This window comes from Triturus cristatus, chromosome 7 (assembly GCF_964204655.1).
Source record: "Triturus cristatus chromosome 7, aTriCri1.1, whole genome shotgun sequence".
Lineage (NCBI taxonomy): Eukaryota > Metazoa > Chordata > Amphibia > Caudata > Salamandridae > Triturus > Triturus cristatus.
The window spans coordinates 1,088,193,794-1,088,770,509 of record NC_140590.1 but is presented as its reverse complement, the minus strand read 5'-3'; the positions used below and the strand labels follow the sequence as shown (position 1 = coordinate 1,088,770,509).

Genomic DNA, 576,716 nt, shown 5'->3' with positions numbered 1-576,716 from the left:
AAGAAGAAAAAACGCACAGAAAGAAAAATAATAAATGCAGAAAGAAGTAACAGAAGTCCTCAAAGACTAAGAAAAGTGCAGGAAGAAGGATAACGTGCAGAAAGAACAAACAGAAGAGCAGAAAGAAGCCTTGTTGCAAAATCATCCTGTACCCTCAACTTTTTCAGACGGATACTGGTGGTAACTGAGTCTGACTAACCAGTCCTAGAGCCAGTGCTATGTTATAAGACACTCAGAATACAGTGAAAACACCTACATACACTAGGGAACACTATGCGTTGGGGTCCCCCTGTGATTAGCATGACCTCCTCTGTAAGCCCCTAGTATATAATAGGGCAGGGGATTAAAATTACCTCTTGAAATGCGCAACAGGGCGTGTTTGCACACGTCACCTCAGGCCCCATCCCCTCCCTTCCCCACTGTGTAAACACGCCCTGTGGCCGTTTTAAGTTGGGAGATTAAGCCCCCTTGACTCCTGAGGGTCCCTAGGATCCAACTAGACCACTAGGTACCTCCAGTAAGCGCCACAGAGCTCCGTTGCAGAGAGATGTAAAAAGGGGCACGGCCTAGACCACCTCTCTGCAACGCAGCGCTTACTGGAAGCACCTGGTGGGCTAGTTGGCCCCCAGGGTCCCTCAGGATTGAAGGGGAATTATTTCCCCAATTTAAAACGCGCCACAGGGCATGTTTGCACATGTTAACTCAGACCCTGTCCCCTCCCTTCACCACTGTGTAAACACGCCCTGTGGCCGTTTTTATTTGGGAGATTAGGTTCATTTGAATCCTGAGGGTCCCTAGGGTCCAACTAGCCCACTAGGTACCGTCAGAAAGCGCCACAGAGCTGCGTTGCAGAGAGGTGTAAAAAGTGGCACGGCCTGGACCACCTCTCTGCAACGCAGCTCAGTGGCACTTACTGGAAGCACCTGGTGGGCTAGTTAGCCCCCAGGGGCCCTCAGGATTGAAGGGGAATTATTTCCCCAACATAAAACGCGCCATAGGGGGTGTTTTCACACGTCACCTCAGGCCCTGTCCCCTCCCTTCCCCACTGTGTAAACACGCCCTGTGGCCGTTTTAAGTTGGGAGATTAAGTCCCCTTGAATCCTGAGGGTCCCTAGGGGCAAAATAGCCCACTAGGTACGACCAGTAAGCACCATTGCAGAGAGGTGTAAAAAGGGGCACGGCCTGCACCACCTCTCTGCAAAGCAGAGCAGTGACGCTTACTGGAAGCACCTGGTGGGCTAGTTGGCCCCCAGAGTCCCTCAGGATTGAAAGGAAATTATTTTTTCAACTTACAACGGGCCACAGGGCAAGTTTGCACACGTCACCTCAGGCCCCGTCCCCTCCCTTCACCACTGTGTAAACGCGCCCTGTGGCTGTTCTAAGTTGAGAGATTAAGTCCCCTTGAATCCTAAGGGTTCCTTGGGTCAAACTAGCCCACTAGGTACCTCCAGTAAGCGCCACAGAGCTACGTTGCATAGAAGTGTAAAAAGGGGCATGGACTCAGAACACCTGTCTGCAACGCAGCTCCCTAGCGCATACTGGAGATACCTGTTGGGCTAGTTGGCCCTCAGGGACCCTCAGTATTGAAGGGGAATTAATTCCCCAACTTACAACTGGCCAGGGGGCACGTTTGCAGAGTGCTGCAAGAAGGGGGTGTGGCCTCCGGGGCGATGCCGGTCTTTTATTTATTTTATTTTATTGGCCCTGGGGACCCCATCCCCCAGGGTCTGCACCCTAAATATTTTTGTTTAAAAAAATAAATTTGGAAGGGGGCCACGTGGCCCCCCTTCCAAGGCCTTAATCGGCCCCGGGGACCCCAACCCCTGGGTAATGGCCTTTTATTAAAAATTTCTTTAGGAGGGGACTACGTTTCCCCCCTCCTCAGGCCACTTATGGCCACGGGGACCCCATCCCCCAGCGCCGGTCTTTGTTTTTTATTATTTAAAAAAATATATATATTTACAGAAACACCTAGGACATGCTGGACAAACCGTATTTACCTATCACCATGACGATTTGCGTGATATTCATTAAAAGGCGACTATGCATACAATGAATCCACGAGGAATGCATTTACACCGCTAGTGAAGCTCTGACGTGTCTGACGCCCTACCGTGCCTAATCCCGGCGCCCCCGCCGGTGGGTACTCTCCAAGTAGACTCCCTTGTCGTTTATTTATACAAACATGGGTAGCTATTGACGGGCACATTTAATACACACGCACATCAAGCCATTCAAAGGGAATTTGACGAAAATTCGACCAAACTATGCAAGAAACCCCCCTCACGGTTAATAAAACACACATTCACCGCCGGATATGTACTACTTTTTATTTTACTCTCTGGAAAGGAGACGAACCTCACTTGAGAGTCACAGCATGCTCCTGGCTGAGCCCAATGCTGTGTTACACCCACCAGTGCCCGCCGAGTGCCACAAACCTCTGTGTTGTATTCCACCAGCTAGTGTGTATGCTATGACACTCTCTAGCCCATGTGCACTGTAACACCACCGCGTGAATTCTGTGGTGATCAAATATTAATATATGATTAGCACAGTATATCTAAAATCCAACCTGCTTAGTTTTAGCCTAACCAATGGTGCGAAACTCCTGTTAGGCCTAAAACGATAGAAAGGGCCGGGAGCAGAACGACGGCCATTTTGATTTGAGGCTCCCTTGTTGTCTGGTCACATGGTCTTTTCTGCCTACCATTTGCCCTTAGTTTATCATGCACTAGTTAGTAGACAGGCTGAATTATATTTACGGCTGAGAAGCAAGGTCACATCTGCTAAAAGGGAGTATCGAGCGAATTCCTTTCAACCTGGGATGAGAAGGGAGTCACCCCGTCGACCTTCTGTGTAAAGATAGTAACTCCTTTGTATGTGTAACCAAAACTGAATATAGAAATGAGCTCATTAGGAGTGACCGGACTAGCTGGTACTTTTCCACTTATAAGGGTTTGTATGTTGAACTGATAATGTATAAAAGTGTGACACTGTCAAGGAGCCAGCAGTCTTCCTCGGTACACCCCATGGGTGAGGATCGACGAGGCTCCTCTATATAGAGTTTGTTACTGCCAATAAACGATTGAACCTTCTACGTTGCCAACTGCCTATTATTTAACTTGATATTACGGGCCACTGGTAAGTGTGGCCCCCGGGGGTAAATTTTAGATTACATCAGTTGGCGACTCTGGTGGGACCCCGTGATAGGGTCTTTCCCCCCCCCCCGTATTCGGGTGGCGGGATTGGGGGCGTCCTGGCCGGTTGAGTGGAGAGGAGTCCGAAGATTTTTATTTTTTTCCTTCACTCTGCGCACCCGATTGGGACGTCCTCTGCTGCTAGTCACCCTTCACTGGGGTCCTACGGGCTTAACCCAGCGGAACGGACCATGCTGGTCGAGAGGAGTTGGCAACGGAGAACGAACACTCGTATCGGGGTGCACCCGGTAAGTAGGAATTGAATTCTTTGACTTGAAGCACTTGTTGTGAACATTGCATTTTGTTTGATTTGAAACACTTGTGGTGCCCGGTATATTGATTTTGAAGCACGCGCTGGAGAGCGGTGCGTTTTGCGGTACGCGCCGGAGGGCGGTGCCATTTGGGATTTGAAAACCGGCTTGTACGACAGTGCCTTGATTTGAAGTACATGTACATTTCAATTGATTTGGAGCACGTTTTGTAAACGGTGTATGAAACACTTGTGTAGACGGTCAATTTGAAGCTCGCGCTGGAAAGCGGTGCATTGATTTGGAGGCACGCACCGGAGAGTGGTGCCTTTCCTGATTTGAAGGCCGTTTGGTGTAACGGGGTCTTGATGTGACGTACGTACATTCTGGCTGATTTGATAGATAGCGCGCTGAATAAGTATGATCAGATCACACTTGGGAGAAACCTCTGACCTATACTGGGTAGCCACGAGACATATCTCTGAGGAGGCTAGACCTCGCCGAGACGGGACTGAGTGGTGAGCTAGGAAGGTGGCAGGAATCTTGGGTGCGGTCTGACCTGCAACTAAGAACCAGAGTCGACGGGCTTGGTTCCTAGACATAAACTGTACCTTATTTATGTATTTTGTTGTTTGTGTATAAGTGTCTAAAACTAACAAAATGTCTTGTTTTAGTAAACTGAATTGTTTTGGTTGTTGTTGCCGGTCGAGTGACTCCAGGTTGGCCGAAAGCCAGCCTGCGCCACCGGAAGGTAGCCCCAGCCATTTTATGTATATAAAGCATGGGATTTCTCCTTTACTGTTCTGCACTTTGTGGCATAAGTATACGAAAGGTAATGAAGAGTTACGATGGCCTAAGACCGGTTCATTTGATGAAAAGAAGATTGCTTTCCTACAAGAACAACTGTTTTCTAGACGCAGTAGGCAGGCTATGTTTGACGCCTTGAATGCCTGGCAGAAGGAGTCCAAGCAACGACGGATGAGGGAAGAAAAGCTGGCTAGGGCTAAAGCAGGACAGACTATGACTCAGAAAGCTGTAGCTTACGACAGGGCCCGCGTAGAAAAGGGATTGGACTGTATGAACCATGAATTTAGGCTGAAGGTTGATAAAAGTTATGTCGCTCGCCCAAATGCAGAAGATGAAATAGAGGACTTGTTGGATACCAGGCCACCACCTCCTTATGTACCGCAGCGATTGTACACCGAGGTGACGGGGGCTTCGGCCCCGGCCTCGAACATATCCCCAGGGGCCCTAGCCTCAGCCCCTCCAGTTACTTCTCTTGCCCCTCCCTTATCAGACCTCTCTCGGTTGTCTACATCTGTGTCTGAAGTTATGGCCATGTTGCCTAATTTATAGACAGCAGCTGCGGCTGGGACGCCTCGGCTGCCCTCCGGGTCAATGTCTTCCCCTTCTGTCCTGCCCTCCTCCTCTGCCAGCACGACGCCGGTAGCAGCCGTTACTACTCCGACATATCCGGCGGGTCTCGCGGAGGGTAGGAGACTGTTTACTCGTTCTGCTTTAGGTACAGAGGAAAGGGAAGCCATTGCCAATCAGGCATGCCAATGGATGTGGCATTCCATTTATGCATTGTCCGATATTTGGAATACTATGAGAGATTTTGAGCCAGTAATGCAGCAGCATGCATTGGAACATATGGCCAAGCGCCTTATCTCATTATGGGAGCAGGTACATAAGGAAGGGAGAGCTCCGGCCATATTATACGATATCCTCGACCAAACCCACAAGTCTCAACTGACACCAGAAGCAGTATATGGGAATGTACAGACCTTGGTAGCTTACAGAGCTCGCTTGCAACCTGCCATTCCCGCAGAACTATCTCAGTTCCCTATGCGGGAGGTACATCCTATATACCATCCTGAGGTTGCAGAAGTAGTTGATGCCCTCGGGGTGGTTACCCATCCTAGAGAGGACGCCCGTTTCCAGGAACAATGGGTCTATACTCCCTGGAAACGTAGTGAGGTATTTTCACTAAAAAGCCAACTGCCCGATCCCAGAAAGAACCCTACGGCGTATTATAAGGAGCTGACCGAGGCCGCTGCATCGGCAGTAATGACGCTGGCAGATATTGAATTATTCTTTGCCTTATTAGTACCAGTGGATATCTGGCGTCAGGTTCATGACCAGGACCACGTTACCGAATTTGGGGGAACATGGGACCAACTGAGAGACTGGGACAGGGACCGTAAACCGGGGAATAAACCCCGATCGGAAATATTGACCTTGCCTGAGAAAATAATAACATATATGCATTCATTGATCCCTCCCCGGAAAGTAGATTGGGATAAGTTGTCGGCATGTAAGCAAAAGAAAGATGAAAGTGTGTCTGATTTCTTTACGAGGTTTGAGGGTGTATTCATCAACTTCAGCGGGCAGGACCTGGCCACTGAAGGGGGTGTACGTTTATTTGTTAATAGATTCATAACTAATCTATTACCGGAGGTATCGGCCCGGTTGCAGGCCGCAGAAAGCACTCGGACGACCACTACACCTTCAACTATACTAAGTATGGCCCAATATTATGAACATCGGGAAAATGAAAGCAAAGACAAGACCGAAAAGAAATCGAAGGATTTGAAAATGCGAGTACTATTGCAACAAGTGGAGAGAGGTCGGGGGAGAGGAAGAGGGTTGCAGAATTTCGTTCCGAGAGGGGCGGGACCTATGCAGACGGTAGGACGAACGGACCTGGGCATAAATCAATGTGCCTTCTGTAAAGAGGAGGGGCATTGGCGAGCCCAATGTCCATTATTGTTTGAACAGACGAATATTCCGAGAGGTCGTGGACGGGGACGGCTGAGTGGTCGGCCGGGTGGACATCGAGGTGGATACACAAGACAGGAGCATTCGGCTCAGGGTGAGTATAGTCAGAATTATTTTGACCAGACTCAGGGCAAACAGTATTACAATGAGGGATGTTTGGCGGACGAAGGCTCCGGTTATTCTCAAGCATAGGACAGCCAGAGGCAGAGTGAGGGACATGTGTCTATCCCGATAGACCAGGCAGGACCTTATGTCCATGCACGATTGTTGGATGCATCAGGTAAATTCTTGGTTGACACAGGGGCTATGAACAGTTCTGTTTCACGTGCCCTGGTCCCGGGGGGCGCTCTGTCTGGCCAGAACAACATGTCCGTGGGGTTCTCTGGAACTCCGGTGGTAAGCCCCATTTCCAAACCACTTTCCCTTACTTTGGGACCGGTGTCCGTAGATTCACCTTTCCTCCTAACCTCCCAGTGTGGGGAAAACCTCCTGGGTATGGACATATTGAAGAAATTACATGCCCGCATCTACTGTTCCCCTGATGGTGTTTATCTGACTATTAGACATCCCTCAACCCCCTCCACTCAATGTTTGTCTAAAACGGACCCTCTCCCACCTGAACTTTCTCAGATCCCAAAAAGTCTCTGGGCTACAGGAGACACTGATGTTGGTTTCCTACAAATTCCCCCGGTTTCTATCACCCTGAAACAGAATGCTCAATTACCAAGGGTCCCGCAGTACAAAATTGCCCCAGAGGGGGAACGTGCTTTGTTGACTATTATTCATGATTTGATCAAGACTGGGGTGGTGGAAGAAACAGCCTCCAATGTTTGTAATAGCCCTATTCTTCCGATTCTTAAACGAGCCCCCACCCATCAGACCCCTGATCATGCTGACACCTATCGATTTGTGATTGATTTGCGCAAGATTAATAAAATCGTGGTACCACAATACCCTGTGGTACCCGATATTAATTCTATTCTAACCATGATTCCTCCCACGGCGAAATTTTTCTCCGTGATTGATTTGAAGAATGCCTTCTTTAGTATCCCTATTCATCCGGACAGCAGGTATCTTTTCGGCTTCTCATTAGGAGGCCGCAGCTTCAGGTTCTGTCGCGCTCCTCAGGGGTATACAGAAAGCCCCAGTATTTACAGTCCAGGCATTAAAAAGAGTGTTGGATACTTTGCAATTGTCTCCAGGTAATGTATTGTTGCAATACGTCGATGACCTCCTTGTGGCCTCTGATACTGAACATGGTTGCCGAGATGCAACGGTTGCTTTGCTGCGGCATCTGGCGACACATGGTAACAAAGTGTCACTTTCCAAATTTCAATATTGTCGACCGGAGGTGACCTACCTCGGTCATCTCCTGTCGAAGGAGGGAAGACGGTTGACTTCTGAATGTATTGCAACCATAACTAACATACCTGTTCCCCGCACGCAACGTGATGTCCGCGCTTTGCTTGGCATAACCTCTTACTGTCGCCAATGGATTGCTAATTACTCTCTCTTGACTAAGCCTTTCCTGTATTTAACAACGAAGGATGTGCATGAACCTTTACCGTGGACTGCTGAATGTCAGAAGGCTTTTATCGCTCTAAAAACTGCTCTTTGCTCTGCTCCTGTGCTCGGCACCCCTGACTACCGGAAGCCTTTTGTGCTCTACGTGCATGAGGTGGACGGCTGTTCACTTTCTGTGTTAACACAGGACTTTGGTGGTAAGCAAAGGCCTTGTGCATATTTTTCGGCGCTTTTGGATAATGTCGCCAGAGCGCTTCCCAGTTGTCTGAGAGCTACGGCGGCAGTAGCAATAGCAATCAGACAATCAGAAGGGCTTGTCCTGAATACGAGTCTAACAGTGATGGTGCCTCATGCTGTGGACGTATTACTGAACAGGACGCAGACGCAGCATTTAACTAGTGCGCGTCTTAGTGCGCGAATTGACCCTGTTTTCACCCCATATAACGATCAAGAGATGTGTCAATTTGAACCCGGCCACGTTGTTACCCCTCCCTCTGGGAGACGGTGAAATAGACATACATGATTGCATATTCCGAACTGAAGAAGAAACGAAGGGCCGGATAGATTTAACAGACATTCCATTATCTGATGCCCAAGGAGAATTGTACGTTGATGGGTCATGTTTGAGACTGCCCAATGGTACGACAGCTGCAGCCTATGCGATCACTACCTTGCAAACGGTAGTTGAGGCAGTGAAGGTGCCATATCGCTCGGCCCAAGCGGCCGAACTGATTGCATTGCTAAGGGCCTGTGAGTTGGGAAAGGGTTTGAGGTTGAATGTCTACACCGACAGCCAGTATGCTTTCGGTGTAGCACATAGTTTTGGGAGATTATGGGCAGAAAGAGGGTTCCTTACATCCCATGGGGAGAAAATAAAGAACGGGCCATTAGTGGAACGACTACTGGCCGCACTGACCTTGCCTAAAACCCTGGCTGTAATAAAATGTAGTACACACAAAGCTATAACTGATGATGTGGGAAAAGGAAATTCTTTCGCAGACCGAATTGCTAAAGAGACCGCCCAGTCCGACACCACCTCCATGTTTGTAGTAAACCAAAGTAGAAGGATGGTAGAAGCAGGTATTTTTAGTAGCACTATAGATAGTGTGAAAGAATTGCAGAAGGAAGTGGCCCCAGAGGAGCTGAAATATTGGCAGGAGCAGGTGGGGAGGCTTGATGAAAATGGGTGTTGGACTGACCTCTCGTAAAAATGTAGATGGCTGCTGCCAAATGCATTTGTAAATGCGGTAGTATCCATGGCACATGGACCCTCACATGTAGGAGTCCAGGGTATCTGTGCAATACTGGATCCCGTCTGGTATAATACCAATATCCATAAGATAAGAATTTGGTCCAGCATTGCATGATTTGCCTCCAGCATAATACAGGGGGTGGTATCCCGGTTCTGACAGGCAGTTTTGCGCCACCCACTTTACCTTTTGAAGTGCTCCAGATGGACTATATACAGCTCGAGCGAGTTAATAATCTTAAGTATGTTCTAGTAGTGATCTGCACTTTCAGTAAGTGGGTGGAGGCATATCCAACGAAAGAGAATAATGCCTTGGTAACTGCAAAGGCTTTGGTGAAGGAGTTTTTCCCTCGATATGGATTGCCACGAGTAATTTGGAGTGACAATGGGACACACTTTAATGCTAATCTGGTCAAATATGTATGTAAAGGCCCGTCCATTCGGCAGAAATTTCACGCAGCACGCCACCCTCAGTCAGCAGGTCTAGTTGAAAAATACAATGGAATCTTGAAGTTAAAACTGGCAAAACTTCAAGACACAACGGGACTGAAATTGTCCGATCTCTTACCCCTGGCCCTGTTGTCGGTGAGAACCACGCCTCATTCGCGGAGTGGTATCTCGCCCTACGAAGTGATTTTTGGTAGACCGGCCAATGTGTGGGTAGTACCCCGGCCCAAGTCCTTCAGGGACATTGAATATCCTATGTTGACTGACTATTTGTATGCTTTAACTAAAGATCTCCGTTCTATTCACCAACAGATATCTGCAGTACTGCAGCCCCTGCCGGAGGGTCCTGGACACAGTGTGGAGCCAGGTCAATGGGTCCTGGTTCGGAACTATCAACGGAAGTCGAGTCTGGATCCCCGCTGGTCTCAGCCACACCAGGTGCTCCTGGCCACAAGGACGGCGGTGAAAGTTGAAGGGAAGCAGCATTGGATCCACATCTCTCATTTGAAACGAGTTCCCCTCCCGCTGCCGAGGGAACAGCTAGACCAGGAGGAAAGCTCACAGCATCGAGACGAGCACAGTGCTGAAGGTTCTCTCTCCCTGGACACCCGCAAAGAAGCTGGCGGGAGAGGGGAAAGTGCCACGAGTACAGAATCATCTGTTTTGGGCGACTTGACTCCAAGCAGTAGAGTACCTGAACGAGAGAGTCACATGCCCTGTTCCTCGTCAGATCCCACTGTGCCTATTTTGTTCACCGACCCTGAGACCCCTGGTAAAGCCCGATATCACCTGCGGCCCCGGAGCTAAGGAATCCCAGGTCTGGCCTCGGGAAAGTTGAGGGCACAAATAGAAAGACCTGAGGATTGCAAAACACTGGACTGAACCCGTTGAGGGCCTGGAACTTTGAGTAAGAGCCCTGTTCAGAACGAAGATAGAGACACTGATCGATAGTGGGGCCCAGGTTAATTTCCCTTCCAGCACGGGTTGTGTTGAGTGCAACCCCAACGCAAGAAGTTTTTGTGTTTTTTCTTTTGTTTTTTTCCTAATAATTGTTTTTTTTTTGGACAATAGGAGTCTGCCTGTGAGGCTCTATACGGACACAGGAAAGAAGCACCCTCCGGCAGGTTGGACTGCTTATAGCCCTTTGTTTCCAAGCTTATATTGGACTTTTAGCAAGGATGTACCCCATTGCCCGTTTTGTCCCTGAGGAAGAGCGTCCCATGATACCCCGTCCTTTCTACCCTCATTTACCAATGTTTTCCACATGGAGTTTGCGTGTAAAGATTGTTTTCATTTCTATATTGGCTGATCATTTGTATTATGTTTAGGCTTGTTTATATATCTAGAGTTCCGACATCCCGTGCACACCTTGATACTGTCTACCCCTGCCCCTAAGGAACACCATTTTCAGACTTTTGCTCCTCATAAGGAAAGGCATCGGCAGACGTATGTACATAATGCTTTTATTGAGATGCTCCACCAAACTCATAGCTCCACAAATGTTACCGATCGTTGGGTATGTGGTCTCCTTCCTTCAGTAATGCATAAGCAGGATTTGTTCATATCAATGCCCTTGTCATATTTAGGTAGTTGTGAGGCCTGGTTTAAAATGTTGTCCATGATGAATGAGCATTACGCCATAGATGAACGACGGTTCTCAGAGAAGGACTATGCCCTGATTCTCGCCTATATAGAGAGACATCAGGGTTTCACTCTGAATGCTGAAGGTACCGATGGTACTTTAGATCCGACAGCCTGTATGAATGTGTACACGGAACATGAAAATGACACCTGGTTGAGGGACGAAATATTGGATTTCGTGACTTTCAACTTTACTGAATACTTTAAATATTTTCAGGAACGAAATGTTTCCGATGATAAAATCATCCCAGTCTCGGTGCTGAATACCTCATCCTCCTTCTGTGTACAAGGTACCGGACATCTATTTGTAGGCTACAGTAGATGCAATTACACTTACAGACTGCAGACGTTTAGTAGCGCCCCTATACTCACCCCTCCCAATATCTATTTTGTGTGCGGTGAAAATGCGTACACCTGGCTTCCCAGGGGATGGTCAGGTAGATGCTACTTATCTTTCCTTTACCCACCTGTTTATATAGCTCCCTCCGATTATCATAGGTCTCATTCCCTGAGTCGAAGAAGTCTGGGATCTGAAACCACGAATCATGATGCCACTGATCAGACTGATACTCCTGCACAACACTTCGTGGATATCATGAAAGGAGTCTTGCCCATATGGGGTCCCATCCTGACTAGTAAAGAGATTAGGAGACTGTCCAGAGTGGTAGAAGGGGTCGTTAATACTACTGCAGGAATATTAACTAATATTACGGCTGAACTCCAGGCGACCCGTCTTGTGACCCTTCAAAATCGTCTTGTTTTAGATGTTATCTTGGCTGATCGTGGAGGGGCCTGTAGGGTCATCGGCAGCTCCTGTTGTGTATATATACCTGACTTCGCCCCTTCAGTCCATTTGGCTATTCAGAAGCTGCATCGATTAGCATCTGAGATTCATACAGACACGGGTACTTGGTCCCTATCTGGGTGGTTTGGGGGGTCTTCTGACTACCTGGGGTTGGAAACTCTTCATGATCCTTTTAGGAGTAGCAGGTTTCCTCTTTACTTGCTGCCTGTGTATCCAATGCGGTCCAGCCTGTTGCGCTTTCTGTGCAGCACAGGTTCGCCGATCTATTCCTAAGCCCAAGCCTAGTCAGACCCGGATAGATACTCAGCGGGCCCAAAAGGAGACACATGATCTGATGCAGATAGATGAGGGAATTTTTGAAGATTGAATCAATTTTTAGCTATACTATGCTAAAAGGGCATTCTGTGGTGATCAAATATTAATATATGATTAGCACAGTATATCTAAAATCCAACCTGCTTAGTTTTAGCCTAACCAATGGTGCGAAACTCCTGTTAGGCCTAAAACGATAGAAAGGGCCGGGAGCAGAACGACGGCCATTTTGATTTGAGGCTCCCTTGTTGTCTGGTCACATGGTCTTTTCTGCCTACCATTTGCCCTTAGTTCATCATGCACTAGTTAGGAGACAGGCTGAATTATATTTACGGCTGAGAAGCAAGGTCACATCTGCTAAAAGGGAGTATCGAGCGAATTCCTTTCAACCTGGGATGAGAAGGGAGTCACCCCGTCGACCTTCTGTGTAAAGATAGTAACTCCTTTGTATGTGTAACCGAAACTGAATATAGAAATGAGCTCATTAGGAGTGACCGGACTAGCTGGTACTTTTCCACTTATAAGGGTTTGTATGTTGAACTGATAATGTATAAAAGTGTGTCACTGTCAAGGAGCCAGCAGTCTTCCTCGGTACACCCCATGGGTGAGGATCAACGAGGCTCCTCTATATACAGTTTGTTACGGCCAATAAACGATTGAACCTTCTACGTTGCCAACTGCATATTATTTAACTTGATATTACGGGCCACTGCTAAGTGTGGCTCCCGGGGGTAAATTTTAGATTACATCAATATGTCATGCCACACTTGCCTTCGCACGGGTTATATTGCCCCAGCTAACGTGCCTTCCTCGATGCCTATTTTAAAACGCACAGCGCTATGCCATACATATTACAATCTGGGATCCATTTCTTTGTCACAGTGCATATGCAACGTTACACTCCCCAGCACATATTTTATATTACAACTTTAGAGACTAGTTAGGTTACACAACACTGCCCTGTGCATGTTACACTCCAAGGCGCATATCGCATAGCACGCGCTAGTGCCTGTGCTCTCTCCAATGAATCTGTCATTGCGCATAATGTATTGCATATTATATTTCACGCGCCGGTTCATCTTATATCACACTTTTTGGTGCATAGTTTATACCATATACTATATCTAGTTTTCATTTTCAATCGTGCTCTCAGGACTATGTTCTATTTAACACTGCGTCCACCTACCCTTTTCACGGGCATTATATTTTGCGATGGGGGTGGAGGATCAGGGGGTGTTTCTGCCAAGTGAGCCCGGAGTCACAGTCACAAACGTCCTCTTCTTCCTGAATAAAAGTGAGATTATACTGCATTCTTGTTCATATTTTAAGTAGTTCGCACAGACACACATTTTAAAAACAATAAAGTTCCTAATACCCACCTTCTCTGAATAGTTAGCTTGCTGCCCCATCCACCTCCTCCCTATCCTCTGTTGTCTGAATCCATGGACTAGCCTCCTCCCTCCAGCCGTGCATGGTCTGATGTGCTGCCACTGCCCTCCATTTAGCATGATGTACCAGTCCACTCCTCCTGTCCTCCATTGCCCAATTCTATGGCCCATCATTGACCTCCTGCTTAGCCTCTGTGCTTAGCTTGCTGCTCCTTCCCCCTGCCCTCTGATGTCTTTGTGCATGCCCCTGCTCCATCCTTTTTGCCCACCATGTTCCATAGACCTGCAACTCCTATCTACTCTGAGTGTTCTGCTGAGCTGCCTTTCCCCTCCCACCTGCCTATCGTTGTCAGATGACTGAAACATGTCCCTGCCACCTCCACCCTGCCTGTCCACATGCCATGCCCCTATCCCCTTCCTCCTGTCCTCCAAGGTCCATTTTACTGCCACACCCTTCTGCCCTCCCTGGTCTGTTGTGCTGCAACTGCTCCTCTTGCCTGCCCCACGCGGTCTGTTGTGGAGCCCCTTCCCCTGAACTCTCTTGTCTGTGCCCAGGTCCTGACCCTCCCTTCTATCCTCCATGGTCCTTTTTACATGCCCCTGCACCCTCCTTCTTGCCCATCATAGCCATTGTGCTGCCACTAACCCTCCCGCTGGTCATGCATGGTATTCTGTGCTGCCATGGTCCCTCCCACCTTTCCTGTGTGGTCAGCTAGCTGCCCCTGACCCCCTCCCACCTTCCCTCCATGGTCTGTGTGTATACCATCATAGTCTCACTGTTGCTCTCCATGGTGTGTCTTGTTTCTAGTGCCCGTCCTGCCTGACCTCCATGGTCATCTTGTTGCTCCTGCCCTGCCCCCTTGCCCCCAGCCCTCTGTTTCCATGTGCAGACCCCTATTCCCTCCCTCCTGGCTTGTCTGTTCCATTGTAATGCCCCTGATCCGTCCCTCCTGCCCTTTATGGTCTGTTATGCTGCAGCTTTCTCTCCTGTCTGTCCATTATGGTCAGCTAGCTACCCTTGCCTCTTTCCCCTCTTTTCTCTGTTGTCCATGTGCATGGTCCTGTCCCCTCCCTATTGCTTTCTATGGATTGTTGTACTGCACTCCCGTCCCGCATGCCCTGTGTGGTGTATTGTGCTGCTTCAAACTCTGATGCCTGCCCTGTAGGGTCAGTTTGGTGCACCTCTCCATGTCCCTCCTGTCCTCTGTTATCCGAGTCCATGTCCCTACCCCAATTCCTCCTGCCTACCATGATCCAATGTAGCATACTTGCAAATATTTTGAACTTGGAAGAGGGAGATTTTGAAAAAAAACTGGGGTATTGATTTTCCCCTTTGAGTTACATTGAAAAAGAGGAGATTGTAGACAGATCAAATAAAGCCCATTTGAGCTTAAAACATTGGACGTTTCCTGGCTGAAATGGGTCTGTTGGCATGTATGGTTATACTACCACTGCCTCTTCCTTCTGCCCACAATGGTCTATTATATTGCCACAGCCTCTCTTGCCAGTCCTGTATTGTTGGTTTGTTGCCCCTGCCCCCCTTTGCACTGCCCTCCATAGTCTGTTGTGCTGCCACTGCCCTTCCTGCCTACCCAGTGTGGTCAAATTGTTGCCTCTGCACTCTCCTACCTGCCTTCAATTTTCAGAGTCCGTGCCCCTGGCCTCTGCCTCTCAACAGTATCCCAATGAACAACTAGATTGCTAACATTCGTTATTTATTACAAAAGTGTGGAACGCCTGACGTCATCTTGATGTAATCAAAACTGTAATACCTAGAGCATTTCCTTTAGAAAGTACATATATGTGAGGGTCTTATTTGCATCAAAATTATGGTTAGTGCTCTAAAAAACTAAAATGAGGACATATTTTCTGAGTTTTCAAATAGCGACAAAGAACTTTTAAATTATTTGTAATCTTTATGTTTTTTTATCCAGTTGACCACTTGATTAAATGTTGCACTTAGGGGAGAGGATGTGGTGTAACTTCCAGAGCTGCAGACTTTGCAACTGGGGAACCAGGTTGAGTTTCTGCTTCAGCTCAACATTCTGTGATTCTGGTCAAATCACTTAATCTCCCCATGTCTACAACCAAAATGAATTTGATCTTGTGTGATGTAACCAATGCTCATGTAAAGCACACCAATACCTGACAAGTCTGCACTATATAAAACTGCAAAAACACAAAAATACGTGCTTTGCACACTTCTGTCATTGGGCTACATATGGGCTAAATCTGGGTGATATTTGTGCTGCATTTGGGCTCTTTTGTTTCTGGTGGCCATCTTGGGAGATTTATTTGTTATGAAGTTTCCTAATTTCCTCATTTACTGCAGTCTCCTCAGTAGGAAATACTTTCTGCTTTTTACTTTGGTTCCATCAAGAAGGCATTCAGCTGTGTCACACATTTGCCATAAATTCTAAATGTTAGCAGTCTAGTTGCTCATTAGATCACTACTGCTCACCAGGGAAGTCTGCTGCTGGTATTCAACGTGCATGTTTCAGTCTGCATGTCAGAATTGTTTTATGAAATAGAAGAGGATTTTAGAAGTCAAAATGTGCCCTAATTTTTCTTTCTGCAGCACTAATCATAATTTCTATGGCAAAATGAACCCCTAATTTTGTTCCTTTGTAAATTAAATGTTTTAAGTGTTACCACTTTATTCCAATTAAGATGGCTTCAGGTCTGCCATACTTTTGTCATAAGTAAGACTGTTAGTGCTCTAGTTGTTCGTTAGAACACTCTGGGACATTCTGTAATTGGGCTATACTTGGGCTATATCTGGGTGATATTTGGGCTACATTTGGGCTCTTTTGTCTCTGGTGGCCATCTTGGGAGATTTATTTGTTATGAAGTTTCCTAATTTCCTCATTTACTGCAGTCTCCTCAGTAGGAAATACTTTCAGTTTTTTACTTTGATTCCATCAAGAAGGCATTCAGATGTGTCACACATTTGCCATAAATTCAGAATGTTAGCACTCTAGTTGCTTATTAGATCACTGTAGTAAAGCTACTGCTCACCAGGGAAGTCTGCTGCTGGTATCGAAACTGCATGTTTCAGTCTGCATGTCAGAATTTTTTAATGAAATAGAAGAGGATTTGAGAAGTCACTCAAAATGTGCCCTAATTTTTCTTTCTGCAGCACTAATCATACTTTCAATGGCAAAATGAACCCCCTCATTTTGTTCCTTTTTAAATTAAACGTTTTAAGAGTTACCACTTTATTCCAATCAAGATGGCTTCAGGTGTGCAATATGTTTGTCATAAGTAGGAATGTTAGCGCTTTAGTTGTTCTTTAGAACACGCTGAGAAGCTGCAGTAGAACACAAAGGAATTAACTGACAGTCTCTGCCCTTGTTGGATCTACATGTTTTACTGAGAATGTCAGACTTCATTCTCACATGACTGAGAAAGATAACTTGCATTTACAGAAAATATGCTCTCAGTTTAGCTTATAGATCACCTTCCAAACCTCTGTGGGAAAATCATGAGAAAATAGTTTTCTCTCAAACATGATTCATGATATCACAGAAGAAGGCTTTTTCACATGGTTAAATTACCTTAGAACACACCACAATTCCTAAAATGAGTATGGTACCATCAACAAATGGTTTATAATGTAACTAAAGTCTTAAAACCTTCTATTAACAGCAATGCTTTTTAATGAGGTGCTATCGTGTATATTGGTCCCAAGATGGCTGCCAACACTTCTTGGATAAAGTGTTGACAGCCAATCAGATATCACGATGAGATGTGTGGTTAGGCTTCGCCCAGATATATCTATCTTTTTAACTCTAATTTTCTCAGGAACTACTGAACGGATTTACACCATTTAAGCAAAAGGCACGAGTCTGAACTGAGGACTACCTCTTTGCCAAATTTGGTGTAATTCCGTTCAGCAGTTCGGGCTGTAGCTGCGTCAACAGGTCCTATGGGAAAATGCATGGGGAAAACGCCCCCCGCTTGACGAATCACCATGACATTTTCAGGATAGGAGCAGACCGGAGCTGGCCAAAAGTTTTGAAAAGTTTGCGAAGAGTTGTCAATCGCCGCCAACGTTATTCCAAATAGAGTGTTGCGGATTTCCAATGGAAAATAGGTCCTAACTATAACTACCTACTGGCGACTGCCAGTAGGTAATATATTTAGTATACTATGTACACATGTGAAAATGTGTTGGTCCACCTGGTCACCTCTGTGGCACGGAAAAAATGGGTGGAACTGACATCAGCACGCCGACGAGGTCCTCTTATGGCTTCTGTGATGTCATACAGTGTCGCGAGTGGAGCTGTGCTATTATGACATCGACTTCGATGTGGGAGAGCTAGGAAAGAATTTCTGCGGAATGCTGGTGCAGGGGATATTCACCTAAGTGTTCAGGCTAGTCATTTGGGAGCAACTGTTTATTTTGCCACTCCAGAAACCGAAACCAGTGATTCGAGGGCAGAGGCCCTGCAGATTTCACACGAGGTGGGGAGCCCAGTCTTGTGCACCGGCGGGGCAACGAAGTGACAAGCACCACTACCTACAGAAAAGGTAACGAGGTCACTGCATAACACAGGATCTTCTCTTTGTACCTGGCAGGAACAACAAGGTTAAAATTAATCCTGAGCGTTGTTCGCGAAGTAGTGCTACGCGTAGCCACGCAAAGTGCACTTCGCGGTACGTGGGCTACGTGTAGCACTTCGCGAACTGCATAGTACCATGTTCGCACTGTGCAAGATGCCGTTTTCAATGATTGCACAGTGCGGACAAGCATCCGGCACTGTGCAATCATTGAAAACGGTATGTGAGAGCTGTAGTTTTCTGCTGCTCGAGTAGATTTTTACTCGAGCGGCAGCTTTCTCAATGTGGACTGCTAGTTTCTCATCCCGACCACTCGCAATGAGAAACCTGACCTCCCCGTGTTGAGAATATCGCCGGGAGGTTTATTTTCCACGCTTGCGATCGCCAACTTGATGTTGCTGATCGCAAACGAGGAAAAAGTCTCGCCGGGATGTCAATTTGCTTGCTCGTGGTCGCCAACTTGACGTTGAGGACCGTGAGCAAGGAAAAAATGACCGCTGCACTACGCGTGCTTGCACGGTGCTATGTGCAATTCCGTAGTGCGAAGTAGCGCAAACTTCGCAAACTACGCGAGCGTAGCCTAGTGCTTTGCCCAGGCTTAGTTAAAATTACCAAGTTCCAAAATTAAGAATTAGTGCTATAACGGTCTTGAAGAGGACCTGCGATGGATGCTTCTTCTGGCTTCCGTACACGGGAGGCGGCACATGGGTCACGCGGTGCGGTCATACTGTGGTGGAACGCACACTCATTGACCTCTCATGGCACTGCTTCACACTTCGGGAACAACGCTTTCCATTAGCTGTGTTTTCTGATGACATGTTGCGCCGGCCCCGTCCAACAGCAGAACCCCTTTAGATCCAAACAGACTCTTCCACTCGCTCACCGGAAGTGAAACCAGACCACACGGACACTTTCACATTACAACAGCCGGGTCTGCACTTTTCGGTAAAAAAAACACATTCCTTCCTCCTAATTCATCAAATAAACAACTCACTGAAGAACAGGGGCCAGCTTTGATCGGTAAACAGCTGCTACAATTACTTTTTTACTTTGGGATACCATTATAACACACGCATTACCACGCATGCGTTGTACATCGCGAAGTCATTACCACGCATGCCTTTACAACAAATTTAGTTGTAAAGATATGTATGGTAAATGATCATGAGGTCTAAAAAAATGTAGAAGATCCATGTCGTTGTAAGGAAACAGAGACTGTTCCGTTTCCTCACAACGATGTGCACCGCCCCTCAGCGACGACATTGAGGAAATATGAATTTTGTGATCAGTTATGTCCCCTATCGTAGACCCCAACGGCTCCATGTGCATGCTATAAGTACATGTATGTTCCCTCCTGCTCCAGTTTTGAAGACGCAAATATATGTGCGTCCACCGTCAACATGTCCTCTTTCAGATCCACCATGAATGGGTCAGATATTCCATTCCTAACTATGAAAGGCCACCGACTTTATGTGGTTCACTTTCCACATTTTACAGATTCAGGCGAGTAGGCCCGAATTCTGTCATCAAGCCTTTTTCTGCCTTCTGCCTCTGAAAGCTCCAGTCTGAGCCTGCATCTGTATCCATGAACTTTGTCCTACTCCCTGCGCGGCTAACGGTGCCTGATCCAGCCTATCGCCTGCCAAAAACTGTATTTCACCTTCAAGATTATCTACTCCGCTCCTCATCCGATGCATTCCTGTCTAGTAGTTTAGGTAAACATTCCTCCAGCTACCGTGCAAAGGGCCAGGCCTCGCTGTCCTCATGCAAGTAATTCATAGTCCCGTTACCATGGAATATTCCTACCCCCTCGCATCTCATGTAGACACTTAGACGCTTGTATACGCACTAACAGTCAGTATAGAATAGATTCTATCCTAGAGACCTTTCCTTTTGGATAACACAGTTCTTTAAACATAGGATATTAGATATGATTTGGGATTAGGTTGACACAACCCCCAGACTTCTGTCTCCACATGTAGAGCTAAATGTCAAGTCCCCTTCACCCTCTAGTTGCACGTCAATCACACGTCATGCGGCTGCGCGCGCATCTCTGCCAAATATTTCTGCTGACATTGCAGGATTCTTTTATGGATCCACCCACTTGTGACATCATGTATGATGACGTTTATTAAATTACGCCCATAAATCCGCCTCTATTAGTTACGTATGCACCTTTTATCTGTACTATCAGCTGTTACGCCTCTTGCATCTGTTTCACTGTAATGTATTTTCTATAAAACTGCCTATCTGTCAATAATGTATGCCCTTCCTTCCTGAACTTTCGTGGTGATGGAATAGAATGCCTACAATTCGAATTGTATTCCTTTGTATAGGAATAAAGCCTTTTAAAACCTCTAATACCACGGATTCTGCCTCTTATATTTACTGAGTTATTCTTAATAGACTTTACCGCATAAAAAATAGTACCGGTAATGAAATATTTACCACATAAATTGGCGCCCGAACAGGGACACTTTCTCATCTCACGCGCCGGCGGTGCGTTGCAGGCCCGGTCTCCTGCCACAGCTGAACGGACAAAAACGCGTACCTGCAGGATTTCCTGTATCTCCCTCCGGCCAAGCGGGGACGACTGAGGCTGCGATCAACACCCAGACGAGGCGGTGAGAAGTGCGAAGTATCCCGACCAGAGCCTAGCTGAGAGAGCAAGATCCAAGGTATACAGAGGCCCACCAGGTTCCGAAGTTCCGAGTCCAGTCGAGTCGAGTCCAGTCCGGTCCAGTTTCAGTTCCGTTCCGAGGCCTTCCGTTCCGAGCTACCCGGTGAGTACCATTACCGGGGAGGCATTTAACGTGCACATAGTGTGCCGGTCAAGACGGGTTTGGGTACACAAATCCGGTCTGCACTGTTTTAGCAGTGTATCTGTACTGTTTAGCAGTATATATAGTATGTCTTGCCTATAAATAAGTATTATCTAGTATCAGTATTATGTCAGTAACTAGTTTTCTATTAGTTATTATTGTTCGTAAAACTATTAAGTGTTAAATGTTTTAAAAATGTTCTATATATTGTGGTGTGAATGACTGTTCATTATTGTATTTTCTTGTATAAAGTGTGTTCTAGTAATAAGGTCCAAAAATGCCGCTCTTTTCGAAACTAAGACAGATCAAAACTAGAAAAGGTGTACTCGAAGAAGCTGTTCCCATCCCACCTAGGGACACTCCAGGGTACTTTATGTATCATAAGCATGGCCTAGATGCCGTATTATTTCTTGATTTATGGGTGGACTACACCAAAGAATTACCAGAGAGTCAGAGATGGCCCGCAGCGGGGACCTGGGATGCAGAGTGCATCATGAGAGTAGAAGAAGAATTATGGAAAAAGAAAGCCAGACAGTCACAGAAAGATGCCATTGAATTATGGCGTAAAGAATCATATAGACGTACAGAAAAAGCACTCAGACAGGAAGAGAAAGGTAGAGAGAATTCAAATAAAACCAGAGAAAATCTATTACTTGAGCAAGGTACCCGAGTAAAATCAGAACAAGTAGATAGACAAAGAAACACTCTTATGAATGGTATGTATCCTCTTCTGGCCGAAGGGTTACCTAAGGCTACCCCGGAAATACCAAAAGACTTAACTCCTCCATTGCTCCCGATAAAAGCACATCCCAAAACACATCCCAAAACAGCAAAGGACGTTTTCATTTCCTCCTATTTAGATGACGCAGCTCCCGAGTATGCTAATGCCATACCACCCACACCGCTTGCCGATGGTGTTCAACACCAAGAGCATTCGTCTGTATCCCCGCAACTACAAACTCCTACACAAGTTCCAACAGGTCCGTCCGTTTCTACAGTATTTCCCGCATCTACAATCTCTATCCTACGCCCAATGAATCCTTTCGTGCCTAGCACCTCAGATGGTGCTACAGGAGGTACGACAGACATGTTTGCCACACCGCCGCGAAATAAACAGACTCTTAGAGATTTAGCACTCCAACGTACACCCCAACTAGCGACATCCGACATGTTTAAAGAACAGCTTGTGGATTGTAGATACGACCCAGTACCAGGTAGACAGGATAAATTGCTCATATCATCACTACGTATAAGACGAGCTACATTATATTTAATGACGATACCAGGAATGGGTGAACACCTAGACGAAATATATCGCTTTGTCCAAACAGGGCGAGGTCCAGAAAGTATTAACGAAGCTATGGAATACCAGAAAGTGGATGTCCAAAGACAACTACTACGTTTTTTCATAAATTGTGTAATTAGGAATCAAGACAGGCCTGGGGCAGATCACGATACCATGCAAAGACTTGTCAAATGGGGTCAGAACATATCAGAAGAGAAACATGATAGACAGGCGTGTATAATCGCCATGTGTCGAAAGATCCGCAAGGAAGTAGAACGAATACATAAAGAAAGACGAGAAACAGACAGAGTAGAATCAGAAGAAGAGGAGGAGCAAGAATCAGAGCAATTAGAAACGATAGCTTATGTAGGTAGAGGAAGACCCCATAATAATACCAGAGGCTTTAATGATCCGATACGTGCAATACGTCCAGAATATAATAGACATTTTCCAAACCCTATGTTAAATACAAAATCCCCTGAACACCTATTCCAAGCCGCTGATAAATTACTCCGAGATCGAAGGGGGTACCATATGCTTGATTCCATGGACGAACAAGAATTAGCCAGGTCAGCAGTACAATGGGCTGACAGTCCCGGCGAATACAATGATGATGTACTTGCACACACGTTTCTGAATCTGGACCCATACAAACAGCGTTTAGCTAGTATATACATGATTCAACACCTCCTTATATTATATAAAAGCCAACACTCCGATCCAGGACCCTTACCTGACATATTGACAGAACTACTCACGAACATATGGAGAGGGTCAGGTACTGATTTGATTAAGGAAATTCTAGAATCCCGAAACCAATATTTAAATTTCGTATGCCCAGAACACGTTCCAGTTCCCATCATGGGAAGAAAAATGTATCACATAGATAGACAGAACCCGTTACGCGAAGTACACCCAATCAGAGGTGACGGTAATAATTTTACACGCGTGTTTGTGTACACGCCTATAACTAAACTGGAATTATTAGAAATGAAGAAAGTAGTACCCAGCCATGACAAGGACCCAGCAGGTTTCCACCGTGAAATAAAGGACATGTTACTCATGGGAGAGTATACCTACCCCGACATTATGAAAATATTAAAAGTCCTATTACCCGCCGGTGTTTACGAAAAACTCAAAGAAAAGGAATGGGAGGTGGGAGACCAAAAGATAGATTGGACAGCATTAGAAAACGAAGAAAAGGCCCGAGCTGCAGGAGCAGGGCTTGGGGAAAAGACTACAGCACTAGCAGGGTTGCTAATACAGGTATTGCCACGTTTATTAACTACGAAAAAGGAAGACTGGGGTGCAATCTCAGCCTGTAAACAAAAGCCAGATGAAGACACTAGTGATTTCTATTCCCGATTTGAAAAATGTTTTGGTATAAATAGTGGCATAAAAGCCAGTAGTGAGTCATATCCACATCTGTTTGTGACAAAATTAGTTGAAAACTCTCTGCTGCAAGTCAAGAATAGAGTATTGAAATTCGAAAGTACCTGGCAAGGTAATACCCCATCACAGATGTTACAGATGTTACAATATCACCACAATAGAATTAGAGAAGAACAAGAACACGAACAAAGACGTATGAGAGATACAAAAATGAAAATGCTTGTTGCACAGTCAGTTCCAGCCGATGGTCATCAAAAGGGTGATTCCGCAGGTCCTACGAAAGGGACATGCAACTATTGTAAACAACAAGGTCATTATATTCGCGATTGTCCAGTCCTGAAACATAATATTGCTACAGGTAGAACCCAGGAGAGACCACGTCCACCTAGACAGGATCAGAATCAACAACATATCCCTCAGCATGCACAACCTAGGTTAGCTCCGCAACAACTAACTCCGCAACAGGCAGCTCCACAACAGATCATAGCACCACCACAAGCGCAGCCTATTGCTGCAACACAAGCGACAACACAACAGATGTATCAGTATGCACAAACAGATTATCCCGATTATCAGCGATACTCATGAGATAGCCTAGAGAGGGAAGTTGACTTACCCCTTATTGAGGTTCCTGTAGACCAAGAGGGACCTTATGTACATAGTGAACTATTAGGGGAAGACAGAAAGTTTTTACTTGATACAGGGGCAAGCAGAACAACTATAAGACGCAGTGAAGTTCCAGGGGCACCCCTCTCAGGCTCACAGAATATTTCCCTTGGATTCTCAGGAAAACCTATAATCAATGACGTAACACAACCTCTTCCACTTACGGTCGGTCCATTGACATGTACTACATATTTATTGCTTACTAAATCATGTCCAGAAAACTTGTTAGGTATAAAAACATTGAAAGCTCTAGGAGCCATAATATGTTGTTCTCCGGAAGGAGTACGACTATTTTTACGTGACTTTAAAGGTCACTACGTGTCCAGAGACATGGATCACCGACTGCAGAATTTACCTACACATCTATGGGCACAAGGCCCCACTGATGTTGGTTGCATGAACATTACACCATATCGAGTCACACTGAAAACAGGAGTAGTACTACCACGAATGCGACAATACAAGTTACCACCAGATGCTGTAGTGGCTTTACTGCAAATCATTGACGAGCTCATTGCACAAGGAGTGGTTGTCGAAACCGACTCCAATGTATGTAATTCCCCGATAATTCCGATTCTTAAAAGAACGGATCCAAAAGCACCACCAGTATATCGATTAGTTATTGATCTACGCGAAATAAATAAATGTATTGTACCACAATACCCGGTGGTCCCAGATATCTCTTCATTACTAACAGCTATTGACTCAGAAGCAACGTTCTTCACTGTAATTGATCTCAAGAATGCTTTCTTTAGTGTCCCAATAGATCCGGTAAGTCAATATCTGTTCGGATTCAGTTTAAATGGACGAAGTTTTAAATTCACACGCGCACCTCAAGGATTTACAGAAAGCCCCAGCATCTATAGCCAAGCACTGAAACGAGAACTTGACAGTATCCACATGCCAGTTAACACTGCCTTGCTTCAATATGTCGATGATCTGCTGATCACCGCCCGAAGCGAACCTGAATGTGAGACAGCGTCACTGACGGTTTTGAAATTTCTGGCCGACAAGGGGCACAAGGTGTCCCCTTCTAAGCTGCAATTCTGTGTCCAGCGAGTTGTTTACCTTGGGCACTCGCTGTCCAAGGAGGGAAGGCAGCTTACACCCGACCGTATCCAGTTAATTGCTAACATGCCACCACCCAAGACACAAAAGGAGGTGCGGGCTTTTATAGGCCTCACTTCATACTGTAGGCAGTGGATCCCTCAATATGCATTTCTAGCAAAACCACTCATTCAGTTGACAACACAGGAGGCAGCCACATCGACTGTCCTCCCTTGGACTCCAGAACATACACATGCCTTTGAAAGCTTAAAGAAATTTTTATGCCAAGCACCTGTCCTAGCAACACCATGTTACAGTAAACAGTTTACACTCTTTGTTACAGAACGCGAAGGTACTGCCTTGTCAGTGCTCACTCAGGAACAAGCAGGATCACACAAACCATGTGCTTATTTCTCTAGTACATTAGATCCAGTAGCTCAGGCACTTCCAGCATGCCTGAAATCGGTGGCAGCAACAGCTTTAGCAATCAGACAAAGCGATGCCATAGTGTTAGGACACCAATTGACAGTACAAGTACCACACGCAGTAGAGGTTCTTTTGAACCGCACACAAACACAACACTTGACTATAGCAAGACTCACCGGTTACGAATTAACATTGTTTCAGCCACACATAGAAATCAGACGTTGTAATACGTTAAATCCTGCCACACTGTTACCAGTGGGCGGAACAGATCCATTGGCACATGATTGTGTTGAAGTCATTACTATCACGACGAAACCCAGACAAGACTTGACAGATATCCCTTTGTCAGATCCAGACTTGACATTGTATGTAGATGGGTCATGTATGAGAACAAGTACAGGAGAGTTAGTGGCCGCTTACGCAGTCACAACAGACACTGAAGTCATTGAAACAAATTGCATTAACACTTTGTCAGCTCAAGCAGCAGAGCTCATCGCTCTGACACAAGCCTGTATTCAAGCCAAAAATAAGAAAGTCAATATATACACAGATTCACGTTATGCATTCGGAGTCGTCCATGACTTCGGCGTACTGTGGCGAGAGAGAGGTTATTTAACTTCTCACGGTGCCCACATCCAACACGGACCCCTCATTCAAGCCCTATTAGACGCGATTCATCTACCTACTGCAATATCAATTATGAAATGCAAGGCCCACACAAAAATTACCGATATCATTTCTCAGGGTAATGACCTAGCTGACAGAACAGCTAAACAGACTGCTCAGAATCAGACTCACACAACTGACATGACAAAGACAATAGTTCCGACACCAACACATTGCATGACAGTTAAGGATCCCGCCCTTGATGTAATTGACATACAGACACATGCTACACCAGAAGAAATAAAGAAATGGACTGAATTAGGAGGGATCCAAACGGATCAAGGATGGATGACGAAGGAAAAATCTATATGGTTTCTTCCCGACTCAATGGTTCAAGTTATCATTAACACAATACATAGTCCAGCGCACCTAGGAGAAAAAGCTATGCTAGACAGCATTCAACACATTTGGTTCAACAAACACTTGCGAGCAGCAGCTAAACAAATAGTTTGTACCTGTATGATATGTTGTCAGTTTAATCCAGGTAAAAGCATCCCCGTAGAGCAGGGTGGATTTCAACCTCCCGATCATGCTTTTGAAGTCCTCCAGATGGATTATATCCAGATGGAACGATGTCGAGGATTCAAATATGTTCTCGTAGTTGTCTGTGCTCTTTCCCGTTGGACAGAAGCATACCCGGTTTCAGATTACACTGCCCCGACTACTGCCAAACAGTTAGTTCGAGAATTCTTCCCACGGTATGGTTTACCACGTGTTGTCTACTCAGATAACGGCCAGCCGTTCTCATCCGAACTAATGAAACACGTTTCCCTTCTATTAGGCTACCAATGGAAATTCCACTGTGTCCGGCATCCCGAGGCGGCAGGTCTCGTGGAACGCCATAATCAAACTCTGAAAATTAGATTGTCCAAAATATGTAGAGAAAAAGGAGTTGATTGGATAGTAGCCTTACCAGTTGCGCTCTTTTACATGAGAATGGTAGCACATTCTCGAACAGGGCTATCCCCGTACGAGGTGATCTTCGGTAGACCACCAAATATGTGGGGGACGCCAATACCTCGCAAAATTACTGATGTTGACTGTAATATGCTGACAGATTACCTGGCTTCCTTGATGTCTGCACTACAATCTTGTCGTTCACAGGTAACCGCAGCTTTTCCCGATAATACTGAGGTGAAGCCCCATGATGTGGTTCCTGGTGACCTGGTTTTGGTCAGGAATTTTGACCGGAAGACCCAACTGGACCCTAGGTGGAAGTCGCCCAAGTTGGTTCTACTCACTACAAGGACAGCCGTGAAGATCGAGGGACGGAAAGGGTGGTTGCACTCAAGTCATATCAAGAAATTTTATGGACTACCATCCAGTGTGAATACTCAACCCTGTATTCCCTCACAGACAGACTCAAAGCTCCCCTTGGCTGAATTAACAAATCCAGAACTTTACAAACTAAAATTAAGGTCTAGTAAGTCAGACAATTTGATTGTTTAAGTCCTCTCCAAGGTGAATCGGTTGAATTTGTCTCTGACATGTATCCTCTAGACCGGAATAGAGAAAGAAATCATCAAATGCAGCTTAAGAAGCATGCGTATTGTAAATCATTTCGTAGTCACTGCACAGTAACATTATTAATTTATTTTTTTCTAAGTCTTCTGATCATCATTGTCAGCATACTATTGCACATGTATTACCCTATTCTTAAGCGTGCTTACAATGTAACTGCAGAACATTCTTTTAGCGAATTACCTCCGCATGAGTTGTCCTATAGATTTGCGCTGCGCAACAACACATTCATTAGTATGTTACATCATTCTCATCAGACCAGCAATGCCACAAATTGTTGGATATGTGGCCGACTCCCTCCCTATCAGAACTATAAGGGAGTTTTGCCCCTCTTTCCCTATCCGTTCACACACAATGGCTCCTGTGGAGCATGGTTTAGTTTGATTAATTCCCTAGATTCAAATTCCGCAGTTTATCAAGACAACTGGGTATGGGGAAACCTGAACTTAGTTTTGCTTAAAGTCTGCTACCCTAACAAGGAGGGACTTCCCAAAAGAACAGGAACTGATCTAGAAAATGAAGTATATGGATTAGGTAATTTTACACTTAACCTTATGATCCTGAACGTTGAAGCTGAAGCTACACCAATTTTGCCCGCCATGTCAGTATTTCCAGTAAAAGGGGAATTATGTATAAAAAAGAATGGTTCCATCCACATGGGCCATAGTAAATGCACCACTGTAATAAAATTCAGTGATCAAGGCAAGTCTACATTTAGAGCTTCCCATCACTCCTACTTCATATGTGGCCAGACCGCATATATATGTCTACCACTAGATTGGGATGGTACCTGTTACATAGCATTCCTTCTGCCACCTGTTTTCCTAGCTCCTCCTGATTATCACCGAAATACCCATTTAGTACACAATAGACAGCAGAGAGATCTCCCAATTGTCGATTACACTGAAACAGCATGGGAAAAATACACAGATTTCAATAAAGGTTTCTTCCCCTATATAGGTACAGTCACTAATAGTAAGCTGATACGTAGATTAACCAGAACCCTTGAAGCAGTAGTGAACGAAACTATTTCCGCCTTAGGCAATTTAACAGAAGAGCAGTCTGCTATGCGGATTGTTGTGCTTCAAAATCGTCTTGTCCTTGACGTCATCCTGGCCGATAGGGGCGGAGCTTGTAGGGTCATCGGATCAAGTTGCTGCATTTTCATACCAGAAAATTCGCCGTCAGTATATAAAGCCATAACCCGCCTTCATAAGATTATAAGCCAGATACACCAGAGTCCAGGCACCTGGACTTGGTCCGGTTGGTTCTGGGGCGTGTTGTCAGCCTGGGGATGGAGAATCCTATCCTTCCTAGGTATTGGCTTTCTCATACTATTCAGTTGCTGCTTATGTCTACAATGTGGGCCAGCGATTTGTGGTCTGTGTGCCACCTCGTGTATCCCACATCCAAGTTTTCGTTCGAGATCCCGGAAGAAGAAAGAAGAACAAATGATGCTATATGAACAGATCGATGGATTGATGAAGATCGATATCTCCTGAGGGTCCGTAGGGGACAAGGAGGGAATGAGGAAATATGAATTTTGTGATCAGTTATGTCCCCTATCGTAGACCCCAACGGCTCCATGTGCATGCTATAAGTACATGTATGTTCCCTCCTGCTCCAGTTTTGAAGACGCAAATATATGTGCGTCCACCGTCAACATGTCCTCTTTCAGATCCACCATGAATGGGTCAGATATTCCATTCCTAACTATGAAAGGCCACCGACTTTATGTGGTTCACTTTCCACATTTTACAGATTCAGGCGAGTAGGCCCGAATTCTGTCATCAAGCCTTTTTCTGCCTTCTGCCTCTGAAAGCTCCAGTCTGAGCCTGCATCTGTATCCATGAACTTTGTCCTACTCCCTGCGCGGCTAACGGTGCCTGATCCAGCCTATCGCCTGCCAAAAACTGTATTTCACCTTCAAGATTATCTACTCCGCTCCTCATCCGATGCATTCCTGTCTAGTAGTTTAGGTAAACATTCCTCCAGCTACCGTGCAAAGGGCCAGGCCTCGCTGTCCTCATGCAAGTAATTCATAGTCCCGTTACCATGGAATATTCCTACCCCCTCGCATCTCATGTAGACACTTAGACGCTTGTATACGCACTAACAGTCAGTATAGAATAGATTCTATCCTAGAGACCTTTCCTTTTGGATAACACAGTTCTTTAAACATAGGATATTAGATATGATTTGGGATTAGGTTGACACGACCGCCAGACTTCTGTCTCCACATGTAGAGCTAAATGTCAAGTCCCCTTCACCCTCTAGTTGCACGTCAATCACACGTCATGCGGCTGCGCGCGCATCTCTGCCAAATATTTCTGCTGACATTGCAGGATTCTTTTATGGATCCACCCACTTGTGACATCATGTATGATGACATTTATTAAATTACGCCCATAAATCCGCCTCTATTAGTTACGTATGCACCTTTTATCTGTACTATCAGCTGTTACGCCTCTTGCATCTGTTTCACTGTAATGTATTTTCTATAAAACTGCCTATCTGTCAATAATGTATGCCCTTCCTTCCTGAACTTTCGTGGTGATGGAATAGAATGCCTACAATTCGAATTGTATTCCTTTGTATAGGAATAAAGCCTTTTAAAACCTCTAATACCACGGATTCTGCCTCTTATATTTACTGAGTTATTCTTAATAGACTTTACCGCATAAAAAATAGTACCGGTAATGAAATATTTACCACAACATGAAGGAGGAACCACAAGGAGAGGGTACCATGAGGAGTGAAAGGTAAGGGGGATTGTGCATGGGGTGGTGGTTACTTTTCTAGGGTTTAGGGTAGTGCAGTGGTGTTTGGGTAGTGTAGGGGGGTCGTCATGAAGGTAGTGTTTTAGGGTTTAGGGTAGTGCAGTGGTGTTTGTTTAGTGTAGGGGGTCATACTGGGGGAAGTGTTTTAGGGTTTAGGGTAGTGCAGTGATGTTTCTGTAGTGTGGGGGGTCGTGTTTGGGATAGATTTAGGGTTTATGGTAGTGCTGTGGTGTTTGTGTACATAGGGTTGGTGATGAGGGTAGTGTTTTAGGGTTTAGGGCAGTGCAGTTGTGTTTGTGTAGTGTAGGGTGTCATGCTGGGAGAAATGTTTCAGGGTTTAGGGTAGTGCAGTGGTGTTTGGGTAGTGTAGGGGTCGTGCTGGGGGTAGTGTTTTAGGGATTAAGGTAGTGCAGAGGTGTTTGGGTAGTGTAGGGGGTCGTGCTGGGTTAGTGTTTTAGGGCTAAGGGTAGTGCAGTAGTGTTGGTATATTGTTGAGGGTTGTGCTGGGGTAGAGTTTTAGAGTTTAGGGTAGTGCAGTGGTGTTTGGGTAGTGTGGGGGGTCGTGCTGAGTGTAGATTTAGGGGTTAGGGTAGTGCAGTGGTGTTTGGGTAGTGTAGGGGGTCGTTCTGGGATAGATTTAGGGTTTAGGGTAGTGCAGTGGTGTTTTGGTAGTGTAGGGGTTTGTGTTTTAGTGTTTATGGTAGTGTAGTGGTGTTTGGGCAGTGTAGGGGGTCGTGCTGCAGGTAGATTTAGGGTTTAGGGTACTGCAGTGGTGTTTTGGTAGTGTAGGGAGTCGTGCTGGGGGGAGTTTTATAGGGTTTACAGTAGTGCAGTGGTGTTTGTGTAATGTAGGGGGTAGTGTTTTAGTGTTTATGGTAGTGCAGTGGTGTTTGAGTAGTGTAGGGGGTCATGCTAGGGGTAGTGTTTTAGGGTTTAGGGTAGTGCAGTGGTGTTTGGGTAGTGTAGGGGATCGGGCTGGGGTTGTGGTTAAGGGTTTAGGGTAGTGCATTGGTGTATGTGTAGTGAAGGGGGTTGGGCTGGGGGTAGTGTTTTAGGGTTTAGGGTAATGCATTGTTGTTTGGGTAGTGTAGGGGTACTGCGGGGTAGTGTTTTAAGGTTTAGGGTAGTGCAGTGGTATTTGGGTAGTATAGGGGGTTGTGTTTTAGGGTTTAGGGTTTTGCAGTGGTGTTTGGGTAGTGTAGGGGGTACTGCAGGGGTAGAGTTTTAGGGTTTAGGGTAGTGCGGTAGTGGTTGTCAAGTGCAGGGGGTAGTGTTTTAGGGTTTAGGGTTGTGCAGTGGTGTTTGTGTAGTGTAGGGGGCTGTGCTGGGGTAGTGTTTTAGGGTTTAGGGTAGTGCAGCGGTGTTTGTGTAGTATAGAGGGTCGTGCTTTATGGTTTAGTGGAGTGCAGTGGTCTTTGGGTAGTGTAGGGGGTCATGCGGGGGGTAGTGTTTTAGGGTTTAGGGTAGTGCAGTAGTGTTTGCCGTAGTGTAGGGGTCGTGCTGGGGGTAGTGTTTTAGGGTTTAGGGTAGTGCAGTGGTGTTTGGGTAGTGTAGGGGATCGGGCTGGGGTAGTGGTTAAGGGTTTAGGGTAGTGCATTGGTGTATGTGTAGTGAAGGGGGTTGGGCTGGGGGTAGTGTCTTAGGGTTTAGGGCAGTGCAGTTGTGTTTGGGTAGTGTAGGGGGTCGTGCTGGGGTAGTGTTTTAGGGTTTCGGTTAGTGTATTGGTGTTCGTGTAGTGAAGGGGGTCATGCTGGGGGTAGAGTTTTAGGGTTTAGGGCAGAGCAGTGATGTTCGTGTAGTGTAGGGGGTTGTGTTGAGGGGGATGTTTTAGGGTTTAGGGCAGTGCAGTGGTGTTCGGGCAGTGTAGGGGGTCCTGTGGGGGTGGTGGGGTTTAGGGTAGTGCAGTAGTGTTTGCCGTAGTGTAGGGGTCGTGCTGGGGGTAGTGTTTTAGGGTTTAGGGTAGTGCAGTGGTGTTTGGGTAGTGTAGGGGATCGGGCTGGGGTAGTGGTTAAGGGTTTAGGGTAGTGCATTGGTGTATGTGTAGTGAAGGGGGTTGGGCTGGGGGTAGTGTCTTAGGGTTTAGGGTAGTGCATTGTTGTTTGGGTAGTGTAGGGGGTACTGCGGGGTAGTGTTTTAAGGTTTAGGGTAGTGCAGTGGTATTTGGGTAGTATAGGGGGTTGTGTTTTAGGGTTTAGGGTTGTGCAGTGGTGTTTGGGTAGTGTAGGGGGTACTGCAGGGGTAGAGTTTTAGGGTTTAGGGTAGTGCAGTAGTGGTTGTGTAGTGCAGGAGGTAGTGTTTTAGGGTTTAGGGTTGTGCAGTGGTGTTTGTGTAGTGTAGGGGGCTGTGCTGGGGTAGTGTTTTAGGGTTTAGGGTAGTGCAGCGGTGTTTGTGTAGTATAGAGGGTCGTGCTTTATGGTTTAGTGGAGTGCAGTGGTCTTTGGATAGTGTAGGGGGTGTGGTAAATATTTCATTACCGGTACTATTTTTTATGCGGTAAAGTCTAGTAAGAATAACTCAGTAAATATAAGAGGCAGAATCCGTGGTATTAGAGGTTTTAAAAGGCTTTATTCCTATACAAAGGAATACAATTTGAATTGCAGGCTTTCTATTCCATCACCACGAAAGTTCAGGAAGGAAGGGCATACATTATTGACAGATAAGCAGTTTTATAGAAAATGCATTACAGTGAAACAGATGCAAGAGGCGTAACAGCTGATAGTACAGATAAAATGTGCATACGTAACTAATAGGGGCGGATATATGGGCGTAATTTAAGAAACGTCATCATACATGATGTCACAAGTGGGTGGATCCATAAAAGAATCCTGCAATGTCAGCAGAAATATTTGGCAGAGATGCGCGCGCAGCCGCATGACGTGTGATTGACGTGCAACTAGAGGGTGAAGGGGACTTGACATTTAGCTCTACATGTGGAGACAGAGGTCTGGGGGTCATGTCAACCTAATCCCAAATCATATCTAATATCCTATGTTTAAAGAACTGTGTTATCCAAAAGGAAAGGTCTCTAGGATAGAATCTATTCTATACTGACTGTTAGTGCGTGTACAACATCACTGCACAACCATAAACCCTAAAACACTGGAGGAATGTTTACCTAAACTACTAGACAGGAATGCATCGGATGAGGAGCGGAGTAGATAATCTTGAAGGTGAAATACAGTTTTTGGCAGGCAACAGGCTGGATCAGGCACCGTTAGCCGCGCAGGGAGTAGGACAAAGTTCATGGATACAGATGCAGGCTCAGACTGGAGCTTTCAGAGGCAGAAGGCAGGAAAAGGCTTGATGACAGAATTCTGGGCCTACTCGCCTGAATCTGTAAAATGTGGAAAGTGAACCACATAAAGTCGGTGGCCTTTCATACTTAGGAATGGAATATCTGACCCATTCATGGCGGATCTGAAAGAGGACATGTTGACGGTGGACGCACATATATTTGCGTCTTCAAAACTGGAACTGGAGGGAACATACATGTACTTATAGCATGCACATGGAGCCGTTGGGGTCTACGATAGGGGACATAATTGATCACAAAATTCATATTTCCTCATTCCCTCCTTGTCCCCTACGGACCCTCAGGAAATATTGATCTTCATCAATCCATCGATCTGTTCATATAGCATCATTTGTTCTTCTTTCTTCTTCCGGGATCTCGAACGAAAACTTGGATGTGGGATACACGATGTGGCACACAGACCACAAATCGCTGGCCCACATTGTAGACATAAGCAGCAACTGAATAGTATGAGAAAGCCAATACCTAGGAAGGATAGGATTCTCCATCCCCAGGCTGACAACACGCCCCAGAACCAACCGGACCAAGTCCAGGTGCCTGGACTCTGGTGTATCTGGCTTATAATCTTATGAAGGCGGGTTATGGCTTTATATACTGACGGCGAATTTTCTGGTATGAAAATGCAGCAACTTGATCCGATGACCCTACAAGCTCCGCCCCTATCGGCCAGGATGACGTCAAGGACAAGACGATTTTGAAGCACAACAATCCGCATAGCAGACTGCTCTTCTGTTAAATTGCCTAAGGCGGAAGTAGTCTCGTTCACTACTGCTTCAAGGGTTCTGGTTAATCTACGTATCAGCTTACTATTAGTGACTGTACCTATATAGGAAAAGAAACCTTTATTGAAATCTGTGTATTGTTCCCATGCCGTTTCAGTGTAATCGACAATCGGGAGATCTCTCTGCTGTCTATTGTGTACTAAATGGGTATTTCTATGATAATCAGGAGGAGCTAGGAAAACAGGTGGTAGAAGGAATGCTATGTAACAGGTACCATCCCAGTCTAGAGGTAGACGTATGTATGCGGTCTGGCCACATATGAAGTAGGAATGACGGGAAGCTCTAAATGTAGACTTGCCTTGATCACTGAATTTTATTACAGTGGTGCATTTACTATGGCCCATGTGTATGGAACCATTCTTTCTTACACATAATTCCCCTTTTACTGGGAATACTGACATGGCGGGCAAGATTGGTGTAGCTTCAGATTCAACGTTCAGGATCATGAGGTTAAGTGTAAAATTACCTAATCCATATACTTCATTTTCTAGATCAGTTCCTGTTCTTTTGGGAAGTCCCTCCTTGTTAGGGTAGCAGACTTTAAGCAAAACTAGGTTCAGGTTTCCCCATACCCAGTTGTCTTGATAAACTGCGGAATTTGAATCTAGGGAATTAATCAAACTAAACCATGCTCCACAGGAGCCATTGTGTGTGAATGGATAGGGAAAGAGGGGCAAAACTCCCTTATAGTTCTGATAGGGAGGGAGTCGGCCACATATCCAACAATTTGTGGCATTGCTGGTCTGATTGGAATGATGTAACATACTAATGAATGTGTTGTTGCGCAGCGCAAATCTATAGGACAACTCATGCGGAGGTAATTCGCTAAAAGAATGTTCTGCAGTTACATTGTAAACACGCTTAAGAATAGGGTAATACATGTGCAATAGTATGCTGACAATGATGATCAGAAGACTTAGAAAAAACAAAATTAATAATGTTACTGTGCAGTGACTACGAAGTGATTTACAATACGCATGCTTCGGATCTTGCTCTCTCAGCTAGGCTCTGTTCGGGATACTTCGCACTTCTCACCGCCTCGTCTGGGTGTTGATCGCAGCCTCAGTCGTCCCCGCTTGGCCAGAGGGAGATACAGGAAATCCTGCAGGTACGCGTTTTTGTCCGTTCAGCTGTGGCAGGAGACCGGGCCTGCAACGCACCGCCGGCGCGTGAGATGAGAAAGTGTCCCTGTTCGGGCGCCAATTGATGTGGTAAATATTTCATTACCGGTACTATTTTTTATGCGGTAAAGTCTAGTAAGAATAACTCAGTAAATATAAGAGGCAGAATCCGTGGTATTAGAGGTTTTAAAAGGCTTTATTCCTATACAATGGAATACAATTCGAATTGCAGGCTTTCTATTCCATCACCACGAAAGTTCAGGAAGGAAGGGCATACATTATTGACAGATAAGCAGTTTTAAAGAAAATGCATTACAGTGAAACAGATGCAAGAGGCGTAACAGCTGATAGTACAGATAAAATGTGCATACGTAACTAATAGAGGCGGATATATGGGCGTAATTTAAGAAACGTCATCATACATGATGTCACAAGTGGGTGGATCCATAAAAGAATCCTGCAAATTCATATTTCCTCAGGGTCATGCGGGGGGTAGTGTTTTAGGGTTTAGGGTAGTGCAGTAGTGTTTTTGTAGTGTAGGGGGTAGTGTTTTAGGGTTTATGGTTGTGCAGTGATGTTTGGGTAGTTTAGGGGGTTGTGCTGGGGGTAGTGTTTTAGGGGTTAGGGTAGTGCACTAGTGTTTGGGTAGTGTAGGGGTCGTTCTAGGGTAGTATTTTAGGGTTTATGGTATTACATTGGTGATTGTGTAGTGTAGGGGGTCGTGCTGGGTATAGTGTTTTAGGGTTTAGGGCAGTGCAGTGGTGTTCGGGTAGTGTACGGGGTGATGCTGGCCGTAGTATTTTTGAGTTTAGGGCAGTGCAGTGGTGTTCAGGCAGTGTAGTGGGTCGTGCTGGGCTTGATGTTTTAGAGTTTAAGACAGTGCAGTGTTGTTCGGCAGTGTAGGGGGTCATGCTGGGGGTGGTTAAGGGTAGTGCAGTAGTGTTGGTGTATTGTTGTGGGTTGTGCTGGGGGTAGAGTTTTAGAGTTTAGGGCAGTACAGTGGTGTTTGGGCAGTGTAGAGGTCGTGCTGGGGTGGTGTGTTAGGTTTTAGGGCAATGCAGTGGTGTTCGGGGAGTGTAGGGGGTAGTGCTGGGGGTGGTGTTTTAGTTTTTAGGGCAATGCAGTGGTGTTCATGCAGTGTAGGGGGTCGTGCTGGGGTAGTGTTTTAGGGTTTAGGGCAGTGCAGTTGTGTTTGGGTAGTGTAGGGGGTCGTGCTGGGGTAGTGTTTTAGGGTTTCGGTTAGTGTATTGGTGTTCGTGTAGTGAAGGGGGTCATGCTGGGGGTAGAGTTTTAGGGTTTAGGGCAGAGCAGTGATGTTCGTGTAGTGTAGGGGGTTGTGTTGAGGGGGATGTTTTAGGGTTTAGGGCAGTGCAGTGGTGTTCGGGCAGTGTAGGGGGTCCTGTGGGGGTGGTGGGGTTTAGGGTAGTGCAGTGGTGTTTGCCGTAGTGTAGGGGTCGTGCTGGGGGTAGTGTTTTAGGGTTTAGGGTAGTGCAGTGGTGTTTGGGTAGTGTAGGGGATCGGGCTGGGGTAGTGGTTAAGGGTTTAGGGTAGTGCATTGGTGTATGTGTAGTGAAGGGGGTTGGGCTGGGGGTAGTGTCTTAGGGTTTAGGGTAGTGCATTGTTGTTTGGGTAGTGTAGGGGGTACTGCGGGGTAGTGTTTTAAGGTTTAGGGTAGTGCAATGTTGTTCTGGCAGTGTAAGGGATCGTGCAGGGGGATGGTGTTTCTTCAGGGTTTTGGACAGTGCAGTGGCGTGCGGGCAGTGTAGGGGGTCGTGCTGGTGTGGTGTTTCAGGGTTTAGGGCAGGGTAGTGGTGTTCGGGCAGTGTAGGGGGTCGTGCTGGGGTTGGTGTCTCGGGGTATAGGGCAGTGCAGTGGTGTTCGGGCAGTTTTGGGGGTCATGCTGGGGCTGGTGTTTCAGGGTTTAAGGCAGTGCAGTGTTGTTCGGGCAGGGTAGGGGGTCGTGCTGGGGTGGTGTTTTAGGTTTAGGGCAGTGCAGTGATGTTCGGGCAGTGTAGGGGTCGTGTTGGGTCTGGTGTTTCAGGGTTTAGGGCAGAGCAGTGGTGTTTGGGCAGTATAGGGGGTTGTGTTGGGGATGGTGTTTCAGGGTTTAGGGCAGTGCAGTGGTGTTCAGGCAGTGTTAGGGGGTCGTGCTGAGGGTAATGTTTTAGAGTTTAGGGCAGTGCAGTGGTGTTTGGGCAGTGTAGGGGGTCGTGCGGGGGTGGTGTTTCAGGGTTTAGGGCAGTGCAGTCGTCTTCGGGCAGTGTAGGGGGTTATGCAGGGGTGGTGTTTCAGGGTTTAGGGCAGTGCAGTGGTGTTCGGGCAGCGTAGTGGGTCGTGCTGATGTGGTGTTTCTGGGTTTAGGACAATGCAGAGGTGTTTGGGTAGTGGAGGGGGTCGTACTGGGGTCATGTTTTATGGTTAAGGGTAGTGCAGTAGTGTTGGTGTATTGTTGAGGGTGGTGCTGGGGATAGAGTTTTAGAGTTTAGGATAGTGCAGTGGTGTTTGGGTAGTGTAGGGGGTCATGCTGAGGGTAGATTTAGGGTTTAGGGTAGTGCAGTGGTGTTTGGGTAGTGTAGGGGGTTGTTCTGGGATAGATTTAGGGTTTAGGGTATAGCAGTGGTGTTTTGGTAGTATAGGGAGTCGTGCTGGGGGAGTGTTATAGGGTTTACGGTAGTGCAGTGGTGTTTTTGTAGTGTAGGGGGTAGTGTTTTAGGGTTTATGGTAGTGCAGTGGTGTTTGGGTAGTGTACGGGGTCGTGCTGGGGCTAGTGTTTTAGGGTTTAGGGTAGTGCAGTGGTGTTTGGGTAGTGTAGGGGATTTGGCTGGGGGTAGTGGTTTAGGGTAGTGCATTGGTGTATGTGTAGTGAAGGGGGTTGGGCTGGGGGTAGTGTTTTAGGGTTTAGGGTAGTGCATTGGTGTTTGGGTAGTGTAGGGGGTACTGCGTGGAGTGATTAAAGGTAGTGCAGTAGTGTTGGTGTATTGTTGTGGGTTGTGCTGGGGGTAGAGTTTTAGAGTTTAGGGCAGTGTAGAGGGTCATACTGGGGCTGGTGTTTCAGGGTTACGGCAGTACAGTGGTGTTAGGGCAGTGTAGTGGGTCCTGCTGGGGGTGGTGTTTCAGGGTTTAGGGCAGTGTAGTGGTGTTCAGGCTAGGGGTGGGCGGAATTTGCGTAATCGCGTTACGCAAATCTCCGCGAAACGGTAAAAATCTCCGCGAACACGCAGAAATTCCGCGAACACGCGGAATTGCTTGTTCGCGATACTTTTTTCCTGTTCGCGATCGCTGTTTGCGTGCTCGGGGTGAAATATCTCGCGAACACGCATATTGAGAACGCGAACAAGCAAAAAATTTCGCGAAGTCGCGGAACGCAGTTTTTTGGGCAATTTCACGTTCTCCGCGGAACGCGAAATTACCCAAATTCCGCAAATTCCGCGAACGGAACGGAATTTACCGCCCAGGCCTAGTTCAGGCAGTGTAGAGGGTCTTGCAGAGGTGGTGTTTCAGGGTTTAGGTCAGTGTAGTGGTGTTCGGGCAGTGTAGGAGGTCTTGCTGGGGTGGTGTTTCAGAGTTTAGGGCAGTGGTGTTCGGGCAGTGTAGAGGGTCTTGCTGGGGGTGGTGTTTCAAGGTTTATGGTAGTGGTGTTCGGGCAGTGTAGGGGGTCTTGCTGGTGGTGGTGTTTCAGGGTTTAGGGCAGTGCAGTGGTGTTCGGGAAGTGTAGGTGGTCATGCTGGGGCTGGTGTTTCAGTGTTTAGGGCAGTGCAGTGTTGTTTGGGCAGTATAGGGGTCGTGCTGGGGGTGGTGTTTCAGGGTTTAGGGCAGTGCAGTGGTGTTCGGGCTGTTTAAGGGGTCATGCCGGGGTGGTGATTCACTGTTTAGTGCAGTGCAGTGGTGACTGGGCAGTGTAGCGGGTCATGCAGGGTTGGTGTTTCAGGGTTTAGGGCAGTGCAGTGGTGTTAAGGCAGTGAAGGGGGTCGTGCTGGGGGTGATGTTTTCGGGTTTAGGGCAGAGGAGTGGTGTTCGGTGTTAGACCTGGCACCTTGGCGTGAATCTCCCTTCCACTTTTTGTTGCTGTGCCTCATGTGTTTTGCTGGTGCTAGTTGCTCAGAGCACTGTGCAACTGCCAACCAATGCCACAGTGCAAGTGCTCCCTATATAAAATGTATATGTTGGTTGGATTCCATGATTGGCTTATTTGGTTTATTGTCAGACCCCAGTAAAGTGCACCAGCAGTGCCCAGGGATTCTAAATACGAATGCTGCTGGTGGGCTTGCAGCACTGGTTGTGCCACCCACAGAAGCGGCCTGGTAAAATATTTCTAGGTCTACCATTGCAGAACCTGCGTGCAGTCTGGTACTGTCATGCTGACTGGGCAAGTGCACCCACTTGCCAGTCCCTAAACCTTCCTTTTACTTCATGTGAGTCACCCCTATTGTAGGCCCAAGGGCAGGGTGCATTGTAAGCATAAGGTAGGACAAGCCCTGATGTGTGTGGTATGTCCTAATAGTGAATTACATCCATTTTCATTTTTCACTATTGCAAGGCTACCTGTTTTCATAGGCCAGAATGGTCTGTCAGAATTGTTACATTCTATGATCCTAACAGACCCAAGGAAAATGGTAGAAATTCGAGTTTAGTATGCCTGAACTCAGAACAATAAAATACATATTTTAGTAAAGTTTATTTTAATATTCTGTGTTTGCAAATACCACTTTTAGAAAGCTGGTATTTGCTTGCCTAACCATTTCAGCCCGCCTCTGCTATGATGTGTATCTGCTGTCTGGTTTCTGTGAGGGAGGGCTGGAGAATCCCAGAGGGCGGGGCTAGGTAGCCTGGTGGTGAATAGAGAGATTGACATCCAGATGGGTGGGAGGAGTGCACCTGGACTCTGAATAGGGCTGTGCTCTGCCACCACAATGCTGGCTCCACCTCCTGTGGAGCGGCTGATGTCTCTGCCCTGCACCTTGAATAGAAAGTCAGAGTTATGTCAACAAAGTGCTCAGGAACTGGTTCCGGCTGGGCAAAGGCCCCTCTACCCTAGAGGAACAAAGGAATTAGGTGTATAAGTATTGGGACCCTGCTCCCAAGAAATTAGATCCTGCTTGACAAGAAGAACCTCTGCCTGAGGAGAAGGAACTGGGAAAGCTGTAAGGAGGAGTACTGTCCCTGACCTGGGGGATTGGCCTGCAGTGGTTGCCTTGCTGCTGAAAGAGAGGATAAAGACTACAAAGAAACTTTGCTTCAATTTGTGCTAAAAGATCTCCAAGGGCTTGTGAGAGAGCTTGCCCCCTGAATGAAGTCCCAGGACCAGTGGATTTCATCCGCCTCGCAATCCGCTGCTAGAAACCCTGTTTTTAGCATTTTCCGAGGCCAGGAGCTGGGTACAGCAAAGCACCGTACAACGTCCTGCCCCCTCAAGCAGCGCGACTCAGGACCCCAACGAGCCGTAAGTTTGCACCGCAAAAGGACGACATCGCAGCGTACAACGCATTGCCTTCACAGCAGCGTCCGTGACGAACTCTTCAAAGTTAAGGTACTGTGTAGGTTCGCACCGTAGGGAGTACGCATCGCACCGGAGCATCCGCAACGCTTATAGACTCATTCTGTAGGCCAATTCATTCCCGCACGGGCCGAACGAAGAAGAACGAAGCGCACAGAACTTTTAAATACACTGTAACAAAGAATTGCTTATTGCTAATAGTGTTGTGGGCCTTTTTAACGTTATTTGGTCTTGTGCTAAGCCTGATATAAAATACTTATTTTTGATAATCTCAGTGTGGAGTCCATTTGTGGTGCTGTCACTGAGTTACTGTATGTGGTCACAAATGCTTAACCTATAACGCTGTGAGACAGGCTTTGTCTGCTCGCGCCAAGCTACCAAGAGGGTGAGCAGGGGTTGTTTAGGAGTGTAACCCCTAACCCTGACTACAGGAGAGGGTCCCTGCTTTTCACAAGTATCTACCTGTGTCAACTAGAGATCCCCAATTCTAACATTGGTGGTCAGCTGTGAGGATTCTGAATTTGCATTTGTGGTTCATGTACAGTGATTGGTGAACACCACTTGGTGAGTTCAGACCATAGCGCAGCCACTTACTTTTTGATTTTTGGTTGCCAAGAAATCTCCATTTTTGAAAAATCATGCCTGGTTCAGTCATTGTTGAGAAAGCACCATCTGTAGTCTCTGAAAGTGAAGAAGTAGAATGGGAAGAGGAGAGACTAGAGAGCTACACCAAGGCCCAGCTGAAGGGCTTCTGCAAAAAGTTCAAAGTTCCCCATGCTGGATGCAAGGTCAAGGCAGATCTACTCAAGGCGCTGAGGGCCTGGATTGAGTCAAGGTCGCCTGAGGATGCGGTGATAATTGAACCAGCAGAAAGCATCCGTAGCTTTGGCAGAGGCCTGTCGCCAGAAGAGTTGGCAGACAGGAAAGAAACCAGGATGCATGAAATGAAGATGGCAAAGCTCAAATTGAATGGGCAACTGGAGCTGGAAAGCAAAAAGGTGGCTCTAGAAGAGAGAAAATTCCAAATGGAGCATGACATGAAGTTGAGGGAATTAGATCTAAAAGCTAAGAGTTTAGAGTCTACTCCCTCTGGTGGCAGCACACCGCCAGTGCAGGTAGAATCAAGGGTGTTCATACCAAAAGATGTGGTGAAAGAATGTTTTAAGAATGATGATATAGAGCAGTGGTTCAAAGCCTATGAGGCAGCCATGTCTTCCCACCGGGTCCCTGAGAAAGATTAGGGAGCGGGGTTGTGGGGACGGTTCCTTAGTGAGGGGCGGGACATACTGCTAGACTTGCCTTCAGATGTTTATAATTCTTATCCCCATATGAAGGAAGCTTTGATGACTAGGTATGGGTTAACCCCTGAGTTGTATAGACAAAGGTTCAGGGGGTGCACAAAGATTCCAAACACTACGTATGTTGACTGTGTAACTTTTTTTTGCAGAGCACTGGATGGTTGGGTGAAGGGTAGCAAAGTTGATGATTTTCAAGGGCTTCTTGATTTAATGGCATGGGAGCACTTGTCCAGTAATTGTTTTCCTGAGCTACGCCAGCACCTGATTGATAGTAGGCTGACTAACCCTAGGAAGCTTGCTGAGGAGGCGGACCGCTGGGTCAGTACCAGGGTCCACAAGGGTCCAGTGGGAGACTCCGCCAAAGGTGGGCAGGGTCCCCAGCAGAAGAGTGGGGGTGACAGGGGTAACTAGAGGGAGTTCCCAAGAAGGCCCCAAAGTAATCCCCAAGGGAACCAAGGGAAAGGTTCTCAGCCACCCCCACCCCAGAAACCGACCGGGGCCCCGACAGGCCCCCCCGTTCAGAAGGGGCCCCTAAAATGTTACAAGTGTGGTAACATGGGTCATTTTGCCTCTGATCCAAAGTGTCCCTTGTTTGGTAAACCAGCACCCACTGGTGCTCCACCCCGGCAGATGGCTAGTGTAGCCTTGGGGAGGAGAGGGCAGTCCAAGGTGGGTGGGGTCCCGCAGAGATGTTCCTTGTCTCATTAGGAGACTGTAAGATGGTCCCCCAAACCCAGCTGCCTGATAACACTAAGAAATACAGGCAGTGATTGACCATCAATGGCCGTAGGGTTGAAGCTCTGAGAGATACAGGAGCCAGTGTGACAGCTGTCAAGTGTCACCTGGTGTCTCAAGAGCAAGTTGTCCCAGGAGCATTCTACCCGGTTGTTGCCGCTGACAACACAGAGAGTCACTGCAAGGTGGCTCAGGTTCCCTTTGAGTAGGGGGGGTCTCTGGTACTCTTTAGGTAGCTGTGAGGCCCGCCATGCCTGTAGACTCTCTGTTAGGGAACGATTTGGAGAGCTCCCCTTGGGCTAAGGTGGAGCGGAGGGCTTACCTGGAGATGTTGGGTATGCCGGATTGGGTGTGTGTCACCACACGGTCCATGGCAGCAAGTAGAGTTGCTCAAGAGGTCCTGGAGCCTGAGAGGGAGGCCCAGGGACCGGCCTTAGAGAGAAAAGGAACGGGGCACGGGAAACCGGCCCCTGAAGTTCCCACGGACCAGGAGGAAGCAGACCTTGAAGGGGATGCCCTGGAGCCTACAGGGGAACAGATAGTTGAACTGGGGGACCTGCCTGAGCTGACCTATTGGCAGCAAGAAGGAGGGCCCTCCAGGGAGGACTTTTGTAAGGCACAGAAAGAATGCCCTTCTCTCGTGGGTATGCAACAGCAGGCTGAAGCCCAGGCCGCTGGTGATCAGTCTGGGTCAGATTTCATTTACTGGGAGAACAACCTCCTGTATACAGAGCCTAAGTTTGCTGAGCCTGGGTCAGCCCGTGTGCTGTTGGTACCCCAGAGCTTCAGAGCCTTCCTACTGGGGCTGACTTACGATGTGCCATTGGCAGGACATTTAGGGCAGGACAACACCTTTGAAAGGCTTGTCACCCACTTGTATTGGCCTCAAATGATCAGGAGTTCAGACACTCACTGCAGGACATGTCAGACTTGCCAGGCAAGTGGAAAGAGTGAGAGGAAGCAGAAGGCTCCTCTCCAGCCATTCCCTGTGGTCGGTACCCCATTCCAGCGAGTGGGGATTGACATTGTGGGGCCACTGGACCCCAGGACAGCCATGGGCAACAGGTTTATCCTGGTCCTGGTAGACCATGCCACCCGGTACCCGCAAGCCATCCCTCTGAGGACAGTGACGGCCCCCTTGGTGGGACATGCACTGATGGGAATTTTCTCCCGATTTGGATTCCCTCTAGAGGTGGTGTCTGACCGGGGTACCAGTTTCATGTCCAAATACATGCAATCCCTTTGGCAAGAGTGTGGTGTAAACTACAAGTTCACCACCCCTTACCACCCCCAAGGAAATGGGTTGGTTAAGAGATTCAACCGAACCCTTAAAGGCATGATAATGGGTCTGGAAGAACCCATGAGGCGTATGTGGGACGTCCTCTTGCCATGCCTTCTCTTTGTGTACCGTGAGGTGCCACAGAAGTCTCTAGGGTTCAGCCCCTTTGAGCTCCTGTATGGCCACCCAGTGAGAGGACCTCTAAGTCTGGTCAAGGAAGGCTGGGAGCAATCTCCCAGGAAACCTCCCCAGAATGAATATAGCTACATGCTGGCCTTCAGGAATCAGACTAGGCAATTCAGGCAACTTGCTGAGGCAAATCTGGAAGCCTGCCAGGAGGAGATGAAGCGGTGGTACGACCAGAATCCCACTCTGGTAGAGCTTCAGCCTGGACAGAAGGTATGGGTCTTGGCCCCCGTGGAGCCTTGTGCGCTCCAGGATAAGTGGACCCGTCCCTTTGAGGTTGTGGAGCGCAAGAGTCCTGTTACCTACGCGGTGGACTTGAAGTCTCCTAGGAACCCCTTAAGGGTCCTACATGTCAACCGCCTCAAACCCCACTTGGAGAGGTCCCAAGTGGGCATGCTCTTGGCAACAGATGCTGGGATGGAAGAGGAGACCAAGCCTCTTCCTGACCTCCTGTCAGCCCAGGAGCAAGATGGGTCAGTGGATGGTGTCATCCTCTCTTCCGCCCTGACCCCTGAGCAACAGAATGATTGTCGCCAATTGCTGGGGCAATTTTCTGATCTGTTTTCCCTGGTTCCCGGTGTCATTGATTGGTGCGTCCATGATGTGGACACTGGGGATAGTACACCCATGAGGCACACGGCCTACAGGGTGACTGACAGGGTGAGGGCGTGCATCAAGGAGGAGGTCTCCAAGATGTTTGCACTCGGGGTAATTGAGTCCTCCAGCAGTCCTTGGGCCAGCCCAGTGGTCTTGGTCCCAAAGGCTGCAGCGCCGGGAGCCACACCCGAACTCCGATTCTGTGTGGACTACAGAGGACTTAATTCAAACACCAGGACTGACTTACACCCCATCCCCAGAGCTGATGAGCTCATAGATCGGCTAGGGGCTGCCAAGTACCTCAGCACGTTTGATTTAACGTCTGGGTACTGGCAGATCGCCTTGACCGAGGGGGCCAAAGAGAGGTCAGCATTTTCCACCCCAGATGGGCACTACCAGTTACGGGTTATGCCCTTTGGGATGAAGAATGCCCCTGCCACCTTCCAGAGGTTGGTCAACCAGGTCTTGGCTAGATTTGATTAGTTCAGTGCAGCCTACCTGGATGACATCGCAGTGTTCAGCTCCACTTGGGAAGAACACCTGCGTCACCTCTGGGAAGTGTTGATGGCGCTGCGGAGGGCAGGCCTCACGTTTAAGGCGAGTAAGAGCCAGATCAGGCAGGGTTCCGTGGTGTTCTTGGGGCACCAGGTGGGGAGCGGCCAGGTGGCGCCCCTTCAACCCAAGATAGAAATCATCCTGAATTAGGAGTCGCCCAAAACCCAGACAGAGGTGAGAGCCTTCCTAGGTCTCACCGGGTACTACAGGAGGTTTGTCAAGGGGTATGGCAACATTGTTGCCCCCTTGACAGTGCTAACTTCCAGGAAGCAGCCCAGGAAAGTGATTTGGACTGACACCTGACAGAAATCTTTTGAGGCCCTGGAAGCTGCTATGTGCACGGCGCCCATGCTCTTGGCTCCCAACTTCTCCAAAGAGTTTATCGTTCAGACAGACGCTTCAGAGCATGGTGTGGGGGCTGTTCTTTCACAGATTAATGAAGAGGGCCTTGATCAACCTGCAGCCTTCCTTAGCAGAAGGTTACTTCCAGGGAGACAGAGATGGAGTGCTATTGAGCGGGAGGCATTTGCTGTGGTCAGGGCACTGAAGAAGCTAAGACCATACCTGTTTGGGTCTCACTTCCGGGTTCAAACAGACCACAGGCCTCTCAGATGGTTGATGCATATGAGGGGTGAGAATCCAAAGCTGTTGAGGTGGTCCATTTCCCTACAGGGTATGGATTTCACGGTGGAACATCGCCCTGGTACAGATCAAACCAATGCTGACGGTCTGTCCAGATTTTTCCACCTTAGTGATGAGGAACTCCCTGGGGTAGGGTAGTTCTCCCCACTCTTCAGCTGGAGGGGACACGTGTTAGACCTGGCACCTTGGCGTGAGTCTCCCTTCCACTTTTTGTCGCTGTGCCTCATGTGTTTTTATGGTGTTGGCCGCTCAGAGCACTGTGCCACTGCCAACCAGTGCCAGAGTGCAAGTGCTCCCTATGTAAAAGGTATATATGTTGGTTGGATTGCATGATTGGCTTATTTGGTTTATTGTCACACCCCAGTAAAGTGCACCAGGAGTGCCAGGGCTTGTAAATACAAATGCCGCTGGTGGGCTTGCAGCACTGGTTGTGCCACCCACAGACGCGGCCTGGTAAAATGTGTCTAGGTCTGCCATTGCAGAACCTGCGTGCAGTCTGGTAATGACATGCTGACTTGGCAAGTGCACCCACATGCCAGTCCCTAAACCTTCCCTTAACTTCATGTTAGTCACCCCTATGGTAGGCCCAAGGGCAGGGTGCATTGTAAGCCTAAGGTAGGACAAGCCCTGATGTGGGTGGCATGTCCTAATAGTGAATCACAGCCATTTTCGTTTTTCACTATTGTAAGGCTACCTGTTCTCATAGGCCAGAATGGGCTGTTAAGATTGTTACATCCTATGATCCTAACATGCCCAGGGAACATGGTAGGAAATCGAGTTTAGTATGCCTGAACTCAGAATAATAAGATACATCTGTTAGCAAGGTTTATTTTAATATTCTGCGTTTGCAAATGCCACTTTCAGAAAGTTGTCATTTACTTGCCTAACCATTTCAGCCCGCCTCTGCGCTGATGTGTATCTGCTGTCTGGCTTGTGTGAGTGACAGGGCTGGGGAAACCCAGAGGGGCAGGGCTAGGTAGCCTGGTGGTGAATAGGAAGATTGACATATAGATGGGTGGGAGGAGTACACCTGGACTCTGAATAGGGCTGTGCTTTGCCACCACAATGCAGGCTCCACCCCCTGTGGAGTGTCTGATGACTCTGCCCTGCACCCTGAAAGAAGAAGACTGCATTGCATCAACAAAGTGCTCCAGAACTGGATTGAACTAGTCAAGGGCCCCCCTGGACTGAGAGAACAAAAGATTTGTGGTATAAATGTAGGAGCCCTGCTCCTAAGAAACTAGATCCTGTCCTATCATGAAGAAACCTCTGTCCGACAAGGAGGAACCAGGAAAGCTGCATGGAGGAGTACTGTCCCTGACCTGGGGGATTGGCCTGCAGTGGTGGCCTTGCTGCTGAAGAAGAGGAAGAAAGGACCCAAGAAACTGTTATTTGACTTGTGCTGAAGATCTCCAAGGGCTTGTGAGCGAGATTGCCCCCTGAACCAAGTACCAGGACCAGTGGACTTCACCGCCGTGAAAGCGCATTGGAAAACGGCCCGTTTTTCCCATAATCCTGAAGCTAACTGCTGTGCACGCCACGACAAGCGAAGCGTACCTCCCTGGAAGCCTGCACCAGCTGTCCGGCCTGAACAAAGTGACTAAGGCCCCTCTACGAGCCGTAGCTCGCACCGCAAAGGAAGGTATCGTCCTGCCTGGACTGCGACCCCTACTTGCTTCCATCCCCCTACAAACCGTACTGCCTGCGTACGCTGCTTTCCCCTGCATTGGGAAGGCTGCGGTGTGTGTGGTGGTCGCGTACGTCTCCCCTGTGCGGAGCGTACTGTTCATTTGTATCCAGCGCTTCAACTCAAAATTGCCGAACTCACGGTACGGCGCGAACGCCGCGACGAGCTTTGAAAGCACCGTACCTACGCACCGTCCCCTGAAGCCCTGCACACCCAAGGTCCAACGTACTGTAGTACGCAACGCCAAGGAGGACAACGCACTGTACATCGCGCTTGATGCCCGCTCAGCCTTCATGACGATCTCACCAAACACAAAGGTACTGTGCCTGTTCGCACCGTAGGGTGTACTCTCCATCCCGGAGCGCCTACAGTGCGTGTAAGACCCGTTCCCCGAGCCTATCTTTGACGCGTACGAAGCGTACTGAAGGAACGAAGCACACCGAACCCGAACATTACGCTAAAGTAAAGATCACTTATCCCAGTGTGGAGTCCATTTGTGTGGTTGTCACTGAATTACTGTGTGTGTGTTCACAAATGCTCAACCATTACGCCTGCGATAACGCCTTGTTTGCTCGTGCCAAGCTACCTAGAGGGTGAGCAGGGGTTATTATTAGAGTGTACCCCCTTACCCTGACTAGAGGAAAGGTTCAATGCTTGACACAAGTACCTACCTGTGCCAACCAGAGAACCCGGATTCTAACATTCGGGTAGAGTAGGGGCTCATGCAGAGGGTGGTGTTTCTTCAGGGTTTAGGACAGTGCATTGGCGTTCGGGCACTGTAGGGGGTCGTGCTGGGGTGGTGTTTCAGGGTTTAGGACAGTGCAGTGCAGTGGTGTTCGGGCAGTGTACGGAGTCGTGCTGGGGTTGGTGTCTCAGGGTTTAGGGCAGTGCAGTGGTGATCGGGCAGTGTTGGGGGTCGTGCTGGGGTGGTGTTTCAGGGTTTAGGGCAGTTCAGTGGTATTTAAGCAGTGTAGGGGTCGTGCTGGGTCTGGTGTTTCAGGGTTTAGGGCAGTGCAGTGGTGTTTGGGCAGTGTAGGGGGTTGTGCTGGGGACGGTGTTTCAGGGTATAGGGCAGTGCAGTGGTGTTCGGGCAGTGTAAGGGGTCATGCTGGGGGTGGAGTTTCAGGGTTTAGGGCAGTGCAGTAGTGTTCGGGCAGTGTAGTGGGTCCTGCTGGGGGTGGTGTTTCAGGGTTTAGGGCAGTGCAGTGGTGTTAGGGCAGTGTAGAGGGTCTTGCAGGGGTGGTGTTTCAGAGTTTAGGGCAGTGCAGTGGTGCTCGGGCAGTTTAAGGGGTCGTGCAGGGGGTAGTGTTTCAGCGTTTAGGGCAGTGTGGTGGTGTTCGGGCAGTGAAGGGGGTCTTGCTAGGGGTGGTGTTTCAGGGTTTAGGGCAGTGGTGTTCGGGCAGTGTAGGGGGACTTGCTGGGGGTGGTGTTTCAGGGTTTAAGCAAGTGGTGTTCGGACAGTGTAGAGGGTCTTGCTGGGGGTGGTGTTTCAGGGTTTAGGGCAGTGCAGTGGTGTTCAGGAAGTGTAGGGGGTCGTGCTGGGGCTGGTGTTTCAGGGTTTAGGGCAGTGCAGTGGTGTTCGGGCAGTCTAGGGGGGTTATGCTGAGGCAGGAGTTTCAGAGTTTAGGGCAGTGCTGTGGTGTTTGGGTAGTGTAGGGGTTCATGCTGGGGTAGTGTCATAGGGCTTAGGGTAGTACAGTGGTGTTGTTGTAGTGTAGGGGGTCGTGCTGGGGTTAGTGTTTTAGGGTTTTGGTTAGTGCAGTGGTGTTTAGGTAGTGTAGGGGTCGTGCTGAGGGTAGATTTAGGGTTTTGGGTAGTGAGGTGGTGTTTGGAAAGTGTAGGGGGTCGTGCTGGGGTAGTGTTTTAGGGTTTAGGGCAGTGGTGTTCGGACAGTGTAGAGGTCGTGCTGCGGCTGGTGTTTCAGTGTTTAGGGCAGTGCAGTGGTGTTCGGGCAGGGTAGGGGGTTGTGCTGGGGCTGGTGTTTGATGGTTTAAGGCAGTGCAGTGGTGTTCGGGCAGTGAAGGGGTCATGCTGGGGCTCGTGTTTCAGGGTTTAGGGCAGGACAGTGGTGTCCGGGCAGTGAAGGGGGTCATGCTGGGGCTGGTGTTTCATGGTTTAGGGCAGGGCAGTGGTGTTCGGGCAGTGTAGGTGGTCATTCTGGGGCTGGTGTTTCAGGGTTTAGGGCAGTGCAGTGGTGTTCGTGCAGTGAAGGGGGTCATGCTGGGGCTCGTGTTTCAGGGTTTAGTGCAGTGCAGTGGTGTTCGGGCAATGTAGGGAGTCATGCAGGGGTAGTGTTTGAGGGTTTAGGGCAGTGCAGTGGTGTTCGGGCTGTGTAGGGGGTCTTGATGGGGGTGGAGTTTCAGGGTTTAGGGCAGTGGTGTTCGGGCAATGTAGGGGGTCTTGCTGGGGGTGATGTTTCAGTGTTTAGGGCAGTGGTGTTCAGGTATTGTAGGGGGACGTGCTGGGGTAGTGTTTCAGGATTTAGGGCAGACTAGTGGTGTTCAGGCAGTGTAGGGGTCATGCTGGGGGTAGTGTTTCAATTTTTAGGGCAGTGCAGTGGTGTTTGGGCAGTGTAGGGGGTCTTGCTGGGGATGGTTATTCAGGGTTTAGGGTAGTGGTGTTCTGGTATTTTAGGGGGTCTTGCTGGGGGTGGTGTTTCAGGGTTTAGGGCAGTGCAGTGGTGTTCGGGCAGTGTAGGGGTCGTGCTGGGGTGGTGTTTCAGGGTTTAGGGCAGTGCAGTGGTGTTCAGGCAGTGTAGGGGTCATGCTGGGGTGGTGTTTCAGGGTTTAGGGCAGTGCAGTGCTGTTCGGGCTGTGTAGGGGGTCATGCCGGAGTGGTTTATCAAGGTTTAGGACAGTGCAGTGGTGATTAGGCAGTATAGGGGGTCATGCGGGGTTTTTGTTTCAGGGTTTAGGGCAGTGGTGTTCGGGCAGTGTAGGGGTTCTTGCTGGGGGTGGTGTTTCAGGGTTTAAACAAGTGGTGTTCGGGCAGTGTAGGGGGTCTTTCTGGGGGTGGTGTTTCAGGGTTTAGGGCAGTGCAGTGGTGTTCGGGAAGTGTAGGAGGTCGTGCTGGGGCTGGTGTTTCAGGGTTTAGGGCAGTGCACTGGTGTTTGGGCAGTGTAGGGGGTTATGCTGAGGCTGGTGTTTCAGAGTTTAGGGCAGTACTGTGGTGTTTGGGTAGTGTAGGGGGTCGTGCTGGGGTAGTGTTATAGGGTTTAGGGTAGTACAGTGGTGTTGTTGTAGTGTAGGGGGTCGTGCTGGGGTTAGTGTTTTAGGGTTTTCTTTAGTGCAGTGGTGTTAGGGTAGTGTAGGGGTCGTGTTGAGGGTAGATTTAGGGTTTTGAGTAGGGCAGTGGTGTTTGGCTAGTGTAGGGGGTCGTGCTGGAGTAGTGTTTTAGGGTTTAGGGCAGTGGTGTTCGGACAGTGTAGGGGGTCGTACTGCGGCTGGTTTTTCAGGGTTTAGGGCAGTGCAGTGGTGTTTGGGCAGGGTAGGGGGTCATGCTGGGGCTGGTGTTTCAGGGTTTAGGGCAGTGCAGTGGTGTTCGTGCACTGTAGAGGGTCCTGCGGGGGATGGTGTTTCAGGGTTTAATGCAGTGCAGTGGTGTTCGGGCAAAGTAGGGAGTCATGCAGGGGGTAGTGTTTCAGGGTTTAGGGCAGTGCAGTGGTGTTTGGGCAGTGTAGGGGGTCTTGCTGGGGGTGGTTTTTCAGGGTCTAGGGCAGTGGTGTTCGGACAGTGTAGGTGGGCTTGCAGGGGGTGATATTTCAGGGTTTTAGGGCAGTGCAGTGGTGTTCGGGCAGTGTAGGGGGTCTTGCTGGGGATGGTTTTTCAGGGTTTCGGGTAGTGGTGTTCTGGTATTTTAAGGGGTCTTGCTGGGGGTGGTGTTTCAGGGTTTAGGGCAGTGCAGTGGTGTTCGGGCAGTGTAGGGGTCATGCTGGGGGTGGTGTTTCAGGGTTTAGGGCAGTGCAGTGGTGTTCGGGCTGTGCAGGGGCTCATGCCGGAGTGGTGTATCAGGGTTTAGGACAGTGCAGTGGTGATTAGGCAGTATAGGGGGTCATGTGGGGTTGGTGTTTCAGGGTTTAGGGCAGTGCAGTGGAGTTCGGGCAGTGTAGGGGGTCGTGCGGGGATGGTGTGTCAGAGTTTAAGGGAGAGCAGGTGTGTTCAGGCACTGTAGGGGGTCCTGCTGGGGTGGTGTTTCAGAGATTATTGCAATGCTGTGGTATTCGGGCAGTGTAGGGGGTCCTGCAGGGGGGGTGTTTCAGGGTTTAGGGGAGTGCAATGTTGTTCGGGCAGTGTAGGGGCTCGTGCAGGGGGTGGTATTTCTTCAGGGTTTAGGACAGTGCAGTGGCGTTCGGGCAGTGTAGGGGGTCGTGCTGGGGTGGTGTTTCAGGGTTTAAGGCAGTGGTGTTCGGACAGTGTAGAGGTCGTGCTGCGGCTGGTGTTTCAGTGTTTAGGGCAGTGCAGTGGTGTTCGGGCAGGGTAGGGGGTTGTGCTGGGGCTGGTGTTTCAGGGTTTAAGGCAGTGCAGTGGTGTTCGGGCAGTGAAGGGGTCATGCTGGGGCTCGTGTTTTAGGGTTTAGGGCAGGACAGTGGTGTTCGGGCAGTGAAGGGGGTCATGCTGGGGCTGGTGTTTCATGGTTTAGGGCAGGGCAGTGGTGTTCGGGCAGTGTAGGTGGTCATTCTGGGGCTGGTGTTTCAGGGTTTAGGGCAGTGCAGTGGTGTTCGTACAGTGAAGGGGGTCATGCTGGGGCTCGTGTTTCAGGGTTTAGTGCAGTGCAGTGGTGTTCGGGCAATGTAGGGAGTCATGCAGGGGGTAGTGTTTGAGGGTTTAGGGCAGTGCAGTGGTGTTCGGGCTGTGTAGGGGGTCTTGATGGGGGTGGAGTTTCAGGGTTTAGGGCAGTGGTGTTCGGGCAATGTAGGGGGTCTTGCTGGGGGTGATGTTTCAGTGTTTAGGGCAGTGGTGTTCAGGTATTGTAGGGGGACGTGCTGGGGTAGTGTTTCAGGATTTGATTTAGGGCAGACTAGTGGTGTTCAGGCAGTGTAGGGGTCATGCTGGGGGTAGTGTTTCAATTTTTAGGGCAGTGCAGTGGTGTTCGGGCAGTGTAGGGTGTCTTGCTGGGGATGGTTTTTCAGGGTTTAGGGTAGTGGTGTTCTGGTATTTTAGGGGGTCTTGCTGGGGGTGGTGTTTCAGGGTGTAGGGCAGTGCAGTGGTGTTCGGGCAGTGTAGGGGTCGTGCTGGGGTGGTGTTTCAGGGTTTAGGGCAGTGCAGTGGTGTTCGGGCAGTGTAGGGGTCGTGCTGGGGTGGTGTTTCAGGGTTTAGGGCAGTGCAGTGCTGTTCGGGCTGTGTAGGGGGTCATGCCGGAGTGGTTTATCAAGGTTTAGGACAGTGCAGTGGTGATTAGGCAGTATAGGGGGTCATGCGGGGTTTTTGTTTCAGGGTTTAGGGCAGTGGTGTTCGGGCAGTGTACGGGGTCTTGCTGGGGGTGGTGTTTCAGGGTTTAAACAAGTGGTGTTCGGGCAGTGTAGGGGGTCTTTCTGGGGGTGGTGTTTCAGGGTTTAGGGCAGTGCAGGGGTGTTCGGGAAGTGTAGGGGGTCGTGCTGGGGCTGGTGTTTCAGGGTTTAGGGCAGTGCACTGGTGTTTGGGCAGTGTAGGGGGGTTATGCTGAGGCTGGTGTTTCAGAGTTTAGGGCAGTACTGTGGTGTTTGGGTAGTGTAGGGGGTCGTGCTGGGGTAGTGTTATAGGGTTTAGGGTAGTACAGTGGTGTTGTTGTCGTGTAGGGGGTCGTGCTGGGGTTAGTGTTTTAGGGTTTTCTTTAGTGCAGTGGTGTTAGGGTAGTGTAGGGGTCATGTTGAGGGTAGATTTAGGGTTTTGGGTAGTGCAGTGGTGTTTGGCTAGTGTAGGGGGTCATGCTGGAGTAGTGTTTTAGGGTTTAGGGCAGTGGTGTTCGGACAGTGTAGGGGGTCGTACTGCGGCTGGTTTTTCAGGGTTTAGGGCAGTGCAGTGGTGTTTGGGCAGGGTAGGGGGTCATGCTGGGGCTGGTGTTTCAGGGTTTAGGGCAGTGCAGTGGTGTTCGTGCACTGTAGAGGGTCCTGCGGGGGATGGTGTTTCAGGGTTTAATGCAGTGCAGTGGTGTTTGGGCAAAGTAGGGAGTCATGCAGGGGGTAGTGTTTCAGGGTTTAGGGCAGTGCAGTGGTGTTTGGGCAGTGTAGGGGGTCTTGCTGGGGGTGGGTTTTCAGGGTCTAGGGCAGTGGTGTTCGGACAGTGTAGGTGGGCTTGCAGGGGGTGATATTTCAGGGTTTTAGGGCAGTGCAGTGGTGTTCGGGCAGTGTTGGGAGTTCTTGCTGGGTGATGTTTCAGTGTTTAGGGCAGTGGTGTTCGGGCATTGTAGAGGGACGTGCTTAGGAAGTGTTTCAGGATTTAGGGCTGACTAGTGGTGTTCAGGCAATGTAGGGGTCATGCTGGAGGTAGGGTTTCAATTTTTAGGGCAGTGCAGTGGTGTTCGAGCAGTGTAGGGGGTCTTGCTGGGGATGGTTTTTCAGGGTTTCGGGTAGTGGTGTTCTGGTATTTTAAGGGGTCTTGCTGGGGGTGGTGTTTCAGGGTTTAGGGCAGTGCAGTGGTGTTCGGGCAGTGTAGGGGTCATGCTGGGGGTGGTGTTTCAGGGTTTAGGGCAGTGCAGTGCTGTTCGGGCTGTGTAGGGGCTCATGCCGGAGTGGTGTATCAGGGTTTAGGACAGTGCAGTGGTGATTAGGCAGTATAGGGGGTCATGCGGGGTTGGTGTTTCAGGGTTTAGGGCAGTGCAGTGGAGTTCGGGCAGTGTAGGGGGTCGTGCGGGGGTGGTGTGTCAGAGTTTAAGGGAGAGCAGGTGTGTTCAGGCACTGTAGGGGGTCCTGCTGGGGTGGTGTTTCAGAGATTATTGCAATGCTGTGGTATTCGGGCAGTGTAGGGGGTCCTGCAGGGGGGGTGTTTCAGGGTTTAGGGGAGTGCAATGTTGTTCGGGCAGTGTAGGGGCTCGTGCAGGGGGTGGTATTTCTTCAGGGTTTAGGACAGTGCAGTGGCGTTCGGGCAGTGTAGGGGGTCGTGCTGGGGTGGTGTTTCAGGGTTTAAGGCAGTGGTGTTCGGACAGTGTAGAGGTCGTGCTGCGGCTGGTGTTTCAGTGTTTAGGGCAGTGCAGTGGTGTTCGGGCAGGGTAGGGGGTTGTGCTGGGGCTGGTGTTTCAGGGTTTAAGGCAGTGCAGTGGTGTTCGGGCAGTGAAGGGGTCATGCTGGGGCTCGTGTTTCAGGGTTTAGGGCAGGACAGTGGTGTTCGGGCAGTGAAGGGGGTCATGCTGGGGCTGGTGTTTCATGGTTTAGGGCAGGGCAGTGGTGTTCGGGCAGTGTAGGTGGTCATTCTGGGGCTGGTGTTTCAGGGTTTAGGGCAGTGCAGTGGTGTTGGTGCAGTGAAGGGGGTCATGCTGGGGCTCGTGTTTCAGGGTTTAGTGCAGTGCAGTGGTGTTCGGGCAATGTAGGGAGTCATGCAGGGGGTAGTGTTTGAGGGTTTAGAGCAGTGCAGTGGTGTTCGGGCTGTGTAGGGGGTCTTGATGGGGGTGGAGTTTCAGGGTTTAGGGCAGTGGTGTTCGGGCAATGTAGGGGGTCTTGCTGGGGGTGATGTTTCAGTGTTTAGGGCAGTGGTGTTCAGGTATTGTAGGGGGACGTGCTGGGGTAGTGTTTCAGGATTTAGGGCAGACTAGTGGTGTTCAGGCAGTGTAGGGGTCATGCTGGGGGTAGTGTTTCAATTTTTAGGGCAGTGCAGTGGTGTTCGGGCAGTGTAGGGTGTCTTGCTGGGGATGGTTTTTCAGGGTTTAGGGTAGTGGTGTTCTGGTATTTTAGGGGGTCTTGCTGGGGGTGGTGTTTCAGGGTTTAGGGCAGTGCAGTGGTGTTGGGGCAGTGTAGGGGTCGTGCTGGGGTGGTGTTTCAGGGTTTAGGGCAGTGCAGTGGTGTTCGGGCAGTGTAGGGGTCGTGCTGGGGTGGTGTTTCAGGGTTTAGGGCAGTGCAGTGCTGTTCGGGCTGTGTAGGGGGTCATGCCGGAGTGGTTTATCAAGGTTTAGGACAGTGCAGTGGTGATTAGGCAGTATAGGGGGTCATGCGGGGTTTTTGTTTCAGGGTTTAGGGCAGTGGTGTTCGGGCAGTGTAGGGGGTCTTGCTGGGGGTGGTGTTTCAGGGTTTAAACAAGTGGTGTTCGGGCAGTGTAGGGGGTCTTTCTGGGGGTGGTGTTTCAGGGTGTAGGGCAGTGCAGTGGTGTTCGGGAAGTGTAGGGGGTCGTGCTGGGGCTGGTGTTTCAGGGTTTAGGGCAGTGCACTGGTGTTTGGGCAGTGTAGGGGGTTATGCTGAGGCTGGTGTTTCAGAGTTTAGGGCAGAACTGTGGTGTTTGGGTAGTGTAGGGGGTCGTGCTGGGGTAGTGTTATAGGGTTTAGGGTAGTACAGTGGTGTTGTTGTAGTGTAGGGGGTCGTGCTGGGGTTAGTGTTTTAGGGTTTTCTTTAGTGCAGTGGTGTTAGGGTAGTGTAGGGGTCGTGTTGAGGGTAGATTTAGGGTTTTGGGTAGTGCAGTGGTGTTTGGCTAGTGTAGGGGGTCGTGCTGAAGTAGTGTTTTAGGGTTTAGGGCAGTGGTGTTCGGACAGTGTAGGGGGTCGTACTGCGGCTGGTTTTTCAGGGTTTAGGGCAGTGCAGTGGTGTTTGGGCAGGGTAGGGGGTCATGCTGGGGCTGGTATTTCAGGGTTTAGGGCAGTGCAGTGGTGTTCGTGCTCTGTAGAGGGTCCTGCGGGGGATGGTGTTTCAGGGTTTAATGCAGTGCAGTGGTGATTAGGCAGTATAGGGGGTCATGCGGGGTTGGTGTTTCAGGGTTTAGGGCAGTGCAGTGGAGTTCGGGCAGTGTAGGGGGTCGTGCGGGGGTGGTGTGTCAGAGTTTAAGGGAGAGCAGGTGTGTTCAGGCACTGTAGGGGGTCCTGCTGGGGTGGTGTTTCAGAGAATATTGCAATGCTGTGGTATTCGGGCAGTGTAGGGGGTCCTGCAGGGGGGGTGTTTCAGGGTTTAGGGGAGTGCAATGTTGTTCGGGCAGTGTAGGGGCTCGTGCAGGGGGTGGTATTTCTTCAGGGTTTAGGACAGTGCAGTGACGTTCGGGCAGTGTAGGGGGTCGTGCTGGGGTGGTGTTTCAGGGTTTAAGGCAGTGGTGTTCGGACAGTGTAGAGGTCGTGCTGCGGCTGGTGTTTCAGTGTTTAGGGCAGTGCAGTGGTGTTCGGGCAGGGTAGGGGGTTGTGCTGGGGCTGGTGTTTCAGGGTTTAAGGCAGTGCAGTGGTGTTCGGGCAGTGAAGGGGTCATGCTGGGGCTCGTGTTTCAGGGTTTAGGGCAGGACAGTGGTGTTCGGGCAGTGAAGGGGGTCATGCTGGGGCTGGTGTTTCATGGTTTAGGGCAGGGCAGTGGTGTTCGGGCAGTGTAGGTGGTCATTCTGGGGCTGGTGTTTCAGGGTTTAAGGCAGTGCAGTGGTGTTCGTGCAGTGAAGGGGGTCATGCTGGGGCTCGTGTTTCAGGGTTTAGTGCAGTGCAGTGGTGTTCGGGCAATGTAGGGAGTCATGCAGGGGGTAGTGTTTGAGGGTTTAGGGCAGTGCAGTGGTGTTCGGGCTGTGTAGGGGGTCTTGATGGGGGTGGAGTTTCAGGGTTTAGGGCAGTGGTGTTCGGGCAATGTAGGGGGTCTTGCTGGGGGTGATGTTTCAGTGTTGAGGGCAATGGTGTTCAGGTATTGTAGGGGGACGTGCTGGGGTAGTGTTTCAGGATTTAGGGCAGACTAGTGGTGTTCAGGCAGTGTAGGGGTCATGCTGGGGGTAGTGTTTCAATTTTTAGGGCAGTGCAGTGGTGTTCGGGCAGTGTAGGGTGTCTTGCTGGGGATGGTTTTTCAGGGTTTTGGGTAGTGGTGTTCTGGTATTTTAGGGGGTCTTGCTGGGGGTGGTGTTTCAGGGTTTAGGGCAGTGCAGTGGTGTTCGGGCAGTGTAGGGGTCGTGCTGGGGTGGTGTTTCAGGGTTTAGGGCAGTGCAGTGGTGTTTGGGCAGTGTAGGGGTCGTGCTGGGGTGGTGTTTCAGGGTTTAGGGCAGTGCAGTGCTGTTCGGGCTGTGTAGGGGGTCATGCCGGAGTGGTTTATCAAGGTTTAGGACAGTGCAGTGGTGATTAGGCAGTATAGGGGGTCATGCGGGGTTTTTGTTTCAGGGTTTAGGGCAGTGGTGTTCGGGCAGTGTAGGGGGTCTTGCTGGGGGTGGTGTTTCAGGGTTTAAACAAGTGGTGTTCGGGCAGTGTAGGGGGTCTTTCTGGGGGTGGTGTTTCAGGGTGTAGGGCAGTGCAGTGGTGTTCGGGAAGTGTAGGGGGTCGTGCTGGGGCTGGTGTTTCAGGGTTTAGGGCAGTGCACTGGTGTTTGGGCAGTGTAGGGGGGTTATGCTGAGGCTGGTGTTTCAGAGTTTAGGGCAGAACTGCGGTGTTTGGGTAGTGTAGGGGGTCGTGCTGGGGTAGTGTTATAGGGTTTAGGGTAGTACAGTGGTGTTGTTGTCGTGTAGGGGGTCGTGCTGGGGTTAGTGTTTTAGGGTTTTCTTTAGTGCAGTGGTGTTAGGGTAGTGTAGGGGTCGTGTTGAGGGTAGATTTAGGGTTTTGGGTAGTGCAGTGGTATTTGGCAAGTGTAGGGGGTCGTGCTGAAGTAGTGTTTTAGGGTTTAGGGCAGTGGTGTTCGGACAGTGTAGGGGGTCGTACTGCGGCTGGTTTTTCAGGGTTTAGGGCAGTGCAGTGGTGTTTGGGCAGGGTAGGGGGTCATGCTGGGGCTGGTATTTCAGGGTTTAGGGCAGTGCAGTGGTGTTCGTGCTCTGTAGAGGGTCCTGCGGGGGATGGTGTTTCAGGGTTTAATGCAGTGCAGTGGTGTTCGGGCAAAGTAGGGAGTCATGCAGGGGGTAGTGTTTCAGGGTTTAGGGAAGTGCAGTGGTGTTTGGGCAGTGTAGGGGGCTTGCTGGGGGTGGTTTTTTAGGGTCTAGGGCAGTGGTGTTCGGACAGTGTAGGTGGGCTTGCAGGGGGTGATATTTCAGGGTTTTAGGGCAGTGCAGTGGTGTTCGGGCAGTGTTGGGAGTTCTTGCTGGGGTGATGTTTCAGTGTTTAGGGCAGTGGTGTTCGGGCATTGTAGAGGGACGTGCTTAGGTAGTGTTTCAGGATTTAGGGCTGACTAGTGGTGTTCAGGCAATGTAGGGGTCATGCTGGAGGTAGTGTTTCAATTTTTAGGGCAGTGCAGTGGTGTTCGGGCAGTGTAGGGGGTCTTGCTGGGGATGGTTTTTCAGGGTTTCGGGTAGTGGTGTTCTGGTATTTTAGGGGGTCTTGCTGGGGGTGGTGTTTCAGGGTTTAGGGCAGTGCAGTGGTGTTCGGGCAGTGTAGGGGTCATGCTGGGGGTGGTGTTTCAGGGTTTAGGGCAGTGCAGTGCTGTTCGGGCTGTGTAGGGGCTCATGCCGGAGTGGTGTATCAGGGTTTAGGACAGTGCAGTGGTGAGTAGGCAGTATAGGGGGTCATGCGGGGTTGGTGTTTCAGGGTTTAGGGCAGTGCAGTGGAGTTCGGGCAGTGTAGGGGGTCGTGCGGGGTTGGTGTGTCAGAGTTTAAGGGAGAGCAGGTGTGTTCAGGCACTGTAGGGGGTCCTGCTGGGGTGGTGTTTCAGAGATTATTGCAATGCCGTGGTATTCGGGCAGTGTAGGGGGTCCTGCAGGGGGGGTGTTTCAGGGTTTAGGGGAGTGCAATGTTGTTCGGGCAGTGTAGGGGCTCGTGCAGGGGGTGGTATTTCTTCAGGGTTTAGGACAGTGCAGTGGCGTTCGGGCAGTGTAGGGGGTCGTGCTGGGGTGGTGTTTCAGGGTTTAAGGCAGTGCAGTGGTGTTCGGGCAGTGTAGGGGGTCGTGCTGGGGTGGTGTTTCAGGGTTTAAGGCAGTGCAGTGGTGTTCGGGCAGTGTAGGGGTCGTGCTGAGGTTGGTGTCTCAGGGTTAAGGGCAGTGCAGTGGTGTTCGGGCAGTGGTGAGGGTCATGCTGGGGTGGTGTTTCAGGGTGTAGGGCAGTGCAGTGGTGTTTGGGCAGCGTAGGGGTCATGCTGGGTCTGGTGTTTCAGGGTTTAGAGCAGTGCAGTGGTGTTTGGGCAGTGTAGAGGGTTGTGCTGGGGATGGTGTTTCAGGGTTTAGGGCAGTGCAGTGGTGTTCGGGCAGTGTAGGGGTCGTGCAGGGGGTGGTGTTTCAGGGTTTAGGGCAGGGCTGTTCGGGCTGTGTAGGGGGTCATGCTGGAGTCGTGTTTCAGGGTTTGGGACAGTGCAGTGGTGAATAGACAGTATAGGGGGTCATGCGGGGTTGGTGTTTCAGAGTTTAGGGCAGTGTAGTGGAGTTTGGGCAGTGTAGGGGGTCGTGCGGGGGTGGTGTTTCAGAGTTTATGGCAGAGTAGTGGTGTTCGGGCAGTTTAGGGGTTCCTGCTGGGGTGGTGTTTCAGGGATTATTGCAGTGCAGTGGTGTTCTGGCAGCGTAGGGGGTCCTGCAGGGGGGTGTTTCAGGGTTTAGGGCAGTGCAATGTTCAGGCAGTGTAGGGGCTCGTGCAGGGGGTGGTGATTCTTCAGGGTTTTGGACAGTGCAGTGGCGTTCGGGCAGTGTAGGGGGTCGTGCTGAGGTGGTGTTTCAGGGTTTAAGGCAGTGCAGTGGTGTTCGGGCAGTGTAGGGTGTCGTGCTGAGGTTGGAGTCTCAGGGTTTAGGGTAGTGCAGTGGTGTTCGGGCAGTGGTGAGGGTCGTGCTGGGGTGGTGTTTCAGGGTTTAGGGCAGTGCAGTGGTGTTCGGGCAGGGTAGGGGGTCGTGCTGGGGCTGGTGTTTCAGGGTTTAAGGCAGTGCAGTGGTGTTCGGGCAGTGATGGGGGTCATGCTGGGGTTAGTCTTTCAGGGTTTTAGGGCAGGGCAGTGGTGTTCGGGCAGAGTAGGTGGTCATGCTGGGGCTGGTGTTTCAGGGTTTAGGGCAGTGCAGTGGTGTTCGTGCACTGTAGGGGGTCCTGCGGGGGATTTTTTTCAGGGTTTAATGCAGTGCAGTGATTCCGGGCAATGTAGGGAGTCATGCAGGGGGTAGTGTTTCAGGGTTTAGGGCAGTGCAGTGGTGTTTGGGCAGTGTAGGGGGTCTTGCTGGGGGTGGTGTTTCAGGGTTTAGGGCAGTGGTGTTCGGACAGTGTAGGTGGGCTTGCAGGGGGTGATATTTCAGGGTTTAGGGCAGTGCAGTGGTGTTCGGGCAGTGTAGGGGGTCTTGTTGGGGGTGATGTTTCAGTGTTTAGGGCAGTGGTGTTCGGGCATTGTAGAGGGATATGCTTCGGTTGTGTTTCAGGATTTAGGGCTGACTAGTGGTGTTCAGGCAATGTAGGGGTCATGCTGGGGGTAGTATTTCAATTTTTAGGGCAGTGCAGTGGTGTTCGGGCAGTGTAGGGGGTCTTGCTGGGGGTGGTGTTTCAGGGTTTAGGGCAGTGCAGTGGTGTTCAGGCAGTGTAGGGGTCATGCTGGGGGTGGTGTTTCAGGGTTTAGGGCAGTGCAGTGCTGTTCGGGCTGTGTAGGGGGTCATGCCGGAGTGGTGTATCAGGGTTTAGGACAGTGCAGTGGTGATTAGGCAGTATAGGGGGTCATGCGGGGTTGGTGTTTCAGGGTTTAGGGCAGTGCAGTGGAGTTCGGGCAGTGTAGGGGGTCGTGCGGGGGTGGTGTTTCAGAGTTTAGGGCAGAGCAGTGGTGTTCGGGCAGTGTAGGGGGTCCTGCTGGGGTGGTGTTTCAGGGATTATTGCAATGCAGTGGTATTCGGGCAGTGTAGGGGGTCCTGCAGGGGGGGTGTTTCAGGGTTTAGGGGAGTGCAATGTTGTTCGGGCAGTGTAGGGGCTCGTGCAGGGGGTGGTGTTTCTTCAGGGTTTAGGACAGTGCAGTGGCGTTCGGGCAGTGTAGGGAGTCATGCTAGGGTGGTGTTTCAGGGTTTAAGGCAGTGCAGTGGTGTTCGGGCAGTGTAGGGGTCGTGCTGAGGTTGGTGTCTCAGGGTTTAGGGCAGTGCAGTGGTGTTCGGGCAGTGGTGAGGGTCATGCTGGGTCTGGTGTTTCAGGGTTTAGGGCAGTGCAGTGGTGTTCGGGCAGTGTAGGGGTCGTGCTGAGGTTGGTGTTTCAAGGTTTAGGGCAGTGCAGTGGTGTTTGGGCAGCGTAGGGGTCATGCTGGGTCTGGTGTTTCAGGGTTTAGGGCAGTGCAGTGGTGTTTGGGCAGTGTAGGGGTCGTGCAGGGGGTGGTGTTTCAGGGTTCAGGGCAGTGCTGTTCGGGCTGTGTAGGGGGCCATGCCGGAGTGGTTTTTCAGGGTTTGGGACAGTGCAGTGGTTATTAGGCAGTATAGGGGTTCATGCGGGGTTGGTGTTTCAGAGTTTAGGGCAGTGCAGTGGAGTTCGGGCAGTGTAGGGGGTCGTGCGGGGGTTGGTGTTTCAGAGTTTAGGGCAGAGCAGTGGTGTTCGGGCAGTGTAGGGGTTCCTGCTGGGGTGGTGTTTCAGGGATTATTGCAGTGCAGTGGTGTTCGGGCAGCGTAGGGGGTCCTGGGGGGTGTTTCAGGGTTTAGGGCAGTGCAATGTTGTTCAGGCAGTGTAGGGGCTCGTGCAGGACGTTGTGTTTCTTCAGGGTTTGCGACAGAGCAGTGGCACTCGGGCAGTGTAGGGGGTCGTGCTGGGGTGGTGTTTCAGGGTTTAAGGCAGTACAGTGGTGTTCGGGCAGTGTAGGGGGTCGTGCTGAAGTTGGAGTCTCAGGGTTTAGGGTAGTGCAGTGGTGTTCGGGCAGTGGTGAAGGTAGTGCTAGGGTGGTGTTTCAGGGTTTAGGGCAGTGCAGTGGTGTTTGGGCAGCGTAGGGGTCGTGCTGAGTCTGGTGTTTCAGGGTTTAGGGCAGTGCAGTGGTGTTTGGGCAGTGTAGAGGGTTGTGCTGGGGATGGTGTTTCACGGTTTAGGGCAGTGCAGTGGTGTTCGGGCAGTGTAAGGGGTCCTGCTGGGGGTGGAGCTTCAGGGTTTAGGGCAGTGCAGTGTTGCTCGGGCAGTGTAGGGGGTCGTGCAGGGGGTAGTGTTACAGGGTTTAGAGCAGTGTAGTGGTGTACGGGCAGTGTAGGAGGTCTTGCTGGGGTGGTGTTTCAGGGTTTAGGGCCGTGGGGTTTGGGCAGTGTAGGGGGTCTTGCTCGGGGTGGTGTTTCAGGGTTTAGTGCAGTGCAGTGGTGTTCGGGCAGTGTAGGGAGTCGTACAGGGGGTAGTGTTTCAGTGTTTAGGGCAGTGCATTGGTGTTCAGGCTGTGTAGGGGGTCTTGCTGGGGCTGGTGTTTCAGGGTTTAGGGCAGTGGTGTTCGGGCAGTGTAGGGGGTCTAGCTGGGGATGGTGTTTCAGGGTTCAGGGCAGTGGTGTTCGGGCAGTGTAGGGGGTCTTGCTGGGGGTGATGTTTCAGTGTTTAGGGCAGTGGTGTTCGGGCTTTGTAGGGGGACGTGCTGGGGTAGTGTTTCAGAATTTAGGGCAGACTAGTGGAGTTCAGGCAGTGTAGGGGTCATGCTGGGGGTAGTGTTTCAATTTTTAGGGCAGTGCAGTGGTGTTTGGGCAGTGTAGGGTGTCTTGCTGGGTCTGGTGTTTCAGGGTTTAGGGCAGTGCAGTGGTGTTTGGGCAGTGTAGGGGGTTGTGCTGGGGATGGTGTTTCAGGGTTTAGGGCAATGCAGTGGTGTTCGGGCAGTGTAAGGGGTCCTGCTGGGTGTGGAGTTTCAGGGTTTTAGGGCAGTGCAGTGGTGTTCGGGCAGTGTAGTGGGTCCTGCTGGGGGTGGTGTTTCATGGTTTAGGGCAGTGCAGTGGTGTTAGGGCAGAGTAGAGGGTCTTGCAGGGGTGGTGTTTCAGTGTTTAGGGCAGTGCAGTGGTGCTCTGGCACTTTAGGGGGTCGTGCAGGGGGTAGTCTTTCAGGGTTTAGGGCAGTGTGGTGGTGTTCAGGCAGTGAAGGGGGTCTTGCTGAGGGTGGTGTTTCAGGGTTTAGGGCTGTGGTGTTCGGGCATTGAAGGGGGTCTTGCTTGGGGTGGTGTTTCAGGATTAAAGCAAGTGGTGTTTGGGCAGTGTAGGGTGTCTTGCTGGGGGTGGTGTTTCAGGGTTTAGGGCAGTGCATTGGTGTTCGGGAAGTGTAGGGGGTCGTGCTGGGGCTGTGTTTCAGGGTTTAGGGCAGTGCAGTGGTGTTTGGGCAGTGTAGGGGGTTACGCTGGGGCTGGTGTTTCAGAGTTTAGGGCAGTGCTGTGGTGTTTGTGTAGTGTAGGGGGTCATGCTGGTGTAGTGTTTTAGAGTTTAGGATAGTGTTGTGATGTTTGGGTAGTGTAGAGGATCATGTTTGGGATAGATTTAGGGTTTAGTGTAGTGCAGTGGTGTTTGTGTAGTGTGGGGGTAATGCTGGGGCAGCGTTTTAAGGATTAGGGCAGTGCAGTTGTGTTTGGGTAGTGTAGGGGGTGTTGATGGGGCAGTATTTTAGGGTTTAGGGTAGTGCAGTGGTGTTTGGGTAGAGTAGGGCGTCGTGCTGGGGGTGGTGTTTTAGGGTTTAGGGTAGTGCAATGGTGTTTGTGTAGTCAAGGGGGTCGGGCTGGGGATAGTGTTTTAATGTTTAGGGAGGTGCAGTGGTGTTTGTGCAGTGTAGGGGGTCGTGCTGGAGTTAGTGTTTTAGGGTTTTGGTTAGTGCAGTGGTGTTTGAGTATTGTAGGGGTCGTGCTGAGGGTAGATTTAGGGTTTTGGGTAGTACAGTGGTGTTTGGATAGTGTAGGGTGTCTTGCTGGGGTAGTGTTTTAGGGTTTAGGGCAGTGGTGTTCGGGCAGGGTAGGGGGTCATGCTGGTGCTGGTGTTTCTGGGTTTAAGGCAGTGCAATGGTGTTCGGGCAGTGTAGGGGGTCATGCTGGGGCTGGTGTTTCAGGGTTTAGGGCAGTGTAGTGGTGTTCGGGCAGTGTAGGGAGTCGTGCAGGGGGTAGTGTTTCAGGGTTTAGGGCAGTGCAGTGGTGATCGGGCAGTGTAGGGGGCCTTGCTGGGGGTGGTGTTTCTGGGTTTAGGGCAGTGGTGTTCGGGCAGTGTAAGGGTCTTGCTGGTGGTGATGTTAGGGGGCCCGATTCACAGAACAAACTTAAGACTAAATCCTAAACTTAGTCCCATTCTGGTATTCACAGAATGCACCTATTACTTCTGGTATTCACAGAATGAACTTACTACTTTTGCTATTCACAGAATGAACTTAGTACTTTTGCTATTCACAGAATATATTTACGACTACTAAACTTACGTCCGCACCCGGGCCGGAATTTCCGCACACGGGCCGGAATTTCCGCACCCGGAGCGGAAAGTCCGCTTACGGGCCGGAAAGTCCGCTCGCGGCCCGGTAGTTCCGCCTACAGGCCGGAAGTTCCGATTGCGGGCCGGACTGTCCTATTTGGTGGCCATTGATCATTTGAGCCAAGGGTGAACACCTGTCCAAGTCCCTACCATCCCCCACCATGCCTCAGCTGACACACTCCAGCCAATCCTAGCTCGGCAGCATGTATAACTGCAGAGCAGACACACACAAACCCTTTCAACATGTCACTGAATGTGTTTGTTGCACTGCCCCTTGCCATGCGGCAAAACGACTTGACGAGGAGGAAGAGGAGAGCGAGAGCAGAGAGGATCTTCAGACAGAGGATCAACTTATTTGGAATGTCCAGTCAAGATGTAAGGGCCAGGTACCGTTTCCCTCCAGAACTCATCTTGGATGTGGTATGTGAGTGGGAGCAGGAACTTGACTCTGTGACCTGCTGCTCACATGCAATACCAGCATACCTAAAGATCCTATCTGCGCTCCATTTCTTTGCCACTGACTCATTCCAAAGGGTCTCCAGTGACCATGTGGGCATATCCCAGGTGAGCCAGTCGCGGTGCCTGCATCAGGTACTGCGATGCATCACTGCAAGATCCCACAACCACATACAAATGCCACCTACACTGGCCCTGAGACAAAGGACAGCACGAGATTTCTATATCATTGCACAATTCCCACGTGTGCTGGGTGAAATTGACTGTACCCATGTGGCCCTTCAGCCACCCCGCCACATTGCACACATCTTCTGCAACAGACACCGATGGCATTCCATCAACGTGCAAGCTGTCTGTGATGCCAGTGGGAGGTTCATTGATGTGCATGCGGTGTTCCCCGGCAGTACCCATGACAGCTTCATATTCCGCATGTCACCTCTTGCCCGGCGGATGGCTGCGGGAGAATTTGGCAACATGTGGCTACTGGGTAAGTACCAAGCGTTAGAAAGGCGGAACATGTGTTTTTGAAATGTCTGAATGCCCCCCAACATTAATCATTGTACGATAAGAATCATAAAGCTACATACACGGCCCAACAGATAATGCATGTAATACAGTATAGATCATGTCCTGTGCAATTCAAAGAGGGAAATGTAACCAACTGCCCTTTCCCTTCTCCTCAGGTGACGCTGGGTATGCACTCACCCCACATCTCCTCACCCCTTACAGGCGTGCAGACACTGTACCACAGCATAGGTACAATAGGGCACACATACGGACTCGAGCCATCATAGAGCGCACTTTTGGTCTGTTGAAATCGCGATTCAGATGTCTCGACCGTACAGGGGGGGTGCTGCAGTACTCCCCAGAAGTCGTGTGCAAGATCATTTTAGCCTGTTCTGTCTTGCACAACATTGCCTTAACGCATGGCTTACAGATACCGCTGGAACCTCGGCTAGCTATGAATCTGGGAAACCGGGCCATGGCACATAACCGAGGTCAGGGCATGCAAGTCCGTGAGCAGCTCGTTGCCACGTTTTTCACATGAGCAACCTGTAGTGGAATGGACTAAATGTGGATTGCTGTCTGTTGCCAATGATGAAACTTGGATATACACGACTGTGTCAATAAATTCCTTCCTGAGGCAACTTTGCAAGCCACACTAACTGCATGTTAATCACAGCTCTTGACAGTTGTCAAAAGGTTGAGCCTGCTTCAGCACATGTGCCCATGTCAGCGATCAGTGTAGTGGATGTCCCTAAAGAATCTATTGACGCAGATGGAAAATGATACATGTACTGAGAGACCTTGCCGGACCTCATGAGGATGGGTCACTTAATCAGAAAAGGCCATAACCAACATCGGCCCTGTGCCATCAACAGATGTGACTCCCCCACAAATGATGCGCCCACGACGTGAGTGATGTAATGGGTCAATCAGACACCATGGGGCATATTAATGTGGGACTTGCGCCCCTTGTACGCCGCCGTTGCGTCACTTTTGTGATGCAGCGGTGGTGCAAAGCCAGCGCCATGCTGCGGGGTATGTACAATATGACGCATCTGGGAGATGCGTCACATTGTAAAGCCCTGCGCCACATGTAGGCTTTCTGGCGCAGGGGGGGGGGGCCTTCCGGTGCAGGAACGCCTCCTAAAAGTGGCTGAGAGTAATCTACAATATTTCACTCAGTCACTTTTAAGGCCATGCTGCGTCAAAACCCTGCGCCTGCTTGAAGCAGGTGTAAGGATTGATGCAGCATCATAGGGATAGGGCACCCCCGAGCCTTGCTGGAGCTGCGTCGCACTTGTGACGCAACTCCAGCAATGCGCCGCCTTTCCGACGGGGGATGCGTCACGCATCTGCCCATCCGAGCACCACGGTGTGCCGCATTGTAAATGCTGAGCATCTGTGTTGGCGCACGGGTGGGCAGATGCATCGCAACTCTTCTGACGCATCTCTGCTGATTAGCAGAGATGCGCCAGAAGTCGTAAATCTGCCCCCATGTGTCTGTGATATATCCACACTTCTCCAACCCAATGTTCCGTAACACATCACACAACTCTGCTAATCAGCACCTAATATGGACTACATGTATCATAATGCAAAGCAGGAGAAACTGAAACTGAAACTGCAGAAATGTCTTGAAATGGTCTCTTCCCCCTTTTGTTACATATTAATAATTCTCACATGCACTGTCTTTTCTTTTTTATCCACAACAGAACAGCAGGATGGCAGTAGATTTGATTCCTGATTGTGGATAGATCTGGATGAATACAAAATGGCTGCCAACTATTTCCTGTGATGTATTTCCTGCATCCCACTCCCTGTCAAACATTTCCTGTCATAACCCGGAACGCATAATTTCATTCAGGAAATACATCACAGGAAATAGTTGGCAGCCATTTTGTGTTCATCCTGAGTCATCCTCTATCACAGATCAGATCCTCTGACATCCTGCTGCTCTCATCCTTCTTATTATCCCCATAATGGCTGAGGGTTACGAAGAGAAGGCACCCCCTTTCACTGAAAGTGAGTTAAACATCTTGGCTGAGGGGGTGCTGGCAAAATTTCCTCAGCTATATGGGGACCCTGAACACCAGCTGAGCAATGCAGCCTGGGCCAGGCTGTGGGCCAACATCACCGAGCGCTGCAGTGCAGTGGGAGTCCACACCAGGAGTGTGAGGGCATGCCGCAAGCGCTGGGAGGACCTAAAACGGTGGTCCCGGCACAAGGCTGAGGAGCTGGTGGGCCAGTCTTCCCAGCACCATGTGCATCGTCCTCGCCTATCCCCACTGTACAGGAAGGTCCTGCGAGCAGCTTGGCCGACCCTCCATGCTCAGCTGGAGGAGCATGAGCAGCAGGGACATGGTAAGTGCATCATATGCTAAATGTGTCTGGAAGTATGATGTGAGTGAAACAGTGCTGTACCATTGTGTGTCCGATGCCTCCATTCACAGATTCCGTGTCCATGCAGCAGTCACCAAGCTTAAAAAGGCACACTGTGGCATATGGACTGTACAGGGCACAGTGCATTTTGGGAGTTGGAGTTTCGTCATGACAACTGGCTAAATGAGCCATAATTGTGCATTTATACTGAAATCTGCTCTTCCAGCACCACTACAATTGGCACTAGGAAATCATGTGTGCATTGGATGAGCAATGGTACAGACACTGTCCAGTGTGCACATGGTAGGCCAAAGGGTATTGGATGCTATGACTTGCATTGTATTTGTAGAGTTTGGGTTCCAATTGTGACAACACATCATGTGCCATGGAGTCAAGACAGACTTTGACATCCTTGCATCACTCTTAAGCACTTCTAAATTTACAAGGGGTGTCCACTGACAGACGTCTCAGCCTCAGTGGCCTGTTTGACATTTGACATGTACAGGTAGCTGTCACTAAATTCCCCCAGTGTTCAGCGGTGTACTGCATTACCATATCAGTCACCAAAGCCAATATGTGCCACTGGATTGTCAGATCATGTGTGGGGACAGCCAAAGGCTAGACTCACAATTTAGCTACAGAAATAGCCCAGAGCCTCAGTGGATGTGTGACCCACATTTGCCACTTGTCGTGTCCCATACAATGCTACAAAGCAGATGACACTTGTCCAGACCTTAAATAGCTGCGACTCCCTATGAATGGCCGAAATCTGAGATTCTGGACTTCATGTTCTCCATTGGTGGACTGCTTTTGGAACATGCACATGTAGCTGTGGCAGGACACACAGATCACCAGAATGCCAGGTTGAGGGTTGGCCAATACAGTTGTGTAAGCCACACACATCCACGTGAGATGGCCATGTCAGACTCAATCCAGTAAATGACGGTGAACATACACGTAATGTCAGCTCATAGACACTGACAACTATTGAGTGTGATCAGAGGAAAATAAGTCTGACCTTGGCTCCTCTATGAATGTGTCTCGTCCTGCATGACACAAACATAACATTAGGATTTTGCTTACATTTCAGCAGGCACAGCTGGTGAAACCGAAGGGCAGCAGGACCAGGTCCGGAGCGCGAGGCCACCAGTGCGGCGGCGGCTACACCCTCTTTCCACCAGCGAGGAAGAGGAGGATGAGGAGGGACCCTGAACATCAAGAGGCAAGGGGATTGCGCCCACCCGGACTGACAAGGGACACCCTGATGCTGGTGCTACATTCCGGGTGGAGGCTGCAGACATTGAATCGGGGGGGGGGTGAACAAGACACCTCGGACCATGAGGTGTTGGAGAGCTACTCTCCTCAAGACTCTTCACCTGTGGTCCCTGAAGAGGTGTCCTCTGGGCAGGCCAACAAGCAATCTGGGCCTGCCATCAGCCCCTCCCTACCTCTAGAGTCCTCCATTCCATCGGGGGCCCCAGCTGCATCCCCTGCAACCAGTCCCCCTCATCGTAGACGCCAGCTCCACAACATCATTGGCTCCGGACCTCAGGCATCACATCCCTCCTGTCCCCCCAGGCCCCTCCCGGTGTTGTTCCTCCTGTGGCTGTGCCAGTGGACTTGATGTGGATGTGTGAGGGTCAGCCAGACATGTCCGCTCGCATCATGCTACAAGTGTGTATTAAGGTACGCATGATGCGAGAGTACATGCTCCGAACAATGGCCACCCTCACCACGAGCATCAATTCACTGACTGCAGCCATGTCGTCTGTTGTCTCCCCAATCCCTTCCCATACCACCGTCAATGTCTCCCCCTGTCCGTTGCCCCACACTGTTTCCCCCCGTACTCCTCGTGTGGCACGAACCCAAGTGGTGCCTGTTTCTGCACCCTCCAGACGTGTGCCTGCATCGGACTCTGAGGATCTGGACATTGTGGTCCTAGAGGATGACCAGAAGGACACTTGACTTTTGACGTGAACAATTATTTCATTTTCCCCTTGTAAATAGACTGTTTTCCCTGACGCTCCCTGACGTGTTATATTTTTGTTGCCCCACCCCAATCCAGGTTCCCATCTCCCTCTGCATTAAGATCATCATTTGTTTTCCTTTCTCCCTTCCAAACGGACGGTTGTTCTTTTGTACCTTCTTAAAATACAATTAGGAATACTAATAACTTCCACTTGTTTGACTTCATTTTGAATGTCTGGTTCTGAATATGGACACATATTTGGCGAGTCATCTGCTATGCACATAATGGCTTGTTGCAATGATGGGTTACACTTGTAACTGTGTCACACACACACATACCTTCTCACATCTCGAGGCCACCTACATCGTTACACAGGACATGATACACAACAGAATTGTATTTTTGGTAGGTGTTTATTTGGTGCACACACAATCACGTGGTTACATTGTCCTGGGTTCCTGTCACTGGTGAGTGCGACGCCGCAATTTGGGGGGGGATGACCGCTCGGAGTGCTCAGGTCTGGCTCGCCGCCTACGTGGAGGTGGGTACTGTCCAAGGGACTGTCCAGGGTCATCTACATGTGCTGGGTCAGATGGTGCTGGGGCAGATGGTGTATGCACACTTGATGGTTGTGCCTGGACAAGGGCAGGTTGTGCACATGGTGGGAGTGCCTGTACAGGTGGTGGTGGTGGTGGTTGTGCAGGTGGCGGGAGTGACTGTACAGGTGGTGGTGGTTGGGCAGGTGGCGGGAGTGACTGTACAGGTGGTGGTGTTTGGGCAGGTGGCGGGAGTGACTGTACAGGTGGTGGTTGTGCAGGTGGCGGGAGTGACTGTACAGGTGGTGGTGGTTGGGCAGGTGGCGGGAGTGACTGTACAGGTGGTGGTGGTTGGGCAGGTGGCGGGAGTGACTGTACAGGTGGTGGTGGTGGTTGTGCAGGTGGCGGGAGTGGACTGTACAGGTGGTGGTGGTTGGGCAGGTGGCGGGAGTGACTGTACAGGTGGTGGTGGTTGGGCAGGTGGCGGGAGTGACTGTACAGGTGGTGGTGGTGGTTGTGCAGGTGTCAGGAGTTACTGTACAGGGGTTGGTGGTGGCTGTGCAGGTGGCAGGAGTGCCTGTACAGGGGTTGCTGGTGGTGGTTGTGCAGGTGGCGGGAGTGACTGTACAGGTGGTGGTGGTTGGGCAGGTGGCGGGAGTGACTGTACAGGTGGTGGTGGTTGGCCAGGTGGCGGGAGTGACTGTACAGGTGGTGGTTGTGCAGGTGGCGGGAGTGACTGCACAGGTGGTGGTGGTTGGGCAGGTGGCGGGAGTGACTGTACAGGTGGTGGTGGTTGGGCAGGTGGCCTTTACTCTCTTGGGATAAAGAACAAATACAGTGGCTTTTACGGAACATAGACAAAACCTGATTATCATTAAGGTAGGCTAAGGTAGCCCTTGTTTGTTTATTCATTTAACATACGCCCTACACTTTAATTCTGAGAGCTTTTGAATGCTGTATTAAAAACCGACTTTTGCTTATATCATAGGCAATATAGCCTGAGGGCCGAAAACTATATTTTTTACTTGGAAAGGTCATCCGCCTATCAAAACTTTATCAATTGAAAAAGATAAGGTATGCATTTTCATCATGTTTTTTATGGAACTGCAGTGATTATACCTGTTGATTAGGAAATGTGGTCATACACTATGGAAGTTAGAATAATAAAATGGGTAATCAATTGTAACGGTGGTGTTGACTTGCAACACTGATATATAGCAATATAGTGAATACTGTCCATGCATAAGAGAACACTGTCTATTTTCAACTGTTTTGCACATAAAGGTTTATATCGTCAAATTTTCCTTTTTATTATAGATTGGAAAAAACGAATTTTAGTCCTGAAGAAGGTGGAAATATTACTATTAACACCGAAACGCTGCGTCGACTTTTAACTTTTGTGACTTTTAACTTTTGTGGTTTGAATGAATTGGACCATTCCCTTATATAGTAGATTATAGAGTGTAACCCATCAAGGGAGGTATATAGATATATGGTCTTAATGTAATGTGTTGTGCTATGAACTTTTATGATTTATAATAAATGATTATGTTTTAATCGATTACATTTCACAAAGAGCCTCTTTAAGTGCAGACAGCATACAGTGTTCTCAGCAGTTCTAGACAGTGAGGAAAACAGCAGTCCTCTGTGTATACTTTTGAGTTGTTGTTTTTGATAAATTCTTCAATAGGGACATTTTGTTTATTTCTTCTATATTTTTCAACCACAGATGGTAGCTCTGAGCCAACATGTCATTCTCAAAGACCATTTGTGGGTAATATAAAACAATATCTCCTGAACTTTACTTTTGGGCACCTGTTCACATGCAGCAGTTGCCAGCCGTTTCCTCCACACAGCACTGACATCAATAAGATGATACATCAACAGACACACCTCATACTAGAATTACCTGTAGGACATGTGCGCGAGTGTTTCGACGCTGCAGCCAGGCTGTCATGCAGTCCCCGGGATGGTGCACGGTGCTGTGGCGTCATCCTGTCAGCAGCTGTGATGAGACATACAGGTCTATATTTTTCTACCACAGATGGTAGCTCTGAGCCAACATGGCATTCTCAATGACCATTTGTGGGTAATCCACAACAAAGTGCAGCATGTTTATCACCTGAACTTTACTTTGGGGCACCTGCTCACATGCAGCAGTTGCCAGCCATTTCCTCCACACAGCACTGACATCAGTAAGATGATACATCAACAGACACACATGTATGAGAAGGTTACTGGTAGGAAGGGATAAATGACCCGGAATCCTCCCCATTACACTGCTTTCACCGTTGCCATTAAGACTTACATGTTTCCTGAGTCTAATGTTGTCTGTTGACAAGTCAGAAAGGGTTTCATGTGTGAAATATGCAATAGTCAGGGACATTATGTTGCTCATTTGTGCTTCACCACGCATGTAGTCACACATTTTTGCATGAGAGAACACAGATGTCTTATGTCCATCCTTTGAGTGTCCTCTCTTTGCATACTCAATTTCCAATATCATGGTACTACTTAGCTGATGATTATTGGTGTCTTGTACAGCAGATATCCAAACCTCATATGTCAAACTCTCACCTATACATGTGAATACGGTAGGAGAGGAGGCAAGCAGAATGCAGCATTTGGTTATGATCACACATTGCGGATAGGCTGAGAAGCTTTGATGCTTTCCGCCTGCACTGGATTAGCGTGTTGCTCTTCAGCCAAGTCGATTTGCATGTGTGACTGCATGATGATTCACCTTTGCAGCCCCTACTGTTGAAAAATAAAAAGGCGATATGATTAAGCATTCACTGAAGACATGCATTCTTTACGCTTGAATCGTGTTTCTTGTCTTATATTGACTAATGTTGAGACTCCATTTTGTATGGCCATGCCTCCACGTGCTTTGCACGAGAAGAGTCCTACCTCTTCGTTAGTCGCTCCTGGGATCTGCCTAGTAACAGTCTATAAATAACGTCTTTGTCCGTTTCACGCATGTCCAGAGCTGCCCACATCTGTTATCAATTAGTCTTTGCTTGACCATGTTTTCGCGGGCTCAGGAAATTGTTAACTCTGCCCATGTATTGATTTTGTATCGAACATGTCCATAAATGGTAATGAATTTTGCTTCATGTTGTAATCACCCACTTATGAGCCCCTCTATTGTGTATAAAAGGGGACCATGTGCGCTAGTTCTTTGTGCTACTCTATGCAATACTGAAGAGTGTTGAGTAGGTTGTAGGACCACCCTTAAGGGTTAATAAACTTTGTCTTTGTACTTTGCAGTTTCCGTGCCGACTTCCTTCTAGTAGCTCGTATATAGAAGGGCGAACCCTCTGTACTTGCGGGCCTGGCTGAGGCCTGTATTCATCAATTGGCGCCCGTCACGTGGGGCTCATCGGCGACTCGGAGGCTCGAAGGATTGGTCGTGACGAAGGTGAGGAACCTGGCCGGGGATGTGATCACTGCCAGCGGCGTCTTTTAGCCCTGGCATCCCGAGGTTTTTCTTCCTTCCCTTCCGAGCTGACCGTCTGGGTGGCGCCGGTCCTCGACTGAGACCTCTTCTGTCGGTTTGCCGTGCGATAGCCGTTTGGGCGAATTTTGGAACTTGGCAGTTGGAACCTGGATGCTCTTGATTGGTAAGAACCGTTGTACGGTACTTGCTCTGAGTTTTTGAAGCCTGGGTTGGCTATTTGATTTGATTTGTGATGACCGGTCATATTTTGTAATGAGTAATGTGGATATATATGCGTTGCAACACATATAGGCAGGTAATGTGGAGATATTTCTCCGGAGTTGTTTGAATTTGAACGGCGCAACGTTTTAAGTGCCCTTTTTGGATAATACTGCATATTTTGCATTATTTTTGAACATGCTTGCTTTGAGCGCACTCCGTAAGTGGTGCTGCTGCTTTGGAAACCGGTTAAGTCTTGAGGAATCTGCACCAGCCCCCCCAGATGGGACTCCTAATAGGGATATGTATGTGAAGCATGGTCTTTCCCCTATAATGTACAGCTCATTGTGGAGGAAATATACCAAGAAGGATCCTGAGTTGCGATGGCCTTTGTATGGATCGTTTGATATGCACAAGATTGAGTATGTGGAACAGTGTATATGTAAGCGGCGTGCAAGACAAGATATGTTTGAATGTATACGGTTATGGGTGAAAGAAGTGCGTGAGCGTGAGAAACGTGAAAAAGCGTTGATTGACAAGGAACAATGGAAGAATGATCATGTAAAAGCGCAGGAAGCGAAGCGTCGGGAGGAAAAAGAATTAGAGGACGGGCAAGAGAAAGAGCATAGGTTGCAAGTATCAGGTCAATATGCCGTTCGGCAGCCACTTTATCCTGTCCTTACTAATCTTGACGATGATTTTTATTTATTAGATCGCTCTCCGCCCCCTTATGTTTGCGCGTCTGCTCCGGGAGAGCAGGATCCTGGATCGGTTACGGAAAAGATAGACACGCGGTCCAGGTTATCACCCGAGCGCATGAGTGAGCTTCGGAAACTTTCTTTTCGTGTGATTAAAAACAAATTATCTTTTGCAGAACTATTGCCGTCCTTGGAAGAATGGCAGGATAGGGAGAAGTTATATTTTGCTGCAACTCTTTCTGATGAAGTGGTTACTGCCTTTCGGAGATATTCTGATGTTTTTGAACCTGAGGATGTAGTATTAGATTCTAAAGCATTGCGTAACGGTGTTTTTTCTCCCTCTAAGGTACCTGACGCGGTTCGACGGCTGTTTTTGTTGCGTGACGAGATGTTGCAGCTGAGAGAAAAAGCACGCCAACAAAAAGAGGAGGAGCAATTGAACTCGCAGGCGGGCGGACAGCAGTCGTCTCCCTCTCATTCAGATAAGAGTGAAACAGTGCATGCTAAAACGATGCGAGAGGCAGCACCTCTGTATGTCCCCCCTAAGGGAGCGGGAACTAGTTCTGATACGTCTTCCCCCGATGCTAGAGGATATTTTGTGTATAATTGGGTTTATACTCCCTGGCATAGGGCTGATGTTATGGCGTTGAAGAATGCATTGCCTGATCCCCGAAAGAATCCTGCCGCCTTTTATGAGGAAGTCGAGGGGGCTTTGAATTCTTGTACTATGACTTTAGCAGATATAGATTTGTTTTTCGGGCTTATTCTGCCACCAGATATGTGGCGATCTGTACGGAAAGTAGATGATTTCGTCGTTTTTAAAGCAAAGTGGTCTGAGATTGAAGAGAAAGCCCGCGAGAAAGCCACCTCAGCTTATTTTAGATCTCCCAGCTGCTATTCTGACTAAGTTAAAAACTATTATCCCCCCTAAAAAGATAGATTGGAATATGTTAGCCTCGTGTAAGCAGAAGGTTGATGAATCAGTTTCTGACTTTACCCGTTTCGAGGAGACATTTCATGATTTTAGCGGTCAGTCGCTTATGGATGATACGGGTCGACATCTTTTTGTTGACAAATATGTGGCGAATTTATTGCCGGGAGTAGCAGCTCGATTGAAAGTGAGTGAAAGCTCCTGGTCAACATCGTCGCCGGCATCCCACCTGACTATGGCTCAATATTATGAGCGTCAGGAACAAGAAGCAAAGGGTAACGAAGAGAAAAAGTCGAAAGATCTGAAAACTAAGGTGATGTTAGCGCAAGTGTATGGTCCGCCTCGTCGGGGTATTGAGAGAGGTAGAGGAGGATTTTATGGCCCCCCTATGGGTCGGTCAGATGTAACTAGAAATCAATGTGCGTATTGCAAACAGTTGGGTCATTGGGCCAGGGATTGTCTGGTATTACACGCACCGCGCCTGGGACGTGGCCAGGGGCCGATGAGAGGCAGAGGGGGTTTTTCAAACTCTAGAGGGAATTCAAATGATCGTGCCTGATTTGATACTAATGTACAGCAACGTGATTGGTCTAATGTGTTTGATCGCCAAAATCAGTATCAAATGTCTGGGTATGAACTTCCTGGGTATCATGATTCACAGCATGCATAGGATTGCCTTGGATGGGGGTTGGAATCAGTTGAAGTGCCAGTTGATCAGAGGGGTCCTTATGTTACAGCAAATGTTCTGGGTTCTACTGATCAGTTCCTAGTTGATACAGGAGCTACTCGCAGTGCGCTGTCCAAACAATTGGTTCCAAGGGCTCCCCCATCTGGCTTAATGGTTTCATCTGTATGGTTTGATGGCACACTTTCCCGAAGCCCTTTATCGCAACCCCTTGCATTTCATGTTAACAAGCTTTCTGCACCTTGTCCGTTTTTGCTTTCCCCGAACACGCCTGACAACATTATGGGTCTTGATATGCTCAAATATTTTCGAGCTACGATCCGTTGCTCCCCTAAAGGAGTGCGTGTGATTTTAAATGATAATTATCCCATGACAGGAAGGATGTGTGTGGTTGCGGAGGAGACTGCATTGGCCTCCTTTCCCCGTACTTTGTGGGCCACTTCGGATACTGATGTGGGACGGATGGTTATTCCCCCAGTACACATTAGTGTCAAGGAGGGAGCTGTTTTACCACGCCTCCCTCAATATCGTATTTCACAGGAGGAGGAGGAGGCACTCATGCAGATTGTGCAGGATTTGATCAAGGTGGGAGTAGTGGAGGAAGTTCCATACAATGTTTGTAATAGTCCTATTCTTCCCATTCTCAAGAAAGACACTGATACTAGGGTTTATCGTTTTATTATTGACTTAAGGGAAGTGAATAAGATAGTGATCCCTCAGTATCCAGTGGTTTCTGACATTACGACATTGCTTACCCTGGTCCCGCCAACGGCGACAACATTCTCTGTTACTGATTTGAAAAATGCTTTCTTTTCCATCCCTATTCATCCTGATAGCCGGTATCTTTTTGGCTTCACTTTGAATAATCGTTCGTACAGATTTTGTAGAGTCCCTCAAGGTTATACAGAGAATCCTAGTATTTACAGCCAAGCATTGAAAAGACAGTTGGATTCATTTGTTCTACCTGACGGTGTGGCCCTTATACAATATGTCGATGACATCTTGTTGGCGGCCGACACCCCTGAGCTTTGTGAAAAGTGCACGTTATCCTTGCTTTCCTTTTTGGCATCCCACAATCACAAAGTGTCGAAGAAGAAATTGCAATTCTGTAGACCAAAGGTGACCTATCTGGGTCACCTTTTGTCTAAGGAGGGGCGTGCACCTACATCAGATCGTATTCAAGCAATTTTGGACACGCCAGTACCTTCCACACAGAAGGACGTGCGTGCATTTTTGGGCCTTACTTATTTTTGTAGGCAATGGATATTGGGGTTCTCACACATAGTTAAACCATTGTTAGCACTTTTGACAAAAGATACTCCAATCCCTCTTCCCTGGTCAGATGAGTGTGAAACTGCTTTTCAGCAATTACGACAAGCTCTTTGTTCAGCACCAGTGTTAGGCACCCCTAATTATACTAAGCCCTTTACATTGTATGTACATGAAAGAGATAGATGTGCATTATCAGTTTTAGTGCAGATGCACTGCGATAAACAGCGCCCTTGTGCATATTTCTCGGCAGTACTTGACCCTGTTGCCTGAGCATTGCCTGGTTGTTTTCGCTTGGTTGCAGCGACAGCTGTGTCAATACGCCAAAGTGAGGGAATTGTGTTATCCCATAGGCTGTTGGTACTGGTTCCCCATGCTGTTGATGCTTTGCTGAATCAGACAAAGACGCAACACTTAACTAATGCTCGTCTAACGGGATATGAGTTGACGCTGTTGGCTCCTCATATTACACTGAAGAGATGTGCAACATTAAATCCAGCCACATTGTTGCCGTTCCCGGAAACTCAGTCTGAAGCGCAACAAACACATGATTGTATTATCGTCACCGAAGAACAGACAAAGGGTCGTATTGATCTTCAGGATACGCCCTTTACAGATGTAGATGGAGAACTGTGGGTGGATGGATCATGCCTGAAGCTACCAGATGGTACGACTTCAGCAGCATATGCAATTACCACATTACGAATGATAGTGGAGACAGCACGCATACCACAGAAATCAGCTCAAGCAGCGGAACTGATAGCATTAACACGAGCATGTGAGCTTAGTGCAGGATTGTGTGTGAATGTTTATACAGATAGCCGCTATGCCTTTGGAGTAGCGCATGACTTCGGCCTACTCTGGAAGGAGAGAGGGTTTTTAACGTCACATGGAGCACAGATAATGCATGGAGAGTTAGTTCACTATCTCTTGACTGCATTAACATATCCAAAGAAGATTGCTATAGTTAAATGTAATGCACATAAAAAGGTGGTTGATAAAGTGGGAGAAGGGAATGCTATGGCAGATCGAGTAGCACGAGAGACTGCGATGCAACCCAACTCTACTGCAATGTATGTTATGAAGTCACAGACAGAAAGATGGCACGATGCTAGGAGGGAAGTGTTAGAGATACAGAGAAACCGCTTCCGATAAAGAGCGGGAGAAATGGTCCAATGATGGAGAATTGGATGATGAAGGTTGTTGGAGAAATAAGCAGATGGATAGATGGAAGTTACCCACAGCCTTTGTACAACCTATGGTTCAGATGGCACATGGGCTAGCACATGTTGGAGCTTCCGCAATTGTCAAATTGCTTACACGAGTTTGGGAGCATCCAGAGATTGCTAGCACGGCAAAGAGGGTAGTACAGACTTGCATGATTTGCTTGAAGTACAACCCGGGAAAAGGGACACGGACTCCAGCAGGAGGGTTTGCAACACCCACTGCACCTTTTGAATTTTTGCAAATGGATTATATTCAGTTTGAACGCTGTAATAATCTGAAATATGTTTTAGTAGTGGTTTGTGCGTTCAGCAAGTGGGTTGAAGCATACCCTACGAAAGACAATACTGCAATTACTACGGCCAAGGTGCTATTGAAGGAGTTCTTCCCTCGATATGGTGTTTGTAGATTGTTGTGGAGCGATAATGGACCTCATTTTATAGCAGATGTTATCAAGTATGTTTTGAAAGGACTGGGAATTACTCAAAAATTCCACGCAGTGTTTCACCCTCAGTCTGCGGGATTAGTTGAGAAATATAACGGTACGTTGAAGCTTAACATCGCTAAGATCCAAGCTTCCACTTCTTTGACTTAGCCAGATGCTTTACCGCTGGCATTGTTGTCAATTTGATCGATACCGCATTCTCGAACCGGTCTCACGCCATATGAGATCGTGTTTGGACGCCCAATGAATATTTGGGGTCCACCAAAACCGAAATCAGTGTATGATGTACCTTGTATAATGATGAGAGATTATTTGGCACAGTTAACTGATAACTTGGTTTCTATTCATCAACAGGTTCGAGAAGAGCTCCCTGATCGGTCCACAGGTGAAGGCCATAATCTTCGACCTGGCGACTTCGTCCCTATTAAGGCATTTGAGAGGACGAACAGTTTGGAGCCAAGGTGGTGCGGTCCTGAGCAAGTACTACTCGCAACGAGAACAGCTGTACGAGTCTCCAACCGGAAAAATTGGATACACTCCCTGCACTGTCGTAAAGTGCCACCCGGATTAGTGGAGCCTGCTGTATTGACCGGCCATCGAGAAATCCTGACTGCAGAGAAAGGCCGTGCTGTGGAACCGAACGATACTGAGGAGCTCTTCCCGGACCAAGCGACCCCTGGAGCAAGAAGATATCATTTCAGACCAAGGAAGTGATTTTTTTTCCAGTATCTGGACACGTTGTCAGAACGGCCCTTAGGTTAGTGAAACGGAGAGCCAATGAGGCAAGGGGGGGGATCAGCCCTGCATTAGAGTAGTGACACCCGTCTTGGCCCGCTGGTGAAGAAATCAACGGCTGCTTAAGGGGAAGAGTTCTGACAACCTTTTTTTTTAGTTTCAGGAAGATATCGATATTCCTTTGTGACATGGAAAAGAAGAAGATTTTTTGTGCGATAGGTTTCATTGGCACCATAGCAGTTGTTGCCGTAACCACGTGGTTTGTTGAGGATGCGATCCCTGCCCATGAGTTGTTTGTTTTGTCTACTCCAGTGCCTGAGGAGCACTATTTTTATACCCTTCCATATCAAGAATTGAAGCATTGCCAGTCTTATCTGAATAACACTTTTATCCAGATGTTGCATCATACCCATGTTGCTACAAATGCTACAAACTGTTGGATATGTGGTATGATGCCAGCCCATCAGAAGAAAGGAGGAACGCCATTCATACCCCTTCCTTTCTCTCATAATGGCTCTTGTAGAGCATGGTACACTTTGCTTTTTGCCACACGGAAGCCTACAGTGGGACGACTACTCTTCAGACTTAACAAGTAGTGTCATCAAGATAAAGAAGGCTATCCACAAGCTAATGGGACAATATGGGAATGGGAAGAATATCGACCAGATGAGTCAACTCCCTACATTTTTACGAACACTAGAGACACTATTGGGAGTGAAAAGTTTGTAATTCTAGTGGCACAAGCCCAAGCAGACCTGTGTGTCCAAAGTGTTGGTCATATTCTTGTTGGTGTTAGCGATTGTATTGTTGTTTTGAATATAGATGGATTAAATAATAGTACTTTCTTAGCCTCCCACAACACTTATTTTGTGTGTGGAAATAAAGGCTACCATCGTTTACCTGCTGGCTGGTCCGGGGTATGTTATGTAGCATTCCTATTACCCCCTGTATTCTTAGCGCCTGCATCTTACCATAAAGACTTGAAGTTATTGAACAATGTGACTATAAATAGGTATAAACACACTCTATCAATTGATGATGTTCACCAAACGGATACCAGCTTACAACAATATGTCAATTTTAATTTTGGATTGTTCTTCTTTGTTGGAGCTGCCTTAAACAGTAGGAAGGTTCGACGATTAACAAGGGTCGTAGAGGCTGTAACAAATCAAACTGCTGCTGACCTTGGGAATCTTACAGAAGAATTGCAAATTACAAGAATTGTTGCTTTACAAAATCGCATGGTATTAGATGTTATGTTAGCAGATAGAGGTGGAGCATGTAGAATCATAGGAAGTAGTTGTTGTGTATTCATTCCTGACCACACACCATCAGTTTATAAAGCTATTAATATATTGCATAGAATTGCTGCTGATATTCACACAGAAAATGGCACTTGGACCTTTTCTGGATGGTTTTGGACACTAATTACTACATGGGGATGGAAAGTTCTAACTGGTCTCTGTATCAGTCTAGCAATTTTGTTTTCCTGTTGTATATGTGTCCAATGCGGTCCTTTGATATGTTCCCTATGTGTTTCATTCTGTATCCCCAATAAGAAAGCTATCACCAATGTCATCTATCAAAAGAACCTAGATAAAGAAGTAAATGAGATGATGACAATTGATGTACATGATGATTATCTTGATTACCCTAGTAAGCCGAATGTCTTCAGCAAATGCTGAAAGGGTCGTCTGTTGAAAAATAAAACAGCGATATTATTAAGCATTCACTGAAGACATGCATTCTTTACGCTTGAATCGTGTTTCTTGTCTTATATTGACTAATGTTCAGACTCCATTTTGTATGGCCATGCCTCCACGTGCTTTGCACGAGAAGAGTCCTACCTCTTCGTTAGTCGCTCCTGGGATCTGCCTAGTAACAGTCTATAAATAACTTCTTTGTCCGTTTCACGCATGTCCAGAGCTGCCCACATCTGTTATCAATTAGTCTTTGCTTGACCATGTTTTTGCGGGCTCAGGAAATTGTTAACTCCGCCCATGTATTGATTTTGTATCGAACATGTCCATAAATGGTAATGAATTTTGCTTCATGTTGTAACCACCCACTTATGAGCCCCTCTATTGTGTATAAAATGTGCGCTAGTTCTTTGTGCTACTCTATACAATACTGAAGAGTGTTGTGTTGGTTGTAGGACCGCCCTTAAGGGTTAATAAACTTTGTTTTTGTACTTTGCAGTTTCCGTGCCAACTTCCTTCTAGTACCTCGTATATAGAAGGGCGAACCCTCTGTACTTGCGGGCCTGGCTGAGGCCTGTATTCATCACTACATCCATCTCAAAGGTATACAACTGGCATCAGTGTTGGCCTCAGCCATGCTATTTTCATCATGGTGTTTCCGATCTTTGAATTGCAAGCGGGTTGTGTTTTGGTCACTTCATATGACTCATGGTACTATTGAATGTCCATTCTGCACTCACTTGGCATACATTTTGTGTCATCCTTTCATTAGCCACCAGGGTCTGATCTTGCATGTGTTCAAATGCTATATGTGAGCATATTGTGATGCAGGACAACAGTGTTGTAAAACACATACAATATACGGCGGACATGTAAGGCACATTTAATGAGCATTCAACCTGATATATTCTTGGGTTTACTTCCCTTGGCCCAGCACCAGAACAGTGTGTGGGCCCTGACCAGATGTCACAGCCAACCTTGTAGCAGAAGTCAGCGTGTGTCTTTGATTCTGGGATGACCTCGTTGTACCTACAATGATAAGTGTGTTTTGCTACTTTACATTCCTGCAGCCACATGTGATGCACTAGATTTCTGGCACAAAGGATGAGCACAAGCAGTTGTGGGCACCAGCTTTGCTGACGTGTGTTATACATAATATCATGATTGCTCCCACATAACTGCAAATGGGCCCACTACCTGGATGCAACCTATGTCACAATGACATGTCTACGGATCATGATGTGAGGTCCACTATCGTGTTTTGTTGATGGACAACACAAAAGCCAGCCAATGTAAGTGGTACATGACCAGCTGTGTGAACTGGGCATTTGATCTATATTGGAAACATTCCAAGTTTGACAGTGTATGCATTGTCAATACTAATGACCCGGGGATCTCACTTCTTGTTCATCATTGCCATATTTGTACAAATTAGATTCATTGATTACGTCTATAGACACCATTACAACATAGTGGGGACACCCTTTTGAGTAGTTGTGGCACTCGATCACAGGATCGGATTCCCAGGTCTGGGGCTCTTCCTGAACAACATGTCATGTTCCACAATTACGTAGTTTGATGAGCCAAGGCATTAAATATATTGTCTTTAGCTGTTCACAATTATACTTTGCTAAAGGTGGATGTCCATTGACAACTCCAATAGTAATGCAGCAATTTTTTCATCTCTGGTTGACTTTCATATGTGGGCACTATATGTCCCTCAGTCACTCCTGACAATTTATGCATTTTGACCATCTCCTGTTCACTTTGACTTACCAGTCGGTGAGGGTGGTATGCCTATCACTGTACGGTGGCGATTCCTCCCAGTAGTTGCACGGACCTCTGCTGCGGCAGTTGTCTGTGCTCTGCCTGAATGTGTCAATGGGTGAGAAGAGAGAAAACTAAACAAAAGGGAAATGTGCTTGTGGAACTTTTCTGTGATTTCCCCATTCCTTCTGCATGCTAACAGTGTTGTGCAGTACTGCCGCAGACTGGGCAGTTAGGAGCAGTGGTGCGTTGGGGATGTAATGACGTGGCAGGGTGGGAAATGTACAACAGAATAGGTGTATGACTTTTTTGGTGTGATGATTCTCTCACCTTCTGCTTTGTGCTTTAAGCTGGCACGGGGTGATTTACTTCTTTGATATTTTGTGGCAGGTTTACACGCCCCTTGTAATACATTGACACCGTAGTTGAGTCACTTCTGTGACACAGCGGTGGGGTAATACAGGTGACACATTTAGACGTATTCACAACGTTATGCATCTATGGGGATGCGTCAAGTTGTGCAGTCCTGCGCAACATTAAACATGCATCAGCTGTGATGTAGGCAGGGTGTGCGTTTCTTTGGTTATGCCCTGTACAAGTGATGCAGTGTAATCGACGGCATTTCATGTAGTTACTTCTCATAGGGTGGTGCTATGCAGACTTACGTTGCTTGACGCACATGTAATGAGTGGGCCAGAACGTTAGGCGTAGGTGGTCCATGGACATAGTTGGAGTTGCGTCACACTTGCGACACTACTTCAGCAGAGCACCCCCCCTAATGCCATCTGTTGCGACACGCATCTGTCTATCCCAGCGCCACAGTGCACCGCATTGTTAATGTGACGCATCCGCGGTTGCACAAGAGTTGTATTGCGTGTGGCATTGTTACTGGTGCATCTCTGCTGATATTTGTCAATTGCTACTTAGCGGGCTGGTGTATTACTGCAACAGTACAGTGCCCATGTTTTCTAAAGTGGGGGAGGGATTTGCCATTTCCATCGCTAAGGATTGTGGGACTTGTGGTGCTACATACAGAGGGTGACACACGAGTCTCTGACTGACTACGATTTTTATATACACTTTGGACTACTTCCTTATTCACAATGACAGTGCAACACAGACAATCTTTTCATGCACTTTTTCTTTTCATCCCACTTACCTGGTGCCACGTACCGGACATCACTAACAGGCAGCCCATGGACCAAGTGGGGGTGTATCGTGGTCAGGATATCCTCCTCCAGTGGGGTGAGGCGGAGGCGTGGTCCAGAGTATGCGGCAGGGAGGATCCGATGTAATTCAATCCGGGAGTATTTCTCCTTTACCATGAGCCGCTCATCCTGCCACTTCTTTTTAATGTCCTGGACTGGGCGCCTGTCCTCCCCCAATGCTGTGACAGCAGTGGCTAATTGCTGCCACAGGGCTGCCTTCTGTGTCCCACTGGTGCAGTAGGGTGGGAGTCCATAGAGGCGTTTGTGGTGCCTGACTCTGAACTCCACAAGCATGGTGGTCTCCTCTGCTGTGAAATTCCGCTTCCTTTTCAGTTGCTCCATTGTTCTCAGCGGGTGTCAGCTTGCAAAGACAAACTCTCTGTGGCCAAACCTGTTAATTCACTGTGTGCTGCTTTTAAATGTTTTCGGCTGCTGGTCAATTAGTGTTAATTGGCTTCAGCTGGATCATGGTGGGGGATGGTAGGCACTAGCAACATGATGGCAAACTGGAGTTCTTGGCTGGGATTGGCTGAAGTGTGTCAGCTGATGCATGGTGGGGTTGGTAGGGACTTGGACAGGTGTTTACCCTTGGCTCAAATGATCAATGGCCACAGTTAATGTAGTCTTTCCCCAAATCTGACCTTCCGGCCCGAAATCGGAACTTCCGGCCCGTAGGCGGAATTTCCAGCCCATGGGCGGAATTTCCGGGCCGCGTGCGGACATTCCGGCCCAGGTGCGGAAATTCCGGCCCGAGTGCGGACGTAAGTTTAGTAGTCGTAAATCCATTCTGTGAATAGCAAAAGTACTAAATTCATTCTGGGAATAGCAAAATTAGTAAGTTCATTCTGTGAATACCAGAAGTACTAGGTGCATTCTGTGAATACCAGAATGGTACTAAGTTTAGGATTTAGTCTTAAGTTTGTTCTGTGAATCGGGCCCATAGACTTTATCTTGCCTGAGGGTGCCCCTTGGTTTATTTTTTTTTTAACCTCAGGGGTCAGCCATCTGTTTTGGTAGAGAACGTGTCACTAAACACAGGGTCAGACTGGGACTGGAAATAGGCCCCGGGCACCGAAATAAAAAGTATCTACAGAAGGCTGTACAAGTGTTTTGCATGGTATGGTGGACTGCATGTATTTGTACTTGCTGTATGTAATGTGTGTGGTAATTTCAGCGAGATCTAAAGTAAAAACCCGCTCACAACACCATAACACAGCCCCGAAAAAGTCAGAAAATGGGCGCACACACTGACCTGTCAGAAAAGCCCTTCAGGCATTGCCAGATTGCTGGACAGGCCAGTCTATAAGAATGGGACACCTATCCAGAGCTGAATGTGAGATAGAGGGCTGTGCTGTGATCCAGCGCCAATACCAATAATCGAAGAGAAATCGATACTCAACAAATCATTACAATGGCCCACACACGTTCACCCTGTATCCCTGATGCGCTGGTGTCAATTTGTTTCGTTCATCACCTAATTTCTTTTATAAGTCCCCTATGACATCCATAAAATAACTAATCCTGATATCAACTCTTCTTCTATTTGATTGATGGACCAATTAGTTGAATAGTTGATAGTAATGATAAGATTCTAACTCACCAATCATTTGTCAAAATTAATCACAGACTCTCGGTAAGGGTAATAAATGAGTTTTATCTCAGAATTCAAGTTAAATGCTCATCTGCATTAGGTCACATTATAAACACCAATATCATGATGAGGACAGTTTACATCTAATGCAGACTCATTATGCAATGAGATTATGCAATGAAGGAGTGGATAAAGTAAGAGACAAAAGGATTTAGCAAAATAATTATGCCAAACAATATAATAGCTAACGGAAGGATAGATGAAGAGACAAGAGGTTCATCTGAAATAAAAAATATCAATATATTGTTGACGGAGTGGATAGGTGAAGAGACAAAAGATTCAGAGACAAGTACATTAATGCTGAGATTCTAAAAACGAGATGGAGTAAATACAAACCTTTCGATCAGAAGAGAAGAACCACCCCCTGGACCCAGGAGATGATAGAGGTTCCCCAAAAGATAGTCAGGAAATGTGAAATATTAGATCAGGAACAGAACAGGATAGGAACAGCTAGGCCTCTTTGCAAACCGACGAACAGCGACGCATCTCCCCTCTTCTCTCCTGTCAGCCTAAGCTTCTTCGACACGACCTCAAAGTCATTCTAATTAGAGTCTAAATTGCCATGTCCATCCTATGAGAAGTTGGCCAGATATACGCTGTCCACTACTTATAGTGGGCACCTTGTATCAGTCCAAACAACCCCTTATGGTGAATAGGTTAAAGACAACCTTTATTGAAAGCTATCCTAGTGGTAGCTATGGAAAGCAACCTTCAGGCTAAGTCTATAATCCCTTGAATGATCAAATGAAAGGACAACCACACCAGTTATATATTTAAAATATATGTATTTATGATAAAACACACCCCTCTAGTCTCTTTATGAGACTGGAGTTTGAAGTACTTTATATACAAGTTAGCAATCAACAGTAATTGCCCAAATACACGTTTGGGCCCTAGGGGCGTACCAGACCATATACCAATAAAGTGGTAAAAGAACCACGACTGAACTAGACACAAGGCCTAGAGCCTGTAGAATCGCTGGGACCCCAAGGAACCACCCAAGGTAGTGAAACAGGGGACCCACGGGGACTGTGTGCAGTGTGTAAACACAACCGCGGGTTCCTGTTAGCTTCTATGGGCAATGTCGCGTTTGGAAATTTAAAGATTAGGGACACTTAGAATCGAGTCAGGACTAAACCCTTTTGGACTTAGGAAGTTCTAGGGCCAGCACACATGGGAGCACCGGAGTACTCATGTTACCTCACCCAGGGAAGCCAGGTGCATCGGTGTATTTTGGTGTCGGTTCGCGTCGTCGATTACAATGGAAGCTGGCGAAGAACTGCTGCTGCCGTGAAGAGAAGATGTGTCCGAAGAGATCCAAGCCTGAATCTAGGATGGAAGGAAGCTGAAAGCAGAGGGGACAGAGTCTGGGTCACCTACCCGTGACTGAGGGCAGCATGTGGGATTCCAGCTTGCTATTGTTTTACCAGATAATCCCAATTGAATTGATCAACTGAAAACCACTAAAGGTACCTAAGGTACATATAATATCAAGTTTAGTATACAGTAAGTTCTACTGAACTTAGAGTTGTGTGTTAAGGGATAGAACACCCTTTCTATAACTCAAGAGAGTTTAGTAGGCCACACTAGTGTAAGTTGTGCAAAACACCACACCATATTAGCAATGTCTAATCAGCCAGGATCCAGCGGGTCCCTGCCAGAAGCTAGTGAGCGTCTCCCCTATAGATATGAGGATCTCTCCTTTGCACAGCTTAGGGCCTTATGTTCCATTAGGAAGCTGAAGACAGGCAAAAGCCCAACCACCCAGCATCTCATAAAGATACTCAAGCTGGATGATCTCCCAGGACCTAGTGGTTCTGGTGGGGTAGGCAGAGTGGGCGGGGCAGCTGCTGAGGGTGGGCCTAGGGGTGGAAACTCCCCTGACCCCACCTCTAATGCTGACCCGACTGATGACAATGATCAGGATCTGGTGAACCCAGTTTCCCTGGATGAGGATGAGGAGGATGACAACAATGCTCCCCTCTTTGTTCCTCCAGGAAGAGTTGAAAGTAGGGCTAGAAGGGATAGATCTCTCTCAAGGGGATCTGTCCAGTCTAACTCCTCTATAGGGACCTCTGTTTCTTCTCATAAAGGGAGGGAAACCTCCCAGGAGAGGAGAGAGAGACTATTGAAATATGAGCAAGACAAGTTCAACCTCAGAAAGCAGCAGATGCCCTTAGATAGGGAAGGCCTAGATCTCTACAGAGCTAGTAACAAGAAGGGACTAGAGTCCCTTGGTGGCAGCAATTTCCCTAGAGATAGGGAGAGGTCTTATGACCATAGAAACCTAAGTAAGATTGTCCCTCCCTACCAGAGTGGGGATGACATCCACAAATGGATAACTGCCTTGGAGATGGCCTGTAAAGTACAGAAGGTCCCTCAAGGTCAGTGGGCAGCAATCTTATGGCTCTCCTTTGCAGACAAAGGTAGAGACAAGCTCCTCACTGTAAGAGAAGAGGATGCTGATGATTACCAGGTCTTGAAAAGTGCACTGATAGATGGGTTTTGCCTAACCACTAAACAATACAGGTTGCAGTTCAGAGAACACCCAAAAAGCACAAAATCAAGACTGGGTTGACTTTGTTGAATGTGCTGCTAAGGCTCTGGAAGGTTGGTTATTGGGCAGTAAAGTGTGTGACTTCATAGGATTGTACAATCTGATAATGAGGGAGGAGATTCTAAATAACTGTCAAAATCAGCTGTTGCACCACTACCTGGTAAACTCTGATTGGACCTCTCCCCAAGAATTGGGAAATAAGGCAAACAAATGGGTCAGAACCAGGGTGAGGCAGAAGGTACAGAACCAAGGTGGTGACCAAAAGAAGCAGGATTCTAAGAACTCTGACAAGGGTAGGGACAAGGGTAAAGACCACAAGTCATCTCAAGGTCCCCAAAAATCTTCTTCTAATGGGGAATCACAGTCAAGTAAGGGTAAAGGCCAAAAGAAACCTTGGTGCAAAATCTGTAAACAGGGATGATGGACTCCTTTACTCAGGGAGTAGAGACCCCAAGCCTGGTGCATCCAAGAGGTTGGTTATGCATCTGAAGTTTAGGGCCTTCCTATTGACACTAGCCCATGATATTCCCCTAGCAGGACACCTGGGCCAGAACAAGACTTGGGATAGAATTGTTCCTCACTTTCACTGGCCCCACATGTCTGAAGACACAAAGGAGTTTTGTCGCTCCTGTGTAACCTGCCAAGCCAGTGGCAAGGCAGGTGGAACTACAAAGGCCCCCCTGCTACTACTACCTGTGGTGGGGGTGCCCTTTGAAAGGGTAGGGATTGACATTGTTGGTCCCATGGATCCCCAAACAGCATCTGGGCACAGACTTATACTGGTGGTGGTGGATCATGCCACCAGGTACCCAGAGGCAATACCCCTAAGGACCACTACAGCACCTGTAGTAGCAAGAGCTCTCTTGAGTGTATTCTCAAGAGTAGGCTTTCCAAAGGAGGTAGTATTTGACAGGTAGTATTTGACAGAGGTGCAAACTTCATGTCTAGTTACTTGACTGCTATGTGGAAGGAGTGTGGAGTGAACTACAAATTCACCATACCCTATCACCCACAATGCAATGGTTTAGTTGAAAGGTTCAACAAAACCTTAAAGGGCATAATTAAAGGACTCCTAGAGAAGCTTAGGCGAAAATTGGACCTACTCTTGCCCTGTCTTTTATTTGCATACAGGGAGGTGCCTCAAAAGGGGGTTGGTTACAGCCCATTTGAACTTTTGTTTGGTCACCCTGTCAGGGGTCCATTGAGTTTGGTGAAGGAAGGATGGGAGTTACCTATCAAGCCCCCAAAGCAAGAAATAGTGGACTATGCACTTGGTCTCTGCTCCAGGATGGCCGAATACATGAAAAAGGCAAACAAAAACCTTGAGGCTAGCCAGGAACTGCGAAAAGCCTGGCATGACCAAAAGGTTGTCCTGACTGTTTACCAGCCAGGACAGAAAGTGTGGGTGTTGGAGCCTGTGGCCCCAGCAGCCCTCCAGGACAAATGGAGTGGCCCCCATAAATTGTTGAGCAGAGAGTGGAGGTTACCTACTTAGAAGACATTAGAACCCCTAGGAGTCCCCATAGGGTACTTCATATCAACAGACTTAAATCATATGTTGACAGGGCAGACATGGGCTTGCTCATGGCTACTGATAAAGGACAGGAGGAAGAGAGTGACACACTTCATGACCTGCTTTCTCAGAACCCTGATGATGGGTCAGTGGATGGTGTAACCTTGGCAGGCAGCCTCACTGCCCAGCAGCAAACTGACTGCAGAAACCTTCTCAGCCAGTTCAGACATATGTTGTCTCTGATACCAAGTCAGACTACCTGGTACACTCATGAAGTGGACACTGGAGACAGTCTACCTGTGAAGAATACGATCTACAGGCAACCTGACCATGTCAGGGACTGTATAAGGACAGAAGTCCAAAAGATGCTGGATTTGATTATGATTGAACCCTCAGTTAGCCCTTGGGCTAGTCCAGTAGTCCTGGTATCTAAACCTCACACCACAAATGGCAAGAGAGAAATTAGGTTTTGTGTAGACTACAGGGCTCTCAATGCAGTCACTAGGACTGATGCCTATCCCATCCCCAGGGCAGATGAGCTAATAGATACTTTGGCCTCCGCCAAGTCTCTAAGCACATTTGACCTGACAGCTGACTACTGGCAGATCAGTCTAGCTGATGATGCAAAGCCAAAGACAGCATTTTCTACCCCTTGTGGGTACTATCAATTTGTGGTAATGCCCTTTGGTTTGAAGAATGAACCTGCCACTTTCCAAAGGTTGGTAAATCAAGTCCTTACAAGTCTAGAAGACTTTAGTGCAGCATATCTAGATGATATTGCGGTCTTTAGGTCCACCTGGGGGGGGGCACCTGGTCCACCTGAGGAATGTTTTGGAGGCCCTGCAAAAAGCAGGCCTAAATATCAAGGCTACTAAGTGCCAGATAGGGCAGAGTCAGGTTGTGTACCTGGGCCACCTTGCGGGTGGAGGCCAGGTTCAACCATTACAGAGCAAAATCCAGACCATAATGAACTGGGTTGCTTCAACTACCCAGACTCAGGTGAGTACCTTCTTAGGCCTGACTGGGTACTATAGGCGATTTGTCAAGGGGTATGGATCAATAGTGACACCCCTGAATGACTTAACTTCTAAAAAGATGCCCAAAAAGGTTCAGTGGACAGATAGCTGTCAAAAGGCATTTGATGACCTGAAGCAGGCCATGTGCACTGCTCCCATTCTGCAGAGTCCTGAATACTCCAAGAAGTTCATTGCCCAAACAGATGCATCTGAATTGGGGGTGGGGGCTGTACTGTCACAATTAAATGATGACGGTCAGGATCAGCCAGTAGCTTTCATAAGCAGAAGGCTGACCCTTAGAGAGAAACGTTGGTCAGCCATTGAGAGGGAGGCCTTTGCTGTGGTTTGGGCTCTGAAGAAGTTGAGGCCATACTTGTTTGGTACTCACTTCCTTGTTCAAACAGACCATAAGCCCCTCTTATGGCTAAAACAAATGAAGGGTGAAAACCCCAAATTGCTTAGGTGCTGCATTTCCTAACAGGGGATGGACTTTACAGTGGAAAATAGACCTGGGAGTAACCATGCCAATGCAGATGGACTCTCTAGGTATTCCCACTTAGACCATGAAGACTCAACTGGTCAAGGTTAGTTTAATGTCCCTGCGTTTAGGGGGGTTGTGTAGGAGAGTAGGATCTGCTTCACATGGGTACCCCCACTTTTTGCAGGTGTTTCACTGTTTTTCGACCATATTCTGGCTGTGGGCCTGCTAATCAGGACCCCAGCCTAGCTGTTTCCTCTCTAAAATGGTTTCCATGTACATTAGGTACACTTTTAATTGGATTCTGGAGTGCCTTATAAGCAAAGAGAATAAGGACGTCGGTGCAGACTAGCAAGGTCTGAGGGACTCACCCAGAAAGAGTAAGTCAGGGCACGTCTGGAGCAACAAGGGAAGCCCAGTAGAAGAGGAGTTGCCTTTGTGGGGACCCACTAGCCAACGGGCTAGCGATCGCGAATGAGCCTCAAGCGGTCGCACTGGAACCTGGCCCACGGGTCACTCGTGGAGTGGAGGCCAGGGATCGTCGGTGCAGTTAGTGCTCAAGGCTGGGGCTACTTGGAGCCCAAAGCAGAACTTCAAGGATAACCAGGAAGTTGATGTACCAGCAATAGAACGCGGTGTCCAGGGGTCACGGTTCCTCGTCACCCACGATAGCCACGGGCCTCAGTTTTGCTGTGGACTCAGGGTAGCCTCGGGGAAGTCAGGAAATCCACCTCCGGGGATGCAGAGACTTCAGCGTCCAATGGGAGCTTCGGAATTGCAAACGGGACAGTTGCTTCTTTGATGACTGCCAAGCAGGGGAATCACTCCTTGACTCCAAGGGAGATTTCTTCCATCTTCTAGTCGAAATAGAAAGTCGAAGGTCCAGGATATATGTTGCAGAGTTTCATCCAGGGTAATCTAAAGTCGCAAGAACTGGGTTCCCATACTTATACTAAGTTTGCGGGTTGGACATACTCTAGGGACACACCTATGGGAGGGTTTGGAAAGAGGGGTGGTTACACCAATTTCCTTTGTCCAGTTTCATGCCAGAGCAGGGGCAGGTAGCTCCTGCAATCGGTTTGAACTGGAGTATGCACAGGGACACCAAGTGTGCCCCCAGTGCAGGACTTCAAAGCACCAGAGAGTGCTCCCGCCCAGCCCCAATACACATCTGCCTGTCTGGGGAGGTGGTTACACCAACTTGGGACAGGAACTCTATTGTCCAGGCCTCCCCTGCCGGAGTTTCGGTCAGCAGCAGGAGGCCAGAGGCATCCATTTTGTGATGCCAGGGCTGTAGAAAGTCCTACCGGGTTAGACCAGTGTGAACATGTCTCCCCCTCTAGAAGGGGGGAATGCTACCCCTGCCGCCAGAACTGGTGGTGGGGGGTAGTATTGCAAAGCGTTTGACACCAAACACGACATGTTTCCGTGCAGCCATCCCAAAGTTAGCATTTACCGCAAGGTTTTAATGCACTTAAGAGTATATGGTCAGGCTGCACCACGAACAGCATCAGAGGAGGTATTCCGAACGCTGCAGAGGGGCTCTGCTCATGCAGGGGCACCGTCTCACATAAAACATGCACTCTGCCTTCAGAATTGTTAAGACCTGCCATAGGAGTTACTTTTAGGTTATATATGTGTGTGCAATGGTAGTTATATAGGTAGCCTATAACACTGTAAGGGGTGCAAGCACACCCTTAACCAGGCTGCAGTAGCAGACCAGTGGTGCCATTTTGGAGTGCTTCCCAGGGGTGGCATAATACATGCTTTAGCCCCTGGTGGGCCTCTGAGGTACCTATGCCCTAGGTACATAGTATACCATATACTAGGGGCTTATAAGGCACTCCAAAATCCAATAAGAAATGTACCTTATGTACATGGAAACCATTTTAGAGAGGAAGCAGCTAGGCTGGGGTCCTGATTAGCAGGGCCACAGCCAGACTACCGTCGAAAAACAGTGAAACACCAGCAAAAAGTGGGGGTACCCATGTGAAGCAGATCCTACTCTCCTACACATCCCTCAAATGTTGCTTTTTACCCTCTAACTCACAGAGGGATTGGTGGGCTGGGGATGTGGCGTTGTCACACCACCATGATTTCACTCTTAATTCAACAGCTTTATTGTGTACAACCGTTCCCATGGTAAGAATCTCAACTTATTCACGTTTTCCACAACAGTTACAAATTGTACATTTCTTTATTTGTGAATGAAAGTCATTTGCTGGTCCCATGCTGAAGAACAGAAGTTGCCAGGCAACGGACACATTGGCCTTCACTCCTTTATGTCATCTGCCGCGCACAGCACATCTTTTTCTCTTCATGGCAGAACGAGCTTGCTCCTCATAACTCCCCCCTCCCACCATAGTCAAGTTAACTAAAATGGCGTATTCATTCCGCATACTAAAGTGAATAGAAATGAGCATTTATTAATTATGTGATAATGAAACCATCACTGTTCACCTCCCACCATTCTCTACTTCCTGTAATGTTACCTAGCATAAGCCTTGTGTGGAAAGCGGCATTAATCATTACTTTTCAAGCAGAAAGCGACATGCAATTACCGAAGCCCTTCCGACCTATTCAATCAATTTCTTTGTTTTTTCAAAAGTATAAAAGTTATTACAATACTGTGTGATTAAATGTTAATTTAGAATGAGAAAAGGGGGGGGATTGATTCGATAAGGGTAGCAGAGGCCAGAATCAGTTATGTACTTGTATGAATGTATGTTTGCCTCTGAACCCATAAATCAACACTATATTTGATCTATCAGTCCTTTTTATTGACTGAGAGTAACAATCTTATTTTTCTTTTTTACATTTGCTTCAAACAGAGTAAACTCTTCATCAATGGACTACTTTGTATCTTACATTATTCACACATATATCCTGTACATGATATTTACACTTTTTTACAAAAACATATACATAAAAAAAATAATATGACGTTTGTGTAACTTAAATCTCCACTATTTGTTTTTTCGCAGTACTTTATGAAAATGTCCAATACTTTACACCTTTGGGACCTAAAACAACTTTGTCCTCAAATTTGTTAACCTTTCTTGGTCCTAAGCAGGGTCAGAAACAATCGTTGCAATACTTATACGAGGGAACCTTATATTTGTTAAATTCCTTTTCCTAGGGAAGCAAAAACACTTTTTTAGCTGTCCCTGTTTGTTCTGGTTCTCTGCTTGTCTGTTTTCGTAGCCTACGCGTTTCGACCTTTGTGTGTGGACCTACAAGTTCTTGGCAAGGTCTTCTTCAGGGCTTGTTTTACTGGTATGTGGACATCTTTCTCCATAAACTTTACTGGTCTCCTGCAAGAATAACAGTGGGCCTTATTTACAATGTGCATTCTTGGAAATGCGTTTTATCTAGTGGGTCAGGATCAAGTTTACGTACCAAAATCTTTACTTTGCCGGTATGGCTCGAACCGGTGATGTTCTTTGTCCTGTAAGTATATATGTCTATATTAATATGCGTTAAATTTTCAAAAATGAGTGTGGTATATATTTTCATAGTCGTTTCAAATCACTTGCCATTTAAAGGTGTTTATGAACACCTACCCGGCTAGGTTCCAAATTGTTGGGAGAAGCCAGTCCGTTTCTTTACAGGTTTGCACTCGGGTTGTTGCAGTGATTTCCGGTGCCTGTTGAAGTTATCTAGAAAAGGGTTTATAGTTTAGAGGTTGCTCTAAAGGTGACTCGTTCCTGCATTCTTTTGCTCATGCTGCACCACCCGTGATTTAAAAATGGGGTCTGATTGATTTTGTGTGTGCACGGGGCTTTTAGCGTCTCGTTAATCCCTCCTGAACCATGCGCTTAGCGTTAGTTTACAGCGGTGTTGGCTGTGGGTTCTATTTTTCTTTCCTGACTCTGACTTTAATTCCCCCACCGTGATGTTAGTATTAAATTTTGCTTCTGCTGCCAGATGGAACTTACGTCTTTCGAAGAAGGTGAAATCTTGAATTTCGTTTACTTGTTCTTCGTGACCTCCGCGTCTTCGCCACTGTGGAGCTATCGGAGCTTCCGGGCTGAGCTCGTTTGATTGGTTTGGCGAAGCGCGTGACGTGCCTGCGTCTTGCGTCGTGGCGTTGCTGTTACCCGGGTGATGATTAAGCCCTTCTCTCTGTACAGCGGGAATTAGCGTCACTGTTGCTATGACGATGTTTTTTAAAAAAAAAGAGAACGATAAAGTATTATGAGCGCTGTCTTTGGTATTGACCAAATAATTTGTTTTTCTCCGTGTTCGGCCTTGAGATATCTGGACTTCTATGTTAGAACATTTTGCGCTTCTTGGTTTAATCCCTTCTTTTTGTGGTTCGTGGACTAGCATCAGTGTTGTTGTAGCGATGTAAATTTGAAGAACAATAAAGTTTGACTGGCGCTGTCTTCAGTTGTGACGAAATAGATCATTCATCTCTCATTCTATACAGACATCTGAGCTTCCCTGTTGAAACATTGAGCTTTTCCTGGTACACAAGGTTACTTTTTGGTGTCGATTGCTCCATTGGAGTTGTTGGTTTGTCGTGTCGGCATCTTTTAATGCGCTCTGTGCTGAGGGGGATTGGATCAGAGTTTAGGGTGGTGAAAAATCTGGGCGTGCAGGCATTTGCTCTAAAGTATGTTTCCGAGTTCTGTCATCTCGTTCAGACCATTTTCGATAGTACCCAATAGCATTATTATTTTGGCTTCTGTCTTGGACAAACGGGATTCCGTGTTTCTTCCTTTTATATGGCGTAACACTGTCCATTTTATTTCATCCGGTCCATGATTTCTTTCGATACAGTGTGAAACCATGGGTGCGTTGGGGGTCCTGCATCTGATTCGTGACCTGTGCTGAGAGATCCTATTTTTGACAGCTTGCGAGGTCTTGCCGATGTATGCTAATGAGCACGGGCAAACCACACAGTATATTACATTGTGGGTGTTGCAGTTTGTGAAGTTGTCATGATTTACATACTTGGGGCCATATGTGAATTTTGTCCCTTCAATGGTGCTTTCGCAGGAGGTGCAGTTCCCGCATTTTCTGTGGCCTTTTATGGGTGGCAAGGACCACAAAGTTCGTAGAGTGGTTTCTGGTTTTGGCATGGTTGTGTTTGCGCGCACTAGTTTTTCTTTGATACTCGTGTTTTTTTTCAAAGCAAATATGGGTATTTGTTTAAATGGTGACAAATCTTTCACCGTATTCCAATTTTTTCGGATGATTTTCTGTATTTCACTGGTGCATCCTGAGAAAGTTGTTACACAAACCAATGGTGTGTCGTCCTTCTTATCTTTTGGAGTGAGGAGGGACTCACGTGGAGTGTACCAAGCTCTTTTCATCGCCTTTTTCAGGAGTTTTTTGGGATAGTTTCGTATTTTTAGTTTTTCTAGAAGTTCCGTCGCGTTTTTAAAGTAATCTTCCTGTTTTGAACAGTTGCGTCTTATCCTTAAAAATTGGCTGAATGGTAAGTTTTCACATAGATTACGCTGATGGAAACTAGAGAATTCCAAAAAAGTGTTCCTATCGGTTTTCTTTGTGAATAATGTGGTGTACAAATGGCCATCTTCATGTTTCACCAGTATGTCTAGAAAATTCATCTCTGTTTTGTTAAAATTCATGGTAAATTGGATGTTTTGATTTCTGTCATTTAGCCATGTCACAAACGAGTGGAGTTGTTCTTCATTTCCTCTCCAGAGCATGAACACATCGTCTATATATCGACGCCACATTTTAATGTGTCCATCATGGGGATTGTTGTTATAAATCCACTTCTCTTCGAATAATGCCATAAACATTATGGCCATTTCCGGCGCAAAGGGACAACCCATAGCGGTTCCCATGGTTTGTAGGTATTGGATGTCATTGAATCTGAAAAAGTTATGTTTTAGACATATCTCTGCTAATTGTAATATCGCCAAGGTGGGTACGATGTGTGGTCTGGGTCGTTTTTCTAGAAAGACTTCTAGGTCTTCCATACCGTCTTCTTGTGGGATATTGGAGTACAGACTCACAATATCCAACGTCACTAGTATCTCATTGTCTTCATCAAAAGATTGATTTTCCAACATATTGATTGCTTGCATGGTATCTTTTATGTAGCTTGGGGTATCCCATATAAGGGGTTTTAGAAACGTATCCACGTATTTTGCTGGACGCTCTAAAATGGAGTTGACACCCGAGATTATGGGTCTTCCTGGTGGTTTCTGTGGGTCCTTGTGTATTTTAGGGAGGACATACATGATCGGGATCCTCGGATTTTCATTGATAAGGAATTGTGATTCCTTTATGGATAGCCATCCGTCTTCAATTCCGGTTTCTACAATAGACATGATTTTGGTTTTTATTATTTGATTCCAGTCTTCATCTGTTCTCCGGTAGTACTTTTCATCGGATAGTTGACGTAATACTTCCTGTTCGTAACTGTCTCTGGTCCAGATCACTATTCCTCCTCCCTTGTCCGCAGGCTTGATTATCAAGTTTTTATTTTTGGAAAGACCGTCTAGAGCCTGTTGTTGCTCCTTCGTGAGGTTCCATTTAATGAAAACTTTTTTCTTGTCTAGATTGTCTATGTCTCTTAGGACGTTCTTTTCAAATGACAGCAATTCGACAGGCATACTGGTTGTGTTCGGAAAGAAGGTAGAGGGATTTTTTAGGCCAGAGGGATTGCGTGAGTTCATCTCCATTCTGTCCTGAAAGAAAATTTTTAGGCGCATTTTTCGGAACAGCTGTATTATTTCCAGTTTTGTTTGGTTCAAATCCGGCCTTACTGTGGGGATGAAAGAGAGACCCTTCTGTAAAACATTCAGTTCATTTGGTGATAACTCATAGTTCGATAAGTTGTAGATACAGTCATTTCCTTCATCTATGCCCTTATTTTTCGTAGTTACCAACGATAGACATTCCTTCTGGTAGTGATTTCCCCTTGATATTGATTGGAGCGAGGATTGTGCCATCTGCTTGCTCGTGGGCGCCCTCTGGGTCGGCTGGTACCTCTGCCTAAAAAAGGAGCCGGTTGGTAGTTGGTTCTTTGTTGATTGCTGATTTCGCTTGAGCTGGCTTCGTTTTCACTTGAGCTTCCGGATGAGGAAGGATCTGAGAATGTTAAGAAACGTCTCCTACTTCTTCCTCCGTATGTTTTTAATGCTCCTATGTTGTACGGAGTCTTGTAATATTCTTTATCCAAGTATGGATAAGTATTTTTTTCTGAAAAATTCGTTATATCCTTTTGAAGTTTTTGGCGTTCAGTATTTTTTTTGAAGGTTTCGTTTTCTTTCTCCAGTTTTGTTAGTAATGCCTGTGCATTCTCAAATGCTGTGTTGCTCAGTAAAGCTTCCTCCAATTCTTTAATTAGTTCAAGTTCTTGAAGACTAAGGCGTTCAGCAGTCTTGATGGAGTGAAACATCCAGTCCCTGGAGCATTTTGTTCCTATATGGCTAAATCCTTCCAAATATTCAGGTTGATCAGTAAATATCACTGGAATGTTTCTTACTTGTAGACCTGCTGGTATTGTACCAGCCCTCAGGTGTTCCAGTAGTACTTCTCCATGTAGAGCGGTCCTTATTTGTTTTTTCTTCAACCTTGTTATTTTTTCTAATTCTGATTGTTGGCCAAAATTTGTAGAGGTGGTACTACCTACATTTAGTACCGATGGCCGTTTTAGAAGTTCTTCGATGTCTTCCTCCCTTATACTGAGGGTTTTAGGTTCTGACATTTACGGGTGAGCCAGGTAGGTGTTGTATTAATTTGTGTTAGGTGTGGTCTTGTGAATGGTACGTAACTCCTTGCACATACAGACTAAGGCAAGGATAGTGTGATGAGTCTAGGTGAAGAGGATACCCTGGAAATTGTTTTTCAGAAAGTCGCTAGGGTACCTACCCTAGCGTGGAGACCTCTAGGTTCTCTAACAGAAAAACCTCTAGTTATTCCCTCGTAAGCATGGTGCCTACTCTAACATGGAATGAGAAAAGGGGGGGGATTGATTCGATAAGGGTAGCAGAGGCCAGAATCAGTTATGTACTTGTATGAATGTATGTTTGCCTCTGAACCCATAAATCAACACTATATTTGATCTATCAGTCCTTTTTATTGACTGAGAGTAACAATCTTATTTTTCTTTTTTACATTTGCTTCAAACAGAGTAAACTCTTCATCAATGGACTACTTTGTATCTTACATTATTCACACATATATCCTGTACATGATATTTACACTTTTTTACAAAAACATATACATAAAACAAATAATATGACGGTTGTGTAACTTAAATCTCCACTATTTGTTTTTTCGCAGTACTTTATGAAAATGTCCAATACTTTACACCTTTGGGACCTAAAACAACTTTGTCCTCAAATTTGTTAACCTTTCTTGGTCCTAAGCAGGGTCAGAAACAATTGTTGCAATACTTATACGAGGGAACCTTATATTTGTTAAATTCCTTTTCCTAGGGAAGCAAAAACACTTTTTTAGCTGTCCCTGTTTGTTCTGGTTCTCTGCTTGTCTGTTTTCGTAGCCTACGCGTTTCGACCTTTATGTGTGGACCTACAAGTTCTTGGCAAGGTCTTCTTCAGGGCTTGTTTTACTGGTATGTGGACATCTTTCTCCATAAACTTTACTGGTCTCCTGCAAGAATAACAGTGGGCCTTATTTACAATGTGCATTCTTGGAAATGCGTTTTATCTAGTGGGTCAGGATCAAGTTTACGTACCAAAATCTTTACTTTGCCGGTATGGCTCGAACCGGTGATGTTCTTTGTCCTGTAAGTATATATGTCTATATTAATATGCGTTAAATTTTCAAAAATGAGTGTGGTATATATTTTCATAGTAGTTTCAAATCACTTGCGATTTAAAGGTGTTTATGAACACCTACCCGGCTAGGTTCCAAATTGTTGGGAGAAGCCAGTCCGTTTCTTTACAGGTTTGCACTCGGGTTGTTGCAGTGATTTCCGGTGCCTGTTGAGGTTATCTAGAAAAGGGTTTATAGTTTAGAGGTTGCTCTAAAGGTGACTCGTTCCTGCATTCTTTTGCTCATGCTGCACCACCCGTGATTGAAAAATGGGGTCTGATTGATTTTGTGTGTGCACGGGGCTTTTAGCGTCTCGTTAATCCCTCCTGAACCATGCGCTTAGCGTTAGTTTACAGCGGTGTTGGCTGTGGGTTCTATTTTTCTTTCCTGACTCTGACTTTAATTCCCCCACCGTGATGTTAGTATTAAATTTTGCTTCTGCTGCCAGATGGAACTTACGTCTTTCGAAGAAGGTGAAATCTTGAATTTCGTTTACTTGTTCTTCGTGTCCTCCGCGTCTTCGCCACTGTGGAGCTATCGAAGCTTCCGGGCTGAGCTCGTTTGATTGGTTTGGCGAAGCGCGTGACGTGCCTGCGTCTTGCGTCGTGGCGTTGCTGTTACCCGGGTGATGATTAAGCCCTTCTCTCTGTACAGCGGGAATTAGCGTCACTGTTGCTATGACGATGTTTTTTTTAAAAAAAGAGAACGATAAAGTATTATGAGCGCTGTCTTTGGTATTGACCAAATAATTTGTTTTTCTCCGTGTTCGGTCTTGAGATATCTGGACTTCAACTGAAGACAGCGCCAGTCAAACTTTATTGTTCTTCAAATTTACATCGCTACAACAACACTGATGCTAGTCCACGAACCACAAAAAGAAGGGATTAAACCAAGAAGCGCGAAATGTTCTAACATAGAAGTCCAGATATCTCAAGGCCGAACACGGAGAAAAACAAATTATTTGGTCAATACCAAAGACAGCGCTCATAACACTTTATCGTTCTCTTTTTATAAAAAAAACATCGTCATAGCAACAGTGACGCTAATTCCCGCTGTACAGAGAGAAGGGCTTAATCATCACCCGGGTAACAGCAACGCCACGACGCAAGACGCAGGCACATCACGCGCTTCGCCAAACCAATCAAACGAGCTCAGCCCGGAAGCTCCGATAGCTCCACAGTGGCGAAGACGCGGAGGACACGAAGAACAAGTAAACGAAATTCAAGATTTCACCTTCTTCGAAAGACGTAAGTTCCATCTGGCAGCAGAAGCAAAATTTAATACTAACATCACGGTGGGGGAATTAAAGTCAGAGTCAGGAAAGAAAAATAGAACCCACAGCCAACACCACTGTAAACTAACGCTAAGCGCATGGTTCAGGAGGGATTAACGAGACGCTAAAAGCCACGTGCACACACAAAATCAATCAGACCCCATTTTTCAATCACGGGTGGTGCAGCATGAGCAAAAGAATGCAGGAACGAGTCATCTTTAGAGCAACCTCTAAACTATAAACCCTTTTCTAGATAACTTCAACAGGCACCGGAAATCACTCCAACAACCCGAGTGCAAACCTGTAAAGAAACGGACTGGCTTCTCCCAACAATTTGGAACCTAGCCGGGTAGGTGTTCATAAACACCTTTAAATCGCAAGTGATTTGAAACGACTATGAAAATATATACCACACTCATTTTTGAAAATTTAACGCATATTAATATAGACATATATACTTACAGGACAAAGAACAACACCGGTTCGAGCCATACCGGCAAAGTAAAGATTTTGGTACGTAAACTTGATCCTGACCCACTAGATAAAATGTATTTCCAAGAATGCACAGTGTAAATAAGGCCCACTGTTATTCTTGCAGGAGACCAGTAAAGTTTATGGAGAAAGATGTCCACATACCAGTAAAACAAGCCCTGAAGAAGACCTTGCCAAGAACTTGTAGGTCCACACACAAAGGTCGAAACGCGTGGGCTACGAAAACAGACAAGCAGAGAACCAGAACAAACAGGGACAGCTAAAAAAGTGTTTTGCTTCCCTAGGAAAAGGAATTTAACAAATATAAGGTTCCCTCGTATAAGTATTGCAACGATTGTTTCTGACCCTGCTTAGGACCAAGAAAGGTTAACAAATTTGAGGACAAAGTTGTTTTAGGTCCCAAAGGTGTAAAGTATTGGACATTTTCATAAAGTACTGCGAAAAAACAAATAGTGGAGATTTAAGTTACACAAACGTCATATTATTTGTTTTATGTATATGTTTTTGTAAAAAAGTGTAAATATCATGTACAGGATATATGTGTGAATAATGTAAGATACAAAGTAGTCCATTGATGAAGAGTTTACTCTGTTTGAAGCAAGTGTAAAAAAGAAAAATAAGATTGTTACTCTCAGTCAATAAAAAGGACTGATAGATCAAATATAGTGTTGATTTATGGGTTCAGAGGCAAACATACATTCATACAAGTACATAACTGATTCTGGCCTCTGCTACCCTTATCGAATCAATCCCCCCCCTTTTCTCATTCCATGTTAGAGTAGGCACCATGCTTACGAGGGAATAACTAGAGGTTTTTCCGTTAGAGAACCTAGAGGTCTCCACGCTAGGGTAGGTACCCTAGCGACTTTCTGAAAAACAATTTCCAGGGTATCCTCTTCACCTAGACTCATCACACTATCCTTGCCTTAGTCTGTATGTGCAAGGAGTTACGTACCATTCACAAGACCACACCTAACACAAATTAATACAACACCCACCTGGCTCACCCGTAAATGTCAGAACCTAAAACCCTCAGTATAAGGGAGGAAGACATCGAAGAACTTCTAAAACGGCCATCGGTACTAAATGTAGGTAGTACCACCTCTACAAATTTTGGCCAACAATCAGAATTAGAAAAAATAACAAGGTTGAAGAAAAAACAAATAAGGAACGCTCTACATGGAAAGTACTACTGGAACACCTGAGGGCTGGTACAATACCAGCAGGTCTACAAGTAAGAAACATTCCAGTGATATTTACTGATCAACCTGAATATTTGGAAGGATTTAGCCATATAGGAACAAAATGCTCCAGGGACTGGATGTTTCACTCCATCAAGACTGCTGAACGCCTTAGTCTTCAAGAACTTGAACTAATTAAAGAATTGGAGGAAGCTTTACTGATCAACACAGCACTTGAGAATGCACAGGCATTACTAACAAAACTGGAGAAAGAAAACGAAACCTTCAAAAAAAATACTGAAGACCAAAAACGCCAAAAACTTCAAAAGGATATAACGAATTTTTCAGAAAAAAATACTTATCCATACTTGGATAAAGAATATTACAAGACTCCGTACAACATAGGAGCATTAAAAACATACGGAGGAAGAAGTAGGAGACGTTTCTTAACATTCTCAGATCCTTCCTCATCCGGAAGCTCAAGTGAAAACGAAGCCAGCTCAAGCGAAATCAGCAATCAACAAAGAACCAACTACCAACCGGCTCCTTTTTTAGGCAGAGGTACCAGCCGACCCAGAGGGCGCCCACGAGCAAGCAGATGGCACAATCCTCGCTCCAATCAATATCAAGGGGAAATCACTACCAGAAGGAATGTCTATCGTTGGTAACTACGAAAAATAAGGGCATAGATGAAGGAAATGACTGTATCTACAACTTATCGAACTATGAGTTATCACCAAATGAACTGAATGTTTAACAGAAGGGTCTCTCTTTCATCCCCACAGTAAGGCCGGATTTGAACCAAACAAAACTGGAAATAATACAGCTGTTCCGAAAAATGCGCCTAAAAATTTTCTTCCAGGACAGAATGGAGATGAACTCACGCAATCCCTCTGGCCTAAAAAATCCCTCTACCTTCTTTCCGAACACAACCAGTATGCCTGTCGAATTGCTGTCATTTGAAAAGAACGTCCTAAGAGACATAGACAATCTAGACAAGAAAAAAGTTTTCATTAAATGGAACCTCACGAAGGAGCAACAACAGGCTCTAGACGGTCTTTCCAAAAATAAAAACTTGATAATCAAGCCTGCGGACAAGGGAGGAGGAATAGTGATCTGGACCAGAGACAGTTACGAACAGGAAGTATTACGTCAACTATCCGATGAAAAGTACTACCGGAGAACAGATGAAGACTGGAATCAAATAATAAAAACCAAAATCATGTCTATTGTAGAAACCGGAATTGAAGACGGATGGCTATCCATAAAGGAATCACAATTCCTTATCAATGAAAATCCGAGGATCCCGATCATGTATGTCCTCCCTAAAATACACAAGGACCCACAGAAACCACCAGGAAGACCCATAATCTCGGGTGTCAACTCCATTTTAGAGCGTCCAGCAAAATACGTGGATACGTTTCTAAAACCCCTTATATGGTATACCCCAAGCTACATAAAAGATACCATGCAAGCAATCAATATGTTGGAAAATCAATCTTTTGATGAAGACAATGAGATACTAGTGACGTTGGATATTGTGAGTCTGTACTCCAATATCCCACAAGAAGACGGTATGGAAGCCCTAGAAGTCTTTCTAGAAAAACGACCCAGACCACACATCGTACCCACCTTGGCGATATTACAATTAGCAGAGATATGTCTAAAACATAACTTTTTCAGATTCAATGACATCCAATACCTACAAACCATGGGAACCGCTATGGGTTGTCCCTTCGCCCCGGAAATGGCCATAATGTTTATGGCATTATTCGAAGAGAAGTGGATTTATAACAACAATCCCCATGATGGACACATTAAAATGTGGCGTCGATATATAGACGATGTGTTCATGCTCTGGAGAGGAAATGAAGAACAACTCCACTCGTTTGTGACATGGCTAAATGACAGAAATCAAAACATCCAATTTACCATGAATTTTAACAAAACAGAGATGAATTTTCTAGACATACTGGTGAAACATGAAGATGGCCATTTGTACACCACATTATTCACAAAGAAAACCGATAGGAACACTTTTTTGGAATTCTCTAGTTTCCATCAGCGTAATCTACGTGAAAACTTACCATTCAGCCAATTTTTAAGGATAAGACGCAACTGTTCAAAACAGGAAGATTACTTTAAAAAGGCGACGGAACTTCTAGAAAAACTAAAAATACGAAACTATCCCAAAAAACTCCTGAAAAAGGCGATGAAAAGAGCTTGGTACACTCCACGTGAGTCCCTCCTCACTCCAAAAGATAAGAAGGACGACACACCATTGGTTTGTGTAACAACTTTCTCAGGATGCACCAGTGAAATACAGAAAATCATCCGAAAAAATTGGAATACGGTGAAAGATTTGTCACCATTTAAACAAATACCCATATTTGCTTTGAAAAAAAACACGAGTATCAAAGAAAAACTAGTGCGCGCAAACACAACCATGCCAAAACCAGAAACCACGCTACGAACTTTGTGGTCCTTGCCACCCATAAAAGGCCACAGAAAATGCGGGAACTGCACCTCCTGCGAAAGCACCATTGAAGGGACAAAATTCACATATGGCCCCAAGTATGTAAATCATGACAACTTCACAAACTGCAACACCCACAATGTAATATACTGTGTGGTTTGCCCGTGCTCATTAGCATACATCGGCAAGACCTCGCAAGCTGTCAAAAATAGGATCTCTCAGCACAGGTCACGAATCAGATGCAGGACCCCCAACGCACCCATGGTTTCGCACTGTATCGAAAGAAATCATGGACCGGATGAAATAAAATGGACAGTGTTACGCCATATAAAAGGAAGAAACACGGAATCCTGTTTGTCCAAGACAGAAGCCAAAATAATAATGCTATTGGGTACTATCGAAAATGGTCTGAACGAGATGACAGAACTCGGAAACATACTTTAGAGCAAATGCCTGCACGCCCAGATTTTTCACCACCCTAAACTCTGATCCAATCCCCCTCAGCACAGAGCGCATTAAAAGATGCCGACATGACAAACCAACAACTCCAATGGAGCAATCGACACCAAAAGGTAACCTTGTGTACCAGGAAAAGCTCAATGTTTCAACATGGAAGCTCAGATGTCTGTATAGAATGAGAGATGAATGATCTATTTCGTCACAACTGAAGACAGCGCCAGTCAAACTTTATTGTTCTTCAAATTTACATCGCTACAACAACACTGATGCTAGTCCACGAACCACAAAAAGAAGGGATTAAACCAAGAAGCGCGAAATGTTCTAACATAGAAGTCCAGATATCTCAAGGCCGAACACGGAGAAAAACAAATTATTTGGTCAATACCAAAGACAGCGCTCATAATACTTTATCGTTCTCTTTTTTTAAAAAAAACATCGTCATAGCAACAGTGACGCTAATTCCCGCTGTACAGAGAGAAGGGCTTAATCATCACCCGGGTAACAGCAACGCCACGACGCAAGACGCAGGCACGTCACGCGCTTCGCCAAACCAATCAAACGAGCTCAGCCCGGAAGCTCCGATAGCTCCACAGTGGCGAAGACGCGGAGGACACGAAGAACAAGTAAACGAAATTCAAGATTTCACCTTCTTCGAAAGACGTAAGTTCCATCTGGCAGCAGAAGCAAAATTTAATACTAACATCACGGTGGGGGAATTAAAGTCAGAGTCAGGAAAGAAAAATAGAACCCACAGCCAACACCGCTGTAAACTAACGCTAAGCGCATGGTTCAGGAGGGATTAACGAGACGCTAAAAGCCCCGTGCACACACAAAATCAATCAGACCCCATTTTTCAATCACGGGTGGTGCAGCATGAGCAAAAGAATGCAGGAACGAGTTACCTTTAGAGCAACCTCTAAACTATAAACCCTTTTCTAGATAACTTCAACAGGCACCGGAAATCACTGCAACAACCCGAGTGCAAACCTGTAAAGAAACGGACTGGCTTCTCCCAACAATTTGGAACCTAGCCGGGTAGGTGTTCATAAACACCTTTAAATCTCAACTGATTTGAAACGACTATGAAAATATATACCACACTCATTTTTGAAAATTTAACGCATATTAATATAGACATATATACTTACAGGACAAAGAACATCACCGGTTCGAGCCATACCGGCAAAGTAAAGATTTTGGTACGTAAACTTGATCCTGACCCACTAGATAAAACGCATTTCCAAGAATGCACATTGTAAATAAGGCCCACTGTTATTCTTGCAGGAGACCAGTAAAGTTTATGGAGAAAGATGTCCACATACCAGTAAAACAAGCCCTGAAGAAGACCTTGCCAAGAACTTTTAGGTCCACACACAAAGGTCGAAACGCGTAGGCTACGAAAACAGACAAGCAGAGAACCAGAACAAACAGGGACAGCTAAAAAAGTGTTTTTGCTTCCCTAGGAAAAGGAATTTAACAAATATAAGGTTCCCTCGTATAAGTATTGCAACGATTGTTTCTGACCCTGCTTAGGACCAAGAAAGGTTAACAAATTTGAGGACAAAGTTGTTTTAGGTCCCAAAGGTGTAAAGTATTGGACATTTTCATAAAGTACTGCGAAAAAACAAATAGTGGAGATTTAAGTTACACAAACGTCATATTATTTGTTTTATGTATATGTTTTTGTAAAAAAGTGTAAATATCATGTACAGGATATATGTGTGAATAATGTAAGATACAAAGTAGTCCATTGATGAAGAGTTTACTCTGTTTGAAGCAAATGTAAAAAAGAAAAATAAGATTGTTACTCTCAGTCAATAAAAAGGACTGATAGATCAAATATAGTGTTGATTTATGGGTTCAGAGGCAAACATACATTCATACAAGTACATAACTGATTCTGGCCTCTGCTACCCTTATCGAATCAATCCCCCCCCTTTTCTCATTCCATGTTAGAGTAGGCACCATGCTTACGAGGGAATAACTAGAGGTTTTTCCGTTAGAGAACCTAGAGGTCTCCACGCTAGGGTAGGTACCCTAGCGACTTTCTGAAAAACAATTTCCAGGGTATCCTCTTCACCTAGACTCATCACACTATCCTTGGCTTAGTCTGTATGTGCAAGGAGTTACGTACCATTCACAAGACCACACCTAACACAAATTAATACAACACCCACCTGGCTCACCCGTAAATGTCAGAACCTAAAACCCTCAGTATAAGGGAGGAAGACATCGAAGAACTTCTAAAACGGCCATCGGTACTAAATGTAGGTAGTACCACCTCTACAAATTTTGGCCAACAATCAGAATTAGAAAAAATAACAAGGTTGAAGAAAAAACAAATAAGGACCGCTCTACATGGAGAAGTACTACTGGAACACCTGAGGCTGGTACAATACCAGCAGGTCTACAAGTAAGAAACATTCCAGTGATATTTACTGATCAACCTGAATATTTGGAAGGATTTAGCCATACAGGAACAAAATGCTCCAGGGACTGGATGTTTCACTCCATCAAGACTGCTGAACGCCTTAGTCTTCAAGAACTTGAACTAATTAAAGAATTGGAGGAAGCTTTACTGAGCAACACAGCACTTGAGAATGCACAGGCATTACTAACAAAACTGGAGAAAGAAAACGAAACCTTCAAAAAAAATACTGAAGACCAAAAACGCCAAAAACTTCAAAAGGATATAACGAATTTTTCAGAAAAAAATACTTATCCATACTTGGATAAAGAATATTACAAGACTCCGTACAACATAGGAGCATTAAAAACATACGGAGGAAGAAGTAGGAGACGTTTCTTAACATTCTCAGATCCTTCCTCATCCGGAAGCTCAAGTGAAAACGAAGCCAGCTCAAGCGAAATCAGCAATCAACAAAGAACCAACTACCAACCGGCTCCTTTTTTAGGCAGAGGTACCAGCCGACCCAGAGGGCGCCCACGAGCAAGCAGATGGCACAATCCTCGCTCCAATCAATATCAAGGGGAAATCACTACCAGAAGGAATGTCTATCGTTGGTAACTACAAAAAATAAGGGCATAGATGAAGGAAATGACTGTATCTACAACTTATCGAACTATGAGTTATCACCAAATGAACTGAATGTTTTACAGAAGGGTCTCTCTTTCATCCCCACAGTAAGGCCGGATTTGAACCAAACAAAACTGGAAATAATACAGCTGTTCCGAAAAATGCGCCTAAAAATTTTCTTTCAGGACAGAATGGAGATGAACTCACGCAATCCCTCTGGCCTAAAAAAATCCCTCTACCTTCTTTCCGAACACAACCAGTATGCCTGTCGAATTGCTGTCATTTGAAAAGAACGTCCTAAGAGACATAGACAATCTAGACAAGAAAAAAGTTTTCATTAAATGGAACCTCACGAAGGAGCAACAACAGGCTCTAGACGGTCTTTCCAAAAATAAAAACTTGATAATCAAGCCTGCGGACAAGGGAGGAGGAATAGTGATCTGGACCAGAGACAGTTACGAACAGGAAGTATTACGTCAACTATCCGATGAAAAGTACTACCGGAGAACAGATGAAGACTGGAATCAAATAATAAAAACCAAAATCATGTCTATTGTAGAAACCGGAATTGAAGACGGATGGCTATCCATAAAGGAATCACAATTCCTTATCAATGAAAATCCGAGGATCCCGATCATGTATGTCCTCCCTAAAATACACAAGGACCCACAGAAACCACCAGGAAGACCCATAATCTCGGATGTCAACTCCATTTTAGAGCGTCCAGCAGAATACGTGGATACGTTTCTAAAACCCCTTATATGGGATACCCCAAGCTACATAAAAGATACCATGCAAGCAATCAATATGTTGGAAAATCAATCTTTTGATGAAGACAATGAGATACTAGTGACGTTGGATATTGTGAGTCTGTACTCCAACATCCCACAAGAAGACGGTATGGAAGCCCTAGAAGTCTTTCTAGAAAAACGACCCAGACCACACATTGTACCCACCTTGGCGATATTACAATTAGCAGAGATATGTCTAAAACATAACTTTTTCAGATTCAATGACATCCAATACCTACAAACCATGGGAACCGCTATGGGTTGTCCCTTCGCGCCGGAAATGGCCATAATGTTTATGGCATTATTCGAAGAGAAGTGGATTTATAACAACAATCCCCATGATGGACACATTAAAATGTGGCGTCGATATATAGACGATGTGTTCATGCTCTGGAGAGGAAATGAAGAACAACTCCACTCGTTTGTGACATGGCTAAATGACAGAAATCAAAACATCCAATTTACCATGAATTTTAACAAAACAGAGATGAATTTTCTAGACATACTGGTGAAACATGAAGATGGCCATTTGTACACCACATTATTCACAAAGAAAACCGATAGGAACACTTTTTTGAAATTCTCTAGTTTCCATCAGCGTAATCTACGTGAAAACTTACCATTCAGCCAATTTTTAAGGATAAGACGCAACTGTTCAAAACAGGAAGATTACTTTAAAAACGCGACGGAACTTCTAGAAAAACTAAAAATACGAAACTATCCCAAAAAACTCCTGAAAAAGGCGATGAAAAGAGCTTGGTACACTCCACGTGAGTCCCTCCTCACTCCAAAAGATAAGAAGGACGACACACCATTGGTTTGTGTAACAACTTTCTCAGGATGCACCAGTGAAATACAGAAAATCATCCGAAAAAATTGGAATACGGTGAAAGATTTGTCACCATTTAAACAAATACCCATATTTGCTTTGAAAAAAAACACGAGTATCAAAGAAAAACTAGTGCGCGCAAACACAACCATGCCAAAACCAGAAACCACTCTACGAACTTTGTGGTCCTTGCCACCCATAAAAGGCCACAGAAAATGCGGGAACTGCACCTCCTGTGAAAGCACCATTGAAGGGACAAAATTCACATATGGCCCCAAGTATGTAAATCATGACAACTTCACAAACTGCAACACCCACAATGTAATATACTGTGTGGTTTGCCCGTGCTCATTAGCATACATCGGCAAGACCTCGCAAGCTGTCAAAAATAGGATCTCTCAGCACAGGTCACGAATCAGATGCAGGACCCCCAACGCACCCATGGTTTCGCACTGTATCGAAAGAAATCATGGACCGGATGAAATAAAATGGACAGTGTTACGCCATATAAAAGGAAGAAACACGGAATCCCGTTTGTCCAAGACAGAAGCCAAAATAATAATGCTATTGGGTACTATCGAAAATGGTCTGAACGAGATGACAGAACTCGGAAACATACTTTAGAGCAAATGCCTGCACGCCCAGATTTTTCACCACCCTAAACTCTGATCCAATCCCCCTCAGCACAGAGCGCATTAAAAGATGCCGACACGACAAACCAACAACTCCAATGGAGCAATCGACACCAAAAAGTAACCTTGTGTACCAGGAAAAGCTCAATGTTTCAACAGGGAAGCTCAGATGTCTGTATAGAATGAGAGATGAATGATCTATTTTGTCACAACTGAAGACAGCGCCAGTCAAACTTTATTGTTCTTCAAATTTACATCGCTACAACAACACTGATGCTAGTCCACGAACCACAAAAAGAAGGGATTAAACCAAGAAGCGCGAAATGTTCTAACATAGAAGTCCAGATATCTCAAGGCCGAACACGGAGAAAAACAAATTATTTGGTCAATACCAAAGACAGCGCTCATAATACTTTATCGTTCTCTTTTTTTAAAAAAAACATCGTCATAGCAACAGTGACGCTAATTCCCGCTGTACAGAGAGAAGGGCTTAATCATCACCCGGGTAACAGCAACGTCACGACGCAAGACGCAGGCACGTCACGCGCTTCGCCAAACCAATCAAACGAGCTCAGCCCGGAAGCTCCGATAGCTCCACAGTGGCGAAGACGCGGAGGACACGAAGAACAAGTAAACGAAATTCAAGATTTCACCTTCTTCGAAAGAGGTAAGTTCCATCTGGCAGCAGAAGCAAAATTTAATACTAACATCACGGTGGGGGAATTAAAGTCAGAGTCAGGAAAGAAAAATAGAACCCACAGCCAACACCGCTGTAAACTAACGCTAAGCGCATGGTTCAGGAGGGATTAACGAGACGCTAAAAGCCCCGTGCACACACAAAATCAATCAGACCCCATTTTTCAATCACGGGTGGTGCAGCATGAGCAAAAGAATGCAGGAACGAGTCACCTTTAGAGCAACCTCTAAACTATAAACCCTTTTCTAGATAACTTCAACAGGCACCGGAAATCACTGCAACAACCCGAGTGCAAACCTGTAAAGAAACGGACTGGCTTCTCCCAACAATTTGGAACCTAGCCGGGTAGGTGTTCATAAACACCTTTAAATCGCAAGTGATTTGAAACGACTATGAAAATATATACCACACTCATTTTTGAAAATTTAACGCATATTAATATAGACATATATACTTACAGGACAAAGAACATCACCGGTTCGAGCCATACCGGCAAAGTAAAGATTTTGGTACGTAAACTTGATCCTGACCCACTAGATAAAACGCATTTCCAAGAATGCACATTGTAAATAAGGCCCACTGTTATTCTTGCAGGAGACCAGTAAAGTTTATGGAGAAAGATGTCCACATACCAGTAAAACAAGCCCTGAAGAAGACCTTGCCAAGAACTTGTAGGTCCACACACAAAGGTCGAAACGCGTAGGCTACGAAAACAGACAAGCAGAGAACCAGAACAAACAGGGACAGCTAAAAAAGTGTTTTTGCTTCCCTAGGAAAAGGAATTTAACAAATATAAGGTTCCCTCGTATAAGTATTGCAACGATTGTTTCTGACCCTGCTTAGGACCAAGAAAGGTTAACAAATTTGAGGACAAAGTTGTTTTAGGTCCCAAAGGTGTAAAGTATTGGACATTTTCATAAAGTACTGCGAAAAAACAAATAGTGGAGATTTAAGTTACACAAACGTCATATTATTTGTTTTATGTATATGTTTTTGTAAAAAAGTGTAAATATCATGTACAGGATATATGTGTGAATAATGTAAGATACAAAGTAGTCCATTGATGAAGAGTTTACTCTGTTTGAAGCAAATGTAAAAAAGAAAAATAAGATTGTTACTCTCAGTCAATAAAAAGGACTGATAGATCAAATATAGTGTTGATTTATGGGTTCAGAGGCAAACATACATTCATACAAGTAAATGTTAATTTAGGCATGCGCAAAGCAGTTACACTGTGTTTATGTGGGCGCACAGTAGGTTTACTACGTCTATTTACTGTTAGTACGTATAATGGGGCTACTCGATTCGAGCAGGTTTCATTTTTGCAAAACCCTTCTCCATCAGCTGTATGTAGCCTAAGAAGCGCATTCCCCGCTCGCGCCCTTCACCAGCTTTTGATCGTAACATGTGGACACTTGTGGATTGTTGATGCAGTACAAAACCATAGTTGACTGAAGCTACCCTGCATGTAGAATACAATTGAAGCAGATTATGGAAAACATGTTAACAGTAGGGGAGAAGGATGGGTACTTTGCCACTTGTGTTGGTTTCTTAGGTTTTGTTATTATTCATATAATTTTTTTCAAGTATCTCATAAAGAAATGGGAAACTATGCTTTTGTGTGTGTTCATTTCTCTGTATCCTTGGCCAGCGGCCACCTTAATGCTGCAGCAGCGATCCTCACTATGCCAGCGCCATCTAGTGGATTCATGGCAAGGAGTTGTCTCTTGAATTCTTCCCGAGTGTAAGTTATAAATCAAAATTGACACTGCCACAAAATACCGCAACAAATTGACCAAAAGATCCCGAAATCCTGTAGAATCAATTTATAACATCCAGGGCTTTAAGTGGAATGAATCAGAGATACAGCAACTGGTGTCAAAGGAGGCCTGTCACTAATAGCCTGTTTCTTTTAGGGGAAAAGGACAAGTCACAAATGTAAAGAGAGTAATCTGGTCCCTGGGGTCCATCAATTAAAAGGCCTCGGTTCAGAGCGAGAGTCCCTGTGCTCGTGCAGTGTGATTCCTATGAAAGATGCGCATGCAGGATTTATACCTCCATGTCCAAAGCGCCCATCTCCTCCGAATAACCTGTGGCTTCAAGGTGCAATGTCCTATATTTGCTTCTTGAAAGATCCTATCATCGAATTTCACAAGGGTACCGGCATTCCCGGGATCCCAGTCTCTTCTTCAGTGTCATTCCTCCTCGGTAAGGCCGTGGTTGAGGAAACATGGAAACAAGGCCAACTCTCTGAGTGCCACCCCATTAGCCAATCTCTATGGAAGGCCACTGTGCGTCATCCGATATATGAGGGCAGCAGGTCAAATGGCTATAGCTGACACATGGAGTCACCTTGAAACCTCTTTAAATCCTGGCAAGGTCAGTTCAGCCAGAGAGAGGATGTAGCCTAACGGCTAGGGCGGGCGATCTCAAATTTGGGAAACAGGGTTCGAGACTCGAAAATGATGCTTAACATCCTGTGATTCTGGGCAAATCACTTCGGGGCACATCATCAAGGCGCAGCGATAAAATTATCGCCGCTTTAGCGTCCGTTTTTGGGCGAAAAGCAGCGTTAATTTTATCGCATTATCAGCAAGGTCACATTATCCCGTGAATCCTTGCCTTAGTGCCCTTTCCCTCAATGCCCAGATTTGCATCTCTAATGAAATGCAAAGTGGGCGTTCCACACAAAAATAGCGTGAGAAATGTCGCTAACCGACATTTCTCCTATCAACAAACCTCCCGCTAACTTGCATGGCTATAAGAAAAGTAGCACTAACCGCGCTTATCGCTACATTTCTTACGTCTGCTTTCAATCTGACTTAGCCATTATATCCAATGGAAGGTGGAAATAATGGCTAAGTCTGTCCTGCACTATCAAGAATTTATCGGCAATCGCTGTGCGATTATGGCTGGAATTCCAGCGATAATCGCACATTTGGCAGCTAACTCTGGAATTTTTATCGCTTTGGAGATAAGTGTCGCTGATAGCTCGCTATCTCCACGATAAAATCCAGCGATAGTCGGCGATAATTATCCTAGCGCTAAGCTCGCTTAGCGAAAGTAAGTAACACAATTCATTTTGCATAAAAAATATGTCAAGTAACGCGTTATTACGAAAAATGCCCGTCCATCATTTTGTACTACTTTTATGAACAAAGGGGCTTATTTACAAGGCCCTTGCGCCACTTTTGCGTCATTTTTAATATGGGAAAAGTGACGCAAAAGTGGTGCAAGGGGCTTGTAAATCTGTACCAAATGCGTCCTCGCATCCTTCTTGGACTGGAGAATGTCTTTCGCTCTAAAATAAAGAATTGTGTAAAATTGTGCACGAAGTGAACAACAGCTGCTCACACTGATTCATTTGCATTGCCTCCCGCTCCTGCAACAGTATTTTTCCAAAACGAAATTCCAATCATGTGACTTTACATAGTATGGCAGTTTGCATAATATTTATAAAGTGAAATGCTGGAAATTATGCGAAATTACACTAGCGTAAACAACATTTCAAACAAGCCTAATCATTCATTGAGTACATGTAACTGGATTATTTGAATCACTGTTGATTACTGTAGTAAGAAATGTCAAAGAGCTATTTATTCATTGCTATGAAAAACAAATATGAGTAGGGAACTGAAGTGCCTGCGATCCAGATTGCAGAACCACACTCCATGTGTGCATTACCGTCTGATGATTCTAGTGAGAGTCAACAACATACAGACTGTAGATTATGTCAAGAGAAGATGGGAACCTGATCTCATTCTTTGGCACATTTAATTTGCTAGTTGGGGACATTGGCGGAGTGAATTCATCGGTTTCTTACTTTTATCCAGGATTGAAAAGTCGCAGGTCCATCAGCTAATCAGGAGGACATTCATTTCACTCATTTGATGCCAAGAGGACCATGTCACTTTGGCTAATGATTGCTGAAGGCGCCTTTCCTCAGCCCCGGACTGATGATTGTTACACTCCCCTCATTATTTGGAGTGGGTTCATGAGGAAGGGTGGTGGCTCATGGGCTGAGGATAAAGGCTGATATATTTAAAGCAGGCACACGCACCTCTCCCAAACCTATAAATCTCCATATGAGCTACTGATATGAGAGGTGATCATACTGAAGCCATGGTCTCAGAAGTGGGTTTGGTTATTCAATGAGCAACTGTATGCAATGATTAATGAAGCTTCCACATGTGTTCCAGAATGAACCAGAGGCCGTCGGTGATTTCCAGCGGGTCAGTGTCATTTAATGCATGGACGTTGCCTTCTCGTAAATATCTTGACAAGAAACAGAGACAAGGGTAGGAGTGGAAATCTTATGTTCACCTGTTGGTAATTATTGTCATTATGGGTTCCAGAGATACAGGTTGGTTTTTAAAATGTGGTTTCTGATATTTTCATCCTCCAGTACAAAATCTGAGCCAATAACCACACACCACAAGCATTATGATAGTGCAGATGACGCAAAACACCTGGCACCCATGTTCCAGCTCTAAGAGTCCTGTTCTTCCTCATCTTCTTCCATGTCCCACACCTGCTCAATGATGGACTTTGACCACATGTTGGCCTAGTCCTTGTTAACGTACAAAGGAGGCAGCCAGGAAGCAGCCCCTAGAAGCCCTACTGGAGAGGTGAGGAGCTTAAAGCTTAAAGAACCTGAGTGTTGAAGATGAAGCGGCATTGGAATTGAAACATAATGGGAGCTAGGGCAAAAACAGGTCCACCGGTGATGTACCGTTGGTGAGTCGGTTGGTAAGTTGGTCCCACTCCCTCAATGGTTCTCCTGGCAAAAAGTTAGCAAAACGTTTCTTAGTACCAGCTTTTGGGGTTAGGCAGGAGGATTACACTCTGACACCTGCCAAGGGATCCAGGACTGCAAGAACAGTACATAGAAGTCAGAACTCCTTCCAAAAGAAGACACAAGAAGGGACCAGGGCAGGTCCAGCGGAAATGATTGAGGTGACTCTTCCAGTAAGTGGGCTTTTTTCAGCATATTTGTCCATGTAGCTTAACAGGAGGTCAGCCAACTGACCATTGAAATTTATTTCTTAGCCGTGGTTACGACTGGAAGCAGGTCCAGTCCTTAGGGTTCTCCTCAAATGTTTCAATAGCATGTATGTCTTTCTTCTGTTTTCAGGGGCCCATTAGTGTTCTGAAGAGGTTAGGGTTTCCACAAAAATGCCCGTCACTGGCTTGTGGGTGGCTTCTGGCCCCTTCCCAAAATATATGGAAACGTTTCCTAGGGACAAATCTACCCACGGTTTTGGCAGTTTGTGTTTCCCACCTAGCAAACAAACCTGCACTGCGCATCTCTACCCAACACCAATATAGCAGGACCTTTCTTCCCCTCTGGAGAGCTGCCTGTGCCCGCCCAGCAGTGGGGCTGTGGAAATGGACAAACCCTCCCTGGGGTCATTTTAATCCAGTTCTGAGGCATCTCCAGTCCATTGTGTTTGGAGCCTGCCTGACTAGGGAGACAAAAGGGAGCAGGCCCAGGTGGGTGCTACATATGCCAGTGACAGAGTAGGCTATGGTTATGGACAATCAAGACAACTATATATTTCTTCAACTAGAAGATTAGGATTGACATAACATTTTATTGTAGATTAGCCTTCTGTACAAAATGCTGCTGATGAAAATAATGTCACGTTTTTTTTACCTACTTTCACTTTTTTATTTTAACACTTGGTTTCATTGAGAAAACCATGAGCGAGCTATATAAATAGACCTTTGCTAAACTCTGAAATCAATTTTTCAGAAATACTTTATTATTGGATATTTTCTCGGTCCCCCCTAGGGTAATACACAAATCTCAGCAATTTCAGCATCCCCAACAAGATGATGAAGTATATTTTTAAACACAGTATGCACTTAAAAATATATATTTGCACTCATAAAACAAGAAATAGAGTATACCCTATCAACATACAAGAAGAATGAGGGGAAGAGTTTACAGCATTATCCAATTTAAAAACTTTAGAAAAATAAAAAAAAGATGTTAAATCTTTTTTGGAAGGTCAAATGTTCTGGAATAGTATGGAGATTTGTAGGGATCTGGGGGCATATGTATCAAACGATTTTTTAATCGCAAACGCTGCGATTCGCAAAATAATAGCGTTTGCGATTAAAAAATCGGTAATCGGGATGTATGACCCAAATCCCATCGCAAAATTAAGGAATTGCTAATTTAGCGATTTCTTAATTTTGCGTAAGCATTTAAGAAATCGCAAATTGCGATTTCTTAAATGATATGTAAAAAGCACCCAAGTTGTGCGAATTATCCTTAAGAAATCGCAAATTACCACCAACTTCCAGTTGGTGGTAATTTGCGATTTCCTTTCAAAATGCACTTTTTTGAATTTTACAAAGTGCCACGTGGCGCTCATACATGCCCTTAGGGCATGTATGTGTGCCATATGCACACACATGCTCATTTCAGGGGTGCATCAGGGTGTCATCATGACACCTTTGCACCTTTGAAATTATTCTCAAATTACGATTAGCAAATTGCGAATCGCTATTTGAGAATTACTTCCCATTCATTCCTATGGGTCTCCTGGCCCATAGAAATGAATGGGCAGGTATTCATTAATTGCGATTTCGCAATTTGCTAATCGCAATTAAGGAATTTTAAGAAATCGCAAAAAGTTTGCAATTTTTTAAATACATCCCGTTTTGCAATTCTCAAATAGCGATTCTTTAAAAATCGCTATTTGAGAATCGCAAATGGTGATGTTGATACATATGCCCCCTGGTTCCATAGTTGGGAAGCTAGAATTGGAAATTATTTTATTCCTAGGTGCATGTTTAGTAGAAAATAAGATCCTACAAGCACATACTTAGATATACAGGTCTTTATTGCAGGGCGTCTGTGAAATACAGGGATCTATGGGATAGAATTAAAGATTTAAAGCTATATCTTTCTCTACAAGTAGCCCATGTCCAGGGCCAGACTGACTGTAGCGGGCACCAATTGTTTCCCCGATGGGCCGCCAGGATGTGGGCCAGTTTTGACCCCTGGGTTGCCGTTTTTCTTACCGGGCCGGTTTTGCAGCATAGTTGCAATATCAGCCCCCTCTCACAAAAGCAGCTGGATGTTTTCCACTCGCACCCCCGTCCCCTGAAGCAGCCGGTCCGACTCAATTGCTAGGGCTGGTTTGCATTCCCCGTATGGCCCTGCCAATGTCGATTCTATCTGGCTTCAAAAACATGGTCAAACTTACATAGGCCCGAGGCCAATCAGTTGCATTTTTGCCAGTAAATTTGCAAGAAGGATTAGGCAGCAGGCCTTGAAATAGTTGATCCTTGAAAAAAAGCTCATGGCTACGACTAGAGTCTGATATTTAAAGGGGATTACATGAAGGCTTAGAAGCTTTAATTGAAAATCACTTGCTGATGCTACAGAACTGTTTGGAGGTTCCAGGGAGCGTTGACTGTCAAACTTAAAGCTTAAGGGGCCTAGTTACAAAATAAACTTTACATGTGAGTAAATCTAAACCTGTAAAGTTATTATTACACTTTAAAGTACCTGTACTACTTTAGGCTATTTACCATTTTCAAGCGCAAAGTTACTGCAAATTATAGGTTTACATCTCCCCACCCCCTGAAACAGGTAGTAGATTTAGTTAAAACAAATCCCATTCAACCACAAATTACTGATGGTAGTGACTTTACAATTTCATTTTATGCTCCCCGCACTTGAAACAGTGCGCCACAATAAGGGCAAAGATCGCCTTATGTAAAATGTAGGGAAGTTTGTAAAAGATTATTAAAGTTGAAAAATAGTTTTTATGTTGAATACTAATTTAAAGTAACTTTTATATATTTAAATGAAAAGTTGGGCACATTTTAAACAATGCTACATCACTAGTAAATTAATGTTGAATTAAAAATGTAAATAATTTAAGTATACTAGATTAAATAAAAACAATTGTTAATTATTTATTTGGAAAAAATACAGTTGAAGTCAAATGTTTTTGTTTACTTATTATGTATTAAAAGTTACTATACTTTCTGTATAGATGAAACTTAAAATACATTCATTATTCTTAATGAAATTAAAGTTACATTTACTTTTATCTTGAAAAAAGGTTATTTAAATAATCTTTGATAAATTAATATTTATTTATAATTATCTTTTTTTCTCATAAAACTAATTTATACATATTTTAAAACAATTACAGAATGTTATACACAAAATGATTTTTTAACATTATTTCCTGTAGGGTTTTACTTTAAATGCCTGCTTCCACTATTTTCTAGAGGAGGGTGTTTCAGTATTTTTGAATGGCCATGGATGGCACTAAGCATACTGCAGGCCTGAGCTGGAGTTCATTTACAATATGGTAATTTCTGATTGCATTATCTGTAGACGTACAGCACAAGAATAGGAAAGGGCTTACTCTTCTGTAGCTTGGTGGGTGGGTGTCCCTCCATTAACCCCTACCTAGCTCTTCCTTAACCCCTCCTTATTCCATATCCTCAACCCCTCCCATTTATTTGTAAATAGTCCCAATTTTACACCCTCTCTACCATCTCCCTCCCACATTTACTAATAAAATATATGCATACATGTGTCGAGATTTCCTCAGTTGGGGCGAAAATTTCTGCACAAAAAAGAGAGGAAAGTTAAAAGCATAGATCTATGCACGTAGGTTTGTGAATAGTATTTTGCAGTATGTGAGTAGTACTATTACAGTACTGCTAAACACTGCAAAAAGCTGTTTGGGAATAGGCTTATGTGTTTTAACAACTATAGCAGGTACACCAAGTGCCCCAACCTACTGGGCCACACAATAACATTCCATAGGTTAGCAGGACCACAAATCACTAGCTCTTTTTTGTCTGCTTTTCATTTAAGCATATTTCTGCTCATCCAGAACTGGATTACTGACAAGCAAGGTAGAAGGAAGGATAGAAGTTTCTCTACTGAATGATCAAGTCTAAAGAGAAGCTGTGTATCATCAGCATAAGACATATTCAAGTCCAAAAGTCAGGATGATGCTGATGAGGGACCTAATTTAAATATTAAACAGTTTCGGAGATAGAGAGGAAGCCTAGGTGACTCCATGCCTCACCTCAATAAATTTGCACCTGAAAGGGGTTATCAATAAAGACTAGAGATGAAAAAGGAGAACCAGACAAGTGATGATCCTCCCAGTCTAGTCTCCACCAGGGGTACAAACAACTGCTCTTATAGGAAAGTCATTTTCCCCATATCAAGCAAGGACCTGAAATAATGGTAAATCTTTTAGCATAACCCAGCGATCAATAATAATGCAATTCTTTTGGAATCTAATATGACTTCTAATAAAAGATCTTTTTTTTAAAACTGCTGCTCTTGGTAAAAACACCCACTTTGCATCCTAAAACACAAGATTTCCAAGTTAACCTCGATTTTAAATGTTCTCATTGTTATAAAGTTACTTTCATAAAACCTACTTAAGTACTGAATCATGACTCAAAATCCTGTCAAAATCTAATGGGTTCCTACTCACTCATGATTCCAATCTGTCACCATATCTTGCCCTAAAATAGCCACTTAAGGCAGAGGTTTGACATGACATTTCATTTGCATAGTTATAGGAGCATAGATTTGTCTAACCTTTTTTTGGGGGGGCTGCTGTGCCATAGCTATGGGTGTTGGGGTTATTTTCCTCTGATCTCCAAGGATCTGCCCTAGATAGCTCAGCTTACTGGGCTACTTACAACCTTTTTGATGACTGAAGATGATTAGAAATTAATGATCCACTGAGACTCAGATCAATGACATAATCGTTCACCTACTTGATAAAAAATACTCCTCAAAAGCATAATCTGAATCTAAAAAGCTTACTACTTCTCCCCTCTGAATATGAAAAACAGGCTTGTCAACAGAACTAGAATGACAAGATTCAATTGTTAGAGCCTAGAAGTCCATACCACATGCAAGAATAAAAGAAATTGGCACCTGCAACAGCTGCAGCACAAAGACACACCCACGAGCAATTGCACAAATGTTTGGAAAGAGGACTCAAGATTTAAACTGCTGTACCAGTCCATGGACTCCCTGGGAAATAAGCAAACTAGAAGAACCAAACTTTGAAAACTGGATATTCTGAGCTACATATGTCAAACAAAAAGGACATTCAGGGAAACTCAAAAGGACGTGCATTCAAGAGGAAAAAATTAGGTCATCTGTATATGCTCCTGGAAACGTCCTATGCAAAAAGACAGTTAAGAACAATGCTAAGATAAGTAATGTTGAGAAAATCAATGTAGGCACGGCCTTCTTCAACTTTTCATTTCTTCAGTGAAAAAGGTAGATTACACTCTAAGAAAGACAAAAGCCCTTCCAGAGGTCTGTTGTACAGTAGAGGGCAGAGCTACTTAGCTCAAAGATATTGTGAACAGTGACTTAATATGAAGGGAGATGTAAGACTGTTAAAAAGAGACATGCAGATTGAGAAACTAGATCTAGATGCGCAAACCTCTGCAAAGCTGGGATCCAGAGAGGTCTGATTGGGCTTGGCTTGGGACTAGAAGAGAGAGAGTAGTCATTTATTTTGTAGCACGAGATGAAATGGGAGATGATAAATCACCATTTCTGCATTACCTCATTGCCCGTGTGCACCGAGTACCACCGAAAGCACCAAAAAACTGATGACCTCCAAGAACATGAATTGTCTTTTCCAAGATTTTTTCATTACAGCTGCTAGCTAAAGCACATACAAAAGTCATACAATTGCCCTTGAGTGTTACATCTGATCTATAGTCACAGAGTTATTATTCTGCACTGCCAAGAAGTTAAAGAGATGACAAGGTTAATTTTGTTTAGAGTTCCAGCTTCGATAGTTGTAATATTAAGCTGAAAGTCCAGCGAAAAGGTTCCTTCCCTGTAAAGCCAAAACTAGAAGATAAGCTTAATCTTCTAAGGCAGATCCTAAAGCTGGGCCTATAGGAGGACATATGCAAAAGAAACAATTGATGGACCAAATGCTGGACAATGCAAACATTCACTCCCAGTCACAAGGATCTGGGTTAAATCCATCATTCTTTTGCTCACCACACCACCCCAGCCGTATGCAAATCAGTCTTGACCCTGTTCATTGTGGGAATAGTCCAGCCCGAACTGCCAAGCCAGGTCCTCCCTGGACCGGAAACAAGCATCCTGGGATCGGTTTCTGGGCATCAACCGTCATCAGCCAGGCTAGCTTGAATCCAGTGGTGTAGTGAGCACGGGACCCATGTCTGGGCATACCCTTACCTCTTAGGGTGACATATGCAAAAGAAACAATTGATGGACGGAATGCTGGACAATACAAACATTCACCCCCAGTTTCAAGGATCTGAGTTAAATCCATCATTATTTTGCTCACCACACCACCCCACTTTGGACCCAGCCATATGCAAATCAGTCTTGACCCTGTTCCTTGTGGAAACAGTCAAGCCTGAACTACCAAGCCAGGTCCTCCCTGGACCGGAAACAAGCATCCTGGGACTGGTTTCTGGGTATCACCCATCATCAGCCAGGCTAGCTTGAATCCAGTGGTGTAGTAGGCACAGGACCCACGTATGGGCATGCCATTCCCACTTAGGGCGATATATGCAAAATAAAAAATTGATGGACGGAATGCTGGACAATGCAAACATTCACCCCCAGTCACAAGGATCTGGGTTAAATCCATCTTTCTTTTGCTCACCACACCACCCCAGCCATATGCAAATCAGTCTTGACCCTGTTCCTTGTGGGAACAATCCAGCCCGAACTGCCAAGCCAGGTCCTCCCTGGACCGGAAACAAGCATCCTGGGATCGGTTTCTGGGCATCAACCGTCATCAGCCAGGCTAGCTTGAATCCAGTGGTGTAGTGAGCACGGGACCCAGGTCTGTGCATACCCTTCCCACTTAGGGCTACATATGCAAAAGAAACAATTGATGGACGGAATGCTGGACAATGCAAACAATAACCCCCAGTCACAAGGATCTGGGTTAAATCCATCATTCTTTTGCTGACAACACCACCCTAGTTTGGACCCAGCCATATGCTAATCAGTCTTGACCCTGGTCCTTGTGGGAATCAAGCTATCCTGGCTAAAGAGGGGTGAAACCCCGAAACCGATCCTAGGATGCTTGTTTCCGGTTCAGAGAGGACCGGGCTTGGCAGTTCAGGCTGGACTGTTCCCATGAGGCACAGGGTCAAGACTCATTTGCATATGGCCAGGTTAAAACTAGGGTGGCATGGTGAGCAAAAGAATGATGGATTTAACCCAGATCTCTTGAATGGGGGGAATGTTTTGATTTGTTCTGCATTCCGTCCATCAATTGTGTGTCTTTTGCTTTCTGGGCCTATAGGAGAGCAGCACATTGGAGGGGAACAAACTCCCTCCATAACTCATCTGCTTTTTTCCCCCCTTCACTCTCTTTCCCATCGCCAATATTGTTTTCTATAATTTGAAACTTTGGCATGGAGTGTAATTGAAGAGGAAAAGGAGTAGACATCGAATTGCCAGCCAGATTAATTTAGACTTTTGCAGCACATTGGATGAAAGGGAATGAACCAACCTCACCCCATAATTTCCCAAGGGATGACAAAAAATCAGTAGTAGGTTTTCATAATCAGAAAACATTATATAAAGAAACTAACTAACAATAAAACGTTTTTTGAAGTGGCTCCTGAAAGGCGATTGAAAATACTTTTAAATGAGGGTGACAGCAAGCTGACTTCAGTGGCGTAGCTAGGGGGGGGGCGGTGGGGGCGAGCCGCCCCAGGCGGCACTATTTTGGGGGCGTACAAAGGCATTCAAAGGCTCGGCTTCCTTTCGTGGACGTTCGGGGATGGGCAGAGAAGGAATAGGACTCGGGCAATGTCCTCTTCTTTTTTGTGCTGTCAGCTGTCCCCCCCCTCTTCCTATTATTCCCTGTTTCTGTCTTGCTCCTCACTTACTGAAAACCGTAACTTGAAAAAACGGTTCACAACCTCTTTCCTTCTTTCATTTAGTTGCTTCCCTGTGAAATGGATCCAAAAAAGAAAAACACTCTTGCGGGAAATGCCCTTTGTCTGACATTTTTCTATTCCAAAGTGCAGCGGGATGGAGAGAAATAGAAGGTTTTAAATATGAAAAATAAATACATAACTAAATAAAGCAAGACAGAGTGGTTGCAAAGTGGCCAGATTGGTTTTATTCACATCCAAACACACCAGCCTCACTTTAAAGAGTTTGCCAGTGAAGCGCTACTTTTGTTTTCTCGTCTTTCTTTGAACAGCATTGTTGTCCCCAGGTGGGGAAGTGCACCATTCCTGGAGAGACTGCGATACCTGGTTGATGGGTGGATTGGAAAACAAAATGTGTACCATTGCTCTGTTTATGGATGTGGTCTTTTTAAACCATACTGCTTACGTTTGTTAAGGATACAAGCAATGGACATTGAAACGGTTCCCTTCAGGGCCCTGTAGTCATGTCCTTAACTTTTCAGGTAAAACCACTCGCTGATTTCTGAATAGTGAGTGAGAGATCGTTAAGGTAACCATGTTGTTTCTGCTTACATTTCACATGCTTTACTTAATCTTGCATTCCCTATGAGTGTTTGCTTTTACTTTTTTTTTTTAAGCAGCATATTACTCTTATCAAGTGCATAATTTGAATTGAGCCACATCTAAGTGTTTATAGCTGGCACAATTAGGTTGTAGCTGAAGGCAGTGCAAGTTTCTCACAGTGGGGCAGTATGGTGTTCAGTGGGGGAAAGGATGTGGCACTATGGCCAGAGCTGGGAAACTGGGTTCAGCCTTCATGACCAGTCCACCAGACCACTCTACTGAGGGGGCATATTCCCATGCTAGACCTTACAAGGCCCCACTAGACCTTAGACGGCTTGATGTCTTAGCACAAGCAGGTGTACCCTAGTGGTGTCAATTGTGAGTTAACCTTGAAGGCCTGTCCACCACAATTGATACTGAAGTTCATCTCCAGTCTTGCGGGCAGGCCTACGAAGCAGCACACCCTAGAGCAACAGTGATCCAGTCACTGTGACTGTCACTGAGGTCACATGAACCTTGAGCAGGTTAGGGCGGTGCAAACGGTGGGACCGCACTGGGTACCTATTTCGGGTGGGTGCGTAGTGTTTGCAAGTATATTATGGTTTTTAAAAAAATTGCTGCCACCTTCCTGGCCTCCGGCATTTTTCAGAAACAATAAAAATGTCATGATAACTTCGGTGATTAATGTTCTTCCTAGAGAGAGATCCGAGTTTTGTCTAGTGGAAGGGTTGACTCCTGGAAAGGTAGCACAGAGGGTTAATATGCCTGCTGCAAAGAACATGTACCATGCAGATCACAAAGTGCACTGCTTTAATGGGGGGACCATGATCAATGGTCATTTAATGTCAGCTGTAGATGATGGATCTCCGAACAGTGTCATGTGTGTTCATATTTGCATTGTACTGAGGGGATTACCAGGTAATTGTTCACGCAGCTCTCTGATGGATGTCCCATGCGGTTTTTCTGAGTCCCCAGATAGATCATGCTGTCTGAGTGTTCTCTTTTGTACTGCCAGTCACATGTGTATTCAACTGTGTAGCCTTGGACCGTGTCATGTATGTGCATGTAACTTGCATGATCGAGGTCACTATTAGCGGCAATACTACGTGTCTCTCGGTCCTTTTTCAAGTGCTTGCTGTCCTTTTTCCCCAGCAACCCCTCCTCCAGGGGTGGCAATCTGAGGGATAGCCCCGGGCGCCACAAGCTCTAGCTACGCCCCTGGCTGACTTACAGCATTTTAGGAACCGAAGGCTCAATATTTTTTTTACTTGGTTTAGACATGCGTGGCCTTCACTCGCAGCACTGCCTCCTTTTTTGAAGTTCTGCATTAAGTTTGCAAATCCCAGGGGGTCCACACATTGTAATCACCGGATCTGTTTAGCCCTGTAAACCATGGTTATGCATCCTTCCAACTGAAATAATAATATAAAGAAAATGTGGAAAGAAGACAATTAAATAACATGCAAAGGACATAGTTTGTTGGTGTAAATATAAATGTCCACCTATGCTTACGTGTCCTGTTCTTTAAAACAAAAACAGAGAGCTGCCAATTAACGTTTTTAGCTCCTCCCTTTGGATGGAACATGAGAATGAAGGTTGAGAGAAATTGGCAGCTGTTGAGTCAACATTGATTGATCCCACGGCCAAGAATCAAACTGGTACAATTGTCACATGACCTGACATCAGATCTGCTGGCAGGATCTGACTGGTCGCTTCCAGTATAAAGATAGGAGCTCTGGGCTGACAGAGACACCTTGAGATTGAACCTTGTGTACTCCAGATCACATCCCGATACCCAGCCATCTCTCAGCCATGAAGATCGCTCTCGCTTTTCTGTTGGTGGCAGTCAGCTGCTCCCTTGGTAAGTGTCCATTCTATGCTCAGGGAGTGGGGTGAGAGAATGTGGTTTTGTAAGGACCTTAATTCTAATAAATAAGAATTCTTCAGCGCACCTCCAGGACTCAATATAATCTGTGAAAGCGGGAGTTCAAGAGAGCCCCAATTATAACAAGAGATACAATGTTTGCTTGTGGGCATTCTTTTTAAAAGTAAATAGGAAGCTCTTTAGTTTCTTCTCTTATATGTTTCTATACATGTTGGAGTTTTCTTTTTTAATACCCAATACTCTGTGGACTTTACAGTATCATAATTGAGTGGAGTGTGGCAAGAGAGTGTGAGGTTAGGATGGGGATTATGAAAGTGCATTGTTATTTAAACCCTCTTTTACTTTTGGGGCACGTTGTCAGGTGTTGTTTTTGTTTTTTAACAATGTGGGAAACAAAATTGATGAAAGTATTCCAAATCTAGTTTCAAAATACACTGTGAAGTCATTCCTTCTCTGTACTCCTTTAGCCGCTTGCCAAGCACACACTAAAATGATTGGTCATTTTATGATCCAGCTATACATCGATTGCTTCAAGACTTTCTACCAAAGTGATTGTATTCAAGAAGACATACAATGAGCTACCTTTAACAAATATATAAACAATATAAGTAAGATTGCTCCCACAAGCCCATACAAATAAAAATCACGATTGAAGTTGCCAGTCTATCCTTGAGGCACAAAAAATATGTCTGAGGCCAGCTAACAGGTTTAAAATATTAGACAGTGAATAGCTCAGAGGGTTTGCACTAGAGGAAGTATCTCGGTAACTCCACCCTAGGTTCTCATGGAGGCCATTGACAAGGTACTGGTTGAACAGATACGAAGACTTTTTTGAGACACCTTTAGAGATGGTTGAAGTGCTGGAGAGGACACATATAGGGTCATATGGCCGAATGGGCAACCAGTTAATTCATTAAGTCGGAATCGCCATTGACTGATCAACACACAAAACAAACAAATGTGATTGCTCCCATCAAAAACACGTAGATTGCAATATACATTTCTTTTTACAGCCTTAAAATAGTTGACTCTGGGTCGACCTAGTAACACATTTAAAGCAGGTTGGTGAAAATCTCTTTAGGTGTATTTAACGTATATTAGGCGGCCAGAGTTTAAGAGCAATGCCAATATATCAGTGTCAAAATCAGTGTAAAGTAAAGTGAAAACTCTGATTCCTGGGATTGGCACCAGCAAAAATAGCACTTAGCCTATTTAGGATGTGCTACATAGGGTGGGAGGAATTACACACCTCCTCTGTTTTGGGGTGCAAAGGCATGCGATTACTACTACAGGTATTTTATATGGGCCAAGTATTTTTGACCTTCCTTGAGTCATGTCCTTGATTGATAACTGTGTAGTGTCGCTCTCCTTTTGGAGAACATTGGGACACTTTTTTCCCAAGGCTCCTCCCCCTTCTTCTCACATCCATCATTAATCACTCAAGGAAAGCAGCCCCAAATGGTGGCACCTTCTAGCCCATCTCCCCAAGGACAAATCCAATCGAACAAAGAGCCATAAGTCAGACTAAATGGCAAGTTTGAAATGTTTCCTAATGTATTCTCTCATAGTACATTAGGTGCAACTTTTAAGCATTACATGCAAGGTGGACAGACACATCTTCAAGCCTCAGACGAATACAACAACCATACAATTATAAATATGGCTCTGATTAACTGCAGATCACTCCCCAAACATGCCCACGAAATACATCTACTCATTGAAGAGCATCATCTAGAGATTCTGTTTCTTACTAAAACATGGCTCGCCCCTCATTCAGATGCTGATATCGTGCAGGCACTGCCCCAAGGTTTCCTTATACAACATCTGAACCGTCCGAAGGGCAGGGGAGGGGGAATAGCCGTCATTTTCAAAGACTCATTCTCTTGCAGATTTCTCGATAGCCCAATGACGGACTGCGAAAACACGCATTTCATTATTCAAATTTCCCCCTGTAACTCCCTCTCAGGAGTTCTCATCTACCGTCCACCAGGAGCCATGGGACAGTTCCATAACTCACTCTTGGAATGTTCTGTGGCCCTGGCTAGCACTCGGCCCAATTTCCTAATTTTAGGAGACCTCAACGTTCAGTTTGATAACACCAATGATGCCACTGCCTCCGATTTGATTTTAGACCTTGCAGCTCACCAACTTCACCTATTAAACAATCTTCCCACGCATAATCTGGGACACTTGCTTGATCCTATTTTTTGCAATTTCCCTGATCTTAGGGTGGGAATACCTATTCCAGTGCCCTGGACTGATCACCGACTTATTCCTTTTAGCCTGCTGATCAAGACCTACTCTCCTCCCAACCAAGCACCGGGCAGACTCTCGCGCCCTTGGCCGAAACTTGACCGGGATAAATGGATGCGTGTACTAGAACACACCAGGCCACAGCCTGATAGTAACCCTCACTTTGCGGACGTGCAGTTTACGTCCTGGATTGAAAATTCCCTTGATACCGTTTTGCCAAAAAAACCGTATCTAAAACCCAGGAAAAAAGCCACCTCCCCGTGGTTTTCTCATGAGATTCGCCTCCTAAAAAAAACTGCAAGAGAGCGGAAAGAATATGGAGAAAAGACTTCGATCCCAACAGTAAAAGGGAATACAAAGGAGCTATTCTTACCTACAAAAAAGCTCTAAAAAATGCGCAAATAGTCTTTATCAATGATAAAATTAGCAAGGCATCCTGCTCGTCTAGAGAAACATTTCAAATCATGAAAAAACTTTTAAAAACCCCAGAACCACCTCTTACATTTAAATTCCCGGATAACCACTGCAATGAGCTAGCCACGTTTTTTGACCAAAAAATTAAAAATATCCTCCTACATCCCCCCCCCTTCCTCCTGACAATCCTTCACCTACTCATTCAGAGCCGACTCAGAATCCGAACATAGAACTTGACATGTTCCTTCCCATCTGTGAGGAAACCCTACGGCCCATCCTCCAATCCCTTAAAAGCGGGTCCCCACATGATCCAGCACCAGTCAGACACCTTAAACAAGTTGCTTCCACCATTCTTGCACCCATGGTGAATCTGATAAATTCATCTATAGAAAGTGGTCTGGTCCCGCCAAGCTGGAAGAAAGCGATAGTCAAGGCCTTACTCAAGAAGCCTAATCTTGACCCTAATAACTTCGCCAACTTCAGGCCTATTTCCCTGCTCCCATGCGTGAGCAAGATAGCTGAAAAGTTCATCAACAGCCAGCTATCAAATTACCTGGAAAGCAACAAATTGCTAAAATCTTCACAGACAGGATTCTGCCCGGGCCAGGGTACGGAAACAGCGATGGTGGCGGTCGTCGAAGAAGCTAGGAAAATCATTGATGCAGGAGGATCAGTGGCAGTGATCCTTCTGGACCTCAGCGCGGCTTTCGACACCGTCAACCACAGTATCCTGGTCCAGAGACTCCGTGACCTTGGTATCTCTGGCCCGGCCCTGTTGTGGCTAAAATCCTTTCTTTACAACAGCTCTTTCCAGGTGGCGGAAGGTGATTTCATCTCCAGGGAGACTCCTATACGCTGCGGAGTACCTCAGGGCTCATCTTTAACCCCTACGCTCTTCAACGTGTATATGTCGCCATTAGAAGGTATTGTCATCCCGTATGGTATCAAACTCCTGTCCTACGCGGATGACACCCAGCTGGTTGTCTCCCTCAGTCGGCAGGATAATTCCAATATAGATCTGCACTCCTGCCTGGGGGACATAGTCAGCTGGATGAACTTATCACATCTAAAACTCAATGGCGACAAAACGGAGATAATAGTGCTGGGCAACCAATCCCATTTCCGGCCGGAGTCTCTGTGGCCCCCATGCATGGGCGAGCCTCCAACCCCCAAAGCTGAAATCAAAAGTTTGGGGATTTGGCTTGATCAAAATCTCACCTTAAGTACCCAGGCAAGAAAAACGGCTGGAATATGCCTTGGTCTTTTACGCACCACCCGCAAGATTCTTCCCCTGCTCCCCTTCCAGTCAAGGAAACTCCTCTTACAGGGTCTTATCCTGTCCAGACTGGATTATGGTAATGCCCTATATCTCGGCGCACCTAAGAAAGTGACTGCCAGACTACAGGTCATGCAAAACGCTGCTGCTCGGATTCTTACAAACACTAAGACCCGCTGTTCTGCTAAACCAGCGATTAGAGCTTTACATTGGCTGCCCGTAGAGCAAAGGGTGCATTTTAAGGCCTTGTGCCTAACCCACAAAATCCTCCAGGGAAAAGCCCCGTCTATCCTAAAGGACCTTATTGTCCCGTACACCACTACCAGAACTCTCCGATCCTCCCACGCCCATTTGACTCAAATTTCCAAGATAAGGAAAGCTCGCTCAGGAGGCCGGCGCTTTGCCTTTCACGCGTCCAAGTTGTGGAATTCCCTTCCGCTTGACCTCCGGGCCCAACACAATCTGCTTCCTTTTTGAAAGTTACAAAAGACATGGCTGTTCCCATAATCATCTGCGCATCAATCGGTTGATCTCTCTGGTGCATCTACTAGCGCTGGGACGCTTAAGGGCAGCCATGCGCTCTAGAAATCTCTTTACAATTACAATTACAATTACCCATATACAGCAGCCCCACAGCGCCATATCAAGGACACTGCAGTACTAGTTAAATTTGATGCCCGAGAGAGCATTACACCATTTAAAGATGGCCGACATGGTTACCCCCGTGTTTGAGCCGATGGTGTACTGATCCACAGGCGAGATTACTTGCAGTTTCCTACTGGAGGCTGGCCCCGCCCACATTCGATAGCCGGTGGTTCTATAGGCACACACTGAAGCTGTCTGTAGCCACTTGGTTCCACCGGCGGAGGGGTAGGTCTCACATGTGGATTCCTCGCTGTCCAGGTGAGCGTTAGTTTATGCTCGAGCGGCCTTGGCCGCCGTTTGCCATGTCACTGAGGTTCCTACTTTGGGTGAGAGGCGGCTAATATGGAGGTAATCAAGTGCATTACACTAGGATTTAACTACCACGAGTACGAGCCGTTTAAACAGGAAGAAGATTCTCCTATAACCCCCCCCCACACTGTGGTGTTCCTGTACGAGTAGTTTTTTACAGGGTCTGTGATGGTTCTCCGGATTCCGACTAGCTTGGGGGCTGTGCTTGATTCTTCCCAGGTGCTGGTGTTTCACTTGCATTACGTTGCCCTCCCCTCCACCCTCCCACATTTGTTTTTCCACTACAGGTATTTTCCTAATCTTTTCGTGTCCGCTACCAATTGGTGAATTTTTCATCTGTTTTGTCCCTACAGGACACTACACAATAGGTGTCTTTTTATCCGCCGGCAGCTGCTGAGGTATGATTCTTACAATTGTAGGTGAGTCCACGTACCACTATCCTCATGACTAGTTTGAGTCCTGTTTTTAAACTTTTGTACTAATAATTCTCTGTAAGCCTTTCAAGAAACATTGGCACTTTAGTTTTGCAACAATGTGAAGCATGAATGTTCTTAAAAAGGGTCATCATTATTAAACACCAAATAATTGCAGTGCTGAGAGAGTTATTTCTGTTACTATGTCTACACCGACCAATACCAATTTGTTTTTGTGTATTTATTGTTGCTCTTCTATAGGTCGTCCTCCAGGGCTGTGGTCACAGCTCCCACATTTTGATCATTTAAGAGGTAGGTGTACCCACCTCGCCACGATGTGCAGATGTATGTTACTTGGTCCTGAAGAATTGCCAGTCGATCCTCCTGACGAGCAAGGCAAGAAACATGTTGACCTGCATAGCTACGAGTGGAGCGTATGTATCCTTATTTATCACAGTCACATATACGCCGCTCGACCTTCATTTTAATGAGGCAGGGAACCTATCTGAATAAAGGTCTCTTATTGGATTCCCTTACCTGTTTTAATCACTGCACACACCTATTCACCACATCTACTCACACTGGGCCCCTCACCCCCACTACACCATACGGCGTGGAACAAAAGATCTCCGCCAAAGAGCCCCATATTGGGTGCCCGTGATGAAGCATGACACCTAGCTGGCTGGGTGTGTGAGGGCCCTAGTTCCAAATAAGGGAATTTCCCTATCCCCTCGGAATATCAGTGGACGACGTCCATAGTAATAGTTATCCTGGCTCCCTTCCTGCTTAAGACTCTTATAAGGAACTACATACTCTCTTTTGTTTTTAGTCATGCAGAATACACAGCACATCAACACAGGGCCCCAAATGTAAAACACATTCTCACTCATGATACATTGAAGTCATTTTGCCACTTCGAATAAGACATGTGGTAATTACAGGTGAGAAAGAAGAAACCACAGAAGGAAACCTATTCGTCATTGTTGTTTTGGAAAACATATTTCTGTTTGTGATAGCGCTAATTATTTGTTTTCCATCTCTCTTATTCTAGATCTGGTGGCTTTTCAAGGGGGTATTAAGGGTCTACCTGTTAACACTGACTGTCCGAAGAGAATGGTATGAATTTTTCACTAAAATTTTATTTTAAGATCATTCTTCTATTTTTTAACTGATTACCTAAATGTATTGCAAAGACATATTTAATAATTTGTTGCCAACCTGCAGTATTCCTGTATGTATTAGAGGATGGGTGCAAGGGTAAGTACCTGAATGGCCTTCATGATATGTGACCTGGAGCAATATCCTCTGGGGGGTTACTAATTTACTGTGGGCAATTATGAGTATTGTAGTATGTTGGACTGGGAATTTCTGGTGCCACAAATACTGTATCCAGTAATCTTCGGTTTGCAAACTCAGGGTGAGGTAAGAGTGAGACTGGAGACACCTGGACAAGAGAGATGTAGCAGGGCTCTGAACTAGTCATGCTCCCTCCTGCCTCCACTCAAAACATGTCATTTAGGGGCTGTCTCTTGGCACTGTCTTTAAAAGAACTGGCCTCAGAAGTGGCAAATTCAGTGGCAAGAATTCCTACATTACTTTTGTTCTGCTCGTTAATAACATTCAGTAATTCACTTTTAGTGTAATTAAAAATGGAGCACACTTAGGTCCTTTGGATGGAGCTGTGGGAAGTAAAAATGGTTTTAAATGTATGTCGTGTGAGTGCTTGCGAGTGAGAGTACTCTTAAGGGAGAGAGTGTGTGTGAGAGTGCGTGTGTATGTGTGAGTAAGTGCATCTGTATGTACAGGCATGTGAGTGTGAGTGAAAACAAGTGAGTCATTGAAAGTTTAAGTTGGAGCTGGTGAGACTGAGGCCCAGATTTACTATTCTTTGACTCAAGCAACTCTGCACCAGAGTTGCTCGCTGCCTTGCATCAAAGGGAGAGAGAAAAAATGTGCCCTATCTACTAAGATATGGTGCATTTTTATTCTCCATTCCAAGTGTCACTGGTCAGACTATTTTATAATCAGGGCAGTTTTAAACAATGCTAAAATAACTGTTTCAGCTCCTTATTCGCATTAATTCTTCAATTTTACTATTCATCAGTCATCAATGCCTAAGATATTAATTCAGTGTCAACCGGATGTATGGTTTCATGGTTATATTTCACAAAACTGATGACACTAAGGGGCCTATCTCGATGTCGGACGGACGACACCGTCTTGAAAACCGGATGTCCCAACCACCTCATTATGATGCGACCACCTTGTCTGCATTTGTAACCTGCCATAACGACTGGACTTTTTACTTGTGTTTTTACACGGTCTGCTTTATAAGTCGGTGAGCACTATTTTCTTTCATGATCTTCCCCTATTCCATCCACGACATCGCAGCAGGCCGCCTGCTTTCATATTGTTTGTATTCAAATTATAGCACGGTCCCCTTTAACTATAGCGAACGCGCTTATTTAATTATTTAATTTACAGTGTGGTTTTGCTTTCACTTTAGCAGCCACGCTTATTTATTCATTTAATTACCAGCGTGGGCTGCTTTCACTTTAGTGACCACGCTACAGAACCTTTTAAATTAATTTAAAAAAATTGCTTTGGGTGAAGGCACTTTCACTTTTAATGTTGGCCGCGCTCCTTTCTTTAGATGCTGCTTGCTGTAACCTGAATACGGCGAGCAGCATCTAAAGAAAGGGGCGCGTCTACCATTAGAGTGGCCTTGCAATTGTGAGTTTGAGCTATTGGCAATAAAAATGACAATGCCTTTTATATGTGTTGCTTTAAAAAACACAGAAATAAGAGGCATTGTCATTTACAATGCCAATAGCTTAAACATTCATAAATGAGAGACCTATTGCATTGAAAATGCTTGTTACTTCTGGTACGAGGACAAGAACAGGAGTAAGGTCACATTCCTATATGGTTGCAGTAGTGGCAGATTTATGCTGTGTATACACTGTTGACACAGTGATTGTCGGTTCGTTCAGTGTCTTTAGGGAACGTTATCCCATTTAATATTTTAAACAAGTGAAACACCGACATTAAGCAGTGAATAAACATAGGTGCCAATTACGATCCGGTAAAAAAAAATCCCGTACGACTCGTATCCGGTACGAGTCGCATTGGGAATAATTCCCCACACGTCCTCAGGTCAGAAAAAGTGTCCGACACGTCCTTGGACGATTTACTGTACAAACGTGAAAAGCGAAGTCCGACCGGGGAATCACGAACCGTCCCGGGCGTCCGAATGTACAACCGTATGGTTAAAAGACCGTCCGCACCGAACTCCAATAGCAACCATGGAGACGTCCAAACAGATGCCCGGTACGCGCCGTACCCCCCCCAGCCCCCGCATGTACGTGCCGTACCCCCCCCCAGCCCCCGCATGTACGCGCCGTACCCCCCCAGCCCCCGCATGTACGCGCCATCCCCCCCCAGCCCCCGCATGTACGCGCCGTACCCCCCCAGCCCCCGCATGTACGCGCCGTCCCCCCCCAGCCCCCGCATGTACGCGCCGTACCCCCCCAGCCCCCGCATGTATGCGCCATCCCCCCCAGCCCCCGCATGTACGCGCCGTACCCCCCCAGCCCCCGCATGTACGCGCCGTACCCCCCGTGTATGTACACCCGTGTACGTGTCGAACGCCCCCGTGTATGTACACCCGTGTACGTGTCGAACCCCCCCGTGTATGTACACCCGAGTACGTGTCAAACCCCCCCATGTATGTACACCCGTGTACGTTCGAGTCGTACCCCCACCCGTGTATGTACGGTGCGTACCCCCAGCGCTACGCGCTGGGGGTACACACCGTACATACACGGGTGGGGGTACGACTCGAACATACACGGGTGTACATACACAAGGGGGTTCGACACGTACTCGGGTGTACATACACGGGGGGTTCGACTCGTACTCGGGTGTACATACACGGGGGGTTCGACACGTACTCGGGTGTACATACACGGGGGGTTCGACTCGTACTCGGGTGTACATACACGGGGGGTTCGACTCGTACTCGGGTGTACATACACGGGGGGGTTCGACTCGTACTCGGGTGTACATACACGGGGGGGTTCGACACGTACTCGGGTGTACATACACGGGGGGTTCGACTCATACTCGGGTGTACATACACGGGGGGTTCGACTCGTACTCGGGTGTACATACACGGGGGGTTCGACTCGTACTCGGGTGTACATACACGGGGGGTTCGACTCGTACTCGGGTGTACATACACGGGGGGGTTCGACACGTACTCGGGTGTACATACACGGGGGGTTCGACTCGTACTCGGGTGTACATACACGGGGAGGTTCGACACGTACTCGGGTGTACATACAGGGGGGGTTCGACTCGTACTCGGGTGTACATACACGGGGGGGTTCGACTCGTACTCGGGTGTACATACACGGGGGGTTCGACACGTACTCGGGTGTACATACATGGGGGTTCGACTCGTACTGGGGTGTACATACATGGGGGGGTTCGACACGTACTCGGGTGTACATACACGGGAGGTTCGACTCGTACTCGGGTGTACATACACGGGGGTTCGACTCGTACTCAGGTGTACATACACGGGGGGTTCGACTCGTACTTGGGTGTACATACACAGGGGGTTTGACTCGTACTCGGGTGTACATACACGGGGGGTTCGACATGTACTCGGGTGTACATACACGGGGGTTCGACTCGTACTCGGGTGTAAATACACGGGGGGTTCGACTCGTACTCGGGTGTACATACACGGGGGGGTTCGACTCGTACTCGGGTGTACATACACGGGGGGGTTCGACACGTACTCGGGTGCACATACACGGGGGGTTCGACTCGTACTCGGGTGTACATACACGGGGGGGTTCGACTCGTACTCGGGTGTACATACACGGGGGGTTCGACACGTACTCGGGTGTACATACACGGGGGGTTCGACTCGTACTCGGGTGTACATACACGGGGGTTCGACACGTACTCGGGTGTACATACACGGGGGGTTCGACTTGTACTCGGGTGTACATACACGGGGGGTTCGACTCGTACTCGGGTGTACATACACGGGGGGTTCGACTCGTACTCGGGTGTACATACACGGGGGGTTCGACTCGTACTCGGGTGTACATACACGGGGGGGTTCGACACGTACTCGGGTGTACATACACGGGGGTTCGACTCGTACTCGGGTGTACATACACGGGGGGGGTTCGACACGTACTCGGGTATACATACAGGGGGGGTTCGACTCGTACTCGGGTGTACATACACGGGGGGTTCGACTCGTACTCGGGTGTACATACACGGGGGGGTTCGACACGTACTCGGGTGTACATACACAGGGGTTCGACTCGTACTTGGGTGTACATACACGGGGGGGTTCGACACGTACTCGGGTGTACATACACGGGGGGTTCGACTCGTACTCGGGTGTACATACACGGGGGGGTTCGACTCGTACTCGGGTGTACATACACGGGGGGTTCGACACGTACTCGGGTGTACATACACGGGGGGTTCGACTCGTACTCGGGTGTACATACACGGGGGGTTCGACACGTACTCGGGTGTACATACACGGGGGGTTCGACACGTACTCGGGTGTACATACACGGGGGGTTCGAATCGTACTCGGGTGTACATACACGGGGGGTTCGACTCGTACTCGGGTGTACATACACGGGGGGGTTCGACTCGTACTCGGGTGTACATACACGGGGGGGTTCAACACGTACTCGGGTGTACATACACGGGGGGTTCGACTCATACTCGGGTGTACATACACGGGGGGTTCGACTCGTACTCGGGTGTACATACACGGGGGGTTCGACTTGTACTCGGGTGTACATACACGGGGGGTTCGACTCGTACTCGGGTGTACATACACGGGGGGTTCGACACGTACTCGGGTGTACATACACGGGGGGTTCGACTCGTACTCGGGTGTACATACACGGGGAGGTTCGACACGTACTCGGGTGTACATACAGGGGGGGTTCGACTCGTACTCGGGTGTACATACACGGGGGGGTTCGACTCGTACTCGGGTGTACATACACGGGGGATTCGACACGTACTCGGGTGTACATACATGGGGGTTCGACTCGTACTCGGGTGTACATACACGGGGGGGTTCGACACGTACTCGGGTGTACATACACGGGGGGTTCGACTCGTACTCGGGTGTACATACACGGGGGTTCGACTCGTACTCGGGTGTACATACACGGGGGGGTTCGACTCGTACTTGGGTGTACACACAGGGGGGTTCGACTCGTACTCGGGTGTACTTACACGGGGGTTCGACATGTACTCGGGTGTACATACACGGGGGTTCGACTCGTACTCGGGTGTACATACACGGGGGGTTCGACTCGTACTCGGGTGTACATACACGGGGGTTCGACTCGTACTCGGGTGTACATACACGGGGGGGTTCGACTCGTACTCGGGTGTACATACACGGGGGGGTTCGACACGTACTCGGGTGCACATACACGGGGGGTTCGACTCGTACTCGGGTGTACATACACGGGGGGGTTCGACTCGTACTCGGGTGTACATACACGGGGGGTTCGACACGTACTCGGGTGTACATACACGGGGGGTTCGACTCGTACTCGGGTGTACATACACGGGGGTTCGACACGTACTCGGGTGTACATACACGGGGGGTTCGACTTGTACTCGGGTGTACATACACGGGGGGTTCGACTCGTACTCGGGTGTACATACACGGGGGGTTCGACTCGTACTCGGGTGTACATACACGGGGGGTTCGACTCGTACTCGGGTGTACATACACGGGGGGGTTCGACACGTACTCGGGTGTACATACACGGGGGTTCGACTCGTACTCGGGTGTACATACACGGGGGGGTTCGACACGTACTCGGGTATACATACAGGGGGGGTTCGACTCGTACTCGGGCGTACATACACGGGGGGTTCGACTCGTACTCGGGTGTACATACACGGGGGGGTTCGACACGTACTCGGGTGTACATACACAGGGGTTCGACTCGTACTCGGGTGTACATACACGGGGGGGTTCGACACGTACTCGGGTGTACATACACGGGGGGTTCGACTCGTACTCGGGTGTACATACACGGGGGGTTCGACTCGTACTCGGGTGTACATACACGGGGGGTTCGACACGTACTCGGGTGTACATACACGGGGGGTTCGACTCGTACTCGGGTGTACATACACGGGGGGTTCGACACGTACTCGGGTGTACATACACGGGGGGTTCGACTCGTACTCGGGTGTACATACACGGGGGGTTCGACTCGTACTCGGGTGTACATACACGGGGGGGTTCGACACGTACTCGGGTGTACATACACGGGGGGGTTCGACACGTACTCGGGTGTACATACACGGGGGGGTTCGACACGTACTCGGGTGTACATACACGGGGGGTTCGACTCGTACTCGGGTGTACATACACGGGGGGTTCGACTCGTACTCGGGTGTACATACACGGGGGGTTCGACTCGTACTCGGGTGTACATTCACGGGGGGTTCGACTCGTACTCGGGTGTACATACACGGGGGGGTTCGACACGTACTCGGGTGTACATACACAGGGGGTTCGACTCGTACTCGGGTGTACATACACGGGGGGGTTCGACACGTACTCGGGTGTACATACAGGGGGGGTTCGACTCGTACTCGGGTGTACATACACGGGGGGGTTCGACTCGTACTCGGGTGTACATACACGGGGGGTTCGACACGTACTCGGGTGTACATACATGGGGGTTCGACTCGTACTCGGGTGTACATACACGGGGGGGTTCGACACGTACTCGGGTGTACATACACGGGGGGTTCGACTCGTACTCGGGTGTACATACACGGGGGTTCGACTCGTACTCGGGTGTACATACACGGGGGGGTTCGACTTGTACTTGGGTGTACATACACGGGGGGTTCGACTCGTACTCGGGTGTACATACACGGGGGGTTCGACATGTACTCGGGTGTACATACACGGGGGTTCGACTCGTACTCAGGTGTACATACACGGGGGGTTCGACTCGTACTCGGGTGTACATACACGGGGGTTTGACTCGTACTCGGGTGTACATACACGGGGGGGTTCGACTCGTACTCGGGTGTACATACACGGGGGGGTTCGACACGTACTCGGGTGTACATACACGGGGGGGTTCGACACGTACTCGGGTGCACATACACGGGGGGTTCGACTCGTACTCGGGTATACATACACGGGGGGGTTCGACTCGTACTCGGGTGTACATACACGGGGGGTTCGACACGTACTCGGGTGTACATACACGGGGGGTTCGACTCGTACTCGGGTGTACATACACGGGGGTTCGACACGTACTCGGGTGTACATACACGGGGGGTTCGACTTGAACTCGGGTGTACATACACGGGGGGTTCGACTCGTACTCGGGTGTACATACACGGGGGATTCGACTCGTACTCGGGTGTACATACACGGGGGGTTCGACTCATACTCGGGTGTACATACACGGGGGGGTTCGACACGTACTCGGGTGTACATACACGGGGGGTTCGACTCGTACTCGGGTGTACATACACGGGGGGGTTCGACACGTACTCGGGTGTACATACAGGGGGGGTTCGACTCGTACTCGGGTGTACATACACGGGGGGTTCGACAAATACTCGGGTGTACATACACGGGGGGGTTCGACACGTACTCGGGTGTACATACACAGGGGTTCGACTCGTACTCGGGTGTACATACACGGGGGGGTTCGACACGTACTCGGGTGTACATACACGGGGGGTTCGACTCGTACTCGGGTGTACATACACGGGGGGTTCGACTCGTACTCGGGTGTACATACACGGGGGGTTCGACACGTACTCGGGTGTACATACACAGGGGTTCGACTCGTACTCGGGTGTACATACATGGGGGGGTTCGACACGTACTCGGGTGTACATACACGGGGGGTTCGACTCGTACTCGGGTGTACATACACGGGGGGTTCGACTCGTACTCGGGTGTACATACACGGGGGGTTCGACACGTACTCGGGTGTACATACACGGGGGGTTCGACTCGTACTCGGGTGTACATACACGGGGGGTTCGACACGTACTCGGGTGTACATACACGGGGGGTTCGACACGTACTCGGGTGTACATACACGGGGGGTTCGAATCGTACTCGGGTGTACATACACGGGGGGTTCGACTCGTACTCGGGTGTACATACACGGGGGGGTTCGACTCGTACTCGGGTGTACATACACGGGGGGGTTCGACACGTACTCGGGTGTACATACACGGGGGGTTCGACTCATACTCGGGTGTACATACACGGGGGGTTCGACTCGTACTCGGGTGTACATACACGGGGGGTTCGACTTGTACTCGGGTGTACATACACGGGGGGTTCGACTCGTACTCGGGTGTACATACACGGGGGGTTCGACACGTACTCGGGTGTACATACACGGGGGGTTCGACTCGTACTCGGGTGTACATACACGGGGAGGTTCGACACGTACTCGGGTGTACATACAGGGGGGGTTCGACTCGTACTCGGGTGTACATACACGGGGGGTTCGACTCGTACTCGGGTGTACATACACGGGGGGTTCGACACGTACTCGGGTGTACATACATGGGGGTTCGACTCGTACTCGGGTGTACATACACGGGGGGGTTCGACACGTACTCGGGTGTACATACACGGGGGGTTCGACTCGTACTCGGGTGTACATACACGGGGGTTCGACTCGTACTCGGGTGTACATACACGGGGGGGTTCGACTCGTACTTGGGTGTACATACACGGGGGGTTCGACTCGTACTCGGGTGTACATACACGGGGGGTTCGACATGTACTCGGGTGTACATACACGGGGGTTCGACTCGTACTCGGGTGTACATACACGGGGGGTTCGACTCGTACTCGGGTGTACATACACGGGGGTTCGACTCGTACTCGGGTGTACATACACGGGGGGTTCGACTCGTACTCGGGTGTACATACACGGGGGGGTTCGACACGTACTCGGGTGCACATACACGGGGGGTTCGACTCGTACTCGGGTGTACATACACGGGGGGGTTCGACTCGTACTCGGGTGTACATACACGGGGGGTTCGACACGTACTCGGGTGTACATACACAGGGGGTTCGACTCGTACTCGGGTGTACATACACGGGGGTTCGACACGTACTCGGGTGTACATACACGGGGGGTTCGACTTGTACTCGGGTGTACATACACGGGGGGTTCGACTCGTACTCGGGTGTACATACACGGGGGGTTCGACTCGTACTCGGGTGTACATACACGGGGGGGTTCGACACGTACTCGGGTGTACATACACGGGGGTTCGACTCGTACTCGGGTGTACATACACGGGGGGGGTTCGACATGTACTCGGGTATACATACAGGGGGGGTTCGACTCGTACTCGGGTGTACATACACGGGGGGTTCGACTCGTACTCGGGTGTACATACACGGGGGGGTTCGACAGGTACTCGGGTGTACATACACAGGGGTTCGACTCGTACTCGGGTGTACATACACGGGGGGGTTCGACACGTACTCGGGTGTACATACACGGGGGGTTCGACTCGTACTCGGGTGTACATACACGGGGGGTTCGACTCGTACTCGGGTGTACATACACGGGGGGTTCGACACGTACTCGGGTGTACATACACGGGGGGTTCGACTCGTACTCGGGTGTACATACACGGGGGGTTCGACACGTACTCGGGTGTACATACACGGGGGGTTCGACTCGTACTCGGGTGTACATACACGGGGGGTTCGACTCGTACTCGGGTGTACATACACGGGGGGGTTCGACTCGTACTCGGGTGTACATACACGGGGGGGTTCGACACGTACTCGGGTGTACATACACGGGGGGGTTCGACACGTACTCGGGTGTACATACACGGGGGGGTTCGACACGTACTCGGGTGTACATACACGGGGGGTTCGACTCGTACTCGGGTGTACATACACGGGGGGTTCGACTCGTACTCGGGTGTACATACACGGGGGGTTCGACTCGTACTCGGGTGTACATACACGGGGGGTTCGACTCGTACTCGGGTGTACATACACGGGGGGGTTCGACACGTACTCGGGTGTACATACACGGGGGGTTCGACTCGTACTCGGGTGTACATACACGGGGGGGTTCGACACGTACTCGGGTGTACATACAGGGGGGGTTCGACTCGTACTCGGGTGTACATACACGGGGGGGTTCGACTCGTACTCGGGTGTACATACACGGGGGGGTTCGACTCGTACTCGGGTGTACATACATGGGGGTTCGACTCGTACTCGGGTGTACATACACGGGGGGGTTCGACACGTACTCGGGTGTACATACACGGGGGGTTCGACTCGTACTCGGGTGTACATACACGGGGGTTCGACTCGTACTCGGGTGTACATACACGGGGGGGTTCGACTCGTACTTGGGTGTACATTCACGGGGGGTTCGACTCGTACTCGGGTGTACATACACGGGGGGTTCGACATGTACTCGGGTGTACATACACGGGGGTTCGACTCGTACTCAGGTGTACATACACGGGGGGTTCGACTCGTACTCGGGTGTACATACACGGGGGTTCGACTCGTACTCGGGTGTACATACACGGGGGGGTTCGACTTGTACTCGGGTGTACATACACGGGGGGGTTCGACACGTACTCGGGTGCACATACACGGGGGGTTCGACTCGTACTCGGGTATACATACACGGGGGGGTTCGACTCGTACTCGGGTGTACATACACGGGGGGTTCGACACGTACTCGGGTGTACATACACGGGGGGTTCGACTCGTACTCGGGTGTACATACACGGGGGTTCGACACGTACTCGGGTGTACATACACGGGGGGTTCGACTTGTACTCGGGTGTACATACACGGGGGTTCGACTCGTACTCGGGTGTACATACACGGGGGATTCGACTCGTACTCGGGTGTACATACACGGGGGGTTCGACTCATACTCGGGTGTACATACACGGGGGGGTTCGACACGTACTCGGGTGTACATACACGGGGCGTTCGACTCGTACTCGGGTGTACATACACGGGGGGTTCGACACGTACTCGGGTGTACATACAGGGGGGGTTCGACTCGTACTCGGGTGTACATACACGGGGGGTTCGACAAATACTCGGGTGTACATACACGGGGGGGTTCGACACGTACTCGGGTGTACATACACAGGGGTTCGACTCGTACTCGGGTGTACATACACGGGGGGGTTCGACACGTACTCGGGTGTACATACACGGGGGGTTCGACTCGTACTCGGGTGTACATACACGGGGGGTTCGACTCGTACTCGGGTGTACATACACGGGGGGTTCGACATGTACTCGGGTGTACATACACGGGGGTTCGACTCGTACTCGGGTGTACATACACGGGGGGTTCGACTCGTACTCGGGTGTACATACACGGGGGGTTCGACATGTACTCGGGTGTACATACACGGGGGTTCGACTCGTACTCAGGTGTACATACACGGGGGGTTCGACTCGTACTCGGGTGTACATACACGGGGGTTCGACTCGTACTCGGGTGTACATACACGGGGGGGTTCGACTTGTACTCGGGTGTACATACACGGGGGGGTTCGACACGTACTCGGGTGCACATACACGGGGGGTTCGACTCGTACTCGGGTATACATACACGGGGGGGTTCGACTCGTACTCGGGTGTACATACACGGGGGGTTCGACACGTACTCGGGTGTACATACACGGGGGGTTCGACTCGTACTCGGGTGTACATACACGGGGGTTCGACACGTACTCGGGTGTACATACACGGGGGGTTCGACTTGTACTCGGGTGTACATACACGGGGGGTTCGACTCGTACTCGGGTGTACATACACGGGGGATTCGACTCGTACTCGGGTGTACATACACGGGGGGTTCGACTCATACTCGGGTGTACATACACGGGGGGGTTCGACACGTACTCGGGTGTACATACACGGGGCGTTCGACTCGTACTCGGGTGTACATACACGGGGGGTTCGACACGTACTCGGGTGTACATACAGGGGGGGTTCGACTCGTACTCGGGTGTACATACACGGGGGGTTCGACAAATACTCGGGTGTACATACACGGGGGGGTTCGACACGTACTCGGGTGTACATACACAGGGGTTCGACTCGTACTCGGGTGTACATACACGGGGGGGTTCGACACGTACTCGGGTGTACATACACGGGGGGTTCGACTCGTACTCGGGTGTACATACACGGGGGGTTCGACTCGTACTCGGGTGTACATACACGGGGGGTTCGACATGTACTCGGGTGTACATACACGGGGGTTCGACTCGTACTCGGGTGTACATACACGGGGGGTTCGACTCGTACTCGGGTGTACATACACGGGGGTTCGACTCGTACTCGGGTGTACATACACGGGGGGTTCGACTCGTACTCGGGTGTACATACACGGGGGGGTTCGACACGTACTCGGGTGCACATACACGGGGGGTTCGACTCGTACTCGGGTGTACATACACGGGGGGGTTCGACTCGTACTCGGGTGTACATACACGGGGGGTTCGACACGTACTCGGGTGTACATACACAGGGGGTTCGACTCGTACTCGGGTGTACATACACGGGGGTTCGACACGTACTCGGGTGTACATACACGGGGGGTTCGACTTGTACTCGGGTGTACATACACGGGGGGTTCGACTCGTACTCGGGTGTACATACACGGGGGGTTCGACTCGTACTCGGGTGTACATACACGGGGGGGTTCGACACGTACTCGGGTGTACATACACGGGGGTTCGACTCGTACTCGGGTGTACATACACGGGGGGGGTTCGACATGTACTCGGGTATACATACAGGGGGGGTTCGACTCGTACTCGGGTGTACATACACGGGGGGTTCGACTCGTACTCGGGTGTACATACACGGGGGGGTTCGACAGGTACTCGGGTGTACATACACAGGGGTTCGACTCGTACTCGGGTGTACATACACGGGGGGGTTCGACACGTACTCGGGTGTACATACACGGGGGGTTCGACTCGTACTCGGGTGTACATACACGGGGGGTTCGACTCGTACTCGGGTGTACATACACGGGGGGTTCGACACGTACTCGGGTGTACATACACGGGGGGTTCGACTCGTACTCGGGTGTACATACACGGGGGGTTCGACACGTACTCGGGTGTACATACACGGGGGGTTCGACTCGTACTCGGGTGTACATACACGGGGGGTTCGACTCGTACTCGGGTGTACATACACGGGGGGGTTCGACTCGTACTCGGGTGTACATACACGGGGGGGTTCGACACGTACTCGGGTGTACATACACGGGGGGGTTCGACACGTACTCGGGTGTACATACACGGGGGGGTTCGACACGTACTCGGGTGTACATACACGGGGGGTTCGACTCGTACTCGGGTGTACATACACGGGGGGTTCGACTCGTACTCGGGTGTACATACACGGGGGTTCGACTCGTACTCGGGTGTACATACACGGGGGGTTCGACTCGTACTCGGGTGTACATACACGGGGGGGTTCGACACGTACTCGGGTGTACATACACGGGGGGTTCGACTCGTACTCGGGTGTACATACACGGGGGGGTTCGACACGTACTCGGGTGTACATACAGGGGGGGTTCGACTCGTACTCGGGTGTACATACACGGGGGGGTTCGACTCGTACTCGGGTGTACATACACGGGGGGTTCGACACGTACTCGGGTGTACATACATGGGGGTTCGACTCGTACTCGGGTGTACATACACGGGGGGGTTCGACACGTACTCGGGTGTACATACACGGGGGGTTCGACTCGTACTCGGGTGTACATACACGGGGGTTCGACTCGTACTCGGGTGTACATACACGGGGGGGTTCGACTCGTACTTGGGTGTACATTCACGGGGGGTTCGACTCGTACTCGGGTGTACATACACGGGGGGTTCGACATGTACTCGGGTGTACATACACGGGGGTTCGACTCGTACTCAGGTGTACATACACGGGGGGTTCGACTCGTACTCGGGTGTACATACACGGGGGTTCGACTCGTACTCGGGTGTACATACACGGGGGGGTTCGACTTGTACTCGGGTGTACATACACGGGGGGGTTCGACACGTACTCGGGTGCACATACACGGGGGGTTCGACTCGTACTCGGGTATACATACACGGGGGGGTTCGACTCGTACTCGGGTGTACATACACGGGGGGTTCGACACGTACTCGGGTGTACATACACGGGGGGTTCGACTCGTACTCGGGTGTACATACACGGGGGTTCGACACGTACTCGGGTGTACATACACGGGGGGTTCGACTTGTACTCGGGTGTACATACACGGGGGGTTCGACTCGTACTCGGGTGTACATACACGGGGGATTCGACTCGTACTCGGGTGTACATACACGGGGGGTTCGACTCATACTCGGGTGTACATACACGGGGGGGTTCGACACGTACTCGGGTGTACATACACGGGGCGTTCGACTCGTACTCGGGTGTACATACACGGGGGGTTCGACACGTACTCGGGTGTACATACAGGGGGGGTTCGACTCGTACTCGGGTGTACATACACGGGGGGTTCGACAAATACTCGGGTGTACATACACGGGGGGGTTCGACACGTACTCGGGTGTACATACACAGGGGTTCGACTCGTACTCGGGTGTACATACACGGGGGGGTTCGACACGTACTCGGGTGTACATACACGGGGGGTTCGACTCGTACTCGGGTGTACATACACGGGGGGTTCGACTCGTACTCGGGTGTACATACACGGGGGGGTTCGACTCGTACTCGGGTGTACATACACGGGGGGTTCGACACGTACTCGGGTGTACATACACGGGGGGTTCGACTCGTACTCGGGTGTACATACACGGGGGGTTCGACACGTACTCGGGTGTACATACACAGGGGTTCGACTCGTACTCGGGTGTACATACATGGGGGGTTCGACTCGTACTCGGGTGTACATACATGGGGGTTAGACTCGTACTCGGGTGTACATACTCGGGGGGTTCGACTCGTACTCGGGTGTACATACACGGGGGTACGGCGCGTACATGCAGCGGCTCGGGGGGGGTACGGCGCGTACATGCGGGGGCTGGTGGGGGGTACGGCGCGTACATGCGGGGGCTGGGGGTGGACGGCGTGTACATGCGGGGGCTGGGGGGGGTACGGCGCGTACATGCGGGGGCTGGGGGGGGTACGGCGCGTACATGCGGGGGCTGGGGGGGGTACGGCACGTACATGCGGGGCTGGGGGGGGGGTACGGCGCGTACATGCGGGGGCTGGGGGGGTACAGCGTGTACCTGCGGGGGCTGGGTGGGGTACGGCGCTTACCGGGCCACCTACTCTGGTCGTTTCGCGCCGTACTTCGCTTTTCCGGCACTTTTTGGGTGCTGTAAAAATATTGCCGTCCGGACTGCTGTCGGTTCGAATCGTACTTCCTGGGTCGTGAAACGCGGCCTGAGAGCGTCCCGACGTCACGTCGGCTCTTTCCCTGGATCCCATTTGTATGTATCTTTTCGTCGGTCGGTGTTTTGTACGACTCGTACGGAAATGGTATTTCCGTGCGAATCGTACTTGCATGTTTGTAAAGTTTTACGACCGGGTACGAGTCGGACGGAAAAAAGCCTCCGTCCGACGGTTCGTAACCGGTTTTTGCCGGATCGTAATTGGCACCATAGTGTTGCAACTGAGATTGTTACAGCGCACACAAGGCTAATATGGATGATTATTGTGATTTGCGGGAGCACTAGTCCTTTTTTCATTTCAAACAAGGAAACACTGATTACATGCGGCGAATGCATAAAAGGCTGTTAACAAGAGGGAGAACCCACGCTCAGTTTTTTGAGACAAAGAGTTTGATATAGAGCACAGAACGATTGCGGTAAGCATATTTTTTTTTGCAGTTGAATATTGGAAGGTTTTATATCTCTACATTTAGAGTTGTGAAACAGTTTGTTTAATTTATCTCACTTTATATTATGTACTGTGTGAAGATCTCACTGCAAAATATCTTCAAGTTGCTTTATTTCATTTGTCAACAGGACAAGGAACAGCACGAGCTAACTATCAAACGAACAGCTATTAACTGACCCAGAACTCCTGCTCCACAATGTTCGTTCCGTGCAAAGGTTCCAGACGTCCAGAGAATGGAACGGAAACCCAACACATCTTTCCCCTTACAACAACAATGCAAACAAAACAAAAACAGTATGTACAAGTAGTAAGGAAAATTAACATTGAAGATGAATCACAAAAGTTATACAAAATATAATTATGAAGCCTGGAACATAATTAGACACTCACATTGTATATAATCTCATAAGCTTACTGCAAAATATAATCATGAAACTTGGAAGGTAACTTGACGGTCCTGGAAGACGGAGAACGGAAAGTGGAATTAGTGTCACTGTTAATGTTTTTGTTAGGTAGAACACCCAAACCTGTTTTGGACACAGTAATCTTCCCTTTGCTCCACCATCAACCATCATCCAATTTGACGGCACCTTTTTTAACTTTTACCACTTTCTTGAGAACAGAAAATTTGGATTCTCCCTTGGGTAAAATCCTAGAACATTTCACCCTCACCATGTCCCCCATGTAGGAGAGTAGGGTCTGCTTTCTATGTTCACCCCCACTTTTTGCTTCTCGCTTTACTGGTTTTCGACTTAGATGTGGCTGTGGGCCTGCTAATCAGACCCACAGCCCTGCTGTTCTCTCTCTAAATTAATACTATGTACTTTAGGTGCATAACCCAATTGGATAGGATCACCTTATTGGCCCCTGTACAGTGTACCTTAGGTACCCAGGGCATAGGTGTACCCTATGCCTACCAGGGGCTGCAGCATGTATTGTGCCACCCCTGGCCTGGCCTTCCATTATGACACAACTGGCTGATCACTCAGCTGGGGCAAGGTCGTGTAATCACCCCTTGCTTAGGTGTAGTATTCCTATACCTACTTTATATATAGACACATGTGTACCTATCAGCCACTCCTATGGCAGGCCATAACAATCCTGGAGGCAGAGTGCTTGGTAACATGTGAGATGGTGCTCTAGCATGAGCTGAGCCTGTCTGCAGCTTTCGGAACCATGTCCTTATAGCTGTTCTATGATATAGCCTACCATATACTCTTAAAGTGCCTTATAATCTTAGACGATTATGGTAACTATGGTTTGGCTTTATCGAAACATGTCGTGTAAGGTGTCTAACACTGTGGAATAATACCCCCATCCCATTTCTGGAGATGAGGATAGTATCCCTCCCTTCTAGAGAGAGAAGACATGTTGAAACCTACTTACCCGGTTAAAATTAACCAGAGCCCCAGCATCTCAAAATGGATGCTGCTGCCACGACACAGGTCTGACCTCCTGCTTCTGGGAGCGATCCCGGCATGGGAGGGCTGGACAATAGGTTTCCTGCCTAGGGAGGAGCGAGCACCACCCCAGACAGGCCTTAGTGTACTGGGGCAGGGAGGGTTGAATGGAACGAGACACTGCCTGGGGCACACAAGGTGTCCCATGCATAGTCCAGTTCAAACCGGTGCTGGGGCACACCAGCCCCAGTCCTGGCGCGAAACTGGACAAAGGGAAGGGGGTGTAACCACCCCCCTCCCAGGTCCCACCCATAAGGCGTGACCTAGCAGGTAAACCAGCCTCCCAGATTAGTATAAGAGTGGGAGCTGGGTCCTTAGGAAATTAGATTATCCTGAACCTGCATCTTGAAACAGAACTCTGGACCTTCGACATTCGACGAAAGAATAAGACTGAAGAATCTCCCTTGTGGCCAAGGAGTGGCTACCCTGTGCAAACAGGCACCATCAAGAGACTTACCCTTTGCTTTGCTGAAGTTCTACGAGGGACCGACTGCAGAGCTCAACCAGAGCCTTGACTTCCAGACTTCTCTGACCTTACTCCACATCCACAGCCGAGCTGAGATCCGTGGAGGCGACGAGAGACGTGGGACCGGCTACCTGGAAAAAGTGGCGAGTATCTTCCAGCGCAGCTTCTGAGGCATCCTCGAAGTTGTACTCCGGGGATTGAGAAGCCCCAACCCCAAGCACCATCTGCACCGAAGATCAGCCCCCCACACTCCACGAGTCCTGCGTGGGGCCATTCTGCATTTTCCTGCTTGCCGCGTCTGTCCGGTGACTGGCCCATTGGCTAGTAACCTTTGCGACGACATCCCTTTAACTTTCGACTGCTGGTTTGGCTCCTCCAGACTGGCTCCTGCTCCTCTGCAAAAGAGAGGCACCCCAGACCTTCCTGGTCTGCACCAGAAGCCCGTCCTTCATTCTGCGTGGGTTCAGCTTGCCAAGGCTTGGTGAGTCCTTCTTCGACTTCGATGCCGCCGACAGCAAGAGCCTTTGTGGGACAGCTCGCCTCCTGGTCCTGGTCGTCCTCGACGTCTCCTGGTACCCGTGGCTGCTGTGACAAGCTTCACCTATTCACCTGCAATCTTCACGACATCGCCTGGTTCCTTCCTGGTTCCATGTGGTCACTGGCTAGTGACCTTGACTCTGTCCCTTCTGCTTGCAGGTACCCTTCCTTCTTGATCCCGGGCTTGGGATCCAGCCGACACTCTTCACTGACTGCCTGTCAGCAACTTTCCTTCAGGCATCCATAGAAGTCCACGACGAAACCCGACGCAAGTTCACACCTATGCACCCACAGCCCGTGGGCTAGGTAACTTGGGTACTTCGGTGCTCACAAGGGTAGTGACTATCCCAGGGTCTAGTTTCCGAGTCTTGACTCTCTAGCTACTTCAGAAGTGTCCTTAAACTGCTTATTTCAAAACTGTACTATTTCTATCGATTATACACATTCCACTCTGCACACGAATCCCGTGGGCCTCCCACTTCCTAACTAAAGCTAGTGTAGTGTAGCCCCAGCGATTCCCTAGGCCTAGGCCTACTCTATTTCCGTGAAGGTGGTCCTCATACCACTTTCTTAGTATTATGGTTATGGTAGTTATGGTTTGCATGGCCCCTAGGGCCTAACTGTATTACTTACCTGTGTGATTTAATGTATGCTTAAATAATACTGTGTTGTACTTACCTCGAATCTCATAAAGAGTGCTGAGGGTTTTACTAGAATAAATACATTCTATTTTTATATATATCTGTTGTGGTGTCCTTTCATTTGGTATTCAAGGGGTTACATATGGTATAACAGCTGGCTTCACATGCCATTCAGAGTTTAGCCTAAGACTGCTCTTGTCCATGCTACCACTAGGATAGCTGGTCTATAAGGTTGACTTTACAACCAATCACCATAAGGGTTGTTTGGACTGATACAAGGTGTACACTAGAACTACTGACATCATATATCAGGCCAACTTCTCACACCCCACACAAACATTCTAATGCTTAGGAACAGGATTGTGTTGTGTCTGATCCTATTTGTTTTGTGCAACAACACATTTCCTGCCAACATCATCAATCTTGTCCTTGGAAACAACAAACTCATTATCACTAACCCTGGGCGTCGTGCTCCGCTTCGCCCACGGAGTGCACGTAGCGCTGCCTGCTTTGCCATTTACGAAGTGGGCGAAGCAGGCAGCGCTACGCACACACCGTAGCGAAGCAGAGCTGCCCGCCACCCGCCTCCCGCCTGCCCTAAAAATAATTAAAATAAGGTTAAAGTAAATATAAACCTCTTACCTTCAGCGCGGCGTCCCGGGAGGCGGGCAGCGCGTAGTGGGGCTACGCGGAGCGCGCAAGTGTGCGTAGATTTTGCCACACTACGCGCTGCTCCACGTAGCCCCACTACGCCCACCCTTGATTATCACCCATCAATCTTCTCAAAAGTTTAGAGGAAGGTATGCGACCTCTTAACAAAACAAATGGAGACACATTAGCGTCAGACTTAGGAGTAGTGCAAACAGCCCATAGAAGTTTTTCAATTTCTGTCTTGCAATTCAATCCGCTAGCTTTAGCTAATTGTACATTCTATTTAATGACCCTAATAAAACGTCCCACAAGGCCATTGCTTCTAGGATGATAAAGTGGAGTTTTAACATGTTTACTACCAACAGAATGTAGGAATTCTTCAATTTGAGTTGAAACAAATTACGGGCCATTATCAGAGAGAAGTTATTCCGGAACACCCTCCATACTGAAAAGTGACTTGAGAAATTTGATGATAGAGGATGAGTCAGCAGACTTTACCCATTTGATTTCTGGCCAACCACTATGAAAATCCATAAGAACAATACCATACTCAGGTAAATTGGCAGACAAATTCAAAGGGCCAATGATGTCAACAGCAACCGTAAACCAAGGTTTGTCAGGAACTTCTATGGCTTCAATAGGAGAAGGACAGGTAACTTGTGATTTGTCACTAATAGCACATTCCATGCGATCTCTAACAAAATGCTCCACATGTCTGTCTAAAGCCGACCACCAAAAATGCTCTCTTATCCTTCTTTTCATGGCACGCATACCTATGTGGCCTTTATGAGCCAAGCAATGTAAGATCTTTGTTTCTCATGGCTTCAGGAACAACTAATAAAGATGATCTATATAAGAGACCATTAACAGTAGATAATTCATCAAAAACATGTTGATACTTATGGGCACAATTATGTTCGTCAATGTTGTGAGGCCATCCTTGACATACAAAATCCAACATTTCTTAAACTCCAAATCCCATTCAGAAGCTTCTCTCCACTCCCTTTCTGAAATAACACTTTCAGACTGATCAATAGCACAACAGACCAATTCAAAATCCTCATGAGCATCTTTGGTCTCATCACATATGTTATTGTCAGATGGTAGCCTAGATAGTCAATCAGCAAGTAGATTATTTTTCCCTGGTACATATTCAATGCTAAAGATGTGTTCCATATGTCTGAATTGCCATAATGCAATTCTAGGGGTTGCTTTCCCTCCCCCTTTAGTAGTGAACACATCGATAAGTGGTTTATGGTCTGCCCGTACTACGAAATTTGATCCATACAAATAATGCTTAAAATGAGTGATGCCCCACCAACAAGCAAGAGTTTTACGCTCGATCACAAAATAAGAAAATTAAGCTCCATGCAAACTCCTCAAAGCAAATGTAATTACTTCAACTTTGCCATCTCTATTCTATAAAAGAATGACACCCAAACCTTTTTGGCTGGCATCAGTCATAATCATATTTTTGTTACAAGGATCAAACACTTTAAGAGGAATCGCATGGCTACTTCATGTTTGACTAAATTACATTCTTTAGTGCATGCATCACTCCAAGTGAAACAAACGTTTTTCTTGAGAAGAGAACTAATGTTGAAAGTTTTAGATGCACAATTAGGAATAAAACGGGAATAAAATTCAATGAGAATTTTATTGCCGATCTTAATTGCCCTTTATCATTAGGAGTTTTGAAATCTTTAATGGCCTTAACCAAACTGTACTTGGGTTGCACACCATCAGCAGATAACTTGTACCATAAACAGCCCACAGTGGTGCAATTGAGTTTACATTTGTCTATGCCAAGGTTCACACCCTTTGATTCTAACAAAGACAAAACCTTACACTATTTGTTATTATGCTGATTCTGATCTTCACCATACACCAATACATCATCTTGGAAGGCCATGACTCCAGGCATACCCTTAAACATACTTTCAACCACACTCTGAAAGACGGCAGACGCAGAGGCCAAACCAAAAGACATGAGCTTAAATTGAAAGAGGCCTTCAGGAGTGATGAAAGCAGTAAGGTGTCTTGATGCAGTATGTAATTTGATCTGATGATATGCAGATGACATATCTAATTGACTGAAGAACTTGGCACCTTTGAGAGTAAATGTCATCTGCATGATGTTTGGTAGTGGGTGCTGATCTATCCATATATTTGTATTTAAATCGCGTACATCCACACATGCGCAGATTGCCATTGGCCTTTTTAGCCAGAAACGCAGGGGACACCCAATCAGAAGATTCAATAGGTTTGATTACATCGCATGCACACAATCTATTTAATACTTTCATTAATTCAGATTGTAGGTTCTAGAGGCACCTTCCTTACTTTGTGTAACACCGGTTGAGCATTACTTGATAATTTAATCATGTGTTTGAAACCCTTGAAAAGACCCACATTTTTGGTAAATACTTATGGATATAACACCTCCCAAGAACTTGGTTGGACAGTTTGAACCTGAAAAAAATCTGTCTTCAATATCACCTCTTGTGCATTATTTGGATCAAGTATGATAAAAGATTACCTTGATCTCCTCACTCGAGGAGACATGCTTCATCTTTTGCTACATAAACACCACCTTTGGACTTACTATCCTGATGAGTACAGGCCTCAGCCAAGCCCGACAGTACAGAGGGTTCGCCCTTCTATATACGAAACACTAGAAGGAAGTTGGCACGGAAACTGCAAAGTACAAAGACAAAGTTTGTTAACCCTTAAGGGTGGTCCTACATCCCACACAACACTCTTCAGTATTGCATAGAGTAGCACACCGAACTAGCGCACATGGTCCCCTTTTATACACAATAGCGGGGCTCATAAGTGGGTGGATACAACATAGAGTGAAATACCTTGTCATTTATGGACATTTTCAATACAAAATCAATATGTGGGCGGGGCTATCACTTCCTGAGCCCGCGAAAACACATTCAAGCAAGAACAAACTAATAACAGATGTGGTCAAGTCTGGGCATGCGCCAGACGGACAAAGGAGCTATTTATAGACTGTTACTGGGCAGATTACAAGAGCAACTGGCAAGAAGGTAGGACTCATCTCGTGCAGAGCACATGGTGGCATGACTACACAAAATGGAGTTTGGACAATAGACAACATAAGGAAAAGAACTCGATTTAAACATAAAGAATACATGTCTTCAGCGAATGCTTAATCAGATCGCTGTTTTGGTTTCAACAGACGACCCTTTCAGCATTTGCTGAAGACATTCGGTTTGCTTGAATAATCATCATGTACATTAATTAACATAATCGATTTTACTTCCTTATCTAAACCCCTTTTATAGGTGGCATTTTTATCGGGAATACAGAATGAAATGCATAAAGAACACAGCAGAGGACCACATTGAACGCAAAGACAGCATGAGAATAAAACCCCAGCATTAATACAAAATCCCGTTAAAACTTTCCATCCCCATGTGGTAAGTAATGTCCAAAACCATCCAGAAAAGGTCCAAGTACCATTTTCAGTATGAATATCAGCAGCAATTTTATGCAATTTGTTTATGGCTTTATAAACTGATGGTGTGTGGTCAGGAATGAAAACACAACAACTACTTCCTATAATTCTACATGCTCCACCTCTGTCTGCTAACATAACATCTAATACCATTCGATTTTGCAGGGCTACAATTCTAGTTATTTGCAGTTCTTCGGTAAGATTTCCAAGAGCAGTGGCAGCCTGATTTGTCACAGCTTCCATGACCCTTGTTAATCGTCGAACCTTTCTTCTGTTTAGGGCAGCTCCGACGAAGAAAAACAATCCTAAGTTAAAATCAACATATTGCTGTAGGCTAGTATCGGTCTGGTCAACGTCATCAACTGAAAGAGTACGTTTATACCTATTTACAGTCACATTATTCAACAACTTCAAATCTTTATGATAGGATGCGGGTGCTAAGAATACAGGGGGTAACAGAAATGCTACGTAACATACTCCAGACCAGCCGGCAGGCAAACGATAGTAAGCTTTATTCCCACACACAAAGTAAGTGTTATGGGAGGCTAGGAACGTGCTATTGTTAAGCCCATCTATATTCAAAACTATAATGCAATCACTAACACCAACAGGAATATAGCCCACACTCTGGACGCACAGGTCCGCCTGGGAATGTGCCAATTGAATTACAAATTTCTCATTCCCAACAGTGTCTCTAGTGTTCGTGAAGATGTACGGAGTCGATGCATTATCTGGTCGATATTCTTCCCACTCCCATATTGTTCCATTAGTCTGTGGATAGCCTTCTTTATCTTGATGACACTCTTTATTAAGTCTGAAAAGCAATCGTCCCACGGTAGGCTTCCGAGTGGCAAAAAGCAAAGTGTACCAAGCTCTACAAGAACCATTGTGAGAAAAAGGAAGAGGTATAAATGGTGTTCCTCCTTTCTTCTGATGAGCTGGCATCATACCACATATCCAACAGTTTGTAGCATTCATAGCAACATGGGTATGATGCAACATCTGAATGAACGTATTGTTCAGATAAGACTGGCGATGCTTCAATTCTTGGTAGGGAACGGTATAGAAATAGTGCTACTCAGGCACTGGAGTAGACAAAACAAGCAACTCACGGGCAGGAACCACATCCTCGACAAACCACGTGGTTACAGCAACAACTGCTATAGCACCAATGAAACCTATAGCACAGAAAATCTTCTTCTTTTCCATGGCACAAAGAACTCTGATATCTTCCTGAAACTAAAAATGTTGTCAGAACTCTTTCCCCTTAGGCAGCGGTTGATTTCTTCACCAGCGGGCCAAGACGGGTGTCGCTACACTAATGCAGGGCTGATCCCCCCCCCCCCTTGCCTCATTGGCTCTCCGTTTCACTAACCTAAGGGCCGTTCTGACAACTTGTCCCGATATTGAAGAATTCACTTCCTTGGTCTGAGATGATATCTTCTTACTCCAGGAGTCGCTTGGTCCGGGAAGAGCTCCTCACGGTCATTCGGTTCCACTTCACGGCCTTTCTCCGTAGTCAGGATTTCTCGATGGTCGGTCAACACAGCAGGTTCCACCAAACCAGGCGGCACTTTTCGGCAGTGCGTTGAGTGTATCCAATTCTTCCGATTGGAGACTCGCACAGCTGTTCTCGTTGCCAATAGGATCTGCTCAGGACCGCACCACCTCGGTTCTAGACTGTTCGTCCTCTCAAACACCTTGATCAAAACATAGTCGCCAGGTCGAAGAGTATGGCCTTCACCAGTGGACCGATCAGGGAGCGCTTCTCAAACCTGTTGATGAATAGAAACCAAATAATCAGTTAACTGTGCCAAGTAATCGCTCATCATTATACAAGGTATGTCATACACTGTTTTAGGTTTCGGTGGACCCCACATATTCATTGGGCGTCCAAAGACGATCTCATACGGCGTGAGACCTGTTCGAGAATGCGTTATCGATCTAGCAGTAAAGCGTCTGGCCAAGTCAAAGAAGTGGAAGCTTGGATCTTAGCGAGTGTCGGCCGCTAACAAGATGTCATCGACATATTGGATAAGGGCCACACCGTCAGGTAAAACAAAGGAATCCAATTGTCTTTTCAATGCTTGGCTATAAATGCTAGGACTCTCCGTGTAGCCCTGAGGAACTCTACAGAATCTGTATGAACGATTATTCAAAGTGAAGCCGAAAAGATACCGGCTATCAGGATGAATAGGAATGGAGAAGAAAGTATTTTTCAAATCAATCACAGGAAATGTGGTCGCCGTTGGCGGGACCAGGGTAAGCAATGTCGTAATATCAGAGACCACTGGGTATTGAGGGATCACTAACTTATTCACTTCCCTTAAGTCAATAATGAAACGATAAACCCTAGTATCAGTGTCTTTCTTGAGAATGGGGAGAATAGGACCATTACAAACATTGTATGGAACTTCCTCCACTACCCCCACATCGATCAAATGCTGCACGATTCGTGTGAGCGCCTCCTCCCCCTCTTGTGAAATACGATATTGAGGGAGGCGCGGTAACACAGCTCCCTCCTTGACACTAATGTGGACGGGGGGATTAACCATCTGTCCCACATCAGTATCCGAAGTAGCCCACAATGTTCTTGGAAGGGAAGCTAAGGCAGCATCTTCCGTCATTACACACATCCGACCCTGCACGGGATTATTGTCATTTAAAATCACCCGTACTCCATCAGGAGAGCAACGGATCGTAGCTCGGAAATGTTTGAGCATATCAAGACCCATAATGTTGTCAAGCATGTTCGGGGAAAGCAAGAACGGACAAGAGGTAGAAAGTCTGTTAACATGAAACGCCAAAGGTTGAGACAAAGGGCTACGGGAAAGCGTGCCATCAAACCCTACCGATGAAACCACTAAGCCGGATGGGGAGCTCTCGGAACCAATTGTTTGGACAGCGCACTACGAGTAGCTCCGGTATCAACTAGAAACGGATCAGTAGAGCCCAAAACAGTAGCTGAAATATACGGACCTCTCTGATCTACAGGCACTTCAAGTGATTCCAACCCCCATCCAACGCAATCCTATGCATGCTGTGAATCGTGGTATCTGGGCCGCTCATACCCTGACATTTGATACTGATTTTGACGATCAAAGACATTCATCCTATCACGTTGCTGCACGTTAGGATCATACCGAGCACGATCATTTGAATTCCCTCTGTAGTTCGAAAAACCCCCTCTTCCTCTCATCGGTCCCTGGCCTCGCCCCAGACGCTGTGCATGCAAGACCGGACAATCTCTGGCCCAATGGCCCGACTGCTTACAATATGCACATTGATTTCGTGTAACGTCCGACCGACCCATTGAGGGGCCATAAAATCCTCCCCTACCTCTCTCCATGCCTCGATGAGGCGGACCATAAACTTTAGCTAACATCACCTTTGTTTTAAGATCTTTAGCCTTTTTCTCCTCATTACCCTTCGCTTCTTGCTCCTGAAGCTCGCAATATTGAGCCATCGTCAGGAGGGATGCCGGCGTCGATGTGGACCATGAGCTTTCACTCGCTTTCAATCGAGCTGCTACTCCCGGCAATAGATTCGCTACATATTTATCAACAAAGAGATGCCGACCCGTATCATCCGTAAGCGACTAGCCACTAAAATCATGAAACGTCTCCTCAAAGCGCGTAAAGAAATCAGAAACTGATTCATCAACTTTCTGCTTACATGATGCTAACATATTCCAATCTATTTTCTTAGGGGGAATAATCGTTTTTAACTTAGTCAGAATAGCTGCTGGGAGATCTAAAATTAACTGGAGCGGCTTTTGCGCGGGCTTCCTCTCTCTATCTATATCGTCTAGATCAATCCATCTGGCCTTAAAGGCAGCCACATCATCTACTTTCCGCACAGATCGCCACATATCAGGCGGCAGAATGAGGCCGAAAAACAAATCTATATCTGCCAAAGTCATAACACATGAGTTTAATGCTCCCTCAACTTCCTCATAAAAGGCGGCAGGATTCTTACGGGGATCAGGCAACGCATTCTTTAACGCCATGACATCAGCTCTATGCCAGGGAGTATAAACCCAATTATACACAAAATACTCTTTAGCATCAGGGGAAGACATATCCAAACTAGTACCCGCTCCCTTAGGAGGGACATACAAAGGAGCAGCCTCCCGCATCGGTTTAGCATGCACTAGTTCATCCTTATCTGACTGGGGGGCAGATGCCTGTTGCTCCTCCGCCCGCAATCTCAGCCGCTCCTCCTCTTTCCGTTGGCGCGCTTTGTCTCTCAGATGGAGCATTTCATCCCGCAACGAAAACAGCCGTCGAACCGCATCAGGTACCTGAGAAGGAGAAAGATTACCCGTACGTAATGCTTTAGAGTCAGATACCACTACTGCGGGCTCAAGGACATCAGAATATTTCCGAAAAGCCCCCACTACGTCATCAGAAAACGTTTCAGTGAAATATAACTTTTCCTTATCCTGCCATCCCTCCAAAGACAGCAATAATTCCGCCATAGATACCTTATCAGCAAGCGCACGCACAGAAATTCTCCGAAGCTCGCTCATACGCTCGGTCGATAGCATTGACCGCGCGGTTACCTTATCCGAACCCGACCCAGACTCCTGTGACCTCGGAGCAGACGCGCCAAGATAAGGGGGCGGAGAGCGATCTAACAAGAAAAAATCATCATCAAGATTAGTAAGGACAGGATAGAGAGGCTGCCGAACGGCGTATTGCCCCGAAACTTGCAACCTATGCTCTTTCTCTTGCCGTTCCGCCAAGGCTTTTTGTTCCTGACTTTTAGCTTCTTGCGCTTTAACGTGATCAATCTTCCTATATTCCTTATCACTCAACGCTTTCTCACGCTTCTCACGCTCACGCACTTCTTTCATCCATAACCGTACACACTCAAACATATCTTGTCTTGCACGCCGTTTACACATACACTGCTCCACATACTCAATCTTGCGAACATCAAACGATCCATACAAAGGCCATCGCAACTCAGGATCCTTCTTGGTATATTTCCTCCATAATGCGCTGTACATTATAGAGGAAAGACCATGCTTCATGTACATATCTCTATTAGGAGTCCCCTCTGGGAGGGCTGGTGCAGATTCCTCAAGACTTAACCGATTTCCAAAGCAGCAGCACCACTTACGGAGTGCGCTCAAAGCAGGCATGTTCAAAAATAATGCAAAATATGCAGTATTATAAAAAAAAGGGCACTTAAGAGGTTGTGCCGTTCAAATCCAAATAACCACGGAGAAATATCTCCACATTACCTGCCCATATGTGTTGCAACGCATATGTGTCCACAAAACTTATTCCAAAATATGACCGGTCATCACAAACAAAATCAAATAGCCAACCCAGGCTTCAAAGCTCGGAGCAAGTACCGTACAACGGTTCTTACCAATCAAGAGCGTCCAGGTTCCAACTGCCAAGTTCCAGAATTCGCCCAAACGGCTGTCACACGGCAGGCCGACAGAAGAGGTCTCAGTCGAGGACCGGCGCCACCCAGACGGTCAGTTCAGAAGGGAAGGAAGAAAACCTCGGGATGCCAGGACTAAAATACGCCGCTGGCAGTGCTCACATCCCCGGCCAAATTCCTCACCTTCGTCATGACCGATCCTTCGGGCATCCGAGTCGCCGATGAGCCCCACGTGACGGGCGCCAATTGATGAGTACAGGCCTCAGCCAAGCCCGACACTACAGAGGGTTCGCCCTTCTATATACGAAACACTAGAAGGAAGTTGGCACGGAAACTGCAAAGTACAAAGACAAAGTTTATTAACCCTTAAGGGTGGTCCTACATCCCACACAACACTCTTCAGTATTGCATAGAGTAGCACACCGAACTAGCGCACATGGTCCCCTTATATACACAGTAGCGGGGCTCATAAGTGGGTGGATACAACATAGAGTTAAATACCTTACCATTTATGGACATTTTCAATACAAAATCAATATGTGGGCGGGGCTATCCCTTCCTGAGCCCGCGAAAACACATCCAAGCAAGAACAAACTAATAACAGATGTGGTCAAGTCTGGGCATGCGCCAGACGGACAAAGGAGCTATTTATAGACTGTTACTGGGCATATTACAAGAGCAACTGGCAAGAAGGTAGGACTCATCTCGTGCAGAGCACATGGTGGCATGACTATACAAAATGGAGTCTGGACAATAGACAACATAAGGAAAAGAACTCGATTTAAACATAAAGAATACATGTCTTCAGCGAATGCTTAATCAGATCGCTGTTTTGGTTTCAACAATCCCTGAATACAAAATCAGCATTAAATTCGCCAATCACGTCAATAATTTTTCCACAGTAACCAATGGGATGTACGCAAGATAAACTGAGAGTGTGCTCTGAAAAATAATATTTCCAGAGTGATTCACTTATTAAAGTGAATGGAGATCCAGTATCTGCTAACATTTGTACATTTACACCATTCACCGAAATTGTACATTGAGGTCTTTTAAGACCTTGGAAATTAACATCCCAAATACCATTGGAATAGTCCATGTCCACAATAGTGAACATTTTGTCTTCTTCACTAGATGAACAACTTTCTTCTGTTAAGATTCGATATTGTGTATTTTCTTGAATGGTGTGTTCTTTGTAGAATGACTGACAGCAGCAAAATGTCCTTTCTTGGAGCATTTCACACATATTTTGTCAATGGCTGGGCACGATATGGCATTGGCAAGGTGTGTAGTACTACCACATCTGTAACACAGTAGTGTTTTGCTTGACGTAGGGTTGGTACTTTTTTTTCTCTTGTTGAACTTTAATATTCTTAGACTTTTTATTTTGTGATTTAACTGCACACACTTTTTGGTTATTGCTGTCAGTTAAGGACATTTGCTCCATGTACAAAGAAGTGCTTTCAATCCTTGTTGCGATCCCTAAAGCCTTGTGTAAAGTCAGGTTAGGTTTGGATAGAAGTGCCTCTTGAACTTTTTTGTTATTAGTCTTTTCAACTAATTGATCTGTAATCATATCCTCTTCGAAAGCTTGGTATGCACAAGAAGCAAGAATAAGTAAAGCACCAATGTATGTTGAAGCAGATTCACCTTGTAGTTGAACCCTCTCATAGAACTTATGTCTTTCCAAAGTAATGTTTTTGCAAACTTTGAAACGATTCTCCAATGCTTTGATGGCAGTAGCATATTCATCCACCATATTATCACCTTCCCCGTTACCAACAATGATAGTCTCCTTTGGAATGTGTTTTAATATATTGTGGCCTTAAGTGCCTAAACAATGTCTAAAAACAGCTTTTTTCTTTTTGCAAGTAAAAGATTCACCATCAAGAGCTTCAAGGTACGCTTCAAACCTTTTTTTCCATTTCTCCCAGTCGATTTCTGGAGAAGCAGGATTGGGTATAAAAGGTGCAGGTGGAGAAATAGATTGTAACATTGCAAATGAATTAGAATGAAATTCTGCAAAATAGTAATTGTGCACTTCAATAGTTTGATATAAAATATACAAATGAGAGAAATAAATCAAAATGAATGGTGTGCGAATCACGAGGTCAGCACTTAAAAACTTTAATAAAGAAATTGTGTGGAGATCACTGAAATTGGCACTGCAAATATGGCTAAAACATTGTCAGATTGTTGCAGGCAAATGAATGATGATAGTAAATAAGTAATTTCAAAAAAGGTTTTCAGATCACCGAGATCAACACAGACGAAGGATTGCCAGAATGACAAAATGCGTTGCAGGCTATGGAGAATTGCCTGATTTAAAGAAGGCCGCAGCCGTCAGCATCAGGACGTCACATGTAAAAACAAGCGTTGTAACGTGGTGTACGGATCACCGTGAACCGCATAGAAGATAATGGAGGAAGAATGTTCAAAAGATGGCAGAGCTCTCGCTTGATGGTGGTTGCACAGTAGCGATAGCGGTTGGGGGCATGCAATTTAGGAAAATGGCATAGAAATAGTAGGAGTGCCCTGCAGCAAAGGTCTATGGAAACAGGAAAGCAGTTGAATTCTGGAACAAAATCGGAAGTTCCCAGCATGCACTGGACACAGCGTGGATTGACAAATCGTCGGCAGCTTCACACGCGTGGCGGTCCTGTTGACTGGCAGCCCGTAGCCAGTGTAAAGATCTCACGATGCAGGTAAAATATCTTCAAGTTGCTTTATTTCATTAGTCAACAGGAAAAAAAACACACGATGCAACTATCAAACAAACAGCTATCAACTGACCCAGAACCCCTGCTCCATAATATATTTTCCATTCTCTTGACGTGCAAAGGTTCCAGACGTTCAGAGAATGTAAAGGAAACCAAACATACTGCGATTGACTGTCAAGTGAGTCCTAGACGTTATCGACGGGCATATCATAAGAGGAGTTTTACGCAGATATGTGTGCACATGCTGTACAGTTTTGACTTTGTGAAATTGAGTACATTCACCCTTTATTGGTGATTTACGGTTGGTTATCTTCCACAGAGTTTGGCACAGAAGAACGTGTGTTTAAGAATTTCCGGCAGAAGGAATTATGACATACATCTTCCTGATGTAGTGAATATTTACGAGCTAATTAGCACACTCAATTTGATGAACTAAGTTGGCCACTACTTTATGAAGGGCACCATCATTAGATGCAGCGCGCGCTATGAAATTAGTTATATTTAATTGTTTACTTACCTGCAATTATCCATATTCCGTTTTTAAGAACCCCCCACCCTGCCCCTCCCCCGCCCCACCTTACCACCCCACAGAACTCCCTCCACGGGCCGCGGCTGGTTGCTAATCAAGACAGCAAGTGTGCTTGACTTCTCAACATATCAGCTTATCATATATAATGTTCCTTACAATCACTTGTTGTTAACCAATAAGAATCATGCGTTTAAAAGACAGAAATATACACCCTACCTTTCAATGTAGAAGGTTGTCAAACAACCAATGATTTCTTGTCTTTTTTCAAAATTGCATCTTAGCCACCAATTTAGAAACATCTTACTTTCCAAACTGCCATTTCATTTACAGAGACCATCTGAGTGCATCCAGACCTCCTTACAAGATGCTTACAGTGTGGATTGTGGGACACAGCTACATTTTCTGGAGCCAAAGGTATGCAGTAAACAAAGGCATTCACAAAGACCTACGTTTGCCAAATGTAGACATTAAATGGATTGGACAGAGAGGGTTAAAGTGGCACCAATTGATGCCATTGGTGAAATCCTTCATGCATATCCAACACCCTGACCTTATAATAGTGCACTGTGGTGGCAATGACCTAGGCACTTTGACTGGGGTAGGTCTGGAAATGCTAATGAAGGACACCTTTGCAGAACTGATTTCACTTTTCCCTAAAACTGCCTTTGTGTATTCTAACATATGTCAAAAGCAGAAATGGAACTTGTCCGATCATTTTTGTCCACAGATTGAGAAAGCTAGGAAACATGTGAATAAATCTGTTTCTGCTTTTCTCCGAGACTACAGAATGGGGTCCATTTACAATAACAATCTGCGCTTTCATATGCAAGAGATGTATAGGAGAAATGGAATACACTTTACTGATGAAGGAAACAGAGTCTTCCTCAACAACTTTAGACTCTGTATAGGTACTTACTTATAAGTACCAAAAACTCTCAATGAACACAACGGCTCTTTTTAGAGCCACTCAAGAACAAAACACTTAAGCTTAATCTTTATCTCCCAACAATTTCATTTTGTTTTTCCTTGGATCCGCGAACCCACCGCGAGAGAATCCGTGCATCCAACGCGATAGAATGCGCGCACCGTGCGCGCATTTCGCCGTTTTTTTTTTAAATGGGGGGACCCAGGGGGTCCTTCTGGGACCCCTTTAGCACCTCTAGAGGGTCAGAGTATTTCCACTCTGGCCCCTTTATATATTTTACACACTTATTCCCCTTGCTTCTTCAGCCTCGCTTCTACCTAGGCAGAAAATGGCCGCCAACAGTTCCTGGTTTCGAATGTAGACAGACAGTCGACAGCCAATTAGCATTCAGCGCGCGATCGCGAGGGTGCGCGGTCGGTTCGGGGAGTTTGCGCTTACGGTGCGAGTAGGGTCCGCGGATTCTCCCCGGCCATAGATATTCATGTACTTTTAACTCTAAATTTGTCAGAAACTACTGAACGGATTTACACCATTTATGCAAAAGGCACGAGTCTGAACTGAGGACTACCTCTTTGCCAAATTTGGTGTCATTCCGTTCAGCGGTTCGGGCTGTAGCTGCGACAACAGATCCTATGGGAAATTGCATGGGGAAAACGCGTTTTGGGACCCCCCTTTTTTCTCGGCCCCCGCTTGACGAATCACCACAAAACTTTCAAGGTAGGAGCGGAGCGAAGCTGGCCAAAAGTTTGGAAAATTTCGCGAGGATTCATCAACTGGCGCCAGACTAATTAGGAATAGAATGTTGCAGATTTCCTATGGAAAATAGGTCCTATCTATAACTATCTACTGCCAACAAGGGTTAAAATATAACAAGTCCAAACAACCCATCATCATTGATTATTTGTATAAAAATAAAATTGGGTTAACATGAAACTGCAAGACCCATAATGCTTAGCATGTCACAGGATATGGCGTAATATCTGTGTATGTACCTTTAAATAAGCAACATGTGACATTGCACTGCATACCCGTGATCAAGGTCTGAGGGCAGACCGAAACGTTGGTCTACTGAGCTGATTACGAAGTGCATTCAGAAATAAAGTAATTGCAAGATAATACCTGCGAGTGCGTGTGGAATTTCTCTTCGTGAGAAGCTGGGACGATTTGAAACGGCTGGGCTCTGCCGTATCCACTCTCCGCACTGTCGTTAGAGCGTCTGTGTCTGGATTTGGAGCCAAGCGAGGAGTTGGTATATATATATATATATATATATATATATATATATATCAATCCGCAAAGTCTCACCCATTCGAAGGATTCCACACACGGGGTAAGTACAGCAAAGCAATTTAAACACGTTCAAGGCTGCAGCGTGGGGGGGGGAAAAACTCAGCAAAACATTGTTTATTCAGCCGACGCGTTTCGGGCTCATGCCCTTTGACAAAGGCTCAGTTGCTTATGGGCTTTCAGCGTAAAGTGCATCAGTTTTTAAACTCGTACCCCGCCTCAGTGGGCGTTGCCGTATGCACAGCCTTCTGGTACTTGGAGTTCAGTGTTGCTCAAGTGAGCCGCTGCAAAGTCCATCACTTTTCAACAAAATTAAAAACCACAGTGGGTCGCCTTGCAGGCTCCTACCCTCACGTCTGCATCTCAGTGCCTCGAATCCAGCAGCTCCCGTCCTGAACGGTGTCAGCCAGATGGCGCACCCAGGTCTGCTACGCAGCGAGGATCCTTCACGGCTAGGCAACAGCCGTTAAACATCAATCCGCAAAGTTTCACCCATTCGAAGGATTCCACACACGGGGTAAGTACAGCAAAGCAATTTATTCACGTTCAAGGCTGCAGCGTGGGGGGGGAAAAACTCAGCAAAACATTGTTTATTCAGCCGACGCGTTTCGGGCTCCTGCCCTTTGTCACAGGCTCAGTTGCTTATGGGCTTTCAGCGTAAAGTGCATCAGTTTTTAAATTCGTACCCCGCCTCAGTGGGCGTTGCCGTATGCACATCCTTCTGGTACTTGGAGTTCAGTGTTGCTCAAGTGAGCCGCTGCAAAGTCCATCACTTGAGTAATACTGGGAAGACTTCGAGTACCATAAGGCTGTGCAAACGGCAACGCCCACTGAGGCGGGGTACTTAATTTGAAGAAAGATGCACTCAACGCTACAAGCCCACCAAGAACATAGCCTGTGACAAAGGGCAGGAGCCCGAAACGCGTCGGCTGAATGGACATGTTTTGCTGAGGTCCCCCCACCCCACGCTGCAGCCTTGAACACCAATAAATGCTTTGCTGTACTTACCCTGTGTGTGGAATCCTTCGATTGGGTGAAACTTTGCGGATTGATATATATATATATATATATATATATATATATATATATATATATATATATATATGTATAGTAGTTATAGTTAGGACCTCTATTCAAAAGTTTTTTTTCTTTTGTTAATATCGTTGGCGGCGTTTGACAAATCTTCGTGAAATTTACAAAACGAATGGTCCTTGCAGGTCAGCTTCTGTATTGAAGGTTTCGGGGTGATTCGTCTAGCGGGGGCTAAGAAAAAAGGGGGGTCGCAAAACACATTTCCTCCATGTTAATTTTCATAGGAAAAGACAAAGCTACAGCCCGAACTGCTGAACGGAATTACACCAAATTTGACAAACAGGTAGGTCTTGGTTCAGAAAGCAACCTTTTTTTTAAATAGTGTAAATCCGTTCAGTAGTTCCTGAGAAGTTCAAAAACTACAAATATTGATATCTGGTGGCCGTAGGAGGGTTCACGAACCCTACCGAGCACGAGCTTCATTTTGATTGGCTGTCAACACTCCAAACAAGAAAGTGTTGGCAGCCATCTTGTGACTCGGTTCACAGAGTAACAGGAAAAAAGGAGAAAAAAGGATTAAAAAACAAGAAAAGGGGGCAGCTCAAATTGCTACCAACAATCCAACATCTCGTGGAGAACGCGATCGGATCGGGAAAACTTGTCGGCGAACGCGGGGATTCAGGTAAGGGAATCGCACGCATGCTAGAATGTATTATTTTACAGCGCGAGCAAGCAAAAAATTTCCGGTGAAATGCGGATTGCGGAAATTTTGACATTTTTGCACTCTCCGCGGAACGTGAAAATGTCAAATTATCGCAATTTCCGCGAGCGGAATGGAATTTTAGCCCAGGCCTAATCTGTGCCACCCTTGTGCCTTCCCTGTAGTACCTCTTCCCACGTTTTTGCCAGTGCGGCTAAGGCCTGGCCTGCACTATCTCTGTGCCCCCCTGTGCATTCCCTAAAGTACTTCTTCCCACGCTTCTGCCAGATGTCTTGGGCCTGGCCTGCACCAACTCTGTGCCCCCTGCATTCCCTTGAGTACCCCTTACCACAAAACTGCCAGTGACCTCAGGCCTGACCTGCACCATCTCTGTGCCCCCCTCCCCCTGCCTTCCCTTGAGCACTCCTTCCCACACGTCTGCCAGTGGCCCTCAGGCCTGGCCTGCACCATCTCTGTGCCCCCCTGTACCTTCCCTTGAGCAACCCTTCCCATACTTCTGCCAGTGCACCTTAGTACTGAGTCCCAGGTCTGCTATTGCACCTTGGCCTGGCCAGCTGTGTGAGCACTGCCACCAGAGCACATGTCCGATAATCCCCCATTTCCTGCCCAGCCCCTCCTCCTGCTTTCAAAGTGAGGCACAGCTAGAGTGTGGCCAGTGCATCCGAGTCGTAACTCGCTCGAGGACCAGGGCCACCAGACGTGGCCAGACCGGAGGCCACTGCGGCCATCCTTTTGTTAAGGCTTTTTATGGTGGTTGCACCATTTGCCTCGGTCCGCTCTGCGCCTGCATGGTTTCTGAACTGGTGCGCAGCTGTGAAGACATGCAGAAGGGAACAGAACAAGAGGGGCGGGGCAAAATATGGGAGGGAGTAAACGTTTACTCGTGCATCTGTTCCCCATAATGTGAAGGAGCCCACAGTCACAGACCCGTGGACTCTCTGGAAGAAACCGCACCTCAGGTGTGCTTAGCTTTGATGGGCAAGTGACCGTCTGAGCTGGGAGTGCATGTATCGGCTTTCATGTCTTATCCACTTTCTGTGCACTCAGCACAAGCACTTTACTAACAAGCATTGGCATAGCCAATAGGTCTCACTTTTGGGACCTTATAAGTGTTTAGTTGTGCAACTGTTGCATGGCTAAACACTTATAAGGTCCCAAAGGCGAGACCTATTGGCTATGGCAATGCTTGTTCTTTACAGTATGTATGTAAAGCGCTCTGATACCTACGGGTCAAGCTAGCGCTATATAAAACTTTTAAAATAAATAAAATAAAATAAGAGACACTTGACTATTAAAACGTCAGGTTCAGGACCTGTGGCACAAAGACAGGCAGTGCGGGGACCCTGCAGCCTAGACAGTTTATATCACCTTCAAGTGTTATAAATAAACTGTTCATATGGACTAAAAAAACGAGCGCATAGAATCGACTAAGTTTACAGTGAAAACAATATATAAATAATCGTGCTACATCTTAAGTCCCACGAACACAGGGGACAGCAGGAGTCTGAGCAAACGGCTGTGAAATTACCGACACTTGAAAAAGGAAACCAGGCCTGGCTAATTAGTCGTAAACAAGCCAACCGAGAAAGACAGGAATCTATTCGTCTGCAGCATCTGTGGGATGCAAATCAGTGACAGCAGGACGCTGAGGTCGTTAAGGCAACAAAGGGCACCACTGAAGTAACTGCAGCTGCCTAGACCCCGGCATTGAGTGGGAAGTTGCCTTTTAAATTAATATACACGTGAATAATAATTGACTCACCTTTTTATGTACTTTAACTGATAGACAACAAAGTAAAATATACTGCAGCGAACTGAACACATATGCATTATATGTGAAGTAAAAGGCGCTCATGAACAATAGAATGTAAAAGAATATGCAACGCACATATGGCCGTTTGGATTACATATAGGTGGGCGTAAAAGCTACGTTTGTAAGAGGATACATGTTTGACATTGGAAAGTCACACATTAGTGGTGAGGCACATATATAGAACAATGTATACAAATATGTTGTACAATGCATATACATTGTGCGCACAGAAGGGAGATACGCGTACAGTGTATAAAGCACAGAAGTCAAAAAAACTGACGAGGTGAGAAAAGTGAGCGCAATGTAACAAAAAATGTAGACACTGAAAAAAATCAGATTTAACGTTTAACGTGCATGCTGAAAAACGTGCAAAGCAGCACCGTGCAAGCGGCTGAAGCTAAGCCACCAAAAAAGCGAGCGCACATGAACCATGTTCAGAAAAGGGGGGGAGGGAGATGCGAGCAGAGCATATGGTGAGCACTTTCGCTGCATCTTTGATGTTCAGTGGCCGCGTGGCTCACTGAGAAAATCAAAGCGGCCGCGAAAGTGATCACGCCGGCGGACAAATGGTGCGCGCGCCTGGCGGCGCACGTGCACTGTAGCTAGAGGCCTGCAAAAGCCACTAGTTTGTACTTCAAAATCCCGCTTACAAAAACTCTCGCCAGAGCAGCGCTAAAGCGCTGGCTCAGGCGAGACCTAAAAAGCGTATGGGCTGGTTCTGTTTTCCTTACCCGATTGCCAAAGATGGAACTGGTTCCAATCACCATTGAGCGAGAGTGGCTAGAAGCATGAGGAAGAGGCGCCCTTTGGACAGGCACTGTTACCTTGTGACATAGCATAACGTGTATTTGGAAAGCGCAGATTAACCCAGAAGGATATCTTGGCACTGAAGAGCAGATGTTTATTGTTACCCAACTCAATGGTACTCATTTATCAACCTCAGAAGGATAAAAGGCTGAGTGTTCCCTCAGGGATTTAACCTATAACCATGAGGTCAAACAGATGCCCCTATAGTAGACATTTTGTACCACTAAACCACCAGACCCAAAATGTAACAACAGTTTCGTACCTCCAAATGTCCGTACCTCAAAGTGCAGAGCAGTCCTGTCCATCAGCACAGTCTGTGTAGCTGCTAACATTTTAAGCCGATCTAGAATGAGTAAGTGATACCTTATTTTTTGCATCTGTTTTACTGCGCGTGACATCATATGGACTGGAGTTCATCTTTTGAGCCATGTATGTTTACTGCTTTGATGTATGTTTTATGCTCATTCCCAGAAGGCTTCCAAGTTGCTGGGTGGTTTTTGGAGTGCCACTAAAAGAAAATGAACTCACAGAGCCGCCCGTAATGGTGAGCAGTCTAAATATCGAGTTTTAAATTTCGACCTACAAGTATATCGAGTTGTTAATATCGTAGGTAAAGAATATCGAAGTCAAGAATATCGATGGACAGAATATCGACCCCAAGGTAAGTATTATCGAAGTTAACAATATCGAAGTCATAAATATAGATGTAAGTAATATCGTAAGCAAAAATTTCGATGTCAATAATATCGATATTTTATTAGTGTAATGTATTTTAATATGTATTTTATTTGTATGTTAAAGATTATTGTAATGTATTTTAATACATTTAAAAATAAATGTTTAGAGACTAATAATTATTTAAGATTTAATTTAGCGTTTTAGTATCAGAGCGGGTTGTGGGTTTATAGGGGAATAGGGTGGGAAGTAATTTAATTATAATTAATGAATTAATATGTATTGTTTAATTGGTATTTATGATTAATTAATTGTTTATTAATTATTAATTGTAAATTAAATATATTAATTGAATAATTAATTGTTAATTAATTATTAATTGTAACTTAATTTTAATAATTGGTTAATTATATAAGGTATAGTTAGTTTAATATTAATATTTATGTATTGGTATTGTTAATTAATTGATTGTTAATTACTAAGTAATTGGTGATTTAATTTTATTAAGTGATTAATTGATGATTAAATTAATTATGTGAATTTTTATGTGTAGTGGGTTGTGGGTTTATAGGGGAATAGGGTGGGATGTAATTAAATTAAAATAATTAATGATAATTTTTATTTATTTGTAATTAATAATAATTAATTGTTAATGAATTATTAATTGGTAATTAATTGTTATTAGTACGTTAAATATAGTAAATATAAATAATTTATTATTTCATGTTATTTGTTGTTATTGCTAATTAATGTATTGTTAATTAATAATTAATTTGTGAATAATTGTAATTTGGTAGTTAATATGTATAAATTAGTAAATATTAACTATATTAATTATAAAGAATGTATTATTAATTGTAAATATTAGATACATTGATATTTAAATGTATTGTGTATTTTGTATGTGTAGTGCGTTGTGTGTTAAAGGGGGAATAGTGTGGGATGTAATTCAAAGTTATTTATGTAAATATTTACTTTAAATAATTGGTATTTAAGAATAATTCTTTTGTAAATTAATTATTAACATGCTATTTTTTTTTTAAATAATTATTTAATTGGTTATTATGTTTATAGAATCCCTATGCTATCCAGTGATTTCCCAACTGTTTTACTATCTGGAGTGGGAATAGTAATTTTTACCCCTACGCTATCCTGCGCTATCCCTACTGTTGCACTCTCTAGAGTGGGAATAGTAATTTGTACCCCTACGCTATCCAGCGCTTTCACTACTGTTACACTCTCTGGAGTGGGAATAGTAATTTTTACCCCTACGCTATCCAGCGCTTTCCCTACTGTTTCACTTACTGGAGTGGGAATAGTAATTTGTACCCCTACGCTAACCAGCGTTTTCACTACTGTTGCACTCCCTGGAGTGGGAATAGTAATTTGTACCCGTACGCTATCCAACGCTTTCCCTACTGTTGGACTCACTGGAGTGGGAATAGTAATTTTTACTCCTATGCTATCCAGTGCTTTCCCTACTGTTGCATTCTCTGTAGTTGGAATAGTAATTTTTTTCCACACCGCAATCCAACACTTTCCCTACTGTTGCACTCTCTGGAGAGGGAATAGTAATTTTTAACCTTACGCTATCCAACGCTTTCCGTACTATTGCACTCTCTGGAGTTGGAATAGTAATTTGTACACTCAAGCTATCCAACGCTTTCCCTACTATTGCACTCTCTGGAGTGGGAATTGTAATTTTTACCCCTACGCTATCCAACGCTTTCCCTACTATTGCACTCCCTGGAGTGGGAATAGTAATTTTCACTCCTAAGCTATTCAGCGTTTTCAATACTATTGCACTCCCTGGAGTGGGAATAGTAATTTTTACTCCTAAGCTATCCAACGCTTTCCCTACTATTGCACTCCCTGGAGTGGGAATAGTAATTTTTACCCCTACGCTATCCAACGCTTTCCCTACTGTTGGACTCACTGGAGTGGGAATAGTAATTTTTACCCCTATGCTATCCAACGCTTTCCCTACTGTTGGACTCACTGGAGTGGGAATAGTAATTTTTACCCCTACGCTATCTAACGGTTTCCCTACTGTTGTACTCACTGGAGTGGGAATAGTAATTTTTACCCCTATGCTATCCAACGCTTTCCCTACTGTTGGACTCACTGGAGTGGGAATAGTAATTTTTACCCCTATGCTATCCAGCACTTTCCCTACTGTTTCAGTTACTGGAGTGGGAATAGTAATTTGTACCCCTACGCTATCCAGCGTTTTTACTACTGTTGCACTCTCTGGAGTGGGAATAGTAATTTTTACCCCTACGCTATCCAACGCTTTCCCTACTGTTGGACTCACTGGAGTGAGAATAGTAATTTTTACCCCTATGCTATCCAGTGGTTTCCCTACTGCTGCATTCTCTGTAGTTGGAATAGTAATTTTTACCCCTACGCTATCCAACACTTTCCCTACTGTTGCACTCTCTGGAGTGGGAATAGTAATTTTTACCCTTACGCTATCCAACGCTTTCCCTACTATTGCACTCTATGGAGTTGGAATAGTAATTTTTACCCCTACGCTATCCAGCGCTTTCACTACTGTTGCACTCTCTGGAGTGGGAATAGTAATTTTTACCCCTACGCTATCCAGCGCTTTCCCTACTGTTTCACTTACTGGAGTGGGAATAGTAATTTGTACCCCTACGCTATCCAGCGTTTTCACTACTGTTGCACTCTCTGGAGTGGGAATAGTAATTTTTACCCCCACGCTATGCAATGTTTTCCCTACTGTTGCACTCATTGGAGTGGGAATAGTAATTTTTACTCCTAAGCTATCCAGCGTTTTAACTACTGTTGCACTCACTGGAGTGGGAAAAGTAATTTTTACCCCTACGCTATCCAACGCTTTCCCTACTGTTGGACTCACTGGAGTGGGAATAGTAATTTTTACCCCTATGCTATCCAGTGGTTTCCCTACTGTTGCACTCTCTGGAGTGGGAATAGTAATTTTTACCCTTACGCTATCCAACGCTTTCCCTACTATTACACTCTCTGGAGTTGGAATAGTAATTTTTACCCCTACGCTATCCAACGCTGTCTCTACTGTTGCCCTCTTTGGAGTTGGAATAGTAATTTTTACCCCTACGCTATCCAACGTTTTCCCTACTGTTGTACTCTCTGGAGGGGGAATAGTAATTTTAACCCTACGCTATCCAACGCTTTCCCTACTGTTGCACTCTTTGGAGTTGGAATAGTAATTTTTACCCCTACGCTATCCAACATTTTCCTTACTGTTGTTTTTGTTGGAGTTGGACTAGTAGTTTTATTGTGTCTGATATTTAATATGTTTTGTATTATTTTAGCTATTGTAATATATCATTAATAATAAAAATTATTTACATTAAAAATATTGATTATTATTTGCTATATGTAATTATTAAATATTTATTGATGTTATTGTTTTATGTGTATAGATGTATTGGTGATTTTTAAAAACATTTAATAATTTATACGTTACAGAAATTATTATTAAAATATATTATTAAGTAAGTATATATATTATATAATATATGTATATGTTTAATTACATTTTTATTACATTATATATATTAATTATACATTTTAAATATTATACAATATATTTAATTATGTTTATTTAATTTCTAAGTATTATTTGGTTTATTTTACATATATTTTTAAAGTAAAAAAAAAACGATATTTTTAATAACGATATATTTGACATCGATATTTATTTTTCGATATTTTTGCACTTACCATGTTGTAGATAGGACGTCGATATTCTTGACATCGATATTTGTGTTGCGATATATTTGTAGGTCGATTTTCTGTCTGTCGAAATTATGTCATACAACCGCCCGTAATGTAACCAGACTCATTTTCTGCTTCATAATCTTCTCCGAGCAGTTCCATCTAAAGCAAGGAAGTTCCCTTTGAGAGACGACTTTAAATGTCTCCGATGCCCTACTTTTGATCTCATCTCCATGAATGTTTCTAGTCTGCATCTGTCCCCCCACTCCACAAAACATCAGGGCCTGTGCGGGGCTTTGAGCCCTAAAATTTCCTGGCCCCCTTTTGACGGTATAGAAGCAGTTCACATCACTCCCCCCTTCCCCCCTCGGAACGCCACTCCTCTTGGTGGGTTTAGAGTTGAATAGTTATAGCCGAATAAATGCTGCCTGGGCTCTGGGTGAATTTTCGCTTGTGTTTCTGCCTGACTTTAGCTCGGTGCATGAACTTTGCTGTGACATGCTCCGTCTCCTCCGAGAGTAATTGGAAACAGAAGGCTGGGTTAGTTCTGCTACTGATGTATTTGTGTGTTGTATTTCCTTCTTTATTGTTCCTCTGTCTTGCTGTCAAGCTGGTTGACGAGCTTGTGAGCAGGTTGTCAGTACAGCAGCATCAGACACGGACTGGTCCGGGAGTCCAGGGTACTGGTAGCTGGTACTCGGAGCTGCTACGGGCTAGAGCTGGCCAATCATGGGCAGTGTCAGGCACCCCGTCCACAAAGGAGATTGGGGTATATATGTGGTACCTTTATCTCCGCCCTCCCCTGTAGCCCGCTCAGCTGCCACCATACCTTGAGGGGAGCTGAGAACCAGGCCACCCTCTTCAGACGAGCACACCGGCCTCTCCTGGTGCCAGTCCCGAGCTAATTACACGGGGGGGTCGATATGAGGAATAATCTCATTCTGCTTACTGTGCTTCCAGAAAACTGGGAGACCACCCCGCTGAACACGAGGGTTCGGCCCCTGAAGCAGCGCTGGATGTTTCGGGTTCTTGCAGATGTATAGGATGTTAATGGGCGTCCCTAATGAGAGTCCAGCTGAACTCAAGCATGGGGAGGTACATCCCTCTAGGCGTGAGGCTGCACAGGGTGCATACCTCTAGGAGTGAGGCTGCACGGAGGCACATACCTCTAGGCGTGAGGCTGCACGGGGGCCCATACCTCTAGGCATGAGTCTGCACGGGGGCACATACCTCTAGGCTTGTGGCTGCATGGGGCCGCAAACGTGTAAGCATGAGGCTGCACGGGCCTGGCTACTGGGTGTTCTCATCCACTCATTAGTAACTGGAAAGCTCTGGCGGCCACCAGAATGCTAATACTTACAGGATTTAGCCTGATGTTCTCTGGTCTTCAGAATATTCCCTGGGACTATGAGATTCCCCGGTGATACACCCCTACCCCCCAGACACACACACACTGAGGGTCTCACCCTGGCCTACTGTGGAGAGACTGGCCGTTGTCTACAGAAGCTGCAGGATTCTAATGTTTCTAAACGAATGCACCAAGATGGCATCCATCAGCAAACACTGTCCTTTAAGCGTACCTAATGAAATAGCATCTTCTAAGTTGTGAACATTTGTATACAATTCACATCTGAATACACAGTGCTCTCAAAGGCCTGCCTCCACCCTGCCATGCACAAAATATTATACGCACGTCGCTGAATCAAGCATGTTTTCAGTTAATGCTCTCTTGGCGGCATTGGCCCCCATGAGTCTGCTGAATACACCGTGTTCTTGCTTGGGACTAAATAGGTTTATGAATCACACAGAGTGCATAAGACTAAAGGCCAAACAATCTTGTTACCCAGATGTGTTTTCTAACTGTTTGATCTGTGACGCACGGCACAGTACTCTTTGTGGAACTGCCCGATTACAAGTGGAGTGTCATATAGAATGTGAACAAGAGCTCCTCCCAATATGCAAATACCTACTTACTAGTGTGTGTAATTGTAAATTGTATTTATATAGAACATACTTCTCCAGGTGAGGAGCTGAGGTGCATTGCAGTGAGTCACAAGGTACTCTAGAACCAAAGGTTAGATGTAAACAAGTAGTTGATTCTTAATATATGCTTCCCTTTGCCTTTTAAGTTTAGTTATGGTTAATTTGTTAGGTTTGTGCTTTTGCCATCCTATGCGCTTACTAGTATTTTGAAAAGGGCAAGATTACCTGAGGTAGATTAGTAAAGGGAAGATGTGAGATGTTGCAGGGAGTGAGCCATGTGTAAAAGAAACAATTGGTGGACGGAATGCTGGACAATGCAACCATTCAACGCCAGTCACAAGAATCTGGGTTAATTCATCATTCTTTTGCTCACCACACCACCCCAGTTTGGACCCAGCCATATGCAAATCAGTCTTAACCCTGTTCCTTGTGGAAACAGTCCAGGCCGAACTGCCAAGCCAGGTCCTCCCTGGACCGGAAACAAGCATCCTGGGACCGGTTTCAGGGCATCACCCCTCACCAGCCAGGCAAGCTTGGATTCAGTGGTGTAGTGAGCACAGGACCCACGGCTGGGCATACCCTTCCCACTTGGGGCGAGAAATGCAAAAGAAACAATTGATGAATGGAATGCTGGACAATGGAAACACTCAACCCCAGTCACAAGGATCTGGGTTAAACCCATCATTGTTTTGCTCACCACACCATCCCAGTTTGGACCCAGCCATATGCAAATCATTATTGACCCTGTTCCTTTTGGGAACAGTCCAGCCCGAACTGTCAAGCCATGTCCTCCCTGAACCGGAAACATGCATCCTGGGACCCGTTTCAGGGCATCACCCTTCGTCAGCCAGGCTAGCTTGAATCCAGTGGTGTAGTGAGCACGGGACCCAAATCTGGGCATACCCTTCCCACTTAGGGTGACAAATGCAAAATAAACAATTGGTGGACGGAATGCTGGACAATGCAAACATTCACCCCCAGTCACAAGGATCTAGGTTAAATCCATCATTATTTTGCTCACCACACCACCCCAGTTTGAACCCAGCCATATGCAAATCAGTCTTGACCCTGTTCCCAGTCCAGCCCAATCTGCCAAGCCAGGTCCTCCCTGGACCGGAAACAAGCATCCTGGGACCAGTTTCAGGGCATCACACTTCATCAGCCAGGCTAGCTTGAATCCAGTGGTATAGTGAGCACGGGACCCACGTCAGGGCATACAATGGATTTATGCCCAGATCTCTGTACTGGGGTGAATGTATGACATTGTTCTGTATTCTGTCCATCAATTGTTGTGTTTGCATTTGTCACCCCGAGTGGGACGGTTATAGCCAGACGTAGGTCCCGTGCTCTCCATGCCACTGGAGTCAAGCTATCCATGATGAAGAGGGGTGAAACCACAAAACCGGTCGTAGGATGCTTGTTTCCAGTACAGGGAGGACCTGGTCTGTCAGTTTTTGCTGGAGTGTTCCCATTGTGCACAGGCTCATGACTGACTTGCATTTGGATGGGTTCAACCTGGAATGGCATGGTGAGCAAAAACACGATGGATTTAGGCCCAGATCTCTGTACTGGGGTGAATGTGTGACATTGTTCTGCATTCTGTCCAACAGTTGTTGATTTTGCAAGTGTGACATGTATGCCTGTTATTTGGATGAACAGGATAGGAGGAAAAAGTTGGGAAGGATGGTTTGGAGTCCATGATAGTGGGAATAGTTTAGGATGCTTCAGAGTGTAGGCAGAGGAGGAAAGTGTTTTTTCTTTATTTTTATAACTGAAAAATGTACCTATACATGTAATCAGACATACTCACACATCTAAAAATCTATATGTAAATATATGTATACAAATGCGTATTGCACTTAGTAATATTTACGTATAAGGCATAAACATATATTATAATCACTGAAAAAACCAAACACTACAGGGATGTTGTACTTAGGTTCAGATTTTACACACACAAAACCATAGAAATTGAGTATGCATAGTTAGGTATCTCAAGTAATTATAAGTTGTGCCATAGGGGAACGTTAACTTGCACACCCTCCATGCCCAGTTTCACATCAAGAATTTCATTGCAGATGGTGCAATGTTATTGTCACTGATGTCACAGAAGATGTAATGAGTAATGTAATATGTGGGGTAATTAGTAGTGCATGACAGGAACGAGTCATAGTTACCTTAGGGCAGAAGTTACATTTGCACCTCTTTTTGAATGTTTTTGCAACTTCCTTGCCTCTTTTTGCACTTCTCTTGCCCCCTTCTGCATCTCTGTTGCTTCTTTCTGCACTTCTCTTGCCTCTCTCTGCAACCCTCTTGACTGTTTCTGCACATCTGTTGGTTCCTTCTGCACTGCTCTTTCTTCTTTCTGCACCTCTCTTGCAAATCTCTGCAAACCTCTTGCTTCTGTCTGCACCTCTGTTGGTTCTCTCTGTTCTGCACTGCTCTTGCTACTTTCTGCACCTCTCATGTACATTTCTGCACCCCTAAGTATTTGCAAATTAGGTCTAAGAAACAGTACAGCACTTATCTATGCCTCGGGAACATTGTCAACTTATGGTGCGAAGATCAAGGAAACAAGACCCCTTGTTTTCCTAAAGAAGTGAAAGAAACTTTCACAACCAACAGTTACACATAAGATTTTGATCCGCAAACAATGAAAAGTAAAAAAGCAATTCCACCAGGTTGTCGTAATTTATATATTCCTTTATTCTTTGAGTTATAATTTCTTTCTTCACAGTAGCCAATACGTTTCGTCCTATTTAAGGACTTCTTCAGGGATACAAAGCTTATTAAATAATTTAAATTTATTTACATGATTTATCTAACGATTCAGTGTAATTCTATTTGCAACACTTCCTAAGTCTACCACACCAGGCACATAGCTCTTGGCAACAATGTTAGCTCTTATTCCATTGAAAATCATGACATATGACAGTATAGGGAACTCATAGAGTACTGTCAAACACCTATATCAAAAACAAAATTTAAACAATGTAATAAGCACACATTAAAAACATTTCTTTGTATTTACCCAATACATTTATAAACCATGCAGAGAGACATTCCATATCTGAAAATTAAATCAGGGACAACCCCTGTGAATATAAATTCTAGCATAGGGAGATCTAATATTTTCTTAGATATCTTACTAGTTCAAATTGCATATAGATCCACTTGGCCTCAATGGGAGAGCCTATGTAATATCCTAGATGACCGTATCTTAGTTTAAGTGGTTAGAAAAACACATTCATAGACAGCCACATTTTATTTTATAGCTGCCTCATCAGTTGTCTTTTGGGTAGTTAGCAGTTTCGTCTTGATTTCGTCCCCTCTACCTCGTATTATTCTTTCTAAAAGACATATGCACAAAGTGAGGGATATTATAGCCCCAGGCAATATATTATTTTCACCCTGAAGGAGATGATGGACAAAATAGTCCCCTATTGGCTTTTTATAATCTATTAATATTTGCTAAGATTCAGCAACAATGTACCTGTACAGCCGGGATATCAAATTCCCCTATCCCATTGACGTAATTTTTTATTGGTCTTTTCTATATATCCAATTTGAGGAAGTGGTGACACTCAAAGATACAGAACAAAGACAACATAAACCTCCAATATATAAAACATTTCATATGCATTTTGATACAGCATTCCCTCTCTTATGTGTACATATTGGATGTGAGCATTATAATAATATTAACAACAAAGTCAACGTGACATATAATCGGCACTTGTGCCAAGAAAAATAAAAATCTAATGATAACGACAATCATGCTTAACATGTCATTCATGAACGAGACCAAAATATCCCGAAATCAAAGTACACCCTCCATTTAATATTGATAACCTCATACCTGTATATTCATCCAAAAATCCGTATCTACGTAAATGTTTTTATAAATACGGTCCTTCAATAGGCTCAAGTCATGGTTGACTCAAGAATCTAATATAAATAGGAGAAAGTAAAAAAACAATGTAAAAATAAGACTCAAGGTCTTATATTTTAAGAAATATACCTCCTCCTAACTAGTATGTCAAACCAGAGGTGTCTACAGCACTTTATACCATAATCCCTATGCGATGTTAAAAAGGGCAATGGCATGATATTATTTACTTGTTATTGTGAAGCACGAATGTAAATATATACGCAAAAAAAGGTAGATCTCAGCATCATAATCATACTGACTATATTTTGGGCAATATCCATGACATAGCTTCATCTTACAATTACAACATTTTAGAGCTCATTACATCATGTTTGACTTCGTATCCCAGCATAATATAATTTTATACTGACATGAAATGAAAGTCAGTGCATCAAGCATTTCAACTCAAACCTCAAAGCGAGTTACACTTATTGACCTGACTGACCCGATATCGTGCACGTAGTCGCTGTATCTCTATATCATTACTATGTCATCGTAACTGCATACAATCCAAAGCTAGAGAGTATGCGTTAAATCCACTGCATATCAAGTAATTACACTGACCATCAATAATGAGCAGCATATAGCCCATGGAGTCCCTGAGCTTATAGCATATGGTCCCCACATTCGTTAAGTCTGTTATATAAAAGATAGTTACACTGACAGTTAATATTAAACTGTGTATAACACATGGCGTCCCAGAGCCCACAGCATATGGCACTCGCATAAGCAAGGAACCCGATGTAGCGAGCACAATTGTCACGTCTTTGCTGGTCATAAATACACGTGTTTAAGAGATAGCTGTCAAGCACTAGTTTGGTTGCAAATATAGTTATTACGGACACAGACCTCCAAAACTGTACGGAGCCATAGTTAAACGGTTCCCCTTAATCTATTTACCGTAAAATCCATCCCGGGAAAGCTGTCCCTCTGTCTGTATATAACGCCATCAAGCTGAGTTGAAGGAGCCGCGGGCTTTTAAATCTTTGGCTCCCAAGCTAGTGCATGCGCTAAGAAATAATTAGCGAGGTTACAGATCTGCATCTTATACATTGTTCTTACTCTAAACCAATAGCCATATAGTGGCCTTATTTTTCTTCATGGTTCCATTATTAATCTGACAGTATGAGATAAACTTAGTTACATCGTTGTTAAACTTTCTATTCTTTATTGACTCTCAGAAATACGGGCTGCTCATTTTATTATTATCTCTATGGTGCTATGTCGATCACGGGCGGCCACCTTGGAATGGTACCTCCTTCACTATTATAGTCGTATCCCGAATTTTTTATTCACAATACCTTAGTAAATAAAAAAAAAGACCACAGTAGGTCATAACAATTATGTCTGCCACAAAATCCTTCTTATATATGGAAATCCCGGTGGATCATGTCAATTCTGTCAGTCATATGGATCGCTCTTGTGTATCCATTCGTTACTAAAAAAAGATTCAAAGCGAGTGCATAATCAGCTTGTTATTTTTTAGAAAGATTACCAATTTCTTAGTATGGCGTCTCCTTCATCGTTGATTGTAATAAGACTAAATGAGTGGATTTTCTTATTTACATTCCTAATCACTTATTGGGAGATTATGTGGCACAAGCAAATCGACATATAAGTACATTCATTAAACAACCATTTAAAGATCTAAATTACACAGAAATATGCAGGAAGTAATGCCCGTAAGTACCAGTCACTACATATTTAAAGCAGACACAAATGTGTCAACTGCAGTATTTCTCAATGGACATCCATATGTTGCATATAAGCAGTTTGTTCATCTAAAGGGTAACCATTCTTTCCATCATATTGAACATAAAGCAGGTATAAATATATCAACTGCAATATTTCTCAATGGACATCCATATGTTGCATATAAGCAGTTTGTTCATCTAACAGGGTAACCATTATTTCCATCATATCGAAAATGCATCCATCTAGTCTGTAGGAGAGTAGGATCTGCACTTATGTTGCCCCCACTTTCTTTCTGATGTATACACTGGTTTCTGGCTATAGTCTGGTTGGGACCCTGCTAATCAGGGCCCCAGCCAGTCTGTTCTCTCTAAACAACTTGGAGTGCATATTAGATGCACTAGTGATTGGATACTGTGGTACCTTATGAGCCCCTGGTATATGGTTCCTTAGGTACCAAGGGCATAGGTACTTCACAGGCCTACCAGGGGCTGAAGCATGTATTATACCACCCCTGGGAAGCAGACTAAATCTGACACCACAGGCCTGCTACTGCAGCCTGGGTGAGGTAGTGTTAGCACTCCTCACTGTGGTATAGGTTACCTATATCTCACCTTACACACACATATAAACCTATCAGTCACCCCTAAGGTAGGCCCTATCAATCCTGAGGGCAGGGTGCTTGGTATCCATGTGAGAGGGTGCCTCTGCATGAGCAGGGCCCCTCTGCAGCTGGCAGAGTCTATTCTCTGTGGCTGTTTGTGGATGCCGTTAAACCATATACTCTTAAGTGCAATATAAGCTAGCGGTAAATGCTAACTCTGGGATGGCTGCATCAAAACATGTTCATAAACATAGTGATCCACCCACAGATAGGTATAACCTGTGTCCTTTCTACTCCCTCAGTGGTAGGTTGTTTTTTAAAGAACACTTTCAACCTTAGCTTGCAAATGAACTCCGTAGTCTCAGTACAGGTTTTGAATTTATCAAAACGGTTCGTAGGTACAAAGCCCAGTCCTCTCTCAAGGACTTTACTCTGTGTAGGTGTAAGGGTCAGGTTTGTTAGGTTTACCACCAGATTTACTTCCGGCTCGTTGATGGCTGGGGGGGGCATGTTGTTGGTCATGCTCGTGGTTGACACTCGAGGGGTCTCGGTCTCTGGTGTGGACCAATGGACGTTGTACCCACCTCTGTTCCGACCCCTTCGTGGTCCCTGGCGCGCCCCTAAAAAAGGCGGCGGGGCCTGGTAGTTGTAATGGTATTCTTGTGGCGGTGGTATCCACTGTGGAAAAGGTCCACCCATCATGGGTGGGCCATATGTGTACTGGGGGTATGAGGGAGGTCCTTGGTAGCCATTCCATCCTCTACCTCTTAGGAAGAAGGGACGTTGATTTTGATTGTCCCTCCCTCTGTTGTACCGTCTCCCACTCCCTCTGCTAGAATTTGAATTATCCGAGCCAGTATCAGAGGAGTCTCCGTCAGAGTTATGGTCTTGGTTCATTGAGACATAATCGTCTCATGTATAAGGATACACTCGTTCATGACTGAAGCGTGCTGTGTCCTTCTTCAGTTTGTTATATTTGCTTTGTTTTAAAGTCATTTCAAACTCAGTAATTTCTTGGTTGAGTTCCTCCAGACGTTTCTTGAGAACACTAGGGGATATATAGGCTTTCAAACGTATTTCCAAGTTTTGAATATCGATCTTCAATTCTTGTGTAAGTCTAGTGGCTGTTTTTATAATCAGGACTAGCCAGTCCCGAGTGCAATGCCAAGAAATCAATGACCGGTCACGTTTGAAAGTCTTATCCTGTTGGAAAATATACGGTTCATTACGGACTATAAGGCCCTGAGGGGCCTCATTAGCCCGTAAATATTCAGTCATCAGTAACCCATGAAGAGCAGTTCTTATTTGGGTCTTCCTCAGATTTGCTAGTTCATCCCAATCCGCATTATTTGGACCGGGGTCAGTGTTACTTAACCCTTCAAAGGGGTTAATAGCTGCCAAAATCCTCTCCACTTCGTCTTCCGCGAAGGTCAATCCCATGTTGCCTGCCATGTCGAGTGGTTGGGTAATGGGATAATAGCGTGACTAAATGAAAGAAAGTGTGCCTAATGTATATGAAAAAAAGGGAAAATGTATGTCAGGGGTAAATTGGCTTCCCACAAACAGCGCTACTCGCAGCAACGATTCCCTTCCTTCAGCCGCCATTCCCGAGGGCGAGGCGAGACACGCCCCCTCGGCTGGCCACGCCCCCCCGCCATACCTACATATAGAGCGCGCCGGTGCCAGGCGTCGCATTTACGATTGGCTCCTGAGGCGAAAAGCCGGGAGCAGGGGCAAACTACTTTTTAAAATTATTGTGTTTTTATATTGTGTTTTTAACTGGCATCTTCACCTACCAGCATCTCTTGGCTTCCCACAAACAGCGCTACTCGCTGCAACGATTCCCTTCCTTCAGCTGCCATTCCCGAGGGCGAGGCGAGACACGCCCCCTCGGCTTGCCACGCCCCCCCGCCATACCTACAAATAGAGCGCGCCGGTGCCAGGCGTCGCATTTACGATTGGCTCCTGAGGCGAAAAGCCGGGAGCAGGGGCAAACTACTTTTTAAAATTATTGTGTCTTTATATTGTGTTTTTAACTGGCATCTTCACCTACCAGCATCTCTTGGCTTCCCACAAACAGCGCTACTCGCTGCAACGATTCCCTTCCTTCAGTCGCCATTCCCGAGGGCGAGGCGAGACACGCCCCTTCGGCTGGCCACGCCCCCTCCAACCTCCCGACCCACCGGCATAAAGCATGTGTCTTAGTAGGAAGCGCAGCGGACGAGCGCAGCGGGCGCGACTTTTGCGCGCCGAAGCCGCGCCTAAGGCAAGCCCGTCTGCGCCCGTCCGCGGCCGGACGGGGCTAGGAGCACGACATTATGCCAAAATGATGTCTTATTCCTCAAAAGAACTCATCGCCCTTCAAGGCCACTGGCCACTTCCCGATCCCACCCGCAGGCTCGTCTCCGCATTAGGCCTCGCTTCTTCCTCTTCCTCCCCCACGACACCACACCCTCCATTGCATACCCCCCCGTCACCATGTCCCCTCCCACCCGACCCTCACCCCACTACCCCGCCTTTGTCTGTATTCCTACTCAACACCAGGTCAGCGGTCAAGCACCACCACGAGCTGTTCTTCCTACTCGATTCAGAGAAACCTGACCTACTGCTCCTGACCGAAACCTGGTATTGTGAGTCCTCCCTTCCTGTTCTCCTGGCCACCCTACCCCCTCCTATGTGGCCTTACGTGCCGACCGCCCAGCAGGCAGGGCCGGTGGTGGGGTCGCCTTAATCGCCCGGTCGGAATTGAACTTTCAATCACTTCCCTTTTCCCCTATCCCCTCTGCTGACTTTTTGGTTGTCCGTTCTCTTCTATCCTCCCCTCCTATTATTTGCCTTTTAATGTACCGCCCTCCTCAGCCTTCGCCCTCATTCCTACCGGCATTTCAAGACCTGTTGGCCAACTTGGTGGTCAACTACGCCTCGGTCTTGGTGCTGGGAGACTTCAATTATTGGCCCTCAGACCCACATGAGTGTACGGCCTCTAAAGAATTCACAGAATCTCTCCTGTCTCTCAACTTTGCTCCACATATAACTGTCCCTACTCACTCCCATGGGCATATACTCGACCAGGTCTGGTCCCTCAACCTCCCAGTGGCTTCGGCAGCAGTCTCTCCCTGCCCCTGGTCTGACCATGCCCTCATTTCCCTCTCCATTCTCCGCAACCCGGTATCAAAAACTCTGCATGCCAAAAACACCTGGGCGCGGAACTGGAACAAACTGGATTTTCCCTCCCTAACCTCCCTGCTTCGAAACTCCACTCCCACCCTCTTCGGCTTATCATCTACCTCTCAAGCCAAGGCCATAAACACCTGGCTGGCTGGTGGCTGTGATTCAGTGGCTCCCTTACGTCGCATTTCCATTCGTCGACCTAAGGATTCCAACAGATGGTTTAACGACCACCTGAAAGAGCTTAAACTGAGCGTCCGACGGGCGGAGAGGCAATGGAGGAAAAATTACTGTCCTTTATCAAAAACTCACTTCCTCACATCACTGGCCAAATATAAAATAGCAATTCTCGCCGCAAAAACCACCCATTTCTCTGCAAAAATAACGTCCGCTGAAAATAAACCCAGGGAAATTTTTGGCATAGTGAATGACCTGGCATTCTCAGATCGAACCTTACCCCAAATCCCCCCCTCCCAGCCTCTTTGTGATCAACTTAACGCCTACTTCCTGGATAAGATTGTTACCATCAAGGCCAACATTCCACCACCTTCACCTGCATTCGTTGATCCTTCCCCTCCCACCGTTCAATGCCCTCTCACCTCCATTCCTCCCCTTTCTCAGGAATCATTTCTGGAGATCCTTCCCAAAGTGAAGTCGGGGTCTCCGGCGGATGTCTGCCCGGCACGTATTCTGCAGCAAATTTACTCCTGCTGTTCTGAACCCCCCATCGCCTTCCTCAACAGCTCCCTAGCACAGGGTGTAGTGCCCCCCGCGCTAAAGGCAGCTACTATAGTACCCATTTTGAAGAAACCTGGCGCGGACCCTTCCATCTCGGCCAACTATCGCCCCATCTCCTTGCTGCCCTTCTTGGGCAAGGTGATGGAACGCCACGTCACCGTGGTACTCAGCGCCCATATTGAGACCAATGGGGGGCTGGCATCTCGCCAGGCCGGTTTCCGTCCCAGACATTCGACTGAATCGGTTGTGGTCTCAGTCCTAGACAACCTCAGAAAGGGTATGGATGATAACAAACACCAGGCACTGGTCCTCCTTGACTTGTCCGCCGCCTTTGACACGGTGGACCATACCATCTTACTGTCCCGTGTCAGGGCGGCTGGAATCGGGGGATCAGCCCTGGTTTGGCTCTCCTCCTTTATGAGGGACCGCACCCAGGCAGTGCGGCTAGGCGTCTTCTCTGCCACTCCCCTCCCTGTCACTTGCGGTGTTCCCCAGGGATCCTCTCTTTCCCCCCTGCTTTTTAATCTCTATATCTTCCCTCTTATCTTCGCGCTTCAGCAGCTGGAGGTCACCGTGTACAACTACGCGGATAATCTCCAGCTCATCTTTGATCTGTCCTCCTCTCCCCTTTCTGTCTCTAATTTCCAGTCTACCATGACATTCATCAGGGACTGGATGAACCACAACCACCTTAAGCTGAACCCGGATAAAACTGAGTTGGTTCTCACCGGTGGTTCATCCAGCCCCTGGAACTCTCTTTTTTGGCCCCCCTGTCTTGGGCCCGCACCTTCCCCCTCAACCACGGTCAAAACACTGGGTGTCAAAATGAATAATCAGCTCACCCTTCACCCACAAATCAGCTCCGTGGTCTCCTCTTGTTTCCTCACTCTCTGCACCATCCGCTCTGTTTCCCGCTTCTTTTCCCCTCAGGCACTCAAGATCATCATGGCCGCCCTGGTGATATCAAAGCTGGATTATGCCAACGCCCTCTATCATGGCATTCCAGCTTACAGCCTGCGAAGACTTCAGTCGATCCAGAACCAGGCGGCCCGGCTGGTTTACGGCCTCCCACGCTATCACCATTCCACCCCCCTTCTCAGGGAGCTTCACTGGCTTCCCGTAAAAGAACGCTCCCTTTTTAAGACGGGCTGCATGGTCTTCCAGGCCCGCCAAGGCACTGCCCCCGCCTTTATCTCTTCTTTAATAAAACCCTATGTTCCCACAAGAGAGCTCCGGTCTTCCTCTAAGTCCCTTCTTCAGATCCACCGCTTCACACGTAAAAAGTGGGGTGGGGCCAACTTCTCCACCTTGGCTCCAACATTCTGGAACTCCCTTCCTGACCATCTCCGTTCTGCTACCCAGTACCTCTCTTTTCGCAAAGATTTAAAAACCTTCCTCTTCAATCAGGCTTTCCCCGCTTAGCTCTTCATTCTTATCACTCTTGTCTTTTCCCTCAGTTGCCGATCCTGCCTACTAGCGCCAAGAAACCGCATGGTGTACGCTGCGCTTTAGAAATGTTTTAAATTAGAAATTAGAAATTGCCTCTGGCAAAGGAATCTAAAGTACTACTAAATAAAGTACTAATACCAGAAATACTGGAGATAGAAGGGAAAAGAAACTCCCACAGCTGCACGCTGTCTATAATATGAAAAGGAACAAAGTGGGGAGTAGAGAGGTACCACTCAAAAGAGCAGTGGAGGTGGATGCATCCTCCCAATCATAAGTTCATAAACATAGTGATCCACCCACAGATAGGTATAATATGTCAGAATCTCCCACACTAAGGTGTCGATTCCGATCCTGGAGAAACTGGGTACGAACCGTTGGACGGAGCATTTTCTCCGTCCGACTCGTACCCGGTCGGAACACTTTACAAATATGCAAGTACGATTCGCATGGAAATACTATTTCCGTACAAATCGTACAAAACACCGACCGACGAAAATAAACATTCAAATGTGATCGGGGAATGCGCCGACGTGACGTCGGGACGCATGCAGCCTGCGTTTCACGAACCAGGAAGTACGATTGGCCCATAAACCTAGAAAAAAACACAAAAGGGAGAGATAAAAGCCATATTCACGTAGCTAGATGATCAGTCTATCGTGAGCATTCAGTGATCTGAAAAAGAAGTGATATAGTAATCTCCTTTTGATGCTATTCATAACGTTATCACGTGGTCTGTGGTGAAGATAATGGGTGAAAGTGGACACAGACAGTAGACAAAACGCACATATAACATAAAGCACACACTCTATACAAAAAGGAACACAGTTCCTAAGATCATACTATCCCAAATCAATAGTTGTCCAGATCGGTGGGAAGATGTAAAATATCAACCTACTTGCTGTAGAGAAAATAAATGACCTCATGAGCTTGTAGACCGAGTGGTAGGAGTGCCAAATAGGCTATCTACAAGGCGGAAAAGAGAAAGGTATGTGCAAAAATGAGCCACAGGACTTACGGGGAAGGCGCCCGAGTGGGGCATCACCTGCACTTAACGGCTATGCCGTACTTACAAATCCAAGTAACAATGTCCTGCCGCGATAACCAGCCCGGTCAGCTCCGTCGGTAAGACTGAGCGGATGGGCGGGTGTTTAAGTATTGGCTTCAATCAAGGTAAACGCGCAAAAAACAGCGGCTACACCGTTGCGCGTATACCCGCTGACTCTGTTGTCAAAGACCCGGAACCGGAAATAGACCGGCCGGGTCAAAGGAGTGTAATTATTTTGGTGATTAATAAAGTATCTTTTTTAAAAAAAAGACTAAGGTATGATATTGGATAAATAGTGGGGGGGACCGCGGGATAACACTCCGTTGGTGGTGTGGAAAAACGATATGTTTCCGCATCGGTGAAAAAAAGTTTTTTACCGATGAAAGTAGAGTAACATAAACCTTGGTTTCAGAGTCAATCTCCAGAATATAGGAAGAATAATACCAATGGGTACGTCAGAGATCGACCCACTGTATTCAATGGCAGCGAGCATCAACCTCAGTTTCAGTAAACCAGGTATGGGCACAGTCACTCTCCAGAATATAGGAAGGATGATATCAATGGGTATGTCAGAAAAAGACCCGCGTGTACTCAATGTCAGCGAGCAAATAGACATAGTGTAGGGGTGGCAACTGGGTTTTACAACAAAAGTGCCCGTAAATACTCAGTGAACTTATGATTGGGAGGATGCATCCACCTCCACTACTCTTTTGAGTGGTACCTCTCTACTCCCCACTTTGTTCCTTTTCATTTTCACATTGCATCAAAACATGTCCTGTTTGGTGTCAAAACGGTTTGGAATCAATCCCCCACACCAGTAACTGGTGTGGGTGTATGATTCCACCCTTCTAGAGGGATAGACATGTGGAAACACGGTAGAATCCTGAAAGAGCCCTGGCATCACAAAATGGATGCCACCAGCACAGACACTGGGCTGCCCTCCTGCTGCTGACCGAAACTCGCAGTAGAGGAGGCCCAACAATAGGCATCCTGTCACCAGAGAGGTGTCACCACCTTCCAGACAGGATTTAGTGTATTGGGGCTGGATGGGTGCAATCTTAGAGTGCTTTGAAGTCCTGCACTGGGGGAGCAGACGGCTCCTCTGTGCATATGCCAGCTCAAACCGGTTCAGGGGCTACCTGCCCCTGCTCTGGCGCAAAACTGGTCAAAGAGAAGTGGGTGTAACCACCCACTCCCCTGACCCTCCCAGAGAAGTGGTCATAGAGCTAGTCCCTCCCTTTCTTTTAGTATAAGATAGGGAACCCTTGCCATTGCAAACTAGATATTCCTGGATGACGCTCTACTAGAAGAATCCTGGACATTCAACGTTCCACTACCTTTGGAAGACTGAAGAATCTCCCTTAGAGTCAAGGAGTGACTCCCCTGCTTGGCAGACACCAAAACTTTGAATCAATGGTCGCAAACTTTCCCACTCCCACGCCGGAGTATGACGTCCCTGCAGACCCGGAAGTGCATTTCCTGACTTCCCAAAGGCCACTATTGTCAAGTGCAACCCCTTCACGACGTTCTACAAACTTCTGCATTAGACCACGTATGGTCCAAGCCTCCAGCAGGATTTCCACCAAAAATCAGAGGCCTACCTTGTCCCGAGTGACCGTGGGCTCCTGTGAAATGAATCCTCCCAAGGCATCTTTGCGATCCCTTGCCGGTTGGCTTATGGATCCCCTGAAAACGTTGCTCCAGGCCTTCCCTGACTTACTCTTGCTGGGTGAGTCCCTCAGACCTTGCTGGTATGCACCGCTGACTTTCTTCTTATTCCTCGAGACTTGCTGTTGCCAAGGATTGTTGGCTCCAATCCAGTTCCCGACACCTCAGTAAGCTGCAGACATTGTGGGAAACTCAGAATCCAGCTCCTGGTTGTCGTCGACGCCTCCTGGACCTCGTGGCTGAACAGTCAAGACACCTGTGATCATCTGAAATCACCCGACGACTGTGGGCATCCATCTTCCTGGGCCCGGGTCACTGGCAAGTGACTTTGAACACTGTCTCCTCTGCTTTCAGGTCTTCTTTCTTCAGAATCCAGCCTTGGATTCCACTGGACACTTCTCCTGTCTTCACAAGCAGCAAGTCTTCTTTGGCTCCCATAGAAAACGACTCGGCGAACCGACACCAAAAGACACCTATGCACCCGGCTTCCCTGGGTGAGGTAATTCGTGCACTCCAGTGCTCCTGTTTGTGTTGGCTCTCAAACTACTCACCCTGTAAGTGACTTGCTTGTAGACTCTCCCGAAGTACCCTAAAACTTTAAAATTCCACCCGCGACTTGCTCCATTGAAGTCTATTGGGATCCGCGGCTGTGTTCTCACACTGCATGCGTCTCCCGTTGGTCCTTTACTTACCTTCCTTGGGTGGATTAGTGAGGCCCCAGTGCTTCTGAAGTTCTTAGTCCATCTCCCTACCTCAAGTCGTTATTCCTATACCTCTTTTTTAGTATATGGTCTGGTACGCCCCTAGGGCCCCAGCCATATAGGTGCTTAATTTGTTGTGAAACATTGATTTGTCCATATGTTCCTGACTTCTAATCTCATAAAAAGATTAGTAGAGTGTGTCTAGAAATAAATACATATATATTGTATGTATATACCTGTGTGGTGTCTTTTCATTTGGTAATTCAAGAGATTATAAGGTACAACAATCTGCTTTACATTCCTCAGAGACTTAGCCTGAAAGGCTGCTCTCCACAGCTACCACTAGGATAGCTTTCTTTAAAAGGTTGTCTTAAACCTATCTACCATAAGAGTCGAATTGTACTGGTGCAAGTTGGCCACTTTAACTAGTGACCAGCATATGCCAGGCCAACTTCTCACATAGTCCTATATCCATCACATGTATTTTGAAAGATCATACTATGTTGTTCCCACTTCCAGAGTCTATTTAGAGACAGGACAACTATATTTTAGGACATGATGGATAAAGTTTTATAGAAAATAGTGGGTTTCTGAATTACCGTTCAGACCCTGATACATTGCCCTTAGGGTAAATATCCATTTTGCCTCTCTCTGACGAGGAAGAGTTCTCTATTACCTCCTCTCTCACCTGCAGCCAAATGCTCTATGGCATGAAACCAAATGCCTTTGTTCTCTGGATGAACATTCTTTATGTGTATTGCAATAGGGTACCTCATTTCTGCACCCCCTTGCTTCTTTCTGCACCCATCACCCTCTTTCTGAACCTCTTTTGCCTGTTTCTGCAACTTTCTTGCATCTTTTTACAGTTCTCTTGCCTCTTTCTGCACCCCTCTTGCCTCCTTCTACACCTCTGAGTTGTTTTGTACTGCACTTGTTTCTTTCTGCACCTGTGATGCCTCTTTCTGCACCCATCTTGCCTCTTTCTACACCCCTCTTCCCTTTTTCTGCACCTCTCTTGCCTCTGTCTGTACCCCTCTTACTTCTTTCTACACCTCTGTTGCTTTTTTCTATACTCCTCTTGCATCTGTCTGCACCCCTCTTACCTCTTTCTGGACTTCTGTTGCTTCTTTCTGCACTTCTAATGCTTCTTTTTGTTCCTCTCTTGTAAATTGCTGCACCCCTCGTGCCTCTGTGTGTACCTCTCTTGCCTCTTTCTGCTCCTCTCTTGTCTCTTTCTGCAGCCCTCTTGCCCCTTTCTGCACCTCTTTTGTTTTTTTCTGCACATCTCTTGTCTCTTTCCCCACTCCACTTGCCTCTTTCTATACCTCTGTTGGTTCTTACAGCACTGCTCTTGCTTCTGTCTGTTAATCTCTTGCACATTTCTGCGCCCCTCTTTCTGCACCTCTGTTGGACCTTTCATCACCTTTCACGCCTCTGTCTGTACCCCTATTCCCTCTTTCAGCACCTCTTTTACCTGTTTCCACAACTCCCTTGCCCCTTGCTGCACCTCTTTTGCTTTCTTCTTCCCTTCTCTTGCCTGTTTCTGCCCCCCTCTTGCCTCTTTCTGCACTTCTGTTGCTTTTTCTGCACTTCTCTTGCCTCTTTCTGCACCCCTCTTGCCTCTTTCTACACCTCTCTGTTGGTTCTTACAGCACTACTCTTGCTTCTGTCTGCTAATCTCATGCACTTTTCTGCGCCCTCTTTCTGCACCTCTGTTGGACCTTTCATCACCTTTCTCGCCTCTGTCTGCACCCCTATTCCCTCTTTCTGCACCTCTTTTGCCTGTTTCCACAACTCCCTTGCCCCTTGCTGCACCTCTTTTGCTTTCTTCTTCCCTTCTCTTGCCTGTTTCTGCACCCCTCCTGCCTCTTTCTGCACTTCTGTTGCTTCTTTCTATACTTCTCTTACTTTTTCCTGCACCTCTCTTGCTTCTTTCTGCACTCTTCTTGCTTCTTTCTACACCTCTCTTGCCTCTTTCTGCACTTCTCCTTCTCCCTTCTCCACCTCTGTGGATTCTTTCTGCACCACGCTTGCCTTTTTCTGCACCTCTCATGCCTATTTCTGCACCTTTGTTGCTTCTTTCTGCACTTCTCTTGCTTCTTTCTGCACCTCTGTTGTTTTTTCTTCACTGCTCTTGCCTCTTTCTGCACCCCTCTTCCCTCTTTCTGTACCTCTCTTGCCTCTTTCTGCACTTCTCTTGACTCTTTCTGCACCCGTTCCCTTTTTCTGCACCTCTCTTGCCTGTTTCTGCAACTCTCTTGCCTCTTTCTGCAGTTCTCTTGTCTCCTTCTGCACCTCTGTTGCTTCTTTCTACACTTCTCTTTCCTCTTTCTGTACCCCTCTTGCTTCCTTCTGCACCTCTGTTGGTCCTTTCTGCACTGCTCTTCCTTCTTTCTACACCTTTCCTGCACATTTTTGTACCCCTCTTGGCTCTTTCAGTACCACTCTTCTCTCTTTCTGCATCTCTCTTGCCTCTGTCTGCACCCCTGTTCCCTATTTCTGCACCTCTTTTGACTGTTTTGTATCTCTCTTGCTTCTTTCTGAACTTCCCTTGCCTCTTTCTGTACTCAAATGGGAAGTGCAAGCTGGCAAGTTTAAAGGTCTGCATGTTCTCTTGACTGAGGTATATGTCTACTTGCATATGTATTCTTACAAGTGTTATGCATCTGAAGACGGTAGCTTTAAAAATGGGTAACTTTTCCTATAAGTGGTCAAATGTTCTCAGTTCTGCTCTGTCATTCAGTTGCACAGGCAGATATGTCTTGTGTATATAGGTGTTATAGAGCCCCTCAAATATACTTGTGAATGCCCATGTGCCCTATATTGTGAGCAGAAAAAAATGCATACACCTTTTTTTATACAAATTTACAGAGTATGCCATTTGAAACACAGGTATTCAAGTATATTTAATTTCATTTAACATGTCACTTGGTAAAAGCATAAACACACATTCATACCTTCACAAACTTGGTCAGACTTACAACAGTGATATGCTTAGGATTGCTGTTTTATATTTGGTAGGCATAAAATTCTGAGCAATTGATTAATAGTGAAACTTCAAGAGAAAAGTGAGGTTTAAGACATCTTCGGAGAAGGATTAGTGATTAGGGTACTTTGTATGAGTCCGTTGTAAGGTACAGTCAAAGGAGGCTGCCCCTCTGTTGGTTCTTTCTGCACATCTTTTTATTATTTCTGTACCTTTGTTCCTCTTTCTAGACTTCTGTTTCCTCTTTCTGCAATTCTCTTGCTTCTTTCTGCACCATTCTTCATCTGTCAGGACTTCTGTTTCTTCTTTCTGCACTTCTCTTGCTTCTTTCTGCACCTTTCTTCCTCTTTCTGTCCATGTCCTACCTATGTAGGCAAAGTTAGAAATTAGAATTTAAAAAACCTTAGAAATTCACTGAAAAAAACAGAGGTTTCAGGGATGTTATAGTGAGGGATTAGCATTTTAAAAACCTTACAAATTCACTGAAAAAACCATAGGTTTCAGGGACGTTATAATTAGAAATTAGCATTTAAAAAACCTTTGAAATTAACTGAAAAAACATAGGTTTCAGGGACGATATAGTTAGAAATTAGCATTTAAAAAACCTTAGAAATTCACTGAAAAACCACAGGTTTCAGGGACGTTATAGTTAGTTGGACATTTACTCGTACAAAACCGGAGAAATTCGGCCGTTATAGTTAGTTGAGCTAACCATAACTCGCGCCCCAGCAATGCACTGCTGGTGATGTCACTTATTACATCACTCATGACATGGTCAGTGACATCGTAAACGTTAGTTGACATACATATTTTTTCACCTTATAAGAAAAAAATATCATTGGTTGATAATTCATCATGAAAATAAAGAAAGGACTTGTACAAAGGTGTATATCTTGAACGTTACCGTGTCGGCCATTTTAACACTTACCTACAGAATATTGCTGGTATGGCATCTGTCCCTAATCACTGGAGAGTAAACTGCTGTTCAAAATATATTTAGAGCGTTCCTGATATGGCAACTTGGAAATTCATTATTTTAGAACATATTTCAACAATTAAAGGTCATATGGACGTTAAACCCAATTACAACGTTGCGCCACTTAAACATTGGTATTAAATCAGTACACAAAATTGTGCCCTGTATGGGCCTCTTTCACCAATAGTTGACACTCACATCAATCAAATAAGATTATGTTTACCGTCCCTATTATAATAAAGAGACGATTCATCGGCCTAAGGAAATAATACATTTTACGAGAACTGAGGCACCTGTTATGCTGAGAGCGGCAAACTTCAGGCAGTACACATTATATATATATGTTCAAAGCAACTGCTCCAGTGTACAAAAGCAGACTCCAGCACACTCGAGATAGCTAACAAACATATTTATTCTCAAGCCACGATACTATATATATATACAGTCTAACATAATTAATAAAACTATGTTATGTACATGATATTCATTTTTAATGTTTTACGTTTATGACTATGGAAACATTATATATATATATATATATATATATATATATATATATATATATATATATATATATATATTCACTGAAAAAACCATAGGTTTCACACATGTTATAGTTAGCTGGACATTTTACTGATAAAAAACCAATGAAATTCCCCCGTTATAGTTACTGCAGGCAACTATAACTCACGCGACCGCAATCCTCTGCTGATGCTAATACTGTATTTAGACACTTATTTGCCCATGTCTTCTTCCATTAAATTTTAGCTTTACATATATTACAAATATTTTTTTTTCATAAAGACACATATGTCATCAGCAGAAGATTGCGGTCACAGTGAGCACGCGGTGCGCTTCGCGCACCGCGCGCCCACTTTACGCAGTTTGTGCCGTGCACGCACAGTGGTCACGCGGTGCGCTGCGCGCACCGCGTGCCCACGTTAAGCGGGGTGGACCATGTACGAACGATGCGCTTCACGCACCGTGCGCACATGGGGGACATATTTTGCGCATCTTTGTGAAATGTATTCTTTGTTAACTTCTTACATGTTTTATGCCATACACAAATGGTGCCCTTCGGGCACCATTTGCACACGGGGTGGGGAGAATGTGGATAATTTTTTTTTTTTTATAATTTTTTACCGTACGCGTACGGTAAGCGTAATCGGCGATTTTCCGAAAAATTTTTTTTATTTTTTTTTGGGCTTGGGGGTGGTTTGGGGACCCCTGTATCAATGCTGGGTGGTTAGGATCTCATGAAACTGCCTCTTTACACATTTTTGGGGTTCGTTTTTGCTGCCCAACTCAGGAAGCGAGAGAGAAAATGGCGGCCGCCGCTTCCTGGTTTCGACCGATTCGAATGTTTACTAAGATCTAAGAGCCAATCAGAATCGCGCTCGCGCACGCCACCGTACGCGTACGGTAAGCTTACGGTAAGCGCACGGTAAGCACACCGTAAGCTGCCACAGATATATATATTGATTTAAAGGCTATTTTCTAAGAATCTACTGAACAGATTTACACCAAACCTACAAAAGGCACTTCCTTGACCTGGGGACTACCTCTCTGCCAAATTTCATTAAATTCTGTTCAGCCGTTCGGGCTGTAGCCCTGTCTAAAGGTCCTATGGAAAAATGCATGGGAAAAACGCGTTTTGGGACCCCCCTTTTATCTCAGCCCCCGCTTGACGAATCCCCCCAAGACTTTCAGGGTAGGAGCGGAGCGTAGCGCCCCACCTATTTTGAAAAATTCGCGAGGATTCGTCGACCGGCGCCAAAGTTATTCAAAATAGAATGTTGCGGATTTCCTATGGAAACGTGGTCCTAACTATAACTACCTACTGGCGACCGCCAGTAGGTAATATATATATATATATATATATATATATATATATATATATATACATATATATATATATTTATATATATATATACATCACCGCTCCAGTTTCAAAGAAACTTGCTGCACTCACGGGATCATTTTAAATGACTTTATTTGCAAGGACGCGTTTCGGCGGTATGCCTTCTTCTGCTTGCTTCATAAATAAAACGTCACTGGCATGATTCTGCTTTTAAATTCATACCTGGGTCCTCATTGGTCCCTGCACAGTAACAGGAGAGGGGATTGGATGATCATGGGCCAATGGCAGTGCCCCGTTTCAGATTTTTCATATTGTCCGTGTACTTCGGTATTAATGAATGTTATGTTCTTGGGCAACATGCCGATGTTATTTTCATATTGCGCCCCCAGATGGGCACCTCCGAAGCACACGAATCTCCACACTCTTTTCCCTGTGCTGGCCATTCACGCTGTGGTGACGGTCATCTTGCGTGATCCCTCGTCCAACCGTTGGGGTTCTCAGCATGACACGTAGGAGTCGGTAGATAGCCGTAACTCCAACAGTCTGTATGACTGTCGACTATGTCGCCGTTTCCTGCCAGGATTCCCTTCAGGCGGTGCAAGACGCCATGTATACAATACTTCGCTCAGTGGTCCACCTTAAGGCGCAGCTGCACTCTTCACGACGCGTTGCAAGCACGCACGGAGGTGGGTCCGTGCCAAATATCACCGCTCCAGTTTCAAAGAAACTTGCTGCACTCACGGGATCATTTCAAATGACTTTATTTGCAAGGACGCGTTTCGGCGGTATGCATTCTTCTGCTTGCTTCATAAATAAAACGTCACTGGCATGATTCTGCTTTTAAATTCATACCTGGGTCCGCATTGGTCCCTGCACAGTAACAGGAGAGGGGATTGGATGATCATGGGCCAATGGCAGTGCCCCGTGTCAGATTTTTCATATTGTCCGTGTACTTCGGTATTAATGAATGTTATGTTCTTGGGCAACATGCCGATGTTATTTTCATATTGCGCCCCCAGATGGGCACCTCCGAAGCACACGAATCTCCACACTCTTTTCCCTGTGCTGGCCATTCACGCTGTGGTGACGGTCATCTTGCGTGATCCCTCGTCCGACCGTTGGGGTTCTCAGCATGACACGTAGGAGTCGGTAGATAGCCGTAACTCCAACAGTCTGTATGACTGTCGACTATGTCGCCGTTTCCTGCCAGGATTCCCTTCAGTCGGTGCAAGACGCCATGTATACAATACTTCGCTCCGTGGTCCACCTTAAGGCGCAGCTGCACTCTTCACGACGGGTTGCAAGCACGCACGGAGGTGGGTCCGTGCCAAATATCACCGCTCCAGTTTCAAAGAAACTTGCTGCACTCACGGGATCATTTCAAATGACTTTATTTGCAAGGACGCGTTTCGGCGGTATGCCTTCTTCTGCTTGCTTCATAAATAAAACGTCACTGGCATGATTCTGCTTTTAAATTCATACCTGGGTCCTCATTGGTCCCTGCACAGTAACAGGAGAGGGGATTGGATGATCATGGGCCAATGGCAGTGCCCCGTTTCAGATTTTTCATATTGTCCGTGTACTTCGGTATTAATGAATGTTATGTTCTTGGGCAACATGCCGATGTTATTTTCATATTGCGCCCCCAGATGGGCACCTCCGAAGCACACGAATCTCCACACTCTTTTCCCTGTGCTGGCCATTCACGCTGTGGTGACGGTCATCTTGCGTGATCCCTCGTCCGACCGTTGGGGTTCTCAGCATGACACGTAGGAGTCGGTAGATAGCCGTAACTCCAACAGTCTGTATGACTGTCGACTATGTCGCCGTTTCCTGCCAGGATTCCCTTCAGGCGGTGCAAGACGCCATGTATACAATACTTCGCTCCGTGGTCCACCTTAAGGCGCAGCTGCACTCTTCACGACGGGTTGCAAGCACGCACGGAGGTGGGTCCGTGCCAAATATATATATATATATATGTGTGTGTGTGTGTGTGTGTGTGTGTGTGTGTGTGTGTGAGTGCGCCTATACATACATGTTGCAAATATATATGTATGTATATGCAAAAAAGAAGCAGAGAAATATGGGTATTTCCCAAGTTTAGGTGGAGGGCAGCTCCTATATAGAGCACCACAGACACTCTAAAGTTGCTCACTTAAAATGTCTGTTTGTCTAGAAAAGTTTTTAACCATAGGATTAGGACAGTGGCATCCACTCCAAGCTAGAAAGGGACAAAGTGTTTCACCATTTATGCAGCAAAGTTTTTAAGTATATGATTAGAAAGTATCATCCATGCCAAACTGTAAAATGACAAAAGCCTTTTACCACCCCAGGCATGGTGCAGAAGCTTTGGATTGATAAAATAGCATACAAGCTAACCTGGTATGAATAAAAGCAATCCCTGACACATGTTCCACTGTCATTACAGCCCTTTGGAGAGATTTAGCTTTGTCCAGACACAATTTAAAATCAATGAAATAATTTACAATTCATAATGAATTGTTAATTATTTATTAATTTATTAGCAACCCACCCTAGACCACTACAAACCTAGCAGCCCGCAACTAAACTATAAGTAAAACAATAAAGTATTGACTATTTTCCATATTGAAAATTCAATAAATAATTAATTTACAAATAAAAATGCATATCTAGGTAAATTATTACTTGGTGAACTTCCCACCATTTACCACTACAAACCTAGCAGCCCACAACTAAAATAGAAGTGAAATTAGTCAGTATTCCATAATTTACATTAAAAAAATTCAATTAAATGAATGATTTATGAGTAATACATTGTTAATTCATTATTACTTAATTAACTTGCCACCCTCGACCCCTACAAACCTAGCATCACACAACTAAAATGTAAGTGAAATAAATCAATATTCCATATCTCACATAATTAAAACTCATTTAAATAACTAATTATCTATTAATAATATCCATTCTTAATTATTACTGAATTACCTTCCCAACCTATACCTCCTACAAACCCCAACACACGCTTCAACACTATAAAATACTATTAATAATGAAATACAAAATTCCAAATAACTCAAAAATACAAGCTATGTTTTAGAAAATTGTGTAACATTTAAATGAACAATAGTAACATATATTAAATATATCTACTAAAATACATTAAAATATTTAAAAACATATTTTTTATCAACTATATAGTTGAAAACCTTATTAACCCCTTCGATGCGCATGATGGAGCGGTTCCGTCATGCGCATCGGTTGCGCTGTGCGGATGACGGAACCGCTCCGTCAAGGCCCTGCCCGCGCACGAACGCTTCAGCACAGCGCGGTATTCCACGCCGCGCTGATGGGGTTAAAAGAATGATATTCTTTATAATGATATTACCTCAAAACCCAATATTCTTGTCAGGAACATTAATGTATCATAATAATTTTGCTTCACAATATATAGTTTCTGATATTTATGTCTCCCAATACTTTAAACTCAATTTTTTGTCTAAACATACAAAGATACACTACAATTACATCAATTGAAGACTGAGGTGCTGAAACGGGCCGAAATAGAGATCCCACACGTTTATCAGAATGAGAGGAACGTTTATTGAAATTCAAAAACAAGGATGACATCAGCCATCCCCAGCTCCTCGAAGGATGGGCAATTACCTGACTAAACCACGCTAGATGGAGTACAGGACGCAGAGTACCACCTCACCACATAATAAGGTTATAGAGGGTTATGTTTCATAATAACTGTTTTGCATGAGAGAGGCAATTCTGCAAGGACTGTCAGATGCAATGTTCAGGCATGAGATGCAAAAACAGTGATATAACTCTGTCTTGCAGAATATGAATTTACCAAATCATTAAAAAAGTAACAAAATACTGTATGGAAGTGCTTGGGCTGCTAGGTAATTATGGTCTTGAATAGATATTGCAAAAAGGTAATAATTATGAAACATGCATAATTGATTGTTATCTTGATCTAAAGCCAAATGCTCATCTGACATTGTGAACTGTGAGAAGAGAACCTGTAATGTAAATAGCAGATGTAATGCAAAATAATTCAAAAAGTCAATAAAACTTTTAAATAAATGGACACATTTCAGGAAAATCTTATGGAAGATCAGTATATCCATTACCAGCTGGCATAGGTTGGGGCTGTGAGTGCCACCTTGTTTTCTTATTTAGAACAGAGCAGATATGTTCTTAATGAAGATACTGTGGTCATAGACAATTGCTCTTCCAAATCAAGTGGAAAATAAATAGGAACCCAAATGATAAGAATTAGGTGCACTTGTTTACAAAGATTCATAGATTGTCTAGCTCGCTGAAACATATCAGAGAAGTCAAGGTTTATGGGAACATTCTTGCTTTGTCGATTCAACTTTAGTGGTCATACATCAACATACCAGAGAATAGAGAGATGTATTTAAATGAGTCCCATCTGATTCCTGACTCTACAGAAATGCATGTGACAATAAGGGACAGAAGCCTCTAGATCTATGACAGCATTGTTAATAGGGGGAACAGAAATGCTCTTTCAGGATTATTTTAGGGGTAAACATCTAAAAAGTTGTTTGTAGGAATTCGCCTTCTTATTAATAAGATTTTGTTTGATTTCCCGATCATGATAAACTTTTTTTGCAGTCTGAAACATTCAGTATCTTCTCTTACATCATGAATGTTGAAAAAGATTCAGAATCATTCTGTCAGGTTCAGACTTAGATTCTCATTTAGAGGCATTACATTTTGACACAATACAGAGCAGTAACCAAAGCTGCTGAGCTGCATTGTGGAAATGGGAAAGGCAAAAACAGAATCAGATCTTTCCTGCACCATAGTGCAAAGGTGCGTGTGTTTCTTCAGGCATTTGTTTTGTACATGAAGGGGATGGCTCCAGAACAATATCATGCTTTAATACTTTTTCCTCCTATCCAGCACACAAACAAAGTTCTAAAAGAATTGAGAAAGTAAACCTTTCTTATACCTTACACCTGCCTTTAAGATTCATACATTTCTGGCTCCAATCCTGTTCTAACAGTGTAAGTAGATATGGATTTGTGTCAAAACTCATAGGTGGCTGAATGGAAATGCACATGTACCACCCATGGAAGACCCTCTTGGTGGAAAGTAGAATAATGTAGCTTTATAGTGCTAATTTGTGATACTTTATCCACATTTCAAACACAAGTTCGGATTTCATGGTGGTCTTGGGCATCAAAAACTAGGAGCAAACCTAACATGCAGGAAGCAAAATCTGTGCTCATCAGAGACACTTTTTTTTTTTTCCAGAAGCAAACAACGCTTTGGGTAGCTGTTTCTGAAATAAAAAAAGACATGTAAAGAGAGTTATCTAAATATGAAGGCCCATGTAGTATGCATTTAAAATAAAAGGTACCAATAATGTTACAAACAAAGTTTATTGAACAGAAGAACTTTTTCATATAATGTTTGGAGATTCTTACCACATTCTTTCTTCAACTCTTTTGTAGTTAGACAAGACCATCCCAGAAAAGCTCAGGGAACTTGGCTGTTCACTTCAGGAGCTGGTAAGATTTTTAAAGATACATCCAACGCTGAAAGAAGTAAGTAAATTGTTTATTCGAGTACAGTTTCCCAACCCTCTGTCACGGTCAGTCACCAACGTTCTATCTTAGCCTCCAGCCCAGGTCGAACCAAATGGGAAAGAGAGGAGGGGGAAAAAGACGGTACCAAAAGGGAGAGGAGGAGGGGAAAGGAAAAGGGAAAACCATCAAGATTAAAACAAAGATTCATTTTTATTTACTTATATTACTTACAGTCTCTAACCTGATTTGAAATGGCACCTCAGATCATAGTGATTAGAAATCTAGTGTGTAAGGGTTAATAACATTCATGGATGGCATATACACATATGTGGACATTTTATACTCTCAACAAAATAAGGGGTTGATTTGGGATTACATGGGATGCCGTTCCCCCCACCCTGGTAGTGGATTGCCCTCCATATCTGGAGGTGCCTCCACGTTGGTGAGGATCTATTTAAATACATTGTTCCTGCTAGTGTGGAGGAAGTACTTTTTGAATCCCTGACTGTTGTAGCTGCTATATTTTTGCAAATTCCCAGCATTTGTATCCACAGAAATAAACCCATTGTGAGGGTTTCTTTCTGCAAAATAACAAAGCAATGGGCCTGATGTACACAGGATTTTATCCCTATTCAATTATTGCTGATTTATCTCTCCGGGTCAACTATACTTTGCCAGGCCATAGCAATCAACCTGATTCATGCTAGTGGCAGGGCTTGTACTGTTGGATCTGAAGCAGCTCCTTGCACAGTAGATTGTGACTCTGACATTCTGCTTGAGGTGCTATGTAACCTTTGAATTCCTCTGTTTTTCCTCACTGTCTGTTCTTACGTCAAAAAACTGGTGCAGACGGGATAGTAGGTTGGAGAGAAAGGCTTCTGCCAGTCCATATAGAGTTCCCAGTGACTACCACATACAGGATTCACACAGCCACAGCTCCTACCCCTCAATCAGTTGAGTCATGGCCCTTTTAACCTAAAGCGGGACCACATTTACCAATTTGCAGATTTGACTTTCTACGCCTGGAGCTATGGAGACTTTAACTTCCATTGCTCTCCTCACATCCACCATTGAACCAACTAGTGCTTTCTATGGGTGTGTGGGGCTAAGAGAGGGGCTGCCGTGGCTCTGTAAGGCTCCTCTAGAGACTCCCAAGATGATAATCCACTCAGTCATTGCTATCCTCACATGTGCTGCACTGTTTTTGTATTACTTCTCTCAAACAGGGCTTTTCTATGTTGAATTTTATGTTGTTAGTAAACAAGATTTAATCAAAGCTGCCTTTAACCCTAGCTCTTCTTCTGACCTCAAACCTAAATCAAAATTAAATTCATCTGTGAGCTCATGGAATTAAATGATTTCTAAGAGAATTTTAAGCTCTATTGTTAGAATGTAAGCATAATTATTGATCGTCTGTAAAGTCTTGCCTGTTTGGAGGGAAGCAAAGGCATGTTGAAGCAAAAAACAAAAACATGCCCAAAGTTGATTCATTCTTATCACTCTCCATAAAAAATAAAGATGTAAGTAAAAATATGAATGTAAATGGAGGCATAAAAAGGAAATCGACTGAACCTAAGCACAGCTTTTAACCATCCTCTAACAAGATAATGGTATTTTAATTTTCATAAAGCAGTGCTGAGGTTCTTGACTATTAGTTAGAAAAGCTGTCACTTTACTAAAGACACAGAGACATGTATTATGCTCCTTAGCTTGTTAATACTTTAGTATCTGCTCTGAAAAAACATTTACTAGTTGCCATAAAACCTTGGAGAAAATATAGTAAAACCACAGCCCAATAGGGGCCTATATTAAGAATCCACATCTTTATGGCATCCTATTTTGATGATCTGAGAGAACTTTTTCCAAAGCTTGTGGAGAGGAGACAGAGGACACTATCTTCCAATTGAAAATAGAAACCATCAATTGGCGCCTGAAATGGAAGCCTCATGTAGGGTAATAATCAACTTATTAGAATAAGATAACAAATGAGTCTTGCACAAAAGAAACAAAGAACTTGAAAAATTCATAAAATCTTAAATAATATATTATTGTATATACATAGAAAGAATAAATAAAGTTTTCCTAACTATAACTAAGGTGTGTGTGCTAGTATGTGTGTGTGTGTGTGCGTATGTATATATGTATGCATTTATGTATATATTTAAACTGTCAAGCAGCAGGCGAGGAAGATGGCCACACGAACGTATGTGATGAAAATCCAAGGGAGTGACTGTAGAGGCAGTAAAATATGATTAGCAATAGGAAAAGGGCAATTTTTTATAAACCAATTTTGGGAGAAGGATACATTTAATAAAAACAATGCATTGTGGGACATTGATGCATTTCCTGTTTGCTGCACTCATTTTCTAAATTGGACATACAACCCTTTGATTTGTCACTGCCCACACAATAGGAAACACATTGGTGTATTTAAAAGTTTGTAAGCTGTGCTGAATTTAGAATGATTTATACGCACGGAAGAAGGCTAACGCCGAAATGCACTTGCCGAAATAAATCAGACCAACACTTCCGAGAGTGCTCCAATTTTTGTAGTTGATGTGGAACAGAGGCAGACTCACCCACGTCTATGAAGGCACCACACTGTGTGTTTAACTGCCTGGGTGAAGCAAGACAATTGTTTTATGTTGGCGTGTTTAAACCTCTGCCACTCGAGCTCGTCGACCAAGGAGGACATGGACTCTACATGTCCATGGTGTCCTGCCATAAGGAGGACACCTGAGTGAATACAGTCCAGCAGCAGGAGAGGAAGATGGGCACAGCAAACACATGTGATGGAAATCCAAGGGAGTGACTGTAGAGGCAGTAAAATATGACTAGCAATAGGAAAAGGGCAATTTAAAAAAAAACGATTTTAGGATAAGGGTACATTTGATAAACACAATACATTGTGGGACATTGATGCCTTTCCTGTTTGCGGCACCCATTTTCTATCTTGAACATACCGCCCTTTGATTTGTCACAGACTGTAGGAAGGTGGAATCTCACTGCATGGTTGCCGCCATTTTTTTCCTGGTGTTTTGATGGTTTTTAACTAGTCTGGCTGGGATCCTGCTAACCAGGACCCCAGACTCTCTGCTTACTCCCTTAAATGACATGGTGTACATATTAGATGCACTGGTGATTGGCTACTGTGGTACATTATGAGCCCCTAGTATATGGTACCTTAGTTACCAAGGGCATAGGTACTTCACAGGCCTACCAGGGGTTGAAGTATGTATTATGCCACCCCTGGGAAGCAGACTAAATCTGACACCACTGTGGCTGTTTGTGGATGCGGTTAAACCATATACTCTTAAGTGCATTATAACCTCGCGGTAAATGCTAACACTGGGATGGCTGCATCAAAACATGTCGTGTTTGGTGTCAAACGCTTTGAAATCATACCCCCACACTAACTGGTGTGGGAGTATGATCCCACCCTTCTAGAGGGTAAGACATGTACCTACTGTGGAAACACCATAGAATCTTGAAAGAGCCCTGGCATCACAAAATGGATATGCATATGCCAGCTCAAACTGGTTCTGGGGCTACCTGCCCCTGCTCTAGCACGAAACTGGACAAAGGGAAGTGGGTGTAAACACCCACTCCCCTGACCCTCCCATAGGAGGGGTCATAGAGCTAGTCCCTCCCTTCCTTGTAGTATAAGTTAGGGAACCCTTGCCATTGCAAGTTCGATATCCCTGGACGACGCTCTGAAGAAGAATCCTGGACCTTCGACATTCCACTACCTTTGGAAGACTGGAAAATCTCCCTTGGAGTCAAGGAGTGACTCCCCTGCTTGGCACGCACCAAAACTTAGAATCAACGGTCGTAAGCTTTCCCGCTCCCGCTGGAGTCCGAAGTCCCTGCAGCAAGTGGACCCCATGAGTGATGAGGAACAGCAATACCCGGGTCAAGTGCAACCCCTTCACAATGTTCTACGGACTTTTGCATTAGACCACGTGTGGTCCAAGCCTCCAGCAGGACTTCCTCTGAAAATCAGAGGCCTACCTCGTCCAGAGTGACCGTGGGCTCCTGTGAAATGAATCCTCCCAAGGCGTCTTTGCAATCTATTGCCAGTTGGTTTGTGGGTCCCCTGAAGACTTTTTCATCAAACCAAAGGGCTCTCCTGGTTGCTCCAGGCCATCCCTGATGTACCCTTGTTGGGTGAGTCCCTCAGGCCTTGCTGGTCTGCACCGCTGAGTTTCTTCAGATTCCACGAGACTTGCTGTTGCCAAGGCTTGTTGGCTCCAATCCGGTTGCCGACACTTCAGTAAGCTGCAGACGTTGTGAGACACTCTGAATCCAGCTCCTTGTTTTCATTGACACCTCCTGGACCTCGTGGCTGAAGAGTCAAGACACCTGTGATCACCTGAAATCCCCCGACGACTGTGGGCATCCATCTTCCTGGGCCCGGATCACTGGCAAGTGACTATGAACACTGTCTCCTCTGTTTTCAGGTCTTCTTTCTTCAGAATCCAGCCTTGGATTCCACCGGACACTTCTCCTGTCTTCACAAGCAGCAAGTCTTCTTTGGCTCCCATTGAAAATGACGCTGCGAGCCGACACCAAAAGACACCTATGCACCCGGCTTCCCTGGGTGAGGTAAATCATGCACTCCGGTGCTCCTGTGTGTGTTGGCCCTCTAACTACTTACCTTGTAAGTGACTTGCTTGTAGACTCTCCCGAAGTACCCTAGAACTTTAAAATTCCAACCGCGACTTGCTCCATTGAAAATCTATTGGATCCGCGGCTGTGTTCTCATACTGCATGCGTCTCCCGTGGGTCCTTTACTTACCTGCCTTGGGTGGATTAGTGAGGCCCCAGCGCTTTTGAAGGCCCTAGGCCTTCTCCCTTCTCAAGTCGTTCTTCCTATACCTCTTTTTTAGTGTATGGTCTGGCACGCCCCTAGGGCCCCTGTCATATAAGTGCTTAATTTGTTGTGAAACATTGATTTTTGCATATGTTCCTGACTTCTAATCTCATGAAGAGATTAGGAGAGTGTGTCTAGAAATAAATACATATATATTTTATATATATACCTGTGTGGTGTCCTTTCATTTGGTAATTGAAGAGATTATAAGGTAAAACAAGCTGCTTTACGTTCCTCAGAAACTTAGCCTGAAGGCTGATCTCCACAGCTACCACTAGGATAGCTTTCTTTAAAAGGTTGTCATAAACCTATCTACCATAAGAGTCGAATTGGACTGGTGCAAGGTGGCCACTTTAACTAGTGACCAGCATATGCCAGGCCAACTTCTCACACAGACCCACCAATAGGAAACACATTGCAGTATTTAAAAGATCGTAAACTGTGCTGAATTTAAAATGATTTACACTCAATGAAGAAGGCTAACTCTGAAAAGCATTTGCCAAAATAAATCAGACCAACACTTCCGAGAGTGCTCTGATTTTTTATGTTGTTGTGGAACCGAGGCTGACTCACCACCATCTACGGAGGCACCAGATGTGTGTTCATCTGCCTGGGTGAAGTGAGACAATTGTTTTATGTTGCCGTGTTTGAACCGCTGCCATTGGAGCTCATCGACCAAGGAGGACGTGGACTATACAAGTCCAAGGTGCCCTGCCATAAGAGGGACACCTGCGGGAATACCGTCAAGCAGCAGGCGAGGAAGATGGACACACCGAACAAATGTGATGAAACCCCAAGGGAGTGACTGTAGAGGGAGTAAAATATGACTAGCAATAGGAAAAGGGCAATTTTTTATAAACCAATTTTGGGAGCAGGATACATTTGATAAAGACAATGTATTGTGGGACATTGATGTCTTTTCTGTTTGCTGCACCCATTTTCTATATTGGACATACCGCCCTTTGATTTGTCACTTTCCCACCAAGAGGAAACACATTGGAGTATTTAAAAAATCATAAGCTGTGCTGAATTTAGAATGACGTATATGCACTGAAGAAGGCTAACGCCGAAATGCATTTGCCAAAATAAATCAGACCAACACTTCTGAGAGTGGTCCAATTTTTGTAGTTGTTGTGGAACAGAGGCGGACTCACCCACTGTCTATGAAGGCACCCGTTGTGTGTTCAACTGCCTGGGTGAAGCCAGACAATTGTTTTATGTTGGCGTGTTTGAATCTCTGCCACTGGAGCCCATCAACCAAGGAGTACCTGGACTATACAAGTCCAAGGTGCCCTGCCATAAGAGGGACATCTACGTGAATACTGTCAAGCAGGAGGCGAGGAAGATGGGTGCATCGAACAAATGTGATGAAAATCCAAGGGAGTGACTGTAGAGGCAGTAAAATATGATTAGCAATAGGAAAAGGGTAATTTAAAAAGAATTTTGGGGGAGAAGGGTACATTTGATAAAAACAATCCATTGTGCTGCCATTCCTGTTTGCTGTATCCATTTTCTATATTGGACATAGCGCCCTTTGATTTGTCACTACCCCACCAATAGGAAACACATTGAAGTATTTAAAAGATTGTAAGCTGTGCTGAATTTAGAATGATTTATAGGCACTGAAGAAGGCTAAAGCCAAAATGCATTTGCCAAAATAAATCAGACCAACACTCCAGAGAGAGCTCCGATTTTTGTAGTTGACAATTGCTATATGTATATATATATATATATATATATATATATATATATATATATATATATATATATATATATATACACATACATATATAGATTCACTGAAAAAACCATAGGTTTCACACATGTTATAGTTAGTGGAAATTTTACTGATAAAAAACCAATGAAATTGCCCCGTTATAGTTAGCGCAGGCAACTATAACTCACGCGACCACAATCCTCTGCTGATGCTAATACTGTATTTAGACACTTATTTGCCCATGTCTTCTTCCATACATTTTTAGCTATACATATATTACAAATATTTTTTTTTCATAAAGACACATATGTCATCAGCAGAGGATTGCGGTCGCGTGAGTTATAGTTGCCTGCGCTAACTATAACGGGGCAATTTCATTGGTTTTTTATCAGTAAAATTTCCACTAACTATAACATGTGTGAAACCTATGGTTTTTTCAGTGAATTTGCAAGGTTTTTTAAATGCTAATTCCTAACTATAACGTGTGTGAAACCTATGGTTTTTTCAGTGAATTAGTACGGTTTTTTAAATGCTAAGTTTTTTTCCCTTATAATAAGCCCTGTACATTTGGTGGCCTACGGCCACCAAAAGCACAGGGGGTGGGGTAAGTGTGGATAGTGTTTTTTTCCATTGTAATAAGCCCAGCACATTTGGTGGCCTTCGGCCACCAAAAGCACAGGGGGTGGGGTAAGTGTGGATAGTGTTTTTTTTATTTTTATTTTTTTACCGTACGCTTACCGTAAGCGTACGGTAAGCGTACCCCGCGAAATTGCCGAAAAAAAAATAAAACCGTTTTTGCACTTGGGGGATGTTTGGGGACTCCCTCAACATGACTATGTGGGAGGGAGTTGTCAAAACAGCCCCTTTACATGTTTTTGGGCTTCCGATTTTAAAAATCTCTCTCAGTGCGAGAGACAAAATGGCGGCCGCCGCTTCCTGGTTTCGGCCGATTCGAATGTTTACTAAGATCTAAGAGCCAATCAGAATCGCGCTCGCGCACGCCACCGTACGCTTACCGTAAGCGTACGGTAAGCGTACCGTAAGCTGGCTCAGATATATATATTGATTTAAAGGCTATTTTCTCAGAATCTACTGAACAGATTTACACCAAACCTACAAAAGGCACTTCCTTGACCTAGGGACTACCTCTCTGCCAAATTTTGAGTAATTCTGTTCAGCCATTCGGGCTGTAGCTCGTTCTAAAGGTCCTATGGAAAAATGCATGGGAAAAACGCGTTTTGGGACCCCCCTTTTATCTCAGCCCCCGCTTGACGAATCCCCCCGAGACTTTCAGGGTAGGAGCGGAGCGTAGCGCCCCACCTATTTTGAGAAATTCGCGAGGATTCGTCGACCGGCGCCAAAGTTATTCAAAATAGAATGTTGAGGTTTTCCTATGGAAACGTGGTCCTAACTATAACTACCTACTGGCTATCGCCAGTAGGTAATGTATATATATATGTATGTATATATATAAATAAATAAATAAATACATGGCAGAGCGGCAGGAGATTCAAAGGTGGGGATGGAAGTCTGAGGAAAGTACTCCATCATACCAGTACTCACCTTTTCCCTGAAGATTTGGACATTCAAGTTGTTTCCTCCACGCACTGCCTCTTCCATTATGGTGAACTTTGGGAACTGTAGGCAAGGCCCTGAAACTACAGTAGGCGTGCACACTAACGATCGTAGGGTGGAGCTCTCCAACCAATTGGAGAGTGGCAGGAGATTCAAAGGTGGGGATGGAGTTGTGCTAAGGAAGGCGAATGGTCGCCGAAATGCATTATGCCCAGTGTCCAATTCAAGGCTTCTGAAAGGATTCCCCCTTGTGGCCTCTTGCTTCTCTGCAATCGGAGTGGTTTGTTCTTGGATATATATATATATAGGTCATGTGATCAAGCCCGAGGGACAGCCGAAACGCGTCATGGCGGACCAACTGGTGGTGTACAAACAATAAACTAATTTGAAGCACGGATTTGGGTCCACACTCGTCTTTTTCTGGAGAAAACAGTGGAACGAGGAGATTGAATATATATATATATATATATATGTTTACAACAGGTTACCCCTACGATGGATGGCACACCCAGGATCACTCCACTTCCAGATACAGCCTCCTTCCCTCAGCCAACGCGTTTCGGGCAGGTAACGCCCTTCATCATGGGCCATATGTGAGAATGACGGCAGGGACACTAACCAGTAAAATCCCTCTTTTATTTCTCCAATTAACATGCAGATAACACCCAATGCATTCTGGGACTGGTAGTGTCAATAGTTCAACCTCATGGGCGCCGCCAAAGTCATTTTCATAATACAATCACAAGGAGCTCTGGTAATTACTGTGGGTATCTCCCGTTCTGCTCAGCTGTAGCAATCTCAACAGCGAGCTGACCCGCATAGCTCCGGCGGTGGGACTCCTTCGTGAACATGGCGACGTCGGAATCGCCGCTTCCGTGTGTCTGATCCATCCAAAAGGCACACGGACCTCCGGGGCATAGGCGGTGGTGCCTCTCCGTGACCAAGGGCGGGTCACTATTATGTTTACAACAGGTTACCCCTACGATGGATGGCACACCCAGGATCACTCCACTTCCAGATACAGCCTCCTTCCCTCAGCCAACGCGTTTCGGGCAGGTAACGCCCTTCATCATCGGCCATATGTGAGAATGACGGCAGGGACACTAACCAGTAAAATCCCTCTTTTATTTCTCCAATTAACATGCAGATAACACCCAATGCATTCTGGGACTGGTAGTGTCAATAGTTCAACCTCATGGGCGCCGCCAAAGTCATTTTCATAATACAATCACAAGGAGCTCTGGTAATTACTGTGGGTATCTCCCGTTCTGCTCAGCTGTAGCAATCTCAACAGCGAGCTGACCCGCATAGCTCCGGCGGTGGGACTCCTTCGTGAACATGGCGACGTCGGAATCGCCGCTTCCGTGTGTCTGATCCATCCAAAAGGCACACGGACCTCCGGGGCATAGGCGGTGGTGCCTCTCCGTGACCAAGGGCGGGTCACTATTATGTTTACAACAGGTTACCCCTACGATGGATGGCACACCCAGGATCACTCCACTTCCAGATACAGCCTCCTTCCCTCAGCCAACGCGTTTCGGGCAGGTAACGCCCTTCATCATGGGCCATATGTGAGAATGACGGCAGGGACACTAACCAGTAAAATCCCTCTTTTATTTCTCCAATTAACATGCAGATAACACCCAATGCATTCTGGGACTGGTAGTGTCAATAGTTCAACCTCATGGGCGCCGCCAAAGTCATTTTCATAATACAATCACAAGGAGCTCTGGTAATTACTGTGGGTATCTCCCGTTCTGCTCAGCTGTAGCAATCTCAACAGCGAGCTGACCCGCATAGCTCCGGCGGTGGGACTCCTTCGTGAACATGGCGACGTCGGAATCGCCGCTTCCGTGTGTCTGATCCATCCAAAAGGCACACGGACCTCCGGGGCATAGGCGGTGGTGCCTCTCCGTGACCAAGGGCGGGTCACTATTATGTTTACAACAGGTTACCCCTACGATGGATGGCACACCCAGGATCACTCCACTTCCAGATACAGCCTCCTTCCCTCAGCCAACGCGTTTCGGGCAGGTAACGCCCTTCATCATGGGCCATATGTGAGAATGACGGCAGGGACACTAACCAGTAAAATCCCTCTTTTATTTCTCCAATTAACATGCAGATAACACCCAATGCATTCTGGGACTGGTAGTGTCAATAGTTCAACCTCATGGGCGCCGCCAAAGTCATTTTCATAATACAATCACAAGGAGCTCTGGTAATTACTGTGGGTATCTCCCGTTCTGCTCAGCTGTAGCAATCTCAACAGCGAGCTGACCCGCATAGCTCCGGCGGTGGGACTCCTTCGTGAACATGGCGACGTCGGAATCGCCGCTTCCGTGTGTCTGATCCATCCAAAAGGCACACGGACCTCCGGGGCTGAGGCGGTGGTGCCTCTCCGTGACCAAGGGCGGGTCACTATTATGTTTACAGCAGGTTACCCCTACGATGGATGGCACACCCAGGATCACTCCACTTCCAGATACAGCCTCCTTCCCTCAGCCAACGCGTTTCGGGCAGGTAACGCCCTTCATCATGGGCCATATGTGAGAATGACGGCAGGGACACTAACCAGTAAAATCCCTCTTTTATTTCTCCAATTAACATGCAGATAACACCCAATGCATTCTGGGACTGGTAGTGTCAATAGTTCAACCTCATGGGCGCCGCCAAAGTCATTTTCATAATACAATCACAAGGAGCTCTGGTAATTACTGTGGGTATCTCCCGTTCTGCTCAGCTGTAGCAATCTCAACAGCGAGCTGACCCGCATAGCTCCGGCGGTGGGACTCCTTCGTGAACATGGCGACGTCGGAATCGCCGCTTCCGTGTGTCTGATCCATCCAAAAGGCACACGGACCTCCGGGGCATAGGCGGTGGTGCCTCTCCGTGATCAAGGGCGGGTCACTATTATGTTTACAACAGGTTACCCCTACGATGGATGGCACACCCAGGATCACTCCACTTCCAGATACAGCCTCCTTCCCTCAGCCAACGCGTTTCGGGCAGGTAACGCCCTTCATCATGGGCCATATGTGAGAATGACGGCAGGGACACTAACCAGTAAAATCCCTCTTTTATTTCTCCAATTAACATGCAGATAACACCCAATGCATTCTGGGACTGGTAGTGTCAATAGTTCAACCTCATGGGTGCCGCCAAAGTCATTTTCATAATACAATCACAAGGAGCTCTGGTAATTACTGTGGGTATCTCCCGTTCTGCTCAGCTGTAGCAATCTCAACAGCGAGCTGACCCGCATAGCTCCGGCGGTGGGACTCCTTCGTGAACATGGCGACGTCGGAATCGCCGCTTCCGTGTGTCTGATCCATCCAAAAGGCACACGGACCTCCGGGGCATAGGCGGTGGTGCCTCTCCGTGACCAAGGGTGGGTCACTATTATGTTTACAACAGGTTACCCCTACGATGGATGGCACACCCAGGATCACTCCACTTCCAGATACAGCCTCCTTCCCTCAGCCAACGCGTTTCGGGCAGGTAACGCCCTTCATCATGGGCCATATGTGAGAATGACGGCAGGGACACTAACCAGTAAAATCCCTCTTTTATTTCTCCAATTAACATGCAGATAACACCCAATGCATTCTGGGACTGGTAGTGTCAATAGTTCAACCTCATGGGCGCCGCCAAAGTCATTTTCATAATACAATCACAAGGAGCTCTGGTAATTACTGTGGGTATCTCCCGTTCTGCTCAGCTGTAGCAATCTCAACAGCGAGCTGACCCGCATAGCTCCGGCGGTGGGACTCCTTCGTGAACATGGCGACGTCGGAATCGCCGCTTCCGTGTGTCTGATCCATCCAAAAGGCACACGGACCTCCGGGGCATAGGCGGTGGTGCCTCTCCGTGACCAAGGGCGGGTCACTATTATGTTTACAACAGGTTACCCCTACGATGGATGGCACACCCAGGATCACTCCACTTCCAGATACAGCCTCCTTCCCTCAGCCAACGCGTTTCGGGCAGGTAACGCCCTTCATCATGGGCCATATGTGAGAATGACGGCAGGGACACTAACCAGTAAAATCCCTCTTTTATTTCTCCAATTAACATGCAGATAACACCCAATGCATTCTGGGACTGGTAGTGTCAATAGTTCAACCTCATGGGCGCCGCCAAAGTCATTTTCATAATACAATCACAAGGAGCTCTGGTAATTACTGTGGGTATCTCCCGTTCTGCTCAGCTGTAGCAATCTCAACAGCGAGCTGACCCGCATAGCTCCGGCGGTGGGACTCCTTCGTGAACATGGCGACGTCGGAATCGCCGCTTCCGTGTGTCTGATCCATCCAAAAGGCACACGGACCTCCGGGGCATAGGCGGTGGTGCCTCTCCGTGACCAAGGGCGGGTCACTATTATGTTTACAACAGGTTACCCCTACGATGGATGGCACACCCAGGATCACTCCACTTCCAGATACAGCCTCCTTCCCTCAGCCAACGCGTTTCGGGCAGGTAACGCCCTTCATCATGGGCCATATGTGAGAATGACGGCAGGGACACTAACCAGTAAAATCCCTCTTTTATTTCTCCAATTAACATGCAGGTAACACCCAATGCATTCTGGGACTGGTAGTGTCAATAGTTCAACCTCATGGGCGCCGCCAAAGTCATTTTCATAATACAATCACAAGGAGCTCTGGTAATTACTGTGGGTATCTCCCGTTCTGCTCAGCTGTAGCAATCTCAACAGCGAGCTGACCCGCATAGCTCCGGCGGTGGGACTCCGTGAACATGGCGACGTCGGAATCGCCGCCGGAGCTATGCGGGTCAGCTCGCTGTTGAGATTGCTACAGCTGAGCAGATCGGGAGATACCCACAGTAATTACCAGAGCTCCTTGTGATTGTATTATGAAAATGACTTTGGCGGCGCCCATGAGGTTGAACTATTGACACTACCAGTCCCAGAATGCATTGGGTGTTATCTGCATGTTAATTGTAGAAATAAAAGAGGGATTTTACTGGTTAGTGTCCCTGCCGTCATTCTCACATATGGCCCATGATGAAGGGCGTTACCTGCCCGAAACGCGTTGGCTGAGGGAAGGAGGCTGTATCTGGAAGTGGAGTGATCCTGGGTGTGCCATCCATCGTAGGGGTAACCTGTTGTAAACATAATAGTGACCCGCCCTTGGTCACGGAGAGGCACCACCGCCTATGCCCCGGAGGTCCGTGTGCCTTTTGGATGGATCAGACACACGGAAGCGGCGATTCCGACGTCGCCATGTTCACGAAGGAGTCCCACCGCCGGAGCTATGCGGGTCAGCTCGCTGTTGAGATTGCTACAGCTGAGCAGAACGGGAGATACCCACAGTAATTACCGGAGCTCCTTGTGATTGTATTATGAAAATGACTTTGGCGGCGCCCATGAGGTTGAACTATTGACACTACCAGTCCAAGAATGCATTGGGTGTTATCTGCATGTTAATTGGAGAAATAAAAGAGGGATTTTACTGGTTAGTGTCCCTGCCGTCATTCTCACATATGGCCCATGATGAAGGGCGTTACCTGCCCGAAACGCGTTGGCTGAGGGAAGGAGGCTGTATCTGGAAGTGGAGTGATCCTGGGTGTGCCATCCATCGTAGGGGTAACCTGTTGTAAACATAATAGTGACCCGCCCTTGGTCACGGAGAGGCACCACCGCCTATGCCCCGGAGGTCCGTGTGCCTTTTGGATGGATCAGACACACGGAAGCGGCGATTCCGACGTCGCCATGTTCACGAAGGAGTCCCACCGCCGGAGCTATGCGGGTCAGCTCGCTGTTGTGATTGCTACAGCTGAGCAGAACGGGAAATACCCACAGTAATTACCAGAGCTCCTTGTGATTGTATTATGAAAATGACTTTGGCGGCGCCCATGAGGTTGAACTATTGACACTACCAGTCCCAGAATGCATTGGGTGTTATCTGCATGTTAATTGGAGAAATAAAAGAGGGATTTTACTGGTTAGTGTCCCTGCCGTCATTCTCACATATGGCCCATGATGAAGGGCGTTACCTGCCCGAAACGCGTTGGCTGAGGGAAGGAGGCTGTATCTGGAAGTGGAGTGATCCTGGGTGTGCCATCCATCGTAGGGGTAACCTGTTGTAAACATAATAGTGACCCGCCCTTGGTCACGGAGAGGCACCACCGCCTATGCCCCGGAGGTCCGTGTGCCTTTTGGATGGATCAGACACACGGAAGCGGCGATTCCGACGTCGCCATGTTCACGAAGGAGTCCCACCGCCGGAGCTATGCGGGTCAGCTCGCTGTTGAGATTGCTACAGCTGAGCAGAACGGGAGATACCCACAGTAATTACCGGAGCTCCTTGTGATTGTATTATGAAAATGACTTTGGCGGCGCCCATGAGGTTGAACTATTGACACTACCAGTCCAAGAATGCATTGGGTGTTATCTGCATGTTAATTGGAGAAATAAAAGAGGGATTTTACTGGTTAGTGTCCCTGCCGTCATTCTCACATATGGCCCATGATGAAGGGCGTTACCTGCCCGAAACGCGTTGGCTGAGGGAAGGAGGCTGTATCTGGAAGTGGAGTGATCCTGGGTGTGCCATCCATCGTAGGGGTAACCTGTTGTAAACATAATAGTGACCCGCCCTTGGTCACGGAGAGGCACCACCGCCTATGCCCCAGAGGTCCGTGTGCCTTTTGGATGGATCAGACACACGGAAGCGGCGATTCCGACGTCGCCATGTTCACGAAGGAGTCCCACCGCCGGAGCTATGCGGGTCAGCTCGCTGTTGTGATTGCTACAGCTGAGCAGAACGGGAAATACCCACAGTAATTACCAGAGCTCCTTGTGATTGTATTATGAAAATGACTTTGGCGGCGCCCATGAGGTTGAACTATTGACACTACCAGTCCCAGAATGCATTGGGTGTTATCTGCATGTTAATTGGAGAAATAAAAGAGGGATTTTACTGGTTAGTGTCCCTGCCGTCATTCTCACATATGGCCCATGATGAAGGGCGTTACCTGCCCGAAACGCGTTGGCTGAGGGAAGGAGGCTGTATCTGGAAGTGGAGTGATCCTGGGTGTGCCATCCATCGTAGGGGTTGTTAGAAAGGATAGACGGACCGGGAGGGTCGGCCGGGGTCAGGAGGAGAGGTCTCCGGGGAGAGCCGTCTCCAGCGATCGTACAGACAAGTAACTTCCCCCCCCCCACAGACAGATACCACACACGGATAAGGTTCAGTGTTCTTTATAAGCACTTCTTAAGGTACGGTTGAATGGTACAAGGAGGTCTGGACTCCGGGGTCCCCTCGATTCAAGTCTCTCAAAGCAGGGTAAGGGGTAGCGGGACAGTCTGTCTACCAGTCGGGTAGTTTGGATGAGATGATGAGTAGCTCACAATCCTCGAGCTTAGGTGGTACGGGCCGCGGCAGCGCCAGCAGGTCCCGCAAAGATGGTCGATGTACGGTCCGCGGCAGCGCCAGCAGGTCCCGGTGAGGATGGTCGTTACAACGGGCCGCGGCAGCGCCAGCAGGTCCCGGAAAGATGGTCGATGTACGGTCCGCGGCAGCGCCAGCAGGTCCCGGTGAGGATGGTCGTTACAACGGGCCGCGGCAGCGCCAGCAGGTCCCGACGAGGATGGATTTTGTAGAAGGCCGCGGCAGCGCCAGCAGGCAGGACGATGGTTCACAAGAGCGGGCTACGGCAGCGCCAGTAGTCCGTCAAGGCTGAGTTCTCTCGGTGTCTCTCGACTCCAGGATACAACTGCCTTCCTGCTCCGGAGTTGCCCCAGTTATAGGGCAGGCGCCCTTTGATGTCCAGACCCTCGCACTTGGAGGTCGGAGGGCCCGGGATGAAGGTGTCCAGACACCCAGCAGGGGGTGGAGCCAGCGCCTGGGGGAGCTGGAGGCGATCGGCACCTGGCGGGGGAAGAGCTTTTGACACTTCGTCCTCCCATTGACCTGCCAAGTGGTCCGCTCACCTCCCGGGTGGATGGTGGTGCCGGGATGTCGGGGCCGGCCAGGCCCGGGGTTAGGGTCGGGGCGAGGCCACGCGGCCTCGTGGTGCAGGGCCCAAGATGGCGGCTTGAACCGGCCGGGGGAGCCGGTGGGGCTGGGCCCCGTGATGAGTAGAGGTCCGAGGGCAGAAGATCCGTCGGGAGACGGGGTACAGGTGCTTTTCGTGGATTATGCCTGGTGGGCCGGAGCTCGGGCCCCGTCGTGCGGGGAGGGAGTAAGCCCTTCATGTGGCCTGTCCAACATGCGTCCCCCCCAGCTGAAGGCGGGGAGAGTCACCCATCTCCTTGGGGACTCTCTTCGTCGAGGCGGAAAAAGCGGGACAGGCCATCCGCGTTGGCGTGGTCTTGGCCTGGTCGGTGCTCCACAGTGAAGTCCATTCCCTGCAGGGAAATGGACCAGCGCAAGAGTTTCGGGTTCTCCCCCCGCATCTGCATCAGCCACTGCAGGGGTCGATGGTCGGTTTGTACCCGGAAGTGGGTACCGAAGAGATAGGGCCGGAGCTTTTTGAGGGCCCACACCACTGCGAAGGCCTCCCTCTCGACGGTGCTCCAGCGCTGTTCTCGGGCCAGGAGACGTCGACTGATGAAGGCCACCGGCTGGTCATGACCTTCGGGGTTTAACTGAGAAAGGACGGCTCCGATGCCGTGGTCGGAGGCGTCGGTCTGTACCACGAATTCCCGACCGTAATCGGGGGCCTGGAGCACAGGGGCGGTGCACAGGGCGGCCTTCAGCTTCTCGAAGGCCGCTTGACAATCGGGGGTCCAGTTAATCCGCTTCGGTTGGTTCTTGGACGTGAGACCCGTGAGGGGCCCCACGATGCTGCCGTATTCCTTCACGAACCGCCGGTAGTAGCCGGTGAGCCCCAAGAAGGCTCGGACCTCGGTCTGGGTGACGGGGGGCTGCCAGGACTGGATGGCAGCAATCTTAAGTTGTAGCGGGGCCACCAGCCCGCTTCCCACTTGGTGCCCAAGGTAGGTCACAGACCCCTGGCCAATTTGGCACTTGCCGGCCTTAATTGTGAGGCCGGCCCGCTGGAGGGCCTGTAGGACCTCTTGGAGGTGACGGAGGTGGTCGGGCCAGTGGTGGCTGTAGACAGCGATATCGTCCAGGTAGGTAGCGCTGAACTCTTCGAGCCCCGCCAAGACCTGGTTCACGAGGCGTTGAAACGTGGCGGGGGCATTCTTCATGCCGAAGGGCATGACCTTGAATTGGTAGTGGCCATCGGGGGTAGAGAAGGCTGACCGTTCCTGAGCCCTGGGTGTGAGGCCGATTTGCCAGTAGCCCGCTGTTAGGTCGAAGACACTGGGGTAGCGGGCGGCCCCCAGCCGGTCGATCAGCTCGTCGGCTCGGGGGATCGGATGAGCGTCGGTCCGGGTGACAGCGTTCAAGCCCCGGTAGTCGACGCAGAATCTCAGTTCAGGTGCGGTGCCGGGGGCAGCGGCTTTGGGGACCAATACAACCGGACTGGCCCAGGGACTGTCCGAGGGCTCGATGACCCCGATTGTGAGCATCTTGGCCACCTCCTCCTGTATGCAGGCCCGTACCCGATCTGGTACGCGGTAGGCCCGGTGTCGGACAGGGGGACTGTCCCCGGTGTCCACGTCGTGCAAACACCAAGGGGTGACCCCGGGGGTGAGGGAGAACAGGGTAGCGAACTGCAGCAGGAGGTTCCGGCAGTCCTGGCGTTGCTCCGAAGTGAGGGCGTCAGAGAGCCGGACCCCGTCCACGGAGCCGTCATTCTCCTGAGTCTTCAGAAGATCCGGGAGGGGTTCGGAGTCTTCCTCTGCCCCACTGTCCGTAGCCATCAGGAGGCTGAGTTCTGAGCGCACAAAGTGTGGTTTGAGTCGGTTGGTGTGGAGGACCCGAAGGGGGTTCCGGGAGGTCCCCAGGTCGATGAGGTAAGTGACGGGGCTTTTGCGCTCGACCACTTTGAAGGGCCCCGTCCACTTATCTTGCAAGGCACATGGTTCGGTGGGGGACATCACCCATACTTGTTGTCCAGGCTCGAACTCAACGGAGGAGGCATTGTGATCATACCACTTCTTCATGTCCTCCTGGCTGGCCTCGAGGTTCGCCTTGGCCATCTCTCTGAAGCGCCGGGTCTGATTGCGTAGGGCCAGGAGGTATTTGAAGACGTCTGGAGGGGTCTTTAGGGGGGCCATCTCCCAACCTTCTTTTACTAGGATGAGGGGCCCTCGCACAGGGTGCCCGTACAGGAGTTCGAAAGGGCTAAAACCGAGGGACTTCTGGGGAACTTCGCGGTAGGCGAAGAGGAGGCACGGGAGTAGTACATCCCACTGGCGACGGAGGGGCTCTTCCAATCCCCCAATCATCCCCTTGAGGGTGCGGTTAAAACGCTCCACTAGTCCGTTCCCTTGGGGGTGATAGGGGGTCGTGAATCTGTAGGTGACCCCGCATTGTTGCCAGAGGGACTTCATGTATTTGGATATAAAGTTCGTGCCTCGGTCGCTGACGACTTCTCGGGGGAAGCCTACCCGGGAGAAGATCCCCATTAGGGCCCGGCCAACCACCGGAGCTGTCACGGTCCGTAGGGGCACCGCTTCGGGGTAGCGGGTGGCATGGTCCACCAGTACTAAGATAAACCTGTGTCCTTGTGCCGTGCGGGGGTCCAGAGGCCCCACGATGTCTATCCCCACCCTCTCGAACGGGGTGGTGACCACAGGGAAGGGTTGCAGAGGGGCTTTCAGCTTCCGACCACTCTTCCCGCTGGCTTGGCATGTGGGGCAAGATCGGCAGTGGTTCAGGACGTCGTTCCTCATCTTCGGCCAGAAAAAGTGGGTCACTAGGCGGCTGTACGTTTTATCTTGGCCCAGGTGTCCAGCCAGGGGGACATCGTGGGCCAGGTTGAGCAGAAAGTCTCTGAAGCGGAGAGGTACCACCAGTACTCGACCGGCCCCCAGCTCGGCGATTCTTTGCTCGCTGTATAGCAGGTCGTTATCCCAGTAGACCCAGTGAGTTCCGGTGGAGTCCCCTGCGTTCTGGGCGCTGGCTTGTTGGCGGAGTCCCTCGAGGGAGGGACAGGTCTTTTGTTCCTGGCGGAACTGTGCTTGGGTGGGCCCCCCCTCTTGACGCCACTGAGCCAGGTCAGGAAGGTCCTGGGGTTGCGCGTCCCCTTCGGCCGTCGGGTCTGGGAGGCTGGCCTCGTCGTTGTCTTCTACTGGGGCGACTGGGGGCGGAGGTGCTGGCCATTCTGGTTCTTCTGATCGAGGGACGGCACGGGCGGCCATGGACCGGGTGGTTATGCAGGCCCAGTCCGGGAGGCCCAGCATCCCCAGGTGCTCTCTTCTCTCAACGGTGGCCCACGGGGAACTCTCGAGGTCATTCCCCAGGAGGCAGTCCACGGGGGCATCGTCCCGGACCGTCACCTTCAACAGGCCGGAGACCCCTCCCCATTCGAATGGAACGCAGGCCATTTGACACATACTTTCAGAGTTGTCTGCCGAGCGGACGGGGCAGAGAATGTTCGGCAGGATCTGCTCGGGCTTCACCAGGTGACAGCGGACGGCCGTCACACTGGCGCCTGTGTCACGCAAGGCCTCGGCTCGCTGTCCATTAATGGTCACCCACTGACCGTATTTCCTGGTGTTAGCGGGTAGGGGAGCCCGCGGGACCATGTCTCTTCCCCCTAAGCACGCCAGGACCATGGCGGCCGGTTCCCACTCTTGCTGGGCCGGCTCATACTCCTCTGGTTCCTCCAATGATCGCTCTTCCCCCAGGGCGGCGGCAGCTACCTGGCGGGGCTTGGGTGTTTGGTTCTGCGGGCAGCTCGGGTCATTGGCGTAGTGGCCGACTCGCTGGCATCGGTGGCACGTGACGTTGGCTCGGACCCCAGGACGCCACGGGGGGTTGCCCCGACCGGCCGGAGCCGGGGTGCTGGCCAGGGGTGTTGCGGGCAAGGCGTCTCTCCCTCGCCCCTGGCCCCCTCCTCCTCCCCGAGGACGGTGCTGGCCTTGGTTGTTTCTGTTCTGTTCGTGTGGCCCCCTCCGGCCCACTCGGGTGCTTTCCCATCGGTCAGCTTCGGCGGCGAGCTGCCGGGGGTCAGTCAGCTTACTGTCGAGGAGGTGCTGCCTGAGCTCGACGAAGCAGTTGTTCGACAGGTGCTCCCATACCATCAGGTTAAAGAGTTGTTCGTAGGTGGTGACCTGGCTCCCCTTTATCCAACCCTCGAAGGCACGGCTGAAATAGTTCACGTATTCTACCCAAGTTGTACCTGGGATCCGGGTGCAATCTCTGAACCTCTGGCGGTACATCTCGGGTGTGAGGCCGTAGCGGGTGAGGAGGGCAGCCTTCATGTGGTCGTAGGACGACATTTGGTGATCTGGGAGCTGCAGTAGGGCATCGCGCCCCTCGTTGATAAACCTCCCCCAGAGTCCGGCTCCCCAATCACTCCGGTCGATCCGGTGGGAGGTCATGGCGATCTCATAGGCTTTAAACCACTGTTGTATGTCGTCTTCTCGGACATACTCGCGGACAACATCCTTGGGGATGTGGACTTTTTTCTCGATTGGCCCCGGGGTGTGTGGTCGCTCAGGCACCCCCAGTTCTTTATTCTGTTTCCGAAGTTCTATTTCCGCCAGTTTGCGCTCGTGCTCGAGCGTTATTTTTTTCTCCTCCAGCTCTCTCTGTCTCTGCTTCTCTTCTCGTTCATCTCGGAGCCGCATGTGCTCGAGGTTGAGTTTCTGTTCAGCTAACTTGAGTTCCCCATCCATCTTGAGTCGTGCCATTTCCAACTCGTGCAATCTGGTTCTTTCTCTTTCTCGGATCTCCTCCTGCGAGAGGCCCGTTCCCCGCTCCTCGGGAGCCGTGGCGTTCCCCTCTGGTGTGATGCTGCTTTGGTCGGAGGGTCCGGCGACCCCAGTTTCTGTCCACGACTCTAGGGCGTGCTTTAGGTCATCTTTGGTACTCAGGCCGGTGGTAGCAATGCCAAGTTCTATGCAGAATTGTCTCAGTTCGCGGTGGTTGTATTCTTCTAATTTATCCATTTGGAATTTCTCGGTGGAGTTGCTATCTTTGGCTGACATCGTGTTGTTGTCGTGGGGTGAGCTACTCTCTGTACGATTACGCGTTGATTCGGATCGCGCCGCTGGCCACCAATGTTAGAAAGGATAGACGGACCGGGAGGGTCGGCCGGGGTCAGGAGGAGAGGTCTCCGGGGAGAGCCGTCTCCAGCGATCGTACAGACAAGTAACTTCCCCCCCCCCACAGACAGATACCACACACGGATAAGGTTCAGTGTTCTTTATAAGCACTTCTTAAGGTACGGTTGAATGGTACAAGGAGGTCTGGACTCCGGGGTCCCCTCGATTCAAGTCTCTCAAAGCAGGGTAAGGGGTAGCGGGACAGTCTGTCTACCAGTCGGGTAGTTTGGATGAGATGATGAGTAGCTCACAATCCTCGAGCTTAGGTGGTACGGGCCGCGGCAGCGCCAGCAGGTCCCGCAAAGATGGTCGATGTACGGTCCGCGGCAGCGCCAGCAGGTCCCGGTGAGGATGGTCGTTACAATGGGCCGCGGCAGCGCCAGCAGGTCCCGGAAAGATGGTCGATGTACGGTCCGCGGCAGCGCCAGCAGGTCCCGGTGAGGATGGTCGTTACAACGGGCCGCGGCAGCGCCAGCAGGTCCCGACGAGGATGGATGTTGTAGAAGGCCGCGGCAGCGCCAGCAGGCAGGACGATGGTTCACAAGAGCGGGCAACGGCAGCGCCAGTAGTCCGTCAAGGCTGAGTTCTCTCAGTGTCTCTCGACTCCAGGATACAACTGCCTTCCTGCTCCGGAGTTGCCCCAGTTATAGGGCAGGCGCCCTTTGATGTCCGGACCCTCGCACTTGGAGGTCGGAGGGCCCGGGATGAAGGTGTCCAGACACCCAGCAGGGGGTGGAGCCAGCGCCTGGGGGAGCTGGAGGCGATCGGCACCTGGCGGGGGAAGAGCTTTTGACACTTCGTCCTCCCATTGACCTGCCAAGTGGTCCGCTCACCTCCCGGGTGGATGGTGGTGCCGGGATGTCGGGGCCGGCCAGGCCCGGGGTTAGGGTCGGGGCGAGGCCACGCGGCCTCGTGGTGCAGGGCCCAAGATGGCGGCTTGAACCGGCCGGGGGAGCCGGTGGGGCTGGGCCCCGTGATGAGTAGAGGTCCGAGGGCAGAAGATCCGTCGGGAGACGGGGTACAGGTGCTTTTCGTGGATTATGCCTGGTGGGCCGGAGCTCGGGCCCCGTCGTGCGGGGAGGGAGTAAGCCCTTCGTGTGGCCTGTCCAACAGGGGTAACCTGTTGTAAACATAATAGTGACCCGCCCTTGGTCACGGAGAGGCACCACCGCCTATGCCCCGGAGGTCCGTGTGCCTTTTGGATGGATCAGACACACGGAAGCGGCGATTCCGACGTCGCCATGTTCACGAAGGAGTCCCACCGCCGGAGCTATGCGGGTCAGCTCGCTGTTGTGATTGCTACAGCTGAGCAGAACGGGAGATACCCACAGTAATTACCAGAGCTCCTTGTGATTGTATTATGAAAATGACTTTGGCGGCGCCCATGAGGTTGAACTATTGACACTACCAGTCCCAGAATGCATTGGGTGTTATCTGCATGTTAATTGGAGAAATAAAAGAGGGATTTTACTGGTTAGTGTCCCTGCCGTCATTCTCACATATGGCCCATGATGAACGGCGTTACCTGCCCGAAACGCGTTGGCTGAGGGAAGGAGGCTGTATCTGGAAGTGGAGTGATCCTGGGTGTGCCATCCATCGTAGGGGTAACCAGTTGTAAACATAATAGTGACCCGCCCTTGGTCACGGAGAGGCACCACCGCCTATGCCCCGGAGGTCCGTGTGCCTTTTGGATGGATCAGACACACGGAAGCGGCAATTCCGACGTCGCCATGTTCACGAAGGAGTCTCACCGCCGGAGCTATGCGGGTCAGCTCGCTGTTGAGATTGCTACAGCTGAGCAGAACGGGAGATACCCACAGTAATTACCAGAGCTCCTTGTGATTGTATTATGAAAATGACTTTGGCGGCGCCCATGAGGTTGAACTATTGACACTACCAGTCCCAGAATGCATTGGGTGTTATCTGCATGTTAATTGGAGAAATAAAAGAGGGATTTTACTGGTTAGTGTCCCTGCCGTCATTCTCACATATGGCCCATGATGAAGGGCGTTACCTGCCCGAAACGCGTTGGCTGAGGGAAGGAGGCTGTATCTGGAAGTGGAGTGATCCTGGGTGTGCCATCCATCGTAGGGGTAACCTGTTGTAAACATAATAGTGACCCGCCCTTGGTCACGGAGAGGCACCACCGCCTATGCCCCGGAGGTCCGTGTGCCTTTTGGATGGATCAGACACACGGAAGCGGCGATTCCGACGTCGCCATGTTCACGAAGGAGTCCCACCGCCGGAGCTATGCGGGTCAGCTCGCTGTTGAGATTGCTACAGCTGAGCAGAACGGGAGATACCCACAGTAATTACCAGAGCTCCTTGTGATTGTATTATGAAAATGACTTTGGCGGCGCCCATGAGGTTGAACTATTGACACTACCAGTCCCAGAATGCATTGGGTGTTATCTGCATGTTAATTGGAGAAATAAAAGAGGGATTTTACTGGTTAGTGTCCCTGCCGTCATTCTCACATATGGCCCATGATGAAGGGCGTTACCTGCCCGAAACGCGTTGGCTGAGGGAAGGAGGCTGTATCTGGAAGTGGAGTGATCCTGGGTGTTCCATCCATCGTAGGGGTAACCTGTTGTAAACATAATAGTGACCCGCCCTTGGTCACGGAGAGGCACCACCGCCTATGCCCCTGAGGTCCGTGTGCCTTTTGGATGGATCAGACACACGGAAGCGGCGATTCCGACGTCGCCATGTTCACGAAGGAGTCCCACCGCCGGAGCTATGCGGGTCAGCTCGCTGTTGAGATTGCTACAGCTGAGCAGAACGGGAGATACCCACAGTAATTACCAGAGCTCCTTGTGATTGTATTATGAAAATGACTTTGGCGGCGCCCATGAGGTTGAACTATTGACACTACCAGTCCCAGAATGCATTGGGTGTTATCTGAATGTTAATTGGAGAAATAAAAGAGGGATTTTACTGGTTAGTGTCCCTGCCGTCATTCTCACATATGGCCCATGATGAAGGGCGTTACCTGCCCGAAACGCATTGGCTGAGGGAAGGAGGCTGTATCTGGATGTGGAGTGATCCTGGGTGTGCCATCCATCGTAGGGGTAACCTGTTGTAAACATATATATATATATATATATATATATATATATATATATATATATATATATATATATATATATATATTCACTGAAAAAAACATAGGTTTCATGCACGTTTTATTTAGGAATTGGAATTTAAAAAACCTTAGAAATTCACTGAAAAAACCATAGGTTGCAGGGGCGTTATAGTTAGGTGGTTATTTCCCTCGTACAAAACCCTAGAAATTCCCCCGTTATAGTTAGTTCAGCTAACCATAACTCGCGCCCGCGCAATGCACTGCTGATGACGTCACATATTACATCACTCATGACATGGTCAGTGACATCACTGATGACATCACTGATGACATCTCAAATGACATCACTGATTACATCACTGATGATGTCATCCATGTGATAAATTAGTGCATCTTCTCACATCCTAATATAACCTTTGATATACCGACTTAAAACTTTTTTGAAATTTTTCAGTGAATTTCTAAGGTTTTTTAAATGCCAATTCCTAACTATAACGTGCATGAAACCTATGGTTTTTCAGTGAATTTAAAAGGTTTTTTAAATGCTAATTTCTATCTATAATTCATCACTAAAGCTATGATGTTTAATGATTTTCATTGGATTTCTAAATTTTTCAATTTCAGTGTGTCAATTCCTTTAAGTATGTTTTTTTTAAATTCATTTTTATCACCTTTTTTTAACATATTTTTTCAATTAATTCTTTTAAAAATTAAAAAATAATTTTTGTTTTTATTGGGTTTAAAAAAAAAAATTGTTAATGTTTTAAAATATATTTTTATATATTTTTAAAATATTTGGAAAACTATATTCTCAAAATGTTATTTTCTATTTTCTTTTTTGCATTTTTTGAGGATCTGCGCACCCTATGCGCACCCTTCACGACCTGTACGCGAAAGCATCCACGTACGGTATGCGTTGGGTATGTGTTCGGTGCGCGAATACAATGCGACCAGTACGCGACTCCAAACCTATACGCGACACGTACGATGCGTCATATGTGTGCAAGACGCGGTAGGTGTGCGAATCCCGCGAAATATGTAACATTTAAAAACAGATATATATATGTATTTTATGTGAATATTAATTGAACACACACTCTAAACTACTTATAAAAGTAATATATTTTTACATTTAATCCTATATTCTTTTTATATTCAATTTCGCGGATGCCCGCTGGGTGCGTGCTGCGTAAGCGCACGGTGCGCGGATCCCATGTGACCTGAAAAAAAGAGATTTGATTGGTTCATTACACTTCCTGTTCTATCTATTGAAAGACCCCACCCATTTCAATCCTTCTTCTTTGACCTTCTTAGGAGGAGCATCTCTTTGCAGAGAAGAAGCTTTTTTGGACTAAGTTTACACTTAGCTCTAACTTTTATTCTAACAAAACAATGGCTTCAGGGCAGCAGACATCTCCTGTATCTCCTCATTCATCTGAGGATGAATTTTTGGACGCACACCACGTTTTTCATCTGTGGAGTGGAAATTTTTCACATATCCAGAGGGGCAAGCAAAGACCAATGCCACCTTGGTCACTTGCAAGATCTGCCAGAGAGTGCTGTCTCGCAGGGATCCAAAAAGGAAATATTCATGAGGAACGGCGAGCATGATGAAGCATCTGAGGACCTTTCATCCAGTAAATCTTGCTCGGGAAGAATGCCGAAGGATGAGAGTCGCTCCTGCTCCTACGGATTCATCAGTGCCAAGCACTTCAAGAGTGCATCCTTCTGCACAAAATTTGGACATCCGTCCGCAATTCCAATTTTTGAAAGTGCTCTGCACAAAATGTAATGCAACTTTATGCTACGGGGAGCAGTCTATCGATCTGATCTGCCACAAGCAAGAAAGTCACCATTGCTATTTTTTTCCCTGAAGTTCATTGTTTTGTTCCTCCAGTTCTATTTTTTCCTTTTTTTTTTTTTAAAAGAAAATCCCAAAAAATTCAAAAATTGTTCAAAAAAAAAATATAAAAGAAAAAAGAAAAAAAAAAAGTTCTTCTAAGAACTAACTTTTCTGGTTTCAAAAAATGAGCTATATACTTGTTTGTTGGTGTGTCAAAGTTTAGATGAATGTATGTGTTGAACGTAATTGACCGAATGAATGCGTTATTAGCGTATGGTGAATGTAATAGTGCAGAACTATGAGGAAGTGCTGCAGCATCACACAGTAAGCTCTTTAACTGCAGTGTGCTGTAGTACTTCCGAAGCACAGGGATGCAACATATGTACATAAATATGTTGCACATCTATGCTTCTCTCTGCACGGCTGCATAACCCCTTCCACCTGCGGCAAATTATGCCGCGGTGGGTGGGGGGGCGGGGCTGGGCGTGGCGCCGAGGGACTCAGTACGGCTCCCGGCCGTCATGAATCACGGTGGGCGTGTGCTCATGACGGCTGGGAGCCATCCGAACTCCACCCACTGATTAATTCACCCGCACAGGCGGGGAATTAGCTGCGCATGGGCAAAGCGGCAACGGTCGGACAGCTCCCGACCATCATGAGTACCAGACTACCGTGACTCATGATGGCCGGGAACCATCCTAAGCATGGAAGTGGGTAAATCGCAGCCATGTGGTGACACAGGCACCCTTGCACCATAGTGGAAGGATATCTGTCTCATGTTCTATTTGTTTTTGTGCAGAAAGACACACCTTCATGCACAAAAACAATCAATAAACACACTTTTCTCTTTCAATGTATGCTGAACACTTTAGCATGCATTGAAGATTTAAAAATTAGAAGAAAAAAAACAATTCTCCTTGTTGTGCTTTCGTACACCAATTAGAGAATGGTGCAGCATTCACACACATATCGAGATTCATGATTTCTGATAAATCTAGAGATTTGTCTTGTTCTATGAGTATTCAGTGCAATCATGCACAACAACACTTATAGAACAACCTTTCAACGCAAAGTGGTGTGTATGATGAGGTTGTATTTACATAGTGTAGAAAAAGTACACAGAGCGCCTTTTCCTCTATTTCTAAATATGGAAGAGAGTCTTGCGCAATAACTATGTTTCAAAAAGTGACATATTTCTGTTTTAAAATTGCTTTCGAATGATAGAAGGTAAGCACTGAGTTTTGTCTGCCAAGATGCTCAAAGAAGAATGATTGAAATGATTGCGGTCCTTCGATAGCTACAATGGGAAATATGTTGAACCACTCAAATCTGTTATTTTGCAGGTCACATAATATCCGGTAACAGAGAGATTTCAAAACTACATCGGTATAAACAGAGTGTTTTTAAAAAATTGTTAAATCTTTGTAGGTTCTTGCAGATCTGCCCATTCTGCGTATTTATATTTACTTAAACTTACCTCCATAGTAATAGAAAATAAAAATTATATACATTTTTTTCAAAAATCTTTTACAATAAAAATTGATGTATACTGCTTATTTTAGAATTAGGATCTGTAAAGAAAAGAAAAAATAGTTATAACATGTAATAATACATTTTTTACAACACAGCATCATTTCAACAAAGTAATGTGTTTGCCTTTTTTTGCTGTTCTCAGAATATATTGAATTTCACTAGAAATAGTGATTTCAATCGTACTCATCACTTAACAGGGGGCAAAAAAAAAAAACAATCAAAAAGATTGTTTAAAAAAAAACAATATGGTATTCTCAGTAAAATACCACAAGATACAAATCACACATATATAAAATGCTTATGGCTAACAAACTTTTATAAGTTTAACTTACAAAAACTGTAAATTTTGTCGCTTAAAAATATTCACAGAGTCAATGAGGACAAAAAAGTCCATAATTCAAACATATACCTTTCCTTGAGGCCAAATGGTATTTGTGCACTCCTTTTTATGTAAATTGTCCAATGATAGTCCCATTAAATGAAAAGAATACATTTCTCAAAGAGTGAATTATCTTCCTAAAACTTTGACTTTCAAAATATTAGGTTGGAATTTGGTAATTCCCTAGGCAAACGTAGTTTGAAAACCAACTGGGAATCATTACAAAGGTGCCGATTCCGATCCGTTAAAAAGATTTTGCGTACGACTCGTATCCGTATTTTTTTTACATACGAGTCGTATAAGTGCCCTACAACTGGCGAAGTACGATTCGGACGTTACGAATCGCGTCGGGAAAATGTTACGAGAGGGATCCAGACAGTTTTACGTGGGAATCGTAAAACAGAAGTCCGAGCGCACTAGTTCGATCCGTACCGTCCGTCCGAATATACAAACGCAAGTAAAATGCTCCGTCCAAATATACAACCTCATGTAAAACGGTCCGTAAGGAGCGAACGATGAACCACACTTGTACATGGCTATACTTGTGGTGGCGGACGAGTTGCACAGCCCCCCTCTCCCCCTGCATATGTCAGCACCGTACCCCCACACTGTACCCCATCCCCGTGCCCGTACGCACCGTACCCCATGCCCCCACACCGTGCCTGTGCCTGTACGCACCGCACCCCAACACCGTACACCATCCCTGTGCCTGTACGCACCGCACCCCGACACCGTACATCATCCCTGTGCCTGTACGCACCGCACCCCAACACCGTACACCATCCCCGTGCCTGTACGCACTGCACCCCAACACCGTACCCCATCCCCGTGCATGTACGCACCATACCCCAGGACCGTAGTGCCTGTACGCACCGTACACCAACACCGTACCCCAGCCCCCCACCTGTACGCACCATACACCAGGACCGTAGTGCCTGTAAGCACCGCACCCCAACACCGTACCCCATGCCCATGCCTGTACGCACCGCACCCCAACACCATACACCATCCCTGTGCCTGTACGCACCGCACCCCAACACCGTACCCCATCCCCGCACCTGTACGCACCGTACCCCAGGACCATAGTGCCTGTACGTACCGCACCCCAACACCGTACCCCATGCCCGTGCCTGTAAGCACCGCACCCCAACACCGTACACCATCCCCGTGCCTGTACGCACCGCACCCCAACACCGTACACCATCCCTGTGCCTGTACGCACCGTACCCCATGCCCCTACACCAGCACCCTCACCCAACATCGCGCATGTACGATTCGTACAATACCATTGCATATGTGAGCACTGTACAACAACATGGCGTATGTACGCACTTTACAGACGCGAAAACCTCGTACTGAACCAGGACACTGTAAAACACCACAAGGAGGGTCAATTCGAATCGCACAACACCACAAAACACGTCTCCAAGCCTAAACACATCAAATACACTGACCTGCCACATCCAAACAGGTAAACAGAGGCCCAAACCACAACCACCTCTTATAACACACCCACCCAAAGTTCAAACACAGCCACACCCACAAATGGATCAATAAAAAGGGCCCACAAACACAAACCATGAGCCTTTGCAACAGACCCACTGCTGCCAGACCCCACACACAAATCACTGCACCTTACTTACACCTTGACTACACCTTACACTTGCACACCTTCACACAACTACCTTCACAAACACCCCTCATCACATTCACACCCACACCATCACATCCACACCCACACACCCACAACCATCCACACCCAACACCATGCCCACAGACAAGAATCCAAAGTTCACAAGGAACGAGCTGGACATCCTTGTCAACGAAGTCATCAGAGTCGAGCCACAGCTCTTTGGAACATTGGTCAGACAGACCAGCATAGCTGAGAAATCTGCCATGTGGCAGAGGATCGTCGATCGGGTCAATGCTGTTGTGCCCATCAGAAGGACCAGGCATGAATGCCAATCCAGGTGGTACGATCTGCGCAGGGCAGTCAAGCACAAAATGAATGAAGAACATGCCCTGAGTAACATCACTGGAGGTGGACTGCCCCACAGACCGGTACATTACCATCCCTGGGAGGAGAAGGTGATGGCCACGCTTCTGCCGGTGGGAGTACATGGACTTGAAGGAGTCGCAGAGCCTGGTGAGTACACAAAAACTCATGTTACGTGGGGGGAACGGCATCCACAACCCAACTACAAATAATGCACGCAACTACCCCAAAGCCCTCACCCGACACAACCACACTCAAAAAACACGCACATGCCACTAACGGGTCCATGCCCCATTCACTAAGCAAGGCGATGCCAAGTCACAGGCTACACGAAACACAAACACAAGACTGGATGTCCGCCATGCTGGGAGGGTGGGCCTCACAAAACACATTGTGCAACTCAGAAGCAGACACCAATGCCCTCAGCCCATATGGCCTAGGGCAGAGCTTTCCAAACACTGTGTCCCGACACACTACTGTGTCGCCTGCAAATGGTGGGCGTGTGACAGGATGACATTGGTATGAACGGCCATTTAGCACATTACTGCAGCTAATTAAGGGGCATTCCTATGAAAGAGTGTCAGCAAACACTGCCGCAGCAGCGCAGACTCAGAGACACTCTATGGGGGCCGGGCGATTCAAAACAAAGCCTCATGAACAAGCAAATGGCCTTTGAAAGACCTGCAAAGTGTGTGTGCCCAGGAAGCTGGGGTGAGGTTACAGAGGGTGACAGACAGAGGGTGAGGGAGGGAGAGAGAGGGAGAGAGAGGGAGGGAGATGGAGAGAGAGAGAGAGAGACAGAGAGAGAGAGGGAGACAGAGAGCGAGAGAGAGAGAGAGAGGGAGACAGACAGAGGGAGGGAGTGGGAGACAGACAGAGGGAGGCAGTGGGAGACAGACAGAGGGAGGGAGTGGGAGACAGACAGAGGGAGGGAGAGGGAGAGAGAGGGAGGGAGACAGAGGGAGACAGATGGAGACAGAGGGCGACAGAGGGAGACAGACAGAGGGAGGAGGGTGACAGAGGGAGGGAGGGAGAGAGGGAGGGAGTGAGGGAGACAGAGGGCTGGAGACAGAGGGAGAAAGAGAGAGAGAGACTGAGGGAGACCGAACCCCCCTTGGGTGGTTTGGGCTTGCTCGCTCGTCAGCAGGTGGACTTCGTGCATGGTTTCAAGGATTGGCAGTGCGTGAACCAGCCCTTTTTGTGTCGTAAATCACTGGGGCATGTGTCAATGTGTGCATGAATATATCCTTGCTTCAGGCACAAACCTAACCTTACACCCAGTTTTGCCAGTCACTGTCTTTGTTAGAACTGATTCACAAATGCTTTAGTAACCTTCCTGCTCTCTCAAATTGTCTTGAAAATGCACCATTTGCCGACTTTTATTTCAAACCTTCAGGCGGTTCGGGCTCGCTCGCTCGCTACACTGCCTTACTGTGTCCCAAAATGATGCATCTCCAAAAAGTGTGTCACCAACATGAAAAGTGTGGAAAGCTGTGGCCTAGGGACATACCCATGCAGCATGCTCAATGCCCAGGGACTTGCCAAGTACTGACAAGGTAGCTGACACTTGGCCCTGCTGTAGACAGCACAAGGCCCTCCTGTGACCACTGTGCACTCAAACACCAACTCCACATGCCACCTACCTAGCACAGGAACTCACAACCACCGTCATGCCCGCATGCACCATGAGGGGACAGACACATCACCTGGGAGACCCAATGCCAAATCACACCACACCCAACAGCATGCCCGGTCACCCCCCCACCCCTTACAGAAGCACACATCTCCGGGGCAGGCAACGGATTTTGCCACTCCCACAATGGACATGTGACACAACAAGACCAATCCTTTGCCAAATAAGCAGCCTAGCATTACTGCCACAGGCCAAATACTCAGGAGAACACATCAAACTGTCCCCCACAACATACCCATCCACAAGTGTACATTGAGAGGAATGCTAGGCATATCCAACTACCTGGAGGAACTGTGCCAACTTGAATATGTATGAAAAATGGATGTTGCATGAAACACCATTAACATTGTCTCTCTCTCTCACACACAGGGCAACATCAGGGATCTCCCCTCAACACTGGGGGGGAAGAATCACAGGCCCTGGCTCGGCGTCAAGATGATCCCACTGGCTTCGATGACTCTCACCACTCCGTGGATGACCCCGACCAACCTGGCCCCTCTGGTGCCCCAGCCCCTGCAGCACCTTCAGGTACATCTGTGCCAACCACCACCCCCATTCCTGCCACATCCCAGGAAAAACCCAGGAGCCCTGCTCGCACTGCCAGTCTGACCAGGAGGGACAAGGTACTCCGGGCACCCAGGAGGAGGCAGGCGAGCCCGCAAATGCCATCCCTCAGGGGTCCCGTAGACCCGATGTGCCCACAGCAGCAGGCCCGGCTCGTGTGGGCAGGTGTGGTGGGAGTGGAGGACGGCGGAGGTGAGAACCTGACCAGGCAGCTGAGGGAACAGGTATGTCACACATACGCCACATCCTGGACACATACCGGCGTGACACCAGGGGCATCAGCCAGGTAGTGGACACCCTCACAGACATCAAGGGGACCCTCGACGAGATGAAGAACCTGCAGGCCGAGCAACATGCCAGTCAACGACAACACCAAGGACGGATGGAGGCAACACTGGCTGAGCTCCTGGCGGTGCAAACGGACATGAGCCGTTCACTCCGTCGGATTGCCGACAACATGGGCAACCCTCTCTGGGCCACCAGGCGAAGATCACCACCAGCCACAGGGAGGGAGGAGGAGGACGATTCATCCGACGGAGCATCACAAACATTGTCAAGGCCTGCATCTGAGGGTCCCCAGAGGAAGGTGGGTCATCCACGGAAAAGACCGTGAGAGTCAGCGGACCATCAACATCTCCCAGGTCACCTGGCCTGGCACCTGGCCCTCTGGCGCAACAGCAGCACCTCATTCAATGACATTCTCTGCCACATGGACTTGCTGGTCACAGTCTGACCAATGATGACCAACACTGTGGTATGGACTCTGATGACTTCCAATGCCAAGGATACCAACTCCCCCTGTGAACTTTGGATTCTAGACACCCACCGAGCACCTCTTTTCATCCACCAAAACATGTACCCCACCACAAATAAAAAATCTCAAAATCATGAGATGTTGCCGTCATTTTGCATTAGTCCACAACATGTGTGTGTGTAAATGTCAACCTATGCCTGAGAGTTAAAGGAACTCCAACCATCCATACCCTGGTGTCTGAGTCTGGCACAGGACACACATGGGTCACAATGTATCATTCAATACAGACATGGAGCACAATACTCACCCATGATGGGCTCAACCTGCTGAGGGGGTGCTTGCAAAACTGTGCTGACAGACCTATTTGGAAGAGCATCATTAATGCGCAGAGGTCATGGCTCATGTGGAGTTTCCTGGGGAGGGAGTCCCAGGTATGTTTGGCCAGGTGGGAGAACTATGTCCTGCATGCTGGAGTAAGGTGGATGTGGAGAATGGTGGCCAGGCCAAGGTTGGATACACGGAGATGGCACAATGGGGTATTGGATGACAGTGCTACAAGGTTGCTTTGGGTTCGTGGTCGTGGCCTGCCTCCTGAGTGTGGGTGTGGATTGTGAAGGTCATCCTGCAGCAGACAGTGATCCATTGCAGCTATCTCTGCTGGACGGTGATGTGGCTGGGGCGCCGGATGTTGAAGCTGAGCTGTGCAGATGCACCCTGGATGTGGACAAGTTACATGGGAGTTGTAATGTACTTGCTCCGTAGAGGGCAGGGTAGGATTCAAAACGGATGTCGTAGTGGACCTGGGGGATGGTCTGTCTTGCCTTGAGGTGGATTGATCTGGGGATCATGTGCATAATGCAGAGGGTGTTGCAGCCTGAGGTACAGATGCTGGTGATCAGCATAGCAAATGTGAGAAAACAATCCATGATGCACACCAGCTTGTGTGCGTGGCCACTGGGTGCTTGTGCAGGGCTCTTGCAGGTGGGACACAAGCAGTTGAGCCAGCTGTAAGGGGACAATCCGCAGATGATGACCTCAGTCCTGTACAAGTCCAGCCTCAGGTGGCTGATGTTCAGCCATCTGCCAATAGATCTCATGCATTAGTGAATATGAGAAGTGGCAAGGTCTGCCTCTTTGGGGAGGGTGAGGAGCACCTGGCTGTCAATGGCACACGAGATGATGATGAGATGCTGTGCGCATGTGATGGTGTAGAGGGGGATCCTGGACACATTGTAGAATGACACGCTGGAAGATGACAGCTGTGTCATGTGGCAGACAACCACACCATACTACATGCAGAGGTCTTGAGTCCCACTCCCATGGCCTTGTTGAGGTACATAGCCGGTGGGGAGTAGGAGGGACATGACCTGGTTGGTGTGACAGGGCCTGGAAGGTGTGGCAGCGCTGTGTAGGCAGTTAGAGTTGCACACTCATCATGCAAAGGTGTTGTGTGGGCACTTAGTGCATGCTTGAGTGCAGGCAACAGATCTTGTGGATGGACATTGCTCGGGGGTGGCAGCAACATCATACTGTAGTGTGATGTGGCTCATGCAAGGACATGAGGGTCGTGCAATGTGCACGTAGCATATGCAGACGGTCCAGCCTTTGCCACCGCGTAGCCGCAACTGTGTCACACACAAGCTGATGACACCCAAATGAATGGGTGGAGGGAGGAAGGGAGCAGCATCTTAGAGGCGTGTGTGTGGCCAAATCTTGAAACTTCCTGTGCCCTTGCTGCAGGGCCTGCAGCAGCAGGCGGCATGTCCTGGAAACCAAGCCACAAGTTGCACACAAAGACAAGGATGTCAGAAAGGACAACTGCAAAAGGTGTATGTTAAGGAAGGAGTGTCCGGTTCAACATGGCACACACAGAGACAATGGATGCACAATCACCAAAGATGACTGACACCGGATCAGGAAACTGAAGGCCGAGCTGCACACAGGAAACAAACCCTCAGCAGGTGTCGACTGCCCGTTGTGGGGACAGAGATGCCAAAATACATACACAGCCATGGAGTTCATGCACAATAGAGATTCTAATCCCTGACGAACAGCCTGCATCTTGCTAATCTTCCCATAGACTTATATGCACAATCTCTGATAACTATGCCAGAGATGCCGCATGCACAGTGGCAAGAGACCTGCATTGACAGAGATGAGGCACCCTGGAGGCTGAGGGACACCTTTATTATTCAGGCTTGCACGTAGGCCAAAGCATCAATATGAACAGACGCACAGGTCATGTGTATTAACATGTGAGACCTACACTGGCACCCCCCTTTGCACCACAGATGCTGTGAATCCATTGAACTGGCACACAAGTGACGGGGTAGAGCCAAACACCCCCTGCTGCACACGGAGAGGCTGCTATTCATCATTGAGCCTCTCATGGGGATGTCCCACACTATGTCAACCCGTTGCATCCCGTATGTGCCGAGGGAAGTTTTACACACATTGATGCCTTCATCACAATCCACAATCCCATTACAGATGACTGTCACCAAGTGTGACTATCAATTCATGTGAGTCATGCTACCTGTCATGTGCCCCATGGTGAGTCCACATGTATGCATAGCAACAAAACATGCACAGGAGCAGTGCACACACATTCTAAAAACCTACCACACCCAAAAAGCTGTGATGCAATCCTTACCCAAAGGAGACTTTTCACCATGTCCGTGCATGTAACGCTGATTCAGCACACGTTGCTGTACTCATGAGGAATAGCAGGAGCCCAACGATGCCACCAGCACACAGCATGCACAACTACCAGGGGATGAGAGACACACAAGAAGTCAGCCAAAAGATGCTCATCCGCATGCATGGGTATGTACTCGACACGTATAAGGTTGTCAACATGCTAGGTGAAAATAGAGTGTCTCAGCTACAATTGGTTGAATGACATCATCACTCGAGTGACACATCCGAACACACCTCTGAGTCACTTAGCAAACATGCAGATGGACCCACACATTGCAACACATGCCACACAAGGCTCAATGCGTTCACACTCAGACCCAGGAACTCACCATTATGAGAAGAAGTTGCGTATGAGCTGACTCCGGATGTCCTCCTCCTCCACCACCTCCTCCTCCTCACTTGCCTCGTGACCAAGCCCTTCATCCTCCACGGGTGGATGTTCCTGCTCATCCGGACCCAGGATGAATGGCACAGCTTTCTCCACTGCCATGTTGTGCAGCATGCAGCACACGAGGAAGATTTTGCAGACCTTCACCGGTGCTTATGGGAGGGACCCGCCGGTTTTGTGGAGGCACCGGAATCGGCTCTTCAGGAGGCCAAACGTCCTCTCAATCACTCGCCTGGTCTGCCCATGGGCGTTGTTGTACCGGTGATCTGCAGCCATTGTGGGGTTGCGGAGAGGCGTCATCAGCCATGGCATGTTGGGATAGCCAGAGTCCCCTACATGGAAATATCATGCACAGAAGTGGGTCAGGAGAAGCTGTAAGATACAAAGATACCGCTAAATACAGGACTAACAGAGTCTACCCACCAACAAGACATGCTCGTTCGTTGCACAGCTGCACCATCATTTCAGGCACCCTGCTACGCCTCATGATGTAGGCATCGTGTGCTGACCCTGGAAAACGAGCACATACATGGGAAATCAGCATGTTAGCAAAACACACCACGAGGGCATTAATGGAGTGGTAATGTTTCCGGTTTCTATAGGCTACCTCCTGTGCCTGTAGTGGTACCAACGCCACATGTGTCCAATCAATAGACCCAATGACATAGGGCATCCCGCCCAGGGCATAGAACTCACCCTTGACACCAGTCAACTGCTCACGAGTTGGAAAATGTATGAATTCATCCAGGTGAACCAACATGGCCTCTAAAACATCATGCAGGACACGGCTGAACATAGTCTGGGACATGCCACCAACATCAGCTATGGTGAATTGAAACGTACCGGTGGCAAAAAAATGTAGGGCTGCCATTACTTTCATCTTGGGTGTCAGCGCAGTAGGATACCTGTGTAGCGGTTGGAGGTGTGGTGCCAGCTTTGCGGTCAAGTTCTCAATCAACTGTTGCGAGAAGCGGTAGCGTCATATACAGTCACGTTCCCTCAGGGCATCCAAGTCTGGCATTGGTCGGGGGAGAGGCGGTGCCCTGCAGTAATTTGGAAGGGATAACGAAGAGTGAGTACATTACAACACCAATGTCAATGAACTGAGCACATGTTTAACAGCTAATACACATATGCTACATACAGAGTCTGGTCTGTGCAATACATCCTGGACACGTATGCCAGCCAGGTGACACTCCTACCAAGAGCCAGCTACAAACGTGGATTTTCAAGGTCAACATGACATGCCATGAAACTAGCTGTGGGCCAATGTAAGTGAACAGCCAGAGGCATTACAGGAGTGACAGACATCCACATATGTGCATTAGAAGGATGTTATCTCATTCAGACAGGTTGCGGCAAAGTAGTCGCACAGGTCACATGTCATAGAAAAAGGACAGACCACACCTTGCCATGAAGGGGTACATGTCAAGACTGATCACACATACATTGAGACAATGCAGATATGTCCTCGTCTCGCAAGTCCATGTTCGATGCATACATACACACGTTACATCTGCTTCCACATGTGGCCTGGTGTGCGTAATTGTGTGCCATGCCCATCTACACACAGACACATGTTGGATGCAGCAACTGCAGATGCATTTGACGGAACACCAACAGCAAGCTCATGGGAACACATGACACACACATGACATAGTCACATCGTGCCACACTGGTAGTTATATATCAGGTGTCATTATCCGTGTACCTGGCATCAGGGGACAGTTGCGGGTGATGGTGACTCTGCCATGCCAGTGATGCAGTGCTCGACAAGTCTGTACTACATGCACACATCTAAAAGGTGTGAAGGGGAAGTGTGGCACATAGTGCACCATCACACATGACATGTGTACACAGCTCATCACACATCTATTGGGTTCAAACAATAGGAGATATGTGCCACATCACAGGCTGACACACCTAGGCCCAAGACATGAAGGACTGCACTGACAATGGCTTGATGTCCAGCCTTGGGCAAGTATGACAGCTCCATTCCTTTCTGTGCGCCGCCTGTGACCAGTGTAAGGTGTGACACAAACCATACACACGCTCTGAGGGCGTGTGTAGGGTCCGTATCACTATGGTAGTGTAGCCGTACGCGTACGCCATAGTGATAGGGTCCGTACATGAGCGTGTACGGACCGTATTACTATGGCGTACGCCTACGGCAACACTACCATAGGTATACGGACCCTACACACGCGTGTACGGACCGTATCACTATGGCGTATATGTACAGCTACACTACCATAGGGATACGGACCCTACACACGCGTGTACGGACCGTATCACTAGAGTAGTGGTGCCCTAGGGGTACATGTGGAACGCACCGTACCTGTGTGTGGATAGTAAAATTACATAGGGGACACATGAGGGACAAGTATAAGGCCCTAAATGCATGCTGGTCGTCATGGAGACCGAGTTTCCAGTTCAAATTGTTCATCAGGTGGCCAGACAAAGTCGGTTGGAGACAATATACTATGTTGCAAATGGTTGTTGACTTGACATCATGCTCAAATTTTGAACCATGCAAAGGCCCTCACTGGGGTAGGTTTAAAGGGATTGGAGGAAACGTAGGATGCAAATGAGACTGACCAATCACTCTGTACTCCTGTAAATGAAACAGCCCAGCAAGGCAGATATAAGGCAGCCAGGACCCATGAGAGAGCACTTGCCTGTACAACCTTTCATTCCACACCACTGCTGCTGCTTGTGATTCCTCTGGCACCATGTCCAGGTCTGTGTAGACGGCCCAGCTATTCACCCACGAGGAGAATGAGGCATTGCTGGATGTCATCCTCCCACAGTACCCCTGCCTGTATGGGAGACCAGTGGAGCAGGTGAGTGCTGACTCCACTAGCTTTGACTGTGCCCCTTTTTTGTGACTGTCAATTCTGGCATTATGTCCAGGTGTGACAGACATGCAATGTTGTTTAGAGTGGGTCCCAGGGGGGGAATGCCTCATGTCTCCCATGCAGAGCATGATGTAGTTCATGTCTGCACTCCTCACTTGCATTGTGCTTACTGTGACAATCACTGCATGGTGTATGCCACATTCAGACTGGCTAATCCTCTTGGGAATGTTGTTTCTATAGTCCTGATGTGATTCTGTGGTCCCCCCAGTGTAACAGGTGACTGTACCCACAGATGTGTGTGAGTTGAGTGTACCTGTGTTGAGAGTGTCCAAATGATGTGTACGTCCCCTGGACATTGGTGTGTGTGTAAGTCCCCTGTCATGTGGGTGAGTGTCTATGAGGAGTGTTGCACCCCAGTGCATGGAGGATGCATATGTCCTACCCATCTGATGTGAGCAGGGAGCCGTGCTGTGTGTCTGACGTGCTGAGCTAGCCCCACACCTGTGACACCCCCCAGTCAAGTGGCACATGTGCAGAGTGAGGTTTGTACCTGCAGTTGCCAATGGCAGGTCATTGTCCTGTGCCTGTGTGTGTCTGTGTACTCCGCTGAGATTGCCTCAGTGGCCTGGGGCATGTTACTGCTTTGAGGTGCTGTCCATAATCCTGGTGTTGCTTGTGATGCTCAGTGTGAGCCATGATCAGTGATTGTGTGGCACCCCTCATGCCACCTGTGTACTTTCAATGCCACATACTGCATTTGGCCTTACCCAGAGAATAATGTCCCTATGACAAGGGTGCAATGAGTTGGCTGCATACTATGCCCTGTTCAAACAAGCCGAATTGTTCTTATGTGTGTCTCTGTGACATAGAGCAGGTTTAGTGATGTGGCCTCACTTTGTCATCCTCACAGGTAGGCGCCTACGCCAAGGGGGAGATTTGTTAGTGGGCCGTCAGGGCCGTAAGGTCGGTGGAGGGTCGCAGTCGGCGCCTGGCTCAGGTGAGGAAACGCTGGCAGGACATCCGGTGCTGGACCAGGAGGATCACCCGGGTCCTGCTGGGGGACTCACCAGAAGGCAAGAACCGCGGGCGCCAGCGCCTGACTCACCAAATGAAGCGTGTCCTGGCGGTGGTCTTCCCTGACATGGATAGGCGGCTACAGGAGAAGCAGCAGCAGCAGGAGGGTAGGTACATGTGTGTTTGTTGTGTGTCACCAGCTTTTGGAAGTGCTCAGTTGCCTAGATACACTGCCAGGGTTTATATGTGCAGTGCATATCCTGTTCCCCCAAGTCAACCGGTGCTGTTCTTCCTCCCTTCCCTTCCTTGACATGTGTTCCCTGGTCTGTGTGTAGTCACTCTTGTACAAGGTAATCTAGGCTGGCAATTAATCCAAATGCCCAATGCTTGCAGCATCATGTGTGGGGGTGGTCTGTGACATGTGTTGGGACCTTGCCTGTGCCCTGTCCAGTTTAGTCATTGGGGGGTCCATGATAGTTGGCACTGATGCTGAGTCCCGACATAGGAGTGTGAGTCTTAAAATGAACTGCCTTGCAGCATGCATGACCAATGTTGTGGCCTCAGACCTGACGTGCATGAGTGGGAGATATGCATAGTGCGGGGACGGTCGCTCCTGTTGCAGTCATATCAATCCAGGACCATGGAGGAGTATGGCCACTACAGTCCCCTGAGACACCTTTTCCTAGGTATCATGTGTGTTATCCAACAATGTGGACATTCTCTGTGTCTTCAGCATAGGTTGGGCTCTGTGGCATTGTACCCTGGCCTCATTTGTATTTACGTAGAGTGTGCTACATGTGTCCACTGTACAGGGTGACCCAATTTGGCTTGTGCATACTCACAGTGGCCAGTGCCTGTGTGTCTCGGTACAACTATATGATGATGGTTGTTTGTCAATAATATGTGTGGTCAGGCGCACAAGGGGTAGTTCGAGTACAATCAGGATTTCTTGAAGGCCATTTTTGTAATCCCAGAGTAACAGGTGTAAGTTCTTCCTCTGTCTCAATCACATTGTCTCAGGTAGGGGGGGGGTTTGTGCGGGCAAGGCCTACATGTCCAGACCTTATGTTTCCTTGCCAGGTCTGGCCTGTGTGTGATGATTGTCTGAACAGACACTCAACAAGTATTGACCCAGTCATGTTGTGCATGGTTTAATGTTTTCGCTTTGCAGCATGTGCCAAAAGTTAAAAGACATGGTTCCTGCTCATCCATTTTTGGCAACGGTGTGTGGTCCAGATGCTGTGCTCGACTGTCCACAGACACTAGCTTCTCTGTATAATTCAATATCAAGTTCTTTGCTGTTGTGTTATGTTCTCCATTGTTTCTAAGTGGCATGGTGGGTCAACCAACTGTGTGGTGCAGGGCCTACATATGTGCGTAGTATTGTAGATGTTACGCATGTTGCTTTTCATGCTATGCACTGTGACCTGTGTAGTTTGGACTCATGTGTCATATGTATACAGGTGTCTGATTAGTTCCTGTCTCTTCACCTTGCCCACAGCATCGTCGGGGGAAACCGAGGGAGACACTGGCACGGACATGGAGGAGGGATCCAGCACTGGTGCCACCAGTGCTGGGGAATCTGGCAAAGCAAGTGGCACGGAGGGCGAGGGGAGTGAGGCGGAGGACCTGTCCAGTCCCACCACCGACTATGACGCTGACGGGTCCGAGGCTGAGCTCCCAGAGGGGGCGGAGGCTGCTCCCAGGGCTGAAAGTAGCACTCCATCTCTCGCCGCCCCCTCCATTCCCATCATCGCCCTCCCACTTGCTCGGGTCCCTTCTGTTCGTGCTAGGCGACACCATGTCTCCTTCGTGCCAGGCACCGCACCCCCTGCCCCTGTCTCCCCTGCTGCCGTCAATGCCGAGTCTGTGGACATTCTGCGACAGTTGCAGGTTGGTCAGACATCGCTGCTTAATGTCCTCCATGGCCACACCAGACTGCTGACACAGATGGTTTTGTACATGGAGGGCTTGTCATCAGCGATGTCTGACCAACGGATGTTGCTGAGGTTTATGGACCCATCACTGATGGCAGCAGTGGGTCTCCTGCAGCGCTCCGTCCCCCCTACCCCTGCACCATCCACACTTCCCACTCCCATGCCTGTCCCAAGCACACCCAGGTGTCCCCATGCACGCACCCCACCAGACACAGGCAGCACACCACCAGGGAAGGCCAAGCACACACCTCCTGTCACGCACACACAGGGGGAAGTAGGCACAGCCACTGGGTCAGGGGGCAAACAGCAGCCACGCAGCCACAGTGGGAGTCCGCAGTCCTCACGACCCACTTCCTCCAAAACCACTCCCCTTAGCTCCCCTGCTCAACCGTCGGACAAAGAGTCCTTCATGGCCAGTCTGTCCCTCAGCCCCAGTGTGACACCACCCCGCAAGTGGTCGAGGAAGTCCCCGGGCAGGGTAGTTGAGTCCCCCCCGTCCACACCCTCCCCCAGTAGCGCTGCAACCCATCCCTCTGACCCCCCCCTCCTTGGGACCTGTGGTTCCTTAGGGTGCAGGGGAGACGCTGGATAGACCTTGCGACCGTGTGCAGCGCCATCCTAACCACCACTTTTGGCGCTGCCCCACCCCCTGTGGTGGAGTCATCCGTCCCTGCACCCACAACACCTACCCTTGCCCCTCCTGTCCCTGCGGTGCCTGGTCCTTCCCCCCCACATGATGCCCCCCCTTCTGTGGATGAAATGGAACTGTGAACTGTGCAGGCAAGCTAGGGGAGACGTGTCCCAATGTGCCCCCCCCCAGGACTTCGCATATGGCCTGGCCTATGGGCCCTGTATATAGTGTGCATTTCTATTCCAATATTTGTTTATGCTGAATAAAGCATTTTGTTTTTAATTTGCACACTAATGCTTTTCTGGTATTGCTGTTGGTGCTGCTGCTCCATGATTTGGGGTGGTGATAATGTGTTAGGTGTCTGGGAAATGTTGTAGTGTGCTGCTCATGGGTTGGACCCTGGTATCTGCGTGCCATCCCAAGGTTTCTGCAAATAATCTCTGGTCATGTAAGCTCTTACTGTAAGGTGACATTGTCCCAAGGTGTGTTCCTTCCTCTGTGGCACCTGACATCTTCCCTGCAGGGTGTTTCCCAATTGTTGTGCTGACCTGTGTCTACATTTCCTTGGTGTGTGAGGGATCCCTTCAACTTTGACCATGCCTGCTCAGCAATGTCTCCGCCTGCATCGTTTGTGGCATCCTTGGTGGTCACTGTACTTGTGTATGGAGTATGTTGACATGACTTCATGTGGACATGTTGCCTTTTATGCACTATGCATGTGTGTACTCCCAGCCTAGTACACATGTGTTACGTGTTCTGCAGGGTACTTGGGCACCTGACTGACAATTGTGGGCATTGTATCTGTGGGTACTCCACCCTTTTCCTTTCATGGGAGGCAACAACGTGTTGGCTGCCCCAGCACCTGTACATTCCTATCACTCCTGGAATGTGCGTGACAGTGGGTGTTCCCTTTGGCTCTCTTAGTTTAGTAGGGTGGAACATGAGTATACAGTCTTGTTGCATGATCTCAGTGTGTGTATTGTGCTGCCAGCGCCAGGGGTGGGTATGCATGTGTAATTTGTCATCACACCCACATGTGGTGTTCATGCAGTGGGGGAAGGACATCCACCCTCATGGGAGTGGGACACTGCTGTCAGTGATGTGTTGTCATGGCACTCTCAATATAGTCGCACATTGTGGATGCCTTCATGCACCCATGGAGATTTGCTCATTGGAGGATGATGTACACCCCCATGTCTCTGTCCACTGCTGGGAGGCCTCTGCACCCACCCCTCATATGTCTGGGCACTGCTGGGAGTGATGGGCACCCACCCCTCATATGTCTGGGCACTGCTGGGAGTGATAGGCACACACCCCTCTTATGTCTGGGCACTGCTGGGAGGCCTCTGCACCCACCCCTCATATGTCTGGGCACTGCTGGAAGTGATGGGCACCCACCCCTCATATGTCTGGGCACTGCTGGGAGTCATAGGCACACACCCCTCATATGTCGGGGCACTGCTGGGAGTGATAGGCACACACCCCTCATGTGTCTAGGCACTGCTGGGTGGCCTCTGCACCCACCCCTCATATGTCTGGGCACTGCTGGGAGTGATAGGCACACACCCCTCATATGTCTGGGCACTGCTGGGAGGCCTCTGCACCCATCCCTCATATGTCTGGGCACTGCTGGGAGTGATAGGCACACACCCCTCATGTGTCTGGGCACGGCTGGGAGGCCTCTGCACCCACCCCTCATATGTCTGGGCACTGCTGGGAGTGATAGGCACCCACCCCTCATATGTTTGGGCACTGCTGGGAGTGATAGGCACCCACCCCTCATATGTCTGGGCACTGGTGGGAGTGATGGGCACACACCCCTATGTCTCTGTCAACTAAAGGCGTGGGTACGGTGCGTACCACAATTGTTATGGTGATGGGCCGCGTCCACATCCACTTCCGTTGTGGCGGGACGCAGGCCTTGGTCGACACGCCCCCGCCCCTCCAAAGTGACCAGGCCCTGGAGGTCAGGTATGTACAGGGCATGTATACTTTTTAACTTGGGTGGGGGTTATGTTTCCTGCCCCTGCCCCCCCCTTTGCCCCTGGGTGTTGTTCTGACCTTCTGTGTCAGTTCCTGTGCACCAGGTCGTAGGCTATGAGGGCCGGGATGACACGTAGGATGGGGTCCATGGTTGTCCGTCGCGTACAGGTGCTCCGTCTGCGCGTCGTCCTGATTTCCCCGGAGATTTTGCCTGCCGTAAAATATTAGCCGTGCGGAGTGACGTAGACACGAACCGTACTTGCTGGTTCGTAAAATGCTGCCTGACTCTGTCCGGACGTCACGTACGCGGTGTCCCGGATCAGAATTGTGGGTATATTTTAGCCGGTCGGTGTTTTTTACGATTCGTACGGAAATGGTATTTCTGTACGAATCGTACTTGCGGGTTTGTAAGGTGGTTTTCCCGGGTACAAGTCGGACGGAGATAACGCTCTGATTTACTGCCTGGTAATGTTAAATACAGAAATCTTTCAGTGTCTACATTATATATGCAATTTTCACAATGATGTTCCCATTTGTAATAAAGGCCAAAAATATTTTCTATTTCTACACCTTCATTTTCAAAAATGGTAAGCATATACATAAAAAATTCCTGAGCATCTTTTTGGATATTTTGTGTAAATTGTATAGAACCAGAACACACATCCAAAAGATTACGAACATCTGAAACAGATTGTATTTTACTTGCATCTGTTGTCAATTTTTCAAAAACAGAATGCAACAGAGAACAAAATCTTTGTTGCCGATTCTGCATAATTTGTTCATGCAAACCTTCAAGATAAAAAACAACATTGACCACTGCATTAGCATAGCACTTGACACCTGCACTATTCTCAAACTGATAACCAACAACATCTTCAACAGTGTCCAATTTCTTTTTACTTGCAATCACAACATTATCTTGTTCTATTCCCTTCTCAACACCTTCAGAACAGATACTCTCACACCTTCTTTTTCGACCAACCACACGACTTTCAAATACAGGATATTGACCTAAATTTGGAGCATAAACCCTTCTTAACCTATTATAATCTTTTACACAGTTTGCATCTGCAGTAACATTTGACTCATCAAAATCAATCAAAAACAAACCAGATAATGTTCTGACTCGCGACAAAGCAACTTATGCCATACCCTTTTTAAATACAGTAGATTCAATGCTCACCAATGCACTGTCTACACTTAATCCTTGAGATTTATGAAGAGTCACTGTATATGCCAGAGAAAATGGAAATTGTTTCCTACGGACATATAAATCTTTAACAAGCAAAAAACGAACTGAACAACGACCAATTTCTTTAACTTCTTCAATCTGATCAAATTTAATTTTTAAAAATTCAATTCCTTCTTTTTTCTGATAATTAACAAAATCTACCACTTTACTCTTTGCGCCATTAACTAACCCTTTTTCTACATCCAAATTTCGCCTTAAAATTACCCGACAGTTTACACACGCATTTAGTGTCTTTTCTAAACCAGCTGTTTTAGATATTTTTTTTTCTAAAGAATCCAGTTTTGTTTTCAACTTTCCCATCAAAAAAATAGTGATTCCTTTATGCTCTATTTTATTGAAGGCTTCAACTTTTATAATTTCTTCATTTTCCAGTTTCAATAGTTCTTCGTTGAATATGGAACACTCGCGCAGTGTTGGCATTAAACAGATCACTGATTTATTTTCAGCAATTTTCATGTACACTTTTGTAGGAACTACATTTTCATTTGGAAAGACATTGCAAAGTAATCAACTTTCCAAAGCCTGTTTGCCATGTTTTGTAAGAATTCCAATTCTTATATCTTGAAGAATACTTCTATATTCAGCATCATTTGCCTGTCGCATATTTGTTGTCAGTTCTTTGTATTCAAAATTAGTCCGAATGTCCACATTACCAACACTACCAAGAGACTTTTTGGTATCTTCATGTGCAAGTGTTTTAAATACCGGTTGTCCTTTTACCGGAGTCAGTTGCAATAGATCTCCAAAAACTATGATGTGTTTTCCTCCAAATAACACGTCATACTCTGTTTTAAGAATTTGTTGCATTCTTAAATGCACAAAGGCAAGCATCAAGTTTGAGACCATGCTCACCTTATCAATAATGAGAAGTTTCATTTTCTTCAAGACTCTTGAAACTTCACAACAAGCTTCTCCAGATAGCTTGTGGTATTCCAATTTGTTCTCATGTTCTACTGGTAGCATTAGTAAACGATGTAAAGTAATTCCTTTAATGTTATGTGCTGCCAGCCCAGTTGGAGCAGTGACAACACAAGACAAATGCAAATCAGTTGTTTTCTGCAGATAACTTGTAATTACTTTAATTAAGAAACTTTTTCCTGTTCCAGCTTGACCACTCACATACATTCGGATAGGTTGAAATGATGTACATGAGCACCCTTTCTTTTCATGAAGTAATCCATGGTCAATCTGCTCTTTCACTTGTTGATATATTTGTTTCTGTTCAACATTTAGTTGTTCTTCCAAGTTTCCTAACTGTATTACATCCTCTTGAGCTTGATACATTGCTGTTTCCACCTCATTCATGGCAGTTGCTGCTTCATTTTCAACAATTGGTTGTCCTAGTGGATCTTGACTCAGTGCAGCAGAACTTTGACTGTCTTGAGATCTGTCTCTAGCAATCTCAGCTGCAATTGCAGCTTCTTGATCAATTTCATTTTCACATAATTTGCAAAAGCACTGCATTGTATGCTATCTTTACAAGCATTAAATGAATCTTCATAGCTCTGAAAATCTCCAAGTAATTCCAGTTCTGAACGCCGTGGTGTGAACATTTGCAAAAGGGCTAAATAGTAAAATTCCCTTTTATCAGACGTGTCGCAACTCAGTTTACTGTGATTAATTAAATTTCCTTTCCTTTGTTTCACCAGACATCCTTCAGAACCAATAACTGCATATTTTCCATCATTCATGTTCTCTGTAGTATTCCGTTTAAAAGTGTAGTTTTGCAGCACTTCATAGAGACACATGTTCTCAAGATGATGACTTCTATTTGGGTAGTATGTTTCCAACATATTCGTTTTCAAAATATCTGTACTTTCTGGTTCTTTTTCTGCTAAATATTCAATTTCTTGAACAGATTTCAGTACCCGATTTCGCATTCCTGCAAGACCTAGACTCACCCAAATGACTCTTCTATTTTTGGAATATAGACTTGCAGATGGTAACCGATCTGAACATTCATATGCTCCAATTTCACGATGCGATAACATCTTCAAACTGAAACTGTATAATTTTTTACTTAGAGTCTTCTCGTGAGAAATCTCTTCCCACATTTTTTTCAATTCTGTCTTTTCTGATTTAGTAATGTAGGACGTTACAGATCGTGCTACAGCAATGGAATTGTCCGCAACATACTGAATATCCATGTTAGCATTCCACATGGATAAAATAACTAGATTGTAGTCATTTATGTATTTTGATTCTTCACTTCTTTTTAAGTTGTAGGTATTTTGCGGAGACGTTCTGGTGATGGTATGTCGCATAGCTGACATAAAACTGTTCACTGTTCCTTTGGATAATACAGGACGTGGAAATCCACAACGACATTTGGTATAGAACTTATCCTTTGACTTGTACTTTCGTCTCCAGTATTTTCCACATCGATGGCTTTGGAATCGTAAGACTTCTTGTTTTAAGTTTTTATGTTCTTTGCTATTGGGTACAGCACATTTGGCATAATCTTCAATGAACGACAAAACAGTTTCATGTGAATCTGTTCCAAATTTGGGGGTGACCTTGATCCATAACAACATATGTATATGAGGAGCACCTCTTGCTTGATACTCCTTTCTCCAAAATAAATCCACAACTTCTCCAAGAGGAGGATTCTTTTTATTGCTTTTTATATCGGGAGCTGGCATTGCTTTTCCACATGGGGAGCTACTGACATGCAACTCCCCGTTTGGAAAAGCAATATCGTTTGGATTTTGAAAGAGAGAGCAGGTTTCTCTGCTCTCTCTTTCAAAATCCTAACAAAGTTTGCTATCGGAGGGCGAGAGACTCCCGCCCTCTCATAGCAAACAAGAGTCTCCTGGGGGTGGGCACCCCAGGACACTGTAGGAGCCGGCCCTGGGGGGTGGCAGTCCCCAAGGCCCTTGAAGGCTTCAGGAGGGTTTTTTTTTTTGGCCGGATCCGCACACCCTGTGCGCATTTCGCCGATTGCAACACTAGAGGGTCAGAGTATTTCTACCCTGCCCCTTTACATGTTTTAAACACTTATTCCCCTTACTTCTTCAGCCTCGCTTCTACCGAGACACAAAATGGCTGCCAACAGTTCCTGGTTTCGACTGTAGACAGACACTCGACAGCCAATTAGCATTCGGTTCGGGGAGGGTGCGCTTAGGGTGCGCAGATCCTCCGAGGCCATAATTTTCTGAGTCTAATTTTCTCAGGAACTACTCAACAGATTTACACCATGTATGCAAAAGGCACGAGTCTGAACTGAGGACTACCTCTTTGCCAAATTTGGTGTAATTCCGTTTAGCAGTTCGGGCTGTAGCTGCGTCAACAGGTCCTATGGGAACATGAATGGGGAAAACGCGTTTTGGGACCTCCTTTTTTTCTTGGCCCCCGCTTGACGAATCACCACGAAACTTTCAGGATAGGAGCGGACCGGAGCTGGCCAAAAGTTTGGAAAATTTCATGAAGATTCGACAACCGGCGCCAGACTTATTGGGAATAGAATGTTGTGGATTTCCTATGGAAAATAGGTCCTAACTCTAACTACCTACTGGCGACCGCCAGTAGGTAATATATATATATAACCTACGGCCAGTTGCCAGTAAGTATTTATAGTTAGGATTTACTTTCCATAGGAAAAGCATTTGATGTGCCAATATCTTTGGCACAGTTTGACGAATCTTCGCAAAATGTTTAAAACAAATGGGACGCTCAGGTTAGGTCCTGTCTTGAAAGTTTCGGTATGATTCGTCAAGCAGGGGCAGAGAAAAAAGAATGTTACAAAACTTCATGTTAATGTCCATATGACATCTTTGTCGCAGCTACAGCCCAAACTGCTGGACGTAATTACACCAAATTTGGCAGAAAGGTAGCTTTTGGTCCAGAGTGCACTCTTTTTTGTTAAATGGTGTAAATCAGTTTTAAAATTCCTGAGAAATTCATATATTTAGAAATATTAATATCTGGTGTCTGCGGTGGATCAGCGAACCCTCCCAATCTTGAGCTTGACTCTGATTGGCTGCCAACAGTTCTAACCAGTTAGTGTTGGCAGCCACTTTGTGACTCAGTTGAACCAGGGACCGCCACCTCGCTGGGGCATTTTATTAATAAAAGGTTTGAGGGGTGCCCTGCTCCCCCCACACTGCCCCAGGGACTGCCACCTCCCCAGGGCTCTAATCTTTAAATACAGGTGGGCCTCGGGCTGCCCCGCACCCCACGGTACTGCCACCGCCCTGGGGCATTTCTAAAAATAAGAGTCATTGGGGCTCCTGCCTGCCCCCACACTGCAAGGGGGACCGTCACTTCCCCGGAGCAGTCCTGCCCTACCATAGCAAACTTCTGATTTGCTTCATGGAAGCGAGAGCAAGAAAACTGTTTTCACTTCCATGAATTGAAGCAGAATTGCTTTTGGGCAAAGGGAGCTTCATGGTTGCAGATCCCTCTGCCCAAAAGCAATGCCAGCTCCCGCAGGAGGCCGGGAGCTGGCAGGGACCACAGGGCATTGGTGCTCCCATCGCAGTCCCCAATGTCATGGTAATGATCCGGGAGATGGGGTCCCTGAGGCAAAAAATGACCGGGAGGAGGGCCACTCATCACCCTTCCCTTGATTTAAAAAAATATAGAATGGCTGGGCCCCGGGCGATGGCCTGGGGAGGGAGGCCAAATGGCCCCTCTCATTTAGAAAAAAAATAAAATATCTAGCCCCTGTGGATGTAATCAGCCTCAAGGAGGAGGCCTCACGCCCCTCCATTTTCAATTTTTATTAAAGATGGCTCAGGCTCCAGGGGATGGGGTTCCTGGGGCCCAAAAGGGTGAAGGGAAGGTGGGCCACACAGCTCTCCTTCCTAAAATAAAAAAAAGGAAAACAGCATCTCACCGGAGATCCCACTCCTCCCAGCACCACTCTGCGAACACACCTCCTGGCGTGCTCTGGGTTGGGAAATGAAGTCCCCTTCACTGGTGAAGGTCCTTAGGGGCCAACTAGCCCACCAGGCACCTCCAATAAGCCCCACACAGTGGGAGTTCTGAGAGGTGGTCCAAAGTCACGCCCCTTTTTACAACACTCTGAAAACCCGCATCTTGGCCTACTGGTGGTGGGGCGATGAGGTCAGCTTGTATCCTGAGGACCTCAGGACATAAGTGGACTTCGTCCCCAAATAGCAGTGCGCCAGGAGGCATTTTTTCAGAGTGGTGTAAAAAGGGGTTGTGGCTTCTGACCACTCTCAGCAATCCAGCTGTGTGGGGCTTACTAAAGGTAACAGGAGGGCTAGTTGGGTTCCAGGGACCCTCAGGAGGAAAGGGGACTACATCCCCCAACCAAGAGCACATTGAGAGGTGCATTTGCAGAGTGGTGTAGAAAGGGGGTCTGGCTGTGTCCACTGTGTGGGGCTTACTGGATGTGTCAGGTAAGCTAGGTGGCCCCTATGGACCTCCAGCATCGAAGGGGACTTTAATCCCCATCACAAATTGCACCAGGGAGCGCATTTGCAGAGTGATAGGCAAAGGGGTTGTGGCCTGCTATGAGAACTTAGCAATCCTGCTGTGTGGGACTTACTGGAGGTAATAGGAGTGGCAGATGCCCCTCAAGGATATTCTTGAGGGTGAAACTACCCATACTGTTACCTCTAGTGGGTCCCACACAGTTGGATTGGATGAGGTCTTCAGCTGCCACGTCCCCCGTTCTCCACAACTCTGCAAACGTACCTCATGGCAACACTATTAGTTGGGGGATAAAGTCTACTTTACTCCTAAGGGACTATGGGGGCCAAGAAGCCCTCCTGGTACCCCCTGTAACTCCTGCGCAACAGAATTCCTGAGCACTGGTTAGAGCCCAGCCCCCTTTCTCCACCACTCTACAAGCGCGACTACTTGCTAAAGAAGCATTTGCAATGTATTAGGTCTTACATTTGGAAGAGTTAGAACTATTGGCACTGTAAATGTAAACGTGTTTTACTAATATATTTGGGAGTGGAGTGGATGTCCATTGTGTGTAGTGGAATTATGTGGTATGTTGTGCAGTGACATTATGTGGATAGAAAGTATGTGGTATTTAGTGTACAGGAATTCTGTAGAGTGGGATTATGTGTTATGGGAAATAATTATGTGGTATGGTAGTCTGTGTTGTGGAGTGGTAACCTCAGGTTTAGTCTTCCTCAATTCTATTGAAGCTAATCTATAAACTCAATGAGACAAAAAATGAAGGAACCACTGAGGAGCACTTCTGGACCTAGTCAGAGGTATGAGCAGGGCCATAGAATTATACAACTGTTTGGCTACACTTTTTTTGCATAATTATACATTTTCTGCAGTTGCCAGATAATCAATTGTCTGCTGCATAATCTGCAGATTCGAACAAAAAAAACTTGTTTGTAGCTCAAACGTCTCAAACCTTACCAAAAATGCAGTGACAAGTGTCTTTTAAACTTCTCCTGCCTCTTTCTGCACCCCTCTTGCCTCTTTCCGTAATTCTCTTGCTTCTTTCTGTACCTCCCTTGCTTCTTTCTGTACCCACTTGCCTCTTTCTGTACTCCTCTTCCCTCCTTCTAGACCTCTCTTGCCTCTTTCTGCAGTTCTTTTGCTTTTTTTCTGAATTTATCTTGCTTCTTTCTGCCCCTTTCTTCCCCTATCCATGTATTTCTTCCTCTGTCTGCACATTTCTTCCTCTTTTTTTGCACCTTTCTTCCTCTTTCTACAGTTCTTTTGCCTCTTTGGTCACATCACTGGCGACCTCTGACCCTGTTTACCAGGCAGGTCCCTCCCCTCACCACCACGCAGCCCCCTGTATGACCACTGACCACTGCTGCATTGTGTCTGCCTGCGTTAGAGTGACTGTGCCCTCCTTCTCTTCTGTACCCACGAGTGAGTGATTCTCCCCCACTGTACCTGTGTATTTTGCTGCCTTGATTGTTCCCCTCTCCTTTGGTGCCCAGATTGTGTCCCTTTTTTCTTCTGTCATTCCCCGCGTCTCCCCCTCACCGCCCGTTTCCCGCCGCTGCGTCCCATAGCCCTGCCCCCTCACACCCTTTTGGCCGCCGCGTCCCGTAGCTCCGCCCCCTCGCATCCTATTGGCCGCCCCGCTCCCACCTCCCAGCTGCTCCTCCCTCCCTCTCCCACTCATATGGAGGCCGCGCGCAGCGGGCGCGCCGCTGGGGAGCCGAAGGCGCGTCTAAGTCAAGCCCGTCTGCGCCTGACCGCGCCTGGCCCGCGCCCAGCGCCAGACCCCCTGGCCCCTGCAGATGCCAGCCCACCCGCAAGACCTACAACGCCGCCACTCTCATCGCACTCAACACCGGCCGGAGCCCCGGCTGCTGCAGCGCCACCCCAAGACGCACCCACGGACCCTTCACCTGCCAATCCTGCAAGTTCTCCTGCATCCGGACCCGTACCGCACCCGCCAAGCCAAGCACCAACAGCAACCACCTGAAGCACCTGAAGTGCATCCTGCTCAACACCCGCTCCGTCCACAGGCACGCAGTGGAACTCTGGAACCTGCTCGACGCCACATGCCCAGACGTCGCCTTCCTCACGGAAACCTGGATGAACGCCTCCTCAGCACCCGACATCGCCATCGCCATCCCGGACGGATACAAGATCACCCGGAGGGACCGCGCCAACCAGAATGGAGGAGGCATCGCCATCGTCCACAAGAACACCATCCGCATCACGACCAACTCCGAAGACACCCTCACAGCCGCCGAACACCTGCACTTCCAGATCCACACCGACCCCAAGACCACCCTCAGAGGCACCCTCATCTACAGACCCCCGGGACCTCGCACACAATTCAGCGAAGACATCGCCGACTTCATCAGCCCGCACGCCCTCCCCTCCGCTGATTACATCCTCCTCGGGGACCTCAACTTCCACCTGGAGAACAACAACGACCGCAACACCACCACCCTGCTGGACAACCTCGCCAACCTCGGACTCAAGCAACTGGTGACCACCCCCACCCACTACGCCGGCCACACGCTCGACCCCGTCTTCTCCTCCAGCAAGGACATCACCTTCAGGTACGCCACCAGACTCCACTGGACAGACCACAGATGCGTCCACTTCAGCTTCAGAAGGACCACGACTCACCACCACCCGCAACTGGTCCCCTGCAGAAGCTGGAACAAGATCACTGCTGACCAGCTCACCACATCCCTGAGCCAGAACCCCCCCACCAGATCAGCGAACCCCAACCAAGCCGCCAACAACCTCACGTAATGGATCAGCAACTGCGCAGACGACCTCGCTCCACTGAAGACCCCCCCCCGCCAGACCCGGCACCAAGAAAGCATCTTGGTTTACCGACGAACTTAAGAGCTCCAAGAAGAACTGCCGGGCCCTCGAGAAATCCTGGCGCAGAGACCCAACTACAGACAACATGACCACCCTCAAGCTTGCCATTCGAAGACATCACCAGCTGATCCACGCCACCAAGAAATCCGCATTCAAGGAATGACTGGACAACAACGCCCGCAACAGCAAGGAACTCTTCAACATCGTCAAAGAGCTCTCGAACCCCAGCGCCGGAAACAACGACATCACGCCCTCGCAAGACCTCTGCAACTCGCTTGCCTCGTTCTTCCACAGCAAGATCGCAGACATACACAACAGTTTCAGCACACAGCCAATGCACCCTATGACCGGAACAACACCCCCCACCACCACACTCCGCACCTGGACCCCAGTCAACACCGAAGACACCATCCGCACGATGAACCCCATCCACTCAGGATCTCCAACCGACCCCTGCCCTCACCACGTCTTCAACAAGGCCGACTCCGTCATCGCACCCCACCTGCGGGACATCATCAAAACCTCCTTCGACACCGCCACCTTCCCAGAGAGCTGGAAGCATGCCGAACTCAGCGCCCTACTGAAGAAACCATCAGCTGACCCCACCAACCTCAAAAACTACCGCCCCATCTCGCTCCTTCCTTTTCCGGCCAAAGTCATCGAGAAAACCGTCAACAGACAACTGGCCGCCTTCCTCGAGACGAACAGATCCCTCGACCACTCGCAGTCCGGCTTCCAGGCCAACCACAGCACCGAGACCACCCTCATCGCAGCCACCGACGACATCCGAGCTTTGCTCGACAACGGGGAAACAACGGCCCTCATCCTCCTGGACCTCTCCACGGCGTTCGACACGGTCTGCCACCGCACCCTAGTGCAGCGCCTGGAATGGATCATCTCCTTCCTCGCCGGAAGAACACGGAGAGTCCGCCTACCCCCGTTCAGATCCGAGGCCACCAAAGTCATCTGCGGCGTACCACAAGGATCATCACTCAGCCCCACCCTCTTCAACGTCTACATGAGCCCCCTCGCAGCCATCGCACGCCAACACAACCTCAACATCATCTCCTACGCCAACGACACCCAGCTGATCCTCTCCCTCACCAACGACCCCACCACCGCCAGAACCAACCTACACGAAGCGATGAAAGACGTAGCCGAGTGGATGACGAACAGCCGCCTGAAACTGAACTCAGATAAGACGGAAGTCTTCATCCTGGGATCATCACCCTCCGCCTGGGACGACTCCTGGTGGCCCCCTGCCCTTGGCAGCGCATCCAAACCAACAGACCACGCACGCAACCTGGGCTTCGTCCTGGACTCCTCCCTCTCCATGACCAGACAAGTCAACGCCGTCTCCGCATCATGCTTCAACATCCTATGCATGCTACATAAGATCTTCCGGTGGATCTCCACCGAAACCAGGAAGACGGTCACCCAGGCCCTCGTCACCAGCCGACTGGACTACGGCAACTCCCTCTACGCCGGAACCACAGCCAAACTCCAGAAACGACTCCAGCGCATCCAGAACGCCTCAGCACGCCTCATCCTGGACATTCCCCGACACAGCCACATCTCCGTACACCTGAGAAACCTGCACTGGCTCCCCGTCAGCAAGAGAATCACGTTCCGACTCCTCACCCATGCACACAAAGCTCTCCACAACCAAGGCCCAAGATACCTCAATGACCGCTTGACCTTCTACACTCCCACCCGCCAGCTTCGATCAACCAGCCACACCCTCGCTGCCGTCCCCCGCATCCGAAGAGCCACATCAGGAGGAAGATCCTTCTCCTACCTGGCTGCCAAGACGTGGAACTCCCTCCCCATCCACCTCCGCCTGACCCAAGACCACCTCTCCTTCAGGAAGCAACTCAAGACCTGGCTGTTCAAGCAGTAGCGGACCCCCCTCCCCAAAGCGCCTTGAGACCCTCCGGGTGAGTAGCGCGCTATACAAATGCTTGATTGATTGATTGATTGATTCTTTCTGCACCTCTCTTGTGTCTTTCAGCACCTCTCTTGGCTCTTCCTGTACCTCGCTTGACTCTTTCTGCACATCTTCTCCATCTTTCTGCACTTCTCTTTCCTGTTTCTACAACTCGCATGCCTCTTTCTGCAGTTCTCATCCCTCCTTCCGGACCTCTGTTGCTTCCTTCAGCACTTCTCTTGCCTCTTTCTGCACCCCTCTTGCATGTTTCTGTACCTCTCTTGCCTCTTTCTGTACCTCACTTGCCTCTTTCTGTACCTCATTTGCTTTTTCCTGCACATCACTTGCTTCTTTCTGCACCTCTCTTGTGTCTTTTAGCACCTCTCTTGGCTCTTCCTGTACCTCGCTTGCCTCTTTCTGCACATCTCCTCTCTGTTAGAAAGGGTAGACGGACCGGGAGGGTCGGCCGGGGTCAGGAGGAGAGGTCTCCGGGGAGAGCCGTCTCCAGCGATCGTACAGACAAGTAACTTCCCCCCCACAGACAGATACCACACACGGATAAGGTTCAGTGTTCTTTATAAGCACTTCTTAAGGTACGGTTGAATGGTACAAGGAGGTCTGGACTCAGGGGTCCCCTCGGTTCAAGTCTCTCAAAGCAGGGTAAGGGGTAGCGGGACAGTCTGTTTACCAGTCAGGTAGTTCGGATGAGATGATGACTAGCTCACAATCCTCGAGCTTGGTGGTTTAGTTGGTACGGGCCGCGGCAGCGCCAGCAGGTCCCGGTCGAGATGGTCGGTACACGGTCCGCGGCAGCGCCAGCAGGTCCCGGTGAGGATGGTCGTTACAACGGGCCGCGGCAGCGCCAGCAGGTCCCGACGAGGAAGGATGTTGCAGAAGGCCGCGGCAGCGCCAGCAGGCAGGACGATGGTTCACAAGAGCGGGCTACGGCAGCGCCAGTAGTCCGTCAAGGCTGAGTTCTCTCGGTGTCTCTCGACTCCAGGATACAACTGCCTTCCTGCTCCGGAGTTGCCCCAGTTATAGGGCAGGCGCCCTTTGATGTCCGGACCCTCGCACTTGGAGGTCGGAGGGCCCGGGATGAAGGTGTCCAGACACCCAGCAGGGGGTGGAGCCAGCGCCTGGGGGAGCTGGAGGCGATCGGCACCTGGCGGGGGAAGAGCTCTTGACACTTCGTCCTCCCATTGACCTGCCAAGTGGTCCGCTCACCTCCTGGGTGGATGGTGATGCCGGGATGTCGGGGCCGGCCAGGCCCGGGGTTAGGGTCGGGGCGAGGCCACGCGGCCTCGTGGTGCAGGGCCCAAGATGGCGGCTTGAACCGGCCGGGGGAGCCGGTGGGGCTGGGCCCCGTGATGAGTAGAGGTCCGAGGGCAGAAGATCCGTCGGGAGACGGGGTACAGGTGCTTTTCGTGGGTTATGCCTGGTGGGCCGGAGCTCGGGCCCTGTCGTGCGGGGAGGGAGCAAGCCCTTCGTGTGGCCTGTCCAACATGCGTCCCCCCCAGCTGAAGGCGGGGAGAGTCACCCATCTCCTTGGGGACTCTCTTCGTCGAGGCGGAAAAAGCGGGACAGGCCATCCGCGTTGGCGTGGTCTTGGCCTGGTCGGTGCTCCACAGTGAAGTCCATTCCCTGCAGGGAAATGGACCAGCGCAAGAGTTTTGGGTTCTCCCCCCGCATCTGCATCAGCCACTGCAGGGGTCGATGGTCGGTTTGTACCCGGAAGTGGGTACCGAAGAGATAGGGCCGGAGCTTTTTGAGGGCCCACACCACTGCGAAGGCCTCCCTCTCGATGGTGCTCCAGCGCTGTTCTCGGGCCAGGAGACGTCGACTGATGAAGGCCACCGGCTGGTCATGACCTTCGGGGTTTAACTGAGAAAGGACGGCTCCGATGCCGTGGTCGGAGGCGTCGGTCTGTACCACGAATTCCCGACTGTAATCGGGGGCCTGGAGCACAGGGGCGGTGCACAGGGCGGCCTTCAGCTTCTCGAAGGCCGCTTGACAATCGGGGGTCCAGTTAATCCGCTTCGGTTGGTTCTTGGACGTGAGACCCGTGAGGGGCCCCACGATGCTGCCGTAGTCCTTCACGAACCGCCGGTAGTAGCCGGTGAGCCCCAAGAAGGCTCGGACCTCGGTCTGGGTGATGGGGGGCTGCCAGGACTGGATGGCAGCAATCTTAAGTTGTAGCGGGGCCACCAGCCCGCTTCCCACTTGGTGCCCAAGGTAGGTCACAGACCCTTGGCCAATTTGGCACTTGCCGGCCTTAATTGTGAGGCCGGCCCGCTGGAGGGCCTGTAGGACCTCACGGAGGTGGTCGGGCCAGTGGCGGCTGTATACAGCGATATCGTCCAGGTAGGCAGCGCTGAATTCTTCGAGCCCCGCCAAGACCTGGTTCACGAGGCGTTGAAACGTGGCGGGGGCATTCTTCATGCCGAAGGGCATGACCTTGAATTGGTAGTGGCCATCGGGGGTAGAGAAGGCTGACCGTTCCTGAGCCCTGGGTGTGAGGCCGATCTGCCAGTAGCCCGCTGTTAGGTCGAAGATACTGAGGTAGCGGGCGGCCCCCAGCCGGTCGATCAGCTCGTCTGCTCGGGGGATCGGATGAGCGTCGGTCCGGGTGACAGCGTTCAAGCCCCGGTAGTCGACGCAGAATCTCAGTTCAGGTGCGGTGCCGGGGGCAGCGGCTTTGGGAACCAATACAACCGGACTGGCCCAGGGACTGTCCGAGGGCTCGATGACCCCGATTGTGAGCATCTTGGCCACTTCCTCCTGTATGCAGGCCCGTACCCGATCTGGTACGCGGTAGGCCCGGTGTCGGACAGGGGGACTGTCCCCGGTGTCCACGTCGTGCAAACACCAAGGGGTGACCCCGGGGGTGAGGGAGAACAGGGTAGCGAACTGCAGCAGGAGGTTCCGGCAGCCCTGGCGTTGCTCCGAAGTGAGGGCGTCAGAGAGCCGGACCCCGTCCACGGAGCCGTCATTCTCCTGAGTCTTCAGAAGATCCGGGAGGGGTTCGGAGTCTTCCTCTGCCCCACTGTCCGTAGCCATCAGGAGGCTGAGTTCTGAGCGCACAAAGTGTGGTTTGAGTCGGTTGGTGTGGAGGACCCGAAGGGGGTTCCGGGCGGTCCCCAGGTCGATGAGGTAAGTGACGGGGCTTTTGCGCTCGACCACTTTGAAGGGCCCCGTCCACTTATCTTGCAAGGCACATGGTTCGGTGGGGGACATCACCCACACTTGTTGTCCAGGCTCGAACTCAACGGAGGAGGCATTGTGATCATACCACCTCTTCATGTCCTCCTGGCTGGCCTCGAGGTTCGCCTTGGCCATCTCTCTGAAGCGCCGGGTCTGATTGCATAGGGCCAGGAGGTATTTGAAGACGTCTGGAGTGGTCTTTAGGGGGGCCATCTCCCAACCTTCTTTTACTAGGCTGAGGGGCCCTCGCACAGGGTGCCCATACAGGAGTTCGAAAGGGCTAAAACCGAGGGACTTCTGGGGAACTTCTCGGTAGGCGAAGAGGAGGCACGGGAGTAGTACATCCCACTGGCGACGGAGGGGCTCTTCCAATCCCCCAATCATCCCCTTGAGAGTGCGGTTAAAACGCTCCACTAGTCCGTTCCCTTGGGGGTGATAGGGGGTCGTGAATCTGTAGGTGACCCCGCATTGTTGCCAGAGGGACTTCATGTATTTGGATATAAAGTTCGTGCCTCGGTCGCTGACGACTTCTCGGGGGAAGCCTACCCGGGAGAAGATCCCCATTAGGGCCCGGCCAACCACCGGAGCTGTCACGGTCCGTAGGGGCACCGCCTCGGGGTAGCGGGTGGCATGGTCCACCAGTACTAAGATGAACCTGTGTCCTTGGGCCGTGCGGGGGTCCAGAGGCCCCACAATGTCTATCCCCACCCTCTCGAACGGGGTGGTGACCACAGGGAAGGGTTGCAGAGGGGCTTTCAGCTTCCGACCACTCTTCCCGCTGGCTTGGCATGTGGGGCAAGATCGGCAGTGGTTCAGGACGTCGTTCCTCATTTTCGGCCAGAAAAAGTGGGTCACTAGGCGGCTGTACGTTTTGTCCTGGCCCAGGTGTCCAGCCAGGGGGACATCGTGGGCCAGGTTGAGCAGAAAGTCTCTGAAGCGGAGAGGTACCACCAGTACTCGACCGGCCCCCAGCTCGGCGATTCTTTGCTCACTGTATAGCAGGTCGTTATCCCAGTAGACCCAGTGAGTTCCGGTGGAGTCCCCTGCGTTCTGGGCGCTGGCTTGTTGGCGGAGTCCCTCGAGGGAGGGACAGGTCTTTTGTTCCTGGCGGAACTGTTCTTGGGTGGGCCCCCCTGCTTGACGCCACTGAGCTAGGTCAGGAAGGTCCTGGGGTTGCGCGTCCCCTTCGGTCGTCGGGTCTGGGAGGCTGGCCTCGTCGTTGTCTTCTACTGGTGCGACCGGGGGCGGAGGTGCTGGCCATTCCGGTTCTTCTGATCGGGGGACGGCACGGGCGGCCATGGACCGGGTGGTTATGCAGGCCCAGTCCGGGAGGCCCAGCATCCCCAGGTGCTCTCTTCTCTCAACGGTGGCCCACGGGGAACTCTCGAGGTCATTCCCCAGGAGGCAGTCCACGGGGGCATCGTCCCGGACCGTCACCTTCAACAGGCCGGAGACCCCTCCCCATTCAAATGGGACGCAGGCCATTTGACACATGCTCTCAGAGTTGTCTGCCGAGCGGACGGGGCAGAGAATGTTCGGCAGGATCTGCTCGGGCTTCACCAGGTGACAGCGGACGGCCGTCACACTGGCGCCTGTGTCACGCAAGGCCTCGGCTCGCTGTCCATTAATGGTCACCCACTGACCGTATTTCCTGGTGTTAGTGGGTAGGGGAGCCCGTGGGACCATGTCTCTTCCCCCTAAGCACGCCAGGACCATGGCGGCCGGTTCCCACTCTTGCTGGGCCGGCTCATACTCTTCTGGTTCCTCCGATAATCGCTCTTCCCCCAGGGCGGCGGCAGCTACCTGGCGGGGCTTGGGTGTTTGGTTCTGCGGGCAGCTCGGGTCATTGCCGTAGTGGCCGACTCGCTGGCATCGGTGGCACGTGACGTTGGCTCGGAACCCAGGACGCCACGGGGGGTTGCCCCGGCCGGCTGGAGGCGGGGTGCTGGCCACGGGTGTTGCTGGCAAGGCGTCTCTCCCTCGCCCCTGGCCCCCTCCTCCTCCCCGAGGACGGTGCTGGCCTTGGTTGCTTCTGTTCTGTTCGTGTGGCCCCCTCCGGCCCACTCGGGTGCTTTCCCATCGGTCAGCTTCGGCGGCGAGCTGCCGGGGGTCAGTCAGCTTACTGTCGAGGAGGTGCTGCCTGAGCTCGACGAAACAGTTGTTCGACAGGTGCTCCCATACCATAAGGTTAAAGAGTTGTTCGTAGGTGGTGACATGGCTCCCCTTGATCCAACCCTCGAAGGCACGGCTGAAATTGTTCACGTATTCTACCCAAGTTGTACCTGGGATCCGGGTGCAATCTCTGAACCTCTGGCGGTACATCTCGGGTGTGAGGCCGTAGCGGGTGAGGAGGGCAGCCTTCATGTGGTCGTAGGACGACATTTGGGGATCTGGGAGCTGCAGTAGGGCATCGCGTCCCTCGTTGACAAACCTCCCCCAAAGTCCGGCTCCCCAATCACTCCGGTCGATCCGGTGGGAGGTCATGGCGATCTCGTAGGCTTTAAACCACTGTTGTATGTCGTCTTCTCGGACATACTCGCGGACAACATCCTTGGGGATGTGGACTTTTTTCTCGATTGGCCCCGGGGTGTGTGGTCGCTCAGGCACCCCCAGTTCTTTATTCTGTTTCCGAAGTTCTATCTCCGCTAGTTGGCGCTCGTGCTCGAGCGTTATTTTTTTCTCCTCCAGCTCTCTCTGTCTCTGCTTCTCTTCTCGTTCTTCTCGGAGCCGCATATGCTCGAGGTTGAGTTTCTGTTCAGCTAACTTGAGTTCCCCATCCATCTTGAGTCGTGCCATTTCCAACTCGTGCAATCTGGTTCTTTCTCTTTCTCGGATCTCCTCCTGCGAGAGGCCCGTTCCCCGCTCCTCGGGAGCCGTGGCGTTCCCCTCTGGTGTGATGCTGCTTTGGTCGGAGGGTCCGGCGACCCCAGTTTCTGTCCACGATTCTAGGGCGTGCTTTAGATCATCCTTGGTACTCAGGCCAGTGGTAGCAATGCCAAGTTCTATGCAGAATTGTCTCAGTTCGCGGTGGTTGTATTCTTCTAACTTATCCATTTGGAATTTCTCGGTGGAGCTGCTATCTTTGGCTGACATCGTGTTTTTGTCGTGGGGTGCGCTACTCTCTGTACGATTACGCGTTGATTCGGATCGCGCCGCTGGCCACCAATGTTAGAAAGGGTAGACGGACCGGGAGGGTCGGCCGGGGTCAGGAGGAGAGGTCTCCGGGGAGAGCCGTCTCCAGCGATCGTACAGACAAGTAACTTCCCCCCCACAGACAGATACCACACACGGATAAGGTTCAGTGTTCTTTATAAGCACTTCTTAAGGTACGGTTGAATGGTACAAGGAGGTCTGGACTCAGGGGTCCCCTCGGTTCAAGTCTCTCAAAGCAGGGTAAGGGGTAGCGGGACAGTCTGTTTACCAGTCAGGTAGTTCGGATGAGATGATGACTAGCTCACAATCCTCGAGCTTGGTGGTTTAGTTGGTACGGGCCGCGGCAGCGCCAGCAGGTCCCGGTCGAGATGGTCGGTACACGGTCCGCGGCAGCGCCAGCAGGTCCCGGTGAGGATGGTCGTTACAACGGGCCGCGGCAGCGCCAGCAGGTCCTGACGAGGAAGGATGTTGCAGAAGGCCGCGGCAGCGCCAGCAGGCAGGACGATGGTTCACAAGAGCGGGCTACGGCAGCGCCAGTAGTCCGTCAAGGCTGAGTTCTCTCGGTGTCTCTCGACTCCAGGATACAACTGCCTTCCTGCTCCGGAGTTGCCCCAGTTATAGGGCAGGCGCCCTTTGATGTCCGGACCCTCGCACTTGGAGGTCGGAGGGCCCGGGATGAAGGTGTCCAGACACCCAGCAGGGGGTGGAGCCAGCGCCTGGGGGAGCTGGAGGCGATCGGCACCTGGCGGGGGAAGAGCTCTTGACACTTCGTCCTCCCATTGACCTGCCAAGTGGTCCGCTCACCTCCTGGGTGGATGGTGGTGCCGGGATGTCGGGGCCGGCCAGGCCCGGGGTTAGGGTCGGGGCGAGGCCACGCGGCCTCGTGGTGCAGGGCCCAAGATGGCGGCTTGAACCGGCCGGGGGAGCCGGTGGGGCTGGGCCCCGTGATGAGTAGAGGTCCGAGGGCAGAAGATCCGTCGGGAGACGGGGTACAGGTGCTTTTCGTGGGTTATGCCTGGTGGGCCGGAGCTCGGGCCCTGTCGTGCGGGGAGGGAGCAAGCCCTTCGTGTGGCCTGTCCAGCACTCTCTCTTTCTGCACTTCTCTTTCCTGTTTCTACAACTTGCATGCCTCTTTCTGCAGTTCTCATCCCTCCTTCTGGACCTCTGTTGCTTCTTTCAGCACTTCACTTACCTCTTTCTCTACTTCTCTTGCCTGTTTCTGCACCTTTCTTGCCTCTTTCTGTACCTCTGTTGCTTCTTTCTGTATCCCTCTTGCCTCTTTCTGTACACATCTTACCTCTTTCTGCACCCTTGTACCTCTTTCTGCACCTCTCTTACCTCTTTCTACACCCATGTTTCCTCTCTCTGCACCTCTTGTGCTTGTTTCTGTACCTCACTTGCATCTTTCTACACTTCTCTTCCATTTCTGCACCTCTGTTGCTTCTTTTTGCACTTCTCTTGCCTCTTTTTACATTTTAGTCACTACTTTCTGCACTTCTCTTACCACCTTCTGCCACCCTCTTGCCTTTTCTGCACTTCAGTTGCTTCTTTCTATACTTCTCTTGCTTTTTTCTGCACTTCTCTCGCTTCTTTCTGCACCCCTGTTGCCTCTTTTTGCACTCATCTTTCCTCTTTCTGCACCTCTCTTGTCTCTTTGTCCACCTCCCTTGTTTCTTTCTGCACCTCTCTTGCCTCTCTCTGCACTTCTGTTGCTTCTTTCTGTACCTCTGTTGCATCTTTCTGCACTTCTCTTGCTTCTTTCTGCATTTCTGTTGCTTCTTTCTGCACTTCTCTTGCCTCTTTCTGCATGTCTGTTGCTTCTTTCTGCACTTCTCTTGCCTCTTTCTGCATATCTGTTCCTTCTTTCTGCACTTTTTTTGCCTCTTTCTCTACCCCTGTTGCCTCTTTTTGCATTTGTCTCCCTTTTTTCTGCATCTCTTGTCTCTCCATGCACCTTGCTTGTTTCTTTTTGCACCTCTCTTTCCTCGTTCTGCACTTCTGTTGCCTCTTTCTATACCACTGTTGCTTCTTTCTGCACTTCTCTTACCTCTCCCTGTACTTCTGTTGCTTCTTTCTGCAATTCTCTTGCCTATTTCTGCATATCTGTTCCTTTTTTCTGCACCTCTCTTTCTTCTTTCAGCACCCCTGTTTCTTCTTTCTGCACCTCTCTTGCCTGTGTCTGCAACTCTCTTGCCTCTTTCTGCATTTCTCTGGCCTGTTGCTGCACCTCATTTGCCTCCTGCTGTACCTCTCCTACCTCTCCCTGCACCTCACTTGTCTCTTACTGCACTTCTATTGCTTCTTTCTGCACTTCTCTTAGGTATTTCTGCACTTCTCGTGCCTCTTTCTGCACCCCTCTTGCCTTTTTTTGCACCTCTTTGCTTCTTTCTGTACATCTGTTAGGTCTTTTTGCACTTCACTTGCATGTTTCTGTACCCCTCTTGCCTTTTTTGTACCCCTGTTGCTTCTTTCTGCACTTCTCTTTCATCTTTCTATACCACTGTTGATTCTTTCTGCACCACTATTGCTGACCCCTCTTCCCTCTTTCTGTATCTCCCTTGCCTAATTTTGCACCTCTCTTGCCTCTTTCTGTACTTCTCTTGCCTCTTTCCGCACCTCTGTGGCTTTCTTCTGCCCTTCTCTTGCTTCTTTGTGTACCTCTTTTGCTTCTTTCTCTAACCCTCTTGCCTCTTTCTGTGCCCTCTTGTCTCTTTCTGCACCTCTTTTGCCTCTTTCTGCACCTTCCTTGTCTCTTTTTGCACTTATCTTGCTTTTTTCTGCACCTCCCTTGTATCTTTCTGCAACTCTCTTGTCTCTTTCATCACTTCTCTTGCTTCTTTCTACACCTCTGTTCCTTCTTCCAGTACTTCTCTTGCTTCTTTCTGTACTTCTCTTGCCTGTTTCAGCCCCTCTCTGGCTCCTTTTCAGCACCTCAGTTGCTTCGTTCTGTACCCATCTTTCTTCTTTATGGAACCCCTCTTGCCTATTTCTGCAACCCTGTTCCCTCTTTCTGTACCTCTCTTGCCTCTTTCTGCATCTCTGTTCCTTCATGCCGCACTTCTCTTGCTTCTTTCTGTACATTTTTGCTTCTTTGTGTACCCCTCTTGCCTCTTTCTGCAGCCCTCTTCCCTCTTTCTGTACCTCTATTGACTCTTTCAGGTCCTCTCTTGTCTCTTTCTGCACCCCTCTTTCTGCACCTCCCTTTCCTCTTCTTCCGTTCTCTTACTTTCTGCACATCTTTTGTTTCTTCCTGCACTTCACTTGCTTTTTTCCGCACCTCTCTTGCTTCTTTATGCAACCCTCTTGCCTCTTTCTTCACCTTTTTTGCTTCTCTCTGCACCTCTCTGGCTTCTTTCTGCCCTTCTCTTTCTACTTACTGCACCTGTCTTGACTCTTTCTGCACCCCTCTTCCCTCTTTTTGCTCCTCTTTTTCCTCTTTCTGATCCCTTCTTGTCTCTTTCTCAATTTCTCTAGCCTCTTTCTGCATATGAGTTACTCTTTCTGTACATCTCTTGTTTTTTTTGCACTTCTCTTGCTTTTTTCTGTACTTGTCTCATCTCTCTCAGTACTCAAAAGCGAAGTGCAAGCTGTCAAATATAAAGGTCTCCATGCTCTCACGACTGAGATATATGTCTACTTGTACATATACTCTCACATGTGTTATAATTCTGAAGATGGTAGCTTAAAAAGCGGATAGTTTCTCCTATAGGTGGTCAAATCTTCTCACTTCTGCTTTATCATTTGGTTGCACAGGCAGACAAGTCTTATGTATATAGGTATTATAAACCCCTCCAAAATACTATTGAATACCCAGGTGCCCTGTATTATGAGCAGAATGAAACATATACACCTTTTTATACACAAATGTACAGATTATGCTGTTTGAAACACAAGAATTCAAGTATTTGTATGTTTATTTTTATGTTACATGTCACTATGTAAAAGCATAGACACACACATGCATACCTTTACAAACTTAGTCAGACTTACAACAGTGATATGGTTAGGATTGCTGTTTTGTATTTGGTAGGCCTAACATTCTGAGCAGTCAAGGAATAGTGAACCTTCAAGAGAAAAGTGAGGTTTAAGACATCTTGGGAGAAGGATTAGTTATTAGGCTACTTTGTATGAGTCTGCGGAAAGGTACAGTCAAAGAACGCCTCTTTCTCCACCTATGTTGCTTCTTTCTGGACTTCTCTTGATTTTTTCAGCACCTTTTTTCTTCTTTCTGGACTTTTTTGCCTTGTTCTGCATTTTGCTTGTTTCTTTCTGCACCTTTCTTCTTCTTTCTGCACTTCCTCTTTCTTGTTTCTTTCTGCACCTTTCTTCCTCTTTCTGTACTTGTCCTACCTATGTAGGCATAGTTGGAAATTAGAATTTAAAAAACCTTTGAAATTAACTGAAAAAAAACACAGGTTTCAGCGACGGTATAGTTAGTATTAGAATTTACAAAATCTTAGAAATTCAATGATAAAAAACACAAGTTTCAGGCACGTTCTAGTTAGGAATTAGCAGTTAATAAACCTTAGATATTCACTGAAAAAACCGCAGGTTTCAGGGACGCATAGTTAGGCTGACATTTCACTTGTACAAAACCAGAGAAATTCAGACCTTATAGTCAGCTGAGCTACCTATAACTCATGCCCCCACAATGCACTGCTGATGATGTCACACATTACATCACTCATGACATGGTCAGTGACATCACAGATGACAACACTGATGGCTTCTCAAATGACATCAGCTAACTTTAACTGCTGAATCTCTCTGGTTTTGTATAAGTGAAATATCAGCCTAACTATAACATTCTTGTAAACAGTAGGTAGTTGTAGTTAAAACCTTGTTTCTATTCAAAAAGTGTTTTTTCTTTTGCCAATATCTTTGGCGCCGTTTGATGAATCTTCGCAACATTTTCAAAACTAATGCACAGCTCCGGTCAGTCTTGAAAGTTTGTGGGTGATTTGGACAGAGAAAAAGGGGGCCCCAAAACGCATTTTCCCCATGTTAATTTCCATGGGAAACTTTAGACACGGCTACAGCCCAAACTTCTGAACAGAATTACCCCAACTTTGGTAAAAAGGTAGCTCTTGGATCAGAAAGCGCCATTTTTTTTAAATGGTGTAAATCCATTCAGTAGTTACAGAGAAATTAACAAAATAAAAAATGTATATAACTGAGCACCGAGGAGGAATCGCAACTCCTCCTGAGCACGAGTTGACTTCTGATTGGCTGCCGACATTCCAAACCAAAAAGTGTTGGCAGCCATCTTGTGACTCAGTAACCGAGTCACAAATAATCAGAAAAAAGAAGATAAAAAATAAGAAAAGGAGGCAATGTAGAAACACCCTGACCCCCTAGGCCTGCTCAGGGGGTCCCATAAGGAACCTCAGGGCCCAAAAAAGCACGAATCCAGCTGAGAAAACAAAAACAAAAACAAAAACCAAACAAAATGCGCCTCCCGCACTTAGTTATTGTTAAGCCCCCACGTGGGTCAGGTCCGGGGGCAATGATGATTGATGGAGCAGGGGCCCATGAGGGAATCCACAGCCCCAGGGACCGCCACCTTCCTGGGGCTTAGCAGATAAGGTACTGGGGGCATGCGGCCCCCCACAGCCACCTGGAACGCAACTTTCCTTGGGCAATCTGTAAATATGAGGGTGCTCATGGCCCCCTAAGCCCAAGGGACCACCACCTCCCTGGGGCTTTGCTAAATAATTTGGATGGGCGGCCTCAGGCCCCCCGTCACTGCCCGGGGAACACCACCATCACGGGGTAATATTTATTTAAATGTAGCGGTCCGCCAGGCCCCAGGGACCACCACCTTCCCAGGGCTATCTTAACATTGGGAGGGGGACCACACAGCCCCCTTCTGGAACCCTTGATGGCCCTGGGGACCGTCACCCCCCAGGGCCGGCTCCTACAATCTCCCAGGTACCCACCCCCATGACATTGCTGTTTGCTATGGCAGGGCGGGAACACGGCTCCCGCCCTGTCATAGCAGACTCTGCTTTGCATGTTAGCAGCTCCCCTTGTGCAAAAGCAATGCCGTCTCCCCCCACAGTCCCCAATGGCAAGGGTCGGCACTGGGGGATGGGGTATGCGGGGCCAGAAGTGGCCCAGGAGGGGGACCCCCATCAATGAAGGGAACTTCAATCCCCATCAAAGAGTGTGCAAGGGAGCACATTTGCAGAGTGGTGGGCAAAGGGGGTGTGGCCTATTATGAGAAATTAGCAATCCTGCTGTGTGGTACCTATTGAAGGTAATAGGAGGGGTAGTTGGCCCCCAGGGATGTCCCTGGGGGCCAAGTACCCCTCTTGTTACCTCCAGTAAGTCCCACACAGTAGGATTGCTAAGACGTCATCGGAGGCAATGCCCTCTTTCTCTACCTCTCTGCAAACGTGCCTCCAGGCAGACTACAGTATGGAGGATGAAGTCCATAGTTGGAAATTATCATTTAAAAAAAAAACTAGAAATTCACTGAAAAAAACATAGGTTTCAGGGATGTTATAGTTAGAAATTAGCATTTAAAAACTTTTGAAATTCACTGAAAAAACCATAGGTTTCAGGAAACGTTATAGTTAGTAATTAGCATTTAAAAACCGTTCGAAATTCACTGAAAAAAACATAGGTTTCATCCATGTTATAGCTAGAAATTAGCATTAAAACAACCTTTGAAATTCACTGAAAAACATAGGTTTCAGGGACATTATAGTTAGTTGGACATTTCACTTGTACAAAACCAAAGAAATTTGGCAGGTATAGTTAGTTGTGCTAACTATAACTTGCGCCTCCGCAATGCACTGCTGATGATGTCACATATTACATCATTCATGACATGGTCAGTGACACTACTGATGACATCACTGATAACATCTCAAATGATACCACATCACTGATGCCATCATGTATGTGATAATCAGATGCACCTCCTCACAATCTAATATAACCTTAGGTACACCTATTCTAAAATACAGACTACCATTTTTGAAACTATACACACACCAATACCAGTTAATACATTCCCACCTACTGATTCCTAGGTCACACACACACATCCACCTATTCACCTATACAGTCACTCATGCATGCAGTCACTCATTAATACTGCACTATCATATGCACGTGTACCCCTATGGAGATACTCACACACCGCCACTCACCCATAGAGTTACTCACACACCTAGTCAGTCATGCAAAGAATCACTCACACTCCCATTTACTCACCTATACAGTTATGCACACACCACTACCTCAGTTATTCATACATATACTAGCACATACTTACTCTCTTATACAATCACTGATACAAGCACACATTCATCCATACACCCATTCTCACAGTCACTCACTTTTATATATAGTCATTTATAAACTCCAACACTCACATATACTGCCTTCAACACATGTAGATACTCACACAAGTATCACTGAGACATCCATTCACTCACCAACACAGCCATACACATACTCATACACTCCCTCACTGATACACTCTTGAACCCATACACCCAGTGAATCACCCACTCACACATCCATGCACAGAGTCACACACTCCCAACCCACCCACACAGACACTCATGTACCCATACACGTACTCAAACAACCAATCTATAACCCATATAGACACTCATGTAGCTACTTACCAAACCATGCAGCTGCTCAAAGTTTGGTTCTATGTTGGGGTATTAAGTCCCCTTCATTACTTAGGGTACCTTGGGGCCAACTAGCCCATCAGGTACCTCCAGTATGAGCCACAGAGCTGCGTTGCAGAGAGGTGGTCTGAGGCCATGCCCCTTTTTACACCACTCTGCAAATGTGCCTTTTGGCGTACTCCTTGTGGGGCGATGAGGTCCTCTTGACCTCAGGATACAAGTGGACTTCATCCCCGGATCAACAGTGAACCAGGAGCTGCGTTTGCAGAGTTGTGTAGAAAGGGAGTGTGGCCTCAGACCACCACTCTGCAACATAGCTCTGTGGGGCATAATGGAGCTACCTGGTGGGTTAGTTGGCCCCCAGGGACTCTCAGGAATGAAGGGGACTTAATACTCCAACTTAGAACATGCCAGGAGGCATGTTTGCAGAGTGGTGGGGAAAGGGTGCAAAGCCTTTGTCCACCTCTCAGCAATCCCACTGTGTGGGGCTTACTGGAGGTAAGATGTAAGCTACTTGGCCCCTAGAGGACCCCCAGCAGTGAAATGGATTTCAATCCCCACCCAAGAGCTTGCCAGGGAGTGTGTTTGCAGAGCGGTGGGCAAAGGGGGTGTGGCCTGCTATGAGAACTTAGCAATCCTGTTGTGTGGGACATACTGGAGGTAATAGGATGGGTAGTTGGCCCCCAAGGTTATCATTAGTGGCCAACTGCCCCTCTTGTTACCTGAAGTGAGTCCCACACAGTGGGATTGCTAAGACGGCTAAGGATGACTTGCCCCCCTTTCTTCAACACTCTGCAAACACACATCATGGCAGAATACAGTATGGGGGATGAAGTCCAATTTACTCTGGAAGGACTTTGGAGGCCAAGAAGCCCTCTCGGTACCTTGTCTAAGTCCTATGCAGTGGAATTCCTGAGCGCTGGACGGAGGCCCAGCACCCTTTCCCCACCACTCTGTAAATGTGATTACTTAAAGAAGCATCTTTCTGCACCTCTGACTTAGAGGTAGTTTTAATTTCCCTGCCCTATTATGTACTAGGGCCTTACAGAGGAGGTCATGCCTATCACAGGGGTACCCCAACACATTGTGTTCTCTAGTGTATGTAGGTGTTTTCACTGTATTCTAAGTGTCTTTTAGCATATCACTTGTTCTAGGCCTGGTTAATCAGAGTCAGTTACCACCAGTACCCATCAGCAAAAATTTGGGGGCACAGGATGACTTTGCAACAAGGCCTCTTTCTGCTCCTCTGTTGGTTCTTTGTGCACATCTCTTGCTTCTTTCTGCACCTTTCTTCGTTTTTCTGGACTTCTGTTGCCAATTTCTGCATTTCTGTTGCTTCTTTCTGCGCCTACCTCTGTAGGCATAGTTAGAAATTAGCATTTAAAATACCTTTGGAATTCACTGAAAAAAACACAGGTCTCAGGGACGTTATAGTTAGTTGGACATTTCACTCATACAAAACCAGTGAAATTCGTACGTTATAGTTAGTTCAGCTAACTATAACTCACGCCCCTGCAATGCACTACTCATGATGTCACATATTACATCACTCATCACATGGTCAGTGACATCACTGATGACATCACTGATGACAGCTACAAACCCACTCACTGACTCTTAGGTCTACACACCCATCCACTCACTCACTCACTCATACAGTCATTCATACTTTTGGTCACTCATCAGTACAGGACTACAGTATGCACTCATACACCTATATAGACACTCACACACTGCCACTCATCCATAGAGTTACTCACACACCTAGTTAGTCTTGCAAAGAATTAATCACACGCCCATTTACTCACCTATACAGTTATACACACACCACCTCACTTACTCATACAGATACTAACAAATACTTATGCTCTTATACAACCACTGATACAAGCACACCCTCATCCATACAACCACTCTCACAATCACTTACTCTCACAGATAGTCATTTATATACTCCAAAACTCATATATACTGCCTTTCACATATGTAGTTACCACTGAGACATCCATTCACTCACCAACACACCCATACACACACTCACCCACCCATACAGTCCATCACAGATACACTCTTGAATCCATACGCCCAGTGAATCACCCACTCATACATCTATGCACATAGTTACACTCCCCCCACCCACACAAACATTCAGCCACCCATACAGATACTCAGACAACCAATCAATAACCCATTTAGACACTCATGTAGGTATTCACCAACCAATGTAGCCGCTTACACACCAACAGACAGACTGATACAGAAATTTACACAGTTTGCTCACTAACCCATGCATTCAGTAAGATACGCTTAATCAGTCACTTACACAATCAGTCATGCACCTGCGAAATCATCCATTCAGACACTTATACACTCACTCTTTCTTCAACACACCTTGGCATATATATAAAACATATTTAAACTTTACAGAAACACACATTCACTAGATGATGTCATCAGTGATGTCATCAGTGATGTCATTTGAGATGTTATCAGTGATGTCATCAGTGATATCACTGACCATGCTATGCGTGATGTAATATGTGACGACAGCAGTGCATTGCGGGGGCGCAGGTTATAGTTAGCTGAACTAACTATAACTTCTGAATTTCACTGGTTTTGTACGAGTGAAATGTCCAACTAACTATAACGTCCCTGAAACCTGTGGTTTTCAGTGAATATATATATGCATGCACACATATACATGCACACAAATGCATATCTTAGTTATGGCTAGGAAAACTTTATTTATTCTTTCTATAGAAACCAAACTTAAACTAAACAAACATTACGGAGTCTAAATTTATAGTTATACATTAAATTTATAATTCACGCACCACCATTAAATTACTATAACTGTATTTATTCGTTCCATATAAACTATGCTTTAACTACACAAGTATTACAAATTCCAAAGTTATACTTATGACAACACATTAAAATTATTATAACTTGAATAGCCTTACTACATTAACTATAACTCAGAACTCTACCATGCACTGTGTTTTGATAAATGATGTTATTTGCTATGTGTGCAAATACTATGATTTCAGATAATATAAGTTATGGTATATAAAAAGATATAAGCAGTGCATGGAGATGGTGCTAAAATATTTCATGGAGTGTGACTACTGAGTTCAATACATTGTGCGTGCAAGTTATAATAATTTGAATATGGTACGCAAATGATAAATTCTACATTATTAAATCAAGTAGAGTAGCGTAGCATAGAGTGGAGTATCATGTGTAGACTAGAGTGGCATGGAGTGGAGTGGGGTGGATCGGCGTAGCATACAGTCCAGTAAAGTGTTGCAGAATGGAGTGGTGTGTCGTACAGTTGAGTCGACTGCTGTGTTGTAGCTTGTCATAAAGTGTCACGGTGGAGTGCCACAGTGTAGATTATATTGTTACACAGTGGAGGGATGTAAAGTGGAGTTGAGTGTAGTACATTTTAGTATAGTGGATCGGCATATACTGTCATAGTGTTGAATAGCATAGAGTAACATACAGTGGAGTAGAGTAGAGTGATGTAGAGTGGAGTAGCGCACAGTGGATTAGCATAGAGTGGACTGGAGAATAGTGTAGTGTAATAGATTAAGCAGAAATAGCATGAGGTTGGTGAATAGATGTAATGTGGCAGCAATATAGATTATGAGATATAAATGCTACATTTTGATAGCAGGTGTAAATAGTTAAAAAAATTATAAAGTTATAAGAGTGAAAATACTTATAGATTATGCTATGCTAATAGATATAAATTACTGAGGTAGTTGTACAATAAAAATAAAAACAATTAAAAATACAAAGTAGAACACTATGAAATGAAATAAAATGAAGTAAAATAAAATGAAATTAGGATTTCTAAAGCTCACTACTACCCTTGGGTATCTAGGCACTGATATCCACAGGGTAGACCAGGAAAAAAAGCACCGGACACTAAAGAGTGTGGTCCAGGTGAGTGCCAACAAAGAGCTAGTTGTTACACAGCCAGGTTTAAAGCACCTTGCAAAAATAAGCACATTTATGGATGTTTTTAGTGTCAGAGACATCAAATTCCAGAGTTTGGCAGTGGCCACTGCAAAGCTCTTGCCTCCCTAAGTGGCTCTCCTGAATTTAGGTAAAACTAAATTAGCCTGAGAGGAGGATCTTAAGTTCCTATATGGGATGTACTGTTGAGAAAGTTGTTTGATGGAATCAGGATTTTCAAATGAAGAGCCTTAAATGCTATGCATAAAGATTTGAACATCACCTACTTTCTAACCGGGAGCCAGTGAGGTGAAAGGAGAGCCTTGGAGACCAATTGAAATGTTGGTATTCCTAAAAGCAGTCTGGCTGCCGCAGTTTGGACCATTTAGGGCTTGTCTAAGGCTTTCTTATGGGCAGTCAGAAAAAGCCTGTTGCAGTAGTCTACTTTTGATAAGAGAAAAGCAGTGGTCACTGCTTTAGGAAGGTCTTGAGGTATGAATGGAAAAATCTTACTGAGTGATTTAAGAATGAAAAAACATGACGAGGTGATGGCGTTGGCGTGTCCTATAAAGGAGAGTTTTTCATCAAATCGGACTCCAAGATTTTTCACCTTAGGCACGGGTTTTCTAAAATTCTTTCATCACTATAACAGCCCTGTAACCTTTGGTTTTTTCATTGAATTTCTATGTTAAAAAAAAAATCTATTTCCTACCTATAATGCCCCTGTAACCTTTGGTTTTTTAAGCGAATTGCAATGTTTTTGTAGATTTTATTCCCTAGTTGTAACCTGTAACCGTGGGTGTGTGAGTAGTTGTATAGTTAGGTTAGTGGGTGTGTGTGTGAGTCCCTGAGTGGGTAAGTGAGTAGGTGCATAAGTGCACGAGTCGGTCTGAGAGTGGGAGCATGATTCTATGAGTGTTTCTATGAGTGGGTGAATGAGTCCTTGAGTGGGTCTGTGAATGGGTACATGAGTGTCTGAGTGGGTGGATGAGTGTCTGAGTGGGTCTTTGAGAGCATGCAAGTGTCTCCAATTGGAATGGTAAGTGGGAACATAGGTCTGAGTGGTTGTCTGAGTCTCAAGGTAGGTCTGTGAGTGAGACTGCAAGTGGATGTGTGAATCTTTGAGTGGGTTTGTGAATTGGAAAATGAGTGTCTGAGTGGGTCTGCGAGTGGGTGAATGAGTGACTTCGTCTTTTTAAGCATGAAAGTCTCTGATTGGATCTCTGAGTGAGTACGTGAGTCGGAATGAGTGTGTGAGTCTCTGAGTGGGTCTGTGAGCGGATGCATGATTGTGTGAGTGGGTGTGTGAGTCTCTGAGTGGGCCTGTGAGTTTGTGTGTGAGTCTCTCAGTGGTTCTTTCCGTTATTTAAGCTTTTTCTGCTTGCTTCTGACCACTATTCTGCCTCTTGTTGCTCGTTTCTGACCTCTATTTTGCATCTTTCTGCTTGTTGCTGACCTTTATTTTTCCTCTTTCTACTCATTTCTCACCTTTATTTTGCCTCTTGCTTGCTGCTCGATTCAGACCTCAATTTTGCTCATTTTCAAGCTTAATTCGGCCTCTTTATGCTCCCTTCTGACGTTAGAAACCGTGGGGTAAGCCTCAAGGCCCCCGCGTTCTTAGCCGGCTCCCCAACTCCTGTAGGAGCCAGGATTGCTGCTGCATTCAGGGGGATGCTGTACATGCAGTTAGTTCCCTGCATGCAAGAGCAATGGTTTCATCTCAATCTCAGCGGTGTTCAGGACGACAATAGCCCCTTCTTTTTCCACAGGTTTTATTGTGACGGAGTTGACATTCCCTAGTGACTGCATGGCTGTGGTCTCGGTTTTTTGACATGTTGAAAAATTGATTTTTGCAAGGACAACTCTCCACTTCCTTGAGGACCACCTGTTCAAAGGTCAAAACCTCAGGAGGGACCATCCCTGCTGCAAAAGTAAAGGTCGAGGGGTTGTGAAGGCCTGAATCTATTGTATCCACATACGGTTTGTTCTTGAAGATTGTGTGGAGGCAGATTTTCCTGTAAAACCGGTGTAATTATTGAGCGGTCCTGAATTGGTCTTCTTTGAGGGTAGGGACAAAGCCCAAACCCCTGTGGAGGATGCTTACTTCCATCTTGGTTAGAGATCTGGTGGGCAGGTTCACAATCAATTTTTCTTGCTTGTCGTCTGGTTTCTCATCTGTCGTGAGGTCTCCGCCTGTGTTTACGCCCCAGCGATGTGTTTCTGCTGTGTCCCTTTTCTTCTTCTTATCCCTCTTCCCCAGTCTCCGCCTAAAAAAGGATGGGGATAGTAGGGTTGGGTGAAGGTTGATGGTGGTCCTGGGGAGCACATTTGATAGGGATCCCAGCCGGTTGGGGGACACTGTTAAGGTGGTAACCCATACCCCATCAGGGGTGGAGGTTGTTATTTCCAGCATATCTCATTGTTGCCTCTGCTTCCAGTGCTGGAGTTGCTGCTGGATGATATGTATTATGTGTGTGATGTGGTGCTCTCATCCAATGACAGGTCCCCACTTAATGTGGTCTTCATTCAGGCAGGGGTAGACTTTTTCTTTGTTGAACTTCTTGATGTCTTTTAAAGTTTATTTATTTGCTGTTTGTGAAGGTATTCCCTGTTCTCATTGATCTCAGAAAATATTTCGGATAGTTTAGTCTTGAATGCAGTTATTTGGATTCTTGTCTTCCAGGAGTTCTCTGCCATGGTGATCTTGATGAATAAGTCATCTGCTAGCCATTTGGCGGTGTTGATGATAGGTACCAGCCAGTACCTGGTACATTTCCATGCTACCAGGGACCTCTATCTCCTGAAGACCATGTCTACTAAGAAGATGCATGGCATGTTCCTCACAATCAGGCTCCCAGGTGACATGTTGGCTTGTAGATGCTCCGTAATGAGAAGTCTGTGTAGTGTAATTCTTATGTATAATCTTTTCATCATTGTGATTAGGCCCAATCCTGTAGGTGGTTTGTTCCTGAGGTGGTCTCTTCCGTTCCAACGGGTGGGGGAGCTCTCATTATCTTTGACACCATGTAGTTGTCAAATGCAAGGCCTTGATGAGTGTCCATGATCGGTTTCTGGTGTGGAAAGTTGTGTTTGAATCTAAAATGGGTCCCGCATTGGGAAGGGGTGAGAGAGGCAGAGGAAGGGAAGGAAGAAAAGATCACAGATTGTTTTTCTGTTGATCTCGAGGGTGCTCAACTAGCTGCTCCTAGGTAAAGGTTCCTTGGTTATACAACCTCCCTAAGTACTGTTTTCAAAAGGAGGGACAGGGGCTTTATTAGGTCAGCATACAGGCACCAGGTAACTGTGACAAGAAGCAAAGGCATGCTGTTTCTGAAGGATGGGAAGAGTGGGTAAAGAAGGGGAGGGCTATCCACGTATTCCTTCGGACAAAGGAGAACTGAAGGTGGCGGAGCTCCAATTAGGAGCAAGAGCCCTCAAAGACACTGAAGGGTGTCATGCTTCAACATTGGGCAGCTCCTAGTTGAGCCGGTGCTGCAGTGCCCAATGGGCTCTGCAGTGGAGCTCTTTGCCAGAGGTCTTCTTTGGTTGCCAACCTGAAGCTAAAAGAGGGGTGGTGGGCATATGTGAAATGAGTAGAGGTGGGAAGAAAATAAGTGTGAGTTAAAATAGCTATATGGTTCACAGAAAAACAATGTAATCACTTGGTTCCTATGCTATAGGTAAAAACAACCAACTGAAAAGTTGTGGCTGCAGAGGGGAGATTATACTCGCTTGAGCTCAAGGTGATGTATGTGTAATGGAGGTGGTCGACATGTTTCATGCCCTAAGTCTTCCAGCTGGATGTTGGCATTTCTTCAGGGCCAGGGAATCCTTATCTGCTCTAGAGGGAGTGGCAATGGTGCATATACCTGTGGTGCCATCCCCAGCAGTCTGGACTCGCATGGTAGTCCTGTGTGAAAGTGGGAAGCTAAAACATGTGGTGAAATGAAAAACCTGGAAGGGACAAAGCAAATAACATGGTTATAGAACCACAGTATCAAGGGGTTGGGGAAAGTACACTGCCCTGCGAGGGGTGAGGCATCTGGACAAGCAGGTTTGAAAACACGACATAAGTGCAAATACAGAACTAGAGGGGACCCTAGACATATTCAAATCCACTTCATCAGTCAATCATTTGTTATTGTGGCCAATGCAAACGCAAATGGTGCCCAGCAGTAGGGGGCTGTCCTGCGGCAGTGTGTGATGGTGTGCTGCCCCAGCAGAGGCCCAAGGCATGTGTCCCTTTTGTGCTGCAGAAATGGACTCATAGTTTTAGTCACCTTCAGCCATGCATGGAGGGAGTTTGGCAGCAGGGCCGGGTCTCCGCCCAGGCCCTGCAGCTAAGCCCCACATGCAGCCAACCGTGCATGGCCAGAAGTAACTATAACTTGCACCCTCACCATGCCCTTCTTATTAGGGTATAATCATATATTATGAAAGTAGCAATAATTCTATTGGATGATCAACTCTTTTATTTTTCTCTTTAAGGATGTGGAAAATGCAAGTGAGAAGACAATCAAGCTATTACAGGAACTAGAGGACTTGCTTGTAAGTCGTCAGTATTTTATTATCCTTTCTGAAAGCTTCAGTGTGCCTGTATGTCAATTGATGGAATGACTCTAAGAGTCAGGTTTCTCATCCAGACAATAATTTATTATGACTGTGACCTCATTGAAATCTCCTAATTCTAAATGTTAGCCTTCAATATGGAAAAGTACAATATGGTGCTTTGGCCATGTGTATGCTTTTTAATGCCACCACAAGCAAGTACTCCCACTGGATGTCATTATTGTGGCATTTGTCTTTCTACTTTCATGATGTTCCATTTGTCCTTGTATTGCAGCAATGTACCCAGACAAAAGTAAACGCAGTCTCACATATTCAAGCATGCACTTTCACACAAGAATACATGTATTCACAGAAATGCATCTGCCTTTGTTTAAGTCAAACATCTGCAATTTTCCTGTCATGACAGTCCAAAGTATTTCTTCTGGTCAACATATTTCAGTGAATCTTGAAATTGATCAAGTAATTGAAAATCATTCTTTTCCACAAATGCAAACCACACTCCCATAAACTTTCAGACATAATCATATATGTAATGCAAGGAATGTGATGCCTGAAAAAAATGTTTTTCTTGCTGTAAATGTTTTGAAAAGTGTACGATTATTGTGGTGTAAATGTAAATGAAAGTGAGCATTGCAAGGCCTGAGGGTATAAAAGAGGGGATGTAAGTATCTGCAAAAGTTGTGAGGAAAAAGAAACAGGCTTTGAGAAAGCTTAAAGATCTGGAATTCCAAAAGTGAAAATAATTGCTTTCATGATTTTTGACTCTGTAGTTTTGGTACTTGGTAGGTGTGAGTCAATGGTTTGATGCTGGATAAACGGGTGAGTTACTAAATACATAGATTGATAAATTAATGAGTGCACTGACGGGTGGGTGATTTGTGTATGACTTCAGTAATTCATAGAAAACACATAGTACATTTCAGAGGGAAGAGGGCAAGAAGGAGCTATTGGGCCCAACCATAGGGGTTAAAACATTTTACTTCTGATGTCCTGGAGCTCGACATACTATCTATCCTGATCAGCTGATCCTAGTACTCCTTCAGCGCTTGACTTTCAGTAGTAGCGTAAGTCGAGAAGTCCAAGGTGTCTAAAGGGGTAGGTAGATTCTGGGGGTGAACCCAGTCTCGCAACTCAAAATATGTTCAATAGCAGCAATAAATGATTTCCCAGTCAAATCCTTGCTTTTATGAAAAAATAAGTATTCATATACAATAACAAAGTATACCATGGCATACACAGTCCCATGAGGCTGGGGCTCTAGCGTTTCGAAAGGCATTTCCTTGAGTCAACATTCCTTCTCACTACTGGTAGTAGCTATTCCCTATTCACCGTAGGTGACATTCAGATGAAGCCCCCCTAGTAGTCCGAGTCTCAGGAGTCATACTGCAACTCTTCCAAAACTCATAAATGCAGCACCTTGGTACAAAATGTTTCTACTTACTGATCCAGGTTGTGCCCACCATCTTGGATCGCTAAAAAAAAAAACTAAAGCAAATGAAGCTTGCATCATGCAACTGCATGTTCATATGTCATCAGACATGCTCATGCGAATAGTGATTACTACCCTCTTCTTCCTTTTTCATCTCAACAATTGCTATTCTCCCTATTACACAATCCATTTCATTTTGCCTCACCTTTCCCTCTTATTGTCTCACCCCTAACTTATCAGCAGTATATAATTCTCTTCCTTTCTTTTCTACTCGGCTTTATCCTCTCTTTGCCTCTCACCTCTGCTTCTTTCTCTCCTTTGTTCCCTACCTCTTATTTTGTCTTTCTTCGCCTCCGCTCTGCTTATTTTGCCCCATCTTTTTCCTTCCCTCCGCTTTCTTATTGTCCCCCATTTCCATTTCCTTCTTCTCATCTTCTTCTTCATCTGCCTTACCATTAGTCCTCATTCTGTATCTCCCCATTCCATCACCTTTTGATGTTTACTTCTGATCACGTCTACTTCCCTTGCTCTTCTCTTTCCCTTTCTTTTCCATTTCCATTTTATTTTGCCCTTTTTTCTCTTTCTCTCTTTAATCTTGCTCCATCTCCTCTTCCTTGTTCTACCTTCTCTACATTCTGTCTCCTCTTCCCATCTCTCCTCTTTTACCTTCTTACCCACTGCTCTGCTTTCCTCCACCTCCCTGTCTTTCTCTGCTCCAAGCTCTCTTTTCTGCTTTTGCAGACGCTTTGACCTATTTTTACCGTGCTCTTTTCCTAACCTATTCTGTTTCCTCTCTCCTGACCACCTCTCTTCTATCTTCTATCTCATTCTTCTCTCCTTATATTCCCTTCTACAGTACTCTTCTCTTACCTTCCCTCTCTCCTTGCTTCATCATCTGCTGCTTTTCCTTTCCGGCCTTCTCCTCTCTCTCCACTTCCTTCCTTTTCTTCCTTATCTCCCCTAGGTTTTCTTTTTAGTCTCCTCCTTTTACCTGCTGATATCATCCCCACATTTCATTTTTAACTTTCTCTCCTTATTGTCTCTCTTCCTGTTTTCTCCCTTCTCCTCCTCTCTCAATCTTGTCCCTGTGACAATTTCTTTCTTATGCTTCGTCTATCCATTTGTCCATTCTGTTTATTTTTCCCTTTCTCCCTCTTTGCCCTTTTCTCCTCTTCATATTAAAAGTGGTCTTTCTCCCTCCTTTCATTCCCTCCCCTACTCTATGTCACTATTTTTCATTATTTATTCTAATTCAATTCGCTTTCCTTTCTATCAATCTGTATATCAACAGTTTTTTCCTTTTGACTCTTCTTTTTCTCTCATTCTGAATGCCTTTCTTCTCCTCTCTCTCAGTCTTTCTCTCCCCTAGTTTTTTTTTCTTATTTTGCTGTCTCCACTTTCTCTTCTACTTTCTCTCCTATTTAGATTCCTCCTTTTTTCTTCTTTGTCTTCATTGATCCTCTCCCTCTATCTCCTGTTTCTAATCTCTATTTTGTTCATTCTCTTCTTAACTCCCTTTCTCTCCTACTCTTCTTTAATCTCTTTATATGCACTTTCTTTCCTACTTTAAATGTGCTTGTGGCTCTCCTTCCAATAATGTTCTTGTCTTCTCTTAACCTCTTCTCATTTGGTCTTCCTTCTTCTCTTCTCCTTCCTTGTGATTCTATTCTTTTCTCGCATTGCCCCTTTTACTTTTCTTTGTTCCTGTTTCTTTTCTCTAGTGTTCTCCTCTCTGCTCTTCTTCCTTCCTCTGTGCTTTCCCCACTTCCCTCTTTCTTTCACTGCTGTCTTCCAATTTTTTCTCATTCTCTCCATACCATATTCTCTTTCCTTCTCCACCCTCCTAGTATTTTCTCCTCTCTATCCTTTCTTTATATCTTCACTTATTTCTTCTCCCTTCATACTTCTCATTTCCACTGCAGAATTAAATTCTCACCCCTGCTCCAATTTCCTCTAACTGATCGTCTCCTGAACTCTCCCTCTTGTGCACTGTATGTTTCCATCTGCTTACTATTCTTCTTTCCTATGTTCTGTCAACTTCCCGTGTGTAATTACCAACCACCCCAATTTCTTGATCTTTATCATCTTTCTTGCTCTCCTCATCACTGCCTCTTTTACTTGTCAATTCACCACCACTTTCTGTTCTCACCTCAAACTCCTCAGTTCTCTTTTCTATTGACCTAGGAACCAAATTCAACCTCCCTCCTTGACTATCAACAAAGACTACATCCCTTTAATGCCACAGTCATTAAAATAGACAATGGAGTAGGGATATAATCACACACAAACAATCACAATTTCCTACCCTCTCACATCAGACTTTACACATTCCCCTCCTTCCCCTCAACCTCACCTTGCAATGTACTCTGATTTTGTAAACCAATCACCAAAAAACCCTGACAGAACATACAGATAATTGTATTGAGATTCACATGCACAATCCTTTATCCAATCACAAAAAATCACTCACCATTCCTAAACACCTACTTCAGTCTTTCAAAGTAAAGCCCATCCCAATTACCATGGGTTATCAAAGCAGTTTCTTGCCTCTCCATCTCAACGCTTGTCTAGTAACTCTAAGACCTATCCTGAACAAGAAGAGGAGCCAGTCTCAAATTAAACCTTTCTGTTTCCCCTTTAAATTTCCCATTTGTAAAGTTGTTCAGCAAGAAAGCCATAGATGATCACCTTGACCACTATTACCATGGCATAACAATTCCCCTCTAGAACTTTAAGCTCATGTTGCCTTATACTCCATGTACACATTAGGCAAAAATGACTCCTTCCTGCTAACCCACCATCTCTTCCATCTCACCCTAATAATCAACCTTATCCCAATTTGCTTCAACTGTCCAGTTAAGGAATACTCTATTAAAATTGGGTGAATCACAATATTCTGACTCAGATCCCCACCCCTGACATGAGATCTCACTAGATACTAAACAAGTGACTTTTTAAGGCATACAGTGTAATTTTACGCAATGTTATGCCTGACACATAAGCCAGTACACCACAACAAAACAAAGCAAATAGCAAGTGGTATCACAACTGAACACAAAAACCTACCTCCGAAAAGGTGAATTTAACCCTATACTAGATTGCAAATCTCTCTTTTTTTGGTACCCAAACACACTTAGAATCACACTGTAGACCTCATTTATATACCCCTAAATGCTCAAAATCCATAAGAAACTCCTTTGCAGACATCATCCTTATCCATCTGAGAATACCCATGTTGGAAGACTTTAATATATATTTCAAACTCATTATATTTTAATTTCCAACCTGGATTAAATAAGCTTTAAAACAGCTGTGTGTCCCAACCCAAGTAGCTGGACACGCATGATGTTCTATCTTTATCTCTGACTTACTTCTTGCAACTGTGTTACCCACACACATATCTTGGGGCAACCACTCTCTCATTCCCTTTATATTTTTCACCCCTCCCACTCAACACCCAACCAAACATTGGCATGGATTTTGGGATGATTTGGGATAAATATAGACATCTCTGCTCTCATCAACATCCTCATCAAATCCATTCATTCATGGATTCCTCACCTTCTACACTGCACACCATCTAGAACTATATAACAAAGCAAGCGTTCCCCCAATCTAACCACGTCAGATGATTCCACCTCCCATACCAAAGTAGGAGTCTAACCAGCATCTTGGATGTAACTGTTGCCCTGGGTACTCCTCGGAGGGCAAACAAACATCTCATCAAGGTAATCTCTGAGATCCACAACCAAAAGCTCCAAACAGAGCTAGTTCACCTCAGTAGCCCCGCAGCACACTTGCCACATGATTCATAAACAAATGTAAAAAATCCAGCAAGATCACCTGACCAACCCAGAACTATGATAATGCCCCGCTTTCACCCTGAAGCAGGTTTTGCCTATCCTCAATCAAGTCTATCCCATGCTACTTGTCACTCTGAATACATTAGTATATTCTAATATACCGGCAAGATCTCCATTAGGCGGTTATCCTACAGCTTTCTTCAAATACCTGATGGTACGCCTGTGTGCTGCAGACACTTTCATTCCCTTCTTCAACAACTAATTTGTCTGTCTATCTATCAGAAAATTTCTAGATCAATATAAATCAGCTCAAGTCAAACTGATACTAAAACATCTTTCACTAGACTATTCCAATCCTTTAATTTAGAGGCTCATCTCCATTATTCCCTCCCCACCAAATTTACTGGAGAGGCATGTCTTCAACAACCTTATCTTTCAACTAATCCTCAATGGATTAAGCACAAGTAGAACTCAGACCATAGAAGAGTGTAATCAGCAATGGTTACCATTTGACTGACTGAAAAGAAATAACAAAATAGAAAATAACAGAGGAATTCTCATCATCCTAGAAGTCTCAGCAGCATTTATCACAGTAAGCCATCAAGTTCTGCTCAACAGATTGAACATTCTGGGGATCAAAGTCTCTGCTCGATCCTGGTTCACATCCTTTCTTTCAAACAAAACTCTTACCACACGCAAGACCCTTTTTCATTCAGAGTTTAGCTCAGTGACCTTTAGTGTACCCAAAGCATAGACTACTTTTCAAGTCATACTTAATACTGTTAATTTCACTCTTTTATTGTGAATTCCCACATCTGTGCCAATAATATACAGATCATTTTCAAAGGAGCCAAGTCACCAGAATCAAATCCCCAAATAATTTTCAGCCATCTGCATGAGATCAATTTTCCAATGATCAAGAATCATCATAAACTCAGCCCAGATAAAACTCACATAGTATTCTGCCAGGGCATGATCAGAGTGGTGACAACCTTAGAATGGTCATTCAATGTGTGCCCTGGTCCCTCCTTTTCTCTACAAAACAGTAAAAAATGTGTGGACTAATTATTGATTTAGAACTCTCCCCAAAGCCCTATGTCAACAAAGCTCTACAAACCTCATGTCAACAAAGCACTTCAAACTTCTTTCTACAATCTCCAAACTCTGTCACATATCCCCTTACTTGCTGTACCATTACATATTCCAGACAGTCATCTCATGCATCCTACTTCAATTACAGTACGCAAATGCTGTCTTCTACAGCCTCCCAACATATCACACAGGTAGACTCCAAAGAATTCTAAATACAGTGCTCCAGGTCCTTCATCTCAACCCCAGAGAACATACCCACCACCTTCAAAACTTTACATTATCTCTCTATCATTCAAGAAGTCAAAGTCAAAACCCTGTGGATCATTCATGGAGCCAGCTATGGTAGAATACCTGAATTTCTCTAGCCCAGTCTCCCCAGATATAAACAATCTTACAATCTCAGATTCACTACTTTCTTTCTCATAAAAAAAACACAGAGTCTAAGGACAAACTAAAGGAAGGCTCCTGCTTCCATGTCTTCACCGCTGACATTAGGAACTCTCTCCACCATTAGGTTCAACTGCAGGCCAGCTGCTCCTTAGACAATCACATAGAAAACCTTTCTATCACTCACTCAACTAAACTAGACACAGGCTCCTTACAAAACAAGTCAATCAATCAAATTACCCAGACTAAACCTTGTCTTTTGATACCTGTGTTTCCATAATATAGTCTTCTCTTTCTCTCAGTGTTTACTCCCCCCAAATATCCAGTCCAAGTATCTACAGAGGAACATACATCTGCACTCAATCCAAAAAGATTACCTTAAACACACTAAACATCATTTATATATTTGCCTTTATTTCTCTAAACTAATCTCCATAAATTCAAACAAACACACAGGTGATATGCTTGTGACCACTGTAACATATCCTTCTATGTCCTTTCCATCTTAATATAACACCTTCCATGTTTCATCATCTCTATCTGGTTACTTCCCAACTCCACCGTCATCACCAAAAACCACCATAGTACATCCCATAACATGTACCTCATCATACAGATATCACACATCTCTGGCAATTCCACACATACCCCAATACCAGGGAGCATATTTACTAACATTTTATGCAACAGATCACTGACAGAATATCAGAAACAAAAATATTGTGTGGACAGAATAGGGTGTCAAAAATATTGAGGACCAAAATATCAATAAGTTAAGTGCAAATAAGTAAGTATAGATTTACTATTTTGAACTCCACATCTATGTACCTTGCAGACATATATATATATATATATATATATATATATATATATATATATATATATATATATATATACATATATATATATATTTCGAAAAATCCTTACAAAGCAGGAGAGTCGACGCCGTGTCAAATGCGCAAAATATCCTTTATTGCTTGTCAGCTACAACGTTAGACGCATTTCGCTTGTCCCGCAAGCTTGTTCACTAACGGTCTCCATAAAGTTTTGCCGCCATTTTAAACTTTACAAGTGGGCGTAATTCAAACTGAACTACTAAAGCATAAAAAGTGACAACAGACTCGTAGTTCACAGTGAATCGTGGACTTCTTGGCGGCACATTAAAATTGCACAGTTCATATTCTAATAACAGTCAATTTGCTCTCATCTATACAATGATTTAACAATTAAGATTTAAATATTATCTAATGTAATTAGCATTTCTCAAAGTTCATTGTGAGTGTATTGGTGAAAGTAAACATAAATATGAATTACTCGCATATATACTGCCCCAGTGGGCTTAAGTACAATAGCATTAATACCATCACCCCAAAACTTTACAACAATTCCGCCCTAGTGGGCTGTGAGCCACCTTGCCTAGTCCATCCAATAAACTTACTGTTGCAAAAAAAACAGTGAAAGTGAATAAATCATAACTTTAAAGAGATACAATTAAAAACAATCTTCATCACATTCTTTTTCAGGAATAGGGAATGAAACACAGTCATTTTACAAGTGTGTATGAAAGTCTTCTTCCATGTTCAAACCTTCGGGGCTCTTAGTGTTGAGTCTAATGATGTAATTAGACTCCAACCTTCTCAATTTCTTAACTCTATCCCCCCCTCTCTCGCTCACTGGGACTGCATCAATGACGTAGTACTCAAGTCCTTCAGTGTTTCTATGGTGGACTTGATCAAAATGTCTAGCAACGGGGTATGTTTTGTCCCCATTCTTAATGGCTCTTAGATGCTGCAATATTCGTTTGTGTACTGGGAGTATTGTACTGCCCACATAGCATAAGTTACATGGACAGCGCAGGACATACACAGCGAAATCTGATTTACAGGAAAAGAACCCTTTAATTTTATTCACTTCAGTCGTAAGGCCTCCCACAAAAGTAGAGGTATTTTTACCATGTGTGCATGCTTTACATTTCGCGCACTTGATAAAACCCTCTTTTCTCCTCAACCAATTTTGAGTTGTTTTAATCTGTGCTCCTGGAAGTAAATTACTAACCAGGGATTATTTTAATGACTTGGCTTTTCTGAACGTTATTAAAGGTTTACGACCCCCCAATTTCCTGAGAATGGGATCATTTGCAATAATATGCCAATGTTTTTGTAAAATTTTTTGTAGGCTTCCTTCCTGCTTATTGAAACCAGTAATCAATCGGCATTTATTATCACAATCACTGTCTTGTCCTCCTGTTTTGTCTTTACCACTAAATAAAATTTCTTCCCTCGATTTCTTACGGGCTTTCCAGATGGCTGTTTCCACCCACGCCCTTGGGTACCCTCTAGCTGCAAAGCGACCTTTCAAACACTCTAATTCCGCATCTAGATCTTTCGTGCTGCTACAGTTTCTCATAGATCTTAGGCATTCCCCATAAGGAATACTCCTCACTAGATTGTTAGGGTGGAAGCTTGTTGCATGAAGAAGGGTGTTGCCATCCGTGGCCTTACGATAAAGTTTAGTCTTTAGTTTATCGGCTTCAACATACACAGTCACATCCAAGAAATTAACACTGCTTTCACTGATCTCATAGGTTAATTTCAGATTCAGCTCATTGACTTGTAAACCATTAACAAAGTCCCGTGCACTTGCCTGGGAGCCCTTCCAAACAACAAACAAGTCGTCAATAAAGCGACACCAAAAGAGTACATTTTCCTGCCAAACCATAGGGAACTGCGTCTGGACCACCTGCTCCTCCCACCAGCCCATATGCAAATTGGGGGCGAAGCAGGTGCCCATCGCAGTCCCACACACCTAGTGGAACAGTTCTCCATTAAAGAGAAAGTAGTTACTATTCAGGCACGTTGCAGTCATAGTCACTAACATCTGAGTATGGTGCCATAGCTGTAAAGGCCTAACCCCCAGAAAGTGTTTAATGGCATTGAGCCCATCCATGTGTCTGATGCTAGTATAAAGCGTTGTTGCATCTATCGTCATCAATAACAAATCTTGCTCCCATGGGATGTCATAAATTTTCCTTAGAAAATCACCTGTATCCTCTATGAAGGACGGTAGTTTTCTGACTAAGGGATTGAGAAAAAAAAATCCACATATTTTGAAGTGTTCTCGAGCGCACTTCAGATTGCCGAAATAATCGGCCGCCCCGGAGGGCTCTCAATGTTCTTGTGAACCTTCGGTAACAGATAAAAAACAGGCGTTACAGGTTTGTTAATCTTAAGAAACTGCAGTTCATCAGTACTTAGGAGCCCACTTTTATGCCAATCCATTAATAATTTGTTAAATTTATCGTGGCTGGCAATCATTGCCTCCCTAGTAACTCTAACATAATTAGATTTGTTGTTCAACTGCTTATAGGTCTCCTTGAGGTACTGTTCCTTCCCCCACAACACCACATTTCCCCCTTTGTCCGCATCACGTACTATACATGTATCATTATTGGCTAATTTTCTAACCAAAGCATAGTAATCTTTGTCACACTGAGCATATGCTTGTTTTCTCATTTTTAATGAACGGCACAAGTTCTTCACATCATTGACCACCAAGTCATTGAATACTTCTACAGAGTCTCTACTAGTTAGTGGCGTGAATTTGGACTTTAACTTAAAGTTGGTTGGTACACTCTGTTCTATACACAAATTCTCGTCATTAGCCAACCCCAATGCTTTTTGTAGGGTGTTTGGCACTTCTTGACAAGACTGAGCACCACGATCTGAGTCATTATTCAGGTCTGACATAATTAACAGTAAGTTCATATCGTCCACAGCTAAGTTTCTAGGTTCATCAGCCACTAACCTACTGCTTTGTCCGGCCGGACACTTCGGGGCAACTGCAAATTTTTTTTTTAATTTCAACGCTCTCGTAAACTTGAAAATATCGACTCGAGTTTGGACATAGTCAATGTCAGTTTTCGGGCAAAAAGATAAGCCCAGTTTCAAAATATTATGCTCCTTCTCCGATAACACAATATTTGTCAGGTTTATGACTGTGGTGGTATTATTCAAATCTATCTGCTTGACTTCTTCATCCTCTCGCCATTGTTGCTTGTATTGCTTTGCCCCCTTGCGCCGCCTCTGCCTCTGCCTCTTCCTCTTGGTGGCCTGGCGTTTGTTTGGGGGCGGGGTCGTAGGTTGAAACGTCTCTCCTCTCTTAAAAAATCAAATTCGTCAATGAGTGATGGCACTACTGTTCCAGTACTCGGCCCCTCCTCTAAATCTGTATCCAACTCCGAACTAGGAACACTACTCAAATCTGATTGATGTTCATATGGCCTTCCTCCGGCCACATTCAGCCTTAGTTTCCGCATGTTCTCGAACTTTTTAGCAAACGTGTAGATCTGCCCTCGTTCATAATCGATTTTGTCACGTCTGAATTTCTGCGCTTTCCTTTCCTTAATAGTTACTTCCAATTTCAATAGTCGTTCTTTCATTTCTGCTTTGAATTTGGCGACCACCTCCTGGTCTTGTTCCTTATCAAGCATTTGCAAAATTTGTTCAATTTCTTCCAATATCTTAGCACGGTCTATATCGGCATATTTAACAAGAATTTGCAACATTCTGCTTGAGGCATCCTGATTGTTATATATATATATATATATATATATATATATTATCTACTGGCAGTCGCCAGTAGATAGTTATAGTTACAACCTATTTTCCATAGGAAATCCGCAACATTCTATTTGGAATAACGTTAACGCCGATTGACGAATCCTCGCGAAATTTTCAAAATAGGTGGGGCGCTCCGCTCCGCTTGTACCCTAAAAGTCTCGGGGTGATTCGTCAAGCGGGGGCCGAGAAAAAGGGGGGGTCCCAAAACGCGTTTTCCCCATGCATTTTTCCATCGGACCTTTAGTCGCAGCTACAGCCCGAACGGCTGAACAGAATTACGTGAAATTTGGCAGAGAGGTAGCCATAAGGTCAAGGAAGTGCCTTTTGCAGGTCTGGTGTAAATCTGTTCAGTGTTTCCTGAGAAAATAGCATTCAAAAGCATATAAATATCTATACGCGCGCAGCGTGCGTGCACGCTGAGCGCACCCTGCCGTGCGTGAGCGCAATTCTGATTGGTTGTTAGATCTTAGTAAACATTCGAATCGGTCGAAACCAGGAAGTGTCAGCTGCCATTTTGTCTCTCGCAATCTGAGGAGGTGAAAAACAAAGGTGGAGAATGTGAAAAGGGGGCAGGGTGGACAGTTCCTGACCCCCTAGCCTTTGTCAGGGGGTCCCAGAAAGACCCCCAAGGGCCAAAAAAAGATTTATTTTTTGTTCGAAAAATCACAGAGTGCGCGCACCCTGCGCACACTGTACAAATGGGAAAATTCTGCGAAGTACATAAATTAGCATTTAAAAAACCTTTGAAATTCACTGAAAAAACCATAGGTTTCACACACGTTATATTTACGAATTAGCATTTAAAAAACCTTGCAAATTCACTTAAAAAACCATAGGTTTCACACATGTTATAGTTAGCTGGATATTTCACTCATAAAAAAACAATGAAATTCCCCCGTTATAGTTAGTGCTGGCAGCTATAACTCACGTGACCGCAATCCTCTGCTGATGACGTCAGATAATACATCACTGATGACAAATGTGTCTTTCTGAAAAATAAATATTTGTAATATATATATAGCTAAAGATTAATGGAAGAAGACATGAGTAAATAAGTGTCTAAACACAGTGATGTAATATCTGAAGTCATCAGCAGAGGATTGCGGTCGCGTGAGTAATAGTATATAATATATTCACTGAAAACACATAGGTTTCACACACGTTATAGTTAGGAATTAGCATTTAAAAAACCTTGCAAATTCACTGAAAAAAACATAGGTTTCACACATGTTATAGTTAGCTGGACATTTCACTCATACAAAACCATTGAAATTCCCCCGTTATAGTTAGTTCAGCTAACTATAACTCGCGCGCCCGCAATCCACTGCTGATGACGTCACATATTACATCACTCATGGCATGGTCAGTGACATCACTGATGACATCACTGATGACATTTCAAAATACATCACTGATGACATCACTGATGACATCATCCATTGAGTATGTGTTTCTGAACAGTTTTAATATGTTTAATATATAGGGAAAGGCCTGTTGAAGAATAAGTGGGTGTAAAAAGTGTGTGAATGGATGATTTTATAGGTGTGTAACTGACTCTATAAGGGAGTCATTAAATGTACCTTACTGCAGACTAGTGACTAAACTGTGTGAATGTCTGTATGTGTCTGTGTGTTGGTGTATAAGTGGCTCCATGGTTTTGTGAATAGCTATATGAGTGTCTATATGGGTTATAGATTGGTTGTCTGAGTATCTGTATGGGTGCCTGAGTGTATGTGTGGGTGGGGTGTGTGTGACTCTGTGCATAGATGTGTGAGTGGGTGATTCTATGGGTGCATGGTTTTAAGAGTGCAACTGTGATGGACTGTATGGTTGTGTGAGTGTATGTAAGGGTGTGTTAGTGATTGAATGTATATCACAGTTGTACATGTGACAGTAACTACATATATGAAACACAGTGTATATGTGTATGAGAGTATATAACTATCTATATGTGAGAGTGTGTGATTGCGGGACTGGCTGTATGGATGAGTGTGTGCTTGTACTAGAAATTGAATAAGAGTGTCAACATTTTTTTGTATTTTTATGAGTAAGTGAACTTGAGTGTGTTTAACTGTATAGGTGAGTCAATTGGACTGTGTTTAATTATTTGCACAACCGACTAGGTGTGTCAGTACCTCAATGGATGATTGGTAGTGTGTGAGTGTCTATATCTGTATATAAATGCATATGATAGTCTTGTACGGAGTGACTGTAATTATGAGTGACTGTACAGGTGAGTGAGAGGAGGTGCATGTAGATCTAAGAGTCAATGAGTGGGTATGTAGTTATTGGTATTGGAGTATCTATGGTTTTCAAAATGGCCGTCTGAAATTTTGAGTTTGTGTATCAAAATTTATATTAGGGTGGGAGAAGGTGTACTCATTTATCACATATATGACGTCATCAGTGATGTCATTTGAGATGTCATCAGTGATGTCACTGACCATGTCATGAGTGATGTAATATGTGACATCATCAGCAGTGGATTGCGGGCGCGCGAGTTATAGTTAGCTGAACTAATTATAACGGGGGAATTTCAATGGTTTTGTACGAGTGAAATGTCCAGCTAACTATAACATGTGTGAAACCTATGGATTTTTCAGTGAATTTGCAAGGTTTTTTAAATGCTAATTCCTAACTATAACATGTGTGAAACCTATGGTTTTTTCAGTGAATTTGCAAGGTATTTAAATGCTAATTCCTAACTTTAACGTGTGTGAATCCTGCGGTTTTTTCAGTGAATTTCAAAGGTTTTTTAAATGCTAATTTATGAATGTATTATTAAATTTTTTATATATTTATTTTACAATAAGCTACCTATGTATATAGTTATAGATTGCCTGTATCCTGTAATATGGAATGGCTCAGCTCGTTTTTGATGGTGCGCGCAGCCGCAAAATAAAAAGAATTTTTTTTTGCACTTGTGGGTCCTTTTGAGACCCTGTGACAAATCCTAGGGCGTTATGAAGTGTCTTTCGTTACTTGTTTTCACGTTCTCAACTTTTCTCTTTGGCTATCTACTGCCGCGTGCTCCGTACGCGCATGCGTGTGTGCTCCATGCGTGCATGTGTGTGTCGTGCATGCTCCGTGCGCGTGTGCACCTTGCGCGCATGCGCGCATGCTTCGTGCACGCACCGTGCGCACACGGTGCGCGCACGGCAAGTCATGTGATTACGAAACAACACTTTTCATTGGTTCATAGTAGTTTCAGTTCAGCTTTTCCAGTACTCCAGTGCTTGAGAATGGCAGAGCAGCAGTCATCTTCTGGGAGTGAGGAGGAGACCTTTTTGCCACCAAGACAGAGGAAACAAAAGGACTCTTTTATTTGCAAATTTTTTACTTTTCCAGAGGGCCAGAAGAAGGCGAATGCTCCTAAAGTAACCTGCACTGTTTGTGGAGTGGTCTTATAAAGAGGAGACCCTAAAAAAAATACTCCTTTAGTATTTACTTCATGATAAGGCACTTTAAAACAGTGCATCCCGTAGCTTATGCCCGGGAGTGTACTTGAGCTGCAAGAGACAACCCTCCAGCAGCTCAGCCGAGCACATCTTTTGCGGCCGCAGCTTCACCTGCTTCTCAACCTCTGGATATGCACCCTCTGTTCCAGAAGGTTCATATACGGTGCTATGGGTGCAATGCTCTTCTCTGTTATGGTGAGAGCAGTATTAACCTAATAGAGGAGAAGATACAGCAGCACACATGCCGCACCCCATCATTTTTTTCATTTTTTTGTTTTTTTGTTCCTCTGTTCCTCAATTAACACAACAGCTCATTTTAGAGCCACCTAACATCTAAACACTTAAACTTGATTTTTAATTCTACTTTTTACGATTTTTTTTCCGCCTTGTGCGCACGGTGCACGCACCTCGTGATTTTTTGAAAGGAAATAAAATGTTTTTTTCACCCTTCGGGATCCTTCAGGAACCCCCTGACAAAGGCTAGGGGGTCAGGAACTCTCTACCCTGCCCCCTTTTCACGTTCTCCTCCTTTCTTTTAAATGGAAACACACATTTCTATTGGTTGCAAATTTCAACCCTTTCCAAATGATTCCTACCCCCAACATGACTTCTGCCTGCTAGCATAGCAACAGATCATGGAACACTGGTGTGAGCAGAGAGGACAGAAGTTCAGCACACAATGTTTCTAATCCAAAGAGCAAGATTGCTTGACTTTTCAAACCTAACAGCAAATCCAAAGTAATGTTCTGTGGGAACACATTTTTCAGAACCAATTCAAAACATGCTTTTAAAAATGTAAACATACAGCCTAGTTTTTAGTGTTGAGTGGTCTGAAACAGCCAATGAGTTCTTTTTATTAAAAAAGTATATAAGCCTCCATTTTACAACTATCTTTAATTTCATATTGCCATTCTACTGAAAGACACCTTCTGAGTGCATCCATGTCCCCTCCTCACTCCCTGAAGTAGACTGCTGTTCTGCCATTTTCAAGTAAAATTGATAGCTGTTCAGCTCCTTGTCCCAGGAAATAAGAAGAAATAGTGAGGGGAGTGGCTGTGGTGTTTGAAGATTCTGGAAGAGAAACTACTATGAACCAATGCTTCTGAGTGCATCCAGATCTCCTCCTCACTCCCTGAAGTAGACTGTTGTTCTGCCATTTTCAAGTAAAATTGATACCTGTTCAGCTCCTTGTCCCAGGAAATAAGAAGAAATAGTGAGGGGAGTGGCAAGGCATTTATAGAGGAGACGGTGTACATTTCACAGATGAATGGAACAGAGTCTTCCTCTTGAACTTTAGACTAGGCCTGGGCAAAATTTCCGTTCCGTTCGCGGAAATTGCGATAATTTGGCATTTCCGCGTTCCGCGGATAGCGCGAAAATGTCAAAATTTCCGGTTTCCGCAGCTTGGCGATAATTTGGTTCTTGCTCGCGCTGTAAAATAATACATTCTCGCGCGCGCGCGATCGCCTTACCTGAATCCCTGCGTTCGCCGACAAGTTTGCTTGATCCGGTCGCGTTCTCCATGAGATGTTGTATTGTTTTTAGCCATTTGCGCTGTCTCGTGACAGTTCGCGCCCGCAGTGACGTCATGCGACGCGCGATCACATCTTTCTTCTCACGATCATGCACCGCGAGACAACTCAAAACAAGATGGCTGCGCCCGCAAACAACCACATGGGTAAGTTGGCGACCCGCAACCATGCAGAAAATCTCGCGAACACGCGGGAAAAAAACTTCCGCATCTTCGCGATATTTCCGCTTGTTTGCGGTAATTTTCAACATTTTCGCGATAATTTGCGAAAGTGGCTTTCACAAATTCCGCCCACCCCTACTTTAGACTCTGCATCGGTACTTGCTTATAGTTACCAAAAAACACTCAATTAACACAACGGCCCTTTTTAGAGCCAACTAACATCCAAACACTTAAACTTGATTTTTAATTCTATTTTTTTAACAAATTTTTTGTCGAATCTCTATGCTTCCCCTGCGCTGGCGCACAAACTGCAGCCATGCGCCGGCGCAGGCTCCCTTGCACCATGCTGCAAGGATGCCTGCGTGGTGGGGAGATTGTTCTTGTGCAGGAAGGGACACCTTCCTGCACAAAAACAATCACTAGAGGCTTTTTCCTCTTTCAATGCGTGCTGTAGCATGCAGCACAAATTGAAAGAGGAAAAAACGAGGAGAAATGAAAACATTTCTCCTCGTTGTGCCTCGCTACGCCACCTCTAGGGTGGCGTAGTATTCACACACATCTCCAGAGTTACGATTTCTCGTAAATCTGGAGATGTGTCTAGTTCTATGTGTGTTGCGTGGGAACACCCACAACAACACCCATGGAACGCCCCTTCAACGCACAGTGCTGCAAGTGAAGTGGCTGTATTTACGAGGAGAGGAAAAGTCACGCTGGGTGGCTTTTCCTCTCCTTGTAAATATGGAGGAGCCCCCTGCGCCACCAGTACGTCATGAAAAGTGACATAGTGGTGGTGCAGGGGGCTTATAAATCTGCCCCAGAGATGTTAAGGAAATTAAGGGTAAGACAGACAAAGGGAGAGAGACAGAAACAGAGACAGAGAGCAAGGAACTGAAAAGGAGTAAGGCAGTTAGAATGAGTGAGACATATGGAGACAGGGAGAGAAACATGGTTGAAAAAATAGTGATTGAGGCAGTAAACCTAGGGGAGTAGTAGAGAAGGAGGGAGGGAGTTACGAAAGACAAGTAAAGGAAGAAGAGAGAGGGAAGGGGAATGAGAAAAGCAGAGTGAGGGACGGAGATAGGAAAAAGGAGTAACAGATGAAGCGGATGAAGTACAGCAGGGTAAATGGATTTAAAGTAAGAGAAGTGGAGTGATGGTGAGATAACAGGTATGAGGATTAGAAAAGGGGCTAAGGGAAAGTGAGAGATGGGGAATGAGGGGATGGAGGGATTTAGGAAACTGGAGTGAGAGAAAGGTAGTCAGGATTTTAATGAGCAAAGCAGAGTGAGGAAGAGTGAAGGAAAGAATGTAAAAAGGTGAAGGGGTGTGAGATACAGACAGGAGGAAGTGAAGTAGGAGAATAGGAGTGATTATGAGTAAAGGATAGTGACAGTTAGGGAAGGTGAGGGAAGGAGAATGACGAAGAAGGTTAAAAAATTAACATAGATGGAAAATGAGTGATGGAGAGAGGAGGAGTGGTAGAAACAGAGGGGCAGATTTATAACAAACCAACGCAGCACGGTGCAGCAAGTAATTTTGCTGCGCCGTGCTGCGTTAGTTTCAAAGCACAGAGATGCAACATATTTACAAGAATATGTCGCATCTCTATGCTTCCCCTGCACTGGCGCACAAACTGCAGCCATGCGCCGGCGCAGGCTCCCTTGCACCATGGTGCAAGGATGCCTGCGTGGTGGGAAGATTGTGCTTGTGCAGGAAGGGACACCTTCCTGCACAAAAACAATCACATGAGGCTTTTTCCTCTTTCAATGTGTGCTGTAGCATGCAGCACGCACTGAAGGAGGAAAAAACGAGGAGAAATGAAAACATTTCTCCTCGTTGTGCCTCGCTATGCCACCTCTAGGGTGGCGTAGCATTCACATGCATCTCCAGAGTTACGATTTCTCGTAAATCTGGAGATGTGTCTAGTTCTATGGGTGTTGCGTGGGAACACCCACAACAACACCCATGGAACGCCCCTTCAATGCACAGTGCTGCGTGTGAAGTGGCTGTATTTATGAGGAGAGGAAAAGTCACGCAGGGTGGCTTTTCCTCTCCTTGTAAATATGGAGGAGCCCCCTGCGCCACCAGTACGTCATGAAAAGTGACGTAGTGGTGGTGCAGGGGGCTTGTAAATCTGCCCCAGAGATGTTAAGGAAATTAAGGGTAAGACAGACAAAGGGAGAGAGACAGAAACAGACAGAGAGCAAGGAACTGAGAAGGAGTAAGGCAGTTAGAATGACGGAGACATATGGAGACAGGGAGAGAAACATTGTTGAAAAAATAGTGATGGAGGCAGTAAACCTAGGGGAGTAGTAGAGAAGGAGTGAGGGAGTTACGAAAGTGCAGTAAAGGAAGAAGAGAGAGGGAAGAGGAATGAGAAAAGCAGAGTGAGGAGAAGTGAAGAAAAGGGAGCATGAAAGTAAAGGGGTGAGAAATGCAGATATTTTAAACTTACCTGACCAACAAAATAACTTAATTAGAAATAAATGTTTTTTTTTAATTGCAAGAAAAATGGATTCAATTTCCTAATTTTTTTTTCTAGATCTGAAAAAAAGAAAAAAGTATTAATATTCAACAATACATTTTAGAAAACAGTACATATATTTTCATATTTTACAAAGTAATTTTTTGCCCTTTTTTTGCTGTTTTCAGAATATATTGAATTTCACTGAAAATAGTGATATCAATTGTATTCATCACTTAACAGCAGGCAAAAAAATAAACAATCTGAAAGATTGTTTAAAAAAAGCCCTGAATGTATCCTCAGTAAAACATACCTTGATAGAAATGTAACATATATATAAAAAATATCTTCTAAGAACAATAACTATTTGCAATAAATAACGCCTGTAAATCTTGTTGCTTAACCACATACACCAAAATAATCTGTCAAAGAAGTCCATAATAGAAACATTTACCTTTCCATGAGGCCAAATGGTAATTTTTAAATCCTTTTTAAGTGAAATATCCAATGTTAATCCTATAAAATCGAAATAATGGTTTCTTCAGATGCTGCAATTTGTATCTAAAGTTTTGGTTTTAGAAAAATTAAGTAACAATTAGGTAATTCTGCAGGCAAACGTTGCTTGAAAATCAATCACAGTGTCCAGCCTTTTTCACATTTTAGATAAACTGTTTAATGACCAGAAGTTATAGAAGGTCCATCACGGAAAATTATTGCAACTGCAACAAAAGTTTTTCCTGATATTGATAATTGATTTCCTACAAACTTCTTTATTAAAGTATCCAATTTTGTTCCATCAGCTCTACAACGTTGTATCATTAAAATTACATACTGTCCATATTTCTTTAAAAATAACGTTGATAACATTTCTGGTTTACATTGAGAACATTCCATGTTGTGATTTGCATCTTTAACTAATTTACTAAAAGTCACTGATTTACTCTCTGGTAATGTTAAATGTATGAACCTTTCAGAATCAACATTAGTGCTGCATGTGTTCATACAGTTTTCACAACAATGTTCCCATTTATAAGAGAGACCAAATATATTTTCTATTTCTACCCCTTCATCTTCCAGTACCATAAGCAGATACATTAAGAATTCCTGTGCATCTTGCTGGACATTTTGTGTAAACTGTGTACATCCAGAACATACATCTAAAAGATTTCTAACATCAGAAGCACTTTCCATTTTAATTTTATCATTACTCAGCTTCTCATAAAGGAAACTCAGCAGAGAACAGAATCATTTTTCATGGTTTAGTATTATCTGCTCTTGCAAACTTTCAAGATAAAATACAACATTCAGCACTACATTAGTGTAGCAGTTGACACCAGAGCTCAGGCGCGGTGCGTCCATTGGGGTGTGGGGGCGTAGCCCCCCCGCCCCCGCACCTGCCCGCGCTCGCAGCTCCCTCCCGGCTCCTTGTGAATGTCAGTCAGCATGACGTCGGACCGTGGGCGGTCCAGCGTCATGTTGACTGACATGCATTATCAGACGCCAGGGAAAGGCAGCACAAGTGCGCATGAGTGGGCATGGAGCTTAATTTTTTAGCCCGTGCCTAGTCATGCGTACTTGTGTTTTTACTGCCTTGCGCATGCCCATTAGGAGCCCCTCGGTCTCCTAATGGGCAGGCGGCGGGCGAGGAGTAGGCTGTGCCCTCAGCCAATCCTGGCACTGCAGCAGCGCCAGGATTGGCTGAGGGGTTGCCACGCAGTGCTAACGTCGTGCTGTTCCAGTTCGAAGAGGCGCCAACGCAGACCAGGAGAAGAGGCGGTCAGGTAAGTGTCTTTTAATTTTAGTTTTAGGGTGGTTTGGCTGGGTTGGGGTTGGGAAGGTTTGGCTGGATTTGATTTTGATTTGTTTGGGTTGGTGTCGGGAAGGTTTTCCAGCGGTTTGGCTGATTTTGGGGTGTTTTTGTGGGTTTGCGGGGGGCGCGTGTTTGATGGAAAAGTCGTACCCCTTCCACTGGATGGATTTGTGTAATTCTTGGTGAGATTCTTTGTAATCGCTGGAACTACTGTCCCAGTGAGTTGCCATAGGAGCCCATGTTAAATGTGAGTGTTTACATGTTTTTGGAGTTGGATTGTAGGGTGTTGCAGATGGTTCCGAGTGGATGTACTTAGCTGGGATCAGAGTTGAGAAGGCCTGAGAGTGCATTTTGACGCGACTTTTTTACGGGGCAATTTTACGCCCCGCCATTTTCAAATGTCACCAGCCGCCACTGCCAGAGCTATTTTCAAAATGACAACCAACAACCTCTTCAACATTGTCCTTTTTGTTTTTGCTTGCAATCACATCACTCTCTTTTTGTTTTCTCTTCTGTACATCCTCATTACAGATATTCTCAATTCTCCTTTTCCGACAAACAACACGTTTTTCAAACACAGGATACTGACCTAAACGAGGAGCATAGCTTCTTCTTAATCAATTATACTCCTTTACACAATTTGCATCAGCACTAACTTTTGAGTCATCAAAGTCTATCATAAATAAACCAGATATTGTTTTCACTCATGACAAAGCAACATATGCCATACCTTCTTTAAACACACTAGATCCAATGTTTACAAAAGCACTATCTACAGTTAATCCTTGAGATTTGTGAATAGTTACAGCATATGCTAGAGAAAACGGAAACTGCTTCCTACTTACATATAAGTCTTTCACAAGCAAAAAACGAACTGAACAACGACTAATGTATTTAACCTCTTCAATTTGATCAAATTGTATTTTTAAAAATTAAATTCCATCTTTTTTCTGGTAATTAACAAAACCCACAACTTTACCCATAGCTCCATTCACTAAACCTTTTTCTACATTCAAATTACGTTTTAAAATTACTCGACAGTTCATATATACATAAAGATTCTTTTCTAAACCAGCTGTTTTCGATATGTTTTTCTCTAGAGAATCCAATTTAGGTGCCAATTCCAATTCTGGAGAAACCGGGCACGAACCGTCGGACGGAGCATATTCTCCGTCCGACTCGTACTCGGTTAAATAACATTACAAATATGCAAGTACGATTCGTATGGAAACACTATTTCCGTACGAATCGTACAAAACGCCGACCGACTGAAATAAACATACAAATGTGATCCGGGAAAGCGCCAACGTGACGTCGGGACGCATCCAGCCTGCGTTTCACGAACCAGGAAGTACGATCCGTACCGACGTCACCCCGCACGGATTATATTTTCCGGCACCCAAAAACTGCCGGGAAAACAGGACGACGCGCACAAGGAGCACCTGTACGCGACGGACAGCCATGGACCCCAACTTACGTGTCATCCCGGCCCTCATAGCAGTCCACCTGCTCTACAGGTACAGACGCAGACGCCGCCGAAGGTCAGAACCACACCCAGGGGCAAAGGGGGGGGGCAGGGGCATGAAACATAACCCCCACCCAAGTCACAATTCATACATGCCCTGCACATACCTGACCTCCAGGGCCTGGTCACTTCGAGGGGGTGGGGGCATGTCCACCAACGCCTGCGTCCGCCACAACGGAAGTGGATGTTGATGCGAACCGGCAACACAACAATCCTGGTACGTATCGTACCCAGGCCTTAAGAGCGTGGGTACGGGTCGTACCACGCCCACCCCTACGTCACCCCAACAATGGTGGTATGGCCTGTACCCACGTTCAAAAGGCCTGGGTACGGACTGTACCAGCATTGTTGGGGTGATGTAGGGGTACGCGTGGTGCGACCCGTACCCACGCTCTGAAGGACTGGGTACGGTGCGTACCCCTACGGTACCCCAACAATGGGGATACGCACCGTACCCATGTTCCAAAGGCATGGGTACGGGCCGTACCCAGCCCTGCAGAGCGTGGGTACAGGTATGTACGGAGCGTACCCCCACCCGTGTATGTATGGAGCGTACCCCCACCCCACCAGTGTATGTACAGAGCGTACCCCCACCCGTGTATGTATGGAGCATACCCCCACCCCACCAGTGTATGTACGGAGCGTACCCCCACCCGTGTATGTATGGAGCGTACCCCCACCCCACCAGTGTATGTACAGAGCGTAGCCCCACCCGTGTATGTATGGAGCGTACCCCCATCCCACCAGTGTATGTACGGAGCGTACCCCCACCCATGTAAGTATGGAGCGTACCCACACCCCACCCGTGTATGTACAAAGCGTACCCCCACCCGTGTATGTATGGAGCGTACCCCCACCCCACCAGTGTATGTACGGAGCGTACCCCCACCCATGTATGTATGGAGCGTACCCACAGCCCACCAGTGTATGGACTGAGCGTACCCACACCCGTGTATGTTCGGAGCGTACATGGCCAGACATATGAGGGGTGGGTGCAGAGTCCTCCCAGCAGTGCCCAGACATAGGAGGGGTGGGTGCAGAGTCCTCCCAGCAGTGCCCAGACATAGGAGGGGTGGGTGCAGAGCCCTACCAGCAGTGCCCAGACATAGGAGGGGTGGGTGCAGAGTCCTCCCAGCAGTGCCCAGACATAGGAGGGGTGGGTGCAGAGCCCTCCCAGCAGTGCCCAGACATAGGAGGGGTGGGTGCCTATCACTCCCAGCAGAGCCCAAGCATAGGAGTGGTGGGTGCAGAGTCCTCCCAGCAGTGCCCAGACATAGGAGGGGTGGGTGCCTATCACTCCCAGCAGTGCCCAGACATAGGAGTGGTGGGTGCAGAGTCCTCCCAGCAGTGCCCAGACATAGGAGGGGTGGGTGCCTATCATTCCCAGCAGTGCCCAGACATAGGATGGGTGGGTGCAGAGCCCTCCCAGCAGTGCCCAGACATAGGAGGGGTGGGTGCAGAGTCCTCCCAGCAGTGCCCAGACATAGGAGGGGTGGGTGCAGAGTCCTCCCAGCAGTGCCCAGACATAGGAGGGGTGGGTGCCTATCACTCCCAGCAGTGCCCAGACATAGGAGGGGTGGGTGCAGAGTCCTCCCAGCAGTGCCCAGACACAGGAGGGGTGGGTGGAGAGTCCTCCCAGCAATGCCCAGACATAGGAGGTGTGGGTGCAGAGTCCTCCCAGCAGTGCCCAGACATAGGAGGGGTCGGTGCCTATCACTCCCAGCAGTGCCCAGACATAGGAGTGGTGGGTGCAGGGTCCTCCCAGCAGTGACCAGACATAGGATGGGTGGGTGCAGAGTCCTCCCAGCAGTGCCCAGACATAGGAGGGGTGGGTGAAGAGTCCTCCCAGCAGTGCCCAGACATAGGAGGGGTGGGTGCAGAGTCCTCCCAGCAGTGACCAGACATAGGAGGGGTGGGTGCCGAGTCCTCCCAGCAGTGCCCAGACATAGGAGGGGTGGGTGCCTATCACTCCCAGCAGTGCCCATGGAAAGAAAAGAGTGGAGTACCCACAGATACAATGCCCACAATTGTCAGTCAGGTGCCCAAGCACCCTGCAGAACACGTAACACATGTGTGCGAGGCTGGGAGTACACACATGCAGAGTGCCTAAAAGGGAACATGAAGTCATGTCAATATACTCCATACACAAGTACAGTGACCACCAAGGATGGCAGTAATGAAGCAGGTGGAGACATTGCACAGCATGCATGGCCACAGTTGAAGGGGTCCGTTACACACCCAGCAAATGTAGACACAGCTCAGCACAACATATTGAAAACACCCTGCATGGAAGATGTCAGGGTCCACCGAGGAAGGAACACACCTTGGGACAATGTCACCATGCAGTAACAGCTTACATGAACAAAGATAGTCAGCAAATACCTTGTGATGGCACACAGATACCAGGGTCCACCCCATGACCAGCACACTACTACATTTCCCACACACCTAACACATTATCACCACCCCAAATCATGGAGCAGCACCACCAACAGCAATAGCAGAAAAGCAGTAGTGTTCAAATGAAAAAAAACATTGCTTTATTCAGCATTAAAGAATTATTTTTTCGAAAAGTTCAATATGTACAAGGCCCATAGGGCAGTTCATGGTTCAAACTTGGTGGGGGACACATTGGGACGCGTGTCCCCTAGCTTGCCTGCACAGTTCAGACTTCCTTGTCTTCCACAGGGGGGGGGGGCATCATGTGGGGGGGAAGGACCAGGCACCGCAGGGACAGGAGGGGCAAGGGTAGGCGTTGTGGGTGCAGGGACGGAGGACTCCACCACAGGGGGTGGGGCAGCACCAAAGGTGGAGGTGAGAATGGCGCTGCACACGGTTGCAAGGTCCCCCAGCGTCTCCCCTGCACCCGAAGGAACCACAGGCCCCAAGGAGGGGGGGGGTCGGAGGGATGTGTCGCAGCGCTACTGATGGAGGGTGTGGACAGGGGGGGACTCAACTACCCTGACCGGGGACTCCTTTGACCACTTGCAGGGTGGTGGCACACTGGGGCTCAGGGACAGACCAGCCATGAAGGAATCTTTGCTGGAGTCTTGGCCAGGAGAGCTGAAGGGAGTGGATTTGGAGGGAGTGGGTTGTGAGGATTGTGGACTCCCACTGTGGCTGCGTGTTTTCCGTTTGCCCCTCGACCCAGTGGGCGTGCCAGGAGGTGTGCGCTTGGCCTTCCCTGCTGGTGTGGTGCCTGTGTCCGGTGGGGTGCGTGCATGGTGACGTCTGGGTGTGCTTGGGACAGGCATTGGAGTGGGAAGTGTGGATGGTGCAGGGGTGGGGGGGACAAAGCGCTGCAGGAGACCCACTGCTGCAGTCAGTGTCGAGTCTATGGACCTCAGCAAGTTGCGTTGGTCAGACTGCGCAGCTGAAATGCCCTCCATGTATGCCTCCATCTGGTTGAGCACTCGGGTGTGGCCATGGAGGACATTAAGCATCACTGTCAGACCAACCTGCAACTGCCGCAGGATGTCCACAGACTCGGCATTCACGGCAGCAGTGGAGACAGGGGCTGGGGGTGTGGTGCCTGGCAAGAAGGAGACACGTGCTGACCTAGCACGGCGGGAAGGGACACGAGCAAGTGGGAGGCCGGTGATGGGAATGGAGGGAGCGGGGAGAGATGGAGTACTGCTTTCAGCTGTTGGAGCAACCTCCGCCCCCTCTGAGAGCTCAGCCTCGGACCCGTCAGCTTCAGTCGTTCGTGGGACTGGACAGGTCCTCCACCTCACTCCCCTCGGCCTCCGTGCCACTCGATGTGCCAGACAAGACAGTACTGCTGGCACTGGTGCCCGCTCCCTCCTCACGCTCCGTGCCAGTGTCTCCCTCGGAGTCCCCCGACGATGCTGTGGGCAAGGTGAAGAGACAGGAAATAATCAGACACCTGTATACATGTGTCACATGAGTCAAATCTACATAGGTCACAGTGCATAGCCTGAAAAGCAACATGAGTAACATCTACAATACAAGGTACATATGTAGGCCCTGCAACACACAGTTGGTTGACCCGCCATGCCACTGAGAAACAATGGAGAGCATGACACAACAGCAAATAACTTGATATCAAATTGGACAGAGGAGCCAGGCCAGGGGGACAATCGAGCACAGCATCTGCACCACACAGCGTTGCCAAAAAAGGGATGAGCAGGAACCATGTCTTTTAACTTTTGGCGCATGCTGCAAAGGTAATACATTAAACAATGCCCAACATGACTGGGTCACTGCACCTTGAGTGTATGTCCACACAAACATCACACACTGGCCAGACCTAGCAAGGAGACTTCAGGTTTTGACATGTAGGCCTTGCCCGTACAAACCACCCCCTACCTGAGACAATGTGATTGAGACAGAGGAAGTACTTACACCTCTTACTCTGGGAGAAAAACACATGGCCTGCAAGAAATCCTGATTGTACAAAAAATACCCCTGGTGCGCTTGTCCACATATATCATTGACAGACAACCATCATCAGAAAGTTGTACCAACACACACAGGCACTGGCCACTGTGAGTATGCACAAGCAAAATTGGGTCACCCTGTACAGTGGACACATGTAGCACAGTTCACGTAAATACAAATGAGGCCAGGGTACAATGCCACAGAGCCCAACCTATGCCGAAGACACAGAGAATGTCCACATTGTTGGATGACACACATGATACCTAGGAAAAGGTGCCCCAGGGGAATGTAGTGGCCACACTCCTCCATGGTCCTGTATGGATATGACTGCAACACAAGACACCATCCCTGCACTATGCATATCTCACACTCAAGCACATCATGTCAGAGGGCACAACATTGGAGATGCATGCTGTAAGGCAGTACACTTTTAAGACACACTCCTATGTCGGGACTCAGCATCAGTGACAACTAACATGGACCTCACAATGACTGAACTGTACAGGGCACAGGCAAGGTCCCAAAACCTGTTACACACCACCCCCACACATGATGCTGCAAGCATTGGACACTTGGATAAACTGGCAGCCTAGATAACCTTGTGCAAAAGTGACTACACACAGACCAGGGAACATATGGCAAGGAGGGGAAGGGAGGAAGAACAGGGCCGGTTTACTTTGGGGAACAGGATCTGCATTGCACATTTAAACCCTGGCAGTGTATCCATGCAATTGCGTACTTCCAAAAGCTGGTGACACACAACAAACACACATGTACCTACCCCCTTCCTGCTGCTGCTTCTACAGTAAGCACCTATCCAAATCAGGAAAGACCACCGCCAGTACACGCTTCTGGATGTGGGTCAGACGCCGGCGCCCACCGTTCTTATGGCTCTCAGGTGAGTCCCCCAGCAGGACCCGTGCGATCCTCTTCGTCCAGCACCGGATATCCTGCCAGCGTTTCCTCACCTGGGCTAGGCGCCGCTTCCGACCCTCCGTCTTCCTCACGGCACTGACGGCTTGCTTCCAGATCTCCCCCTTGGCATAGACGCCTACCTGTGAGGATGCAAAAGTGACAATACTTTAATCCACCTGATCAATGTCACAGAGACACACATATTACGAATTAGGCTTGTTTGAACAGGGCATAGTATGCAGCCAACTCATTGCACCTTTGTCATAGTGACAGTATCCTCTGGGGAAGGGCAAATGCACTACGTGGCATTGAAAGTACACAGGTGGCAGGAGGGGTGCGACACAATCAATGATCCAGGCTCACACTGTGCATCACAAGCTACACCAGGATTAGGTACAGCACCTCTAAGCAGTCACATGCCCCAGGCCACTGACGCAACCTCTGAAGAGTACACAGATACACACAGGCACAGAAAAACACCTGCCATTGCCAACTGCGGGTACAAACCTCACTCTGCACATGTGCCACTAGACTGGGGGTGTCACAGGTGTGGGGCTGGCTCAGCACGTCAGACACACAGCACTGCTCACATCAGATGGGCAGGGTATATCCATCCCTCATGCAGCTGGGGTGCAACACTCCACATATGCACTCACACACATGACAGGGGACTTACACACACACACCAATGTCCAAGGGACAAACACATCATTTGGACACTCTCACCACAGGTACACTGAACAAACACACATCTGTGGGTACTGCCACCTGTCACACTGGGGGGACCACAGAATCACATCAGGACTGTAGAAACAACATTCCCAGGAGGATTGGCCAGGCTGAATGTGGCATGCACCATGCAGTGATCGTCACAGTAAGCACTATGCAAGTGAGGAGTGCAGACATGCACTACAGCATGCTCTGCATGGGAGACATGAGGCCTTCCCCCCCCTGGGACCCACTCTAAACAACATTGCATGTCTGTCACACCTGGACACAATGCCAGAAGTGACAGTCACAAAAAAGGGGCACAGTCTAAGCTAGTGGACTCAGCACTCACCTGCTCCCCTGGTCGACCATACAGCATGGTGTAATGTGGGAGGATGACGTTCAGCAACGCCTCATTCTCCTCTTTGGTGAAAGGCTGGGCCCTCTCCACAGACCTGGACATGGTGCCAGAAGAATCACGAGCAGCAGCAGTGTTGTGGAATGAAAGGATGTGCAGGCAAGTGCTCTCTCATGGGACCTGGCTGCCTTATATCTGCCTTGCTGGCCTGTTTCATTTACAGGAGTACAGAGCGATTGGTCAGTCACATTTGCATCCTACGTTTCCTCCAATCCCTTTAAACCTACCCCTGTGAGTGCCTTTGCATGGTTTAAAAATTGAGCATGATGTCAAGTCAACAACCACTTTGCAACAAAGTATATTGTCTCCAACCGACTTTTGCTGGCCACCTGATGCAAAAATTCAAACTTGAAACTCGGTCTCCATGACAACCAGCATGCATTTAGGGCTTTATACTTGTCCCTCATGTGTCCCCTATGTAATTGTGATATTCACACACAGGTACGGTGCGTTCCAGGGCCCTAGGGCACCCCAAATGCAGTGAAACGGACCGTACATGCGTGTGTACGGTCCCTATCACTATGGGAGCGCTCGGGTATGTGTACGCCATATTGATACGGACCGTACACGCGTGTGTACGGTCCCTATCACTATGGGAGTGCTCGCGTATGCATATACCATGGTGATACGGACCGTGCATGCGTGTGTACGGTCCCTATCACTATGGGAGTGCTCGCGTATGCGTACGCCATATTGATACGGGCCGTACACGCGTGTACGGTCCGTATCACCATGGCGTACGCCTAAGGCAGCACTCCCATAGTGATAGGCACCGTATACACACGTGTACGGTCCGTATCACCATGGCAAACGCATACGCGAGCACTCCCATAGTGATAGGGACCGTACACACGCGTGTACGGTCCGTATCACCGTGGCGTACGCATACGCGAGCACTCCCATAGTGATAGGGACGGTGCCTTTCACACCTGACAGTGGTGACAGGCGGCACACACTAAGGAATTGAGCTGTCATACTTGTCCAAGGCTGGACATCAAGGCATTGTCTGTGCAGTACTACATGTGTCGGGCACAGGTGTGTCAGGCTGTGATGTGGCACATAACTCCTGAGGTGTGAAGCCAATAGATGTGTGATGAGATGTGTACACATGTCATGTGTGATGGTGCACTATGTGCCAGACATCCCCTTCACTCCTTTGACATGTGTGCATGTAGTAAAGACTAGTTGAGCTATGCGTCACTGGCATGGCACAGTCAACAACACCCGCAACTGTCCCCTGATGCCAGGTACAGGGATTTTTACACCTGACATGTGACTACCGGCATTGCACAATGTGACTATGTCATGTGTGTGTCGTGTGTTCCCATAAGCTTGCTGTTGGTGTTCCGTCAAATGCATCTGCAGTTGCTGCAACCAACATGTGTCTGTGTGTAGATGGGCATGGCACACTATTCCGCATACCAGGCCACATGAGGGATCAGACGTAACGTGTGTATGTATGCATCAAACATGGACTTGCGAGACAAGGACATATCTGCGTAGTCTCAATGTATGTGTGATCAGTCCTGACATGTATCCCTTCATGGCAAGGTGTGTGGTCTGTCCTTTTTTCAGGGACATGTGACCTGTGCCTCTAGTGTTCCGCATCCTGTCTGTAGGATAAACAACCTTCTTCTGCACATGTGTGGATGTCTGTCACGCCTGTAATGCGTCTGCCTGTTCACTTATACTGGCCCACAGCTAGTTTCATGCCATGGGATGTGGAGGTTCACAATCCACGTTTGTAGCTGGTTCTTTGTAGGAGTGTCACCTGCCTGGCATACGTGTCCAGGGCATATTGCACAGACCTGACTCTGTATGTAGCATATGTGTATTGACTGTTGAACATGTGCTCAGTACATTGACATTGTTGTTGTACTGAACTGACTCTTCGTTGTCCCTTACAAATTGCTGCAGGGCTCCGCCTCTCCCCCGACCAATTCCGGACTTGGCTGACCTGAGGGAAAATGACTGTATATGCCGCTACCGCTTCCCCCGACGGTTGATTGAGGACTTGGTGGCAAGGCTGGCACCACACCTCCAACCGCTACACAGGTATCCTACGGCACTGACACCCAATATGAAGGTGATGGCAGCCCTACATTTCTTTGCCACGGGTACCTTTCAATATACCATAGCTCATGTTGGTGGCATGTCCCAGACCATGTTCAGCCGTGTGCTACATGATTTTTTAGAGGCCATGTTGCTTCACCTGGATGAGTTTATCCATTTCCCAACTCCTGAGCTGTTGACAGGTGTCAAGCGTGAGTTATATGCCCTGGGAGGGATGCCCCATGTCATTGGGTCCATAGATGGGACACATGTGGCTTTGGTACCACCACAGGTACAGGAGGTGGCGTAAAGGAATCGCAAGCATTACCACTCCATCAATGCCCTTGTGGTGTGTCTTGCCAACATGGTGATTTCCCATGTCTGTGCTCGTTTTCCATGATCAGCACACGATGCCTACATCATGAGGCGTAGCAGGGTGCCTGAAATGATGCTGCAGCCGCGCAACGAACGAGCATGTACTGTTGGTGGGAACACTCTGTCAGTCCTGTATTTAGCGTAAACTTCCTGTCTGACTGCTTCTCCTGACCCACTCTTGTCCATGTTGTTTCCATGTAGGGGACGCTGGCTATTCCAACATGCCATGGCTGATCACGCCTCTCCGCAACCCCAGCACGGCTGCCCAGCACCGCTACAACAACGCCCATGGGCGGACCAGGCGAGTGATAGAGAGGACGTTTGGCCTCCTGAAGAGCCGATTCAGGTGCCTCCACAAGACCGGTGGCGCACTCCCATATGCACCGGTGAAGGTCTGCAAAATCTTCGTGGTCTGCTGCATGCTGCACAACATGGCAGTGGAGAAAGCTGTGCCACTCATCCTGGATCCGGATGAGCAGGAACATCCACCCGTGGAGGATGAAGGGCTTGGTGACGAGGCAAGTGATGTGGAGGAGGAGGCAGCGGAAGTGGACATCCGGAGTAGGCTCATACGCAGCTTCTTTGCTTAGTGGTGAGTTCCAGTGTCTGAGTGGGCACGCATTGTGCCTTGTGTGGCATGTGTTGCAATGTGTGTCTCCATCTACATATATGCAAAGTGAGTCAGAGGTGTGTTTGGATGTGTCACTCGATTGATGGTGCAATTGATGAATGTTTTTCCAGAGTCATCATTGTCACCTAGCATGCTGACATCCTTATACGTGTTGAGTACATGCACATGCAAGCGGATGTGCTTCTTTTGGCTGACTTCCAGTGTGTCTCTCATCCCCAGGTACTTGCGCATGCTGTCTGCTGCTGGCATTGTTGTGGTCCTGCTATTCCTCATGAACACAGCAACGTGTGCTGACTCAGCGTTACATGCACGGACAAGTTAGAAAATCTCCTTAGGGTAAGGGATGCATCACGGCTTTTTGGGTGTGGTATTTGTTTTGAATGTGTGTGCACTGCTCCTGTTCATGTTTGGTTACTTTGCATACATGTAGAATCACCATGGGGCACATGACATGGAGCTGGATTCACCTGAATTGATGGTCAGACTTGGTGACAGTCATCTGTAATTGGATAGTGGATTGTGATGAAGGCATCAATGTGTGTAACACTGCCCTCAGAAACATACGGGTTGCACCGGGTTGACATGGTTTGGGACTTCCCCATTAGAGGCTCAATGGTGTATAGCAGCCTCTCCGTGAGCAGCAGGGGGTGTTTAGCTGTAACCGGTCACTTGTGTGCCAGTTCTATGGATTTCCAGCATCTGTGGTGCAAAGGGGGGTGCCAGTGTCGGTCCCACATGTTCATCCACATTACCTGTGTATCTGTTAACATAGATGCATTTGCCTTCCGACACACATGACTAATAAAGGTGTCCCTCTGCCGCCAAGGTGCCTCATCTCTGTCAATGCTGGTCTGTTGCCACTGTGCATGCGGCATGTCTGGCATATTTATCAGAGATAGTGCATATGAGTGTATGTGTAGAGTAGCAAGATGCAAGCTTTTGGTCATGGATTATAATCTGTATTGTGCATGATGTCCATGGCTGTGTAGGTATTGTGGCATGTCAGTCTCCACGACGGCCACTGTGCTGCATATGCATCCATTGTGTGTGTGTGTGCCATGTTGAACCAGACATTCCTTCCTTAACATACACCTTTTGCATGGTTCCTTCCTGACATCCTTGTCTTTGTGTGCAACTTGTGGCATTGTTTTCTTGACATGGCGCATGCGGCTGCAGGCCCTGCTGCAAGGGCACACAGGGTCCACGCACATGAGCTGGTGTTCATCATGGATTGCTTGCTCACTTGTGCTATGCTGATCAGCAGCATCTGTGCCTCATGCTGCAGCACACTCTGCATTCTGCACAAGATCCCCAGTTGCATCCACATCAAGGCAAGACAGACCATCCCCCAGGTCAACTACAACATCCGTGTCTAATCCTACCCTGCACTCTACGGACATGTACGTTACAACTCCTATGATACTTGTCCACATCCAGGGTGCATCTGCACAGCTCTGCTTCTACATCTGGCGACCAAGCCACATCAACGTCCAACAGAGATAGCGGGAATGGGTCACTGCCAGCTGCAGGATGACCTTCACAATCCACGCCCACACTCAGGATACAGCCCACGACCCCAACACAACCTGTGGCACTGTCATCCAAGACCCCATTGTGCCATCTCCATGCATCCAACCTTGGCCTGGCCACCATTCTCCACATCCACCTAACTCAAGCATGCCGGACATAGTTCTGCCACCTGTCTACACATACCTGAGAGTAGCACCCCAGGACACTCCACATGATCCCTGACCTCTGCGCATGACTGTTGCTCTTCTAAATAGGTCTGTCGGCACAGTTGTGCGGCCACCCCCTGAGCTGGTTGGGCCCATCACGGGTGAGTATGGTGCTCCATGTCTGTATTGGATGATACATTGTGACCCATGTGTGTCCTGTGCCAGACTCAGACCCCAGGGTATGGATGGTTGTAGTTATTTACAAACTCAGGCATGGTTTGCCTTAACAACACACACATGTAATGGAATAATGCAAAATGAAGGCATCATCTCTTGATTGTGATGATTTTTATTTGTGGTAAGGTTCGTGTTGGGGGGGTATGACAAGAGGTGCTTTCGGGGTGTGTAGAATCCAAAGTTCACTGGGGGAGTTGGTATCCTTGCCATTGGAAATCATTGGAGTCCATGCCACAGTCTTTGTCAACATTGGTCAGACAGTGACCAGCAAGTCCATGTGGCAGAGAATGTCATTTGCTGAGGTGCTGCTGTTGGGCCAGAGGGCCAGGTGCCAGGCCAGGTGACCTGGGAGATGGTGATGTTTCGCTGACTCTCACGGTCTTTTGCGTGGATGACCCACCTTCCTGCGGGGACCCTCAGAAGCAGGCCGTGACGATGCTTGTGATGCTCCGTCGGATGAATCCTCCTCCTTCTGATCCCTCCCTGTGGCTGGTGATGATCTTCGCCTGGTGGCACAGGGAGGGTTGCCCATGTTGTTGGCAATCCGACGAAGTGAACGGTTCATTTCCGTGTGCACCGTCAGGAGCTCAGCCAGTCATGCCTCCATCCGTCCTTGGTGTCGCTGTTGACTGACCTGCAGGGTCTTGATCTCCTCAAGGGTCCCCTTCATCTCGTTGAGGGTGGACACAATGTGGCTGATGCCCTTGGTGTCACGCCGGTATGTGTCCAGGATGTTGCTGACGTGTGAAAATACCAGTTCCTGAGCCAACTGGTCAGGTTCGCGCCCCCGCCGTCCTCCACTCCCACCACCCCTGCCCACTTGCACCTGGCCTGCCGTTGTGGTCTCCGGGACCCCTGAGGGATGTCATTTGCAGTGTCGCCTGCCTCCTCCTGGGTGCCCGGAGAACCTTGTCCCTCCTGGTCAGACTGGCTGCATTGTGGTGTGTGGGCAGGGCTCCTGCGTGTCTCCTGGGATGTGGCAGGAATGGGGGTGGTGGTTGGCACAGTTGTACCTGACGCAGGTGCTGCAGGTGGTTGGACACCAGAGGGGCCAGGTTGGTCGGGGTCATCCACGGAGTGGTGAGAGTCGTCACTGCCGGTGGGATCCTCTTCATGTGGAGCCTGATCCTGTGAGTCTTCCCCCCCAGTGTGGGGGGGAGATCGACGACGTTGACCTGTGTGTGAGAGAGAGACAATGTTAATTGTGTTCCATGCGACATCCATGTTTCATACATATTCAAGTTGGCACAGTTCCTCTGGGTAGTTGGATATGTCTAGCATTCCTCTCACAGTGCACTTGTGCATGGGTATGTCCCTTGGCCTCAGCTTTCAACACTTTACCTATGTGTGACACACTCTTAGTTGATGCATCATTTTTGACCGCAGTCAGCAGTGTAGTGAGCGGGCGTAGCGAGCCATGCATTGTAGCCTTACGTGTTGCACTGTACGTGGGCAAATGGTGTTGTTCCAAGCACTTAGAGGATGCAGGTAGGTGACTTATGCATTTGTGACTGGGTTCTAACACACACAGTGAGTGGGTATACTGGGTGCAAGGTTAGGTTTGTGCCTGCAGCATGGATCTACTCGTGCACAGATTGACACATGGCCCAGTGTTTAGCAATGGAAAAAGGGGTGATTCAGGCACTGCCTAACCTTGTCTACATGCACACAGTCCACCTGCTGACGAGCGGACATGCCCACACCACCCAAGGGTGATTTGGTCTCCCTGTGTCTCCCTTTGTCCCTCCCTCTGTCAGCCTCCTCCCTCTGTCCGTCTCCCTCTGTCTCCCTTTCTCCCTCCCTCTGTCAGCCTCCTCCCTCTGTCCGTCTCCCTGTGTCCCCCTCTGTCTCCCTCCCTCTCTCTCCCCCTCTCCCTCCCTCCCTCTGTCAGCCTCCTCCCTGTGTCCTTCTCCCTCTGTCTCCCTTTCTCCCTCCCTCTGTCAGCCTCCTCCCTCTGTCCGTCTCCCTGTGTCCCCCTCTGTCTCCCTCCCTCTCTCTCCCCCTCTCCCTCCCTCCCTCTGTCAGCCTCCTCCCTGTGTCCTTCTCCCTCTGTCTCCCTTTCTCCCTCCCTCTGTCAGCCTCCTCCCTCTGTCCGTCTCCCTGTGTCCTCCTCTGTCTCCCTCCCTCCCTCTCTCTCCCCCTCTCCCTCCCTCCCTCTGTCAGCCTCCTCCCTGTGTCCGTCTCCCTCTGTCTCCCTTTCTCCCTCCCTCTGTCAGCCTCCTCCCTCTGTCCGTCTCCCTGTGTCCCCCTCTGTCTCCCTCCCTCTCTCTCCCCCTCTCCCTCCCTCCCTCTGTCAGCCTCCTCCCTGTGTCCTTCTCCCTCTGTCTCCCTTTCTCCCTCCCTCTGTCAGCCTCCTCCCTCTGTCCGTCTCCCTGTGTCCTCCTCTGTCTCCCTCCCTCTCTCTCCCCCTTTTCGTCCCTCTGTCTGTCACCCTCTGTCACCTCAGCCCAGATTCCTGGGCACACACAGTTTGCAGGTGTTTCAAAGGCCATTGGCTTGTTCATGTGGGTTTGGTTGTAATCTCCAGGCACCCATTGGGCGGAGTGTCGGAGTCTGCGCTGCTGCTGTGGTGGTGTGTGCTGCCACTCTTTCACAGTGTTGCCTGTTCATTAGCTGCTGTTATGTGCAAATTGTGGCTTCACACCCATGTCATCCTGCAACGCGGCCGCCATTTGCAGGCAACACAGTACTGTGTGGGGACACACTGTTTGTATGGCTCTGCCCTAGGCCATATGGGCTGAGGGCATTGGTGTCTGCTTCTGAGTTGCACAATGTGTTTTTTGAGGCCCACCCTCCCGCCATCAGGGACATCCTGTCTTGTGTTGGTGTTTTGTGTGGCCTGTGACTTGGCATGGCCTTGCTTGGGGCATGGGGCATGGAGGCGCTAGTGACATGTGCGTGTTTTTGGAGTGTGGTTGTGTCCGGTGATGGCTTCGGGGTGGTTGGGTGCATTATTTGGATTTTGTTTGTGGATGGCGTTCCCCCCATGTGAGGTGAGTTGTTTGTGTACTCACCAGGCTCTCGGAGTCCTTCTATTCCATGTACTCCCACCGGCGGCAGCGTGGCCATCACCTTCTCCTCCCAGGGATAGTAGTGTACCGGTCGGCGGGGCGGCCCTCCTCCAGTGATGTTGGCCTGGTTGTGATCGTCAGTCATTTTGCGGCGGACCGTCCTCCGCAGATCATACCACCTGGCTTGGCATTCATGCCTGGTCCTTCTGGTGGCCCCAACAGCATTCACAGAATCAACGATCCTCTGCCACATTTTCTGATTTTTCGGATATGCTGGTCTGTCTGACCAATGTTCCAAAGAGCTGTGGCTCGACTCTGATTATTTTGTCGACAAGGATCTCCAACTGTTCCTTAGTGAACTTTGGATTCTTGTTAGTGGGCATGGTGTGGGGTGTGGGTGTGGATGGTTGTGGGTGTGGTTGTGAAGGTGTGTGTGTGAATGTGATGAGGGGGTGTTTGTGATGGTGGTTGTGTGAAGGAGTGCAAGTGTAAGGTGTAATGAAGGTTTCAGTATGGTGCATTTGTTTGTATGTGGGGTCTGGCAGCAGTGGGTCTGTTGCAAAGGCTCATGGTTTGTGTGTGTGGGCTCTTTTTATTGGTCCATTTGTGGGTGTGGCTGTGTTTGAACTTTGGGTGGGTGTGTTATAAGGAGTGGTTGTGTTTTGGGCCTCTGTTTAGGTGTTTGGCAGTTGCAGGTCAGTGAATAGGTTGTAATTGTGCTTGTTGGACTTGTCTTGTGGTGTAGTGCGATTCGAATTGAGTCTCCTTCTGTTGTTTTGCTTTATCCTGGTTCAGTGCGAGTGTTTTTAGCGTCTGTACGGTGTGTACATCGGCCATGTTGTTGGACAGTGCTGACCTTTGCTATGGCTTAGTACGACTCATACATGCGCAATGTTGGGTGAGGGTGCTGGTGTTGGGGCCTGGGGTATGCTCCGTACATACACTGGTGGGGTGTGGGTACGCTCCATACATACACTGGTGGGGGTACACTCCGTACATACACTGTTGGGGTGGGGGTATGCTCCGTACATACACGGGTGGGGTGGGAGTACGCTCCGTGCATACACTGTTGGGGTGGGGGTACGCTCCGTACATACACGGGTGGGGTGGGGGTACGCTCCATACATACACAGGTAGGGGTACGCTCCGTACATACACGGGTGGGGTGTGGGTACGCTTCATACATACACGGGTGGGGGTACACTCCGTACATACACGGGTGGGGTGGGGGTACGCTCCATACATACACGGGTGGGGGTACGCTCCGTACATACACGGGTGGGGTGTGGGTACACTCCATACATACACGGGAGGGGCTACACACCATACATACATGGGTGGGGATACGCTCCGTACATACACAGGTGGGGTGTGGGTACGCTCTATACATATACGGGTGGGGGTACGCTCCGTACATATACTGGTGGGGTGGGGGTAGGCTCCATACATACACGGGTGGGGGTACGCTCCGTACATACACGGGTGGGGTGTGGGTAGGCTCCATACATACACGGGTGGGGGTACGCTCCGTACATACATGGGTGGGGTATGGGTACGCTCCATACATACACTGGTGGGGGTACGCTCCGTACATATACTGTTGGGGTGGGGGTACGCTCCGTACATACACTGTTGGGGTAGGGGTACACTCCGTACATACACGGGTGGGGTGGGGGTACAGCACGTACATAGGAGTGCTGGGGGGGTGTTCGTCACGTACATAAGGTGGCTGGGGGGGTGTTCTGGGTGTACATACGGGGGCTGGGAGGATGTTCTGCGTGTACATACGGGGGCTGGGGGGATGTTCTGCGCGTACATACGGGGGCTGGGGGGGTGCTCGGAGCGTACATACGGGGGCTGGAGGGGGTGTTCGGCACGTATGCGGGCACATGTCTCCATGGTTGCTATAGGAGTTCGGTCCATACGGTGTTTTTTCCATACGGTTGTGAAATCGGCCGGCCGGTACAGATCGTACTTGCGCGCTCGGACTTCACTTTTCACATTTGTACGTAAAATCGTCCGGGGACGTGTCGGACACATTTTCCGGCCCGAGGACGTGTGGGGAAATTTTCCCAATGCGGTTCGTATGGACTTTTTCCCATACGAATCGTACTTGGCAGTTTGTACGGCGCTTATACGATTCGTACGGAAAAAAATCTGGATTCGAATCATACGGGGAATATTTTTACCGGATCGGAATCGGCACCTTAGTTGTCAATTTGCTTGTCAATATAATAGTTATTCCTTCATGCTCTATTTTATCCACAGCTTCCATTTTTATAATCTCTTCATTTTCCAATTGCAAAAGCTCTTGATTGAATATAGAGCATTCATGTAGTGTTGGCATTAAGCAGATTACAGTATTTTTTTCTTCAATTTTCTTGTATATTTTCTCTGAAACTATTTGCTCTGTTGGAAACAAATTACATAGCAATCGACTCTGTAAAGCTTTTCTGCCATGTTCTGTGAGTAGTCCAATTCTGATATCTTTGAGAATACTTGCATAATCATCATCATTTGCTTGCCGCATATTGGTAATGAGTTCTTTGTACTCAAAGTATGACCAAATATTCACATTAACTATACTTCCTAATTACTTTTTCGTGTCTTCATGTGCAAGAGTATTAAAAACTGGTTGTCATTTAACTGGAGTGAGCTGTAGTAGATCCCCAAAAACTATAATATGTCTGTCTTTAGAATTTGCTGCATTCTTAAATGCACAAAGGCAAACATTAAGTTTGATACCATGCTTACCTCATTAATAATGAGAACTTTCATTTTCTTCAATACTCTTGAAACTTCAAAACATGCTTCTCCTGTTAGCTTGTGGAATTGTATTTTGTTCTCGTGCTCTACTGGTAACATTAGCAAACGATATAAGGTAATTCCTTTTATGTTATATGCTGCTAACCCAGTTGGAGCAGTAACAACACAAGACAAAGTTGAATCAGTTTTTTTCTGTAGTTAGCTTCTAATTACTTTAATTAGGAAACTTTTTCCAGTTCCAGCTTGTCCACTCACATACATTCTGATTGGTTCAAATGATGTGCATGAGCACTCTTTATTTTCATGTAGTAATCCATGATCAATTTGTTTTATGACTTCCTCATCAATTTGTTGTTGTTCATCATTCAGTTGTTGTTCCAAATTTGGTAAGTTTATTAAATCTTCCTGAGCTTGATTCATAGCTGTTTCCACTTCAGTCATGGCTATTGCAGCTTCATTTTCTACGATTGGTTGTCCTAGAGGATCTTGACTGAGCGTCCCAGAGCTTTGACTGTCTTGAGAACTGTCTCTAGCTACCTCAGCTGCAACTGTAGCTTCTTGTTCAATTTCTTCATTTAACATTTGTACATAAGTTGTGAAAGTACTGCATTCTATGCTATCTTTGCATGCATTAAAGGAATCTTCATAGCTCAGAAAATCTCCAAGTAATTCATCCTCTGAACGCCATGGTTTAAACAACTGTAAAAGTGCTAAGTAGTAAAATTCCTTTTTGTCATAAGTGTCGCAACTCAGCTTTCTGTGATTAATCAAACTTCCTTTTGTTTGTTTCACCAAACATCCTTCCTCACCAATGACTTTATATTTTCCATTGTTGATGTCTTCTGTGGCATTCCGTTTAAAAATGTAGTTCTGCAGCACTTCATAGAGACACATGTTCTCAAGATGATGACTTCTGTTTGGGTAATATGTGTCCAACATGTTTTTTTTAAAATGTCTGTACTTTCTGGTTCGTTCTCTGCTAAACATTCAATTTCTCGAATAGATTTCAGTACCTGATTTCGCATTCCTGCAAGGCCTAAACTTACCCAAATTATTCTTCTGGATTTGGAGTACGGACTTGCAGATGATAACCTATTTGGGCATTCGTATGACACAATTTCTCGATGCGATAACATCTTTAAACTGAAACTGCATAGCTTTTTACTGACAGTCTTCTCGTGAGAAATCTCTTCCCACATTTCTTTCAATTCCGTTTTCTCAGATTTAGTGATGTAAGATGTGACATACCAAGCAACAGCAATAGAATCGTCAGCTACATACTGAATATCCATGTTAGCATTCCACATGGATAAAATGACTGGGTTGTAGTCATTTATATATTTTGACTCTTCTTTTCTTCTTAGGTTGTAGGTATTTTTTGGAGATTTTCTTGTAATAGTATGTCACACAGCTGACATAAAACTGTTTACTCTTCCTTTTGAAAGAACAGGTCGTGGATAACCAAATCGACATTTTGTGTAGAATTTAACTTTACTCTTGTACTTTCGTCGACAGTATTTTCCACACCGATGACTTTGGAAACGTAAAACTTGCTCTTTTAAGTTTTTTTCTTCTGTGCTTTTAGGTATAGCACATGTTGCATATTCTTCAATGAAAGATAACACTGCATCATCAGAATTTGTTCCAAATTTTGGGGCATCCTTGATCCACAACAGCATATGAATATGAGGAGCACCTCCTGCTTGGTACTCTTTTCTCCAAAAGAAATCCAAAACTTCTCCAAGAGGTGGATTTGTTTTATTGCAGATGAAGGACATCATAGCCTCAAATCTATGATTGAAATATCTGCAAACATTAACCGGATCCAATGAGCACAATTCTCCTGCTGGCTTGTATTGGATGTTTTCAATATTTGAATTTGCCTCTCGAAGAAAATCCATTAAATCAGCCCAAGCGTACTCAGCACAGCTTAGGGTAAGGAACCATGTAGGAGTTCCTAAATTCCGTAACATACATTTCAATTCTCCATGGCGTCGGTACCAATATTCATTAGTTCCACGGTGACAAGCCATCAGATTAAACAATTGAGATTCCAAATGATCATCTCGCTGTTGCACTTCGTTCATAAAATCCTTTGCAGACACAATATGTAGATGTACTCCAGTTTTTAAAATGTGATTTACTGCATAGGTTAGTGCAGACAAGTCACTTTCAAATAAAAGATGGAACAAATAAGGAATACTTTGACAAAATCTTGGATCTTCTGCATATAATCTTGTAGTCCGATACTCAGAAGCAGGAATCTGTACTGGAGGTTCATCATATCGTCCACCGTTTCCTGTAGGAAACAGCTGGGGAAAACAACGAGCTTCCAAGCTCTCCTCCCATACACTCACGGGAGTTCCTTTTGCTTTTTTCATCTGAAACAGATCAATAGTGTTTCCCATAACTTCTTTAGAATGAAGAGGATGTATGCTGAAATGTTCATAAATTTCTTCTTCTTTTGACTTATCCACTTTTTCAATTTGCCCAGTTGGTATTCCTGTGTCTGCTAATAAAACTTCTTCATCTTCATCCATATAAATTGATTCATATCATTTATTATTTCTTTTCAAATATAAATTTGCTCTTTGTACTTTTCGCACATCTACCAGCTCCTGCCAAATGTTCTTATTCTTTGTAGGTACACCATTAAGCAGAATAACTAATGGTTCAGTTTCCAAACTATCTGCATCAATTGTTTCAATATTTCTTTTCAAATCTAATGGCAAATAGACAACTCTTCCTTTTAAACCTCTTTGTAAATCTGAAGGAGGTAATTTACCTGTTTTGGGCTCCATACGAACTATAGTCTGAAACGGATGGACACTTTGAATGAGTATAGACTCATACGTATTTAAATCAGAAAGTTCTGCAGGAATATCAACCAATTTTAAATTATTATGTACAGCTCTAGCTGGCATTTTATTTTCTTCTAACTTGTTATAACAGTATTTGCAAATACGCTTATCTTCACCCAAATCAAAACAATTTTCCAGAAATAAATATGTAGCAAAATCCTTCCACTCATAATTATTTTCTTTTTCACTTTTTTTATAGAGATCAACATTCCTTGTTTGAGTTTTATAATGGCTTCTCCGGCAACAAATACAAGTAATATTTGGTCTTTCATTAGAGATGATAGTACATTTTGTTATTTGATCTTCAATATTTTTACTAACAGTGAGTTCTACATTCTCTTCCACATCTTCCTCAAAAACTGTGTCAATTCCTGCACTTTCTATTTCTGGACCAAAGTAACAAAACTGGATGTCATCAGTAACCTTCTCTACATCTGATACAGATCCACGGAACAAAACAGTATTCAACTCATTTAACTTTTTGTGCTGGACTTTTAGCAAAATACAATCTTCTCACAAACTTTCTCATTTCAGTATGATGTACTGCCAGCATCCTAAAATGGTGAAAAACACTTTGACAAACTTTCCTATAAAGACAAGCAAGAGAATGTCCTTGCAAACCAGTATTCTTTCTCACTCTGCATGGATCTAGTCTTTGAAGCATCTTAATCTTCTGTTTAACACTTTTTTTTACTATATTCTCTTAGAAAGTCACGTAATTTATCAATAGATTCTTGTCATAAAGTACAAATACTACTACAATTCCAAGTGTACACTGGGGCTTTAAGACGTTTCCCCATAACGTCATCAGCTAACACTTCTTCCTCATTTTTTGGAACCATTTTCTCCTTTTCCATTACACAACCATCTTTAACTTCATATGCTCGACCACTGGTGTCAACTGCATGCAGCAAACTATTACTTTGAAGATAACTCTCTTCATTAAAAAATGGTTCAGTACTTGAACTATGCTTCCATTCTCCTAAGAACACTTTACAAAAGTTATTTTTTTCACTACTCTTTTCCTTTTGCTTTTTGACTTCATTACATTGACAAATTTATCTAAAGTACGGATCCTGTTCAAAATTAAAATGAATAGTTTTCTTTTTAATTCCAAAGCCTTTGCAACAATTGATTCAATATGTTTCTTTTTCTTATAAAATGTGGCTTTCTTCCTATATTTTTTCACATCCTTTAGCAAATTGAACATCACTCTTCTCTGAAACAATTTTCTACGAATGTTTTGAAAATCTGTTTTTCTTTTTGAGTCATTCTTTCTTACTTCTGATTGTACATTAGCATTTAGTATTTTCTGTATATTGTCTTGTTGTTTTATACTTGAAACACTATTTGCAGTGGGTATATTTTTTACATTTTTTCTTTGTTTGAGGATATTTTTTAAAAAATCCTTAGTCTGCTTACCAGACGACTTTTTCTTTTTTCCAACATGAGGTTCTTCAACTAATTTTTGTTGTTCAGTTGTCTTCAAATATAGATGTTTTGCTGTTCTTTTCTCTTTCTTTATTTTATAGGCATGTTTAATTTATTTCAGTGTTGTTCAGCAATACCTGAAAGAAACTAAAAAAAAATACCTTTATGTAATTTAAATATATTACTATATTTTTTTTGAGCTTTTCAAATCCTATCATATGAGCTGTCCCTTTCCTACGACTGCAAGTCTTACACAAGAAGAGCTACACAAATTAAATCTCTGACAACAATTCCTGTGTGCAGACAGACTCATGGTGTGATTCTAGGCAGAAAACAATATTTGATTTGCAATTTCAAAGCACATTTACCACTGTGGTACAGTAAGTAATATTTACTGTAACAGCCTGACATATTTTCCTAATAGTTTAGAGAGGCAGAAAAGACCACATGTCCTAACAGCTACTTGAGACCATGAGCATGTGGAACCTGGGTGAGTGATTAGACTGGAGCAAATGAAATGAGCCTTGGTGACGTTGAATGTGTTAGCGTTACACACTGCTATCTGAAATACCACACAGTGCTGAATAGTAAGCATGGGAGTGTAGGAGAAGCATCTGTGTGTGTGCTAAGAGTGTGTTTCTGGAGAGTATGTATTGTCAGGTGCAACAGAGATCTGCATGGACGCTTGCACAACTGCATGAAGACTGCAAAGATGTATGTAAGAGTACATGTGTGGTAAGAGTTAATTGGAGTTTTGAACATGTAGGAACTACCTCACCCATTGCAGGAGTGGAAGGAAAATCTGCCATGTTGATTTCAAATGTGTTAGCATTTGCCTCTCATTTGTGAGATATTTATTTCTGCTGAATGCTAACCATCACAGTTCAAGAAAACAAGCTGCCCCTTTCCTGCGAGTGCAAGTCTTATAGAACAATAGGAACACAAATTAAATCTCTGACAACAATTCCTGTGTGCAGACAGACTCATGGTGTGATTCTAGGCAGAAAACGATATTTGATTGGCAATTTCAAAGCACATTTACTACTGTGGTAGAGCAAGTGATAATTACTGTAACAGCCTGACACATTTTCCTTATAGTTTAGAGAGGCAGAAAAGAGCACATGTCCTAACAGCTACTTGAGACCATGAGCATGTGGAACCTGGGTGAGTGATTAAACTAGAGCAAATGAAATGAGCCTTGGTGACGTTGAATGTGTTAGCGTTACACACTGCTATCTGAAATACCACACAGTGCTGAATAATAAGCATGGGAGTGTAGGAGAAGCAACTGCCTGTGTGCTAAGAGTTTGTTTCAGGAGACTGTGTATTGTCAGGTGCAAGAGAGATCTGCATGGACGCTTGCACAACTGCATGAAGACTGCAGAGATGTATGTAGGAGTACATGTGTGGTAAGGGTTAATTGGAGTTTTGAACATGTAGGAACTACCTCACCCATTGCAGGGGTGGAAGGAAAATCTACCATGTTGATTTCAAATGTGTTAGAATTTGCCTCTCATTTGTGAGAAAGTGATTTGTGCTGAATGCTAACCATCACAGTTCAAGAAAACAAGTTGCCCCTTTCCTGCGAGTGCAAGTCTTACAGAACAACAGCAACACAAATTAAATCTCTGACAACAATTCCTGTGTGAAGACAGACTCATGGTGTGATTCTAGGCAGACAACGATATTTGATTAGCAATTTCAAAGCATATTTACTACTGTGGTAGAGCAAGTGATAATTACTGTAACAGCCTGACACATTTGCCCTATAGTTTAGAGAGGCAGAAAAGAGCACATGTCCTAACAGCTACTTGAGACCATGAGCATGTGTTACCTGGGTGAGTGATTAGACTAAAGCAAAGGAAATGAGCCTTGGTGACGTTGAATGTGTTAGCGTTACACACTGCTATCTGAAATACCACACAGTGCTGAATAGTAAGCATGGGAGTGCAGGAGAAGCAGCTGCCTGTGTGCTAAGATTGTGTTTCTGGAGACTGTGTATTGTCAGGTGCAAGAGAGATCTGCATGGACGCTTGCACAACTGCATGAAGACTGCAGAGATGTATGTAAGAGTACATGTGTGGTAAGGGTTAATTGGAGTTTTGAACATGTAGGAACTGCCTCACCCATTGCAGGAGTGGAAGGAAAATCTACCTTGTTGATTTCAAATGTGTTAGCATTTGCCTCTCATTTGTGAGATAGTGATTTGTGCTGAATGCTAACCATCACAGTTCAAGAAAACAAGCTGTCCCTTTCCTGCGAGTGCAAGTCTTACAGAACAACAGCAACACAAATTAAATCTCTGACAACAATTCCTGTGTGCAGACAGACTCATGGTGTGATTCTAGGCAGAAAACGATATTTGATTAGCAATTTCAAAGCACATTTACTACTGTGGTACAGTAAGTGATAATTACTGTAACAGCCTGACACATTTTCCTTATAGTTTAGAGAGGCAGAAAAGAGCACATGTCCTAACAGCTACTTGAGACCATGAGCATGTGTTACCTGGGTGAGTGATTAGACTAAAGCAAAGGAAATGAGCCTTGGTGATGTTGAATGTGTTAGCGTTACACACTGCTATCTGAAATACCACACAGTGCTGAATAGTAAGCATGGGAGTGCAGGAGAAGCAGCTGCCTGTGTGCTAAGATTGTGTTTCTGGAGACTGTGTATTGTCAGGTGCAAGAGAGATCTGCATGGACGCTTGCACAACTGCATGAAGACTGCAGAAATGTATGTAAGAGTACATGTGTGGTAAGGGTTAATTGGAGTTTTGAACATGTAGGAACTACCTCACCCATTGCAGGAGTGGAAGAAAAATCTACCTTGTTGATTTCAAATGTGTTAGCATTTGCTTCTCATTTGTGAGATAGTGATTTGTGCTGAATGCTAACCATCACAGTTCAAGAAAACAAGCTGCCTCTTTCCTGCGAGTGCAAGTCTTACAGAACAACAGCAACACAAATTAAATCTCTGACAACAATTCCTGTGTGCAGACACACTCATGGTGTGATTCTAGGCAGAAAACGATGTTTGATTAGCAATTTCAAAGCACATTTACTACTGTGGTACAGTAAGTGATAATTACTGTAACAGCCTGACACATTTTCCTTATAGTTTAGAGAGGCAGAAAAGAGCACATGTCCTAACAGCCACTTGAGACCATGAGCATGTGTTACCTGGGTGAGTAATTAGACTAAAGCAAAGGAAATGAGCCTTGGTGACGTTGAATGTGTTAGCATTACACACTGCTATCTGAAATACCACACAGTACTGAATAGTAAGCATGGGAGTACAGGAGAAGCAGCTGCCTGTGTGCTAAGAGTGAATTTCTGGAGACTGTGTATTGTCAGGTGCAAGACAGATCTGCATGTACGCTTGCACAACTGCATGAAGACTACAGAGATATATGTAAGAGTACATGTGTTTTAAGGATTAATTGGAGTTTTGAACATGTAGGAACTACCTCACCCATTGCACGAGTGGAAGGAAAATCTACCATGTTGATTTCAAATGTGTTAGCATTTGCCTCTCATTTGTGAGCTATTGATTTGTGCTGAATGCTAACTATCACTGTTCAAGAAAACAAGCTGCCCCTTTCGTGCGACTGCAAGTCTTACAGAACAAGAGCAACACAAATTAAATCTTTGACAACAATTCCTGTGTGCAGACAGACTCATGGTGTGATTCTAGGCACAAAACAGTATTCCTGGGTGATACCAGTACACCTTAACTTATGTTGAAGACATACTCCATAATATCTTACAAGTTCAAGGCAGTTAAATATGTTCCAAAACATAAAATGTAAAACACAACTTTAAAAGAAGAAACACATTTCTATTATTTATATCAAAATGCACCACATACATCCCCTCTCAAATTCATAACTCACCGTTAAAAGTAGTTAGTTAAGAAAGAAATGTGGCACTCACACAGCAGATTATCAGAGCCAGAATCTCTGAGCTGTACTCCTCTCACCAGAACCAGTAAATGGCAAAGTTGCCCTCTCTTTTTTTCACACATATACATGTTAACTTCAAATCACATTGCTTCCCACATTTTTTCAAATGGAATCACACATTTCTATTGGTTGCAAATTTCAACCCTTTCCAAATGATTCCTAACCCCAGAATGACTTCTACCTGCTAGCATAGCAACAGGTCATGGAACACTGGTGTGAGCAGAGAGGTCATTAGTTCAGCACACAATGTTTCTAAAGAGCAAGAGTGCTTGACTCTTTAAACCTAACAGCAAATCCAAACTAATGTTCTGTGGGAACACATTTTTCTGAACCAATACAAAACATGCATTTAAAAATGTAAACATACACCCTATTTTTAGTGTAATATTGTCTGAAACAGCCAATGAGTTCTTTTTATTAAAAAAAAGTATGTAAGACTCCATTTTACAACAATCTTTCTTTTCATGTTGCTAATCTACTGAAAGACACCTTCTGAGTGCATCCAGATCTCCTTGAAAGATGTTCACAGTGTGGATTGTAGGTCATAGCTATGTCTTCTGGAGTGAAAAGAGGCATTATGAAAGACCTTGCTTTGTCAAATGTAGACATTAAATGGATTGGTCAGAGAGGGTTAAAGTGGCACCAATTAATGCCTTTGGTGAAATCCTTTCTACATCTCCCACAGCCTAACCTTATAATGGTGCACTGTGGTGGAAATGACCTAGGCACTTTAACTGGGGTAGGTCTGGAAATGCTTGTTAAGGACACCTTTGTGCAATTGATGTCACTTTTTCCACAAACTACCTTTGTATATTCTAATATATGCCAAAGGCAAAAGTGGAACTGGTCCAACCAACATTGTCCGCAGATTGACAAAGCAAGAAAGCACATCAATAAGTCTGTTTCTGCTTTCCTCAGAGACTATGGTATGGGTTCTATATACCACAACAACTTGCATTACAACATGCAAGGCATTTATAGAGGAGACGGTGTACATTTCACAGATGAAGGGAACAGAGTCTTCCTCTTGAACTTTAGACTGTGCATCGGTACTTACTTGTAGGTACCAAAAAACACTCAATGAACACAACGGCTCTTTTTAGAGCCACCTAACATCTGAACACTTAAACTTGATTTTTAATTCTATTTCTTTTACGAAATTTTTCCGCCGTGCGCGCATGGTGCGCACACCCCGCACTTTAAAAAAAAAAAAATTAAAATGTTTTTTCACCCTTCGGGATCCTTCAGGGACCCCTTGACAATGGCTAGGGGGTCAGGAACTCTCTACCCTGCCCCCTTTTCACGTTCTCGACCTTTCTTTTAAATGGAAACACACATTTCTATTGGTTGCAAATTTCAACCCTTTCCAAATGATTCTTACCCCCAACATGACGTCTGCCTGCTAGCATAGCAACAGATCATGGAACACTGGTGTGAGCAGAGAGGTCAGAAGTTCAGCACACAATGTTTCTAATCCAAAGAGCAAGATTGCTTCACTTTTCAAACCTAACAGCAAATCCAAAGTAATGTTCTGTGGGAACACATTTTTCTGAACCAATACAAAACATGCTTTTACAAATGTAAACATACAGCCTAGTTTTTAGTGTTGAATGGTCTGAAACAGCCAATGAGTTCTTTTTATTAAAAAAAAAGTATGTAAGCCTCCATTTTACAACTATCTTTCATTTCATATTGTCATTCTACTGAAAGACACCTTCTGAGTGCATCCAGGTCTCCTCCTCACTCCCTGAAGTAGACTATTGTTCTGCCATTTTCAAGTACAATTGATAGCTGTTTAGCTCCTTGTCCCAGGAAATAAGAAGAAATAGTGAGGGGAGTGGCTGTGGTGTTTGAAGATTCTGGAAGAGAAACTACTATGAACCAATGCTTCTGAGTGCATCCAGATCTCCTCCTCACTCCCTGAAGTAGACTGCTGTTCTGCCATTTTCAAGTAAAATTGATACCTGTTCAGCTCCTTGTCCGAGGAAATAAGAAGAAATAGTGAGGGGAGTGGCAAGGCATTTATAGAGGAGATGGTGTACATTTCACAGATGAATGGAACAGAGTCTTCCTCTTGAACTTTAGACTCTGCATCGGTACTTATTTATAGGTACCAAAAAACACTCAATTAACACAACGGCTCTTTTTAGAGCCAACCAACATCTAAACACATAAACACAACGGCTCTTTTTAGAGCCAATCAACATCGAAACACTTAAACTTGATTTTTAATTCTATTTTTTTATGATTTTCTTTCCGCCTTGCGCGCATCGTGCGCGCCCGGTGCGCGCACCCCACAATTTTTTGAAAAAAAAAATAAAATGTTTTTTTCACCCTTCGGGGTCCTTCAGGGACCCCCTGACAAAGGCTAGGGGGTCAGGAACTCTCTACCCTGCCCCCTTTTCACGTTCTCCACCTTTCTTTTTCACTGCCACAAACAAAATGGCGTACGACACTTCCTGATTTCGACCGATTCGAATGTTGACTGACATCTAACCACCAATCAGAATTACGCTCGCGCACGGCACCGTGCGCGCACGGTGCGCGCCTATAGATATTTATGTACATTTAACTGCAATTTTCTTAGGAACTACTGAACAGATTGACACCATATATGCAAAAGGCACATGCCTGACCTGAGGACTACCTCTTTGCCAAATTTCAAGTAATTCTGTTCAGCCGATCGGGCTGTACCTTCGACTAAAAGTCCTATGGGAAAATGCATGGGGAAAATGCGTTTTGGGACCCCCCTTTTTTGTCAGCCCCCGCTTGATGAATCACCCCAAGACTTTCAGGGTAGGAGCTGAGCGGAGCGCCCCATTAGTTTTGAAATGTTCGCGAGGATTCGTCAACCGGCGCCAAAGTTATTCAAAATAGAATTTTCAGATTTCCTATGGAAACTCGGTCCTAACTATAACTATCTACTGGCGATCGCCAGTAGATAATATATATATATATATATATATATATATATATTACCTACTGGCGGTCGCCAGTAGGTAGTTATAGTTAGGACCCTGTTTCCATAGGAAATCCGCAACATTCTATTTTGAATAACTTTGGCGCCGGTCGACGAATCCCCCCGAATTTCTCAAAATAGGTGGGGCGCTACGCTCCGCTTCTACCCTGAAAGTCTCGGGGGGATTCGTCAAGAGGGGGCTGAGATAAAAGGGGGGTCCCAAAACGCGTTTTTCCCATGCATTTTTCCATAGGACCTTTAGACAGGGCTACAGCCCGAACGGCTGAACAGAATTACTAGAAATTTGGCAGAGAGGTAGTCCTCAGGTCAAGGAAGTGCCTTTTGTAGGTTTGGTGTAAATCTGTTCAGTAGATTCTGAGAAAATAGCCTTTAAATCAATATATATATCTGAGCCAGCTTACGGTACGCTTACCGTAAGCTTACCGTACGCGTACGGTGGCGTGCGCGATTCTGATTGGCTGTTAGATCTTAGTAAACATTCGAATCAGCCGAAACCAGGAAGCGGCGGCCGCCATTTTCTCTCTCGCACTCTGAGGGGGGGGCTGTAAACAAAGGCAAAAAACATATAAAGGGGCTGTTTAGACAGCGCCCATGCACATAGCCATGTTAGTTGAGTCCTCAAAGATCCCCCAAGGCCAAAAACGGTAAATTTGTATTTTTTGAAAATTTCGCCGATTACGCTTACCGTACGCGTACGGTGCGCTTACGCTAAAAATTTTAATAAAAAAAAAAAAACACTCTCTGTGCATGGCATATTATTGTCATCACTTACAAATTAAATTTAACAGATTACCTATCACAAGTAAGCGCATAATATGTCCTCCATGTGCGCACGGTGCGTAACGTGGGCACGCGGTGCGCGTAGCGCACTGCGTGCCCACCTTGCGTGTACGGCACTAACTGCGTAAAGTGGGCGCGTGGTGCGCGAAGCGCACCGTGCGCGCACGGAACGAACTGCGTTAAGTGGGCGTGCACGTCACGAATGGCGTAAAGTAACTTAGCATTTAAAAAACCGTACAAATTCACTGAAAAAACCATAGGTTTCACACACGTTATAGTTAGGAATTAGCATTTAAAAAACCTTGCTAATTCAATGAAAAAACCATAGGTTTCACACATGTTATAGTTAGCTGGAAATTTTACTGATAAAAAACCAATGAAATTCCCCCGTTATAGTTACTGTAGGCAACTATAACTCACGCGACGGTAATCCTCTGGTGATGACATATGTGTCTTTATGAAAAAAAAAAATTTGTAAAATATGTATAGCTAAAATTTAATGGAAGAAGACATGGGCAAATAAGTGTCTAAATACAGTATTAGCATCAGCAGAGGATTGTGGTCGCGTGAGTTATAGTTGCCTAGTGTAACTATAACGGGGGAATTTCATTGGTTTTTTATCAGTAAAATTTCCAGCTAACTATAACATGTGTGAAACCTATGGTTTTTTCATTGAATTAGCAAGGTTTTTTAAATGCTAATTCCTAACTATAACGTGTGTGAAACCTATGGTTTTTTCAGTGAATATATATATATATATATACATATATATATATATATCGTCAAGGTACATATTTGTGGAGGTTTGCATAGTAACTGCTTACCTATAAAAACGTAACTACAATATTTTTGTTCTCGATATTCTAGGCACGGTATTTTGTCCCACAATATTGTTGTTTCTTATATGCTCTTCGAATGTAACACGCGGCCGTCCTGCTGCGGAGCTTGCACCACCCCGCAATGTTACAGGGGCCACCTGACATGGTAACCATCATGTCAGTAATGTGGGCCAGCAGCGGCAAACAGGATTGAGGATGTGTCCACTTGCAGGGTCCATACAGGACAAGATTTGTGTGCTATCCGGACCATATTTCCCACAATGCACAGTCTCATTCGAGCTTCCCATTGGTGGGAGTGCAATATGAAAATGGCGAAGTAGGTTCAGCGTTTGCACACACCGTCTCCGTTAAAGCCTCTGAAGAGAAGCATATGGAGCTTCGAAACGCGTCAGGCAATTTCACTACGGAGCGGCTTCTACAAGCAGATCCTCGTCCATGCCTATCATAAACAAAGCTGCTGATCGAGTGCTGCTCACCTGGTGGACAACCTTTGTAGCAGAATATATATATATATATATACATATATATATATATATCGTCAAGGTACATATTTGTGGAGGTATGCATAGTAACTGCTTACCTATAAAAACGTAACTACAATATTTTTGTTCTCGATATTCTAGGCACGGTATTTTGTCCCACAATATTGTTGCTTCTTATATGCTCTTCAAACACCTCACACAACCCAGGGCAGCAAGCAAAGTTGGTTTGCTACGTTGCATTAAAGGGACACAGCAAAAATGTGACATAGAAATGTCGCATTTCTGCCTTCTCTTACCTCCGGCACACTTGGTGCTGCCTAGCGCCAATACAGACACTGGGGCAAGGGTGTCCGCATTACAGGCAGAATTGTTTCTTAGATGTGATTTCCGCATTCTTTTTTTATTTTTATTGAATTTTTGTTATATTCAGATGTGGACAACATCCATTAAAATACATTAAAGGGACAATCAGTACAACAGACCGGAAAAAAATAACAGAGTATCATAAATTATAAAGGCCAGGATAAAGCATATTTCCTATAACTAGTTACATACTAATGCTATTCACATAACACAGAGCACAGATTTGTTAAACAAGGGAATAAGCACTAGCCCAATCAATTCTTTACATCAGGAGAGGGTAACCCAAAAAATCCTTTTTTCACATTAGTCGGAGAATAGCAACCTCTGTCTATTTTATCTGCCCCAATAGTGCCCACCAATGGTGCGAAGTACAGCTGCCCTCCATTCACTGGCAATGCATAAGTGAACTGTGATTATTGCAATAGAGATAGCTACAGAAGTATGCAGACATATATCTTCTTTACTGTTAAGCATAAGACCTCTTACAGTTAGCTGTGCCTCAACCTGAAGGAGCTGAGACAAATGTGAAGCTATATCGCTTCAATATTGCGCTAAATCCGGGGAACTAACAAACATATGAACTAAATTCTGAAGCACATAATCTACACTTTGGCAGCTATATATATTGTCTGTCTTGTTCAAAGCCCATTTATCTTTTCTTTCTGGCATATATCACAACATACAGAGGGCTTCTACATTGTTGCTACTTCAAGGTAACCAAATCCACTGACAAGTATATAGTTTCGAAGGAGCCCTAAATATCTGAAACTTGGATGGGCAAACCAATCTTGGAACTTTACTTTCTCACAAGGTTATTAAGGTCATCCTCCTTAATTCAAGTCATTAGATGAGAAACTAACCATATAGTGAGTTTGTTATCACTCAAATATATGTATATGATAGAAGCTCTTAATCATTATAAATGATCTTACTTACATAATTATGCTTGAAATAATCTTGAACCAAGAAAGAGTTAAGAAAATCTTTATAAGAAGGCCAAATTTGTGCTAAAGGGATGCAAAAGTGTTAAAGCCCTGATGGTCAAATACCTGACTGGTGTCTCAAGCTCTAGCAAAAGAATCCTAAAAAATAGACTGCAGATATGGCTTTCCCCCAAAGAGGTATAAAGAAATGTAAAGTAGTGATTTGAAAAGAACAGAACTCTGTAGATCTCGCAAAGTTTTCATGTAACTCAGCAGATTTCCGCAGAGTGGAAATCTGTGAGTTCCGCCCACCCTCAAATATTGTATTGTATTGTATCTAGACTTATAAAGCGCAAAACTGTCACCCTGCGGGTATCCTGGCGCTGCACCTTGCCCTGTTGACACTAGGCAGAACAGATATCCTATACGCTGTTTCCAAGTGCTCAGATTACTCAACCCTAGGGAAGAGCCATGTCTTTAGACTCTTTCTAAATGGGAGTAGCCGTTTAGTCTGTCTAATATGCAGAGGGAGAGTGTTCCACATTCCTGAGGCGACTATCCCAAAAGCTCTACCGCCCGTCCTGGATTTCTTGAATCTGGCGGTAGTTACCAAACATGCGTTGGAGGAAGGGAGATTTCGCCTGGGCTTATACCTGCTGAATTTCTCCTGCATGGCTGTTGGGCCTAGACCATGTACTGCTTTAAATACAGTACAGAGAGATTTGAATAAGATTCTCTCCTTGTCAGGCAGTCAATGGAGATCCTTTAATGCTGCCCTTGATGAAGACCTACGCTGCCTATTTAAAGACAGTTTGGCTGCTTTAGACTGGATCCTCTGCAATCTCAGTAGCACTGATTGCGGTGCTCCCAAAAATAGCGAGATGCAGTAGTCCAGTCTACTTAGAATAATACTCCTCACTACTAAGGGTCTGGTGGCACTTGGTAAAAGTGGGAGAATCTGACGCAGTGCTCTTAGCAAAAAGAAACAAGTGCTACCTATCTTGTTAGCTTGTGACTCCATTTGAAGATTGTCGTAGATGAAGACTCCCAAATTACAAACTGTTTTCACTGGAATCAAAGGTGCGTCCGTTGGGGAAAAACTAAACTCAGATGGCAGAGGCCGCAGCACTTTAGCCGTGGAACAGTATACAACCTTCGTTTTTCCGCCATTAAATTGTAGGGAATTTGTCCTGAGCCAGTTGGAAGTCTGTCGCATGCACTCCTGGAACATTTCTATCGACACTGCTTGATTACCTTCCATAGAGAACACCAATTGTGTGTCATATGCATAGTTGACCGTATCTATTCCAAAAGATTTAATAATAGGAATCAGGGGCCGCAAGTAGATGTTGAATACAATGGGGCTTATTGCTGAGCCCTGTGACACCTCATGACACACAATAGTCCTAGACAAATACACGTTAAGCCCTAGGGGCGAGCCTAACCATATACTAAAATAGTGGTATAAGAACCACGACCTAACTAGACACAAGGCCTAGAGCCTGTAGAATCGCTGGGACCCCAAGGAACCACCCAAGGTAGTGACACAAGGGCCATGTGCAGTGTGAGAACACAGCCGTGAACTCCCAATAGCTTCTATGGGGAAAGTCGCAGTTAGATTTTTAAAGATTAGGGACACTTAGAGATGAGCTAGGATCAAACCCTTTTGGACTTAGGAAGTTCTAGGGTCAACACCCACGGGAGCACCGGAGTACTAAAGTTATCTCACCCAGGAAAGCCGGGTGCATAGGTGTCAAATGGTGTTGGGTTGCTTCGTCGTTTCCTATGGGAGTTGGTGAAGAAGTTCTGCTGCCTGGAAGATGCGAAGTGTCCGAAGAGATCCAAGCCTGGAGAGTCTGGGTCACTAGCTAGTGACCAGGGGCACGATAGGCGAATGCCCACCGATGTCGGGTGATTTCAGGTGAAGGAGGCGAAGCTTGACTCTTCAGCCATGAGGACCAGGAGGCGTCGAGGATGACCAGGAGCTGGATTTGAGCTGTCCCATGAAGGATGTCGAGTGCTGCAGCGTCGGTGCCCAGATTGGACATAATAAGCCTTGGCAACAGCAACCCACGCAAAAAGGAGAAAGATGCTTCGGTGCAGACCAGCAAGGTCTGAGGGACTCACCATGCAGTGGGGAGTCAGGGCTCGTCTGGAGCAACCAGGGAAGCCCAAGGAAAATCAGAGTTGCCTTCACAGGGACCCACTAGTCGACTGACCAGGGATCACGAAGGAGCCTTGAGCAGAAATGCAAGAAGCGGGCTCACAGAACACTTATTTCCGTACAGCCAGTCCAAAGTTAGTATTTACCGTTGGGTTATAATGCACTTAAGAGTATATGGTAAGGCTGCACCACTGTCAACCCCGGAGGATAGATTCCAAAGGCAACAGAGGGGCTCAGCTCATGCCTGGGCACCCTCTCACATATAACCAAGCACCCTGCCTTCAGGATTGAGAAGGCCTGCCATAGGGGTGACTGATAGGTTTCTATGTGCAGTGATAGAGGAGATATAGTGAACCTATACCTCAGTAAGGGGTGCATGCACCACCTTACCCAGGCTGCAGTAGCAGACCTGTGGTGTCATTTTGGAGGGCTTTCCAGGGATGGCATAAAATATGCTTCAGCCCCTGGTAGGCCTCTGGGGTACCTTTGCCCTGGGTACATAGTATACCATATACTAGGCACTCACAAGTTTACCCCAGAATCCAATCTGGAGTGTACCTAAAGTACATGGAATCAATTTAGAGAGGAAGCAGCGAGGCTGGGGTCCTGAATAGCAGGGCCCCAACCAGACTAAATTCGAAAAAATGTGTTACAGCAGCAAAAAGTGGGGGTAACCATAAGAGGCAGATCCTACTCTCCTACATGAGGTATCTTAACAATGGAGATTTCCCAAGTTCATAGAAGATCTTCATCAAGAGGAGACCTGGAAGAGGTGCTGGGCCCAAATTGTGTCCATCACCTGCTTGGCAACTAGTGAAGGTAGAACAGTAACTTCAATCCCAAGAAAAACCCTGAATTTTAGGTGTGTGACCCCGGGTAACACCGACCATGTGGTAGCTTGACTGGCAGCTTGGCAGGGAAAAAGCTCCAGCACTGCGCAACCAATCTGAGAGAAAAATATGGCGGCAGGCTTATTCTGAAATGGATACATTCTTTGCGTTTCTTCCCCTTCGCGGCCTGCTTCCTACATATGCTCAATGTCTGCTTGTCTCTGTTTGGGAATTTGCTGCAGATACCTTCACTGAATGCTGCTGAATGCTGCCACTCTCCCGTAACACCTAGTTTTCAGCTAAACCACTGTTGCTGTTAAACGCATATACCTTGGCTGCACAGTGCCGCTTTGAGTCATGGTTGTCGAGGAGCACACACACTGCCTGCTTCTTGTTGCAGTTTACACAGCAGTGCCTCCGGTTCTGGCTCACACAAAGGTGGATCTTGCTCGCAGATTGGTCACGCAGATACATTTCCTCTTTCTATCTGTTTTTCAGAGTGCAGCACAAATAGAAAGTGGAATTATTCAGTAGAACTAAATATATTTATTTTTGTTACAACTGCTTCAGGGAGGAGTAGCTTTTTGGAGCAATCTCAGTTATTTCCACCTTAGTAATTTTAGGATTGCATCAAAATGTAAGGGTGGATGTATGGCAGTGCCCATGCTCCACCCATGGAATACCTCTCCAACGCAAACCACTAGAATGCCATGCTGTACGCTGCCTTGCTTTACTTTGTTTTTTCTAAACCAAGCAAAGCCAGGCAAAGTGAACCTACTAGGCCTAGCACATGCCTTTAAATAGGATGTTGCATTGGGGCTGCACTATAAAAGTGTCTCAACCCTGACACAACCTTAGTAAATCTGTGTCCAGAAGTCTAAATGTTGCTTGTCCACATACTAGATGAGAAACCATCTCCCTAATTTCTTAGTACACAATGAGCCGTACCACCAAAGTACACATTCTTTTCCTTTTCACCATAAATCAATTGAAGGCATTATCACATTTACCCCTCCCAATATCGAACCATCCATGCAGGTTGCAATAGGTGTAATTTGGTACTGTACTGGCATCCATTAAATGCACAGACTTTGTCTTGACTTCTGGACAGCCTAAGACCCTTAAATTCTACTTGTAACCACTCAATGATTTACCTTTCAAATCACTAGAACTCACAACACATATGATTTATTGCGGACTAATGCCAAACACCTTTAACCCCTATTGTGAACAACCATGTAGACAAACCATGACACACATATACATTGGAAGGCTGCAAGACCAACTCCTATTATGAAACACTGCAAACATGATATCCCTCATCCTCCAAACCATGCACACACACCAAAGGTGACTCCGAAAATAAGTCTACACAGTAGGAAACTTGTGGTGCTTGGATCATAAATGCAGATCGGAGCCTGTATATGAGCTATGATTCAAAGTACCTAGTTAATGCTGTGTTATCAAAATACCAAATATAATAATATACCCTAGTATATTTGTTGTGTGGCATTTTATTGTGATGGTGATGTATTATGTTGCATTTGTCCTTTTTTATTATTGTAATTTGATGTTATTGTGTTACATTATGGTTGGGCGGCGTTCTCTTTTGACTGTTTTGTGTTTTGACCTGTTATGATTTAGTTATGTTGTTATGTTGTTTTGTGTATGCTAAAGGGTTATGTTCTGTTGAGTACTTTATAACTATTACTAAATGCTGCTACATTTCCAGGTAAAAGAGCATCAAATGCCTTTACGCTTTCTGTGACAAGCAACCATTTACCACTGTAAAAGGTGCTACTACAGCTTTTCAACTATTTATGCCCACTACTGTAGCGGAGCCTGTTTCTTAAATTAGTAGTTGCAGTGTTCAACTTGTGTGAGATGGCCCACAGAGTGTTTCCTGAGCACCCCGCCCTGAAATTGCATGTAGATAGTGAAGAGAGTTGGAAAGAGCATCAACATACAGGTCTGGGGGTTTGGAAGTGAAGGTTTCAAGGAACCAGCTTCATTCACCCTTACAAAAAGGTCTCATTCGCTTTTTGGCAGTCTCTTTGAAACAAGGCATTCCTTTCTAACTGTCTCACAGCAGGACACTGAGCACCTTACTAACCGAGGGTGAAAATAGGATAAAAAATATACGAAACTCAACTCTGCTGGTCTGTCTTTGTCTTGAGCCAAGAGTAGCCCATGCGTTTCTATTTTCTTTACTAGCACCCTATTATTTAACATATTTTGTATGTTTAATTTTGACATAGAGTATTTTGTAACTAGGATAATATTGACTTTTCCACCCTAACAGCTGTGATAAACTAATGAGTTACAACAGTGCGCTTTAATTATTTTCAGCCTTTTTCTTGGTTTCTCACTTTTAGGTTCAGCCTACCAGACAGTGCGGCTGTCTGGTTGAGCAAAACATATTTTGGACTTCTGCAATCTCATTTTCCTGCTTCTAATTTGGAGGCTTGCCTTGCCCATTTTGTGTCTTTCACTTCCCTGGATCATTGCAAGAATCAGAATCAGAAAACATCTTTAATCGGTTTTCCATATTAAAAACCATTATAAATAATTAATATACAGCAATTCAATTGTTGTGTTAAATGAGACACATCATTCATACCAGCTTACCCACTCAACAGTTTGCGTATCAAAATACCCCTCCACAGAAATTTGGAGACAGCAAAATCGACTTTGTAGGAATGCAGTTGCTACAAAAAAGCAGCACTGGTCTGCTCTGTATAAAAATTAAATCTCTGTAATAACAGCTTTAAAAATTGCAGGAGTGGAATTTCATAAAATCTACAGAACATAGGGGCATATAAGCAAGGGCGGGCGATAATTATCGCTCAGCGCTCTTAGCGTGAGGATAATTATCGCTGGCCGACTCTGAATTTTATCGTGGAGATAGCGTGCTATCAGCAACCCTTATCTCCAAAGTGATAAAATTCAGAGCACAAGCTGCCAATTGTGAGATTATCGCTGGAAATACAGCGATAATCCCAAAAGGTTTGGCGATAGCTTGCTGATAGGGATAGACACCCTTAGCCATGATATCCACCTTACATAGGATATCATGGCTAAGTCAGAAAAATACCAGACGTAAAAAAGCAGCGTTAACCGCGGTTAGCGCTGCTTTTTTTAATCTCTAACAGGGTTAGCGATATCCTTAATAATAGGAGAAATGTCGCTTAGCGACAGTTCTCCTATTATTTTACTCTGGAACGCCCCCTTTGCATCTCATTGGAGATGCAAGGTGAAGCTTAGAGTAAAAGGGTGCTAACATGCGAATTTGTGTGTTAGCACCCTGTTGCTGATAGGGCTCTAGTTTTATCTCTGCTTTTTTGGCTTTTAAAGCCAAAAAAGCAGAGATAAAGCACTTGTTGATATGCCATGTAGTAAGGTGCAATGTGAATTATTATGAAACTCCATCAGGCGGGTAATTAATTAATTTGGCTGACCAATCATTTACTTGAGGAAAAGAGATAAAACAGTGAATAATTAAAATTGGATATCTTTATTTGTACACAGAAATGTATAATATTCAACACGTGACTTTGCACAATCCTTAGTAGACCGATCCTCATCGAACTTGTTTAGCACTAGTTGTTTAATCACTGCCTTAGAAAACCAAGCAGGGAAGCTTGATTGTTAAAAAGAGCAGGTCTTCCCAAGCTATCAAAGAAAGCGTTGATATATTTAAACCATAGTATTCTCAAGGCATAATCCTGGTATAGGCAGTCTTCAATTTTTAGCCTATTTAGAAGAGCCTCAGGTTGTGACCAAATTCAAAGCCACAGTAATATAGGGCGAGTCCTAATGAGATCTTCTAAAAAAGGGAGTCCCAGCTCTTTATCTTTAACATATGTAACTGCGCCATTCTTAACTTCAAAGTACTTCTTTAAGCATGCATTTTCTGTAAATTGTATATTCTCAAAGTTTACATAGCCCCACACACCATCCCCATATTGTGCCAATGAGGTACAGTTTGCTTTATAAATAGTACAGAGCCCTTGGGGTGCTCCCCCTCAGTCTGCCCACAAATCTGTTGTGCCCTGCAAACAGATCTGTTCATCAGCAAGTTTCTGAACAGAAAAAGCTGTTTCCATAAACCATGGGCCTCAAACAATAGGCCCAGGTAACAGTAGGTGGGAGATAGCACAAGCTTAGTGTCTCCTATCCTAAATTGATAACATTTGTCAGCCGTGCAACCACATTTCACAATGAAAGATTTAGGCAAGTTAACTCTTAGTTCTAGCTCAGCCATATATTCCAAAAAATGATTAATCAAGTTCTATAATCCATTTGGGGTGACTGCCATAAGTAGTGCATCATCCGCATGCAATAATATGGGTATGGCTTTTTGGTGGATATGTGGATCATGACCTTTCTCTTCTAAGAGCCTGCAAACATTATTAATGTAAAGGGTGGATAAACAAGGGTTCGAACACAGTCCTGCCAAAACCCCCATTTAACATCACATTCCTCTGTGCATTTTCCATTGATTCCAATTCTGACTGTGGCCTTAACATTTGCATAGATGTGCCAAATGAAATTCACTAAAGAGAAATAAACACCCATCTAGATCATTAAAGTTTATAGTATATCATGATTTACACAATCAAATGCACTGCAGAGGTCCAAAATTGGTAAATAGATTAGGGGTAGGTGAAAAATTCCGCTCCGCTGGCGGAGCTTGTGAAGTTTTGTTGTTGGAGTGCGGAGTTCTGGTAAAACTTTGCCAACCTGCAGTTTTTCCTTGCGGACGGCTGGCCAACATTAAGTTGGTTAGCGCAAATGAGAATTTATTTCCCCTTGTGGGATTTTTGAGTGCTAATATGCCTTTTAGTGAGATTTCTCAATGCAGGTAGTCACAGCAGGTCACTAACTTTCAGGTTGAGAAAGCTGCCGCTCGAGTAGAAAATCAATGGTGCGCCGTGTGGTGTCCTGTGCATTGATTTTACAGTGCAGAACAATCTCCCGGCACTAAAAATAAGTGGAAGCAGAGGACAGTGGCAAAATGCTGCCACTCACGGAACTCCACAGTATCTCACAAAGTTTAATGATAACTCTGCGGAATTCTTGAGTGAAACTCCATGATTTCCACTCACACCTAAAACAGATAGGACCACTCCTTGCTATAGCATATTTACCAATTTGTAAACTTAAATGGAGAGGCTGTTCTACAGTCAATCAATCAACAAATGTTCTTTTAAAGCAAACTACTCACCCATAAGGGTCTCAAGACGCAGAGGGTGTGAGGGGTCTGCAGTTTGGTTGGGAGTCAGGTTTTGCGGCCCTTCCTGAATTGAGGTAGAGCTATAGAACCTGGGGTGCAGAGGTAGGGAGTTTCAGGTCTTTTCAGCAAGGTAGGACAAGGATCTTCCTCCAGCAGTGGTCCTGCGGATCCGTAGGATGGTGGACAGGGACCTGCTGAGGGGAGTGGAGATGTCTGGAGGAAGTGAGAAAGGAGATGTGGTGGTTGAGGTATGTGGGTCTGGTGTTGTGGAGGGCTTTGTAGGCATGTGTGAAAAGTTTTTAGGTGATCCTTTTGTTGGCCGGGCGCCAGTGGAGGTCTCTCAGGTAGCCGTTGATGTAGCTGTGGAGGGGGATGTTTCAGTCTGAGTCTGAGGGAGGTGTTTTTGATGTTTTGCAGCTTTGTTTGTAGTTTTTGTGTGGTGCTGGTGTAGAGTGTTTTGCCGTAGTCAAGTCTGCTGCTGCCAAGTGAGTGGGTGACTATTTTCCTGGATTTGGTGAGGATCCACTTGAAGATTTTTCAGAGGTGGCAGAGCGTGTGGAAGAAGGAGGATGAGATGATGTTGATCAGGCAGTTCATTGAGAGCGAGGAGTCCAGGATGATGCTGAAGTTTTGTGCATGGTCTGTGGGTGTGGTGGGGGTTCTGAATACTGCAGGCCACCAGGACTCATCCCAAGTAGGAGGGGTGGGTCCCAGGATGAGGACTTCAGTCTTGTCTGAGTTGAGCTTGAGGCTGCTGTCCTGCATCCAGGAGGCTACTGCATTCATTCTCCTGTGGAAGTTGTTCTTGGCGGCTGTGTGCTCACCGGTGAGGGAGAGAATCAGCTGGGTGTTGTCGGCATTGACAGAGATCTTCTGTGGTTTCTGGTGATGGTGGCAAGAGGAAAATGAACTATTGATGGACTGCATGCAGAACAATGTCAGACATTCACCCCAGTACAGAGACCTGGGCCTAAATCCATTGTTTTGTTGCTCACCATGCCATTCCAGTTTGGATCCAGCCATACGCAAATCAGTCTTGACCCTCTGCCCAATGGCAACAGTCCAGCCCGAACTGCCAGGCCAGGTCATTCCTGGACTGAGAACAAGCATCCTGGGACCGGTTTCGGGGTTTCACCCCTCTTCAGCCAGGATTGCTTGATTCCAGTGGCATGGAGAGCACGGGACTCACGTCTGAGCACATCCGTCCCACTCGGCGTGACAAATGCAAAAAGAATAATTGATGGACAGAATGCAGAACAATGTCATACATTCACCCCAGTACAGAGATCTGGGCCTAAATCCATAGTTTTTTTGCTCACCATGCCATTCCAGTTTGGATCCAGCCATATGCAAATCAGTCTTGACCCTGTGCCCAATGGGAACAGTCCAGCCCGAACTGCCAGGCCAGGTCCTTCCTGGACTGGGAACAAGCATCCTAGGACCGGTTTCGGGGTTTCACCCCTCTTCAGCCAGGATAGCTTGATTCCAGTGGCATGGAGAGCATGGGACTCACGTCTGAGCATACCGTCCCACTCGGGGTAACAAATGCTAAAAGAACTATTGATAGACAGAATGCAGAATAATGTCATACATTCACCCCAGTACAGAGATCTGGGCCTAAATCTATCGTTTTTTTGCTCACCATGCCATTCCAGTTTGGATCCAGCCATATGCAAATCAGTCTTGACCCTGTGCCCAATGGAAACAGTCCAGCCCGAACTGCCAGGCCAGGTCCTTCCTGGACTGGGAACAAGCATCCTAGGACCGGTTTCGGGGTTTCACCCCTCTTCAGCCAGGATAGCTTGATTCCAGAGGCATGGAGAGCACGGGACTCACGTCTGAGTATACCCGTCCCACTCGGGGTGACAAATGCAAAAAAGATCTATTGATGGGCAGAATGCAGAACAATGTCATACATTCACCCCAGTACAGAGATCTGGGCCTAAATCCATTGTTTTTTTGCTCACCATGCCATTCCAGTTTGGATCCAGTCATATGCAAATCAGTCTTGACCCTGTGCCCAATGGGAACAGTCCAGCCCGAACTGCCAGGCCAGGTACTTCCTGGACTGGGAAAAAGCATCCTAGGACCGGTTTCGGGGTTTCACCCCTCTTCAGCCAGGATAGCTTGATTCCAGAGGCATGGAGAGCACAGGACTCACGTCTGAGCATACCCGTCCCACTCGGGGTGACAAATGCAAAAAGTTCTATTGATGGGCAGAATGCAGAACAATGTCATACATTCACCCCAGTACAGAGATCTGGGCCTAAATCCATTGTTTTTTTGCTCACCATGCCATTCCAGTTTGGATCCAGTCATATGCAAATCAGGCTTGACCCTGTGCCCAATGAGAACAGTCCAGCCCGAACTGCCAAGCCAGGTACTTCCTGGACTGGGAACAAGCATCCTAGGACCGGTTTCGGGGTTATACCCCTCTTCAGCCAGGATAGCTTGATTCCAGTGGCATGGAGAGCACAGGACTCACGTCTGAGCATATCCGTACCACTCGGGGTGACAAATGCAAAAAGAACTATCGATGGACAGAATGCAGAACAATGTCATACATCCACCCCAGTACAGAGATCTGAGCCTGAATCCAGATTTTTTTCTTCACCATGCCATTCCAGTTTGGATCCTGCCATATGCAAATCAGTCTTGACCCTGTGCCCAATGGGAAAAGTCCAGCCCGAACTGCCAAGCTAGGTCCTTCCCGGACTGGGAACAAGCTTCCTAGGACCGGTTTCGGGGTTTCACCCCTCTTCAGCCAGGATAGCTTGATTCCAGTGGCATGGAGAGCATGGGACCCACGTCTGAGCATACCCGTCCCACTCGGGGTGACAAATGCAAAAAGAACTATTGATGGACAGAATGCAGAACAATGTCATACATTCACCCCAGTACAGAGATCTGGGCCTAAATCCATCGATTTTTTGCTCACCATGCCATTCCAGTTTGGATCCAGCCATATGCAAATCAGTCTTGACCCAGTGCGCAATGGGAACAGTCCAGCCCGAACTGCCAGGCCAGGTCCTTCCTGGACTGGGAACAAGCATCCTAGGACCGGTTTTGGGGTTTCACCCCTCATCAGCCAGGATAGCTTGATTTCAGTGGCATGGAGAGCACGGGACTCACGTCTGAGCATAAACGTCCCACTCGGGGTGACAAATGCAAAAAGAGCTATTGATGGACAGAATTCAGAACAATGTCATACATTCACCCCAGTACAGAGATCTGGGCCTAAATCCATCGTTTTTTTGCTCACCATGCCATTCCAGTTTGGATCCAGCCATATGCAAATCAGGCTTGACCTTGTGCCCAATGAGAACAGTCCAGCCCAAACTGCCAAGCCAGGTCCTTCCTGGACTGGGAACAAGCATCCTAGGACCGGTTTCGGGGTTATACCCCTCTTCAGCCAGGATAGCTTGATTCCAGTGGCATGGAGAGCACGGGACTCAAGTCTGAGCATACCCATCCCACTCGGGGTGACAAATGCAAAAAGAACTATCGATGGACAGAATGCAGAACAATGTCATACATTCACCCCAGTACAGAGATCTGGGCCTAAATCCATTGTTTTTTTGCTCACCATGCCATTCCAGTTTGGATCCATTCATTTGCAAATCAGTCTTGACCCTGTGCCCAATGGGAACAGTCCAGCCCCAACTGCCAGGCCAGGTACTTCCTGGACTGGGAACAAGCATCCTAGGACCGGTTTCGGGGTTTCACCCCTCTTCAGCCAGGATAGCTTGATTCCAGTGGCATGGAGAGCACGGGACTCACGTCTGAGCATACCCGTCCCACTCGGGGTGCCAAATGCAAAAGGAACTATCGAGGGACAGAATGCAGAACAATGTCATACATTCACCCCAGTACAGAGATATGGGCCTAAATCCATTGTTTTGTTGCTCACCATGCCCTTCCAGTTTGGATCCAGCCATATGCAAATCAGTCTTGACCCTGTGTCCAATGGGAACAGTCCAGCCCGAACTGCCAGGCCAGGTCCTTCCTGGACTGGGAACAAGCATCCTTGGACCGGTTTCAGGGTTTCATCCCTCTACAGCCAGGATAGCTTGATTCCAGTGGCATGGAGAGCGCGGGACTCACGTCTGAGCATACCCGTCCCACTCGGGGTTAAAAATGCAAAAAGAACTATTGATGGACAGAATGCAGAACAATGTCATACATTCACCCGAGAACAGAGATCTGGGCCTAAATCCATCGATTTTTTGCTCACCATGCCATTCCAGTTTGGATCCAGCCATATGCAAATCAATTTTGACTCTGTGCCCAATGGGAACAGTCCAGCCCGAACTGCCAGGCCAGGTCCTTCCTGGACTGGGAATAAGCATCCTAGGACCGGTTTTGGGGTTTCACCCCTCATCATCCCAAATAGGTTGATTCCAGTGGCATGGAGAGCACGGGACTAACGTCTGAGCACACCCGTCCCACTCGGGGTGACACATGCAAAAAGATCTATTGATGGACAGAATGCAGAACAATGTCATACATTCACCCCAGTACAGAGATCTGGGCCTAAATCCATTGTTTTTTTGCTCACCATGCTATTCCAGTTTGGATCCAGCCATATGCAAATCAGTCTTGAACCTGTGCCCAATGGGAACAGTCCAGCCCGAACTGCCAAGCCAGGTCCCTCCTGGCCTGGGAACAAGCATCCTAGGACCGGTTTCGGGGTTTCACCCCTCTTCAGCCAGGATAGCTTGAGTCCAGTGGCATGGAGAGCACGGGACTCACGTCTGAGGATACCCGTCCCACTCGGGGTGGCAAATGCAAAAAGAACTATTTATGGACAGAATGCAGAACAATGTCATACTTTCACCCCAGTACAGAGATCTGGGCCTAAATCCATCGTTTTTTTGCTCTCCATGCCATTCCAGTTTGGATCCAGCCATATGCAAATCAGTCTTGACCCTGTGCCCAATGGGAACAGTCCAGCCCGAACTGCCAAGCCAGGTCTTTCCTGGACTGGGAACAAGCATCCCAGGACCGGTTTCGGGGTTTCACCCCTCACCAGCCAGGATAGCTTGATTCCAGTGGCATGGAGAGCACGGGACTCACGTCTGAGCATACCCGTCCCACTCGGGGTGACAAATGCAAAAAGAACTATTGATGGACAGAATGCAGAACAATGTCATACATTCATCCCAGTACAGATATCTGAGCCTGAATCCAGATTTTTTTCTTCACCATGCCTTTCCAGTTTGGATCCTGCCATATGCAAATCAGTCTTGACCCTGTGCCCAATGGGAAAAGTCCAGCCCGAACTGCCAAGCTAGGTCCTTCCTGGACTGGGAACAAGCATCCTAGGACCGGTTTCGGGGTTTCATCCCTCTACAGCCAGGATAGCTTGATTCCAGTGGCATGGAGAGCACGGGACACGTGCTCTCCTGAATGTTTTGCCAATGTGCAACTTTCCGTCCATCTTCTTTTGTGTGTTGCTGTTCGCCCTAGGTGGGAAGGGTATGCCCAGACATGGGTCCCGTGCTCACTACGACACTGGAGTCAAGCTACCCTGGCTGAAGAGGGGTGAAACCCGAAACCGGTCCTAGGATGCTTTATTCCGGTCCAGGGAATACATGGCTTGGCAGTTCAGGCTGAACTGTTCCCATGAGGCACAGGGTCAAGTCTGATTTGCATATGGCCATGTCTGAAGTGGGTTGGCGTGGTGAGCAAAATAACGATGGAATTAAACCCAGATCTGTGACTGGGGGTGAATGTTTTGCCAATGTGCAACATTCCGTCCATCATCTTGTTTGTTTTGCTGTTCGCCCTATGTAGGAAGGGTATGCCGAGATTTGGGTCCCGTGCTCACTAAGCCACTGGAGTCAAGATATCCTGGCTGAAGAGGGGTTAAACCCCGAAACCGGTCCTAGGATGCTTGATTCCGGTCCAGGGAAGACATGGCTTGGCAGTTCGGGCTGGACTGTTCCCATGAGGCACAGGGTCAAGACTGATTTGCATATGGCCATGTCTGTACTGGGGTGGCGTGGTGAGCAAAATAACGATGGATTAAACCCAGATCTGTGACTGGGGGTGAATGTTTTGCCAATGTGCAACCTTCCATCCATCATCTTGTGTGGTTGCAAGAGGGGCAATGTAAATGTTGAGTAGGGTGTGGCTCAGGGAGGAGCCTCGTGGCACTCCACAGATGATTTCTGTCGGTTCTGAGAAAAAAGGTGGAAGTCTATCTCTCTGTGTTCGGCCGGTGAGGAACAAGCTGATTTTATAATGGATAATGGCTTTGTGAAGTCTAGTGCAGAGGGTGTCGTGGGATACTGTGCCAAGGGGAGCCGAGAGGTCCAGGAGGATGAGGGGTGCTTTCTTGCCTCTGTTAAGGAGGTTGTGGATGTAATCTGTGGTGGTGAGGAGGGCAGTGGTCACTTCTGAATTCAGAGTGGGAGTGGTCCAGGATGTTGTTTGTTTCGATGAACTTGAAGAATGAGGCATTGATGGCCTTCTTAATGACTTTGGCTGTGAATATGGATCAGGGAGATGGGTCTGTAGTTCTTGAGGTCCATTGGATCGGCAGAGGGATTCTTCAGCAGGGGGTTGATCTCTGTGCATTTCCAGTCTTCGGGGAAGGTGGCGTATTTGGTAGAGCAGTAGATTGTGTGGCAGAGTTTGAATGCAATAGATATGCTGGCTCTGTTGAAGATGTGGTGGAGGCAGGGATACGAGGGGGCTCCAGAGTGGTCACTCTTCTTGATCTTAAGGGCCTCGTCAGTGGTGACGAGGAACAGTTGAGCAGGGTCTGTTGGAGTATGGGGCAATTGAATGTGGTGGTTGGGTGTTTGGTCAGTGGGTCTTGACTTGTGAAACTGTCATAGATTGCCTTGATCTTGGAATGGAAGAAGCCAGCGAGGCTGTCGCAGAGGCCTTGGGAGGGGGATGTCTGCAGTCTCCGTGCCGAGTTTCAATAATTTGTTTAACCACGGTGAAGAGTTGTTTGCTGTTGTGTGCATGGATGTTGATGCGTTCCTGTATGGAAGTTTTCTTAGTTGTTATGATGCAGTGGTGGTGTGCGGTGACTGTGGTTTTGAGGGCAGAGTGGTCTACCGGGGCGTTGCTGTTTCTCCATCTTTTCTCAAGCCGTCTGCAGGTGCCCCTTGACTTGGGAGGCTGGGAGATAACCAGCTGGCTTTCTTTAGGGCTCGCTTGCCTGAAGGTTTCATGAGGGTGGCAGTGTGTTGGTGCAGTAGGATATCCATAGGTGGAGATTGCATGCAGAGGTGTTGGCATTCATGGATGCCAGTGGTAGGGTTTACAGAGAAAGGTGGTGAGGTGGTCTTCGGTGACCTTGTTCCATCTTCTGTGTGGGCAGCGGTGGGCATGCTGTTGTACGGTGGGTTTGGTAAAGGGAAAGTGGACGCAGCCGTGGTTGGTCCACTGTAGTTTCGAGATGTGGATAAAGATGATGTTGCTTGCGGAGTAGATGGGGTTGAGCGTGTTTCCTGCTGAGTGGGTTGGGAAGGTGATTTGTTGCTTGAGTCCAATGGTGGTGATGTTCTCCAGTAGGGATGATGTGTTGTGGTCATCAAGGTTGTCCAGATGAGGGGCGCATGGCCAAGCCGCCAACGAAGATGGCCTTGAAGCTCTGGAGATCGGGATTGGGTGGCCCCTATATTCATATATATTGCTGCAGAGATGCAGACTTGTGCACTAACAAGTTCAGAACCAATATGGCCCTTAAACATTGCCCCGCTGTTGCGGAAACCCATTGCGGAGGCTACTGAGGCTGCTGATGTCATCAGGGCTTCGGGCCTGAGAGGAGCTGGAAGGTGGCGTGATCCTGCAATTGGCACCGGGGACCAACTGCACAGCTGAGCTTCACACCTGTGCCTCTGTGCTGGTGAAGAGTTAAGAACAATGGTTCAAGTATGGCACAAAAGGGTCCCGTAGAAAAGGTGACCCAAGCAGGGTCACTTGTTTTTTAAGAGAAGTGAAATCAATTCCGTAGGGAGCAGGAGACAAAGTATGTAAAGGGTCATGTAGGTCAAAAGATAACAGGTATTTATTTAAACAAAGTCAATTTTAGAATGCTCACATAATAAGAAAGCGTGGTGTGAAATAGTGATAGTAGTTTTAAAAAGACATCGCATTGACAACAATATAGTAGTTGAATTCCATAATTGATCTTTACAAGTTATAAGTAATTCATGTTGTGGGGTGGTCGACGGCGTTTCGAACCCAATTATTGGGGTTCATCTTCAGGACAGTGGTGAGCATGTATTTTGAAGTTAAACTGCCCGTAAAGTTCCTAGAGTCTCCAAAGTGGGAGGCAGGGGCTTCAAAGGTTAATGATTTGAAAACAAGCAGCTTGGCAGTACATAGATCCTTCTGGATAATATAATTTTCTTTAGAGGGGCGACAGGGCAGTGAAGGGGAGCCTGAGGCCGAGCAGTCAGAGACGTCCTGCAGCTGCTGGGGCTGGCTGATGAATGCTGGTTGTGGCATCGGGACTTGGGTGTTGTAGTGCCCCCGTGGATGACACCTATGGGCCGGACCTGATGCCAAAAATTCTGGGAAGAATCACAGATGGTGGAGGCCCGTGGTGACAGGGTCCATGGGTGAGCCTTGGGTACAGCCATCCAGCTGTGCCAGTGCTGGTTGGCTCAGCTTTCCACTCACCTCGCAATGCCAGCCACTGACTTCCATCCTTCAAGCCAAGATACCGGGCCTCTCACTGCTGCTCCGCATTCACTGCCACGTTGGGGTAGGGTACAGAGGCTAGGCCTGGGCGGTAAAATCCGTTCCGTTCGCGGAATTTGAGCAATTTGGGTAAAACTGAGAGTAGTTCGATCCGTAACACGTGTGACTTCAAGGGCCCGATGACTCCTGCACCGATGCCCGGAACCGACGTATGCAGACGCCGTGCTTTCGAAAGCTCAACGAGAGGTCACCGACACCCTGCATTTCTAAAGGTAAGGTTTTGCGGGTCTTCCCAGTACCGTAGCTGACCCGCGACGTTGCGGTCAGCCAGAACTGTTTGGATTTGTTTGTTCACGAGGCTGTGATTTCAGCAGAGGGAGCTATTGACTTCAAGAAACTGTTTTTCAAGTTTATTTTGATAACTGAAGATCTCTAAGTACTGTATTGTGGATTTTTATTGTTGTGGTCCTGTCTTGAGTATATACAAATATTGGATATTTTTCTAAACTGGTGTGGTGTCCTTTTGTAGTGCTTACACTGTATTACTGTTGGTTATGTGCAAATGCTTTACACACTGCCTCTAAGATAAGCCTGACTGCTCGTGCCAAGCTACGAAGGGGGTGAGCAGGGGTTATTTTAGGAGTGTAACTCCCTTATCCTGACTAGGAAGAAGGGTCCCTATTTGGACAAAGGTACCTACCTCTGCCAACTAAAGACAGCCCTTTCTAACAATGATACATTGAACACGAACAGTTATCTGTATGCTCAGTTGCAACCCTTGGCTTCTAGGCCATGTGATATCTGGTAACCGCTCCGAACATATGTGCTCGGACTGCAATAGACGGCGGGCTCACAAGCTAGACATGAAATACGCACACAGTCCACTGGGACAGAAGGTGACAGAGCTCTTACTGATTTGCGATCAATCTCATACATACACTACGGGGACTGGCCCTTTGTTGTCATAGGAGCAACATTGTTACAGGGCCCACGGTGATTGTCATATGCGAAAATGGACAATAATTGATCATTATGTATTACTAATTGCTATGTTATTTTTGTAAAGCACTGTACCTGTTACAAAAATTGTAAATAAAGTGATAAAAAAAGGTTGTCCTTGGGGATACTGAGTTCTCTGGGGAGGATGTAGTCTTTGGAGGTGAGGGTGTGATGCGCCATGAAGTCAACTAGGGATTTTCTTAAAGGGTAACCGGGTCGGGGAGGCCTGTAGATGAGGGTGCCACAGAGGTTGGTGTTCGGATTCATCTGGATCTGGAAGTAGAGGTGCTCCCTGATGGTCGAGTTGTCATCCAAGCTCACTGTGACACGGAGGATGTTTCTGTGTACAATGGCGATACCTCCTTCTGGTCGGGTGCTGCGGTCTTTGTAGATAATTTTGTAACTAGTGGCAATGTCGATGTCCGATGCTCAGGTCAAGTTAATCCAGGTTTCCGTGAGGAAGGAGATGTCGGGGGAGACGAAGTCAAGCAGGTCACAGATCACATCGCGTGTTTATGGAGGCAGTGTGTTTTGAGCAGAATACAGCTGAGTCTGTTGGGTCCAGGTTTTGCGGGCGGGTCTGGTGGGTGGGGGCAGGCGGAGTTGTGGTTGCAGTCTTAACCCGGAACATGATTGCAGGGAGCAGGGAGGCCGGAGTTCTTTTACCAGATTTTAACTTTTGTGCAGCAATGCAAAGATAGCAGCCTCAGCAGACAACCCTATAGACAACAAAGAAGTGAAGCTCAATTATAGCTCTTCTAACTTACTGTCAAAAAAGAGGCTTTTTATCGGACCCCATTATATGGTTATCAACCTATCGGTGGCTCCCTGGATCGATTTGATTAAAGAATGATATCATCCATAAGGGAATTTCATGGTTTATATGGAAGGTGCTGAAGAGGCAGCGGTGGATGGTCCGAGGACCAGGGTCTGTGGTGATGGGCATGGTCTTGGCTCAGACAGGCGCAGACGGGTTTGCCTTTGGCGCGCCAGCTCAGTGGCCATGCAGCAGCTGCCATCGAGCAGTGTTTTGGGAGGGCTGGACAACTGGGAAGTGGGAAAACGGTACTGGAGGGAGGCAGGGCTGGGGGGTACGAGTAGCGGCAAGGGCACCTAAAGGGAAAGAAGGTGCAAAGAAGAGGAGAAATTAGAGAAAGTGAAAAAATGCAATAATAGATGAAAGGAAGGTGAAAAAAGAGTAGCGGAGCAAAAAGCAGAAAGCAGAAAAAAAGGCCAGGGAGCAGCAGCAGAGCAGACATACTCCCCGTTTGACCACCAGAGATGAGGCCCAGGCAGGTGCCTGTGGGTGGAGGAGAGCCTCGAACTTAAGACCTGAACGGTCATCGGCAACAGCTACCAGGTGGCAGAAATTTACTAGTGAGGTCAGCAAGATCACCCAGTAACCACCACCTTACTAAAACCATGATGATTCATTGACATAACAGACTTTTCTTAGTCCAATCCTCCAATCTTCCGAGTATTATTTTCCCAGCCACCTTTAATAGCAAGTCTAACAGGAAATTTGCTGATAGCAAGCTGGAGCTCTCCCGTCTCCTTTTTTTAAAATTGGAACAATCAGGGAGGTGGACCAAGATCCGAATTGACCTATTCTGCCGATCACTCCTAAAACATTTGTCAGTAATGGCCCCCACCACTCTAAATTATTTTTAAAGAGATCAACTGGAAACCCATTTCAGTCCGGGGCCTTTCCTCAGCGTGATCTATTAATAGCAAGCAAAAAATGCTCTAATGTACAAACAAGGTGTGTTGTTCCCTTAGCATCTATGGATTTTCTGGGCATGAATACTCTTAAAAAGTGTGTCACCCAGGTATGGCAACTTCAAATGTTGGAGTAGCAGAACCTTTTAAAAAAGGGATTATTGATAATTTGCCAAAAAGCACAGCTATCCATCTGCTGGTGTTACTTAATGCTGTTCAGGTCTCAGATTTAATTTATTACTTTCTGTTTGCCAATGCAATCTTATATGACCACCTACATGATACTCCTTCATTACTTACTCCTTTTCTTGTTTTGGAGCTTTCGTACATTTGAAGTCAAACCATCCGTTATGGTTCCTAATCGATCTCACTGGGTTGCGCATTAGACCGGCTTTAACAAACCTTGCATTTGCTATAAAAGCATTCTTAATATCCCCATTCACAGCATTATCATCAAGGCATATATTCACTTGAGCACGATTTTCCAGTGCTAAATTTCAATGAAAATCCTCAGTAATGGCATTGCTCCATGTAATCCTTATACCATTTCATGTAGCCACCGCAATATCATTGGTGCAAACTACACTATTAGTCTTTGCCTTGTTATCCAGACAAGTAATATCTATACTTTGTGCATAGTGATCGCTAAGACCATTTAGATCTTTCCTAAAAATCATAATTAAAAAACTAAAAGCACAGGTGACTATGAAAAAATCAATTGTCAAACTACAGTCTCCACTCATAAAAGTGCACTCAAAAGGAGCCTGATGTCAGAGATCTCATTAGCAAAAGCCAAATCAAAATTTTAAAAATGCACTTTTTAGCTGCTCGTCATACGCATCATGACCGACTTAAGATGGACCCTGAAGATGTACATAGTCACATATTTCCCTGACAGGGCAGGGACAGAGGCGTGTATTTAAATACCCCCTCCCAAGCCCCCAGAATTTTTCTACCTTTCACAGATCAAGGTGTTTCCAATTCGTTTACAATACTATCAGTCGCAACAGCTCCCTCTAGAGTCAAAACTTGTAAATGTAAATGTAAATGTGTAAATGTGGGTGTACTTGTAAAGCGCACTGTGACTCCATGGAGTATCCTGGCGCTGAAGACCGCTGGGGAACCCGTCCTGCTTTTCCCTGTGAGATGGTCCCTTTCTGGGTATCTCCAAGGTGAAACCAGGCATCCCCGGCGTCTGTGGGGGGCCGTTTTAGAGATGAGGCAAGCTTAATGCCCAGAGTTGCCGAGTGTGTTCCTGGTTAGAGTAGGTACCGAGGCGAGAATTATCGAGTCCGTTTTGACCCTGGTCCACGACCCTGCCGCGTCGGGAATTGAACCCTGGTCCCTGGCCGATTCTCTGCTTACGGGTCGGCCGCCTCTAACCAGTGAGCCACACCTCTCTAAAACTTCATTATACTAAGTAAAAATACAGAAATGTATACTAATGTCAATTTTAAGACCAACAACTTTAAATTAAGATGAATTCAGCTTTTTTTAAAAAATGTTTCCTGATAGCAGAGTGGTAATATAAGGTATGAGATCATTCTTTGATCTCCCTGACAGGGAGGCAACTGCTGGTGTAAAAAAGTGGTATATCCATTATTGTGGTAACCATCAGTGGCCCATGTTTCCTGGAAACACAGGATTCCAAAATCCTTAATGAAGGAAAGCCAATCATGGTTCTGGATTTTGTTCCTGAAACCAGCTACATTCCTAAAATAAAGGTCTCAACTTTTTATCATGGTTATAAATTGGTTCAGTGGTGCTGGAAGCTAACGTATTCAAATTGCTTTAACGACAAGTAGCAGTCATCTGACAGATAACCTTGTGCGTTGCTATAGGAATTGGTTCAGTGATGCTGGAAGGTAACTGATTCAAATTGCTTAGATCACAAGTAGCAGTGTTCTGGTAGATAACTTTTTGTGATTCTTTAGGACTTGACGTGTCCTAATTGGGGCTAATACGATCATATGAACCTTTCCATTTCTTCATTCCTAAGGCTCAAAGCAAGCAAACTATGGTCAGTTTGTTGATCACTGACTCACTCAATCATTTGTATCCAATTACTCCGGACCAGCAAATCGATTCATAATAGAGACAATTGATAGGGAGATAAATTGTTTCTGCCTCTGATCAATCATCTGATTGTTAGCAAAATCACTTGTCTCAGGAGTTTTATAAAAGAAGCCCGGAGGTAAGGCACTAATCCTTGTATTTACCAGCTATGCCCCTCTGAGACAGTGAAGAACATACCTGACCCCATTAGGAGATTACAACACAATCACCCATATCGGCCTTTGGGGTCCTACCTACCCGGCATACCCCACAGATCAAATTTAGATCAGTGAAAAGCTGGCTAGTGAGACCTGTCCTTTGTCCAAACCAATTGATATATGAAACTCTCCAACGATTCTGTTTGAGAGGTCTCAAGGGGCTGAAATTCCTCAAAATATTTATAAATGCTGTTGCCTCTGGTGATAGGTTAAAATTAACTTGATTAGGAGATGGGGGCTGAACAGTCTTTGCCGTATTTGCGAAGACGGTGGTCTCAGAACTCCTAAACTTATATCCCCCATCAAACATTTGTGCTGTAAAGAGGGACTCTTGCCCTCGGCCAGCTCTCCACCCTGGTCTGACTCATCAACCATAGCACATCAAATGACTGGTCCATTCCTATGTGGAATTCTGTGTCACTGCGAGACAGCTACTAGCAGTGTTTTCAACCACCTCGGTTTGTTGGTACCTTTTCAGTCACAGCCAGGTAGATATAGAATAGAATTTATTGAAGGAGTTTCTAAAACAAATTCCATTGAGTTTTGCACTGTAGCTATGTGCTCTTCAGTACTAATAATTTCTCTTACAATCACACTCATAAAATTAGATAAATAAGTAGTAATACAGTTTGATGCTTCACCTGGGATGCTAGCACAGTGCACATCCATCTTCATTTTGCTAATTTTGAAGATTTAGGTGGACAGCAGACAAAACTGGATGCCGTAGCCAAGAGGGGTGGCCCAGCCCAGCATCTTCCGAGCTCTGTCAGGCGGAGACGTTTCCTGCGCAGCTGGTGTCACAGAGAGATTTCGAGTGCAAAAGTTAGATGGTGCCCTTCCTCCTCTGTGTGGGCTGCTGGGGGATGTAGTCCCACCACAGCAACAACAATGCGTCCAGAAACGCGTCCCATGCCACGGGTGTCCCAGAATGCTTTAAAGTATGAAAGTTAGCTGGCAACCCTCCTTCTGTCTGAGGGCTGCTGGGGTATGTAATCCCACGCCAGCAGCAACACTGCTGCCAGAAATGCATCCCCTGAATCACTGTCAATTTGCTTGTGCCCTTCTACTGCTCACCTTCAGGGAGCTGCTTTTGCAATGAGCAACCCAATGAGAATGCATTGAGTGCTTAAGTATACTTAACTTTCTCCTCCATGCTTCATGTTAGTCGTACTCGCCAATGTGTTTGTCCCCTTCATCCCCTCTGTGATGTGCTCACCCTTATGTGGTTCTCTCCACATTACTCATGTGCCATGATCCTTTTCCCCTTGCTTTCAACGTTGCTCTCTCTCTCACCAGTTTACTTTGCTTTGCCACTCACCCATGGTTCTGTGTTGCTGCCCCCCAACTGCACCCTATGTACATTTTCCCCACCCACTTTAAAAGCAAAAAACGCTATCACATATTTTGTCTGTTTTTTAGCAATCCAACTTGGATAAGTTAAGGGAAAAAAAACAAGGCTACTCTCATTTTGTAGGCACACCCATGTTTTCTGCTTACCTGTATAATAATTTGAGCTGCAGCATCACAGCCTGTTTTTTAAATTCTGCCTTAGCCATGCTGCACAGTATCAGGGATTCCCTACAGCTGTGCTAAAACCACTGGCAAAACGAATAGGTCCCAAAGGCGGGGCCTATTGGCTTTTCCAAAGCTTGTTGTTATATTATCTGCATGCCAATTATTGATCATACAATGCTGCATGTCCCCTTTAAGTTAGAGGTAAGAGGTATGTAGCTAAAACAATAACACTTTAGTTTTTGAAAGCTGAAAGAGTGTCTTACGCAAATGAAGTCGACATTTTTGGTATTTCTTGTAACAATTTATTTTACATTGTCTTTTAGGAAAGTACTGGATGTACTCGTAATTTTCTTAATGCTGTAGGTCCAGCTTTGGTAAGTGCATTTTTGTCAAATCCATAATGTAGTCCTTAATCTAAGACCCTGGTCTGTTTTCATACACATGTTATTTTTTCTGATAAATAGTGTAGTTTGTGTATGGCCTGCTTGATCTACAAATGCAACTGCCAGAACAGGGAGCTGATGCGTTCTATCCTGGCAGTGCATTTGTGCATAATCTACTTCACCCTCTCTCACTGGGTCTTCACAGATCATAGGGGATCGATGTAAGTGTTGCTGCTATAAAACTGCTCTCCTCTGTTACCCATTTCTCACTTAGCTACCCATAGATGACTAACTGTACTGCACTGTGAAGTCAAAACCTTGTCCTGGAAAACATGGCAATCTTTTTGACTAACCAGCAAAGTAAATTACACTATTAGATGTACATTCATGGTGAAGAATAATCTTCCCCTATTTTGAGAGTCTCTCTGCGGTCTCTAAGGACTTAAGGTAAGTGGTGGATAGTAGGAAACTGCAAGACTAGCTTTATAGTGTTCAACTCGTTTCCACAGACTTGCTGAATACCATGGAAGCATGAATCTCTGCCCCCTCTGTGTCTGCTGCTTGTCAGAAGAGGGCTGTATGGCGGCATAGAGAAGGAACACCATTAGAATAATTTGTTAATAGTCTACTCTAATTCAGGCAACACAGAGGTCACAATTACAACCACCCCCCGTTTTTAGGCATAGAAGAGAATACAATGTTAATCAACAAGTAAAGTATTACATATGTATTTCAATATCTCCCCCCCACTACCCTCACAAATACTATTTCTATTTTGGTTAGAACCCCATCCCCCCTTCCCCCAATTACATTTAGGAGTATGCCTGCTTTGCCCCTGTTAAGGCAAAGAGCCCCTTTCTTCATCCCTGTGATATCCGATTTTTCTGGTTTTTGTTCCCTGGGCCTCCTGATCTCTCACCTATTTGACTAATGCTGCAACCTGTGCTCCCAGTATTTGTTTATTAACAAGATCAGTCTCTTCGTTTTAGAATAAACTTTAAAAAAGCAAAACTTTGACTTATTTTTGTAGCACAATTCACACATAGATAACCCTCCTTAGGAGGTATTCTTTCAGCCCAACTGCAGGCTCTTTTCTCTTCCTTTGAATTTTCACATACTGAACCACTATCTCCATCACTTTAATTATGGCAATCTTTGTCTCCATGAAGAGCAAATGGACCTCATCTTTTCCAAATACATCACTTTAAAACATGCATGCATTAACCAATTTGTTGTCACTGACCAAAACATTCACTCTGTTCATCTCCTTTCTTGACATATTGATGACCGATGTCTTATCAGTCACTCTCCATACCAATCTCAGTATTGACAGTGTCAAGATCATTGATACTCCTATACAACAAGTTCTTTATCACCAAATAGCCCTTATTAAATCTCATTAGTCAGTTTCAGTCCTGTGTACTGTATCCATTCATTTTAACCCAAATTTACAGCTAACTGAATCTACTGTATTTTTTCCTTCCCATTGTATTTCCACATCTTCATTGTCTATTTCTCATAATTCATTTTGTCTGCATGTTCCAATGACTATCTGATAATCATGTGGTCATGTATACATATTTCCAGCTTTCCCTTCCTAGTAGACTTCTTCTCTAGTCGATGACAGAAAATAATAATTAGATAAACAAGGAGCTGGGACGGTATTCCTCCCTATCATTTATTCTCCCCTTCATAGTCTCCTAAATCTTTCTACCTTACTGACCAAAACAAACATGCCGGCAAACTGCTTTTACCTGTGGAATTTTGAACCTGCGGTATTCAAACACTGAGCTAGGCATTGTAACACTAGTCTCCTTTACTTCCTTAGTCCTGACGAGGCCTCTTAATTTTATTGGCTGAAACACGTCAAAATTCTTTTTGGAAGGAGTACAGTGGAATTTAGTTTTCTTTAGATTGGAATAGCAATTGGAGGAACTCGAAGCTTCTTTTGACCCTAGTCAAGTTAAAATATTCAGTTGTATACATTCTTCCTGCGTATAATATCTTCATAGGCTTACATTATATGGTCAGCCTTTGGGTAGTGTGTTTAGGGTTCACTATAGTACATACTGTATTATAGTTCTACTTTTCTTTTTTCTGCTGAAATAATAGACTCAGCAGGTTATTCACAAAGGCATTTATTTTGAGAGTAAGATATGCGTGTAATTGTTCTCATACACTTTTGAGGAACTTTACTACTTTTTTCTATTCAGAAAATACAAGTGTAAAATAGTGGCTGCTATGGCATAGAGAGCACAGCCCCACCAACTCATACATAAATTAATGGAGAAGTTGTTTCTCACAGCTAAAGGAGCAAAAATGAAGACAAATGAACGGGTAGACTTGCCACTTTGAGTGCTTTTATTTCTGTTGTCTCTGTAATGACAGTATTTAGGGTCAGCAGCAAGGGGAAAGGCATATCATTAGAGTACTGTGAATTCTGCATGTCTGAGAGGTGCTTTACATTTGAGCTCCCCTTAAACATGCATAAGCCATGGACAGGCTATGCATGTCCAAATCAGTGCAGCATTTCTAAGGATAGAAACCTGCTTGGGAGGTGATGTTTTTTAGCTAGCACCCTATCAGAAGACAGATTGGAATGGGGTGAAGCAAGGTCAGCCCCATTCCTATCCTGAATTCTGATTGGGCTTTCAACAGACCCATTTTTAATTGAAATTGTTGTGGAGTGCCCTCCCAGACTCCTGTAGCGAATATTCGTGGAGTGCATGTTCAGCGGTAAAGGTAAACAGTGCTTGTCGCTCAACAGTAAGAGATGTGAAGGAATGGCAAACACATTTTCACACAAACACTGCTGTGGTTAAGGTTATATAATGATTCTTCTCTGTGTGCATTCTTGCTGTCCAACCTTCATTTGAATGAAAGTTATCTGCTGTTAGTTACTTACACTAGCAGGAGGCAGGAGCAATTGCTTTACAGTTATGCCCGCCCAGCCTTATTCTCAAAGAATTGCATTAAGACTTAGAAAATTCAATGTCAGGACCTGAGGCGGGGGTTATGCCACTACTCCTTCACATTCACTACTATGCAAAAATGATGCTGTACAATATAACAAATATGTGTAAAAGATTTCACCACAACCTTTAGAACATTTTAAAACAGATGACTTAATGTTGAAAAGTACACTAACTAACCCTTGTTTCATAAATGATGTGAGGTAAGAGCCAAATTATTTTTTGAAAATGTTCTATTCATTTTTTTAATTAAACATCACACAATGATACTAGTAAATCCAGATTTTTACAACATATTTACAACTGGCTATCATCATTGACGACCGTTTCCTTTCATCACCTGCAACATATTTTAAACCAATTATAGATAAAAAACAACAGTTGGAGGTGGTAAGCAGCACATTTGTTAGTAGCAATTCCATATCCTAAACAGTTTCCTGCCACTCTGTGGTCTCTCAAAGGTGAGCAGGAGGGAGGCCAGATCTTTTGTGCAATTCACATTTTATTCATGTCTCCCCTCAACGGGTGTATTGGGCTACATGTGTGTTTATCACTCACAGGAACATGAGGTGTACGTTCGGTATCTTTCATCTGCACTTGTCTCATTTTCTATCATATGTGCATTATCTACAGCAAGGGACCCATGCATCGCCAATTAGTCATATTACACTACAAGTATACAATCTGTTTGAAGGGGAGACATATTATGAAAAATACTTTACAGTTGAAAGATAAAGAAACTCAAATCTACATTACAAAAGAAAGTGTAATTTCTGTTAGAGTTGACAGCCTTATGCTGGTCTTCCCCTCAACTTTTTTCCTATCTCCTCTACTTTTTCAACCTCACTTTTTCTGGCTTTAGGATTTTGTGCACTGTACAGCTGCTAACCAGTGCTAAGGTGCTTGTGCTTTCTCCCCTAAGCATGGTAATATTGGTTACTTATAAGTCCCTTGCAAAGTGCAAACTATGTGCCCAGGACCTGTAAATGAAATGCTTCTAGCCGTCCTGCAGCCCTATTTGTGCCATCCACTTAAATATATATCTAACTATGGCAGCAGGGCCTGTGTGTGCAGTTTACACTGCCATTTCGACCTGCCAAGATAAACATTTTGCCAGACATAAACCCTTCTCTTTTTATACATATGCCACCACTGGGGTAGGCCCTGCACAACCCAGAGGGCAGGATGCAATGTGTTTAAGAGGTAGGACATGCAATTTCAAGTTTTGCATGTCCTGGTAGTGATAAGCTCTCCAAATCATTTTTTTTACTACTGCAAGGCATATTTCTACCATAGCATAACATTGGGCTAACCTTAATACATTTTTAAGTATAATTTCTAATTGCACTTTTCGAATGTGGTGTCTCTGGACTCACAATTTAAGATCATTACTTATGATAGAGTTGGATTCTAAATTGTTAGTCTGAAAATGTCATTTTTATAAAGTTGACATTTTCATACTTTGTCCATTTGGTGCTTCCTGCCAGTTTCTGACACATCTGGGAAGGGTAACAGCTGAGCTTTGTTTATTCCCCCCTGGACAGCCACACACAATGGGAACTTAGGTGTGACTTGATGTGAAATCCTGGGAGATGGGCGGGAGGATCTGGGCCCAGCCTTACACTTACACCTGAATAGGATGTGCCATGTCCCCACACAAAGGACTGCATACCCCCCCTGTAGTGGGTCTAGAGTCTGGGCAGGAGAGGAGGACCTCTGTGCATTTAAAACAACTCTCTTTAAAGTCTCCCCTATTCAAAGGCACCACTGGGTATAAGTACTGGAACTCTGACAAAATGACTTGAGTACACTTCTGGACCTGTGACCACTCTGCCAGGAAGAACAACTGCTGTTTTGCTAAAGGACTACCACTCTGTTGGACTGCTGTTCGCTGGACTTCTACCCATGTGTTGCCCAGCTGCCTATTGCTCTCTCTTATCTGGGTGAGAAGGACTGAACCTGCATCACTTGAACCCACAGTGAGTACAAGGGCTAACTTACTGACCTCCTGATCAGAAGTCTCATGGGCATAAAAGACAGTAATCCAGCCTGCGATAGCATTTGGACTCTGCCCTGCACAAGTGGCCTAATGTTTTTGCTCCAGTGGGACCTATGCATTGAGAGCAGAATCAACGCATCACCGCTGATGCGAGAGAAGTATTGATGCATTGCACTTGGAATCAGAGTATCACCTTTAGAACCGCCGCTTCAGAACCACCGCATTGCCGCCATTGTGTGAAGACGATCCATGCATCACCTCTACTGCATGGAGAAAAACAACACATCACCTTCAGAACCCCTACATCTCAGAACTGGTACATCGCCCTCAGAACTGACTCATTTTTGACATTTCATGGAAAGAATCGAAGCATCAACCCAACTGCACTGGGAACACCATTGCATTGCATTGCTCAGCTGTACCCTGCACCTTCATTAATGCAACAAGGATTAAGGTACTTTTTTTCAGCTGGCCTTAGGGGTTCCCTCTATCCGGCCTATGTTCCTTCTCAGTCAGCCTTCATGCTTGATTTCTCCTGATCCGGCACAATAAGATGTCCCATTTAAGCGCTTATTGCTTCTAAGCACTATTTTACAGTTTATTATTTACAAATTCATATCTCAAGTTCTACTTATTGGATTTCTATCATTTTGGTATTGTTTTATTTATTAAATTAAGAGCTATTTTTAACCTGTTGTGGAATCTTTTTGTGTGGTGTTTACACCATTTTACTGTTCAAAGTGTTGCTAAGATACGTTACACATTATCTTTTAAGTTAAGCCTGACTGCTCTTTGCCAAGCTACCAGAGGGTGAGCACAGGTTACTTTGGGGTGTTTTTGTGACTTACCCTGACTTGGATTGTGGTTCCTGCTTGGAAATGGTACATACATCTACCAACCAGAAACCCAATTACAAACACTTACCCTTATCATCTATACTATAAGCAACATGTAGCCTGTGAACAACATTCAATTACGCCTTTTCCCTCCATCATCCGGAAGCAATGTTGATTGCAGTTGAACATTTTGTGAAATATCCAGGTATAACTTATGAATCTGAGAGTGTCTTTTGCATAGAGTAGGTCACACCCATTGTTCACAAGTCTTACTTATATCAACTGAGAAAATCAAGAAAGCACATGTAACCTTTTACTGTGAGCCACATAAATGCAGTTAGGCTATCAGTCATTCACTTATTAAGGATGGATGAACCAGGAATGGAGCCCTGCCAAGTAGCTGAATGCCAAATACTGCTATGGTAGGTCAGTGTGTTACCATACTTGCTGCAGAAACTACAGAATAAATCAAACAGTGGGAAATATCCCCACTAGACTTGAAAGCCAGTTTGTTGGCATAAAATGATATTATTGTGTCAACAAAGCACGCCATGATATGGCATAATGTACGCTACAAATGTAGAGGTTTAGAGATCAGAACATTAAAAGAAACTCAGTGTTTAGAATTGAAGAAGTTATAATGTACTGCAATTAAATATTAGATTTAACAGTAATCCATATTATGTACTCTTTTTGATGCACAGCTGAGTCACTTTTGAGAATAAGGGGACATTTTCAAAAGCAAACTTTGTAAAATAAGTTTGGTGCTAGTTTTGTGTGCATCCGACATATGCATTTTCTCCATTGCAGCCCAGTATATATGGTCACATGTCTCCTTTGTGCTTCAAATAACAGTAAAATCGTTTTTAATATAATGGTAAAATGTCTTAAGGAAGCTTGCAAATTGTTTCTGCTTTGATGCAGAAGATTAGTAAACATTCAACATTGCGTTTCACCCTTCACCCTGTTGTGAACTTAATTCATGTTCCAACGTACCTTCAATGTGCATGTAGAAAATGAAAAAAAAGACAGCCTTGAAATTAGAAAAAGTAGTAACAGTTCCTTCTCTCTGAAGCTCCTAAACATATTCACCAAACACTGATGCATCAACAAACTCACTTCAGTTCAAGAGATGTGTAGCCAAAATATCATGAGATAGCTTTTTTCAGGAGAACATATATTATAAATGTCATCTAGTTATAAAAAGGAAATCTTGAAATTCAAATGCAATAAAATGTTAATGAGGAGAACAAATGCATTATCCAGTGCTTCAAATCTGCAAAGCAATTCAGTATTTTAGTATTGACTGTGCTTCTGTCACTCAATGCAAAAACATCCAATCGCACTTATTAGACTGAGCAGATCACATGTATGCTGTAGTAGCATGTTATGCCTTAGTCAGCATTCCTGTGGTTCTTAACATTACTTTCCACTATGGAACCACAAACACAAAGACCGAAAGCTTCTGGAATGATTTTATTTAACAAATATGAAGACATCACAAGTGTTGAGACAAAAGCATTATATAAGAGAAATATAATTTGAATAGTACTAGGTGTCTTCCACAATTCCTGATATTTTACAATTAAAATTCTACAATACTGGTCACATGGTAAAAATGAACAGGCCATGCATTCAATAAACTACCCCCATGTCTTATCTCAGTGTTGAAGGAAAGTAAGAGTGAAGTCTCATATAAGTAAGGAACGTACACCCAAGTTTAATTGTTAAAAGGAAAACAGGATAATAGTATTCAGCTTAATTTAAAACCATCAATACATCATGTTATGGTATGTTATGTTATAGAGTTTATAAAGCGCATCTGTTACCCGTAGGTGTCCTGGCGCTAAGGAATAGTCCTCCTTCGGCAGAGTCGGTTGTTAAAGCCCGGCTCAAGCCTCAGGTGACGTCAGGTGGATAATGCAATGAGGGATGCAGAAATAAATAATAGTCTTTTTGACTCCTACGCAAAGTTTATTGGGGTTTAGAAAACGACCTCGTGAGAGGCCTGTGGCTAACCGTTTTAAGGTAGTGACATAGAATGTGTTGGGGCTCAACTCCAATGTTAAGCGATGTAGGGTGTAAACATATCTGTGGCATCAGGGTGTCCACATGGCACTGTTGAAGGAGAATCACCTAATGGAAAGTGAGGCTCAGAAGATAAAAAAGAAGTAGAGAGGGCAATTGTACCCTGAAATGTATTCTAATTATTCCCACAGAGTTTTAATATGGGTTGCCCCTCAGATCCCTTTCTGGGTCTGGAGCTTTACGGCAGATATCTAAGGTAGATATCTATTACTGCATGGTTTTCTAGATGGGAGAGAAGTGTGTCTACTGAATGTGTATGTGCCTTACATGATTGGCAGGACATTCTAACTTGACATAAAGAGGGAACGCCTCCCTTACACTGGGACCCCCTGGTGTGGGGGGAGGATTTCAACTGTGTGCTTGATGGCAATCAGGACAGACAACTCCCGAGACTTGGTACAAAGCCCTTTATGATTGCCACATTGAGGGGTGTGATGGAACGCATGGGCTGCCTAAATGTCTGGCGCATAACAAACCCTAAGTCCATAGAATACACATGCTAATTACCAGCTCACAATGCATATAGTCAGCTCGAAAGGTTCTTGGTGTCGGAGGCCAGTTAAATAACGGACTTTCAAATAATGGGCAGATTTCTCTCTGACCATGCCCTGCTTCTCTTGGAGTTGAGGATATGTGGTGACAAACCCAGGGTAGCACTTTGGTGCCTGTGGCCTGAAGCACTCGAGGTTGGCCATTTCTGCAAGGAACTTAGAGCAGTGTCAGTCGGCTATTTTGAAACCAATTGGGTTACAGCGATATGCAGAAGGTTGGAGTGGGATACTTTGAAAGCGGTGAACTGGTGGGGTGCTTGTCTCTTATTAGCAGCACTAGACACTGCTTGGAGCCACAGCTGGTTGAGAAAGAGTAGCAGCTGGTGACCCTCCATCAAATGCCCCTATAATGGGGGAATGGAGAGATGCACTGCTGACAGCCAAGAGGGATGTGGGGGAGACCTGGGATTGGCTGGACTAGCTAGTTAGTTGCAATTAACATCTACTATTACATAAGCAGGGTGATTAATCGGGACAGCGTCTGCAACAGCTACTTAAGAGGAAGTGGCCACCCCTGGCGCTTCTCTCGCTCAGGCTCCAGGAGAGCACCATGGTGGCGTTGCAGGTCAGAGTCAATCTCCTACTGCAAGATCATCTCACTGCAGTTTATAATGAGATGGGGGTTGGCTGACAGGTAGAGGCCTAGTGGTTCTTAGATCATCTACAGTGGAGCATGTAGAAAGTATGGAGGGTGAGATCCTGGTTTAGGAGTTGCAGGAAGTGGTCCAGGAGATGGCATGCTGCAGGTTCCAGGCCCGGATGGGTTCCTGGTAGAATATTACCAAGAGTATTCAAGAATACTCCTCCCCCACCTGCTGGAAACACTTCAGGAGGCATGGTGGTGTGGATTGCTGCCACCAACAATGCAAGAGGCCCAGATAGTTATGCCCCCCATGCAAGGTAAGGACCCCTTGGACCCTGGCTCATGTAGACCCTGGTCTATGCTGGGTGTCAATGGAAAAATACTCGCAAAGGCTCTTGCGACCAAGCTGGGGAGTGTGGTCACTCACCTGGTGCTCAGTGATCAATGTGGCTTTATGTCGGGGAGGGGCACCCAGATATGCATGTGGAGGCTTTCGTATCTGTTGCATTTGATCGCCGAAGGGGAACTTGAGGCAGGGCTGATCCCTTTAGAGATTGAGAAAGCCTTTTATACGCTCAATTGGGAGGACCTCTTGGAAGTTCTCCTACGATTGGGGCTGCGACAGATCTTTATGTCTTGAAAGAGACTGCTCTATGCTCGTACAGTCGCGCAGGTATGCCCTGGACATGTGATGTTGGAGAGCTTCTCAATTGAAAGAGGCACAAGATAGGGATGCCCTCTGTCACCGCTCCTCTCCGTCCTGGTGAAGGAGCCACTGGTGATTTGGCACCGCCTCAATACGATCGGGTGTGGGATTAAGGTTTTGGCATTGCTCACATCGTCTTTCTCTATGCAGATGACACGCACATCTACATCTCGCATCTGGAGGGATAATGTGGGGTGTTGCTATGGATTATGAAAAAATTCAGAGCAGTGTCTGGCCTGTAGGTCAATAAAGAGAAAGCTACGCTGTTTCCCCTGGCTGCCCTGGGACATGCTTAACCATCCAACTTCCACTGACGGAGATCAGGTGAGAGAGATCACTTCCGCTACCTGGGGATACAGGTGGCATACACCCCAGGGGCCTTCTACTAGCTTAATATAGGTAGAGTCATTACAGGTCTAGAGGTGTCAATTCTCTTTTGGGTGCACCCCTCTATCGGTGATGTGGTTTTCCTCAGGCGACCTTTTTCCAAATGGCATATGATTGTAGCAAAATATAGGGACTTTTGAGGAGGGATCATATTGGTTCTATGGGACATCACACAGATGCCTGTCGAAACCTCTGTCAGTCACTATATATGTGAGATAATGCTGATGCCTAAATGCGGTACCAAGATAAATCACTGGTTTCCTCTCATGGGGCTGGTACTTTCTAATAGGCGAGTGGCTATCCACTGAATACAACCTGCTATGCCACTGGTTTAGAAGGGGGTGGAGGACGTGCATGAATGGGGTGTGGCAGAGAAGAGGCGATCACGGGTAGTACACACAGACAATATTGCTGACCAAAATTTTGAACTATGGCAGGACCTGCTAGATAGTCTGGCATAGGTGTATCTGCCAGCTGGAGCTCTGCACCTTCTTCCCAGAACCTGGGGCAGGAGGCCTTCCCTGCAGAGGACTTGGGGAGCTGGCTTAATCGTAGGATCTCGATGGATGATTGATACTGGGTGGGTAATTGAGTGCCACTAATGATGCACTGGAATTTCTATGACCCCCTTTTTACCAATTACAATAAAAACATGTTTAAAAAAGGACATCACTAGGGGCAACAAATACAACTGTGTAGAGCTACATGATAAAAGGCTTCAATTAGTTTCAATATTCATCAACAGTATATCAAAGAGTATCAGATTAGTCCTCAGTCAGATCGTCAGTACACTTTGGACATAATAATATTCATTTTAGCTTTGACAATGAAAAAACATTGAATACAATGGCCTTATACAATTCATGCGAGCCATTGACAGAACACATTTTAAGCTACCTGGCCGATGGAGTTCATGTTGTAGTGTAAAGAATTGGTGCATTCATGAAATCAGATGCCAGTCACTGTTGTTGCACAGTGGTGGCGATAGGATTAGCCATCTATATTTATGGGAGTCAAGGCCTGGTGCAACAAGGTGATGTGAATATGCCACTCACATCAATGCAGATGTTATGAAGCAAATTCATTAAATTCATAATGCACATGTCCGATGAGATTTCTGCTCATGTCATATGTTCATTTGCCATTTTTCTTTATGCCAATTATCACACATGCCTTTACCCTACTGAACTGTAAACCTTATACCTGAAATGAGTGTGTGTGTGTGTGTGTGTGTGTGTACACTCAAACATTTATACTTACCTTAAGTACTTCACCTTGAGTGGCAAGGGCATGAGTGGTGAAGGCATATGCATGGTAAATATTTGTGTGGTAAAAAATACATAGTATATGCACTATGTGCTAATTACCACAATGTAAATGCTATTTCCATGGCTGTCGGCCCAATTGCTTTGAAGTCTGTTCAACTCTTACTCACCTTCATAAAAACAGAAAATGCATGATAACTGCACTAACAATGTTTGTGAGGAGAGGAACATTGCAGCTCTATCCTGGCCTAGGCTTGGTTCCTAGTTGCACATTATCTGATACTCTCTGCATCTGTTCAATTAATGTTAAGAATGTGGCCAAATGCAAGGCATGCTTTTAAGCTTATTAGTGCACTTTTTGTGGATCGGGGAAAACTGTCAATATTCTGATGCTTATATACTTGTTAGCAGTCCAAGTGCTTTATAATCGCTTTCATTGTTTGACTTTTTGTGTTTTAGAACAACCTAGAAAATGATGTAAATGACCCAGCATTGGATCTGGCCAAGGAAGTGGTAAAAAACTCTTTACAATTAATTTGTGTTAGGGATTTTTCAGCATAGTTGATTTATATGTGTTGAATGTTTGATTTGCAAATGTTTGAAAAGTCAATCAAGAATAAATATAGGATTTTTTTATTTAAAACAGGCAAATAGGTCAATTTTCAATATACAGCACATATTCCGATATACTTCTGAAGAGTTGATGTGTTTTACCAATCAATATGGTGGAAGGTATTGCGTTAACCCTATGGCGACTGATTGAACCCAAATGTTAGGAGCTACCAATGTTATCTGCATTGGCACAATGGTAGGGGCTCAGTATCAGGGTTTTAGTTAGGCTTAACAGCTAGATGCTAGAGGAATGAATGTTTCTATTAATCAATCAATCAGGATTTGCAGAGCGCTGCTGCTTCACAATTGAGTGTCTCTAGTCACTGTTGGATAGTGCTGTCTGTTCTATTGGTTGAATATCCAAGTATTGAGGTCGTTCCTTAATTTCTGGAGTGATGATAAGGCTCTGATGTGCAATAGGAGGTCGTTCCAGGTCTTGGCCGTCAGATGGGAGAAGGAGCGGCCTCTGTTGTAGATCCAGCAGATGAGACAGGTGGTAGCCAGGGCAAGGGATCCGGATCTGAATGTCCTGGTGGGCTGGTTAAAGGTCACAGGTTGGTTGAGGTACGCTGGTCCTTCATTGTGTAATGTCTTGTATGCGTGGGTGAGTAGTTCATATTGCAATCTCTCCTATTGTTAATCCTCTATGCTAAATTTAATCAATCTTGGAAAAAGATGACAGAAGAAAAGGAAATCAATTGGATTTTTAGTAAAAGAATTATCACAGACCCTTTGCTATCCATGCATAAGCCAAAAGCCTGTTATGTGTTGCTCATGATCTTCAATGGCCAACGTATTATATAGGTAGGGTTAAGTCTGCGATTTGGTCTTATTTGATTCATGGTCTGCATTCAACAATATCAACCATAAATATTTGATGCACTATTAGATTTTACAGACTCTGACTGCTCTACAGTGATCACAACTCTCACTTTGGTGAAACCTAAAGGTTTTATTGGTTGCCTATAATATTTTATGCCTATAGGCAAGCTCTTCGTATTCTCTGGTTCTCACATGTGTTTGACTTGTACATGTAAGCCAATAAACATTCATATCATCCTCACTTTAGGTGGCAATGTGTTTTAAATCAGCTACTTCATTTAATTCTTACTAAGTGGAGATGCCTGAGTGAATTAGCTATAACTGGCTTAACCTTAACTCGCCTATAAAGCAGAGATTTTAAAGACAGTGGGAATAAATGTCTTTGATCCTCATCATGTGGCTCACTGGAGATCAGAAACAGTTTTTTCTTTCATTCATTTTGTATTTTGATTGGCTATTTTTGCTTATTTAGGTGATTCTATAAATTCTAATGATCTGTATCTAGCGCAACCTTGTGTCTTAAAAATGTAACTTTTACTCTCCAAATCTTTGGGTGGCTCATTTAAATGGTTCTGTTTTTCAAATATTGGTTTTGCTTATGCATTGTATGTTGCTATAGCTGCCAGAGCTACGCTGTTAGGAAAGTTCCTTGATTTTAAAAGCATTAGTGTCCTGGAACACCATTGGGACTGTAATTCTGTCCCACTGGACAGGAAACTCTACTTTCAATTCAGGGTGGGTGCCCTTCCATTGAAAACTTCTACCTGTAAGTGGGCATCTGATGATAACTCTGCTCTGTTTCCTGTTTGCAATAATGCTGTCAAAACCATAGCCTATGTCTTGTTTGCCTGTCCAGCTTATGCTGGCCTGCTTCAAGAATGGATCAAGCCTCTTTGCTAGCAGCTGGGTACGTGTAGTCATAGTACTGCATTATGAAAACTTAAATCAGATTCTCACGCAGTTGCCAAATTTTTGGGTCCCATGTGGTTTCTCAGAAGAAGGCTACTTCTTCTTAGTATGTACCTGAGGCTATTTTGTATATGAGGCAGTCTGATGTTTTATGCACTTAATTGTATTTTTGCACTTTAGTGTCTTAATTCTTATTGTTGGTGATATCTGTGAGAATTATTGTACGCCTTGCAATCATGACCCTCAACACGCTTATGAATTGGTCCAATTTCTGTATCTTGTGTCTGTGTTTATTTCATAGTGAAACATCTATTTATAGAATTTTTTTATATCAATTGTATTGCGTAATGGGTTTTAATGTTTAGTAAATTACACTTCGTGCTACTTTTCATTGTTTACTTTTATGGCACAAGTCTGCCATAATAATGTTATTTGACTTGACTTAAAAACACACAATTGATGTGGATGGAATACTTGCAAAATGATTCAGCCAATTGCAATCATTCAAGTCCCACTCTCGTACATCACTTTAACCAACTATGTCATTTCAGACACAGATCATCTATGTGTCAATCAGCCTTGCTCCTGAGCCAAAGGGAATAGTCCATTCTGAATGGCCAACTGTTAACTTGTATTGGGGACATAGCCTGGTAGGTCAGATTGGACTGTCTCATTGTAGCAATAGCAAGACTAATTTGCATATGGCTAGATTCTGCCTGAGGTTGCATTGTGATCAATAGTAGATGGACTGGAAAATGCACCAAGTAACTGTCAGTGGCTGAGATTAATTGAGGCATTCCATTCTCCATTATTTCTATTTTCCTTAGATTCACTTTTTAATTAAGAGTTTCAGTACTTATACATTAAATCACAGAGACTGCTTTAATTTGCTGGTGCTTGCTTTAAAAATGTGTTTTGTTTTACAATGTTGAGTGCAAGGGCATCTGCAGAGGTGTTCACAATTTGAAAAACACATTTATTGCAGGGATGCCTCCACCTACAACCCTCGTTCGCCTCTGTATGTTGCTGACATTATGACAGGTAGCCATGGACTTACGAGTGAAGCATTTGTAAATAGGCCTTTGAACACGTAATCTTGCTCTGCCTACATGTTTGCAATAGTCAGTTGAAAAGGCAGTGCTTTACCTCAAAAGTTCCCTTCTACTTGCAAACATCTCTCAAAATTGGATTGTAAGAATTATGAATTCTCTCTCAGTGAAGGTCAGCCTTTGGAATTCTTGTAAGTGAAAATAGGAAAGTAAATTAATAAGTGCATATTTGGTACAGTATTATTTTTAAACTATTCAAGCAGAGAGGCTGGGATCATTCTGTAAGAAGTGAGGAGGAAGAAGCATGTTGGTGTTGCACTAGGGGTAAGCATTACGAAAGCTCCCTAGCACAATAATTTTACCTATACCGTAGGGAGAAGTCCATCACTTTTTCCTTGCATTCACTAAATATTTAAAAATACAGAGCACTATTCAGTAGACCTTGGTATAGCTGTGGAATTTGGCTTTTGATGCTTATAGTAGTTCGTGCATGTGTTTTATATATGATAAGTAAGGTACAGGATAGCCAAGAGCCCTGAAGGTACCCAAACATGACCTTTTCTTGGACGAATGATGTATCTCCTAAACAAGTTCTGACTAGTCCATCCCCTAAAAAGGACTGAACAAATGTATCTCCTTCCCCAGCCATCTACATCAACTTCTTCATTCTTTCAATCGAAATATTGTGATCCACCCTGGTAAGAGCCACAAATAAATTTAGCAACATGAGCAAAGCACAATCTTCACCATCCATGAGGTCTTAGATGAGTATCTGTACATCCAACAGTTCTATCTAAGTCCCTTAGTTCAGTAAAATGTCTGACTGCCGCAACCCTCAATGAGTTCCTACCTCACTATATTTGATGTTGAAATATGTTAATTATCAATTCCATGTTATACCTCAATTCAAGTAAAACATTTCAATAAGGAGATATCTGCCCCACTCTTTAGGTACTTCACCACTGGGTAATGGTACTCACCAGGTGCTGTAAATACCTCACCCATGGGTAATGGTAATTACTGGGTATGGTAAATACCTCAGCCATTGTGGACATAAATTTGGCTGTTTGTCCTGAGTAACACATGATTTAAAGCATCTACACAAATTCAAGCTTTAATCTGTGCACAGTTAACCTCATGATAATACACAAGAGAGCAGTATAAATGCATCAGTGTTATATACTACTGCACATACAATAAATAATAATCTCATAGATTGTGAACATTTACACTGTAAAAGTCACCACTCTTCAATACATATGAACTCTGACACTTGGGGCTATATTTACAGATATTCATTTACACATGTAGATTTACTCACATATACAATTATGCAAATAGCTAGGTGTAAATCTACACCTTTTCTGCTGGTAAACGTTTCCAAATGTAGATGTACACCTTAGTACAGACCTACAAGTCTCCATCTCCTTAAGCCATAGATGTACAGGGAGGAGCTATCTAAGACTTAATTTTCAAGTGTAAAGTTAGTTCTGGTAACTTTTCACTTGTAAGCGGACACATCACCACCACCACCGGTGCCGAAAAGTCCCTATAATAAAGTATTGGGAAAAGTAATAACTAGCAATTATTCAAAAAATATATATATATTAAAAACAAGTTTTAATGAAAAATAAAAATGTAAATTAAATAAATAACTATTGTTAATCTAGAACTAATAAAATAAAATGTTATAACAAACTAACTGTTCATAAAATAATTAAATCATTAAAGTATATTATTTAATTTATACATTTTTTCCAGTGTCATTATCATTTTAAAAATTGTATTATTATTTAGTAAAATATAAGTATATATGTTTTGAATGAATTTAAAATAATTCTATTTTTGTAGCAAAAGTTTAAACATTTATGTTAAAGTGCCTTATTTTTTGGTTATGAATAAAATGGGTATACAACCTTTACAACGCAACTTTTACAACGCACTACACTTACAACGCATTTTTTACAACGCAACATCCACTACAACGCATTCCATTACAACGCAGGACACTACAACGCATTTTTAAAAACTACCTTTACAACGCATTCCATTACAACGCATACTACCTTTACAACGCATACCATTACAACGCATAATATTACATTAAAACCCCTACACTATCCAACACTTACCCTACTGTTGCACCCCCTGGAGTTAGAATAGTAATTTTAACCCTATACTATCCAACACTTGCCCTACTGTTGCACCCCCTGGAGTTAGAATAGTAATTTTTACCCCTATACTATCCAACACTTGCCCTACTGTTGCACCCCCTGGAGTTAGTATAGTAATTTGTACCCCTATACTATCCAACACTTGCCCTACTGTTGCACACCCTGGAGTTAGAATAGTAATTTTTACCCCTATACTATCCAACACTTACCCTACTGTTGCACCCCCTGGAGTTAGAATAGTAATTTTTACCCCTATACTATCCAACACTTGCCCTACTGTTGCACCCCCTGGAGTTAGAATAGTAATTTTTACCCCTATACTATCCAACACTTGCCCTACTGTTGCACCCCCTGGAGTTAGAATAGTAATTTTTACCCCTATACTATCCAACACTTGCCCTACTGTTGCACCCCCTGGAGTTAGAATAGTAATTTTTACCCCTATACTATCCAACACTTGCCCTACTGTTGCACCCCCTGGAGTTAGAATAGTAATTTTTACCCCTATACTATCCAACACTTACCCTACTGTTGCACCCCCTGGAGTTAGAATAGTAATTTTTACCCCTATACTATCCAACACTTGCCCTACTGTTGCACCCCCTGGAGTTAGAATAGTAATTTTTACCCCTATACTATCCAACACTTGCCCTACTGTTGCACCCCCTGGAGTTAGAAATAGTAATTTTTACCCCTATACTATCCAACACTTGCCCTACTGTTGCACCCCCTGGAGTTAGAATAGTAATTTTTACCCCTATACTATCCAACACTTACCCTACTGTTGCACCCCCTGGAGTAAGAATAGTACTTTTTACCCCTATACTATCCAATACTTACCTTAAATGCAATGTAATATTATGCGTTGTAATGGTATGCGTTGTAAAGGTAGTATGCGTTGTAATGGAATGCGTTGTAAAGGTAGTTTTTAAAAATGCGTTGTAGTGTCCTGCGTTGTAATGGAATGCGTTGTAGTGGATGTTGGGTTGTAAAAAATGCGTTGTAAAGGTATGCATTGTAATAGCATGCGTTGTAACGTCATACATCCAATAAAATGTATCCATTTAAATGTAAAATAACCATTTAACAGTAAATTCAATTGCATATATCTACATTAAAAATCAAAATAATGTAATTATTTACATTATTTACAATAGGGTGTTTTTTAAGTCCCTGTCACCATTAAATTTAAAGGCAATATGTTGCAGTACATGTGAGTGGTTCTAGACTTACTCCAAGAATGGACTGGAAAACATTTTTACAACTGCTGTGTTGTCTTTGAGACTGTGGTTAATTTAGAAGTGTAGTTTGTGAATAGTAATGGTCTTACACTTTTGTGAGTGCTTGTTTGTACAAGTATGGCCCTCCATAAATCCCTGCTATTTTGTTGTGGGTATTCACTATTGTCCAGTAATACTCTCTGTTCCCTCTCACATTGTTGTCTAAATAGTAAACTTGCTCATATGGAGATCTCCACATTTGAAAGGTAGTAGAGGTGGTGGTGAAGATTTCCACCTGACGGCACTGAGAATCAGCGAGGAGGAACTAAAAGAAATTAAGAAACTAGAGGAAGAGATTGGGGGAGAAACCACCATAGTAGATGCTAAAGCATTGTTAGAAGCTATAGAGAAAACCTTGATAGACTTCAAGACTCACACAGTAAATTTGAAAACGTCCAAAGTGGTGAAAGATATAAAAAACTTTAAATTGGAGTGGGTATATCCTTACTTGAAGGAAGATTTTTTCAAGAATAACAATCCTAGTAGCCTAAATCTACAATTTCGAGGGAGATCACGTACTAAATTTGTTACCTTTTCAGAATCCTCCTCAGATTCCGATCTGGGGACAGGACCATTCTTTCAACCATATTCGACTTACCAACCATACTATCAGTATCCAAGAGCAAATAATAACCCCCCCCTTTTTTAGACAGAGGAGGGAACAGGGGACGAGGATACAGAGGAGGATGGCGTACACCCATGCAACAGAATCAGGAACAAGGGTTATTCAGGACATGGCACAGGGTGTAGAGGCGTTAGAGCACATTGATGTGAGTGATAATCATACTAATATGCAGTTGATGCCAGTATATAATTTATCCAAACACTCTTTATCTGATGTGGAAATGAGAATACTTCAAAAGGGTTTATCCTTTGTTCCCACGGTAGTACAGAATCCGGTTGATACTAAAACCGAGTTGCTACAATTTTTACGGAAAATCAGATTGAAGATTTTCTTCGCTGATTATAATGATGCCCGTGAATTGAACATTAGTGGGTTAAAGAAAAAATCTTCTTTTTGTCCCCAACGTATGGCTATGCCAGATGAAGTGCTTATGTTTGAGGACCAAGTCTTGCGCGAAATAGATCAACTTAATACTAAGCATATTACATTTAGATCTAATTTCTCTAAACAGGAACAATTGGCCTTAAAGGCATTGTCCTGTAATCCCCTCACCATTATCAAACCAGCTGATAAGGGTGGGGGGATAGTGCTATGGGATACTGAGATATATGACGAGGAAATTATATGTCAATTAAGTAATGTGGAACATTATTGTTCAATTACAGAGAACCCTACAGCGAGACTAAGAGCACAGACACTACATCTCACAACAGAGGCTATGGCGTCAGGATTTCTCAGTAAGAAAGAATATGAATATCTGAATTTCACTGATCAGAAGACCCCGAATATATATGTACTCCCCAAAGTGCATAAAAATGCATCCCAACCGCCTGGCAGGCCGATTATTGCAGCCTGTGGATCTTTTTAGAGCCATTGGCAAAATATATTGATGTTTTCTTAAAGCCCTTTGTAACAGAAACAAGTGCATATATTCGAGAGACGATGGATCTTATTTCCACGATAGAACTCTCAATGTTTGATGGATCCCAACAATTGTTGGTATCCTTCGACATCGAGAGTCTATATACTAACATAGCCCAAGACGAAGCACTGATGGTCATGACCTCGGTGCTTGACCAGAGACCAAGTCCCCATCATGTACCGACAGATTTCTTGATTTCTTTGGCCCGTATTTGTATGAAAAATAATTTTTTTGCTTTTAAAAATGATTTGTTTCTGCATGTTAAAGGTGTAGGGATGGGTTGTTGTTTCGCCCCTGAAATTGCCAATTTAGTGATGGATTATTTTGAAATGAAATACATCTTCCATGAAGCGACCCCATTCAAAGATCACATTCTGGAATGGGTTTGCTTCATCGATGATGTGTTCATGATATGGAAGGGGTCACAAGAGGAACTAGATCAATATCATCTTTGGCTGAATGCCCGTACAAAGGATTTGAAATTCACTATGACATCTAGCAATAAACGTATTAATTTCTTGGATGTTTGGATTATGGATAAGGATGGTAGGTTGGAGGTTGACATATATACTAAGTCGACTGATCTAAATACCCTATTGGAGTACATGTCAGGACATCCACGGAATCTCAAGGACAATTTGCTATACGAGCAGTTTTTGAGAGTTCGTCGAAACTGCACTGATAAAAATGATTACTTTAAAAATGCAAAGACTCTCCAAAATAAACTGATCATTAGAGGATACCCTAGGAAGCTGGTAAGAGCAGGACTCAAAAGAGCCTGGTATACCCCTAGGGAAAGTTTACTTACCCCCAAAAACAAACAAGAGTCTGAACAACTGATATGTGTACTCACGTTCAACCCTAAGGCGAATAAGGTAAAACAAATTATTTTGAAGAATATGAGGCTACTCGAGCATCTGAACATACCTAAGCCTTTGTTCGCCTTTCATAGAGGGAGAAACTTGAGAAATGATCTGGTGAAGGCAACACGTAAGCCCCCACCACCTGGCATGGAATGTTAGGCTTACTGGCCATAATAGGGCATTTTCGGTGTAATGGGTGTGCAGCATGCCCACATACTGAAGACTCTAAATATGTGGAAATTAAAAACAGACAACATGCTCAGTTGCGTTTTTCCAACTGTAACACAAAAAACGTGCTGTATTCAGTTACATGCCCATGTAAAGAAACGTATATTGGGCAGACTACACAAGCTATCAAGATGCGGATTTTACAACATAAATCCTGCATACGTTGTAAGACCATAGGGGCTCCTATGGTACAACATTATTTGGATGTGGGTCACGATGAGAGTGACTGTAAATGGTCTGTCCTTGTGGTGGTGAAGGCACCCAATAAAATAACTCTGCAAAATCAGTTGAACCGTTTAGAGGCACGGATGATAGAGAGATATCAGACCTCTACACTGGGATTCAATGATCGTGATGAGATTTGGGCATTAATTTGAGGATGTGCGTATTAAAGGATTATTGTGTATTGTATATAGGCCAATTAAGAAGGGAATGAAAGTGAATCTGTCGAACTGAGGAGATGCTATACTGTATGAATTTCCGAGATGCCTTCTGTGGTATATGCTTTAGTCATCTAGCATCATGGTTGTCATGAAGTGTACTGTTTTTGTATAACTGTAATTTTGATACTATATATATAATATGAATGTCTTAACATGTTTGTGTTATTCATGTCCTCCGTGTGGTTGAGATAGTCCGATGGTTTGGGTCTGCCCAGATACCCTTCCGGAGATGTAAGTCCATTGATTCTATCATGTGTACATTCCTGATGAGAATGTTATGTGTGGTGGCTGAGGGAGGTCCTCCCCTGTGACATTTTGACCTGGGGTAGGTTTTGATTATTAATTTGTGTAGGTCTTAATTGTTTAAAAAAAAAATTTCACTTATTCTTCGGTGATCTTGTGTTTTTTGATAAATGCAGGTTTGTACGAGGATAGTTATCTGCCTCGACTGGTCGGTATGTTTGGATATACGCGTAGATAGACACACAGCCCCATTTCCATGTCTATGATTTGAAAACGTGACCCCGGACGCCCTGGGAAGGAGGTTACTTAAGACGCATTAGTTAGATGGCGGCGGAAACAGGTGCGGAAGAGGAAGAGAGGTGACAGACTCCCGAGAGACTAACTGTGAAGTAAGTGAGGATTGAACGAGAGCCGGTTGATATGTATTTCTAGTCCCACTCTGGAGTATATGCAAGGTTTTTAGATGTATTGCGCGGGGGTTCATTTGTATCTTATGTGTCTCCTTTATGTAGGCGACGTTGATTATTTCCCGAGACGTACGCGATATAGATAGGTGCGCAGGTTACTGAATTTCCAAGGAAGGAACGCCAGCGCCCGCGCTGGGAGGTAAGCGCCTAGATATACCACCATGTTGTACTGTTCCGTGGTGACTGGAGAGGTGGCTGATAATAGAATTGTCTGATTTTGTAGGTGCTGTGCGCCCAACCTGCAGAGAAAGTTTTGGATTGCTGCATATTGTGCACTTTGTGATTTAGACACTGCATACCGTGTAATTTGTGGTCTAGTCATTGACGATAGATATGTAAGTCTTATTGAGTTTGGTTTCACTGTCACTTGGGCACTATTGGTTTTGGTTTTAGGGTCTTCTTTGCTTGATTTATTTATTTATATTCCTCCCGCTCTTTACACTGTCCTACGCTTTTTAAACCACTTGTGCGGGTTCTAAGAGAGGGTCGGTACCCTTGTTGGAGGTCCTCTGCTGGATATAACAATTATTATTGTCGCTGGGTATCGTACCACTTTGGAATAAGGAGAAGGACGGGCACGGGTGTTTTGCGCATTTTTGGTGAAGGTTGTCTGGGCAGTATCCATCCGCCATTCAGCTGGCTCCCCAAACGCTTGAGGACTGAAGTAATTTTTGGTATTTTGTTGCTTTATTTTTGAACAGTAATGTATTGACCCTGTCCTGAGGAGGCCTAAGGAATTGTAAGGCTGAAACGTGGCCACATAGACACTGCTATGGAGGAGTCGATGGAACTATAGTATCGGTTTTGAATTTCAGGATGTCACACTAAAATAAGAAATACTATTTGATTGATTGTTTGTGTGTCATCTGGACTACCTCTGAGTGGTCCGTCTAGAACTGTAAGGAGGACACCATTGTAAATAATTTTTGTAGGGTTATTATATTATACATTTATGTCTTTATGATTTTGTATATAAATGTTGTGATATGTCATTTTTATGCTTTTGCCTTTCTTGGACTAGGAACCGTCATTAATGTAGATTATATATAAAACATGTATTGATTTAATTCATCAAGAAGTAATTATTTGAAGAGAGGGTAGTTAAATGTACTCTACTCTGAATTTATTGTGTATCTTTTCCTTTATACCATTATTTACTGTATAAAATAACAAACTAACTGTTCATAAAATAATTAAATCATTAAAATATATTATTGAATTTATACATTTTTTCCAGTGTCATTATCATTTTAAAAATTGTATTATTATTTAGTAAAATATAAGTATATATGTTTTGAATGAATTTAAAATAATTCTACTTTTGTAGCAAAAGTTAAAACATTTATGTTAAAGTGCCTTATTTTTTGGTTATAAATAAAATGTATGCATTTAAATGTAAAATAACCATTTAATAGTAAATTCAATTGCATATATCTACATTAAAAGTCAAAATAATGTAATTATTTACATTATTTACAATAGGGTGTTTTTTAAGTCCCTGTCACCATTATATTGAAAGGCAATATGTTGCAGTACATGTGAGTGGTTCTAGACTTACTCCAAGGATGGACTGGAAAACATTTTTACAACTGCTTTGTTGTCTTTGAGACTGTGGTTAATTTAGAAGTGTAGTTTGTGAATAGTGATGGCCTTACACTTTTGTGAGTGCTTGTTTGTACAAGTATGTCCCTCCATAAATCCCTGCTATTTTGTTGTGGGTATTCACTATTGTCCAGTAATACTGTCTGTTCCCTCTCACATTGTTGTCTAAATAGTAAACTTGCTCATGTGGAGATCTCCACATTTAAAAGGTAGTAGAGGTGGTGGTGAAGATTTCCACCTGTAGGATTGTGAGGTGCATTTTTAAGTAAATAAGTAGTACAACTGTAGTAATATTTTACATACTACTATATGCAGTTCGTAAATCAGGCTTTTCAAATTTTTTAATTTGAAAGACCAGTTATGTTTGAAACGCGGAGGCAGAAACAGCATAGTAGGGAGGGCTGGCAGATGACACATAAGACAGGATACAGGACAATGCATTGTTGTTGAAAATTCTACACAAAAACCAGAGATTCAGGCCTGAGAAATGAGCTATTTAAATAATACTACCCTAAACCACTCTAGTATGATACTAGAGTGGGGTATTGGGAGAGACATTGGAAGTGGTGTCATCACCAGCAGGTTGTATATGGATTAGAGGTTTCTATTTTAAATATTCTGATCAATTGTGCTGCATTGCGATGAGCATTGTCATGTGCTCACCGCACAAAGTACTCTAACTGGCACAGGCATCAAGGAAGGCTATTATGATTTCTTAATTGCGATTATTAAGGAATCACAAAAGCCTATGCATGTAGGAATCGCTATGAAATTAGCAAATCCTAAACATTACTTAATTGCGACTCGCAAATTGCGACTCGCAATGAAGGAATGGATTCCTATTCATGGAACCAAATAGGTACTCGCAAATTGCCTTGAAGGGTGCAAGGGTGCCAAAAGGACACCCTGTTGCACCCCTAAAATTGGATTGTGCACCCATGTAGAGCACACACATGCCCCAAGGGCATGTGTGTAACATGTAACTTTGAAAAATGCACTTTAGTGCATTTTTCAAAGTTTTTACGGTAATTTGCGACCCCAAATAGTGAAATAGCTATTTTATATTGCTTATTGCATTGCATTTAAGGAATCGCAATTAGGGCCTACGTACTCACATTCAGGCAGGACTACTACTGACCAAGCGAATCAAACAAAAGGGCCCTGTCATTGAGAATTGAGACCAGCTCCAACAACTGCAAAGAAGTATTACCAATCCTTAAAGGATTCTTAAACCCTGCAGCCACAACCTACACAACTACCTCCTCCGAAAACCTCTGCAACAACCTGTCTCACTTCTACTGCAACAAAATAGCAATCTACAGCAATGCTGATCCAGAGCCCCATCCATAGGATCTCATCAGCCAGATGTCCACCACCAACAACAAGGCCAAACATCTAACCAAATGGAGCCCAACGAAGACACAACCTCAATCATGAAGTGAATCCACTCACGGTGCTGCACAGACCCATACCCCCACTACATCTATGTACTAGAAGAAACCACAATCAGCCATTCACTCACATCCATTATCAGCTCCTCCATCGAAACCTCAACTTTCCTGGAGAGCTAGAAACATGCAAAAACCAAATTGTCCTTTCTTCCAAACTCAATATTAGAATCAAACATAATTCTTTTTGGGAGAATTAAATAAATGAGTGGACATCGCTCAAATTCTCTTTGAACAGTTGTATATATGAGGCTAGAAGGGTCCAGTGCCTCAAGCTAATCTCCCCCACCTATTGTTGACAAATATTGGCAACATCGTCCAGGAACAGGACCTCTGGACCTTCTCTTGCACTTACGACCATAATAGTATATACAAAGCCATCCTGTGATCCCATGGAGCATCTGATGATGAAGGATTCACTGGCAGTACCCGCTGTTGTCGGGTGTCACGCCTTAATCATCATTGGCTTGGGGCTCAAAGGGCTGAGGGGTCTCTATCCTTTTCCTCGAGTGCTGGCATGCCTTGGAGATGAGGTGCTATACAAAAGCTACAGGGCAATATGGTATCCCACATGAAAATAATTTTCCTATCCTCAGATTGCATGCTATCTCAAAAAGACACTTCTATATTCCTAAAACTATGAATGAAAAACTGACCTTGAATTAAAACTAGTGATTGTTTCTCTTTTATTCCTTTCTTGTAAATGAGCCTCTCTTACTCTCCATTCTCTGTATGATTTGCTCTGTCTGAGTGTGGCCTACTCTACACCGCATGGCTTTCTGCCTACTCCCTATTATTGTACTACCCACCCTCACCTCACAGAAAATAACCTGCTTCTTTGAATACATATATCCACTGATCCAACTGCCATTAGCATGAACTCGCATACTCCCATAAATGATTACATCCAACTCCTATTAATGTACTCTACCACAAAGAAACTTGTGTCAACCCATAAAAGGGTGTCCTTGATTGCATAAGGCTAATCCCAATAACCAAACATGGCCAAACACTGACCATTGAATTAACCTGTAATCTTGTGATGCACAGTAGCTTACCCATTGTGAAGAGTTGCAGTGCCTCGTCAGGGGTGGTAAGTGTTAGATAAATTACATTAAAATGCAATAAAGTCACCTTCAGATAAACACATTATAAAACCATGTGTAGTAAATTTTCAGGGCTCATAGTTATGTACATTTATTGTCTTCGGGCACTCTATGTCTCTTGTCACCATGGCACTGCAGAAAGTAATATTTCACACAGTTAACACTGGTCTATTTGAAGAAGTTCACAGGGGATTCAGCAAGTTTTCTGAAGGCAGGCCTTGGCCTGTTGGTCCCTCATACAACACAGACTGCCTTTCACTTCTTCGCACCGCACACCACTGAGAACAGGCATGTCTGTAACCCATTATAGAGACAGGGATTGTATCTCTGCCAATGCACACGAATTACTTGTTTTTATATAACATACTTTGCCTATTTCTAAGCACTATAAAAACATGGCAGTAGTACATATTCCATGTTATTCTGTTTTAGCAACATCAGAAGGATGTTTGGCAGATTTGAACTCTTGACTCCTAACACTCCTCATAGTAAGTGGCGAGCATTCTGCAGCTAGATGTAGTACTCACCACGCACAGCCCACTTCATCTTAAGATGGTGCAACAAAACTGTTACAGTTTACTTTCAAGCACCTATTTGTTCCATAGAAATTGTAGTTGACATGTTGCAAGTGAACAATTGTGGCTGCTTTGATTAAACATGTTTTTACGGCAACAGAAAAAAGAGATCTGGTAAAATAACTTAAAACCTGGTTTTAATCCTAGCTTTGGAACATGCGCATAACCTCATCTTTTTCTCCCTGCACCTCAGGTTGTAAATATGCGAAACTGAAAGAGGAAAATATCTGCACAGTATATTTCATAGTGCCTCCTCTTTCAATTAAATGAAGTGTTTCTCAATCCATCTGAACTGCTCAACACACTTTTCTATCTGCAGGACCTTGCAGTTGAGACCGTTAAATGTGTTAAGTATTCCAACTTCTAGGTTTCACGCACAGACAACTTTTAGCAATCTGTCGAAGACCAATTGTAGACAATAGCAGAACCTATAGTGCATTTGTGTCAGACATTGGTTGGCTTTCTTCTCAATCTAATTTGCTTGCTTCTTATTTGATGGCTCTCCTATCTCTTCTTGTGTTTATCTATTTCATGGAACACAGCTTTTTATCATCCTTTTGATTGGCTGTCTTGCATTTTTTATTCTTTTTGTTTATGCAAAACAGAATTGTCAAAAAGCACAGACAAAGAAATAAAATAGGGTAACACAATTGTAAGGCACAACCAATTACCTTTGTGAATGCTTGTTCTAACTAATAAGAGAGTCAAAACGTGACAGAAACAATCACAGCCTTAATGGCTAAGGTCACCTTTTGCATCCTGTATGGGGCTGTCTACTTTTAGGCCACAAAGTGGACTTGCAAGTTGTGCAGTCCTGTGAGAGAGAAGAGTCCACATTCTCAAGGTTAAGCTTGAAGCACAATCATATCAAGGGGTGACTTGTTGCAACTTTAAGCTATACATTAATACTTTGGGCCTTAGTTACAAGCCCCTTGTGCCACTTTTGCGTCACTTTTTAACCAAAACAAACGTTCAAATCTATTTGAAAACATTATTTAACATGTCTTACTTGTAGTGTACTTACAGAAATACAGAGAAAAAAACATTGGTGTTATTTGACTGAAACATATTATACTAAGAGTCACCAAAGTATGTTGCCAATTTTAGCTGCTATTGTCAAGTATGATTTCCTTCCCTTTCGAATTTTATACATTCCAGCACTTGGTTTGATAAGAAAGAGCAAAAGTGTTGCTCATGTGGCTATTGTCCTGAAACATTAGGCCACTCGACTTGAATCTGTCCTGGCCTATTAGCTGCCAGGAGGTAATATCAAAGGTTGATTTTTAATGGTGCAATTAGAAATGATGCCCTTTTACATTGAAGTGTTATGTGCAACAACCACTTCTGCTGGGAGGCCTTTGGAAATCCATTTACTTTTGCGTATTGAAAAACATGTACAGATAAAGAAATGTGAAGGGATTATCTTTTTAATGTATGAATCTTTGTCTTAGAGGATGGATATATGTAACATTTTCTTTTCTTTGTTTATTTTACAGGCTAAAGAACCTCGTCTCAAACATGTTCTTGACGATGCAGGTTTATGGAAGTGCTGACTGAGCGTAAGTCATATGCTTGCCTTAAAAATAATGGCATTGGCTACCCTGAACATTTAGGGGATTCTGATGTTCCTGTTTTACACATTTCAATAATTTCCACATATTTTATTCAGAATTGATAGTGTTGTCTTTAAATATTAGCTACTAAATCCCTGCATTCCTGGCTGAATGCAGTGATGCCTCAGCTGCCACCAATCGCCTCAGAAGCTCGTGATTGCCAAGGTGTCTTAGTGCCAGTGAGTGCTATTACTGATGAGAAGTCAGGGAGGCAATACTTAGACCTCTGAAGCAAAGAGACAAGTCTTTAAGGATTTTCTGAACAATGGCCTACTTGTTTGAGACCTTAATGTGAATGGCATGGCATTCCACAGTTTAGTGGCCATGTGGGGAAAACTTTTGCCTTCCCACATTGTCATCTTGGCCCTGGGGATGACCACAAATCGAACAGTGGATGATGTAAAATTGAGTCGGATGCATGCCACCTAATTGCCTTCCAAAAGTCGGGAGGGCCAAAACCGTGGAGGGCCTTGAGGACAATGCACAAGGTGTTAAATTTAACCCTAGCCTGGACTGGTAGCTAATGCAAGTCCCTGATGCTCTTTGATACGGGACTAAATTTAGGGAATTTTAGTAGCATGCGGGCTACCAAATTCTGCATAGATTGAAGCTTTAACTGCATACGCTTTTGTGCTCCCAAAAAGAAAGCATTACAACAGTCTATCTTTGATAGAACCACAGTAACAATTACTGTTTTTTGAAGGTTTAGTGGGAGGAAATGGAAGATCTCAAGGTGTAGAAACATGAAAATGTTGAGTGATTAATCTGATCTGAAAAGAACAGTTGATCATTTAGCGTGACTCTCAGATGTTTTACTTTCCGAACAGGGTATGGGCACGGTCCACCGATGGTTGTCCACCATGAGTTGTTCCAAAAAGAAGTATCATTTCCAAAAAGTAAGACTTCGGTTTTCTCTGTATTCACCTTAAGACAGTTTTCCTGCATCCATCTGGTGATGTGCGCCATGCAGTTGTTAAACTCCTTGGCCACACCATCTGACTCAGATGAAAAGAACACTAGTATTTGTGTATCATCTGTGTAGGAAATCGCTGAAAAACCATTTGATCAAATGAGTTGCACCAATGTAGTGACTAAGGTGTTAAACAGAATTGGGGATAAGGATAATCCTAGGGGCACGCCACAGGGGAGAACAAACAAGTTTGATGTATGTCCTCCTAGCAACACCGTCTGCTCTTTATTTGACAGAAACAAACTAAGTAAACTCAGTGCCCTACCTGTGATCCCCATCTTGCCTAGCCAGTGGACAAGTACTTGATGGTTGATCGTATCAAACGCAGCTGAAAGATCAAGCAGGACAAGTGCCGCCTTCCCTCGCCTGTCTACCTACATACAGATCTCTTCCATAGCTGCAATTAGCGCTGACTCTGTGCAGTGTTCTGGCCTGAAACCATGTTGTGTTGGGTGAAACTGATCATTTGCCTCCAAGAAGGCCACCAGATCTTGATTTAGAGATTCTTCTAGGATCTTGAAGGGGAACTGGAGGCAAGAGATTGGCCCAGAGATGTTGAGCTCTGTGGTGTCTTGTGTAGGTTTTTTAAAGATAGGGTGCCCCAGGGATTTTTTTCCAGGCTATTGGAAAATGCCCTGAACTAAGAGCATTGTATAAAAATGGAGCAAGGTAAGACAAAATTGTTTTGGGAATCAAATGTAACACATACGCCGGACAGGGTTCAAGTGGAGATCCTGAATTAAATGGTTTCCAAAATTCTTATTACTCTTTCCAACATTAGTAGGGAAAAGTTTTCAAAGCCGACCTGTGTGTTCTTAAAGTTGTCATCTGGGCAGGCCGACTCAGCCAGGTGTTGTGCATTCTGATAGGCAGAAAACTCCTCGTAGACAACATTTACATTGCTGTAGAAGAATTCAGCAAGTTTGTTGCAGAAATCTTGATCAGGAGTAAACAGTTTACGTTGATCAAAGTTTGAAAGGGCAATGACAGTTTTGACGACTTCTGTGTATGAAATCGTGGCTGTACTTATTTTATAAGAGAAAAATTGCGATTTTTCTGAGACAATAACTGCTTTATATTCTTCAATTACTATTTCATAATTATTCTTCTCTTCCAAAGAGTAGTCTTTCCTCCATCTATGCTCCTGTGCCCGAAACCTCATCATAAGTTTTTTTTAGCTCATCAGTGTACCATGGAGATGATTTACTTTTCCTGTGGCTTAATCTAACTTTTTCTGGGGCCAGCTTGGTGACCCCAGATTCAATCCATCTTGCCGAACTAAGGTTCTCAGAGTTGAATCCTTATCTAAAATGGAATATGACTCTATATAGCCAAGTTGAGCTCCAATTTGTTTATCTTTCAACAGGAGCGCGTTGTAATAGAATTGACCATGTAATAGGCGCATGAAGCCTTCTCTGGAATGCCTAGCTTGAAGAACAATGCGCTATAGTCCGTCCAAGCCAAAGGTGGAGCTGTATTAAAACTTATTGTTGTAAAATAGGAAGTACACACCAGGAGATTGTAACACTTATCTCTAAATTATTAGTACAAATCCCATCATGGATACGGCTGGTCCTGTGAGAGGGCTCTGAGACAATCTGTCTTAGATTGAAACATCCAAGACAGTCGACCAAGAGCGCGGTTTCCCTGCTTTCCTTAGACTCTAGATGAAAATTAAAATCACCCAATATGGTGAAGTCTGCACAGACTTAATTAAACTGTTCCTAGAACCTGGTGGTCGGTAGATTAGGCTGCCATTAAATGCCATCTTGTTAAATTTAAAGCGGAACCTCAGGAATTATCCCTCTAAATGAGGGATAGCTGTATATGTGGCTTTAATAAGGTTACAATAAGTAACCCCTGTTGAGACAGAGAAGTCCACTGTGTAAGAGGTACTGCTGGAATATCATCAATAGCAGCACTTATACATTACTCTTGTGTTACAGATTTTACAAGGAACAGCAGCATCTGTATCCATTTTGTCACATATGGAAGTATTGAGCAGCCTTTCACAACACCCCAATATATATTCACATATGGAATTCCACTTTGCCAAAATGAATGTCATGTACTTAACATGGCTTTGTGCATTTTTGGAAGAGCACATTAGAATAGCTTTTAGCTGTAGTCTGCATAGGAGTATAGAGTTTATTTACAACACACAGAGGTTTAGCTGTGTGGTTTTTTGTAAGATTCTGTCTGGAGCTGTCAAAGTCAAACTGAGTTTTGTTAGTTGTTTGTACTGGACAACTGAGTCCAAGCTCAGTATTTTGATCAGAATGAAATATATAGACCTACATAGAGGCACGTTCTCAGGTGAAGTGTTGGTTGCCCCTGGAACAGACACATATAGAGCTTTGCACACCTACATAAAAAAAATGTTCAGCAGTGCTGCCTCTGTGCAAATATTTTCACTGCACTAATACACTTTGGAAGAGGTTTTATCTCTCCTATTCCTTGTATCAATGCCACGCTGTGTCCCTCTCATGTCTGTCTCACAATCCAGCCTCTGTCAGTCAATCTCTCTTTCATTCACTTTCCATACCACTCACTTTCTCACCAACATCTCTTTCACCTTCACTGCTATCTTCTCATCAACTTACTTTTGATTCCTTGTCTCACCTCCATATCTGCTTTTATCATACCCATGTTAAACTCTACCAGTTTCTTTCACCATCCTATCTAGATTTCAGGCTTTGTCTCTTGCCTCTCTGTCTGCACCTGTTTCTTTCTGTTTATCTTCAAATATACCACTCTTACTCGAACATATCTATGCCACATTCAGTCATTTTCTGACCTCTGATGGTCTCTCTCTACTCCTTATACTGGTTTGATTTGTACCTCTTCCACTTTGATTTGTTTTTGTTTCTCTTAAGATTTGCTCTTGTCACCAATTTTCCCACTTGTATTCTATTTTTTCACATCTATCTCTGTCACTCACTCACTTCTATCGCTCCTACCCACCTCTACATCTCTTATTCTCAACCTTATTTTCCTGTACCCTGCATATCTTGAACTCACACAGCTTTTTCCCATACTATCTTGAGCCTTTTGCTGCTTGTTTGACATAATCTACAACACTTTATTATCCCTCTTCGGTTCATCTCATTCTCTTCCCATCATAGTTAAATGTAATTCTCACTTCTTTTTACACCACTCATATCTTCCCAACTCCATATCGCTCCATATTTCTTTGAGTTTTCCTGCCTGCTTCCAAATCTACATGTCATACATGACCCCTGTCTCTTGTGAGTGTTCTCTCTCCTACCAAGCTCATTCAATTTTGAGTTTTCCTCTATCATCTGATACTTTAACATGTTCCCTTTGACTCTTTCCATATCTTAATCAGGATTCTTTCCACTAATTCATTTTTTTTGTTCCCTCCTGTCTTTCTTCATTTCATTCTTCATACCTGTGTCATCCCTCTTTCATCTCATTCCATCTTTCAGTTCATCTTGTTATGTCATTGTTCACCTCTCTTATTGTGTTGTCGTCCTTTAAAAGAATAGCAGCATTTCACTCATTCCGTCACTGTCTGCTCCCTGCTCTCTGTTGGCTTTTCTCTCTTGGACTTCGTCACTTCTCTTGAAACTTTGTCCTATTCTTCCACTTTTCTATTACCCATTCTCTTGATCCCATCAGTCCCACTATTTTTGTCTCATTCCATATCCACCATTTCTTTTTTTTCTCTTTATTACCTATTTTTTTTATGCATTTTCCTCTATCTTTCCTTTCTTTTTCCTTTCCTTTTTTTCTATTTCATTTCATTTCTATTGGCCTCTTTCACCATTTTCTCTTATTAATTTATTTATTTCTTTATTCCCCATAATCTATCATTCCAGCCTCTTAATGATGTTCTTTTTTTTGTTGCTGCACATTTTGTTACAACGTCTGCTTTGTTTCTTTCTCTTCTATTCCTACTTTATATTATCTCCCTTTTATTGTTTCCGTTCTTTTCCTTACCATGTCATTCACATTTTCTTTATTTTCTTTTCATGTGTTTGTTCTTTCCCTACATCCCTTTCATCTATAACCCTCTTTCTTTTTTCTTCTCTCCTTTTCCTTTATCTTACTTATCTTTTTCTGCCACCATGCTCAGTACTTAAAACCCCATCAATTGATGAATAAAAAGGTAGTTCCCAAATACATAGACTATGTTGCTTTGAGGGAAATGTGATCCACTATGCCATGCCTGTATAGAACCCCTATGAATTTTGGGGTCATCTTGAGAAATACCAAATTCATATCTGTGCTTCGCCGGGATGTTTTACCAGCTTGTGTGGAGCATTTCAACAGCTGTTCTTTCCAGTGACCAGCACGCACTGTGTTATACCTATTTGTCACAAAACAGGTATGGTGCAGAAAACAGCTCAGAATGCCTCACACAAAACTGATCTAGCATGAGAAACAGCCACTGATTCTTTTTTTTAGAAGGATGTGCTCTGTTAAGTGGCCCTAGCCAGATTTGACACTTTTAGTCATTCTTGTTTTTTAATACAAAACACTTTGTAAACACAGATTTTTAGGCTCATGCTTGCAATGGCAAAAACAAGAACTATGAATCCCAGAATTCAAAGTAATGTTGGCTAAAAAGCTAGGACTTGTTCAGGGCGCCAGATATGATATGGGGTTATTTGACAGATATGTAAACTAAATTATTCCATGAAATATGCCAGACGATGATCCTTAAAGTTGACAATTAAACTGCATTACCAAGTATTGGTCATTTTCAAAGTAACATCACATGCATCTGGGTTTTAATTTTGAAAGTGCCCATTTTGAGCCCAACAATTGAGATCTGGTAGTGTACACAAAACAGCCTCTTAGTGATCTGAAGGATTAAAAAATGTTTAGAAACCTCATTTTTGCTTTGCAAAGCACATTGTAAGTGGAGCTGTTTTTCTATCAACCAGAAATGTTTTATAACTAGCTCTCACCTAGTCCTGTCTGCTGCTCATTGTCATAAAGTAAAAGCCTACCTACTGCTGGCAAGAGGCACTTAAAGAAAAAGTCTGGGAGGAGGAGAAGCTCCCAAGTGAATGCTTCAGGATCTGGATATCTGTTAGTTCTAGCCACACTCCACTGTTTAAATCAGGCAACAGAGAGAGCAGACAATCTTCAGTCAGCCTACGGACTTTTGTGTTCTTCCATACTCTCTCCTACTCAGGTGAATGTAGTGCTAGAGAAAGTGAAACAAATGCTGCAATATGAGGAGCCTGACCTACACCCTGAGTGCACAGTGCAGATGGTTAGGGGTCTCACCTCGAAAGTGGTACATTCCAGAAGACCTCAACTGCCAGGTGCCCTCCACATTCCTTTCAGAGATAGAAGTCTGGAGTTAACTCAGCCCTGCAATGATAGTGAGCTGAACAGCTGAGTTCTTTGTTCTGTGAAAGATTCCCATTTGTGCAAATAGAGGTCCCTGAACAACTGGCCATCACTTGTGCCACACAGTATCCACAGCTCCCGGGGCACTGTGGGGCCTTATGTTGTTTCCCTGTTTTTGAGTGAGAATAACTACTTTTGCCACCAATGCGTGTCTTAAAAACACAGTTTTTAATGTATGCAGTGAGCTTCGGTCTGACTTAAAAAAGATCACATTGAACACTTTTGTTTTGAGGCATGTCAGCTTCTTTCGGATGCAAGAGGTTTTAAGCACTCAAAATAGAAAACTACTTTTGATTTTTACTTCTATTGGGATACATGGAAGATTAGGAGGACACTTTGTTAAAAAGATATTAGTATAAGAACATTTTATCTTATAGAGGGAAACTTTGACTACCACGGAGTCAGAGGAGATCCAATTTGAATCCTGAGTTTGGATGGTGGGGAAGTTAATAGCGTGGATGCAAGCCGGAAGGAGCATTACTTCAGTGCTAAAAATGTTTCACATTAATTATGAAGCGGACTTTGGAGCTTACCGGTGTGTGTGCCTGCAGACCGGGGGCAGTTGAAGTGTGCAGCCAGCCCCTAACAGCAGCATCTGGGGCAAACGCGAGGACACAAGGGACCAGGAGCCTCGCGGTCAGAGTCACCTGCGCCGGAGCTAACGGCCACGCCCCCTTCCACCTCAAAACGCCTGGCGGCCCCCGCCTCGCGGTAGCCGCTCGTGAAGCGGACTTAGGAGCTTGCCGGTGTGTGTGCCTTCAGACCGGGGGCAGTTGAAGTGTGCAGCCAGCCCCTAACAGCAGCATCTGGGGCAAACGCGAGGACTCCAGGGACCAGTAGCCTCGCGGTCAGAGTCACCTGCGCCGGAGCTAACGGCCACGCCCACTTCAACTATTTAAACATCCATTGTTCCCGCAACGCAGGACCGCGCGAGGGCTAAGCCTGTGCGAAGGGCAGGCCCTCTGAGGCCCTCAGAGGCAGAAGGAGGCTGGGCTGGGCCACGCTTTTTGGCTCCAGGACTCCGCTGCTGTCCCCTGTAAGTTCAGACTTAGTGAGACTTTTTAACTTAATAGAGCATGTGTGGCTATTTCATAGGATAAGGAGCTGAAATACCCCTTATTATTGTTTTGTTATTATTTTTCTGTCTAGGCACTACATTTAGTTTTTCATAGGCCACTTTGTTACCGCTGAAAATGTTGAAATCCACAACAGGCAAAATACTTCCTGCAGCTGCAACACTAGATAATTATCTGGTGAAAGTTGTAACTAAAATTAACAGTGAAAGACGTAAATCATTGGGCCAGGGGACTAGTTCTTTTTCATTGTCTAGTTCGCCCAATGCATCGTTTTCTCCTATTCAGGGTGATAGCTGTAGCACTGATCAACACGATTTGATAAATACGGCAGATTTAGCTCTGCTGCCCTCTGAATTAGTGCAGAATCAGGAAAATATGGCTGACCCAAATGACATCAATGATGCTCCACCAGATCGTTCCCCGGCCCCAGTAACACAGAGAGTGTTGAGATCTCGCAAGTATACACAAATTAAACGGCGGGGGGTGGCCTAAACACAAACAAAAAAACAGACCCGCCACTTACTAGTGGGGAAAGCCTAAATGAGGCTTTGGCTAACAATGCCACAATTAAAATAGACACAGAGCAAATAGATTGCCTGATTGGCATTTTAGAGGCCAAAATCACTAAGATAGTTAAACCCCTTGTGGCCAAAATTGACACGTTGTCTGCGGAAATTGTGAGATTAGGAAACTTCCTGGGACCCCGTAGTGATATAATTGTAAGTGATAGCACTGCCGAAAAGGGCCCTAGGGCTAATAATGAGATACCAAAGCCCATTAAGGAAGGACCCAGTATAGTAGAACCAGCAGCTGCTGTATCCCTGGCAACTGCGAGTAAAACTCCACCACCAGTAACATGTCTAGGGAGTAAGAGAGGGCCGGCAGAAGTAAAAACCAGTTGCACGGTCAGTGCACAACCAGACTTACCTTCTGAATGTGCCCCATTTGTCGCAGTGTTGACAAATGTTCCACCTCTAGTAGATGGTGGCCTGTCAAACAAGCCAGAATCCCACGAATCCCACGAATCCCACGAATCCCTAAAGAATAAAACTGTATCGTGGCTAAATAGAGAGTGTGGGTTCCCAGTAGGTTTATCACGTCAGATACTAACCACCAGGAGAGTCTCATGGATAGGACGATCACACAAGAATATTAGGGGGGATTGTGTCATCATAAATTTTAGTAACCCACTTCTCGTTAATAATGCTTTGCTAAGAGCTTCCTCGCTGCCACATACTGATCAGGGCATCACACTTCGTTCACTGGGATATTTCTACAGACATCTAACTCAGCAGCCCATTAATGACTTATGTAGGGGCAGAGGAATTGGCACTGTAGGGTTTACCGGCCGCGGGGTTGCCACATTCAATCTTTATCAACCCCTGAGTGATCTAGATTCAAATGATTGACTTGAACACGGCCGGGACCATCCCACACCTGTTGTAGAAGCTTCTACATTGATTGTGGAGGAGGAATGTGGGTTAAATAGACACTCAGTGAGCCCTTGTGGGGGTGGTACCCCAAATGTCATGAACACACAGGGGGATGTCCAAGGTGGCCCCACTGATGGTATGGTGGCAGTGAGGGCCCCACGTCTAGGAACGAGGGTCCTTAGTTGGAACATCGCTGGGCTGAATTGTAAAGCAAATGATGCAAAATGGAGGGACTGTTTGACAGACTGCGAAATTATTGGGTTACAAGAAACCTGGGACACGGAGAATACCTTTTTTTTGGATGGGTATGCGGCTTTCTGGTTGTCAGCAGTTGCTTCCCCCATGGGGAGGGCAAAGGGCGGACTTTTAACCCTCATTTCATTAAAACTTGAGGGGATTTATACTAAAGTGGAGACAGGCACGCCATATTGCCTTGCAGTGGAAATTCTAACTAAATTAACTGGGAATTGGCTCATTGTCAACTTTTATAACTCCTTTGATAAGAGTATTTTTAATGAACATTTAGTCAGTCTACACGATTTTTTGGAATTGTATAATGTTAATAGTACGAATTATTATTCGGTTATTGTGCTTGGAGATTTTAATGTTCATTGTTGTAAAGGTAACTGTTTTGTTTGGGACAGCTTAGGTCCAGCAAACCAAGATAATATTCATTTTGAACACACCCCGCAGGGATTGTATTTAGAAGATTTGGTGGTAGGTAATGACTTGATCTACCCCACCAAATTTACAGGAGACATCCCAACCTGTAAAGGAAGAGGCTCTGGGTCAACTATTGATTATATTTTTGTGAGTGTAAACTTAGCAAGTAGGGTTAGTCAGTATAATGTCAGTTGGTCTCCCTACGGAGATCATAACCCTTTAAAGGTGACTCTGACAGATGACCTAAGGAAAAAAGTGAAACCCAACCTGACTGCTGGAATCCTTGATATAAGGCCCACCGATCAAGCGCGACGCCTGAAATGGTGCCGTGTTGTGCAAAGGACTTCAAGAAAAATTTGCTGGGAAAGGTTGGGGATTATATGACCACTTGTCTGAAAGATGGCGTCATAGGGGATGAGGTCCTAGTAGCCTATGGCAGAATCTGCACCCAGGTCGATAGTAACCTTAAAAAAGCATTCAAGGGGCAACCTAGGAACGGGGACAAATGGTTTGACCACAACTGTTCAATAGCCCAACGGAAGTAAATGGTAGCGCTGAAAGCTGACCCGCCCGATAAAGCGGAAATTGCTGCCCTTAGGAATAATTATAAAAAAGCACAAAGAAAGCGAAAAAACGAAATTAGGCAGGAAGCCTGGAATGAGCTTTTATCAATAGATGTAATTAAAAATAGTGCTAAATTTTGGACTGTGATAAATAAGCCTTTTTCCCAGGATAAAAGCAACAGCGAGCTTGTTTGTGGTATCCAGGAAAAACAATGGTACAGTCACTTTAAACAGGTTTATGATGGAAATGGGATGTTGGAAGGCCCAGTCTTAAATATGGAGAAATATTATTTGACCTTCACAGAATTAGAAATAACACATGCCATTATGCAAATGACAAGTAATAAGGCTCCGGGACCCGACGGAGTCCCGGCAGACCTTTTTAAATCAGATGTAAAAACCTGGTCAAAGATTTTATACAATGTCTTTGTTAACGCCTGTCAATTGGGCCTGCCCCCCACATGGGCACGATCTGTCATTATACCCATATATAAGAAGGGTAACAGAGGTGACCCGAGTTGTTACCGCCCGATATCCTTAATTGACTCCTCTGTGAAAGTATTGGGTAGGGTGGTCCTTGGCCAACCGACCGGATGGCTCGAGGAATCTGGAACACTCTCTATGGCCCAGTACGGCTTCAGAAAAGGGATGGGCACCACAGACCAATGCTTGAACTTGCAACTACTAATAGGTAAATATACGGTGGCAAAGAATGGAGCACTATTAGTAGCCTTCATGGACCTGTCCTCGGCCTTTGATCGAGTAAACAGGTCAAAGCTGTGGTCCTTGGTCCTAACCTGTGGAGTAGACAAAAACATTGTCTATTTCCTAGCCGACCTGCATAGGGATTTATCTGCAATGGTGAGGTATGACCAACAGGGTATTTTACGGAAGGTATACCCATATCAAATGGAGTTAGACAGGGGTGCATTTTGGCTCCCCTGCTCTTTACATTATACATCAATAACCTAGATACTGCCCTAATTGCCTCCTGTAAAGATATTCCCTGTGCAGGGAAACGCTTGATTCCCGCACTTTTATATGCGGATGACGCCGCCCTCCTAGCAAGAACGGCAGTGTGACTTCAATTATTGTTAGACTCTTTTTCTGGCTTCATGAAGTCATTAGATTTAAGCGTAAATTTTTCAAAATCGCATGTAATGGCTATTGGACAGAAATCCCCAAAGGCTAAAACTTTTTATTGTGAGGGCCATATATTAACCAGGGTGTCGTCGTTCCCATACTTGGGTGTACTTTTCGACGACCAAGGATCCTGGGTAACCCAAATCACAGCGAAAAAAATTGTACTGTTAAGAGCAACCCTGGCTGTATTGGGTTTTGCCAGAAAGTTAGGTGCCAGGCCAATGAAGGCCCTCATTCAAATATACAGAGCCAAGTGCATTTCACTAGCCATGTATGGGACCGAGTTATGGGGCACAAAAAACGTAAAGAACATACAGATTGTTGAAGATAGGTTTTTAAAGAACCTCCTATCTGTCCCTAAAACAACAGCCAATTACAAAACCCATCAGGAGCTTGGAATTGGCTTTGTTGAAGATGCTATTGCTGTGGCACCACTACTGAAATGGATAGCTACTTGGTTAAACCCTGACTTACTGCTTAATCATACCATCATGAAAGACTGTTTGTCACTCGACCATGGGCTGTGTATACCCTGGCTCAAATATATTCAGAGGCTGGCAGTAAAGCTGGGTCGTCCAGAATTATATCATTCACCAGAAGCTCTAGTGAAGGGAGACATAAAATGGTGTAAGGAAATGTTTTTGCGCATAGCCACCATGGATAGCGAAGAGAGAGAGCTGGTAAAGGTGACTGTAAGGGCCCACCAGCTATGTAAAACAACACTATCCATGGAACCATATCTAGGCTATGTCACAAACAATAATCATCGTTTTTTACTGACTAGATTCAGATTTAATCAACTGCATCTTCTTATTGGAGAACAGAAAGGATGGAAGAGAGTAGAGGATCTTGGCCCCTGTACTTGCGATAATTTTTCGCAACAAGACATCATACATTTCCTTTTTTTCTGTGAACACCTTATTGTCATTAGGAAATGTTTTATTCTCCCCATTTTAAAAAACAAAGGCTTTGTGCAAGTGAGACCTGCCCTTCCCTACTTGCAAATGTTAACTGACGTTTGGGAAACTTTTAACGTTGCAAATTTTTTATCAGCAGCTATAAGAATCTTGAGGAAATGAACTTAACTTTATAACATGTACATCCTCTTTTAATTGTGTCAAAAATGAAATTGTTTTTATTGGTTTTATTGAATGTCTTTATACGTTTTTATGAGCCATGATTGTGTTAAATGAATCACGTACCTACAACTGTTTTCTTATATCGCGTTTTGTAGTATGCTTTTATGGTTTGCACTTAAACCGAATAAAGATATTTGACTGACTGACTACCACGTGCACAGAGTTGTCATTGTTTTATATAAGAGGTTTTTTTTCTTGCAGAGATTTGCTATGGAAAGAGTGCCATGTCCATGAACAGCTATACAAAATGATGTTGTGTTCTATATCTTAATTATTTTGCCACACAATCTCCCATTCCTTTAACCTATATTAGCTCTTGATATCTTCTCTGAAGATTTCAACCTCATGGCCATGTACCCATATTTCAGTGTTATTATATAAGAACTGCAGAACTGGGGGGCGTAGCCAGCCAACACCCAAGATGGCCGCAATGGGCTAGAGCTCCGTCTCACGGTGGACTGAATCCCCCATTATCTGCTAATACATCTGTGTTAGCCCAGTAAAACTAGCTGTCCCTGGCTCCTCAACTCATGCTGGTGACTCGATCCGAGTTTGGTGAAGCTCTGACATCCCTGAACGGAGCCAACACTTGAGGGCGCTTCTGCTCAGCGACTGCCGGGGAAGCCCGGTGACGATGAAGGTGAACAGGGTCTCCCACGGCCTCCGCTCCTGGTGGTGTGCTCCTCGCGATTAATCCGTGACCCCTCTGTGGCTGACCCACCCCCCTGAGGCAAGGTCAGAGCTGCCTGTTTCCTTCGGGAGCCGACGTGAACATCCTGCGGTGACCCCGGACTGATCCTGACCCCGGCCACTGAGACTGTGCGGCCTGGGGGTCAGAGGTGAGACAACCAGAGGCAAGTAGGACAAAGCGCCAAATCGGGAGAACGAACACACAGTTCAGGGGAGTGAGGTGTCCCCTTCCCCCCTCATTTCTTTTTCTCTGCTTGCTGTGCCCCCCCATTTATTACCCATAACAATTAGACTGCCTGGGGGCCTGTGTGGGACAAATTGCTGCTCCCCCCACCTCCCGCTCCTTTTCTAATGTGCACCGGCACTGGAGCAGAAACCAGAAGTACCCACGGACATAGCGGGTCACTGCTTATTTCCACCTGCGTCACCCTTCTCAGTGGATCATTGTTATTCACTGTTTCTACACAACCCCGGGGACTGGAAGGCCTAAATGGTGTGCCACTTCAAACTGTGGCTTGCACAGGAGGGGCACGCAAAGTTACCTGGGGCCTGAGTGACTACCAATTGTGTGGCAAGCCTGGCTTCTAGAGTAGACCAGCATTTTTTAAACCATTTGGCGGCGTGTCCGGCTGTCAACTGCCCGTGGGTGGTAGGCAGAGAGCAGCTGTGCTGGTTTCTCACACTTGTGGCCCCAACACCCTCAGTGCTATTGGGACAGCTGTGAGGGGACAACACTGCCGAGATGTCTACTGCTAGGGTGCACAAGCAGACCCACCAGGCAAAGCTAGATAAATTTGTGCAATCCAAGACGGAGAGCTCGGAGGAGAGGGCTGTACCGCATGCCGCTAAGCTGCAGTCGGAGGAGGGGGCCCCCACCCTGGCAGATGTAATGCAAGCCATCCATGGGGTTTGTGCTGTGCAAGAGCAGAAAATTGATACTGTGACAACTGAAGTAACCCTCATGCATGCCGACCTACTTTATCTGGGGGAAAGCATCAAGGCGACCAAAGAATCAGTGTTGACGCTTCAAAAGTCCACGAAAATACTGGAAACTACTGTCAAAAGGCTTCAGCCACAAACATCAGACCTGGAACAGAAACTTGAGGACTATGAAGGGCGCGCTCGCAGAAATTATGTGTGCATTTTTGGGGTTCCTGAGAAAGCCGAGGGGCAAACTGCAGACCTCTTCATCAAAGATTTAATCCAAAAACATCTACAGCCCTGAATCTTATCACAGTATTTCTCAGTTAAACGTGCTCACAGAATGCCCGGTGGTCCGCCTAGGCCAGGCGTTCCTCCTCGCCCCATCCTGGCGAGAATATTTGACTACCGGGACAGAGACATTATCCTCCAAACCGCACGCACCGCCCCTCCACTTAAGTTTGGAAACTCGACGATCATGTTCTTTCTGGATTTCACGCAGAAGGTGCAAAAGATGCGCAGGTCCTTTCTGGAGGTGAACTCCAAGACAAAAAGTTGAAGTATGCAATGCTTTTTCCAGCTAAGCTGTGTGTTGGCGGAGGGGAAATCCATTTTTTTTTATTACCCCAGAGGAAGCCTGGCCTTGTTTGGAGGGTTGGAAAAATCTGGATGCTCAGAAAAATTATTCTTTGCGGCGCCTTCAAGGTCACGAACAACGACAAGGAAGCTCCGAAGGGGAGGAGGGTATTTGACTTACTGTACTGAGTATGTTACACCGTCTGCTGGCTAGTCCTCCCTGAACTCTGAAACTCCAGTGATGGTGGTAATGTGCAAAGCCTGTTGGTTTGTCCCGGTAAGGGTGGGGTAAATATTTTATGCAGGACTATAGACAGCTGGGTGCATCGTCAAATATGTTTAGTTAACAGATTTTGGCTGGACGACACTAAGCCATATTGTTCTGTTTTTTGTGTCATCAGGGAGGGTGGGAGGCCCTAACTGCATTTCCTCAGATTAATAATAGTCACGGACCATCGGCTCACTAAATGATTTATTTTGGGCTCCTATGGTTGTGTATGTGGGGGACCTGGATCTCCTGGTTGGGCTGGTTTGGCTGTGTAGCATTTCATCTCATCAAGGTTATTAGTTACAGGTTTACTGGGATTTTGCAAAATTGGGTGGGCAGTTGTAAGTCCTTGTTGCAGGGAGGCAGGGTGGGGGGTGGTTTTGGGGGGTTTACCCTGAGATGTTTATTTTGTGTGGATTTTAAGTTATGGTGCCGATTTAAATACAGCATTCTTCCTAGTGCATTGCAGATTGACAACCAGTCAGAATGTAGATCAAGGTACAATATGTTTGGAGTGTTTAATGGGTGGTCGCCAGATGGGGTGGGAAGATATGTCCCTGTTTTTTCAACGCGGTTGGCTGTTTTGCGGACGAACCCATTCACAACCAGCTAGATGAGTGATAAATGTAACTCGGCTCCACTTCTGGGCCGCTTTTAATTACTCTCATGGAATGTAAATGGCTTTGGGAACTAAATTAAACATGGGATAGTTTTGCAATATCTGAAGCAACAGGCTCCGGATGTGGTGCTTCTCCATGAGACTCCCATCTAAGGGTCCTCTTATTGTGCACTCAATGGATGGGGATATAAACTAATGGCTCATTCCGGCCATGTACAGCGGTCTCGAGGGGTAGGCATTCTTATGCACACCTCCTTCCCTTACTAGGTCCTCTCGATCACTCATGACCCACTGGGTAGATTTGTCACAGTCTCGGGCCAGTGGGAGGATAAATCTCTAAATATAACCTCATTGTATGTACCTCCCAGACTGCACTCCACAGCACTGGGTGCGCTCACCTCCTTGGGGCACATATTGAATCTACCTGAGGGTGACCTACTCCTGGGTGGGGATTGCAACACACCCCTTGATGGGGACCTGGATAGGCTGCCACCAAGATGAGGTGAAGCAACAGGGAAGGTGCTGCTGGATTTCATTAGGGCAATGGGTCTGATTGAAGCATGGAGAGTAAATCATCCGTCGACTAGACAGTACAGTTTCCTTTCTGGAGTTCACGGCAGTATGTCCCGGATCGACTATATCTTCTGTAAAGCCACTCAGCTCCCCAGGTTCCGAGAGGTTTCCTTTCTTCCCAGGTGAATTTCTGATCACTCCCTGTTAGAGGCGTTTTATGGCAGTGCCCCTTCCCCCACATGTCACAAAATGGTCCTCAACCCTTGGTACCTCAATGTACCAGTAATTAGAGAAGCTTATCAAAATGACCACCCAATACTTTCTTGAAAATGAGGCTTCAGTGGATTCTGACATCATGTTGTGGAGGCATATAAGACTGTGGTGAGAGGTAGCGGGGTGGCAACAATAGCGAGACATAGGACAGAGAAGAGGAAGCACCTACAGACGATCAAGGGTGAGATTGCTCTTATCACGCAGGATCTCATGGCGTTGGACACTCCAGACACCAAACGCAAACTGCTCATGAAACAATAGGACTATAGAGAGACCGCTGAGGTTGCAGCAAGGGCCCAATACCGGGCCACCTAGCATCATATATATGAGATTGGCAACAAAGCAAGTAAATTATTAGCCTGGCTAGACAAAAGGGACGTAGCCAACAGATGGGTGGCTGAAACTGTGGATCAGGACGGGACTAGATTACACAACAGAGTTGGGATCACCAAGGCTTTCGCTGATCACTTCGAGTGGGTCTATTCCTCCATGCAGGATCCCATCCACGAGGCAGCAAAAAAACTCCTGGATACCCTGAGACTTCCTGTTCTTGATTCTCTAGATGTGGAGGAATTGGATTTCGTCCTGACCATTGAGGAGGTGTCCGGAAAAGCTATGGGCTCCAGTGGCCTCCCTATTGAACTCTACAAAACAAACGCTACCACTATTGCCCCATACCTCAAATGAATGTACGAGGAAAATATGCACAAGGGTATTCTGCCTGCAACACAGAGACTTACCAACATAGCTAATATTCATAAAAAGGGTAAACCCCCCCAGCGCTGTGACTCATACAGGCCAATCTCCCTCCTGGACCCAGAAGCTAAAATTCTTGCTAAAATCCTGGCAAGCCACCTCTCATCACATCTCCACAAATTGGTCCATCCAGTCCAATCTGGTTTTATGCCAGCCAGAAACACCGCTCTGAGTCTTTGATGCCTCCTCGGAGTTCTGGGCAGGACGGCTACAATTCGAGAGGACGCAGTGATTATGTCTCTGCACGCCAAAATGATGTTCAACATGATTGAATGGCCATTTCTACTTGTCGCTCTTGAAAGTTATGGGTTCGGGAAGAGATTTTTATCCTGGGTGCGCCTTGTTTATTCGGAACCATTGGCCCGCATTACAGTCAACGGAGGTCGGTCCGGGACATTCATACTGCAGAAGGGAACGTGGCAGGGATGCCCCCTTTCCCCATTGCTCTTTGCTTTGGCACTAGAGCCCCTGACAATTTGGATCAGGTGGGACCCCCTTATAATGCGCCTCAATTGGTCAGTGGATTGGGTAGATACAATTTCCCTTTACACAGATGATATTCTGCTCTACTTGGCCATACCCTACTTTCCCATTCACTGTGCCCTACATATATTTTCTCTTTTTCAGAAATACTCTGGTTACACCATTAACTGGGATAAGTCTCTTGTTTATGTTCTGAGGGGGCCCACTCCACCCTGCCTAGGGATTGTGGGGCTAAAATAGTTACAGAGGGAATTCTATATTTGGGAATCTATGCCACAACCAACCCCAAAATGTTTTATGACCATAATTTGGCTTCGCCGCCTTCAGGCGGACGTTTGACACTGGAGGATCCTGCCCCTATCCCTACTGGGCAGAGCTGCTCTTTAAAAAATGAGGGCTCTCCTTCACTTTATCTATACCCTGCAGAACACACATTATTTGGTCCTGGCATAATATTTTATTGCGATTGAAGCAGAGGTATGCTCTGTGCTCTGGAATAATGGTGCCCCTAGAATACCATTGACTAAATGTGCGAAAAGCTGGTACGACTGAGGTATTTCTCTACTCGCAATCAAAATCTATTATTGGGCCTCCCAGGTGGCTGTTGTTAACCATAGGGTCCATCGTCCCTTGCGGGCCCCCGCCTACAAGATGGATAGACATAACACACTCCCCGGCAATTATCCCAGGGCAATTTATGGTGGGAAAAATCAGGCACCAAAATACACTCTGACTTCTATCACGATTGCTATATTGCATGCCGCGACAACAACGTTGGGTTGGAAGGCAAGACTAACACAGGTCACTCCTTTGCTTGACACATACCAACTGGGACTGCTGTCAAACCACTCCGGTTCGACAAGTGGGACACGATCGGCCTCTCTAGGGTGGGTTATCGCTGGGCGAGAGGTGGAGTGGTCTCCTTTAGTGATCTCGAGTGAGATTACCAATCACAGAGTAGAGAAACCTTTCACTATCTCCAAGCCCGAAATGCGCTCCAAAAGGCGATACACAAGGGCACAGAACTTCCAGCTTCCTTGCCCCTGGAGGATAGACTTTCAGATGACTATCTCCAGGAAAAAGACATTTCCTTGACATATCGCAAAATAATTGACTATACACCGGACACACTAGGGAAAGTTTGCACACAATGGGTGGAGGACGTCGGGGACATGGATGACAACCAATGGCAGGAGGCGTTGGCTTCCCCCGGGAGGTGGCAATCCATTCCCGATTCATACTCATTCAACCTAAACTTCCACACAGGGATTACTACACCAGTTCAGCGCATGTTAAAATTGAGGTCCTTAGCTCCGCTACCTGCCCCAGGGGATGTAGAGAAATTGGTTTATACTTGCTTCAATGGTGAGAATGCCCAATTCTGAAAACAAACTGGGGATGGGTCACGTCAGCACTGTCTGCGACCTGTCACAAATCGATTAAAGTTTCACACTGCTTGTGTCTCCTTAATATCTGGGAAGCAACTGATCTGTCTAGAGCTGAGAGAGTTTGGGTCTCCCTCGGCTGTATGGTTGCGTAACATAGCTAGAGCCTGGAAGGGCTTACTTACTCGTAAGTTTTGTGATTGGGTGTCTGACATGGACTGGTGTATGTAGGCAGAAATAGGGTTTTATGAGAGTAGAGACTGACCACAAAATGGACAAGAATTTGGGAGGCATGGAATGTGTCTAGGGGAATGATTTGCATGCCCTTTGATGATACCTCCACACAACTGGCATACCTTGTGTGGAAATAATGTCTATGTTATTTTGAATTGTATGTGACACTTCCTTGAAGTATTGATCTAATGTACCATCTTGTCAAATACTGGACCAATGCACCTAAAATGTTTGAACATCTGGAATTGCACTGCACTTTGTCCCCCTTTTGTTTTAACCTTCCCTGTTTTGATTTATTCAATAAAAAGATTTGATTAAAAAAGTACTGGAGAACTGCCATGGTTGTCCACGCAACCACATACTTTAAACCCTTTCCTATCTTTAAGATTCTCATGCTCACTGACCTATCTGTTGTACATCCTCATATTGTGGTTTAGCTTCCAGATGCTACTAAGCTTAATTTCAAGTCACTATGCGTCATTCACTGAAATATAGACTCGCCATATTTACAATATCATGCTCCACACTACATTGCCACAAGAAACCTACAGTCCTTTGGTTGCAATTTCAACCATCATTATTTCAAATTCTGTTTATTTGGGATCTGTAATTTTGGATTACCTATGTGTAGACCTTAAAAGTGCCTTTACAATTATTTTACCAACATGTATTTCAACCCTTTTAAAAAAGAGTTGTTATGTTTGTCTTTTAGTTTTAGTTTTTGATAATATGTAACATTCAAGTAAAGTTCTTTAAGTATTTACAGTATACCTGATATTTATATTTTGTGATAATTTCCCATCCTTTCCAAAACCTAAAATGTAATATAAGAATATAGCGAATAGTTAACCAATAAAATAGCACACAAATGTGGATAGAGTTTGTTGACGTAGACTCAAGTTGTTAAATCAATGACACAACTAAGTGGTTAGAATTGTCCGAAAACTTCACGTGAAGTCCACAATCCATGGAAGTGGTTGGGAACCCAACTTGGATCTAAAAGTTTCAATCATCTTGAGCCCAGTATAGACTTCTCAAACTATGGTAGGGACTCGGAATGGGTCCATGAGTTTCATAGTTTGCAGATCCTGTACTGTCTTGGTAAACCTCTTAACATGGTTATAGAGGAATTTGTACCTGACGGGGTTCAAAAAGGTTATCTTATTCAAGCAGCAAATATTTTTTTCCAATTTTAAGCTTTGGCAGTGGGGAGTTCTTGGTTGTTCCGCCACCTAGCTCTGAGGGTCAGAATGTGTCCACCCTCACCGTTACGCGGCCACAGTGAGCAGAATGGGGTTTATCTTTCATGGGCAGTTGACAGCATAGGTTTCTGAATGGCAGCAGTATACCAGTGTTTCATATGAACAAAGGCTATTTGCAGTAACATTAGACGTATCATTGACCTTTAAAGCGTGGTGTAATGTCATGCAGAGCTTTACACCAAATGCCTTTATGCTACATTGTAAGGTGTATATATATATATATATGTCGCTTCTCTGCACCAGAAAAAGCGCGGCACGCTAAAGGCGGGTGCTTCAATGCGGCGATGCCCCGCAGTCTCTATTGACACTCCCAGGTTCCTCCCAGATGAAAAAAGGAATCTTGAGCACTCATGAGTGAGTAGTTTGGCAGCTTCGTTTATTACGGAAAAAACAACAAACGCGTTTCGGAACTAGTCCTTCTTCAGTGTTGTTACTCAATTAATGACAAAGTGCTTGTTTATATACACGTGATTATTTTGTAAACATAGTAGTCAGAGGGGGTGGCAACCGATTGTTCTTAAGCGCCATCTTTGAAGGGTCATATCATTGCTATTTCATTCAATGTTATATACAGAAATGTGCTATACACAAATGTACAAGCAAAAGAATTGGGTTGATCATGAATGTAACGATCAATGCATATCATTTCAAAGCGCATTGGCCTACATGTAGACGCAAATCGTCAAATCCTCATTTGCCCTTGATGTTATATACAAAAACAAAATCGAGAAAGGCAAATCAAACAAGATAAACACTCAATTCATAGTGCTTAATGCGATTCAACCCAAATTCAAATCATAACGCCGTGAATCGGCAGTTAACAACCGAGGAAATAAACGGTTGCTAAACCCTTCATATAGGCCGTGTATCGGCTTAATGTTATCAAGTCAGATATACAATAATAGTCAATCAGCATTTATAGAAAAGGAAAGAAAAAGAAATAGAGAAACACGAATATATCATAGTTTGACCAAAGATAAAAAAAAACAGTAAATATAATAAAAAAATAATAATGATAAATTACAGTGATAAATCACAAATAACAAATAACAAAAAGGTCGATTACTTTGCTGAGCTAACGATGGCTACTGGAATGTATACTTCTAGATCTCCTGAATTTAACCCATATGGGGTTTTTGTCTGGAGATCGATTATGTATCTTGATTCCAGTCGTCTAAGTCTTGACACTCTATCCCCTCCTCTGGCATGTGCTGGAACACAGTCGATGGCGAAAAACTGCAAAAGGTCCCTATTGCTGCTGTGTTTTATGGCAAAATGCCGTGTTACGGGGTAGTTGAAATCTTTCTTCGCTATGGCTCGCATATGTTCTAGAATTCTGATCTTAACACTATGTATAGTGCTGCCAACGTACATGAGTCACATGGACATTTCAAACGGTACACCACATATGAGGTTTGGCAGGTCAGAAATTTGGTGATAGTTTTCCCTCTTTTTAAGCCTTTCACGTTGTAACTTAAGATTCTCTTACTGAAGGCACAGGCCTTGCATTTTCCACAAGGATAAAAACCTTTCATTTCTTTCAAGGTACCCTGTTTTCGGGGAATTGGATTTAAATGACTGTGCACCAAATTATCTTTGAAAGATCGTGCTTTTCTGAACGTGATCATAGGAGTCAGCGAAACATCAGATCCAATTATTGGATCAGTTGTTAACACATGCCAGTGTTTTCTCAGGATTGTTCTTAGACTGGATGCATCATTAGAAAAAGTCGTGATCAGCCAGAATTGACCTTCCGTTGATCTATTGGTTTGTTTTTGTTTCAAAATTTGTTCCCTATGTAACTGTCTGACTCATTGTAAAGTGTTCGCCAAGAGATTGCTATTGTAACCTCTGGTTTCGAATCGCCTGAGACTGCTCTCCGCTGCCTGCTCAAAATCACATTGTCTTGAGCAGTTCCGTTTTAGTCTAAGGAATTCGCCGTATGGAGTACTGTTTTTCAACCTTTCAGGATGACCGCTAGATGCATGGAGGATACTGTTTCCTGCCGTCGGTTTTCGGTAAAGGTCAGTTGTTAGTTTCCCTTCCTTCACTTCTATTCTCAGGTCGAGATAGTTTACTGCCACTAGACTAATCTCTCCTGAGAAATGTAGGTTGACATCATTGTTGTTACGATGTTGAATATATTCCTTAGCCTTGTCTGTTGAACCCTTCCAAATTAGAAAAAGGTCATCGATGTATCGATGCCAGGACACTATTTCCTTCGTCCATTCAAAATTGTCAGCGGTCCAGACCACCTGCTCCTCCCACCAGCCTACGAACAAGTTCGCATAGCTGGGGGCGAAGCAGGTGCCCATCGCAGTGCCTGAGATCTGTCTAAAGTATACTCCCTGAAAGAGAAAGATGTTATTGAATAGACAGAATTCAATTAATTCCAACAACATTCTGTTATGAATTGCGAATTTCAAAGCTCTTTTCTTAAGGAAATATTCAATTGCATTTAGCCCTTGGTGATGATTTATACACGTGTAAAGGCTAGTAATGTCCAATACAATCATACAGTATGACGGATCCCATTCAATTTTTTCGATGTTGTGGATAAAATCGGTAGTATCTTTTATGTAGGATGTCAGTTTCAATACAAATTCGAATAGAAAATAATCCAAGAATCTAGAAAAATTCTCAGTCAGACTACCCATGGAAGAAACAATTGGTCTCCCTGGAGGCAATACTGCGTTCTTATGTATTTTTGGTAAATGATAAAATGTGGGTGTGATAGGATTTGTCGTTCTTAAAAACAGATACTCTTCCAGATCCAACATTGTTTTCTCATGCCATTTTTTAATTATGAAATGCAGCTGCTTGATACTTTCTAAATAGATTTCTTTTGTAGTTAGTTCATAACAATCAGAGTCTTGTAATTGTCGCATAGCTTCATTTACATACTGTTCACGGGGCATCAGAACAATGTTTCCCTCTTTATCTGAGGGTTTAATGATCATAGAGATGTCTTCTTGAAGATTTTTCACTGCATCTTTCTGTTTTTGAGTTAAGTTCTGATCTACTTTGCGATTTCCTGCATTTTCGCGAAATTTGATTAGATCCTTGATAACTCCTTCGGAGAAAACGTCGATTGCATCCATGGGCATCTGAGGTAAAAATTGGGAAGGTTGTTTATGAATTGAGTAACAACACTGAAGAAGGACTAGTTCCGAAACGCGTTTGTTGTTTTTTCCGTAATAAACGAAGCTGCCAAACTACTCACTCGTGAGTGCTCAAGATTCATTTTTTCATCTGGGAGGAACCTGGGAGCGTCAATATATATATATATATATATATATTATCTACTGGCGGTCGCCAGTAGATAGTTATAGTTAGGACCCTGTTTCCATAGGAAATCCGCAACATTATATTTGGAATAACTTTGGCGCCGGTCGATGAATCCTCGCGAAATTTTCAAAATAGGTGGGGCGCTACGCTCCGCTCCGACCCTGAAAGTCTCGGGGGGATTCGTCAAGCGGGGGCTGAGAAAAAAGGGGGGTCCCAAAACGCGTTTTTCCCATGCATTTTTCCATAGGACCTTTAGACACAGCTACAGCCCGAACGGCTGAACAGAGTTACTTGAAATTTGGCAGAGAGGTAGTCCTCAGGTCAAGGAAGTGCCTTTTGTAGGTCTGGTGTAAATCTGTTCAGTAGTTCCTGAGAAAATAGCATTTAAATCAATATATATATGTGGGCAGAGCCTAACCACACATCTCATCCTGAGATCTGATTGGCTGTCAGCACTTCATCCAAGAAGTGTTGGCAGCCATCTTGGGACCAATATACATGATAGCACCTCATTAAAAAGCATTGCAGTTAATAGAAGGTTTTAAGACTTTAGTTACATTATAAATCATTTGTTGATGGTACCATACTCATTTTAGGAATTGTGGTATGTTCTAAGGTGATTTCACCATGTGAAAAAGCCTTCTACTGGGATATCATGATTGAGAGAAAAATATTTTCTCATGCTTTTACCACAGAGGTTTGGAAGGTGATCTATAAGCTAAACTGAGACCTTATTTTCTGTAAATTCACATTATCTTTCTCAGTCATGTGAGAATGAAGTCTGACATTCTCAGTAAAACATGTACATCCAACAAGGGCAGAGACTGTCAGTTGATTCCTTTGTGTTCTACTGCAGCTTTCCAGAGTGTTCCAAAGAACTACTAGAGCGCTAACCGTCCTACTTATGATAAATGTATGGCACACCTGAAGCCATCTTGCTTGGATTAAAGTGGTAACTCTTAAAACATTTAATTTAAAAAGGAACAAAATGAGGGGGTTCATTTTTCCATAAAAAGTATGATTAGTGCTGCAGAAAGAAAAATTAGGGCACATTTTGAGTGACTTCTCAAATCCTCTTCTATTTCATTAAAAAATTCTGACATGCAGACTGAAACATGCACTTTCAATACCAGCAGCAGTTTTCCCTGGTGAGCAGTAGCTTTACTACAGTGATCTAATGAGCAAAAAGAGTGCTAACATTCTGATTTTATGGCAAATGTGTGACACATTTGAATGCCTTCTTGATGGAATCAAAGTAAAAAACTGAAAGTATTTCCTACTGAGGAGACTGCAGTAAATGAGGAAATTAGGAAACTTCATAACAAATAAGTCTCCCAAGATGGCCACCAGAGACAAAAGAGCCCAAATGTAGCCCAAATATCACCCAGATGTAGCCCAAGTATAGCCCAATGACAGAATGTCCAAGAATGTTCTTAAAAACAACTAGAGCACTTACTGTCTTCATTATGACAAAAGTATGGCACACCTGAAGCCATCTTGATTGGAATAAACTGGTAACACTTAAAACATTTAATTTAAAAAGGAACACAATGAGGGGGTTCATTTTGCCATAGAAATTATGATTAATGCTGAAGAAAGAAAATGAGGGCACATTTTGAGTGACTTCTCAAATCCTCTTCTATTTCATTAAAAAATTCTGACATGCAGACTGAAACATGCACTTTTAATACCAGGAGCAGACTTCCATGGTGAACAGTAGTTTTACTACAGTGATCTAATGAGCAACTAGAGTGCTAACATTCAGAATTTATGGCAAATGTGTGACATATCTGAATACCTTCATGATGGAATCAAAGTAAAAAACTGAAAGCATTTCCGACTGAGGAGACTGCAGTACATGAGGAAATTAGGAAACTTCATAACAAATAAATCTCCCAAGATGGCCACCGGAGACAAAAGAGCCCAAATGTAGCCCAAAATCACCCAGATATAGCCCAAATATAGCCCAATGACAGAAGTGTGCAAAACACTTATTATTTTGTGTTTTTGCAGTGTTATATAGTGCAGACTTGTCAGGTATTGGAGTGCTTTACATGAGCATTGGTTACATCACACAAGAACAAATTCATTTTGGTTGTAGACATGGGGAGACTAAGTGATTTGACCAGAATCACAGAATGTCGAGCTGAAGCAGAAACTTCAACCTGGTTCCCCAGTTGCAAAGTCTGCAGTTCTGGAAGTAACACCACATCCTCTCCCCTAAGTGCAACATTTAATCAAGTTGTCAACTAGATAAAAAAACATAAAGATAACAAATAATTTAAAAGTGCTTTGTCGCTATTTGAAAACTCAGAAAATATGTCCTTATTTTAGTCTTTTAGAGCACTAACCATAATTTTGAAGCCAATAAGACCCTCTCATATATGTAATTCCTAAAGGAATGCTCTAGGTATTACAGTTTTGATTACATTAAGATGATGTCAGGCGTTCCACACTTTTGTAATAAATATAGAATGTTAGCAATCTAGTTGTTCATTAGGATACTGTTGAGAGGCAGAGGCCAGGGGCACGGACTCTGAAAATTGAAGGCAGGTAGGAGGGTGCAAAGGCAACAATTTAACCACACTGAGCAGGCAGGAAGGGCCGTGGAAGCACAACAGTCTATGGAGGGCAGTGGAAAGGGGGGCAGGGGCAACAAACCAACAATACAGGACTTGCAAGAGAGGCTGTTGGAGGGAAGATCTATTACGGGTCAAGGAAGCTATGGGCGGTCCCCAGAGCCCCGGGAGCCACCACAGAACTGAGCAGGAGAGTGAGTCAGGGACAAAAGGGGCACCTTAATTTGAGCCGGGGTGCCTAGGAACGCTTGCTCCAAAAATGAAGAAAACAGACATATGAGACATGGAATTGGAGGCAGAATACAATGGCAGTTTAATGAGAAGATGCAGAATAGAGACATAAAGTACAAAATACAGAATCCAGATAATCATACAGCTGTCATGATATTCTCTGTATCTCAATTAATGGACTGACAGAGAGAGAGAGAAAACACATCTATAAATGCATCATGAGAAACAAGTTACACCAAGGAAAATGTTACCTAGGGACACTCACATTTACTCTTAGAGCAAGCATTCCTGCAATTACAATACAACATCTTTTAAATGCAAAAGTAAAGAGAACAATGGTTAAAAAATAACATGACATTTCATATAGGTAAAATAGAATAAGATACTTCAAGCAAAGCAGAGCAAGACATTTTAAGCAAAGGAAGACAAGAGCTCCCAGTTCTTGGGGAAAACCTGCACAGCCTGTTAACCTACATACAGACGGCGAGGTTGTCCGTCGATATCTGTGGGTGCTCCCTTTTTATATCATTTTGTGGGCTCCTTTGCACGCTACATCTACCTACGTATGCTACCCAAAAGCTTCGTCTGCAGATTTTACCAGACATTTCGTCATTTACCCACTTAATGCTGACAATGGACTGGGTGAAAAGGTCAGTCTCTCAGGCCAATCGCTTATCGTAAGTTCCATAGAGCAAGCAGAAAATAATGGGTATTTTACAGGAATTCAATATATTCATGTATAAAATCTCCTCAGTTCTCCTAACTTGACGCTCTGCGGTTGCCACTTCCTTAAAAGCGGGAAACCTGCCCAGGAAGCAAGTACCAGTCCAGGATGCAGCCTACTGTATGTCGACAGCTTCAGGGGGATGTTGAACTTTGATACCGAGCACGGAGCACTCGGGTAGGGTGGGGGCTACTAGTTTGGAGCAGAAGGCCTCGCAGACCTGCCTTCAGACTGCTATACACTAAAATTGCAGAGCTATGGTCAATTTAACAAAGAGGCCTACATATTGAACAGAAGGGCCTACACAGGGGTTTTATGCTGGCTGAGTGGTAAGGATGTCTCAGGATAATTATATAGCAACACAGGACCCGCTGGTCAATTTAATACGGCCTACAAATGCGGCTGGCAGGGCAAGGACAAGGGTCTCATACTTCAGGTGTGGACAGAACGGGCCAGGGGCCCCCTGTGATACAAAATCTACCCTCCTTCAAGGCTGTGGCAATGTAATAGACCATTGTGGGCAGAAGGAAGAGGCAATGGTAGTACAACCATACATGCCAACAGACCCGATACAGCCAGGAAACGTCCAATGTTTTTAAGCTCAAATGGGCTTTATTTGATCTGTCTCCTGTCTACAATATCCTCTTTTTCAATGTAACTCAAAGGGGAAAATCAATACCCCAGTTTTTTTTCAAAATCTCCCTCTTACCAAGTTCAAAATGTTCGCAAGTATGGTACATTGGATCATGAAAGGAAATTGGATAGGGACATGGACTTGGATAACAGAGGACAGGAGAGACATGGAGAGGTGCACCAAACTGACCCTGCAGGGCAGGCATCAGGGTTTGCAGCAGCACAATACACCACACAGGGCATGCAGGACGGGAGTGCAGCACAACAATCCATAGAAAGCAAGAGGGAGGGGACAGGACCATGCACATGGACAACAGAGAACAGAGGGGCAAGAGGCAATGGTAGCTAGCTGACCATAATGGACAGACAGGAGAGAAGGCTGCAGCATAACAGACCATAAAGGGCAGGAGGGACGGATCAGGGGCATTACAATGGAACAGACAAGCCAGGAGGGAGGGAGTAGGGGTCTGCACATGTAAACAGAGGGCTGGGGGCAAGGGGGCAGGGCAGGAGCAGCAAGATAGCCATGGAGGTCAGGCAGGATGGGCACTAGAAGCAAGACACAACATGAAGAGCAACAGTGAGACTGTGATGGCATACACACAGACCATGGAGGGAAGGTGGGAGGGGGTCAGGGGCAGCTAACTGACCACACAGGGAAGGTGGGAGGGGCCATGGCAGCACAGAAGACCATGCATGGCAAGTGGGAGGGTTAGTGGCAGCACAATGGCTATGATGGGCAAGAAGGAGGGTGCAGGGGCATGCACAAAGGACGATGGAGGATAGAAGGGAGGGTCAGGACCTGTGCACAGACAAGAAAGTTCAGGGGAAGGGGCCTCACAGCAGACCACACGGGGCAGGCAGGAGGAGCAGTTGCAGCACAACAGACCAGGGAGGGCAGAAGGGTGTGGCAGTGCAATGGACCATGTAGGACAGGAGGAAGAGGATAGAGGCATGGCATGTGGACAGGCAGGGTGGAGGTGGCAGGGACAGGTTACAGTCATCTGACAATGCTAGGCAGGTGGGAGGGGAGTGGCAGCTCAACAGAACACTCAGAGTAGATAGGAGTGGCAGGTCCATGAGACATGGTGGGCAAAAAGGATGGAGCAGGGGCATGCACAAAGACATCGGAGGGCAGGGGGAAGGAGAATAGGGGCAGCAAGCTAAGCACAGAGTTTAAGCAGAAGGTCAATGATGGGGCATAGAATTGGGCAATGGAGGGCAGGAGGAGTGGACTCGTACATCATACTAAATTGAGGGCAGTGGCAGCACATCAGACCATGCATGGCAGGAGGGAGGAGGCTAGTCCATGGATTCACACAACAGAGGATAGGGAGGAGGGGGATGGGGCAGCAAGCTAACTGTTCAGAGAAGGCGGGTATTAGAAACTTTATTGTTTTTAAAACATTTTGTCTGTGCAAACTACTTAAAATATGAACAAGTATGCAGCATAATCTCACTTTTATTCAGGAAGAAGAAGACGTTAGTGACTGTGACTCCGGGCTCACTTGGCAAAAACACCCCCTGACCCTCCACCCCCTATCGCAAAATGTAATGCCCGTGAAAAGGGTAGGTGAACACAGTGTTATATAGAACATAGTCCTGAGAGCACGATTGAAAATGAAAACTAGATGTAGTGTATGGTATAAACTATGCACCAAAAAGTGTGATATAAGATGAACCGGGGCGTGAAATATAATATGCAATACATTGTGCGCAATGACAGATTCATTGGAGAGCGCGAGATAGCACAGGCACTAGCGCTTGCTATGTGATATGTGCCTTGGAGTGTAATATGCACAGGGCAGTGTTGTGTAACCTAAGTAGTCTCTAAAGTTGTAATATAAAATATGTGCTGGGTAGTGTAACATTGCATATGCACTGTGACAAAGATATGGACCCCAGATTGTAATAAGTATGGCATAGCGCTGTGCTTTATAACATAGGCATCGAGGAAGGCACGTTAGATGGGGCAATATAACCCGTGCGAAGGCAAGTGTGGCATGACATATTCACGGGGTGGTGTTACAGTGCACATGGGCTAGAGAGTGTCATAGCATAAGCACTAGATGGTGGAATACAACACAGAGGTGTGTGGCACTCGGCAGGCAATGGTGGGTGTAACACAGCGTTGGGCTCAGCCAGGAGCACGCTGTGACTCTCAAGTGAGGTTTGTCTCCTTTCCAGAGAGTAAAATAAAAAGTATTACACATCCGGCGGTGGATGTGTGTTTTATTAACCGTGAGGGGGTTTCTTGCATATTTTGGTCGAATTTTTGTCGAATCCCCTTTGAATGGCTTGGTGTGCATGTGTATTAAATGTGCCCGTAAATAGCTACCCATGTTTGTATAAATAAACGACAAGGGTGTCTACTTGGAGAGTACCCACCAGCGGGGGTGCCGGGATTAGGCACGGTAGGGTGTCAGACATGTCAGAGCTTCACTAGCGGTGTGAATACATTCTACGTGGATTCATTGTATGCATAGTCGCCTTTTCATGAATATCACGCAAATCGTCATGGTGATAGGTACATACGGTTTGTCCAGCAACACAGCCCCCCTCCTAAAGAATAAAAAAAAAAAAAAAAAAAAAAAGGCCATGACCCGGGGGTAGGGGTCCCCGGGGCCGATTAAGGCCTTGGGAGGGCCAAATTAATTTTTTTCAACAAAAAAAATTAGGGTGCAGGCCCTGGGGGATGGGGTCCCCAGAGCTAATAAATTAGAAAAAGAAAGGGGGCAACACAGCCCTCCTTCTTAAAAATAAATAAATAAAAGACCGGCATCGTGCCGGAGGCCATGCCCCCTTCTTGCAGCACTCTGCAAACGCGCCCCCTTGCCAGTTGTAAGTTGAGGAATTAATTCCCCTTCAATACTGAGGGTCCCTGAGGGCCAACTAGCCCAACAGGTATCTCCAGTATGCACCAGGGAGCTGCGTTGCAGACAGGTGTTCTGAGGCCATGCCACTTTTTACACCTCCATGCAACGCAGCTCTGTGGCGCTTACTGGAGGTACCTAGTGGGCTAGTTTGACCCTAGGGACCCTTAGGATTCAAGGGGACTTAATCTCTCAACTCAGAACGGCCGCAGGGCGCGTTTACACAGTGGTGAAGGGAGGGGATGGGGCCTGAGGTGACGTGTGCAAACACGCCCTGTGGCGCGTTTTTAAGTTGGGGAAATAATTCCCTTTCAATCCTGAGGGACCCTGGGGTCCAACTAGCCCACCAGGTGCTTCCAGTAAGCACCACTGCTCTGCGTTGCAGAGAGGTGGTGCAGGCCGTGCCACTTTTTACACCTCTCTGCAACGCAGCTCTGTGGCGCTTACTGGAGGTACCTAGTGGTCTATTTGGACCCTAGGGACCCTCAGGATTCAAGGGGACTTAATCTCCCAACTTAAAATGGCTACAGGGTGTGTTTACACAGTGGGGAAGGGAGGGGACGGGGCATGAGGTGACGTGTTCAAACACGCCCTGTGGTGCGTTTTAAGAGGTAGTTGTAATCCCTTGCCCTATTATATACTAGGGGCTTACAGAGGAGGTCATGCTAATCACAGGGGGACCCCAACGCATAGTGTGCCCTAGTGTATGTAGGTGTTTCCACTGTATTCTGAGTGTCTTTTAACATAGCACTGGCTCTAGGAATGCTTAGGCAGACTCAGTTACCACCAGTATCCGTCTGAAAAAGTTGAGGTTACAGGATGATTTTGCAACAAGGCTTCTTTCTGCTCTTCTGTTTGTTCTTTCTGCACGTTATATTTCTTCCTGCACTTTTCTTCGTCTTTGAGGACTTCTGTTGCTTCTTTCTGCATTTCTTTTTTTTCTTTCTGTGCGTTTTTCCTTCTTTCTTCACATGTCCTATCTCTGTAGGCATAGTTAGAAATTAGCATTTAAAAAACCTTTGAAATTCACTGAAAAAAACATAGGTTTCAGGCACGTTAAAGCTAGGAATTAGCATTTAAAAAACCTTAGAAATTCACTGAAAAAACCATAGGTTTCACTCGTACAAAACCATAGAAATTCCCCCATTATAGTTAGTTCAGCTAACTATAACTCGCGCGCCCGCAATGCACTGCTGATGACGTCACATATTACATCACTCATGACATGGTCAGTGACATCACTCATGACATCACTGATGACATCATCCTTGTGATAGAGTGGCAGACCTCCTCTCCCCCTAATATAACCTTTCATACACACATTCAAAAATAGAAATTACAATTTTCAAAACAATGGACATACCAATACCAGTTACAACAACCTATTCAGTAATTGTAAGATCCACATACACATCCACTCATTCACCAATAGTCCTATACAGTCACTCATACATGCACTCACTCATCATATGTATTCATACACCTATACATTCTGTTACACAACGCCACTCATCCATAAAGTTACTCACACATGTAGTCACTCATGCTAATAGAGAATCAAACATCCGTTTACCTGCATATTCAGTTATACACACACCACCACACTTACTTCTACAGAAACTTACACATACTTAGTCTTTTAAACAATCACTTATAGAAACACATATGTAGTTACTCATAAAGACACTATTGAGATAGTCATTCACTCACTAACACACCCATGCACACACTCATCCACCCATACAGTCCTGCACACATGCTGTCTTCAACACATACAAACAGTGAGTCACTCTTTCATTCACCTATGCACTACGTAATACCCCCCACCGAACCATACAGACATCAGACACTCATACTGATACTCAAAAAATCAACTAATAACCTATATAGGCACTCATGTAGCTACTCACCAACCCATGCAGCCACTTATACACAAAGTGAGAGACTGATACAGATATTTACATATTTAAACATTACTCACTAAGATACACTTAATCAGTCAGTAATACAATCAATTTTTCAAAAACAAATCATCCATTTAGACATTTATATACCCATTTATTCTTCCATCGACCTTGAGATATACATATATAAAACATATATAATTTTCAGAAAAACACACATTCACTGGATGATGTCATCAGTGATGTCATTTGAGATGTCATCAGTGATGTCATGAGCGATGTCACTGACCATGTCATGAGTGATGTAATATATGACGTCATCAGCAGTGCATTGCGGGCGCGCGAGTTATAGTTAGCTGAACTAACTATAATGGGGGAATTTCTATGGTTTTGTACGAGTGAAAAGTCCAGCTAACTATATCGCCCCTGAAACCTATGGTTTTTTCAGTGAATATATATATATATATCACTTTTTGATTTGTGTTGAATGAAAGGACCTATTCGCGGTTGCCAGTAGGTAGTTATAGTTAGGACCTTGTTTCTATTCAAAAAGCGTTTTTTCTTTTGCCAATATCTTTGGCGCCGTTTGACTAATCTTTGCAAAATTTTCCAAACTAGTGATTCACTCAGATCACCGCCGGTATTGAAAGTTTCAGGGTGGTTCATCAAGCGGAGGCTGAGAAAAAAGGGGGTCCCAAAACACATTTTCTCCAGGTTAATTTCCATTGGAAACTTTAGACAAAGCTACAGCCTGAACTGCTGAATGGAATTATACCAAATTTGGCAAAAAGGAAGCTCTTGGTTCAGAAAGTGTTCATTTTTTTAAATAGTGTAAATTGGTTCAGTAGTTCCTGCAAATTCAAAAATAAAAAAATATCGATATCTGGTGAACGAGGAGGATTCGTGAACCCTCACGATCATGAGCTTGACTCTGATTAGCTGCCAATACGTCAACCAGAAAGTGTTGGCAGCCATCTTGTGACTCGGTAGAACCGCATCACAAGAAAAAAGGAGAAACAAATCTCTAGGTGCGCGAATCCGGATAAAAAACAGAAAATAAATGAGGTGCAGGCTCCCGTGCTTCGTTTCTTTAAGCTCCCTGATGGGCCAGGTCCCGGGGGCAATGTTTTATTTTGGTCCGGGGGCCTGTTGAGGCCCCCTTATCCCTGGGGACCACCACCTCCCTGAAGCTTTATTAATTATGTGCAGGGAGCACGCTGTCGCCCTGCAACCATGGGGACTGCCACCACCCTGGGGCTTTTATTTATTTAGGGTGGGGGGCCTCATGGGCCCCCAAGCCCCAAGGCCCACCACCTCCCTGGGACTTTAGTGAAATTAAGGGCAGGGGCCACATGGGCCCCCAAGCCCTGGGACCACCACCTCCATGGGGCATAAATACAAGTACAGAAGTGTGGGGGCTCCTGCCTCCCCACATTGCCCTAAGGGACCAAGTCCTCCCTGGGGCACACTGAAAATAAGGGCAGGGGGTCCTTGCGGGTCCCCAAAGCCCTAGGTACTGCCACCTCCCTAGGGCTCTGATAGAATTAAAGACCTGTGGGGGGCTCCAGCCCCTCCCCACACTGCTCCAGAGACCACCACCTCCCTGGAACACTAATTATGTTAGGATCCATTGCGGACCCCTGGCCCCCGGGGACCACCATCTCCCTAGGGCTTTAAACTTGTTATAGATGGGCAGCATGGCCCCCCTCATGGAGACCTCGATGGCCCTGGGGACCGCCAGCTCTGAGGGCCAGCCCCAGCATCGTCCTGGGGTGCCCACCCCTGGGACATTGCAGTTTGCAATGACAGGGTGGGAGGACGGTTCCTACCCTGTCATTGCAAACTCTGCTTCGCTTTATGGAATCCATGCAGATTGCTTTTGGACAAGGGGAGCTGCATGTCAGCATCTCCACTTGTCCAAAAGCAATGCCGGCTCCTGCATGAGGCAGTGAGCTGGCTGGGACCTTGGGGGCATTGGGGCCCTCACTGTGGCCCCCAACATGAGGCCAGGCCCCGGGAAATGGGCCCCGGGCGCCAGAAGTGGCTGAAGGAAGGGGGGCCATGAGGCTCCCCCCTTTTTTTCATAAAAAAAAGGTAAGGATGGCCCATAGCGATGAGGTCCCTGGGGCCAAAATTGGCCTCAGGAGGGGGGGACATTGCCTCCCTCCAATATAAAAAAAGAAAGGCTGGGCAGGACCCCAGGGATGCGGTCCCTGGGCCAAATTTGCCCAGGGTAGGGGGGGCCAAGCAGCTCCTGTAAAAAAAAAGAGGCAAAGCCCCAGGGGATGGGGTCACCAGGGCCAAAAATGGCCTCAGACGGGAGCTGCGTGTCCCCCTCCTTTAAATGCTGTTTATTTTTTTATTTGAAAAAATTGGCCATGTCCAGGGGGGTGGGGTTTCCGGGTTCAAAATCATCCTTTGTTACCTCTTTCTACTCCTCTCTTGCCTCTTTTTGCATCCCCTTTCGTCTTTCTGCATCCCTCCTGCCTGCTTCTGCACCTCTGTTCCTTCTTTCTGAACTTCTTTTGTTTCTTTCTGCACTTCTCTTGCTTCTTTCTGCACCCCTCTTGCCTTTTTCTCCACCCCTTCATCCTTTCTGCATGTCTGTTGCTTCTTTCTGCACTTCTCTTGCCTCTTTTTCCACCTCTTTTCCCTCTTTCTGCATCTCTGATGTTGCTTTCTGCACTGATCTTGAGTCTTTCTGAAATTCTCTTCTTTCTGCAACATTTGTGCCTCTTTCTGCACCCTTCTTCTCTTTCTGCACTCCTCTTGCCTCTTAATGCACCTCTGTTTCTTCTTTCTGCACTTCTTTTGTTTCTATCTGCACCTCTCACTTCTTTCTACACTCCTTTTGGCTCTTTCTGCACCCCTTTTCCCTCTTTCTGCACCCCTATTGCCTCTTTCTGCACCTCTGTTCCTTCTTTCTGCACTTCTTCTGTTTCTCTTTGCAGCTCTCTTGCTTCTTTCTGAAACCCCTTGCCTCTTACTCTCCCCATCCACCCTCTACCTGCAACCCTGTTGCCTCTTTCTGCATCTCTGTTCTTTCCTTTGCACTTTTTTTTCTTTCTGCACATCTCCTGCATCTTTCTGTACCCCACGTTCCTCTTTCTGTACCCTCGTACCTCCATTTGCACCATTCTTACCTCTTTCTGCACCTCTATTGCTTCTTTCTGGACTCCTATTGTTTCTTTCTGTACCTCTCTTGATTCAATTCGGCACCACTCGTGCTTATTTCTGAATCCCTCGTCCCTCTTTCTGCACCCCTCTTGCCTCTTTCTGCACCTCTGTTCCCACTTTTTGCATCCCTGTTGCTTCTTTATGCACTTCTCTTGCCTCTTTCTCCACCCCTCAACCTTCTTTCTGCAAATCTGTTGCTTCTTTCTGCACTTCTTTTGCTTCTTTCTTCACCTCTGTCCCTTCTTTCTGCAACCCTTTCACCTTTTTCTGCACTCCTCTTGCCTCTTTCTGCACATCTATTCCTTCTTTCTGTACTTCTTTTGTTTGTTTCTGCATTTCTTGTGCTTCTTGCTGCACCCCTCTTACTTCTTTCTGCATCCCTCAGGCCTCTTTCACACCCCTCTTCCTTCTTTCTGCACCCCTCTTGCCTCTTTCTTCATCTCTGTTCCTTCTTTCTACACTTCTTTTGTTTCTTTCTGCACCTTTCTTGTTTCTTACTATATCCCTCTTGCCTCTTTCTCCACCCCACTTCCACCTTCCTGCATCTCTGTTGCTTCTTTATGCACTTCTCTTGGTTCTTTCTGCACCTCTCTTGCTTCCTTCTGCACCCCTCGTGCCTCTTTCTGCACCTGTCTTCCATCTTTCTGCACTCCTCTTGCCTCTTTCTGCATCTCTGTTGATTCGTTCTGCACTTACTTTGTTTCTTTCTGCACCTCTTTTCCTTCTTTCTGCATCCCACTTGCCTCTTTTTCCACCCATCTCCCCCTTTCTGCATGTCTTTTGCTTTTTTCAACACTTCTCTTGCCTCTTTCACTACCTCTCTGCCCTCTTTCTGTATCTCTGTTGCTTCTTTCTGCACGTATCTTGCGTCTTTCAGCATCTCTCTTGCTTCTTTCTAAGGCACCACTTGTGTCTTTTTATGCAACCTTCTTCTTTTTCTTCACTCCTCTTGCCTCTTTCTGCACCTCTTGTCCGTCTTTCTGCCCTTTCTTTCTTTCTTTCTGGTTCCTCTCTTGCTTCTTTCTGCACTCCTCTTGCCCCTTTCTCAACCTCTCTTCACCCTTTAGGCATCTCTGTTGCTTCTTTCTGTACTTCTCTTGTCTCTTACTCTACCCCTCTTGCGTCTTTCTGAACCTCTGCTGCTTCTTTCTGCACTTCTCTTGCCTCTTTCTTCACCCCTTGTGCCTCTTTCACACCCTTCTTCCCGCATCAATCTTACCTCTTTCTGCACCTCTGTTCCTTCTTTCTGCACTTCTTCTGTTTCTTTCTGCAGCTCTCTTGCTTCTTTCTTCACCCCCATGCCTCTTTCTCCACCCTCTTTCTGCACCCATGTTGCCTCTTTCTTCACCTCTGTTCTTTCTTTCTGCACTTCTTTTGTTTCTTTCTGCACATCTCTTGCTTCTTTCTGCACTCCTCATGCCTCTTTTACACCCCTCTTCCCTCTTTGTGCACCCCTCTTTTTTCTTTCTGCTCCTCTGTTCCCTCTGTTTGTACTTCTTTTAGTTCTTTCTGTACCTCTCACTTTTCTCTGTACCGCTATTGCCTCTTTCTGCACCACTCTTGCCTCGTTCTGCACATCTGTTGCCCCTTTCTGCAGGTCTGTTCCTTCTTTTTTCACTTCATTTGCTTCTTTCTGCATCCCATGTGCGCTCTTTTTGCACCCCTCTTGCCTCTCTCTGCACCCCTGTTGCTTATTTCTACTCTCTTCTTACTTCTGTCTATACCTCTCTTGCTTCCTTCTACATCACTTGTGCTTCTTTCTCTACCCCTCTTCCCTCTTTCTGCACCCCACTTGCCTCTTTCTGTACCTTTGTTCTTTCTTTCTGCACTTCTTTTGTTTCTTTCTGCACCTCTCTTGCTTCTTTCTGCACCCTTCTTGCCACTTTCTCTACCCCTGTTCTCCCTTTTTGCATCTCTGTTGCTTCTTTAAGCACTTCTCTTGCCTCTTTTGCTTCCCTCCTCCCTCTTTCTACATATCTGTTCCTTCTTTCTGCACCTCTCTTGTTTCTTTCTGTATCCCTCTTGCCTCTTTAATGAGCCCACTTCCACTTTCTACATCTCTATTGCTTCTTTATGCACCTCGCTTGCTTCTTTCTGCACCTCTCTTGCTTCTTTTGGCACACCTTGTGCCTCTTTCTGTATCCCTCTTCCCTCTTTCTGCACTCTTCTAGCCTCTTTCTGCACCTCTGTTGCTTAGTTCTGCACTTCTTGTGTTTATTTCCAAACCCTTCTTGCCTATTTCTGCACCCCTGTTGCTTATTTCTGTACCTCTCTTGCTTCTTTCTCCACCCCTCTTGCCTCTTTCTCCACCCCTCTTTCCTCTTTCTGCATCTCTGTTGCTTCTTCCTGTTCTTATCTTCTGACTTTCTGCACCTCTATTGCTTCTTTCTGCACCACTTGTGCCTCTTTTTGCACACTTCATCTCTTTCTGCACTCCTCTTGCTTCTTTCTGCACATTAGTTCCTTCTTTCTGCACTTATGTTGCTTCTTTTTCCACCCCTCTTCCCCTTTATGCATCTCTGTTGCTTCTTTCTGTGCTTCTATTGTCTCTTTTTCCACCCCTCTTCTATCTTTCTGCACCTCTGTTGCTTCTTTCTTTACCTCTCTTGCCTTTTCTGCACCCCTTGTGCCTCTTTCACACACCTCTTCCCATACCCCTCTTGCCTCTTTCTGCACCTCTGTTCCTTCTTTTTGCACTTATTTTGTTTTTATGTGTACCTCTTACTTCTTTCTGCACCCCTTTTGCCTTTTTCTGGACCTCTCTTCCATCTTTCTGCAACCCTCTTGCCTCTTTCTGCACCTATTTTCCTTCTTTTTGCATGTCTTGTTTCATTCTGCAGCTCTCATGCTTGTTTCTTCACACCCTTGCCTCTTTCCTCTTTTTGGACCTGTGCTGCCCATTTCTGCACCTCTGTTCCTTCTTTCTGCACTTCTTTTGTTTCTTTCTGCACTTCTCTTGCTTCTTTCTGCACCCCTTGTCCCTCTTTCTGTAACACTCTTCCCTCTTTGTGCACCCCTCTGGCCTCTTTCTGCACCTTTGTTCCTTCGTTCTGCACTCCTCGTGCTTTTTTCTGTTTCTGCCCTCCGTGTGCCTCTTTTACACCCCTTTTCCCTCTTTGTGCAACCATCTTGCCTCTTTCTGCACCTCTGCTCCTTCTTGCTGCACCTCTTTTGTTTCTTTCTGCACCTCTTGCTTCTTTCTGCGCCCCTTTTGCCTCTTTCTGAACCCCCTTGCCTCTTTCTATACCTCTCTTCATTCTTTCTGCACTTCTTTTGTTTCTTTCTGCAGCGCTCATGCTTCTTTCTGCACCCCTTGCCTCTTTCTCCACCCCTCTTTCCTCTTTCTCTACCCCTGTTGCCACTTTCTGCTCCTGTTCCTTCTTTATGCACTTCTTTTGTTTCTTTTTCCATGTCTCTTGCTTCTTTCTGCACCCCTTCTGCCTCTTTTTATACCTCTTTGCCTCTTTCTGCACCCCTCTTGCCTTTTTTCTTCCCTTCTGTTCCTTCTTTCTGTACTTCTTCTGTTTTTTTTCTTCTGCACCCCTCTTGCCTCTTTCCGCAACTATGTTCCTTCTTTCTGCACTTCTTTAGTTTCTTTCTGCAGCTCTTATGCTTCTTTCTGCACACCCTTGTCTCTTTCCCCATCCCTCTTGCCACTTTCTCTACCCCTATTCCCCCTTTTTGAATATATGTTGCTTCTTTCTGTACTACTTTTGCTTCTTTCTACACCTCTTGCTTCTTTCTGCACCACTCGTGCTTCTTTCTTCACCCCTCTTCCCTGTTTCAGCACACCTCTTGCTTCTTTCTGGACCTCAGTTCCTTCTTCTGCAATTCTTTTGTTTCTTTTTGTACCTCTCTTACTTCTTGGCGAACCCCTCTTGCTACTTTCTCCACCCCTGTTCCCCCTTTCTGCACCTCTGTTGCTTCTTTCTGCACTTCTCTTGCTTCTTTCTGCACCACTGTGCCGTCTTTCTGCAACTCTTGTGCCTCTTTATGTACCTCTCTTGCCTCTTTATGCACTTCTGTTCCTTCTTTAGGCACTTCTGTTTCTTTCTGAAACTCTCTGGCTTCTTTCTGCATACCTCTTGCGTCTTTCTGCACCCCTTTTGCCTCTTTCACACCCTTCTTCTTTCTTTCTTCACTTCTATTCCTTCTATCTGCACTTCATTTGTTTCTTCCTGCACCTCTCTTGTTGTTTTCTGTATCCCTCTTGCCTCTTTCTCCACCCACTTCCACATTCTGCATCTCTGTTGCTTCTTTATGCACTTCTTTTGTTTCTTTTTGCACATCTCTTTCTGCACCCCTCTTCCCGCACTCCTCTTGCCGCTCTGCACTCCTGTTGCCTCTTTCTGAATCTCTGTTTCTTCTTTCTGCCCTTCTTTTGTTTCTTTCTGCACCTTTCTTGTTTGTTTCTGCCCCACTCTTGCGTCTTTCTCAACCCCTCCTCCCCCTTTGTTCACCTCTGTTGCTACTATCTGCACTTCGCTTGCCTCTTCCTCTGTCACTCATCCGTCTTTCTGCACCTCTGTTGCTTCTTTCTGCACTTCTCTTGCTGATTTCTGCACCCCTCTTGCTTCTTTCTGTACCCCTTGTGTCTCTTTATGTACCCCTCTTCCCTCTTTCTGCACCCCTTCTGCCTCTTTCTGCAACTCTGTTGCTTCTTTCTGTAATTCTTTTGTTTCTTTCTGCAAATTTCTTGCCTCTTTCTGTACCCTTTTTATCTCTTTCTGCACCCCTCTTCCCTCTTTTTCTACCTCTCGTGCCTCTTTCTGCACCTCTGTTCCCTCTTTCTGCACTTCTTTTGTTTCTTTCTGCAGCTCTCTTGCTTCTTTCTGCAGCCCTTTGCCTCTTTCTCCGCCTAGCTTTCCTCTTTTTGCACCCCTGTTGCTACTTACTGCACATCTGTTCCTTCTTTCTGCACTTCTTTTGTTTCTTTATGCACATCTCTTGCTTCTTTCTGTACTTTTCTCGCCTCTTTCTGTACTCAAATGGGAAGTGCAAGCTGTCAAGTTTAAAGGTCTGTGTGCTCTTGTGACAGATGTATATGGCTACTCGTATATGTATTTTCGCATGGGTAATGCATCGGAAGGTGGTAGCTTAAAAAGTGAGTAGCTTCTCCTATAGGTGGTTAATTGTTCTCAGTTCTGCATTGTCATTCAGTCTCACAAGCAGACATGTCTTATGTATATAGGTGTTACAGAGCCCCTCAAATATACTATTGAATAGCCATGTGCCCTATATTATGAGCAGAAAGAAATACATACACCTTTTTGTACACATATTTACAGAGTATGCTATTTGAAAGACAGGTATTCAAGTATTTCTATGTTTATTTTTATGTAACATGCTACTCGATAAAAGCAGAGACATGCATGCATAACTTCACAAACTTGGTCTGACTTACAACAGTGATATGCTTAGGATTGGTGTTTTATAATTGGTAGGTAGGCCTAACATTCTGAGCAGTCGATTAAGAGTGAACCTTCAAGAGAAAGTGAGGGTTAAGACATTTTGGGAGAAGGATTAGTGATTAGGCTACTTTGTATGAGTCTGTTGTAAGGTACAGTCAAAGTAGGCCTCTTTCTGCACCGCTGTTGGTTCTTTCTGCACTTCTCTTGCTTCTTTCTGCACCTTTCTTCCTCTTTCTGGATTTCTGTTGTCTCTTTCTGTACTTCTCTTGCTCCTTTCTGCACCTTTCTGTATCTTTTTGCACATGTCCTACCTATGTATGCATATTTAGAAATTAACATTTAAAAAACCTTAAAAGTACACTGAAGAAGCTAGTGGGTTCAGGGACATTATAGTTAGGAATTAGCGGTTTAAAAACCTTTGGAATTCAGTGAAAACATCATCAGCTTCAGGGACATTATAGTTAGAAATTAGTATTTAAAAAAACCTTAGAAATTCACTGTAAAAACCAGAGGTTTCAGGGACGTTATAGTTAGTTGGACATTTCACGTTTCCAAAACCAGAGAAAATTGGCGGTTATAGTTAGTTGAGCTTACTATAACTCACGCCGCCACAATGCACTGTTGATGATGTCAAATATTACATCACTCATGACATGGTCAGTGACATCACTGATGACATCACTGATGACATCTCAAATGGCATCACTGATTACATCATCCACTTAATATTTGATGCACCTCTTCACACCCTAATATAACCTTTCATATACCCACTCTAAAATACAGACTACCATTTTCGAAAACCATAGACACACCAATACCAATTGCTATGTACCCACTCACTGATTCCTAGGTCTACACACACATCCACTCACTCACCCATACAGTCACTCATACATGCAGTCACTCATCAATATAGCCACTACCATATGTACTCATGCACCTATACAGAATCTCACACACCACCATCCATAGAGTTACTCCCACACCTAGTCATTCATGCTAACAATCAATCATGCTCCCATTTACTCACCTATACAGTTATACACACCACCTCACATATTCATACAGATTCTAACACACACTCTCTTATACAATTACTGATTTGAGAAGTCACTCAAAATGTGCCCTAATTTTTCTTTCTGCAGCACTAATCATACTTTTTATGGAAAAATGAACCCCCTCATTTTGTTCCTTTTTACATTAAATGTTTTAAGAGTTACCACTTTAATCCAAGCAAGATGGCTTCAGGTGTGCCATACGTTTATCATAAGTAGGACTGTTAGCGCTCTAGTTGTTCTTTGGAACACTCTGGGAAGCTGCAGTAGAACACAAAGGAATCAACTGACAGTCTCTGCCCTTGTTGGATGTACATGTTTTACTGAGAATGCCAGACTTCATCCTCACATGACTGAGAAAGATAATGTGAATTTACAGAAAATAAGCTCTCAGTTTAGCTTATAGATCACCTTCCAAACCTCTGTGGGAAAAGCATGAGAAAATATTTTTCTCTCAATCAGGATATCCCAGCAGAAGGCTTTTTCACATGGTGAAATCACCTTAGAACATACCACAATTCCTAAAATGAGTATGGTACCATCAACAAATGATTTATAATGTAACTAAAGTCTTAAAACCTTCTATTAACTGCAATGCTTTTTAATGAGGTGCTATCATGTATATTGGTCCCAAGATGGCTGCCAACACTTCTTGGATGAAGTGCTGACAGCCAATCAGATCTCAGGATGAGATGTGTGGTTAGGCTCCGCCCACATATATATATGATTTTACTTTTGATTTTCTCAGGAACTACTGAACCAGATCTGCAAAAGGCACTTCCTTGAACTTATGGCTACCTCTCTGCCAAATTTCAAGTAATTCTGTTCAGCCGTTCGGGCTGTACCTTCGACTAAAGGTCCTTTGGAAAAATGCATGGGGAAAACGCGTTTTGGGACCCCCCTTTTTTCTTGGCCCCCGCTTGACGAATCACCCCAAGACTTTCAGGGTAGGAGCGGAGCGGAGCGCCCCACCTATTTTGAAAAATTCGCGAGGATTCGTCAACCGGCGCCAAAGTTATTCAAAATAGAATTTTCAGATTTCCTATGGAATCACGGTCCTAACTATAACTATCTACTGGCGACCGCCAGTAGATAATATATATATATATATATATATATATCTATATATATAGTTTGTATTAAGTTAGGTGAGAATTTCAACGACATCGTTCAGTTTTAAATGTACAAAATAATTGAAATTCACCAGTGATAGTTACCTTCGGTTAGTACAACTTGTGTCCCAGAGTGACTATAACTTGTGCCGCTGCCTGTCAATGATTTCATTTTGCATATAATGCTGTGATAATATCAGTTATTGCATTGAAGGTGATGTGTGATGTAAAATGTGCAGAAATTAGCAGTGTAGACAAAGTATCAGGGGCCTTCTAAGGCTAGGGGAGGGCGGCCCAAGTAGCCATTCACCCCTTTTGTTTTGGAGTGGGACCTGGGGCACTGGGTCTCTGGGGTCTCTTAGAGGCATAGGGAGAGGGGCCACAACCCCTCCACTTTTTAAACATATTGACTCTGGGGTATATCCTCTTTAGGCTCAGGAGGAGTACCCACTTCTATTACCTACCAGTGTTGCAGAGAGAGTGTTTGGCCCCCAGAGACCCCAATTAGCACAGTGACCTCCATCAACCAGCAGCCCCACAACCAGTAGCCCTCATTGCAGAGTCTCTGCAATAGGGGGCGGGCTTCCTGTGTCATGCTGCATAGCGCATTTAGCAGCCCCGCAGTGCTGGATGCCAATGTCTTAGGAGGGGTGGTTTTGGCCCCCATAGACCCCAAGGAGCGCAGGGGACTCCATCAACTAGCAGCCCCAGCACCAGGAGCCCCCATTGCAGAGTCACTGTAAAAGGGTGGGGCTTCCTGTGACGTGCTATATAGCACATTTAGCAGCCCTGCAGTGTGACATGTTTGATCCTCACCCAGGTAAATCCCAGGCCAAGGGCTGGCCCGTCCGAACTGGTCAGAGCCAGGGAGAGGCTTGGCTGAGCCATCCCTCATTCGTCTAGTGTACGGTACTGCATGTTTTTATGCATAAAATTCTCTTTTGGCCACTCAGAGGGTGAGTTTGTATTGAGATCATATATATCCGGTGCTACCCTAAGACTTGTCATGGGGAAACAGAAGGATATGGAGGGAGTAAAAGTTCCACCTACTGTAGAAGAAGCCCTAGTTCAGCAGATGAGAATTGTGTCATAGATAGGATAGATGATATTCTGGAAGAAATGGAAGACAAATTAAACATCCCAACCAACCCCAAGTATGCTGCCTAATCCAAATCCCAGGTTTGCCCTGCAAAGAAAAGAAGGATCAAGAAGTGAGTCACAGAGATGTTCACAAGGAAAACAAGGCCCATTTTACAGCTGGCTGGACTTTCCACAAACCTACACCTGACCCAAAATTACCTGGCACAATCAGCAGGTAACAATGTTGTGTCTACTGTGTACCCAGATGTAATTTTTAATAGCATGTTCGCTGTTTTATGTTTACAGGTTAGTGATACGAGTGAGAAAGAGTTGTTTTTCTTGTCTCTCATCCAACCAGGACACTTGAAGATCCATCAAATCTATTAGTGGTGATTGAGGGGGCTCAGGGAGGAGATCACTGCATTGAAAGAATTGGTTACACCTCTTGAAGCAAAAATCAACAATTTTAAGCAATTTATGGGGGACTCCAAATCTGCAATGTCTGCTATAGCCCGGGGAGCATTGGAGAATCCATCAACTACACACTACTGCAAAGCAAGGCTGCCTTCTAGTTTATTCCCAAGCTATATCGCTGCTCCGGGCATGGGTAACCACCCTATCCCGAACAGGCCATACCTGCCAGGGTCTAGTGACACAACCAACCTTCCAGCCCCCTGGTAGTGTTTCCTAGAACAAACAAATCTTGAAAGATCTGGAGACATAGGTGAGGGATATAGGAATGAAGGAGGTACTGGAAAGGAAAGGAGTTTCATACCAGATCTGGGATGGACCAGTATGTGTCAGATGGAGGATCCACACGATTCTGGCAATAGGGGACTTGCACCTTACATCCGTCAAGATTATCACATGTACAGTTCAACTTGTCCTCAATATCAGGCTAGTAGGATCCTAGAGCACCCAAGCACTTTCATTATGAACATACCCAGTTCTTCCTGGTAGATGTTCGAAAGGTTGCTTCTCGATTTTGGAAGGATCAGGCCTCTCTGGTAAATAAAGTCACTCATTGGCTCAGGCACACGAAGGGGTGCTATTTAATCATTAGGAGCAACATCCTAAGAGCAAATCGTATTGAAAACCCTGGCCAGCCTGATGATACAGTAATGGTGCTTCTGAGGGAATGCTGTCTGGTCGATGGGTTATTTATTGTCTATGGACGATCGCAGGATTTGTCAAGCCCCCACCTGGATCCAGATCTGATTCAGAGGTAAACACAACAGGCGGGATACCTCAAATCATGGTCCCCAGGACCACGCTGGGTACACCAGCCAGGGAGAAACTGATTGACTGAGCATCACCTCCCCAGGGCACAAGCATGAGGACAGGCACACAGTTATTGAGAAAGAGCCCCAGGAGGCATGAATAAGGAGATAGACTGAGTGAGACATAGTCCTGCAAACCTAATGGCACCCTCTGGTGGAACCATCCGGGGGGAGCTGGACTTGAGATACTTCTTGGTAGACAGGAGAGATTCTACAGGGGGAGAGAGAGTCCACTACAAAGAGTCCAAAATAATCTGAGGCTAAGGAAATAAAAAATCCTGTCCTGGAATGGTGCAAGGATACGTTCCAAGCTGAGGGACGCTGATTGGGGGCGAGTCATAGAAAACTATGATGTCTGCCTCTTTCCAGAGACCTGGAACACGGTGCCTGTCAGCAGGTATTCGTATACTTCTTTTACACCCAGGCACTTCAATCACCCAGAGGCATGCCCTCAGGAGGCATGGCAACATGGTTTTGCACAGACTTCTCATGTTTAGTAAGGTCCCACTGTCAAATTAATTGGATACATCGGCCGTACAAATTGATTTTAGTAGCAGCAACTCTGTGTTGCTTAATGTTTATAATCAGATTGTAGGGTAAAATATAGGAACCCAAGTGCTGAATACTCTGGATAATTTTCTGATGGAATATAGGGGTGGTGGGGAGATTATTATAGCAGGTGATCTAAATGCTACCTTTAAACCACTCATCTCACTAGTTATGGATCTGTTGGCAGAGTAAGACCAGAAATGGAGAATTCCGCCCTTAGATCTTTTCCCTGTTAAGTAGGTCCCGAAGGCTGCCCAGACAATTGCTCTTACCCTAACTATAGACTTAAAAGCCACAAACAAGCGGAGTGTATCTGATATTGATGGCAAGTACACCTCTAATAGGCCTGGCAGCACTAGCCACATTGACTATTTTTTATTTAGCTGAAGATCTGGTGTTATGTTCAGGCCCTTTAAAGGGTGGACAGTGACCACAATGCCATTAGTCTGACCATGTTGGGCTTCCTCGCTAACACCCCGATAGCCCAAGTTTGGCCCCAGATAGGAAATGTCGAACTTTCCCATACTGATAAGGCCATCAAATGGAGTTTGGTCGAAAGGCATCCTGAACTTGTAGAGGTAGTGAACTCTATGGCCACAAAGCATGTAGAATTATTGAGCATCTTTGTATTGTTTCTGACAAAAGCCCACAATCCCTTCTTAGACAACATAAGAGAGTCTTTGGCTCAAGAGAGGAGAGGAGTTGGCCTAACGGCTAGGGCGCTCGACCTCGGACCTGGTCTTGGTAATGACGCTGAACATCCTGTGATTCTGGGCAAATCACTTAATCTCCCTGTGCCTACCAAAAAAATTAATGTGTCCTCATGTAAAGCAACTGGTGCTATGTAAAGCGCTCTGATACCTGATTGGATTCGGGTCAAGTTTGCGCTATATAAAACTCTGCAAAAAAAAAAAAAATATTAGGCACACACAAGTCACAAAGAATCACCCTGGTATAATAAGTCATGTAGGGTAGCTAAAACTCTACTACTGCAACCGATTAAGACTGGGGATAGGTCGCTGCTCATGGCTTGTAGGGCATGTGATGAGAAAGAGGTCAAAAGGGCCAAGAGGGATTGTGAAGACGCTCTCTGGGATGAGTTGTGCCATGCTCTGACAACCACCAATAGCGTAGCATTTTGGGCCAAACTAGCTTTGTGGTCCTATGGTGGCAAGGGACCTGTGGAATACTTTGTGCAATCCCAGGATTGGGTTTTCAATTTTAGTAATTTATACTCCTGTTTTAATGACCAGGGGTGCGTTCATGTGGATCTCCAGCTGGTGAAAAAAACTCAAGGACCAAGTAAGTTTAGAGGTAACTCTTGGGGAGACATAAGAGGCTATTAGCTCTACGTCATTAGGGTAGGCACCTGGTCCAGGCCGGATCCCTAATGAGCTCTACAAACGAAATCTGAGTATCTGGGGACCTTACATGAACCAACTCTCAAGTGCCATTGTGAAAGGCATACTGGTCCCTGCTTCTTGGCGGCAGGCAGAAATGATCTCAATCTATAAGATGGGGCAGCATAGTATTCCTAGCATCTATAGACCAATTAGCCTCATCAATGCCTCCCAGAAAATCTATTATAAACAAATTTTGAACCATATTCCTGAGTAGATAAGGGAGAAAAATGTTGCAGCTGAGTTCCAGGAGCGTTTAGGAGCAGAATTAGCATAGTTGACCATATTTTCCACTTCATCTGTCTCTTTTGGAAGACTGTGACGATAAACAGGGGATGACTCTTTGTCACCATCGATCTATGCTGAGCCTTCGACCTAGTACCTAGGGCCAAGCGTTGGACAATATTGGATAGGATGAGCATTTCATTAAATTTACTGGCTATTTCGGTATGTTTGCATGAGGAGAACTATGCCCGTGTAAGATGGGGGACAAGGGGCAGCTCACCCCACCCATAAGTATCTGGAAATAAGTCAGGCAGGGATGTGTACTGGCCCCTACCATGTTCTCCCTCTATATAAGTAATGTTGTAAGTAGGTTGGACAGGGGTGGATGTGATACTACCAGGGTGGGGGACAGCAGAGGGCCTGCTCTGCTGTCTGCAGATGACACTCTCCTGATTTCCAAACCCCCTAGATGTCTGCAACAGTAGTTGGATGACTATAATTCTTTCTGTCTAGTGCGCAGATTAGAACTTAACAGTGCAAAAACATCATTTATGGTTTTTAACCCCACTAGAAGTTAAGCTTACAGTTGCAGACTCTATTGACACAATCACAATAGAGAAAATATCAAATGTTGATTACTTAAGTCTAAGGCTAACATAAAACCTAGATTGCTCCATGCAGGTCCATAAAGCTGATTGTTCTTTATTACTCTATTCATCTCAATTGCTAAAGATATACAATAAAACAGTTTCAAACAAAGATAATCTAGCAATTAAGGTTTATAATATCAAGGCTCTGGGAGCAGCTCCATACGGGGTAGAGATCTGGGGCTATGCTGACTTGCTGACTGTATGGCCCTCCCTCACTCTGAGAATAGGCGGAGTGGAGATCTGGGGCTACGCTAACTGTAGGGCTCTCTCTCACTCTGAGAATAGGTTTATTGAGCAGCTATTTGTGCTCCCAAAGAGCACTCCACTGGTTCCACTACACCTAGATTTGGCATCAAGAACATATCTCGGAAGGGTGATCTTCGCCTATTACTGGCTTAGTATTTGCACCTCAACTGCCCAAGATGCTTATAGACATACCATAAGAGATACATTAGTCCTCCCCGGCATCCAGCAGACATTGTGGCTATTGCATATTAGGTTCTTGTTTGAAAAGTTGGGTCTGGGAAGTTTCTGAAAAACACCAGAGTCCCTCACTCCAGGCTCCAAAATGTTAATAAAATCGGCCTATTGGCAGCTGGTACATCAAGAGGTCACAGGTAGCCGTAGAAGCACTTTGACTCTTGATTTTCTGGAGTTTAAGTTGTCACCCAGTTACAAGAATATGATCGATGAGATTACTCTCGCTCTGGCCAGAAAAATGTTACTACAATTTAGATACGAGACTCTATCCATTATTGCCTTTTGTGCTAAGTGGGTAAATGTGACCTATCAGAGCACAGAATGCTTGGTATGTAAGGGGCATAGAGAAAATTTATCAATCAATCAGACCTTTTGTAGAGCGCGCTACTCACCCATGAGGGTCTCAAGGCGCTAAAGGTGGGGGTAGGCAGCTACTGGTCGAGCAGCCATGTCTTGAGGCGTCTCCAGAAGGTCAGCAGGTCCTGGGTGTTATGTATATGGGCAGGGAGGGTGTTCCATGTCTTTGCGGAGAGGAGGGAGAAGGATCTGCCGCCGGTGGTCATTCAGCATATTCGTGGGACGGTAGTGAAGGCGAGGTCGGCAGAGCGCAGTTGGCGGTTTGGGGTGTAGAAGGACAGTCGTTTGTTGAGGTATGCTGGTCTGGCATTGTGGAGTGCTTTGTGTGCGTGGGTAAGGAGTTTGAAAGTGATCCTCTTGTTGACCGGGAGCCAATGCAGGTCTCGTAGGTGGGTGGTAATGTGGCTGTGGTGGGGGAGTCCGAGGATGAGGCATACGGAGGCGTTCTGTATGCGCTGGAGTCTCTTCTGGAGAATAGCCGAGGTTCCTGCATAGAGTGCATTGCCGTAGTCCTGCCTGCTGCTGATGAGCGCCTGGGTGACCGTTCTCCTGGTTTCGGTGGGGATCCATCTGTAGATTTTGCGGAGCATTCAGAGGGTGTTGAAGCAGGAGGAGGAGACGGCCTTGACTTGCTGGGTCATGGTGAGCGTTGTGTCCAGGATGAACCCCAGATTGCCTGCGTGGTTAGTGGGTGTCGGGGCAGTTCCGAACGCAGTCGGCCACCAGGAGTCATCACATGTGGAGGGGGTGGAGCCGAGAATGAGGTCTCCCGTCTTGTCCGAGTTCAGTTTCAGACGGCTGGTCTTCATCCATTCTGTGACGGCCTTCCTTCCTATGTGGAGATGAGATTTGGCGATGGCCGGGTCTTTGGTGAGGGAGAGGATCAGCTGCGTATCGTCGGCAAATGAGAAAATTTTGAGGAGGTGTTGTCAGACGATGTTGGCGAGTGGTGCCATGTAGATCTTAAAGAGGGTTGGGCTGAGGGATGAACCTTGGGGTACGCCACAGGTGATCGTGGTGGCTTCGGATCTGTACGGGGGAGGCGGACTCTCTGGGTTCTGCCAGTGAGGAAGGAGGAGGTGATCCAGTCCAGGGTTTTGCCTCAAATCCCTGCATCGTGGAGGCGTGTGCGAAGGGTGTGGTGGCAGACGGTATCGAAAGTGGACGAAAGTTCAAGGAGGATGAGGGCCGTGGTCTCGCCTTTGTCTAGTATGGTCCTGATGTCATCAGTGGCGACGATGAGTGCGGTCTCGGTGTTGTGGTTGCTGCAGAAGCTGGATTGGGAGGAATCCAGGATGTTGTTCTCCTTCAGGAAGAGGGTCAGTTGTCTGTTGTTGGTCTTTTCAATGACTTTTGACAGGAACGGGAGCAGGGAGATGGGTCGTAAGTTCTTGAGGTCCTTTGAGTCCGCTTTGGGTTTCTTGAGGAGGGCGTTGATTTCGGCGTGTTTCCAGCTCTCTGGGAAGGTGGAGGTCTCGAAGTAGCTGTTGATGATCTTTCTAAGTTGGGGGGTGATGATGGTGCTTGCCTTGTTGATGATGTGGTGGGGGCAGGGGTCGGAAGGTGAGCCGGAGTGGATGGTGTTCATGATTCTGGCGGTTTCTTCGTCGTTGACATTGTTCCAGGAGAGCAGAAGGTTGGTGCTTTCTGTGGGTGTTGATTTTGGGGTGTCGGCATCTGCTGTTTGCGTCTGGGTATCGAAGCTGTTGTAGATATCTGTAATCTTGCAGTGGAAGAAGGTAGCCAGGGAGTCGCAGAGTTCTTGTGACGGTGGGATGTCAATGGAGCTGGAGCTGGGGGTGGCGAGTTCTTTCACGATGTTGAAGAGCTCTTCGCTGTTGTGTGCGTTGTTGTCTATGCGATCCTTGAAGGAGGTTCTTTTGGCGGATCTGATAAGCTGGTGGTGTCTGCGTCTGGCGTTCATGAGTGCTGCGTCATTGTCTGGTGTCTGGTCCTTGCGCCATTGCTTCTCGAGTTTTCTGCAGGTATGCTTGGAGTTCTGGAGTTTGTCGTTGAACCAGATGGCTCTAGTGTCGGTGTGTCTGCTGGAGGGTTTCCTGATTGGGTCGAGGGTGTTGGCGCAGTCGTCGATCCATAGTCTGAAGTTGTGGGCTACTGCGTTGGTCTCGGAGGGCTCGGGAGGTGGGTCAAGGGCGAGTGCGTTGATGAGCTGGTCTTCGGTGACTTTTTTCCAGCTGCAGTGCGGGATGCATTGCGGTTTGTTGTGTGCGGTGTGTTTCTTGAAGGAGAAGTGGATGCAGTGGTGGTCGGTCCAGTGGAGTTCGGTGGTGTGGCTGAAGGTGACGTGGTTGCTGGCGGAGAAGATGGGGTCAAGCGTGTGTCGAGCGGAGTGGGTGGGTGTCGTGACGAGTTGTTTGAGTCCGTGGTTGGCGAGGTTGGCAATCAGTGTTATGGAGTTGTTGTCGTTGGCGTTCTCTAGGTGGAAGTTCAGGTCATGAGGAGAATGTAGTCTGCGGAGGCGATGGCGTGCGTGCTGATGAGGTCAGTGATGGATTCGCTAAACTGTGGTCGGGAGCCCGGGGGTCTGTAGACGAGGGTTCCTCTGAGGGTGTTGTTGTTGACGCGGATCTGAAAGTGTAGGTGTTCGGCCATGTTGAGGGTGTCTTTGGTGCTGGTAGAGACTCTGATGGTGTACCTGTGGACGATGGCGATTCCTTCTCCAGGTTTGTTGTTGTTCCGGTCTCTGCGCATGATCTTGTAGCCGTCGGGGATGGCTATGGCTATGTCCAGTGCCGAGAAGGTGTTCATCCAGGTTTCCATCAGGAAGGCGACGTCCAGGGCGGAGGAATCGAGCAGATCCACAGTTCGACGGCGTGCTTGTGGATTGAGCGGGTGTTGAGCAGAATGCAGCTGAGATGGTTGTGGCCTGCAGTGTTGGGATGGGCAAGGTGTGCTGTGTGCACTGGCTGGAGAAGCTGCAGCTGCGGCAGGTGAAGGGTCCATGGGTGATCTTCGTAGAGGCCTGGAACAGTAGGTGTTTTGGCCATCGTTGAGTGCATGGAGGGTGTTTGCGTCATAGTGGCATCGGGTCCTGTGGGGCTCGCAGGAGCCAGGGGGTCTGGCGCTGGGTGCAGTCCAGGCGCGGATGGGCTTGCCTTAGGCACGCCTTTGGTGCGCCAGCAGCGCGACCGCGTAAAAGCCGGCATTAGAAGGGTAGGGGGACGGGACGAGCAGCTGGGAGGTGGGAGTGGGGTGGAAGGGGAGGGGTCCGATAGCGGCGAAAATGGAAGGAAAACAGAGGGGAGAAACAAATAACAGCAAGGGGGAACAGAAGAAAATGGACACAATAAACGATGTCAGGCACAAATAAGTACAGTACAATGAAGGAAACATTAGCAGGCAAATTACAGAGGCGGATCCTCAGGTGGAGAAGAGGAACAGGGTGTCTCGAACCCTGCAACAGGGGCTGGATGGACCAGAGGCAGCACAGAGCACCGCTGAGCTCCTGGGGAGAGTGAAGTCCTCTTACCAAGGTCTCACTTTCTATTCTTCTGTCTATTCTGCTGTGGAGTGTATGATGACCAGAGTAGAAAATGGTTATTACTCTTGGATAGATCCTTGGGTGTTAGGAGTTACTTAGTTACCACCAGGCTCTTAAGATTTGACACCTCTAAGCTGGTGATGTTTGAGGTTGCAAGACACTTCTAGTCAGCCTGGATATGGCAGGCCAAGTGCATTTGTGCCACTAATGTTAGTACAACCAAGTAGAAGCATTAATTGGAGGCTGAATGTCTCCAAATGCATAAGGCCACATGCCTCAGCCCAGGGGATTGAAAAACAGATAATCATATTCTTTTTATAAACGGTGTTTTAGGAACGTTTTTATGTTATATTGTTTTTAGTTGTCTTAAACACAGTCTTTAGTCCAAAATATGTTATCATTTTTTAAATCTCCTTGATCTACTGTGTTGCTTGACAATTTGTACTACGCACTCTAATTCTTTGGTTATCACTGACATATTTGAGTCCCCTCCATCTGGAGCTACCCAGGGCTTTTTTTGAGGTTTTCACTTTCTGGTACCATATTCCATTATGTAGGTATATTTTTGGGGGTATTCTGCTAGACTCATCAACCATTTGTGCTAAATGATGTGATCTGGTTTGGAACTAATACCAGTCTCCTTAACAGTATTGTAGAAAATTGAGTTTTGAAATTAAATTGTGCACTTCTATATTTTTTTGTATTTATTCTGATCTGCTTTTATGGTTCTTCGAACCGAAATAAAGATGATGATTACTTCTATTGGCCCAGGATCAAGTATAACTGTGATGCATTCTGTAAGACTAGTGTGACCTGCCCGGCCAGCGGGAAGACAGAGCAGAGGCTGAAATCTCCCTTTAATCCCCTGCCTGTCATTAACACTCCTTTGAAAGGGTGGACATCAACATTGTAGGGCCTATGGATCCAGAGACTGCATCAGTTAACAGGTTTATCCTGGTTCTGGTGGATCATGCAACTAGGTACCCAGAGGCAATCCCTCTGAGGACTAATTCTGTACCCGCAGTGGCAAATGTCCTGATGTGGATTTTTACCAGAGGGGGTTTTCCCATGGAATTGGTGTCTGACAGAAGCACAAACTTCATGCCTGATTATGCAGTCAATGTAGAAGGAGTGTTGGGTCCTGCAAGTTCTCCAGCCCTTACTATCTACAAACCAATGGACTTGTTGAGAAGTTCAACAAGACCCTGAAGGGCATGATCAGAGGCCTGCCTGAGGCACGGAGGAAAACATGAGATATCCTCTTACCTTGCTAATTGTTTGCTTACAGAGAAGGCCCGCAGAGAGGAGTGGGTTTCACTTTCAGTCCCTTCCAGCATCCAGTCAGAGGACATTTAAGCCTGGTGAAAGAAGGGTGGGAGCCAGCTCCCAAGAATGTACCCCAGGATGAAATGAGCTACATGTTGGTTTTTGGAAGCCAGATGGCTAAGTTATGGAAGCAAGCTTCCAGAACCCTTGAAGACAACCAGGAAGTCATGAAAAAGCGGTATGACAAAATTAAACTACTTTGGAGTTTCAACCTGGTCAGAAAGTATAGGTGATGGAGCCAGTAGAGCCCAAGACCCTCCAGTACCGCTGGAATGGACCTTGTGAGGTCATGAAAGAAAGGGTGAGACCACATAGCTACTGGCCCTCAAGGCGCCTAGGCAACCGCACAGGGTGCTGCATGTAAATAACCTGAACCATACTTTGAGAGGTCTGATCTCACCATACAGATGGTGATATATGGCGAGGAGGAAGAGGAGAGTGAATCTCTCTCTAACCTTTTGGCCTCCAAGTAGAAGGATAGGTCTGTGGAAGAAGTACTTCTTTCTCCCACAGCTACTCCTGAACAACAGAGAGACTACCACTAAGAGCTGGGACAGTGCTCTTCTCTGTTCTCCCTTATCCATGGCTCCCCCAATCTGTGTACCCATGATGTGGACACAGGGGACGGCCTCCCTGTTACAAATAAGTCTTGCAGGTTGTCAGATAAGGTGAGGTCCAATATTAAGGCTGAAGTGTCCATAATGCTGGAGTTGAGGGTGATAGAATCCTCCAGTAGCTCCTGATCCAGTCCTGTGGTTCTGGAACCAAAGGCTGCCCCACAGGGCACCATACCCAAAATGAGGTTCTGTGTGGATTACAGAAGGCTAAATTCAGTGACTGAGACTGATGCTCACCCCATTCCCTGGGATGATAAGCTGATTGACAGGTTAGGAGCTGGCCAATATCTCAGTGCCTTTGATCTTACATCAGGTTACTAGCAGATCACCTAAACAAAGTGAGCAAAGGAAAGGTCAGCCTTCTCCACTCCAGAGGGATGCTATCAGTTTAGGGTGATTCCCTGTGGATCAAAAAATCTCCTGCCACCTTCCAGAGGCTTGTGAGCCAGGTCCTTCTGGCATGGAGGTCTTCTTTACTGCTTATTTGGATGACATAGCTGTCATCAGTAGCAGCTGGAAGGACCGCCTCCAGGAAGTGAGTCAGGCTCTGCAACAGAAAGGCCTGACTATCTTTTTTTATTTTTTTTTATTTTTTATTTTCATCATCATAATTGACACATAGATACAATAAAGCAAACAACATACAGAAATATACCTCGATCATATAAGAAAAGGAAAAGAAAAAAGGAATTGGAAAAAGAATCGGAAGAAATAATAGCAAGGAGAAGGAAAATAATAGTCGTACAATAATACAGTAAACATGAGGGACCATACAAACACAAGTAAATATAAGCACAAAATGATATACAATTATATAATCAGAAGGCCATAGGTCGCCACAACGCTTCTAATTTAACTAAGGAACAAGTTCCCCTAGCCTTTGCAAGAGCGGCCTCTAAGCCATAAGTTTCTTTGATAATAACCCAACATTCATCAACCAACGGAGGTGTGGGAGAAATCCAAGACCTGGCAATAGCCAGTCTTGCAGAGGCCATCAGAATTGAAAAAAGACGTGCTATATCTGAATGATTCTCCTTGTATCCCAACATAATTTCAAGATCAGTCAGTGGTTGATCTAACCCAAGTTTGACCTGAAGTAACTGTTCTATTTTCTGCCAGAAAACCGTAAGTGCTGGGCATGAAATAAACATGTGCAATAAATTAGCAGCGTATAAACCACACTTAGGACAATATTTTTTATCTCCTACAATATTTCCTTGAGCCCATTTAGCTATTCTAGACGGCGTATAATATAACATACAAGTAGTACGAAATTGCTGAAGTTGCAGATTCACGGAGTGCACAGACTCCTTCACATTACCTAACACTTGTTTAATCATGTCGGATGAGACCACTACACCCAGGGTTTGACTCTAGCGTTCGGCTAATTTTTCATTACCATCTACTTTGAAACTATGTATATGTGTGTACATCATACCTATTAGAGATTTGGTCTTTCCTCCATATATACAGTCCCAAACATTTGACTGAATGAACTCAATTGCCCCAAAGCTTGTAATCAAGTAGTCTCTTACTTGCAAATATTTTTTAAAAAAAGTTTATCGGTAGCTTATACGTTACACGCAAGTTTTCAAATGATTTGATTCCTTTCACATTATAGATTTCGCTCAAGTATGAAATTCCATACTTAGCCCAGGATTTGCCAGCCTGATCCTGAAAAATCTCAGGAAACAATGGATTCCCCCACAATGGAAATTTATTGTGAATTATTGGTAGTTTACACTTAGAAGACGTATCTCTCCAAATATAAACAATATCCCTCAAGGTCTTAAACTTAACTCTTTTGAAGTAATTTGGATCGTTTATTCCATATAAAAACATGTCCCTCTGATTACCTAAAGTAAGCTTAAATAATGAATCATTCTGGTCTAGACCCAGCAAACAACGAAAACGACCAGTAAATGAAGCCCAGAAATACATTTTGAAATCCGGGAAGCCTAGTCCTCCTTGTTCATACGAAGATTTAAGTAGCTCAATCGCCCTCCTAGGTTTTTTATAGCCCCATATAAAGCTACTACATATGCCCTCTAATTTTTTTTTAAAAATGTTAGGGATTTTCAAAGGAATTGAACGGAACAAATATAGAAATTTGGGAAGTATTTTCATTTTGATTAGGTTGCATCTTCCAAGCAATCCCAAAGGGAGCCTATGCCAGATTTTAAGCATCTTAGTAGTCGCCTGTAAGAGTGGTACATAATTAATATCTATAATCTGATTAACTTTAGCTGCTATTTTAACCCCCAAGTAAGTCACGATTGTATATGCCCCAAGAGTAGCTTTTTGAATCCCAGGTGTAGTTAGCACTTGAGTTTCATTAACATTCAATTTATACCCTGAGACATTGCCATATTTCTCTGCTTCGTCGTTAATCCTAGCCACGGCCACACCTGGATTGATAGCATAAACCGCTATATCGTCAGCGTATGCCGTGAGTTTAAGTTTGAAAGAACCGGATTCTAACGGATTAATATGTACACATGATTGTAAAGTCCGTAAAAATGGCTCTATATACAAAGCAAAAAGCAATGGAGACAAAGGGCATCCCTGTCTAGTCCCACATAAAATCCTAAATGGTGCTGATCTAGATCCCATATAAGAAAGATTGGCTTGTGGATTGCGATATAAAGCCTTTACACATGACTGAAACTGCATACCTATACCTATCTTAGATAACCAAGCCCATAAGAATTCCCACCTTACACGATCGAATGCTTTTTCAGCATCTAAAAGGATCATACCAAAGTCTATTTTCTTTTTCTCTGCATAATCAAATGCGCTAATAGCCATATTCACATGAGCAGTAGTATCCCTCCCTAAGATAAACCCGTGTTGACTTTCAGAGACTAAATCCGACATAAGCGGAGCTAAGGGGACTGCCAAGATCTTTGAGAATATCATTGCATCCGCGTTAATAAGGGAAATTGGCCGGTATGATCCACATTCAGTCGGTGATTTGCCCTTTTTTAGAAAGAATACAATCTGTGTCCTATTCCATGATGCTGGAACCTCTCCGCTAATAGCCACAGATTGTATTACTCTAGTAAGTGGTAAAAGTACAATCTTTTTGAAGGATTTTTAAAACTCCAATGGTATTGAATCAATACCGGTAGCCTTCCCAGTAGGCAATAATGATAATGCCAACTCGACCTCCTCTAGCAACACCGTTTCTTCCAGAGTAGCAATTTTCTCAGAATCTGCAGCTTGGAAATCACTATTATTAATATACTTTAATACCTCGTCTTGGTTAGAGGCCCATGTCAAAGAATATAACTGTTGATAAAACTGTGAGAATTGTTCTAAAATATCTGAGGGTTCCGTATACGTTATCCCATTTGCTCCAACGATAGTGTTAATCTTAGTTTTAGCTTTTGTCTCTGCGGTCTGGTAAGCCAGTACATGTCCTATATGCTCCCCATATTCGTATTTTTCTAAACGATGCTTACAGTAATTTACAGCTATTTTTTCTCTTAGAAACTTTTTTACTGCAATTCTTGCATCAATTAATAGTAAGGACATGCTATCCTGGGCCACTAGATCCTTATTCTTAACTACCTCCACATGTTGTCCCTCAACATTTCGCAGATTAAGTACTAAAGTCTCCGTTTCATTTTTTCGTTTTTTATTCTGATAAAAGATGTACTTTTTTGTAATGCCACGAACAAACGCTTTCATAGCATCCCATACAATTATTGGAGATGCAGTCCCTGTATTAATTTAAAAAAATTCCTCTAGTAGCTGAGTCGTACTTAACAAATATTCATTATCCGTCAGCAAGTACCTAGGGAAGGAGAATGGCCTAAGTTATTTTTCTGCAGTTTTAACCCCAAAAGAAAAAATAATAGGATTATGGTCAGAAGTCACTCGGGGACATATCTCCATTTTTGATGTTGTAAGTAAACTGTCAGACACAAGGACCATATCAATCCTAGAATATGATTTATGAGGGGCCGAACAATAAGTATACCCTGGTATTAAAGTATATATATGTCTCCAAGCATCCTTAACAGACTGAAGCCTTATCATTTGTAAAATTGCTCCCCGGGTTCTACGCATTCTTAGATTGAGCCTTTTCCCCGTAGAGTCTATATAATAATCTATAACACAATTAAAGTCCCCCATAATTAATTTATCCCCCTCCCAATTTAACAATTCCACATTGAGAAACTCAAAAATAACAGGGTCATCCACATTGGGGCCATATAGAGCACAAATCACATATTTTTTAACCCCTATCTCCAGCTGGGCTAATGCCCACCGCCCCCATTGATCGGCTTGCTTTTTCATTACTTTGCAGTTGAATCTTTTATCTTTTAAAATAGCCACCCCCTTTATAGATACTGTTTGAGTAGTACAAATGATTATATCCAACCCTAAAGCCATCAATAAATTTCGATCTTTAAAAGACAGATGTGTTTCTGTTAGAACGACAGATTGAGGCTGATACATTCGTAGCTCTTCTCGGACTAACCTTCGTTTGATTTTGCTATTAAGACCGGCCACATTACAAACCAGACACTTAACCCAACTCATACTTATTTGCTATCTTTTGGATTAATCCTCCTCCTCCTTCTGTTATTGTCAAAATAAAATGAATTAGAGTATATACTGTTTTTAATCCGCTGTTTTGTTTTTTTCGCTTATTAATCAAAACAGGAAAAGCTAAAAAAAACCTTCCCCTTTCTTTAGACCCACAATGTCCTGATGATGATGATTTTCTCCCCCCATTCAACCCCATAGCCAGACTATCAAGATAAGCAAATGCCAGATATGGCAGGGGTCTGTGGTATACATGGAAAACCTGGTGGGCAGGGGGAAGGTGCAACCCCTGCAGGTCAATATAGAAACTATCATGTCCTGGCTGCTCCCCAAAACCTAGACTGAGGTCACAACATTCTTGGGCCTCACTGAATGCTATAGGTTTGTCAAGCAGTATGGCACGATTGATGGATGTGACTTCCAAGAAGCAGCCCAGAAATAAGATTTGGACAGAAGCATGCCAGACTGCATTTGACTTCCTTAAGAAAGCCATGTGCACAGCTCCTGTGCTCACCCCCTTGGCTTCTCAGATCATTCAAAGAGATGCCTCAGAGCATGGCATGGGGGCGTAACTTTCCCAAATTATTGAGGAGGGCCTAGACCAGCATGTCGCCTTCATCTCCAGGAGGTTTCTCCCCTGGGACAGAGGTGGAGTGCTTTTGAGAGAAAAGATTTTACTATGGTATGGCCACTGAAGAAGATGAGGCCTTAACTGTTTGGCACCCTTTTCCTGATTCAAACTGACCACAGGCCCCTCACGTGACTCATGTACATGAGGGGTGAGAACCCAAAACTGTTGAAGTGGTCCATTTTCCTACAGGGTATGGACTTCAGGGTGGAACACAGACCTGGCGTAGACCACGCCAATACTGATGGTCTTTCTAGGTTTTTCTGCCTTAGTGATGAGAACTTCCCACTTTCAGCTGGGGGGACACACGTTAGTCCGGGCATCTTTAGGATGGTCTTTCCCCAGACTTTTTGATCTTTACCTTCTGTGTGTGCTGATTATTTTTGCTGGCCTTCAGACTCTGAGCACTTTACTACTGCTACACTGTGCTAACGTGCATGTGCTTCCTCCTAAACATAGTGACATTGGTGTATACTTGATTGGCATATTAGATTTACTAGTAAGTCCCATGTAAAGTGGTATAACATATACCCAGGGACTTAAAGTCACGAAATGATATTAGTGAGACTCAAGCACTGATTGTTTCACTGACATAAGTAGTTTTTCAAACCTTTAAAGAAACAACGGCAGACCTTGGATCCTATACCTCATTCCACTTTTAAGGCAAATCATGGTCTTCTGCACTCTAAATCCTGTACCTGCCATTGATTGGTACAGCTGCTCTCCAGAATGCAATGTTCTTTTTTGAGCGAAAAGCATTGGCTGAACTACTTGTGTATTTATTAAGCCTGGGCAAAGCACTACGCTACGCTCGCGTAGTTTACGAAGTTTGCGCTACTTCGCACTACTCTAATTGCACGTAGCACAGTGCACACATGCGTAGCGTAGCGTTGCGTAGTGCGGCGGTAATTTTTTGCTTGCTCGCGGTCCTCAACATCAAGTTGGCAATCGCGAGCAACCAAAATGACATCCTGGCGAGACTTTTTCCTTGTTCGCGATCAGCAACATCAAGTTGCCGATCGTGTGCGTGGAAAATAAACATCCCGGCGAGATTCTCAAAGCGGGGAGGTCAGGTTTTTCATTGCAAGTGGTCGCGTATGCTCGCGACCGCTCGCGATGAGAAACTACCAGTCCACGTTGAGAAAGCTGCCGCTCGAGTAAAAATCTACTTGAGCGGCAGAAAACTACAGCTCGCACTGTGCAAGATGCCGTTTTCAATGATTGCACAGTGCCGGATGCTTGTCCGCAATGAGGAATTATAAAAAATGGCTTCTTGCACAGTGCGAACAGGGTACTACGCAGTTCGCGAAGTGCTACGCGTAGCTCACGTAGTGCGAAGTGCACTTTGCATACCTTTGCGTAGTGCTACTTCGCGAACTACACCCAGGGTTAGTATTTATGTCATGAAATGATATTATGATCATTTAAGAACAAATTTGAAATAAAATGTGCTATTTTGAGATACATCATTTGGAATATCATTTGAAGCTGAATTTTTGTGCACCATTCTATTTGAACTTTCAGCTTTTCAAGCCTGTCTCATGCTGCCTTTGTAGTGTCTGTGTGTGCAGCGTACTGCCATTTTGACTTGTCATTTAAAACTATTTGACGAGCCTCAAACTCCGCTTTTATTACAAATAAGTCACCCCTAAGGTAGGCCCTAAGTAACCCTAAGGGTAGGGTGCCATGTAGGTAAAAGCTAGGACATTTGTGTTTAATCTTTACATGTCCTGGTAGTGACAAACACCGAAATTCGTTTTTTACTACTGTGAGGCATACCCCTCTATTAGGCTAGCATTGGGAGTTCCTAACACAATTTAAAGATAAAATACCTGGTCAGAGAGGAGTAGCTTTTCCATTTTTAGAATGGTAACAATAAATCCTCCTTACTGGTGAAGCTGGAATTAACATCACTGTTTTAGCAATGCCTCTTTTAGAAAGTGGACATTTATCTGCACTTACTGATCTGTATGCCAGACAGCCTGTGTCTAATACACATCTGGGGAGGATGACAGCTGCACTGGGTGCATTCCCTCTAGACAGGCATAACACAGGAAGGATAGGTGTGTCTGAGAACCCATCTGCATATGTCTGCCTTCTGATGGCTTTGCCTGGGCAGGATGGAAGGGAGGGGCTAACACTTCACTTGAATAGGCAGTGTTCTGTCCCCACACAAGCACACAAACACTTTGGGTTTATATACCCAAAGTGGTACCCTCAGATGATCTACCTTGCTGTGTCATGTCAGACTTAGGATGACATAAGTAATGACCCTTATACATAGTTATTATGCAGGAGATGGTAGTCCTGCTGAGTTTCCAAGAATCCTTATGCATAATGAATGAGGCTAGTTTTCAGGAAAAAGCACACGTCCTATAAACAATACAATAACAAGGCAAAATGTCAGTCCCAGGAAGTGTTATGTAGTGTAATGTCAAGGGAAATATAAATGAAAGGTTTGTTTGCTACCTGAGCCTATATTGGGGTACCTATATGAAACATGACAAGAGAGCTGATTTGAAGACACCCCACATCAAAGGCACTTGTGGGAATACTTACTGGGTTTCTGACCCCCTAAAATCAGGCACTATTGGACTTGTAACTGACGCTCTGCCAGAAGAACTGTTGTATTGCTTAAAGGACTCTGATATGGAATGCCCACTTTTCTGTTTGTTGCATGCTGTCCTCTGACTCTGATGAAGGGGAGCTAGACTCTCTCTTCACTCCAAGTAATCTCCAAGGGTTTAACTCCTGTTGATTGAGAGTCAGGGATATCAAAATCTCAACACTTGCTCCTGTGCCTAGCTCACTGGAAGTGGCCTAGATACTTGCAACACAGATTTTGATGCATCTCCTGTCTATGAGTAACAGAACTGGCGCTTTGACCTGTTTGTGGGAATAAAATTGGCACATCACATCAGAACTAGCACTTAGCCTCCAGATAGTGAAGCATCAGACAGCTTATCACCGCCACTGCAGCTTGGTGAGATTGATGAATACCCTCAACTGCTTGGCAGAATCCGATGCATTGCTTGACTCCTGTCAACTCTGGCACCCATCTTTGGAACTAACACATCGCCTTCACTGCTTGGAGAAGATCAACGCATCTCGCTGTTTGCAACCAGGAAACATACTTTGTTCACCGGAGCCTGCATGGGTCCTACAGCCGGCCAGCAGTCCATCACGGTTTTCCTGAACTTTGCCCTGGTCTAGCTTCCCTAAAGTAAACTTTTAGCGATACTTGCTTCTAAGTGTTTTACTATATGTATTCCTTTAAAATTCAATATCACAACTTGCATACATTGCTTTTTTGCCATTTTGGTCTTATTCTGTTTAGAATATTAAAAGCTATTTTTCTAAACCTATGTGGAGTTTTTGTGGTGTATTCATTGTGTTACTGTGTGGGTGTGCTGCACAAATACTTTACACATTGCCTCTTTAGATAATCCTGAGTTCTCTGTGCCAAGCTACCGGAGGGTAAGCAAAAGTTAAGTTTTAGTGTGCATCTAGCTTACCCTGACTAGAGTCGTGGTTCCTGCTTGGCCTCGGTGAATACCTCAGACACCCGGGAATCCCATTTCATACATATAAGCAATATTGGCCTAAAATATTTAATTTGAAAAGGGATGATGGGCATTCATTAGATATTCATAAGAAATCAGTGTTCCGCTTGTATTCCTTGGAATTATATATCCTTGTTTTCTAGCTGCAAAAAGTAGATTTATTCCCCATTAAGAATCTTGTTTTCAAAATCTGATCCTTCCTTCATTTAATGTCTGTTTCTTGCTCCTAAATTTCAATTAATGTGTGATGCATTGTTCTTTTATTTTTAGTGGATTCTTTTAACTGTAGGCTTTCCATTACGTATGTTCTTCATTTATTCTTTCCCATTACATTTTAATTCCTCCTTCAGGGATCAATAAGCGCAGATTTTCACTTTATGTAGTCTTTGGTATTACTTAAGAATTGCAGATGTTTGCATTATTAGTTGGACCTTAATATTATTTTATAGCGTATCACAATTTCTATGTGATTCTTGAATAGTGAATTCTGTTTCTCCTGGTTTCACGGTCTCAAACAAAAGAAAAGTAATGACAAGTCACGTCCATTGTAGGATTCATTTAATTATGTATCTTTAAAAGGGTACGATCACTCTTGGGGTGGTTCACGCAAGATGCACTTTTCTTCTGTGCATATGGACCAAAGTAACAAGGTCTGTATTAAACTGATGCAACCTATTCTTTCCAATATTTTTGTGTACAACTTCAGATATCTGTGTGGTTGTATGTATATGAAATGCACAATTCCCGGTCGCTGCCTGACCAATTCACCTCCACAGTAGGAATGGACAAACACAGAAAGCCTGCATGAACACAGGCAATGGGATTACTCCAGGTTCCAATTTTTATTTTCATTCCTTTTGCATTATCACCTGCAAAGTGCACGTGCATTCAGAGAAAACAGAGCTACGGGTTTTGGCCAGAGGCCTTCGCCTGGGTCATAGAGTTCAAAGTGTAGACTTTTATTATTAAAGAGCCATACTAGTCCCACCCTCCACCCATTTGAAACAATTTAAAAGGAATAGGTCCATAGGTTTTGTAATTTCTAAGCAGTATCGCTATGCAATGTGCATGACATTATTCAAGTCAAAAGCACAGCTAGCAAAGCTAAATACATTTTTGCAATTATGGTAAAGTACTAACTTTTTTAAACATCTCAGGACAAATATTAAGACAAATACTAAGAAAAATACCATGGAAAATTCTTTTTACCCATGATGCAGATTCAAATGTAGCAATTGCCAAAGACATTTTAAAGTAATATTGGCTCATTAAGCACCTTGAATGACAAATGCATCTTATTTGCTTTTCAATGAACCGTTTAACTGATCGCAACATTAATGTTGGATACTTTGTCAAGAATCTTTGGTCTGCTGTATTTTTTTGATTGTGCAAAAATTACAATATAGATCTCATATTTAAATTATTGGACTAAAACTCACAATGTTTTAAAGTGCTACACAAAGTGCAAATACCGCAACAGATGTTTCATTATCCGTAAAGTGCAAATGCGAAATGCTATGAATAAATACCTATGGGAAGAGAGGTGTGATTACAGACAGGGTTATGAAATGCAGCCTATTTTAAAGTGTATATTAAATCTGATTCTCTTGTAGGTAAATGTCACAGTAACTAAGCCTTACAATAAAAACAAAGTGTCAGTGCAAATTGATATTGATAATTCATCTGAAGTAGAATTACTTGAAACCTGCTTATATGCATTGGATCACAGAGATCCTACCCATTATGTTCAGTTAAGATTAACATACTAATGCTTCACCTGGCATGTTATTTCTCCAAAGTAAGTATATCCAATATCTCATCCTATAAATCAGATTATAAACTATTCCACAAATCAGTCATGTTAGACGTGTGATTATTTGCATTATTAACAAGCAATTAATCATGTCATACTTAATACCGTCTTTCACTTTCCATCAGTAAGATCATGCTAATCAAAATGTTTCAAGACCTCATTCTTAATGCACTATTCAGGCTAAAAACTGACTAAAAATTTCAAAAAAGAAAATGAGACATTGTCCAATGGATTACAAGAATCTATGTAGTTCAGCATCTGTGTTGAGACCCCATGGGATCTCAGTCTCAATTGTTATATACCACTTTGATTCTGCTATTCTCAGAATCAATTCTCAATTTGCTCCTCTGATTTTCAATGGGATATGCTCAATGCTGAACAATGAAAAGTTGCTCACATCAGCACCAGTGCCCTTCCAAATGTTTTGCAACATGGCATACGTAAAATCTTTTTGACAGTTGCTCTCATGTGTTGCAGAATGTGTAGTTTTAACTTATTTACAGTACTACCAATATATTGTTTTCCACATTTGCATTTTAGAACATACACCACATGTGTTGTCCCACAAAATATCCTTTCTCTGATCTTCTTCTTTTCCCCACTGAAAGTTTCGACATCTTTGCAATGTTGTCCATACTCACACACTTTGCATGTGTGACACTTGATGAATCTGTTTGTTCTCGGCCATATTCACATATATATACTTGTGTACATATATATATATATATGTATGTATATATATATATATATTCACTTAAAAAACCATAGGTTTCACACATTTTATAGTTAGCTGGACATTTCCCTCGTAAAAAACCAATGAAATTCCCAGGTTATAGTTAGTGCAGGCAACTATAACTCACGCGACCGCAATCCTCTGCTGATGACGTCAGATATTACATCACTGTATTTAGACACCTATTTACCCATGTCTTCTTCCATTAATCCATTAATCTTTAGCTATACATATATTACAAATATTTATTTTTCAGAAAGACACATATGTAATCAGTGATGTAATATCTGACTTCATCAGCAGAGGATTGCGGTCGCGCGAGTTATAGTTGCCTGCCCACAGCGCCCACGGCGAAGAACCTGAAAAGAATAATTAATAAATACATAACTTAGCATTTAAAAACCGTACAAATTCACTTAAAAAACCATAGGTTTCACACACGTTATAGTTAGGAATTAGCATTTAAAAAACCTTGAAGAGACTGATGAATATAAATTAGATATGCCAAGAGAGACCTCACCGCTTCCGTGTTAGGTTCCACGGTGCCCAGTCACCAAAGGGCGCCAGTATCCTGAGCAAGGCATTTCTAGACTGTGGAAATGCAGACCCACGTGCTAGCAGTCAGCAAACTGCCCCGCTCCATGATCTGAAATCCCCGCTGCTGTCCTTCTTGATCCTCTTCCTGGCGCACTCTCTGGGGGCTCTACCACATAGCACTATCATACTCCTCCAAAGATAGTTGCGGTCAAAGAGTAGAGCCACAAATGGCTGTGGTACGCATACAACGTCGACTGCGGACGCTGAATTTTATCAAACAAAACTATCCTGCTTCAGCAAGGAAGAAAGCACGTACTCGAGTTAAGTTGGAATAGGGCTTCTTTATTTTCTTAGGTCTCCCATGACCCCGCAAACAAGGAGAGACGCGTTTCGGCTACACAGCAGCCTTTGTCAATCTACTTTGCGCAATAAACAATCAAGTATATATAGCCTTTCCCCCTGTAAGGCACAAATAGACATAGAAGAAAAACTGTGCAGTTGTAACAAGATGCTGATGCAGCCATGTTGCTGTGCTTCATCAATATCACAATTTAAAAATATCGAAAACATAGCTGGTAAAACATGCGATCACATAATGTATATGAACAGTCAACCTGCATTTACCAGAGATAAAAAAATAATTATATATATATATATATCTACATATATATATACATACATATATTCACTGAAAAAACCATAGGTTTCACACATGTTATAGTTAGCGGAAATTTTACTGATAAAAAACCAATGAAATTCCCCCGTTATAGTTAGTGCAGGCAACTATAACTCACGCGACCGCAATCCTCTGCGGATGCTAATACTGTATTTAGACACTTATTTGCCCATGTCTTCTTCCATACATTTTTAGCTATACATATATTACAAATATTTTTTTTTCATAAAGACACATATGTCATCAGCAGAAGATTGCGGTCGCGTGAGTTATAGTTGCCTGCACTAACTATAACGGGGGAATTTCATTGGTTTTTTATCAGTAAAATTTCCGCTAACTATAACATGTGTGAAACCTATGGTTTTTTCAGTGAATTTGCAAGGTTTTTTAAATGCTAATTCCTAACTATAACGTGTGTGAAACCTATGGTTTTTTCAGTGAATTTGTACGGTTTTTTAAATGCTAAGTTACTTTACGCCATTCGTGGCGTGCGTGCCCACTTAACGCAGTTCGTTCCGTGCGCGCCCACTTTACGCAGTTAGTGCCGTGCACGCACGGTGGGCACGTTACGCTAGATGGGCCATGTACGCACGATGCGCTTCGCGCACCGTGCGCATGTGGAGGACATATGATGCACTTCGTTTTGAAAGGTAATATTTGAATTTTTCGTATATTTTATAAGCCATGGCCAAATTATTATTTTTTAAAATATTTTAGTTTATCTCATCTCTAATAAGCCATGCACAAATGGTGCCCTTCGGGCACCAATTGCACAAGGGGTGGAGAGAGTGTGGATAATTTTTTTTTTCTTTTAATTTTTTACCATACGCGTACGGTAAGCGTAATCGGCGAAATTACCGAAAAAATAAAAATTCCGTTTTTGGCCTTGGGGGATCTTTGGGGACTCCCACAACATGGCTATGTGTGTGGGAGCTGTCTGAACAGCCCCTTTACATGTTTTTGGGCTTTATATTTTAAAAATCACTCTCAGTGCGAGAGAGAAAATGGCGGCCGCCGCTTCCTGGTTTCGGCCGATTCGAATGTTTACTAAGATCTAAGAGCCAATCAGAATCGCGCTCGCGCACGCCACCGTACGCGTACGGTAAGCGTACCGTAAGCGCACCGTAAGCTGGCTCGGATATATATATTGATTTAAAGGCTATTTTCTCAGAATCTACTGAACAGATTTACACCAAACCTACAAAAGGCACTTCCTTGTCCTGAGGACTACCTCTCTGCCAAATTTCTAGTAATTCTGTTCAGCCGTTCGGGCTGTAGCCCTGTCTAAAGGTCCTATGGAAAAATGCATGGGAAAAATGCGTTTTGGGACCCCCCTTTTATCTCAGCCCCCGCTTGACGAATCCCCCCGAGACTTTCAGGGTAGGAGCGGAGCGTAGCGCCCCACCTATTTTGAAAAATTCGCGAGGATTCGTCGACCGGCGCGAAAGTTATTCAAAATAGAATGTTGCGGATTTCCTATGGAAACGTGGTCCTAACTATAACTACCTACTGGCGACCGCCAGTAGGTAATATTTATCTACATACAGATATAGCTATATATATATATATATATATATATATATATATTCACAGAAAAAACCATAGGTTTCAGGCACATTATAGTTAGGAATTAGCATTTAAAAAACCGCAGAAATTCACTGAAAAAACTATAGGTTTCAGGGGTGTTATAGTTAGCTGGACTTTTCACTTGTACAAAACCATTGAAATTCCCCCGTTATAGTTAGTTCAGCTAACTATAACTCGCGCGCCCGCAATGCACTGCTGATGACGTCACATATTACATCACTCATGACATGGTCAGTGACATCACTCATGACATCACTCATGACATCTCAAATGACAAGGTTTTTTAAATGCTAATTTCTAACTATGCCTACAGAGATAGGACATGTGAAGAAAGAAGAAAAAATGCACAGAAAGAAAAAAAAGAAGTGCAGAAAGAAGCAACAGAAGTCATCAAAGACGAAGAAAAGTGCAGGAAGAAGGATAACGTGCAGAAAGAACAAAAAGAAGAGCAGAAAGAAGCCTTGTTGCAAAATCATCCTGTACCCTCAACTTTTTCAGACGGATACTGGTGGTAACTGAGTCTGACTAACCAGTCCTAGAGCCAGTGCTATGTTAAAAGACACTTAGAATACAGTGAAAACACCTACATACACTAGGGAACATTATGCGTTGGGGTCCCCCTGTGATTAGCATGACCTCCTCTGTAAGCCCCTAGTATATAATAGGGCAGGGGGATTAAAACTACCTCTTAAAACAGGCCACAGGGCGTTTTTGCACACGTTAAATCAGGCCCCGTCCCCTCCTTTCACCACTGTGTAAACACGCCCTGTGTCCGATTTTAGTTGGGAGATTAAGTTCATTTGAATCCTGAGGGTCCCTAGGGTCCAACTAGCCCACTAGGTACCTCCAGTAAGTGCCACAGAGCTGCGTTGCAGAGAGGTGTACAAAGTGGCACGGCCTGGACCTCCTCTCTGCAATGCAGCTCAGTGGCGCTTACTGGAAACACTTGGTGGGCTAGTTAGCCCCCAGGGGCCCTCAGTATTGAAGGGAAATGATATCCCCAATTTAAAACGTGCCATAGTGCGTGTTTGCACACGTCACCTCAGGCCCCGTCCCCTCCCTTCACCACTGTGTAAACGCGCCCTGTGGCTGTTCTAAGTTGAGAGATTAAGTCCCCTTGAATCCTAAGGGTCCCTAGGGTCAAACTAGACCACTAGGTACCTCCAGTAAGCGCCACAGAGCTGCGTTGCAGAGAGGTGTAAAAAGGGGCTTGGCCTCAGAACACCAGTCTGCAGCGCAGCTCCCTGGCGCATACTGGAGATGCCTGTTGGGCTAGTTGGCCCTCAGGGACCCTCAGTATTGAAGAGGAATTAATTCCCCAACTTACAACTTGCCAGGGGGCGCGTTTGCAGAGTGCTGCAAGGAGGGGACGTGGCCTCCGGCACGATGCCAGTCTTTTATTTAGTTTAATTTTTTAAGAAGGGGGGCTGTGTGGTTCCCCTTCTTTTTCTAATTTATTGGCCCTGATGACCCCATCCCCCAGGGCCTGTCTCCTAATTATATTTTTTTGACCCCAATCCCCAGGGCCGGCCACTGTTTTTTATTATTTTTAAAAAATATATATTTATAGACACACCTAGGACATGCTGGACAAACCGTATGTACCTATCACCATGACGATTTGCGTGATATTCATTAAAAGGCGACTATGCATACAATGAATCCACGTGGAATGTATTTACACCACTAGTGAAGCTCTGACATGTCTGATGCCCTACAGTGCCTAATCCCGGTAGACACCCTTGTCGTTTATTTATACAAACATGGGTACCTATTGACGGGCACATTTAATACACATGCACACCAAGCCATTCAAAGGGGATTCGACAAAAATTCGACCAAAACTATGCAAGAAACCCCCCTCACGGTTAATAAAACACACATCCACTGCCGGATGTGTAATACTTTTTATTTTACTCTCTGGAAAGGGGACGAACATCACTTGAGAGTCACAGCGCGCTCCTGGCAGAGCCCAATGCTGTGTTACACCCACCATTGCCTACTGCGTGCCACACACCTCTGTGTTGTATTCCACTAGCTAGTGCATATGGTATGACACTCTCTAGCCCATGTGCACTGTAACACCACCCCGTGAATATGTCATGCCACACCTGTCTTCGCACGGGTTATATTGCCCCCTCTAACGTGCCTTCCTCGATGCCTATGTTATAATGCACAGTGCTATGCCATACATATTACAATCTGGGATCCATATCTTTGTCACAGTGCATATGCAACGTTACACTCCCCAGCACATATTTTATATTACAACTTTAGAGACTAGTTAGGTTACACAACACTGCCCTGTGCATATTACACTCCAAGGCGCATATTGCATAGCACGCGCTAGTGCCTGTGCTATATCGCGCTCTCCAATGAATCTGTCATTGCGCACAATGTATTGCATATTATATTTCACGCCCGGTTCATCTTATATCACACTTTTTGGTGTATAGTTTATACCATACACTATATCTAGTTTTCATTTTCAATCGTGCTCTCAGGACTATGTTCTATATAACACCATGTTCACCTACCCTTTTCACGGGCATTACATTTTGCGATAGGGGTGGAGGTTCAGGGGGTGTTTCTGCCAAGTAAGCCCGGAGTCACAGTCACAAACGTCCTCTTCTTCCTGAATAAAAGTGAGATTATGCTGCATACTTGTTCATATTTTAAGTAGTTCGCACAGACACACGTTTTAAAAACAATAAAGTTTCTAATACCCGCCTTCTCTGAACAGATGGCTTGCTGCCCCATCCCCCTCCTCCCTATCCTCTGTTGTGTGAATCCATGGACTAGCCTCCTCCCTCCTGCCATGCATGGTCTGATGTGCTGCCACTGCCCTCAATTTAGTATGATGTACCAGTCCCCTCCTCCTGCCCTCCATTGCCCAATTCTATGCCCCATCATTGACCTCCTGCTTAAACTCTGTGCTTAGCTTGCTGCCCCTATTCTCCTTCCCCCTGCCCTCCAATGTCTTTGTACATGCCCCTGCTCCATCCTTTTTGCCCACCATGTTCCATGGACCTGCCACTCCTATCTACTCTGAGTCTTCTGTTGAGCTGCCACTCCCCTCCCACCTGCCTAGCATTGTCAGATGACTGTAACCTGTCCCGGCCACCTCCACCCTGCCTGTCCACATGCAATTCCCCTATCCTCTTCCTCCTGTCCTACATGGTCCATTGTACTGCCACACCCTTCTGCCCTCCCTGGTCTGTTGTGCTGCAACTGCTCCTCCTGCCTGCCTCGTGCGGTCTGTTGTGAGGCCCCTTCCCCTGAACTTTCTTGTCTGTGCACAGGTCCTGACCCTCCCTTCTATCCTCCATCGTCCTTTGTGCATGCCCCTGCACCCTCCTTCTTGCCCATCATAGCCATTGTGCTGCCACTGACCCTCCCACTTGCCATGCATGGTCTTCTGTGCTGCCATGACCCCTCCCACCTTCCCTGTGTGGTCAGTTAGCTGCCCCTGACCCCCTCCCACCTTCCCTCCATGGTCTGTGTGTATGCCATCACAGTCTCACTGTTGCTCTTCATGGTGTGTCTTGCTTCTAGTGCCCATCCTGCCTGACCTTCATGGCTATCTTGCTGCTCCTGCCCTGCCCCCTTGCCCCCAGCCCTCTGTTTACATGTGCAGACCCCTACTCCCTCCCTCCTGGCTTGTCTGTTCCATTGTAATGCCCCTGATCCGTCCCTCCTGCCCTTTATGGTCTGTTATGCTGCAGCTTTCTCCACTGTCTGTCCATTATGGTCAGCTAGCTACCATTGCCTCTTGCCCCTCTGTTCTCTGTTGTCCATGTGCATGGTCCTGTCCCCTCCCTCTTGCTTTCTGTGGATTGTTGTGCTGCACTCCCATCCCGCATGCCCTGTGTGGTGTATTGTGCTGCTGCAAACCCTGATGCCTGCCCTGCAGGGTCAGTTTGGTGCACCTCTCCATGTCCCTCCTGTCCTCTGTTATCCAAGTCCATGTCCCTATCCCATTTCCTTCCATGATCCAATGTACCATACTTGCAAACATTTTGAACTTGGTAAGAGGGAAGTTTTGAAAAAAAACTGTGGTATTGATTTTCCCCTTTGAGTTACATTGAAAAAGAGGAGATTGGAGACAGGAGACAGATCAAATAAAGCCCATTTGATCTTAAAAACATTGGACGTTTCCTGGCTGAATCGGGTCTGTTGGCATGCATGGTTGTACTACCATTGCCTCTTCCTTCTGCCCACAATGGTCTATTACATTGCCACAGCCTCTCTTGCAAGTCCTGTATTGTTGGTTTGTTGCCCCTGCCCCCCTTTCCACTGCCCTCCATAGTCTGTTGTGCTGCCACGGCCCTTCCTGCCTGCTCAGTGTGGTTAAATTGTTGCCTTTGCACCCTCCTACCTGCCTTCAATTTTCAGAGTCCGTGCCCCTGGCCTCTGCCTCTCAACAGTATCCTAATGAACAACTAGATTGCTAACATTCTATATTTAGTACAAAAGTGTGGAACGCCTGACGTCATCTTGATGTAATCAAAACTGTAATACCTAGAACATTTCCTTTAGAAATTACATATATGAGAGGGTCTTATTGGCATCGAAATTATGGTTAGTGCTCTAAAAGACTAAAATAAGGACATATTTTCTGAGTTTTCAAATAGCGACAAAGCACTTTTAAATTATTTGTTATCTTTATGTTTTTTTATCCAGTTGACCACTTGATTAAATGTTGCACTTAGGGGAGAGGATGTGATGTTACTTCCAGAACTGCAGACTTTGCAACTGGGGAACCAGGTTGGAGTTTCTGCTTCAGCTCGACATTCTGTGATTTTGGTCAAATCACTTAGTCTCCACATGTCTACAACCAAAATGAATTTGTTCTTGTGTGATGTAACCAATGCTCATGTAAAGCACTCCAATACCTGACAAGTCTGCACTATATAGCACTGCAAAAACACAAAATAATAAGTGTTTTGCACACTTCTGTCATCGGGCTATATTTGGGCTACATCTGGGTGATTTTGGGCTACATTTGGGCTCTTTTGTCTCCGGTGGCCATCTTGGGAGATTTATTTGTTATGAAGTTTCCTAATTTCCTCATGTACTGCAGTCTCCTCAGTAGGAAATGCTTTCAGTTTTTTACTTTGATTCCATCATGAAGGTATTCAGATATGTCACACATTTGCCATGAATTCTGAAAGTTAGCACTCTAGTTGCTCATTAGATCACTGTAGTAAAACTACTGTTCACCATGGAAGTCTGCTCCTGGTATTAAAAGTGCATGTTTCAGTCTGCATGTCAGAATTTTTTAATGAAATAGAAGAGGATTTGAGAAGTCACTCAAAATGTGCCCTCATTTTCTTTCTGCAGCATTAATCATAATTTCTATGGCAAAATGAACCCCCTCATTGTGTTCCTTTTTAAATTAAATGTTTTAAGTGTTACCAGTTTATTCCAATCAAGATGGCTTCAGGTGTGCCATACTTTTGTCATAATGAAGACAGTAAGCGCTCTAGTTGTTTTTAAGAACACTCTGGGACATTCTGTCATTGGGCTATACTTGGGCTACATCTCGGTGATATTTGGGCTACATTTGGGCTCTTTTGTCTCTGGTGGCCATCTTGGGAGACTTATTTGTTATGAAGTTTCCTAATTTCCTCATTTACTGCAGTCTCTTCAGTAGGAAATACTTTCAGTTTTTTACTTTGATTCCATCAAGAAGGCATTCAGATGTATGTATGTATGTATGTATAACATATTTGTAAAGCGCTCCAATCACCCAACGGGCATCCTGGCGCTATAATCCAAATAAACCTGTGTAAACAGCAGCAGGCTACTCTATCCTAGGAAACAGATGAGTTTTTAATTGTTTTTTGAAAGGTAGAAAGTCTCCAGCACATCTAAGCGACAGTGGGAGATTGTTCCACAGCTTGGATGCCATGTAGACAAACGAGCGTCCCCCCATCCGCTTCCTCCGGATTTTGGGGACCGTTACCAAGCTAGCTGACGCAGAGCGGAGAAGTCTGGCAGGGCTGTACCAAGTGAACAATTCCTGTAAGGGGAGTGGTCCCAAACCATGTAAGGCCCGGAAGACCAAACACAGAGCTTTGTATTCGACCCGCTGAGCAATAGGCAGCCAATGCAAATCTTTAAGGGCTGCAGATGATGAGTCAAACCGTCGGCGAGAGAGTGCTAGCTTGGCGGCAAAATTCTGGACCCGTTGCAGTTTGCCCAGTGCCGTGATGGGAGCCCCCAGAAGTAGTGCATTGCAGTAATCAAGTCTACTAAGAATGATACTACGCACTACTTCTGGTCTGGCATGGGCAGGGAGCAAAGGAAGAATCTTCCGTAGGGTACGTAGAAGCCCCATACAGGAAGACACTGTTTTGTCAATGAAACCCTCAAGTTGAAGATTGGGTTCCATGATCACCCCCAGATTGCGAACCGAGCTTGCTGCTGCTACTGTGCCTTGAACAGAAGGGGGCCAGAAGTCTTGCGGTAGAGGACGTGAAACACGATCCACTGAGCAATGCAACACCTCCGTCTTGGAGCTGTTAAATTGCAGCGAGTTGTTACTTAGCCATGTTGCCGTGGAGACCATACAGTGATGGAAGGCCTCCAATGACACCGCTTTCTCCCCCTCAATGGAGAAGACGAGTTGGGTGTCGTCAGCATAATTGGTAACCGTTATGCCAAAAGATTTAATTAATTGTGTCACACATTTGCCATAAATTCAGAATGTTAGCACTCTTTTTGCTCATTAGATCACTGTAGTAAAGCTACTGCTCACCAGGGAAAACTGCTGCTGGTATTGAAAGTGCATGTTTCAGTCTGCATGTCAGAAATTTTATGAAATAGAAGAGGATTTGAGAAGTCACTCAAAATGTGCCCTAATTTTTCTTTCTGCAGCACTAATCATACTTTTAATGGAAAAATGAACCCCCTCATTTTGTTCCTTTTTACATTAAATGTTTTAAGAGTTACCACTTTAATCCAAGCAAGATGGCTTCAGGTGTGCCATACGTTTATCATAAGTAGGACTGTTAGCGATCTAGTTGTTCTTTGGAACACTCTGGGAAGCTGCAGTAGAACACAAAGGAATCAACTGACAGTCTCTGCCCTTGTTGGATGTACATGTTTTACTGAGAATGTCAGACTTCATCCTCACATGACTGAGAAAGATAATGTGAATTTACAGAAAATAAGCTCTCAGTTTAGCTTATAGATCAACTTCCAAACCTCTGTGGGAAAAGCATGAGAAAATATTTTTCTCTCAATCATGATATCCCAGCAGAAGGCTTTTTCACATCGTGAAATCACCTTAGAACATACCACAATTCCTAAAATGAGTATGGTACCATCAACAAATGATTTATAATGTAACTAAAGTCTTAAAACCTTCTATTAACTGCAATGCTTTTTATTGAGGTGCTATCATGTATATTGGTCCCAAGATGGCTGCCAACACTTCTTGGGTGAAGTGCTGACAGCCAATCAGATCTCAGGATGAGATGTGTGGTTAGGCTCCGCCCACATATATATATGATTTTACTTTTGATTTTCTCAGGAACTACTGAACAGATTGACTCCATATATGCAAAAGGCACATCCCTGAGCTGAGGACTACCTCTCTGCCAAATTTCAAGTAATTCTGTTCAGCCGTTCGGGCTGTACCTTGGACTAAAGGTCCCTATGGAAAATTGCATGGGAAAAACGCGTTTTGGGACCCCCCTTTTTTCTCAGCCCCCGCTTGACGAATCCTCCCGAGACTTTCAGGGTAGGAGCGGAGCGAAGCGCCCCACCTATTTTGAAAATTTCGCAAGGATTCATCAACCGGCGCCAAAGTTATTCCAAATAGAATGTTGCGGATTTCCTATGGAAACACGGTCCTAACTATAACTATCTACTGGCGACCACCAGTAGATAATAAATATATATATATTCACTGAAAAATCCATAGGTTTCAGGCACGTTATAGTTAGGAATTAGCATTTAAAAAACCTTAGAAATTCACTGAAAAAACATAGGTTTCAGGGGCGTTATAGTTAGCTGGACATTTCCCTCTTACAAAACCATTGAAATTCCCCCGTTATAGTTAGTCATCAGTGATGTCATTTGAGATGTCATCAGTGATGTCATGAGTGATGTCACTGACCATGTCATGAGTGATGTAATATGTGATGTCATCAGCAGTGGTTTACGGGCGCGTGAATTATAGTTAGCTGACCTAACTATAACAGGGGAATTTCAATGGTTTTGTATGAAGGAAATGTCCAGCTAACTATAACGCCCCTGAAACCTATGGTTTTTTCAGTGAATTTCTAAGTTTTTTAAAATGCTAATTCCTAACTATAATGTGCTAAAACCTATGGTTTTTTCAGTGAATTTCAAAGGTGTTTTAAATGCTAATTCCAAACTATAACATACCTGAAACCTATGGTTTTTTAAGTGAATTTCAAAGGTTTTTTAAATGCTTATTCCTATCTATAACTTATCTCTAACCTATGTTTTTTTTACAGAATTTCATAGGATTTCTAAATCTTTATTTTTCAGTGTATCAATTGCTTTATTTGTGTTCTTTATACTATTTTTCTTCATTTTTTAAAGTTCATTTTTGTACATATATATTTTTTTTAATATTACATGTTTTTCTTTTCCAATTATTTTTTGGAATCGTGCACCCAATGCGTACCTTTCTCGATCCCTTTCCCGGAACCTAGTTGCCATTTTATGATTGTTGTGTAGGATCCACGTAGGGTATGCGTTGAGTGCGTATTTTCCTGCACGATTGCTACGCGACTCCAGGCGCACACGTGACACATACGTAATACGTTAAGCGGCGCTCGTTTGCTTCCGCGAAATGTCATATACGTGTTCGACATGGTAGGTGCGCGAGTACCGCAAAAAATGTTAATGTCGAAAAAGATATATATATGTATTCAATATAAATATTAAGGCAAGACATTATCTGATCTAATCATAAAAATAATATACTTTTACTTTTAATAAACCTATATGCGTTTTTAATGCGTTTTCCAAAGTCGCGCTGGGTGTGTGCTGCCTATGCGCAGGGTGAGCTGACCCCATGTGACCAGAAAAAAAGAGATTTGATTGGTTCATAACATTTCCCATTGTATTTAGTGAAGGACCCCACCCATTTCCATCATTCTTCTTTGAGCTTCTTTGGAGGAACATCTCACACCTCAAAAGAACTTTTTTGGGGAGATTTCCACAGCTATTCATTTCAATATGAAGAAAATGGCTTCTGGACAGCAGCCACCATCTGATTCAGAACATTCTTCAGATGATGGGTTCCTTCCTGAACCTCCACACCCTGAACGATACACCTCAGTGGTTTGGATTTTTTTTTCCTTTCCTGAAGGACAAACTAAAACTAATGCAACTAAAGTCACGTGTAAAATCTGCCAGAGGGTCCTGTCGAGAGGTGATCCAACCAAAAAGTACTGTTGTGGGACCGCAAGTATTATGAAGCACCTCAGGACTCTGCACCCCGTCAACCTGGCAAGGGAAGAGTGCTGAAGAATGCGTCACAACCGTCCGCCAGCAGTGGCAAGTACATCTGCGGCATCGCCATCTGTCGGTCACCCGGACATACGTCCCGAATTCGGACAACTTAAAATTAGTTGCATTAAATGCAACAAACTGCTCTGCTATGGATAGCAGTCCATTAACCTTACCTGCAGAGCGCAGAAAAACCACCAGTGTTAAACTTTTTTTTTTTCCTGAAGTTCACTATTTTATTCATCCTGTTCCCTTTTTTTGTTAAAAAAGAAGAAAAAAAAGTTCTTGTCAGAACTAACTTCTCTGTTTAAAAAAGAGCTATATTTGTATGATAGTGTGTGAAAGTTTAGATGAATGTATGTGTAGTGCATAATTGACTGAACAAATGCATTAGTAGTGTATGGTGAATGTATAAGTGGAGAACTATGAGGAAGTCCGGCAGCATCACACAGTAAGCTCTTTAACTGCAGTGTGCTGTGGTACTTCCGAAGCACAGGGATGCAACATATACATAAATATGTTGCAAGTCTATGCTTCTCTCTGCACAGCTGCTTAAACTGCAGCCATGTGGTGACACAAGCACCCTTGCACCATGGTGCAAGGATATCTGTGTCGTGTGGAGTTTGTTTTTGTGCAGGAAGACACACCTTCTTGCACAAGAACAATCAGTAAAGGCATTTTCCTCCTTCAACGTATGCTGGACAGTGTAGCATATATTGAAAGATAAAAAATGAGGAGAAATGAAAACAATTCTCCTTGTTGTGCCTTGCTACTTGCAGGATGGTGCAGCATTCACACACATGTCCAGATTTATGATTTTTGATAAGTCTGGAGATGTGTCTTGTTCTATTAGTATTCTGTGCAATCACTCAGAGCAACACTTATAGAACGCCCTTTCAACGCAAAATGATGTGTATGATGAGGTCGTATTTACATGGAGAAGAAAAGGTACACAGAGTGTCTTTTCCTCTCTTTGTAAATATGAAGGAGTGTCTGGTGCCATAACTATGTTACAAGAAATGACATATTTCTGTTTGGAAAATTGCTTGCGAATGATAGGAGGTAAGCACAGAGTTTTGTCTGCAAAGATGCTCAAAGAAGAATGATTGAAATCATTGCGATCCATCAATAGTTGCAATGGTAAATATTATGAACCACTCAAATCTGTATTTTTGCAGGTCACATGATATCCCATGACAGGGAGTTTCCAAAACTACATAGGTATAAACAGGGTGTTTTGAAAAATGTATTCAAACTTTGCAGCTTCTTGCAGATCTGCCCATTGTGCATATTAATACTTAATTAAACTTACCTTCACATTAATAGAAATTAAAAATGGTACACATTTTTTTCAGATGTTGTTTGTAATGAAAATTGGGGTAAATTGCATATTTTAGAATTAGGATCTGCGAAATAAAAGAAAAAATAGTTATAACATGTAATAATTCATTTTTAACAACACAGCATAATTTAAACAAAGTAATTTGTTTGCCTTTTTTGCTGTTCTCGGAATATATTGAATTTCACTAGAAATAGTGATTTCAATCGTACTCATCACATAACAGCGGGCAAAAAAAAACAATCAAAAAGATTGTTTAAAAAAAAAACAACATTCAATTTTCAGTAAAATACCAGAAAATACAAATCACACATATATAAAATGCTTACTGCTAACAAAATGTTATAACTTCAATTTATAAAAACTGTAAATGTTGTCGCTTTAGAATATTCACTGAGTCAATGAGTAAGAAAAAGTCCATAATTCAAACATATACCTTTCCTTGAGGCCAAATGGTATTTTTGCATGATAGTGTGTGAAAGTTTAGATGAATGTATGTGTAGTGCATAATTGACTTAACTAATGCATTAGTAGTGTATGGTGAATGTATAAGTGGAGAACTATAAGAAAAAATAGTTATAACATGTAATCATTCATTTTTAACAACACAGCATAATTTAAACAAAGTCATTTGTTTGCCTTTTTTGCTGTTCTCAGAATATATTGAATTTCACTAGAAATAGTGATTTCAATCGTACTCATCACATAACAGCGGGCAAAAAAAAACAATCAAAAAGATTGTTTAAAAAAACAACAACATTCAATTCTCAGCAAAATATCAGAAAATACAAATCACACATATATAAAATGCTTACTGCTAACAAAATGTTATAACTTCAATTTATAAAAACTGTAAATGTTGTCGCTTTAGAATATTCACTGAGTCAATGAGTAAGAAAAAGTCCATAATTCAAACATATACCTTTCCTTGAGGCTAAATGGTATTTTTGCACTGTTTTTTATGTAAATTGTCCAATGGTAATCCTAATAAATTATAATAATAAATTCCTCAGAGACTGAATTATCTTCCTAAAACTTTGGCTTTAAAAATATTAGGTAGGAATTTGGTAATTGACTAGGCAAACGTTGTTTGAAAACCAATTGGGGATCATTACAAAGTGTCCAGCCTTTGTTACATTTTAGATAGGCAGTGTAATGTCCAGATGCTGTGGAAGGACCATCATGGAAAATTATTGCAATTGCGACAAAAGTCCTTCCTGATATTGATAGTTGTGGTGCTACAAATTGCTTTATTAAAGTATCCAATTTTCTTCCATCAGCTGTGCAGCGTTGCATCATTAACCCCTTCAGCACGGCACGGATTACCACGCTGTGCTGAAGGTTCCATGCGCGGGCAGGGCGATGACGGAGCGGTTCCGTCATGCGCACAGCGCAACCGACACGCATGACGGAACCGCTCCGTCATACGCATCGAAGGGCTTAAAATTATATACACTCCATGTTTTGATTTGCAGCTTTAACTAATTTATTGAAAGACACTGATTCACAGTCTGGTAATGTTAAATATGGAAATCTTTCAGTGTCTACATTAGTGCTAGATGTATACATAACATTTTCACAATGATGTTCCCATTTGTAACAAAGGTCAAAAATATTTTCTATTTCTATACCTTCATTTTCAAAAATGGTAAGCCTATACATTAAAAATTCCTGAGCATCTTGTTGGATAGTTTGGATATTTTGCGTAAATTGTGTAGAACCAGAACATACATCCAAAAGATTACGAACATCTGAAACAGCATTTTACTTGTATCTGTTCTCAATTTTTCATAAACAGAATGCAACAAGGAACAAAATCTTTTTTCCCGATTCTGCATAATTTCTGCATAATTTGTTGTTGCAAACCTTCAAGATAAAAAACAACATTAACCACTACATTAGCATAGCAGTTGACACATGAACTATTTTCAAACTGATAACCAACAATCTCTTCAACAGTGTCCTTTTTCTTTTTGCTTGCAATGACACCATTATCTTGTTCTTTTCCCTTCTGTACACCTTCAGTACAGATATTCTCATACCTTCTTTTTCGAAGAACCACACGCTTTTCAAATACAGGATATTGACCTAAATTGGGAGCATACGCTCTTCTTAACCTATTATACTCTTTTACACAGTTTGCATCTGCAGTAACCTTTGTGTCATCAAAATCAATCAAAAACAAACCAGATAATGTTCTGACTCGCGACAAAGCAACATATGCCATACCCTCTTTAAACACAGTAGATCCAATATTCACCAATGCACTGTCTACACTTAATCCCTGAGATTTATGAATAGTCACTGTATGCCAGAGAAAATGGAAACAACAACCAATTTCTTTAACTTCTTCAATCTGATCAAATTTAATTTTTAAAAATTCAATTCCATCTTTTTTCTGATAATTAACAAAATCCACAACTTTACCCATTGCTCCATTAACTAAACCTTTTTGTACATCCAAATAACGCCTTATAATTACCCGACAGTTTATACATGCATATAGAGTCTTTTCTAAACCAGACGTTTTAGATATCTTTTTTCTAAAGAATCCAGTTTTGTTTTCAATTTTCCTGTCAAAATAATAGTGATTCCTTCATGCTCTATTTTATCGATGGCTTCCATTTTTATAATTTCTTCATTTTCCAGTTTCAATAGTTCTTCGTTGAATAGAGAACACTCGCGCAGTGTTGGCATTAAGCATATCACTGATTTATTCTCTGCAATTTTCATGTACACTTTTGCGGGAACTACATTTTCATTTGGAAACAAATTGGAAAGTAATCGACTCTGCAAAGCTTGTTTGCCATGTTCTGTCAGAAGTCCAATTCTCATATCTTGAAGAATACTTCTTTATTCAGCATAATTTGCCTGTCGCATATTTTTCGTCAGTTCTTTGTATTCAAAATATGTCCAAATGTTCACGTTTCCAACACTACCCAGAGACTTTCTGGTATCTTGATGCGCAAGTGTTTTAAATACTGGTTGTCCTTTTACAGGAGTCAGTTGCAGTAGATCTCCAAAAACTATGGCGTGTTTTCCTCCAAATAAAACGTCATACTCTGTTTTCAGAATTTGCTGCATTCTTAAATGCACAAAGACAAGCATAAAGTTTGAGACCATGCTTACTTCATCACTAATGAGAAGTTTCATTTTCTTCAGGACTCTTGAAACTTCACAACAAGCTTCCCCACATAGCTTGCGGTATTCCTATTTGTTCTCATGCTCTACTGGTAGCATTAGTAAACAATGTAAAGTAATTCCTTTAATTTTATGTGCTGCCAACCCAGTTGGAGCAGTGACAACACAAGACAAATGCAACTCAGTTGTTTTCTGCAGATAACTTGTAATTACTTTAATTAAGAAACTTTTTCCTGTTCCAGCTTGACCACTCACATACATTCGGATAGGTTGAAATGATATACATGAGCAGTCTTTCTTTTCATGAAGTAATCCATGGTCAATCTGCTCTTTCACTTGCTGATATATTTGTTTCTGTTCAACATTTAGGGGCCGATTCCGATAGCCAGTCGGACAGCTGTCTGTAGCCTTACCGTGTGACCGACACGTACCCGGAGCCGGTCCGTCCTGTAGAGTAAGTACGATGCGCAAAACTGCCAAAAACATGACCGACACGTAGGCTGTGAATCAAGGCCCATTCTCCGTCCGAGCCGTAACTCCTAAAGATGAACCGAGTCGCCTGGAAGCAGTATCCATAGCAGTTTCCGGCATGACAAGTACGATGCGTACTCCCTATGAGCCGGACGGGTCGTCCCATACGACACGTCACAGCATCCGGAAAACAAGCATATCAGCTACGATTCGCACCACAACTCAATCCACGGCTACGAGATGGACCAGCGTGCAGCGGGTATGAGACGGAGCAACAAGCAGCATGTATGACACGAACACATCATGAATCTCATCGTGCAGGTCATACCAGTACTCTACATCGATTACCGGCTCAGGGACCGGCGCCGATGGCGCAGGCTGTAAGTCAGACATCTACAACACAAACAAACCACACGTACCCACAAAATGGCAGACACACACAGGGGATCCACATCCTGGCCACTAACAACAGCCCACCATAGGGGTTTCATGGCCAGCACCACTAACACCCCCACCCATAGGGGACCTGTTGCCCATCACTACTGCCACCCACACCCATATGGACTATGTTGCCCATCACCCCTGCCACCCCCAGCCATAGGGCTTATGTTGTCCATCACTACAGCCACCCCCACCCATAGGGGACCTGTTGCCCATCAGTACTGCCACCCACACCCATAGGGCTTATGTTGCCCGTTCACTACTGCCACCCCCACTCACAGGGGACCTGTTGCCCATCACTCCTGCCACCCCCAGCCATAGGGCTTATGTTGCCCATCACTACTGCCACCCCCACTCACAGGGGACCTGTTGCCCATCACTACTGCCACCCCCAGCCATAGGGCTTATGGTGCCCATCACTACAGCAACCCCCACCCATAGTGGACCTGTTGCACATCACTACTGCCACCCACACCATAGGGTTTATGTTGCCCATCATTACTGCCACCCCCACTCACAGGGGACATGTTGCCCATCACTACTGCCACCCCCAGCCACAGGGCTTATGTTGCCCATCACTACAGCCACCCCCACCCATAGTGGACCTGTTGCCCATCACTACTGCCACCCACACCCATAGGGCTTATGTTCCCCATCACTACTGCCACCCCCACTCACAGGGGTCCTGTGGCCCATCACTACTGCCACCCCCAGCCATAGGGCTTATGTTGCCCATCACTACAGCCACCCCCATGCATAGTGGACCTGTTGCCCATCACTACTGCCACCCCCACTCACAGGGGACCTGTTGCCCATCACTACTGCCACCCCCAGCCATAGGGCTTATGTTGCCCATCACTACTGCCACCCCCACTCACAGGGGACCTGTTGCCCATCAATACTGCCACCCCCAGCCATAGGATGGGTGATGCGCAACACATCTAGCATACTCCAACATCAGGTATGTCGGCAAAATACATCCCCCCTAACATCATGACAACAGTGTGTAGTCTGTAACAAATGCCCACAACAGTGATTAAGGCTATGAGCATACAATGGAAGTAACAGCACATGTGTGAGCAACACATGAGTGTGACATACACAAGGCAAGCATCACCATAGCACTGTGGCAATGTAAAAAGAACACCCCCTCACTGTGTAGAACAGAAGTTAAGTGGGGCTCCCAAAATGCAGCAGATGTCGAGCATTGTGGTGATGGGGACTAAACCCCCCTCATCACTGTGACCAAAAGGTAAGTGTCATCATAGTCAAAGCTGCAAATAACAAACAGCATGTATAATCCCTTCTCCCAACAAATCAAACACTTCTGGGGCAAACTAGTGGTTGTGTCCCATACACGCAGAGATGTGGTGAGGCTAACAGTGCTGTGAAAACATAACACACTCTCGGCCATGTGCAGACAAGCACCACCCATGGGGGCTGACAATGCATACAGCATACAATGACACAACAGCAGAAGTGACCATCACCAAGCATGCACACATCTCGGAAATAGACACACCAATCAAAACAACATGTGTAGACTGTAGGTGCCAGATCCCAAACTCACAAACCATGCCAGCAATGGCACCCAACAACCAGGATGAATGTGCACAATGATGTGAAATGACTCACATGGACAGCATGCAAAATCACAGAAACAGCATCCAGACAAAGACCCACAACAACAATACCAATGCACTGGTGCAAACACAAACAGGCAAACTCACACTGCACATCGGACACAACATGTGTGTGTGTGTGTCACAGTATCCACAGGCAACTACACAACACATGAGGGGGGCTGAACCACAGTGACACAGATGTGGACACAGTGCCATACAAAAGTAAACCATCATTGGGAAACCCTCAATGGGCAATCAGGCATTGGGAGATGAGAGGGAGCACAACAGACACATGTGACACAAGCTGGAATGAACACCAACTAACACAGCAAGAGACTGACACACAACACCACTACCCCCAGGGAACAGACATTGGGGTGACACAAGCATGCATGACACCTCCACTGTGATGACAAAGGCAGATGTCCTACAAACTGGGAAACCCAGACATGTGTCCTGTGCCACACACATCACACAAGGACAGTTCACAACCCTGGAGAATGACAGACATACTGCACAGTATGCGGTACATGGCCATGACCTCAAAGATCACGTAACCTTCAGAATCCCTGGCACAGTCCCAGGACAATGCAGATGCCAAGGAGAAACACAAGGCACACATGCTGACACCTGCCAGCATCGCAGCCATGAACCCGACAAGTGGGAACAGTCACACACACATACAAATGTCTCAATCACTGAAAACTACCACCTAGGGACAACTACATGATTTGGCAAATAAACAGGTGCCTTGAGGAACCCTGACTGTGTCCCATCTGTGTCTGACAACATCATCACCACTCAGAACTGACAAATCCTGGTCACTTGGTCAGTCAGCCATCAGTTACCACACAATGAAGGCTAATGGGCAATGCCACAATGTGGTGCGTGATGCACACTTGAACACAATGCAGGCTCACTCATAGCAAGTTAAATGCCATGGCACTGGGATGCCCTGAAAGTCAGTCAACACTGTCTCCTGTCACAGGGGCAGGGCATCCAGACAACAGCAATATGCACTGACTCACAATCATAGCTCTGGGGTAAAGCAAACTCAGCAGATGAGCAGTGCACTTGCCCATCCCATGCAAACAACATATCCAGGACCCAGAAAACCCCACATCATGCAAATCAGACATATGAGTCGCAGCAAACACTAATCCCTGTATATTAACACATCACAGTCTGCCATGCATGGAACCCAGCTGCATGAAGGACACAGTTGCATACACCTATATGTCACACAGGTCTTGTCTCTCGCAGTCACATTGCAGAAGTCATGCTGACCCTCTGAATCATGGACAGCCCAGTTGAACTTAGCAACAAGCCACACCCTAATGACACAGAGGCAGACACCCGAGGGCACATGTCACTGAGCACAACCTGCAATTTCATACACAGGAGTGGGATTAAAGAGTGTTTCTAAATGCCCTTGAGGGGGCATGACTGGCCAGGACTAAGTGAAACAGTGTTTGGCCCTGGACAGTAGTCAGGTGGCTAAGCAAATGTGACATACTTGCTATACATACTCCTGAGGCCCATAAATTGGAGTCCCCTGCTGCATGGGTTTGTTTGGAATACCCCAGCCACATTTTGCGAGTCAGACCAGCAATTGGTACACATCTCAAGGGCACACACAGATCACATGCCACATCTTAGGCATTGTGTAAACAATTGACCCACCCATGAAACACACAACAGATTCACGGGAACTGATGCTGACCGGTACCTGAAGCATAGCTGACTGCAGGGACACAGTGCCCTAGTGACACAAGCAACAGATTGAAGGGGCCACACCTGTGGAACAGATGAGGAGGGTGCATAACACAAATGAGGGACCTGAGTTTGGGACTACAAGAGCTACATAATGTGGAAGTGTGACCAGGATAATAGACTGCTATTTGCATGTCAGACATAGTACACAGATCAGACATGGACTCACCCCCTTTCTTCTGCTGTCTGGCCTTCAGCTACCTATCCAGGTCTGGGAAGACCACCGCCAGGATACGGAGCATGTGGGGAGTCAGGGTCCGGTGTCTACCCCTCCTGCGTGGAGGTGACAGCTTCAGCTGGACTCTAGCTATCCTCCGGGTCCAGCCCGAAGGTCCTGCCACCTCTGCTGGCAGTTGCAGATCTGGCGCTTGTAGACCCCCACAGAACGAACAGCCCGGGTGATGGTCAGCCAGATCTTCTGCTTCTTGTGGGCATCAACCTGTGAGGAGGACAAAGTGAAAAGTACATGAACACACATGCCCCAGATTGCTGCAACACACATTTGGATAGACATGTCATCATCACAAAGGGAAATAAATTATACAGGTAGTGCAACCATGGGGATTGCAAAAGCACATGCATGTCTGCCATGTTAACAATGCCTGGATAGTTTAAGCTTGCAATAATGCACTTTAGCAGCAGGAAAACGGTTCATTGCATGTACCTACATACTTTGGGTGATGAAAGTAGTCATTGAGAATGCTTGCCACTGGTGTACACACTGCTAGTACTGCTAGTCAGACAACATGCATAATTAGGAAGGCAGTGGACTGCACACTCACCTGCTCCCCTGGTTTCCCATAGAGCTTTCTGTACTCTGGAAGGAGCCCGTCCAGCAGGGCCTGGTTCTCCTCCTCAGTGAAGGCTGGGGCCCTCTCCAGAGTACGTGCCATAGCAGGAGCCAGAGGATGCATAGACAGAAGCAGTGGTAGCAGGGATGTGGTCCAGTAGCATGTAGTGCAGGCAAGTGAGCTCCCTGGGGGCCAGCCAGCCTTATATCTGTTCTGCAGAGGCAGAATCTGTGCCATGTGTCCCAAGTGATAGGTCCGACACGTTTGCATTCTATGAATCTGGCCAATCCATTTAAAAGTACGACTGGTACATGCCTTCCGCATCGCTCAAATCTTCACCTTCATGGAACTCTTGAAATTGCAACATTGTTGTCGGCATCCAACTGAATTTCCAGTGCACAACTCGTACAAGTTTTGAATCTGCATCCGTCTCCATGACAGTCCAAAGCCAATGGGTGCGCCCGGCTCGTTCAACTGACTGTACAACGCATATTTTGAATATACACATGCACCCGTCTACATACGATTTAATGGCCAAGGCGTACGCCTGTCTCGGACCATGCCTGTCCGATGCGTATGCATGATAGTCACCCGCGTCGGACCTCTTTGCATTTAGTGACAAAGAGTATGCACGGCTCGGACATGACCCGTGCAATGCGCACGCATTGTCACCCACGTCAGACCTCATTGCATTTAGTGACAAAGCGTACGCACGGCTCGGACATGACCCATGCAATGTGTACGCATTGTCACCCGTGTCGGACCTCATTGCATTCAATGACAAAGCATACGCACGGCTCGGACATGACCCGTGCAATGCGTACGCATTGTCACCCGCGTCAGACCTCATTAGTATGACTATCATACGGATACAACACACATATACTGGCCATGGACACCTGTGCACACCTGCCACACTACAGCATTGGCCACACAGTGTCCCATGGCATGTAAGACTGCATTACCTGGGTGTTTAGGTGGGGCCACAGCTGTTTTTTTGGCTGTCACTTTGTGCAGCCACTCCCAGGCTGTGCACGTGTACATGGGGGCAGAATCCTTTGTGTGTTGTGCACATTACCACTATGATGTGCAATTGGACAGTAATGGGCATGAGTCAAGGCCACAGTGTCAGGTTGGATATGTTTAGGACATGTCACATACACCCTGAGTCCTGGGGGTGATGGCATGTACGTCACAGTCACCACAATACTGATGTGCACCCACAGTCTGTGTGCATGTTGTGTCTCCGATGTGTCTGATCAAATGTTACCAATGGGTGACAGTCTCCACATCCATGTGGTATATGCATCAACCTTGATGGGGTGTGTGTCTAAGAGACGTACATGTAGGGCCGGCAGGAATAACAGTGGCCACTACCTGTGGGACTTACACTTGCCTTGTGGTGTGTACGTGCTACGCCATGTCCATTGCTGTGTTGATGTGGCAATACAGGGAGTCTGTGTTTCTGCATGGCAACGATCTAGATCTGTGATGCCTGGGAGACATGAGGCCTCAATTGTCACTGTGGTGTATTTTTTTTTAACGTTGCAGCAGCAAATAGGTTGGGTGACACAGCCAGATGATTGGCCATTGTACTGCATGGGACTCATGTGGACATGTGGAATTGAGATGTGAGGTGGTGGTCTTGTAGGTGACATATGTGTCCATGCCTAACAGCACACACCTCTGTACATTGTGTAATGTCATGAACTAGCATGTGATAGTGATCGTGGTCATGGCCACATGGGTGGATGAACTGACAATCTTCCTTTGTGCATTTCTGTACTGCAGGGCACCAGCTGTCCATCATCCGTTCCCAGACCTTGCAACCATGCAGGAACGCGACTGCATCAGATGTACCACTTCACCAGGCCACTGATTGCGGAGTTGGCGGAGCAGTTGGCGCCACATCTGCTAACTTGCCGGACATACCCCACAGCACTGATCCCAGAGGTGAAGGTGATGGCAGCCCTGCACTTCTTTGCCACTGGTACCTTTGAGTACACTGTGGCTACTGCTGGTGGTGGTATGTCGCAAACGATGTTTAGTCGGGTGCTACGCGATGACCTGGAGGGGATGTTGCAATTCCTCGACCTGTATATCAAGTTTCCGAGCCCAGCTGAACTCCCTGATGCCTTTTATACACTGAGGAGGATGCCGAACGTCATCGGATCTATTGATGGGACACATGTTGCCCTGATACCACCACAGGCACATGAGCAGGCATACCGGAACAGGAAGCACTACCATTCTATCAATGCTCTGGTGGTCTGTCTTGCAGACATGTCGATCACACATGTGTGTGCACGTTTCCCTGGTTTGGCGCACGATGCCTACATTATGAGGAGAAGTCGCATTGCAACACTGATGTCACAGATGCCAACTCAGCATGCCTGGCTTGTCGGTGTGTACTGACTGTTTCTCATTGTGTGTGTTTGTCACGGTTGTATTCCGCACTCCTACAAAACTCAGCTACTTGTTCATTTTTGTGTGTGTAGGTGACTCCGGATACCCCAACATGCCGTGGTTGCTGACACCCCTCAGGAACCCTGTGACACCAGCTTAGCTGTGCTACAATGAGGCACATGGTCGGAGCAGGAGGGTGATTGAGCGGACATTCGGCCTCCTGAAAAGCCGCTTTCGCTGCCTGGACAAGACCAGAGGGGCCCTCCCATAAGAGCCTGCAAAGGTGTGCAAAATAATCCTTGTCTGCTGCATGCTACACAACATGGTGGTGCGGAAGGAGGTGCCTCTCATCCAGGATGACGATGATGACGACCAACCTCCGGCACCTGTGGAGGATCCCGGCCTGGGCCAAGATGCCAGTGATGATGAAGATGATGGTGACGTCCGCTCCCAGCTCATCAACAACTTCTTCACCTGAATGTGAGTTTACAGGGTTGTTATGTGAATGTATGGAGGTAGCCTGGAATGTGTTGAGCCAGCTCTGTTGCTGTCTGAGTGTGTCTGTGTGCCACTTGACTGGATGCGTGCTGTGATGTGTCCATTCAGGTGGTGTGTACTCCAAAATAGGGTAGTACTGCTAACTAGTGTTTGTGTAGGTGTTTTGCAACATGTTTTGTGCATGTGTATTGGATTTCTCTCCTGTTCTTCTGTGCTTTTGACTGTATCTTGTCTGTCCTTCCCAGGGTACTTTGCCTGTTGTGTGGTAAACACTGACCCCCAACACCCAGAAGCCAACACCAGTGTGGAAGTTGACAATTCCCATCAACTGATGTACCACACATCCCTGGACTTCCATTCTCCAACACATTGGGAGCGTGTGTCCACTGTTACGTAGAATTACTGTGCAACTAGTGTGGAATAAACGTGTTGCTGATGTGTAATGAACCTGTGCTACACTTTGTTATATGCGTTGTCTGTCTTCCCACATCTGAGTGACATCTGCTGACCTCACCTGTGGACTTGTTACCACTGACTGGGCTTGGTGTTGTGTCTGTGCATGCCAATGTGGTTCAGGTCAACATCATTGTGTGTGATGAGTAACATGGCGAGTATGTTTTGTGTTGCCATAGTGGTGTGTGTCCTTCACATGTGTCACATCCCCATGACTCACCTTACGTTGGTCACATTGTTGCAGTATTTGGCATGCACTGTGTTATGTGGCAGATCGACATCTCCCTGAACATTACAAGTTGGAATCACAACAGAGGCAAGTATTGTGTTCTGGTGAGTTTATTTACAAACATGTGTGAGGGAAGTGCACAGGATAGTGGGTGATGTACAGTGGTTTGGGAATACAAAGTTCACATTGGAGTTGGAAGTGCTGGTAGATGAAATGTCCAGAGTAAAGTCCACAGTCATCTGATGCATTGGCCCAACATGAACCCTCCATGTCATGTGGGCGAGTTGTGTGCGATTGGACAAGGTGAACAGGTTGCGCACAAAGTACATTGTCCAGAACAGGTTTGGAGGCCCTGGGGGATGTGCTGGGACATCTGCCTCTCACATGTCCTTCTTTGGATGACCCCTCTTCTTCCGGGGGGGGTTCCTCATGTGCAGGCCTCTGTGGTGCAGGGGACTTTCCGCCAGAGTCCTCCTCCCTCCCTGTGGCGCTGGCAGATGGTATTGCGACAGATGTTGTGGGCACACAGGGGGGTGTGGACATGTTGGTGTTGATCTGGCGGAGGCATTGTAGTATTTCCCGATGCACCGCAGTGATGTCATCCCACTTGGCCTCTATGTGGGCATGGTGGGCGACTTGCTCGTGCTACATGTCCTTGAGGATCCCCACTACCTGGCCAAATCCTCCAGTGCTATCCTGGTACGCATCTAAGATGCGTGCCAGTTTGGGGTCATCATGCAGTCCAGACCCCTCTGCAAGGCGCGCCCTGTGCCTCCCACCCCTCCCAGCACCCCTCTCCACACAGGCAGGACCAGCGGCAGTACGCACAGGTGACACTGGGACCCCTTGGGTGGTGTTGCTGGTGGTTTTGGCTGTAGCTTCCAGGGGTTCCTGTGTCCCTGTGCTGTGGTTGTTGATTGTCCTTGGTCTGTCCACATTGGCGGGGGTGCCCTGTCGGTGTCCAGATGCTGGAGGCGTGGGTACAGGGGGGCAGATGTTGATGCTGCTGGTGCTGCATGATGGCTCACACCGGAGGGGCCAGGTTGGTCGTCGTCATCCGAAGAGGACAGTGAGAGAGTCAGACCAGAGAGCTCAGTGTCCACCAGAGTCTGGGCCTGGGTATCCTCATCATTTGGTGCTGGGTGCCCAGCACCACCTGAGTTTGGAAGAGACACACAATGTGATTTATGTTTCTACATGCATCGTTGGTTCACAAACATGACATTTTCTACTTTTCAAACAGATGCCTGCCTGTACACTGCTTTTTCCCAGCTTGTCACAGTTTGATATTGTTCTTGGCCACTTCCCAGCATGGCCTTGTGCTCCACACAACAGAGCCCAGGGTCAGACATCTTGTCAGTCCCTTCCCACTTCCTGTGAGGCAAGTATGGTTCAGTTTGATCTTGCTGGGCCATGTGGGTGGGTGTAAGTTGTCTGTGACTGCGACTCCCATCATACTCTTGGCTACACCCCCCTTCCCAGCATGCCCATACTTCCTCCCTCTTGACTCTGCTTCCCTGTGAAGGGGTGTGACAGCAATGGCAAGATGGCTGACTGTGTAGTCCTGATGTTTGTTGTTGGCCATTTCCCAGCATGGCCTTGTGCTCCCCACAACAGAGCCCAGGGTCAGACATCCTGTCAGTCCCTTTCCACTCCCTGTGAGGCGAGTATGGTTCAGTTTGATCTTGCTGGGCCATGTGGGTGGGTATAGGTTGTCTGTGACTGCGACTCCCATCATACTCTTGGCTACACCCCCCTTCCCAGCATGCCCATACTTCCTCCCTCTTGACTCTGCTTCCCTGTGAAGGGGTGTGACAGCAATGGCAAGATGGCTGACTGTGTAGTCCTGATGTTTGTTGTTGGCCATTTCCCAGCATGGCCTTGTGCTCCCCACAACAGAGCCCAGGGTCAGACATCTTGTCAGTCCCTTCCCACTCCCTGTGAGGTGAGTATGGTTCAGTTTGATCTTGCTGGGCCATGTGGGTGGGTGTAGGATGTCTGTGACTGCGACTCCCATCATACTCTTGGCTACACCCCCCATCCCAGCATGCCCATACTTCCTCCCTTTTGACTCTGCTTCCCTGTGAGGGGGTGTGACAGCAATGGCAAGATGGCTGAATGTGAAATCCTGGTGTTTGTTTGGCTACAAGTCCCAAGTCAGCCCCTGTGCTTCACACAGCAGCACCCAGTACGGGGAATCTTTTGCTGATATTTCAATGAGGTGTGTGTCAATGCATTGTACCAGGTGAGTTGTGTGGAGTTTGTGTTGAGGGGGAGTGTCTCCCCATGCTGATTAGTATGGTCAGGGCTGTCAGTCCTCCTTCCCATCATGAAATGTGCTTCCATTGTAGGGCATGCAAGTTGTCTTACAGGATGTCAATCAGTGGTGTCCTGCTTCTGTTTTGCACACAACCCCTAGCAGGGCCTTGTGCTCCCCACAGCAGGACCCAGTGTCAGCCATGTTGTCAGTCATTGTCCACTCCCTGTGATGTGGGCATGTTTCTGAGAGGTCTTGATGGGCCAATCAGGAGGGTGTGCATTCTCTGTGACTACAGGCACCATCATGCTTTTGTCTACACTAACTTCACCTGCATCCCCACTATTCCTTCATGACAGTCAGCTGCACTGTGAGGTGGTGTGTTTGTGGTGGCAAACTGTCTGGCAGGGTGTATTTGGCTTAATGCCACTGGCTTGCTCTATTTGTTTGTAGGTTGGTGCATGTCATGACACAGTTCCCAGTCACTCTGAGATGGCAGGTATTGTGTTTGTGTGACTGGCATACACATCTTGGGCTGATTATCTATTGGTTAGTGTAGCTTTGCTTGCGGTGCATGGTTTCACTGTCCCCTTGCCACACAATCTTGGGTATGTTGTTTGTGTACTCACCAGGCTCTGGGATGTGTGCTAGGCCATGGACGCTCTCTGGTGGGAGGATTTCCCTCACCTTCTCCTCCCAGGTCCTGAAGTAGACTGGTTTGGTAGGAGGGCCACCGCCGGTGCACTGACTCAGGGCGTGATCTTTTTCGCTGAGTTTCTTGACCCTCCTGCGCACGTCATACCACCTGTTCTGGATTTTGTCCTTTGTGCGCCTTGCTGGTGCTTGAGCGTTCACCTTGTCCACAATCCTCGCCCACATCTTGGTTTTCTGTGAGATGGGGGTCCTTTGAACCAATGTACCAAACAAATGTGGCTCTACTCTGATGATCTTGTCTACCAGCACTTCCAACTCACTATCTGTGAACTTTGGATTCTCCTTTGGAGGCATGCTGATGGGTGGTGGTGGGGAGTGATGTGTGTGTGAGGGTGCAAGTGATGGTGGGTTGGTGTTGGTTTTGCTGTGTGTATGTGTGTGTGCTTTTGTATGAGGTGCTGATGGTGTGTTAGTTGTGTGATGGGTGAGTTGTGAGTCTGTCTGTGGTTGCTGTGTACTGGTGTTTGCTGCTGGCTGTGTCTCCTGTTTGCAAGGGATGATGGTAGAGATTGTAGTCCTTTATATAGTTGGAGTTGTGGGTGTGTCTTTGTCCCATGTTTTTTTCTTTGGTATTTATTGGCTTTGTCATTGCTTGTTTGGTCCTTTTTTTTGTCTTTTTTCCTTTGTGTATTGTAGGCATGGAGGAGACGTTCATGTGATGGAAACGTACGCTGCTGTTGTCTCGTGCGGGCTTCTCCGCCTCGTTCATGCTGCCTGTCTTCTGTGTTTGGTACACGTCGGTTGCGGCGGTCTCTATTGCTTGTGTGCCCGGTTGTCTGTGCATGTCGGTCATGCGGCTTGGTCTCCATGCAAGTCGGTCTGGTTTTACACACATTGCATCGTACTGTGGTAAATAATTTAATTACCGGGACTTAATTTGATACAGAAACATAATAAAATAGCTCAGTAAATAAGAGGCAGAATCCGTGGTATTAGAGGTTCGGAATGGGCTTTATTCCAATGGTCGATTATAATCGGTTGCTCCAGGTTCCATCACCACGAAGGTTCAGGAAGTGAAGTACATACGTTATTGACAATCAATTACTTTTATACAATAGGCATTACAGTGAGGCCAATACAAGAGGCGTAACAATTGATAGTGGTGATAATATATTCATACGTAGCAAAAATAGGCGTAACTGGGAGTGATTAAAAAAACGTCATCAGATGTGATGTCATAAGAGGGTGGTTACATGAAAGAATTTCGCAATGTCAGCAGAAATACTTGGCAGATATGCGCGCGCAGCAGCATGACGTGTAATTGACGTGCAACTAGGGGGTGAAGGGGACTTGACATTTAGCTCTACATGTGGCGACAGAAGTCTGGAGGGTCAAGTCAACCTAATCCCAAATCATATCTAACATCCTATGTTTAAAGAACTAAGTTATCCAAAAGAGAGGTCTCTTAGAGTAGAATCTTATTCTATACTGACTATACTGACTGTTAGTGCGTGTACAAGCGTCTAAGTGTCTACACTAGATGCGAGGGCGGAATCTTCCATAGTAACAGGGCTATGAATTACTTGCATGAAGACAGAGAAGTCGGGCCTTTGCTTGGTAGCTGGAAGAATGTTTACTTAAGCTACTAGACAGGAATGCATTGGGCAGGGAGCGGAGCAGATAATTTTCGAAGGTGAAATACAGTTCTTGGCAGGCAGCAAGCTGATGTCAGGCTTCGTGAGCCGCGCAGAGAATGAGACAAAGTTCATGGTCACAGATGCAGGCTCAGACTGGAGCTTTCAGAGGCAGAAGACAAGAAGAGTTTGATGACAGAATCAGGGCCTTCTTGCCTGGACTGTAAAATGGCATAAGTGAACCATATAAAGGCGGTGGCTTTTTGTACTTATGAATGGAATATCCAGCCTATTCATGGCGGATCTGAAAGAGGACATGTTAACGGTGGACGCACATGTATTTGCGTCTTCATAACTGGAACTGGAGGGAACATACATGTACTTGTCACATGCACATAGAACCGTTGGGGTCCAAGATAGGGGACATAACTGACCAGAAAAATCCATATTTCCACATTCCCTCCTTGTCCCCTACTTGCCCGTCAAGAGATATCAATCTTCATTAATCCATTGATCTGTTCATATAGCATCATTTGTTCTTCTTTCTTCTTCCAGGATCTTGAATGAAAATCTTGATGTGGAATGCACGATGTGGCACACAGACCACAAATCGCTGGTCCACATTGTAGACATAGACAGCAACTGAATAGTATGAGAAGGCCAATACCTAGGAAAGATAGGACTCTCCATCCCCAGGCTGATAACACGCTCCAAAACCAACCGGACCAAGTCCAGGTGCCTGGATTCTGGTGTATCTGGTTTACAATCTTATGAAGGCGAGTTATGGCTTTATATACAGATGGTGAATTTTCTGGTATGAAAATGCAACAGCTTGATCCGATGACCCTACAAGCTCCGCCCCTATCGGCCAGGATGACGTCAAGGACAAGACGATTTTGAAGCACAACAATCCGCATAGCAGACTGCTCTTCTGTTAAATTGCCTAAGGCGGAAATAGTTTCGTTCACTACTGCTTCAAGGGTTCTAGTTAATCTACGTATCAGCGTACTATTAGTAACGGTACCTATATAGGGAAAGAGACCTTTATTGAAATCTGTGTATTTTTCCCATGCTGTTTCAGTGTAATCGACTATTGGGAGATCTCTCCTTTCTCTATTGTGTACTAAATGAGTATTTCTGTGATAATCAGGAGGAGCTAGAAAAACAGGTGGCAAAAGGAATCCAATGTAGCAGGTACCATCCCAATCTAGAGGCAAACGTACATATGCCGTCTGACCACATATAAAATAGAAATGGCGGGAAGCTCTAAATGTAGACTTGCCTTGATCACTAAATTCTACTACAGTGGTGCATCTACTATGGCCCATATGTATGGAACCATTTTTTCTTACACATAATTCACCTTTTACTGGAAATATTGACATAGCGGGCAAAATTGGAGTAGCTTCGGATTCGACATTTAGGATCATAAGATTAAGCGTAAAATTACCTAATCCATATACTTCATTTTCTAGATCAGTTCCTGTTCTTTTGGGAAATCCCTCCTTGTTAGGATAGCAGACCTTAAGTAAAACTAAATTCAAATTTCCCCATACCCAGTTATCTTGATAAACTGCAGAATTCGAATCCAGAGAATTAATTAAGCTAAACCATGCTCCACAGGAGCCGTTGTGTGTGAACGGGTATGGAAAAAGAGGTAGAATTCCTTTATAGTTCTGATAGGGAGGGAGTCGGCCACATATCCAACAATTTGTAGCATTGCTAACCTGATGGGAATGATGTAACATACTAATAAAAGTGTTATTGCGCAGCGCAAATCTGTATGACAATTCAAGCGGAGGTAATTCACTAAAAGAATGTTCAGCAGTAACATTGTAAACATGTCTAGAAATAGGATAATATATGTGCAACAATATACTTGCAGTAATTATTAAAAGACTTGAGAAAAACAAAATGAATAACGTCACTATACAATGACTACGCAGAGATTTACAGTACGCCTGTCGTTTCAACATTTTTCGAGTGCTTTCTCTGTTCAGGTCCAAGGGATACATGTCCGAGACAATTCAACCGCTTCACCTTGGAGAGGACTTAAACAATCAAATTGCTCGACTCATTGGGCCTGAGCTTTAATTTATAAAGTTCGGAATCACTTTTTTCCACAAAAGGAAGTTTTGAGTCAATGGGTGAAGACACACAAGGTGTGGTATTCACATCTGATTTTAGTCCATGAAATTTCTTGATATGACTTGAATGAATCCATCCTTTTCTGCCTTCGATCTTCACGGCTGTTCTTGTGGTGAGCAACACCAGCTGAGGTGACCGCCACCTAGGTTCCAGCTGAGTCTTTCGATCAAAGTTCCTCACGAGGACCAGGTCTCCCGGAACCACGTCATGGGGTTTCACCTCAGTGTTGTCAGGAAAAGCTGCGGCTACCTGTGAACGACAAGATTGTAGTGCAGCCATCAAGGAAGCCAAATAATCTGTCAGCATGTTACAGTCAATATCAGTTATTTTGCGTGGTATAGGCGTCCCCCACATATTTGGTGGTCTGCCGAAGATCACTTCATACGGGGATAGCCCTGTTCGAGAGTGTGCTACCATTCTTGTGTAAAAGAGTGCAACTGGTAATGCTACTACCCAGTCGACACCTTTTTCTCTGCATATTTTGGATAATCTTATTTTCAGAGTCTGATTATGTCTTTCTACGAGACCTGCTGCTTCGGGGTGTCGGACACAGTGGAATTTCCACTGATAGCCTAACAAAAGTGAAACGTGTTTCATTAATTCGGATGAGAACGGCTGGCCGTTATCTGAGTGAACAACACGTGGTAAACCGTATCGTGGGAAGAATTCTCGAACCAACTGTTTGGCAGTAGTCGGGGCAGTGTAATCTGAAACCGGGTATGCCTCCGTCCAACGGGAAAGAGCACACACAACTACGAGAACATATTTAAATCCTCTACATCGTTCCATCTGGATATAATCCATCTGGAGGACTTCAAAAGGATGATCAGGAGGATGAAATCCACCTTGTTCTACGGGAACGCTTTTTCCTGGGTTGAACTGACAACAGATCATACAGGTACGAACTTTTTGTTTCGCTGCTGCTCGTAAATGCTTGTTGAACCAAATATGTTGAATGCTGTCTAGCATAGCTTTCTCTCCTAGATGCGCTGGACTATGGATAGTGTTAATAATGACTTGGACCATTGAATCAGGAAGGAACCACACAGACTTTTCCTTCATCAACCATCCTTGATCCGTTTGGATCCCTCCTAATTCAGTCCATTTCTTTATTTCTTCTGATGTAGCATGTGTCTGTATATCAATTACATCAAGAGTAGGATCTTTAACCGTCATACAATGTGTTGGCGTCGGGACTATTGTCTTTGTCATGTCGGATGTTTGAGTTTGGGCAGTCTGTTTAGCTGTTCTGTCAGCTAAATCATTGCCTTGAGAAATGATATCAGTAACTTTCGTATGTGCTTTGCATTTCATAATCGATATTGCAATGGGTAAATGTATTGCATCTAATAAGGCGTGAATGAGGGGTCCGTGCTGAATGTGGGCACCGTGAGAAGTTAAATAACCTCTCTCTCGCCACAGCACGCCGAAGTCATGTACGACTCCGAATGCATAACGTGAATCAGTGTATATGTTGACTTTTTTATTTGTGGCTTGAATACAGGCTTGTGTCAGAGCGACGAGCTCTGCTGCTTGAGCGGACAAGGTATTTATGCAATTTGTTTCAATAATTTCAGTGTCTGTTGTGACTGCGTAAGCGGCCACTAGTTCTCCTGTACCTTTTCTCATACATGAACCATCTACATACAACGTCAGGTCTGGGTCTGACAACGGGACATCGGTTAAATCTTGTCTGGGTTTCGTCGTTATTGTAATAACTTCAATACAATCATGTGCTAGTGGGTCTGTTCCATTTATAGGTAAAAGTGTGGCAGGATTCAATGTGTTACAACGTCTGATTTCTATATGTGGCTGAAACAATGTTAGTTCATACCCTGTAAGTCTTGCTATAGTCAAATGTTGTGTTTGCGTTCGATTCACAAGAACCTCCACTGCATGTGGTACTTGTACTGTCAATGGATGTCCTAACACTATGGCATCGCTTTGTCTTATTGCTAAAGCGGTCGCTGCCACTGATTTCAGGCACGCAGGCAGAGCCTGAGCTACGGGATCTAATGTACTAGAAAAATAAGCACATGGTTTGTGTGCTCCTGCTTGTTCTTGTGTGAGTACTGACAAGGCAGTACCTTCGCGTTCTGTAATAAAGAGTGTAAACTGTTTACTGTAACATGGTGTTGCTAAAACAGGTGCTTGACATAAAGCTTTCTTTAAGCTTTCAAAAGCTTGTGTATGTTCCTGAGTCCAAGGGAGAACAGTCGATGTGGCTGCCTCCTGTGTTGTCAACTGAATGAGTGGTTTTGCTAGAAATGCATACTGAGGGATCCACTGCCTACAATATGAAGTGAGGCCTATGAAAGCCCGTACCTCCTTTTGTGTCTTGGGTATTGGCATGTTAGCTATTAACTGAATGCGATCTGGTGTAAGCTGCCTTCCCTCCTTGGACAGCGAGTGTCCAAGATAAACAACTCGCTGGACACAGAATTGCAGCTTAGAAGGGGACACCTTGTGCCCCTTTTCGGCTAGAAATTGTAAAACTGTCAGTGATGCTTTCTCACATTCGGGTTCGCTTCTAGCGGTGATCAGCAGATCATCGACATATTGAAGCAAGGCAGTGTTAACTGGCATGTGAATACTGTCGAGTTCTCGTTTCAGTGCTTGGCTATAGATGCTGGGGCTTTCTGTAAATCCTTGAGGTGCGCGTGAGAATTTGAAGCTACGTCCATTTAAACTAAATCCGAACAAATATTGGCTTTCCGGATCTATTGGGACGCTGAAAAAGGCATTTTTGAGATCAATTACAGTAAAGAATGTTGCTTCGGAATCAATAGCTGTCAGTAATGATGAGATATCGGGGACCACAGGGAATTGTGGCACAATACACTTGTTTAATTCGCGCAGATCTATAACCAATCGATATACTGGCGGGGCCTTCGGATCTGTTTGTTTGAGAATCGGAATTATCGGTGAATTACATACATTGGAGTCTGTTTCTACAACCACTCCTTGGGCAATGAGCTCGTCAATGATTTGTAGTAAAGCCACTACAGCATCTGGTGGTAACTTGTATTGTCGCATTCGTGGTAGTACCACTCCTGCCTTTAGTGTAACTCGATATGGTGTAATATTCATGCAACCAACATCAGTAGGGCCTTGTGCCCATAGATGGGTAGGTAAAGTCTGCAATCGGGGATCCATGTCTCTAGACACATAATGACCTTTAAAATCACGTAAAAACAATCTTACTCCTTCCGGAGAACAACATATTATAGCTCCTAGAGCTTTCAATGTCTTTATTCCTAACAGGTTTTCTGGACATGATTTAGTAAGCAATAAATCTGTAGTTCGGGTCAAAGGTCCTATCGTAAGTGGAAGAGGTTGTGACACTTCATTAACAATAGGTTTTCCTGAAAAACCAAGGGAAATATTCTGTGAGCCTGAGAGGGGTGCCCCTGGAACTTCACTACGTTTTATAGTTGTTCGACTTGCCCCTGTATCGAGTAAAAATTTTCTGTCTTGGCCTAATAATTCACTATGTACATAAGGTCCTTCTTGATCTACAGGGATCTCGATAAGGGGTAAGTCAACTTCCCTCTCTAGGCTGGTTCATGCATATCGTTGATAATCAGGATAGTCATACTGTGCGGTCTGGTACAGTTGTCGTGTCGTGGTTTGCGTGGCAGCAACAGGCAACGCTGGTGCAGCTGGCACAAACTGTATAGTCTGTTGTGGAGCTGGCATGGACTGTGCATGCTGCAAGGCTCCTTGTTCATTCTGATCCTGTCTAAGTGGCCGTGGTCTTTCTTTTGTGATACCTGTGGCGATATTACGCTTCAGGACTGGACAATCGTGTACATGATGACCTAGTTGTTTACAATAGTTGCATGTCCTTTTTACAGGTCCTGCTAAATCGCCAGAATGTGTCGTACCCTTTTTATGTCCTTCAGCTGGAACTGTTTGGGAGACTAGCATTTTCATTTTCGTGTCTTTCATGCGTCTTTGTTCATGATCTTGTTCCTCTCTAATTCTATTGTGATGATACTGTAACATTTGTAACATTTGTGATGGAGTGTTACCTTGCCAGGTACTCTCGAATTTTAATACTCTATTCTTCACTTGGGGCAAGGAATTTTCAACTAATTTTGTCACAAACAGATGTGGGTAGGACTCGCTACTTGCTTTTATACCACTATTTATACCAAAACATTTTTCGAATCGGGCATAGAAATCACTAGTGTCTTCATCTTGCTTTTGTTTACAGGCTGAGATTGCACCCCAGTCTTCCTTTTTCGTAGTTAATAAACGTGGCAGTACCTGGACTAATAAACCTGGCAGTGCTTTAGTTTTGTCCCCAAGCCCCGAACCTGGACCTCGGGCCTTTTCTTCATTTTCTAATGCTGTCCAATCTATCTTTTGGTCTCCTACCTCCCACTCTTTTTCCTTGAGTTTTTCATAAATGCCAGCAGGCATTAATACCTTTAATATTGTCATAATGTCGGGATAGGTATACTCTCCCATGAGTAACATGTCTTTAATTTCTCGGTGGAAACCCGCTGGGTCTTTGTCATGACTGGGTACCACTTTCTTCATTTCTAACAATTCTATTTTCGATATGGGCGTATATACATATACACGTTTAAACTCATTGTCCTCGCCCTTTATTGGGTGCACTTCTCGTAAGGGATTCTGTCTGTCCATGTAATACGTGGTTCTTTCCTTGATGGGCAGTGAGACATGTTCTGGGTATATAAAAAGAATGTACTGCTTTCTTGATTCTAGTATCTCTTTAATTAACTTAGTACCTGAACCTCTCCATCTATTCTTGAGTAATTCGGTCAATATATTAGGTAAGGGACCCGGATCTGAATGTTGGCTTTTATATAGTATAAGAAGTTGTTGAATCATATAAATCCCAGCTAAACGCTGTTCATCTGGGGTGAGATTCAAAAATGTGTGTGCTACTGTATCATCACTATACTTCCCGGGACTGTCAACCCAATGGACAGCTGACCTGGCTAATTCTTGTTCATCCATAGAATCGAGAAAATGATAACCCCTTTGTTCTCGGAGTAATTTATCAGCTGCTTGGAATGAATGCTCGTTAGACCTTATATTTATTATTGGTGTTTGAAAATTCCTGTTATTTTCTAGACCTATCGGATGTATCGGATCAGTAAGACATCTAGTACTATTACGAGATCTTCCTCTACCTACATAGGCTATAGTTTCTGACTGTCCTGTGGGCAGTCCTGATGCTTCTTCCTCGCTTCGTTCGAACTGGTCTACCGCTAATCTTTCTTCGTGTAGGCGTTCTATTTCTTTACGGATCTTTCGGCACATGGCTATTATACAGTTTTGCTTATCATGTCTCCCTTCTGATATATTCTGACTCCATCTGGTAAGAATCTGCATTGCTTCCGGGTCTACCCCCGGTCGGTCTTGATTTCTGATCACACAATTTATGAGGGAACGTAACAGTTCCCCCTGTATCTCCACTTTCTGGTATTCCATAGCTCTGTTAATACATTCAGAATCTTGCCCTGTTTGGACAAAATGATATATATTATCTAGATGCATAGTCATTCCTGGTAACTTCCCTAAATACACCGCGGCTCGTCTGATACGTAATGATGCCAGGGTCATTTCGTCCTCTTTTCCGGGCACAGGGTCATATCTACAATCTATAAGAAGTTCCTTAAGCGTACGGGCATTTATGAGTTTGGGGGTACGTGAATGTGCTGACTCTTGAAAAGTAAGTTTATTTATTCTAGGTGGCGTAGAAAAGATATTGGTAGCACCTTCGGTAGCCCCGTCTGGAGTATCGGGTGTGAAAGGATTCGTTGAACGTGATACAGCAACTATAGGTGTGGATACAGCTATAGAAGTAGCTGTAGGAACAGATGCAGAAACAGATGTGCTTGCCGGAACTTGTGTCAGAACCTGTTGCTGTAGGGATACAGGTACTGGATCTTGGCGTTGAACCTCCCTGGCAAGCGGTCTCTGTGGGGCGGGATTAGCATACTCGGGAGCTGCGTCATCTAAATATGAGGAAAGAAAAACATCTTCTGCTGTTCTAGGATGCCCCTTAGGATGTACCTTTATTGGAAATAATGGGGGTGGCAAGTCTTTTGGTATCCCCGCAGTAGCCTTAGGTAATCCCTCGGCCAGAAGGGGATACATACCCTTCATAAGGGCATGTCTTTGTCTGTCTACTTGTTCTGATTTTACTCGTGTACCTTCTTCAATTAATAGATTTTCTTGAACTTTATTTGAATTCTCTTTACTCTTCTCTTCCTGTCTACGTGCTTTTTCTGTGCGTCTATACGATTCTTTACGCCATAATTCAATGGCGTCCTTCTGTGATTGTCTAGCTTTCTTTTTCCATAACTCTTCCTCTACTTTCACGATGCACTCTGCATCCCAGGTCCCAGCTGCGGGCCACCTCTGACTTTCTGGTAATTCCTTAGTGTAGTCTACCCATAAATCAAGAAATAATATAGCGTCTAAGCCATGTTTATGATACATGAAGTACCCTGGAGTGTCCCTAGGAGGAATAGGAACAGCTTCTTCGAGTACCCCTTTTCTTGTTGTGATCTGTCTTAATTTCGAAAAGAGCGGCATATTGAAAACTGATCTGATACTTGATTTTGAACAAACTTAATGAGAACTGATCTGATACTAGATTTTGAACAAACTTAATACAATAAACACAATAATGAACAGTCATTCATACCACAATATACTGAACGTATTTAAAACATTTAACATTTAACATTTAACTGAGCAACGATGATCTAAGAAAAACTTAATCACTAAACATAATACTCGACTTGAACTGAATTATTCTGAATTTATATACTTGATATACTAGATATACTGCTAAACAGTACAGATACACTGCTGAAACAGTGCAGACCGGATTTGTGTACCCAAACCCGTCTGGACCGGCACAACTTATGTGCACGCCAGAACGCCTCCCCAGTAATGGTACTCACCGGGTAGCTCGGAACGGAAGGCCTCGGAGACTGAACTGAACTTGAACCGGACTGGACTCAACTCGAACACTTCGGACACTGGACTCGACTTCGGACTTCGGAAAACTGGTGGGCCTCTGTATACCTCGGATCTTGCTCTCTCAGCTAGGCTCTGGTCGGGATACTTCGCACTTCTCACCGCCTCGTCTGGGTGTTGATCGCAGCCTCAGTCGCCCCCGCTTGACCGGAGGGAGATACAGGAAATCCTGCTGGTACGCGTTGTTGTCCGTCCAGCTGTGGCAGGAGACCGGGCCTGCAACGCACCACCGGCGCGTGAGATGAGAAAGTGTCCCTGTTCGGGCGCCATTCATGTGGTAAATAATTTAATTACCGGGACTTAATTTGATACAGAAACATAATAAAATAGCTCAGTAAATAAGAGGCAGAATCCGTGGTATTAGAGGTTCGGAATGGGCTTTATTCCAATAGTCGATTATAATCGGTTGCTCCAGGTTCCATCACCACGAAGGTTCAGGAAGTGAAGTACATACGTTATTGACAATCAATTACTTTTATACAATAGGCATTACAGTGAGGCCAATACAAGAGGCGTAACAATTGACAGTGGTGATAATATATTCATACGTAGCAAAAATAGGCGTAACTGGGAGTGATTAAAAAAACGTCATCAGATGTGATGTCATAAGAGGGTGGTTACATGAAAGAATTTCGCAATGTCAGCAGAAATACTTGGCAGATATGCGCGCGCAGCAGCATGACGTGTAATTGACGTGCAACTAGGGGGTGAAGGGGACTTGACATTTAGCTCTACATGTGGCGACAGAAGTCTGGAGGGTCAAGTCAACCTAATCCCAAATCATATCTAACATCCTATGTTTAAAGAACTAAGTTATCCAAAAGAGAGGTCTCTTAAAGTAGAATCTTATTCTATACTGACTATACTGACTGTTAGTGCGTGTACAAGCGTCTAAGTGTCTACACTAGATGCGAGGGCGGAATCTTCCATAGTAACAGGGCTATGAATTACTTGCATGAAGACAGAGAAGTCGGGCCTTTGCTTGGTAGCTGGAAGAATGTTTACTTAAGCTACTAGACAGGAATGCATTGGGCAGGGAGCGGAGCAGATAATTTTCGAAGGTGAAATACAGTTCTTGGCAGGCAGCAAGCTGATGTCAGGCTTCGTGAGCCGCGCAGAGAATGAGACAAAGTTCATGGTCACAGATGCAGGCTCAGACTGGAGCTTTCAGAGGCAGAAGACAAGAAGAGTTTGATGACAGAATCAGGGCCTTCTTGCCTGGACTGTAAAATGGCATAAGTGAACCATATAAAGGCGGTGGCTTTTTGTACTTATGAATGGAATATCCAGCCTATTCATGGCGGATCTGAAAGAGGACATGTTAACGGTGGACGCACATGTATTTGCGTCTTCATAACTGGAACTGGAGGGAACATACATGTACTTGTCACATGCACATAGAACCGTTGGGGTCCAAGATAGGGGACATAACTGACCAGAAAAATCCATATTTCCACAGTACTGCACTAATCGTACATCGTGGGTACGGGTCGGTCGGGTTCATTCCGGGTTCGTGTTGGTCGGTGAAAATTGCGTCGGTTTTCCGTCCGGATCACTATTTTCCCTACGGCTCGGTCGTACGACTTGTATTCCGTACGTGTCGGGTGTAATTCACGCGCGTTGCATCGTACTGCACGGGTCCTACGGCGCTGGTCCGTGTCGGTCGGTATTCGGTCCGGGTCCATGTGGGTCGGTTCGTTTTGCGTCCGGAATCGGATTCGGCCCCTAAGTTGTTCTTCCAAGTTTCCTAACTGCATTACATCTTCTTGAGCTTGATGCATTGCTGTTTCCACCTCATTCATGGCAATTGCTGCTTCATTTTCAACAATTGGTTGTCCTAGTGGATCTTGACTCAGTGCAGCAGAACTTTGACTGTCTTGAGAACTGTCTCTAGCAATCTCAGCTTCAATTGTAGCTTCTTGATCAATTTCATCATTCAACATTTTCACATAATTTGCAAAAGCACTGCATTGTATGCTATCTTTACAAGCATTAAATGAATCTTCATAGCTCTGAAAATCTCCAAGTAATTCCAGTTCTGAACGCCACGGTTTGAACATTTGCAAAAGGGCTAACTAGTACAATTCCCTTTTATCAGCAGTATCGCAACTCAGTTTCCTGTGATTAATAAATGTCCTTTCCTTTGTTTCACCAAACATCCTTCGGAACCAATCACTGCATATTTTCCATCATTGATGTTCACTGTAGTATTCAGTTTAAAAGTGTAGTTTTGCAGCACTTCATAGAGACACATGTTCTCAAGATGATGACTTTTGTTTGGGTAATATCTGTCCAACATATTAATTTTCAAAATATCTGTACTTTCTGGTTCTTTTTCTGCTAAATATTCAATTTCTTGAACAGATTTCAGTACCCGATTTCGCATTGCTGCAAGACCTAGACTCACCCAAATGATTCTTCTACTTTTGGAGTATAGACTTGCAGATGATAACTGATCTGAGCATTCATATGCTCCACTTTCACGATGCGATAACATCTTCAAACTGAAACTGTATAATTTCTTACTTAGAGGTGCCGATTACGATCCGGTAAAAACCGGGTACGAACCGTCGGTCGGAGCGTTTTCTCCGTCCGACTCATACCCGGTCGTAAAACTTTACAAACATGGAATTACGATTCGCAAGGAAACACCATTTCCGTACGAATCGTAAAAAACACCGACCGACGAAAATATACATACGAATGTGATCCGGGAATGCTGCGACGTGACGTCGGGAAGCTTTCAGGCAGCGTGTCACGACCCAGGAAGTACGATTCGAACCGACAGCAGTCCGGACGGCAATATTTTCACAGCACCCAAAAAGTGCCGGAAAAGCGAAGTACGCCGCAAAACGACCAGAGTAGGTGGCCCGGTACGCACCGTACCCCCCCAGCCCCCGTATGTACGCGCCGCCCCCCCCCCAGCCCCCGTATGTATGCGCCAACCCCCCCCAGCCCCCGTATGTACGCGCTGACCCCCCCGTATATGTACACCCGTGTACGTGTCGTACCCCCGTGTATGTACACCCGTGTACGTGTCGTACCCCCGTGTATGTACACCCGTGTACGTTCGAGTCGTACCCCCGTGTATGTACACCCGTGTACGTGTCGTACCCCTCCGTGTATGTACACCCGTGTACGTGTCGTACCCCCCATGTATGTACACCCATGTACGTTCGAGTCGTACCCCCCGTGTATGTACACCCGTGTACGTTCGAGTCGTACCCCCACCCGTGTATGTACACCCGTACACGGGTGTACATACACGGGAGGGGGTACGACTCGAACGTACACGGGTGTACATACACGGGGGGTACGACTCGAACGTACACGGGTGTACATACACGGGGGGGTACGACTCAAACGTACACGGGTGTACATACACGGGGGGGTACGACTCGAACGTACACGGGTGTACATACATGGGGGGTACGACTCGAACGTACACGGGTGTACATACACGGGGGGGGGTACGACTCAAACGTACACGGGTGTACATACATGGGGGTTACGACTCGAACGTACACGGGTGTACATACACGGGGGGTACGACTCGAACGTACACGGGTGTACATACACGGGGGGGTTCGACACGTACACGGGTGTACATACACAGGGGGGTTCGACATGTACATACGGGGGCTGGGGGGGTCGGCGCGTATGGGGGCACATGTCTCCATGGTTGCTATGGGAGTTCGGTGCGGATGGTGTTTTTTCCATACGGTTGTAACATCGGACGCACGGGATGGATAGTAATTCCTCGGTCGGACTTCACTTTTCACATTTGTACGGTAAATCGTCCGTGGACGTGTCGGACACATTTTCTGACCCGAGGACGTGTGGGGAATAATTCCCAATGCGATTCGTATGGACTTTTTCCCATGCGAATCGTAATTGGCAGTTTGTACGGCACTTGTACGATTCGTACGGTAAAAAGACCGGATACGAGTCGTACGGGGAATTTTTTTACCGGATCGTAATCGGCACCATAGTCTTCTTGTGAGAAATCTCTTCCCACATTTCTTTTAATTCCGTCTTTTCTGATTTAGTAATGTAGGACATTACATATCGAGCAACAGCAATGGAATTGTCCGAAACATACTGAATATCTATGTCAGCATTCCACATTGATAAAATAACTGGATTGTAGTAATTTATGTATTTTCGTTTCTTCTTAAGTTGTAGGTATTTTTCGGAGACTTTCTTGTGATGGTATGTCGCATAGCTGACATAAAACTGTTCACTGTTCCTTTGGATAATACAGGACGTGGAAATGCAAAACGACATTTTGGTATAGAACTTATCCTTAGACTTGTACTTTCGTCGACAGTATTTTCCACATCTATGGCTTTGGAATCGTAAGACTTGTTGTTTTAAGTTCATTGGACAGGATCCAAAGAGCACAATTCTCCAGGTGTCTTGTATTCAATATTTTTTATATTGGGATTTGCCTCTCGAAGAAATTCAAGTAAATCATCCCAAGCATACTCAGCACAGCTTAGTGTAACGAAACATGTAGGAGTTCCTAAGTTCCGTAGCATACATTTCAGTTCTCCAAGACGAGGGTACCAATATTCATTAGTCCCACGCTGACATGCCATCAGATTAATCAACTGAGATTCTAAATGATCATCTCTCTGATGCACTTTATCCATAAAATCCTTTGCAGTTACATTTTGCAGATGCATTCCAGTTTTTAAAATGTGATTTACTGCATATGAAAGTCCAGACAAGTCACTTTCAAACAGAAGATGAAACATATAAGGGATACATTGTCGAAATCTTGGATCTTCTGCATATAATCTTGTTGTCCAATATTCAGATGCAGGAATCTGCACAGGACATTCATCATATCGTCCACCTTTTCCTGTTGGAAACAACTGCGGGAATCAACGAGCTTCCAAACTCTCTTCCCATACACTCATGGGACTTCCTCTTGCTTTTTTCATTTGGAACAACTCAATCGTATTCCCCATCACTTCTTTGGAATGAAGTGGATGTACACTGTAATGTTCATAGATTTCTTCCCATCTGGACATGTCCACTTTTTCAATTTGTCCACTTAATGTTTCAGTATATTCTGCTAAATCTATTTCTTCTTCTCCTACACACATTTCTATAGTACTCATTATTTCTTATCAGATACAATGTTGCCTTTTGCACTTTTCTAACATCCACTAACTCTTGCCAGATGTTCTTATTCTTAGTAGGAACACCATTAACTAGAATTACTAGTGGTTCATTTTCTGCACGGTCTACACCAATAGTTTCAATGTTTTTCTTTAAATCTAACAGTAAATACACAACTCTTCCTTTCAATCCTCTTTGTAAGTGTGGAAATATGGATTTTCCTGGTCAGTTATGTCCCCTATCTTGGACCCCAACGGTTCTATGTGCATGTTACAAGTACATGTATGTTCCCTCCAGTTCCAGTTATGAAGAAGCAAATACATGTGCGTCCACCGTTAACATGTCCTCTTTCAGATCCGCCATGAATGGGCCGGATATTCCATTCCTAAGTACGAAAGGCCACCGCCTTTATATGGTTCATTTATGCCATTTTACAGTCCAGGCAAGTAGGCCCTGATTCTGTCATCAAGCTTTTCTTGCTTTCTGTCTCTGAAGCTCCAGTCCGAGCCTGCATCTGTGACCATGAACTTTGTCTCATCCTCTGCGCGGCTCACGATGCCTGACATCAGCTTGCTGCCTGCCAAGAACTGTATTTCACCTTCGAAATTATCTGCTCCGCTCCCTGCTCAATGCATTCCTGTCTAGTAGTTTAAGTAAACATTCTGCCAGCTACCGAGCAAAGGCCCGGCTTCTCTGTCTTTATACAAGTAATTCATAGCCCTATTACCATGGAAGACTTCTGCCCTCGCATCTAGTGTAGACACTTAGACGCTTGTACACGCACTAACAGTCAGTATAGTCAGTATAGAATAAGACTCTACTCCAAGAAGACCTCTCTTTTGGATAACATAGTTCTTTAAACATAGGATGTTAGATATGATTTGGGATTAGGTTGACTTGACCCTCCAGACATCTGTCGCCACATGTAGAGCTAAATGTCAAGTCCCCTTCACCCCCTAGCTGCACGTCAATCACACGTCATGCTGCTGCGCGCGCATTTCTGCCAAGTATTTCTGCTGACATTGCGAAATTCTTTCATGGAACCACCCCATTATGACATCATACCTGATGACGTTCCTTTGTTACGCCCAATCACGCCCATTTTCATTACGCATGAATAATGTTATCTTCCTTATCAATTGTTACGCCTCTCGCATTTGCTTCACTGTAATGCCTATTGTATAAAAGTGATTAATTATCAATAATGTATGTACTTCACTTCCTGAACCTCCGTGGTGATGGAACCTGGAGGCCACGATTCCGAATCGTCCACTGGAATAAAGCCCATTCCGAACCTCTAATACCACGGATTTTGCCTCTTATTTATTGAGCTATTTTTATTATGTTCTGTATCAAATTAAGTCCCGGTAATTAAATTATTTACCACATAAATGGCGCCCGAATAGGGACACTTTCTCATCTCACGCGCCGGCGGTGCGTTGCAGGCCCGGTCTCCTGCCACAGCTGGACGGACAACAACGCGTACCAGCAGGATTTCCTGTATCTCCCTCCGGTCAAGCGGGGGCGACTGAGGCTGCGATCAACACCCAGACGAGGCGGTGAGAAGTGCGAAGTATCCCGACCAGAGCCTAGCTGAGAGAGCAAGATCCGAGGTATACAGAGGCCCACCAGGTTTCCGATGTCCTGAAGTGTCCGAAGTTTTCGAGTCGAGTCCAGTCCGGTCCAGTTCAGTTCAGTTCCGTTCCGAGGCCTTCCGTTCCGAGCTACCCGGTGAGTACCATTACTGGGGAGGCGTTCTGGCGTGCACATAAGTTGTGCCGGTCCAGACGGGTTTGGGTACACAAATCCGGTCTGCACTGTTTTAGCAGTGTATCTGTACTGTTTAGCAGTATATCTAGTATATCAAGTATATATAAATTCAGGATAATTTCCGTTAAATGTCGAGAATTATGTTTTGTAATTAAGTTTTCTTAGATCGTCATCATCATCGCTGCTCATTTAAATGTTAAATGTTAAATGTATTAATACGTCCTGCATATTGTGGTGTGAATGACTGTTCATTATCGTGGTTTATTGTATTAAGTTTGTTCAAGATCAAGTATCAGACCAGTTCTCAATATGCCGCTCTTTTCGAAACTAAGACAGATCACAACTAGAAAAGGGGTACTCGAAGAAGCTGTTCCCATTCCTCCTAGGGACACTCCAGGGTACTTCATGTATCATAAACATGGCCTAGACGCTATATTATTTCTTGATCTATGGGTAGACTACACTAAGGAATTACCAGAAAGTCAGAGGTGGCCCGCAGCTGGGACCTGGGATGCAGATTGCATCGTCAAAGTAGAGGAAGAGTTATGGAAAAGGAAAGCCAGACAGTCACAGAAAGACGCCATTGAATTATGGCGTAAAGAATCGTATAGACGCACAGAAAAAGCACGTAGACAGGAAGAGAAGAGTAAAGAGAATTCAAATAAAGTTCGAGAAAATATATTAATTGAAGAAGGTACACGAGTAAAATCAGAACAAGTAGACAGACAAAGAAATGCCCTTATGAAGGGTATGTATCCCCTTCTGGCCGAAGGATTACCTAAGGCTACTCCGGGGATACCAAAAGACTTGCCACCCCCATTATTTCCAATAAAAGTACATCCTAAGGGGCATCCTAGAACCGCAGAAGATGTTTTCCTTTCCTCATATTTAGATGACGCAGCTCCCGAGTATGCTAACCCCGCCCCACATAGACCGTCGGCCGGGGAGGTTCAACGCCAAGATCCTGTATCTGTATCCTTACAGCATCAAATCCTGACACAAGTTCCGGCAAGCACATCTGTTTCCACATCTGTTCCTACAGCTACTTCTATAGCTGTGTCCACACCTATAGTTGCTGTATCGCGTTCAACGAATCCTTTCACGCCCGATACTCCCGACGGGGCTACTGGAGGTGCTACCAACATTTTTTCTACGCCACCCAGAATAAATAAACTTACCTTTCAAGAGTCAGCACATCCACGTACCCCCAAACTCATAAATGCCCGCACGCTTAAGGAACTTCTTATAGATTGTAGATATGACCCTGTGCCCGGCAAAGAGGACGAAATGATCATGGCATCATTACGTATCAGGCGAGCCGCGGTGTATTTAGGGAAATTGCCAGGAATGACTGTGCATCTAGATAATATATATCATTTTGTCCAAACAGGGCGAGATTCTGAAAGTATTAACAGAGCTATGGAATACCAGAAAGTGGAGATACAGGGGGAACTGTTACGTTTCCTCATAAATTGTGTGATCAGAAATCAAGACAGACCGGGGGTAGACCCGGAAACAATGGAAACTCTTACCAGATGGAGCCAGAATATATCAGAAGGGAGACATGATAGGCAAAAATGTATAATAGCCATGTGCAGAAAGATCCGTAAAGAAATAGAACGCCTACACGAAGAGAGATTAGCGGTAGACCAGTTTGAACAAAACGAAGAGGAGGAAGGATCAGGACTGTCCACAGGACAGTCAGAAACCATAGCCTATGTAGGTAGAGGAAGATCTTGTAATAGTACTAGATGCTTTACTGACCCGATACGTCCGATATGTCCAGATAATAACAGGAATTTCCAAACACCTATAATAAATATGAGGTCCCCCGAGCATTCGTTCCAAACCGCTGATAAATTACTCCGAGAACGAAGGGGCTATCATTTACTCGATTCTATGGATGAACAAGAATTAGCCAGGTCAGCCGTTCATTGGGTTGACAGTCCCGGAAAATATGGTGATGATACAGTAGCACACACATTTTTGAACCTCACCCCAGATGAACAGCGTTTAGCTGGGATTTATATGATTCAACAACTTCTTATACTATATAAAGGCCAACATTCAGATCCTGGTCCCTTACCTGATATATTGATTGAATTACTCACGAATAGATGGAAAGGTTCAGGTACTAAGTTAATTAAGGAAATACTAGAATCCAGAAAGCAGTACATTCTTTTTGTATGTCCAGAACATGATTCATTGCCCATCAAGGAAAGACCGATGTATTACATGGACAGACAGAATCCCTTACGAGAAGTACACCCAATAAAGGGCGAGGACAATCAGTTTAAACGTGTATTTGTATATACGCCCATATCAAAAATAGAATTGTTAGAAATGAAGAAAGTGGTACCCAGTCATGACAAAGACCCAGCGGGTTTCCACCGAGAAATTAAAGACATGTTACTCATGGGAGAGTATACCTATCCCGACATTATGACAATATTAAAGGTATTAATGCCTGCTGGCATTTATGAAAAACTCAAGGAAAAAGAGTGGGAGGTAGGAGACCAAAAGATAGATTGGACAGCATTAGAAAATGAAGAAAAGGCCCGAGGTCCAGGTTCGGGGCTTGGGGACAAAACTAAAGCACTACCAGGTTTACTAGTACAGGTACTGCCACGTTTATTAACCACGAAAAAGGAAGACTGGGGTGCAATCTCAGCCTGTAAACAAAAGCAAGATGAAGACACTAGTGATTTCTATGCCCGATTCGAAAAATGTTTTGGTATAAATAGTGGTATAAAAGCAAGTAGCGAGTCATACCCACATCTGTTTGTGACAAAATTAGTTGAAAATTCCTTGCCCCAAGTGAAGAATAGAGTATTAAAATTCGAGAGTACCTGGCAAGGTAATACCCCATCACAAATGTTACAAATGTTACAGTACCATTACAATAGAATTAGAGAAGAACAAGAACATGAACAAAGACGCATGAAAGACACGAAAATGAAAATGCTAGTCTCTCAGACAGTTCCAGCTGAAGGACATAAAAAGGGTACGACACATTCTGGTGAGTCAGCAGGACCTGTAAAAGGGACATGCAACTATTGTAAACAGCCAGGACATTACATACACGACTGCCCAGTCCTGAAGCGTAATATCGCCACAGGTATTACAAAAGAAAGACCACGGCCACCTAGACAGGATCAGAATGAACAAGGAGCACCGCAGCATGCACAGGCCATGCCAGCTCCACAACAGTCTATACAGTTTGTGCCAGCCGCACCAGTGTTGCCTGCTGCTGCCACACAAACCACGACACGACAGCTGTACCAGACCGCACAGTATGACTATCCTGATTATCAACGATATGCATGAACCAGCCTAGAGAGGGAAGTTGACTTACCCCTTATCGAGGTCCCTGTAGACCAAGAAGGACCTTATGTACATAGTGAATTATTAGGCCAAGATAGAAAATTTTTACTTGATACAGGGGCAAGTCGAACAACTATAAAACGTAGTGAAGTTCCAGGGGCACCCCTCTCAGGCTCACAGAATATTTCCCTTGGTTTTTCAGGAAAACCTATTGTTAATGAAGTATCACAGCCTCTTCCACTTACGATAGGACCCTTGACCAGAACTACAGATTTATTGCTTACTAAATCATGTCCAGAAAACTTGTTAGGTATAAAAACACTGAAAGCTCTAGGAGCTATAATATGCTGTTCTCCGGAAGGAGTAAGATTGTTTTTACGTGATTTCAAAGGTCACTATGTGTCTCGAGATATGGATTCCCGACTGCAGACTTTACCCACACATTTATGGGCACAAGGCCCTACAGATGTTGGTTGTATGAACATTACACCATATCGAGTCACACTAAAGGCAGGAGTGGTACTACCACGAATGCGACAATACAAGTTACCCCCAGATGCTGCAATGGCTTTACTGCAAATCATTGACGAGCTTATTGGCCAAGGAGTGGTTGTGGAAACCGACTCCAATGTATGTAATTCACCGATAATTCCGATTCTTAAACGAACTGATCCAAAGGCTCCCCCAGTATATCGATTGGTTATTGATCTGCGCGAATTAAATAAATGTATTGTACCACAATACCCCGTAGTTCCAGACATCTCTTCATTACTGACAGCTATTGATTCCGAAGCAACATTCTTTACTGTAATTGATCTCAAGAATGCCTTTTTCAGCGTCCCAATAGATCCGGAAGCCAATACTTGTTCGGATTTAGTTTAAATGGACGTAGCTTTAAATTCACACGCGCACCTCAAGGATTTACAGAAAGCCCCAGCATCTATAGCCAAGCACTGAAACGAGAACTTGACAGTATACACATGCCAGTCAACACTGCTCTGCTTCAATATGTCGATGATCTGCTGATCACCGCCCGAAGCGAACCTGAATGTGAAAAAGCATCACTGACGGTTTTACAATTTCTAGCCGAAAAGGGGCACAAGGTGTCCCTTTCTAAGCTGCAATTCTGTGTCCAGCGAGTTATTTACCTTGGTCACTCGCTGTCCAAGGAGGGAAGGCAGCTTACACCAGATCGTATCCAGCTAATTGCAAATATGCCAATACCCAAGACACAAAAGGAGGTGCGGGCTTTCATAGGCCTCACTTCATATTGTAGGCAGTGGATCCCTCAGTATGCATTTCTAGCAAAACCACTCATTCAATTAACAACACAGGAGGCAGCCACATCGACTGTCCTCCCTTGGACTCAGGAACACACACTAGCTTTTGAAAGCTTAAAGAAAGCTCTATGCCAAGCACCTGTTTTAGCAACACCATGTTACAGAAAACATTTTACACTCTTTGTTACAGAACGAGAAGGTACTGCCTTATCAGTACTCACACAGGAACAAGCAGGATCACACAAACCGTGTGCTTATTTTTCTAGTACATTAGATCCCGTAGCTCAGGCTCTGCCTGCGTGCCTGAAATCAGTGGCAGCGACAGCTTTAGCAATCAGACAAAGCGATGCCATAGTGTTAGGACATCCATTGACAGTACAAGTACCACATGCAGTAGAGGTTCTTGTGAATCGAACGCAAACACAACACTTGACTATAGCGCGACTTACAGGTTACGAATTAACATTGTTTCAGCCACATATAGAAATCAGACGTTGTAACACATTGAATCCTGCCACACTTTTACCTGTAAATGGAACAGACCCACTAGTTCATGATTGTATTGAAGTTATTACAATAACGACGAAACCCAGACAAGACTTGACAGATGTCCCATTGTCAGACCCAGACCTGACGTTGTATGTAGATGGTTCATGTATGAGAACAGGTACAGGAGAGTTAGTGGCCGCTTACGCAGTCACAACAGACACTGAAATAATTGAAACCAAGTGTATAAATACCTTGTCCGCTCAAGCAGCAGAGCTCGTCGCTCTGACACAGGCCTGTATTCAAGCCACAAATAAAAGAGTCAACATATACACTGATTCACGTTATGCATTCGGAGTTGTACATGACTTCGGCGTGCTGTGGCGAGAGAGAGGTTATTTAACTTCTCACGGTGCCCACATTCAGCACGGACCCCTCATTCATGCCTTATTAGATGCAATACATTTACCCATTGCAATATCGATTATGAAATGCAAAGCTCATACGAAAATTACTGATATCATTTCTCAAGGCAATGATCTAGCTGACAGAACAGCTAAACAGACTGCTCAAACTCAAACATCCGACATGACAAAGACAATAGTCCAGACACCAACACATTGCATGATGGTTAAGGATCCCGCTCCTGATGTAATTGACATACAGACACATGCTACTCCAGACGAAATAAGGAAATGGACTGAATTAGGAGGGATCCAAACGGATCAAGGATGGATGACGAAGGAAAAATCTGTGTGGTTCCTTCCTGATTCAATGGTCCAAGTCATTATTAACACTGTCCATAGTCCAGCGCATCTAGGAGAGAAAGCTATGCTAGACAGCATTCAACACATTTGGTTCAACAAACATTTACGAGCAGCAGCGAAACAAAAAGTTCGTACCTGTATGATCTGTTGTCAGTTCAACCCAGGAAAAAGCATCCCCGTAGAGCAGGGTGGATTTCAGCCTCCTGATCACCCTTTTGAAATCCTCCAGATGGATTATATCCAGATGGAACGATGTCGAGGATTCAAATATGTTCTCGTAGTTGTCTGTGCTCTTTCCCGTTGGACAGAGGCATACCCGGTTTCAGATTACACTGCCCCGACTACTGCCAAACAGTTAGTTCGAGAATTCTTCCCACGATACGGTTTACCACGTGCTGTCTACTCAGATAACGGCCAGCCGTTCTCATCCGAACTAATGAAACACGTTTCACTTTTGTTAGGCTACCAGTGGAAATTCCACTGTGTCCGACACCCCGAGGCAGCAGGTCTCGTGGAAAGACATAATCAGACCCTGAAAATTAGATTGTCCAAAATATGCAGGGAGAAAGGTGTCGACTGGGTAGTAGCATTACCAGTTGCACTCTTTTACATGAGAATGGTAGCACACTCTCGAACAGGGCTATCCCCGTATGAGGTGATCTTTGGCAGACCACCAAATATGTGGGGGACGCCTATACCACGTAAAATAACTGATATTGACTGTAATATGCTGACAGATTATTTGGCTTCCTTGATGTCTGCACTACAATCTTGTCGTTCACAGGTAGCTGCAGCTTTTCCTGACAACACCGAGGTGAAACCCCACGACGTAATTCCGGGGGATCTCGTTTTAGTGAGGAACTTTGATCGAAAGACTCAGCTGGATCCTAGGTGGAGGTCGCCGCAATTGGTCTTGCTCACCACAAGGACAGCCGTGAAGATCGAAGGCAGAAAAGGCTGGGTACATTCAAGTCATATCAAGAAATTTTATGGACTACCATCGGATGTAAAAACTACACCTCGCGTGTCTTCACCCATTGACTCAAAACTTCCTTTGGTTGAATCAAGTAGTCACGAACAATACAAACTAAAACTCAGATCTAATCAGTCGGGCAATTTGATTGTTTAAGTCCTCTCCAAGGTGAAGCGGTTGAATTTGTCTCTGACATGTATCCCTTAGATCTGAATAGAGGAAAAACCCGACAAATGTTGAAACGACATGCATACTGTAAATCATTGCGTAGTCATTGCACAGTGACGTTATTAATTTTGTTCTTCTTAAGTCTTTTAATAATTATTGCAAGTATATTGTTGCACATATATTATCCTATTTTTAGACACGTTTATAATGTTACTGCTGAACATTCTTTTAGTGAATTACCTCCGCATGAATTGTCATACAGATTTGCGCTGCGCAATAACACTTTTATTAGTATGTTACATCATTCCCATCAGGTTAGCAATGCTACAAATTGTTGGATATGTGGCCGACTCCCTCCCTATCAGAACTATAAAGGAATTCTACCTCTTTTTCCATACCCGTTCACAAACAACGGCTCCTGTGGAGCATGGTTTAGCTTAATTAATTCCTTAGATTCAAATTCTGCAGTTTATCAAGACAACTGGGTATGGGGAAATCTGAACTTAGTTTTACTTAAAGTCTGCCACCCCAACAAGGAGGGACTTCCCAAAAGAACAGGAACTGATCTAGAAAATGAAGTATATGGATTAGGTAACTTTACGCTTAATCTCTTGATCTTGAACGTCGAATCCGAAGCTACTCCAAGTTTGCCCGCCATGTCAGTATTTCCAGTAAAAGGTGAATTATGTGTGAGAAAGAATGGTTCCATACATATGGGCCATAGTAGATGCACCACTGTAATAGAATTCAGTGATCAAGGCAAGTCGACATTTAGAGCTTCCCGCCATTCCTATTTTATATGTGGTCAGACGGCATATGTACGTTTGCCTCTAGATTGGGATGGTACCTGCTACATTGGATTCCTTTTGCCACCTGTTTTTCTAGCTCCTCCTGATTATCACAGAAATACTCATTTAGTACACAATAGAGAAAGGAGAGATCTCCCAATAGTCGTTTACACTGAAACAGCATGGGAAAAATACACAGATTTCAATAAAGGTCTCTTTCCCTATATAGGTACCGTTACTAATAGTAAGCTGATACGTAGATTAACTAGAACCCTTGAAGCAGTAGTGAATGAAACTATTTCCGCCTTAGGCAATTTAACAGGAGAGCAGTCTGCCATGCGGATTGTTGTGCTTCAAAATCGTCTTGTCCTTGACGTCATCCTGGCCGATAGGGGCGGAGCTTGTAGGGTCATCGGATCAAGCTGCTGCCTATTTATACCAGAAAATTCGCCATCTGTATATAAAGCTATAACCCGCCTTCATAAGATTGTGAGCCAGATACACCAGAATCCAGGCACTTGGACTTGGTCCGGGTGGTTTTGGAGCGTGTTATCAGCCTGGGGATGGAGAGTTCTATCCTTCCTAGGTATTGGCCTTCTCATACTATTCAGTTGCTGCTTATGCCTGCAATGTGGACCAGCGATTTGTGGTCTGTGTGCCACATCGTGTATTCCACATCAAGATTTTCGTTCAAGATCCCGGAAGAAGAAAGAAGAACAAATGATGCTATATGAACAGATCAATGGATTGATGAAGATTGATATCTCTTGACGGGCAAGTAGGGGACAAGGAGGGAATGTGGAAATATGGATTTTCCTGGTCAGTTATGTCCCCTATCTTGGACCCCAACGGTTCTATGTGCATGTTACAAGTACATGTATGTTCCCTCCAGTTCCAGTTATAAAGACGCAAATACATGTGCGTCCACCGTTAACATGTCCTCTTTCAGATCCGCCATGAATGGGCCGGATATTCCATTCCTAAGTACGAAAGGCCACCGCCTTTATATGGTTCATTTATGCCATTTTACAGTCCAGGCAAGTAGGCCCTGATTCTGTCATCAAGCTTTTCTTGCTTTCTGTCTCTGAAGCTCCAGTCCGAGCCTGCATCTGTGACCATGAACTTTGTCTCATCCTCTGCGCGGCTCACGATGCCTGACATCAGCTTGCTGCCTGCCAAGAACTGTATTTCACCTTCGAAATTATCTGCTCCGCTCCCTGCTCAATGCATTCCTGTCTAGTAGTTTAAGTAAACATTCTGCCAGCTACCGAGCAAAGGCCCGGCTTCTCTGTCTTTATACAAGTAATTCATAGCCCTATTACCATGGAAGACTTCTGCCCTCGCATCTAGTGTAGACACTTAGACGCTTGTACACGCACTAACAGTCAGTATAGTCAGTTTAGAATAAGACTCTACTCCAAGAAGACCTCTCTTTTGGATAACATAGTTCTTTAAACATAGGATGTTAGATATGATTTGGGATTAGGTTGACTTGACCCTCCAGACATCTGTCGCCACATGTAGAGCTAAATGTCAAGTCCCCTTCACCCCCTAGCTGCACGTCAATCACACGTCATGCTGCTGCGCGCGCATTTCTGCCAAGTATTTCTGCTGACATTGCGAAATTCTTTCATGGAACCACCCCATTATGACATCATACCTGATGACGTTCCTTTGTTACGCCCAATCACGCCCATTTTCATTACGCATGAATAATGTTATCTTCCTTATCAATTGTTACGCCTCTCGCATTTGCTTCACTGTAATGCCTATTGTATAAAAGTGATTAATTATCAATAATGTATGTACTTCACTTCCTGAACCTCCGTGGTGATGGAACCTGGAGGCCACGATTCCGAATCGTCCACTGGAATAAAGCCCATTCCGAACCTCTAATACCACGGATTTTGCCTCTTATTTATTGAGCTATTTTTATTATGTTCTGTATCAAATTAAGTCCCGGTAATTAAATTATTTACCACATAAGTCTGATGGAGGCAATTTACCTGTTTTAGGCTCCATACAAACAATAGCCTGAAACGGGTGCACACATTGAATGAGAATAGACTCATAGGTATTTAAATCTATCAGCTCTGGAGGAATAGCAACCAACTCTAGATTATTATGAACAGCTGTAGCAGGCATTTTATTCTCATCTAATTTGTTATAACAATATTTGCCAATACGCTGCTCAGATCCCAAATCAAAACAATCCTCTACCAACAAATAAGTTGCAAATTCCTTCCACTTATCATTTTTTTCTGTTTCACTTTTTAAAAACAGATTGACACTCCTAGTCTGATTTTTATAGTGAGTTCGCTGACAACAAACAGAAGAAACATTTGGTCTTTCACCTGAAATCACCTTAAACTTTGTGATTTGATCTTCAAAATATTTTGTAATCATGAGTTCTACATTGTCTTCAACATTTTGTTCTATTAATGTGTCAGTTTCTGCATTCTCTTCCTTAGGACCAAAGTAACAAAACTCAACATCATCACAAACCTTCTTCACATCTGATACTGACCCACGCAAAAGAGCACTGTTCAACTTATTTAACTTTAGTGCTTGGCTTTTTGCATAATACAATCTTCTCACTAACTTCCGCATTTGAGTATGATATTCTGTCAACATCCTGAAATGGTGAAAAACACTTTGACAAACTTTCCTAGAAAAACAAGCCAGAGAATGACCTTGCAAACCAGTATTTTTTCTCACTCTGAAAGGGTGTAGTTCTTGCAACACCTTCATCTTTTGTTTAACACTTTTTTTTTCTATATGCTTGTAAGAAACTGCATAATTTATCAATAGATTCTTGTCGTACACTACAAATACTACTGCAATCCCAAGTGTACACAGGGTCTTTAGGACGTCTCCCTAGAACTTCATCAGATATAACTTCTTCTGCATTTCTTTCAACCATTTTCTCTTTGCCAATTGGACAACCATTTCTAACCTCATAACCTCGACCACTGGTGTCAACCGCATGCAATAAATTATTGCTTTGTAAATAACTCTCTTCATTAAAGAAAGGCTCTGAACTTGAACTGTGTTTCCATTCACCCCAAAAAAATGACAAAAATTTGTTCTGATAATTACTCTTTTCCGCCTACATTTGACCTTCATTAAATGGATTGGTTTATCTAGTGATCGAATTCTGTTTAATACTAAAATGAATAGTTTCCTTTTTACTTCAAAAGCCATTTCAACAATGGTTTCAATATGCTTCTTTTTATAAAATAGAGCTCTCTTTTTATATTTCTTCACATCTTTCAGCAAATTATGTACTACTCTCCTGTAAAACTATTTTTTTGTGTATTTCTTTATACTGATTTTGTCTTCTTTTACCATACTTCGTCTCCTTTGACTGTCCATTTGCTTTTTAGCTTTTCCTATTATTTTGAATATTTTTTCCAGTTGAAGCATTCTCAGAGGTTTCAGCATTCTGTACATTCTGTCTGGTCCTACAAACATTTTTAATAAATTGCTTTGTGATCTTACCAGAAGATTTTTTCTTTTTAGCCACATTATGTTGTTCATTCAATACGTGTGGTTGATTTTTCTTCAAGTAACTGTCCTTTTTCTGTTCTTTTCTTTTTCTTACTTTGTTCGGCATGATTTCTCTATTTTAATGGCAATAAACAGTATCTGTACAAACACATTTTATATAAATACTAAGAAATTATAGACCTGAAGCACAAGTGTGACGGTGGTTAGACCACTACATGCATAGTGCATACTATTTTGAAGCAGTTCATGCCCTAAAGCCTGCCTCACTGAAAGACTACATGCTTACTGACTGAATGATTACAGTACTATAAGGAGAGACACTGAGTGAATTCACAGTTGTTTGAGTTTTACATTACTGTATAGATTACTACATGGTACTGAAAGACTCACTATGGGTTTGCAACAGCAGTCACAGTGTGTTTGCGGGAGTGTAGTGACTGTGGAAATGTAGGCCTGAAGCACAAGTGTGAAACTAGTTAGACCACTATAAGCATAGTGGATAGTTATTTCAAGCAGTCCTTGTGAAAAGGCATGCTTCACTGCATGAGTACCTGGGTACTGACTGAAATGTTAGAGTAATGCAAGTAGAGTGCCTGAATGAATCTTTTAAGGGTTTGGGTTTTTGCGCAGTGAATAGATTAGTACATGGTGTCGGATGAGTCACTGGAGGTGTGCAAGGGGAGTGTTAGGGTGTTTATTGGAGTTTATAGATACTGACTGGTCAATTGAAGGTGTGAAAGACAATTGTGTAGGTGGTTAGAGGCCTCCATGCATAGTGGATAGACATTTGAAGTACTCCATGTGCTAAGGCCAGGTTCACTACATACGTACCTGGGTACTGACTGAATCATTAAAGTACTACAAGAAGAGTGTCTCGCTGAATTCATAAGTGGTTGGGTTTTGGTGTGGTCAATGGATTAGTACATGATGTTGAATGGGTCACTGGAGGAGTGTAAGGGGACTGACAGGGTGTTTGAGGGAACTGTATGAATACTGACTGGGGTATTGAAGGTCTGAAAGACAAGTGTGTAGGTGGTTAGAGGCCTGCATGCATAGTGGATAGGCGTTTGAATCAATCCATGTGCTAAGGCCTGCCTCACTCCATTAGTACTTGGATAGTAACTGAATGTTTAGAGTATTGCAAGGAGAGTGCCTGGGTGAATTTATAAGTGTTTGGGTCTTGGCGCAGTAAATGGATTACTACATGGTACTGAATGAGTCACTGAAGGAGTGTAAGGAGAGTGACAGGGTGTTTGCAGGAACTGTATGAATACTGTCTGGGGTATTGAAGGTATAAAAAACAAGTGTGTAGGTAGTTAGAGGCCTGCATGCATAGTGGATAGGTGTTTGAATCAATCCATGTGCTAAGGCCTGGGTCACTGCATGACTACCTGGTTACTGACTGAATCATTAGAGTACTGCAATGAGAGTGCCTGGGTGAATCTTTTTAAGTTTTTGGGTTTTGGCGCAGTGAATAGATTAGTACATACTGCCGGATGAGTCACTGGAGGTGTGCAAGTGGAGTGACAGGGTGTTTATTGGAGTTTATAGATACTGACTGGGCAACTGAACGTCTGAAAGACAATTTTGTAGGTGGTTAAAGGCCTCCATGCATAGTGGATAGGCGTTTGAATCAATCCATGTACTAAGGCCTGCCTCACTCCATTAGTACTTTGATACTAACTGAATGTTTACAGTATTGCAAGGAGAGTGCCTGGGTGAATTTATAAGTGTTTGGGTATTGGCGCAGTAAATGGATTACTACATGGTGCTGAATGAGTCACTGGAAGAGTGTAAGAGGAGTGACACGGTGTTTGAAGGAACTGTATGAATACTGACTGGGGTATTGAAGGTGTGAAAGACAAGTGTGTAGGTGGTTAGAGGCCTGCATGCATAGTGGATAGGTGTTTGAATCAATCCATGTGCTAAGGCCTGCCTCACTCCATTAGCACTTGGGTACTGACTGAATGTTTAGAGTATTACAAGGAGAGTGCCTGGGTGAATTTATAAGTGTTTCTTTTTGGCACAGTAAATGGATTAGTTCATGGTGCTGAATAAATCACTGGAGAAGTGCAAGGGGAGTGACAGGGTGTTTGCTGGAGTGTATGGGGAATTCAAGGTGTTAAAGACAAGTGTGTAGTAGGTTAGAGGTTTGCATGCATAGTGGATAGACATTTGAAGCAGTCCATGTGGTAATGCATGGTTCACTGCATGACTATCTGGGTACTGATTGAATCATTAGAGTACTGCTAGGAGAGTGCCTGGGTGAAACTTTTAAGTTTTTCGGTTTTGGTGCAGTGAATAGATTAGTACATGGTACTGGATGAGTCACTGGAGGTGTGCAAGGTGAGTGACAGGGTGTTTATTGAAGTATATAGATACTGACTAGTCAATTGAAGGAGTGAAAGACAATTGTGTAGGTGGTTAGAGGCCTGCATGCATAGTGGATAGGCATTTAAAACAGTCCATGAGCTAAGGCCTTGCTCAGTGTATGAATACTTGGGTACTGACTAAATGATTAGCGTTTTTAAGCACTTATGTATGCAAAGACATAAAGTACCCAACACTTTCTCTCTAAATGGTTCCTAAATGCATACAGACTCTCAGTGTGAATCTAGAAAACAAACACTATCCCATGCATATTACCAAATCACATTTTCTTTTCCGGAATTGGTAAACAGAGTACCCACAATCCACATATTGTACTACTGCACATAATTGTAGAACCCTGACTCTTTTACAAATAACTAACCAATGACTGGTTTCTTATTCTACCAAAGTATGAGAACAGGATAGGTTTTTAACCAGTTATGTGTCTGCAAACACATAAAATACCCAATTCCTTCTCTTAGTACAGTTTATAAATGCACACAGACTCACAGTGTGATTCTAGAAAACAAACAATATCCGTTAGATTTTACAAAAACACATTTACCATTCTTGAAGAGGTAATGTGAGTGCACACATTCCACATATTTTACTACTGCTCATTAGTGTATAAACCTGACTCATTTTACAAACACATAAACAATAAATGGATTCTATTTCTACCAAAATGTAACAACAGGATAGGTTTTTAAGCACTTATGTGTCTGTAAAAACACGAAACCCCCAAATGCTTTTCTCACTTTAGTTCCCAAATGCACACAGACTCACAGTGTGATTCTAGACAAATAATCCTATTCCTTCTATTTTACCTAAACACATTCACTAGTGTGGAAGGGCTCAAGTGACTGCAGAGATTCTACATATTTCCAGAGTGCACACTACTATGAAAGCCTAACTCATTGTGTGAATGCATAAGCAATGACTGGCTTCTAATACTAATAAAACTTGACAACATGACAGGTTTTTAAGCCGTTATCTGTCAGCAAAAACATGATGTAACCAAATGCTTCTCTCACAATGGTTGCCCAAATGCACACAGACTCACAGTGTGATTCTAGACAAGCAACATTATCCCCTGTACTTTACCAAAACACATTCACTACTCTGGAAGAGGTAAAGTAACTGCACACATTCTACATATTTCAGTACTGCACTTTAGTGTCAAAGCTTGACTCATTTTCTGAATACATAAGCAATGACTGGCTTCTAATTCCACCAAAACTTGAGAACAGGAAAGGTTTTTAAGCAGTTATGTGTATGCAAAGATATGAAGTACCCAAATGCTTCTCTCACAGTGGTTCCCAAATGCACACAGACTCACAGTGTGGTTCTAGACAAGCAACACTCTTCCTTGTACTTTACCAAGACACAATCACTAGTCTAGAAGGGGCAAGGTGACTGCACACATTCTACATATTTCAATACTGCACACTACTGTGAAAGCCTGACTCATTTTGCAATTGCATAAGCAATGACTGGCCTCTAATGCTACTAAAACTTGACAACAAAGCTGGTTTTAAAGCAGTTATCTGCCAGCAAATACAAGATGTTACCAAATGCTTTTCTCACAATAGTTGCCCAAATACACACAGACTCACAGTGTGATTGTAGACAATCAACTATCCCTTGTACAAAAGACATTTACTAATCTACAAGATGTAAGGTGACTGCACACATTGCAGAAAATGTTCTACTAGACATTAGTACCAGAATGTTTCTCTCAAAATGATTCCTAAATGCACACAGACTCACTGTGTGATTCTAGACAAACAACACTATCCCTTGCATTGTACCAAAAACACATTTCATAATCTAGAAGGAGTACTGCATTTGACTCGTTTTGCAAATACATAAACAATGACTGGTTTCTAATTCTAGCAAAACATGAAAACAGCACAGTTATCTGTCTGCAAACACATGAAAAACACACTGACAATAAGATTCTAGACAAAAAAAGTACTCCCTGCATTTTAGCAGGAGAAACACATTAGTCTGATTAAAATCAAAATAGACCACATACATCCTCTCACAATTAAATAACTCACCTTTCAAGTTGTTTTGTACATTAGGAAGTATGTCAGTCACACACCAGATTTTCTTATACAGAATCTCTGCACTGTGCACCTGTCAGCAAAACCAAAGAATGGCAAACTTTCCCTCTCATTTTGCACACATATACATGTAAACATCAAATCACATTCCTTCCCACGTTAATTCAAAATCTAAAACACATTTCCTTTTTTTTAATTTTTTTTTTATTTTATTCAAATCAGCATTGATAATTTCATTCTTACATTCAAAGAACATTTATCATTACATAAACAATACAAACAAACAAAGATAGAACAGTCAGACCCAATTAATTATTGGGGCCCATAGTGCAAACCCAAATTCTTTTTTTCTTCTACCTTTAAGTTTATACAGAGCGATTTCCAAATTGTACAGGGATAGTAATTTAGCCTTCCAAGTAAAAAAAGACGGTGAATCCGGACTAAGCCATTGGGAGGTGATACATAAACAAAAGATGGCCATACATAAAAACAAAAACCCCTTCTCGGGGGTTGAATGTTTTCTGATATTTACCCCAAACTCATATCCAAATAGCACTAATTGAGGTGTAATGTCAACAAAGACTCCAAGACCTAGATATAAAAAGCGTTTTACCTCATTTAACAGGGGGGCTAATACAAGACAGTCATAGAACAAATGCACCACATCAGCTGCCCTCTAAGCGCATCTAGGACGAACATCCCCCCGATTGGTTCCCCATTTAGCTATCTTCGCTGGGGAATAGTATAGGTCAAAGATAGCCATATAACATTGGCTTTTGAAGCTGCCTGAAAAAAGAAGAGCATCAGCTAAGTTCAATACTAATTGTAAATCGACACCTCCTATCCCCAGCCTTCTATCCCAACGTTGCTCAAAGTAAACAAGGTCGTCCTGTTGAGTTGTGGTTATAATTTTGGAGATTTGAGAAATCTTACATCTCGCCTTTATACATTCTAAGATCAGGTTCTTTTCCAAGCTAATCTGCCCTCTTAAAACAAGTTTATCTAAGAAGCTTCGAATTTGGAGATGTTTAAAAAAATCCGAGCGTTGCAGCCCTAACTTCTCTTGAAGTTCACAAAAGGACATCAATTGATTATTTAAGAAAAGGTCCCCAATAGTTCTAATCCCCTGAGTATTCCATCTCCGCATAGTTGAATCATGAAAAATTGTAGGGAGTTTCCCTATTATTCCTAGAGGCATATAGCGGTTATATTCCTTTAAGGTAAAATGTTTGCGAACTTTGCACCAAACTACAGCTGCAGCCCCAAAAATCTTAAAGCGAGTTCTTTTATAGTAACTGGGTTCGAAAAACGTAGAAAATAAATGCCTAGCTTCAGGCCCCATAATAAGTTCATATATAGAGGGAGAAGCGGCAGAATCTATATACGACTGGGTACCAAAAAACAAAATCCCCATGTGCTGGAGCATCGCCGTCCAATAATAGTACTGGAATTGGGGAATATTCAGTCCCCCCCTCGCTCTTGGTAGATTAAGTTTTTTGAAAGCTCTTCTTGTCCTCTTATACCCCCATATAAAACGAGAACACATTCTTTCTATCCTTGTAAAAATTGAATTAGGTAGCAGAAGTGGAATCGTGCGAAATAAAAGAAAGAAATTTCGGAAAAACAACCATCTTAATAACATTACACCTACCATATAAAGATAAGTGTAAATAATCCAGGTTTTCTAGCATTTTATTAGATGAGGTTAGAATTGGGTCAAAGTTTAAGTTAACAATGGTTTGTACCTTGGGGCGTGGCCAAGCAGCGAGCTAAGATGGCCGCGCGGCTCTGAAGCTCCGCTGCCAGCCCGGCGCTGAAGCTCCTTTCCTCCCCTCCTGCCGCTGCAGACCCTGAGCCTCCGGAATACGCCGCGACGATGATTGGGACGCTTGGGACCGGCTGAGGAGGTCTCACCCTTGGGCCGAAGATGGCGGACGGATGCAGGCCGCATGACCGGGAGTGCGAGACCGGAGGCTGCCAGTGAGCCAGGTACCCGGGGACGGGGCGTGGGGGAGGGTGTTGAGCACCGGGGAGCGGACTGGCGGGTGTCTGTGGTCCTCCCTGCGCCGCTGTGGGCTGGGGGGCGCCGGACGCCCGGACTTGGCCGGGCGCGCTGGCGGTTCCTTGCGCGCGTCCTAATCCCCGGGGCCCCTGATCGCGCGATCCGGGGACCGGGGGGGGACTGCGGAGTGGCCCGCTGGCGGCGTGGGGGGGCGGGCTGGACGCTGCGCTGGTTCGGCGCTCGGGCTGTCTCCGCCTCTCTCCGCGGGCCCTCCCTGGACACGACCTGGGTGCTGCGGCCTGGTCGAGCTGTCCTACCTCGCCAGACCTGGCTTCGCTGAAGCTCAGCCGAGGTCTGCCTTGCTACGGCTCCCCCCCAATACATTCTGGACCCTGCCTGCTACGCCTGGTGATACCCCGGACCGGCGGCGAGATGTAGTCGGGCCGGCGGCTGCCTGCGGTGGACACTGCGACGCCTGGGTGGCCTGGGCGGCTTGTCAACAGGCTGAGCGATCCTGCCGGCCTACTGCTCCGACATAGCTGAGCCGCCCTCACTCTGCAGCCGGCGGGCTGGTGGCCCTCGGACAGTTGGTGGCATGGGTCGCAAAGACCCTAAACAGAAGACACTGCCATTCGAGAAACTTTCGGAGCGGCCGGCGGAGGATCGCCCTGCCGTGCCGGGCCCGGCCGAGGGGGCGTCTGGCGGCCCTCTGTCTGGTGCCCCGTCCCCGGAATGGCTTCAGGAAATGCGAGCTGGCTTCAGGGCCTTGGATGGCTGCTTCGATGCCTTGGACAGGACGTTGGAGACCATGGGGGCTAAGATCCAGGCTCATGACCAGCGTCTGGGAGAGGTGGAGGCCCGGGTCTCTACCCTAGAGGACAGAACTGTGCAGGAGTCTAAGCGGGTGGACAGGCTTGAGCGTATCTTGAAAGAAGTGGCCATCAAGAACGAAGATTTAGAATCGCGCAGTCGGCGCAACAATGTGCGGATAACCGGGGTTCCGGAATCCACGGCCACGGGCAGACTTGACGTCTTTGTGGAACAGTTGCTTACTGACATTTTTGGGCGAGAGGCTTTCACCCCGGGCTTTGTGATTGAGAGGGCTCATCGCTCCTTGGGACCGCGGCCTAACCCGGGGTTACCGCCGCGACCGCTCATTGCCCGGATCATGAACTTTCGGGACCGTGACACTGCCCTGCGCCTAGCCCGAGACAAGGGTGAGATCCATTGGCAAGTCTCGAGATTTTCCTTCTACCCCGATTTCACGGCCACTGTCCAAGAGGCCAGGCGGAAATATGCGGGTGCAAAGGCCGCGCTGCGAAATTTGGGCCTCAGGTATGGAATGCTCTACCCGGCTCGGCTGCGGGTCGACGTCGAGGGCCGCACTAAGCTCTTTGATACCCCCACGGCGGTGCAGGAATTCTGTCGCAACTACAAGCCGCGTCGGAGCCCGCCGAGGGATGACGAGGATGGACGTTCCTCCCCTCGCGGTGGCTCCGCGCACAGCCAGGATCTGTTTGCGACCTCCGGTGTCAGTTGAGATGGCGCCCAGGCTCTAACTTTGCTAACGTTGACTCTGGTTATTGGAGGACTATTTTGTACACTTTATAAATATTTTTTGTCATGCAGCGCTGGGTTGTATGCGGATCGTCGTCACCCCCCTCTGGTTGAAACCGTTGGGTATACTTCTGGGCTATGAAGCTCTGCCTTTTTTTTGTGATGTACATTGGGTATTATTATTTAGAGCTCTGTTTCTTGCTTCAAGGTTGGGGATTGCCTCACGTTTGCGTGGTTTGGCTGGGTGGGGGGAGGGGGGGGGAATGTTTAAGTTTGATTTTCATGATATGGCTTTGTGCGCATTGTTCTCTTTGGTACACAGAGATGTTGCTTCGCTCCTGCTCTTCTTATGTACAGTTTGGCATCGATGGCTCAGATAGGTCTAAATGTAACTCCCGCCCATCTCTCCCTCATGTCTTGGAATGTCCGTGGCCTCAATAATCAGCGTAAATGCAAACAAATACTACATTACTTGAAGCGACACAGGGTTGACATCGCCTTTCTTCAAGAGACACACTTACACGCATCGGGGAATACTGGTTTTGCAGCTTCCTGGGGCGCCCATCGCTATTTTTCCAACTTCTGCAACTATGCTAGAGGCACAGCGATCTTAGTTCATAAAAGAATCCCGTTCCACTGCCAGGCATTCCTTGGGGACAGGGACGGGCGCTATTGCATTGTGAAAGGAGTGTTGATGGGGCATGTGGTCGCTCTGGTATGTGTATATGCTCCTAACACGGATTCCCCAGATTTTTTCCATGCGCTTGCTGCCCAGTTGGCCTCCCTTGCACCCGCTGCCATCCTGCTCGGCGGCGACCTCAACTTGCTGCTGAATGTGGGGCTAGATAGCACCTCAGGGGCCGCTGACACCAAGCCTAGGGCTAGGCGCGCGCTCCTGGACCTTTGCACTCGTTTCTCCCTCGCTGACGTATGGCGCAGGCGCAACCCAGGCACCACGGCCTACACACACTTCTCTGGGCAACACAACACCTGGACCAGGATTGACTACTGGATCCTGTCCCCCTCCCTGTCCCTCTGGTATCGCACGTCAGGAACCCTCCCCAGAACCTATTCTGACCATTCGCCGGTGGCACTGGGCTTGGACGTCCCTCGCCCGGAAGGGTTTGAGCGGCAGTGGCGTTTTCCCGGCAAGGCGCTCCTGGATGATCTCTTTGTCCATGAGGTGACTGAGGCCATAGAAGACTATTTTGCGCTAAACACTGGCTCAGTGGACTCATGGGCTGTCCTGTGGGAGGGGTTCAAGGCCTATATCAGAGGGGTTTGCATTGCTAAACAGGCTGGGGTCCTGAGGGCACTACGCTCGACAATCACGCGCTTAGAGGCGCAGCTGGATGCGGTTGATGTAGAGGCACGACGGTCGCCCTCCGACGAGATATTCGCTCAGCGCTTGAGCCTCCTGTCAGACTTTCTGGAGGCTGCGGATAAGGAGATCCTGTATCTTGGGAAATATCACGTGGCTCGGCGGTATGGGGAAGGGGATAGGCCGGGGCGCACGCTCGCACAGGTCTTGAGACCGCCGTATAGCAAGTCCCTGATAGCCGAGGTGCGGGGAGCAGATGGTGCGCTCCGCGCACAGCCCGCTGAGATTCGGGATGAATTCCTGGCCTATTATACTGAGTTATATACCTCCAAATTGGGTGACTCCTCTGCCGCTCGGGACGCCTACCTGTCTGAGATCGCGCTTGTGTTTCTGGATAGGGGCATGCAGGAATTTATGGCGGAGCCCATAACAGTGACGGAGGTACGGGGAGCGCTTAAAGTGCTCCGGAGCTCTTCCGTTCCGGGACTTGACGGCTTCTCCGGGGATTTTTACAAGGCCTTCTCTGATCTGTTGGCGCCTAGGCTCATAGAGGTCTATGCGGAGGCGTTGGAGCATGGTTCGCTCCCGGCTACTCTACGAGAGGCGGTCGTGGTCCTGCTCCCGAAGCCAAACAAGGACCCATTGCTGTGTGGGTCGTATAGGCCCCTTTCCCTCTTAAATACCGACTATAAGATTTTAGCCAAAATAGTGGCCAACAGACTCTCCCAACTGATGGAGTTCATTATCTCGCCCATGCAGTCGGGCTTTGTCCCCCGTCGCTCGACGTCGCTGAACTTGCGGACGTTATTCACTGTTTTGCACAGAATCAACCCAGCCACACCTGCGGTTGCAATTCTACTTGACACCGAGAAGGCGTTTGATTCCTTAGAATGGCCATTCTTTCTTGCTGTTATGGAACGCATGGGCATGCCGGCGAATTTTCTGGCCACGGTTCGTCTCCTCTATAGCCGCCCCACGGCACGTCTACGTATCAACGGTACGTTATCCCGCCCTTTCTCCCTAACACGTGGCACACGGCAGGGCTGTCCGCTTTCCCCGCTCTTGTTCATTTTAGCCATGGACCCCCTGATACGGCATTTCCAGGAGCGGCACCTCCACAGGAGTCTCCAGTTTAGAACGGGCCCGTTGTTGGCGTCCCTTTACGCAGACGACACTATCCTGTATGTAAGGGAACCACAGGTCAATCTTGCCCCCCTGATTCGTGAGATCCTGCGCTTTGGTGGCCACTCGGGACTGGGCATCAACTGGCACAAATCTATTATATTCCCATTGACTAGTGGCACCTCCCCGTGGCAGTGTGAGTTCCCATTGGAGTGGTGCTCGGACTCAGTACGCTACTTAGGCATTCAGATCCATTTGAGCACAGACGAAATAATCCGCCTCAACTATGGGCGCGCGGTGGCGCGGTTGGAGACGCAGGTGGAGGGGTGGCTGCGCCTCCCGCTCTACATGTCGGCCAGAATAGCCATCATAAAAATGATTGTGCTCCCCAAATTTTTTAATCTTTTTAACAATATCCCTGTTCCCCTCACTCGGTATTTCTTCTCCACCTTGAGGTCCCTCCTGATCTGTCTGGTCTGGGGCGGGAAACACCCCCGGATTCGTTGGAAGACTCTCACACTCCCGCAGGATAGGGGAGGCCTCGGCATACCGGATCTGTACCTATACTATCTGGTCGCGCAGTGGGCACATGCATATGCCTGGTTCCATCCGGACGCTCGAATCCCGTTTTTGCGCCCTGAGGCAGACTTTGTGCTCCCAGGTCAGTTGGCTGCCATTTTGCCCAAGGGTATCCCCAGAAACCCAGTGGATATCCAAACAGTGTCCACCACTAGCTGGGCCTGGAAGAAACTTTTGAGCTATTTAGCTCACCCTCGCCTATATTCCTCCTCGCTTCCTATTCGCAACCCGGGACTACTGCCGGGCACGGACGAGGCGATTGTGCAGCGAACGTTGAGTAAATTTAACCTCACCAGGATGGGAGATTTATACCCGGAAGGGCACATATTCTCGGCGTCGGAAGAGGCGCGCTTTAGCGAGGCTACATTCATGGACAGATTCGTTCTGCGCCGACTCTATTGCGCGGCCAGGGCGGCCATTGAGGGTTTCCCCCTTGAGCCTACTTCCTTTGAACCCCTTACCATTATTATTGACAGAGAGACGGGGGCCCATATAGTCTCGAGGCTGTACAAGGCGTGTGCGGCTTTGCTCCCTTGTGCGGAGGACCGGGCGCGGGCGGAATGGGAGACGGACCTGGGTAGGCCTATCACAGATGAGCAATGGACGGCCTGTTGTAAGGTTACTGCTACGGTGTCTTTGAACAGTCGTCACAAACTCCTTCACTATAAATTCCTCCGCCGTTGGTACGTGACCCCAGACAGACTCCATTCCATTGACCCTGCATGACCTCACCTCTGTTGGAAGTGCGCAGCACCACATGCAGACTTCGCACACTTGTCCTGGACCTGTCCGAGACTGCAAACATTCTGGACACAAGTCTACAAGGTCTTGGGAGACATGTTAGAGCTTACACTTGTTCCCACTCCGGAGGTGGCGTTGTTGGGCTACACAGCAAATTTCCCCAAAAACGTTCGCAGGTTGGCCGCTATGGGTCTACTCCTTGCTAAATGAGAAATCGCCAGGCGCTGGGGGGATAGACGGGCCCCTACGGTCCAATCGTGGCTCACTGCCATGGCGTTTTGCAGCACGAATAGCGAACTCTACTCTGGTCTCCTCCCCGCGACGGCGCGTCCTAAGGATATCTGGGGCCCTTACAAATCGTACATTGCGGGCCTCCCTGGCTCCCCCTCTTCGCCCACACATTCCGGCATAGTTCCAACGGGAGTAGGGTAGGCAAGATGACATGGGCGCTGGGAGACTAGGGTGGTCGGGGTCGGACTGGAATGGTGTGTCCCATGGGGCGTTTGTTGTGGGGGGGTGGTTGGCATGATATGCACATGGGTGATGGAATGCGCGTGGAGGGAGGGGGTGGCTGGAGACCATGGGCATGACTGGGCGCTGTCAATCTCCTCTGTTTCAGGTTGGACTAGTACAGATGAGGGAATGAGCAAGGGGGTTCTGCTGTTGGATGCCACTCATAATTTACATATATTGCAAGGGAGCTGGAAATGTTTTGATGTACCTCTATGCTTTGTCATCGATGATTGCACAGCTGACATTTGTGTATCGTTTGATTTTACAAATCTAAATAAAGCTTTAAAAAAAAAACAAAAAAAAAAAACAATGGTTTGTACCTTCGAGGCAATTTTAACACCCAAATAGACGGCCTCTGTGACTGTATTAACACCTGTGAGAACGTCAGTACCAGTAAAGAGAACTTGTGTCTTGTGTAAATTCAATTTATAGCCTGACACAGCACCAAATTCCGACGTCAAAATTTCAATACGTCTCATCGCTTTAACCACATCCGCTGTAATGACAGCCACATGGTCTGCATAGGCTAAAACTTTAATAGATTCTTGCATGGGTTTAACTGATATAATCTCTGGATCATTCTCGATTTTAATCAACAGAGGCTCAATATAAAGAGCGAAGAGAAGGGGGGAACAAGGACAGCCCTGCCGAGTGCCCCTATATATCTTAAACTCCCCAGAATACTTCCCAGAGATACGAATTGTGGTGGCAGGGCGAATATAGAGGGCTTGCACTGCTTTGATGAAGGAGAGTGGGAAGCCTTTCCAATGGAGAACTGCCCATAAAAATTCCCAGGAGACCCTGTCGAATGCCTTCTCGGCATCCAACAGGGCCACCCCTATTGGAACTTCGGAAACCTGAGCCCAATCCAAAAGGGATATTATTCGGCGGACATGATCGGTGGTACCTCTACCTGCTACAAACCCGTGCTGGCGCTGTGAGACTAAAGGTACTATAACCTTCCCTAGTCTTCTAGCAACAAGCTTAGAAAAAATCTTACTATCTGAGTTGATTAAAGTGATTGGTCGATATGAGGCCGGCTCAAGCGCATCCTTCCCTTTCTATTATGGTTGTCTTAGACCATGAATCCGGTACTATACCATTGAATGCCTGCTGAAATAGAGAGAATAACAGATCCCGCAGTTCAGCCTGAAAGAGAATATAAAACTCCAAGGGGATCATGTCTGGCCCCATTGCTTTGCCCCGAGGTAAAGATGCCATCGCCAATTCGATTTCCTCCCAGGTTATGGGGGTGGACAGAATCTCCTTCTGAGCCGAACCTAAACCTGCAGAAGGGGTTTCCCCCAGGTAATCCCTTGGATCTATAGTGTTTTCATTCACGTATAACTTTTGGTAAAAAATTTTAAATACCTCACGAACACCAGCCTCCGACTAATGACCCATCTATATCTTTAATTTTATCGATCTTGATTTGCATCTGTTTTTGCCGTAGTCTATTAGCCAACACCTTCCCCACCTGTTCCCCATATTCAAAGCATTCCCTTCGGAAAGTCTGGTATTTAGCGGCCGATTCATCGGCATATTGCTGAAAAATTAAAGACCTCTGTTTAGTTAGATTATTTTGCGATACAGAGACATCCAACCTATCTTTAATCTTCTGGGCTAACTCGCAATCCAATAAACTTAACTCTAAAATATGTTGTTCAAATTTGTGTCTCAGAGTATTGCGCTTCTGTATCACAAATCTCAGAGTTTCCCCCCTTATACAGGCCTTAAAAGTATCCCAAACAACTGTGTCTGGAGCCGAGTTTTTATTAACTGAAAAGAAACCTGAGAACCAAGACTTAATATTATCCCGATATTCATCATCAGCTAATAACTTCCTATCAAAAGTCTAGTTAGATCATGAAATCGGTGCAGCAGATACCTCAAATTTTAACACAAGGGGATTATGATCCGAAATTAATCTTGGCAACAGAGTGATTGTAGCTTTTTCCAATATGGCAGATGAAACCCATATATAGTCAAGCCGAAACAATTTGTTGTGGGGAGCAGAGTAAAAAGTGCTGCCCTGCTGTCCTTTGTTAAACCTACTCCAAACATCATGAAGACCCTGATTCCTTGCTAGGTTACACAGAGACTTATAAACTCTTGGCTTTCGTCCCACATATGTTGAACCTGAGCTGATACTGACTGACTCGTCTATATGTATGTTAACATCCCCGCAGAGTATGACAGGTTGGGGCCATAAGGCAAGTTCCAGGTTAAGAAAATCATATATTTCGGGTTCATCCAGGTTAGGCCCATAGATAGTACAGATAGTTAATACCTCCATATTGCCAAATAATGCCTCAATGATCACCCACCTACCACTTTTATCCTCCTTATATTTCTTACAAGACAAAACCCCCATTTTACAAAGAATTGCCACACCCCTAGTGTTTGAAGATTGTTTGGAACACGCAATCAGCTCCATCCCATTCTTTTAAGCCACGCTTTATTGGCCCAGGCAATATGCGTCTCCTGGAGGCAGAGAATGTCCCAGAAGAGACCTCTAGCAATATTTGCCAAAACCAAAACCTGCCTTTTTTTAACACACATTTCCATTGGTTAAACATTTCAACCCTTTCCAAATGACATAAATTTGAACCCTACCCACAATCTGCCTTCTGCCTGTTGCCATAGAAACAGTTCATGGAACATTTAACTGAGCACACAGGTCACAAGTTCAGCACACAATGTTGCTAATCAAAACAGCAAGTGTGCTTGACTTTTCAACATATCAGCTTATCATATATCATGTTCCTTTCAATCAGTTTTTGTTAAACAATAAGAAACATGCGTTTAAAAAACAGAAACATGCACCCTAGTTTTCAGTGTAGAATGTTGTCAAACAACCAATCAATTCTTTTCTTTTTTCAAAACTGCATCTTATCCACCATTTTAGAAAAATCTTACTTTTCAAACTGCCATTTAATTTACAGAGACCATCTGAGTGCATCCAGACCTCTCTTCAAGATGCTTAGAGTGTGGATTGTGGGACAGAGCTATATTTTCTGGAGCCAAAGGTATGCAGAAAACAAAGGCATTCACAAAGACCTAGGTTTGCCAAATGTAGACATTAAATGGATTGGACAGAGAGGGTTAAAGTGGCACCAATTGATGCCATTGGTAAAATCCTTTTTGCATCTCCAACACCCTGACCTCATAATTGTGCACTGTGGTGGCAATGACCTAGGCACTTTGACTGGGGTAGGTCTGGAAATGCTTATCAAGGACACCTTTTCAGAATTGATTTCACTTTTTCCCCAAACTGCCTTTGTCTATCCGAACATATGCCAAAGGCAGAAATAGAACTGGTCCAATCATTTTTGTCCACAGATTGAGAACGCTAGGAAACATGTGAATAAATCTGTTTCTGCTTTTCTCCGAGACTATAGAATGGGGTCCATTTACAATAACAATCTGCATTTTCATATGCAAGAGATCTATAGGAGAGATGGAGTACACTTTACTGATGAAGGAAACAGAGTCTTCCTCAACAACTTTAGACTCTGTATAGGTACTTACTTATAAGTACCAAAAACTCTCAATGAACACAACGGCTCTTTTTAGAGCCACTCAAGAACAAAACACATAAGCTTGATGTTTATCTAAAAAAAAAATCTTTTTTTACACCCTACGCGACAGAAATCGTGCACCCAACGTGATAGGATGCGCGACTCCTAATTTTACCGTAAAAAAAAAAATAGCCTCTATCACTAATTTTATTATCCCCAGGGACCCCATCCCCCGGGCCTTATAAAAAACATTAGGGACCGTGGGGGACGCCCCAACGCCCCCGCGGTCCCAGCGGCTCCCCGCGTCCTTCGGGAGCCGCATTACTTTTCCACATGGGGAGCTGCAGACATGCAGCTCCCCGTGTGGAAGAGCAATATGGTTTGGATTTTGAAAGAGAGAGATGGTTTCCCTGCTCTCTCTTTCAAAATCCAAATGAAGTTTGCTATGGGAGGGTGGCACCCTCCCGCCCTCTCATAGCAAATAACAGTGTCCTGGGGGTGGGCACCCCAGGAAACTGCAGGAGCCGGCCCTAGGGGGTGGCAGTCCCCAGGGCCCTCGAGGGCTCCAGGTGGGGGGCCACGCAGCCCCCCTCCCTCAATAAATAAAGCCCCGGGGGGTGGTGATCCCCGGGGCTTGGGGGGCCGTTCAGCCCCCCCACCCATTTATTTTCTAGCCCCGGGGGTAGCGGTCCCCGGGGCTGGGGGGCCTCCCTGGATCCCCCAATAAATGTTACGGTGTTTGCCCCCAGGATTTGGCCCCCCTGGGGGCTAATTATTAAGGAAGTGCAGAAGCCCGCAAATCGTTTTTTTTTTTTTTACCACCAGATCTGCGCACCCAGCGTGCATATTGCCGGTTTAAAAAAAAAAAAGAAAAGAGGTCCTGGGAGTCCTTCTGGGACCCCCTAAGCAGGTCTAGAGGGTCAGAGTATTTCTACTCTATTTCTACACACTTATTCCCCTTACTTCTTTAGCCTCGCTTCTACCGAGGCACAAAATGGCTGCCAACAGTTCCTGGTTTCGAATGTTGACAACCACTTGACAGCCAATTAGCATTCAGCACGTGATCGGGAGGGTGCGCACACGGTGCGCAGAGGGTATGCTCAGGGTGCACATAGGGTGCGCGGATCCTCCGAGGCCATAGATATATATGTACTTTTAACCGTAATTTTCTCAGGAACTACTCAACTGATTAACACCATTTAAGCAAGAGGCACGAGTCTGAACTGAAGACTACCTCTTTGCCAAATTTGGTGTAATATCGTTCAGCAGTAGCTGCGGCTAAAGGTACTATGGGAAAATGCATGGGGAAAATGCGTTTTGGGACCACCCTTTTTTCTCAGCCCCCGCTTGACGAATCACCCCGAGACTTTCAGGATAGGAGCGGACCAGAGGTGGCCAAAAGTTTGGAAAATTTCACGAAGATTCGTCCTAACTATAACTACCTACTGGCGACTGCCAGTAGGTAATATATATATATATATATATATATATTACCTACTGGCGGTCGCCAGTAGGTAGTTATAGTTAGGACCACGTTTCCATAGGAAAACCTCAACATTCTATTTTGAATAACTTTGGCGCCGGTCGACGAATCCTCGCGAATTTCTCAAAATAGGTGGGGTGCTACGCTCCGCTCCTACCCTGAAAGTCTCGGGGGGATCCGTCAAGCGGGGGCTGAGATAAAAGGGGGGTCCCAAAACGCGTTTTTCCCATGCATTTTTCCATAGGACCTTTAGAACGAGCTACAGCCCGAACGGCTGAACAGAATTACTCAAAATTTGGCAGAGAGGTAGTCCCTAGGTCAAGGAAGTGCCTTTTGTAGGTTTGGTGTAAATCTGTTCAGTAGATTCTGAGAAAATAGCCTTTAAATCAATATATATATCTGAGCCCGCTTACGGTACGCTTACCGTACGCTTACGGTAAGCGTACGGTGGCGTGCGCGAGCGCGATTCTGATTGGCTCTTAGATCTTAGTAAACATTCGAATCGGCCGAAACCAGGAAGCGGCGGCCGCCATTTTCTGTGTTTCACTCTGAAAAAAAAAGAGTGAAAACAAGAAAAGGGGGCAATGAGGAGAGTTACAGACCCCCTTACATTTGTGAGGGGGTCAAAGAAGGACTGTAAAGTACAAAACAAACATTTATTGATTTTTAAAAAAAATCACGGGGTACGCGTACGGTAAGCTTACGGTAAGCGTACGGAAGAAACATGGCGTGCGCGAAGGAGATTCTGATTGGCCCATAGATCTTAGTAAACATTCGAATCGGCCGAAACCAGGAAGCGGCGGCCGCCATTTTGTGTGTTTCACTCAGAAAAAAAACAGAGAAAACAAGGAAAGGGGGCAATGAGGAGAGTTACAGACCCCCTAACATTTGTAAGGGGGTCAAAGAAGGACAGAAAAGTACAAAAAAAACATTTATTGATTTTAAAAAAAATCACGGGGTACGCGTACCGTAAGCTTACGGTAAGCGTACGGTAAAAAAAAAAAAAAAAAAAAAATGAAAAGCAGATTTAAGAGTTTGCTCATCATATGTCCTCCATGTGCGCACGGTGCGCGAAGCGCATCGTGCGTTCATGGCCCATCTAGCGTAATGTGGGCACGCGGTGCGCGAAGCGCACCGCGTGCTCACTGTGCGCGCACGGTGCGCGAAGCGCACCGTGCGCGCATGGAACGAAATGCTTTAAGTGGGCGCGCACGCCACAAATGGCGTAAAGTAACTTAGCATTTAAAAAACCGTACAAATTCACTGAAAAAACCATAGGTTTCACACATGTTATAGTTAGCTGGACATTTTACTGATAAAAAACCAATGAAATTCCCCCGTTATAGTTACTGTAGGCAACTATAACTCACGCGACCGTAATCCTCTGCTGATGACATATGTGTCTTTATGAAAAAAAAATATTTGTAATATATGTATAGCTAAAATTTAATGGAAGAAGACATGGGCAAATAAGTGTCTAAATACAGTATTAGCATCAGCAGAGGATTACGGTCGCGTGAGTTATAGTTGCCTACAGTAACTATAACGGGGGAATTTCATTGGTTTTTTATCAGTAAAATGTCCAGCTAACTATAACATGTGTGAAACCTATGGTTTTTTCAGTGAATATATATATATATATATATATATATATTCACTGAAAAAACCATAGGTTTCACACACGTTATAGTTAGGAATTAGCATTTAAAAAACCTTAGAAATTCAGTGAAAAAACCATAGGTTTCACACATGTTATAGTTAGCTGGACATTTTACTCGTAAAAAACCAATGAAATTGCCCCGTTATAGTTAGTTCAGCTAACTATAACTCGCGCGCCCGCAATGCACTGCTGATGACGTCACATATTACATCACTCATGACATGGTCAGTGACATCACTCATGACATCACTGATGACATCTCAAATGACATCACTGATGACATCACTGATGACATCATCCTTGTGATAGAGTGGCAGACCTCCTCTCACCTTAATATAAGCTTTGATACACACATTCAAAAATAGAGACTAAAAATTTCAAAACAATGGACAAACCAATACCAGTTACAACAACCTCTTCAGTAATTCTAAGATCCACATACACATCCACTCATTCACCAACAGTCCTATACAGTCACTCATACATGTACTCACTCATCATATGTACTCATACATCTATACATCCTGTTACACAATGCCACTCATCCATAGAGTTACTCACACACATAGTCACTCATGCTAATAAAGAATAAAACATACATTTACTTGCATATACAGTAATACACACACCACCATACTTACTTCTACGGAAACTTACACATACTTAGTCTTTTAAACAATCACTTATAGAAACACATACTTATTCATACAGGAACTCTTTCAATCTCTCCCTCTCACATATACTCACATATATACACCAATAGTCACATATACTAGTTAAAAACATATGTAGTTACTCCTGAAGACACTATTGAGACAGTCATTCACTCACTAACACACCCATACACACACTCATCCACCCATACAGTCCTGCACACATGCTGTCTTCAACACATACAAACAGTGAGTCACTCATTCATGCATCTATGCACTACGTAATACCCCCCACCGTACCATACAGACACTCAGACTGATACTCAAAAAAACAACTAATAACCTATATAGACACCCATGTAGCTACTCACCAACCCATGCAGCCACTTATACACAAAGTGAGAGATACACTTAATCAGTCAGTAACACAATCAATTTTTCAAAAACAAATCATCCATTTAGACACTTATATACCCATTTATTCTTCCATCGACCTTGAGATACACATATATAAAACATATTTAATTTTCAGAAAAACACACATTCACTGGATGATGTCATCAGTGATGTCATCAGTGATGTCATTTGAGATGTCATCAGTGATGTCATGAGTGATGTCACTGACCATGTCATGAGTGATGTAATATGTGACGTCATCAGCAGTGCATTGCGGGCGCGCGAGTTATAGTTAGCTGAACTAACTATAACGGGGCAATTTCATTGGTTTTTTACGAGTAAAATGTCCAGCTAACTATAACATGTGTGAAACCTATGGTTTTTTCACTGAATTTCTAAGGTTTTTTAAATGCTAATTCCTAACTATAACGTGTGTGAAACCTATGGTTTTTTCAGTGAATTTCTAAGGTTTTTTAAATGCTAATTCCTAACTATAACGTGTGTGAAACCCATGGTTTTTTCAGTGAATTTGCAAGGTTTTTTAAATGCTAATTCCTAACTATAACGTGTGTGAAACCCATGGTTTTTTCAGTGAATTTGCAAGGTTTTTTAAATGCTATTTTTTTTTTTTATTCTTCATTTTTTTCAAACATATTTTTAATTTAATTTTCTTATCTTTTATAAAGACTATGCTTAAATTTTTAAAATCCTTAAATATTTTTTTTATATATATTTTTTAAAATAAACATGTAAAATTTATTTCCAGTTTTTTTTTTTTTTTTTTTTTTTTTTTTTTATAGTACGCGTACCGTAAGCTCACGGTAAGCGTACGGTTTACGCAACGCCCGTAATCTATCTACGCTGCTTGCGTATAGTTACGTACTTTGCGTAGCCGCGCGTACTGCGCGTGGGACGCGTGCGCGCTTACGCAACACGCGTACGTTACGCGGAAGTGCCGGGGAGTGACTGTTATGCGCATGCGCGCAAGCGCGTGTCTTTTTTACGCGCACGCGTACTTTTTGCCGTAAGCGTACCGTAAGCGTACCGTAAGCGTACGGTAGGTCATGTGATCTTGAAACACAACTTTTGATTGGTTGAAACTACTTTCAGTTCTAGAACTCTCCTACACCACACCCATTCCCCTCATTTCTGCTTGTGATCCCTTGGGAGAAGGAGCTGGTTTGTCTTTGGGATACGATGGCAGAACAGCAGAGCTCTTCTGAGAGTGAGGCTAGCACCAGCAGCACTGTCTTGAGGCAGAGAGCGAGGAAAGTAAAGCCTTCTTATGTTTGGGATTATTTTACTTTTCCAGAAGGCCAGCAAAAGGTGAATGCACCCTTAGTTACTTGCAAGCTGTGTAAGCGTGTACTTTCTAGAGGTAATCCTAACAGGAAGTATTCCTTTGGGAATCACACCATGAAGAGACACCTCCAGGAAGTACACAGAAGGACACATGGTCATCTTTTTGGAGGTAACTCTTCAGAAAGACGAGCCAGTACATCCACAGCAGCTCAGCCTGGACCATCACCTGCAGGGCAGACTCCTTCTTCTGCAGGTCAGGTGAGCCCTTCATCTGTGGGGGGAGAATCTCCTTTTGCTGGCCCTCTGGAAATTAACCCTCGGTTTGCGAGGGTTGAAGTACGGTGCGCCACTTGTCACGATCTAATTACTTATAGGGAGACCAGTGTTTCCCTGGTGAACAGTAAAATAGATCAGCACACTTGTCGTACCGTCTAATATTCCCAATCTTTCTTTCCTCTGTCCCTGCATGAACACAACGGTTCTTTTAAGAGCCAACCTTATCTTTCATCTTTTTTTTACATATGTTTATAAAAACTTTTTTTTATTTTTTTTTACCGTACGCGTACGGTAAGCGTACCTTTTTTTTATTTTTTAAAAAAAACACTAAAAATCATTTATCACATTACAAGGTCCTTGAGAGACTACAATTATTATTATTGACTTACCATACTCACTCAAAAAAATATTTATTCATTTGTTTTTTTAAAAAATAGTTTTTAAAATGGTTGTAGTTTCCAAAAATTTTCTATATCGATCTGAAAAAAAAGAAAAAAGTATTAATATTTTTAAACCATTTTATAATACAGTACACATATTTACATTGCTACACTCCAGCAAGGGCAACCAGCCTTAGTGATGCTGAATGTATTTGCATTACAGACTTAAACCTGAAAACCCCACTCGCTTCTAATTACTGTGCATGACTATACATGGCAAGCACATGGGTGTGTGCTAAGCCTCTGCTTCTTCCCCCAAAAATTCGCTCCCCTTTTCCATCTACTGCAACTGTGAAATCACCAGAGCAAGACGCAATAAATCTCTGCCTATAATTCTTCTATGCACACAGAGTCATGTTTTCACATTAGTGCCAAAACGAAATTTCTTTGCCAATTTGAAAGCACACTTACTGCTCTTTTTTTTTCGGGCCAAGTGAAAATCTCTTTTTACAATTTGAAATCACTTTTACAGACTGACACATTCTGAAACCTTTTTTTTAAATTTATTTAAATGCACATGTCCAAGCTGTTTTTTTTTCAGAGCACCACCGTGTGTATTCTCTGTGACTGCCTACACTCCAGCAGGGGCAACCAGCCTTACTGATGCTGAATGTATTTGCATTACAGACTTAAACCTGAAAACCCCACTCGCTTCTAATTACTGTGCATGACTATACATGGCAAGCACATGGGTGTGTGCTAAGCCTCTGCTTCTTCCCCCAAAAATTCGCTCCCCCTTTCCATCTACTGCAACTGTGAAATCACCAGAGCAAGACGCAATAAATCTCTGCCTATAATTCTTCTATGCACACAGAGTCATGTTTTCACATTAGTGCCAAAACGAAATTTCTTTGCCAATTTGAAAGCACACTTACTGCTCTTTTTTTTTCGGGCCAAGTGAAAATCTCTTTTTACAATTTGAAATCACTTTTACAGACTGACACATTCTGAAACCTTTTTTTAAAATTTATTTAAATGCACATGTCCAAGCTGTTTTTTTTTCAGACCACCACCGTGTGTATTCTCTGTGACTGCCTACACTCCAGCAGGGGCAACCAGCCTTAGTGATGCTGAATGTATTTGCATTACAGACTTAAACCTGAAAACCCCACTCGCTTCTAATTACTGTGCATGACTATACATGGCAAGCACATGGGTGTGTGCTAAGCCTCTGCTTCTTCCCCCAAAAATTCGCTCCCCCTTTCCATCTACTGCAACTGTGAAATCACCAGAGCAAGACGCAATAAATCTCTGCCTATAATTCTTCTATGCACACAGAGTCATGTTTTCACATTAGTGCCAAAACGAAATTTCTTTGCCAATTTGAAAGCACACTTACTGCTCTTTTTTTTTCGGGCCAAGTGAAAATCTCTTTTTACAATTTGAAATCACTTTTACAGACTGACACATTCTGAAACATTTTTTTTAAATTTATTTAAATGCACATGTCCAAGCTGTTTTTTTTTCAGACCACCACCGTGTGTATTCTCTGTGACTGCCTACACTCCAGCAGGGGCAACCAGCCTTAGTGATGCTGAATGTATTTGCATTACAGACTTAAACCTGAAAACCCCACTCGCTTCTAATTACTGTGCATGACTATACATGGCAAGCACATGGGTGTGTGCTAAGCCTCTGCTTCTTCCCTCAAAAATTCGCTCCCCCTTTCCATCTACTGCAACTGTGAAATCACCAGAGCAAGACGCAATAAATCTCTGCCTATAATTCTTCTATGCACACAGAGTCATGTTTTCACATTAGTCCCAAAACGAAATTTCTTTGCCAATTTGAAAGCACACTTACTGCTCTTTTTTTTTCGGGCCAAGTGAAAATCTCTTTTTACAATTTGAAATCACTTTTACAGACTGACACATTCTGAAACCTTTTTTTTAAATTTATTTAAATGCACATGTCCAAGCTGTTTTTTTTTCAGAGCACCACCGTGTGTATTCTCTGTGACTGCCTACACTCCAGCAGGGGCAACCAGCCTTACTGATGCTGAATGTATTTGCATTACAGACTTAAACCTGTAAACCCCACTCGCTTCTAATTACTGTGCATGACTATACATGGCAAGCACATGGGTGTGTGCTAAGCCTCTGCTTCTTCCCCCAAAAATTCGCTCCCCCTTTCCATCTACTGCAACTGTGAAATCACCAGAGCAAGACGCAATAAATCTCTGCCTATAATTCTTCTATGCACACAGAGTCATGTTTTCACATTAGTGCCAAAACGAAATTTCTTTGCCAATTTGAAAGCACACTTAATGCTCTTTTTTTTTCGGGCCAAGTGAAAATCACTTTTACAGACTGACACATTATGAAACCACCATGTGTAACTACAACAAAAACAATTCCCATTTCTATTATTCATTTCTTAAGTTACCACATACATCCCCTCTCAAACTGTAAACTCACCTTTAAAATTAGTTAGTTGTGAAAGAAATGTGACACTCAAACAGCAGATTATCAGAGCCAGGATCTCTGTTGTGTTCACCTCTCTCCTCTCAGCAGAACCAGATAATGGCAAACTTTCCCTCTATTTTTCCACACATATACATGTAAGTTTCAAATCTCAGTGCTTCCCCCTTTTTTTCAAATGTAATGACACATTTCTATTGGTTGAAAACCAACCCTTTTCCAAAAGTACCCTTCCCCCAACTTGACTTCTGCCTAGTACCCTTCCCCCAACTTGACTTCTGCCTGCTACCATAGCAACAGCTCATGGAACACTGCTGTGTGCAGTTAGGTCAGAAGTTCGACACACAATGTTTCAATTCCACAGAGCAAGAGTGCTTGACTTTTCAAACCTAACAGCAAATCCATAGTACTGTTCTTTGGTTACACAATTTTTGTACCAATACAAAACATGCTTCTATTAATTTTCACATACAGCCTAGTTTTTTTTCTAGAATGGTATGAAACAGCCAATCAGTTCTTTTTGTTTTGTAAAAAATATGTATGCCTCCATTTCCAAACTGTCTTTCTTTTCATATTGCCATTCTACTGAAAGACACCTCCTGAGTGCATCCAGTTCTCCTTTGAAGATGTTCACAGTGTGGATTGTAGGGCACAGCTATGTCTTCTGGAGTGAAAAGTTTGCAGAGAAAACAGATATGGTGAGAGACCTTGCTTTGCCAAATGTAGACATTAAATGGATTGGTCAGAGAGGGTTAAAGTGGCACCAATTGATGCCATTGGTGAAATCCTTCATTCAAATCCAACACCCTGACCTCATAATAGTGCACTGTGGTGGCAATGACCTAGGCACTTTGACTGGGGTAGGTCTGGAAATGCTTATGAAGGACACCTTTGCACAACTGTTTACACTTTTCCCTAAAACTGCCTTTGTGTTTTCCAACATATGCCAAAGGCAAAAATGGAACTGGTCCAATCATTTCTGTCCACAGATTGACAAAGCAAGAAAGCACGTCAACAAATCTGTTTCTGCTTTCCTCCGTGACTATGGTATGGGTGCCATTTACCACAACAACTTGCGTTACGACATGCAAGACATTTATAGAGGAGATGGTGTGCACTTCAATGATGAAGGGAACAGAGTCTTCCTCTTGAACCTTAGACTCTGCATCGGTACTTACTTGTAGGTACCACTAAAAAAATGACTCCATAAACACAACAGCTCTTTTTAGAGCTCCCTAATTTCTAAACTCTTAAATCTGATTTTCATTTATTTATTATTTTTTTTTTTACCGTACGTTTACCGTAAGCTCACCGTACGCGTACCCCGTGATTTTTTTTAAAATCAATAAATGTTTTTTTTGTACTTTTCTGTCCTTCTTTGACCCCCTTACAATTGTTAGGGGGTCTGTAACTCTCCTCATTGCCCCCTTTCCTTGTTTTCACTCTTTTTTTTCAGAGTGAAATACACAAAATGGCGGCCGCCGCTTCCTGGTTTCGGCCGATTCGAATGTTTACTAAGATCTAAGAGCCAATCAGAATCGCGCTCGCGCACGCCACCGTACGCTTACCGTAAGCGTACGGTAAGCGTACCGTAAGCGGGCTCAGATATATATTGATTTAAAGGCTATTTTCTCAGAATCTACTGAACAGATTTACACCAAACCTACAAAAGGCACTTCCTTGACCTAGGGACTACCTCTCTGCCAAATTTTGAGTAATTCTGTTCAGCCGTTCGGGCTGTAGCTCGTTCTAAAGGTCCTATGGAAAAATGCATGGGAAAAACGCGTTTTGGGACCCCCCTTTTATCTCAGCCCCCGCTTGACGGATCCCCCCGAGACTTTCAGGGTAGGAGCGGAGCGTAGCGCCCCACCTATTTTGAGAAATTCGCGAGGATTCGTCGACCGGCGCCAAAGTTATTCAAAATAGAATGTTGAGGTTTTCCTATGGAAACGTGGTCCTAACTATAACTACCTACTGGCGACCGCCAGTAGGTAATATATATATATATATATGTATATATTCACTTAAAAAACATAGGTTTCACACATGTTATAGTTAGCTGGACATTTCACTCATAAAAAACCATTGAAATTCCCCCGTTATAGTTAGTTCAGATAACTATAACTCGTGCGCCCGCAATCCACTGCTCATGACGTCACATATTACATCACTCATGACATGGTCAGTGGCATCACTCATGACATCACTGATGACATTATCCTTGTGATAGAGTGGCGGTCGCGTGAGTTATAGCTATAACGGGGGAATTTCAATGGTTTTTTATGAGTGAAATGTCCAGCTAACTATAACATCTGTGAAACTGATGGTTTTTTAAGTGAATTTGCAAGGTTTTTTAAATGCTAATTCCTAACTATAACGTGTGTGAAACCTATGGTTTTTTTAAGTGAGTTTGTAAGGTTTTTTAAATGCTAAGTTATGTATGTTTTATTATATTTTTTATATATTTATTTTACAATAAGCTACCTATGTATATAGTTATAGATTGGCTGTATCCTGTAATATGGAATGGCTCGTTTAAAATGTTTTTTTTAAGGTTTTTCACCGTGCGCGCACGTGCACGCACGGTGCGCGCACCCCGCGATTTTTTGAAACGAAAAATAAAATGTTTTTTTCACCCTTCGGGGTCCTTCAGGGACCCCCTGACAAAGGCTAGGGGGTCAAGAACTCTCTACCCTGCCCCCTTTTCACGTTCTCCACCTTTCTTTTTCACTGTCACACACAAAACACACAAAATGGTGACTGACACTTCCTGATTTCGACCGATTCGAATGTTGACTGACATGTAACCACCAATCAGAATTACGCTCGCGCACGTTATGGTGCGCGCACGGTGCACGCACGGTGCGCGCTTATAGATATTTATGTGCTTTTAACTGCAATTTCTCATGAACTACTGAACAGATTGACACCATATATGCAAAAAGCACATCCCTGACCTGAGGACTACCTCTTTGCCAAATTTCAAGTAATTCTGTTCAGCCGTTCGGGCTGTACCTTCGACTAAAGGTCCTATGGGAAAATGCATGGGGAAAACGCGTTTTGGGACCCCCCTTTTATCTCAGCCCCCGCTTGACGAATCACCCCGAGACTTTCAGGGTAGGAGCTGAGCGGAGTGCCCCATTAGTTTTGAAAATTTCGCGAGGATTCGTCAACCGGCGCCAAAGCTATAACTCGGGCGGCCGCCACTCTATCACAAGGATGATGTCATCAGTGATGTCATGAGTGATGCCACTGACCATGTCATGAGTGATGTAATATGTGACTTCATCAGCAGTGGATTGCGGGCGCGCGAGTTATAGTTATCTGAACTAACTATAACAGGGGAATTTCAATGGTTTTTTATGAGTGAAATGTCCAGCTAACTATAACATGTGTGAAACCTATGTTTTTTTTAAGTGAATATATATATATATATATATATATATATTCCAAAACTCCTCATACTTCCTTTCACGGCGAACAGAGAAAGACGGACCCAAACAGGTAAGGCAGTAGATGTAATTTATTGACTCCCTCTGCGACGCGTTTCGAGCACCCTGTGCCCTTGATCACACAAGAAAGCAAATGTCTGCCAGCTTTTTCAAATGCTATGTGTCCACCCATTGGTCAGTTGCAATTTCATAGACATGGAAAAAACATTTATAAACAACAACTGGTATTCTGTTCTCGTTTGTTGTGGACATTATAAATATGTACTCTTGAATCATGTGTTAATATAAACATCGTTTTTTTCGTTTTTGATCTGCATAATGCTTGGAACATAAAATAGAGACATACAGAGGAGAAATACCCATATAAATATGTTAAAAGTATTTAAAAATATAAATATTTATATTCTTTCTCCAAAGTGATCGGCTAAAACATTTATGATAAAAAAATATAATATATATAAAAAAATATAATATATATAAAACCATAAAAATGACTTGAAAATAGTTGTACAAAAAACAATCACTTCCTGTGCAAATATGCAAAAAAAATGATGATAAAAAAATTTTTTGATGATCACTTCTATCTTAAAAATTGTCATTTTGTTTTAGCTGTAGCAAAGTTAAATTCACTGCATCAATGCAATTTGCTGTTGTCACTATGTCTCTCAATGTTCATCTATAATTAAACCACAATCCATATGTCCTAATTGTTTTTATGATGTTCTAATTAGATCCAAAATTGCAATCTAAATAATGTTTTTTTCTCTATTCTGTTAATCCTAACTCGTGTAAAGTATACAATATCTAAAAAGTGCATTAGTGCTTACGAAAAGAGATTTTTTTAGTGTGTATGCCTAGAAAATCATAAGTATATCCTATGACCTATGGAAATAAAGAAGCCTCATGCATTTGGCCTCTTAAACAGTAGCAATAAACAAGAAATAATCTAATGTAAAAAACACCCTAAAAGGTGCTTTAATTAAAAATGTATGTGTATAAAAAGGATCCCCAACATTGCATGGAAGTTATGTTAATTAGAATAAGTCCCTCTAATGAGTCATCTCTAAATAAATATCAGATATAAAACACCAGATAAAATCTGATAAAAAATATCCGATAAAACAGTGTATATGTATAAATATATAAAAAATACATACAAGTATATAAATATATAAATAAACATATGCGGTGGTTATTTCATTTTGTTTTGACATGATACACTGCAAACTAGGCATTACCCAATACCTATGACATATAACTGTAAAATTTAAGAAAAAACTGATGCTTACTTATAAAAAATTGTGCATGTCTTCTGTAGTGTTAAGACCATGGGGTGCCTTGCTGTCTAAATCTAGAATTACGCGTGTTTCCAGTCTTCTTAGTAATTTTTCCCTATTGCCCCCTCTTCTTAGTGGTGCAATAGCATTAATTACGTAATACGTAAGGCAGTTTAAATCATTGTTATGTATGGCCTTGAAATGTCTGGCAACTGGATATGTGCTGTCATTATTGACAATTGCCCTGAGATGCTGTAGAATCCTGACGTGCACCTGTAGCTTAGTACTTCCCACATACCGTAAGCCACAGGTGCACGTCAAAACATACACCGCATATTCTGTTCTACAGCCAAAGCTGCCATTGATGGCTACTTTGGTCTCAGAAAAAGGGACTGCATAATGTGTCGTATTGATGCCAAATTTGCACGCACGACATGAGGAGCATTTATGGAAACCCTGCCTTGGTTTAAGCCATGTACCTGATGTGCCTAGTTCTGGGCTCATTTTGACTAGTGCACTTCTCATAGATTTAGACTTTCTATAAGTTATTGCGGGTACTTCAGGTAGCCTGTTTCCTAATACTCCATCAGTGCAAATAATAGGCCAGTTTTTCTTAATGATAGATTTGATCTTTCTTTCCTGTTTGTTATATGTCATTATTAGGCGGGGATTTTCATCCTCCTTGTTTTCATCATTTGATATATCTTTGGATGAAAGCAATGTTTCCCTTGGTCTTTCTTGTGCTTTATTTAGTGCATTGGTTAGTACTTTTTCACTATAGCCTCTGATACGCATTCTATTCAGTGCATCCTGTGTGCATTTTTCCAGTTCATGAGGTGTGCTACAAATACGTTTTAATCTTAGTAGCTCACCGTAAGGTATGCTATCAATCAGGTGTTTTGGGTGTCCACTGCTTGCATGTAATGTGCTGTTACCCGCTGTTGATTTTCTAAAAAGTGATGTCTCTAGTTTATTATTGATCACCATGAGTTGCACATCTAAAAACTCAATCTTTGTATTGCTTATTTTGGAGGTGAAAATGAGGTTACTAGAATTGGCATTTAGAGCTATTATAAACTCTTGGGCTTCTTTCTCATCACCATCCCAAACAATAAAAACATCATCTATAAAACGTAACCATTGTCGCACATGATGCACATTATGTACCTTTTGTAGAACCTGTTCCTCCCACCAGCCTACATGTAAACAGGCATAGCTGGGGGAGAAACAGGAACCCATCGCTACACCTCTGACCTGTTTTAGGGTTTCTTTTCCAAACAAGAAATAATTATTATTTAAGCACCATGCAATCAGATCTAAAATCATTTTGTTGTGTCCATATTATTCAATGGGTCTTTTGTCTAGGAAAGATTTGACAGCATTGAGTCCTTGCACATGGTTGATACTCGTATATAATGACTCAATGTCCAAAGTTATTAAAATCAAACCTTCTTCCCATTGTATGCCACTGATCTTGTTCAAAAAATCTCCCGTGTCCTTGACATAACTTGGTAAATGTTTTACAAAATCCTGTAGATAAAAGTCTACAAATTGTGAAATATGCTCACCAACACTGTTTATGGCAGAGATGATTGGTCTGCCTGGTGTTGGTGAAACCATTTTATGCACTTTGGGGATTAGATACATCACGGGAATAACTGGACTTTCAACATGTAGAAAATTGAATTCGGTTGATGACACCAACCCTTCACGTTTGTACTGTAATAATTGCTTTTTGAGTTCCTCTTTGGCCTTCTTGTATTCTTTTATGCTGGTCCGCATGTAACAATTTTCATCATTCAATTGTCTCATTGCTTCCGCGATGTACTCTTTTTTGGGCCATAAGACGATATTTCCACCTTTGTCTGATTTGTTTATAATTATTTCTTGGTTTTCACCCAACTTTTTCATTAATCTTGCATACTGTGTTGCTCTGTGGTTGTTTATGAAGTGATTTTTCTTTTTTGTTGCATGACACAATCGCTTCAAGTCCTCTACCACACATTCATGGAAAATATCGATTGCGTCTTTTGGCATCATAGGTATAAAAGTACTCTTTGGTTTGAATGGACTTTCCCCTGCACCTTTTTGTGTGATGTCAATTGTCTGTAATCTTGATTGAGTGTTTGTATTAGTCGTCTCATTTCGTTGCTGAATAGGGTCACTATCAGTGCTAAGGTCTTGAAGAGTGAGTAGAGTAGACGCATCTGACGTCAATAGTGGTTGCACAATGTCTTTGCTGGTGTTTACAGTTGTTGTTGAGGTTTGTGCTCCAGCTTTAATAGTAAAGAATTTTTTCAATTTCAGTTTTCTTATGAAGCAGAATATGTCAATACGTGTATTTGCATAATTGAATGTACTTTCAGGACAATAGTTGAGTCCTAATGTTAGAAGTTGTTTCTCCGCTTCATTCAAAGTAATGTCCGATAGGTTAATGATGGTTTGATCTATGAGCGCTGTTTCTTGAACCAATGTTGCTTTCTGTTTGGTTGTTTGTTTTTGTTTTTGTTTTTTGCGCCTGGCTCTTCTCCTTGCGTTTCTCTTTTTTCTTTTGGTTGTGTGTTCCGATTCCTCGGACGAAGGGTCTGGCGTCGTTCCTCCACTAAAAAATCTAATTCTTCACTCAGACTCAATACAGCGGTAGTGCTCTGGCCTCCCATACCGCTGTACTCCGAGCCTGATGTACTGGCAAGCGACTCTGTGTCTCCTTCTGATGTTTCCTCTGTATGGCTTTGTTGTGGTGGAACTACAGGCTTTTTGTTGGTGCGCTTCTCATCATATTTTAATTTCTTTGCATGATCGAATTTTCTTGAAAAGGTATAGATCCGCCCCTGTTCGTAATCGTCTTGATCTCTTGCAAATTTGTGTGCTTTGCGTACCTTAATTCTATCTTCATGCTTACGTAGCCTTTCGGTCATTTCTTCACGAGATTTTGTTATCAAATCTTTTGATTCCGATTTGTTTAACTCCTCGTTTATTTGTCCTATTTCAATTAGCAATTTTTGACGGTCTATTGCTGCATATTTGATTAAAATCCTTACTAAATTCATGGAGGCTACCAAATTACTCTCTCCCCATTCTTTGAGCATTTCGGGGTTAGGTTCCTCGAAGCTGGGAGCTTATATATATGTGTGTGCAAAAAAGAAGCAGTGAACTCTAAGTACTTCCCGAGATTATGTGGAGAGCACGAAAACTTTTAACCTACCCAGAGTTCTCTGCTTCTTTGTTTGCAGAAATTATTGGATTTACTGGCACTTACAGAAGGTTCCAATCAGAGAGAAAAGCATAAAAAAGAAAAGGTAAAAGAGAAAAACACAATCACAGAGAAAAGCATAAATGAGATAAGCATAATCAAGGAGGAAAGGACAAAAGAGAAACGCACAACCAAAGAGAAAAGCACAATCAAAAGGCATCAAGGGAAGGAGAAGAAAACAGGAAACAGGGGGTCAGCAGAGAAGGCAACAAGAGTACAGAAGACAGCAAGTCAGGCAAGGGCAGGAAAGCGGCCTCTCTGATTGTGCCTTTCTCTTGATTCTGGTAACATTTTTGTGAGATTCCGAGTGCTCCCCCTACATGTTTTTTCCACCTCCTGCAAAGCTCCTCTCCTTATCAGTGCCATCTGTTCTACTGCCTCTGGCCAAGCCTGGCACACTGCCTCCCAGCACCCTTCCCACCTACCATGACCTACTCAATGGAGGCTGCAGCGTGGCCACTCACATTGGGCATGCTGCTAGCCAAAGGCAAGCATGTCTGAATCCATATGCTCTTGAACGGCTCCCAGCACCTTGCCCTCTGGTTCCCGGCCCACCCGCAGGAACAATGCTGACGTCCTCTGCGGACTGAACATCGGGCGCCATGCCACACCGCACTCTACAGTGGGACAGTTTTCATGTGGCAACTGCACCTTCTTCTGCGCCAGCACGACCACTGTCAAGTCGCAGAGCACCACACTGACCTCTTGCCATGCTACACCATAACAGAAGCACTCTGGTGACTCCACTGTCTACTCCTCAACATGTGCTCTATTTGCAAGCACTCCACAGAGTTATGGGACCTCATTGCCACCCTAAAACCTGACATCGTTTTTGTCACTGAGACATGGCTCAACCCTTCCTCCTTGCCTGACATCATCTTGGTCATTCCTGACAGACATAAAATCATTCTTTTGGACCACACAAACAAGCCAGGAGGAGGATTAGCCCTCACTAACAAAGTGACCATACAATGCACCACCGCCACTGACAGTACCACCACCCCCAACTTCAAGATCCACACAGATGACAATACAACCATTAGAGGAACCATCGCCTACTGACCCCCAGGCCCATGCACCAGCTTCTGCAACACCAATGCAGACCACATTGTGATCCTCAATCTGGACTACAAGGACTACATTTTACTCTGCGACCTCAACGTCCACCTTGATGACCCCAACAACAACAACACCGCCCACCTCCTTAGTAGTATGAGTAGCCTGAGATTGACCCAAATCATGACTGTGTCCAGAGGCACACCACAGGGCATACACTGACAACCATTTTCACCTCCAGAACCTGCGTCAAATGCAGACACGTTATAGAACTCCCATGGACTAATCACTCCATCATCCCCTTCAGCAGCTCTAATCTCTACTCCACCCCCCCAAAGAAAGCAAGCACCCCCAGCACAGCTGAATCAACATTTCAGAGACCTGCTGGATGGACGCCCTCAAACCTCCAACCCAGCCAGCATCCCCAACCTGGAACAGGAAATTAAGAGCTTCTACACCTGGATCACCAATTGCACCGAAAGGATTGCCAACATCAAGAGCAACAAAAACAGAAGACTCTCCAAAAAGTCCAGTTAGCACACCCAAGATCTCAGAACAGCTACACTTGACAGCAAACAGATGGAGAGGAGTTGGTACACCAGGAAGGACCCCCCTGACAGGGCAGCCTTCAGTACCTCCCATAATCTCTACCATCACCTCCTCAATGAAGACAGCCCTAACCAAACGCAATGAAACAAGCCCCAACAACAGCAAGGAATGAATCATTAAGGAGCTCCTACTGACTCATTCCCAAACCATATCTTTAACTTTGGAAACCAAAGAATTGTCCAGGAACTCAGCACCCTGCTTAACACCTCAATCAATACCGCAAGATTTCCCGACTCCTGGAAGCATGCCAAAGTCAGATCACTACTCAAAAAACTCCCTGCCAATCCCAGCAAACTTAAAAAATACTGGCCTATCTCCTTGCTCCCATTCCCAGCCAAAGTACTGGAAATACTATTAACAGGCAACTTACAATGCACCTGGAGCAGAACGAGCTACTCAAAGCCTCCCAATTCAGTTTCCGCAGTGATCACAACACCAAGACTGCCCTGATCGCATCTAAACCCTACTCAACCAAGCAGAAACAACAGCCTTGATCATCATCATCCTCTCGGCAACCTTCAACACTATACATCACCACACTCTGATTGAAAGACTGCTCCACATTGGCATCAAAGGGCTCGTGCTCATATGGATCACCTCCCTCCTCACCGGAAGGACACAGAGCATCCGCTTACCACCTTTCACCTCCAAAATCAAGAATATTGTCTGCAGTGTCCAGGGGGGCTCATCCCTCAGCCCTACTCTCTTCAATGCATACATATACCCCCACTAGCCAACATCGTCAGATCTCACAGTCTCAACATAATATCCTGCACAGACAACACCAAACTCATAAACTCCCTCACCAATGACCCTACCACCACCAGGACCACCTTCCATACATGTATGACACGCACCACCTAGTACATGAAGAACTGCCTGAAGCTGAACACAAACATGACAAAAGTACTGATCCTTGTCAACAACAGCAACCTGTGGAACTACTCCTCGTGGCCCCAAGAACTGGGGGACACACCCATACCTGCCGACAATGCCATAAACCTTACATTCATCATTGATAAAAAGCTCACTATGAAGTCATAAATTAATGTAGTCACCTCCACCTGCTTCCTCACCCTATGCATATTACGAGAGATCTTCAAATGGCTACCTCTGCACGTGAGATCCACTGTGTCACAGGCCCTCACCACCAGCTTACTAGACTGTGGCAATGTTCTCTATGTTGGAAAGGCCACACATCTCCTACAGAGACTTTAAACCATACAGAATGTCAGTCCAGACTCGTTCTTGAACTCCCCTGATGAACCCACTTCACACCCAACCTCGGGCAACTCCACTGGCTTTCCTCACAGAAGAGATGCCAATTCAGGCATGCTGACCCACACACACAAGGCTCTAGACAACCAAGGACCTGTCTACATTAACCACCACCTGAACTTCCACCAACGGTCCAGAAGATTTATCTACACCTCCCTGTAACTTGCCCACATGCTTTGCATTGACTGAAGCAGAAGTGTATGTTACTCCTTCTCCTACATCGCAGCAAAGTACCAGAACAGCCTAGTCATGCAGCTTTGGCCCATAACCTCTCTTCTGAAGAGCCCTCAAGACCTGGCTCTTCAAAGAGCCTTCGGGAGTTCCAGGCGTCTGTATACTCTCTTTGGTGATTAGCAGCGCTATATATATCCTGATTGATTGATTGGTCCTGCTATACTTGAAGCCCTTCTGAGATGAATCTGTTTATCACTGGATGATCAGAAAACATAAAGGGTCCGACGTACAACCCTTCTAATTTGCGAGTCTCAAATTGCATTGTTTTGCGACATGCAATATGCAAATCACAAAATGTATTTTACAACAGTGTCTCAGACACTGTTTGTGATTCCTAATGGGGTGGCAAATTGCATGCCTCATTAATATTCATGAACCAGGTGCAATTTGCAACACAATTGGGAATGGCTAGCACTCCCAAGGATGGTGGCTTGCTGGGGTCAGCAGACCACCACGTCTGGGACTTCTTTTTAAATAAAGCAGTTTAAAAAAAAAAAAAACAGCCTGTTTTCCTTAAAGGAAAAGGGATGCATTTCAAAAAGAAAAATGAAAAAAGTTTCTGTTTCATTTTTTAAGGGTTGTCAGTGATCCATGGGACCACTGCCTGCTCTTAAAAAATATTTTTGCATCCATTCATAAAGAGGAAGGGGTCCCCTGGGGACCCCTTCTCATTTGTGAGTGGCTTTCCACCTACTTGAAATCTGTGGTGAACTACGAATGTGTTTTGAGACTGCAATTACGGTCGCAAAACAATCGTACATTTAAGTGTGAGTCACTATTAGGAAGGGCGCCCTTGGTGCCCCCCTTCCTAATAGTGAGTCGCAAACCATATTTTCCGAGTCAGTAATTGATTACTGACTCACAAAATAGGGTTTTTACAAGGGGCAGACCCCTTTTGCAGTGACAAACGGGCCGATTTCCCATTTGCCATCACAAAAAAAGGTTGTGCATCTGGCCCCAAGTAGCATGTCCATACGACTGGCCTAAACGTCACCCAAAAATGGAGTTGGCCACATCCAAGCGTGTCTGCTAATGACCACACTAGTTTCAATAGCACTACCAGAAGAGTCAGTTGGGTTCATTCCGAGGGGGACGGTGAGCTAAGCCACATCACAGCCATTCTCCATGGACCGGGAAAGGCTGGCTGAGCCTCTTTTGGGACCATGGACAATAGTTGGACTATGGAGTCCCATAATATGTGGGAGTGAGCAGCCAGAGAGGCAACTAGGGTTCCCTGAACGAAGGCCAAAATTGTGAAGTATAAAGCCCTTTTCCGAAAGGATTCTCTTAGATTCCCTGTCTGGTGGAAAAGAGGGAAAAGAGTTTGGGTGCATTCTACTGGCCAAGATCTGCACCCCAAGGTTTTCAGTGTTGGGGTACTGGGTGAGAAAGGCAGTGTCGCCTGGAGCAGGGTGATTGCATCTGACAATCTGTAAATACACTGTGGACATGAGCACAGCTTGACCAAGGAGGCTATAAGCATAGCTTCAAGGACCTCATTAAATGGTAGAAGAGGCATTGAAAAGCACCTGGCAGGTTGCAACACCACTGTCAGGACATTAGTTTTGACCTCCTGAGTGGGAAGGGGATGATCAAGGACCTCCACCTCCCTTCACATAACCCCAGTGGAGGAGACACTGCCTTCTATGGCAGGTCCAGGTGGAGAAACTAGACCAGTGTTTGTGGAAGTATCAAGACTGCTGGCATCTTGGATATCTTCATACCAATTGTCCTCTGAGGACAGATGGGCAATCTTGTGCCAAATTTCATAGCCTCTATTGCCTGAAACCGTGCCAAAAAGTTCCTGAAGGCCCTGCGGAAGATAGAGACACTGTGTCTGAATCAGAAGGATGGTAGAAGGCTTGTGGGTTTAGAGTGCGCATAGCTTCGGTCAAAGTCAGAATGGCACAATCTCAGCATCAGACAGAAGTATTCTTCCGGATTCGACAGCATCGGCATCAGTGGATCACGTTCCAATGTGGCCCATGATGCCAGGAGGGAACTGGTACCGAATCTGGTCTAGAACCATGAGCTGATCCAGAGGGTCCGACTGGCACTGACTCAGTTGGGAGGCCTCTTGCTCCTTGTGGCCAATAAGGCAAAGCATGGACCTGCTAAATTCCTTAATTTGCTGCGGGATCACTGACGGACACATTTTTGGTTGCTGTGGGACCAAGCTCAGAATCATCTCTGAAGCAGACTGAATTTGAGAGGACTACCTGGAGCCATATTGACATCCTCGTGCCTTCTGAGGAGATTGAAAATGACAGGTATGCTTGGTGTTCTTGGGCTTCTTTTTTATATCCCTGGGGACCTGGAGCATGATCAAGACTGATCAGAGTGTAACCTTGACAGTGATATCGGAACCTACTTTTGGACCTCGACTGAGCCTCTCGTGTAATCTTGCATTGCTTTGCCACAAAGAGATTAGTTTTTCTATCCCTATGGCCCTGAAGTGCATCAAGGCGCAAGTACTGCAGGCTTGGCGTCATGATCTGACCCCAGACACCACAGGCAAACCCCATGTGGGTCCATCACAGACATTTGTTTGTAACATTACACACAGGGTTTAAACCCTCTAGATTTGAGAAGTGACATAAAACACTTGTACAATGTTTTTTTCTGAAAATTTAGAACAAAAAGTGGTCTTGAAGTGATGAGGGGTAGCACCGGATCTGTCAGTTGGAGCAAAAAGAACAGAACTGATGCCAACATTCATGGGTGCAACCTATTTAGGCCCTCACAGGTCATATCTGGTACAGAGCATTAACAGGTTTGAGCCTTCAATGCCACCTACAAGCACACAGGGGTTCTGTTGAAGATGTTCCAGTGCCAGTCAGATGCCTGGGAAAGTATTCAGAAGATGAGGACTCAAAAGGTGAAGATTCTGTGGTTAGAAGTCTCTGTGTTGCACAGCATTAGCAAAGCCAATAGGTATACAATAACAGCCAAAAGGTCAGACATGCTGACTCTGCCAATACTTATTCAGATCTAGTGTTGAATCATTTTCCAAGATAAAGGGTTTATGTGTAAAGTTTTTGAAATCTAATTAAAGGGACATTATATTAAATCGCATTAATAGTGCTGGATGAAGTATAATTTACTTCCTTTTCTCACCTCCCCTTAAAGCTCAAATTCCCTCATCCTCCATCTGCACTACTTTTCCTTTCTAATATTCTCTGTCACTCCTTACGATGATGCCTATATTTTTGTCTCCCACCTTATCTCTATCTTTCCCTCTGTCTGACTCTCTTTCATACACTGACTCGCCCTCCCTGACTTTATCTCTTAGCTTCTCCTGATCTTATGTTAAATTATTGTTTTTCATTGTTGAACTTTGTTTATTTATACACGATCTATTCATGCACATATATCTCCTCAAAATTATCATGTAAGTTCAATCCACAATGTGTGAATACAATGGGCCTGAAAACAATTATTTGCTAATTGCAAGCTCACTAATTTGAGTCGGCAATGTGAGCAAATGAGGAAGTGTTCAATTTGCACCTGATTAAAATGTGCTTAAATAGTAATGGCACATCTCCTGCCTACTTACACATGACTCTGTCTATTATGGGCTTCACAAAGGCCATTTGGTGCAATTTGCCCTTGCACATTTGCTTCAACTTTTCCTTGTCTTCCATCTTGGGGTAAAGTGTAGCCATATTGTAATCATAATTTGGATACAAATGGAAGTTTGCACCCAAAACAGGAAAACAAACCCCATTGTAATTGTAGCCATTGTGTAAAGTTAGGTTAAAGAGGGCTTTGCGGAGCCATTCTAATGTGAGATGTATGTTGGCTCACCTCTCTATTCTGTGCACTTAAAGCTCCGTCATACAGTTATAATATCGTGTGTGGTGTGGGGGGCAATTTTAAGCCTGAGACATGTTTAAAGGTCTACTTACGTTGGTGGCACAATCAATGCTGCAAGCCCATTAGTACCACTTCATTAGGGAAAGCATGCATTTTGAAGTGAACCTCAGTTCTAATAGTTTCTGTAAACACTGTTCTTCTTTATCTCCATTTTAGCCTGAATGTCTCAAAGGATAGTGTGGTCACTGCAATTCAACAATTAAAGGTAAAATCAAGTTCTGGTTTTACATCTGTGTACTTCTAAGCTTTTGTACCTTGAATACCTAGCTCAAATCCGCAGCAACACAATAAGGAACTACTACCTGCTTGTAATGCTCAAAGGAAATTCATAGTTAGAATCATGGTTAAATCTTTTTACAGTATAAAGCCACAGATCAATAAGCCATGTATCAATAATGCCTGCCTGTGAAGATCGTAAAGTTCAAATACAGAACTTGGGTGTATTGGCTGCACTAGAGGGGGGCAGATTGGTGAGTGCCCTAGTTCTATTTGTTCTGCCCCCTGTGCCTCACTATGACAACTGCTAAAGTTACCAGGAGATGAAACTAAACAGACACTGAATGTTGCCACACACATACATTTGCCCAAACACTTTTAACTGTAGAGCATTAATACTTGTTTAAAATATTTAAATCTGACTTTGCATGTATATGCGTGTGTGTGTGCGTGTATGGCGCTATCATACTATATATGCGTATATATATTTAACTATATATCTTTACATATATAACTGTCATATATGTGTATATTTATATATATATATATACACATACAAAGTGAGATGTAGATACTAAATTATATATATGTCCACTTAATATTTGCTGCATCCACATGGGGGTGTCACATTAAATCAGGAGTGGACCCGCTTATTCATTCCAATATGGTGGCTTCGACAAGAAGCAAAACCCTCGAACTCAGAAACACACAATCTCAGGGCAATGCACACAGTACTTTATTGGGATGACCAACACCAATTTATGCAACCCATTTCGGCCTGCTGGCCTTGCTCACACTAGCATTTTACTGGCCAGGTGGAGATCTCTGTGCCTTCTAAGGAATCACCACCACAGTGGATCCTCTGAAGGCACTCAAAGTTTGGTGAGTAGCCCTTGTGTTTCTAGTGGCCAACCACCAGACTTTTTTGGTTGTTCAAAAACTAGTTCCTAAATCAAGAGAGGGGCACAGTTGTCATGAACATGACCATCCCCCATCTCTAAATTGAACTGGTGAGTCATCACTTTGGTGGACAGGGTTCTGCTCCTCCTTTGCTGAAGAGTACCTTGTACTGATTAAGCTTGATTTCTTTGGCAACAATTTTAAGCGAGAAAATCTGAGGGGTGCTATGCTTAGTCAATACCTCAGAGAAGATTGAAGCTCCAAAGGTGCCATATAAGATGGTACAAAAAACATCTGGAGCATTTGCATCCATGGGGTGGTCACTGCTGGGTTGCAGTGAGTGTTTATAGATCACATTCTTTCAAAAAGGAAGCTGAATGCCTAATTTACACAGGTAAATGCAAGCTCTTCCCAAACCTAATCTCTTTTTTAGCCAAGGATAACTATCCGATTGGAATGAACTTTATTTAGTACAGCACTGCTCACACTTAAGAGCAAAGATTAAGAAAGTGATTTAGTAGTGAAAGAGTGGCGGGCGCATTCCTGCACTGCCTGGCTATTGTGCATTCCAAGTCTGCCTCAGGTGGAATAAAAAACAATAAGACCTGAGTGATTGAGACCAATGGACTTTGTTCTCTTGATTGTAAATACTGTCTATAAGGGGCCCAAATTCCTTGTGGTTTTCATGTGGAAGTTGGAAGCAAATTGTAAGTAACAAATAAATATGACAGAAAATGAGGTACCTCATTCAACCTACTGTTATTAGGAGCAGGCCTCTAGTCCAGCACATGGCCTTCCTACATGTGTCTTGTTGGATAGATAAGGCAGAATAGCCTTTCATAGGAAGTGGGATAATGTTGCTGTACTCAAAGTGCCCCTAAGGGTGAGAGGTCTACCCTGTGTTGTGCCATCATATGCCTTATTATGTGAACATCTAGTACATGTAGCATCAGCTACCAATCGAATAACTGTCATTTCCCACTGGAATATAATACAAACTTTAGAATGAATTTACATTGTAGATGCCTGTGACTGCTGTTCAAAGAGAGTTTATTATTTGCTTGTAACAAAACGTGAATTGATAATTTTTCAATTGCTGGTCTTTTGAGTTGACTTGAACCTTAGGGTTCTAATTGTGCAGTAGGAAGTGCCTCTCTATATTACGTAATCCACATTTGTAAAGCGCAAACAATCACCCGTAAGGGTCTCTAGGCGCTGGGGGCCGTCGGGAAGATTAAGCAAGCTATTGCTCAGAGTCACATGGTGCTAAGCTAATCTGCCGCCGGCGTTCGAACCGTGATCCCCAGATTCCGGCGTCAGTCGCCCTGGTCACGGCGCCACACCTCTTCCTATTGGTATGCTATGTGCTTTGAACTGTGGCCTTGAATTTTCAATCACCCAAGTAAATGTATAGAGTGGCGTACCAGCCTAACCAGCCGTAGTTTGTTCTTTTGCTCTCAGATGACGATAAGCCTTAGGTTGTTTACTGGTGTATGAGGGGGTGAGCCACAGCAACCCACATCTAAACCCCAGCTGGTACCTTCCACCAGTTGTACACCTCATGGATTCCAACCTATCAGGTATCATGAAAGAAATGAGCAACATGGCAGTCATCAAAGCATATTTCGATGCAACTCCTTTTCCACTGTGGGTATAGTAGACTTCAAGGTACATGAAAGATCAAATATGTAGCTCAACATCAGGAGTAGAAAATCACCCGTTTTCATAATGCAGAATGAGTGTACTCCATTGTTCCCTGGAATGTTCCCCTGCCCATATCAGTTTTATCACTGAAGACCTCAAGTTATCAAAATAACTACGCTTTTCCTTGAAAGGGAGATTGATAAGGAGATAGAAACCCAGAAAGTATCACCACACCATACTAATATTGAAGATACAAGACCAGCAAGGCTGATCCATCGGTCACTTTACTCAGTCAGTTGTAAATTGCTTCGTCAAAGTTATCTCTAAACCCCGCCAATGCATTTTGATGTACTCTGAAACCCAAATAATGGATCAGCTCGTCCATACAAGGCAGTGGAATCTCTATTCTGCAGTGAATAGTACTCTGCATAAGTGGAAACATGAGCAACACGTTCCAGTTAATCTTGAGGCTGGACATGCTTTCATAGCTGACAATCAAATGTAGGGTGGAAGAGAGATTAACACCCAGATCAAATGCGTATAACAAAAAATAATCTGCCTAGAGAGACATTTTTATTCACCTTTTGAGAGTTGTGTTCAATGCACACACTAGTGGCTTTGTCGCTAGTGTCAGCCTGACATATTGGGCAAAAATGAAGTGCCCTTTGGGCTGATCTGACAGATCAGCATGCTGGTTTTGTAGCTGTTTGTGGACCTGTTTTATGGCCCTGTGTGTTGGTCTTTACTGTTGATTTCCCTAATATTCCCAGAAACATTGCCTGCAGCAAACACAAATACACGCAGTCTCCAATACCTTGCAAAATACCCATACAGCATGTCTTTACAAGTTCAAAACTGACATGATTTGTAAATGTCGCCCTATTTTTTAGCTATCTGATTCGCGATGCGTGTCACTTTTATTTTGGTTCCCGGTCCCATTGTTTGTCCCAGTCCGACCCTCTGTCACTAATGCGTAAACGTGCTGGCATAGTGAGCATCATTGGTGCGTTTCTTGCATCATATTATACATTGAGGAAAAGACCCGTTAATTCTGACTCTGGCCCTGGGGTTTAAGTGGAGAAGGGAAAAATCAAAGCAGAGGCTGGCGGTTCATAAGAAATAACACAAAACTACAATGCACTAAATTCCTGTGCACCTTCATCAAGGAAGGTGTTTAGTGTATCAACAAGATGCACTGTCAACATTTTAGGTTACTAGGAGCATATCTGTATTTTCCCATTGCAGCCTTCTGCCACTTCAGATCATTATTTCAATACTAGGGAGAGGTAAACCAGCATGGGGGTGAATGTGGAGAAGTGTGGCTCAATGATTAGAGTGGCAGACCCTGATGCAGAGGTCTAGCCCGGGACCAGGGTTCAATTTCCTGCCTCGGCGGGTCTTGGACTCAAAAATTCCACGGACCTGATAATTCTCGCCTCGGTGCCATTCCAATCATGGAGTCCCACTCTGCAACTCTGGGCAATAGCTTGCTTAATCTCCACAACGGCCCCCACAACGCTAAGGATGCCTGGCCTCCACCTTGGGGGTGCCCAGGAGTGGACGCCTCACAGGGAAAGCCAGGATGGGTTCCCCAGCGGTATTCGTACAAGCGCCTTGAGACCCTTGCGGGTGAGTAGTGCGCTATACAAGTATCAATTTACTTTAATGTGGAAATTAAAAGGAGACTGCCCGAAGGTTATGTTCATTGTTACTGTGGGAAAACATTTCAAATAGTCAGTTCTGTCAATCCAATCCACAGAGACCACTAAAGGACAGTAGAAGAAATCACTGCACATAAGGCTGAAATGGTGGCATTGAAATCATCTGCTAACGAAAACACATCATTAGCACAATACCATTACCCACAAGGCCAGCCTTTTGTCTGTGACAGAGAAGTCTGACAGCTGAAAAAATGGATAAATGGAGAAGTTTTCAAGAATTTCTATGAAAGTTGTCACGCAAGATCATTTCTCCATGAGTCATTTTTAATTCAGTATATTGTTTTTGTTTAATACTCGGAAGTCCAGCTTTGGACAAGTGTGTGCACCAACGCAATATAGACGGTGAAGCCACCTTTAGCTCAACCCAAAGTTGGAAGTGCACCTAAATTAAAGGGTGGATGCCTTCTACGTGTTAGCATGTGATGATCTATGTCTGTTAGAGCAGCCTAATAAAAGTGACCCACCGACATTATTTAGCTTAGATTACCATGCAAAATACTGTAGTAAAGCAGGGTGTGTTGGTAAGGTAAAAAGTGTATGAGGAATGATTATATTTAATTTTATTGTTGAATTTGTATACCACCTAAAATATTAAAAGTGTGCATTTTCACTTATCCATAAAGAGGCAGAGTCAACATGTTTCAGAACATATATCCCTCTGCCTTTCTACACAACTAGTAAGATTCCCACTTTATAAGTGCCCTGATGATATGGAAAGGTGCGGAAAGGGGTGTCTTTTTTATTAGCTGGAAACTGAAAATGAGCTTAATTCCACCAGTAATGTATGCATGGATCCTTTCCCCAGAAGACAGAAACGTCTAATATAGTAGATCAGGATGAGAGGCTTAGTTTGGTCACAAAGTGGCTGTCAACTGGAGGTTACACCAGCCAAGCGTGGGGGAGATGAGAAAAACGCACCACTGATACTGTTCACAAGGGTCTGTGTGGTCTACAACGACCCCAGACTCAGAGGGCCTAACTGAGCTTGAATGGCTGTTGTAATCTCCTCAGAAAGAGCAGTCATCTCTGTCTTGGGCCCGACTGCCAATGTGAAGCTTGCAAGCATTTCTCTAACCAATCGCAGAGCAATTTCTATCAACTAATCCAGCTTCACCACTCTTTCACGTCAGACATTGATCAGATAAAATTAGTTTGTTCAGAGATTTAAAAACATCCACTAAAAAAGAAACAAAAAAGACCACAACAACACATATACACTTTTCTAAATGAATCATAAATCATTTCAAATATTCCTTAAACACCAAACCAAAGCAGAGTATGTTTCTAAATGCTGGATTTTCTATGAAATGGTTCCAAGTCTTCGACATCTCCTATTTAGCATAATCAATGCCATCAAACTAATTATACTAATTAAACCACGTGGTATTATACAAATTCCATGTTATATAAATTCAACATTATGTTTTTTGTGAATCGCGCTGACTTGAACATAAACAAGCAGAGGTGGTTGGGAAAACTTTAGCGCAGAGAAGTGACAATGTTCAGAGAAAGATATCTTAATTGAGCTGCTGCTTCAAGGTCAACCTTACGATGACCACCCCACGTCGTAAATTATGGGCAAGCCCACTTGTAAGTTCATTAAGAAGAGGCAAACCGAGCAACGTAGCTCATATATCGAAGATCACGTAACAAACAAATGTCCATAAAGTAATCGTTTCTTCTTCTTTATTCCAATCGTGTTTCAAATATTTCTTATCGTTGTACATATGATTCAAGCTTGTGCCTTCAACAAAAATCTTCAAACAGAGCCAAAGCCAACACGTGTTTTGTCCCTGAGGCTATCAGCCCAGGACTTCATCAGGGCTAAAAACAAAGGATAGGCTACATTTATTTACATTGTTCGAAATAATACACATGTGGTAATGACTACCAACATATCAAATTCCTCCACCACATGTGTAGGCAAAATGGTGGGATGGAGCTACACTTAAAGAATATATTAAATTAGAGAGGATCCCACGTGGTCTTCGCTCTAACATTTTCCCTACATATGATGACCTGGAAGAGGATTTACTCCTCCTCTGGGAGAAAGAACTCACAGGTAACTCAATGCGTCTTATGAATATCCTTATAGAAAACGCAGAAAGAAAAGTACAAAAAGCTGTAGAAGAGGCAGACAAACTAGAAAAGGAGATAGCTGATAATCTACCAGAGGTAGCTAAAAATAATTATGCGATATTGGAAGGAATTTTGAATACATTTGAGGAAGAAACTAAAGAAAAGAAAGCCCGAAAACTAAAACGGGATGAGACAGATTATCGGAATGGCAGGGTATTCACCTTTGCCAAAAAATTTGACAACTTAGTGAAACAGGATTTACAACTAGGTAGTAGTAGATCGTCTTTACTTAGTGCAATCAGTACTGCCTCTTCCAGTAATACCTCAGTGACAGGAGCAGAGGGATCAACCGAGGGAGTAACTAATACTACTATGGGTAATAGTTTTTTACGCGAAGTTCAGCGTATAAGGATCGGAAACAAGGAGAACAACAGCAGACAGAGAGAAGAAGCAAGAGGAAATCCAGGAGAGGGTCTAGGCGGGGCAGCAAACTCAGGAATAAGAGACAGGGTGAATACTCGCTCATGGAGCAAGGCAAAACAGTAACTAAAGGCAATAATCAAATTCAGGCAATTAACCTATCTAATATTGTACTTTCAGCAAATATGATCTCTGTTCTTGAAAAAGGAATGAGCTTTTGTCCTACATCGCAATGTGACATGACCGATGTAAAAATAGACCTTTATAAATTCATAAGAAATCTAAAACTCAAAAAACATTTTTCCTTGACTTCTTTGCCAAATAAACAAAGTATATCTGATATTACTGTTGGTGACCTTTCTATTCAAGATGTTAGAGATACAGCTTTGTTGTTGTCAATAACAGAAAATGAACAAGATCCAATTACGATGCATAGAATTCTTCATGACCTTGAATGTGTATCTGACTTGAGGGAGGATAGTGACCTTAAACCTAAATCAAAGTGGGTACCTCATTTGCCCTCGGGCAACAATATAGATGCATTTTACAAGGTAGTTACAAAAGAATTGGACAGACTTGAAAGTAGTATTAACCATCAAAACTTTTTACCTTATGTTGACAATTTAACTTCTCATGAAAGACAAGCCCTTAAACAACTCAGGTCAGATCAAACTATCATTATAAGGGAGGCAGACAAGGGAGGCAACATTGTTGTGATGACAAGAGAATACTATGACAATGAGATTATGAGTCAACTCAGGAATGTATTGTGGTATAAGAAACTGCCTAATAATCCTGTGTTTGAAATTAAGAGATTGATCAATGACCAAATTAAGAAGTGGAATACGGAAGGTCTGCTTAATGATGATGAGTAGCGGTACCTTCTAATATATAGACCAAGATATCCTTGTCTCTACACTGTACCTAAAATTCATAAGGATGCTGTTGCTCCTCCAGGGAGGCCAATAGTATCTGGAATTGGAGGGCCAACGGAACGAATTTCAGAATTTGTAGACACTTTCCTTCAACCGTTTGTAGATAATCTACCCTCTACAATTAGAGACACAAAACATATCCTTAATATTATCACTGATATTGTTTGGGATGAATCAATGATACTTGTTACCCTAGATGTGGTGTCACTGTACACTAATATTCTACATGAAAAGGGGTTGTCAGCACTGCGCCACTTTCTTTACAAAAGACCGGTGGAATTTCTGGAACACTCAGAAATGATTATAACCATGTCGCGAATGATTCTTGAACACAATGTGTTTCTATACGAAGGGGAATGGTACCAACAGATATGCGGTACCGCGATGGGGTCCAGATTTGCGCCGTCTTTCGCCTGTCTCTTTATGGGATGGTTCGAGGCGGCGCATATCTGGGGCCCACCTGGGGCGGCCTGGCATAATTACATTATGTTCTTTGGGCGGTATATAGATGATTGTCTTTTAATTTGGACAGGTAACATGGAAGAACTACACAACTTTTTTGATCACCTTAATAACAACTTGTACAATATGAAGTTTACTATGAAACATGATGTTGAAAAAATTGTTTTCCTGGACGTTGAATTGTTTATAGAAAACAATAAGATTAATAGCAGAATGTACAGAAAAAAAACAGCTTGCAACTCTATACTACATGTGGCGAGTGCCCACCCCAAAACTCAGATTAATTCTATCCCATTTGGGGAATTTCATAGAGCACGCAGGAACTGCAGCAAAGACTCTGATTTTAATACATGTGCTCTTGATATGGAAAAGAGGTTTATTGATCGTGGCTATGATGCTCAGGTTATTACACAAGCTAAAAGAAGGGCTTGTGCCCTTATAAGAAATGATACACTGATATCATATCCCTCTAAGACCTCGAGAACACGAGAGCAAGTGAGAATGATCACTAATCATCACCCCTGGGCACATAAAATATATACTATTCTTAAATCTCATTGGAAACTTCTTACAACAGACACAGATTTGAATAAACATCTAACTAAGTATCCCAGTATAACTTACCATAAGGGACTCACTATTCGCAATATGGTTAGCCCTAGTTACCCTAAGAGTAATTAGGATAACCTGACTTGGCTACATAAGACAAATCTGGGCTTCCACAAGTGTGGAGATTGCAGTATGTGCAAATATGCCCTGACGGGCATTAAAGAGTTTCAATATAATGGCTCCAAGACATTTTCTATCAATCAGTATATTAACTGTAACACCAAATTTGTGATATATGTAATAATATGCAAATGCACCATGATATATGTGGGAAGTACTATCAGGAATCTAAAGACACTAATTTCAGAACATTTCAGAGCTCTAAAATACATGGATGATAGATATCCAATTGTACATCATGCTTTGGAGTGTCCAGAACAAAAGAAATGTTTGTCGTTTAAATTTCATGCTATCGGGACAGTGCCAGTAGATGTAAGGGGCGGCAATCGAGAACTAAGATTGCGCTAGATGGAGGCACGTTGGATCCTGAAATTGAAAGCGGTGGACAAGGGGATAAATATTGAGAATGAACTGCAATATTTCCTGGGCTTATGATCCTGTTGTGAACTTAGTCTCTTCTCACTGCTAATGAATATGAGTTTAACCTGGTTATCAACTGTAATGTGTTATATATTATATCTCATTACCAAACATTTGAAAATGGACAATTACATTGGAATATTGTAACGGTAGGGACTTATGGTGACTTCTCTAATGATTTAATCAGTATATAACAATTTTGGTTTTACATTAGGCTTAGATACATGTCTTAATGAGTCTTTTTTGCCTATCTGTACCCCACTGGGCTTCCACTTTCCTTCTCTCAATGTTCTTCCCTTAATTAGCTATTTTCTTTATTACTCTATATTTTTTAATTTTTCCTATTCAAATATTGAACTCATATGCATGTTCATCAGTTTACTTCATTAATTTTTAATATGAATATAAGATGGCACTTATAATTCAAGTACTATTTGCGTCAATTTAGATTGTTCTTAAGTAAGTTTTTTCGTTGATATTGCTACTGATACGCAAGCGAATATTCCTTGTGTTTTTTATCAAGCCATTCTAATATGGCGTCCATTTTCGTTAAGGTGTTACTTTACCTGTAATTTATACCTTTTCCATTGTCTATTTCTACACCCCAAACGATACTTTTTAAGCCCGTCGCAATATGGCGCGCGAGCTAGACGCCGATTTTCGTACGAGGGATCCAGATTGCGGATTTCTGCTAGTCAGTGCAAGGTAAACAGGACTCCTGTCCCGTTAGATGTCTTAGTAGTATCAGCCGTTACTCGTAATTATTTTTCCCTTAAATTTTGAATTTTTACTTTTAGTAACGGTTTTCATGACATTTGAGCCTAGACTACATTAATAGTTGATGTTTAGTTGGAGTTGTGATATCTCTCTTTGGCGCTTTTTTCGTTTTTCGTTATTATGTATGCAATTTACACAGAGATGTACAATTTTATTCCACTTACTCTGCTATGAGTTTCTCTCATTACCTAGACAGTAATGTTTCGATATAATAGTGCTACAACCTATGCACATTACCAAGTGCAGTCTCTATGTTTGATTTGAGATTTTTTCCTTTTAATCACACCCGTTAGGACAATAAGGCTATGAACTTGCCGTAACATAAGAAGCCACTGATTTTGGAATCTAAGACGACATTTTGAAGTTATCGATCTACGTTTCTATTTAAGGTACATGCGGTTCTTTAACCTCAAGTTTGAATTTATTAATCAACTTAGAATTGCTCGTGCAATAAGCTTTAGTTTATATTATTATGGTACTTGATTACGTAGTTATCGGGTGTTCGTATGTTATTATACTAAATATTGCTTACTGTCAGGATATACTTACGTGAGTCTATGTATCTTCTAATCTTTCAGAGATAGGAGACTGTCCGTTTATTCTACTTTTTGATATTGATTATTGGAGTAGGTAAGTGTAGTTCATGAGTAAACATTGCGCTTCTGGTATTGGCATGATTTCTGTTCACGATTAATGCCGGTTAATCTCAGTCAGCATACTTGCCGACTTTCTCCTTGAAACCTTAAACCCTAGGGATTAGTATGGCATATTTCATGAGTATTCATGATACTGAAGTTTACCTATTTTCTTCTTACTTACCTGCACTTTATTCGGGTGATTGGTGATATACCCTTTTACTATTCAGGAGACTTTTTCTGACGACTAATTTCGTCTGTTGACTCTTTTTATTTGGGGTGTATGACACACATGTACAGTTATCTCCCTCTTTTGTTTCCTTTTTTCCTCTTTCTTCATTTTCGTTTATCTTGCCTTTTGGATTTTGCCTACACATGTGGTGGAGGAATTTGATATGTTGGTAGTCATTACCACATGTGTATTATTTCGAACACTGTAAATAAATGTAGCCTATCCTTTGTTTTTAGCCCTGATGAAGTCCTGGGCTGATAGCCTCAGGGACGAAACACGTGTTGGCTTTGGCTCTGTTTGAAGATTTTTGTTGAAGGCACAAGCTTGAATCATATGTACAACGATAAGAAATATTTGAAACACAATTGGAATAAAGAAGAAGAAACGATTACTTTATGGACATTTGTTTGTTACGTCATCTTTGATATATGAGCTAAGTTGCTCGGTTTGCCTCTTCTTAATGCTATTTAAAGACATGGAATCAATAGCATAACATACCTTAACATAACATACATACAGTTGCTGTTTAATGGCTACTGCAACAACATTCGGGTGCTGCTGGTTAATGTGTGTTGCCAGAAACTTCCAAATCGTACTAGCATCACACCCGATTGCTTACATTTGTGCCTGTTACTACCTGTCACTAAAACCTTCCTGCTAATATAGTAATGGTGCCAGGGCCCATATTTACTACAGTTATTTCTGGAACTCGTGTGAATCAACACAACATAAAAGACAGCATCAATGTATTGCCATTTTAAAAGTCCTCAAGTGCCAGTGCAACTTTCAGAACACGTGGGTCGGTGTTGAGGAATGTAAAGCCCTCCACGTTTTCATGGCACCCAGATGCCCAGGAAGATGTTTCCATTCAAAGTCATGCTATGATGCAATTGTGTGTCAGACACATACTGGTGCAAGGATTCTCAAAACAAGTAGTAACTATGCACTTACAGTATTAGTACTCATATGAAAAGGTGAAAATGTAGTACTTACTTTTGGGAAGTAAAAAACATTTCCAATAGTACACTTAGAAAGTGTGGCCACACACAGAATGTTACACGCGCTCCTAGAATGTCATGTGACATGCCCTTCAAGCTCATGTTTTCCCAGTTCACAATTGTCAATGTCTACAGTTTGCCTGATGAGCAATTGCACATTTTATTTTTATTTTTTACTTCATGTAGAAATCCTCTTCACCTTTGTCCCCTCCAAGTTTGGAGGTGACCTGTCTTCTTAACTACACTGGAAATAGTGTTACTCCAGACTCGGTTAAAACTTTGACCTTTCCATGGTGCCAAATGGTTGGATAATAATTCTGTAATGCCATCAAACTCACAAGTATGTGAGAGTTCACAAACTTTCAAGGCAAGCCATTCCATGATACCCTAACTCCTTCCCCTTTGCATGGGGTTTACTATTGCAGATTTCTCCACACTCCTGACAGAGATATTAAATATAGTGAAGCCATTTAAATATGTTGAAAATCCTTCTTTAAAATCCTAACAGGTTTAAATTGTAGCCCTTTTCTGGCCATAAACATAAGTTTAGTATAAACACTGCCTTTATATATCAGAGAATGCATGCAAATGTTGAGGAAATGTGAGTAACCAAATCAGACCGAAAATCACTTTACTCAGACTTACAAGGAGGATACAAAAGAGGAGCATAGTTTCAGAAGTCCTCACAAAGAGGCAGCTGAAACAGACCTGACAAGCGTGTGATAGAAAAGAGGGCACAGTGCAGCTTAATGGTGTGCTGTGAAGACGAGCACCCAGGCACCCAACACCCGAGGCACAGCTGCAGCAGCTGAATTCACCCTTCACCTGCTGCAGTAAAACAGTCAGGACCTCAGGGGCCAAGATCCAGCGAGGGGACAGGTCTGGCCTCGGGACCAAGTCTATAACAAAAACAATATACGCTGTTAACAGTAATAGCACACGCTATTTAAAAAGCAGTCTTAAATACCCAACAACTATAAATACGTGTAGACTGAAATTAAGGAAAAGAACCAAGACCAGATTCCCTCTCTCCTCTTAAATGATGCCCAGAGATCACTCCAGGTTCCAAGGTCATAGGTGGAAGAGCCCAAGTGCACGTGGGTATCAGAAGAGAGATAAGACACAGTTTATAAATAATGCTCACAAGCAATTCAGTAAAAACAGTAGTAACATTTTCACTGCCCTTCACTTTTTCTAATTTGTGTACACGTTTTGTGTCGTGGAAAGAATGTTTTTTTCTGCTGTGGTAATTTGAGTGGTGATTAACTTCTTTCTCTTACTGTAACCTTCAACTTACACATGTGACTTGGTGAATGTATGTATCTGACGACGCCTTCAATTGCAGTGTCTGCTTCACAAATTAACATACTGATGATGTGTTTTAGAGAACTGAGTCAAACTCACTAAGGGGCATATTAACAAGGGCTTTATCTCCGCTTTTTTGGCTTTAAAAGCCAAAGAAGCGGAGATAAAAACATCGCCCTATCAACAACAGGGTGCTAACATGCAAAATCGCATGTTAGCACCCTTTTTCACTACGCTTCCCTTTGCATCTCTAATGAGATGCAAAGTGGGCGTTCCAGAGCAAAATAATAGGAGAAATGTCGCTAAGCGACATTTCTCCTATTATCAAGCTTCACGCTAACCCTGTTAGAGACAAAAAAAGCAGCGCTAATCACGGTTTACCCTGCTTTTTTACATCTGCTAATTTTCAGATTTAGCCATGTAATCCAATGGGAGGTGGATTACATGGCTAAATCCACCATGGGCTATCAACAAGGATATCCCTATCCTTGTAGTTTTATCGCTGCATAACCAGCGATAACCTCCCAAAATGCCGCTATCGCTGGATTTTTTTTTCGCCTAGGCGGTTAGCATTAATAACGCGATAACCAGGCGATATTATCCAGCGATAGCGGGCGTTAAAAAAATTAACGCTAAGCGCCCTTAGCGTTAATTTTCCCTGTTCCTTGTTAATATGCCCCATTGAAACCAATTTCATAAGTGCACGTGACCCAAAGTTCACTCATTTACAGGCCTGTGTTCACAGGGCTAGAGAGTGAACTAAAAATGACAATCTTTTCAGGATCTCCCCGAGGCAGCATGCACACAGCCACTACAAGACAGGTATCAATCTAAACCAATAAGAAGGCTGGTATCATATCAACTTTCAAATCTGGACAAGTTCCCTGAGATATCCTGTTAAATGCCGCTCTGAACTGTCATCCCCTGTCTAATGCATCAACTTCATGAAGGGCAAAACTATGACAGCTTATGCTGGCACACCGTGCTGAAAGAAGCGTACAGCATCAGTTGGTTTTACAGTGATCTGCTTAGAGGGGTTTGCATGTCATTCATCCAGGAGTGAGTTATTCAGCATTGTCTGTTTTCTCTCTTGCAGGGTAGCACTGCCCCTGGTCTGCTACTTGATGAGTTCTGCAACAACACTGATTGGTGGAAACAGGCCTTTTCCAACTTTCTACACAAGGGATCATCTTACATTTCTCCAACTTAACACGTTATTCTCTAGGAACCTCTCGTGATTCTGCTATTCCTTGTGCCACTTTTCCAATAAAGTAGAAAGAGCATCACAGTCCCTGACTTGACTCCATCATTTATTAGATCTAGGAGGATAGACTGAGCAGCCAGAGACTGCATTTGAGAGCGAACTTTGGACTTTTACGCAAACTTTGTTAGATATTACTCTCAGTGGTAAGAAACCATGCAACACATCATGGTTATTCAGCACTGGGAGTTGTGGAGGCGGGAATTCTTCTGACAGCTCTACAGACATTGTTGGGGTCATTTGGTGACTTACTAGTCAAAGAACCTTTACAATACTAGCACAGCTACTGGGGGGATTCTGAGCCAATTGCACACCAGGAAACACATTCGACCAGCACCGCACAGCCAATAGGACTGGCCGTCACGCTGTTTATTAGTGGATACGTTAGTTAAAGTAGTGTAAATCTAGCTGCCAAATGAAACAAACATTATGTTATAGGTCTTAAAGTGAAGCGAGTCACATAGTTTCCTTGGCATAAAGCAGATGTATTAATGATAAAATACAGTGCCTAAAATCTGAGTTGAGGCACTTTTATCAAGTGTGTAGTTACACAGCAAACTTAAAAGAGGCACTGCTTAAACTGTCCCTGTGTCATGCATGGAAAGAAGAATGACATTAACCTCACCCATTTTCAACAAAATCTAGATATCCAATTTTTTTGTGACCATGACAAAATGGAGCTTACCTAGTGTGCACTACGATAGCAACTGTATGACAGGCAATGGTTAAAGGTTATTTGTAAACAGCAAGGAAAAAGCATGTACACTGCCATATTATTGCTAAGAAATTCTAAACATCCAGCTATTAGCAGCAGAATAAAAACAGGAGGATGAATTAGACCGGAAAATAGTAAAATAGGTTCTAAAAATGGACTGAATAACAATGTGAAAGCAAAACCACCAACACTAAATGTAGAAAGCGGTACAGTTGAGCACATTGCCCATGAACGTATAGCATTTGTGTTCATTAAAAAAGTCAGTGTCTAAAATATGAACACGAGGTGCTTTTACCATCTGTGCATTGGCACTTCAACATTGAACGAGGAACTTTCTAACATGTCTGCTTGCAAAGTTAGATAAGACGAAGCATCCTGAAAGATAATTGCTATTAAAAGTCAATCATTCAGTGGGTGATGGAGCAAGCCAGTTTGAAAAGGATCAGTACTCATCTATCACCCAGCTCCGAGATGTCCTTCAGGTTGAACGTGAGCTATACAAATGTTGATTTAGCTTTAGGTAAAGTCCCACACATTTATGTTTTTTTTCACAAGAATTTCGCCTGCACTAATATGTAAACTGAAACAACAGTTTGGTATAAACATACAAGTTTTTACAAACAAACAGCTTTAGGAAGTGAGCACTACTGTTGCTAGTAACATGCCATACATCAACTGTCGCAACAAATTAAATCTAAAAACAATGTTGTTCTCTAACGTGCTTTAAGTGTTTCCTCCTTTCCTGGGAGGCAAGGCAGTAATAATGATAAGTGTTACAGATGTGCTGCATCATGTGAGAATATCGGGCACCTGTTATTTTTCTGCCCAATGTATATGGCACCTCGTAAAAGATGGATACAAGCCATCTGCAAGTTCTTTGGTACTAGAAGATATGCTATTGCCCTTCGTATTCTGTGCACTGATCCTACCCCTACAATATGTATAGCTGTGGCTAAACTCCTAGGGTGGGCCTGGTGTATAAGAACAAAAGCACTGAGGCAAATTGCCAATTCTTCTTCTTTGACTTAACACATAAATTGCTTATCCGCCCTGGATAATTTACCGGTAGTTAACAAACAGAGTATTGGGATGTGAAAGCTTTGTTTAGCTAATTTTTTGTACATTATAAGCTGACATGTAAAGTCTTTTTAATCTAATTTTTACTGCAAGCTCGTCGGCCACCGTAAATTTAATTGCAATTTTATCCTTTTTAGGTAATTTATATGTATTTATGTGTAATGTTTGTATGTGCTTTTATGACTTAATTGCCGAATAAAGCTAATTGAACTGAAACTTAGACATGTCTAGTTCATTTAGCTCCAACAAAACTTTAGTTTACATGCGCTTTATAAATTTCATTAATAATAGTAGTAACATTATCAAATGTATATAAATCTACTGATACATTTGTTATTAAACAAAGAGACCCACAACTGAAAAGGAAAACATTGTGTCTGTTCCTATCATAATTTACTCATACAGCCTCTCATACAACCAGTCACTCACCCTCACAGCCACTCACATAACCATACACTCAACCATAAGGCTACTTACACACAGACTTTCTCACCTATACAGCCACTCACATACCTATTCACACACCCATAGAGCCTCTCAACACAGCCAATCACTCACCCATACAACACACACACACTCACTCATACCAAACATAGCCTTTTATATACTTATTCTACATCCATACAAGCTCTTCCATATCTGCTCACTCACCCACACTGTCATTCACACAGACACTCACTTTTCAATACAGCCATTCAAACACCAACTCAATGAACCAAACACTCACGGAAACAGCCACTCACTCACACATACAGCCACTTACACACCCAGTCATTCACTCATACAGTCATTCAGACACCAGCTCACTCACCCATACAGTTACTCACAAAGCCACTTACTCACCCTTACGGCCACTGATACATTTACTCTCTCAGCAAAGTAGTCAATCACACACACCCACTCACCCACACTGCTACTCACATGACTGCTTAAAATAATACAGCCACTCACACACCCATTCATACACCCACACAGCCACTCAAATACACACGAAACCACTCACACACCCATACAGCCACTGAGACAACCACTCACACGTTGAGACCTAGTCATAGATCCACTCACTCACCCATAAAGTCACTCGTGCATGCACTCACACACCAATACAGCAACTCACAAACCCACGTATACAGTCACTCGCCCCCTCAAATCACACTTTAGAGAAAGAATCACTTGTTAGTAGTACAACTATTATAGTAATAACCTTTTGTAATAGGTTAGTGTATATGTTTAGCACCCAAAAACACTTACACTCACTTGATGATGTCATCAGTGACGCCATTTGACATAGCATCAGTGATGGCACTGACCATGCCATGAGTGATTTAGTATGTGAGGTCATAGGCCAGGCATTGCAGGGCGAAATTTATAGCTAGCTCAGGTAACTATAACTGCTGAATTTCAATGGTACTGTTCGAGTAAAATAGTGAAATTTTAGCCTAACTATAATGTATAAGGTCTCCAGTAGGTAGTTATAGTTAGGACCCAGTTTCCATAAAAAAAGCATTTTTTCTTTTCCCAATAACTTTGGTGCCGGCTGACGAATCTTCGCAAAATTTTCAAAACTAGTGGCCTGCTCCAGTCAGCTCATGTCTGGAAAGTTTCGGGGTGATTCGACAAGCGGGGGCTGAGAAAAAAGGGGGGTCTCAAAACATGTTTTCCCCATGTTAATGTCCATAGGGAACTTTAGACAAAGCTACAGCCCGAAATGCTGAACAGAATTACACAAAATTTGGCAAAAAGGTAGGTCTTGGTTCAGTAAGAGCCCTTTTTGCTAAATGGTGTAAATCCGTTCAGTAGTTGTTGAGATATTAAAGGAAAAAAATATATATATATCTGGGCGGAGCCTAACCCCCCTGCATGAGCTTAGCTCTAATTGGCTGCCAACACTTCAAGCCAGGCAGTGTTGGCAGCCATCTTGGTGCAATGCTTTTTAATGAGGTGCAGTGAATGGAAGGTTTTGAGGGTGCTGCCTTCTCTCTCACTCACTTCTCAGGGCTGGTTTTGAGGGTGCTGCCTTCACTCTCACTTGCTTCTCAGGGCTGAGGCCGCAGCTGCTCCTCCATGCAGTCTCCTCCTCCTCCTCAGCTCGTACACCTCACTCAGACCCACAGAGGAGCAGCGGCCATAACTGGGAGCTCTGACCAGCCCCACCTGCCTGCAGGAGACCGAGGGTGCTCCAGGAAGCTACCGGGCATAACACAGGCCCCCGCAGCCCCCGCGTTGCTCAGGCCCCGCGCTCCAGGGGCCCCCTTATCATCATCATGAATTAAATGGTGCGTAGTGCGCACGGCATTTCCGGACTCTTCCTAAATTAAATGGTGCGCTCGGTGACAGCATGCATGCCTGGGTCCCGGCCGGGCCTCTGAGCCTCTTCATTAATTAAATGCGTGCAGGCCCGCCCAGGCCTCTGAGGCTCTTTATGTTAAGGGGAGCTCGCCTTAACTTGTAGCAAAAACTAATCTTCTGGAAGGAAAGTTACAAGCAATAGGACGACTTTATCAAGGTGTGTAGGCGTTTATTGTCGAACAGTGTAGTTTGTTGGAAGTTTATTCTTAGAAATATTAAGTCAGTTCAGAGTTCATTATTAAAGCACTGTTCATGACTTACAATAAATTGGGGATTCGGCTCCGTGGGAGCACTGCGCTGAACATGGACTTTTTAAATCTGCAATATCTGTTTGACTGTAATGCTAATATATTGTGGGCAACTGCAGCATTTAGAGTGAAGACAGACAGACATTGAATAAAATGGGGCTCTGGAAGGAGCGTCACAGGCCAGGGCCTAGCAAGTAATTGTAGAAGAGCCCAAGTGAAAATGAGGGGAAAGAGACCGATTAAGTTCTAGATGATGGAAGACAGGAGCGGAGACATTTGCGCACACAATTGCAAACTCCAAGTTTAAAGTGTGGAGAGATTATTAGAATGAGGCCCTGTGTTAAAGGCGGCACATAGATGTAGTGGCGCCTTATGTAGTACACACTTGCACATATTTGAAGGCTTAAAAGCCATAAAATTCTTGTTTAAAATTCCACAGGTTTATTTCCGCAACTGCACCTTTCTGTCTTGGTATTTTCCAGTCTATGCCTCGATTGTCATTGGCACGTGGGTCATGAATTCACTACCCTTTTTATTAAATTTTTTTATATATACTATTTTACTTAACATTTTTACTCACTCCAACATGTGTCATAAGAGCTAGTTCTAAAGTCTTTCACTAAAAATCATCCCACTCCAGCCGTCTCATTCCAAGTACTGCAACAAAGGTGCAGGTGAGCAGAATCGGTGTTTGTGGCGCTTGATTCTACTTTCTGAAGTTAGGAGAGATTGTGCTTGCGTTCCTTCGAAACTAATCCTCAGGTAACACTGAGGAATTTGTTTGAGAAAAGCAAAGCATACAGTGGCATACTGTGTGCTTCTATCAGCCAGGAAGGCAGAAATGGCATATTATTTCCTATTCTTACAAAGAAAACGGAGGCAGCCATTAAACCCATCCTGCATATTACTGCGCGGTAATGCTGTATCCCCGGCAGATCTACCGGTCCTAGTAGGCAAAGCTAGGTACGTCAAAGCCACAGTGGCGCATACAAGTCTCTTTGCCGCTCTGCTCTCACCTCTTTTACTGATTTCTCTTCAGACTTGAGAAATAGAAACCTTGTTCCATGAAAGCAGATTTTTTTATATCAATGTTTGCTTACGGTTCAGGTGGTCACACAGGGAGTCAGTGTTTGAGTCAAGAGGTGGATATTCAGGATGGTGAATGATCTTCAACAGGTAAACACAGAGCTGGACACGGATACTGAGCTGTATTTCCTCAGTTCACCCTGAGTAAGTGACTCAGTTAGGAGTTAAATCACAGCAGTGAATGTGCACTGCTCAGGTAACACCTAGAGGCAGTGGCTGAGTCAGGCACTCACAAGGAGTAAGAGAGCTATTGTCAGGAGGTGGATACATGAGGTTGTGAGGCCTTTGTTAGATCACTCAGAGTCAGTGGTAGACTTCACCCTCCCCTGGCTCGATGCTCCTGCTGATGTGTCTAGTGTATGAAGCCTGCTTGGAGGCTGATGGGCCCCTGAGCAGTTTTTTTCTCGATCTGCCCAGGGAGTGCACTGCCCGATGGTTTGGAATGACTGTTCTGCTTCTACTCTCAAACCCCTGCGATTTTGTTACCTACGTTCATCCCCTCTCCCTCCCCTCCACTGCCCACTTGATATGGTGGTTTAATGAGTGGAGGAGGCCCTGGAATATTTAACCTGCTCCTTAACACTATGGATGGCTGTAAATGGTAAGATCCCGCAGATGAAGGTATTATGCTAACAGCAGACCTTGGTGAGTGTATGCACTCTGGCATGCTGTGCTTCTGTATTCTGAGGCAGGTACTCAGTGCTGCGACATTCTCAACCTTTCTCAGAATATTACCAGGGGTGGAAAGCAGGCACAACACACTTGCACACCAACACTGGCACTCCCACATGCACACAGGCAGATACACACTCCCACACGCTCACAGCATTCAGCACAGAGGCACAAAAGCTCTCGGACAGCTACCATTCCTTTGTAGTATATCCTGTGTGCCCAGGAGCAAAGAAGATGGCACACCCTACATCACTTGTATAGGGTGATTAACACTGTGTGGTTGGATTGGTCCCTGGGCTGTTAACCACAGTGTAATGCAAGGCCCATCCTGTCACCATATGAAATGAGCCATTGCTAGATAATTCAACCGGGGCCTAGCTCACTGACACTCAGGCTGTGACAGCCTCATCATCAGAATTGCATCACACCGTCACTTGAACCTGGCCCGGCCCTTGCTTAAACATCATTGGTACCGGTACTCTCTTTGGCCAAGGAGTAGTTCCTGTACAATAAGGGAGGAAATTGAAAAGGGTCAGTACTCAGTACTGGTGAGTACCGGCGCATTTAAAGCACTGACCATAGATTGTTACGCTGAATGTAGGAACACTGCACTCTCCTCTCCTCCTTTTTCCTACATCATCCAAAACCTCTCCCTAATAAACTGTCTAATATATTATTATTATTAATATTATATTCACCGGCAGACCCATTTTGATCTGAGAGTTTAACCTGGTGTAATATGAAATCAGCAATCCATGATTGGTGCATGAAAAACCCTCTCCCAAATCCCGTTCATGAATGTTTGTAACAATATGGTTCTTCTCACACTGGTCCGCGAAGGTCTCTTCTCTGTATGCTGCTCATCACGTTTATGAAAGTGTCTGTCTCTATATACTCGACTCACAGACCTCGTATAGGGCTAGTTAAATGTTCAAAACTTGTTAGAGAATTTTACTGTGCAGTCCCATCTCATGTATCTGCTCCTGTCCACATCCAAAAGCACCTGCTTTGAATTTGCAGTGCCGACCGCCCACCATAAATCGCAGGTACTTTTGATGCCATTTGTGTATGGCCAGGAGAAAATAAGCATTCTCTAGATCTGGTGATGTAAATATTCCAGACGAACGATTGACAAAAAAATGTCCAGGCAAGAGCTCATCCAGAAGCCTTGCTTCTTTAGAACTTGTTTAGTGCTCTCAGATCCAAGAGGAGACACCACTACACATATTTTTTGCTGTCATTCTGTAT

At 45.4% G+C, this 576,716-nt stretch overlaps 1 protein-coding gene across 4 annotated transcripts; it reads left to right on the top strand.

Annotated features, from left to right (window-relative positions):
* Positions 1–129,087: 129,087 nt before the first annotated feature.
* Positions 129,088–571,326, top strand: LOC146811142 (uncharacterized). 4 transcript variants are annotated; one of them, XM_085618209.1, is made up of 13 exons: positions 129,088–129,197; positions 134,472–134,516; positions 134,793–134,843; positions 135,583–135,647; positions 151,659–151,824; positions 166,045–166,072; positions 206,684–206,740; positions 285,315–285,374; positions 363,215–363,265; positions 375,121–375,174; positions 391,526–391,588; positions 554,744–554,792; positions 569,157–571,326. In XM_085618209.1, the coding sequence occupies exons 5-11, from the start codon at positions 151,727–151,729 to the stop codon at positions 391,580–391,582; spliced, it is 405 nt and encodes a 134-aa protein (XP_085474335.1). In that variant the 5' UTR covers positions 129,088–129,197; positions 134,472–134,516; positions 134,793–134,843; positions 135,583–135,647; positions 151,659–151,726; the 3' UTR covers positions 391,583–391,588; positions 554,744–554,792; positions 569,157–571,326. The 4 variants fall into 4 exon arrangements, with proteins under 4 accessions (XP_085474335.1, XP_085474334.1, XP_085474333.1 ...); XM_085618208.1 differs by having other exon boundaries at positions 134,472–134,537; XM_085618207.1 differs by lacking the exons at positions 151,659–151,824; positions 166,045–166,072 and having other exon boundaries at positions 134,472–134,537.
* The last annotated feature ends 5,390 nt before the right edge of the window (positions 571,327–576,716 follow it).

Bases quoted from the DNA above. Each gene is read 5' to 3' on its own strand.
- LOC146811142 (XM_085618206.1), top strand. From the start codon at position 129,149: ATGAAGATCGCTCTCGCTTTTCTGTTGGTGGCAGTCAGCTGCTCCCTT. The intron at 206,741-285,314 runs GTAAGATTTTTA...TTTCTCTTTAAG, and splicing joins GCTGTTCACTTCAGGAGCTG to GATGTGGAAAATGCAAGTGA. The intron at 363,266-375,120 runs GTAAGTGCATTT...TTTGTGTTTTAG, and splicing joins ATGCTGTAGGTCCAGCTTTG to AACAACCTAGAAAATGATGT.